Below are 576,716 nucleotides of genomic sequence, written 5' to 3'. Positions count from 1 at the left end.
CAAGTTCTCACACCTGTGCTTAACCAATCGTGAGCTCAGCTTTTGCAATATGTATGAGCTAATTAAGTATATTATAAAAACATGTGTATGCTTATCAATAAACGGAACTCTGCCGACCTTACATGGGGATGCAGTTTTCCCTCCGCCGTCCTTCCCTTCAACAAACCTGAGCCCCATGGGCAGCAAAGGCTGTGAGGGCAGCACAAGATGTGGTGCCAGCAGCGTGTGGCCAGGGCTGCCTGCTTCAGGAGGGGTCTTCGACAGCTCCGCACCTTGAACTCGCTCCAGGGCTGCCTTGGTTGCAGCGATCATGAGATGGTCAAATTCGAGGTCCTCAGGACAGCGAGAAGGGCGTGCAGTAAGCTCACTGTCCTGGACTTCAAGAGAGCAGACTTTGGCCTCTTCAGGAACCTGCTTAGGTTCCCTAGAGGGCAGATGGGCCCAAGACTGTTGGTTGATGTTCAAGGATCTCCTACTGCAAGTTTACGAGTGTTGCATCCCAACTAGAAGGAAGCGCAGCAGGAGGGCCAGGAGACCTCCTTGGGTGGAGAAGGACCTTCTGAGGAAAAGTAGAAGGACAAAAGAGGCTTATAAAAGGCGGAAGCAAGGCCAGGCAGTCTGGGAAGAACACAGGGATGTTGTGCAGGAAGCTAGGGACCAGATTAGGAAAGCTAAGGCCCAGTTAGAGATAAACTGGGCTAGGGATGTTGAAGATAACAGGAAGGGATTCTATATATACCTAGCGACTAAAGACAGACTGGGGACAATGCAGGCTCCCTTCAGAAGCTGTCGGGAGAACTGGCTACCCCGCATTTGGAGCAAGCTGAGGTTCTGAATGACTTCTTTGCCTCGGTCTTCACTGGCAAATGCTCTGACCACACCACCCAAGTCTTGGAAGGCAGACGCAGGGAGTGTGAGAATGAAGACCCTAGGTCCACTGTAGGAGAGGATCAGGTGCGAGACCACCTTAAGGTGATGCTGGAGAGGGGACTCTTCATTAGGGACCGTAGTGATAGGACAAGGGGTGATGGGTTAAAACTTAAACAGGGGAAGTTTAGATTGGATCTAAGGAAGAAGTTCTTTAATGTGAGGGTGCTGAGGCACTGGAATGGGTTGCCCAGGGAAGTTGTGAATGCTCCATCCCTGGTGGTATTCAAGGGCAGGTTGGACAGAGCCTTGGGTGGCAGGGTTTAGTGGGAGGTGCTCCTGCCTGTGGCAGGGGGGTTGGAACTGGATGATCTTAAGGTCTTTTCCAATCCTAACTATTCTATGATTCTATGATTCATATTACTTTCAGCTATCTCTGGTGCCAGAGCTTTGATATCTAGTTAGTACAATCTGTAAATATGACTCTGCAGACGTTGCTCAAAGGCAGAGTTTGACCCTGAGCACTCTGGCTGTCTCAGCCTTAGAAAATATATCTACCAAAAGCTGTTTCATGACAGGGACTGACACTTCAGGCTGATGCTTCAGCAAAGAGTTAAAGTGAGAAGAAGGAAGTGAAATGTGGTGGTGGCCAAGCTTATCCCTGTCACACACAGTTGTTTTGGCATAAAAATACTCTATTATGACAAAGCGTTGCCAACTCTTACAGTTTTAGTATGGTTCACATGTTATATTTGTTTGGGCTTTTTCCCTTCAAGTCCTGGTTTCTGGAGTTATGCCAGTGTAAGAAATTCAGCTTTTTTCCCCCCTAAAAGTAAGTTTTTCTACTTCACGATTAAGAACAAAAGCTTGAAAATGTGATTTAAATGCATTTTGAAGAATCAGAAAAGCAGAAGATAAATAACTCAACACATATTATTTTTTCTGAAAGATAACACATGTTTTCGTGAAGGCTGACTCGTGACTTTTAAATGCCGGTGGTTGGCAGCACTGTTGTTATAATTTATGACTAAGTTTGATTTTTCCTATTTTTTTTTAATTATCAGTCATATCCACACCTATGTATTTCTATACATTCCAAAATAAATGCATGTCACTCACATGTTCATAAGGCAGAAACTGGTTTCTATATATCTGTATAGATACAGGGATAGTCTAAAGAGCAGGGAGAAGCAGTAGGCAAGAGGCATGGTTTAAATTTGGACATGGTATCTTTGTGTAGGTGCATACAAAAAGCGGGGAATTTAGACCCAAAAAACATCTTCCTCCTCCCCACACTGAGCTTATCTATTTCCAACATGCTGAGGAGGACTTGTTGGCCCTCTTCATACCAATGAAATGATTGCTTTACCGTGTTTGAGGATGGGGAGAGCAGGTGTCATTTCCGGTGATGCTTGAAGGGCTGATGAGTGACTCTGGCAGAAGCAGAGCTTCTCACTCCCAACATCTGCCTCTGGGATTGGTCTTTTTACACTGCTTTATAATGAGTTAACCTTGCACAGGCAGGTTTTGTACTGAATGAGGTGGCATCCATAATATAATGTAAATCTTTACAAAATGAGCTTTGATCTGATAGATGGGTATCTATGTGCCTACAGCTGACCTGGGTAAAATGATGCTGATGAGGGATCCAGCAGCATGGGGATGATGGGCTAGTGGAGAACATGATCTGGTCTCAGCATGTACGCACCAGTGTGAATTATCCCTGCCGCAGAGCTATGTCTCAACTTGTGAACTGATAAACACCCTTGTTACAGGGCTTTAACAGCCTTAACTCACTCAAGGCACAACCAACCCTTCCAGAGTGACAATAGTGCAGGGGTGGGAGGCTGGGGGAGCCCTTCCCGCCTGGAGGCTGGTTGAGTTGTCAGGCCCTGCTCCTGGTGCCACCCTGGCAAAAGGGCACCAAAAGAGGAGAGTGCTGGCAGAAGAGAAATAAGATTCAGTGTTTGCTTTCCTTTTCACAGCTCCTCCTCCCTTCAGCCCCAGAAACCTCCCTCCTCCCCACAAAAACAAGGAAAAAACTTGTTTCATGGACATATGTATTTATTGAGGCCACAACAAAGCAGAACATTTTATGATAAAGAATATTTCAGAGAACTGCAACATCCTGAGCAGTACTTTTCCAGAGTCTCTTCCATGTTGAAAAGACAGGATTTCACGTGTGCAGGAATCTCCTGCTCAGTACAAACTTTAGTGAGGGTTTTTATTTCAGTAAAGCCTTAGCATTGCAGCAGGGAGCAAAATCTATTCAGGAAGCACATGAAAATTTATAGAAATAGTAACAAGGAACCAATCATCTTAACCCCAAATATGCTGAACAATCACTGCAAAGCAGCACTTACTTCCTTGAGGACATTTCGTGTCTGCCCACAGGGCGAATAAAGTGGATCTGTAGATACAGAAAGTGCTGTGCTGCAGTTCTGGCTCTGAGGAGCAGCACTGCCTGCTCACTTGGGATGGCATATTTAGCTCTGCCTGTCCCAGAAGTCCCAGTGTCACATGGGACCAAGTTGGAAAACAGCCTTAAAGCATGAGGGGAGTTGGAACTAAATGATCTTTCAGGTGCCTTCTAACCCAAACCATTCTGTGATTCTATGTCTTGCTGAACCACCTTTAGCTTTTGCAGTTAGAGACTTGTTTTAGTTTCTAATCACGCGGTTCACAGCTACATCTTCCAGTTTTAGGTGTGCTTTCCAAAACCCAGTCTTCAATATTTGCCTGGCTTCCAAGTCTCCCAAAAGTGCCCCCTTGCCAATCCACTGTTGTGGCATGTGATCCACCAGCTCACCAGGTGCTCCTTGAACCAGCACACAGGGCAGCCAGTTTACTGCTGATAAACACTCTGCAAGAGCCATGAGAGCTTGTTTGAATGCCCGCAGAAATAATACTGGATATTTGATTTCCAGTGTTCAGAGCCTCCTAAGGATTGCAGCTCAAAATTAAGAAGGGAAAACTTATTTTTAACAGCTTGGAGGATGAATAGAAACCAGTAACTGCTTGCTTCTTTTCTTGCTTAATTTAAACTTTTGCTCCTCTCTGTCTAAACATAGTCTTGATACTTCATTATTTCACTCTGGAAAATTCCTGAAGGGTGACTAGCTGGAAAATCTGGGGTAACATTTAGTTTAAGCTTTTTGACTGAGAAGTATTTTAACTAACTTCATCCTACACATTTCACCCATTTTCACTGATGCTCACTCTTTGTTTTGCTAAAACTGCATGAGTTTAATCAGTCTCTATGCTTTTGGACCAACAAAGAATTAGTTCAATTAAATCATTTCCTCAATTATCGTTATAAGCATTTTTATTTTTTCAAGGATTTATCTTTATACAAACATCTCAATTAAAAATGTTCAGTATTTTCAGCCCTGAAAAGTGTAATGGGGACCAGCAAGACAGTTAAGATCTAGGCAGCACCTAACTCAGTTGAAGCACAGCCTCTGCCCTAAAAACTGAATGAAGCTGCAGAAACCATGACTGAATGAAAACAAATCCCTGCGAGCCAAGGTACCCATGAAATTCTGCAGCACATGGCTCGATCCCTCCCAGATATTGGAAGTACACAAAGGAAATAATGAAGAGATTCACACAGCATAGTTCTCCTCAAAGTGGGAGCATGAGGCATCCTCCTAACATGGCCCCGATGACTGTCATTTTGAAGAGAACATCTTCCTGGCTGTTCAAAGAGTTGCAAGTGCCTCTGAACTTCAGCCCTCGGTGCTTGGTGAGGCTCTCTTGCTTGCCTTATCAACACTTCATGTGGCAGATAGAGCTTAGGTGAAATTTGCAGTGGGTGGAAGCCCAGCAGCCTCTTGTCCCTTTGTTCCCCATCCTTCCAGTCTCAGAACCAGGCATTCCACTGTCACTCAGTGGCTGTGGAGGGGTGAATAAAACCCCCCCTTTCCTGGGGTCAGATGTCCAGGAAAAAGGTTTGTGAGCCAGACCAGCAAGGGATAAACCAGAGAAATCTGGCATTTCTAGTGAAAGCCTTGTGTTTTTTTTTTCTTTAAGTGAGTAAAAACTTCTAGTTTTCCACAGTTCTGGATGCAGCGCCTTTTCCAAATCCCACTGCAATAGCATGGGCAAGTCTGCCATGATGGTTTAGCAGGATTTGGAGCTTGACAGAGATGTTATCTTAATTTTTAATTCAGAAAATCCCAGTACATAGACACAAAATACCAAGAGAGGACTCCTAACACATCTGGTTAAACACCTGGTTGGCAGCGGATGAGGAGCTTGAAATTCAAAGCACAGGCTACATGACAAAAATACTTGGTGAGTTTTGGCTTTTCTGGCTTTTTTTTTGGGGGGGGGGAATTGTTTAAATTTTGAAGAGTCCTAAGAGTTGTTCTCTTGATGTTATTTTTTCTGTAATAGTATAGAAAAAGAGAGACTCAGGCCCCTCATTTATATGATAGGATTTTCAATACACATGTGAATACTGAAAGTAAGTAACTGTGTCCATCTCTCCTGGGAAACAAATTCATTGCTGCAGCAAAGGTTTTCTATCATATTGCTGTGATTTGATAATTTCAGTGCTGGTGGTAAGGGAGTCTATAACAAAAGCTTAGAGAATTATAAGCTAATAGCTCCTGAGGCTTGTAGCTGATACTGAGCTTTTATGAAACCAGATTTTCTTCTTCAAAGCTATAAAAAGCAACTTGAATCTGTGCTAAATGTGAAACCATGTTCTCCCTTTGCATGGGGTTATCCACTTCACCTGCCCTGCCACACCCTTGACTAGCAACTAGCAGTATTTGGCTACTCCTGTTTGCAGAGCCACTGCTGACATGGCTGTACGACTGCCTACTGGGAGAAGAGGGGTGGTTTGTGCACTTGGCTTCTTATCTGCATGGATTCAACCACACTCTGCTCTTGATGGCAAGACAGCAGAATATAGAAGGTTGTAGGGAGAATGTGACAGCTACCAGCACTGTGGGAAAGAGTTAGAATTAGTAGTAGTGTACCCACAATGGCCAAGTGGCCCAAAAATCCTTGTGGTGCAGAGCCTTGATTCAAGGCTTGTGGGTATGAATGGGAGGCTTATCACAGATTTCAAAATACTCAAGTGCAGAAGTTGTAATAATGAATGATTTAATAAAGAAACCATAATTCGATGAGCCTGGGGAAATAAAGGGCGTAAGGAAAAAGGCAGGAACTAAAAACCTAATGGCATATAACCTGCATGGGCACGTTCTTGCATGTGGCTAAAGTAATGAGGAAGCAGCATTATTAGAAAATGGGTAAGATACTTCTGTCACCCTCTTATTGGACACACTTGGTCTTGAGACAGAAGGAAGCTTTATTTTTGCTATCAATCAGATAGACAAACTAGAAAATAATGCTGAATTACTGTCTAAAAACCCCAAACCTAGCTAAGAAAGGTTTTTGAGAGAATACTGGATATTCTGACTGACCTCTTTTAATGCATCTGTGGAATATGGGAAGTCGCCTTCATAAAACCATCACATTACAGAATCGATTATTTCATTGTCATAGTGTGTTGCTGGCATTTGAGACTTGCATGCCTTTTAGACATTGCTACCTTTGTGACTCGCATGATGAGAATAAATCACATACCACACCGTATTTTAATCACATTTTATAGAAGAGCTCTTAGCAAGCTAAATGAAGCATGGTGAATAGCCTTTTAGCTGCCTATTAACACCTAAATTTAATACCTAAATTCTCTGTCTGGGTAAAGTTGCTTTAGTCTGCAGGTGCTTGAGCAGGAGAATTTTAATGGAGAACAAGCAAATCTGGTGCTTGCAGCAAATTTGAGCAAGGCTCCAGCATGGAGACTCCCAGGTCCTGGCAATGGGAATGACCCTGAATTTTCAGGCACTGCAGGTATTCTGCTCCCAGGAGTCAAAACTTCATGAAATAAACGAAGATTGCAAATTACGGGCAGTCTGGTGGCTGTGATCTATCCTCCTTTTTTACAAGTGATAATGTGCTCATCTATTCTGGTCAGAAGATAATTCAAAGTTCAGTCAGAGAAACCCAGTGGTGGCATAAAACTGACCAGGAGGCATCTGAGGACTGGAAGACCCTCAGCTTGTCAGGCTCCAGAGCAAGGAGTGAAGGAGACAACCTCACAGGATGTCATGGTTTGAGCATGTTTTGAGGGTGTTTTTGTTCAAGGTTTTTTCCAGCCAGGTGGAGGAGGGGAGGCCAGAAGGAAGGAGAGACAGGACACCTGACCCAGGCTAGCCAATGAGGTATTCCATACCATAGCACGTGATGCCCAGGATGCATACTGGGAGAGAGAAAGCTGGAGGGGTAGAGATCTGGAGGAAAATGGAGGAGGGAGCACATGGTGCTCGGCCAGGCAGGGTGGAGTGAGTTATGGGTCGGTGGCTGGTGGGGTGTTGTATTCTTTTCACTTGCTGTTTGCTGTATCATTATTATTTGTAGTAGTAAATGGCAGTAGGGGTTTTGTGTTATGCCTTAGCAATTAAACCGTTCTTATCTCAATCCGTGGGGGCTACGTTCTTTGGATTCTCCTTCCTAACTCTCCGGGAGTTGGGGGACTTGGTTTAAACCACGACACAGGATTACTATCTTCTGGAAAATCTGTCTGCTAAGAACAGACAAGATGTGAGCGCAAGCAAAGCTTTGTAGACAGAAGTAGTATCTTCTAGTATCTATTTATATATCAATTAATACAGTTATGGAAAAAGATCTGGTGAGCTATTAATTAGTTACAGAGGTTTTCCAGACAAGGTATTGTTCCAGGGTGCAACTGGGAGAACACTCTCCTGGGGCTTCCATTATCCAATGAGCCTTTTGGGTGTTTTCTGTCAATGTTTAAAATCTTGAATTTCACCAAAGTGCTTGATAAAGGTCTGGCTGCAGTGATCTCATGGTACATGTTTCTTGTGGTCTATAATTAATCTGCTAACTGATCCCAGTTGGAGCACAGAAGCAAAGAAACTTTCAGTTGTGGTTACAAAAATGTGGGGATATACAAAAGCAAAACCTTCTCATTGTTTTTCCAGGTTTTCACTAAGTTTCTCTGATTGGGGAAAACCCCAGCATTTAGTTTGCTCACTTGTGTTTTAAAGCAGTGCTTCAGCCAGGTAGGTCCATTTGGAGGATGCAGTACAGGACTCAGCTCTGAAGAGGTGAGGGAGGCAGTTTGCAGAGTACAAAGAAGGGGAGGGAAGCAGAGAAGCAATCAGATCAGGGACCCAGATCACCTTGGTTAATTACAGAGAAAACCTAGCCTGCAGCAAAGTCCAGTAGGGTCTAAAGCGTAGAGAATAAGTAAAGATAAACATATATTGAAAAATAACACGCTTTTGATCATCACAGAGTTTCCCATTCTTAAATTCAAACCCCTTTCTCTCCAACACCATTAACAAATCCTGCTAACTTTGAAGCCTGCTGTGATAGACAGCATTTTCTTTCCTGCCTTGTTTTGAGGTGGTGTTGTGAGAGAGGGTGTGTGTGTATCTTTTTCAATGAAGAGAGAAGCTCTGTTGGATAAAGGGAGGTCCTGCTTTGGACAGGGAGGTGAGTAGAGGTGGTTCTGGGAGTGGGGGGATCTGAGCAAAGAAAGAAGGTGGTCTAAGGGATGGGGGGACCTTGCTGAGATGATGCTCGAAAAGGCTTCCCTGAGAGATGTGGGAAGTGTTCAGAGTTGGCAGCAGCCCAGAAATGTGACAAACTGGACTGAAAACCTGAAAAGATCTCACATATATGGATATAGTGATAGGGAACACGCTCCGTTTAGAAACCCCACTCAATTCTACTGTGTTTGTTTCCTCTGTTTTAAAAGTGCATCTGGTTAGTGTCTGTTCAAAGAAAAAGGAGGTTTTCAAATTTCAATGCTCTCTGGTGGTCTAGACTCACCTACCTGAAAGCTGTGGCTCACCCTACGTGAGCCACACTCCTACGATGTCTATCTAGATGGGAAGATGATCGTGTGCCTCTTTTTACCATTATAAAATGAAGAGTTAGTAAAAAAGAAAAGAACAAAGGAATAACTAGAGGTTATTCTGTGAACCGTTCTGACTTGAGGGATTTCAACTTCCTTCTAAGTGTGTTTGGGTTGTTTTTTTTCTTTCTGATGATCTTTTTAGTAATGAGAATGAAAGTTATTTAAAAGGGTTTAGAAATGTTGATGGTGCATTATTATTGGTCTGTTGGGTGTTTAAATTGCAAATATACTCACAATCATGCTTTACAAGGCAAGCTCTTCTTGAAAGATTTATGGCTATAGTCACATTGGAGTATAATAAATTTAACATTGGATATGAAGCTGTATTCGTCATGGCTGTCCTTATTGGATTATTCTTTGAATAAGTTTTCATAGCTGCTACCTGCTCTTGAGACTTCATCAAATAAATCTGAGTGCATGACACTAGCAGGAAAAGCTTTCTATAAGCTGTGGAAGTCACCACCTGACATACAAGGACTGGAAACTGATGTGCGTGTGTGTTTGTCCAGGGGCCTGATAGTGGAAGCAGGTCTCTGTGCTTGTCTAATGGGGATGAAGTCAGAAGTGAGGTTCAGACTTTAGAAACTGTCACTTTTGCACATGCTTCCAGATACCTTTAAGGTAGTAAAACCAGCAGCAAAACTAAAGAGGCTTCTAAATAATTTAAGATCCATTTCAGCTGTGGGGCAGTTATTGTTTTTATTCCGGACTGGATGTGCCTTTTGGGTGTTTTCTTCAGAAGTAGATTGAATTTACTAATAATTCTGCACCTGAAATTTATTTGCTCATTTTAGTTCTCTTCTTGATAGTGTGACTGCAGTGACTGATCAGCTGAAACAGAAACAACATCCCCATCCGAATGACTTACTGAACTAAACACCACTGCAGGAACAGTGACTTTAAAATCCCATCCATTCTGAATGAGTTGCCTGGTAGAGGTATGTGTCTTGCCTTCCTGTATTCATGCATACCAAAAGTAATCAAAGTTGCTTTTCTGTTCTTGTTTTGAGTTGTAATTTACAGCACAGCTCCTGTGTTCCACTCCATTCTGAAGTAATTAGGAGATTATTTTGGTCAATATGACTGAACTATGATTTAATGCTTTTCAATGGCTAGTTGCATTACTGATTCTTTAAGGATTAGAAGCTTAATGAAATGCACACATCAGGGCAGCAATTTAATCTTTTTCTCATAAAAAATATACACAACAAGATAATAAACTATAGGAGTAAAAATCATTTTGACAAACCTGTCTAGCTTTGAGGCTCTGTGAAGTGAGAGATAATTACCTGTGGGCCACTTCTGCTATACCAAGGATTATTGAAAGGGCAGCTTTCAGTAAAGGTGTAATGTTCCTTTGTAGACAATTGCATACCAAGAGATGTATCCTCAAACATGTGAAAGTGTGTGTTTGCCAACAAGTCACTTTACATTTCCCAGTTTTATTTTCTTTTAAAAATCTCAAATATTGTACTGGAAGGAATTACTCTTAGGAATCAACTAGATTTCAACCAGTTATCACAATTAAATAGAACAGCTAAGCTGGTCTGGTAACCTTTTGCATTCTTAAACAGTATCATCTCATTCCGATTAGTCAAACAAAATCTCTCTTTGGGTTATAGAGCTGAACTTCTCCAACGCTGATGGAGAAGCCAAAGGTTTCATTTGGCAGATCTCCAATATGAAACAGGTTTAGTGTCTCAGTACAGTTTGCAGTAGACAGACAGGTCTTTTCCCCTGTAAATGTGTTGTCTTCTACTTCATGCCTGTAATAGGAGCCCTTTGTTCTCTGCATTAACTCTGGGACACAGGTAACAGAGAGAGGACCAGTCTCACTCTGCACAACCTGTTAAACCCATGGCACTCTTGAAAGTAATGAACTTCTGAATGCTGCTGGAGCAGGGATTTATGCAACAAAAATAGAAAAAGAAAAATAAGTTTAAATTAATCATCTTCGAAAATTGTTTCTAAACTCAAGCTAGAGCTCTAGTGCTGATCTACTGCAGGATAGAATGAGCTGAAGGCTGGATGCTTCAAGACCAGGTTGGACAGGGCTTTGAGCAATTTGGTTAGTGGAAGGTATCGCTGCCCATGGCAGGGGGTTGGAACTGGATGAGCTTAAAAGTCCCTTCCAACACAAGCCAGGCTGGGATTCTATGTTTTCCCACCCTATTTTCCTCCCCCTTAGCTCCCCTTTAGCTGGTACATGTGGAGATGTGTGCTACTAGAATTTGTCTCCCACCTCTGTAGAGAAAGATATCACAACCCCACATTGTCCTTCATATAAGATAGGAAATAAATGGAGCTGTTGCATTGGACAATTACATATATACAGAGTTGTGCTTACTCCTGGGCTTGGAAGCCTAGAAGAAAAATATATTCAAACAGAAATGCAAATGCTTTGTTATGAGCAGCATCCTAGAACTTTAGAAATGGAAAATTTGTTATACTTAAAAAGGACTTTAAAAATAAACGGAATAGAAAAATAAGGTGGCTGAAATTTGATTCTCATTAAACCTTACTCTGGGTTTTGCATATTTTTCCTTTCTTCTTTTGAGAGCTTTTGTAAACACAAATGATTTGCTTTGTAAGTGGTTATGAAATGGAAATTGCCCCTTAAATGGTGTGGTTTTGCCGAAAGAATATAGACCAGCCATTCAGAGTCAGCATAGTAAGTTTTTATATTGTAATGTCTTCTGACAGTCTCTTGTTCTCCTTTTTTTGTGCTGCTCTAAAACACTGGGAGAGCTGGGAATGGAAAGGGGGAACAGGATGTCTTTCTTTTTAAATTTATATAACTGTTCAGGGAGGAATAGAACTTGCATAGGGGAAATCTCATTTATCATTGCCACTACTTCTAAACTTGGACTTCTAAGACAGATGTGAGGAGGATGAATAAGACTCCAGGGAGGTTGAAATGTATTTTCTTAGGGATAATAGCAAGACTTCCTAGAGAAAACTCTCTTGTTTCTGTAGACTAGATGCCCTTAATCTGTTATTCTGACACCTCTCTCCATATTTCTGGCTTCCTGGTAATCAAAGCTGAAACAATTCTCAGAATTTCTACATTGAAATGAACTGCTTTCTGGTGCTGTAGTTCAGTTATGATTTTTTTTTTGAGGGTAGTTCCGAGGTTTAAGTCTGTATTACACTCAAGTTCAGAACAGAACATACAATAATGTACTGGTTATCCAAGTAAACTCTAGTTCATTATTCATACACCTATTTGACTTTTTGATGCTGTGCTTTAAGATAGTCAGTTTTTCAAAACTAAGTTAGAAAAGGCAAAATACCTTTCAGTATCATTTTAAAGCAGATGAGATTGGAATATATACCTTTTATCATAGAACTGTACCAAAGCAAAAAGCTCAGATGATGTTTTTTGACTCTGCTGCCACAAAAAAGGAAATGTCATTGTTTGTTCGATCTTCTCTTACTAATGAACTAATTGACTGAGCCCAAATGTTGTGACCTGGGTCTGTGAATGTGCTTGATTTATATTCAGCTGATTCTGACAAGCTGTACTACAGCTACCTCACTTGTTGCTTACTTGTGAGGTGATGTGCTGCTTGAAATGGTTCTTTTCATCTTTGAGGTGGCTCCTAGAATCTGCTAACTAGGCTACCCAGCCACACTGCCCCTTCCCTTTTGTTTGCTCACTGGCAGGCCCTCCAGTTTGCTGTACATAATAAAAAAGCTAATTCCAAGCAGTATTTTGAGGGACAAGTCATGTTTTGAATGGGAATTAAAAGGTTGCATGGACAATATCTGAAGGAAAGGCAGGTCATCACTTAAGTGATGACATATTGCCTGGACAAGAAAGGAAGCAGAGGAAAAGAGAATATGATCTTGTTCAGTTTCATAAAACAGGGCCTGTAGTGTAATAAATAGCCAAGTGAACCTGTAATGAGGGAAGTACAGCTATGGGAAAATCATGAGCTTAATGCATCTGCATTGGAATGGTGAGCAGGAGCAGGTAATAGCCTCATTCTCAACTTTCTTGAGAAGGAAATAATGGCAAACAGAAATCAATATTTCTTCAGTATTTCTGGCAATAAAAGCTATTCCCTCTTCAGAAGTCTCTAGCAACCCCAGAAATCAGTAGATGAAAGTACAGACCTGAGAAGGATCTTAAGAGAGCAGTACCTGCCCTAGACAGGCTGTGCTGGAAATCGTTTCAAGTTAGGTAACAAGTAAAGAGGCAAGGTGGAACTGTAGAATGTATGGAGGAGAGCTTATTGAAAGAGAGGAGCAGCACAGAGCTCATTAAGGTGTGTGCTGCAGGATAGACCAGGCTGTGGCATTAATAATGAGAATTCTCAGGTGATTGCTGGCAGAAACAACTTTGTGTGAGTCAGAGCTGCAGGAATTCATAGCAGCAGAAGCCAAAAAACATGTGCAAGGCTTATGCATAGACAGAAAGGATTTAATAATCTAAATGTACTTCTTAACAGGTTCCTAAAGGGAGTTTCCAGTGTGATGAGGTTTTAATTCACATCTTCCACCCACCTGTTGAAGTTATAAGCAACCCAGTGTTCTAAATACCTCAAAATTGGACACTTGAAAATAGGGTTTTGGCTTTTACAAACCATGCAAATAACCTGGAAGTGAGAAGAAAACAAAAGATATTTGCTTCAGAAGAATGCAAACTCCTGTGAAGCGGTGGGAAGAGTTAGTCATAAAGTGTTGGTATGTGAACTTCCCTTGTTGAAATACAGTAATGTGCTTCCCAGCATTGTAGAGCAAAATTAAACATCCTGGTGAATGCAGTACTGGCCATGCATGTTAACAGAGAATAAGCCATGATCTAGTCCCTGTGAAGGGGTTATTGGAAGGGGTTATTGGAATGACAAAAGACACAAATCGCTGAGTCTTAATATCCTGGGCCAAAGACAAACTCTAGTTGCAGGAAACTAAAACTACATTTGGTGAATACATTAGTTGGTAGTCAAATTCCAGGGCTATAGGAAGACTTAACTTTTAGCCAGCCATTTATACAGGAGGTTTACTGTATTTAGCAAACTTTGTGGTTGAGATAGATATCCATCTGGGGGGTCCAGCCCCATACTAGAAAGCTGGACTACTGTGTATCACCGGAGAGAATGTGAAGGGACTTAAGCATGTCTGGAAACATGAGAGCATCTTAGCAGAAAAATTGTAATGGATCAGCATAGATGATAGATAGACATGACTGTTGGCATGTAGAGAGTGTAAATTTATTATGTATGAAGTCTTAAGCTTAGTGGTTCTCTACATACATGACTCGCTGCTTGTACTATGCATTATTGTCTGTGTGGCTAGAAGAAGAAAACTGATCTGGTGTTCACCTTGCATGTGAAATTTTGGGCAAGGTATAATCAAGGTTAAATGCAATAAATAAGAAGACTTATCCCAGGGGAATCCTGGAGTTTTCTGAGATGGAGAAAATTTGTTGAAAGACACATTCTGTAGTGAGGATTGACAGGTTTTCCATAGAGCAAGAAATGAATCTGAACATTTGTCAGTGTTGGAAATGTGTTTCAAAGATTACAACGAAGACAGTTTTTGCTCCTTTTCTTTCTGGAGCCAGATGTGAAATTCTTGAGATAGGGGAAGGATACAGTTGGTAAGAGATCAATGCCTTGTAGACACGTTGCTGTCTGAACACAGCTGCTGTACAGGCTTGTTGGATGAGCTATTGTTACTATCACAACTTTCTGCTCTGTTTTCAACATATTAAACATCCTTCACCTGCTGGAAGGTGCCATTTGCATTGAGCAAAGAGAGGGTTTTCCAAAAGCCTAAAATTCTTAAGGTCCCTGGAACTGCTGGAGCTGTTCTTTGTCAGCATCAAAATGATACCAGCCAAGACCTTATGTGAAGCAGCTGCTCTTTTCTCCCATGAACTATGGGTTACTGGCAGACAGTTTACTGCATATCTGTCAAGGTCACCACTCCCAGAGGAAAAGGGTTTCTCCCAAGTCTAGAAAGAAATTAGTTTTTGTTTTCTTTTGTTTTAATTTAGATATCAGTAATATTTGTCTGGAAAGCTCTTTATTCTTCTGACACATCTCAAGTGCAGCTTCAGGGCTTTTAAATGAATGCAAAGGCATGGATGCTGTTCTCTGCCAAAACCAGACTGCATTTCTCCAATGGAGTTCCCAACCTTTGAACTGACTTTTTCTTCAGGAAAAATGTAGGTTGGCAGAAACCTCTGAAGGTAATCTGTATAAGCCCTGTTGCCTAGAACAGAGTCGCCTTTGGAGTTAGTGTGTTCCGCAGGGCTTTATTCCATTAAAGTTTAGAAAATCTTCATGGATGGAGATTTCATAACTGTCCTGTGTCCTTCTAGCAGTTGTTGATTGTCCTCACTGTGAAATATAATATATAAATACATTTAATATATAAATTTACTTGTATTTCCCCAGAATCTAATTGGACTTTCCGTTACCACAACTTGCATCTATGGCTGCCTCTCCTTTCACTGTGCACCTTCCAAGAATCTGGCTTTACCTTCTGTACAGTTTCCAGCTGTTAAAGTTCTAGCTGAAAGATTTGTTAGGTTTGGGTGGGGTTTTGTTGCTTTCCTTGCTAAGAAATCTTGAATAAGATGAGTTTTTGCAGTTGAAATCAAAGCTGAATCAAAGTGTATTGGTTCTGGTTTTGCTTTTTGTTAACCAGGCTGTAGGGACCTAATTTTTAATAGGAATTTCCAAATTAACTGAGACCAAGGTGGGGAGATTCCTAGCAAAGGGCTGACAAGCAAACCAGCAGCTATCTTGCAAAGTGTGAAGTGCATGCTCAGGGTTTCAGCATCTTTAAGTGAATGTGGGTTTTGGTACTCTTATTGAGGAAGAAGGACTCTGTCTGTGTCATGATAATTATAAGACATCACCCAGATCATGAGGTGTTCCTGTCCATGGCAGGGGAGTTGTAACTAGATGATCTTAAAGTCTTTTCCAACCCTAACTATTCTATGACACCCAGTCCTGGAGTTCTTTCCTCGGGGTAGTGACTGTATGTAGGAGGAGTAGAGGATTTTGCCTTTGCTGCAAGAAAATGATTTGGAGTAATAGCAGGTCTGCATAACAGGAAGTACATCCTTCCCCTGAGGAGAGACTTCATAGCTGTAAGGAGGTGATGTTTTACAAGAGAAGGATGCTGTTTAATTTCAAGACTGCATATAAATGAAGTGAAGTGGATGAGGGAGGGAAGCTGACAGTTCTCAGGAGCTTTACATGCAGTGGGGGCTGTTTCATCTTTAAGTTAATAAGTTTCTCTTTGTTTATCATTCAAGTAAATTAAGTGGAAAGCTGTAACCCAAAAAGCTGAGAGGTACTTCCTTCCCTCCATGGCCTATCATCAAATGTTTTCTTTCGAGGGGAAAGTGATGGAGTTTCAAGAAAGCATATGATTATGTGCTGGGGTTTTTATTGTCTTCTATTTGAAGAGGAAGGTGCTAAAGCAGTCTCATTTTGTGTTTTTTTTCCTGGGTTTAGGTCACATCAAGACATCAGGTTATATTGAGAATGACAAGGGACTTTCATAACTTAGCAGAATACCTTGCTCAGCTGCTTTAACTTGAGGGTATTTTGGTGCAGATGGGAGGAAATACACAGATAACAAATAAGAGCTTAACAAGCCTGGTTTTGAAAAAGGTTTTTTGTTGTTGTTATTTTTTTTAGGTTTAAAATGCATGAAAAATCAAAGTGTTTTTTAAAACTAAACCAAAACAAACAAACAAAAAAAACCCCACTAAGACTGAAAACTCAAATAACCCGTGAAATGAAATAAATGAGATTACAACAGGTAGGCAGTGTGAAGGGACCTGAAACGTTCAGACAGCATCTGCAACTCTCCCAGCAAGTGCAGGGCTGCCATTAACAAACGTTGCTACCTGCCTCGCATGGACCTGTGGTGAGGACCTTCGATTATGGGCTGAGGAGTAGGAGAAGATTTGAGATGAGAAGGTGCCCAACCAAGGAGCATAACCAAGTATAGAAAGAATATCTCAGTATTTTTAATGCTTGGTACACTGTCCCCACAGAAATGACTTACATGAGATGTCATTCACATTCTCTTGTCATCCCACTACTTGAAATATGACTGCAGTAGAAAGTTATGTGTTATAGTTGTGTGGAGTGTTACAATGTCCTTCACATGGCTTCACATTTAGGCTGTGTACTCACTGTGGTAATGCCCCGATCTCGAGCACCGCCCTGAGCAATGAAGGCTTTCTCCTGGGGTTTTCTCCTCCTTTAGCACAATGATTGAAAAAGTTTTGTGTGCTGACTGATGTCTCTACTCTGAGATATCGATTGGGTTTGTTGAAAATGGTCAAATGAAATAAAGTAGCGTTTAGTTTGGTGCAGGCTGAAAAATTCATCTCTTGCAGGCTCTTGGAGATTAGATCACACCAGGCTGATTTTCTTTGCACATTTTTGCCTCAACTTGGCACTAAAAGCCCTTGTGATATCTTCGCTGAAAGACCACAGTAAATAGCTCAGCTGTATTTCTGAGGGTCTTTAAGAGAAACAAAAGAACACTTCCCTGCGCCACAAATAAGGACTGAGTCAGTGACCTGACCCTTTCTCCAGCCCACCTGTAAGCAGTGAGACTGTCCTTTTTTCAGTCAATATTCCCTTCCAGTGTTAGATAGAAATTGTTGTGAATCTATTTTTATCTTCTACCAAAAAAAAAAACAAACAAACACACACAAAAATAACCCTCCTAATACCCCCAGACCGAACTCTGTATTTTACCTGTGAAGCTGATTACTGTCATCACTGGGGCTTTGGTAAGAACAGCTGAACAGTCAGCTGAATGATATTAATATTTTTCCATGTATTAAAACCAATTTGGTAACTTGAAAGAACTCAACAAAACCTGAAGTCATCCATCTCCTGATGCCTCTGGGGGGGCTGTAGCATTTTACACTCAGCAATGGCAAAATTGTTTCTTTCCCAGCCCACTCAGCAGGAAAGCAGCCGTACCTCTCCATCAGAAGGGATCATAAAACCATGGAATGGTTTGGGTTGGAAGGGACCTTAAGATCATCTAATTTCTATCCCCCTGGCATGGGCAGGGATGCCTAACACTAGGCCATGTCACTCAAGGCTCTGTTCAACCTGACCTTGTACACTGCCAGGGATGGAACATTTACCACTTCTCTGGGCACCCTGTGCCAGTGCCTCTTTTGCAGAAAACATCAGGCTAAGACTGAAGAAGCACTTGGCTCCTGAAGGGCACTGTAGGAAAAGGGAGAAGTGCAGAATAACTTTTTAGCCCGTGGAGGGTTGCACAGTGGCCAAAGAGCTGGAATTCACACGGGAGAAAACTTCTGCACCCAAAGGGTGAGGGAGAAGGTTTAAATAACTTTCCTTGTTGACAGTATCTCAGTAGCCAGCTGTGACTTCCTGTGCTGGATGAAATCTTTCCATAGCAGAAAAACACAGTGCACTGAGCAACCCCTGAATGCAGGTATTCACTGGCTTAAAGGTTTTGGAGTGTGTATGATCCACATTAATGCAGTTATATTTACAACTGCCTGTGGGAGGCTTCAGCAGTGAGCACTCTTCACCTTGTGTTACCTGATAGTTGCAAGTGATGTTCCTGTAACTCCAGCTCTGATTATTTTATGCCTGCCCATTTGGAACAAAAAGTTATTCATTGTGTCAGAGCCGAATGGTTGTTCTTCTCCTGCACTGACAGCTAAATGACTTGATCTGCATCTCTTGTTTGCTTCAGCATTCTCCTATTGTATTAGAACGTTTTCAGTGGATTAAAGATTTGTTTAAAAAACACTTGATTTGGCCTTCACTGTAGCACTAAATTCTCTTATTCTGTTTTCTGTGAAACAATTTGTTTCCTTTTGTTGTCTCTGCAAAAAGTATTTCAAGCGCTTGGCAGAAGAATAAACAGACATAGCTTCAAAATAACTCATGGAAAATAACAAGAAGTCTCTTAAAATGAATAGAGGAATAAACAGGTCTGGGGGAAGCTTATTTAACACTTTGCTGCAATAATAAATTGCCCACTTTCAATGTTTTTATTTCTCTGTTAATGACTAAAGTTCATTTTTTGAAGTCATCAGATGAAAGAAAAACTGGGGCTGCTTGCAACTCCCCTTGTAAACTCTGCTTCATAGCGTTTCTTAAGGAACTTTGCTTTAATATATTAGCATAGGAAAAGCCAATAGATTTAAAGCAAGGATGTGCTTGATTTGGAAATTTCTTAATCCTGAAGTCTTCTCTGTAAAATACAGCTATTTCCCTGTGCTGTGGGGGTTAGTAGCCTCAACCCTGGTTTACAGACAACAGTCATCTTACACAGCAGCCTTGTGCATGTGCTTGAAATCCTGTCAGAAAAAAGGGGGGGAATGTTAATGGAATCCAGACCAAGAGCTTTTTTGTTAAACACAGTTGCTTAGCTTTGTTGTAACAGTAGGAAAACTGGTAAATGCCAGTGTCCTTGGTGCTTTGAACACTCCTCACATCCAAGAACATAATGAGAAGAAAAAAAGAGTTATTACATCAGATAGAAATATACATCAGAAAAGTATTGTTGCTGGTGGATGGATTGCAAAACAGTTGCATGTTCCTCTCTCATGCTCTATCAAGTCACAAATGGGCACAGGGCTAACAGTGTGATAAACTGGTTGTTCCCATCTCCCCAGCATCAAACATTCTCTTATCGCAGTGTTGGCTCTGAACATCCATAAATGCTGAGATGTTTCCTGGGTAGTTGGTTGGTCTCCTCTCTGCAGTCACACTGATACTCTCCTGGGTGAGCTGTGGTTTATTAACCCAAATTTTTAAATGTTAAATGTTTTAAATTTTTAAGACTGGGGTTGTTTGCTTTGGTTTTGCTTTTCCCCAGGTTTGTGTCTGCAGGAACAGGACCATGATACTGTCACAGCATCCTGTGGCTAGACTAAGCCATATTTGCAGAGCATGCTTAATATTGCTTCCATTAATTATTTATTAATATATATTTGATACGGGAGTGTGCAAGGTACGTGACTGTGAGTTCATACATGGGTTAAGGTATGAAGGTTTGTTGTTGAGGTTTGCACAGAACTCCTCACTACATTTTGGCATCTGCTGTTACTTCGTATTTCTGATGTGCAGGATGAAGGTACTCCATTGATAGTGCACAAAGAGTCCTATGGCAAATGCAGTTGATGTGCTCGAGTGCTTTAGTACCTTTATACTGTCTGATAACCCATTTTCTCCAGAATTGTTTGAGTCATTCCAGGTTGTGTAATTAAAGGGATTGATGGGTGCCAACAGATTGGATTGCCAAGCCTGCATGTGTTGACTTTTACCTGTGTTAAAGAAAAAAGGCAGGGGGGAGTCTGTCTTCTGCAGATCTAGGTGGGAGAGCACTAAGTAAGCAGTGTGAGTGCCTGTGATACCCAGGGCTGTTTGAGGTAAAGCTGTACTTTGTGTAAGTGTCTCTTGGTGTATTTTCTCATTGCAGGGCTCTTCTAAGTACTGCTAAAGTGCTGTTTCTATGCTATAAATTCCTAGAGTTAAAACCAGAGAAACAAGCAGAGCCACCTCTCCAAGACACTCTGTAATTACATTTCTGATGACTCAAGGCTGGTGTTTGTCTTTTTGTTTGATGCTGGCAGGTAACATGTAGCAAAAAGGCTTTTGAAGTTAATACCTAATTAAGATGGATGGAGAAGGTCACAGCCCAGGTAGTGTTATTGGTTCAGGCTGTCGACTGCCTCAGTAAGACATCAGTGAGAAGATTTACAGGGAACTGTTCTGTGCATCCAGGATGGGAAATGTTATTTAAAAATCAATGTGTAAACAAAAGTCCCAAGTTCTGCACACGGAGATAGCTGTCTGCCAAACGTGAAAGCTAAGGTACTTAGCTTACTTCCCTGTAAGAATATCCATGTCTCTGTTCTTCTCTGATTAAACACAATATAAGAGGGGTTTGATGCACATGGGGGTAGCTCCAAGTGTTGCTGCTACACTCGCAGGTGTGTAGTGTAGATGCACCCACAATCTAGTTATCAAGATCTAGCTAAATGGAGCAGCCTAGAGCTTTGGCTGATGAAGTCCCACTCCTCAGCTGTGTTTGTAGCTTGTAGTATGGTCTGTGCCACTATAGCTGGGTTACCGCTGGTACCCATGGCACCACAACACTGGACCTAAGTATAGGACACAAACACTGAAATAAAGATAGGGACATGTTCTTAAGTGTACACCTAATCCTGAGCTGATGTAAACTGCTCAATGCAAGCTGTGTATGAGACTTAAGAGAACCCCGGACCTCTTCATTATGAGTGTACTGAGGCGCTGGCACAGGGTGTCCAGAGAAGCTGTGGCTGCCCCATCCCTGGCAGTGTTCAAGGCCAGGTTGGACACAGGGGCTTGGAGCAAGCTGCTCCAGTGGAAGGTGTCCCTGCCCATGGCAGGGGTTGGAGCTGGATGAGCTTTAAGGTCCCTTCCAACACAAACCATTCCAGGATTCTATATGGCACAGGAGAAAGGGAATTACAAGGCAAAGTTTTAGATAACAGTAAATTAGGTAACATTCTTTAGAGCCCAGCTCTGTTCATTGCGCAGCATAGATCTGAGATACTGATAGTGAGATAGACATCAACCTTACAGTAACATGAAGCAGATAAGAGAGACCATTTCCCAAAGAGTCGATGTGTCCTGTGTGCCTAAAGTAGGCAAAGACTAACATGTACCTGAGCTATGGGAGTTCACACTGCTGCTAGATGGGATATAGAAAAGCAAACTAAAATATATAGAATAGCCTGCTGTGTGTACGTATGAGTTTATGCACAGCAAAAGTCTAAACTGTCTTATTCCTGAGATGAGTCCCTGTTTGCTTCTATTTGCAACCTTACTCACTGCTTCTGCTCAGCTAGCTGAAAGCTTCCCAAGCCTTAGATGAGGCATTACTGCTAAACTACATGAAGGTGGCCTCAGGATGGGAAAAAAGAGGAAGGTGGTGCCTCTGGGTAAGCTATACTTGAATTTATTCACACAGGCACCAGTAAATATTTTGCACCACTTCAAAACCTCAAGATAACTAGAGAGAAAACATTACGTTGGATAATGACAATCCAGAAACTAGCTTCATACTGGATAATTCCTTCCAGCTGAAAATGAGGTCTTGCTGGTGCTTTCTGGAGAATGAAAGCACTTTTGGAAAGAGCATTGGTAACCCAGATACAAGCCTCCTTTGCACAGGATGGCTCGATCATGTCAGAGGGATATAACACATATCTAGGTCTAGTGGGTGGGGTGGCATGTTAGATTAGAGAGAAAAACCCCTAACTTTTCCACCTAACTGGGTTCGTGCTAACTACAACCTTGTTTCTTTGTGTCAGTTTGTTATTGCTGCCTCCTACACGCTCCTCAGCACATTGGCCCTGCCATGATCTCTCCTGCTGCTTCACATAGTTAGAAAAATGCGTACTTGTGCCTGCAGTAAAAGTACGTGGTTAAACTGGGAAGCTTTGGAGGTGTATTTATGAAGATGTGGATGGACAGAATGTCTGGTTTAGCTGTTAGCTCTGATGTGAAGGTGTGTGGATGATGCAATTGAGCTATACACTGGCTCAGGTAATTGAGAATAGTTGTGCTCTGGAGTTATTTTCAATTACATTTTATTCTTCTTGCTGCCTGTTAAAATAGTTACTACAGCAAAATGCCAATATTTGATTATCATTCTCTATTTCTTTAAAGAAAATGAGGAAGTCCTTCAGTAGTGTTAACATAAAAACATGGGAAAAAGCAGTAAAATAGGTTCAACATTGCTGCAAGTATGTTGTTACTGATTTGGGAGAAATTCCAGCTAGGTTTAAATGAGTCCTTTTGTCTCATTTTGTTCAGCAGCACCTTGGATTAATTATGGGAGAGAAATAGCATTTTTGCCATGCTAGAAGAGGCTGCTAAATACTCAGATCAGTAGATCACCAGAGCAGATGAAAGTGGAGAATTAAAATCTGAACATTTGGATACCTATTAGTAATGCATCTTTCTTTAGTTTTTAGAGGCCCTGTTCAGGAATGGAGACTCAGTCCTGACTAACATGAAAGAAGAACCCTTGGTCTAAAGGTGTTCATGGTTTGGTGTGTTGAAAAGTCTACAGCACGGGGCAGTGGCACTTTGTAACCAGACATTGTAAGGCAAGTATTTACAGTAGATCTGAGGAGTTCCTCCTGCTTAAAGGTATGAAGAGTAGTGATGAGGATTTCTGTGTGTGCGTGACTGATTTTTACTGAGCAGAAAACCTTTGTCTGCATCAATATTGCAGCTGAGTGGAGGAGGATATGTGTAGGGACTTACATAGAGTATTGCCCTGTGTATTCAGAATGGCTATGTTGCTAGGAGGCTGGAGAGGGAGGAGGAGGACCTTTGGGATCATTAACCAGAGAATATGTTTGGTTTCTGATACTGTTCTGGGGGGGTGGATTATTGCTCTCTCCATCTGCTACACTGAATGCCCAGTGATTGCTGCATTTTTTCCTTCCTTTAACTGTGAGTTCTGCTGATTCATTTGGAGAGTGCAACAACAAATCTGTAAGCATTAAAAAAAGGCACTAGGAATGCTGGCCCTGAGATTTACACTGGATATTGAGTCCTTCAGGTGAATCTGCTGGCAACCTGTAAAAGAGTAAAAGCATCCTCTCTGCCCCTCCTTTTCCACCCTTTGTGACACCTATATTCACCCAGTGCCTTTCTTAGGTTCCTGAATTAATTCCTCTGACCCTCCTCTATTGATTTGTATGGGAAATTAATCTCAGATGAATGATGGTTCATGGAGGTGGATATTAAATATTTGGTGATGAACTCTGAAATACCACAGAGGAGTGATGCCCATCAGGGTGTTGCTCTGCTGTAAACTTTGCATGATGTAAATATGAGTGATGCTGAGTGAGGTGGTGGAGAGGTTTGTTTGTTCTGAGATGAGTCAAGATGTGGTAGGTTCAGGCCACCAGGGAAATGTCTGGGGTGACTGAGAACACGTAGGGTAAATCTGGCTGTAAAGAAGAAACAGAACAAGAGGAGGAGAAGGTTTTCAAGGGCTAAGGAACAGGAGAATTTACAGGAGAAGAAGAAAGAAGGAGAGTTTCAAAGTGAATAAGGAAGAAGAGTGGAATTGGTAGAAGAAGGTGTGCTCTTGGAGCAAAAAAAAAAACCCAAGCAAACATCAAGCATTGTTAAAGAACTAAAAATAAGGTGGGCTGACTAAAGGAGTTGATACAGAACAGATCAGTTGTAAGACTGAGGAAACAGTTAATATAAGCAAATGCAGATATCCAGCGAGGATAGCTATAGTACCTAGGAAGAGATTATTTGGCAAGAATTTTAGGAAACTTTAATCGTGTGTGTAATATTTTCCATGTGAGCCAAGAAATCCGTATGTTCCCAGGCTAAGGAGTCTCCTGGGGACCTACGTGTTGCAGTCTTTGGTGAGGGATAACACAAAGCTCTACGTCACGGCTGCTGTGTACCTTGCTGTATTTCAAAGCTGCCTGGGGAAGCCCCAGTATTGGAGGATGTGTGTTTGGGGGCAGAAAGGGCTCTATGGCTGAGACTGTTTATGTCCTACCCTGCTATCTTAGGGTCATAAAATCGTTTGGGTTGGAAAGGACCTGAAGGTCATCCTGTTCCAAAACCCTGCAATGGGCAGGGATGCCTCACCCTAGACCATGTCACCCAAGGCTTCTGTGTCCAACCTGGCCTTGAACACTGCCAGGGATGGGGCAGCCACAGCTTCTCTGGGCACCCTGTGCCAGCGCCTCAGGACCCTCACCCTTATATCTAACCTGAACTTCCCCTGTTTCTGTTTGAACCCATCTTCCCTTGCCCCATCATTAGAGTCCCTGATGAAGAGTTCCTCTCCAGCATCCTTGTAGCCCCCTTCAGATACTGGAAGCTGCTCTGAGGTCTCCATGCAGCTTCTCTTCTCCAGGCTGAACAGTCCCAGTGTTCTCAGCCTGTCTCCATACAGGAGGTGCTCCAGCCTCTGATCATCCTCATGGCTTCCTCTGGACTTGCTCCAACATCTCCATGTCCTCCATAGACTTCAGACCTCCTGGAAGAACAGTATCTGAAGTTTTCAGTCTGCTTAAAAATGCTCCTTTTTTCAGCTGTAATTGTCCAATGGCCTCATGTTGAGCAGTGGGACTGTATGGATTGGGGGTCATTATTCTTGAGACAGAAACCCTGGTCTTCAGATATCTTCCTCTGGTTGTTCAGTCCTATTTTAAGCTGCTATTATTTATCAGGTTATTCCCTGGGGGGAAGGTAACATTTGCCACCTGTGTGTAGTCCTTTGCTTTGCAGTGATTTTACATTTTAAGCAAAAATGTTGTTTCTGCATTAGGTCAGAGGGCATCACATTGTCACCAGCCTCTTCTTAATACCCTTGCAACCAGTCATAAATGAGTTCTCCATTGCTGATATTTATTAGTGTGCTACACTACAAAGTACTGTACAGCCTCTCATATGTTCCAAATTGTTCTACTTCAGCCAAACAAATTGTCCAGGCTTAATTTCTGAGAAATCATTGTCAGAATTGCTGAACCAGTTTAATTCTAAAGCACATATTTATACTGAGCTGCACAAATCACAGCAGCAAGTGAGATTACAAATGGGAGAGAGAAAAGTTTAATCAGAAATGAGATTAAATTTGAAAACGTAGTGTTAGTGATTGCTGCTGAGGCTCAGACAGGGTGTAAAGTCATAGATTTTTCTTAGCAGGGCTCAGAATAACTCACTTGAGGAAGCTGAAGAGCACATATGCCCTTGTGCTGACAGCGGGAGAGTGGTGGTGGCCTGAAAACAGGGAGGCTGTTATTTGTAGCAGGGTGCTGCAATGTTGTGTTGTGGAATGAAGTTAAAGTGGGAGGGAGAAAATAATTCAAAAGGCGTGTCCTGGTGCCAAGTGGAGATGAGGGACAGGGGAGAAATTAATTGGTTTGTGTTGATGCTTTGGGAGGTCTGAGCCTCCCACCCCCAGCACCTCTAAGGTGACTGGTGATGGCTGGTGGCTTGTTTTGGGCAGCTTCTGTGCATCTGAGTGGAAGGATTTGTGAGCTGAAGTTAGAGAAGAGGTTAGTAAAATGGCATCATTCAGTGGATGCTAGTGCCCTGCCGTGCTCCAGCAGTAAAATAATCACACCGTGCTTATTCGTATCAGCTCCATTTCAAATGTTGCTCTCACCTGGCCTCATCTGAGAGGTGCCTTTTGGTATCATTGTTTATGTCATCACAGTTGGAGTCTCCTTGTTCCTGTTAATACACAGTTGTGTAGACACATTGTATTTGTATCCGTAGAGTTGTTGTACTGCGGAGCACCTGGTTACTCTGCATGAAGGAGCATGGATCTGCTGTGTGGAGGAGTAGAAAGAGACAGTACTGCACACAAAACCTTGTCTGAATCTGTTTGTCAGTGAAAATGTACACTTGGCAGTGCTTCACTGTTTCTTGGATATAACTGTTGATGGTTTCAGCTGTAGGAGGAATTCTGAGCCTTGAAATGGGATGTTTTATCTCTGTGGAAACTCTTATCTTTTTTTTTTTTAATTTAAACATTTTGTTGTCTTTCCAAATCATCTCTTCAACATTTCTAAATAGGAAAGAGAACTGATACAAACCTGTTGTCATTGCCATATTCCCTAAGCTTCATGATGAACTATGGAAAGCTGCTACCCCCTAACTGAGAACTGATCTGATCCCTGCCCCCAAAACTCCACAGATAATGTTCTGGTTTACAGTCACTACAGGGAGAAGGAAGACATAGCAGCAGCTTCTTATTACAGAGCCCTGTATTAAATCTGGGAGACCTCTCTTCAAATTGCAGGCTGATTAGAAGCGCAGCCCAAGAACAAAATTACCCTCAGTTTGATGTGTAACATAGATTACACTTGCCACTGGTAAGCTGCTGGTGTTGACTGCATTCCAAAATGCACATCTTGTGGTCACCACAGGGGTCCTGATCCTCTTCTTTTTCTTCTTCTTATTATTACTTAAGCATCAGTGAGATAATTCCTAGTTTGTCTTGCATTTCTCTGACCAGTTGTTTTTCTGCTCTGTTGGTACTACCTTCCTTTTTCTCTTGCAGCTCTTTGTTTTTGCCTTTCCTCCTAAAAGCTGTTCATCAGGTAGTTCTGTTTTGCTGACAGGTATTTCACTGTACAGTGGGGAGTAAATTAGAGGTGGTATCTGGGTTTAGAAGGCCATGTCCCTCATCTAAGGCATCTTCCAAGACACTGACACTTCTCGGTGCGTGGAGAGACACAGGGGAGTCTGCTCCTTGGTGGGTGATATATGCATGGGAAAGTTAACCCATAAAACAATTTCCAGTTGGGACCAATATAGAAATGACATAAACCATAGAAGACACGCTGACCACTTGGCTGGATTAACACATCAGACAATGACAAAAGCTTGGCATCTCAATAACCCTGCAGTAGGCAATGATGATGAATAATCCAGCCACAGGAAAGCCTCCTACCTCATTTAAATCTTAGCACTCAAAGCTGTGCTGTTTTGAATTATCTGTAAAGCTGCCTAAAGATATATTGGGTAAATGTGTTTGTGTCAGGAATGAGGCAGAACATCCTAGGAAGTAGAAAATATGCTTTAATTTCTTTTGTACTTGTATTTGATATCTTGAAGTGAGTGGTGTAATCGTTAGTGATGCTGGATTTGTATCTGCAGAGTGAAGTTCATGTTCAGTCACAGTTCAGTGTCTGTGTTTAAAGAACTGGAAAACTATGGAGCGTGGTGGCCAGGTGCTCAGCAGGCCTGGCTGCTTCCTATGGAAGTGAAGCCTGCAACAGTGTGCTTAATTGGCTAAGAAAAGGTCAGAGCTGTGATACAGTACACCAAACTCAACCTTTCCTTTGCACATAGGTAGCACAGGTCTTCTGACATGTCTCTCCTTTTGTAACTAAGCTGATATTCACAATTAAAAGAACAAAACAAAACCCACACAAAACCACCATTTTATCTCCCCAGCTTTGGCTTGCAAACACCTGATTGTCTAACTCATTTCATATTCTGATTTCATTTGCTTTAGTACAGCTAGCCATAAAATAGACTGTAGAGCAAGTGTTGCATTTGGTCTTTGAAACACTGACTTTCAATGCAGTAATGGCAGAATCAGCCCAACGATTATATTGTCACTTCTACCTAATGTAGAATTATTAAAGCATATAAGGAGAGGAGCAGAACTAAAGGCAAATACATCATGCAATGGACTTTGTGTCAGGCTGCTGAGGGAATGATACTCGTAGAGGCCAGGGCAAAAGTGTTCCTTCACAAGAGAACAAATTCAACAGAGTGGCAGAAAACTCTGCAAACATTAAAGAGTGGCCCCCCAATTAGGAAGGAGAAATGGCACTTCCGAGGACAAGAGGAAGCTGATAGTCACAGCATAAGCCATGGGAAGGAAGGGCTGTGCTGATGAGATCAAAAGTTGGTGCTGTGGAGAAATCTGTCAGCATCCCAGAGGGACCCATTAGACAGTAAACACTGTATGTGGTCCTGCACCAGAATGATTGTGAGAAACAGAGGATGGATAACACGTGGGGTATTAAATTGCTTGATAGTATGCCCTTAAGTGTAATGATTGCTACAGTGCTAAAGTGCAATGCATAAAATAGGACTCAGATGTGCTGTATATATTTTCCCTGTAGCCCTAAAGAGGTGGCATTGTCTGCATATAGCAAGGAAATAAAAATGTCTAGGAAAATCTGAAGTGAAGTAATAATTTTCTTGAGAAAATCATTAGCTTTGCATTGACTGAAAGGAGAGTTCCTCACCTGCATGAGAGTGGATCCTCTCCTTGGTTATATGTGCTATTGCAGTGCCTTCCCGAAGCTACAGTGTAGAAAAGGTATAAATTAGTCTGTAACCTAAATCTGAGCTTTTACACCAGGAGTGAACCTGACTTCTAATTGTGTAGTGCCAGTACAAATTGGATGGGTTTGTAATAGCTGGCCTGTGTGTGGGTCAACCAAGCCTTTAAAGCATGGTTTTTTGTTGTCCTATGAAGGACACTTATTCAATTATTTTCCTCACTGTCCTTAGGAGCATAGATATAAAAGGAGACAAAGACTGAAGACTGAGACAGTAATTTTGTAGCATTACAAGGACTCTTATTTTGTTCAGTTCTTACCTCTTTTCCCCTCAGTATTTTGTTTCACATCTACTTTTATTTCAAGGCAGTGCTACAACTCCTTGCAGAGGACACCACTGAGATGGTGACCTGGGTGACTTAAGTGTGGCAATCAGCATGTAGCAAACTGCATAAAGGGATGAAAAACTTTGGCTATGGGCACCAAGTTTACGAAATATATTTACAAGAATAAAATGCCACTCAGATTGCAAGAGCCTTAGCAAGTGCTGGAGTTATCCCTACTCCATGTATCAGGGAGCTGGTAGCAAAGAAGAGCTATAAGGGAGCTTGTGTGTGACCAGTCGAACCCAGTGTTGTAGCCAGGAAACTGAATATGAGGTAGAGCTCATTTAAGACCCTGAAGGAGCTCTGTAGTAATTTTAGGCAATCAAATGGTATGACTTGTTTTTATTCTACATTAAAGGAAGTGGTACAAGCAGAGCCTGTTGTGATTTGAACTTGTAGGTCCACCAAGGCTAACTATTAAAAAATTAGACCATTTGACCAAGCAGCCAATGTGAGGACGGCCAATGTGGTGTGTGAGTCACCAGGAGCATCCTAGGAGGGGATGTGCTTTTGTGAGGTAAGGTTCTTGCTTCTGTCAGCCAGCCAGAAATGGATTATTCTGGAGGAACAAGAGACAGATCCTGTGCTTTTGTCAGCTGCAGAGCTGCTTTTCTCTGGTTGGCAGCCAGCAACTTGCTGTGCTACTATTCTGCTCCCCAGCTGGGGTCCTTCAGACAAATGAACCAGCAGTGATGATGAAGAAAGAAGTGGCAGCAGCATTAGAAGATGCCCCTTGGATTCACATTTGCTTAGTGGACCAGAAGATCCTGCAGAGTCTTATGGGGATGGAAGTGGCAGTGCTTAGCTCTGCCATGACATGAGATACCTTCTTCCCCCCTCCCTTTTCTGTTGTGACTAAAAGGAGAACTGGGCTATGTTCCAGACCTGTAGCCTGTGGCACTGGGCTGAAGAGATAAGAATTCACAGAAATGTAGAGCACCACAAAGTGTACAAGAAAAAATGAAATGACAGAATTCTGAAAGTAGAACTTCCGTAACTGGAAATGTTTCAAACTGTTTCGTCCTTTCAGATAAACACAGTCAGCTTTCATGCTCCTCTCTTATCTTCTTCTGCCATGTATGCAATTATCAAAAGTGCTTGTTTAAAAACTTCCCTTGCTTGAGATTTCTCTTCTGCAGGAAATAGTCAGAGCCAAACGCAAGGTGCACACAGGTGCTACCTCCCAGAGGTCTGAGCACCATGCTGATGTCTTCTGTCTCCATAGCTCACAAACTAGTGTTACACAGTGGAGCAAGATTTGGTGTTTACAGACACCCTCAGAGCAGGTAAGCCATGGTCATTGTGTATGCACAAAAAATACACAGTTGTTTGTACTGGAAAACAATGTACTGCTTGTTTGCAAATGGCAGATGCAGGATTTTGCATATGTAAACTATTTTGCAGGCACATTATTCTGCTAAAGAACTGTTTGGGTGCTGATATAGCTACTACTTCATTGGCATAGTTTTCTGATATATTGGGGAAAATAAGGATGAGCTGGGCAAACATCTCTGTCATCCTGCTGTGATCCTCCCCCTCATGTTTGCTCTTCAGTGAGTTGTTCTGTCTTGTAGTTACTTGACAGCATTTTGGGGAAGGAAATGGCACTTGGCACAGAGAAGCCCTTGATCTATCAATGAGGCCCAAGGGAAGATCTCGCTGCTCCCTAGTCTGAGAGAAGGTACAGCTTTGTTATTAGAAGTGCGTGTATGGTACTCTGGTATTCACAGGGGTCATGAGCCAGTACCTGTAGGGTTTTACATTCTTTTAAACTCATTTGTTGCTTTTCCTTTACCAGTCGGTAAGTTATTTGACTTCTTGCACCCTCAAAAATAGTCTGTCTTATAGAGTCCTTTAGTTTCAAAATAGCATTACTAATCAACAAGTCATTCCTCCATAACAAACCTGGCCAAACGTCAGGGGGGAGGAGGGATGAGCGAGACATGATCTTGGTCCCATTGCAATATATTGTAACTCTTGTTCCTTCCTTCCCTTCCTAGAAAGGAGGATTCTTGTCAAAGACCAGCATTCAGGGATGCTTGACTGGAATGTGTTCAAATTTCTATTGCATTTCTTTTACTATTGTTTTTCTTGCTCTTGATCCCATGCTGTTGGGTAGGATTTGAGGATCATTGAGAGAGGCGTTCAGGAGTAAGTCTGCCCATCTGTGCATGGGTGTGTGCGTATAGTCTTCATCCCAAGTAATGTTCCTTTGCTAGCAGAAAAAAAGGGAAAGGCTAATGTACAAATTTGCTAGATCAGGCTGATCTGATGAATGTCATCAGTCTGACAGAGCTCTTTATGACAATTCAATAGCTGGAATAGATTCAGTAAATTTTCCAAGCCCTGTATCTCAGAATACATTACACACTGCTGGGTTCCTGACACTGCAGCTGTCGATGGCTGTGTAAAGCAGGGGACCCTGTGCAGTTCTGTAACACCATTGCATGGCAGCATGATTTACATTACCAGGTGTAAGTGGTGCTCTCTGTTAGAAATACAGCACAATTTTTTCCCTCTTATATCATATTAGGAATAAATCTAACACCCATAAAGAATTCTTTATTACCCGTGCTCTGTTTTGTATACTAGATGCATGCATCCTGACATACAGTTTTCCATTGCACTACAGGACTCTGCAGGACTTTGCCTTCTTCAGATCTTCAGCAATAGAAAAATCAGACAGCCAAGTTCATTAGGGAAGGCCAAGGATTTCTTTTTTTGGTGGGGAAAGATAAAGGGGAGGAGGAGGAGGAGGAGGAGGAATAGGAGGGTGAAATATCATTGACATTTATAAGTGAATAGATGGTAATAAATGAATGTTGTAACAAGAGACTCAGTGGTACTTTTCTCCTCTTACTGACATTCAGTGATGCTTTGAAGACAGCAGCAAGCTTTGCTTTGAATCCTGAGCATATCAAAATTAGATAATTTAAATATTTTTCCTTTTTTTTTGCCTCCAAATATCCTTATCCTCAAGCAATTTCTATTAAGGATGCTAATTGCTCAGACCCTGACTAATGCAGGCTGTACTTTGCTGCTGGATCATTCTCCTTTGCATCTTCTGAAGTCAGGCAAGGCACAAATTAAAGTAGAAGATGTAAGTACTCCTTTAGTGCTTTAATATTGCAACTACCATTGCCAGTGTAATTTACCCTGAAGCCATGGCACCAATGGACAGCTTGCATAGTTCTTGTAGCTGTATTCTTATTAGTACATACAAACCAAGTGCTGTGGATATAGTATCTTGCATGTCAAGAAGCTTTGTCTTTGTTCTATATGCTTGTATAGCTCTCTATCTGAATTAGGTCATAGCTTCCATGTATCACTTGATATGTCAACTCTATTAGATATATAATTAAATTGTGGAGTCTGAAGTAGAATAGCCATCCTGCAGTTGATGCCTGTATTCATGTCCTTCAAATGTGTGGGATGCCTCTGTTTGTGTTCCACAGCAAACAGCTACTTGATTTTGTCAATGTGTGTGTCTTGGATAAAAGGAAAGGATAGTAAAAGTGACAGTCTTCTGCATGCTTTCCTTCTTTGTTGCTTTAAGGCAGCCTTCAGGTTTTACTTTTACTTTTCTTGCAGTACTAAATCTAATGTCTTAAAATATCAATACTTCTTCATTATTATTATTATTTTCTTGACTTGAGCTTTATTTCCATACAACTTCTTAAAAACCCTCACACTGGGTTTATCTGCTTCAGGTAATTCCGTGCTTCTTTAAATAATTAACTGCCTGAACATTCTGTTCTGTATTACCTTCACTGGTAAGAAAAGAGGCTGTAGGTGTTTTCAGGTGAAAATAATCCATAGGGCATCATTGTTTATGTTGGATGGGAGCCTGGGAATCTTAACTGCTTTTTTCACAGACTGTAAGCACAACTGACTTAATGGCTGTTATGGATTGTATTGAGTTCCAGCTCTTCAGTGGTCTTGATGCTTATTCAGATTGTTTTTAAAGGATGCAGGATGATTCCACAGCATGCACTATATATTTTAATTGTCTTTATTTATATTTCAGTCTACTTTTGCTCTTATAAGCTCTGCCAGTTTAACTGGTGACTTATATTGCTGCTTTTTATATGGGGAAGAAACTAAAAGGTACAGCAGCAATGCAATTCACTGGCTGACATTACACAGCAGCTCTGCTGGGCACCCGCAGTGTCTCATCTGGATTCCACAGGCAGTTTTGTCTCCCTGCTCCTTGGATTTATCCCAGCGTTTCATTTGTCTGCCGTACTTCTCAAAGGCAAAAATCCTGTTTTCCTATTTCCCAGGGATAACTTGGGAGAAGCAAATTCTTGTGTGCAGTGCCCATTACTGGGTTTACCAGAAGGAAAAACTTGATCTGAAAAATGAGGATTTGGAAGGTCCTTATTTGCCCTTGTCAGAAGGACCATGTGAATCCACAATTGCACAGTGTAACAGGTTGGTTTCATCTCAAGTTGGAAGTTCAGGAAGTCAGCAAAAGTTAGGGTGCCTGTGGCTTATCATAGAATAATTGCCCATCTTATCTAATTCAATACAGAGCAACTACAGAGCAACTTTCAAGTTTCAGGACAAGATAAGCTGAAATGTCCCTCTTCCTTGCTTACTTTAGGTACAGCTGCAGGTACAGAAAGGTTTGAAGTTTGTGCTTTCATTCAAAGAGCAGCTTTGCTCTGTGTGCAAGGAGTGATAAATGTGCCTGAAATGCAAACTTTCAGAGGAACTGGGGTCAGTCATGTACTGACCAAGGTGTAGGTTTCCTCCTAGATTCTAAGCCAATTAGTCTTAGTTTGAGTGGCTTAAATGGTTAAAGGCAAGGAGACCTTCTTGTACCTCTGGTGAGGTGCAGGAGGTGAGGTGAGGAGCTATTGGAAGAGTAGTGAGTTTTTATGGGGGTCTAAAAAGAGTTCAGAAATACTTTTTTTTCTCCTGTGTTTGTCAAGAGATATTACATTTTATTACATCACAAATGCTCTTTGGATCTAAAAAGCTCTACAAACCACCAGCTGGAAGCCCCTGTATGTGATACCCTGTAGATTCTGTTCACCACTGGTGCATTCCAGCTCCAGTGAAAGCATCTGCCCTACAGCTACAGGCTTAGGTGGTTTTATTCTGGGGTTAGAGAGCTTTTAGGAATTAGAAAAATCTTTCAGGTTAGTATGGACATGCTGTGAACTATTTCTTCAGCAATAAGAACTGTAGGATCCTGCCCCAATATTAATGATTTGTTTATGCCTGGAACTCAGCTTGTGCAACATCATAGTTGAGAGGGAAGAAGGAAAGATCGATCAAGACTGAAATCTGGTTAGAGTACCTTGTAGTCCACTGAAATGTATTCCTACAATTGCAATCTTCTTCCTCAGTCCTGTTTTGAATAGAGAGTGAGTTTAGAGAATGAAGGTACATGAATGGCCATCTCTGGATGTGCTTAATCAGTGCTTGAACTTTAACTTGAGCCTTTCCAATGAAAGATGCTGTGCAAGAATAAAAATACTATGTAAAATAAACCTAATTGGAAGATATAGCACACGTAAATGAGCTAGATATCTGGTCTATGTGCTTAGTTGAAGCCTTCAGGACAGATCCCTGGCTCACAGAAAAATGACTTAGCTGGAGCTTGGGGGAAGATGGGCAATAGGAAGGCAGAGCTGTGCAGGCACTCTGCAGCAAGCAGAGATGAACTTTGAAGTTGAGGAGTGATCTTTTATGTTCTGATTGCTCTTTGTTATTTGTCATTTCTATTGAGTCTTCCCACTGGGTTGGTATTAGCTGTATAAAATACGTCTTCATGAAGGTGTAGAAATGTGTCATGGGCTCCTTTTTGTTTTGCTTCCTAAAAAGCACTGCATGCTGGGCAAAGTAAGACAAAGTAGTGTGTGTTTACAAAATGCAGGCAGAGAATACAGTAACGGGATGATTATGAATTATTCTGTATGTAGTTTCAGCTTCTTAGTAGAGAAGCTGATCTTGAAACTAGTTTTGTTCATCAAGGTGATACCACACTGTCGTTTTTTTGGCAGAGTTTCAGTAGACCAGAGATTGAAACAAAAATGAGTGTATTTATAAAGTTAGCAATATGCCATATTTAAGAGTTAAGTCATGTCTGTTTGGTCTTCAGCTACTAAATTTAGCATCCCTAATGACTATTTCACACTGCTTCACCAGGTATAATATTTTTAAGGATGGTGTTGGGGCTTTGTGATTTGCTTCAGATTTTTTCCACATGGTGGTTGGGCAATGGGAAAAACTCACCGAGTTTTTAAACTGGCTTTATTTGGCCTTGCAGACATTGCTTCTTGTTCTGTTGTTCTTTATTACATTAAGAAGCTCTTTAGTAGCTGATATCTTATCCCCAAGGACACACCTGTAATCAAGTCCTTTTCAATCTTTTTGATAAAATAAGCAGACTGATCTCTGTCTTACAATCAATCCATTGTGAGACGCTGTCTCCTCTAGCTTCAAAACAAATATTAGGATGCTTTCCATAGCATCTTGATTCCTGGGGTTATTTCCCCTCCCCCCCCCACCCTCCCAGTGTCATCTCTGAATGTGAACATGGGTTTTAATCATTCCAGTAAGTCTGTGTTCTGCCATATGCAGTGGTGGGAATAACTGCTGTTCTTGTGTTTCTTACATCCTGGAAAGCATTATTGCTTTCAAATCACTGTGGTAATTAGTGTGTTTTGTTACTAACCAGTATGACCCATTAATCCCTCTTGATTTCTTTCTTTACCAGAATCTCATTCCACAAGTATTCTCATCCTTTTTAGAAGCAGCACTCAACACGAAGTTGTACTAAAATACTTTTTGTGGGAGTGGATGTGTGCATGACAGAGCCCTCCATGCTGCTGGATGTGACTGGCCTTCAGATCACCAGTTAGCACTTCTCCAGACATTTGTAGTTAGTGTGTTTAGGTTTACCCCACGTTATTGATTTACATGATACTACCGGATATAGTTATCGTCCCTTGCCAGAGAATTCCCGATGACAAAACTGTCTGATGACAGCCCCTGTTGTGGAGCAATCAACTTCCTACTGATTACTCTAAGTGTCTTATCTTGCTTTATAACTTACAGTATCAATTAGGGAATTGATATTAGGGAATGATGTACACCATTAAATCAAATATCTTAAACCACGCAATATAGCTCACATCTGTCAAGGTCAGTTTAACTAATGGATGTCAGCCCAATCTTCCATGAAGTCCTTTCCCATAGTTATCCCTCAGTTAGAGTTGGGCCCATTTTTCCTTTTTGCCCAAGACTTAGGCCAGAGCTAACCAGCTTTTGTGAAGCTGAGTCATTTCACTTGCCTTACTTGGATCCTGGTATGATGTTATCCGTCATCAGAGCTGTATTTAAATTAGTAGCAGCATGTCAAACATGTCCCAGGGTGTTTTCAGTGAGTTCCTGTTATCCTTCCTGAGTTGCTCTTGATTGCAGCTGCAGTATGAAGTGCTTCATCTTTATCAAGTGATACAAGTATATCCTCGTGCTTCTTCCAAAATGTAAACCAGAAATACTTATTGAACTTTTCTCCCATTATTCACAATTTTACCCTTCTTATGCAGTAATGGGTCTATGCCAATGACAAAAATCTCATTATGCTTTAAAACGACTCTTTATCATACTTAGACCTTCCTGCCATGGAGTTTCCCTAGTGTCTTTTGATTCTTCTAAGACTTACTCTATATTTTATAGTCTCTCTTGTATATTGACTGCCCTCTGTTAATTTTTTAAATGTTTGGGTTTATTTTGAACTGCTCTTTTCAGTTTTTAGCTGAAGCAGGATGGATTTTTAATCTTCCAGTTTCCTATTTCTTGCTGAGAGGAATGTTGGCTGCATGTTAACCATATCAGAGGTGGTAATGATAAAGCTTCTCAGATGGGAATAAAAGAAGACAATTGGGCACCAGTGCAACTCTGTGCAATTTGCCTATTGCATGTGATAGCCAAGTGTAATCTAACCACTAAAGTCTGATGCTGGATAGTGCTTAACATACTGTTTTACAGCAAATCAACTTTTAAGAAACTTCTTTTTTTTCATGCCACCTAAGGGAATTCATTTTAACTTTCATGGGATTTATTGGAAGCTTAATGTTACCTTTGAGACTCTCTGAACTAGCAGCCTAATTTCTTTTTTTCCTAAATGCCATGAATATATGCCTAAGTGCTGCTGATTTTCTCTGAGAAACTGGCTCTAGTATCACTTTCAAAATTTTAACCATCCACTTTAACAAATTGTTGCTTTTTGGTGTGGAACAGTCAATTCAATATCGCTTCACCACATGGAGCACAAAACGGGTGCAAGATGGAACAGGAGCATGCTCTAGGTTTGACACTCTGTGCTTCTCATTTCAGGGGTATATTTTTTGGGGGAATCTGGGGGATGAGTTACTAGATATTGCAGAGGTCCAAAGTTGTACCAGCTTGTTATCATTGGGAGTGCTCAATCTGATGCTATTCCTGAGTGAACTGGATATTTATAAACACTGTGTTGTGGTTGTGCCCCCAAGTTCAGAGGAAATCTTGTCTGTTTCCCTACAGAGGGAAGAAGAACCAAAGACTTTTGTCTTCTATGAGCTCTTTTGTTGATGTTACTGTATGACATGGACAGTGAAATAATCTCTCTCCTAGCCTGAAGGTTAAAAATAGTTCACCTGTCATGTAATGGAAGGTTTTAATATTATTAGCTAGTACTTTGGGAAAGCTTTGAGATAATGTAATGGGGGTGTCATGTAGGTGAACGTGTTGGACTATATGACCTGCATCTTATTTTTTCCTGTCTTTCCCCACTGGCAACTCTGTTAAGAGCCCATTAAATAATGGGGAAATCCATTTCTGCTGGCTGCAGTGGTAAGAGGCAGGTGAAACGCTTCCTAACTGGAAGCCACTTGTACATGTTTTACAATTAGCTAGCAAAATGTTCCCATGTGAGGTTTCTCTGATAATATAGATTTCAGATGTTGTGCTTTTACAGTTTCTCTTTTTAAGGTATTGCTTTTACTGCAGACTTAACAGGTTTATTTCTGGCTCCAGCAGAAAGCAATTACTGCAGCTACCAAAATATTGAGTATTGAACAAGAATGTTCAGCTTCAGGATTTCTGGAACAACATTTTTCTCCAACGAAGCAGAATCTGGTGGTATTATACCAAGATGAATTTGATTTGGGGTAGTTTTATTTTAAAATTAAACACCAAATAACAATAGCAAATAAATCACTGCACCACCCTCAAAGAAAACCAACCCCAATGCCGAAAATACCCAAGCCATGGTTTGAGGCTTAATGCATGTCAGGGAGAGGTTTTAGTATGGTGTGTGGGGTGGGGGGGGGTGTGGGGGGTGTGCTTGGTGTGATTTGGTTTGTTTTTTTTTTTTGCGTGGTTTTCTTCTTTGGGGTTTGGGTTTGTGACTTGTTTTTAGATATTGTTTTGGTAAAGCAGTGTGTCTTATCTTCAATTATATTTAGAATGGCTAGCTAAAGAGTTGTAGAGTCTAGTTCCTCTTAAACCAAAGGTGATGTGAAATCTCAACTAAGGATACTGTTTTCTGTTCAGGTGTCCAGTTTGAATTCAGTCTTGTATTCACTGAAATCGGTAGCAAAGCTCCTGTTAGCTTCTCTTGGTGGTTTCAGCTGCAGTGTGTACTATGGTTACTTACAGGAATAGAAACAGTGCAACAAACACTGAGTGAATTCTCAAACCTTTCTGCAAACACCAACTTCTAAATCTGTGAGTGAAGACCTTTTGTTTCTGTTTAGCTCATTTACGTGACTCTTGTTCCCACAGGGTTCTCATGATTTGTGAGACACTGAAACTGGGCATGCCTATATCAGCAGATATGCCTGAAAGAGCTAGCTGGTTTAATGACATTTTTTCTCAGTGTTAGGAGTGCCTAAATTCTGGCACTCCAACCTGTTACACAGCCTGACTCTGCCAACTGCAGGCACAGGGCGATCTGTGTGGTTTGCAGCCAACCGACAGCAGCAGAAGGAGCTCTAAGTACCAAAGGCTTGCAACAAGCTGCTCTCAGAAAGAGGTGGGACTGCTGCAAGCATCCATTGCCCCATCAAATGAGTCAAGCAGATGGGAAATCTATCTGCAGCTGGTTTCAACAAATAATTGAAACATTTTCATGTATTTTTACTCAAACCTGGGCTTTTGGAAAACTGATTGTTTGCTCTGTTTTTAATCCTTGGGTTTTGTTTGACTGCTGTGGGCCATAAGGATGCTGATAACACTAATAATTACAGGTTTTAATCCTAGTTCTGCTATGTACATCTTTAGTGTGTTAGGAGAACTTGACCTCTCAGCTTGTTTTCTATCTGTAAAATGGAGATAACGATGCTACTCTGTTCAGCAGGGTTATTATAAGGGGAGCTGCTTGAATATGTATGAAAGGATGTTAGCTGAAAATGAAGCTTAAAAAGAAGTTTAGGTATGCTTATATGTCATGTACATAACCAGAAGAATTTGTGTTCTTAGTTTAAGAGTGGGAGTATGATAGCCATACAGGCTGGTAGCAGGAGGCTGGAAATGAGGTTAGATGCTTTTATAAAGTACTCTATAAAATTCTCTTTTCTATTAGGTGGTAAAGCTGATGCTTTTGAGTACAGAGATCCTTGCCATGTCCCTGGTAGGAGACTAACTCTTCACACATATTTTTGAGTGCTTACCCACTTAGTAACTTCCTAAGCTAAACATTTTTCCCATCATAAGCTTGGAGCTTATGATTTTGTGTTGTTGGTTGGTTTTTACTAGTTTGGGTTTTTTTTTTTTTTAAGAGATCCTATGTAAGTGAGCTGGAAATATCACCAGTAGCTGTGATTCAAGTACTGCTAATTACACAGTCTTTTTGCTAAAGGTAGTAAATAGAGATCATTCATGGGTCCTTAGAGGCCTCAAAATCATTCAGTATTCATGGTAAATATATGAGGGAGCTTCATAAGAGAATCATTTTAAAACAAAGTCTGGTCAGCTCTTTAATAATTTACTGATAGTGATAGCAAGGAGAATATCTGATAACTAGCAAGATTGCCTTTCAAGTAGAAAATAAATTAGTGTTAGAGAAGTGGGTTGTGTTGTTGGTTGTCTTTTTTTCATAAAGAATCATAATTACTATTAGAGAAACATTTGGTTATTGTGTCAGTTCTTGATTACTTTACAAGCACTTACCAAGGCAAAGACACTTTGATTATTTAGGCAGCTGTAAAGCCAAATTTATTCATGTGAAACTTACCTGAAATGGGAAGCTCTCAATAGGTTTATAAAGTCCAACCTCAAAACACAGGAATCTTTAATGGGCCTGGGTACAACACCTGATGCCTGTCCATATTCACTGGTCAGTGTGAAGGGACACTCCTTGACTTTGGCCAGCTGTATACAGTTATTTGGCTTAATTTTTAAAAGCTAAATTTAGAATACCTATAGGAATATTCCTATGTATAAAGATACAGGTTTACATGGAAGTCAAGTCCTTGCCATAGAATATCTTGCATTTGCTGGTGGTCGTGGCCATGGGAAACCCAGGTTACAGCTAGCAGAACAGTAAGAAATTAAACAAAGGAAATGTGAGCAGTCCTTGCCTCCATTCTTCAGGCTCTGGGTCTGTTTTATGTTCAAGTGGTTGAAGTGAGTTGGCCACTGAAAAAGCAAGAACAGGGAATTTTGGTGAATTTGGTTGTTGTGAAGAGATTCAGGCCCTCAAATAGGAAATGTGGAAAACGTAGGGAGCTGGGGACCCACTTGCCTTGTGCTGGTCTTGAGGGTTCATCTGCAGTGGTGGGTTGTGTTTATCTGGAGAGTTTCAGAGGGGTGGGTGGTTAAGGAAGGAGGTTGAATTAATTCAATTAAAGTTTCATTAATTAGTAAAGGAAAAGGTAGATGGGTGGTTGAGTTTCCTACAGGCCTTTTGTTTCTAGCACCATATGAGGAAGAAATTGTTCCCTTGTTTCCAAAGCTAACACAGCTCTGTGTGTGATATCGTGATCCTGCCTCTTTTACTAACAACTGCTAATAACACAGTGGCATAGCATTGTGAGGAAAATATGGCCTTAATAAACCCTGATGAATACTTACACCTTAGAAAGGCATTAAATGTATTTTTTGAGGCAGGGAAAAGTGAAGATGCAATAATTGATTATTTTTTTATGGTACTGTATGTTTTTCAAGCATTTGGTAAAGTTTATGCTCAGCTGTGGTGTTACAGTAAATTCCTAACAATTTCTTTTTCTTTCATGATGCTAGCTTATAAATTTCTCTATAGATTTTAATAGCTGAGCTTCATGAGCAATCCATTAAAAAAGGGTGCTCTAGAACTGGAAAAGTTTTCTGTGGAGTTTTCTGTAAACTTCTTTTAGTCACTCTTCATGAGCATATTGCTGGGGCTGGCATTTGGCATGCTGTGCAGGAGGAAAGGCTTACACCTCTGGCAAACACTTAGCTGCTTTCTTTATGTGGGTTCAAATCCCTCAGATAGAACTCCTAAGAGTAAGTGAACAATTTATGGTTAACAGTGAGCTAATGCACATCATCATAAATTTTAACATAACTAGTTTGCTTTTAAAGGATTTTCTACCATTCACTAATGTTCTAGGCCTATTTCTCCTCCTAGAGAACTTCTTGTGTTGATCAGTTCTGGGCTACCTCCATATAGTGACAGAGACGCTGCTTGTATCTGCAAAAGAGAAGTGCAAAACCTGCTGTAGGCTCTCATGCACAGAGTGCTGAAGGTTTCTTGCTCTGCTGTTCTGACAAACTGTGCTTCCGTACACTTGACAAAGTTGAAGCTGTTGAGTGTGCTCTTGGCTGATCTCCATTCTTCACTGATTAGCTTAAATGGCCTCTGCTGGTAGAGGTTTTTGTTTATTTTTTATCTGAGTTGGGAAGGTGTGAAATATGCCTTGTGGAATCTTAACTTTCAAATTAGGATTCTGCAGTTTCTTGGAGGGAAGAGTGAGGCAGTGAAAGAACTGGCTGTGATTTGTCAAACTGAATTTGATGTATTGGGGTGGAAAAAATTACTTCAGATATGTTAGCTAGAGTTAAACTTGCCATAGTTGTTGAGCCTCCTTTTTACCCCTAAAACCCAAGGAAAATTAGGAGGAAAAGATACTACAGAAATAGAATTTGTATCAAGATAACTGGAAAATATATATGTACACTGAAGGTTACTAGTTACTTTAGTAGTCACAAATTAAACAGATTTGCCTCCCTGAGTTTGGTGAGATGCAGTAAGTCAAGTATTCTTATGATCTTATTTCATATTTCAGCTTGAGCTTCTCTTGCTTCTAAATAAGCTTTGGCTGCAAAAGCACATAACAATGTCCTTACTAACTGATTACTTGGCTTGTAAGGAGGAGCTGTTCAATTGGCTTTATCGGTGCAGCATGGTGTGATTTAGAACTGCTAAAGTGAATGCTCGGTAAATCGGGCATATAGGAGGTGGTGCTGGTTATGCTGCCCTGTCACATGCTGACAGTCCTCACTGTTTAATTATTAATCACATTTATTACATTAGTTTCTAATGGTCCCGTTGCTCTAGGCACTGTATATACAAGAGCTGTGTGCCTGAGAGGTTTCCATTCCCAGGACAGGAATGGGATGAAGGGCAATGAGCATTGTGGCTTGGATTAATCCAGCCTGTCTCCCCATGCCTAACTGGGATGCTGTTAGGAGGCTGAAACTCCAGGGTTCAATGTGCAGTTGGTGGAGAGTTGCTCTTCTTGGAACAAATCAGTTTGGTTCAAGACCAGAATCATCTCCCATGGGTGCTTTTTCTTTTCTCACTAGGGAACAAGGCTCCTATTTCAGTTGCTTGAAGGGATGAGCCCTGGTGAAAGTGGACTATAAAATGTCAGTAAGTAGCTTAGGATTTCCCTTAATTTTAATGAAAAAGAAGGGAAGGGGGGACAGGAGGCAGAAGAAAGCATATTGAAATGGTGTGGAGGAGTAAAGGAAGAGAGAAATTCAGGTAAAGGAACAGGGCTGGGGGAAAAACATCAGGTTGAAATTCTAGAAAGGGCTTCAGCTGGGTTTTTTTGTTTCTGTTTTCTGATGTTCTTCTACTGGCTTCTCTCTTCTTTGTGAATTGGGTATTTATGGTCTCCAACAGCTGAGTATCTCAGCATGGTTTATTCTTTCCATTATATCACAAGCAGAACACACCTTAAAGGGATGACTTCTTCCCATATTTAGATGTGAAGCTGAAGCACAAGGTCTGGGTTGAGATTCTGATTTCTTCAAAGAGAAAGATTAATGACAAAGGATAAATACTGTACTGCATGCGGGGGAAAGAGAGACTTTAATCCAGAAGTGCTAATGACAAGACCCTTGTTTTGTCACTTCCTTCTGTTACAGCGAAGTGTGCTCTGTCATTACACTTAGTGATGGGGTAAAGCTCCCAAAAGCTGGAAAGCTGCATTTGAATTTCCATATGTGTCTGTTTGTGTGGGATTGTTTTCATAGAATCACAAAATCCTAGCCTGGTTTGGGTTGGAAGAGACCTTAAAGCTCGTCCAGTTCCAGCTCCTTGCCATGGGCAGGGACACCTTCCACTGGAGCAGCTTGCTCCAAGCCCCTGTGTCCAACCTGTCCTTGAACACTGCCAGCGATGGGGCAGCCACATCTTCTCTGGGCACCCTGTGCCAGTGTCTCAGCACCCTTACAGGAACTGGGCTTGGAATAGTCTTTAACTGGAATGCAACTATCTAGTCTCCCTTCTTTAGAGCTGGCAGATTTGTTAGTTACTTATGAATCCAAACAGATCAAAACCTACAATGATACAATATCATTTTCAGATGTTTTTCTGAGGTCTCTTATTGCAGTTGGAATCTGTGAGAGGTCTGAGGCAGACGGCAACTAATTTATGCCCCCTGTTCCTTTCCTTGTAACTAATGAAAAGACACTTTCTTCCCCATTTAATAGCAGCATCCTCTGGAAAGTTGTGCAGAACACGTGTAACTACTTGTTTAATAATGCACGTGTAATCCACATCCCCATTTCTTAGTGTTAATTCAAGAAAGTTTTGTATCAATTGAAACTTGCATGGAAACTTTTAATGAGATTAGTGAGTAGTGTCAAGGACTAGTGTTTGGAGTGTATTGTGGTACATAAAAGTGATGAATCTCAGCTAAAATGTGAGGTTATACCTGCTCAGATGTTTGGAAACAGCTAAAGGTAACAAATTAGTGGGAAAACAGTCCGCACAGAAATATGCTCAAGGTACTACTGAGTCAGAAGATGGCAGTAATGACTCCAACATCCTTTGTCTTTGCTCTTTACCTTGGAAATCAGTTAGAGCCAGCACTGCTGGAATGGCCAGCTTCCTAAAACAGTAAAAGCTCAGAGTGATCTGGAAAATATTGAATAAAAATAAAAGGTTGGCTAAGCAAGCGTCCCCCTGCCCACTCTGTTCCTTCAGAGTCAGCCTTGTCCTTCAGGTTTGCTTTCATCAGATGACACACGGGCTTCCTGCAAGCGTTGCAGCGTCTATTCTGGGTGCTTGGGAAGAGCTTCTCTTTTTATTCCCTTCAAGGCCTGGCTGTTGCTCTTCCCTACAGTCTCCCTGGCTGTGCTGCTGATGCAGGCTCCCTTTGGCTGTCTCTGATTTTTCTGTCCCTGCCATCTCCACATGCACATGAGGAGTTTTCCCCACTCTGAGCATGTTCGTGTGTTTTCCAAAGGGAATATCCCCCTCTCCCAGGCCAGAGTTTCATGCACCTCAAGTCAACAGCAGGCATAAAAAGCCAAGCACTGCCTCTTCTGCTGTTCAGCCTTTTCAAAGAAGCACAACATACAGTTAGGTACAGACAGGCAAAATTAATATTGTGTATTAGATCTGTCTCTGCAGTGTCATTAATTTTAACTATAAATTAAGTTACAGCCATAAAGAATTGTGCTTTGTTTTAGAAGGACACTTACAAGAGTAATCTGACCCTTATCCTATTATATAGGATGATGAAGAGTTCAAGTTCAAAATTCACTGCTAATGGAGAAGAACTGTTGGTCTGTTTGACATTTTCAGACTATTTCAGTGTTGCTGCCTTGCTGTTCCTCCCTACTTGCTTGTGTCTGCCCACAGTATTAATATATTGCTTTTTCATGATATATCATTGGTGAGATAAACTGCTAGATCCAGGCCTTCTAGGCACTTCCCAGAAAGACTCATTGTGTTTGTGTATAAAGGTGAACTTGGATTTCCAAACAATTGGTGGCTGCTAGCTAGCTTTTTTTTACCTTCAGAAAGGAAAACCTTAATGAGAATGATGCATAAGAGATCAATGCCAATGTGTCTGACATTGATTAGTGATTTCAGCCTGTAATCAGATTTTAAAAAGTAGCTGGTATCTCTATTTGCACACCCAGTTATCTGCAAGTGTGCTGATAATGTGGTGGGAGTGGAAAAACAGGGAAGGTACCACTTACAGGGTACAGGTAACTGGACAGAGGTCTTCTGCCTAATGTTTAGTGAGTTGTCCTACATGAACTACTCAATGTTTAAGATGATGCACAGGCATGGTATAGGTTTCTTTTTTCTCTGGGCATGGAGCATCTGTATGTGCACATGTATGTATGTAAACATGGGTGAGACACTGGCACAGGGTGCCCAGAGAAGCTGTGGCTGCCCCATCCCTGGTAGTGTTCAAGGCCAGGCTGGACACAGGGGCTTGGAGCAACCTGCTCTAGTGGAAGGTGTCCCTGCCCATAGCAAGGAGCTGGAACTGGGTGAGCTTAAGGTCCTTTCCAACCCAAAACAATCTGGGATTCTGTGACACAATTTTATTTGTAATAATAAAAATTGCAATCAGGAAGACAGATGAATGCAGGTGCGAGTGATATCAGGAGAATGGCACAGGGTGTTAAGTTGCTTTTCTTTAACTCCTCTCTGCCCACCTGTGACAACAAAAAACTTAACAGGTCACGTTCTAGATCCAGTAGGAATATTGGGTTCACAATATAAAGAAATGGAAACTTTACCTGCAACTTTCACCCATGAATCCTGCTGACTAATTTTAAGGAAGATGTTCCATATTGAGTAGTTCTGTAACAAAAGCTGCAAACTGTGTATTAATTAGCAATAAATACTGCTTGCCGCAAGGGAGAAAAAATAGTCTCACTATTGGATCAGGCTGATCTTGGTGTGTAACAAACTTCTTAAGTATGAAGTTCTCTTTATGCCCCTATTGGGTGTGTGTTGCTGTGTACATGGAACAAAATTTCTCCTGTATCTCTAGGAATCTGCTTATATCCAGGTAGTTGAGTAGCAGTTGTGTTCTGATGACCTGTGCACCACCAAAGAAGCCTGCAGAACTGCAAAAAGATGAGTTCCTACATGTTTCTCTTCAAGCCTGGCAGCAGAATGACTTGTTTGCTAAATACTTCAAAAATATACATATTGAGTCAAGTCCATGAGCATGAGTCCATTTTTCTTTCAATAGGTTTCCTTGGTTAAATGCATCTAGTGCCATGATGTGACAGTATCCCCAGTTGTGTGGCACTTTGCTTTCCAGGGACACTTGTGGTTGAGTAAAACTAAGAATTAAATTTTCTCTTTAAAAAGTAATAAATTTTAAAAGTAAAATAATTATATAAAATAAAATAAAAAATTATTTTTTTCTCATTGAAGTGAGGGAAAAGCTTTTTGGAGTCAAGAAGCCTACAGCCACAAGCTCAAGAAAACTTCAGAACTTATGTTAATGTTTTCTTGTTTAAGCCACTTGAGACCTTGCTGGAGTTATTAGTAACAGCAAAATATTGTCGCTGATGATACACACTCAGATGGGGTCAGATTTAGAACTTTTCTTTTGCCATCTTTATAAATAGAATCAGAGAACCCCAGACTGGTTTGTGTTGGAAGGAACCGTAATGTTCGTCTAGTTCCAACACCCTTCCGTGGGCATGGACACCTTCTACTAGACTAGGTTACTCCAAGTCCCAATGATCCTGGCCTTGAACACTGCCAGGGATGGGGAATGTAATGATATATAATAATAATAACAACAACAATTCAAATAATAATAATAATTATTATTAGACACATTAGCCCAGAAATGTAGAGATCTAGCAAGCCCATTTTGTAGGGATTTTAATTCTTGTGCTAGATCAGAGGCCACAGAATATATAAAAGCACATACTGTGAATTATATCATTCTATGATTCTGTGATACAGTGTTATTGGTTTGTTAGTGCCAAGAGTTTGGGAGCATGGCTTGTCTGTATCTTGCTTGGTGGTTTATCACTGAACCAATGTTATGGCCCTGGTTGAATTTCAGAGGTTCCCTTGGCTGTCAGTGAGTTATACTGATGGTATGTCTGTTTATTTTTAACTAATACATAATACACAGCATGTTTTCTCACTGTCCTTCTCCAGTGATACAACTTTTTGTAATCGTTGCATTTCATCCAGCCATTATCCATTTTCATCCAAACATTATCCAGGGATGATGTTCCCTGGAAGACATTTTGATCCTCTTGTATTACAAACATCTGTGACAAACATATAAGACATCCCCTTAGAAGTCAACCCATGGTATTAATGTAAAGGTCTGAACTTTAAGATGGCTCTAGAGGTACCTGACTCTTACATTCACATCTCTGTGATTTCTGCTTGCCCAGCCTTGGTCCCTTTGTCTTTTAGGGCAGTTCACTGCTGCATGTGCTTTCTGCAATACTGCCTATTTTCCTGGGTACCATTCAATTGGAAGATCTGGGAAAACATTGACAGATGTGACCTGATCATATTAGTTTCATTTACAAAACAACCTGTGTTGTGCGGTGTTGCTTTGGGGTGGTCTTTTTAAGAGTGGATCTGCTCAATTGCCATTGGAATATCCACATTGTATTTTGAACTATTTTTTTTTTAGCTCTACATCCTTATTCCTCCATAGTTTATTCTACTAAAGGTCTTGCACACTGTGGGAAGATAAGTGGCTCCCGAGTTCATACTGTGCTTGTTGTTCAGCACTTAAGATTATTACCAGCTCAGTGCTGCCATTAACTAAAATACTCACTTCAAGGTTTAGGTTTTTTGTCTAATATCTGCCTAATTTTAGCTTATCCTGTCCTCACTGCAGTCATCCTGTATCTTATTTTTTGCTTTCCTCTCTCCCAAGAAAATGGTTTTTAGCTCAGGCAATCCTTTATGAGGCTTTACAGCCTGATTTAGTTCAGCCTAGTGTTTGGCTTCACACTATTCGATATCTAAGGCATAATTGCCTCTTCTGATCAGTCTTTTTCCCAGACTCTTGTAGATTGCTTATTTCTAACTTTTTTCTGCTTTATCTAGTTAGAGGTAAGGATCTTCCGCCTTCACCTTGCTTATGGTGCTATCTCCATGAGTATTACGATGCTTTTTCTTAGGTTGACACCTTTCCTTGGGAGAAGTATTAAGCTTCTCTGCTTCCCACTCCTTCAGCAGCTTGCACCTCAGGAAATCACTTAGTTTATCAAATTTTTGTCATTCTGAACACAAATTCCAGACTTGCTTTTGTTACTTCCCATTTCGTTTATATGGAAACAGCTGTTGATTTTGGGTTCATTTTTTTACAGCTTTTTCTTTGCTGCCATTTCCTTCACTTCTTACCAGCAACATCTCTGTGTTTCAAGACTCTCTGGACTTACTGTCCAAGCAATTTGAATTGATATGAAAGAATGTTCCAGCAGTTCCTGACTATGCCTACTGTGATGGCTCGATCCTTTCTAATACTCAGCAGAGTACTTAGTGATATTTTCTTTCTTGCTGTTCTGTTCTCTGCTTGCCCTTTATTTCCAACTGTATGCTTGTATATGGTTATCCTTATGTTCAACAAAAGATAGTGGCATGTCATAATCATTTAGGTGATGCTAATGTCTAAAGAAAGGAACACACTTTGTTGGAGGGATTTTTTGGACTGGGAGGGATTTGGTTTTGAGTGAGATATATGGACCTCTGAACCTCAGCTGTAGGTGGGGATGCTGAACACTTCTGATAGGTGAGAATTAGTTGGAAACTGAGGTTGTCTCCATTGGCTAGCAAGGTAGTGCTTGCACTTCACCAGACAAGTGATGCAATGTGAAGCTCTTCAATGGTGACTTCAAAATGTCAAACTTGGTACTTCAGTGATAAAACCACAAGCCTCATCAATGACCACAGTCCTTTCTGGTCGTTGAAAGTGAGATGGTCAAGGGGCAGCTAGACCTGTGCTTGGTGTTGGCAAGCAAACACCCTCCCTGCACTTCCAGATGAGTGCCCTCTCTCCCTCCTACACTCAGGTTGCCATGGCCCAGCCCCAGAACCTCCCTCACACAACTGTGCAGGAGAGGGCACAGTGCTTCCAATGGGTGCCTTCATCAAGGTGGGATCTGTCCCAGGCAAGAGAGTCTGTCAGGATGGGCCCTGAACTGAGCCCTAAAAGAATCATAGAATAGTTAGTGTTGGAAAGGACCTTAAGATCATCCAGTTCCAACCCCCTGCCATTGGCAGGGACACCTCACAATAAAGCATGCCACGTAAGGCTCCGTCCAACCTGGCCTTGAACACCGACAGGGATGGAGCATTCACAGCCTCCTTGGGCAACCCATTCCAGTGCCTCACTACCCTAACAGTAAAGAATTTCTTCCTTATATCCAATCTAAACCTCCCCTGTTTAAGTTTTAACCCATTACTCCTTCTCCTGTCACTACAGTCCCCAATGAAGAGTCCCTCTCCAGCATCCCCATAGGCCCCCTTCAGATACTGGAAGGCTGCTCTGAGGTCTCCACGCAGCCTTCTCTTCTCCAGGCTGAACAGCCCCAACTTTCTCAGCCTGTCTTCATATGGGAGGTGCTCCAGTCCCCTGATCATCCTCGTGGACTCCTCTGGACTTGTTCTAACAGTCCCATGTCCTTTTTATGTTGAGGACACCAGAACTGCACACAGTGCTCCAAATAAGATCTCATGAGAGCAGAATAGAGGGGCAGGATCACCTCCTTCGACCTGCTGGTCATGCTCCTTTTGATGCAGCCCAGGATACAGTTGGCTTTCTGGGCTGCAAGAGCACACACAGAAGCTGGTTCATGTTCATTTTCTCATCGATCAACACCCCCAAGTCCTTCTCTGCAGGGCTGCTCTGAATCTCTTCTCTGCCCAACCTGTAGCTGTGCCTGGGATTGCTCAGACCCAGGTGTAGGACCTTGCACTTGTCATGGTTAAACTTCATGAGCTTGGCATCAGCCCACCTCACAAGTGTGTCAAGGTCCCTCTGGATGGCATTCCTTCCCTCTAGCGTATCAACAGAACCACACAGCTTGGTGTCATCAGCAAACTTGCTGAGGGCACACTCAGTGCCCTCAGTCCATGTCATTGACAAAGATGTTGAACAAGACCAGTCCCAACACTGATCCCTGAGGGACACCACTCGTTACTGGTCTCCAGATGGACATTGAGCCATTGACCACAACTCTCTGCGTGTGGCAATCCAGCCAGTTCTTTATCCACTGAGTGGTCCACCTATCAAATTGTTGTCTCTCCAATTTAGAGACAAGGATGTCATGTGGGACAGTGTCGAACGCTTTGCACAAGTACAGATAGATGACGTCAACTGCTCCACCCCTGTCCATCAGTTCTGTAGCCCCATCATAGAAGGTCAACAAATTGGTCAGGCAGGATTTCCCCTAGTGAAGCCATGCTGGCTGTCACCAAGCACCTTGTTGTTTTTCATGTGCCCTAGCATGCCTTCCAGGAAAATCTGTTCCAAGATTTTGCCAGGCACAGAGGTGAGACTGACTGGTCTCTAATTCCCCAGGTCATCCATTTTCCCCTTCTTGTAAATGGGGGTTATATTTCCCTCTTTCCAGTCATTGGGAACTTCACCTGACTGCCATGATTTTTCAAATATGATGGTCAGTGGCTTTGCAACTTCATTTGCCAGCTCCTTCAGGACCCATGGATGGATCTCATCAGGTCCCATGGACTTGTGTACGTTCAGGTTCTTAAGATGGTCTTGAACCAGATCCTCTCGTACAGTGGGCCCAAGGTCTTTATTCTCACAGTCCCTGCGTCCGACTTCCAAGACTCGGGTGCTGCGGTCAGAGCCTTTGCACCTCTCCTTGTCAGCTCCTCTATTGCTTGCAGAAGGAAGTTGTCCTCCATACAATCGAGGAACCTCCTGGATTGCTTGTGCCGGGCCGTACCGTCGCCCCAGCAGATATCAGAGTGGTTGAAGTCACCCATGAGAACAAGGGCCTGCGAGTGTGAGGCTTTTCCTATTTGTCTGTAGAGTTCTTCATCCACAGGTTCCTCTTGATCAGGCGGTCTGTAACAGATCCCCACAGTAATGTCTCCCATCACTGTTTTCCCCTTAACCCTGACCCACAAAACTCACTGTCAACTGATCACCTGTATCCAGAAAGAGTTCCATACTCTCCAGCCTATCTCTAACATGAAGGGCAACTCCCCCTCCCTGTCTGATGGGTCCGTCTTTTCTAAAGAGCCTGTAACCTTCTATTCCAGCACTCCAGTCATAGGAGCCACCCCACTATGTTTCTGTGATGCCTACTATATCATATCCCTCTAGACGTGCCCACATCTCTAACTCCTCTTGTTTATTCCCCATGCTACGGGCATTTGTATAGAGGCATCTGATCTGAGCTCCAAATGAAGCCAGCTCAGTGGCTGGAGCGGCTAGAATATTACTACATTGCTCAGAGTATTTATTATAGGTGCTGTCAACTGACTGGGTGTGTTGGGATGGAATGATGCTCCCCTCCCCCAACACATCTAGTTTAAAGCATCCTTGACCAGTCTGGCAAGCCTCCCAGCAAAGCCACTCTTCCCTTTCTTTATCAGAGCAGCTCCACCAGCCCCCAGTAGGCCTGGCCTACAAACGTGGGTCCCATGTCCAAGACACCCAAACCCTTGACTATGACACCACCCTTTTAACCATTTATTAACCTGTTCAATCCTCCTTGCCTTTGGAAGGTCCTCCCCTGTATCCTGGAGAATTAATGAAAAGACAACTTGAGCTCCAGAGCCCCTGACCACCTCCCCCAGAGCTCTGTAGTCCTTCTTTATACTCCTCAGGCTACTACTATCTATATCCCTAGCACCCACATGTATCACTAGAAGCGGGTAATAGTCCATGGGACTTACTAGAGCAGGCAGCCTCTCCGCAACATCTCTGATCCGTGCCCAGGTAGGCAACACACCTCCCTTGCGACCGGGTCAGGCCAACAGATGAGCGCTTCTGTCCCTTTCAAAGTAGAGTCCCCTACTACTACAACCCGCTGCTTTTTCCTGGCAGCACCAGTAGAGATCTTCTGTACCAGTGCCCCAGCCGGGTGTTTCTGGTGCGAGTGCATTTCATCATCAGCCCCCTGCAGGACAGCAAAGCAGTTCTGGGTGGGGACAACAGATTTAGGAGGAAGCCCCTTGCTTTTAATTGCTCTCTTCCTCCTTTGTTTTTTTTTTTTTTTGTTACTAGTTAACAGCTTCCCAGGTTAACGGCCTCCTTCTTTCCTCTGTGAGCTACAGGGGAAGCTTGAGGCCCCTAAATCACAGAATCCCAGACTAGTTTGTGTTGGAAGGGACCTTAAAGCTCACCCAGCCCCAACCCCTGCCATGGGCAGGGACACCTTCCACTGGAGCAGCTTGCTCCAAGCCCCTGTGTCCAACCTGGCCTTGAACTCTGCCAGGGGTGGGGCAGCCGCAGCTTCTCTGGGCACCCTGTGCCAGCGCCTCAGCACCCTCACAGGGAAGAGCTTCTGCCTAAGAGCTCATCTCAGTCTCCCCTGTTCTGGCAGGTTCAAGCCATTCCCCTTGGCCTGTCCCTACAGGCCCTTGTCCCAAGCCCCTCTCCAGCTTTCCTGCAGCCCCTTCAGGCACTGGAGCTGCTCTGAGGTCCCCCCTCCAGGAGCCTTCTGTTCTCCAGGCTGCCCCAGCCCAGCTCCCTCAGCCTGGCTCCAGAGCAGAGCTGCTCCAGCCCTCGCAGCACCTCCATGGCCCCTCTGGACTTGCTCAAACAAGTATGAAGGAAATTATCTGCAGCCTTCATGTGTGACTTTAAAGTCTCCGGAGCTCTCATGTGAAATACACACCAGTAGTTTTAAATACAAATCGGTGTTAACGGCCTAGTTCCTGCCCTGGTTTGGGACAGGGCCAGGATTAGAATAACTCATTGGGAAGAGAGAGCTCTTCCTGCTGGTAGAGCCCGTGCGCTGAGCCCGGTTCCTGCGCTCGGGAGGCTCCGTGAGGGAGCGGGGCCACCGCCGGTACAACACCCCCCCCTGCGGGCTGCTCCTGGCCAGGGCTGGGCGGGAAACGGAGCTGGGGAGAGCCACAGGGACGGGAGGAGGGAGCTGGGACGCTGGAGGCAGCAGCGCTGGATGTAACGGGAAAGCGGTGTGCTGGGAAACGGGAATTACTCGTGCCCAGCACCGCTGGCATTTCTGTTGCGAGCTGAGGTGTTGTCTAACATCCCCCAGTGGTGCTGGTGGTTACACGGGGGCTTTAGCCGGGTATTCATCGACTTGTTCTAATGTGCAAATCCGAGCTCAGGTGGTTTATCGCTATTGATTCATCTACTTTGTGCCTTTTTTACGAGAAGCACGCTGTTTGGGTAAAGAACTTGCCGGTGGAATAAGCAATTATTAGGGGTTTGCTCAAGCTTGTGCCTTCACTTGTGTATAAAGCGTCGGCGAGCAGCGGTGCGCGATGAGGTGTTTAGCAGTTAACTCGAAAGTAAAGTGAATAATCATGACAATGAGTATTTTCAGCTGCTGCCGCCTCCCGCTGTTCCCAACCCCTGCTCGCACAAAGGACCCTCGGAGCCCACCGTTTCCCGCTGCCGGGCTCTAGAAGAGGGTGGCTTCTCCTCTTTCCTCCCATTCCTATTCCCATCCTTATCCCCGCTCTCAGCCGCACTCCCCATCCTCCGGTTAACGCAGGACCCCGCGTTCACTCCCCATTCCCGCTGGAAGCAGGGCAGGAGCAGACAGCCGGCACTGCCTGCCAAGGCGCTGTGCTCCAGCTGCTGCCGATGGGAGACTCCCGTGTGCGCAGCTGAGCTTGATTAGGAATTAACATGCCTCCACCACTACCAGTCCCTGCAGAAGCCTTTTAACCCGCGGGAGGGCCAGGTCGCGCCCCTCACCGTAGTGGGGCGGCGGGGCCGGCTTTGCGCGGGCGCGGCCAGTTCTGGGCTTGGTTGGGGGGGGCTCGCTGCCTCCCTCCTCCCGCCCGCTCCCTGCGCCGCCCGCCGCCACTTCGGCGGCTCCTCCGAGCAGCGCCGCGGCTCCGCGCCGCCGATGCGGGCGATGTTCGCGGGCAGGCAGCGGCACCGCGGCAGCGCGGGGGGCAGGTGAACTCCGGGGAAGGATGACCAGCGTCGCCGCCATCCTCCTCCTCCTGCAGCTCTTGCCCAAGGCGCACGGACAGGTTTTCGCAGGTGAGTGCCGCTGCGCAGACTGACCGGCTCCCTGCCCGCGGCCCCGGGTACATCCCCCGCGGCGGGGCGTGCGGCCCCGGTGACGGCTGCGATCCCTTCTCCCGGGCTTGCGGGGAGCCCCGGGGCAGGCAAGGCTATGTGAGAACGCCTCGGGAAGGCTGCGGGAGAACGAGCGGTCGCCCTGGGAGTCGGTCCCTGGAGCTCGGGGGCTTCTGTTGCTGACCCCACTGGGCAGCGGTGGGTGGGGGGCCCGGTCCGCGGGATGTTGGTGCGATTGGAGGTGAAAGCAGCGCTTTTGTGCTTGGATTGATCACCGTTGCGCCCTTTTTGTGAGGAAGAGGCTTTCCGAGGCAGAGCCAGCTCCCGAGGATGGGCAGCTCGGAGAAGCCGCTGCCTTTCTCCCCCGGCCAGGCTAAGGGACTCGGGGCTCTTTTCCCAAGTTCATCGGCAGCTTTTTCTCCCCTTATATTTCGCAGCTCAAGTAACTTTCTCGGTGGGCTCAGCTACTTGGACCGGCCCCTTCCCAGTTGGCACTTTCTCTGTCACTCTGTTGAGGAATACTCTGCTCTCCTGGCATGTGGACAGTAATAGTAGCCAGCTATTTTCACTCTCCTACGAGTTTCTTTAGGCATAGGCTGAATTACTTGAAGATAACAGGTGCTTATAGAGCTCCTTTTCTCCTTTTGTGCTATTTTGAACCAAAGATATGCGTTGTCTTGTTTTTTTGCTTGGCTTTTGTAATACGACATAAATTTTCTCACTGCAGTTTTTTCTTTACGTGAAAAAAAACTAGTTGTAACTTTCTACTCTCCTGACTTCATGTATTAAGCTTTTTTCTTTTTTTATTTAACTATTTTTTTTCCTATCTATATCCGTATTTAAGACAAATAAAAATTCCCTGTCCAGTGTTGCTAAGCATAGGGATAAAACTCAGTGCTTGTGGCTCGGGCATGTTGGAGGTTCGGAACTAAGTTTAGATGCTCTTAAACAGCAAAAGATTTTTCTTAATTAAGACTGAGACAGCTCAAATGACTTCGTCTTGCTTCTTTAAGACAGAAATAGTGCCGAGGGTCGCGGATGCCGGGCAGCCGGAGCTCCTGTGAACCCCACTGGGTCCAGCCTGGTTCTAAAGCCAGCGGGCATGCGAAGGGCTCCGGGAGGCTCAGCTCGGTAAAGTAGCTGCTGTCATCAATCGTGCCCGGTGTGACACCCTCTTGGTATCTTGTCTACATTGCTAGGCAACTGCACAGATCCCCAGATTTATTAGAAAGGCTGGGAAATCTAACCTAGTTCGATAGCTGCTTCGTTGAGTAAGCAATATGCAGAGCTATGTTTTTTTCTTCCAACTGTATGTTCATGTTCTTGACATTTGTCATACCAGGTGAGATTAGATCTTTGCTTTTTGATGACTCATTTACCCAGATGCTTAGAAAGAAGAGTGTCCTGTGAAAATATCAAACTTTAAGGGAGTAAACCCCACTTTCCATTATTATTGCCCTCAGATACAGTATGAGCCGTTTGAGCTAAACACATGCACATTGAGGACTGGCCAGATGTTGTCATTATTTACATGTAGCCATGAAATATTCTGTTTAAATCATCTATTCAATGGGAATAGTGACCGTGAGGTTTTCTAATCCTTCTTATTGCTCCTACCCCCTATTTCAGTGCGCTGCTTCCCATTCAAAGAAGAGCTCATTTGAAAAAAATATGTTTTCTGAGCTGCTCTTATTGACTATAAAAGAAAATTTGCTCCTCTTAGACTGTATTGACTGGCGTGAAGTGTCGTGGTCTGGTCTCTGTCCATAGAGCTGATATTTTTATGGTAAAAAGCAAAGTTTTTCCGATGTGTGTTGTCTGTAACATTTCAATGAAGTTTGGAGACTCGTTACTGCCACCTGTGCCTTTTCACATCTTCCATCAGGTGGTGCTGTCTCCATAACTATTAGGATGCAAATAGCTCCCGTCTGATTCTTTTCAAAGCCTAATGCGTTTATTCAGCAGCCTTTTGTTAAACATCCCGAAAAATCATTGTGCGAGAAGTTGGCTGAGTTTTCGGATTTATTTTCTTTCATGGTAGTGAGCTAAGAAGCAGGAAAGACACAAATCAAGACAACGTGGTATTCTATTCCGACCCAGCTTGCACAGCTGACGCTGCTGCTTCGTATTGTCCATGGCATATAAAATTAGGAATACTACAAAGTGACAGCAGAACGCCGATGGCTTTGTTCAGGAATACCTGGTTTCACACTGAGGGAGCTGGTTAAAGGTTATTTCTTTGTGCTTTCAGTACTGCTCTATTTCTAACTCTCCTCCCCAGCAATTAATTTCCTTTGCCTGCAGTCGCTGTATTTATTTGTAACTGGAGATATGCTTTTGAGGTTCTACACTTTTTGTTAGCTTTAGGGTCAGGTACTAATCTAATTCCTCCCACTATCCCATAGAAGAGACAGAAATAACATCAGGTAGCTCTAGCAATTGACAGTTCTATCAAGGTTTCACAAACTAAGGAACTTTGCTTACGGGGAAGTTTTTTCCTTAAAGCACATGTGCATTTTTTCCCCCCTCCATATACGTGGGATATTCTTGCAGTTGCTGTCTGCTTTGCTGCTGTCTGGTTTGTGTGTGTTTTTAGCACAACAGAGTGGAGAATAGATTAAAGTCATGTGCAGCTGTGAGAAAGCATTCGGGAGAAAGTAGGACAGTTGGCTTTGCATTGGGTCTGTTCACCTGAACACTGGCTTGCTTTGACACTTTATTTTCTTCTGATGCGAATGTTTGCTTTATTTCCACCCCTATACTGCTCCTAGTTTCACTGTGGATGCTCCTGGGTGTTTAGACATGTAGCTGGCTGCTTTCAAGTAGAGCTGCCACCTCTTAAAAGTTTCAGCAACCACTAGCTTGTTACACGCGGTTTGTCTAGGGAAGAAAGTAGATGAAAGGAGAGCAAGAGGGGAGGGAATTTTGGGGGGAAGGTGAATTAATTTTCTAGGGGTTCATTTACTCGCAGATTTTGCTGTCAGTAAATTGGCAATGAAAAACGGGATCTCCCTGAGCAAGCTACTCTGTGTGGCAACTGTTAACAATGCAGCCATTTAACTCAATAATCACTTTTCACTCCCTCTGGGGAGCTGTTAGCACTACAATCCAACTTTATTTTTCACTCCTGGCTGGCTTGATTTGTTTTCTAACACATAAACAATTAATATTAAAAAGGTGATACTGTGAAACTGCCTGTTTCCACAGTGGCAAGGAAAGGTCACTGTGTGTATAAAGGCATTTGTAACTCTGATAATCTCTTCTCTCTGCATTTCAGAGGCCTGTTTTTACTATCCACCCTTCTGAAAGCCCCTCAGCTCTGCTTTCCCTATTTAATTGTCCTATTTTAGTCTGTTATGCTCTCTGTGCAGTCCCATATGCTCTGGCTTTCATTTATATTATGGGAATGATTTGGGACACTTATTGCAAAATATTACAGTATTTCTTTTTAGAAGGCACTATCAGCTGTTACCATGGAAACCTAAATAGTGGCAAAGATGTAGGTCTGAGGCTTTGAACCTCGAAAGATGGGGACATGGGTTAGTTCTTATAGGAACAATTACTTTTGTACATAAAATCCAGTTAAGTGGAGAGCAGAAAGGGAAATAAATTGATCTGTTGAGCACTCTGCTGACAATCCTCGTTTTGAATAACATTCAGCATAGAAGGATCAGTGTCTCTCTGATTCTCTCTGTATGTGTATGGGGTTTTTTAAAGCTCATTATTTATCATAATAGTTGTTTTATGCCTCTGGTAATTTTCATTATAATTTTATAAATGAGGTAAATGTGTATTGGCAGGTTTTATTCTTTGCTTGAATGGAAATTTCTGAATGTAGAATGCAGAGGTGTGCAACATTAGCACTGGAGCTTAAATATTTTGGCAGTGAGTAAATTTGTGACTGATTTAATATAGCCCTAATAAAAAAAAAGGCAGAAGTCATCTAAAACCCACCTGCCAAAATCTGCTTGAGGTATATATGGGTTTGCTCACTGATGTGAGCAATAAGAGCGATGATACTTACCTGGTTTGCCATGGAAATACTGAAGCCTAGTTAACATTCATAAAAACTCTTATGATGTTTGGGTGATGAGCAGCAGGAGTGTGTGTGAATATTGCTATATAAAGCCTATGTCCTTTAGTGATTTCTGAATTTTGTATGGAAACTGCTTCAGTCTATTTCCTCAGTGTCTGGTAACGCATAGATAAAACATGTAATGGAGCTTCTAAAATGTGCTTGGAGGTATGTTCATAGATGAGGCTTTTCTGGCAGATATTCTAAACAGCAGCAGCATCTACAGGTCATCTGCTGTTGTAAACTGAGCCAAGCTGTAGCCCAGATTTCCTGCTGCAATGCAAGAAATCTCCTGTGTTTCCCATTGCCCCAGTACCACAAATCATGGCTTGTGAGTTGACATTTATTGACTCTCTGGTGTCATTCTTGGAAAAGAATATGCTGGACTTCTTATGGTGTTTCTTGAACTTTTTATGGTACTGATGTGTAGATAGACTCCACAACTCTTTAAAGTTGTAAAGTATGCTTTTATTCAGAACTGAGGTGCATGGGGATAGCTCCTCCAAAGCATGCATGCCTCAGGGTTGTTCTCCCTTTACATTTATTCTCTTAAGGTATACATAGACATGAGGTTGTTCAATCCGCCTATACATATTTAGTATCTATCCCTGCTTTGTATTATAATGAGCCAGAAGGTCCTTTGCACCTGTGCAGTGTCCCTTCTGGTCATGGGCAGGGGTCTCAGGATGAAGTAAATGAGTTTTCCTCTTCTTAAACTTTACACCTTTTAACCTTCAGACATGGCCTTAGGGTTTGGTCGGTGCCCAGTCTGCTTTTCCCGGCTTATCAGTAGAACCAATCATCTGCTTTTGTCCCTTGTCAGTAGAACTAGCATCTGCTTCTCCCCCTCCAGCAGTAATCAATGCCTTGGCAAGATGGCAATGGCAGGTACTTAGGACAGAAAATACTTTTGTTTAAGCAAAGGAATTCCTTTAACCCCCTTGTACAATTTCTCTGTATTACCCCCCTGTACATTGGTTACCCCTGTATCAATACCACTCGTGTTTCCTAGTTCTCTAAGGAAACATAATGGCAAGTAAGGATAGGATAAGGGGGAAGGCTTCAACCTGCCGGAGGAGAGACTGAGATGAGCTCTTAGGCAGAAGCTCTTCCCTGTGAGGGTGCTGAGGTGCTGGCACAGGGTGCCCAGAGAAGCTGTGGCTGCCCCATCCCTGGCAGTGTTCAAGGCCAGGTTGGACACAGGGGCTTGGAGCAAGCTGCTCCAGCGGAAGGTGTCCCTGCCTGTGGTACAGATTGGAACTGGATGACCGTTAACATCTCTTTCAACACAAACCAGGCAGTGATTACTAGGATTCTAATTTTCCTTCTGATGGTGTTGTCCTGCTGTGCTGGTGAGCACTACCTGGGTATAATTTAGTTTGGATGATATTCTCTTTTTTTGTAGGAAATCCTTACTCATGTCTTGACCTATCACCTTCCTAGTACTGTATTGCCTTTTGCTTTTGAATGCCACTTGCCTCCCACCACTCTGCTCTTTCCAGGCAGACTCAGAAGACAGAGCAACTCTAAATATAGTAAAGCAGCCACACAAAGAAGGTGACTGCTGTTGATGGCATCGATAAGAACTTCTTTCAAATTGGCCCTGTCTGTTCGCTCATAATTACAAAATAAGCATTTGCTTCTAGTGTTCATTATTGCAAGCTCTAAAAATCATATATCTTCATGGTAGAGGAGGCAATTACTATGTCTTAATCAGACTATACATCATTTAATCAGACGTACTTGTTTTTTAATATCCGATAAATGCATCCCATCTATCTTAGCATGGTTCAGAGATGTTGCACGCTTTGCAAGCTGGATGATAGGGCACTGAGTGTCCCAGAAGAAAATGTTACAAAGTCAGTTAAAGAAAACAAAGACCTTTGAAGAAAGAAGACTGCAAGTATTGTTTAGTGCCATAGTTAAAGCTGACGTAATTCTGGGGAGTGCAATATCCACTGAAGAGCAGAGCTGATAAACAGAGCAAGAAGCCCCAAGAAGAGTGAACCTATGTAGTGCTTGGTCTCCTCTGGGTTTCTTCTTTTAACTAGTGCTTGTAAATCAATCCAAGGCCAGGAGCTTGGTTTCTTCCATTCTCCAGAGAGATCTCTCTGTGACTGTGGGCTTTGGGAGTTCAAGCCAACTTGGTGAGTTCTGCTGTGTTTGATGTGGTGCAGCTCATGTAGTTAAGAATGATTGAGCTGCTTATGAATTTTGGGAGGATGGGACCTGACTCTTGTGCCTTAATGTTTTTGAGCTCATCCTGCAGAAGGGCTGTGGGGTTTGACAGCTGATGATGATGTGTGGGCACAGATCAGTGCTGCAGCCTGAGCAACCTGTAGTTAGTTACACAACCCTCTACACAGCTGAGCTGCTTCTTTCATAGTGGCAATGCTCAAAGTAACCTATATCTTGTGTTTTATTAGCTGAAATGTGTTCAGAGCCAATGTAACAGAGGAAGAAGATTTTTACCACGTTTATTTTTTTTCCACGTACAATCCTTGTCAATCTCAGCTTCATTCCTGTGTAATGACTCTGTTAAATCACTGGGAAGCAGATCTTGGCTGCTAATTCAACTCTGCATTGAGCAGAAGAGGGCTGCTTCAATACTTCTTCTCTGTGATGTGGTAAAGAACAACAACATAAAGAGTGTTACAACTTAATCTATGGTTTATCTATTTTTTATTGTGGGAGGGTCAATCTCTCTCTTTGTACTTGAAGAAAACATCATTACCTCCCGCTTAAGTGGAAGTAGGGCTTCATCCTGTACTGGGGATGATCTGGAAATGTGTTTTTGACTTCAGTGCTGCTGATTTGTTGCTGTTTCTGGAATGACCTCAATCTCTGTGTCTGTGTGAATCTTCATTCCCTTAGTATCAACTCAAAACTCAGCCCCTCAGTAGTGGAAGGGGAGAGGCCAAAATAAGCAAAGACAACCTTTGTGTGAAGTGTGCTTTCAGGTTCTTTATTTAATGAAAAAAGCACAGGGGTGAGAGTGGTCTTGGTGCTATATTCTGTTTATTTGAAAAGATACTGAAGGTGGTAAAACTATCCCTTGGTAGAATGCATGTGACATGGTTGTGACCAACTGGTAGAAGTAGGGCATGAAGGGGAAGCAGGGGTGTGAGGAGGGAGTTAAAGCAATTTGATTGCTGTATAGGTGGGTCTTCCTTCCTTTAGAAACACACTTACTGGAATTGCAGCAATACTTGCTGGATAAGCAGAAGAGCACTTCTGTCAGCAAAATGGGAAGCTGCTGCACTTGATGGTTTGTTTCTCCAGAATAGGGATTTTCTGTCAATGTACACCCATTTATGTGCTAACAGCATATCTAGGTGTGAATTCAGTGCTTTAATAGAAACAGTTGTTGATGAAAGTGTTAGTGTAATGCCTTTCTTCCACAGTCAGTTGTTTCTTGGCAAGATATTTCACGTTTTGATACTTTTTCAGAGGTGTGTGACTGTAAGAAGTGTATTTTAAATAAAAACCCAAACAAGCAAAACCCCCAAACCAACCCAGCCCTCCCCCCAACAAACCAAGCAGTTCCACACTTGGCTGCACTGGGTTGGTGTCTCTCTCTTTTCAGTTCCTAAGAAGTGAAAAGCACAGATACAAACGTTCACAAGCTATTTCTAGTGTTTTTCCATGCAACTCCATCTCTTTGCAAGAGGTGTGTGTGTGTACGTGTACATGCATTTCTGTTTTAGCAGCAGACCTGTTTTCTGCAGCCTTTAGGCTGGGTGTTTATGTAAGCTTATCTTCCCTCTCATTCTGGACTTCATAGGCAATTGTCAGCCTGTAACTATGTTAAGTCATCTTTCCTAGTGAGCATCTTTAATAGAAAGTCTTTTTTTCCTCTTTATTGTTTATTAAACCTGAAGTGATTGCTTTATTGTATAGTAACTTTGAAACGTTTGAGAAGCCAACTGTGCCAAGTGCTTCAGAGGCACAAATGACTCATTTTTGTACCCTGAAGATCGTTTTTATCTTGCAGTTGTACGAGAGAGAAATAGCAGAAGAAAGGGGAGCAGCATCACAGCCAAGCAGCAAGGCTGGCAGCTGACAAGATGCTGGTGTGTTTGGGTGGAGGATTAGTTACAGGGAAGGTGATGGGAAGGCGGTATGATGAGATTATAGCAGTAGGAAGAGGAAGGGAGCAAGTAAGAGAAGAAACATAAAAGGTAAGAGGAGCCTGACTGAATAAAAAGAGTGAGGAAGCTGACATGAAATAAAGCTCAAAAATTGGCTGCTGTTCCTGATGCTTGCAGGCTAGGAGGATGGCTGGCACTGTCATCAGATTGTCATCTCCCTTCTTGCAAGTTAACTGTCAACCAAAGTTATTGCTGGAAAGCTCAGGACTGCAAATCTTGATCCTTAGGCTTAAACACAGGTTGCTGTGCTGAGGCATTATTGTCAGCCCTTAATTTCACCATGATGTTTTCTCAAATTGGTTGAACACATCTCTTCACAGTCCAGACTGATATGGATATTCTGCATTTACTAGCAGCCCATTCAAGGTTTGCTTAGAGGAGTATGAGATTTGAGTTAAACTCGCCAGTTGTTAATACTTTAAGAGCCTAAAACATGATAGAAGTAGTTTTTGCTGTTGTTAATCTAGCTCAAATGATACATCTGAGATCTGTTCCTGTGTTCACACTACAGTTGCACATTGCTTATTTCAGTAATGAAAAAGAACAAGAGTGTGAAAGGAGAAGACTTCGATACATTTCCTCTCTGAAAAATGAGATCGTCATCCATGTCTGTACCAGAGTAGCTCAATATTTCTTCCCTGTGAGGGTGCTGAGGCGCTGGCACAGGGTGCCCAGAGAAGCTGTGGCTGCCCCATCCCTGGCAGTGTTCAAGGCCAGGTTGGACACAGGGGCTTGGAGCAAGTTGCTCCAGTGGAAGGTGTCCCTGCCCGTGGCAGGGGTTGGAAATGGATGAGCTTTAAGGTCCCTTCCAACACCATTCTATGATTAAGATAGCAACTGTATCTCTTGTTGTGGTTTAAAGCCTGTTGACAAGTTGGCCATGCAGTCCACACTCTCTCCCTCCACCCCCCACCCCCCTGCCCCTCTTCTGGAGAGATGGGGAGGAGATTGAAAGAATGTAGCTCCCACAGGTTGAGATAAGAACAGCCCAGTAACTAAGGTGTAACACAAACCTTAATCCGCTACTGCTGCCACGGATAATGGTAAGGGAAATAACAAGGGAAGTTAACACGATACCACCCACCAAAATGAGCCCAACTGAGCAGAGAATGCCCTTCTGGATAACTCCCAGTTACCTGCCGAGCATGATGTGCTGTGGTATGGAATATCTCTTTGGCTAGTTTGGGTCAGATGTCCTGTCTCTGCTTCCTCCTGGCTTCTCCTCCCTGGCAGAGGGTGAGACTCACAAAGTCCTATGGTCAGTCTAAACATTTGAGCAGTAACTAAAAACATCAGTGTTATCAGCTCTGTTCCCAGGCTGAAAGTCAGAACACAGCAGTGCACCAGCTACTAAGAAGGAGAAAACTGACTGCTACTGCTAAACCCAGGATAGTCTGGGTACTTTAGTGCATCGCTGGGCTTGGTGTGTAGCCTATGCCAGCAGCCCAGATGTGATGTGCAATTTTGTGTAGTAGCCAAAGACAGATGTCTGGAAGTTGTTGCATTCATCAGCAGCCTAAAGCCAATTGCTCATCTTTGTTCATTCCCTTCAAAAAATTGTATTTTCAACTTCAGTGTAAGTCTGCAGCAGACCTTTTGTTGTATTGCTGGCTCTGGCTAAACAGGATGTCATCTTCTGTTAAATTTGACTTTCAGATTTGTGGCTTCCGTCTCTCACTGCTCCTGTGGTCTCAGTATTGGTTGTCAGCCCTAACTTACTCCCTTTACGGCAAATGAATCTCTCAGAGATGCCCCACAGTGTCCTGCCTGCAAAAGGCAAGTGAGGAGATAGCAGTGGCTGGGTTCTTTGCCAGCAATCAGGCAGTTCTTTTATGTTACTCTTGTGTGCGAGGAGTATATGTAGTTATTGCCAGGGATGCTGCTGAGTGTTTGGATGCTGCCTGCTTGAATTAGACCTGCTGTTTAATTTCAGTGGGAGAAGGAAGTAAAAAAAAGATTTCATTAAATCCAGGACCAGTTGAAAAGTTTCCACAAATGTGATCTGAAAATTGATGTGTAGGTAAATAGCTGTTCTAAACCAAGCGGTTCCCCAGCAGTTCTTGAGATTCAAGCATTTTGGCATGAACTGGGGTAAAAAAAAAATCCATAGAATCTAGTATAAAATAATAGGTTTCAATAAACTCTGTAGGGAGCTTGATATGTGGGCATTTTAAAGGGGTTTCTACTATGAAACTGGTGGTAACCCTTCCAGCTTCCTGAGTAAATGAGTTTTTGTCAGCAATAGGGTCTCTTAGGCAAACAGTCAATGTGTTTTTATGATTAAAAATGGGGAGATGGTGTATGTACTAACAGATACCAGCACGTGATAGCAGTAATCAGGGAAGTGGGAAGCTTGGAAATAAACAAACATGCTGTCTCTGCTGGCACAGGAATAACCCTGGAGACTGCCAAGGCCAGAGCCTGTAAAAATAAGAAAGTATAATTAATTGTCCTTAAATGAACCTACCAAGCAAAAATAACCCTTTAAAAGTAAACTCCCATCTTTGCATCTTTTATTATAGAGCTGTTCCACATGCCAAAGTTTCTAATGTGCTTATTAACATTTCTGTACATGCTTGGTGTAAAGAATCAGCACAGAGCATAGCTGCATTGGACAGCTGGTTTACTCTTTCACTTTGATGCTTTTCTAGCAATAATACAAAAATGAGTTCCCCAAATGGCTAAGAAGTAACGTTCTAGAGCAAAGTCTTGGTGGTGTTTGAGGGTCACTTGGCAGTTGTCTATATTAAATCACTCCCTTTTTAAGAGGCTTTCTCTTCCTTCCAGTGCTTCCTTATACCTATGTTGATGTGAGGAGCATGATTAGAAAGCAGAAAAAAGCTATTTCCCCCCACTTTCCCCCAATGCTCTCTGCTGATGAGCCTCTGTTGCTAAAATAATGCTGAATAAATGAGAATTTAATTGAAAGAAGTACTGAACTTCCTTGTGTCATTCAGTAAATTCCCAGTGGTTATGGAGTCGAGGGTGACTTGCAGGTGTTTGAGACCCTGAGCATGCAGGCAACAGCAAAAGCATTATCAATACAAGACAAAGTTTGGAGCGTATCCTGCTTGCCAAGTGTTATTCATGTCAGAATTTCCAAGGAGATTATAGAATGAGTGCTTGGATCATATAATTAACCTGTAACATGCTTCCTCATAGTGTAAGTGTTGGCAGAAAGCTTATTCCTCAGGATCAGACTTCAGATACAATTCATATTAAAATTCAGGAGAAATTCAAAAGTAATTCTTTTGTAAGTTATTTTCTTAGTGAAGGTGAACTTTAAAACCCTGCAAATTGGAGAAATAATGCTGAAATTAAGAATCCCAGGCAGAAACTTAGCACCAGTCTTGGGAAATATTGCAATATAGATCCAGGGTAAATAGATACAAAGTTATTTTGAGTGTATGAGAGAAATCTGGGAGTGACTAATGCTGAGATTTTGAGAGGGCTGACAATTGACAGCATATTTGCATGCAACTGAATATGAATTTGGGAAGAGGCAAGTACACCAAAGGCAGGATATGCCCCCTGCTGTGTATGAGGTTTAAAGCAACCTGTGTCTGGAATTTTTTTCCTGTCAGGAATATTCCCCTCAACCCTGGAGATCATCTTATTCCTGGGAGTGACAAAGTACTGAGAGTACCTACAAGAGACAGCAGTTCCTTCACTTCTGAACAAAGATTTGCAATCTCTAAATACATTCAGCTTCTGGAGCTGTAACTAAGAATGGAGCTGTGAAAGGGAGAGCACCTCAGAGGAAAGGAAGGGCAAGAAGGGGGAATTACTTGATGTGTACCAAGAGTAACAGAATGAGATTAAAACAAGAGAATAATTTACTTTGAGCACTAGGAAAATCTTATTGCACATCCATGAGATTGTGGAACTAGATCCCAAAGGAAGTGGTGGAAACTCTGCTGCAAGAGTAATTTTAATTTAGACAGGACAAAATAATTGACTTACCTTGTGTAGATGGGGGGGAAAAAAGGTACTACATTCTGTGAGAAAACAAGTAATCCACTGCAGGCTTTTTGTCTCCAAATCTCTTATAGTGGTGCTGAAGAGGGAAAAGAGGAGGTGGTACAGGGAGGAAAGAGAATACTGTATTTAGCATGTAGTAAGTGTGAGTGCTATTAACACATACTAATGCTTCTCAACTGTGTTTTTAATTCATCTGATTATCTGTTAAATAGCAGCAGCATTATGGTGAAGTTAAGATTGGATGATTGCCTCATGTCCCCTTCCAAATTCCACCCACTCCCCCCACCCAAATCTGTACTCAGGCTTGATCTAACCTGAGGGCAAATAGGGAACATGGTATTTCAAAAAACAAAACAAAACAACCCCAGAGCCCCCCAAGTAAAACAAAACTCCAGCTATAAGTGCCATGTATGATATGTAGGTGCTAAAAAAGTACATAATGTATGAGTTGGAGAGAAGGGGGGGGGAGTGTTAAAAAAGTTATGTCTTATTTCTGCAGAAAAGCTCCTGAATGATGCTAGGTAAGGTTGTTTAAGTTAGGTGAGAGCTAGCTGTTGCCCCAGGAGGGCCTGAGCTGAGGGGCTTTAGAAGTACAATCTGCAGCTGAAATCAGTGCTGCTGTGTTTCCCATGTGTGGTATTGCTAGAGATTGCCAAGGACCCTGAAAATCCCTGGGTGCTTGAAATGAGGAACATGGGAGTTAACATGGGTATCCAACCTTCATCTCTTTGGGTCCTTACATTGGGAAGGATTGGATGCAGTGCTGTGAGGTGGGTTGGGGAGTGCATATCTGTTTGTGAAGGATCATAAATTCTATAGCTGGAGACAAATCTGAAAGGAAATGATTAATGCTCCCTGTGGAGATCAGTTTGCACAGCATGTAGTAAATAATGCATGGGGCAATGGAGCTAGCAATAAGAATGAAACCAAATATTGCATAGCTGTTCATTCAGTAAGTACCATCCACCTCCTGCATAGAACAACAAAAGGTCCTGTGGCAGAAAGGAAGTATGTGACTGGGTAATATTTTTTAAGTCGGATCTATACAGGTTTTTGTGGACAACCTTCTGCTGGGGCATTTAATACCTGTCAGAAAGCTTAATTTTTTTCTTTTTTATTGACATTAATAACATTACTTTTTCTTCTTCCCTTTGTGATAGGCAAGCCCATCACTAGTAAGAGCTGGACAGTAAGTTTGGGGCTTCTCTTTTTGGCTGCATGAGTATACTGGTGGGGGCTTTTGTCTGCTGCTTTGCAGTCAGAAGCTGGCCTGTGTGTAACTGTGCAGTACCCTGCCTCTTTTGTTGCACAATGTCACCCCAGAATTGATAAAGTAGTAAAAGCAGAAGTTTGGATGCTTTGGAAGAGTGAACTGTGCCAACAGCTCCTGTGTAGGGTGATCATGGACGGTTGTGAGGATCTGTATTATGGCTTAGGCTTGACCTTTGAGCAGACAGTTGGACTATAATGAAGTGTGATTTGAGGCTTCATGATTGTTTATGAATGTGTTTACTAGGTGATGCCTCATGGTGCACTCCTCTTGTTTGAATCAAACCAGCATCATGTATGCAATTAATGTCACCCTGTGCTTTGTTCATTTTAACTGTAATATTAGAAGGCTGGGTGGGGCAACCAGTGCTGCTGCATTAAATTGAATAACTGATTATTTGAATTCCATTAAAGAAGAAAGGAGGTGAGGAAACAGGCTGTGTTTTTTTTATCAGTCAACACCAGGGAATTCATGTCTGTTGAAAATTAACTTCAATTCTATTGTTCTCAGTATTTACTGCAGTGTTAAAGAGAAAAAGGGAGGTTTTTTGAGACTCTCTCCATTATACCTTCAGGCTTCCAATTCATTTTCCTTACTCTGCTCTTCCCTCTTCAAGCCATATATAGTGGCCATTCATTCCTCCCATGTGTTAATGCAATGCCCATCAGTCTTATGCTGTAGGAATTTACTGTGGCACCACAGCAGGTGTGTGTACCTGTGTGCTCAGATACATATGCTTAATAAATATGCAGATCAGTTCTTGTTCTGAGGCCATAAAGGTGAATAGATTTATTTAGGAATCCTCTCTAAATTCTTCTCTTGACTGTAGCAACTCTATGCTATGAAGAGTAAAAAGGTAAGAGAAAAACAGGAATTAAAAATGTTTTAGCAGAGCTTTTTCTAAGTGGATTTTTTTGTTTTCTGTCTCACAATTTGAATGTTAAATATGTTTGATAGAGGGGAAAACCTCATTGTGGTGTCTTTATGCCATGTTGTTGGTACAAGAAGAGAAGTCCTAGCAAAGGGGGTTTTCTAGTGTTATTGGGCTGCCATCAGCTCATGGGTTTTGTCTTCCCAAGGCTGGTACTTGAGCTAGTTCCAACCAGCCATGGGTGTATCAGTGGCCTGTCAGCTGCTTCTGCGAGTTAAAGCATCTTCTGCTGAGAATGCACACCAAAGATCTTGAAATCTCTAGAAAATCATAAATAGTGTGGCCAGTAGGACCAGGGCAGTGATTGTGCCCCTGCACTGGGCACTGGTGAGGCTGCACCTCAAATCCCGTGCTCAGCTCTGGGCCCCTCACTATAAGAGAGACCTTGAGGTGCTGGAGCAGGGAAAGAGAAGGGCATTGGGGCTGGAGCAGGGCCTGGAGCCCAAGAGAGATGGGGAACGGCTGAGGGACCTGGGGGGTTCAGTCTGGAGAAGAGAAGGCTCAGGAGGGACCTGATGGCTCCCTACAAGTGCCTGAGAGGAGGATGGAACCAGGAGGGGCTGGGCTCTGCTCCCAAGGAACAAGGGATGGGACAGGAGGAAACGGCCTCAAGCTGCACCAGGGCAGGTTTAGATGGAGCTGAGGAACAATTCCTTCCCCAAAGGGTGCTCAGGCATTGGAACAGGCTGCCCAGGGCAGGGCTGCAGTCACCATCCCTAGATGGATTTAAAAGACATAGATGTAGTTGTGGCAACTGGGGGCATGGGTTAGTCATGGCCTTGGTGTAGTATTGGGGTAAAGGTTGGACTTGATGATGTGAAAGGTCTTTTCCAACCTAAACAATTCTGTGTCATAGAAGCAGCTTGTGGAAGGTCACAAAAATCTGGGAGAAGCATGGTTGGATTAATGAATTTGCTTTTTACTTCACGGACTTAGATTTCATTGGCATCTAGTTTACTCGGGAAGGAAAGGATGTCATTCTTCAGGATATCTGCCTGTATCAGAAGATGCCTTAGTTAACTGGTCAGAAATGGAATGCCCTTACCACTTTTCTTTTATGGGAACTTGGGACAAAACAGAAGCCAGGAAACTTAAACTACAGTTTATTGATTGTACATGTGCATAGGACACAGTAATGAAATAGCACAAGGTAATGGAAGTGGGAATCACATATTCAAGCTGATATTTATATAGGACTTGACCTTGACTCTGCTCCCTTCCTTCCACTTAAATGTTTAAAAAGAAAGTAAATACAGATGAATTATTTGTTGCATTGAATATTGTTCCCCAGGATGCCTTTCTTCACATCAAACTTTGATTCCAGAGATCTTAAGGAGAAGGAAAATGTTTACATTGCCATTTTATAGTGAGGCAAATTGAGTGCAAGAACATTATCTGTAATACATGTATAATTACACAAGGGAAATGACTTAAAGAAAATGTATTCTAAGATGAACATGAGTCAAAGTCTTCCCTTTGCCTAGTACTTTATGATGCTTCACTGTTAATTAATTCTTCTAGAAATAAGTGTATTGCAGCCTTCTGCACTCTCTCTGCTCCTGGTTTTCCCAGAGAACCAAATTGCTCTGACTCACTGTGCTTGCGTTTTGCAGTCTCCCAGGTAAAAATGAAACCGTGCCCTTCTTAGCTAACTTCAGCTTTCCTTGATGACAAACCGGCCTATTGAATGTTGTACTGAAATCATGCAAATTGTGTGAGAAGCATGTTCCCTTCATAATACTTTTTATATTCACAGGAATTTCTATATTGTGAGATTATTGTAGGGAATAGATGAATATTTTTTAATGTATTCAGATTAGGCATTTGAGATTTGGAGGCTCAGGTCTTCTGTTCCAAGCTCCGTCCCCGTCTTATTTTATAACCCTTGGCAAGTTATTTTTTCCCATATTTCTATTGTAAATGGTATATATGTTTCTTTTCTATCTCATAGGAGTCTGGGGAACCTTAATTAGCACTTGTGAAATCCTTCAAGATCTCTTGATGAAAGGCAATACGATTGCAGTGTGTTTTCAGGCTGGCTTCCTGTAACTCCTGGTATTATCAAATGATACCTTCTCTAGGTTTGATACGATCTTGACTGTCATCCGTGAACATGCATTGAATGAAATCAATAGGGATACTTACTGTTTACCTTCTGAAAGTTTCTTAGGAACAGTAAGTGGTGCACAGCTCTTCCATGCAGGAAGAGATACCAGTTCCCACCAGTTGAAATGAGAACTGATGGTTCCACCACTGTCTGAAAACTGATCTGTTGGAACTCTGAGGCTTGTGTCTTCCAGAATTTGTTTTAGATTGTGGCAGTTTTGTATCTTTGAGCTCATCTTTCCTTGTTGCCTTCTGTAGCCAAAGTGTAGATGTCAGAGTTAGACATGAAACTGCTTTTGTTATAGAGACGTGTGCAATATAAACCATTATTTATCATAGGGATTTGGGAGACAGTGGTTGTAATTATCTTTGGGGAGCTCTTTTAGGTTAGGGATTGTGCATAACCTTTCTAACAAAAGAAATTGGAGGGGTTTCTGCGTGATATGGATGATCTTTCTCCCCCAAATTGAGTTTTGCCCTTCCTCAGGCAAAAGTGAACTCCTCTAAGTGAGCCTTTGCCTCAAATGCATGCCCATGTATCTGTTCATCCTCTTTTTCTCCTTGCAGCTGGTCAGGTTTGTGTTGTAAACAGGCCTGTGTATTGGATTAGTGCCTGAATGAGCAGTGGAGCGTGCTGCTTTAGCAAGTGGGTGATGCCTGGGGATGTCTCCATCACAAATGGATTCAGGAACTCGCTGTTTTGAGCATTGCTCTGTGGCAGGTGACAGATGAATTATGGCAGGGCAGACATTGATTTTCCCCACAGCAGACAAGTATTCTTTTAAAGAAAGATGGTGTAATAGTAAATACACAAATGCTGGGAAGTGAAAGGGGTTTGTTTTTTCATTTGAACTGTTGTTAAGAATTGATTTTGAGATGCAACCATCTTTTATATTTATGACTGATTTATGTCTGTTACAGTACAGAAAGTTAAATGCATTTGTTTTGTGTATTGGGGGCACTTAAAAAGTGAACAGTGACAATGCCTCTAATTTGTAATGGCCTAAAATGCTACTTTTCACCTTCATGGTCTGTGTTTGCTCAAGTCTAGGTAGAGAGATAGGTAGCTGTTAAGTTAAATGGTATTGATATTGGAATTGAATTTCAGAATGGTTGAGATGGGACCTCTGGAGATGGTTTAGTCCAAGCCCCTGCTCAATGCTTCCAGCAGGTTGCTCAGAGCTGAGCCAAAGTGGGTTTTGAATCTGTGTAAAGATGGAAAACATGGGATCTGTGTAAAGATGCCTTGCCTTCCTGTGCAACCTTTTCCAGTGTTTGACCACCTTCACAGTAAAAAAGCTTTTTATTTCCATGTTTAAATGGAGTTTCTTATATTTGAATTCATCCCCTTTCCCTCCTGCCATTTTGCTGGATGCCATTGAGTAGAGTCTGGCTCAATCTTTTCTCCTTCCCATCAGGTGTTTTATGGACACTGGTAAAATCCCCATGACCCTTACTGAGGCTTTCCCAGCCTCTCCTTGTATGTTGGATGCTCCAATCCCTTGATGCTAGATTTGCATCAGTACATCCGTGTCTGTCCTGTACTAGTGTATTTGTGTGCACACGCATGTTTTGACTGTCTGCACACATCAGTGTAACCCTAATGCAATAGCTGTTTTGATATACACATTTTTGTGTATCTTCACAGATACACAAACCTAAATAGACTGGGATTTCATTTGGAGACAGCTGAGACATAGGACAGGATTTCCCAGGTGGTTCTTGTTTGATTAAATTTCAGTGTGTGCTTCATCAAATATTTCCTTTTGCTGAATAAATTGGTGTATTATGTTAGCTTATCCTGATTTACTGTCTCGGCGCTGTCCACTAGACACAGAAAGGTAATAATCAGTGTGTCAGTAGCTGTTATATTTTCATTTAAAGGAAGTCATACTAATTCTATTTTGAGGCAATATACAAGAAGGGAGAGATATTTGTTGGTAGACTACTGGTTTATCAGAATGTCTTTCTAGAAGCTGGGACAGTTATTTAAGGCATCTTGAGCAATGTATTTGGCTCTAGAAGTACTGAAAAGCCTTCTAGTACTTGAACCCCCTTAAAGGTGGGAGGTATCCTTGCTGTCGAGGTGGCCTAGCTTGGTAGAACTAAACGTAGAGTATGTTTGAATTCTGTAAGTTGAGAAAACAAAGTCAGTTTATTCTCTCTTAAAGTGTGTTGAATGAGTTGGGGCTGTTCGTGGTTTAACTTGGTTTAACTTACTCATTGAACTCTTGTTTAGGGAGTGGTACTACAAAGTGTAGTGTTGCATATTTGATACCTCCAAAATCCTGCTTCTGCCAGCACTGTATTTTAAACTTATTTCTGCATTTATTCACATCTTAAAATAGCATAGCAGTCTGTAGGGGGGGGGGAAAGGAAGGGCTTTTCAGTGATGAATTTAATCTTGACTAGCGAAAACTCTGTGGAAGTAGATTCATAGAATCATAGAATCATAGAATAGTTAGGATTGGAAAGGACCTCAAGATCGTCTAGTTCCAACGCCCCTGCCATGGGCAGGGACACCTCCCACTAAACCATATCACCCAAGGCTTCATCCAACCTGGTCTTGAACACTGCCAGGGATGAAGCATTCACTACCTCCCTTGGCAACCCATTCTAGTACCTCACCACCCCTGCCTTGTCTGCCTGAATCCATCTCTGCTTAGTCTTGGCCTATGGTTGTTAACAATTGTATGCTCATTCCTGGCTGCACTGGTACTTCTAGTTCCCATTGCAGGATTGATAGTATTTGCTGCTCTGCCTGCTTGGACCAATCTCATTAAATTTAATGATTTGCAAAATATAACTTTGACTACCTGCTTGCTGTAGTCTGTAAACTGCAAGCACTGCGAGTAGTCTTGGAAACATGTTTAATAGTGTTTTAAATGCATGCATTAAACAGGGAAAGAGAAAGCTCCTCAGGGCAGTCTAAGCCTCTGTTCTAAGCTCCTGCTGCTTTAGTGAGAGAAGACATAGGTGTTTATGTAGCCTTGTATGTGTAGCACAAGGTCAGTAACATGATGAGTTTTATTATTATTCTTTGAATCAGCTGATTATCAAGGTTGTATAGGCTCCTCTCTGGCTTTAGAGAGGGTTTGGTTAGTATCTGAATGCTCACAAGGTAACAGCCACCACCAGACCAGAGTTGGCCTCAGTAGTGTCTTTAACAGACATGAGTCTTCTCAAATCATGGAATGGTTATAGTTGGAAGGGACCTTGAAGCTAATCTACTTCCAACCCCCTGCCATGAGCAGTGACACCTTCCACTAGAGCGCTTTGCTCCAAACCCCATCCCACCCTGAACACTTCCAAGGATGGGGCATTCCTGATGATGGATTCTTGTCAGGATTGCAGATCTGTTTGCAGAGTTCCTCTTAGCTGCTCTGTCAGATGGATGCTGTCTCTTGCTCCACAGTCAGCTCTTGGAGAATGCTGGGTGTGTAAGAGTCAAAGCTCTGCCTGGGACACCAGCAGTGTGGATGTGTCAAATAAAACCTCCACCAATACCTCTGCCCAGTGAGGCGCTGAAATCTCATTAGGACAGTATTCTTGAAAACTAAACTCTGAAAAGGAGCTGTCATACCAGGTAATTACAAAAGTTTGTCTTCTCATAAGTTGTTGTTTCAGGTTTCTAGTTGCAAAACCATTAAGATGCTTTTTCTGTCGTTTTAATGGGGAATCAGAGGTGCATGGCTGTGTTTAATGTCGCTATTGTAATTTCCCACCACTGAATTTTTAACTACATGTATTTTAAAATTGACTGTTAAATAAGTACATCCTTCTTAGAATGAAGGGCTTTTGACAAGGATATGCAGTGGCAGAACAAAGGGGAAATGTTCATGAAGATCTGCAGCCAGTGGGAAGGACTCATGTTGGAGAAGACCATTGAGGACTGCCTGCCATGGGAGCGACCCTGGTCAAGAGACTGCATAGTCCTCCCTTGAGGAGGAAGGTGTGGAAGAGACAGAGTGAGATGAACTGACCAAACACAAACCCTCAGTCCCTGTCCCCATAATGCTCAGGGAAAAGAGGCAGAGAACTTGGAAGAAAAGTTAAGCCCGGAAGAACAGTTAAGCCCAGAAGAAAGGAGGGGTGTGCTTAAGGTTGATTTTATTTCTCATTGCCTTACTCCAATTTAATTAGTGTATATTAAACTAACTTCCCCAAGCTGAGGCTGTTCTGCCAATGACAGTAACCAGAGAGGAATCTCCCTGTCCTTAGCATGACTGATGAGCCTTTTGCTGTATTTTCTCTTCCTTGTCCAGCTGAAGAGGCAGGTGATGGAGCAGCTTTGGGGGGGCACCTGGTGTTCAGGAAAGCCAACCCACCACAATAAACCAGAAACTTTCTGGAGGGGGTGGGAATGCAGGAAAAACCTGTGACAGTTGTCACTGTGCTCTTAGAGTGCTGCTTAATTTTTAGGTTGGAAACTCTAAAGTTTTATAATATCAGACTGAAATAGAGTTTGCTTTACTGATGAGAAAACTCTTGATCAATGCTCAATAAATCCTTGCTGAGGAGATTTCTTTAGCAGAAAACGTGAAAATGTTTACCTTGGATTCAGAACAAAACATTACTTTGCACTGAACAATTAAAATCTATTGATTGTTTTTAACTTGGAGGTATTAAAAGCAAGGAAGCTTGTGTCAGTTTCTAAATTCCTTTCTCCTAGTGCTGTTTTGCACACAGATAAAGCCTTATGTATATAGCCGACTACTTGTTTTTTCTCCAGCACCTTCTTCCAAATCTCTTAAAATGTCTTTGCTTAGCTGTGGATATGGGCACACTGTTGCTTGTCAAAATTACTAAGGGATGTCTGTTTGCATGTGCAGAAGAAATCTGAAAGCAAATGAAGTGCTTTCGTGAAGCCTCTGCTGGCTTCGGGAACCTGATGAGCTTTGAAATTAAGTTATGTCATGTTTCTGTTCTCCATCCATATCCCATCCCTGCCATGGGTATTTTCTACTGTAATGAAAAATACTAAGTTTTCTATGGTGAAATGAATAATGTGGTGAAAAGTACTACGGTGAAAAAAGGTAGATTTAGATTAGATTTTAGGCAGAAGCTCTTCCCTGTGAGGGTGCTGAGGCACTGGCACAGGGTGCCCAGAGAAGCTGTGGCTGCCCCATTCCTGGCAGTGTTCAAGGCCAGGTTGGACACAGGGGCTTGGAGCAAGCTGCTCCAGTGGAAGGTGTCCTTGCCCATGTCAGGGGTTGGTACCGGATCAGCTTTAAGGTCCCTTCAACACAAACCAGGCTGGGATTCTATGAAGCTGTAAATTTTATCCCAAATCAGAGGCTGACTTAGATGATGCTTGTGGGGTTTCCCTTTTAATTAAAGGATATCAATCTCCACAAAACCTCTCGCTCACAAGCTAGTGATTCCTGCTGAGCAGAACTGGGAATAACCCCCCTGCTCCCACAAAGACATGTGGCCTTCTGCAAGTAAGGTCTTTTACACACAGTTTCTTATTTTGAGATGGTAAAAGTGGGGTTGATTTTACACCCTTCTTCCCCCCTCCATCTTTGAGAGTTTAAAGCTTAATGTGGCTGCTTGCAAGTCAGACAGTCTGGACTCTTTATTTAGACTCATAAGCAGGATTTTCTGTACCTTCATTTTGCAACTGCAAATACTCTGTTTTGTGTGTGAATATACGTTTATGTACACAGCCCAATGAAGAAAAGGAGGTAGAGGCTTCTGGGGAGGTCTTGAAGAGAGTTCCTTTAATTCTAACAAAGCTGAGGAGCTGATTAACAATCCTGTAAGTAAACACTGAGTTATCTTGAATTTCTTTGCTATTAATTGTTAAAGGTAAATTACAGTGCTAAAAAGTAGTCTGTGGAAAGATTGTAATTTACCTATATGGTTTTAAGTGTCTTTTTGGTTATGGTAATTTTCACTAAAGGGAGAAGGCTGCTAAAGAAAAGGCTGGTGGCTGGGTGGGGGAAGACATGGTAGATTAATTTTTAGATTGAAAAAAAGACCTGTATTTCTGATGATGGGAGCGTTCATTGATGCTGGTCATGTAAAACAGAAGCAGCTGAATTTTGGATGCAACTTTACCCATGTTAGAGGCATTGAGGCATTCTTTGAATTCATTTGAAGATTTGGGTATTAACTGGGCAGCTGTGCTCAAGGGTCTGCTTCAAAGCCCATCAAAATATGTAGGAAAGCTCCTGCTGACTTGCTGGAGCTGACCCACAACCATTCCCTATTTGCAGCTTTGTTGAAACAGATGAGTCCCAGCAATTTTTAAGCCATCTTTCTTTTTGTGTTCCTCTCTTGTGAGCATATCATCTCTGTCTGCAGAACTTTGACAGAATTATTGCCAACAGCTCAGCTGACAGACTGAATACTCCTTGGAGGAGAAGGTGCTTGGTTCAAGTTCCTTTAGGGACAGAGACCTTATGCTGCTCTGAGCGAGAATCCTCATGCTCTGTCAACATTTGGTGGCTCTACTTCCCATCTGTTGGAATATTGCCCTTCTCAGAAAAGCAAACATTTTCTCTTCCCTCGTTTCAGTATTGGGCTATGAGAGAAAGGTGGTGATTATTGCTTCATACCAAGTGCCTAAAAGTTATCTAACTGTTGCTGGGGTTTTTAAATGGCAACTTGTTTTTCTGCTTGGATAATAATGTGGGCATGTAACTGCTCTGTAACATATGCAGATGAAGGCCCTGACTAACTGTGACGTTTTGGGAGTAGCTTGGCCCAGTATTAAAAGGATTAATCATACATGTGAAGTTGTGCATGAAGCTTCACTTTTGCCAAACACAAAGCTTATTTGGCACCTACAGTATCATATTTGGGCTGATGCCCAAAAATCAAAACTGGTCAGTGATGATTGCCAGCTCCTCTGGCAAGGCACCAATTATCCCATTCTGTTTCCATCCCTCTGTGCACATGTCAATAAATAATCAGTCACCCATCATCCCAATCAACTCTCTGTGATTAAGCATGTGTGGCCTGAAAGCTTCTAAGCTGTAAGTGGTTGTAAACATCAGAATGCCTCTACTCATTTGTATTCTTTTGAGTGGTTAAAATACCTACTGAGGCCTTAACTTGTTTGATTATACTATGGAAAATCAGTTACACATTTCATGGACTGATCCATATTGACACAGAAATACCCTTGCACTGTATGAACTGTGAACTAGGAAAGCACCTCAGAAGTGAATGATGGGATGCTGTGCTGCAAGTAACTGGATTTCTGTCTGGTTTAGAGCTGTTCAACTTTGAAAGTGGTACAAAGTGACTTTGTAGTTGTCCTTGTTTGCAAGAAGATTTCCGATAAGCTGTTGTGCATGTAAATTATGCATCCTCAAGACTGAGATAAATCCACAATTAAAAGAATTACTTCATAAACAGTAGACACAATTAGTAGTAAATAGAGTTGAAAGATTTGTTGTAACTGGGGTGGTTTTAGTGACAGTGAAGGCATCACATTCCCAGCATTGCCTGTAGAAGTTGTCCCTACCTGTGGCTGGGCACTGGAACTGGATGAGCTTTAAGGTCCTTTCCAACCCAAACCAGTCTGAGATTCTCCAGCCCACAGCCATGCTGTGCTTGAAAATCATGATCCCTTTGCTCCTTATCAGACCTGCAGCAAAGAGCATCCAATTAGTTCCTGGATTCATAAGAGAGCAGCTCTGGCTGTGTGACTCCAAAACAAAGGTGGTACTTGTGTTACTCCATGTGCATGCTCTGCACTGCAGGAAAAAAGCAGCTGTAGAGAAAACTAGTATCTGTGGATGCCTTGGTGCTGCTAGTGTGTTCACTGCTGTCAATCTCATGTTATGATGTGAAGTATCTTTAATGTTGATGGCATTTTTTCCTTAGTGTTCAAGAGCAGATGTCCTTTTAGCTCAGGAGGTAACATGCAGATATTGGAAGAGCTGCTGGAATAAGACGCTGAAGCTTTGTAGGCAGAGTATGAAATTTGCCAGAGGCACAATTTAATGTTAAATGTAAATGCAGGACTGCAGATGGCATCCTCAGGTTTTCAGTGTGTGAATTCAAGCTGCTGCTGAGATGGTTTTGAATTGTCTTCGAAAGAGGAAAAGCTGAAGCTGAGCAAATTGGACCTTGGGTTTTCCTTTGTTTCAAAGGGAACAGATTGCAGCTCTTATAACTGGCAGCATTTTGCACTGAAAAAACCCAAGTTCTCACAAAGCTCCAGGTGCAAGGTCCCTTGGCTGGGACAGGTTTTCCTTATCTTACTGCTTTGTTTACCTGATCCAGCCATGTCGTGTTTCATGCATCAGTAATAATTTAATTTGTAATGATGTTGCAGTACCACGAACTTTCTGTGCCCAATTTTCTATCAAGTAGAATCTGTTTTTAAAAGTGTTGCTTCTTAGTGACTCTCCCAGGAAAAGGGACACACACACACACACACACACTATAGAGAGATCAGTATTCTACATATTTGCATTTAGTTCTTTCAGTTGGAAGTGTTGTTGTTTCATTCCTTGTTCTAAATCATTGCAGTTCACTGGTTCACTCCATCCCATCTGCATTTAGTACGGTATGAGTTCTAATGCCATTGATTTTTGTAAAGCTTTTCTTGGGATGAATAAAAAAAGTTGACTATAAGTTAGGATATTTTATTAGGATTTTTTTTTTGTTATACAATATTCTTAAATATTTAATTTGACTGTATTTTGAGTCTGGTAAAATCCTTTCCTGTGCTGTAACAAAACCTTAGATTTAGATGTTTACTTTGCTGGCTTTCCTCGTGCTTATATAAATGAGTTATATCCATGTAAATGAATTATTTGAGATTCTGTAATTTGGTAACTACCATGGCTTAAAAACAGGGGATGGGAGATAAGGTTTCTGTTGCAGACTTTGTAGTCTAACACCCTTCAATTGATATTTGGCTGTTATTTTGGAGATTGTGTGTTCCAATACATAGTTGTATTTAGATCCTGACCTCAGCTTTAAAGTAGTTTAGCTCTTAATAAGATCAGCCTGCTTAACTTCAGTAGGAGTGAACTTGAATATATAAATTTTACCCAAAGAAAGTAACATTTATCAAATGGTTCATTCAAAGATCTTTCTGTGTATAGTGCTTCCTCTGATGCTCTGGTTTTTGGACTTCCCTATTTCTTTTAATTCACCTGGAGCTCCAACCTGTGGTAGATCTTGAGGTGATTTGGGCATAATCTGGATGACTGCGAGTGCTCTACAGGCTGCTCAGATCATGAGCTTTAACTGAGTTGCAGGATGCTTTGATCATATGTACTATGGACATACAGTGAGTGTTATCTATATCTTCTCAGATACAGTAAACATGTGGCAGGAGTGCAGTTTAAGTAATGAACATCCAGTGCCCCTGTAATGCTCTGGGCATACTGTTTTTGCATGGTTGTGACACACTTGCTCACTCTTGTGAAGCTGCATAACATCAACTTCCATAAAACTTGCACTACTATGCTGAGAGTTTTGGAAGAGGCCATGTGCTGAATCCATGTAAGGAGCCCCACTTCCAGTATCTCTGTGCATTGAAAGCACAGCTAAATTCCACCAAGGAAGAATATGTTTAAAATATACTCTTCTAGAGTAATGCATTATCTATGCCTGAAGTCAGAGAACTAATGTGCAAGTTTGACTTTATAACAGTTGCACGGTTGTTTCCCCTCTTGCAGAAAGGTTGTGTAAGAGCAAAGACGCACTTATGTGACAAGTATTAACTGCTTAATACATGAAGAACCTATTCAGTTCCTGTTGTGTACCTTCCATAGTAAAGGACTTCCGTATAACAGAATTGGAGAAAAATAGTTTGTAGAAGTAATTTTTGTGAAAGAAACAGCTAACGGGGGGCTGTTCTTGTGTGTGTTGTTTAACTCACTGATATTTTAGTGGTTTAGCGGTTCAACGGGGGTTGTTTTCAAATTGTCTTTGGTTAAATAAGATACGGGAATGGTTCTTGAAGCATTCTCTGTGCTTCATTAAAGTATAAAACATCTTCATATATTGCCTTTCAGATCTTGATTTTTTGCAAACCAGCTGTTCTTTGCTATTATGTTTGAAATAGAGCTCACTGGCCATCCTCTGAGATTGGAGAAATCTTGCCTACTGCACTAATTTCTCTGATCTAAATAGGCAGAGGCCACACTACAAGTGATGTGTATGAGAATGTGTGTGTCTAGAGGGCTATGTACAAAATATTCTGGAAGCTTAACTTTTATTACTTTGGGGCAAGCTAATAGCAGTTCCCACTACACTGAACATGGAAAATGGCTTAATGTGAACATAAACTGTGCCAAAGGAAATTTGATTGTGCTATAGATGCCATGATCAACAGAAAAAGAAATATGAAGAGATCAATATTTCCAGATAGCTCTTCTGATTTGGAGAGAGGCACAGCATTGATTTGTAAAATAGGATTATGGATGCAGCAGTTAAAACATGCTGTGTGTACACAGGTTAGGTAATAAAATAATGTAAAATGCCCTCAGCCTCAATCAAAGGCAGATAGTAAATCATCAAACAGTAGCGTGTATCCACTCTGAAGCAGGAGGCTATGAAGCGTGCAAATGGACACTGGAGCCGTGCAGAAAGAACTGTATGAGAGAGAAAATAAAACCCAAAGACGATGATCATCAATCAGGAAGATAAACAGTCCTTGCTCCACATTGTGTAGTGCTCCTGCATGATTCCATGTGAGAATCGAAAGTGCTAGAGGATCATGGCAAAGCAAAAAAAGCAGCATCTTGTCTGATTTGCTACTGTGAACATCTCAAAAGCCTTAGCAAGCAAATTCAGGCAACTGCTTTGGGAACTACTTCAATACATAAGATCAGGAAGATTCATCTTTCTCTCCTGATGTATCCTGCTGCTTGACAACAAAGCTACACACGGAGGAAAAACTGGCTGTAACTGGAACTGACTGATTGATGTGCCAGCATTTGGTTTATTTTGTTCTTAGATTTGGTTCTGTTCATGGTCTCCTTGGTGTACACCCTTTCCTAGCCTCAGATCCCTAAATGGGCACCAGTGTTGTGGGGACAGATGTTGCATATGATTACACTGTTAGTGTGTGAAGTGGGTAAATCCAACAAGATCACAACAATGGGTGAGCTCCAAATGGCATGTCTGTAGTAAACACCCACAAGTCCCTATATCTGGATGAGAAAAAAATGCTGATGTTGACCAAACGTTAGTATTAAAAGAATTGTATTATAAAAACACCAAACCACAAACTTGTGTTTTATGGCACTTGAGTGCCTCTTCCTCACATCCTCAGACCACTACAATTTTAACCATTGCCATATTTCTAGGTAAGCATATTGGTTTTAACATGCTGTAGGTTATACTACTTCAGATTTGGGTGGTATGTATTAAGGTAAACTAGATGGCATTTGTGTGTGATGTAGATTAGCATGTACAAATATGTTATTAGCTGCCTCTATAAATTTTCTGCTCTGAATGTGATTGAAATTGGGTATTTTGAACCCATGATATAGCACACCACAATTGTTCAGAATTGACTATTGATCTGCAGGCTTTCAGGTAGTTTTCCTTTTAAGTAGGCAGTGGCAATTAATAACTAAGAACATATAGGCAGTTGTGATGTTGAGTATTAAGTTTCTTTAGGTCATTTCTTGCTCTTTGGGAAAATGTATAGTATTAATGATGTGTACAGGGAGGGGAAGAAGCTCCAGATGCCAAAATTGTATAAAAATAATGTCTTTCTGGTCCAGTCTGTCTTGTTAGAGCAGCCCATATTTAGGTTTAAAAGTCATACAAGATAAGCCCTGTCATTATGTTTATAACCTAAGAGGGTAAGCCTTACACTGTGCTTCCAAGTGGGCTCCTCTGTGCAGAGGACACTTCATAACACTTTGAAAAATCACAGAATTGTAGAATCATAGGATGGTTTGGGTTGGAAAGGACCCATGGCAGGGGATTAGAACACCTTCCACTAGAGCAGGTTTCTTCAAGCCCCTGTGTCCAACCTGGCCTTGAACACTGCCAGGGATGGGCACCCACAGCTTCTCTGAGCACCCTGTGCCAGTGCCTCAGCATCCTTTGGGAAGCAAATACCTATGTGAGGTCTCTGTGGAACTTAGCAGAAACAGTACTTGAGGATTTGAAAACCCTCTATGCCTGTGTTGGTATCATTGGCAAAGTTAAAAACAATCCCTCCAAAACAACTTCCAAATAAGCAGTTTAAGTTACTCACTCTTGCTTTGCCATCTGAATATGTTGTCAAACATAATGTTGCAGAGAGATGTTGAAGTACTATACAAATGTTACTGAATTAAAATGCAAGCAAGATCCAGCTCAAGCCATCCTATAAATATATTATTATGAAAGGCTCAGAGATGTTTCTCTTAGCAAATTTAAAATAATCATTAGAATCCTTCAGCAGATTGCTGTTAATTGGATTGAGAATTAAACAGCTTTGTATGAGTGCAAAGTTAATTAATAGTTCATTACTTTTTAATAAGGCAAATTCATTCAGAAATAAGTGGTGCCACGGATTTTACCACAGATTTGATGTGAGATTGGGAATATTTGCCTTCTTTTGGTGGGACAAAAGATTGATAATTAAGTTGCAAAGTTTGGCTGCTGGTGGGGGAAATAGAAAGGAACAGAATTGACTTCCAAGTCCTCAAAGTGATCGAGCCCCTGAGATCCATCCATGTGCCTTGTGTTGGTTCCCACCACTGCTCAAGAAAAGTGAGGCATTGCAGAGCAAAGATGGAAGTCCAAAAGGCTGAAAGCATTGCATAGTTTAGTTTAATGTTTTTGAGAATAAAAAGCATGCTATATCAAAAAATGCTTCCTACATATCAAAATGTTTGTGGCTTCTTTCTTTTCTTTGGTAAGTATTTACCTTTCACAATCTTTTCACCAGAAGTAGCTCACTCTCTCTATTTGCTTCCTCCTTTTCTATTTCCTACAGCCTTTGCTTGTGTCCATGTGAAGACAGACTCTTGCTTCTATGACTTTTCCTAGTCCATTAAATTGTTGATAATATATTTCTCATGCCTCGAGAGTGCTAATTTAGCTTCATACTAACAAACTGGGGGGAAAAAGAGCTGCACCTCTATCCTTGTTGAATATTTTAGCTGCTCTTATTTATGCCTTGTGAGCTGTACTGAGAAAATGTTTCATGTCAGTGATGCTGAAGTGCTGAGGCAGGCCTGGAAAGGTGCCAGGCTGGCCATGGTTCTTGCTATCAGAGGCTGAGAGAGCATCTTTACTATGCAGTAGATCTGGAGAAGGTACAGGAGCCAGCTCTTGCTCCATTAGTGTGTGCTGTGTTCTGGCAACAGGGTGGTTAACTGAGCAGGATGTCCGATCATGCCAAGTGAAATGCCTTGTGAAAGCTCGAAGCATCTTTGTCAATGCTAAACTTACTGGTGTTTAATAAGTTTTTATGGAAGAGATGATGCTAATCTGTCAAAGCCTGTTATTTCAGTCAATATGTTTTTATAGATGAGTTTTATTAGTTTCTTTATTAATTGAGTTCTGTATCAGCCATTCAGTTATTTTACCTGGGATTGATGCCAAGCTGACAACACTGTAGTTGCTCAGGTCATTTAATTTGTCCTTTAAAAACATATCAATAAAAACCCCTCTACTGGACATCTCTTCGGGGCTAAGTCATAATTTTTGCTTTTTACTCAATACATAAACCATGTAATTTCTTTATTTCTCTTCCCTCCACCCAAACTCCCAAGGGCTATTTCTGAACTTCCTATGTTCTAGAGCTACATTTCTTCTCTGTTTCCCCCTTTGCAGGGGTGACAATATGTGGCAGGTATCTTCCCCTGCAGAGGAAGAACTTCAGAAATGTCACTTTTCTGAATGCATACATCCAAAAACCTGTTTTATTTCACGTTCCTCTCTATTTTCTTCCTTGGCTGTAGTTACCAAAGTGGTTTCCAGTCACTTTGAAATGTAGTTAACACTTTATATCCTTTATTAAACCTACTTGTTTTTAAAGAATTTTTTTCCCCTCTCTCTTGCTCTCCCAGCTGAAGTCAGGATACAATCACTCTGTGCTTTCCTCTGTCCCACTCCCTTTTTTTTCCCCCTATAAAATACAACTGATGTAAAACTTTCTCATGTGAAAAGTCTATTATGATGGCTATAAAGAAACCTCTATTGTTTTGTAACATCTCTTAGGGGAAGGAGCTCCCCTTTGTGCTACCTTGCCAGAACCAGCCCTTTTGGCAGCAGGATCTGGTCATTCAGCAAGAGCAACCAGTTGGTTAACAGGTTGCTTTTATGAGCAATCACTGGAAATGAACAAGAGTGCAAGATCATTAATTTTGTGGTTTCTTGAACTATGGCTTTTGAGAAGAGATAGGAGATATGACCTGGATTAAAACCCAAAGATAGTACCAAGTCTAAAAGCTGGGGGGACCTCACCTGATGTCTTTAGGGAGTGTTAAAACTCCAGATGAAAGCTGAGCATCAACAGCAGCTGCTCCTATAGTAAGAACAAAGAGTAATTTAAATATCGAGGCAGTTTTGTTCCTGAATCAAATAAAACTTCACGAGAATCTCCCTGCAAACTGTGTGTCAGTTAAGGAGTTCTACAAACTGATAAACACCTGACCATGCAGTTTTGACTGGCTTCATCCTTTCTAGTCCTCAGGACTTGCTGTGCCATGGGCATATGCCTTGCAGATGGGCCCATCTGTGCACTGACCTCAGAGGTTTCCCATGATCAGTGGTTTGTTGTTTGAGATCTCTCCTTAAAAACTTTTCAGAGCACACTTGGACACTGAGCATCCCAGCCCTCAGCTGCTGTTACCAATATTTTAAGAACCATCATCAAAATCACTGGGTTAGAAACATGGTTAAGGACTTGAAAATCACCTGGAGAGAGAGGAGGGGGAAACACCCCAAACCTCTCTAAGCTCATTTAGAAATAATTAGGTCAGAAATAATGCCTGAACCACACAACTGATTTTCAGCTGTTCCTAGACTGGATTTATTTCCAGGGCAGAGCACCCTGTTCCTCAGTTTTCTAAGCTGATTTGGAGCATACAGGTGAAGTGATGGTCACTGTATCAGTTATCTTGGCTAAAAACTAGTGTTATTAATGCTTTGAATGGAGGAGTTCTATAATTAAACTTGTGTCATTGTAGGCAGATAATCAATTTAGATGACAGCAGGACTGGGAGTTTTGCCTTTGACATTGGGATTTCACCAGCATGTGCTCTTAGTTTACTCACCAGCGTAAGTGGTGTGTGCCTTTTCCATTTAGCACCCTGCAGTACTCATCACTGCTCATTTTACAGCCAGAAAAGTTACACTAAATCCTGGTATGATAATCCACAGGTCTGTAATTGCCATCTAATGCAGTCACTTTTTAACCTATTACCATGCTGTTTCCCACCAGTGGTAGGGAGTAGATAGTTCAAAGATCTAGGATGCACCTTCAGGTATGATGGTCCAATTAGCACAGGAAGGAGCTGAGGGGTTGCATTTTGGGATTAAAAAAGTAAATGCGACCCTGATTAGAGCTGCAGGCAGTGGCACTGCAGGTTCTGAGAGCCTGGTTAATGCAGCTCTTTCTGCTTAAAAGAGACACTGACTGGGCATCAGTATTACTTGCAGGCTCTCTGAGGCATCAAACCAGAGCTTCCTCTAAGTATCTGGTTTTATTTCAAGATATTTTAAAATAAGCTGAATATGAACTCTTAGTTTTAATTCAGAGGTTACAATCCAAGCCTCAGGATTTAAAAGAGCTTGAAATGGGGGTTAGAACTAAATGAGTTTTAAGGTCCCTTCAAACCCAAACTATTCTGTGAAATGAGAATGTTTGTGCTCTTGTAACATGGCAAAAAAAACCCTGTCACTGGATCTGAAAACTGTTTATTAAACAAAAGTCCATGAAAACTATTCAGTTCTGCAGCCATTTGTTATCGCTTATTTCTGACTAGTCAGAGAAAAATCTTTCTTGACCATTAAGCCATTGCAGAGACTCTCTTGTGAATATAAGGGCTCACATAGTGGATATTTTCTGTTTTTTTCATGGTCTTTTAAGGGCTTGTTTAATGTCATAGGCATTCCTATATTTTGGCTGATTTTGTGTAGCTGCACTTCAGGGGAGAACTTTATTACTGTTCATGTACTTTGTGCCATGTCAAGTGTCTGTTGCTTTTTGGAGCACCTTTTTCAACAGGCAAGTCTGGGAGGGGAGCAGCACTGACCTGGAGTGAGGTGGGGGAAGGAGGATGCTACAAAGTTCATCTTATTGTGAATAAAACAGTAGGACATTACTTCTGCTGCTCTAGGGAGTTCTACTTTATGCAAGAATTGGCAATGTAGTTGCAGGTCTTAGTGTTTTCTCTATTAAATTAATGGGGTTAAGATCTTCATAAAACTGCTGTTTCCTGGAGTCTGCTTGCTCCTTCACTGCTCTCTTGGTGCCATAAGGTGACTGAGCTGGCAGGTTAAGCTCTCTGGGTTTGTTGACTGGTATCCAGCTAGGACCACCACAAGCATCACCACCTCTAAAAAAGTCAAGGGTGTGGGTGGAGTGATCTTAGGAGTAATAATGATCCCACCTGCTCTATCAGCCCCCTTTTCAGTGAGAAGGTGGTGATGAGGTGTGGCCTGTTCTTTGATGCTCTTTGCTGAGAACTGGAGGGAAGAAGTAGAGGCAGCAAACTGACTTTTGACTTAGATAAGACTTAATTGTATGTCATCATCAGGACTGGTGAAAAACAGACATGGAGATGTGAAAAAACTCTGTGGCCAAGCAGCTTGTGGTTAAAAAAAGCTAGGTTATCATTCAGATCATCTCTTAATTTAGGAGCAATAAGGTTCTTTCCTTGGTGCTGTGTTTAAAAACCTGGCAACCCCCAAATGACTAAACCAAGTTGTCTCTTCTACTTCTGTGTAGAGTATCTAGTATTTTCTGTAGGACTGGCATTTTCTTGATTTGAGTTTTTTCATTTCTTCTGTGGTTTTGTGACTTGTGAGAAATGTGAAGATAATGATAAATTGGGCTCATCTTTCTGCTTCTCAACTTTCTTTGCAACTCCTATTAATTATAGTAGGAACTTAATGCATGCAGGTGTTCTCTGAAGGAACTGAATTGCTTTATTGCAAACTAAGACGTTGATCATCCTGCAAGCAAATGAATAGAAGTTGAAATATCCGACATTTCTGACAAGGCCATAGAAGAAAACTACTGAGAGTTGGTTTGATTTTCATCTTATTTTTAAAGCTCCTGTCATTTTTGTTACATTTTTAATACCTACACAAACCAGTAGCTGTGTATGTAAAATGCTTTTTGCATTGATGTGTGGATAAAAACACTACTTTTATTTAGTTTGGTTTTGGAAAATTAAACTCTCTTCAAGTGTTTTTCAAGATCAATCAGTAACAAATTTGGAATATATCTCTGCCCAAAGCAAGCTTCTTTTAGGGTGATGGATAGCTTGAAACATGAAATTTGCACTTTCTGTGGACTGCTTTCCACCATTTACCTCCAGATGGGTATAAATCTTCCAGTATTTTCCCCTCCAGCACTGCTGTGAGATGTCTCAGTCTCTTATCTGGCACTTCCATTATGTTTCGGGAATGTTTGATAGCAGTTGTATTTTATACCAGGGAATGTAGCCAGGAGATGGGCTTGGTCACTGGTTTCCTCAGAGGTTAGATTTGTCTGCTCTGAATTCCTGATCTTTTTCAGGCAATATCAACATTTATTTACTTTAGGACATTTAATTTTGTATTAAAATCAGCTTTTAGAGATCTGCAGGTCCCAAACTTCTGCTTATAGTATACATGGTCAGCGATTATACCAGTTGCAAGACCCAGTTATCCTTAGGGAGGTGCATATGATGTTGAATGTCAGTTTGAATTGTCCATAGTTGTGGTGGGGTTTGTATCGTGGTGCCCACTATATGTTTCATTTCCTACAACTATTTTCTTTTTCAGCTTAAAAAAGGTGAAGAATAATAATTAGTAATGTGTAATAATAATAATGATTGAGGTTGGCAATCAAAAAAGTATTAGAAAGTGGGAGTTCAAAGGCGTATATGGCTGTTGTTACCTGTGTTACTGAAACCTCACAGTCAAAGGAAAGCTAAATCTGTGGATGTCTTCTCATTACAACTTAGAAAGTGACCACAAATACCACATAGTTGGAATCCATCTGACAGCCACTTATAAATCCTTTACTGTTTCCAGGATTGAGCCACAAGGTCATGCTGAGGAATGGTGTAGAGTGAGGAGGTTAAATGAATATTTCAGGTCTGTTCTAACTTCTTATCAAACCTCCTTTCCAAAAGGGGCAAATAAGATGAATGCTGCTTTCAAAGAGAATGATGGTACTGGGGAAGAGATGTTTTGCCTCAAGGCAATACATTTGACTAAGTGCTAGCTTAAACAACTGAATAATTGATTTTGAGAGTAAGGCTCAATTTTGTGTATTTCAAGGGTATAATATTGGACCTTTTCTTATTTACCTGAATAGTAATAAGCTTTTTAAGGAATTAAAAGAAACCCTTAGGTTTTTGTCCATGTCAGGTAATGCCCTGTGAGCTCTGTTAAAAGACTGAATTTGTTTCTTCCAGTTGTTAGCTAAGTTTGTTTCTGGTTAGACACTAGAGGAAAATTATTCACAATGAGAACAACTCCAGCCATTGGAATAATCTTCCCAGGGAAGAGGTGGATCCCCAACACTGGACACTTTTAAGATTCAGGTGGCCAGGGTGCTGGCCATCTTGTCTAGACTGTGTTTTTGCCAAGAATGGATGGACCAGATGACCCCTGAGGTCCCTTCCAACCTGAGATTCTATGAAATAAATGAATAGTGTTGTTGTATATTTTTTGGTGTGTATTTGGGAGGGGTAGCACACAGGTCATTTGAAAGCTGCACCCACAACTAAAGAGCAACAGAATCCAGACAACCAGTCAGATGTAAAAATCTCTGTTTCATAGACTCAGAGTGGTTTGTGTTGGAAGGGAGCTTAGAGCTCATCCATTTCCAACCCCTGCCACGGGCAGGGACACCTTCCACTGCAGCAGCTTGCTCCAAGCCCCTGTGTCCAACCTGGCCTTGAACACTGCCAGGGATGGGGCAGCCCCAGCTTCTCTGGGCACCCTGTGCCAGCACCTCAGCACTCTCATAATTTTTTTGTGGTCAATTCTCCTGTGCCATGGGCTTTTGGATCAGTGCTTGTGGTTAGCAGCTTCTGTGGGTCAGGAAGGTGTTTAAATCCCAAGATTAATAGCTCAACTAAATTTGTACAAAGAAGTGTCTCTCATGGTGTTTTAACTGCCTCAAGTGCATTTGGTCTCCAGGAGGATCAGAGACAGATTTTGAGGAGGATTCTACGTGGACTTGGACTTGTGTGCTGGCAGAGCTGCCTCTGCTAGGTGGCAGCTGATGGGCTGAGCAGGGCTTCTTGCACTTCGCTTCTGGAATGTGGGACAGCAGATGCAGGATGGCGATGCTTCTGACAGAGCAGCTGTTATTCCTGTGGGTGATTCATGGAATAGAAACGTTGCTCTGTAACTTTGGAGTAGAAATGATGGGAGTTGAGGGGTTTATTATATTTTGCTCTTTTAATGAGCAGAGATGGTTTATAAGAAATGTGCATAACTAAGAAGCCACTTTTATAACATTCAAACATTGTGTTCGAAATGTGCAAGGACAAAACAAGTGATGCTGTGAAGGACTGCCAGTCTTTTGCTGTCTGTGTTGTCCAAAATGTGTGCTGTCTGATTGAACAACTCCTTCTGCCTTTCTCACAGTCCTCTGCCTCTGTGGTGACATTTTTTTTTAAGATGCATTTAGGCATTCAAAGCTGAGAACAAAACAGATGCTGATTTATCCCATCTGGAAGGGGAGCTGCCTCCCTCCTTCTCCCTCATTGAGCTCCCAACAGTGCTGTGTCTGCCTGACTGAACATGTCCATTTATACCTATTTAACACCACTGACAAGATAGCTAACCTGTGTTTGATGGATTTTTGGCACTTCCCACAGCATCTTATTTCTTCACTGTTTGCAGCATTTGACAGTTTAAGGATTTGATCTACCTTTCCACATTGGAATGATTTGATTGCAATTCAGAGCAGGCACAACTGATGCTTTCCATGTTCTTGCAAATGTGAATAATGGTGCCAAATGCCACAAATAAGCCAGCTGATGCAAGGCATGGGTGGCTGTGGTGGGTCATGTTTGATAACAGCATCTCACAGAAACACTACTCTATAATAGCAGGTTTGATGATCTCATATTTTTTAAACAATGTCTTGGACATGCTGCTGCTGTGAATCCTCTTGTGTCAGCTTTGCAGCTGCTTTGGGAAGGGGAGGAGAAACGTTTGCTGTGACTCTTAAGCCAGCTCTGTTCTTGCTCTGTACCCCCTCCCCTAAATGCTTGTGTCCTGTGTATCAGAGATTACCAGGAAAGGTTGCTCCTGGGTCCTCTCCAGTGGGTGAAGTGAAGGAGATGAGACCTGTGAGCTGAGTAGGACCTCCAGGAGGGAGGCTGTGGTGTTTGTGGGAGAACAGCTCAGGACAGATGGATACATGATCATGGCTGTTGGCTTCAGGTGGTTGGGACAATGGTCACTGCACTCTCCATCTTAACCTTTAATTATTTTTGGGAACAAAGCAAAAGCTCTGCCAGCAGAAACATCTTATCACCACTTGTTATGGATAATTCAGGAGGGATACTCTGCTGAATGGGCCTGTAATGCTCCTTTCCCAATGCCATTTACTGTTTTTTGCTTGCTCTTGGTAAAGTAACCATAACAAGATTTAACATGGAAAGCTGTCTGGTGTGTTGGGGGTGGGGATTAAATTAATGATCCCAAATTTAAGGATGCTACTTATCTTTCTGCTTCTATTGCAGCCCTCAAATAAATGAAATTCATGAGTTTTATTGGCGTGTAGTTGTAAAGCATCAATAATGTTCCCCTTGGCAGGCTTTTATATGTGTGTCTGTGTGTGCGTATGGTGAACAGAGGGAAATGTAATCTCCAAGTTATCAAACTGTTTTACAGTGTTCTTCTGAACTGCTGAAACCCTTGGGAATATTTATGCTTTTCCTGAGTCTTATTATCACAAAAAATTATATGTGTATTTTACGGGATAGAAAATATATTGTATTTCTTTGTGATACCAAACAAAACAGAAATATGAGCTTGTACAAAAAAAATACTTCTAGTGGATGCTTTTGGGTTTGTTTCAGTTGTTACATCTCTTACTGATGTTTTCCCTTGGTTCTTGACACTGCTACCCCTGAGAAACAAAAGGTTCTTCCCCTTTGGCTACATCATGTGTGCTGGATGCTCCTGCTCATCACAGTTTATCATCCCACTTCCAAGCTGCTCCCCAGGCTGTGCAAGAGCAGGCAGCTGTGCAGGACCCTCAGAAGAAACCTGTGGGTAAAGGGGTAGACAGAGCTGAGTGCAGACTTTGTTTTCCCCAGATAAATCGGTACAGCACCATGAGAAGAGTCTGCAGACCGCACAGACCTCGCTGGGAGGTGAGTACTTGATTGGTTTGCAAGATCAGGCACTTCTGTTGTGTATTTTTGGTTTGGGCTCTTCCTCAGGTTGTGCATGTTCTGCCTCTGTGTATGAAAGGACTGTTTAAAGATGTGAAGCTGACCTGTGGACCAGGGTTCACTTGCCTTTTCTTCACAGACTTGTTGCCTAATCTTGGATAACCAAGGTCTCTTGGAGCTGTCAGAATGCCTGCTGAGTTGCTCTGTACTTATCTCGACAAACCTGAGCTGTGGCTCTGATTTATATACAGGTGAAATACCAGAACCACAGTCCTTTCATGTCCAAGGATCTAGGCAAAATATTAACGACTTGATGTGCCCAGATGCTATGGTCATGGGGAGCTATATAATCAATGTAGATGTGACTTACAGTTGGTGTCTATCCATCAGGTAATACATGTGTTCCCTGTTCCAGACAGTATCCAGTCATAGAGTTTTGGTCAGAAGTTTTGGTGATACCAGCATACAGGAATACCCATGGGAGTTTTAAATCAGGTGCAAGGATAAGGGCAGTGTGGAACAAACCTACTCAAGTGTTTCCTCTTAATATGCTGCAGGTCTTGTTATATGTGTGACCATAAAAGGCAGTTTGATTTCTGCACCAGTGACAAATGCACATGAAAGCATTGTTCAAAACCAGTATTTTCTTTTTCACTGGATCTGACAAACTCTGCCTTTTTATGAAATGTTGCAGACATTATTTCTGTTAATTTAAGATAATTATCACCTGCTTTCAAGACTGGTGCACTCACTTGAAGGCCCAGGAGGAAATGTCCTTTGTTAGACTGTTACTATCTCGGGGACAGAATGGGGGCAGTAGGAAATAACACCTTTTTAGGTGCATGAGCATGGCCTCCTGTGTTCTGCATTATATACGTAATGCCTTATTTGCAGAAATAAGAGTGAGAGCACCCTGTTCTTTATTTAAAAATGGAAAGCTGCCACATACCAGATCAGGGAATATAGTGTATCCATCTGCTAGACATGCTGATGAGTAAGTCTTACTACTGCAGCAGAGATTCTACTCACCTCATTGTTGATGGTTTTCCAATTGACTCTAGTTTTTAAAAGTCTTTTTGTGGATGCTGAAATCAGGAGGGTAAAAATAAAAAACCCAAACAGGCAATAACCAGACTGTTCCTTACTGGAATACAAGAACAGCTGAGGGAATTACCTTGTAGCCTGGACTATGGTCCTGAGGTCCACTGGTAATACGCATGCACTGCTGTTTGCTGTAGTGGTGCTAGTGAGGAAGCTGGGATGAGCCCCTCTGGGATGAGGCAAGCTGGCTTTAGACAAACCTTTTATTAAGAAATTTATTTAGTTTCTGCTATAATCCTGTGCTATCACCAGTACTTCAAAGACTGTTATGGCTGTAGGGGCTGCTTCTTTCTATTTCCTTAGCTCAGTTTCTCTATAAATATTGTTCAAAGTTCTTTCTTCCCAAAAGACCCTAATTATTGTTAGAAATTGTTCTGTATTTTCTTCACTTCTTTTACCATGGCAGCACAGCTACCTAGAGAGTGAGATATGGTTCTTGCTCTGTCACTATGGAGCTGCTCTGCTTTTGTGCTTGTTCCCCCTGGCTTCAAACTCTGGGTTGGTACTTCTGCTGTTGAAAGGTATTGTGCTAGCAATCCCAATTAGGAGTGCCATGAACCACGGTTTAGAACAGCAGCTAACTAGGACAAACAAATGTGCAAGTGACAGTGTAATTGAAACTGCAGGGGAGTGTAGCAAGGATAGTTTGCAAATGCCAATGAGAAATTCAACAAGGGTGCTGGGGAAAACTATTACTCTTAAAACTTGCCCTAGGAGTTTTCTCAATGACCATAGGCAGCCAGGACCTCTCCTGGGTCTTTCATCCATGTTTAGTTAACTGTTCCTTTGTGATTGATGACTGCTTCTTGAAACTTCTTCTAACAATCTCCATCTGTCCCAGCTGTTGCCTTGGCTGAAGTGACCTGTTGCTGTCCTCATGGCTGCTCTTCCATAGATGCTGTTCTTGCATGGCCTTTACCCAGTTGTTAGTGTGGCTGAGGTGGATGCCAGTGCTGGAATTCAGTACTAATTAAGTTCCTGGACACGAACTGCTTCACAAACTCCACTTAGAGGATTTGTGTAATTGACTGAAGAAATAGTTTGAAGTGGAAGAAAATTTCTTTCCATTAATGTTCAAATGAACTGCAAATTACAGAACTTTGAAGCCTCCACATTTCCTTAAGATAAAAGCTTTTTTAAAAAAATGGGAATGGAACTTTGTTTTAAATCAGAAACAGATGCATTTTTATGTGGTGGGGGAGGGGTTTTAAGTAATTTGCTGCATGAATAAATTGAAAGCTGCTGATGACTAGTGAGGATGGGCTGTAAGATTTCTCAGTCTTAGGCTGGGGAATATATATAATTTTTCTTACTGTTTATAGAATGGGACCTGATGAGACAGAGAAAAGAAATTCCCTAGGCTTAACAAATGTCTCAGCATCCAAGATGACTCTAGTGCAGAGCTGTTCGTTTTATGCAGTTGTGCATGTTAACTGTATTTAAGATCTACCTTGTCATTTTGATATACTAGTAGAATTAAGGCGTGGATTGTAGGAACTCATTCTTGTGGGATGAAATATTGTGTGTGTGTATGACCATGAGCCAGGAATGTGCCCTTGTGGCCAAGAAGGCAAATGGCATCCTAGGGTGCATTAGAAAGGGTGTGGTTAGTAGGGCAAGAGAGGTTCTCCTCCCCCTCTACTCTGCCTCCGTGAGGCCGCATCTGGAATATTGCATCCAGTTCTGGGCCTCCCAGTTCAAGAAGGACAGGGAATTGCTTGAAAGAGTCCAGTGCAGAGCCACAAAGATGATGGAGTGGAACACCTCCCTTATGAGGAGAGGCTGAGGGAGCTGGGTCTCTTTAGCTTGGAGGAGACTGAGGGGTGACCTCATCAGTGTTTACAAATATGTAAAGGGTGGGTGTCAGGATGATGGAGCTAGGCTTTTTTCAGTGGTATCCAGTGACAGGACAAGGGGCAATGGGTGTAAACTGGAGCATAGGAGGTTCCATGTGAACATCAGGAAGAACTTCTTTACTGTGAGAGTGACAGAGCACTGGAACAGGTTGCCCAGGGAGGTTGTGGAGTCTCCTACGTTGGAGATATTCAAGGCCTGCCTGGACAAGTTCCTGTGTGATGTACTCTAGGTTACCCTGCTCTTGCAGGGGGGTTGGACTAGATGATCTTTTGAGGTCCCTTCCAACCCTTGGGATTCTGTGATTCTGTGTGTGTGTACATGGAGGGGGATCTCAAAATTGGAGGGAAAGGGCAGGGCTACCAGGTGGATGTCTGAATTCCCTGTGACTCTTTGGTGACCTATACAAGATCTCCAAAAGTCTTATATGGTGCAGTTAATACAAGGTCTGACACCAGTCACTCAGTGTATGGCAGCTGAGCTGTAGTGGTGTGACATAGCAAATTCAGGATGCTGTTGTATGTCCCTCTGTCCTGGGTTCAGCAGTAGCAGTCATTTTCTTCTCCTTCTTATCGCAGTGCTGTGTTTTTTACTTTCGGCCTAGGAACAATGTTGATAACACCGATGTTTTTAGTTGCTGCTTAGTAATGTTTACTCTGACCAAGGACTTTGTGAGTCTCATGCTCTGCCAGGGAGGAGGGGAAGCCGGGAGGAAGCAGAGACAGGAAACCTGACCCAAAGTAGTCGAAGGGGTGTTCCATACTACAGCACATCATGTCCACTATATAAGCAGGGGGCAGTTACTTGGAAGGGCTAGGTCACTGCTTGGTTGGGTTTGGTATTGATTGGTGGGTGGTGAACAGTTGCGTTCTCTTCCCTTGTTGTTTCCCTTCCTGTTATTACTGTTGGTGGCAGCAGCAGTGGTTTGTGTTATACCCTTAGTTACGGGGCTGTTCTTATCTCAACCTGTGGGAATTACATTCTTTTGATTCTCCTGCCTATCCCTCCAGGAGGGGGGGGGTGGACTGAGTGAATGGCTACACGGTTTTTCTGGGTTACCAGCTGGGCTTAAACCATGACGCCCTCCCATGGTAGTTCATTAAACCACATTGTCTCAATTCACACTTGTAAGTTGAGAGTGTTCAGGCACATCGTTACTGTGAGTAGCCAGGCAAGGTAACAGCAACCAAGAAGTAGCTGTGGGTGATTCTTTCCTTTCGTCTCCCTGCAAATTGCTCCCCTGTTAACGTAGACTAATAAAAAACCAGGACACTGGCAAGCCTCCTGAATATTGATACCAGCTCTTCTGCTTTTGGAGTGTTTTGTGCCTGCTCTGCAGTTATTCTATAGACACAGGTGAGAGGTTGTGGACTAAACCTAGTTTGCATGTTTCTATCTACTTTTCTTAGGATGCTGCCATTGCCAAGGGCTGGCTGTTTGTGGTCTACAGTGTATATATGTCACAACATGTTTAGTCAGTATTAAGCATGCAAATCAGTACTTGTTGGGTTGTGTTATTGAATCCTGTATATTTAAAGCAATGGACTTAATATCAACACTTGCACTATACTAGCTATAACAGAAAGAAAAGGCTTTGAATCAAAGGAGCTACAGCAACATATATGCTAGCAGCAAAAGAAGTGGAGACACTACATTTAATATGGTGACTTGTTTTACGGAAGCATCATTTACACTGGTCTTAAAGTGTTTTATAGATTTCTGAACGTAGTCTTTTGTACTTTTTCTGTTCCACACTGACAGCAACTAAGGGATTTAGTATTAAGAAATACGTCAAAAGTTTCTTCTCTGTGGAGAAATAAACCTTGCTAGCAGAGGTGTTGCTTTAGGTCCTGGGGACTAGATTTCTACCGGTGTTGGTTACAACAGTTGGTAAAACTGTTGTAGGACCTGCAAAACTGTTGTAACAGTTTAGACCTTTAAACAGAAAACTGAATGAAAAGTGTGGTTTTGTGGCAGCGGGGATGCTGGAGAATCACCTCTTGGATAAAACAAACATCTCTTGTTAGGAGCATCCCTGATGATTAACTTGTCTGGTGATGGAGATTGAAGAACATGTGGGTTTCTCTTCTCTTCCATGATCAGCTAGGAGCTAATGATGCTTCAGGTTTAAGTATTTGTCATGAAAGATCAGGGGTGGGTAGGTGCTACAAAAGTATAGCCATGGATGGATGCAAGAGGAGACCACCATCAGAACAGGCTCACTTTTATTTTCCATGACCCTCTTGCACAGTGACGGAGTAACTATTGACAAAGGCCACAAAAACTGCTACTATTTTACCATATTCTCTTTTCCTTTTCAATCCAGACTGTACATGGAACATTTTAAGTGCAAATGCTGCTGTTCTGCTATGAAGAATGTTTATTAAGATCTAGTCTATATAATTTTTACATTTTCAGAAGTTGCAGTGCACATCTACAGCTCACTCCTTACAGAACTGTTCCATGTAATATAGCTTTGTCCTAATAATATCCTTGTATTGTTTTTCCCCATCTGTTCTGCAGCAATTACGTTTCTGTGCAGAGCTGTATATAAGGAAAAGAGTCTTTACCTACAGCTAATGTGGATACTCTTGGGAGATATAAATACCATGACCCTTTTTCCGGGAAGGGTAGCAGATGGCGCCCAGCCACACGTGTGCTTTGATCTCCTGTGAGCTGTTTTGACACTATCTCAGGAGAAATAAAGTTTATCATGCAGTCATTCTTGCTCCCCTCAGCAGCCCCAAGTCTTGAGAGAGCTGCCCTTTGGTGAGCAATGTCAGTGTAGTGGGTGAAGATGACAGGGAAATCTTTGTACCTGCTTTTATTTTATGGAGAGAGGATGCCCTCTGAGTTCTGTTTCTCAGATGTAAAAGGTGGACGGGTTCTCCTAACTACAGCTCACCCACGTCCCTGCAACAAAGATAAAAGGTGTTTCCTAAGGGGAACAATGGTGCAATATTTACTCAGAAGATAGAGGCAGATGAAAGGAACCACTTTGTTCTTTCCTTACACTGTACAACACTGCTTTGTCTTGAAGAATGTTAAAGGAAACTAGCTGTTCAAACCAAAGCCTAAAGAAAAACAGATAATAAGGATTGACTTCCTTAAGGGTTATTTATTTTTGTAGCTTTGCATCTTTTTTTATTAAGGATGGTTAATACTGGTTTGTATTAAACTAATGTATATCTACACTATGGTAGCTTAATTCTAATCTATAGCATATTTCTTATTCATCTTTCAGACTATTTTGGTTCCCTAACTTTTAGAGATTTAACTTTGGGACACTAATTTAGATTTATAAATTGTTCTGAATCCTGGCCCTGGATGTGATGCTCATCACTCTCTGACAAGGAGTGCTGCTGGGGTGAGCTGTCCCAGCTCTGCTTTTGTCAGTGGATCCAGAGTATCTGTGAGCCACCACTTGGAGAGAGAAGCTGTGGCTGCCCCATCCCTGGCAGTGTTCAAGGCCAGGTTGAACACAGGGGCTTGGAGCAAGCTGCTCCAGTGGAAGGTGTCCCTGCCCGTGGCAGGGGTTGGGACTGGATGAGCTTTGAAGTGCCAACCCAAATCATTCTATGGTGATTGCATAGTAAAGAAATTCTGCATTTGCTGAAGAAATTCACTTTTTCAGAATATTTTTTGAGCATTCCGAACATCAAGTGATACCAGGTGACTGCCATTAGTGAAGTTAATGTTCCTTTTCTGTTTCAATGCTCTTTTCACCATTTCCTACAACAGGTTCTGCCTTCATGTTCAAGACAAGTTCTCTTTGGTTATGCAGCAATTACAGGTTTTTCAAAGTCTTTGCTGGACTGTAATGAGAACCTTGGATCTCAGAGCTACAAGAGAGGCCCATCTTTGCAACAGCAGAGGTTAGGTTTTCACGTATGTAGTGCTTAGCAGAGGTAGTTTAGAATCTTTTATATTTTTTCAAGGCAGTGTTAGGAAGAAAAAAAGTCAAAATGAATGGGTATGTCAGAAATTTCTATGTATGGTGTAGAGGATACATGCAGTATACTGTACAGGTTGAGCACTCTCTGAAACGGTTCTCCCTAGGGGAAATATGATCCCAGAATTATGTGGTGAAAGAAGATGTTATGAAGAAAGGTATGTTATTGGCTGTAGTCTGTAGAGCATAAGCTGTGTTATGAGCATTGACTTCTCAAACTGAGCTTTGGAACAGACCCCAAATCACACACTGGGATCTGCAGAGGAGATGCAGCCAGCTTTGGGCATGGGGCAACGCTCTAGCATCCTGTGCTCCAGCAGCTTTGTGTTGTGTTTCAAGTCAGTGGTTCCTTTAATGTAAACCAATACCTAACTCTGCTGAACACTCTGAATTATGATTCTTATTTAGAGCATGCCTGAGGTTTTCTATTAGTGCTGCTTCCCTATCTCTGTAAAAGTGTTGCTTGGTGATGAATGGATGGCCATAATTTTGGTGATATGAACTGTTACTGAAAACCCTTGTACGGCTGAGAGTTGCTTTGAGGGGAAAAGTAAGGTCCAGAAACCTAGAAAGTGACAGTTTCAGCCTGTGGAGGGGATTCTGCCTTTGCCGTCTGGGATGGGGTTGGGACAGACATACAGCTGAAATGCTCTGTAGAGTCAGACCTGGCTCTTGTCAGACGTGAAGGATTGCCATCAGCAGGTGAGGTGCCACCAGCTCTAGTGTGGAAATTTCAAGGCTTTTGGACAGGTCATACAGCTCCAAAGGTCAGCCATCCAGCTGTAAAGTAATGTATAGGCACCAGCCTACAGAAAATCACTTTATGTCTAATGTCATCAGTTCATTCATCTGTTGAAAAGAAATTATTGTAATAATAGCTCTAAATGCCTTTAGGAGACTTTTCTTAGTTCCTGTGCAGTCACACTCATCTCTCAATCTCCCCACAAGGCTGCTAAGGAGAAACCTAAATGATAAATCTGTGGAGACAACTAATGGGAAATGTTATTGATCTTTCTGAGTGTTAACTTTTAATATGAATGGCCTGTACATCAGTTCTTCATATTCCGGTTATTTTTACACCAGTTCTGTTATGGGCCCCTGGGGATGTTTGGAGTGATGGCAGGTGGTTGATATGACCTTGTTTTAATTGACTTTAAATTCTGTGTTTGAGAACTAGCAGATGATAGCCAATTCCTGAGTGTGTCATTTCTGTCTGTGAAGCACCCTCAGTATAAGGGCTTCTTTCTAGCCCTATGAGGACAACTGTGAGCCTCCTTATTTCAGCCTTTTATGCTGATGGAATGTTTTACTGATGAACAACACACAACTGTGAATGCTCCTGAACAAACAAAGCTGTGGTATCTCTCCATCTGGAGTAACTGCAATATAAATTCTACTGATGAAGTTGCAGCTCTTTTTCATATCATTGTGGCTCTTGCATAGCATTGACTCAAGCAGGTCGTAGCAAAGTCCCTATGTGAAATTTAGCCCTTGTCAATATGTCACGGTCCTCAGTGCGCGTAACTGGTGTCCAAGACAACTGTGAAAGCTGGATATGAGGCTGGAATGGTAACAAATTCCTGCCTTGCTTGTCTGCCAAGGAATAAAAATAAGAGAATACTACGCCTTTAAAAAGGCACTAGATCTCTCCTTAAGATTTCCCAGTTTACATTGTTATCTCCAGCAACTATCATGAGCAGTGATATTTCTGGTGAGGGTAAGCAGCTGAAGTTGACCTCAAGCTGGGCTTGTTTGTAGTTCCATCAATAAGTAAGTGTAAATGCAGTACTATTACACTGCCCTTTCAGTCTCTCCTGAGAGTCTGAAACCAGTATAGTTATTGTCTAGTAGAAGGTACCCTTGCCTGTGGCAGGGGGTTGGAACTGGATGAGCTTAGGATCCCTTCCAACCCAAACCAATCTGGGATTCGATGGTTGCTTTCCTCTAAATTCATGTTCATTAGCCTTGATCTGCTTTGGATGCAACCACAATACCAGCAGTAAACAACTCTTTTTGTTGCTGCCAGTGTTACCAGATAACCCCTCGTTTTCCCAGCCCTGCATCAGTCAGCTGTCTAAAAGGCTTAAGAAAACATTGTGCTATTGCACAATTAGCAAAAAGGAATATAGATCTCCTGGAATAGAAATGCTATGTCTACTTTTAATGGAATAAAAATGATTAAGTTTGTTTGTCATGGGCTGTCCGGAAAGAATAAATCTCTTACTGGAACTCCTGAAAAGAGACAGAGTAGCACTTCTTTGTCTCCTTGAAATGTCATTAAGAAATAGTGTCTCATAACTCTGGGTGATGTGCTGTATAGCCATTAACATTAACAAGGGGGTGCTTCTTTGACACCTCAGATGTTTGTCTAGAACATATATTGTGATACTGGAAGAAAAGCCATTGCAGAGAAAAAACAGTAGAGGCTGTTCTGGGTAGGTTGAGAATGTCATCATGGTTTCGCAGTTGAAAATGTCAGAAGCGTTGCCTTAGTGTGGGAGAAGTCATCGTATTTGGTACATGGTTTTGAGTGGGTTTGTTTTGTTCTGTTTCTTTCCATTTCCAATCTTTACTCTCTTCACCATGTGTTTTTGTGGGATTGTCAACTGATGTCAACTTGGCATCCTGAACCCGAAGGTTTTCAAAAAAGAGATTTCAACTGTTGCAATTGCTTTCTTTTCAAGAAAACAGACTTTCTGATGTTGTAAGATCTTTAGAGCAGGTACAGCTGTGTTTGCACACTGCCTAGTACAGGGAGCAGGATACTACAACCTTTTGGGTACTGCAATGTAAATATACAACCAGATAATGTTGGGGGGAGGGGGGAACCCAAAGAAAATAAATCCAGTCTCATGGCTCCTGATGTGCTTGATCTCTGCAGCAGCAGTTTAATCTTTGAATTTCAGCTTTTTGTTATACTTTGAGTTTTGGCCTCAGTTTATTCTACCATATACAGTAGTTGAGTTGAGGCCTGAGAACTTAGAGCAGCCCTGGGTTTCTGGGACCCTGTTCTTCTGCCTCATATAGAAGATGTTCCATTTGTGCTGGCATAAGCCATAGCACTTGGTGCAGGTAATTGGGTGTGGGAAAATGAACCTTGACACTATAAATATTCATGATCTGGACAATTTGTGTGTATGTGAATCTCTGGTCATTTACAGCAAAACCTCCTATGGAAAGGCAGAATGAGTTTTAGGATATAAAATCAGTGAATGCTAAATACTTAAAAGAAAAAGTAAATTGAAAACCTAATTACCTTAAAATTCCATGTCTTTAACTCAGGAAATTAATCTGGCAGTGTTCAAGGCCAGGGTGGACACAGGGGCTTGGAGCAATGTGTTCTAGTGGAAGTTGTCCCTGCCTATGGTAGGGGGTTGGAACTGGATGAGGTTTAAGGTCCCTTCCAACCCAAACCACTTTGTGAGTCTCTGAAATGAAAAGCAAAATGTGCCCTCAAACAATTGCAGTGTGCAGATGCTGTAGTGCGTAACTGCTGGGCTATGATCTGTAGCCTTCAGTTGGCTAGCTTGGAGCTGAGCCTTGCATCAGTATTAAGTGGGATGTGAGCAGGCATGAGAGCCCCACTGTTCCCTTGCTGCACTGCCCACACAGTCGAGCTGTGTTCCTTCTCCAGTCTGTGAATGCTGGGATTGTAGTGGAAGATTGCTGACTGTGCCAGCTCCTGCCGTGGGGAAACCCTCCAGGGCTGTGGGAAATACTGGGGGGCTCTTTTCAGCCTCATGCATGCAGCTGGAGGTGCTTCATGTTCTGCCTGGGATTGGGTGTGAGGTTTCCATATGCTGCTATGTGTTTAAAGCTATATGTGCCTGTTCTCATTAGAAGGAACATTAATATTAGCAGGGCTTAAGTGTACTTTTCGGAGGGTAGAGTTAGGTTAGGTATTAAGGCAGAAGCTCTTCCCTGTGAGGGTGCTGAGGCGCTGGCACAGGGTGCCCAGAGAAGCTGTGGCTGCCCCATCCCTGGCAGTGCTCAAGGCCAGGCTGGACACAGGGGCTTGGAGCAAGCTGCTCCAGTGGAAGGTGTCCCTGCCCGTGGCAGGGGTTGGAACTGGATGAGCTTTAAGGTCCCTTCCAACACAAACCAGCCTTGTGAATCTATGATTGTATTAGCCTATGGCCATTTGGAAGGGATTTGTTTTCTTTTCCTCTCATCTTGAAACCTCATAACCTTGCTTTTTATGTTATGAAGTATCAAAAAATCCTGTTTAATTCAAAACTATAAACATAAAAAAGTAATTATAATCTGTTTTTTCCTATTATAGATTTGTGAATGTTATGGTAATGGTGCAGAATATGTTTTTAATCTCTTATTTAAAGTTTGAGTTAATCTTTTATTTATGCATGTATAGACTCCAAAACCCTAAACAATTTCCAAAATAACTCTCCCTATAGGAAAGACTATTGTACTTGTTTTTGCATGCGATGTGTGCCACAGCATATCTATGTGATCATCAGTGCAAAGCAGCTAAATTACTCAAAGGAGATTTTCTACTTCAGGAGCGTAGGTTTACCTTGTGTACTAATAGAGCACCTGCCAGTCCTTCCAAGTTTTTATGGCTTCTCTGTATAACCGTGGCTGCTGAATGTGAGCTGGCTGTTAAATAGTGTGAAACTAGTGACATTGTTAAAATTCATGCTTTAAATGGTGCTTCTCTCTGCAAATGACCAGTGTGTTCTGTGCCCCCACTCCCTGGGTAGTTAGGCTTTGGGGTGCTGCTCTACCTCCAGCTGTAGGATCACTTTTTCACTGTTTCAGTTCATTTCTAGGTGCAATTAAAGAAAGGGAAAAGAGATTCAGAATGTACTATGTAGAGACAGGGAGAGAAGCTTTGAGAGTGAGGGGTGTTAGCGGGTAGGACACAAGTCCAAAAGATTTTCTCTGAAAGCTTGGCATTTAGCAGAGGAATAAGCAGTTATGTTGCTTTACATCTGTTGTGCATTCTATTAGTAAGTTCAAGAAGCATTAGCTAGCAGAGAAGCTGGAGGTGGTATTTTTTTAGCTGCCTTGTGCAGTCTCTGATTTTATACCCAGTCATATTTTGAAACTCTGAGAAAGAGGAATTCACAGCGGAGTTGAACCCCTGACTGGTTAATCTTGTATGCTCTTAAACTTGAAATTTAAAATTGACACAGGCCGTAATAATACTGAGATTGGGCTTAGCTGAGTTTATAGCCAAAGTAACTTAATGGTGTTCTTCTCTGCTTCCTCACTACTGGCCTCCTTCCCCGAACACTACAAGTGCCTGTTTTGTTATTTTTCGATACCAAAGACATCCATATTGGAGGCAATATGAAGTTTCCATCATAAACAACCACTAATGGATGACATAAAGTCATTTTCTTTAGTAAGAAACAGTCAAGGTCTATAGTAACCTTGTGACAAAAGCAAATCTAACATCAGCTATTCAATTTAGCATCAGGTAGCAAACTGGAAATGTATAACAAAAAAAGCTGACTAGCTCTTGAAGAGTGCAGGAGTGCAAGAATAACTGGAAAGCATTATGAATTGCTGTATTGAGAAACACGTGATGACCTCCATGTCCCTGAAGACAGCATGACTTTGCCTTTGGGCTACTTTGGAAAGTGATATTTTTCCAAACCTGGCTGTCAAGCTGTGGCCAGGATTAATTTCTGGTGGGATCCACCAAATCAGAGGAGGAAAGGAGATGAGGAAGGGATGTTCTGCAGAGCTACTCAATGGCGAGAATTATGGAAATAATTTTTTTTCCCCAGATACATTGAGATAGCTCCTGGTTGAAATGTTGGTTTAAATGGGATGAAATATTTCTAAATAAGATAAATCTTCCAGTCTTAGGGAAATTTATAAACAGTTTTCACAGCTGTAATTGGGTTTTAATGTTCAGTGGATCCTGACACATCAAAGAGACTTGTGTGACTGACTGTATCTTACTGGAAAGCAAAACCATTCTGAGGAAAGCTTAACAGGAAGGATCTCCAAAAGGGGAGCATAAGCCCTGGTCAGCCTGTCACAAAGCAACGACTGCATTACAGCTTTTCCAGTCGAGTCTTGGGCTTAAATGTTAAGACTTCCCTTTCTCCTCTAGCTCAAATCCAGCAGTGCTGTCACGAGAGGGATAGGGCTGTAATATTAGTGATAGCTCCTTAAAAAGTGTTGTTTTCCTCCCTTTTTTTGAGTGATGGTGTTGGTCATCTTGGGGTGGCCTGATGGGAGCATGTGGGAGCTGCCTGGCTGGTGCAGCCAATACTGCAGTGGAGGATGACCCTCATGGTTGTTGTGCTGGTCTGGAGTCCCACCTACTGCTGGAAGGTGTTCCTGCCCATGGCAGTATGTTGGAACTAGGTGAGCTTTAAGGTCCCTTCCAACCGAAACTGAGACTGTTGTAGGCTTTCCCATAAACTATATTGTAAGTCTCAAGTGGAAATACTTTATAAGAAGGTTTACCAAGATAAGAGTGGGAGGGCAAATATTTGCTTTACTTGAAGTGGCTTCTTGGCTGTCCCTGTGGTGCTAGAAAATCCAGGGGCTTGAGTAGTTGGTGCCAGTGGCTTGCAAAAAAAAATCATCATGATTCTGGAGTGGGGAATTAGGAGGAATATCTCACTTCATGAATGGCTTTTTTATTTTTAATGTATATCATTTCTCGGAGGGGTGTTAAAATAAATCGTTTGAGTTTCTTTTTCTAAGCCAGGGATATCTCCTGTCCCATGCAGAACAAGAGAAATGAGAATAGACAGGAAGATTTAGAAAAGCTTTTGTAGTGTAAGTGTCTGCTACATCTGTTTATTATGCTTTTTACCCAATTTTGTCTATGGCAAAGAGTAAAAATTCTTTTATCCAGCATTTACAGCACACTGGTAAGTTCTTAAGACCTTTTGAGTGTTGTACAGTGCCTATGGCAGAGACACTCTGTAAATGACCATAAAAAGAATATGTAGTGTCGAGATGCATAAATGTGATTATTTAAATAGGAAATAATTTTGGTCAAGCAAAATGCAAACTTTACCTTTTATTTCTTTCTTTTAAAGACCACTCAAGAGAATATTCTGTCAAATAATTTGTCTTCTGTATAAATTTAGTGCAGAAGATGATCAGTTAATTTGCCTCTACTTCATACTCAAGTATGCAAAGCTGCTAAAGAGTTTTTGCCTTAAACATCCCTGGGCTTCTTTGCCCTAATTTATTCTGTATTTCCAATTAAGCTGGTTGTTGTAAAGAAGAAAAAAAAAACAGGTCTATCTTTTCCTTTTTTAATTTTTTATTCTTCCTGAAAAAATATTCCTTTCCTAATTGAAAAAATTCCCAATGGAAGCCTCTTTCAGCCTTTATTAAGGCAAAATTATGATGTTTTTTCCTGAAAGAGCAAGATCTGCCTCAGAGTAAAAAATATAAGCTGGGTTCTGCAGAAGCCAGTCATAGGTGAAAATGAAGGCTTGATGTAAATATTACAGCACTCTTTGGCCTGAAAATTCAAATGTGGAACACTTAAAGAGAAGCAACAGAAAACAGTGAATTTCGGCTTTATTTAATGTTTTGAGGACAATTTCACTGCAGTTCAGTGCAGCTGCCCCAATGAATCCTAGTACTGAATCATGATGGAGGTCTTCCTCTTGTCAGAAATTGCAACGAGTGCCCATGCACTGAAAGGACAAAACTGAAGGGCTGTTTTTGAGCATAGAGCCAGTGCTGACCCTCAGTTATGATGCTACTCTGTATTACTTTGTTCTGTTCCTTTTTTTCCCCTCAATCTACCATCTACATCAGAAGTGAGAGAGCTGAGAAATCACCTTTGCAATATCTTTTGGACTGATCTCTATAACTGAAGCAGGTGAATGTAAGAGTTTACACATCCATGTGATATAGGAGAACTTTGTTCAGGGTTAGGATACCTAGGAAATGGAAGAGGGGGAAGGAGAAGGAATTTAACTATGCAAGATCCAGTCAAACACAAAGTTTGGTTTCTAGTAGAAGAATGTGTTTGAGTAGGTTTACTCTAGCAGACAATATTGTATTACTGTTCTCCTCCAAGTACAGAGTTTCTTTGATTCCCAGGGATAGGTATTTCCCATAAACTTGTAAGGCTTTTATATATATGTATCTAGGAATGATAAAGCCAAGAAGTTAGTCTCTTGCAAGGAAGTATGAAAATGGCTCTTTTAAGGCAAATTCCTAGTTGGGCTTGTGCTGCCTGGGATGTAAGACGGCAAGACTGAACTCTTTGCTTCAAGGACCGTGCCACAGAGTATTTTCTCACTTTGGGATGACTCACTGGTCTGTCCTGATGTCTGTAGCCTTGGCCGAAAGCTGCATCGTTCTCAGTATTACCACCCCTACATGAGTGCATATAGTACTGCCTACAGTAGGCAGGCAAGAGTTTTCCAAGATAACTGGTGCTTCCCAGAGAAGCTGTGGCTGCCCCATCCCTGGCACTGCTCAAGGCGAGGCTGGACACAGGGGCTTGGAGCAGCCTCTTCTAGTGGAAGGTGTCCTTGCCCATGGTAGGGGGTTGGAGCTGTATGAGCTTTAAGGTCCTTTCCAACACAAACCAGTCTGGGATTCCCTATGTACATCTGTTGAATATTTGGGTTTTGAGACTCTCAGGTTGTGGCTTTTGAGTCTCTTGACTCTATTGAGAAGTTACTGGGAAGAAAATAATTGGAAAACCAGGACAGCAGTTTCAAAATATTTGCTAGCACTAGCAGACTTTTCCCCTAAAGCCTGGTTTAGAGACATATAATAAGGACATTGCATTTCTGTGTTCATGTGACCTTTAATGTTGTTTTAAGGCACTTTCAGGAGTGTGACAGTGGATATCTTTCTTTAAGTATAGGTAGCAAATACCTTGTGTTTTACATAATACTATCAAACATCTATATGCAGAGGAAAAGTAGCTACTGCACACAGTACATACCAGGCAAAAGCAGGGCACTGCCTTGATAATTACAGTATCACTGCAGAGTAAATATATCGTTCTTTAGCTCCCAGTATAATTAATAGCATCTATTGAGCAGTTTGACTGCTGCACTTTGTTCCTGTTAGAAGAAGGATTATTTTCAGTGGTGCTGAACAGCTGTAGATTCCTATAGCTGTAACTGGAGCTGTTTGCTCAGTGCTCTAGAGCTCACACCAGCAATGCCTGCAGCTCAGGTATTTCTCAGCTCTTGAGTTCTGAGAGCTAGGATTAAAGCAAACTCACCTTTCTGTACAAAATCCTGCTCTATCTGGGCGAAAGAGGGGGTAAATCCAGGAATAGAAACCTCCAGGGTGAACTTTTGGTGCTGGGTTTTCTGACAGTTTAGTCATAGAACTCATAGATGTGAATATTCTGGTAAAACCTTTGCTGAGGACACACAGTTCCAGCCTTTCTGTTCTGACAGGACATGCTGTGCAGATTATATTTTAAATGTGTCACTGAAGGAACAAAAAGTCTCTCTGCTTTCCTCTCCCAGTCTCTGCTCTGACTGCTGCAACATCCACTTATGCAGCTCATGAAGCCTTTGCCATTGAGGTCCCATTGGTGGTCATAGGCCTTTCAAGAGAGAGCTTGCTGATTGCTTCTATGCTTAGAGGACAAGAAAGGAGGGAAGCAAAAGGGTGAACAATCAAAATTAAGCAAAACCTTCCCAAACCCCAAAAATCCACAAAAACCCCACAAAAAAACAAACCCAAACCAAAATCCCAAACCTACAAACAAAACCCAAACAAATAGACTTTCTGTCTTCCCAGTGGTTCTCATGTCTCTGCATTGTTGTCTTCACAAAGTCATGAGTGGCTTAGACAAACTGCCACACTTCATAATGGTGGGAAAGCTATTTTGCTTTTCATTTCATTTTCTGCTTTTACAGCCTCCACCTTTCTGCTCCTGTTTGTTGCCAGGGGCATTACTTAAAAATAAAGCAAGGAGAAAAGAACCAAACCCACCAACACCCCCCCAAAAAAACCCCAATTCTAACAAAAAAAAAATCCCTATCCCTCCTCTCAAACCCACAAGCAAACCACAAACTAACAACAGCAAAACTTGCCAAATGCTGCTTCACATGCTTGGTTGGCCAGATCTGAGGAACTTTAAAGCCATGATAGTATTAATTAATACCATTAAGATTATGTTGCCTCATCATTTTTAATGTTAAGCCTCAGGTAGTAGCTAATAGTGCTGCAAAGTATATGAATAAAATTACTTGTAGCAATTAAGGAAGAAATTAGAATGTGAGGAGCTTAACGTTTCAGGTTGGAAAGAAATGGGAGCACAGCCCAAGGTGCCCCTAGCTGTTCATCTCCATCCTCACCACTGTGTATGGCTGCTCATGGGTGGACACTTGGCTTCTGGAGCTGTATGAGAGAATCCTCTGCCTCCCACTCACTGTGTCAGGAGACTAGCCTTGACAAAAAGGCAGCTGAAGGATGGATTGACCTGTAAGAGTTAAATAAGAACAGGATAGATTTAATTTTCTCTTCATTTACTCAGAAGAATTAGTCATGGATCGTTTGCAATGTTTTTGTTGCTGTAAGTGTAAAGACCTGAAGATTGATTCCGACTGCTGCTTTGTAGGAAGCATCTCAAGTAGTTGTATTGTCAAAGTATCCTCCAGCTTTGGGCAATGGCTCTTAATTTCTGGCACATAAAGTAACACGTGTATGAGCCCAGACATGAGAGCAAATGAGAGTTTGATTCTGAGCACCACTGGTCTGTTTTACTTCCGTTCTTCCTTCTGTACATGTAACTGGGTGCTTGTTTACAGCTAATCATTAAAATCAAAGGGGTTTTGTTGACCATATAAAGATTGCACATCCTGCCAGTCTGTTTATTTGGGTTCTAGTGGATGGGTGTAATTGCTTTGTTAATTGCCAAGCTGCTCAGAGTGAATGCAGTGTGGATTTTGCAAAGTGGAGATCAATAGACACATCTTTTGTCCCATGCTACTTCCTCTTAGTAAAGCCTAAAACATTAATTCCGAGCCTCATGCTCATCCCTTTACAAACATTATTGCATCTGAATCTCATGGGTTTTACCTACTTTGCCAACTGGAGAGATGAAAAGGTGATCTCTGTATTTTTCTTTCCTTGACTTCAAACTGTGGCACTAACCACCTTCCTACAATTAAACGTTGTGACAAGATAGCTGCCAATATTGTGTACTAGAGCATGGTGTTTGCTAGCAGATCTTTCCTTCAAGGGTAACATATGTTCAGAGTAAGAGCAGACCACTGTGGGGGAAGAGGGAGAATGTGGTTGCCATAACAAATAGGAAAGGTAAAATAATTGCCTCTGGATCTCTCTTTTGGGAAAAGGGGAGGATTGAATGGTAGCTCATGGCTCAGGATACTGCATAGCCTTTTTTCAGTCCCATGCTATACATACCATTGTGCTAAATATCAAAACTTCTATAAATGCAATTTTTATGTTTATTCTGGAAGCTTCCTCTCTGTATTTAAATGAATTTGATTTTTTCTTCCAATGCAATAGGAAAAGTGAATTATGAGCAGCTCTCCCAGATGTTACATGAATGTCTATGCCTGCTGAATTTACGCTGTTCTGGCATTGTGTGTCCATATTTGTAGCTTCCTCGGATGCTTTTGCTGGCTGCTTCAGGAAAGACAAAAAAAAGGCAATTGAGAGATTAACGATAATTGGAGTTAATTGCAGAGGGTGCTTGTGGCCCATCAAACAGTGCCCAGCCCTTAGAGGAGCACTGAGGGGGAGAAGCTGCAGTGAGAAGTTCAAACATGCATTAACTTCCAGTTTTACAGAAAAACTGTTTTGGAATTATTAATCATAACTATTTTTACTGTAGGAAAACCGTTATCTTCAAGGTCAGTGTCTCTGTGGAAGCTTTTTAAGCCTAGGGTTTTGAAACTGAGCAAGAAGCTTCCCCCTTTCCCCTTTAAAGAAAGCAAAGCATTTTTTTTTTCATGGTCAGCAGAAATACACTGTTAGTTGGACCAAAGTGCTGAACTGTCTTCTAGTGTTTTCCTTTCTAATGGTAAAAATTGCCTGTGGCTTTCTTTTGCCATGAACTCCTTTCTGTCTACATCTTGCAAAGCTGCAGAGTGCTCAGCTCAAAGCTCAAGCCTCTGCTCTGTATCTCCTGTGATGCTCTCCAGGCTTCTGTGATGAGTGTCCATGCAGAGATGGTCCCATCAGCCTGTAAAGGAGATATGAGCTCTCTTGCAGTAGGAAAACAGCACTTAATATCAGTCTGACTTGCAGCATTGAGAACTGAAAGAAGTGTTTGAGAAATATCAAAATGTGTCATTTTGCTTAAAAAGACTATCAAAACAGTGTTTGATGAATCCTGGTTTAGAGGTTGAAAGAAATTCAACTCCTTACTCTGATTTGTGATGCAGAGAAATATTTTCATGTTTGAATTTTTTCTGACCCAGAAATTGTGAGTTGAATTCAATTTCTATTAGAGCCTGGCAAAAATCTCCAGTCTCTTTGATCCTTCTCTTCATTATGGAGAAATCTTAAATTAAGATAAGAATGTTTTTGGTTTATTCAAATGAGAAATTCTTCATCTAATTTGGGACTGGGAGCATGCAATCAATGTGTTTTCCAATATAGATCTATTTCCTCTTTGAAAATGTAGCAAGACCAGAAAAAGAAGTAAATATCCAGATTGCATTATTCTTTCCCTGGTAGAAGCCTAAAAGAGTGTTGCTGTTTAGCAGACAGAAGAGCACCAGATGGAAAGGCTGTAGGCTGTGTACTCAGTTGAGTCCTTGTCTGTCTTATGGCTTTTGGGCAAATTACTTCTACTTTCTCTATTTGTAAAGTGTGAGTAATAGGACTTAACTCCCAAGAATGCTTAATATACTAATCTTTCTGCAGATGTTTGCTCCTATCATAGCAAATGTGCAGAGCCCGATTTCATCTTGTTTTCCTCAGGCTTGCCAGTTTAGGGTGGAATTCAGAAAGTATTTGACACGGTCTTAGTTTTTCTTCTTTCCATGTAAGTCTGCAGCAGTACTCAAGCCACCTTCATCCTGAATGGAACTCAGCTAGGCTTGTTAGAACTTTCTCACTTTTAATTTTCTCTAGTTACTTAAATGGTATTTACCAAATCAAAAATAGAAATTATTTTTTTCATAATGTTTTCAGAAATATTATACAATAATAGATTTTAAGAAACAATCATGTTCCCAGTTTTGGGGGCTGACTTGGGCAGTAAATAACAGAGGAAGGTCAGTGTGGGTCAAGAGATTGCTGTCTGGACACTTTAGTAGCTGATATAATACTGTGTGGTAGGAACATCGTACTTCCTGCAGTTAATACCAGGCACATGAGAAAGCTGCTCTGCCAGAGCTTCTTCAGAGCCCCTGAGTTAGCAGGAACTTATCAGATTTCTACTTGATGGATTCAGCAAGGATGGATAACATGATAGATGTGGCAAACACTGGGATACTCTCTGCTCTACCCATATTTTGTGACACTGTTGCTTACTGGGTATAATGAAATTTGGGATGAGGAGGTTAGGAGTAATGTCAGCCTGATCTCTCCAAAGTGACTGATATGGATCGTAAAGAATGTAAATTAAAAGCATGCTACTGCTGTTCCTGCGCCGCATCTGCTTTCTGTGCAGCATCTCCGGATGGGAGTATGAGCTTTTTGTCTTAAATTCAAAGTTGCAGTTTTGCTCTTAGGCTGGACTGGTAACCTCTGAAAGTCACTTCATCTGACAGCTCTCTCATGGTCTATGTGGAAATGATTTATCGACTCCTGTATTCTGATTTAAAAACAAATGCCCCTGTTTAGTGCAGTGCTGTTCTGGCTTGTGCTCAGTTCAGAGCTGACCTCTGTCTAGGGGTTCTTTGCTTTTCCAAGTATGTGTTCCACCTCTATTTTCTCTTGTTCCTGTTGCTACAGATGGATAACTGTTTTCAGTTGTGGGTACATTATGCTTTCTTAACCTCTTGGAAGTATGTGGTGGCTTGGTTTGCCTTCAGTGCCTGCTACACAGCAGGTGAAAGTCTATTAAAGCTCTGGCCAGGGTGTTTCAGATGACTTTTTGTGGCTGCTTTTCCCGCAGGTAAAACAAAAGCCAGCTCAAGCAATGAGAAAGGCATTTTTCCTTGTATAAGAAACTAATGCAAACAAGTAGCCGTGTCGTAACAGCGAACAGAAATCATCAGTCTCGGGGAAGAGGTCGGAGCCTGTGAATGAGTGCTGTAACCTCAACTAAGCTGTACATATATAGCTCAGATGTGTTGTGAGATTGAAATATGTCTGCAGTGCACCATAGGAGGCTTCTCGTTACAATTTTCAGTCTTGTAAACTTCTTCAATGGACTAGTTGGAAGGGGCTAGGCTGCACACTGCTGTTTGCAGCAACTTCTGAGCTCTGAATTGCCCTCTGCAAGAGAACAGCCTGACACAACTTTTTGCTCTCATGAGAGCACTGTCTTGTACTGAATTCCCCACTCTATAGCTGGCATCTCTCCAGCTTCCCATGAAAATCAGTTTTATACACAGGGCATGCCTGCTTTATAGCCTACTTGCAACTTCCCTTTTACTGACCAACATTGGCATTATAAAATCCATATGCTTATGTAGACTGCCTAGCAGCTTTTAGAGTTGTGAGGAGGCACTGGTAGCTAAATGTGGATCCGTTAAACCACGGCTCTTCTCCAAAGAGAAATTTTTCCTAAGCAAAAATGTTTGATAAGGACATTCATGTTTGCATTGTGGCTTTCATTCTCTGGAGGGTTATTTCATTAACATGTAATATTGGTTGTGGATTTGGAAGGTGATGCTAAAAATGGAGCTAAAGGAAAAAAAGAAGTTAGGTAGATGTAACACTCCTGCATTTGATGGGAAGGAATTGGGTGTCAAAACACTAGGGTGTTAAAACATGGAGAGGAGCCTTGGGTTATAGTGAAAGAGAGCTAGCAGTTCATATTTGGAGCCTCCTATATCTTAAAGGCATCTTGAATCATTTCCTCTGATTTTAAGATATTTTGTTGAGGGAAGCTGGTTCCTGAGGGGTCTGAGGTCCTCTCCTGTACATCCCAGATGGTACTGAATTAATGGAATGGTTGAGGTTAGAAGATGTCTCCAGAGGTGTCTCAAAGCAGGGTTAATTAGAGCACGTTGCTCCAGGCCTTGTCTAGTTTTAAATATCTCCAAGGACAGATATTCCACAGCTTTTCTAGGCAACCTGCTTTAGTGTTCAATCATTTTTATGACTAAATTAATTCTTATGTTTAAATGGAATTAACTGGATTTCATCCTGTTCTCATTATGTCTTGTCCTTACACTGGACATCAGTGAGCACTGTCTGCCTCCATGGTCTTTATTTCCTCCTTACATGAGTCAGTTGGAGCAGTTGTAACTGATAACAACACAACCCTTGAAACTGTTTATTGCAACAGTCCCTCAGGAGAACTTTACAGTGTCTCCATCCCCTCTTGCTGTTATGCCTAAATGAGGGATTTTCACTTACCTGTTGTCAAATTCATGGGCTCTCAGGCTTTCTCTCACTGCTAGCTCATCTTTGATTCCTTTTCCCATGCTGCAGGCACAGGGCTGAAATGAAGCTCGGCTATCTCTATCACATATGTTTGCTTCTTACTTTTGCTCTAGGCTGTCCAAACCCTCTGAGAGATGCCAGACCCCCGACCATTTCAAAGAGTCATGCACTGTCTGCAGAGCTGCTCTCATAGTGTGCCCATGGGTCAGTACAATCACCTAGTACACTTAATGCTGCTGTGTTCTTCAGCTCATTTGTGGTGATTATTGCCTTGCTTCTTGTCTTCATTTTCTGTCTCACAGAACTGCCTTTTGAACTATTATTTCTGTCAAATTGGTGGTCAAACCTGAAAACAGATTTAAGTCAATCTGTGGTAATTGGCATATAACAAAATTAAAGTATAGGTATCACACCTAGATGAAAGGCTTGAGCCAGCTTCTAGTGTGAATCAAAGGCTATTTAAATGCTCTAATAGTAATCAGAATGGTTGTGATACTAAAGCTCATACTCCAGGGAGATAGGAGAAAGTTCCCACAAAACCATTTCTGCTTTATCCTCTCTGCCCTTCCCCACAATAGTTCCCAGATATTTTTTTCTTAACATTTATATGAAAGATTAAAATTACATTTTGAATAATCAAAATTTAAATCTTTATCTCCTTTAAAAGCACTGTCTAAATAAACCTGAGTATCTGAGAGCTGTGCCATTACTTAAGAGATTTGGGTGCATTATCTTGGTAACCTTTGTGAGCTGTTATTAACAGAGCTGCACAGATTCCCCAGGCAGCATTTGCAGGTTGTGGGGGGAGGGCTGGGATGAAGACACAAAATCCAACCAATCTAACCAGATTATAACGCTCCACCCCCTTTGTCCAAATACGTGGAGATATTTGAATAGGAATTAGTAAATAAAAATAACTGCTCAGAGTTAGTAGGGGGGGAATAAAGCTCCCAGTCCCCGTTTTTATTCAAGGTGCAAGGTAACTTTTCTTGCATTTCACAGCATATCCACAGCATCTCAGGAAGGGGATCTTAACCCTCGCTGATCCTGGCAGCTGAGGAGGCTGAGATTGTCTTTTGCAGAGACAAAGAGAGATTCACAGCTCTGAGATGCCAGATTTAACCTGAGAAAACATCCACAAATGGAAGCAGCGATAAAAATCTTCAGATTCCTGCCCAGGCATCAGACAGCTGCTTCCTGCAAAACTAGCTTCTGGTTTTCTGTCCTTCACTAGGATAAACGAGGTGGTGGTAGTGTCATTTTTATTGGCTAGATGTGCCCAAAGCAGCTGGAGCTGCCTTGCTGCTGCTATGTCAATGTCTTTCCCACTGATTTCTCCCCCCTTATTATTTCGATGCTGGTGTATTTTTAGCTCAGTTACTGGTGGCAGTGCTAATCTGCTGCCTATGAGTTTGTGATGTATTTTTTTTTCCTATTTTTATTGTATTGACATTTAGTGGCTATAGGAGAGATACTGGGAAAGTAACGGGTCTCTTGCCACCTCCAGTACAGTAGGAGAAGCAGGCAATGCTTCTGATGAAGGCTGGTAAAATGGAAATCTTCAAGAGTTTCAGATAACATGATGAAGTGAAAAAAATCCTCCAAAAGAATGTTAAATGTTCCATTGAAATCCAAAGAATCATTAATTCATGGCATCATTTCCACTGAAGAAAATCATTCATATTTGATATGGGCAATAAAGAAATATTGAAACTATAACTCTATAAATCCTGCCCCTTGCCTCTCAGTGCAGCCTCTTCTTCATCTTTTCTAGGTATTGTCTCAGTTGTATACAACCCGTCAGGATCAGCAAAGTCAGCAGGGTCTAGCTTTTGTAAAATAAGCCTAAATCAAAGACACTGCATTTGCCATAATGGTTTATTACAGTATGTGTCATCTTTAGTGTCTTATTTCTAGCTATGTCCAACACTTGATTCTTCACAGAAAGGGAGTGCTCCTCCCAGCAAGCAAGGTAAAATAGTCCTGCTATGGTCTGATTCTTCCTGAGTATGATTCTGTAATTTCATGTACATTTATACCATTCTGCTTTGTCACAGTGTTAGATGCAACCAATTATTTCAGCTGATGGATCCACTTACTCTCTAGAAGCTATAGCTGGCTCTTTGATATCTAGTAAAAGTATTTGCCACTTTCACTCCTTTACATCTTCAAAGCACTGTATAAACATTTAATTTAATATAAAACCCACTAGGGATAGTAAATGAATGAAGTATGTATAAACTTGCACTTACAGGACTAAAAGGCCTTTTGTAGAACTGGTGGGAATTTACACTTGCTTTACACAGCATGTTATTTATGCCAGTGTTGAGTTGTCCCTTGCAGGCAATATGTAGGTGCAGCAAAAGGAGCATGAGCAGCAGGTCAAGGAAGGGATTATTCCCCTCTGCTGCACTCTGAGGAGACCTCCTTGCAGCCCTGATCCAGCTCTGGGGCAGCAGCACAAGAGGGATGTGGAGCCGTTGGAGCAAATGCAGAGGAGGCCATGGAGATGCTGTGAGGGCTGGAGCAGCTCTGCTCTGGAGCCAGGCTGAGAGAGCTGGGCTGGGGCAGCCTGGACAAGAGAAGGCTCCTGAAGGGGAGACCTTAGAGCAGCTCCAGTGCCTAAAGGGGCTGCAGGAAAGCTGGAGAGGGGCTTGGGACAAGGGCCTGTAGGGACAGGACAACCACTCTATCATTCTGTGAGCTCCTCTGGTCTGATCAGCACAGATTAAAACCTCTTTTCCCTCTCCTTGTCCGCATTTGCAGCTATTCAATTTACCACTATAAAACACTAAGCTTGTTCCCTCATCAGATAAAGTGGAGTTTCTAGGAAAGAGGTTAGCTGGCCCATAAATTGCCAGCTGAACCAAACAAAAGCTAGAGCTTTCATATTTAAAGCATATTTAAAGAATCTATTGCAGATTTCATACCCTGTTTCTGTGTCCTGAGCAACTGTTTGTCAGTACCAAGGTTTCTGGCTCGTGGCATGCATGTTTTATTATCATGCTGAAAGGATCATAGAATCATAATAGTATCCTATCCTGGTTTGTGTTGGAAAGGACATTAAAGCTCAATCCAGTTTCAGTCCCCTGCCACAAGCAGGGACACCTTCCACTAGAGCAGCTTGCTTCAAGACCCGTCCAGCCTATCTTTGAATGCTGCCATGGATGGGATCTAGTGAAAGATCTTAGATGGAGGTTGTGATATGGTTTCAGTGGATTCCCAGTGTAAAGTAAATACTTTTTTTTTTTGAGTGTTTTACATGTGAGTACAAGTTCAGGTACCTGTAATCGTTTCTTTCATGTGCTTGCTGGCCTCTTCTCTGTGTTAAGTCAATGTTAACCTCTTCTCAACATTGAGTCTGATCTACCCACCAAAGTGGCCTTATTTCAAGAGGTTTTATTTCAGTCTTATATCTGTTGTCATAACATCAGCTTCCCAGATTAATCATTGTCATGTGTCTTGTCTGTGGGCAGCACACAGCTGCTGTGTTGGGTTTTGTCTTAGGTGTGGGATGCACAGTGCTGCAGCAGTAGTGTGCTGCCAGGCTCAGACAGCAGCAGAGACTGCTAAGTGGGGTCATTAGGGTCCTGCTGTGTTATTTGCCACTGATTGACACGATGGGCTCATCATTTCTGCCACTGTTGCCACCCGCTTCCATGGAGTGTAAAAAGGTGCTGCACGTTTTGTTGTTACCAACAGCCCAGTTAAGTGGAGGGTGATGGGTGAGCTCAGTATGTTGCAGTTAAAACTGCTGTTTTCCAGCCAGTCACGGAGATTGGAAGTGTTAAACTAACTTACAAAAATCCTCCCACTGACCACCTTCCAAAGAGTTTCTTTTATCTTAAACTAACCAGAGATGTGGGTAATGTGGTCTGTCCCCCCAGGCATAGGATGTCTTTTTGTGCAGTGCTCTCTCCACTGGGTTTTATGGCTGACGATTTTGTGAGCTATTTCTCTGATCTATAGACATCTATAGAGACACAATTAGAGAGGGGGCTTTGTGAAGTGTGGTCACCGCTGGCTACCAGTGCTCCAGCACAGATTTCAATGCGAGCTGTGCTGCACCCAGGGTCCTCTGAGATGGAACTTGTATCCTGCTGTTCTATCAGTGGTGATGCCCGAAGGCAGCACGCTCGGCCAGCTGCCCTGCAAATTCACCTCCCAACAACCCAGATGGACTTTAAATCAATGAAAGAGGGTCAAAGCAGGCAATGCTGAGCACATGCCTAACAGACATTATACGCGGTGTTATCTCCTTTTTGCTCTATGACATTTGATTCTTGAAGGTGTTTCCAGACTCTTGGAAGCATTAGGCTTGACGTAGGCTAATAATTAGTGCCTCCAAGTAGCTGTTTCCTTGTACTATTCTGAATTCTTCCTGGGTGTGTTGGTAAAAAGCTAATACAAATTACCTGACTAATTTATCTTTCATAAATACCACTGCAAAAGAAACAAACTTCATATTCATGCATCCTTTCATTATTATGGTAATTAATTTCAATTTATAGCTAATTAATGCTGTTCTATATTTAACCTGCCCCTTATTAGCAGTAGCAAGTGGGAATCTGTGAGTGTATGAATTGCAGATGCTGGCCTGTACTCTGACACACACTACCAGGCAGCAACTGCCTTTTGAGGAGCTGTATCCTGCCACTTTGAAACTGTCACTTTTCCTGCTGCTGTGGAGCATGATGGGTACATTGAGCTCTGCATCACTGTGCTGTGTGAGGAAGAGGGTGAGAAATGGGGATGTCTTGCAATTAAGAGCTGACGGAATGATCAGAAATACAAACCTTTCTCAGGGAGCAAGGAGAGGGGAGGGGGAAATACAGTAATGCTGTGCACAGATGCTCTTTGATCTTGGCTGTAATTCAGAGAAGCACAGTCCTGCTGCAGGTGGCATTAGATAAGAGGATGTAATCCCTGGACAGGTTTTGCTGGCACTCTGAAGCAATTAGCTTCTGCTTGTTTGTAAAATGAATTAACCAGGTGTGCTCCCCCTCTCCTTCTCCAAAAAGTGTGTTTGAGACATTCCCATCTCCCAGATGGATTAATTATGATTTCATCTCCCTCCTGGATCAATTACAGCAGTCTATGCTACTGGGTTTGCTGAGGGGGTTTCTTGTTCTCTTTCTCTCCATCTTTTTTTCCTTCCCCTGAAAGGTGCTCTTGAACTGAAATATCTCCTAATAGGTGTAAAGCAAAAAGTTCAGAAGCTCTGCAACATTAAAATGAGACCCAGATAGTTTTAGTTCAAGGGCCAGAAAGTTCCTTGTTGGAATGCACAGGTACTTTGAAAGTGGAGGAGGAATGGGGTGAGATGTAAGGGAGGAGTACCTCAGGGAAGGGGAGCTGTTCTTCAGGGCAGAGATGCTGCACATCCTGCTTCAGTGATATACTGTTATTTTCTAGACTATCTTTGCTATAGAATACAAATCTGTGAGGTTGCTTTACTGTTTTGTCCTAGCTTTGTGCTAGATGACCCTTATGAGAAATGGTGATGTACACTAGGAGCTGCAACCATGCCTACATGGCAGCAGAAGAAGGAGAAAGCTGCTCTGGCTTGGTAGAGCAGGAGAGGCAGGTATGATGCTGATGTGGCTGTAAACCTGCAGCCCTATAACCCCAGAGTTGAAGCCTCTCCTTAATCGGTATTTTCTTTGTTACAGTCTACAGGTGGCTGGCACTGAGACTTGGGTGACCACAGCCTCAGATGCAGACAAGAGCTTGCTAGTCAGGAGGAGAGGTGTGCTGCTCTGTCAAGGGGATGGGCTCTCAGAGCTGGAGGCAAGCTCCTGCTGCAGCTTATAAAATGCACATTTTAAATAAGACTCCTTTCTCCTGTGAAGAAATTCATAGGTGATGGCTCAGGTTGCTTTCTCACCCAGTCCTTACTTTATATCTTTTTCATCTTCAGGAAGATAGAAGGCTTCTTCTGTAGCATCCGCTTGGAAGCGTTGAGATTTCCTTTTGAGCCATCCTTACCCAAGTTCTTACCTCCAGCAATTAGTCTAACAAATCAGCTTTTCAAGCTCCTCAGCCGATTGCTGCCTTAGAGTGTAATTGTGCATGACTGTTCCTCATTAGACAGCAATATTTACCTCTAGGGAATGGGACTTTTCAGCTGAGGATGAATTAAATGGAAACTTTGGCAAATATCACTGCTTTTGTCAGGACTGAAATAAATGAGCTGGCGTTGAGCACGCGTAGCTTTCAGCACCTGGATATCATGTCTCTGGATGCTGGGGGTGGGGGGGTGCTATGAAGCTTTGACAAAGCTGCTGCTCTTAAATCCCACCATGGAGCAGGAATACAGAACTTGAGCAACATTGGTTTATTGTGCACATTTGGGTTGCACTGGAGACCAGCTGGCAGAGAAGCCTTATTCATACCAATGTTGCACAGGCTGCCAAGCATGTTAGCAGTTGTGTTTTAGGATATACACATCTGTGATTCTGACTTGAATCCAAACTATTAGCCTATTTGTGCATGAATACAAGAGGTAAATTCCAGCTTTAAGCCTGGAGATTGCAGTTCTCCCTTACGTTCATGTCTGCAGGGGAAGGATGGGAATTCCCCTTGGTCTAGGGTTTTGACAGAAGTGTGTGTGTGTGGAAGTCCTGTTTTGCTCACTTTATCATCTATTATTTTATAATTATATTTTGCTACTTTCATGCAATTCTGCTCCAGACAGAGGATTCTCATCTCCAGGGTCCAAGCACAAGTTAATGAACCATTTGAACTCCAGTAACCACTGCTCTGTTGTTTAAGCTGAATAATGCAGGCTGCAGCTGTGTGATCCTGTAATTAGTGCAGAAGGGATCTTGATAGGATGGGGGTGATGAGAGGAAAAGGAGGAATTGGGTGAGTGTGGAGAAGAGAACTTGCACAAAATTTGTCTTTTACCAGTAATTCATCTGTTAGGGATTCTGCCTTCCATTGAAGCAGAATAAAGTAAAAGTAGAAGAGCCTTGCATGTATTATCTGCCCCTACAAAATGAGTTTATTTCCTTTGGGCTTTGAGTGCATTTGTAAGGAGATGGTAGAGCAGGGCTGCCTGGTAACTGCTTTTATATTTTCCCCTGGAACTCTGCATGTGCCTCCATGGATAGGTGAAGTATCTGAGTTATCATATCCCAACCTGAATGCTCCCTGCATTTCCCGGGAATGCCTGGCATTGGTATCTGGCAAATAGAATCAGACACCACCAACTTCCAGTGGTGGTGCTTTTTTTCAGAGACTAGTACTATTCTTATTCTCTACTGTCTGCTTTTCACTTATCAATATTAAATAGTAGATAGATTTTGCCTTATAGACTGTGTGCTTCAAAAAGAGGATAGAGCAGATAGATTTGTTAGAATGTGTGGTGGTGCAGCCTGCCCTGGTGTACCTGGTGGTGGTACTCAGTTCAATGAGAAGCATTTAATCTGGTACAGCTGTGAACTAAATTAATGTTGGGGTTAGAAAAAAAAAACTAATACATACCAAAGGAGAACTCCCAAACCCAACCAAACAGCAAACTCAAAAGCACTGAAGCTCATGGAGCTGTGTCAGCTTAGGACAGCCAAGTGAAGGTAGTCTGGTTGTTGAAGAACATGGCTGTTGTAAGCATTGAGCTGGTACTTTTATTGCCTTGGTCAAATTTCAGTGGATGGATAGGGTATGTTGTGCTTCTGAACCATGAAACATGAAGTGTAAGATTAATCTCACTAACTTTTAGATGTCTGTGGTATAGGTAGCTGCACTGGAGTGAGCCTTCAGCACTCCTTAGAGCAAATGGAGAGGAATAGGTGGTTCTCAGGGATGATTCATCTCACCTAGACACCTGTATGTAAGGATGAGTTGACAGACAGAAGTACCAGTTTTCTCTTCACCAAGAGTGAAGAGAGCAGGGATGGCATGGGTGTCTCATTTAGATAAATCCCACCCGACATGCTTTCTGTTCCTCTCTGATGTTGGTAGGGCTTCAAAGCTTTCAGTTTGGTGCAAGGGGTGCTTAGCATTCATAAAACCAAGCTGGAACTGTCTGTACGGGGTGTGAAAGCTGTTCCACCTTTGTCCTAAACTTCTGTGGGTGGTGAATGTGTTGCTTTTACTTGTCAGCTGTGACAGTAAGAAAAATATCTCTTTTTTTGATCTTTGCAATAAACTGTAATGAGATTTGGAATGAGCTACTGTCCAGTGACATCTTAGCATAGCTCAGTGTATTAGCTTAAAGCTGGATATATCCGGATACTTAGAGTTGTCAAAGATCTTACTTTGTTATACTAATTTTAATGCTTTTCCAGGGCAACAAAGTTCATTCTCTGCCTTGCATTTTGCATGCAAAGCATCCGGTTTAAATACAAATCAGACTGAAAACAATCCTCTTTTCACTTCAAATTTTTAAAGCTTGGGTTTAGCTTTTAGTCTCATTACTATTCACAAACACTGCTTAGTTAAGCTTGATTTAATTTCTCAGTGTGCTTTGTTAACAGGGATTATAGTGATGTTTGCATTTGCATGCAGGGCTTTTACTATTGTGTAAATTTTGGTTATTATTATGGAAAGAAATGAAAAAAGCAAGTTGAAATTCTACCTGGGTCCCTCCAGTACTTTCTCCAACTCTTGTACTTCTTGATAGCTTTGTAAGAGTGTTTCTTTCCATATTTATTAGGTGGATTTTTCATCTGTCTTTGAAAGGTATTTGAGAGTCTTGGAAGCCCAGAGGAGAAAGGCAGGCTTTTGGTCTCCAGGTATGCCTTTGGCACACAGCATCAACAAGGGACCCTTTCAAATCTGGAAAGCAAAGGCAGCCTTGGAAGAGTCCCACAGTTGTGCCTCTCACTCAACTGAGGTGGTTGTAGGCATTAGTTACCCCTGTTGCTCTGGCTAAATGAGCTGGAAAGCACAGCAGCTTTTTCCTAATGATGTGCCAGAGCCAAAGCCTGCTCCCAGCAAAACACCTGTATCTGCAGTCAGCACTGGCTGTGGAGGCTGCAAAGTGTGTACAGGAGGATAATCCTGTTTAATGCTAAACGTGTTCAGTGTTCTTGAAAAGTGGCAAACTAATCACTCTGGAAGTGCAGCCTGCTGTCTGTCCTGAGAGAGTGCAACTGGAACTCTGCAGCACACAGCCCTGGGGCTGTACCACAAGTCTGCCCTGATACCTGAAGAGAAGCTGTGTGGAGACCTCATAGCAGCCTTCCAGTATCTGAAGGGGACTGACAAGGATGCCAGAAAGTGACTTTTCATCAGGGACTGTAGCGACAGGACAAGGGGGAAGGCTGGTTACAAGGCAGAAGCTCTTCCCTGGGAGGGTGCTGAGGCGCTGGCACAGGGTGCCCAGAGAAGCTGTGGCTGCCCCATCCCTGGCAGTGTTCAAGGCCAGGTTGGACACAGGGGCTTGGAGCAAGCTGCTCCAGTGGAAGGTGTCCCTGCCTGTGGCAGGGGTTGGAGCTGGATGAGCTTTAAGGTCCCTTTCAACACAAACCCATTCTATGATTCTAAAATCCCAGGGAGCAGAGCTCTTTAGCCCTTGCATGTGGAGGCAGTGAGTGCGTGGTCAATGGGCCACTTGATTGCTAGAAGTGAATCAAGATTGATGCCACAAGCTCATCTTAGATGAGCAACCATTGCTGCTGTTTAAGCTGGGAAGATTGGGATCATTTTCTGAGGAGTGCAAAAACTTGATTTAATGTCAAAAGTTCAGAGGATTTTTTTTAAACATAGCTCAACATTTCCAAGACAGTCACACTGTAGTGCCCTTTTGATGTTTGTAAGTCCATTTCAGCCCTCTACAACAAGTCTTCCCTTTGGCTAGGTGCCACTGTGCTTGATCCTTTTGGTGGGTAGGACAGCTTGAAACTGCTTCATTTCTTAGGAACTGGACAATAGGTAAGTGTTTGCAGCTGAGGCAGAATCTTAATCTTTGTTTTTCACAGTATACATGTTATACCTGCCCTTGCTGCAAGATGTGTCAGCCCTAAAACTATCTTGTAAAGAAGCAGTCTTGGGCAGCAGTTGTCCATAGAGGACCTCTACCTCATATATGAATGCCATGGACAATTCATTCAGTCTTTGGAGGATCTCAGGTTATAGTTTATTGTGGGTTTTTGTCATGTATTTTCTGGCAGGTATATCTAGATATGTAACTAACGTTAACATAAGCTGCATCTTTCTTGAGCCATAGAGGAAAACCAGTACAGTGCAGGGGCTGTGTTTGAGTTGAGGCAATGCTTGAGTTGAGCAAACACCCTCTGCCTCTCAGCTTGGACTTAGTGCATGCAGCTTTTGGCAAGCATGGAACTTGGGGCTAAGAAAGAATAAATGGCCATGTCATATAGGCAACCTCCCTTGCAGATTAAGAGTTAGCAGGTACAGATCACTGCACAATGCTGTGGAGGAGCAAAAGGAATGTGTTTCAGTGTGAGTAACTTAGAATAACTCTGCAAAGGAAGCAGAGGTCTGCTGAGGCATACCAGGAGATAATCCTGCCTCAGATGTTATGGATGCCTGTTTGAGCCCTAGATTTAGCACAGGAGCTCAGAGTATTCCCTTTTCTCTTTCAACCCTCCTCAATCTCCCAACTCACAGATCAGTAGCCAAAGGAAATTCATATATTTAAGAACTTCCCATGCAAAGAGAGAGCTTCTTGTTCCCTGGTTGTTTAGAATGCATGCATATTACACCTTCCTTTGGCATCTTTAACAACACGTTCCCTGTAGTCTGTAATTTCATGTATCCCTGTAATTCATCACTCATACAGTTTTGGCTTCTGTGGTTTGAGGTGCAGCAGAATCTATAAATCTGATAAACTATTACTGTGCCTGCGTAATAAGAAGTACCTATATTTAGTTCATGTTATGTCTTCAAAAATGGATCTTGGATGTGTTTTCTGAGGGGGATGTTAAGGGAGAAAAATGCAGTTCTCTGGCAGACCTTTAGTACTAGGACCTGGCAGGAAACAATTTATTTCCTGTAATAGCAGTCTGCCCCGGCCACTTTTCTTCTGCTGAGAATGTCTGTTGTGTGGTACATTGAAGAACATGTAAGGAACATGGGAGGAAAGTTGTGATGTAACACATAGGGAAGATCTCGTTCCCACTTTAGCAAGAAAGGTGCACAGAGTTAATACTTAGGCTTTCTTTCTTTCTTTCTTTCTTTATTTATTTATTTGATATTTATTTGTTTTTATTTATCTATTTATTTTCTTATTTATTGATTTATTTATTGAAGTTCAATCAGATGGATTTAGGGGTTCCCATTATCCATGTCTGTACCCTAATCCTTTGAATCAGCAGCAGGCTGAAATCTTTGCTCCAATTTAATAAATCACAGGAAAGGTTGGGGAGGGATATTATAGCTTCTGTATCTGCTTGCACTACAAAGTATTTCATCCAAAATGTCATTAATCTTTAAGTGAGCTCAAAAAGAGATGAGAACTTGAAGGCAGCCTTTGAAAAAAATTTTAGAAAGCAAATGATTCCTTTATTTAATACATGTGCCAATTAAAACAGGTTGCATGATAGTTCCATGTATATGTTTTTTTGTCTCACTCATGCCTATTCAAACCTTTTATGAAGTCAGGTTGTGGTGGTTATTACTCTGGAGTGTCTTATGAATGTGTGTAATCTTTCCCCATGTATGTAAGATTGTAGGCTTGGGGACTGTAGCTTGAAAGCAATATTATCAGTTGTTATCTCCTAAATTTCTTTACAAGGATTCACTTTTCTATTTTTGTTCTGTAAAATAATTGTCATATTTTTCTCTGCAGTTACTACTGTATCCTGACCTTCAACTTTGGTCATACATGAGGTCTCTGCAGAGCCCTGTTGAATATACTGTGTAGATCTGCCACGAGGAGTGGGATTTTGGGTTGAAATTTGTGTATTAAAGGGAATAAACAGATGCAAATCTAGTTCTTATAGCTGAGACTGTCAGAACTTTGTGGGACAATGTTGCACTAAAAATCAATGTTGGCTTTTTGTGCATAAGACTGGCTTTCTGATATTGATTAATTTTGGGTGTTTTGTTTAGTTGTGGTGTTTATAGATCAATGCTGTAAGGGGCAAGACACTTCATCCTGTCAAACACATACACGCGCACACACACCCCTTACCTGAGTCCTGCTGAGTCAGATCAGAGTGCTTTAGCTGCTGTAAATGAACATCAGCATCATTTAAAGGATTTGGAGTTAAAATAGAGAATCTGCCATCGTTTACAGAATCTGTCACTCCAAGATAAAGTAAAACTGCCAGAAAATGATGAAACTTTTTAAAAGTTTTAAAGCTTAGGAAAATAACGTTATTAGAACTGCAGAAGTCCTGCTCTTCTGTATTGGTGATGCTGTAATGAAAGAGGCAGAATCACTGGAACTTCCACAGTTTGCTTTGCAGCAAGCCCTGCCTTGCCGAATCCCCTGAAATGAAGGATGTTCTGACAAAGAGCTGCTGGGGCTGTAAAAAGACCCTCTTCAAATGTGCTTCCTTCTCTCTCACTGTGTATCTATAGAAACTCTTGATATATCTTTACCTAAATAGAAATTAATCAGTAAATAACTGACAGTAACTTTAACTATCATTATCTAGGACCAACTAGACTTTACTGGGTATAGTTTTTGTTGTGGTATTTTAGGGTGAAAAAACCCACATACATATAGTCCCAATATTAAGGGACTAATTACCTGAAATTTACTGCTACAAGTATTTTCTAGTTTAAGTGTGTTAAGTTGTATCATGGCTTCAAGGTACTATTTGGATCTGTAACATCTGAGCATGTAAATGACTTTGAGCCTGAGGTTTAAGGTATGTTTGTGCTTCTGTGTGACGTTTAATGCAACATCAAGAATTCTTGTATGTGTGATGCATTATTGTTGTGAAGGAAAAGAAGGGAAAAAAAAACATCTATAGATCTTCTAAAAGCCATGAAAACACCCAGCTGCACAGATCTGCAAAGCTCAGCACTGGTAAAGCTGAGATTATTGTTTCTGAAAGCATGCTAATAATGCATGCTCTGCTTTGAGACTGTGGTAAGTCCCTTCATACTCTTTCTCATTTTAAGAGATGAAAACTGCTAGGCAACTGAATGCTTTAGCTGTGTACTTAGGAAGAGCCTTCTGACTACATAGGAAGGTAATTGCAAAATCACTTTTTTAAAGAAACAACAGCAAATCATCCTTCCAAACTTTCATCACTTACAAATAATAATAATGAAGTTCAAAGTATTTATTGAAATAAACCTGAAATATTTTTCTCTAGGCAAGTCTTTTCATTAATGTTTAAGTATCTTCAAACTTATGGTATGACATGAAAGGATCAGCGTTGCCAGATATGTTCTTCTGAACATACTGTAACCCTGCCTATGAGGTGATTTTCTCAAGGAAGCTGAAAGCTGGCTAGGTTAGAAATATAAACCTTCAAGGCTGGATGAACTGGAAATGAGACTCTTGGCCTGGATGGTGGTGAAATCAGACACTGTGAGATTGAAATGGGTCTCTTTTCCCTCACCTTTCAGTTAAGCTCTTACTGCTCAGGACATGTGAACCCATGTACAGAAGACAGAACAGATTAACTAGTTTATTGCATCCTCTTTGCTTTCATGCTCAAACCATAGCAGTCACTTTTATCTGAAACAAAGGGATTGTTCAAGCTAAAGCTATGGCTTATCACAGAAAAGATCATACTAGGGTAGGAAAATACTTGTTCAGAGAGAAAGTTTTATGTTATCTAAAATAAGACTATGGCTCCACAGCTTTGAAATCTGAAGTTATTGCCTTAAAATTCTCTCTCATAAAATCCATGAGCTCACTAAAAAATGGTTCTTGTTTCAGTTCTCTCAGTAGTGGATGATCTTTCTTGGTCTACTGAAGCATGTCACTGTCCTAAGGAAAACCTTGTTAAGTGTATTATGGAATATGCAATGTCAAACTTTTAGGACCTAATATTTGTAACAGGTACCAATCCAACTTTTCAGCTTATGCTGTCAGATATGCACTACTTAATTTTTTTTTGGGGGGGTGGTGGTGGTGATATTTTCAGCTCTAGGTCATTTGCACATTTCCTTTCCCCATTTCTCTTGTCATGCATACACTTATATTTTGCCCTGGTAAGAATTCAGGACTAGAGTTCATGTGTGAATTTACTGAGAAAATACAAAATCACATTTGATTGGGCATCTTTGATAAGTATGTGAAAGGGCTTTCACAGCCTCACAGTTCTTGTATGTATCTCGTAAATTACTGCTTGTTTAACTTTTTATTCTATATTAACCTTTCCAGCCCCCACCCTTCTGAAAGTACACTTAAAATCTGCACCTCAGCCATAGACCAGTCCCAGAGAGAATCTCATTGTTAGCACTGGATTTTTCCATCTTACTCTGTCTCGGAAACTTTTGACCATATACCAGAGGCAGAGCATCCTTTTTATTAGATCTTGCCATTCTTTCAAGGTTCTCAGTCTTGCAGTTCTGTGGCTGCTGCTCCGATGGTACAAAGGAAGTAGTGGGAGCAATAACGTAATAATCAGTGAGGTTTTATTTAGTTTTCCTCTAACAACAATAGTAGCGTGTATTTTGTCTATATTATTCCCAGCAATGGTAGGTCTTATATTCAGTAGTGAGGTTACATCTTCAGCAGCAACTTCACTAGAATGTGTTCTGAAGTTCGGGGTTTCCCCTTTGCCTATTTCTTTAAACCAAAGGCTTGTGGTTTGTTTTTTCTCCCCTACACTTCTCTTCTGAAGAATTACTGATCTGTCTTACTCCTTTCCTTTGCTCTACTGTTTGCCCATTAATTCTCAGTGAGCTTCTGCCTTGAATTTTAAAGCTCTCAATCCAACCAATAGACGTCAGCAAATATCCTCCTGTATGAGTTTTCCTACCCTTGGAGTATCTGGCTCGATTTTTATTGAAATAGTCTTTCCTGGGCTGTTGGCTTCTCTATTATTTTTAGCAAGACAGCAAGCTTATTGCTTTCCTCCAGTCTGCTCTTTTTAAACTGAGGGGCTTTATGTTATGATTTAAGAGTGAAATCACTCAAAGATGTCTCAGTCTCAGCAGTTTCTTCTTGCTCTGTTAAGGCACAAAAAGTTCAGAAGCTTGCCAAATTGTGTGTGAGAACATTCATTGAAACTCAGATTCACAGGAATTGGGCACAGGAGGAACCATCTCGTAGCACGAGCAGCATCTCCTGGTAGTCAGGCTACTCATTTTCGTTTATTTTCTAACACTCAGAGTCAAGAAATGAACTGTAACCCCTACCAAAAGTCTGCCTTAGTTTTTTTTGCTTACATGTCTTCTAGAAACTTCATCTCAAATACCAAGATATGGAAGACACAGCCCTTTCCCTCTGCAGCATGCACTGGTGATTAACCACCCTTACTGTTAAAAATGGGTCCCTTCTTTCTAATTTGAAGTTGTCTGAAATTCCCTGGAACAGCAGCTGTGACTCTGACAGAGCAGTGTTTCATGATGTTTCCCTGAAGTAATCTAATAGTATTTAACATCTGTGGACCACTCGGCTTGCCAAGATTTTACAAGCCTGCAGTGAGAAAGTCTGGATTATAAAGGACACCCCACTTCTGTGCTGGGTTCATATATGGAATTTTGATGGCTTTTTAAGAAATCAGCCAACATTTTGGTACCCAAGTAGGTATTGTGCTAAGACTTACTGTGCTCTAGGGTATGCTGTACATGTGCATTCGCTATGTTCTTCATCTTCCCTACCTGTATCTGTTCTGATCCCATATACTCTGTGCCTAGAAAAACAGTATCTTGGACAGAAATACGAACTGGGTTTGGGCAAATGTGACAATTATCTGTCAGTCCTAGAGAAGTAAAAATTGAAAGCCAGAATGCGCATTGGTTTAACAAATAAAACCAGCCCCAACAACCCAACAAAATAAAACATCTTTTGTTACTCTCAAAAAATATTTGTTTCAAATGTGTTTGCTTTGTATTGCTTTTCTTTAAGTAGAATTTTGGTGGTACCTGGAGCTTGTTATTTACTGAAGGGTGTGTATTTAGAGGTAGAATAGAGGATTTGTGCCTGCAGGTTACATGTTGTCTCTTCCTTGGTTTTGGGGTGGTTATGGGAGATGTGAACAGTGTCTGAACTTGTCAGGAGGGGAAAAATATGAGCCCTAGAGGTCTGTCCATTGTGTGACTGCTTGATAAAGAGATGGTGGGGGGGAGAGCTGAAGGGTGTGAGTGGTCATGAGTCAGGTACCTGTGCCCAGTGCAAAGGCAAATGGAGCATGTTAACCATTGTGGTCCTTAGTTCTACTTTTGCAAAGTATTAGGTATCAAGGGCACAGACTGCTTCAGAATACCCTAAAAAACTGAGAAAGTTGCACTACAACCTGCTTTGGATGAGTATTGTGCTCTCTACTTGTTTCTTAAGACTGTCTTAAGGTACTGGGGTGATGTTGCTGTCATTCCGGGTCTGTTGTAATAAGTGTAGATATATGCTGAGCAATGGGAAATGAGAGAAGGGTCCTGATCCCAGAATTTCACTACTTGAGAAATCCAGTATCTCTGCTACTTGAGAGTAGTGGTTTCTGCTTTCAAATTAGTTTCTCCTTAAGCTAACCTTTATACACTTCTCTAGAGCTTTTGGATCAGTGGCACAGAAATGCTGAGTATTTGTATTAGGATACAGGCATGTGCTGAGCTGAGCCATTCCTGCCCAGCTTAATGGCCAAGCTACAATCCAGCATTCATCATCACTTGCCTTTTCCAGGCTGGCTGGGAGAAGAGCAACTGACCTAGTGTCAGGTAGAGAGGAGCCTGGGTGGTGAGTCTTTGCTGTCTTCCAGAGGTTTTGTGCTAATTTGCTAAACACTTCCAAGGTGTTAAGGGCACAGAAGGTATATAGGAACTTAATGCCTGTTTTAGAAAGGTGTTAAGCGATTAGTTCCCACTGGTTTTCAGTTGGAGTTACATGCCTGGCTGTTACTTTAAACCCTGTTAATTACCGTCTTATAGCCTTAGGTACATTATTACAACTAAAAGCGTGTCCTGTGGTCTTTACACAACAGTTTCTCATTCAATAGGGATAATGTTTCTTCTTTCACAATAATAAGGGTGAGCACATGAAAAATTATGTTCTTGAATTCTCTGGAATCACGGACTACACATTTAAAGTAATCCTTTGAACAGCACTTGATCAGAAACAGTTCACTGCTTATAATTTTATTTGGTTTTGTTTTTTTTTTTTTTTTCAGCAACACCTGAAAGATACTTTTATGTGAAAACTGAGTTTTGTATGAAAAAAAACACCAAAGTTTTCTCTTTATTTTTTCTCTGGAGCAATGCCCAATGCCCTGTCAGCATAGAACTGGGACAGAGGACATTTCTAAGAGCTACAATTGACACAGGATATTGAGAGGGGAGAGGATGCTTGAATTAATTTCATCTAGTTTCAGGATACATAACAGACTGTGCTCTGTATTGCTGCAATCTCACTGTGCTTCCAGGGGCTTTGAATGTATGGGATTAGAGGAACAGTGATTAAGGTTATCCTTTCCTTTTAATGCTTATGTCAAGTCTGTATTGGAATAGCCACTGTGATTATCCATATACACTGAGACTGATTTCCTGTTGTCCTCCTCAGATGATGGAGTAGGAGTGTGGCTTTTATGCAAACATTGCAAGTGCTGGGCAAACTCAATATTGGTTATGAGCTGAAAGGATGGTTCTTCAGGCATTGGTGTGAGATGCAGTCTTGTGTTTTGCTTTTACATGCAAGATCTGCCTCCGGCCTTCAAACAAAACATTTCTGTTAATTCTTGCTCTTCATCTCCAGTAATGTTTCTTGAAGTAGATTCCATTTTTTTCAGACTGGGGAGTGCTGTTTGTTGATACCAGTCCATAATGTATTTAACTTCAAATTACGTTACATTAAAGTTCAGTGAAGCTGAATGTTTGATTTTATTTCTCTGCCAGTCAAATCAATATCTTTCATCTGTTTGCCAAGAGGAGGCAGAAAGACTGGTTTGTGTAAGTGGGATGACTTGATAGGCACAAACAGGAGGAGATAAGCTGTTTTCTCTTTTGAGCTTTTGTTTTCCGAGTTCCAGATTTTCCAGTAGGGTCTTAAGCAGTTCTCAAAATGATGCAACTTCATCTTCTGAGGAACACATGCCCTGCCAGCATATAATTTGTTGTCAGCTACAACAGAAGGTGCTTCCCTAGTGAAATCATTCAGGACCAGTTGCTCTTGCAGGTGTCTGTCATATCATCCCAGTCAGACTCAGCTGATTTCTTTGACAACACCTGGATACACACTAAAAAGTCTGCTTGGAAAGGAAAGTGTGAATCTGACCAACTACTTAAATCTATTCCTGTGCGTAAGAACTACAAAGAAAGCCTCTTCACTTCTAAAAATGGTAGTAATAGGATTTCATTATTGCCCTTTTTGAGACAATTAAAGCTGAAATACCATTTTGATAGGCTGTGGAGCAGAATGAAACTAGGATAAAGCTGTGACAGAAGTGATTACTACAGTAATAGCAGCCAGTGGGAAGAATAGTAGAAGTTAAGAGTTTCAAAAATACGCTCTATGGTGCCCTAACTCTGCTTGTTTCAAGGTTGGTGATGTGGGAGTCTCCCTGGCATCACTTAAAGCAATTGTAAGCTAATGAAGAATACTTTGACATCTCCACACTGTAAAGGTTGGCCACTGTAAAACTGCAGGCTGCTTTTTAAACCTGACACCTCTAAAGTGCTGGCACTCAACCAGCTCTGGAATGGCTCAATCTTTAAATGTTAATATTTCAGTTTCTAATTATCACAGAATCCCCGACTGGTTTGGGTTGAAGGGACCTTAAAGCTCATCCAGCCCCAACCCCTGCCACGGGCAGGGACACCTTCCACTGGAGCAGCTTGCTCCAAGCCCCTGTGTCCAACCTGGCCTTGAACACTGCCAGGGATGGGGCAGCCACAGCTTCTCTGGGCACCCTGTGCCAGCGCCTCAGCACCCTCCCAGGGAAGAGCTTCTGCCTAAGAGCTCATCTCAATTTACTTTCTTTCAAGCAGGACATAGTCTTGCTTTGCTTCTCTGTTATTTTCCCAGGTAAGATTCTTAATGGATGATAAATCTATTTAAAGGTTAATGTAGGATACATTCTTTGGGTTAAGTTTTTCAGTGCAGAAACTGCAATGTAGATACAAGCACTTATTCAAGAAAGTTTATGGATTGATACGGGTTTTTGGTTATCTGTATGTTTCTGTCAGTGGGTAAACTATGTGTTCTTTTCATGAGATTTGGTTGTTTTGATTTGACTATTTTATTTGAAATTGGGAAACAAAATGGTCTTTCAAGGCAGATACATAAAGCAGTCTTAACCATACTGTCTACAGCAGAAGAAAGTAAGCTTTTAAGAAATGTTTGAATAAAATAAGTTAAATTTTTTTTTAAAGAATAATTTAAATAAATTATAATGAATTTATTAAAGTAACTTATGACAATAAAGTTGAATTAGAAGTAATACAAGCCATGCAGATACTTCCACTTACTTGCCTTGAGTGTGACTTGCTAGAAATGGGAAGGTTGCATCATCTGTGGTTTTGCAGTGTGAACAATGCCTGGGAAGGAATGAGAGGGAACTGAGGATTCCTGCACTGGGTGATGGTCCTGCCCAAATGGGTGTGAATCATTATTCTGAACTGACTAACTTCATCTTGCTCTAAGATCAAGGGCTGTTTTCTGCTCCAATTCTCTCTCAAGTTCATAGAATTGTAGAATAGTTAGGGTTCGAAAGGACCTTAAGATCATCTAGTTCCAGCCCCCCTGCCATGGGCAGGGACACCTCACACTAAAGTATGGCATGCAAGGCTTCGTCCAACCTGGCCTTGAACACTGACAGCGATAGAGTATTCACAGCTTTCCTGGGCAACCCATTCCAGTACCTCACTACCCTCACAGTAAAGAATTTCTTCCTTATATCACAGAATCCCAAGGGTTGGAATCTAAACTTCCCCTGTTTAAGTTTTAACCTGTTACCCCTTGTCCTATCACTACAGTCCCCAATGAAGAGTCCATCCCCAGCATCCTTATATGCCCCCTTCAGATACTGGAAGGCTGCTGTGAGGTCTCCACGCAGCCTTCTCTTCTTCAGGCTGAACAGCCCCAACTTTCTCAGCCTGTCTTCATATGGGAGGTGCTCCAGTCCCCTGATCATCCTTGTGGCCTCCTCTGGACTTGTTCTAACAGTACCATGTCCTTTTTATGTTGAGAATACCAGAACTGCACACAATACTCCAGGTGAGGTCTCATGAGAGCAGAGTAGAGGGGCAGGATCATCTCCTTCAACCTGCTGGTCATGCTCCTTTTGATGCAGCCCAGGATACAGTTGGCTTTCTGGGCTGCAGGCGCACACTGAAGCTGGTTCATGTTCATTTTCTCATCATCGAACACCCCAAGTCCTTCTCTGCAGGGCTGCTCTGAATCTCTTCTCTGCCCAACCTGTAGCTGTGCCTGGGATTGCTCCGACCCAGGTGTAGGACCTTGCACTTGTCATGGTTAAACTTCATGAGGTTGGCATCAGCCCACCTCACAAGTGTGTCAAGGTCCCTCTGGATGGCATTCCTTCCCTCTAGCGTATCAACAGAACCACACAGCTTGGTGTCATCAGCAAACTTACTGAGGGCACACTCAATCCCACTGTCCATGTCATTGACAAAGATGTTGAACAAGACTGATCCCTGAGGGACACGACTCGTTAGTGGTCTCCAGATGGACATTGAGCAATTGAACACAACTCTTTGCATGTGTCCATCCAGCCAGTTCTTTATCCACAGAGTGCTCCACCTATCAAATTGATGTCTCTCCAATTTAGAGACAAGGATGTCATGTGGGACAGTGTTGAACGCTTTGCACAAGTCCAGATAGATGATGTCAACTGCTCCACCCCTGTCCATCAGTTCTGTAGCCCCTTCATAGAAGGTCACCAAATTGGTCAGGCAGGATTTCCCCCTAGTGAAGCCATGCTGGCTGTCACCAAGCACCTTGTTGTTTTTCATGTGCCTTAGCATGCCTTCCAGGAGAATCTGCTCCAAGATTTTGCCAGGCACAGAGGTGAGAGTTAGTAAGCTCTTGGCTAGCAAACTGTAATACCTTGCTAGTAGTCTTTAAAATGTTCTTTTGGATGAGTCCACACTCCATATTTTCAGTTAATTCCCATGCTTTACTTCTGCTGGCCTCCTGATCACTACAAATCCTCTTTAGCCCAGTGAATAGTGAATATGAAAAACTTTTAAATAATACTTGCTATGAGCACAAGATAATTATGTTTATCTATTTCACACAAACCCAACTTTCACACCACATTAAGTCGCGAAGTCAAGCACTTACAAAAAGCACTATTACAGCTGAGCAGCAAATTTATGTGCTCTTCTTATTGCCTCTTCAGAAGTCTGCTTCTGCCAGCTCTGTTTGCCTTCTTTCTTTGCTGATTTCAGTCAGCTTAGTTCAAAAGGGCTGTCCTTGAGGACAGTATTTCTTCTATTGGAAATCTGTTTTCTCTACTTGTTCCTTTTCCAGAGCCATACTGTAACTTTTGTTGGTGGAGGAAGCAATGAGTTCTGATGCTGGTTCTGCACCTATAAGCTTCCTGCATGATTGGGATGAAAACCAGTAACTCTTTGTTAACTGTAGCCAGCTTGGTTTTGTTTTACTTCAGTGTCCAGGAGGATTGAAGTGATTCTTCATATTAATTATTGGATTTATTTGTTGGAGCTTTTTAAGAGCTGAGTAGTGGGGCTTGCTAGCACTTTCCTGAATCATAGAATCAAATACATTGGAAAACCCTTTCAGCTCATCCAGCCCAACCCCTCCCCCAGCACTGCCATGGCCACCACTAACCCATGGCACTGAGGCCTCATCTCCATGGTGTGTGAGCACTTGCAGGGATGGTGACTCCAGCCCTGCCCTGGGCAGCCTGTTCCAATGCCTGAGCACCCTCTGAGGAAGGAATTGTTCCTCAGCTCCAATCTAAACTAATATCCAATTTGTATTTCTGTCTGATTTTCTTTTTCTTTTCATTCTGGGTAAGTGTAGAGCTTCAGCAGACTTTATGATAAACCGGAAAGTGTCTTCTGGTGAGCTCGGCTACTTCTCAGGAATAAAACTTGTGTAATTTATGTTCTTTGTTGTGTTTTAACACAAAGGCCTTGGATTGCAGCTGCCAGCCCATATATGCGAAGCCAAGCTCCTGAAGTGGATTATTTTACTCTGTGAAAGTGCATTGAATGCAAGCGCTTAATGAGATTCAACCCCAAAGACACATCTGATGGCTTTACAAAGCTGGTGTGTATGCACTGATAGAAAAGAATATGTAAGGGCCAGGCATGTTTTTCAGGCAGCTACACCACTACTGATTTACAAACATGTGTACTTTCACATGTGGGTATGGGCACCCTGTGTGCTAAACCTGTGCCTGACAGAGTTGTGCCCTTTCATTGACAAATATGTATTTAATAACTCGGGCTCACTTCTGTTCCAGAAATCAATCATAAGGCTTTTACTCAGCCCTTTGGTAACTTCCTGCTCCTTAATAAACAAGACAGCTGTCCTCTAATACCAGGATTATGAATCTGGGTAAGCATCTCTCTGTTAGAGGCTGGTTTCTGCCTGCTCTGTGTTGTGGCAACTCATAAAAGTAAATTTTGCTGTGTGCAATACAAACAGGAAATAAAGACGTGTACCCCACAGTGTTCAGAGCATAAATACAAGGTGAGAGAGTAAATGGCTAGAGATGATACACAGAAGGATATTATGAACTGGTGCTGCTTTTATGTTATCTTGGAGGGATGTGAAGGCAGAGGCACTGGGTTGCTGTCAAGAAGTCAAGATTCTCATGTTATCAAGTAAATGCTGTTCTGTGATGAAATGCCTTCAGCAAATGATGCCATGGGGCGCTGTGCAAGAATTCTCTGCAACTGGTACCTTTACTATGAACTGGACAAATACTTGTGCCTTCCAGAGAATTTTCCCTCTTCTGTACAGATGCTTTTAACTGTCAATACTTATTACTTCAGGTTTGTTGTCCATTGTAAGACTATAATGAAAACTCCTGGGTGCTTGTACTGATTCACTATGTCATTGCTTGCTATATCAGATATGTTTTCACTTGAAACAAACCTGTATAGTGTTACAGAGTTTAACTGTACAATAAGGTTTAAACTTACACTGGCAGAAGGGCAGAAAACCAGAAAGCCACTATGGAAGATTGGGAGCCTTTTTTTGTTTGCTCAGGGGCTGTATGTTGGTAGCTGGGAAGAGAGAGACACTGACGTTTGTGGGTAGCTGCAAGAAAACGCAGTGTTGAGCAGTTCTGTATTCAGTGACTGCTGCCTGGCCAGTCCAGAGCTCCAGACTAACCCTGGACATTGGCTCTGCTGGAGGTATTGGGGCAGGAAAGGGGGTTGCTGAGAGGATGATGGGGAAGGAAATAGAGCCAGTGTAAATCAAGTTTCATTACAGCCTCTGCAAGATGTTTAGTGCTGTTTTTACATCTTTCTCTCCCAAAGCATTGAAACCTCAAAGTTTGCAACACTGTAAAGAGCTGATGAAAGTATTTTGGGAAGCAGACAGAATTTCTTCTAATGAAATATGTGAAAACATGCTATGAAAGTGGCAGTTGCTGACCCAAGCCCGTGAGCTGCAGCCACACAGAGGTGTGTTCGGTTGAGTTTGTCCGATTGCATCAGTTGAGGCCGTGGTTCTGCAATGTGAAAAGGATGTAAAAGATCCCTAAGTAACAAGGGATGGGAGAAGAGGCAATGGCCTCATTGCCTCCAGGGTATGTTTAAGCTGGATATTAGTAACAGTTTCTTCCTCAGAAGGTGCTCAGGCATTGGAACAGACTGCCCAGGGCAGTGCTGGAGTCACCATCCTTATAGGGTTTAAAAGATGTGTAGATGTGGCACTGAGGGATGTGGTTTATTGGTGACCTTGACCGTGCTGGGGTAAAGTTTGAATTTGATGGTCTTAAAGGTCATTTCCAACCTGGTTGTTTCTATGATTCTAAGGCATTAGTTTTGTGGCTTTGAGAACTATAGGCACAAGGGAGATCCATCTGGTGTCTTGTTTTAGCAGGACAAAAAACCCTTCAAAGTATTATGGCATTATAATACTGCTGGAGAGGATCACTGCTGATGGCATGCACTGGAGCCAAATCCTGCTCTGAAACATGTTAGCACAGATGTAGAGTCACTGCTTTAAAAAAAAAATGAAGACATCTGTATCTGTGCTGCTCTAACAAAGCAGGATGTTGTCCTCTGGGTATAGTTTCCCTGTACTGAACAGACAGAGCTTCCAACATTTTAAATATTGACATTTTATGATGTTTTCCCAAGGTGCTCATTTGCAAAAGCTAACCAGGAAAATATGGAAGGTAGGTACTGGCTTTCATGTGCCTCCAAGGAGGAGAATCCATCCTTACGCAAGCAGAGCACTCAACAAACAGCTCACCTGGAGACTTTAGGAGCTCTCTAATGTACTATGTCCCTTCCCAAGGACACAAGGATCATAGCTGTGGGAAAAGATTTCCTCTGGACTGGCAGCTTTTTTGTACTTCACACTCTTGGAGTCCGGGGTCTAGGGTCTGAGTTGTTGGTACTTGTGTAACCTGAAATCTTGTCTCACATTTTGGTTTGCCTCGATGCCCCAAGTTCTCTTTATGTATATTGCATTATCAACAAAGAACTCAAGCTGAGTTTGCATGAGTGTTCTTTGCTCATCTGCTGCTGGTTTTATTGGAATCCATAATCTAAACTGTGTATTAAAAATAATAGTAAATGTTGCCACAGCATCTCCCTTTTTTAATTTCCTGCCTTTTCCCAGAAATCTCAGCATCAAACAGTTGTCTTTTCAACCACTGCCACACTAGGCTTGACCTAAAGCCTATTCTTAATGATGTTCACTCTGTTCTGCCAAGTAAGTAATTTCTGTCTGTTATTCTGTAGATACCTCACACTATTAAGTCCTTTATTGCATCTCACTGTACCCTGTCTCCTTGGATAGGGCAAATATTTGCCTCCTTCAAACTGCAGTGAGACTCAAACACCAAGTTGCCACCACAGTGGTTTTTTTTTCCTCCTCGTGCCAAATTAAGGTGGGTATTTGTACAAGTTATTGAAAAGCAGCTTACTTAGCTATGTCATTCTGCACTACATCAATCTTTCTCTGTGTAGTTGCATGGTTGTTTCCTTCGCTGTTGTAGAGGTGTCCTGTTTGTCAGTGCCTTCCTTCTGGGTCTACTCAGGGGTATATGCTCCTTGGTTTTGTCTGAGTATTTTAGAAGTATGACAGCTCTAGAGGTAGCACATTGCCTCAGTTTTGGGGAAGGTAATGTTTTGTGTGGCATTCCTGGGGTGTATACTTACAGCCTGTCTTGAAGACACTGTCAGGATCATCCCATTCTAGGACTTATTTCACCTGCTGGAAGCAGAAAAGAGCAGGAAAACAATTGAGGCATAGCTGGAGGATGACTGTGCTAATGAAATTCATCCTCCCAGTGTCCTTGGTCTGCAGCCTCACCTTTGCTTCCCAACATAAAATAGTAAGGAAACAGAATACTTGGTTTCTTTAAAATTTTAATGCTATTGAAATCTCAGCTCTAAGATTAGAGGAGATTTAAGCTGTCATTTCAAGTGGCTCAGTTTCAGGATGCTGAGATCAAGCATTCATCCTCACTAGCTACTATTAAGTGATGGGATCAGGCACATCTTCTATTATGGGACCTATCTCATCTCAATGATCCTTCACAATAAACCACTGCATTTCTTATGTGTCTTGGGCATGTGATGGATTGTTCTGCTACTTTCCAAAATCCAGGTATTTTCCTGGGGATGTGTTGTATGTTTGCCTCGAGAGCAAAATCTACTTCTTCCTTTTTATTAGGAAGTCAGAGATAGTCTTTGGTTTTCACTGTTTCTTCCATTATTTTCTGGATATCTGTCTCTAAGAAGTTAAAGGCCAACATAAGATGAAGTGGTTGATAAAGTCTTTCCATAATGCTGAGATGTCTGATGGCCTTCAACTTATGTTGATTTATCAATTGAGTGAAAACTGCTGTCCTAATTGGGAAGGATGTTGAAGAGTGGTTTATGGATGATGATAATCAGGCTAGCTTTCTACAGCTAGTAGAAATTATGCGAATAATAATCTTGTTGTTGTAAATGCAGGAGGCTTTCTGCTTTTTTGAGAAACTGAAGCATTAAATCTGTGTTGAGCCAACTTCATGTCATACTGTGTTGAGAAGTACAGTAAACTTCAGTAGCTGCTGAACTATATTGGATGAAGAGTGTCTCGCTTCAGCTATTTTATATGGTTGTTCTTTATCTGCTTTTTTTTCATCCTTTGCCCAACAAAAATATTAACAGATTTTTTCAGTTTATTTTGCCTAAAGCAGAAGATCTACTAAATGACTCTGTTTTGAAATTGAAGCTTGAATAATAATGTAAGCATTTAAAAGTACTTTGATTAACCACAACACCCTTTTGCAGTTTGAGATAAAATAGGAGCAATAAATTCTAGGCCTCTTGTAATGGGAATTTTAATTCTTCCTGTGTCTTTGGGGCAATACTAAATTGGAGAATTTCTTGCTGGGTCATATCCATGGGAGTTGAAGGATTGTTTTGAGCGAATACTTCCCCCCTTTCCCTATTGCTCTGACAAGTTCATCTGCTCACTTTTAAATGGACTACCAGAGAGAGAAGCATTTGCTCTACTTGTGAACACCCAGCAGACATGATACTTAAATTGCAAATATCTCTTTTCCTGACCTCAAATAATAAAACAGGGGAGGAAAAGGTTAATTTACAAACTTTGCAACAGAATTTGCAGCAAGATTCAAAGTTAAAGATTAAATGTTTGGTAATTAGGAGTAAAAGCTGCATAGTGCCTTCTTGCAAAAGTAGATTTGCTGTTGAATATGAATGCGTGTTGGGGAACAAGTTGCCTGACTCCCTGATTTCAGTGCATAGATAAGGGTATTAAAGGTGAAAATGAACTCCTGGCTATTCTTTAAAGCTTGCTGTATCTAAAATTGGCTCAAAAGGAATTATTAATGTCTGTGTAAAGTAGGAGGACTTTTTTAAACATAATTCCTATTACCTCTTTTGAAAAGCCCAGTATAACTCAAACAGGTCAAAATTAAAGTTCCAGCTGCAGAAAGACAAGGTGTTTCATCTGTGTGCGGGCACTAAAGCTCTTCCTCCCATGCTGTCTGGAGGCACTAGCAGCTCAGCATGGCAAAGGCTGCAGTCATTCAGTAAATGATTTCATCTTATTTGATGTGTGGAGCATCAGCTGAGAGTTTTGTCATATGAATGAAGTTATTGCCTTACATTTCATATGTAGTTTGTGAAGTCTGGATTGTGATTTTTCGTTTGTTTCTCAGCATGTGTTCTGCCTGTTGGTAATTTTAGTTTAAGTTTGTTTGCTTTGCTGTTTGATTTGAAAGAATTTGGGTTCCAGGCATAGGCCTTTGGCAGTATTCTGAAGCAGAGATGCTCAGAGCAGATCTATGTAATCAAAGCTACACAGGATTCCCCTGTGTGCTGACATAGCGCTGGGGTCAGGCAACCAGCTTAGAAGGAGAAAATGATTCTTCTCTAAGTATTCTGCTTATGTTTCTGGAGACTGTTAGCACTCAGGATTTCCTTTAGACTTAAGTAGCAGACAGGGCACCTATGACAGAAAAGCACTGTTCATGAGGCAGTCCAGGGGAGAAAAACAAAGTGTGTTCGCATGGCACTGATTCAATGCAGAGAGAAAAGAACTGCAGGGGAGTTCTGCTGTGCCTTTGTGTTACAGGGATAAGAGTCTGACAAAGGGAAGGTGGATGTGGGAAACATTAATGAATAAAATGTCACCTATGGAAGTTATCATTGTCTTCGTTCTCTCTGTATCAAAGAACACACAGGGGAGGCTTGGATGGATAGCAATACTCTTGTTAAGTAGAGTGGGGAATAGAGAGTTTGTCCTGGCCTTTTAGTTATACACAAAAGACAATATAAGTTGTACTGTCACTACTGACTAGAGAAGAATTGAGGGTTGTTTCTTTTTCCCCCTCACTGCTATTTCTCCAGTGAGATTATACACATCTGCAACTCCTGTGTCAATTCTTATATTTTGCTTTTGACTTATAATTACCTATTTGTTGACTCAGCTGTTCTAGTCATCCTTTTATTACAGATCACTTGAATTAGATATTCTGAGAGTTTAAAACTCAGAAGATGCTGTGCATTTCTCTGAGAGATCCATCCTATTTATAGTTACCATTACTCTTAGATATTTTTCCTCTTGCTTGAGTGCTGGGCATTAGCTGCAGATATAAACCTTTTCCACCCTGAGCCAGTGCGGGGCTCTTCTTGGTTGACTCTTCTATGCTGAGTTCCAATTAACTTGAGCAATGGGACTTATAAACTTTTACTTTAATGATTGCACATTAAAGTATGCATTGCTCACCTCCTTCAGATCTCTGGTTCTTCACTATAACTTATACAGAAGAAAACACTGTCCTAAACATAACGCACTCCAAGGAGAAGATGAAATAACAAAGCTGGAGTGACAGATGTTAATCACAGTACTTTATGTGCTACTGGAAACACTGATGAGGGCTGGTTATGAGCCCATAGCTGCTGATGCTCCTCTTTCCATAGAGGCATGAATGTGAGCTCAAGGTAATCGGTGTCACTGGAGTAGCTCTGGGTTTATACTGATGTTACAGAGCGAAAACCCATGCTTGTGATTATATTTGAGGTCTGGCAAACTGAAAACTTCTCACTGATTGCAGTTGCAGCATTCAGAGTAAAACCATAAAGTTTCCTTACCCCTGCTGCTTGTACTGCCCCATCCTTTCAGGTTTCCAGGGACCTGAGGGGGCCCCTTTCATCTCCTAATTGAGGTAAAGGGGGATACTTTTTCTGCTGAATTCTGATTTTGCTGCTTAAAAGCTCTTCCTTCAGGCACAGCACTCCATTAACACCAAGTGGCAGGGTTTTCTCCCCATTCACTTGGGAGCGGTCTCAGAAAAAAGGGAATTAGCAACTTCTGTATAACTCTGGAGGTGGATGATAACTTTTTCATTTTCATATAAGCATGGTATGTATGTATGAATTTCAGGAAAGTTGGTATTTCTTCTCTACGTTATAGAACATATAACACAGGACAAACAGAAAGGGTTGAGTTAAATCCTTGAAATTTTAGTGGAGTGCATAAGTCTGCCAAAAGTGCCTTTCTGAATCTTCCCTTTTTAACCTTTGGGATTTATATACCTCACCAAGAACACAGAATGCATGTAATAGTTTCTTCTGTATAAGCTTTACCTCTAAAATCTTTGCTGTTCAGTGAAAGGATGCTGCTCTTCTATCATCGCATCTAAGTGTTCAAATTAAGCATGTCTTCTGTCTGCGTTATCCAATCCGTGGCCATCAGCAGTTGGGGAAGGAATTTTCCCTCCCTGCACGCTCCCTCTCTTGCCCCTTCAAGCAGATGGAGGATCAGGGCTCAGCCTTCCAGTGTGCTGTCAGTTGAGCAGGAGTCCAGGAAAGCAAATTTCAGAGCTCAAGGCCATCCCCATGGACTGCATTGCATTGTGCCCTCACATATACATCTGTTTCCACTGCTGTGTCCCAGGGTGTTAGCAGAGGAACTGAGCAATTTTAGCTATTCCCAGGAGGTATCTCTAGTTTTCCTTTTTAGCAGAAAAAAATGTCTTTTTTCCTAATCCCCTGGAGCATTGCAGACTTTAATTTGTAGAAATCAGTTTCTCAAACTAAAATGAGATTGAATCTGTGTATTTTACAGAACTTGTGGAAGCCACAGTGCATAAATAAACCAGCAGCACTGACTTGAAAGAGGTTGAATGTACAGGACCAGAGAGCAGGTTCTATGCAGAATTGTTTGGGATGGTCTTTTACAAATAATTTCATTTATATACATTCATATTTCAAGTGCCTTGCACATACTCCAACTCATTCCCTGCCAAACCGCTTTGTGTTGCTTCAGGAAAGCACAAAAACACTCTTCCAATGTTATAGAGGGGGGTGATTGGGCTGCAAAATGACTCTTTTAAAGCTGTAAGGAAAATCTGTACTGAGATGATGCTAGTGCTTGAAAACTTGACCTCTACTTAGATTTCTTGAAACCAAATCCCATCCAAAGGGATACTGGGCATCCTGTCTGGAAGTCAGCAAATGCTGTTGTTGATGTCAATGAATTTTGTATTTGGTCCAAATGATTGTGTGGTGTAATGCACTGAATTTTCATTGGGTTTATTTCTTTAAACTTCGCTTTCTGGAGGTGTGATTTGTGCCTGTCTACAGCAAAATTTTTATATGTAGTATCTTTTGTATACAGCAGAATTTTTATATGTAATATCTTTTTGGGAGTTATCTCGGGTAACATTTGTATTAAGAAGCTGCCTGGCTTTGCAGTGCTGATTTTAAAGTTGTCTGTGTGCTTTCTGGCAATTTTAAATGCTTTGAAAACCTCTCAATCCTATTTATAAAGGAAAGGAAGATAAAAACATCGCATGTGCCAAGTCTGAAGTTGTAATCAAAAATATAGCTACAGCAAGTGCTGCTTTCCTATTTTTGTGTCATAGCACTGGTTTGTAAATGCGAATCAGTGTCACTTTTTAATTTTTCACCTTTTACTCTTTAATTAAAACTATTAACGGCAGGCTCTGCTGGGAATGCTCTGCTGTTCTCTGCTGTCGCAATGGCATCAGCTTTGGTGGGTACCACCCTGTTTCCTCAGGTTCAAAGGAGTGAACATACTGGAAACAAAAACCAGCAGAGGCTTCTGCAGGTACAAGAAATTCTGGTTAGTCCATAAAGCTCTGCAGCAACAGAGATTGCCTGTTGGTTTTGCGAGAAAAGGTGTTTTCCTGAGGGTACTACCTCTGTTCCATCTCTGAATGCTTCCTGTAAGTGAAATAAAAACAACAGGAGCTTTAGCTGTGTTCTTTTCAGGCATATCTCCTTTTGTCGGTCTTTCTCAGCTGAAGTTCTGGCCAGTCCTTCCACACTGTGTGCTGCTCCTGCTAAAGCTTAGCTCAAACTGCCTCCTAATCTTTTACAATGACTCTGAAGCAGCTTCATCAAGGAAGTGAGCTTAACCCTAAGCTAAGGGTCTGATTAAGTGTGTAGGATGTTCTTCCATTTCTCCCCTGTGTGTAATAAATGTCTGAAGATGGGAGAGAGCAATGGGAGCTATTCACCCTGTGATGAGCAACGAGTGTCATTTAAGGTTTTAGGAGCCAGGTGTACATGCTTTTATTTTTCTGGTTACAGTGAAACAAACTAAATGTATATGAACATAATTGGGAAGCTTCAAAGTGGGGCAGATCACTGAATGAGGATGGGGTGGAAGCACAGAAGTGCAGCAAAGATGCAAAATGTGTGGAGACATTTGATAGGCAGTAATTTGCCTTGGTCATTCACTCTAAGCTTGTTGTTTGCTATTACCTAAATGTGGAGAAAAAAGCCAAGGATTATTTTTTTCCATGGATGGTAGTGTTATTGGGTTTTTTCAAGAGAACAGTTAAAAGATCTTAGCACTCTGATCTCTTCTCATAACACTGTCTTCATAACTAAGTGGAAGATTTCCACTTCTGTACCATAGATTGCTATATTTGTGTTTATTCATTTTTACTGTCTGTTCTGCTATTCATCATCTTTGGGTCTTGTTCCCAAAAGCTTTTCTTGGTGTCATTTTATGTCCCAGAAGAAGTGTCCTGCCACTTCTTGTTCTCTTCAGCATCACAGCATCCTTCACACTGGTTTCTCTGCCTACCTCACCTTGCTCCCTGTGTTTCACTAAACATCACCTCTACCCTAGTTCTCCCTTCCAAACCAATTTGTTCTGTCTTTTTCTCACTCTGCATTCCATTGATTAACTACTCCAGAATGAAAACAAAAATCAGTAAAGTTTACTTTTTGTGTATCTTGCTTATAATGCTTAAAAATCCATTGGAGAGAATATAACATCTGTGCAGTTCTTCATTATCAGCTACTTGTTATTCTTGTCATGCAGGGAGAAAAGGGACATCCAAGAAATTTGGAAGGTAGCATATTAAAACCGATAAAAAAAGAGCACACATTTTACTTGTGCTATTCTGTCTTGAGGCATTTTGGGAAAATAACTTAGTAGGCTTGGCAAAAGATTAGACATTTACTTGAAAATCCACAGTTAAATTATGTAGGATGAAGTTGGGGATGAGATATGAAGCTGCCTGCTTTAGGACATCAGCCAACCATTCACTGCCTGGGGTTAGGCACTGCCTGCCTTCCCACGAGCCTTGTTACTGCACATAATGATCTCCTGCTGGTGGTTACACCTTCCTCAATAGCCAGCTCCTGTTGGGGGCCGGGTACTGGACAAGATGCTCTGTTGTTTTAATCCAGTATGTTGTAACTTTAGTTTACCTAAGTACACCAATTAATTGGTCATAAAGTTGTTCAGGCTCTTCATTAACAGGGAGCACAAGTGATTTACAACCCATGGGAATAATGCATCGAATGAGCCGTAGTGTTTGGCGTAGCTGCTTTCTGAAAGGTTTGGGATGGTTATGCCACTTGCATAGCAAAGACCTGCATGGCAGCCATTGGTATTCCAGGAGTGCTTCCCAAAGGGAATTAAAAAAAAAAAAGTAATTGTAGCATTTTATCCTTTTCCTCCCCTTTTTCCTCAGTGTTTTGCCTACATGATGATTTTTGTGGAGATGTACGTGGCACAGGGCTCACTCCCCCTTCTCGGTGTACTTTGGCTTATTGTTCCTGCAGCAAAGGGAGGCTGTTGTTGTGGAAAGGAAGAAGGTTATGAGATCACAGCCCTCATAAATATCAGATGAAACCAGCGGGAAGGAATTTAGGTTGGGAGTAAATGACACAAAGCCCTGTGTTGGTTTTACACATGTGGGGGGAAACCTAAACAATCAATCTTTCTGTGCTGACAATTGAATATTTCTTCCCCTCGCTTTACTACGGTATTTCTGTTTCTATGGCAACCAGGGATTTTTGCAGGCTGGCAAACTCTCCCACAGCAAATCCTGGGAAACAGGTGTTGGCCAAGGCTTTTAGTTTTGCTAGGGATGCTGCAGCTATAGCTTTCAGAGGAAGATTTGGCCACAAGTCTGTGGGATGCTCCCTGCCAGCAATGCTCTGCATTTGCAACCCATGGGTCAGGGCAGCTACCATTCCAGTGTTGTCTGGTAAGGACTTAGGCTGAAAATGGAAACGAAGTTATCACGACTCCAGTATCAGAGTCGACGTTAAGTGCACAGAAGGGCTCAGACAGCCACGACTTGTCTTTCATACACAACATGGGGTTGTGGTATTTTATAGAATCATAGAATATCAGACTGGTTTGCATTGGAAAGGACCTTATAGATCATCTAGATCCAATCCTCTGCTATGGAAGGGTGTTTCAGGAGGGTAGGGTTTCATTCCCATTAAGCGTGAGTCACTACTGTTGCAAGCTTAGTTGCTTCATTCTCTTACATCCTCCGGATTCACTGATCCACGTTGTTTCTCATAAGCTGCAGTAATACACGGTGCGTATTAGCTTTGGAAGCTAAGGAGTTTAAAAAGTAAGCCTTAATAATTTAGATCCATTAATTGCCACTGGAATAACCAGTCTGGAGAAGTCAGAACTGTGCTATTCTGTTTTTATTATATCCTCTGTTAAAAGAGGAACATAAACACAAACTTATCTTAATCCTGTCTCTGTAGGCAGCCAGTGAGATGTCTTGCTGTGATGGTCGTACCAAGGGGAGAGGGGAAGATTTCCATGAGCATGACTTTGTTAGTGCTTGGATGTGTGTAGCAGCTTGGCAGCTCTGGGCTGACAATGGGGAGATGTGCTGTCAGGATGGATTCCCTTTTCCATCCCATGGTGGTCTTAGCATCAGAGCTGTGTCTTGATGGCTGCTTTTCCAGGAGTCTGCAAAAAGGGAATGTTTGTTAGTCTGTAAAATCAGGTCTGTGAACTTGTATTGTAAAAAGGACTTTGGGGTTTTTATCTTTGTGTAGGGAATGGTTCCACATTGCCACTACCCACCAATAATGATAGGTAAGGAATTATATTGCATTTATGCTGTGATTGTAGTATTCTTCTCCCATGATTTCCTTACTGCTGGACATGTTGCTGAATGAGGCGAACTGGGGGAGAGAGAGGGTTGGCTGGCTAAGTGTGTCTCTGTTTCACTGACAGCAATGAATAAAGTGTAAACCAGTCACTAAAGCTGGTTTGGTACAAAATGGTATTCCGTTTTCTTGCTCAGGAAAGAAGGTAAAATAAACCAACCAGAGATTAAAAATGTATTGTTTTCCTCCCAGCACTACATTCAGTAATATGAAGGTGTGAACTGTAAAGTATGAACTATTTATACACAGGCTTTAGGTTAGTATAGTAAGCAGGCTACCTAATAGCAGCACAGATCTGCCTTCTCCCATACACTACCCAGTCAAATGTGGTTTTGTGAGAAACAAGTGAAATTAATATTGGTTCTTAGCAATGTGCTCAAATTCTTAATGTGTACCCAGTTCTCTTCAGACTTGGTCCAGAAGTGTCATGGGATACAAGGCTGCCATGCTACGGCAGGTATAAAAGTGCTCTGGACCATCTAATCCTGAACTGGTGAATTTGGGACACATCTATATGTGCTCCTGGGCATGTTCTGGAGGCAGAGTCCAATGTTTGGAGATAGGAAAGAAACTGGATCTTTAAGTTGCTTGGTAGCATCTTAAGGGTGAGTGTTCTGTGTTCATGTCTGGTTGACAGAAGCAGTAAAATCTTAGGTGTCTCAAACCACCAAACTGTAAATGTGCTCTACAAGCAAATGTAAGTGGGACCTTTTTTTCAGCCCCTGATGAAATACTTTTATCTCTGTGTGCTTGCTGGTTTTGAGTAGTGTGTGTTCTGTGGTTCATCCTCAGGAAAGTATCCAGCCACAAATGATGCTTTAAAGCGGCGCATCTCTTCACCATGGTGTCAAAGCAATGCTTATTTCTGCCAGACCTGGAGGGCTCCTTGGGGTGAAGTGGCAGGATAGCAACTGTGGCGCTGGGAGCTCAGGTCTTTCAAGCAGAGATGATGTGATGATGATCTTTCTGGATGTTCTCACTCTGCCTGTGCCATTGAGACAAGTATGAGAACTGAGGGGTTAGATGTGGTACTTGTCTGAAGCAGGCTTTCAGCTAAGTCTGTGTGCTGGTTGAACAAATCAGTAGGGCCTCCGAGTTCTCCCTACTGAGTAGATAAGAGATGAATTCAGGTACTGTGCCAGCCACTTATCCTCCTCTTCCAGTCACAAATGCAAAGACATGTTCTTTTGCTCCCTGTGCCCTGCAGAGATTAGAGTCCCAAGAATTAACCCAGCCTGAGTGCTCAGAGTGGCAGAAGGATTCAGTGCTTGGTTTTGCTGACAACACCTCGAACAAATCATGTAATCACTTGTTGTATCATTCAGCCATCTGTACAGAGGTACTAACGATGGTACTTATTAGCAATTATAAACCATGTTCAAGTGATGAGAAAATTAAGCATGGCATTTTGTCTCTGAGAAAAACAAAGTCCGGTGCAGGAGATCCAGTGGCATTCCAGCCTTCCCAGAGAAACTGGTCCCATTGCAAATCTTTTAACAAGAGATTTGGAAGAATCTCCCCTTTGTAGTGGTCCTCCACAGTTAGCTGTGAAAGTTCTTCCAAAGCTTTCAGCATTTTTGCTGGGCCACGGTTTGCTTTGAAGTGTTTGTCTAATTAGAAATTTCTGATTCATGTTGGGAAACCACTGTATTTACAACATGAAAAAAGAAAAAAACATCTCTGAAATGAACAAGTTTCAGAAAAAGGGTTTAGAAATCTATTTGACAAGAGAGTATCAAAATCGTATCACCATAGAACTGCAGAATGGTTTGATTTGGACCTTAAAGCTCATCCAGCTCCAACCCCTGTCATGGGGAGGGACACCTTCCACTGGAGCAGCTTGCTCCAAGCCCCTGTGTCCAACCTGGCCTTGAACACTGCCAGGGATGGGGCAGCCACAGGTTCTCTGGGCACCCTGTGCCAGTGCCTCAGCACCCTCACAGGGAAGAGTTTCTGCCTAAGAGCTCATCTCAGTCTCCCCTGTTCTGGCAGGTTAAAGCCATTCCCCTTGGCCTGTCCCTACAGGCCCTTGTCCCAAGCCTCTCTTCAGGTTTCTTGCAGCCCTTTTAGGCACTGGAGCTGCTCTGAGGTCTCCCCTTCAGGAGCCTTCTCTTGTCCAGGCTGCCCCAGCCCAGCTCTCTCAGCCTGGCTCCAGAGCAGAGCTGCTCCAGCCCTCACAGCATCTCTGTGGCCTCCTCCGGCCTCCCTCTAACAGCTCGACATCCCTCTGGTGCTGCTGCCCCAGAGCTGGATCAGGACTGCAGGGGGATCTCCCCAGGGCACAGCAGAGAGGCAGAATCCCCTCCCTCAGCCTCACTGGACTCTGGGTATCTGGTTTCTCTTACACCTTTATTCAACAGCCTGTTATGTCTTGATAAGTCTGTGTGGGTTGTTATTCATTTCCTTATCACCCAGATACATACAGGTGGTTTGTCTACTGTGTGTTATTACTTTGAGGAGGAATTTTAACTTAAGTCAGCCGGCCTATAACTAGCTGTTTTTTTTTTCTCTCTTTTTTTGATAGGTACTACATCACCTTTGTGCGTTTTTTAGATTCTCCTCAGTCCTCTAAGTTTTATTCAAAGAAAAAATTATAAACCCACAAGCTCTGAAAATGTTATCAGGTCCAGCTAAGTTACAGACATCTGACTTTTGTAGCTGTGTTCAGTTATTTTTTTCCCCACTCCCTTGCTCCATTTTACTAGTTATCATAATACAGTTTTCTTACCAGCTTCTGTGGTGTTACCTCTTTATTGCAGTGCAGTGATTTCATGAGAGCTTTTACAGCCTTCAGTTATTTCTGTGCCCACTGGCCTTTCTGATTTTGGTCTTCTCCTGCCCCTACTGTATTTTTGAGCCCACTTAAATGATAGGGTCCAGTTTCACCACCTTCTTCAGACTTGCACATGAGCTCATTGAAGAATCTGTGATTTAGGTCTTTGTTTCTCACTTCTATCCATTCTCTGTGCTATAAAAGTTTGCTTTAGAGACCTGCAAAGTTTCTAGAACTGCTGCTGTGTTCTGTGTGGTTTCATGTGGTACCTTACCCGCCAGTCACTTGAACCCTCTGAAATCTGCTTTTTCAAAGGTCTGTTGTCCTTGATGTTCTTCCATGAGCTGGAAACTTTACCACTTCATAGCTGCTATCACTCAAAATAGTTTCAGTTTTCATAGTGTCAATCACTTCTATTTCATTTAGTCAAGTTAAAGCTAAATCACAGACTGGTTTGGGTTGGAAGGGACCTTAAAGCTCATTTATTTCCAACCCCTTGGTTGCCTTTCTCCTTCTGTATCAAAAAATGGTTCCTAATATATTTATTGTCAAGCCTTTTTGAACAGTTACTGATGGTTTATATTACTTTTCCAACAAGTGGTGATCCTATCACTGCAGTTATCCAAGCACTGATCATGGTTCTGTCATCTGGGCTAGAAATATTTCTGTATGATTAATCTTAGAACAAAGGTAAGAACCTGCAGAAATGACAAACATGAGTGTGTTTGTACAAGAAATATGGTTAGCAGGGATGTAACAGGCCATGTAATCAGCGTTGTTCTCTCATTTTTCCAGAGCTGTTGAAGTTGCCCAGAATAGGGAATACTTTCTGCCAAGCTGCAAAGCATTTGGATGAGGGATGGGACACCACTGAGCAATGAATTTTGGGGGAACTTTTCTCCTACAGGTGGAAGCCAGCCCCTGTTTGCACTCCAAAGAGCAAATCCCAAACACTAGAACACTACCAGCATCTAGAAATGGTTTCTGCTTATGTGGTGTGTCTGTGTTAAAGTAAGACAGTAATTTAGCTCTGAGTGAGGATGGAGTGACTGATAGCCTTTGCTTACTATTATCCAGTTAGATTTCCAAAACAGAGCAGAGGGGCTTAATGAAATATGAATGAGAGGGAATGCCTTGGAAATGGTGCGGGATTGGAAACATCTTTCCTTTTCCAGCACTAGCACAGGGTTCATTAATATACATTTCTCTCTCACTGTTTGATCTGATTGCTGTTTAATTTCTTGGGTTCCTTCCAGAAGGAAGCTTGTGCCTTCTGTCTCTATCTCTCCACCCCATCCTGCAGGAGAGGAGCGCCTAATTAAATTGCATGTTCCAACCCAACAACAACCTCTGGTTTTGGCTGCCACTTCACACAACCACAGTGAGAGGGTGAGGGGGAGTTGGGAGGAAACAGTGACTCAGGCAGATGTTACAACATTCTGAAGATGAGGGAAAAAAAATGGGAACAAGTTCTCCTTCTGTAATTATTGCAGCATCACTTAATATCATTTTTTGGGGGTGGGTGTACAGCAAGCTATAGAGTACTTGGGGCTTTGATTTTGGGTTAAAGATGAACATCCTTTTTCTCAAGAGCAGAGTTCTCTGTGCTTTCTCAAGGCACAGAAATGATGGAGGCAGAAAATTTAAGGTTAAATGAAGGATGCTTCAAACTACTTCAGAACATCATAGGTATTCAGCTCTGATTTCACCTTTTCCTTCACAAAATGGTCCTGGTGTGCTCTTTGATCTTCTGGCAGCCAGGAAGTGCACCCATCACTGCTTGTTAAAGTGACATGTTAGTGGAATTACAGGAACTTCATTCCAATTCTTAGCTCAGAAATAATGAACAGTGAGTTTAGGGAAAACCTGACTCATAAGAGACCTGAAGAAATGTGGGGTTTTAAAGCTCTGTTATGTGCCTTTAATCTTTCTGCAGATTACAGGATGACAGGATTTTCTGGGAATGGGCAGGATTGTTAAAGCAGTGTGTGGAGATCAGCTGTGAAATGATTACTTCTATCATAACCTCTCAAAGAGATCTCTCTTCATGCTGTTGGGAGATAAGCATAGGTTGTACCTGGGAACTTCTAATAAATGCTTAATTCTGTTTAGGAATCACTTCTAAACCTGCTGCTTTTTCTGTGCCTAGGGAGGAAAGAAGGGAAGAGGGTAGAATTGTAACTCCACTGAATGGGGACTGAGATAATTGTCAAAACATGTTATTAGACTGTGCATAAAGATATTTTTCTGTGCTTTGTAATAGATTCCTCCAGTTTACCAAACACATTTTGTTTAGAAACAGCTACGGTTGCATGAGGACCTGTTTTGCCCACCCACATGGTTGAAAACACAAGGATATTGTGAATGAGGAAATTCATCATTTTTTGCTGCTTTCATAATACCTCCTGAGGTCCACATTTCTCTTGCTTGTAGCAGATACCAGAAAGCAAATGTGCATCCTGCTGTCAGCCAATATGCACAGATTTCCCTGGTTCTGTGGTGAGTGACACTGCTCTAACAGTAGGTTGAGAAGTTTTCTCACAACTGACAGTGCCTGTTTGCAGGTCTCTTGTGCTTTTTAATGTGGGTCATGGGCAACAAATGTGCCTGTTTTGGCTGCTCAGTTAAGGTTTGGTGCATGCATAGCTTTGTCCTCTTTATAGGTATGATGAATGGGGTGTGTTAGAATATGCAGACAGCCTTTAAAAAGGAGATACTATAAAAAGTAAAAAGTTGGTCACCTTGTGGCATAGGAGATCAAGGATTAAGAAAATGGTTTGTTCACTCATTCTACCTGTCTAAAAGCTTTATGAGACAGTAGCCCAGCAGCCTGGCCTCATTGAGCTGCTTTGTCTCAGCCTGATGTCTTGAACATGACTTGCCAACACAGTTCCTTTGCTCTCTAGAGAAATGTTTTCTCTTCTTAGGTTCTTAGCTCTGACAGAACACTTCCTAGGAGCAAGGCAGGTTTGCAAGTAAGTAACCAAGTCTGCTGCATCCTGTGAGAGCTTTGCTGCAGACATAATCTTTTTGTTCTCTTTTGATTCCTTTGTAATTAATTCTGATCAGGAGATTTCCAGTGCCACAAAAGAGCATTCAAAGCGTAGGTTTAGTATTGAGCTACTGGGACATTGTCCCCCCTCCTCTGTGCTTTTCCAGCCTGGCTGGATGAGACTGCCAGGAACTCAGCACAAATTCTTCCCTTTGTTTTTTTTGTGGCTATCCCAGAAGCAGGTTTTGCTCCTGTTTGTGCTCTGCCATCCTGGGCAGAGAGAAGGAAACTGCAAACCAAAGCCTACTTTTGATGAAAGGAGCAGTGTCTACAATAGCTAATAGCTAAATGTTCCCTATGGGCCTTTGTGGCTGTCAGGAAAAAAATCAGTGTGTTTTCTCATGAAAATTCTACTTCAGGCATGTGCAACATGAACAGTGCTCTTGCTCCCATCCCTCCCTTGTGTCACCATACCGTCTGAAGAGCTTAACGAGGTTCAAGTAAGCAGGAGGCTGAGCGATGTGGCTGTCAGTATCCCATAGGTGAAGTGAGCTCTTTAGCCAGCAGTGACAGCAGGGAAGCAGAGTGCGGTCTATGTAACTACCTGTTGGATGGGTTATGTGCACATATCCTGGGACCAGTGATATTTTGTACTTGTAGGTTGCCCATGACACCTTTACTGCAAACACTGTAAATACTGTGAGCCCTCTGTAGGTCTTAGCAGCTCTCCAGGAGCAGCATTTCCTGCTGAAGGTGAGAGCTGGTGCCTGCCTTTGACCTACTTCTGATACTTGTGTCTAGAAATCCATCCCATAGTATTCACTCCCCTGGAGCAGACTCCAAGCAGAACGTCACTACGCATAAAAAAAGCTAGTATGGAAGGAAGCAAATACCAAATAGCTGATGTTAATGCATGATGCAAAGTGCCATGTGCCACAGGAACTTAAGTAATCTGTGTGGGGACTGAACTTGGTGCTTCCAGGCACAGCAGTAGCACCAGTCAGTGCTCAGGCTGGAGGAGCTACATTAGGTTGTAAAGAATAATACATTCTAACCTCTATAGGTAGACTGGAAACCATAAAGAAGCAGCTGATGGTGCTGTGCAGGTTACAGACTCCTTCTTAGGGAAAGCTTGAATTATGTTTATGGGAACAAAGAAGGGGCTTCTCCATCCAACAGCTTTATTGCATGAAAAATACAGAAGAGGAAGAGTGCAAGTCCTGGTCACTGGGGAGGAACAGGAATATTTGAAGTGTAGGATAGCTTGAAGTGGTACCTTCTTAATTTATGTCAGGTAAGAGAGAGCTGAAGTCCTTGAACCCATAGCTGTGACTGCTGTTAGTCTGTCATCAGATGATGGGGTCCTCCTTGGGTGGTTATACCTACTGAATGGCAGCAATGCCATCAGTCAATTATTACAGTGGTATGAAAAGGTTTTAGAATTTAAAACCCATGAAAACCATAACTATTAATTAGCATCTGTGTGACTTGCAAGTTCTTTGGTATAGGGAGATGAATCCTGAATGATCCTTTTGGTTTCTACCTTCTGTCCTAAGGTCTCCATAAAAAACAAGCCAAAATACCAACCGCAGCAAAAAAGGACAAAGTTGCAGTCAATGGCATGAGGGAACCGCTATGTTTAACTGTTTTTCTCAGTGCAAACTGCCAAAGGTTTGCATTGAAAAGCACTGAGGTTGTTTGCAAGGTGTAATAAACACTTTCTATTGATGCACTGGCTTAGAGTTTATTTGAGCCTTTTTTATGTCATTACGATAGAAACCCTGATCAGCCATGTCTCTACAAGAGGGAACTACTCATTACAAGCAGGACAGCACGAATATAGAAGGTAATTTCTCCCAGGTCTTGAGAGAAAGAGAAGTGGCTTGCAGGGAATCAGGGGAGATGGAGCAGCCCAATTTTCCTGGTTTTATTTCCTTCCTGTTCACGTGAAGCAAAGAACAGGACAAAGTCCTTCAGATATAATTTTAGGCGGATGAGTATCCTCTACGTAACAGAGGACAGGGGCAACTGCAGAATCACAAGTGTAGCACTCTTTGAAGCTTAAAACCCTTCCAACAGAACTGTTGGCCACAAAGGACAATTTGAGACCTGTGCATACTTTTATTTTGGGTGCACGGTGTAGAAATAATTTGTAATTTCATGCTTTAAAATTCCATACACTTCAAATCACAAGGCAACGAGAACCGTTTTGTGCTTACAGCAAACAGATGTGAGATTGCATTCTCCTCCAGGACAGGCAGAGCAAACAGGGAGCTGTGCATTGCATTTTGGTACTCTTTCAGGTTTTGGGTGATCTTAAAAGGGCTCTATGGAGATTTTTAGCTGGCCAAATTGGTCATCTTCTGTGACCTGCTTCTCATCAAGGAAGAACAGGTTCTTATCTACACAGGTAATAGCCTGTGATCTATGCTCACTTTTTCAATCTAGCTGTTGCTGCTGAGGCAAGGCTGAAAGTAATAACATAAAGTAGTTTTAGCCTGAGATTCCTAAGCTTCACTGCCATGACAAGTTACCTTTACCAGTATTGCTCTGTCCCTTTTCCCTAGTAATTTTTAAACAAATAACCAACTTGAGCCACATTCCAAACAGGAGTTAGTCTTGGCTAAAGTTTTCTAGGATGGAGGAGGGTAGTAGGTAGGAAGGAGACACCCAAATTACCTGGTGCTCAGCTCTGTTTGGTTCTCCTCCAGCTGGCTCACGTCAGTGAGCTGCTGGTTTATGGCGTGCATGGGGAGATGCTGTCATTAAGCTGTGGGAATGTAACAACACAAAGGGGCCAATGCTTCAGAAAGGGACCTACAAGAAACCTGGAGAGGGGCTTGGGACAAGGGCCTGTAGGGACAGGCCAAGGGGAATGGCTTTAACCTGCCAGAACAGGGGAGACTGAGATGAGCTCTTAGGCAGAAGCTCTTCCCTGTGAGGGTGCTGAGGCGCTGGCACAGGGTGCCCAGAGAAGCTGTGGCTGCCCCATCCCTGGCAGTGTTCAAGGCCAGGTTGGACACAGGAGCTTGGAGCAAGCTGCTCTAGTTGCAAAAATCTGGCTGCAGCATCCTTTTTTCTTAATCTGGGCAAGTGGTGGGCATTAGAGAAAGTAAGGAAGTGTTCTCTGTGTCCTTTCTATCCTCATTATTGCAGGAATTGGATCATTTGACTGAAATGGGGCATGTGTTTCATGGAGCTAAATCTCCTGGTTATAGTGATTATGGAGGGAGGCAATGGGGCAGCTGAGAAGTTATGGATGAATTGAATAGCATGGAATCACCGCACTGTGAAGCAAACCTGCATGTCTCTCCTTGCCCTCTGATAACATATTTAGGCAATTGAATTTGAGACAGTAGGTAAGGAACGGAATAGTTTGGTTTTGTGTAAATGCTCAAAATGAAAACTGCTATTTTCTGCATCACTCCTGCATTATTTCTGATGTGCAAATGGTAGTGCTCTATTCTGTGGTCAGTTAAGGCTGGAAATTGAGGTTACTTGAGTTGTCTGTATTTTCTGCAGTGCTGGAAGAATTTTTTTCCTACCCACTGGCTGTGCCTCAGGATCAGTTCAGGTCTGCAAGGGTTTAGGATTGGGATTTGGTTTGCTGTTTGTAAAACAGATCAGGCAAACAGCTGAGGATACCTGCATGTGGCTGTTGCACTGTTGAATAAAAGGACTGAGATTTGAGACCTCCTCTCCTGTGGAGGATGTCTAAACAGTACAGCTCACATGAAAGAGGAATTAATTTTCTTTGTCCATCTGAGGTTGTTTCTTCTTCTGTTTGTCTCTGGAGAATGCTACACAGGAGAAAAAGGGCCAAAGTAATAATTTAGGATCATTTTGAGCTGCTGTAAGTACCTGGTGCTTCCAGTAAGAGCACTTTTCTAATATTAAGGCTGGCAGCGCTCACTTTATACGTGGAAAAGAAAAGCACACAAATCCCAAATGTCACAAGCACCAGAGTGCTTTCCTTTCAAGGACTTAATCCTGCAGATACATAGAGTTTGCCTTGTGGTTTAAGACAAACTTAGGATTTCTCACCTGAGTATTATATTCTCATTGCCACTTCATCTGCAGCTGAACCAGCTGATCCTGATTCCTTCACTTTGGTTTCCCAGTTCCTTGTAGCTGCAGGAAGTTTGAATGATAACTTTCTGAACACTGACAAATTTTGCAAATGTTTCCAGGTAAGAACCAAGAGATTTTGTGACTCCCAAGTTCAGCAGAGCTCTACTGGCTTAAAGGCTTTGTAAAAATCATTAAGAGCTATGACTTGATCTGCACTTGCATTTGTGGCATGCGTGGGGCACAGCTGTTAGTACAGAATTGTCAAGGAAAGTACAATGGGTAAGAACCTCTGAGTGCTCATCAGGGTTATTTACTGCTGCCTGGTTGTTTCTCTCTGGCTCTGCTGCTGCTTTGTGTATTGTAACATATCTCAAGTTGCGTTGGGGAGGTTTAAGTTGGATGTTAGGAAAAAATCCTTAATTGAAAGGGTTGCCACTGGAACAGGCAGCCCAGGGAAGGGGTTGAGGCGCTGTCTCTGAAGGTTTTAAAAGGTGTGTAGATGCTGCAAGGGATATGTGATTTAGTGGTGGACTCACCAGTGCTGGGAGAGCAGCTGGGCTCAGTCTCAAAGGTCTTTTCCAACCTAGATGAACCTATGATTCTCTGACACTGGCAATCCCAGCAGCTGCAGAAAGGGCTAAAACCACAACAGTCAGTGGTGTGTCAGGGGGATGTGCTCTCCTTGGAGCTGCTGTTCTTGTTGGTATTAATCTATCCCCTCACAGGATACCCCCAGCCCTAACCAACCCTGGTGCTTCAGAATCTGTTCAGGTGTTGTGCTGCTCCAGACTCCCATGAAGGACATGCCATATGGATACTGCAGGTTTTCTTAACCACTGGGAAAGCAGAGATTTCTCTGTGGCATGAGTTGTGCAGCTTTTCTCCAAGAGACAATGAAGTCTCCTTGTAGTGCTCTGGCACAGGTTATCTATCTGTAGAGCAGAATTTACCTATCAAAACCACTTAGGTTGATGGATCCAGCCTCTACAAACCAGAAAAAGCAGATTTGCTGAGATGTTTAGAGATGGAGCATAGCAAAATGGTGACACTTTGATTTGTGGGAAAGCATTAGAAAAATGTCGAGTTTTCTATTTTCATACTATTTGTGGAATTCCTCTGTTCAGCCTGACAGACAGTGGCTACAGCTGTCACTTTCTGTGATGGAAAGCAGACATATATCCGTCTTAACCTCTGGGGGAACTGATGCTGTTTAATCTGAAAGGCAGTTTAAAGTCACTTGTATTCCTCTAGAACAAACAGTCTCTGAGGAATTCCTGAATTACAAGATAAAGTCATTGCTTGAATGCACCAACCATGAGGATATTATGTGGGAAGCTAAAGCTGCTTGTATTCATGCACTGTGTAAAGGGAGAAATAATCCTGCCTGTCCTAATTGCAGCTCATAATGGGGGGTGGGGGTGGTGATCCATATTCCTGATGGCCACAGCTTTTCTGTGCATGTGGTGGCAGGAATGGAGCACCAGGTGGGAATGGCTGTGGTTATTTCCCCATGTAGCTTGCTTTTCCAGATGCCACTGGGAGCTGCAGGTGGCGGCTGCATGCAGTCAGCTCCTCTGGAAACTGCAGCAAACCAAATGGATGATTTTTGTCATGCTGTTTCTTTTCCTCCCAGCACCCCATGATGCTCTGTCCCCAGAGTGCTGCTTGCTACCAGCAGCTGCTGGCTGCAAGTTTTATCAGGCCTTTGGTACTTTAAAATCAAGAATCTTTGGATATTTAAGGTCTTTACGAAGTAAAAAAATACCGGATGATTCACATAGGATGGGACATGGAGAAAAGAGCATAGGAATTTTAAGCAAGCAAATGCTGTGCATTTAAACAAAGGACAGCTGCATCTGAGACAGCATTATGAGGCATCTTTAGGAAATTCATGTTTCTGTTGGTTATGTTCCCCTGTAGTCGTAAATGTTTCTATAGTCAGTCTGTAAATGCACAGCAAAGAGGTCTTTGCGGAGTAGCTGTGCTACTGGTGGCAGCTTTGCTTTTAAGTTACTACTGAGTAGGGTCAGTGTAAGCTTCTGTGGGCAGGTGCACTAGCAATAATTGCAAAGTCTGTTCAGGTTTCTGCACTAAAAGGAGCTCTGCCATCCCAATTGTGTTTGTGTGGGAAGGGTATTGCTGCTCTGCTGCTGCCAGAGTCATGAGAGTGGTAAAAGTGCCAGGAGATGGTGTAACACTTGCGGAATGGGATGGAACAGAATTGGGCAGTGCTGGGTTCTTGTATCATGGGTTGCTAATTGTCTAATATCTTCCTCACAATGCTGGAAACCTTTTCATACTCAGCAATTCCTTTAAAAAGCAATTGCACAAAGGGATTAAGTGACATTTCTGCTTGTGAAACTGTATTAAAAGCTGGGGACTTGCAGGAACTGTTGCACAATGTCCCAACAGGTTTAAGTCCCAGCATTTTATTTATGTTGCCGTATGGCACTAGTTGGAACCAGGGGTCATTTTTGTATGCAGTCCTGAAAAATCACTGCTGTTGAGTTCATTTTGTTTTTGTCTTCCCTTCTTTTCCCCCATCCCCCCAAGCTGTTATAATTTCTCAGGAAGATCTGAGTTTTGCTCATTAAAAAAGAAACAGAAGGGAACGATCTTCATAGGAAAGAGCAGCAAGTTAGCTTTTGGGTCCATACACAAGCCCACACAAACACTTGAATGGAACAGCAGTGTAGGTGGGAAGGGTGTTCATGCTGGCGAGAGCTCCAGGATGCTTTGATACAAGTACAGTAGGGAGGGAAGAAGAGGGGAAGCTCATACTGTAGTGTGTTTTTTTGCTGTCCTATCCACAGCCCTAGAAGATTTACCAAATGAGCTGCCCTTTCCCTCTATTGCAGGAAAATAGAAATGAATCCCTTGCTTTCACTGAGGCATCTATACAGTGAGAACAATTGTTCATTTACAGCTCTGGGGAGGCCACTAAGCTGCAAACTTCTAATCACAGAATCCCAGACTGGTTTGTGTTGGAAGGGACTTTAAAGCTCATTCAGCTCCTGCCCTGAGCAGGGACACCTTCCACTAGAGCAGCTTGCTCCAAGTCCAGTCCAACCTGGCCTTGAACACTGCCAGGGATGGGGAATGTTTCTCCATTCCTGATTCTCTTGCTTTTAACTGAAATTTTCAGCTCCATAAATTGAAGTGGCAGTTCTTAAGTTTGAGGTTTTCTTTTTCCACCTAGATTATCAGTTAAAAGGGGCAGTGGGGTGGGAAAGTACAATTGTTACTCTTTCTTTTTTTGAATTCTGTGTGATGCTGCTAGTACTAGAAAAAAGCATTGAAGAGCCTGGCAGTAAAACCCAGAGCTGTCAGTGCTGGCAAAAGGTGAAAGGAGGGGAGAGGATACAGGATGTGGTTGGTTTAGTAGAGTGAAGAGGGAAAAGGAGAGATGTTACTGTTGTTTCAGTGGTGGATAATCCGTTCAAGCAGTATTAGGTCAACTCAGAGTTTTAGAAAGTTGCATTAAAATTGTACTTCAGAAATTCCACTATCAGGGGCCACTTAGCATACCTGAAGCTAAGCCACATTTTCCTAATACATTAAGCAGCTGTCAAAGGAGGTCTCCACACTGTCTGGTCTCTCCATGTGCATGTCCTGCTCCTAATGTCCTTGGCTACTTCACTTATTTGCCTTGTTAACTTTTCCTGGTGCCTAGTGTTAGGGAGGTCTGCAAACAAGCCCAAATGAAGTCTGTCAGTATTTAAGTTTCTCACATCTAAGTGAAAAATATTTCTTTTACTGCAGCATTATTCCTAATGCAGGTAATTCTATGGAAAGAACTAAAAAGTAACAGAGGACTTTTTCACGTAGTCTAAACTTATGATGAGTATTGACCCAAAGTGTGGCCTTTCCCAGAAATACTGCTTTGCCCTCTGGAAGAAAAATCTGATTATTTTTCTGTTTAGGCTTTTTTTGTCTAAGATAGAATTTGAAAATGACTAGCCTGCTATTTGAGAGATTTTATCCATGAATTTAATATAGTCTCCTAAGGGAGCATTTGAATTCTCTGTAGACACATTTATCCCAGGATTCCACATTATGAAAGTATTTCCACTGTCATTTGCTTTTCATGGAATTCTAAACTTACAAGTGAAAGCTTTATAGTCACAGGTGCTAGAAGTTTGCTCACCTGTGAATGCAAACATGACAGCACTCTGTGTGTGTGTGTGAAGAGTCTTACATCAGAAAGTAAACTGCCATGTTCTGCAGTTGTTCTCTGTGTACCAAGTGTGAGCAGAGCTGCAGGTTCCACCAAACTGAAGACTTAATATCTTTCTGCTGCTGATGTTTGCTTGAGAAGCATCAAACAAGTTTGGAGCATTACCTGCAAGGGAGCTTTTGAGTTTGCAAAAACCCAGAAATGGACAAGGAACACCTATAAATGGAAATGTGTAATTTCTGGGACAAATAAGCCTGTCTGAAGTAAGAGCCAACGAATGATACAGAATCATAATATTTGATTTATTTGAACATACTATTTCATTTCTTAGGCAGAAAAATAAACCCCAGCAACTCCTTCCTCAAAAGCAGCATTTGCATTGAAAATTCCAGTTTGTTCTTGTCTGGTAAACATTTGATGCCTCATGCAGTAGAACATCACTGGTGTACTCGGTTTCTCTAGAGACAGAAGTATAAAGGTGGCAGTGGTATAAACTTTGTCAAACTTTTTTGTTAAGGCTTTTGCACCTTTCAGGCAGACCAAGTATGTTACTTGAGTAAGATTAATTCCATGATATTTTTGAAGAGTAATTAAAATACCTAATGACCTAAATTAGGTAAAGTCTGCATAGTCCTAAGTGAGGAAGGGACATACACACATCTTAATATTGACTTTTTTCCCTAATCTGGACTTGTCAGTGTCTACACTCTGCCTTCCTCTACCATGAAGCAGTCAAGTCAAAAGTAACCCAAGTAGATGCTGGGAGCTTTGTATTTAAAAACCTGACACCTTCAGGAATGAGACTGGGCTGCTGATGGGCAGCCAAGTTTAAGTTGGGTGAATCAATAGCAACTGCTTTTTTATCTGTCTAGGTACAATAGCAGGTACAGACTTGATGGGTCAGTATTCTAAAATGAGGAATTAAGGTACCAGCCAGGAACTTGGCTGTTAAAAGTACAGTATGTATTACCCCTTTTAATGTATTTCACCAAGCTAACTAGTACAGATTGGGATTACATATTGGGGTGTAACTGCAGAGAAGAGAAGCCCTAGCATTTACACATAATACCTGACTGGTTACCAGAGATGTCTTACCCTTCTACTGCCAGTGACACCAGGGCAAGAATGTTACTTAAAAAGGAATAAAACATATATTCAAATTACTTGGGCATCACTTTCAGCCAGGCAGCTTCTAAATCATGGAATCCCAGCCTGGTTTGTGTTGGAAGGGATCTCAAAGCTCATCCAGCTCCAACCCCTGCCACGGGCAGGGACACCTTCCACTGGAGCAGCTTGTTCCAAGCCCCTGTGTCTAACCTGGCCTTGAACACTGCCAGGGATGGGGCAGCCACAGCTTCTCTGGGCACCCTGTGCCAGTGCCTCAGCACCCTCGTAGGGAAGAACTTCTTCATGGTATCTAATCCAAGTCTATCCTTGTCTTTACATGCTCTGGCAAAAAGTCCCTTTCTAGGTTGTTTGTAGGCCATGTTTTGTTCTAAAACCATGTTTTAGAAACCAAATTTTACCAAAAGTAAGACACTCTGTAGTTTTTCACCTTTTCCCTCCAAAGCATGCCTTTTTCATGAGGGCTCAGACTCTTATCAGGCGTACGGAAACAAAGGTTAAGTGGGTAAGTAAGTCCTATGCTAGCAACAAATCTTAGACTTAGTATGTGGACTCCTACCATCAATCCTAGCCTCTCAGCCTCCCAGCACACTGCCAAAATCTCACTCACCTACAGCATCCACTACCAATTTTTATTGTGGACTTTAGTGTACTGTGTAATACAAATTCCAAAGGAATTTTAGCACAATAATGTGAATTTATTCAGGTTCTGCCCATCATTTTTGTCTCTGGCATGCTACAAGAACATGGAAATTTAAATGTTCAGCTGGGGGTATAGTTTGTATTTCTGGGAAAAAGGATGAATATCCATTTGGAGATATTATTGCACAAGACCTGTGATTGATATCTTGGCCAGAAAGAGGTAAGACTATTGGAAAACACTTTATACTTGTCCAGAAATGCTGGCACTGAACAACAAATTTAAAGGTTAAGATAGAAATATAATAATTTATAATCTTAGGATGTTTCATTACATGCCTGTGGTGTGGCTGGTTGCAAGCAGATCATGCTGCTTTAAAAGTCATACAGAAAAGGAACATAATTTAACTAAAAACCCTTAATAATAATAATAATAAAGAATGGCTAGTCCAGTTACCTGTTCTGTGTATCTCCTGGCAGCCTTTTCAACGCACCCCATGTTAGACAGTGGGTAGTACACGTAATAGCTTAAGAGTTCATGAAGGACACAAAGCTCATTAAAAATAGGTGAAGGATTTTGGTCTGCTTTAGAAAAAATCACATCTTTAAGGATAGAATTATGTGACATTTATAGGAGCCTAGAAATACATGAAGCTAACTGAAAATCTTACAATATAGTAAATAATCTAAATTCCCTGTTAGACACACTTATTGTGTATGGAAACTCTTCTTTTTGAGAGACCTTTAAACAACTAATGGTAGTTCAAAGTGATGTGGGACTCTTAGTTTTTGTGAGCAGTCTTGCAGGAGGTGATCAGTTTGGTCTCTGGAGCAACAGATCTTCCACTCAAATGTAAATGCACTGTGGACCAGTGGAAGGAAACAGTCATCATGCATGATTTATGCTTCTCATTGACACATTACGGTTCAAGTTATAAGTATTTGAAGTCTTGCTTGCACTAGTATAAGACATTAATTTGAAGAAACCTGCAATGTAAAGTCTCTTAACAAGGAAAAGGTTGAACTTTTGAGCAGAAGGCTTCATTTCTGTAACACAGTTCCCCCAGTGATGAGTGTTCTCTCTCTTCTCTCAGGAATTTAAGTATAACCCTTTAACTTAGATGGTTCTGTTGTGAAGGGTTGTAGAGAAACAAAAAGACCTATTATGATAATGTGGTCCTCTTGGATTTAGCAAAATAACCTAAAAAAGGACTTCAGTTATTTTTCTGTGCTTTATCAGTTCTCTTACGTTGTGTTTACCAGTTCTGTCGCATATCTCATAGATTGGGTAGTACCACATTGTTGCCGTATAAAACAAGGTACAAGCTCAATGCTTTCAACAGGTTTATGGGGCTTGTTCCTACCCACGCACTCACCTGTTATCTTCAAGGAGTTGCCTATTGCCTGCCTCACGTGAAAAACAGCAGTGACTGCTATTAGTGCATGTGTTTTCTTACATGGTGTGAAGGAAAAACAATAGCTACTACCAATTCAAGTGTAATGTAGATCAGCTTCCTGAATGTTATAGTTAGCAGAAAGAGGATAGGATTTCTTTTACTAGCTATGTGTACAAATATACTTTTATCTGTATATACAGGATGTAAACTCCCAAAGTCAGGGTGGGAACCAGCTTTCTACACATAGTGTGCATCTGCAATGTTGTGAAATTCTCCCAAGATTCAATGAAGAAAAAAATCTAAGCTTGTAGTAACTTCTAAAAGTACCGATGAGTTAATTCTAGATTATTGATGCTTCATGTCAAAACAGGAACTTCAAATGTAAGCAAGCCAAATGGAAGCTTGTTAAATGAAGGGGTTTAGAGCAAGTGTACTTGTTCTTCTGTTTCTCATTATCATTTTCCCCTCTCAAATACTGTATCAATTTGACAGTACTGGAAATCAGATGCTATTTAATAACTGCCCAATTTAATCAGTACCAGCATGCTAGTCCAGTGACTTTATCTCAGACGTTAAATCACAGTCAACACTTAATATCATAACGTATGGAACTAGATGGATAGAAAATTGATCCAAGCAGGTACAAAATCTTTCATTCACTACTGAGTCTTGCCATATTGGTTGCTAAAGCCAGACAGGTTTAACTTAGTCTAGGTTGTTGGAAATGCACTCATACATCCAAAAAGATACACTTTACAAGGGAATCAGTGACTGGATGTTGCTGAAAAATTAGTTGTGACTTTGAGCTACACTGGTAGGGAGACACTGCTTTCGAAAAGGTAGTGTAGGAGCTCTAACTCAGGTTTTATAACATTATTATGAAAGAAGTGTGTTTAAATGGGTGAGTCTAGGACTAACTAACAAGGAACTGGCTAAATACAGTCAATCACACACAGTTGGGGGAGGATACAATTATGAGACAGGAGGAATTAGGACTTTGAAATGTGATGAAATGTTTTAGAATGGAATGTAATTTAGCATTACCGAGTGCAAGGTCATGCATCTCAGGACCAATTAGTTTTTTGCTTTAAGATTAGAAATCAGCTGGAAATGACAAGCTGTTGGAGCATTAACAGAAGGAGATGGAGCTGGGTCTCTGAGAATTGGTCCTGAAAAGAGAATAAGGTGGGATGGTAAAATAAGAATGCTGTTATATAGACCAAAAATAATTTCATCTGCAGTATTTGGTACAGTACAGGAACTCCTTCAGAAGAAAGATTAATTCAGCACATCACAGAAGTCAGACTAGAGTGAACCTGTGGTTTGCACAAACTGCTTCACAGTTGACGTATTTTCTTTTCCTAAACAGCAACAGAGCTTCACTTTTACACTATTCTGTCCTTGCCACGGTGTCTTCCAGCCGTCCTAGGAAAGTTGTGATAAGATGATCCCTGGTTACACTGGGATGGAAATACCAATGCTGTGCCATTGGTCATAGCTCTCTTGAGCATACCCAGCTATTTGTTTCCTCATTCACTGTAGGTTAAAAGAAAAATCAGATAATTTAGCTGATTATCTGCTAATAAATGCTGTAATTTTTACTTCAGGCGTACAGCTCATGCTGTCACTATGAGTACAGTGCTCCCTGTGGCTGCTGTCAACTCAAAGGAAAGAGAAGGTCACTTTTTAATAGCTCATATTTTCATTTTCATGTTTTCAGAGTGGTGTGTAATTAAATTCCTTGTTTGTGATAATACTCAAGACATTAAAGAAGTGTCGTGGCAATTAGCTCTACATACATGACAAATCTCACCATGAAGATTGCACTGAGCCTCGGTGGTGATGTGAGGAGTGGGATCACTGAGCTATAACTGCTTTTAAAGTTAGTAGTGTAACTATGTCAGGTCAAATGTGTTCAGTAAGTGCTAACACCTGTCCTGCAGCTGAATGCAGCTGATTTGTGCTGTATTATCTCTTTCTCTGAGGAAAGAGTGGAGGGGAAAGAAGAAAATTTCATTAAAACAAAATCTGACCTATGCAGCTCTGGCACAAGCTTCATGGTTGAAACCAAATCCACTCATTTTGATTCTTTTTAGACTTTATGCTAACAAAATTGTAACTGCTGTTTAAATATTGCTTTTTTTTTTTTTAAAGTCCATTTTAATTGTAGTCTGTGTTCTGGGAAATTCTAATAGCTTTTGCCACCAGTGAGTATTTTTAGATATACTTAAATAACACCTTTATTCCAGCTGGGACCTCATCGTTGAGTTTCTATTCATTATCTAATCTTAAAATAGTCTTAAACTGCTAAAAATGCTGCAGTACAGTCAAGGACCACAATTTTGTCCTCCCTGTGAGACAGTACCTTAGAAATCAAAAATACGCATTCTTGATGGATAGCCTAGTGAGAAGCCTGTCTTGTCCCAGGGTGCAGAATGTGATTTACAGCAGTTGAGTCTCCTGGGTACAGCCCCACAGGCACACTTATTTCCATGGGAAAATATACTGCAGGCCCTTTCTTAGACCTGGAATATCAGTTCAGCACAGGGCAAATGCTGTCTCTGCAAACACACTGCTGCTGTCACGTGGTTGTACAGCATGCATAAGGACAAGAACACTCCTGCCCTTCCTGTTCCTAGCTGTTGCCATGAAGGTAAGAGCCAGCAGCTGTCAGAGCATGGCTAAGATGTAGAAGTTATCACAGGAGTTTACGGATTCCAGAATCCCAGCCTGCTTTGTGTTGGAAGGGACCTTAAAGCTCCTCCAGCTCCAACCCCTGCCACAGGCAGTGACACCTTCCACTGGAGCAGCTTGCTCCAAGCCCCTGTGTCCAACCTGGCCTTGAACACTGCCAGGGACGGGGCAGCCACAGCTTCTCTGGGCAACAGAAGTGTGCATAGATCTGGAAACTTTTGGGCAAATCCATTGAAAAAGAGCAATTTGTATCAGTGAGGCTTGTTTGAGGCTGGGAAGGTGTTTCAAGCACTATTCAGTATGTACTTGTTCTGCTTTTGTGACTTTTCCAATTAATATATACCTGTGTGTGTGCAGTGCTCTCTTGTCTTTTCCTTTGCCATTCCCAGATATGTGCTGGTCAGGTGACTGTGAAAGGACTCTGGGTTAAAAAAGATGGTCTGATGCTATAATTGTTCCAATAGGCTGCAAAGTGTGTAGATAACAAATGGTAATGCCTGATTAACTTATTACATTGTTGGTTTTATCTATGCAGTGTGCTAAGGCTTGCACCTGATAGATTTGATTGAGTCAGGTTAAGAGAAGGATCATAGGGCAAACACCAAAGAACAACGCTTTTGCTCAGTCTCTCACATTTTTGGCTATAGTGCCTCATGCAGTTAACTGAAGAATCAAAACAGTTGCAGTATGGTTCTAATTGGGTAAGTATATTCAATTCTAGTTCAGTTGATCAGAAGCTGAATTAATTTCTGAATTACTTAATATCACAATGATAACCTTTTGAGGAATCATATATTTAATGGAATGTATTCTTGCACATATTATCTTAAAATGACAATGACCTGTATAAAACTGAGCAATGAATTCATTAGAAACTTTATGCTCAGTTGAACTGCATAGCTGGAGTCTTTAGAAGGACGCTTCCTCTGCTCCCGAGTGCCTGTGCTTTCACCTGGGGCTCTGGGAATGCATTACCTTTTAATGAAGCTTCCTATGCTGTTAAATACTACATGCAGTTGCACTCACACATACCCTTCTAGCTACCAAAACCCAAGTTGAAAGGTGTTTTATAGGGCCTGATGAGGATATGGATCAAGTGATATCATGCAGAAGGTATTTGTCTAATTTGTGGAGACAGTGTCATTCAGTGTCTGGTCTAAAGAGAAATCTTTTAAGCAAAGACAATTATCTTTTTAAATTGCTTGTAAGACCTTATTTCCAGAAATAAATGGCCACTAGATGAGCTTTTTGTGCATCTGAATTGCCTTTTATGAGGCTAGACAGTGCAGGAACAACAGTGTGGCAAGTTTGTCTGCAGTACTTCCCAAGTGTCTTTTTTACACTTCTGTAGGTGTTAACAAAGTCCTCCTAGGTTACTAAAAGGAAATATCGATGTATTGCCTGTTAAACTATTTCAAACCATGTTTCAAATGTAGATGTTTAGAATCTGTCCTTCACTAGGGCATCTCTGTTTGGATGGTAACATGAGCCTGGGGATAAAAAGCTGAATGTTTAGCTCATGTCTCAAGGGTTAAATGATGACAGAAACCATGATCTATATGACAGGAAAAGGGCTTCTTGTTAGAATCTGGTCATTCAGTACCCTGAACAGTGGTTACATTTAGGTTCCTTCACCTTGTTCCTTTCATGTCTCAGAAATGCTTTAAGCTTTTAATTCTTCCTGGCAGGGTTCAGGCTTGATGCTATTTTAAAGGCATAAGAACTGGGGAATTTAGAAAATCTTTCTTCAAAACTATTTTCTGTTGGAAATGTATTAGTCTATATTTCAGCCTCAAACTGGAGATGAAATATCCCAAAACCAGAAAAAAATGCCTTGGGTAATGGAATAGGGAATCTTCTGCTGTATTTTACCAAGTAAATTTTGTATAACAAGGATAGTACAGCCTGAAGTTGCTTTGAAATGAAGTCCAGGGTGACCATAAAACATTGCAAATTAGTACACTTTACAGTTCGGAATTCCTGTAATATTAAAAACCTCAGCAGATACTGAACTGCCCTGTTCTTTGCAAGTAATTTCCCCACACAAGGGGTTGGAGGGAAGCTACCTTGTAGTGACTGCAGTGGGACTGTCTCAGCAAAATGTGGCTGGTGGTCATATTTAGAGATTGCCTGTGATTGTTACTGGCTGCAGGTGGCTAAAGATGGGTCAGACCAACACCCTGAGTGGCAAGTGTGTGTGTGTGGTGCCTCTTTTTTAACAGAATGCAAGCTGTTTTTAGAGAGAACTGCATTTCTGCTAATGTTGCCCTAATTTTCCCTCCTTTCCTTGTTGTCCCTCTTTAATGCAGAGTTTAGAACACTGCAGCTGCAGCTCTGCTAAATGCATGTTCTAGGTCAGCTACTGTAAGTGGAAGATTCATAGCTGTAATTAGAGAAGCACTTTTGCACATCTGCTTTACATAGTGTAGTAGGAAATTTGGTTAAACAGAAAAGGAGCTCTATATATTTTCAAGAGCTCACATGTGCTGTTAGGCAGGGATCTATTTATTCCTGGCACGTATTTACTCTGTTTTGCTTTTTGGGTAGAGAATTTACACAGAGGAGTCTGGAGGCTAAAAGCAAGCAAACCTTCCCATCATTCCCATGTTTACAATGTGCTGCAGAGGACAGCAGGGTTTCAGTGCTTGCGCCACTTTCCTGTGATTCCAAAAAGCATCCACAAACATCAAGGGAGAAAATGGACATGAGAAACGGAGAGATAAAATAAACATATGCATATATATATATATATCTTTTTCATATATATATATGTATATGAAAGAATCGGGTAACAGATTGTTAAAATTGGAATCTCTACCTGATTGTTAGTCCCTCAACTGTCAATCAACTGGCCTAACTTTGCAAGGTCTTTTGCATAGTCTAGTATTTACCCTCCTGTTCCCTGATGACCCCAGGGCATGTGAAAGCAGAGCAGCTGGCTCACCACTGTCATTTCTGAGCTTGACTTGCTCCTGACACATCAAATGAAGATCATGGTTTAACTGAAACCAATTTAAAATACATATTTTCACATATCCTTGCTATTGCACTTTATATATAAGTTGAAGCAGTAACTGTTAGCAACAAGCAAAAGGATATCCTGTGAGAGAGCTTCAGTTTGAGAAATGCACAGTCTTGTAGCTATAAGGATTGCTAGACCTTAATAAAAGTTATTGATAGAGCCACTCCCTGGGAGTAGCTACCAGTAACCCAGTTATTAAATTTAAGAAGATCCATCAATTGCATCACCCATTGCAAGTTACTACCATTGTATCAGTCAATAGATTTTATTTGCTGATGATCAGTACCAGATGATATTTATCTTTTTAGATAGCTTTCTGTCATTTAACCAGCATATGGTTGAGCTAGTTTATATTAAGCCTGCTAGCTCAAATACCAAGGAGCAGCCTTTGGAGACTGGCACAATGCTGGAGCTTTAACTGCATGTGGTGTTCTTTAGAAGCAACTTGAACAAAGTATCAGTATTGTTCACCAAGAATCAACTGTGATCATATCAGAGTCTTCTACAATAAAACATTTAAACTCCTTTTGGAACCACCTGGAATACAGATGGGATGTATGTGTATAGACATACCTGTTTGTCCTTATGCGTACTGTGGGTAGTTTCCTGTGAGTGCACAAGTAAGATGTAGTCACTAGACCATGTTAGTTGTTAGGAGGGGGTTAGCTTTGCTAATCTGGTGGTGAAGCTTCAGACAGTGCCAAGTGCAAAGTTTCACAGAGGTCTCTGCAGACTGAATGTTAAGAATTTCTAAAGAGAACAAGGGACCTCCTGAAGTTCAGCACTGGTTTAATTGACTTCATTTGGCGTCATTTGGGAATGCTGTTGAGTTGATGGAAGCATTATGAAAATGCCAGCCCAATAAGCACTGAATTTCTTCTCTAAAATGTGTCTGTTCTGGTTACATTCGACTGTAACCAAATCATGTTCAATTTTATGCTGTGTTCACTGGCAGTAAACCAGACTTCCTATGTCTATTTAAGTTTGTCTTCATGTCTTCTGACTGTAAATTCCAAGAAAACATCTCAGCTAAAAGGAGACCCTACTCCAAACCAGGAGCCCCAGCAGAACTAAAGGAAGAGCAGCAGAGAGAAAAGAGAAACATCAGCAGACTTGTAGATGGCATTGCAATCTCTGAAATTGTCTCTTTTGAGACATTATTTTATTCATCACCAAGGGCAATGTGAGTCAGGCAACGCCTGCTTCTTGCTTACAGTCCAAACACATGCATCTGAAGTTTGTACAAAAGCTTATTGAGGAAGATAGGTTTTTAATGGAATATAAAACAAGTGAGAAACAGCTCTCTTCAGACAGTTTTTTACTGCCTTGGTGGATGGTAAAGTAAAATACATCATTTAAACAACTGCTGCTTGAATAGGTATTCCACGTGACATTACCTAATGCTGTAATGAAGTAAGTCAGCAGAGAGTTCTGACTGATCCAAGACTCCAGTGCAACAGTTGATGCAGCATTTGGGGAAATTGAAAAAAACAAACAAACCCACAATACCCACAAATAGTTTTTACTGACAAATACAGCACATCTTCAGTAACCATGGCTAATCATTTAAGGTGGATTTTTTGGAATACAGGATGGCATTATTTTAGGGAAAAACAAGCGGCCTTGTAACTTAAAAAACAAATGGAAGCAAAGTAAGGCTTTCTATTTTAGACTACCAGAACAAAAGTGGTATAAATTTGCATTTTTAAAAAGGAATCTACATTTCATCCTACGAATAAAGCAGGAAGCCACTAACTACTGAATTACAAACGTTATTAGCTAGAATAATAAGAAAAGATGGTGGGGAATGTCTGTTTAAGGATCTTGTATGGTTTTGAAGACTTGTATTAATTTTACAAGTTTCATTACACTGGGACAGACAAGTCTGAAATCTCTTCACATAAATCTTGGTGCATTTCAGCAGACTGAAACTAAACTGAACTTGCAAAGCTAAGGTTCTTTGAAAGATGCAGTGTATTAACGGGCTTTGTTCCATAGCTTAAGAAATCCAATGAGATTATAGATATGTTAATAATGACACTTTTAAATAAAGCAATAAAATGTTAATATTGAGCTATTGAAATAGTGACAGCTAAGCTGTCAGCAGGAAAAAGATATTCCTGGTATTAAATAAAGGACAGACATTCTGGCAAGTGAAGTTAGATGAGTCATCCAAGAATTTGGACACATAAATTTAAACAAATGACATTTAGTGTTAGTTTTACTCCTAGGATACTTCAAAGCGCTTTCACTCATCTTTGGTGGATTATAAAGTACAGAATTAGTAATGAACGTATGAGCTGGTCCAGGGCTCAAATCATGAGATGTAGGTAAGCTTCTGCAAAGAGAAACCTATAACAGTGAATTTAAGAATGAAAATTTAGCTTAACCTGACAAGTTCAGGAAATACAGCATAAACACTTGTTCCGTATATGCCAGGATCCTAGGCACAATGGTTGTTTTGCAGCAGAGTGGTTTCATGGGATTAGAAGATAACTGATAAACTTTGTCAGACTCTGTTTCACATTTGGGATCAATAATTTATGTAGAGAAGCATTGGAAGACAAACTTATTACTGGGAGGTCATTTTGTCTTTACGTGTTTCACCAGAAAATATTAGATCTGTTTGATCTCTTCCTTTCACAACATTCAGATATGTTATTGGTGACAGACATAAAGACCACACAGGATCCCTTATGCAGTGTCAGTAATACTTTGAATATAACAAGGTTTCTATGAAATGAACATGCAACCATTGAATTTGTGCATATGCGTTGTGTGTGTGCATGGAAATTGTGCCCATAAACTGCTTCAAAGTGTGTGGAAATAGATTTGTAATGTTGTAATGTAGTGATAGGACAAGGGGCAATGATTTTAACCTGCTAGAGGGGACATTGAGATGAGCTCTTAGGCAGAAGCTCTTCCCTGTGAGGGTGCTTGAGGTGCTGGCACAGGGTGCCCAGCAAAGCTGTGGCTGCCCCATCCCTGGCAGTGTTCAAGGCCAGGTTGGACACAGAGGCTTGGAGCAGCTGCTCCAGTGGAAGGTGTCCCTCCCCGTTGCACGCGTTGAACTGCATGAGCTTTAACCTTCAACCCAAACAATTCAGTGAATCTGTGAATCTGCAGAGACAGCAATTTGACATGGCATTCAAATTTGGAAAAGACTTTAAAAAGATGTATACTGGTACAATAGTCTTCCTCAATAGGTTGATAGCACTTGAAATCACAGTGGTATAAAAAATGCAAATCTTGAGCCTACTTTGGGACCATTACCATTTCCAGTTGAAATAAAGAGCTTTTCTAAGCTATGCTCCAGTTTTGGGGTTTTAGGTTTTTTTTTTCGAATGATTAACTTGATATAGGAAAACAGACCCTAAAGCTATACACATATATTTTAATCCTGAAGTGATTTTCATTGGTGCAGTTAAAAACACACACTTTCTGTACCCTTCTACCCCAAATCTGAGAGATCTGATTGCCAGAACAGAGACCATGAGAAAGGAATGAAGTTCAGTCAATTCTGACAAGAATGATTCATACCTAAACTAAGCAATTGTTATCAGTATCTCAGAGGACTTGCACCTTCCAGAGTGTAGATAAAACTTTGTGTTTATATGTGACTCTAATAATACTGTGTTAAGAGTAAGATGGAAAGGAAAAGCGATGGAACTCATCTGTGGCAGATGAGTAATGCCTCATCAATGAGGACTGATCTTGCAGCAGAAACCAAATCACATACAGGAATGTGTCTGAGGCACTAGAGAAATCACTGATGTTTACTTCTAAACCCCAGAACATCTGGATACCTGGAGACAAGCACTTTTGTGAGCACCAGAAGCGGAGAAACCAGTTTTCAGTGCATCTGTGTTTCATGGTTGAATGACTTATCTGAATTTATGGTAGGCCTAAGCTCAGTCTTAAACAACTGACATCAGAAGATGTTATGAATGTTTTACTTTGGAGTTTACACCTTATTACACACTGGGGAAATCTGTTTCTCAGTTTCTCTTGGTGCAGGTCCTTGAAGCAAGGCACACAGTTTCATCACAGGTTTTCCTTGCAGTTTGAGGAGTCATAGGACCTTTTCCTTGTAGAGTTTGAGTTTAAATACACAGTGACTATATGATGCCCTTTGACTCAGTAAAGATAACTCATTTTTCTTTGCAGAAACCTTTTTCCTGAAAATCTGGGAATACAGAATAAATAGTTCAGTAAAATAATGAAGTACTGATTGAAATTGGCCAGTTAGAAAAACAAATATATAATAATGCCACTAATAAATAATTAATTATATAATTATAAAATAATATAAGTGCCACTAATAATAAATAATATTACAAATAAATAGAAAATAATGAAGTACTTATTGAAACTAGCCAGTTAGAAAAGCAGGTTGATAACACGATGGCAGCAGGATGATTTTCTGACAGATGAGATACCCATTACTGTTGGCTCTTCTCAAACTTCCCATCCTGTGCTATGCAGATACCTGAGGCTATACAAAATGCATTGCTTTTAGGGTGTCACATTTAAAACTAATGATACCTCAAGTGACAAGTTCAATCTCTCCATGCTTGTGCTTCTCTTTGGCATGGTGTCTGTTGTTGAGAGCTGAGCCTGTGGACAGTGCTCGTTAGCAATAGGTCCAGTTGGAGAATTTAGATCTGCTTTCTTGTTCAGCTTAGCATTTTGGGTTGCTTGTATGCATGTTTCTGATGTCTTCTGTTTTAATTTTTCTGGAAGGAGTAGAAAGCCCATACAACACTAAGTACTCTTCCTGGAGGAGGGATGCTCAAAATCTCTTTGCTTATCCCATCTTAAACAAAGCAACTCCACACAGGCTTTACATACACATATTTATTCTCCTCTCCTTCCATAAGAATATGAAGTAAGATTTCTCAACCATAGACTGTGTGAAGTCTCACAGTTTGATAAAGTTATTAATGTGTTTTTGTATAATAAATCCCATAATAGAAATTATCCTAATGAGTCAAATGTATCTCTTATAGCCCCTTGTAAGCAAGAATGTCTTTGGAAGAGATGAGAATGGATGATCAGAAACAGCAGCATGTTCATTTCTGAAGTTTTACAGTTCCTGAGTACTACCTCATCATAACAGTGTTTGTTTCTTCCTCTACTTGCCTCATATTTCTTGAGGCCAAGATCTAAGCTGATGAACTGATATCTCAGCTCTCAGGAGAGCCTCAGAAGGGATGCTCCCCAGCAAAGTACTGCATGCTTTTAAAGCACTTCTGTGTTATTCACACACACACCCACACACCCACACCCCATTTCCTTCTGAAGTAGTTACTTTTCTCCCCTATTTCTTCTGTCCCTGAAAAAGACCTGAAATGGGTCAAAGGAGACTGATGTGCTTGCTGTGTCTCTACCCCCTTCCCACCTTGTGAATGTTGTAAGCACTCCAAATGATGTCTGAATCTGTGCCATTTTCTGTGCATATTTAGAAGCATAGGACAACCAATGAGGCTTCTCATGCAGTATGTTTCTTTATCTCTTTTTGCAAGTATTGGATTTTTTTTAGATCTGTTTTGTCGTTGGGAGTTTGACATTGGATGACTTTATAAAACATTTTCCTAATTGGATTTGTTAAAATAAATAAATCAAACACTAATTGGACTGTGCCCTGCCATTATTTTTGCTTACTGAATTAGATATTATGGCGTGAAGTTCTTTTTATCGTATTTGTGCACTTATTTAAACACCCCCCTGGCGCACACTTCTGCAAATTCAATTATATATTCAAAGGAGGCATTCAATTTATGCAAGGCTGGTTTACATTTAATCCGGGGGCAAGTCTCAGTGACTGATGATAGGTCTGCTCAAGATTAATTAGCATCATTCAGATGAGCAGTGGCATTGTTACAAGCCTGCAGTGTAAAACAAGGGATATTTTATCCTTCCTATGTGAGCTGTTATTTGCTTCAATATGACCCTTTTCAGGAAGAGAAGAGCTTCTTGTTTGGGTTTCATTTTGTGAAAAGGGGTCAACACCACATGCATTATCTAACAATATCAGTCATATCCATTTGCTTTTCTTTTGCCCCACTTAGCAGCTGCATTTGTCACTGTTTAATTTTCAGCCAAACATGGGAAAGACTCCAAGATCCCTATTTGCTTCCTAAAAAAATCCTCATTCTTGTTAATACATGAAGGTGTAGAACCCTGTTTTAGCAGATGTGTAGGTGTTTTCATGTTCCTTAAACACCTTTCTGATACTGCAGCTAAAATGATACCTTGCAAACCTGGTACCTAAATTCATTGAGTGGTATCTTTATCTTTCAATTTGAGGATTATTTTTTCTATGTTTATGAATAACTCTGTTCTCCTGCCAAGCAGTCGTGTTTCAGCAACGGATGGTTCTGCATTAGGATGGATCTAACCTTCCCCCTTCCCCTTTATGTTCTAGTATATTTAGGTGTAGCTCATACTTTAGGTATCCACATAGGCAGTGCATCTCTAGAAATACTTAATGTTAAGCTTATGAATGTAACACATCTGGTCACTTTTGCCTGTCGGTTTATTTTACAGTTATTACCCCTACTGAAGTGGACACTTAAAACGTAGTTTAAACTGAAATTCGTTAATGGGATGTAATCGCGTTTTTAAGGATCTTGCAGCCAGGTGCTTGTGCGGCAATGCAGAATGCTCGATCCCAGGAGGGTGAGCACGGGAAGCACCTCTTCCAGAAGAGGGGCCAGTAAACACGACCCAGGACTCGGTTTGCGTTTTGGAAGCCGATGTTTCTAAGAGCTGTGCTGGGAGGTCACTGCGAGCTGAGAGCGGATTGCACCGAACCGCGCAAGACCGGGGCCGGCCGCTCCCCCAACCGAGCTGCCGGAGCCTCTGGGAATCGTGGTTAAGGAAGGGCAAAAGCCGGGAAAAGGGGAGAGGAACAGTAAGGGAAGCCGTCCTGAGGTCAGCGAGGGAGGGGGAGTGCGGCATGGAATTCCCGAGGTGGGGGTGGAAGTTTCAGAGCTGCTTTTGAGCGTGGCTGCCTGTAACTGGAGCTGTGGCGCTATGTGCCATGCTTTGCAGAAGGGGTGAGACCACCTATGGTATACTTGTTTGGCAGATACGAATTCTTCCTTTCTTCCCTTCCTCTTTCTGAAGTTTCTTTCCTGTTCTGGAGTATTATGTGTACTGTAATAGTGTGAACAGAGGAGTTGCTGACTTTACCAAGTTTATATGGCTCTGGTTCCCAACTTCCCTTTTAATTCTGCTTCTTTGACACCCCATAGCAAGAAACAGACGGAGACTTCCCTCCTCTTGGTGCTCAAGATTCCTGCAGCCAGCCTGCTTAAAATTGACTCAGGTTTTTTCCTCCTTGTCCTCATTTCTGCAAATTCACCTACAAGTTCCAATTCTGTTGCTTCTGGTAAATTAATCCTTCTGGTTTATTGCCCTGCCACTCTGCATTTGGAGGTTTCTCCACTAACCTGTTAGGTCTTTAAAATGTAGATGTCTTGCTGCTATTTTTCAGGCTCTCCATGGTTTATTCTTGCCTTTCTTACCCAGTTGTACTACAAGGTTAGCTTTGATTTTCAGACAAGGCACTTTAGAAGGTTCCCCAGGTGTTGTTTCTTACCAGTGGAAACTCCCAATCTTCCCCAGGTTCTCACTGTATCCTCTCTTAAGCCCCTCTGCTGACTTTGCCTACTTCAGTGTGTAAAATAACTTACTTAGCTGATTAGAGCAAGGTATTGATAGTTACATTCCCTGTTATATGAGGATTGTTACCCCATATTTTGCTGCTGTTGCTTGTTTTGCTTCTGGGACTTTGGAGCAGAGCCTGTGCAATTTTCTCTCTGTACATGAGGCCTCGTACAATTGTCTGGCTCCATCAGAGACTTTGTTTACAATCCCTTCAAAGTAATAGCTCAGAGACAGCACCGTTATTGTGCACTGCAGTGTGCTGAGCAGAGGTTGTGTGGGGATGGTCTGTGTCTGAAGATGTGCTATTAAATGGCATTTATTGAAATTAGAATGCTCTGGCTGGAGACTGAGAGCTGGTGGTTTGATGTTCTCTCTTATACCAGCTCGCTATGAAAAAGGTGACTTTCAGTTGCATTGTATACTCCCACACAATCTGGAACACCTTGATTTTTTCCTTTAGACAATTTAATGAGCATATTTAATATTTTGAACTTGAACTTTTTCACCTATATTAGGTTTATCGAATTAAGGAAACATTTTAAGTGCAATCCTGCTCATTTCAACAGCTGGCAAAGCTTCACAAGTGCAGTAAATTTAAAGAAGAAATTACTAAAATAGTGTAAAATTAATGACACAAAGGAAATATTTCCAGAGACTCGGCTCTAACAGGCAAGTTTACGAGGGTCATAGAATATGCTGTAGTCAAATTTATTTATCATGGAAATATACGGTCTAGCAAATGTTTTGGGTTTTTTTTTTTTTTTTTTTTTTTTTGGAGAAGCTTGTATTTAAATTATTCAGCAACAGGGTATTTTTACTGTAAGGGTGGTGAGTTACTGGAATGGGTTGCCCAAGGAAGTTGTGAAATGCTCCATCTCTGGCGATGTTCAAAGCCAGGTTGGACAGAGCCTTGGGTGCTATGGTTTAGTGTGAGGTGTTCCTGCCCATGGCAGGGGGGTTGGAACTGGGTGATCTTAAGGTCCTTTCCAACCCTATGATTCTGTGATTTTTTGGGGGTGTCAGGCACTCTACCCAACAAATCCTTCCATTATATACTTAAATGGAAATGATACGTGAAGCTGCGTAGAAAACCAGTTGTGGTTGGAGTAAGGATAAAGTCATTTAGCAGAATGAGGATTTAATAAATATTAATGACATGGTATGCATTTGTGTTCATCATTTATGAGGAGTTCTACAGGAACAAAGATATGTTTGGGCTTTTCTGGAACTAGACAAAAGAAAGTATAGATGGAAACCAAAGGTGGCTTCTATGTCCCCAGTGTTGGATAATCCTTATTGCAAAAAAACTATGGATCATTCATATTCCATCTATTCATTTAGTGCATATAGGCAGTGCAGCCTGTGGGAAGGAGTAAAGAGTCAGGAGCATCTCTGCCTGTAACTCTGATTAGTGTCAAGAGCAATTGGCAGCTTGGCTGGCACATTAAGTTAGTGTTGCCTTGAGCTCAGTCCTTGCAGCCTGGAAGTGTGAGATGTCCAGTTGCCTTTGGAGGAATAGTATCTGCAGAGAAAATGTACCCTTGCCTTCCCTTAGAGAGAAAGCCAGAGCTGTACAGAGGTACTGCTGACATGATTGATATCTAAACTCAAGGACCTGGGCTGCCTGATCTAATGGATCCAGTACTGAAATATGTTTGTCAGACGGAGTTGGGTGGATGTGAAGAGGAATGTGCCTGAGGTACTGTAAGGGACACCAGCAGAGGAATATCCATCCTAGCAGGGAATAAAGTAGCTTGATTTGTCTGCGTGACACACATTTCAAAGATCTGTGTTGGAATACAGAATTTCATTGCAGTGTGCATGGATTTCTCTTGATCCACAAGTGTTTGAGGCAGCTGTCAGGTTATTTATGTCAGTTAACTCTTTCCAAGTATTTCAGGAACTGCAATAGGGAAGATCATAGTCAAGAGTTTGGAAGGTGTGAATGTGAGTTGCTATCCACTTCTTGTTACTCTCTTGTTGTCAAGAGCAGCATTGCATTCAAAAGTATCTACAGGAAAGACTTTGAGGAATGGCCATGTGCCACTCAAAGCTGCATGTTGTTATGCAGGAGAGATGGTTAAAAGGCAGGTTACACTTTCCAGAGGTGTAACCCAACCTTGTGTAATTCAGGGCTTAAAAGTGAAGTGAGGGTTCCCTGTAGGAACAGTAGTGTACTTGTTTACCATCTGTGTTCCTTCTTCCAGCCTCCCACTTCTCACTGCCCTGTTCTATTTTTTGGGGGTATTTTTGCTTTTAATACCTGACTTGGGGGTTAATTACATAATGAACACTTAGTTGCAGGGACCCAAATGAAAATTTTCTTGCAGGCGCACATCATGTGCTTGTAAATGTAAAGGCAATAAGTTGAAATAAAGGGAACTGATCTAGGAAACAGTAGCATGGAGGGAAGAAAACAAAGGCTTCCAATGGATACAGAGTGTGGAAAGAACAGAAATGTTTTCTGACTACCTCCTCTGCTGCCTGAAATCTAATAATTTTGTGGGTTTTTTTCCCCTGTGTAAACTTGGGTACAAAATATTTAAGTAATTGACTGGCCATAATGAGTGATAAATAATACAGGAATGTGTTTGTTTTTCTTGGTTTTAGGTGGTTGTTCCTTTGATGAGCACTACAGTAATTGTGGTTATAGTGTGGCCTTGGGAACCAATGGATTTACCTGGGAGCAGATCAATACCTGGGAAAAGCCAACAATGGATCCTGCTGTCCCAACTGGTAAGTAAGAATCCCCAGCAACAGTGGGGAGATGCTGTTCTCTGAGAAAATCAGCTCTGAGCCCTAAATGGGTGTGTACTTGGACTGGGTACCAAACCAGAATAATTTGACAACAGAGTTCATAAATGTGCATGTCTTTTCCTAATATTTACCATTTGATATGTTTACTGAATCATTTTACATAGCTTATTTGTACTTTAATCCAGTGTTCAACAGAGAGGCAGTGTTTCAGGTATAACATTCTAAGGCTTGGTGTGTTTCAGGATCACAAAGCTGCCTATTCTGAGAGAGGCATGTTTGAGAGGTCAGAAAAAGTAATGTTGTAATGTCTGGGAATATTGGACCTTCCAGTAACCATTTAGCTCTTAACTGACCACTTTAAATTCTAATTCTGAGAAAGACAAACTCCTAAAAAATTAACTGGAGTGGTTAGTGCTTGATTTGGCTGGGATTTCAGACTGAAATTTTCATATGCAAAATCTACCTCTTTCCACCATAAAGTTACCAGACTATCTAATTTACTATCATGCATTGAGAGCATCCAGTAATATCAGTCTTCCACGTGATAGGAATATTCTCTGAAGAGCTCACAATAATGATGATTTCCAATAGTTTTGTTTCCCACTGGAGTTACCATTGTGATACGTGTGGGAGTCGGTTCTCTAGCCTTAAAAATGCTGTGGAATGCTTTGTTCTGATTGAAAAAGAACTTAAGAAAGCCCGCTACGTTTGTTTGCGTTCCTTGCCGCCTACAGTAGCAGCACAAGCCCCTCTAATGGAAATAATGATAGAGAGGCCTGACCAGCCAGTTAAGACTTTGATTTCAGTCTTAAGAAGGAAGTATTTGTTACAGTTAGTGCATTGCACTCTGAGAAGTATGAGCTACGTGGCAGAACCAGAACGTAGTGTTGTTCAAGAGACATTGTTATGGCTGTAATTACTGGGGTAAGAGACTTGTAATTGCTCACTGTGTGCTAAGGCTACCTACCATGATACAATAGCTCCCTGATTGACAGCCCAGTCTTCATCCCTGTATGCTTTTTGTCAGTAGAAAACAAGCACACAAGATACCAGCCTAGCTGCAGTTTCTCCATCACTAAAGGCTGGTTAAGTTGTGGGGTAGTTTTATTATTGGACCTTGGTCAGAACAGGATCTTTCAGAGCATGTAACACCTCATTCCACTTGATTCAGCTATGGCATCCCCAGAGTTAATTGGGAATGTTGCAGCTTTCTGGTATTTCATTGTTCTGGATGTTGTTACTTTTTAATCATGGCAATTTAATCTCCAGAGTATCTCAGCACTTACCTTGTGTCCCCTGACCCTGCTGAAGACCTAGCTAGAGACACATAGCAGATCTTTGAATTAACTGATACCAGAGTGAACTGAAGGAACAGGAACATGCACAGTTTTGATCCAATTTGGAAAACAAGGAATTAATGAAGAAGGCCTGTATGGCTTGGACTGGATGAGGTCAATACTTGTCAACTCTAAATGGTGTAAAGGATCTATCTGTCAGGACTCTATATGGAAATGTATTATCACCTGAAGTACACTGGACCCATGGACAAATAAGTAGAGAAACAACAGTCTGGAATGGTAGGGTAAAAATGCCAAACAAACCAAACCCCAGAGCAGAAATGTAATTTTTAACAAGACTTTCAGAATTATTTCTTCTAAAACTAACTAGAGGTATTTTCCCCCCTTTAATACATCACTTCATGGTATCTTAGTAGCACTAATAAATGATACAAAGGCCTTAAGAGAAGCTGCAAATTTAATGAAGGTGAGACAACAAATAAGAAACACAGAGTTTTGTTGTAGAAAGATGCAAAGGTAAAGCAGCTGCCAATGTGAATATGCTGATAAATATTACCTGAAGAGATTTGAAGGAGCATAAGGAGAAATTACTTGGATCCTCATGTTACTAATTGATGTCTTGTCTTAGGAGTATTCACATAGAACAAAATGTGAAATTAGTAGGTAGAAAGAGCTTGACTGCAGCAAAAGTGCACAGAAGGCTCTGGTAACAAAAACACGTTTCCAAGGGCTGTCCAAATCACACTAACCTTGAAGTAAATTATAGTGGTCAATTAGAGTCCCTGAAGCTAACAGAGACGTTTGGAGTTATTATTGAGAGTCTAGGCTGCTGCACAGAATCATAATGGGTGTTGCTTGTATTAGGTATGTATTTAAAAGTCTGTTTTGTGGGAATTAAAGATGTTTGTTTAAAATGAATGTAGTGGCAGAGCTGGATGAATCAGCTGATGAACAGTACGTTCCACTCCCACAGGCAGGGACATCTTTAAAGCCAAAGTGCTGGAATGATTATGGTGGTCAGCTTTCCATTCTGTTTAATTTCTTCAGCTGGAAGCAGTGGGGTGTAAATCCATTGAGCTGCAGGGTGTAAGAGATGGCAACAGAGGTGTTCATGGGATAGAGGGTAGATTTATCTTAGACATTGAGGAAAGTTGTTCCCTGTGAGGGTGCTGAGGCACTTGCACAGAGTGCCCAGAGAAGCTGTGGCTGCCCCATCCCTGGCAGTGTTCAAGGCCAGGTTGGACACAGGGGCTTGGAGCAAGCTGCTCCAGTGGAAGGTGTCCCTGCCCGTGGGAGGGGTTGGAACTGGATGAGCTTTGAGGTCCCATCTAACACAAACCAGGCTGGGACTCTGTGAATGAGTATCTTCTGGTGGCCAGCTGTAGCTGGGAAAGCTCCTTGGCATGAAGAGTGAAGACAGGAGTACCAGAACACGTGGGTTCTGAGAATGCAATAAGTAATATAGATTTTCCTTATCAGTATGGCATCTTCCATATTATCTTACCATTACCTTTTTGTAGCTGGTAATAGGTTAAAATACTACACTGTGGAAGTGGTGAAAACAAAACGGGAGCAGGAGTTGGGTTTGGCTCAATGGCCCTAAGCAAGTCTGCAGCGCAGCCTGCTGGGAGGCGGTGGCAGGAAGCGTGGCTTGGCCCCTGCCTGGGCAGCCCGCCTGACTTCACAGCAGAGCTCTTTTCTTCTTTCATATGTGTCTGCTTTCAGAAGATCCCTTTGAATTCAACCAAGCCACGGAATTCTGGCCTCCTGAATACTAATGATAATATCCAGCCCTTTTTACAGTACTTCTCATTCTTAGATAGCAGGTCAGTACCATGAGTGAGAGCCTGAGTATGCAGTGCTGTGTAATCCGCTGCTGACACACTGCTGGCAAGCCTCTGCCCAGGGACAACTTTCTACTCTTTATTTTTTTAAATTAAAATGTCAAAAAAGGAGGGGGAAAAAAGGACAGTTACACTGCTCTGTTAGCAGTGTAGACGTTGGTAGGCAATTTGTTTTACTCCATTGCTGGCAAATAAACTGTTTTCCATGATTTCTGTGATTAATTCCTTAGGGCTGGAAGCAGCATTAGCTGGGGGTTTAAGAACCAGATGTTTGTTGTTCTGAGTAAATGTTTCAAAACCTGAAATTAATTGATGAAATTAATGAAAGGAATGAATTGTAGCTGTTGTGTCCTCAGTCTTCTGTGGGACTCTCATTCCGCCACTTTGCAGGAGCTATTACAACAAAACATTCTTTAATAGATGGCTGTTTACTTAAGCCTGAATACCCTGAGCGATGAGTAGTGACAGCCTTTGGGCTGCTTGTTCCACTGCTTAAATTAGAAAGTTTCTCAGTCCTTCATTTTCCTTTTTGTGGTTTCATTTCAGTAGTTGTTTGTTCAGTCCTTGGCTAGGGAGAATAATCAGTTGTTGGTCTCTTTTATAACCTCCTTTATATAGCTGCATGCAGTTAAGTCTTTGCTTTGCAGGACTGAACCTGACCTAGTCCTTTTAACATTTCCTAATTCAGTGTCTCATTTCCTTCTCTACCCTATGCTTTCAGTCATCACTTTCTGATCTTTTTTGTGTGTTTGCCTAAGTTTGTGTTACCAAGGAGGGATTCAGTGCTCTGCATGACAGTGCTAGCTGGGCACAAGACTTTAATCCTGTTACAGAAGTCCAAAGTGCAGACAGTAGATTTCCCCTGCGCCTCTTTATTTCCGTCTCGCAGTTTTCATTGCCCCTTTTTCGGTAAATACTCAGTCTTTATGTGCTGGTGTTGGATGATGTGTGATGGATGTGGCTGTTTAGTTTATGTTGGATCACAGAAATTATACCCGTGGTTGTAAAGTGTATGGCTTGAGCTTTTCTGTATTTTTAAGACAGATGCTTGGTTGGTACAACAAGGAAATGTGTTAAAACTAGCCAGACAAAAGTACTGGCCTTATTTGCCATGTTACAAGCTTGCAGTATTCCAAGGATTTGGTCCTGCCTGTTCCTGCAGCAGTTGCAAGAATAGTATGAATAAAGCATTTAATATTTGCATATGTTACAAATGTTGCAAATGAACTCCAATGGAGACTTAACCAGGGCTGACTCAACTGAAGTAACTACTTTTATTAAATACGATTCTAGCCTTGCAACAAAGCCATCCTGCCATGTGCCTGTCTCCACAGTATTCCTTGGTGTTAGATTTACTGTTAAATCTGAGGCTTGCTTTTGTGAAGTTTCCCTGTTCCAAGTTAGCACATACACAGCACACAGAGGCTGAAGATCTGGCTCCATCTGCCTGACTGCTTATCCCTTCATGTATGTAAATCACACTTAGTGTAAGCACTACTTTACTTGGTGTGTGTGTGTGTTTGTATATACGTAGATTTGTATCTATACCTATGATCCATATCATGCTGTTTCTTGCTGAATTACTTTCTAAGTAGACATTCTGTTTGTCTAAGAAGCAGTTTAGATACTATGAATTTATGGATGAGCAAATTATAGTATTCAGAGTGAGAATTGCTGGGCTTTGCTTGCTTATTCCAGAAAGAGCCCACACATTCTCTGCAAAGGGAAATGGGATCTGTTATTTACCAAAGGTGTGTTTGCGGTAGAAATTAATCATTTTTTAACCTTCTAAGAGCCACACTTTCTCGCAGTGTCTAACTCCTAGTTTGGAAGATCCAATAAACATGTGGGAAATACCCCTGATCATATTTTTGTGGATTCTGTGTGTGTAAAGCTTGTCGAGTAGCAGGCAGCTAATGCTGAGCAGTGGCTCAGAAGTGCCACAAGTGTCCTTGTGCTTCTCTGTTTGCAGCTGAGCTAAAGGATCCAAGCTTTTTTCTATGGTGCTTTAGGAGATTATAGCAGGATATTACCAAAGGGCTGCTGACTACACCATCAGAGTTCATGGCATTTGTGGCACTGACAGGTCTGGTTCACCCTCCAAAGATGCAGTCAGCATTTGCCCTGTTATCTTCCCTCATCAACTTGGAGGAGGAGCCTGTGCTAAAATGCTCTTAATGAGGGGCATTTTGAGGTAATAGATGGCAAGGTTAAGGCACAAGTGCTTTCTTACCTGAGTCTGCTTTGCGTGGCCTAGGGAAGTGAACACAGCTAGAGCTGTGTGTGCAACTCAACACTTGCCTTGAATGCATTGCATCACCTCACGGAGAGCTTGTAGCAGAATTCCTTTCTTTTCTCCTGCAGCAGAGAGGAGGAGTGAGGACTCTTCCTACTTCCAAGTGGTGGTGTTCCTTTTGTTCCAGTAACTGGAGGGCTTTCTGAGCTTCTCCCAGAAAGAACAGAAGGGTTATTATCATCATTAGTGTTGCTTCGTGAGCTACTCATTTAGTGGGCAAACATCATAGACATGATGTATGTATGCATACCAGATGGCTGAATTCTACTTGGACTCCACTGAACTGAGTGAAGTTTTATGTTAGCCTAATAGGCCAAACGCTTTCCTATGTCACCTTCCTGGCTTTGTGGAGTGGCACATGGAGTTACAGCATGAATGAATAATTAGGGAGCAGCTTTCCTAGAGGAAGGTGCTAATTGTCCATCTCTGCCCATGCTGAAGATGGGCAGGATCCTTTTGTTCAGGAGAGTTCAGGAGATCACTGATATGAAGTTATCCTTACTCTCTGCAGAGAACAGAGAACCTCTGTACATAGGTCACACATTGGTCTTTTTTCCCTTCAGGCTGGAACGAATGCCAAGAGGAGTTAGACTCAACATTTGTAAATCTGAAAGGCAATGAAATGAAATTAACATTTGCCTGTGTCTGAGTGTATTAATTCTTGCTTACAAGAAAATACACAAAGGAACTTGTTAAAGGCATAAATTATAATTCAACTGTGTATATGATGAATCATGATCCAGTTTTGTCTGAGAGGGAGAAAGAGATTTTGCTCAGCTGTCTGGGTATCATTTTTCTCCAGAATTGCTAAGAGTGAGTCAAATACATTTCCCCCCACTCTTTCATATCCATACAAGTAAATATGTTTGTCTGGGGCTGGGTGATGCGCTCAAAGTAATTTCTCAGGTTTTAAGCACAGAAAGGGATCTCTGGAGGCTTTCCTCAGTGTATTTTTGTTGTGCTGTTTACTGTGCAGCTTCATGGCTGAGTTTTGGGGTTCTTTTTTAATAGCTGCAGTTGTAAATAGTTTTTTTCCCAACTGCAGAATTTCATCCCTGAGTTCGGGGGTTGTTTGCTTCATTTCCTAGATTTGAGTGGGTATGCATGGAATGTTTAGACTTTCAGGGAAGTGTACTATTTTGGCCTATTTGTGAATATAGCTTTGGGAGTGAGGTAATCTTGCAAGCAGGTAGAGGGAACGTCTGCACTCTGGCCTTTGGTTGCTCCCTCTTCTCTATCCAGTAAGTCCCCCAAAGCCATGCTGTAACTGGTGCTGTAATAGTTTCTGGAAGCCCAGCATTAGGATTTGGCTGTCCCCAGATGAATGTGTTGTCACCCATAGTTTTACACTATCTCCCAGCAGGTCTAGGCTGTCAGAAACTAAGTCATACTGATGTTCGGATAGACTCCACAACTCATTAAAGTTATAAAGTAGATATGCTTTTATTTGGCACTGAGATGCCTGGGGATAGCTCCTCCAAAGTATGCACACCTCTGGGTTGTTTTCTCTTTACATTTATTCTCTTAAGGTATACATATGCATTAGGTTACTCGATATGCCTATACATTTTTATTATCTATCCCCACTTTATATTATAAGGAGCTAGAAGGTCCTTTGCACCTGCGCAGTGCCCCCTCTGGTCCTGGGCAGGGGTCTCAAGATAAAGTAAATGAGTCTTCCTCCTGTGAGTAGGGGTCTTCAAGATGAAGTAAATGAGTTTTCCTCTTCTTAAACTTTACACCTTTTAATCTTCACACATGGCCTTAGGGTTTGTTCGGTGCCCAAGCCATAAACCCTCTGCTTCTCCCCCTTATCAGTAGAACCAAGCATCTGCTTTTGTCCCTTATCAATAGAACTAAGCATCTGCTTCTCCCCTTATCAGTAGTTAATGCCTTGGTATTGTTAGGCATGATAGGTATTTATGACAGACAATATTTTTGTTTAAGCAACGGAATTCCTCCAACCTCCTTGTACAATTTCTCTGTATTACCCCCCTGTACATTGGTTACCCCTGTATCAATACCTGCATTAGTTTACAATTCACCTGCTGCAGGCAGGGAGAGGCAGCGATGATGGCTATGAACTTCTTTTGCTTACAACTAGTTTCAGGAAGGTAACAACTTAAAGCAATTGTCTTAAGAGTGATTCTTACAAATTATTTGCTCTCTGTCATGTGTTCATGTGTTCCAACACCAAGTAGAATCTTTCTTCTGTGATTAGGCATACTAGTTCTGGATGGAATAGAAATGGTGAAAGACCATTTGACCCAAGTACATGTGGAATTGCAGACCTGTAAATTAAGAATATCACACTTAAAAGCCAAATAGCTAACTGTTCTGTGATGCAAGGTGCAAGAGGAGTGATTTAATTAAGAACATTTACCCCTCTGAGGTCTTCTACTGAAGTGAAATCACATCTGGGTTTAATACTTTGTCATTGCTATTGTAAAGGTGAGAGAGAATTTCTCCTCAGTGCTATTGAGAGAGGTTAGCAGAAGCATACTTCCACTTAGATGCAGATGGTGTGTTGGTTCTGAGATCCAGCTTAGCAAGGATGTGTAGCCTTCTCTGAATGGGCACAGTATAAAGAAACCTTATCAAAGGAATGTGAAAGAATCTCTTCTAGGGAGGCCTTTTAATGACCTTGAAGGGATTGCTGTCTGTAGGGAATACATGTAGTTACTGCACCTTGATGTTTTAAATGGTACAGTTGAACTGTGTCAGTCTCTTTGTGATCCTTTTCTGTGAAAGCTGTCAGAAACAGATCTGTTGGTGAATGTCAGAACCTTTCCATTATCCCCATTAGTGTGACCGTGACACTTTTAAAGCCTTGCTGCAACATCATTCAGCATCACACAGGCGGGAGGGGCAAGAGAGCCACTGTTGGTATGCGTTTTTACCTCCATAGTTTTGAGTGCTGAAGCATAATTCCCTCAGCATCGGTTGGCTCTAGCAGGAGCTGGTGCCTTTTAGCATTGTAGCACACAGCCTGTGGTTTTTGTAATCTAGCATTTTGAGCTCAATTAGGACATGCTGATCTAAGGCCAAGTGTGTTAAAACTGGTTTTTGTTGGAGAGCCAGGTTAGGGAATTGTATAGCCACACCAATGGAAAAACATTTCTCATGGAAAACTTTAAAGGCTTCAGGAGTTGGGGGATGGAAGGAAGAGAGGTTTCTTTGAAGTAGGTGAAATCAAGTTGAACTTCTGTTGAAATAAACATGGTTGCATTGAAATAAAGCTAGGATACAAAGCAAACTTTGCCTGAGATCTTTCAAGTACTTATTTCTGTGCAGATTCTTTCTGTGGTAAGGATCACATTGATAATTTAATACCCTTTTGCTCATATTAGAAAATCCCGAGCAAGAAAAGTGTGCTGAAGGAAGAACAGGGTAAACAAGGTGCATGGGTAGGATGAGGAATGGGAAAGGTCTTTCTGGGAAAGATGGGATAACAAAATTAATGACTGTGAAGCAAATGGATAATAAGGACCAGAGAAAAAGCAGTGTCTCAAGTAGGAACATGTTTCAGAAGGAATAGGTAGCTACAGTGAAGGAATTGACAGGAGTAGGGAATACTGGAGCTCTAGTGAGAGCTGAGGCATTTGTCACAACCTTCCACAAGGGAAATTCTAAGTATACAGAATTGATAATTTTGTTTTCCCAGTCTGTGAACCTCCTCTCCATTGGGTGCATCTTCTTTATTGCTTAGATGTTAAATTCAGTAGGAAGTGGGTGTAATCTTTTACACAGACTCTGTACTGGAATGGATTGTCTGAACAGTGCTCTGCTTTCTTTCCCATTTGTCTTCTTTTGCCCTTGTCTTTCTCCTTTCTTACTTTCTTCTCTTTTGACTTCTGTCAGAAAGCTGTCACACCTCTTAACAGACTCTCAGCACCTGAGTACAGAGCTGTATTAAAGTATCCTATCTTCCAGTGTTAAGAAGCATTTAATGCTGTTTCTTTACCATAGGCCTGATTAAGTGTAGAGTAAAATCAACTGGAAGTCTTTTCAGCAACTTCAAATGAACAGGATGGGGGATTCATAATGAGCAGCAAACCCAGTCTGGATTTTCGCATACTTCTATGTGAACATACTTAGAAGGATGCAGATTGCTTGGATAGAATGGTAATAAAACAACCTCTGTTCACTGGTTCCACTGAGAGCTGCTGCCATTGGCAGTTTGTGGAGGAGAGAAAGAGTTCTTGTTTTCTTTTATGCTTAGGATATATTAGCATTTGCTACTCCTGTATTTGATTTTTAGTGCATGTAATTTGGCACAATTAAAATACTGGCTTTAAGTAAGTCTGTTTTCCAAAAGTCATTTATATGTGTACAAAAGGAAATGGATAGCAACAATATTAATATATTCTCATGGGGAAAAATAATTGTGTGCATCTCCTGCCTTGGCAATCCAACCTCCTCTGTAGCATTCACCTCTTTTAGAAGGGAGTGGGAACTGTTGTGGTTGTATTCCTTTGAGATAAAAGCTGTAATATTACAAATTATCACTTGTTTTCAGTATTGACTAGAAAAATAAATGCAATTATGTTTATGAATGTTGAAAATTAGCAAAATAAAGCGATTGTATGTGTTTGAGGAGCTTTTCAAATGAAAGGCTGCATTCACTGCATTCTCATCATCTCTTTCTCACTGTCATGTTTCACGATGTGAACTCTCAAAAGAATGAACAGCTGCAGTAAAAATGGCACCAGCCAAGTCCCAGGGAGCTCACAGGGAATTGAGATATCTCAGGCTGTAACACAGCACTTTGGGCCCTGTTACCTTGAGGAGTGCTTGGCTTTTGATAGATAGTGGCTATGTATACAGAGAGGCGTCAAGCCCTTATTTGCAATACTTAGACTTGGTTCTTCAGGGTGGACGTTGTACAAACAGAACAAAACTGCCTCGCCAGCACTAGAGAGAGGGTTTCTGTTTGCAGTCATGGCAGCAGTTGTTTCTTCTCTTGTGTTTTGAGTTTACTGACAGTGCAAGCATGAGAGTGGTAGCAAGGAAATGTGTTGGTCAGAAGGGTATTATAAGGAAAGCAGAACATGAAACCTACAACACAGTTCCAGTGTCCAAGAGCTGTTTGCTTAATTTTAAGATGCTCTAAAATGGGCGTTTTATGTACTGAAAGTTTATGAAGTGCTTCCATTTTTAATTCACTTTTATACCACACATCTTTCACACCCGAGTGAGTAACTCTTCAAGCAGTGTGCTGAACATCTTCACAGGATAACTGTTAGCAACACCTCCTCACGAGTCAGTCTGCACCATAAACTCAGGCTTAACTCCTCACCATTCAAATACCACATGAAAATATAAATACTTTAGAAATTCCTTCTCAGTCATCCCCATTTTGTTTTCTATGTGTATGAGACTTCTTTTCCATTTCTTTTCTCCTGCAATGCCATGTGCATTTATAATCTGCTCTGGTTATGGCAGTGAAGTTCAAGCTGTGAAGAACACTGGCAATAAAAAGCAAATCACATCTCCCTCACCTCCAGCCTAACTGGGATATAATCAAAATACTTAAAACCAAAGCAAACAAACAACCACCACCCCCCACCTATACACTAAATTCTTGCTAAATTTAATGCACTGAAGATAGACCCTGGATATCACTGTGCATTCTCATGGCCACTTTTACTACTCCATCTGTCTCTAGTAGACAAATGCCTTCTCCCCTTTCAGTTTTATAGGTTTAAGTTGTTTAGCAGCATAGTTATGGGAATATTCAAAGGAGGAATCATAACCAGAATGAAGTGGTTTAGCTTAGTTCTCATTAGCTGTTCATCTAGAACAGATTGCATAGGATGGTCTTCTGGAGTGTGGCTAATTGCTGCAGCATGGGAATTTAATGGGGACACAATTTGATAAGCTTGTTCAAGTGCATGTCTGCCAACTGACCTCACAGCTTGGTGTGAAGTGATTTAGCTCTAGAAACTAGACTTTAAATGTAGGAGCTCATTTGTATGGTCCCCTTTGAACTCCATTCACTGTTATGTATTTGTTTGATTTTCACACAGCATCTGGCATCACTGTGATATCTGAACTGAAACTTCACTCTCTGTGCTATTCACCAGCCATAAATGTTTTCTTCAGTCCAGCTTTCAAGTCCAAACTGTCCTGTTTCCTACATTTTTACTTCTTTATTCTCTCAGCTACTCTTCTCATATAACATCCATGTTCCTTGTCTTTCTTTGCTAGGAGCTAAAATTTCCTCTTAAAGGTGTTTTTGCATAGCACCAAACCAAGAAGCTTTCAAAACTCACTGCTCTGTCTCTTTCTGCACGGTTTCCGAGTGTCTTTTCTCAAGACCTTATGTCCATTTCCTTTTCTTCTTTGTTCATTTCTTCTTTGGCCTCTTCTCTCAGGATTCTGTCCCTCAGAGCCTCAAGTGCATTGAGAGACAGATCTGTAAAACTGTTTCCTTGGGAGTGCCAGAGAAAGAGGCCAAGCACACTGTGTAACTCAGCTGAACTTGTAAAAAAGGCTTCCTCAGCCTTGCAGCCTTTAAGTGAGAAACAGGATTTCAGAAGATAATGTGCTTGTTTTCATAGCTCGATCTTAATTCTACAAGGACAAGAAGATGATCGGATCTAATTGAATTTTGCTCTTTGAGAAGAAGGGAGATCACTTGCCCAGCTGCTGCTCTGAGCAAACATGGGAGCGTGCAGCCTGCAAGATAAGCTTTGAACTTTATTGAGTCTCTTGACAGTGGATGCTAATGTGTGCTGCTGGAAGAGGGCTGGAATGTCTGGCTCTGGTTGTATTAATTAGTGTGCTACTCCAGATGAGCTGTAAAACAAGAGTTGTTACAGACAGGGCTTTCTCCATCCCTGATGCCTTAGTGTTTGGGTAGGGTGGATTGTGAGTGTTTGGCCTGATTTGTGAGATTACAGAACTGGTGTCTCCCTTGATTTCTTTTAAAACTTGAAGCACAGTCTCTTCTATTCAAGATGTTCATTTGTTGGAAGATCAAGGGTGTGCTCCAGTCCTGTGGTTGAAGAGAAACTTTTTTCTCCCCCAATATTTCAACTTTTAATGTAACTTACGGAAGTATCTCAGAGCTTCAGTGGTCATATGAAATTCCCTCAGAAATGAAATCTGCAATAATTTCGACGTTTTGGGCTCTTTAATGTTCCCCTGAGGTGGATTTGTTATACTGTTAAACATGCAGTACCCAGGTGGAGGAAGTTTGCTAGAATGCTAAGATACAGTTTCATGGCTATCAGAGCAGCAGGCAGTGCCTCAGACCCTCCAAAACTTCCATTAACTAGAGTCTCTGCTTCCATCCCTGCTGTGCATCCTCAGTGTGAGCCCTGGCTTCCTCTGAAACCTAGAGAGGTACATGGTGTTGGCAGATGTCTGTTACCCATGTACAGTAACTTCAAAGTCCTAAATATTTTGGGGAAAATGGAGCTTTGCTGTGATTACAATCTTAGCTCATCTTGCTGATGAGCTCATTGAACTGGTAAACAGTATGCTCTGTCTCTTTGTATATCTTTTGCAATGCAGTAGTGGTCCAGGCTGCTTGATCGAGACCTGCCTGTCTTCAGGAAGATAAAACTATCCAGGACTCAGCTACTGTAATTCAGTTCTGTATTCTTAGATGTACAGCAGAAGTCCATGACTGTTCCAAGAGAAGAGTCAGTGATACAGTGCTTGAAAGACTTCACTGCTGTCCTCAGTAAGACACAGAATGAAAGCAAATAACCTGTGTGGTACTACAGGGTGGGGCTTATAGCGTACAGTGCTTTGAAACTGCTCACCAGGGTGACTGACTTTTCCATCACCTGTAGTGAGATCCTGGCAAGCACAGGTCCAGACTACAGCTCTACTCTACTCTGGCCTGCTGCAAAATGTGGTATACCTCATGCCTGCAGGTTCCAGGTTATATTTAGCCCCCCTTAGGCATCTCTCTAAGCAGAGATCGAAACATTTAGCCTAAATCTTGGTATTGGCTCAAAGATAAGTGGGAGCTGCTCAGAACTCCTCATTTGGATCCAGACACTGCTCTAGGAGAGGTAATACACTGAGAGTTATTTTAGCTTACTTATTTTATCAGCTCTCTTAGATTTCTTTTCCTCTTTGTCTGAGACATGAAAAATAGATGAATCGCCAACATCTTCCCTCTGAAATAGAGTTTGTACCTTCCGTATTAAAAATAACACTGCATTACATCCTTCCTAAGGTCTTCTCTCTACCTCTTCTGTGGCAAAAGAGAAGCCACCATTTCCATCTGAAATGCATCTGTGCTCAGATTGATAGTTCAGTGATTCTCCCCTGCTACTTTTAATTCAAGGGCTATGACCAGCAGTAGGGGTTTTTAGTTACCCTGCATCCCCATGCTTACCCTTTTCTTCTTTGGTTGTTGAGGCAGCAGACTTCACCCTCCCACCTGCTTTCCCTGAACACTTTCCATTATTCCAAAAGCAAAGGCAGTAAGTATTATCTCACTTGATGGTAAATACATTTAAAGCTTTCTCAAATGAAGTTCAGATCTGAAAACTTGAGCATCCTGTATTATAAATGTACAGTGGAATAGCCTATAGAGAATTCAGTGGGCTACGGCAAATGTTCTACACTGTGCTGTGTGTTTGATGCATGTACTCCCATACATCTGCTTGAACTTAGAGAAAGTGATAAAAACCTGTCAGCCTTAGTGCCAGTGCCATTCTTTATTTAATAGTGTTTTTAGGGCAGTCACTGAGTCTTTCCGTTCAGTTTATACGCACTTACTCCTGGAAATTTGTTGACTGTGTGCATGTCTCCTTGGTTAAGAGTTGCAGCTCTTCCCTTTTGCAACCTCTGCTGGTGGGCTTGGACCACTGCTGAGCCTTCTTGTGCACTCATAGTAGAGGTGTAATTCTGCAGTAGGATGATTACAGGGCTGTAGAATGTGTACCCAGTTTGCAACTAAATGTGTGTTCTGCCATTACCTCATCCTGCAACCTGAGCTCCAAACACCAGTCTGCACTTATTCCTTGCTATTTACATCACCATAAATAATTATGCTTTTACAAACCAAATATGTTTCAAAAACATATGTATAATCCCTGTTGCCTTAATTTATTGTCTTGCTTGGAAGTTTGCCACAAAACCAGTGTTATCTGGAACAGTATAACATTTTCTATTGTGTTTGTTACTGTCAGCTTCTGTTGGTAAAGTGGTACAGCAGTGCTGCCATGGCCACGGCTGCTCCCGTATCCAAGTGAAATCAGCATATCCCTGTACACAAATATAAGCTATGCAGTCACTTCACACCAGCAGAACTGTGGCTGACCTATCAGTGTTCCATAGGTGAAAACTGTAAAACTGAAGGTGTCTACATCTTCAATAGTGAGTCCAGTATGTAAAAGAAATCAGCTACTTTTTGATTGCCTAAAAGTAAATGCAGGGTTTGGTGCAGAAGTGAAGGAAAAGTGAAGGAGGCACTGGCGCAGGGTGCCCAGGGAAGCTGTGGCTGCCACATCCCTGGCAGTGTCCAAGGCCAGGTTGGACACAGGGGCTTGGAGCAAGCTGCTCCAGTGGAAGGTGTCCCTGCCCGTGGCAGGGGATGGAACTGGATGAGCTCTAAGGTCCCTTCAACACGAACCAGTCTGGGATTCTGTGAAATGGTTCTAGCTTTTGTAAACACACAGTAAGCTCTTTTTCCATACATGGTCTGTTCACTGCAGTATTGCTTCAGAACATTTAACAGTGCGAAGTACTTAGCTCTAAAAATCCCATCATGAAGATTACTTAAGTTGTATTTCTTCAGGATCCTGGTGTAACTGCAGGAGCAGTCCGTCACTGTTGCAGTAATGCAGGCTTCCTGAATCTCTGCCAGGAATGTAAATGAAAAGCCATTCTGTTTTCAAAGCGCTAGCTAATATAATTAATTGCATTCATTTTCCAGGTGATGTTTGGGGGAAGTGAGCAATAGGGGATAAAAAAACAGAGATTTCATCAGTGATTACAAAAGAGACAGTGATTTACTAATTGCCTTTCGCTGGTGCCTGACAGTTTGTATCTCTTGCCACCGAACAATCTGCCTCAAGTCACTGGGAACATTGTGTGTTGAGAAATTAGGATAAATGTACTGCAAAGTAATTCTCTAGTGGTAAGCTTGTTGTTTTCTTTCATGGGGAGCTAGATTTGTCTCCTGTGTGTCTTAGCAAGTGAAGCCATTTACCATGGGACCCCTGTGCTTTAGATAAAAATATGTCCTGAAGACCTCAAGAGAGGTTTCAGCAGAGCAGACTGGAGTTGGGAGTGATGCTCAACCTCCTCTTGGATGGTGCGGTGGAGCTGAGCTCTTTTTTCACCTCTGCTCTCATGGTTTTAGCTTCAGGAATCATGAAACCGGTGGTGACTTACATCAGCTGAACCTAGGGGCTGGAGGCTGCCAAAGTGGTTGCAGGTTTCGCTGTATTGCTGCCTATTTACAGCTCAATCTCCAGTTAAATGAATGGAGTCAGACTTCATAGTCTCATTCAACTGCCAGGTGCCTGCTAGGACAGCAGCTCACCTGCTGGTGTGGCTCCTGGTTCCTTCTTTACTGCCATGAGATTTCATTGTGCAGTGACCTGGGCTAGAGGTAGTACATGATCTGTTCACGGTTGTGCAGGTTCAGTTTGTAAAGAAGCACGTTTACCTTGAAACACAGTGAGGAGCATTTAAGGGAAACACTCCTTTTATGTTGACATAAATGCAGCTGGGTTCCTGTGCCAGTGTGAAGCCGCAGCCTGGCTTAGGTTTTACAAGACAAATTGTAAAAAGAGAAAGCTTCAAAGCCAGAGAACCCTGAGAACAGTGTGATAGGACAGACAGGGATCTTTTTAAAGCTGTTTGAGCTTTGATGGAATCTATATTTGTACTTCAAATGGTTATACTTACTACTCATACATTAAAATGTTCCTCATTTCATACCTACAGGACACTACCTGTGCTGTGACTCAGGATGTCCAATGTACCCATCTACATAGACTGACATTCATTCCAGAGTGCTGTGTACCATTAGTAGCTGGTCCAGGAAAATAATGGTGGCTGCAACCACACCATGAGGGGCTGAGTCATAGAACCATAGGTTTGGGCAGGAAAGGACCTTAAGTTCATGCAGTTCCAACTCTCTGCCACAGGCAGGAACACCTCACACTAGGCCATGTCACCCGAGGCTCTGTCTAACCCAGCCTTTGACACTCAGGACAGTTGTTTCACCGCTGGTGTATTCTCACTGGCAGCCTGTGGGTAACTTATTAATCTGTTTAATGAGATCAATCTGATTCTGTTGAATTCTGTAGAAAAACATTGAATGTGGACTGAATCATGGCAGTGGAAGCTCAAACAAGTGTCTGATATGTGTGGGATCCTTCAGGCCTTTCTAAGTTTCACATAGAAATACAAACGGTGTCAGCCTTGTGACCTGAGTGAACTGGCAGATTTGGAGCTGTGAGTCTGTGGATTCAATGAGGCAGAGCCCCTGCTGATGCCAGCAGTAACCCAGTTCCAGGTTGTTTAACAAACCACAACAGGAACCTCTCAAAACTATCAGTAGATAAACAAAGCATCAGAAGCTGAATAAACAATAAAGGCTTGGACAGCATATGGAAAAAGATCATAAATGATGCCTGTGATTCACTGAGGCTTAAATCATTTCCCTGTAGCCAGTTCTGTTTGGGAATGAATAAGTAAATACTTTGTACTGCGACACTGGGCTTCTCCAGTAAAAACAAGTTGACAGTTGTTCTTTTTCCCCTGAAATACTTCTTTTAGGTAAAATCAATGCAGAAGAGCAGACAAACCTGGAAGTAACAGTCTGTTAAGTGAAGTTGCCCTTGATAACTGTGTGCGAGGTCTGCCTCTTGCTGCTGGCAGAGTAATGGGATTCAGCATTTCTGTGCTGTGATGATGTGAAATGATCCTGCAGTACTTTGCAAGCTGGCTCTGTTGTATATTTGCTTCATTTCCCCTCGGTTCATCTGCTCTTCTTCTCAAGGGAAAACTGGGGCAGGAGCAAATGAAATGGAAGTGGCATTTCTCCTTGTGGAGGATGCTTCTCCTTTCTGTTACAAACTCATGTGTTGACTTTGTCACCTTAAGTGGTGGCAGAAATCTGAAGCTATTTAGGACACCCATTAAACTGAATTCAGCATGTACTCCTTTTACTCCCAGTAGTTGTTACTGGCATTTAAAGCCCCTGAGCCCAGTTGAGTTAACAGTTGTGACTGTCACCCAGTTGTTTTTCTTTCCCGCCCAGATGAGATGTGTCCCCTGAAGATAACACAAGTCTCGTTTGCAGGAGCCCAGCTCTGATGCATTAAACAGATGGCAGTTATCCTCAGTTACTGTCATTTGTGATACTCCTGGATTTTGGTTTCATTTTCTTTTAAGCACTTGTGATTACTGTCCTCTGACATTTAAAGACTTACTTGCTTTGAACTGGTTGCTGAAGCCATGTACTTGTGTATTAGAAAGGCACTGGATTCTTCCTGGGGATATGACAGTGGCACAGATGTGCAGGAGGGACTTGGCTTGCTTCTCGTCTATAGGGAGCATTAATGGTCCAGTACGCAACAGGAGACTCCATAATCTGTGTTCCTGTACAGACAATCTACATTGTTTCCCTTTAAATGCTATATTTGCTCTATGCCATATTTCTTTGGTGTTTTGAAGCCTTTCTTTCTTTTAAAATTGCATTTAGAGATATAACCTAGAATAGAAGTTAGAAAGCAGGAGGTTGTCTACAAGCTTATTTAACTTCCACTTACATAGACTGATGATGAGTTGTGGAGTCTCTGAAAATGACCATCAGAAAACTCAGATATGCCTCCTTCAGGTGCAGGTAATGTTCTAGTGGTAACTATGAAGATGCATAACAGTTTAATTTTCATTTTGTAGTGTTTCACAACGAAATCGTTGATATATCTGAAATGTAAAGATCTGAGGCATTCTTCTGTAATTTCTCTGTAACCAATGGAAGTCAGCTTGGCTGGATCAGGAAAACATGGAAGAAAGTTGCTGCCTCCATAGCATCATTCTGCCTTTCATAGTTGCTCTGTGATCACTTTGGGGATGGACTGTAGAGTGAAAAATAAATGGTCACAAATGTTTCATTCCAATACATTCAGGATATTTGTTTCAGTCTGTAAAACACAGACCTCTCTCTGTCTGTTCTGATTTGTAACCTCACTTTACTTCCCATGTCCCGACACAAGCCCTGAGGAGGGGTTTGAAGAGCAGGGTGACATGAGGTGATTATGATCTGAAAAGGTCTGAGGAGGTGGGATTTGTGTTACATAAATCCAGGTTTGCTGTTCAGGGGACTCTGTTCTGGTGGGGTTTAGTCTTCCTAAGAGAAGTTTCCCCTATTCACTGATTGCTGGGAGTCACCATATGGAGTTTCTTCTCTGCAGGAAAACAATCTCTGAAAATTTTGGGCCCACATCTGCCAGGGTCACAGTGAAGGTGAGCATTGCCATTTGTTATTTAAGATGACGAGCAGTTCTCAGCTTCCTTTCGGTGTCTTCCTGAAAGGAAGATTGTCAAGCAGAAAAGAGAAAGGAAAAATGAAAGTAGCTCCTGAAGCAGGAGAACTTGTCTGTGTTGTTCATCCAGTCTTGCTCCTTTGGAGGACTAGCAAAACTCTCACTGGCTGAAGCAAGCTGGGCATCAAACCCAGAGTTCTGTAGCTCCCGCTCTGGAGATGATGGTATCTCTGAGACAAATGGGGGAGATCAAATATCCTTCTTCATCCAGCAAAGTACACTTGGTTGTTATTTGTATGTTCACAAATGAAATCTCAAATACCAGAAATCTTAAATTATAGAATCAGTGATTTGGGTTGGAAAGGACCTTAAGATCATCCAATTACAACCCCCTACCACAGGCAGGGATGCCTCACACTCTAAACCATGTCCCCCAATGCTCTGTCCGTCCTGTCCTTGAACACTGCCAGGGATGGGGCATTTACTACTTTTCTGAGCACCCTGTGCCAGTGCCTCACAACCCTCACAGTAAAGAACTTCTTCCTTATAGCTAACCTGAACTTCACCTGTTGAAGCCCTATTGGTGCTTTCTTTGTACTTCTTAGATACTTCAGAGAATGTTAGGTAAAAAATGTTTATTTATAGCCATGGACTATTCTAAGCACATACAATAATGCTGCATGTTTCTAATATAATTCCTAATCCTCTTATAAGAGGACAAGGAAATGTTTCCTGTATCACAATCAATGAGCTGATACCAGGATCAAAATGGTCACAGGTGCAGATCTGAATTCCAAACCAAGAAGCTGGATGTTCTGCAAACACTCTACTCTTCTTCCAAATCCTATCCTTATCCGGATGTAAAGTGAGCTACTAAATGAGAGAGGAAATGAGCTGTTGAATTTATTCTTGAATCCCCTTGGATTGAGTAGGCAACAGAACTGAAAAGGGGAGTGTTTCTTGTGTAGAAGTGGTGATAAAAGAAGAACAAGTGTAATGTGAAGTAGGGGAAGGAATTGCATCATCATCTGGAATGAAAGATGATATTTGTATACATCAAGTTAATCAGAGATGCGGAAGTAGGTCCACTGAAGATCTGAAATTGGTGCATGAGCTGAGCTTCAATAGGTATTTCACCCCTTTGTTATATAGCAAGTTGTCAGAATGGTAACTCCTAAAATTGGCTTTTGGAATTTCTAACAGGGATATAACTGGGAAGTCTGTAGCAAGATGTTGAAAAATCAAATGTGAGGTTTTGTATGAAGGTTATTTATAATGAAAGGAATAAAAAAGATTAGAGCTGGTTCCAGCCCAGAGGTTAGGACATAGATGATTTGGGAGTTCTGGATAAATGTAAGGCAATGAAGCTGTAAAAGCCAAAAATAAGTGGAATATAAGTAATCATATAGTTTAAAAAGGAACAGGAAAAGAAGGAGGTAGTAATAGAAAAAAGGTTTATAAAGGATGAAGCTGCTGCCTTTGCTGCTTTGCTCAGCAGCATTAAACACAATAAAAAGCAAACCAATTCTGGAGTAAATGTGACAATTCTGGCTGTCTGTTCAGCCCTGCAGGATTGGGAGTCTGAGGCAAGTGGAACCCAGCCTATTATGGAAAGGCTGGTAGGGAAGAAATGAGAATACAGCAAAAGTCAAACTGGAATGGTCTTGAGGTCCTGAGGATCTAAAGGTATGAAGGGAAGTTCGGAAACTGCAGGTTTAATAGCCTTTGGAAAATAAACGTGGGAAAAGCCATTAACAGGTGGCCTCATTGAGTTAAAGATGTTCTGGTGGGAATGCAACAGGCAGATGCTCCAGGAATGTTTTAGCTCGTGATGTGAGAACAAGGCTTGTGAATTAGAAGTGAGACAGGGTTGTACACATTAATCACAATTCCTTGAATAGAGGGAAATACATCAAATAGACTTTCAAGGACAATAATAGGGTAAATGTTCTGTGTGTACTATTAAAACAGGAACTAAGCTGTAACTCAAAGAGTGGGAAAGAAGGGAGAAGTGGCTTCCACCAGCTCTTTACTCCATGAGAATTTCCCAGACTTTCTTCACAGAAGTGTTTTGCACATCTAAACCCTTCTCAGTTGGGAGTATTGGAGAGTGGAGGTGTTTGTGTGTCTCCTGGGCTTGTTAATGAAAACCAGGCCAGAAAGCGGAGGAAGAGGGGAGGAAGACTCTGAAGTTATACTGGAAATTGAGCATTGCTTTGATGTGGCTGTTAAACTGGACCTTCCCCCATGGGAGGAAGTTGGACCATGGAAGCTCTAACACAAAGTTCCTGTGTGGTTGTTTTAGAGATGTAGCATTCTTTACATTCTTTAGGTTTTCTTAGGAGAAACTTTGCTGAAGACACAGGCCCCCCACTCAGAAGGGTGCTTCTACTTCTAGAAGCACTCCAGGTTGTTTCTTGCACAGTATCTGCAATACCCAGCACTGGATTTTGTAACAACTGTATGTAATCTTTCTAAAAATGCTTCAGAAGGATTCATTCTGCAGTAGAATACAAGTTTCTAGAGGAAGAGACACTCTTTAATTGAAGATGAATGAGATTAAAACAGAAACTTTATTGCCTGGAGTTAATTTCTTCATCAGGAACTGTAGTGTTAGGATTTTAGGGGTGATGGGTTTAAACTGAAACAAGGGAAGCTTGGGTTGGATACAGGGAGGAAGTCCTTTACTGTGAGAATGGTGAGACCCTGGAACAGCTGCCCAGAGAAGTAGTAAATGCTCCATCCCTGGTAGTGTTCAAGGTCAGGTTGGACAGTGCCTTGGGTGACATGGTCTAGTGTGAGTTATCCCTGCCTGTGGCAGGAGGTTGGAACTGGATGAGCTTTAAGGTCCCTTCCAACACAAACTATTTCATGATCCTATGAATTTCCAGCTGTCCCATCCATCAGACCCAGCTCCTCAGTGATAAATTCACTTGGTAGTGACAGTGCTCCACTATGTGCTTCAGACCTGTTGTACTCAACTTTTCCCATCTACAGAACTTATCTGAGGTTGTTGCTTATGTGTCTTTATTAAGGAGATCTGATGTGCAACACTGTACTAGTGATGAAACTTATGGGTAGCGGGGCTGAAAGCAAAGAACTGAAACCATCTCTCCCTTTTGTATGACTTCTCCATACATATTACTGTTGTGTTTTTCTGTTCTATGTAAGATTTTTAACTGAGAGCTTTAATTATATATTCAGCATCCATTTAGAGTGCAGTCAAAACAGTGCATCTAGTGCATTCTGTATGTCCTAAACATGATGTTTGGCCAGTCTGTATGTTCTTCTTGACTCCTGTGGAGAAGGTGTTTGTGCAGTTCTGGTGCTAGTTTGACTACGAGATGTTGTGTTTATTAGCTTGTCTACATGTTTATTGTGTATGTGTCAGGGTTTTCAACACTTGCATATACAGCTGATGTTTTTCAGGCTGTGAAGACATTGCTTTGTCTTCAAGGAATGATGGTTATTTGTCTTGGTGGATAAGAATTAACATAAGAATCTTGATAAATAGCAAATAGAACAAAGTAATAAATATTGTTTCATTAAAACAATCTTTATTTTTTTAACATGTTTCCAAATTAATTCTTGCAGGCTAGAAGTAGACATTTAAGCATTATTTTTGTTCATAAAACTGTCATTTCCCAGAATGTGTGCTTCAGATTCCCAGGTTGGTTTTGACATCTGTACATGAGGATGCAATCACTACACTGTAGAACAGCCTGGTAATATTTGACAGCAAAATAAAACCAGTACAGTCTATGACCCTGTTCATGATAGGAATGTTCCTTCTTTTCCATCTGCTTGTCCTGACTACCCATATATACCTGACTGCCGCCTTTTCCGTCTGCTTGCACCTGACTGCCCAAACATACATGGTATGTTTTGAATGTTTTAGCACTTCTCTTGAAAATACTCCTGTGGCAACTGTTCCATCACACTTCGCTTTGAGAAAACCTTGTACAATATCATGAAAGCCAAGGCAAGGTCCTGCCCCTGGGTTGGGGCAGTCCCAGGTGCAGCTACAAGTTGGGCAGAGAAGTAATTCAGAGCACATTCAATCTCCCCTCTGGCAGGTTAAAACCATTCTCCTAGGCCTGTCCCTACAGGCCCTTGTCCCAAGCCCCTCTCCAGGTTCTCTGCAGCCCCTTTAGGCACTGGAGCTGCTCTCAGGTCTCCCCTTTAGGAGCCTTCTCTTGTCCAGGCTGCCCCAGCCCAGCTCTCTCAGCCTGGCTCCAGAGCAGAGCTGCTCCAGCCCTCGCAGCATCTCCGTGGCCTTCTCTGGACTCACTCTAATCTTTCAGTGTGTTTTCATCTTGCCTCACAGTGTTCTGTGAGCAGTACTTTGCAGACTGGCTCCAAAGGAGCTTATTACTGTGGTCCCTTTCCTCTTCCAGTAAGAGGTGCTGTTAAGAAAGGCAGAGATGATCATTCAGAAGCCCTCAGTCACTGATGCAGTACTGGATGTGGTGAGCTTGTGGTGAAAATTGTGAGCCTTCAGAGTTATTTTTGGGGAAGGGGATGGGTTGTTTACTGTCATATGGCAAATCTTGTCGTGAGCTTTGTTGTATGTCTTTGCTTTTTGAGCTCTACCACTTAGTATGAGGTCTTAAATCCCATTGCAAGTGCAGAGCTGCACTTGAGAAGTGTTGAAGATGTGTCGTTACTTCATGTGCAAATAACAATGGCACCAGCATATCGTGGGGCTAAACTGAAACTAAATGGAGCTTTATGGGCTTTGCTGGTTCTCTGGAGATTTTGGTTTGTGGTTTTTGTGGTTTTGTTTTTCTTTGCTCATTTTCTCATTCTTTAATATAGGCCTTGTCAGCAGGCCAGATTCTCATGTAGTGGGTGCAGTACTTCTCAGTTCATGTCTCCCTTGGCTTTCCTGGAGCCTGGTGAATTTGCAGCAGGTTAGAGTATAATTCTTCCCTTGAAGGGCATGTGTCTATCAACTGCAGTTGTTTTCCCAAGGAAGACCCGGTCATTCTCCCGTTGTGCGGCCTGCCTTTCTCTTTCATGGTGCTTTTCAGAGGTCAGCATATCTTAGCAGATTTGAAACATTGTGGAGGAGTTGAACAACTTCCCCTTCAACATATGGGATGTATCATCAGTGAACTCTGCTGTGGACACTGGGAGAAGAAGGCAAATGGCATGAGGGAGCCTTGGCACAAAGTGAATCAGGTGGAAAGGTTACAAATGTGGAATTAGTGAGATAGATCTATAAAGCTCTTTTAAATATTTGGATAAAGTAATATGCTGGAACCCCCCAGGAGGAATTACTGGCTTGTTTCCAGTCCATGCCCAATATTTATTAAATTTTATGTCTTCTGCCTGTTTGTAATATACTTTTATTAAAAAACCTTAACAACTGTGTACATGTGAGGTAATTTGAAGTAGTGGCTTGAAATTTAAAAGCAGTTGTCTTTATTATAGCTAGAAGACAAGGCAGGTTAAACTTGTGTGTGGTCAGCTAGAGAGGGAAGGAGTGTTTCTGTGGTGTCCCGAGGACACCATGTGTACACACAAATCCTTTATCAAGAGCACAGTGGTCAGAGTTATTTGGTTCTTAATACTGGTTGAGGTGTTTGTTTCTTTTAGTTGTGGTTATTTCCAATCATTGAAGTGCTCTGTTATGCATGAATGTACTATGTATATCCAGGCACTTTCTGTCAAGGAGGGACGGAGGAGGTTGGACTAAATGGGGACTTAGTGAATTTCCACTGCTGGTTGTTCTAAACTCTGGTTTGACTGTTGGCTCTTCCTGTAGGAATATCTCACTCCAGCCTTCCATGTCTGAACTAGTGTAACTGGATCACTAGAACCTGCAGTGTCACTCTGAAGGGTACAGTTGTGCTTCCCCACTCTGCCACTTTGGAAATAGCTGAATGCCTTCTCATAGCTGGCAAGGAGGTGGCTTTGAACACTTGCACATACCTCAGAAATGAAAAGCGATAGCTCAAGTGCCCTGGAATAGCACTGAGGCTGCTTGTGGAGGAAATGAGTAACGTCAAGAGGTTCTTCACTGCTTGCAAGTTGTTCTTTCTTCTTTACTTGCAGCGTATTCTGCATATTGAGTTGAGAAATTAATGCTGTTTTCCTGTGGCATGTAGCCTCTTTCACTGCATGTGTCTGGTGGAGAAACTCTGCACTTTTGGGGGCTCTATTACCTCATTGTGTTCTCTGTGATGCAGCAGGTCACTGAGAAAAGAGAGCAGCAGGGAGCTGTTGTACAGGATTTTTACATTCCATTGCAAATGCTCTCATTTAACTTGTGCCATTTTTGCCACTCTGGTCTGAGCGATGGTCACTTGTTCAGTTCTGCACAAAAGGCAGAAATCCTGCATGGGATTTGTCCCACCAGAGTCTTTGGCTTTAGCCCATTGAAGAAGACTGTGCTGAACCAGGGGCTAAATTTCTCTGACAGCAGCAGGCATTAGGACTCTTTAGAGGGTCCCAGTTTATCACATACGTTACACAATATGTCTTGCTTCACCCAAACTGGGCTTTCGGAGTTTTATTGAAGTACATTGCTGTTGGAGGTGTTTGCTCCTGTTTGGTCTCACTTTCTTTGGTATCCAAATCAGATCTTGATAAGCAGATATATCAAGCTGAGTGAAAACTGAAACTGGAGCAAACCAGAGTGTTGCAGGAGCAACTGCCCCTGTGTCTGACAGAAATGAAACTGAAGGTGCCAGAGGCATTTATTTGTGACTTTAGAGCTGAAATTGTATTTTCCAAAGCATGTAGAAAGCTAAGAAACGACACAGTGTAATGCAAGACTTAGAAATGGACAGGCACAGAGCTGGGTCATTTTGTCTGGAAGCATGGATGGGATCTATGGTATTTTTAGGACTAAAGCACCTTGCATGAGTGGTACCTAGAGCTCTAATAGTCGTCTTACTGTTCCTCAGCTGTATTCTCTGTCAGGACATGGGCTACCTCACAGTGTTGCAGGTCTAAACAACTACTCACAAGTGCATTAGAATTAAAACAAAATTACTGAGGAACTTGTGTGTGTTAAACCAGCATCTGCAGTATATGTTGGGGCTTGCTTTCAAAAGCTGCTACACAAAACTACTGCCTGTGTTTTGATGCTTGGGTGCTCTTTTGTGAGCTGACAACACTTGAGGTTTTTCATGTCGTTGTGAGATGGTGGAGACACTTGTAAATGCTGTTGTCCCAAATCCCCAAGGATAGTGAAGCACAGCTACTTGGAGTTGTTCCCATTAGAGCTGTTAGGAGTACATGGACCCATTTGGGTGACTTGAAAGAGTGTATGTGTAGGATCTCAGCTTGTCTTACAGCACTGTGTGTTATTACAGTGATACTGGGCAAGGTTCTTTTCTGTTTGTATGCCAGTAAGTGGCAAGAACATGTCTGATCGGGGGGAGGGAGGGAATCCTGAGGGTGTTAACAGCAAGAACACTTGAGCACCTTTGAGTGATGATCTGGGCTGTGCTGGTGTGACGGGATCAGAACAGGATGGAATGCTACAGGAATCCTTGAGCTGAGCACTGTGCTCCATGGGATGCTTGAAGCTCCAGCTAAAATGTTCCTTAAAATGAATCTGGCTGACATTGAATTCAGAAGTTGCTGTCAATAGGTCAAACCCCAATTCCATCCGCATCCAGATGCTTTTGAAGTGATTGATAATGCATTCCCCAAAATATTTCAAAGCAAAACAGAACATTAAATTTATTAAATTAATTTTTTTCAGAGGCACTGCTGTTCACACTGGACATTAGGAATCTGGTTGCTGTGTCTTTCCTGGCAGTCTGGTTGCTATGTCTTTCTTCCCTGGGCATCGGAGGTTATGCTTTTTTCCAGTTTCATTCCCATACTAAGACAAGAGGGTGTTTCTTTCTGACACTCAAGGGAAAGGAGTGTTCAGGAGCTGGCAAAACAGTTTTTTTTTCTGCAAATACTGCTCCAGATCCCAGAGTTGCTACAGTCCATTTAAAAGCTGCTCATGGGCTCGCTCTGGTTCTCATGTGGTTCTAAAGGCATTCATCTTATTCTCTGGATCAAGGACATACATACATACAATGGTTTGGGTTGAAAGGGACCTTCAAGTTTTAGTTCCAGCTCTCCATAGGAGAGTTCCAACCTTCTGATAATCTTTGTGGTACTACTCTGGACTCACTCTGACAGGTCTGTGTCCCTTTTATGTTGGGGGTCTCAGAACTGAACACAGTAAAAATCAAACTGGAGAGAGCAAGGACAATACTGGGAAATCAGTCACAATGTGAGTGGGTTTGGGTTTTTAGGGAGTGGGAAGCTTAGAGACTTGTGCAACTGGCTGTTAGTGAGAATCCAAGCCTGCCTGAAAAAACCCTGTCTTTGCTATTTGCTGTTTGTTGTGGGAGCAGTTGTTCCATGCTTGTAGCAGGCTCCGTGATCCTTTCTAGGAATAGAAACAGGGCTTTTGTTGCTTAGAGGCACATGTTGCGATGAGCAGAAATGAGCAGTGAGTAACCCATCAGCTGAAAAATGCTGCATGCAGGATTCACACTATTACAGAGCCCAAACAAACCCATAGGTGTCAAGCTAGATTGAGAGTAACACATAAGAGAAGTGTCCATGTTATTGGGTGAACTGCTCACATGGAGTTGCTCAGCCCCTTCTTATGGTGATGACTTACAAGCTTGTGTAATTCTCCCCATAGCCCAACGGCAGCCTTTTTTTGTTCCATTTAACTAAGTATCTATGTCAGGAATTCAGCTGGCATTCATCCCTTCTGCCAGAGTTTCTCAAGGAGCTGAGACATGGATCCTTCCTTCAACAGATGGGCTAGCGGGCTAACACGAATCTAGTTCATGCCAGCATGGCCTCTTCCCAGAGATTCTGCTTCCATCTGAGCAGAGAGTAATGCAAAGCATATGCTGTCCCATTCATTACAGGGGTTTGTAGAGCAATGTGTCATGGAAAGCTGATCCTGCAGGAATGCTCCTGTGAAGGGCAGAGTGTTCCTAACACTTATGCATTGTTCTCCCTCTCTCAGAGATTCTTTATAGCAGGGAAGTAGAAGGATATCAGTGAATTATTCATTTCACCAAGCAGAGGATCAACCTCGCTGACATTAACTCTCCCAGGGAGGCAGAGTTTCGTGTGTGTTCATTTTCTGATGTTGTGGCAATGAGCAGGAAGGCTCTTGCCTTTAGGGGGAGGAAGGCAGCAGGAGTATGAATGGCAGAAGCAGCTGAATCACTGTGATGTTTGAGTAGTTTCTGGTGTATTATCACCTCTGTTTTCATTACTGTATTAGAGTCATTAGAGCCACTTGGATCTTTGAACTGGTGACACAGTGTTCACAAAAATGTTTTACCCAGCTCCTGCAACAAGTTGGCGTGTTAGCAAATGAAGCCCTGAGTCTGAACCTTGGTTTTGAAATCTCTGGTACCACATCAGTGCTGGGGAGCTGGGTGTTTAACAGGTAAGTGTGGTTTAAGTCCTCCTTAACTCTGTGAGTGGTACTGATAGAGCATACCAGGGATGAGGCACATAAACACAGAGTTTGGAGCACACTGCCCACCTTGTATTCCCTGATTTCTGAAGAAATCTTTGGGACACCCTTTCAGCAAGTACAGATCAGCATGGTCAGCTGTAAAAAATCCTGGTGGCCACTTTGAATGAAGAGGTGAGGCACAGATATTCTGGATCCTTTCTCTTCTATTTCATTATTCAAAATGTAAAATCAGTGTATCTGTGCATGCTGCATGTGGTAACAAGGTATGTGTAGCATCTGGATGCTTTGTGAGGCAAAAGCCCCAAAGAAAATCACAAATAAAACTTGTATGTTGAGATCAGACAGTACCAGCCTTGAAAAGCTTCTTTGTGAATGTGGTAGGACTTGGCTATTCTTATTCTAATGACTTATTCAACAGAAGAAAATCTATACGGACAGAACAAGATAAATCTGTGTTTCTTCACAAACACATGCATCAGCACATACTTCAAGTACTGTAAAAGTGTGTTCTTTTCCCTAAGCCTGTCATAAAGAACTAAATGATGCTGCTGTGCTGTGAGGTGGGGTGATACATTTTTGCAATTCTGGCTTCGGAACACTAAAGCTGTGTGTCTCCATTAATTAGGGAGCACATCCTGTTGTCTTTATCAGGGAACCTACACTGGCTGGACTATTGAGGAGGGAGGAGGACTTGTTTTCCATGCACACACATTGGATTTTGCAACATTTACAGGTGGGAAGGGGCAAATCCCCCTGAACCTGAGGTACCAGGGAAGAGTCTTGACTCATATGTGAAATTCTATGGCATTGGAGGTGGCCTTCAGATCCTCAGCTTATTTAAAACTTGTCTTAGTAACAAATTCCCTGGTAGCGTATCTTCAAGAAGTGGCAAATCTGCTGAGATTCTCAGTAGCTGAATAGAAGTTATTTTGCTTGTGCTTTTTCACTGTATAATAAACCTGAAACATCTTAAGTTTGAAGGTTTCAAGGTTGATAACTAATTACCCAGCCTTAGAAGAGTTTCTGTAAAAGGTGTTATTCTCCAACTGTTCAGTGTGAGATTTCCTGCACTATTTTATTTGAAAGCATTCCTGGGTAGCTGACTCTAAAGAGAAAATACCAGACTCATTAGTTACTTATCAAATGTGGTATGTTGGTTTCTGTGTTCTTTATCTGAAGTAAAAAACAGTCTCACACTGATGAAATATAAGCCAGTAGGAGTAATTTTGGATTTACTTTCATCATAGTCTTATAGACTGGTTTGTGTTGGAAAGGACCTTAAAACTTATCCATTTCCAACACCTGCCATGGGTAGGGACACCTTCCACTAGAGCAGGTTGCTCCAAGCCCTGTCCAACCTGGTCTTGAGCACTGCCAGGGATGGGGCAGCCACAGCTTCTCTGGGCACCCTGTGCCAGCGCCTCAGCATCCTCACAGTAAAGAACTTCTTCCTTATCTCCAACCTGAACTTCCCCTGTTTCAGTTTGAACCCATCACCCCTTGTCCTGTTGCTGCAGTCCCTGATGAAGAGTCCCTCTCCAGCATCCTTGTAACTCCCTTCAGTTACTGGAAGCTGCTCTGATGTCTCCAAGCATGCTACAGTATGGAATATCCTTTGGCCAGTTGGTTTCAGGTGTCCTGTCTCATGCTCCTTGTGTCCCTCCTCACTGGCAGAGCATAAGAGATTGAACAGTCCTTGATTAAGTTAAGTGCTACTGAGCAACAACTAAACCATTGGTGTGTTACCAGCATTGTTCTCAGGCTGAAGCCAACACACAGCACTGCAGCAGGTACTGGGAAGAGTATTAACTCTATCCCAGCCAAAAGCAGGACAGCATACTTGAGACTTGCTGTAAAATGGTGTAGTTGAGGATGTGAATTCCTGCCATGAAGCAAACATATATACTGCAGTGTGCAGAAACACACAAGAAACAGGCACTTGAAAATTGCACCTTTAACTGACTTGAAGGTGCCAGGAGCTGCAGGAAACGTTGATGCTGTATTGGAAAAGAGCCTGGTGTTCTGCTTTCCCTGCCATTGCTGCAGTGTGGTCAGTGTCCTTAATTCCAGGCACTGTCCTAGTGTTGGTGTAAGTACTTGAGAACATGCTGTGCTGCTATTAGGTGATAGCTTCCCTGTCCAGGCTTGCGTTTGGCATTTCTGCCCAACAACAAAATACTTCTCAGCTTATCAGGATGGGGAAGTTTAGGTGCTTTGTGGTGTTGGATTTCTAACATCATTGTGTATGAAATAGACTTGTTCGATGGTTTCCTAAATAGCAAGTGGTTAAACAACCTCCTGTACAATGGCATAATGGAAGCATATAAGGGAAAATGTATGTCAGTGAGCCAGGGAATTCCAAGAAGATTAAGAATATACTCTTTGGAAATACAGCTCTTGGAAAATAGATAGTGAGTATGCCCAGTCTGACAGATTCTGTGAGCAGGAGGAAATTACACTGCTGTGCTTCCCAGTTAGTGCCCTTGATAGAGGCTGTGTGATTCCTAAAGATAAAGTGATCCAAACAGGACAGATTTTATCTTAATTCTTGTTAATTCATTTATGCATTGTTGTGAATGCAGTGACTAAAGAAGTATTGATCTGCTTAAATTAAAATGGTCTAATATTGGACCCATATTTTAGAAGAAGGAAAAAACAGGGTAGTTATTAGAGTATTATTTTGGTGACAGATGAGGGGCTTCCTTTAGCATGTGGTATGCACAGCACTGTGAAATAAACATTTCCTAAAGGTCTCTCTATGGCACATGTAAATCGAGGGCACATTACCAATTTTTAGCTGAATATGCTGAGCCTTTGCCTTACGAGAGTGAAACCTAATTGTGTCCTCAAAGCACAAGCTGCAAGTGGTATGTGTTCTGAATGGAAAGATGTGTTTTAAATGGACTGCCTGGAGGTCTGGAAATTGGATTCTTCCCTCCAGGATAAGGAGGCAAACCTGCCACTGGAATTGTCAGGCGGGATGACTGCTAAATCCAGCAGTCCTGGGGGGGGGGGGGGGTTCACATCATGGAGCTCTGCATGCCAAAAGTAACAGAGAAGACTAAACAAATGGAAAAGAGCAGTGGGTTTGTAAATGCTGTTTTTACGTTTGCATCATAGTGGTCTATCTCAGGTGTGTTTCTTCCTCAGCCCCTGGCAATGGCGTGTTTACAGAGCCACTTTGAGCAGAGTATTAGCAGGGGATGTCTTAAGCTATGAACATTTTTACTGTTCAAAAGATTTGTTTTCTTGTAGCATATTCTGATCTGTGCTTCCAGCCCAGAGCTGGGAAGGGCAGAGTTCTGTGTGCAGGGCAGCACTGAGCTCCCTGAGTCTGCAGCACTGCTGTCCATCCTACAAGGGTGCTGGAGAGGGACTCTTCATCAGGAACTGTAGTGATAGGAGAAGGGCTGATGGGTTCAAACTGAAACAGAGAAAGTTCTTTATTGTGAGGGTGCTGAGGTGCTGGCACAGGGTACCCAGAGAAGCTGTGGCTGCCCCATCCCTGGCAGTGTTCAAGGCCAGGTTGGACGGACTTTTGATAATTTAAGAAATGCTTAAATCTATCCAGCATCCAGTACATCTGTCCTTGACAGATGGATCATCCTGACAATGCAGTAGGCTACCTGTACATGCACCCTCATTTAAAGGGCAATATTATGGGTTTCATGAGTTTCCTCATCATAATGAGTTTAATATGGCAGTGTTCTGTGTGGATGACCAAGATACAAGCAAGTTATGCAGGTTGCTCTGATTAAGTGTCAGTAGTAGTAAAAACCACTGTTGTGTATCTGTCATAAGTGCTGGGATTATTTCAACAGTTGTTTTTCAGAGTTATAAACTTTCTAGTTTAGTCTTTAATAGTCATCTGCCCATGGAGTGCCATTCTAGTAGCTGTGGGTGGTGTATGTATGCTGACCTTGCTCCAGTGCGCATGGAGTTAACACTAGCAGTAGTCAAAGTGTTCTCTGGAAGGGGAGAAGTTGTGTAAGCCCCATCAGATGTTTAATGTTAACACTGGTACGTTTTTAAGTAGCCACCTATTTTTAGACTCTTTTGCAAGCTTAACTAATATTAATAAATAAGCTTTTTTAATGGCACACTTTATGTTGTTACAACTATCTGAGGAATAAATCCAATTTAATTATGCATTTAGAGACAGTCTCTTATTTCTCCTGTGATTTTTCATCTCCAAAGCTGTCTGGATGAACACAGCGTGGAAAACAGCAGTGGCACTTGGTTTGGGTTAAGGAGTCCGTCTGTTCTTGTACTACCTGTCTTCTGCATGGGTCAGGTCAGAGTTCTAAGCATTTGACAACTAGTTTAAAGGTCTGGGGGATTTATCTGCAAAAGATAAAGTTTTCAGGAGAGATTTGAAAGCTTTCATCACTTCAGGGGAATATCAGCAACTTGTAACTGAATGACATGCACAGACACATGTTTTTCAAGAGAATATGCTAAACTGTATTCCTACAAGCAAGGCACCTCTTTAATGCTTAGTTTGGTGTTGTGAAGGCAGCTGAAGGATTAAGGGAATAAGTGACACCAAACAGCATTTCTAGTGGCAGTAGGAGCACAATGAATGTGTGTCACACAATGTATAATTTTGATAACACTAGTACACACCTCGAATTGCAATGTTGTTGTCAGGGGATTACAAATTCTTGGCTCCAAAGTCTGACAGGAAACTGGGATGTGCGTTTGTGGAGGATGGGATCTGAATTCTCTTCCATCAACTCCTGCTTGGAATTCCCAAGTGAGAAGTTGAATGAAAATCATCCCGGTTTGCCTGAAACACACCTGGCTGTTTAAACAGGGTTCTAAAACTGAACAAGCTGAGACCATTTGGGCTGTTCAGCCTGGAGAACAGAAGCTGTGTGGAGACCTCAGAGCAGCTTCAAGTGTCTGAAGAAGTCTACAAGGATGTTGTTGAGGGGCTCTTCAGGGACTGTGATGATAGGGCAAGGAGTGATGGGTTTGAACTGGAACAGGGGAAGCTCTCTATTGTGAGGGTGCTGAGGCGCTGGCACAGGGTGCCCAGAGAAGCTGTGGCTGCCCCATCCCTGGCAGTGTTCAAGGCCAGGTTGGATGGGGCTTGGAGCAGTGTGCTCTGGTGGAAGGTGGTTGGGGAGTGATTCCCCCCAGTGGCAGGGATTGGAGCTGGATGAGCTTTAAGATCCCTTCAACCCAAACCAGTCCGGGATTCTGTGCTGGGGAAACCTCTATCCTAAAACCCGTTTCTGAACATTGCTGACTCTTGGAGCAAACTACAACCCTGATAACTCTTGTACTAAGAGCAGAATTTGACACCTTAAGCAAGGAAAAATAGAAGTATGACCCTGGACTAGTTTTCTGTAGTAGAGATTAATGGGAAAACTGAAAGCTAACTGGTGTCCAAGTTCTGAGGTAAGCCTCTTTGCAGGAATGTGTGGAAACTCAGTGTAAATCCTCCATAAATGGCCTGTTTGAAGCAAGGCCACGAGGAGTAATTATTTTTCAGGAATAGATAATCCTACTGAGAAACTGCTTGTTAATGATTTGGCACTGATGCTGATCATGCTGAGTTCAGGGGGAGGTACATTTACAACAGGAGCAGAACCTGCCACAACTGCTCACATAGATTTTGAGTTCCTTCTACCCAAAGTATTTACAAACTGTTTCAGTTACAAACTCTTCGAATAGTAGAGAGAAACCTTGCTTATAGGGAAAACTCTGTTCCCTTCTGAAGTCATGCCAGTGCTGAAAACTGCATTCGGGTTCTGCAGACATGCCTGGAGTTTTCCCTTTACCTCTCAGCCACCTGAACTGCAGTCCTGGAATTGCCTCCAGGCATGTCTCAACACTTTCATTTGTTCCAAGATATTTTATTTAGGATTTTAATTTCTAATGCTGTTTATGCTGGGAACATGTCCCAGTGTTCATTGTCTGCTGATGGATAAAATGTGTAATCCCCCAGAATGTTTCACACCAGGTTAAATGACAATACTGATAAATAGAATTAGAGACTTGAAAGTCTAGCAGATCTGCCCTTTTACTGGAGTACATCCTTATCTTGCCATTTGTTTCAGTACAAGAATTAAGATGGGGATGTATGCAGGAAGGAAACTTTACTGTTTGTTCTTTACATCAGGAGGTATAGCTTATATGTTGGAGCAAGTCATAGAATCATGGAATGGTTTGTGTTGGAAGAGACCTTAGAACTCATCCAGTTCCATCCCCTGCCATGGGCAGGGACACCTCCCACTGGAGCAGCTTGCTCCAAGCCCCTGTGTCCAACCTGGCCTGGAACACTGCCAGGGATGGGGCAGCCACAGCTTCTCTGGGCACCCTGTGCCAGTGCTTCAGCACCCTCCCAGGGAACAGCTTCTGCCTAAGAGCTCGTCTCAGTCTCCCGTTCTGGCAGGTTCAAGCCATTCCCCTTGGCCTGTCCCTACAGTCCAAAGCCCCCTCTCCAGCTTTCCTGCAGCCCCTTTAGCACTGGAGCTGCTCTGAGGTCTCCCCTTCAGGAGCCTTCTCTTGTCCAGGCTGCCCCAGCCCAGCTCTCTCAGCCTGGCTCCAGAGCAGAGCTGCTCCAGCCCTCGCAGCATCTCCATGGCTTCCTCTGGACTCGCTACAGCAGCTTTGCATTCATTCAATCATTGCTACATTTTGGGACATCTTTGAAGATTGAAAGTTCCATCTGGGAGAGACTGCTGGGACTGTGCTGACTGGCAAATAGATGGAAACTTTGAGGATAAAAATGTCATTCTGCTTTTAAAAATGAAAAGGAGCCTCCTAAGAATAAATTCAAACTGTAGCATAGACACTTTAAAGTGGGGTGAAAAGAGAACTTCAGAGCAAGGTAATAAGAGATAGAAGATTTAAATAAACCTACTAGTTGGAGGAGACAAGGAGTAGTGAGTCAGCAGCACATCAGTCATTGGCTGCTTCCCTTTGTGAAAAATGTACCGTCAGATGGTTTAAATGATTACTTTGCACTGCTTTTAGTTTTAGGAATTTTACTGTGTCTATTTTTGGACCTTTCTGCTTGGTTGTCAGTGTAAGATACTTTGGGGCAAATGGCCAGGCATGGTTTTGGTGAGGAACAGCAAATCTTCTTGAGAATTGGAGCAAATTTTGCAGGGAAGTGGTTGTTTTGCTGGTGTTGGGTTTTCATGGTGGTTTCATTGGCCACTGAAAAGAAGAGCAGGGAAATGTCTTTCTTTAGGGAAAACAGGATGATCCCAGAAAGCTCAGAGGTGGAACAGCTTGAACCAGTAGCAAACAGATGAATGCTCTTAGGGTGAATCCAGCATGGAAGTCCAACCAGCAGAGCCTTTGCAGAGGGAAGCTCTGACTTTCTACTGTACAGAAATTACTGCCATGCCACTGTAATAGTGGATTAAAACTGGGTTTACCAGGGATTTCCAAGCTTTGGAAATAACTCCCGAGAGTTTATTATCTCAAGTAATCCTCAGGGGGACAGAATTCTGTATGGGATTTGAAGACTAGCAGAGATAGTCACATGTGGCAGGAGGTTAACAGCTGAGGAACCAAATGGCCTGCCTGATAATGTATAAAATTGCATCCTGTGAGAGGAGTTGGGCAATTAAATGTGTAGAGTGGCACTGCCAGGAAAAGTTGTTGAGAGCTGTGAGGAACTTCAGACAAGATGAGCTGGGATTCTTGGGATGGGTTAGGGGCTGTGTCTTCTGGATAACGTGTGATTTCTGGGTGATGGGATAACTCTGTTTACTCTGCAAACTACAATTCTGTGTAAGCTCGGTGTTGTGTCCAATATGCTTCAGCTCTATCCATTGAAACAAAGTGCCAGGAGCTGGTGCAGTGTTTGTGATGTGGCTACATTCACCTTTCCTTTAAATGAGATCCTCCCAGGAAGTTCAGTGCATATGACCATATCATGGAATCCCAGCCTGGTTTGGGTTGGAAGGGACCTTAAAGCTCATCCAGTTCCACCCCCTTGCTATGGGGTCAGTACAGCATCACCTGCAGGGCTCAGCATGGCTGTTGTCATACACAGCAAGAAAACCTTGACCAGAAAATGGGATTTGTCAGATAGCATTAATTTCTAATGAAAACATAAGCTCGTGTGTGCCACTGTGAGGTTCTACATGAGCCACAGTCCACAGGAAATAGATCTGTGTGTTCTGCTGGACAGTTGAGTGAAAAATATTTACACAGGCATCCAGCTGGTCTCAAAAAAACACAGGAGAATAAAAGCTTTGGAAGATAGTGGTAAATGTGTTGGGTCTAATATCAAACAGAGCAAGAAGTGAGTCATAATAAAGCTGTTGCAAATTCTGTGTATGGGAAGTGTGCTGAGCATATTAGTTTCATTAAAATATGGAGCTGTATATACAGTGGCTCAAAGGCAGCAGATTTCAAACCACTCAAATACTTTGTTACTGCACAGCTGTCAAGTTATTTCAGTACAAATATTTGGCAAGTTTCAGTAGCTGTCAGATGTTTCCTTAAATAATGATTCAACTTTTGTGTAATGATGTATCTAGTTTTATAACCTTCAATTGCAACTGTATGGTTTGGGATGTTTTGAAGCACAAATGCTGCTTTGTGTCAGGAGCCAGTCACCAACTTGATCATGTTACGGACAAATACCTTTTATTTGGATTACTTAATTCAAATAAAAGATATTGGATGTTTATAGTATTCTTCTCTGAATGCCAGTACAGCCACTGTTGGCAACCGAGCTGCTTCAAGGTGATATTTCCTTTTCTCTGCTTGAAATAAGTCATAGGATCATAGAACCACAGCCTGGTTTGGGTTGGAAGGGACCTTAAATGTCTTCTGGTTACAGCCCCCTGACACGGGCAGGGATAACCTTCCACTGGAGCAGATTGCTCTAACTTGGCCTTGAGCACTACCAGGGATGGGGCAGCCGCAGCTTCTCCGGCTGCCCTGTCAGTAACACTCAACTGGAAAGTGTTCACCTGAGCAGGACAATATACCTGAAAAAGGGGATGCTGTTAGTAATTCCCATGCTATAACTATAACAGGAGTTCAGGCAGGCAAACAAACATTGCCTATTTAAAAGAAAAATGTGGTGCAGTGTGGTTCCCATGGGGATGAGTAATGGCAGCAGTGGGGGGATGTGGGTTGGAGTCAGGAAGGTTCCTTTCTCCTGTGCCAATTCGCCTCCCCAGTGGTCTGCAGCAGCCTCTGCTTTGGCAGTTCTGAGCTGCTCCTTTTGAGAAGCTCTCGCTGCCACACTGAGTGCTGCCTTCTGAGGTGGCCTGGAGTATTTTCTGTATTCACTGTGCCAAATTCCCTTCCACCCAAAATAGCATCACTGCCTTCAACAGCACCAGCACACTGAAACTGAGCTCAGCAAAGTTGAAAATGTGATGCAAAAATAGCTTAGCCTATAAACCTCACCGTATTCTGGGGTTAGAGCTGCGGTTTTGATATCTTAAATGTGCAAACAAGTGACCATATGGTTAGAACACAGCTATGGAAAAACAAACTGTTGAAGAAACAATTCCTCTTCAGACATCGGTTGCCATAGTTGTATTTTGGCTTTAGGTTTAATATGTGGTTTCTGCCACAAATATAAAGATAGTAAATCCCTTTGCCATTTCCTAGCAAGTGTTACATATGCACAGCATATGGAAGCTTTACACGAGTTGCAAAGATCATAAATGTTGGCTACTAATGTAGCTGCATGTCTGCTAATGAGAGATGGAATTCTGGCTGACATTCTAATTACAGAATGATGTAACGAGAGATACTGAGAACATTGAGCTGCACCAGGGTGACCATAGGATAGGATACAACATTAGTGGCTTTAGAGTAGCCAAATGAAACCAAATTATATTCAGCCTTACTATGATCCTTGAGCCATCCATCTATACGTTTTAAATGAGACTGCATCCCACAGAAGTTGCTCCATACTTGGAAAGGGAGGAGTAACGGGGATTGGCATGTGTCCTTCACCTTTTAAAATGGTAGAAGAGAGAACTGGGCAAAAGTGAACAAATGTATTCAGAGAAAAACCAGAACTGGAGAACAAGAGATACTGCAAATGCAACAGAGCACAAAGGGCACCCTGGGAAAGGATTGTCATTAAGTTTTTAATGCCATAATTGATCAACCACTGTACCTGGATAATGCAGGAAGTCGATGAGGATGCTCATGTGTTATTAGGGTTTTTTGTGTCTGATGACCATTATATGTATCAGACCTTCATAGGAAAGACAGAGTTTCAAAACAGAAAATCTAATCCTAATGTTGTGCATGTCAGGTATGTTTGTGCAGATCAGATCCTGTTCCTGTTGTCAGTTTTAATATTGAGAGGCAGCAGACTTTTTCTTTCTGCCCCTTGCAAGAAGAGCTGCTGATGTTGCAGTAGCTGAGATGGAGTGATTTAATTATTGAATTCCTTCTGGTCTCTGCACTATAACACAGTTTCCTCAAATCTATATCTGCCTGGGTGGAGAGCTTTTAATTTTCAGCCTTTGCTAAAATAATGCTTTGTTGCATTGTAACAAGTTTGAATTTTGGTTTTAAAAAGAGTACCAGATTTGAATCCAAAGCTGAGATGTGAACAAGTTATCAGTTACCTTTTCAGAAAAGTCTATACAACACCTCTGAACTCCTTCATTGTTGGCATTTCATCCTAAGAGAGTTGTTTAGCCTGTTCAGCCTGGAGAAGAGAAGGCTCCTTAAGGGGAGACCTGAGAGCAGCTCCAGTGCTAAAGGGGCTGCAGGAAAGCTGGAGAGGGGCTTTGGATAAGGGCCTGTAGGGACAGGCCAAGGGGAATGGCTTGAACCTGCCAGAACAGGGGAGACTGAGATGAGCTCTTAGGCAGAAGCTCTTCCCTGTGAGGGTGCTGAGGCGCTGGCACAGGGTGCCCAGAGAAGCTGTGGCTGCCCCATCCCTGGCAGTGTTCCAGGCCAGGTTGGACACAGGGGCTTGGAGCAAGCTGCTCCAGTGGAAGGTGTCCCTGCCCTGGCAGTGGTTGGGGCTGGGTGAGGTTTAAGGTCCCTTCCAACATGAACCATTCTGAAAGTCAACAATACTCTCATTGCACAAGTAGTTGTGTATGTTGAACTTAGAAATCTGAGTTATTTTCCAGAGGTTGTCTATAGAGGCTGGTTACTGAAATGCTGCTGTGTTTGTGAGAGAGGCAGGCATTTGGCAGTGGTTCATGGCACGGGTTAAATCTGGTGACAGGGATACTAGGCATTCAGCTGAACCCTGAGTCTACTTGAGAAGTGCTTGCAAGAGGCTTTGAACCAGAGGCTCATTAATGGTCCTACAAGTCATTTCACTGTAATAAAGCTCTTGGATGCTAAGAACAGGATTTGCAATGTCTTTAAATTAAGATACTGTGTTGAATTATGGCTTTTTTCCCGTATTTTGTTTATTTGCTGTTCAATAACCTAAACTATTAAGTGCTTCAATAAATTGCCTGCATTTTACGAAAGTATTAAGATAGTGATTAATAACATGAATAGTTGTCAGGATCCTGGTGTTAAAATGTAACAAAATCTATTCAGTTTTCAGGGTTTAGGCCACATTTCCATCAGTTTTGAAAGAAGACAGTGTAATGAAGTAGGTATAATTAAAGTTACAGAGAAATCTCATTGTTGTTTATAGAGAATTATGTTTATTATTGCAGGATTCCTTCACCTCAGACTAGTATGGCTCCAGTGCTTACAGGGCCTTTTATTTTATAGCACTGCCAATGTATGCATATGTATAACTAATCAAGTAAGGACATTCCAAGTGCACTACAGGAGTGACCTGAACAACAGTGAATGCGGGCAGTGAATCTACTAAAACACTTTTCACTGCTGGGGTTTCTCGAACTGTTTCTGATGGTAGAGCACGCCCCATGGTTTGTCTCTCAGGGAATCTGGGCTTCCAGCTGCTGCCATTGGCCTCTATTTAATAAACTTTTATGATGTTGGGGAAGAAAATTCTAGAAATAACTGGAGCCTAGAGATAAGCAGGAGATACTCAGAGTGGGTCCTGATGGCTGTAACTTCAGAGCAATGGCTCTTCTGAGTTTTAACAGAGTTCTGCTTTGTAAATTGGAATATGAGTTTGTTGGTGAAGAGGGAGAAGTGATTTGACTACTGGTGGTGTTCCAGCAAACATCAGTTGCAAATGTTTTCCAGCTGATTTATAAGGGGTTTAAACTGACAGAGGGGAGATTGAGATCAGCTCTTAGGCAGAAGCTCTTCCCTGTAAGAGTGGTGAGGTGCTGGCACAGGGTGCCAAGGGAAGTTGTGAATGCTCCATCCCTGGTGGTGTTAAAGGCCAGGTTGGACAAAATCTTGGGCGACATGGTGTGATGTCCCTGCCCATGGCATGGGATTGGAACTGGTCTTTTCCAACCCAAACCATTCTATGATTCTAAGATTTTTCTGACCACCACCCACCAACAACAATATTCTTTTAATGACATGCATTTTCAGAAGAAAAGCACTTTACACAGAGCACTCTTTAAAAAACTACTCCCCTGTTTTCTGACAACTGCCCAAGTGAATGGATTAGCCTCATGAATTATGCTGAACTTAGCTTGCACTTTATATTCCTATCTGTCTGTGAATCAAACTGTTTCACTAGTAGATTAATTCAGTATGGTCACATTTGAGAACTAAACCCCATGGGTCTGATTTTGTCCTAATACTTGAAGGGGAGAGGTAGCAGCGAGGAGATACGGCTTGGTTAATCTTGAGTTGGTATAAATGCTTCTGGCTTCAGAGAGATTTCTGAGGCTTGTTCAGGTGATACAAACGAGTCTGAAGAGCAGGGGTGTAAAAATGTGGGAAGTGTGATGCAGGTGGGTGATGACAACTTTTCATAATGTAAGGACTGCAAATGAGGTTGCGGTAGCTGAAAGCATGTGCATGGAAATACATATTTCTTTTCCCCAGCACAATGTCTAATTACACTATAGATCTTGGTGACACAGTCTTATTCCTGACTGACTCAACAGAAATTAGAGGAGGAAGATCAGTCTGTGGCTCATCAATGAAAGGGTTTGATGCAGCTTTTGACTTTAAAAACTTGATAGGGCTGACCATCAGCAGCTTGAAATGGAAATTCCTCTTCACAGTACCCTTGACAAGATGGCAAGCTGTGAACATGGGCCAGTGGCATGCTCTGGGATTAAAGGAGGCTAATGGCATCCTAGGTTGTTTTGAAGGGGTCATAGCTGGTAGACAAAGGGAAGAGGTCCCCCTTTTATTGCCACTCATTGGATTGCATTGAGCATCCTGTGCCAAATTTTGAGCATAATACCAGAGATGCTGGTGACCTGGAGCAAATTCAATGAATGCCACCAAGTCTGTGGGGCTGGAGCACTTGCCCTGTAAGAACAGGCTGAGGAATTAGCAGGGGTTGTTCAGCCTGGGACAGGGAAGGCTTTGCAGGCACCTAGCACTGGCTCCTGAGTACTTAGGAGGAGGTTGTCAGGAATTCCAAGTCAGGATCACTGCAGCAAGTGCTTAAGGGTTTAAGTTGAAAAGAGAGGTTTTGGATAGACTAAAAGAGAGCTGTGAGGGCAGTGGAGCAATGGAGCAGGCTTCCACAGGGAAACAGGGCAGTGGAGCAATGGAGCAGGTTTCCATAGGGAAACGGCAGTGGAGCAATGGAGCAGGTTTCCACAGAGGCAGTAGGCTGTTCTCCTGGGAGGTGTGTAACACAAAATAGGTGAAAGCTCCAAGAAACCTGGTCTGGCCTCGAGGCTGACTCCTCTTTGAATTGGAACCTGAGGCCATTCCAACTGGGATTATTCCATGGTGCTGTGTTCTACCTTAACAAGGACAGATATCACACTTACTTTCTTGCAGATAGAGTTGTTTTTGGCAGTAAGCAAAACCGTGTTTAAAACAGGCTCGTGCGCCTGAAGGAGCTGCTGGAAAGCCTGTTCCTTTATTTTGGGAAGGAGTTTGCAGTTTAAGAGAACACGATGTACCTGATTGTGGTTTTCAAGGTTCCCAAAGTCTCATTTTGAAGTTGAGCATTTTGACAGCTTTCTTTCCAAGTTTACATTCAGCCTTTAATGGTTGCTATAATTTCACTTTTAAACAGCCCTGTTCTTCAAAGGCAGTAATGAAACCACATCAGCTGAGGTCTGTGTGGTGATCACGAGGGTTCTCGTTTCTTCAGCTGTCATTTGTCAGCACACACTCATGTAATCTTAATGAACAATGTGCAAAGCCATTAAAAACTCAATTATGGCTTTCTTTTTACTGCAGACGTGAGAAAATGCAATCATAAAGTGCTGATGTGTAAACACAATAGCCACCATCTGCTACCGAGTAGCATTTCAGCTCCAGAAAGAGGAGATATGTTGCAGATGCATCAATAATAGGACGCTTATCAAGGCATCATTATGCACCAAGCAGGGGAAAAATTGAAATTTATGGCCAGCAAGAGAGTACTTTATGGTTTAATTTCCCAATTTCCAGTGCTCTGTTTAATAACTATGAGAGAATGCTGCTTTATGGGCCTGGGGGTTGAGGGGAATTTTAAAAATGAATTTATTTACCAGCTTTCCATCCTCCTGCTTCTGGCTGATCCCAACACAACGTGTTCACTTCACTTACACACGACAAAACCAGCAAGATATTAGTTGCTCTAACCTGTTGATCCAAGAGCACTAATTTTCATTGACATGATAGTCAAGCTGCTTATTTCTTCATCCAATAACTATCAATTTTGCCCCCCAAAAATAATTTTTTCACTTCACTGTTTATGACACAGGAAGTTGCCTTAAGGAGGTGAACAAAATGAGGCCAAATGGTTTTTTCCCTACAGTTAATTATTCTGCAGAGTTGGATATGCAATGGTCTAAGTTAGAATTTCTCCAGGATACCTTGGGTTTTATTCACATTCTTGCCTCCAGTCACTGAAGTGGCTTTCAGTCATCCGTTGATCAATAATTTCCATTTATGACATGTGAATTCATTCTCTAGTTCTGTATAGGAGTGGAATATGTGCCAAGTGCTTTGTTGGTGCCAGAGCAGATTGTATCTCTTTTATTTGTCCATATAGGCCTATACATTGAGAATAAATCCCATCAGCCTCAGTTCTGTGTTCAGGCTAAAGAAGGCTGTCAGGCTCTATATCACAGTGTGTCAATTTTATTAAGGATAATAAGGAAAACCACAATTGTCCCTAAAATGCTGTTTTCCCTCCCCCACCCCCTTTCCCTTACCATCTCCCCCACTCCCACCAAATACTCATAATCCCTCGTGTGCCTTTAAGTGATGTATCCTGCCCAGACAAGCTTCCCTGGGCATGAAACTGTAGACTCCCAGATTGGTTTGTGTTGAAAGGGACCTTAAAGCTCATCCAGTTGCAACCCCTGCCACAGGCAGGGACACCTTCAACTGGAGCAGCTTGCTCCAAGCCCCTGTGTCTAACCTGGCCTTGAACACTGCCAGGGATGGGGCAGCCACAGCTTCCCTGGGCACCCTGTGCCAGCGCCTCAGCAGGGAAGAACTTCTGCCTAAGAGCTGGTATCTCTCCCCTCTCTGTCAGTAGGAAGTGATCTCAGCTGCTGATATTAGAGCATGCAGAGTGACAATTAGGAGGTCTTAGAGGATAGGGGGCAAGATACCCATTCAAGTTCATGCTGTGGAAAGACAAATAAGAATTTGTACAGATGGGTACATTTGGAAGCCAGTTTACAGAGTATAGGGTATAATAACATGTGCACAACTGCATGTTGTAGGTTGGCATATTCCTGTGACTGAACTGTGAGTTCTCCCCCCCACCACTATGTCCAGGATGGAGATGCTCTGCCTGGGTCTTGTCCAGCAGCAGGTGTTGTGGGACATACTATACTTCAGTTTGCAGAAATAAGGAATGTGGCTTAGTTAGTATATACCAAAGTGCTCTAAACAAGGTGTGAGTGCTGTTCTCTGACAGATGGCACTATAAATGGAAATATTTCATCTTTTCCACTCCCATATAAATTAATGCCTCTTAGCAGGACTTCACCAGACAGTTGGGTTTTTCTAGGTTTTTCTTCTGTGTCTCTAGACATACTGTATTAAAAATAAATCACAAGCTATAAATAGGGAACTATGAATAATTTTCATATGATAGTGTTTGTAAGGCTGTTCTTTAGTAAGTCAGACTAATGATTTTGCTAAGTGCTTTTTGGTTGGATGGATGTTTCACCTGCTTGTGTTGTCAGTTCCTAGATTCAGGCTCCATGCCTGTTGTCAGCACTAGCACAAAAGGCCATTGACATACTTTGTGATTCCCTTTTTCTGGGTGGTGAAAAATTCACACTGTGATTATTGCTTTGAACTTTTTCTACATGCTGATGTGTTTTCTCCCTGAGGAAAGCTCATTACTTTTATAAAGGAATCTGTGCAAGTGAATTTCTCCATAACTTTATCCATCATTGAAACACCTGTCCCAGTGGAATCCCAGCCTGGTTTGTGTTGGAAGAGCTCTTACAGCTCATCCAGTTCCAAACTCTGCCACGGGCAGGGACACCTTCCACTACAGCAGCTTGCTCCAAGCCCCTGTGTCCAACCTGTCCTTGAACTCTGGCAGGGATAGGGCAGCCACAGCTTCTCTGGGCACCCTTATATATAACCTGAATCTTCCCTGTTCCGGTTCAAACTTATCACCCCTTGTCCTATCGCTACAGTCCTGAATGAGGAGTCCCTCTCCAGCATCCTTGTATCCCCCTTCAGACACTGGAAGCTGCTCTGAGGTCTCCACGCAGTTTCTCTTCTCCAGGCTGAACAGCCCCAGTGTTCTCAGCCTGGCTCCATACAGGAGGAGCTCCAGGCCCTGGTCATACCTGTGGCTTTCTCTGCACTTGCTGCTTCCTCAACCCCTCATCCCACCTCCCTGGATGGGATGTGGAGGAGAATCAAAGGAATGTAAAACCCATGGGTTGAGATCAGAACAGTTTAATAACAAAAGTACAACAGGTTGTATTTATATAGAATATAAAACTAAAAAGAGAAAAGGAAGAGGAAAAACCCAAGAAACACAAGTGCTGCACAATACAATTGCTCACCAGCCACTGATCGACACCCGACCTGAGCAGCTAGCTGTGGCTCTGGGGTAACTCCCCACAGTTTCTATACTGGGCATGACGTGCTCTGGTGTGGAATACACTCTTGGATAGTTTGGGTCAGGTGTCCTGCCTGCTCCCTCCCAGATCTGTGTGCCCTGCTCATGGCAGAGCATGAGAGACTGAAAAGTCCTTCATCAGGGTGCATGGTACTGAGCATCAAGTGAAATATCAGTGTGTTATCTGCATTGTACTCAGAGTGAAGCCAAAACACAGCATTGCACCAGCTACTGGGAAAAAATGAACTTCATTCCAGCCGAAACCATGACAGTTTCCACCCCTTATTCCATACCATTCATGACATGCCAGGTCTCACACTTTCCACCATCAGCTTTCCTGTCCTTTGAGATATATATGTATGTATATGATATGTATGCATACATATATGCACACAGAGAGATATCACTCCCTAGTCTGTGGACCGTCGCTACAAATGTTCATTGAGTTCATTCAGTCCATGCCTTGGGGCTCCATCTGTCATGTGTCTCTCCAGGCAGGAAAGATGTGTGGTGTGTGGTGCTGGGCTTGTTGCATGTTGAAGCTTACTCTGAATCTATCTCCATTGCACTTGTCCAATTTTATTGAGTCCATGCTTCATTAATGTGATGATCAAAAGGGTTCAGATCCTCCAAGCTGGAGCAGTGGAGATGGGTGCCATGAGGTGTCCAGCACTGTATTGGGTGTTTGGCCACCTTGGCAGTGATAGTATCCAGTGTATACAGCATCACACAGCTCAGTTCAGTGGCTGTTCTCACCCAAGACTAAATCCCCTTGAGGTATACACCAGACTTGCCCATCCCCCCACATTACCCACCAAGTGCACTCAGGTCCTTGAGCGAAAGCAGTCCCACGAGGGGGTTTGCCTTTGCCCGAGGCAGGAATAACCCAGACTGTTTCCCCCAGCAGATTCCTTGGAAGTCTGTGGTACCGTGAGGCCTCCCAGCACGCATCACCTCCTCCTCTGGTGACATTCCACAGTCTTTGCCCTCTGCCCAGTCCATGAGGACTCCTAGGATTCCTGGGTGACTGGAGTGTATTGGTGATTATGGGTGACTTATTTGAGCTCATTGTCTCCCTGTACATCTCGCCAGTTTATTCCCAAATACTGGCTTTCCTGTGCAGGTCCCTTGACCTTAACCCTGCTTTATGGCAAAACTGGCTTTCAGCAGGATTTGGATTGTTTTCCTCCCTCTCTCAAAACCTTCTTCCGCTGATATTGCCCCACACAATGGCGTCACCAATGTATTGCAGTGTCCTGGAGCTTGCCCTTGTTCCAGTGCAGTCTGCATCAGTCCATAGCAGATGGCAGGGCTGTTTCCACCCCTGGGTCAATCGGTTCCAAGTGTGCTGGACATCCCTCCAAGTGAAAGCAAACTGTGGCCTGCAAAGGGACTGAGAAGAACACGTTGGCAATATCAGCTGTGCCACCCCACTTGGCTGCCTTTGACTCCAGTTCACACTGAAGTTCTGGCATGTCCGGTATGGCAGCACTCAGTGGTGGTGTGACTTTATTCAGATCATGATAGTCTGTTTTTAGTCTCTACTCTCCGTTAGACATAAGCACTTAGCCATATGGGGCTGTTAAAGGGTGAGTGGGTCCTGCTGATCACTCCTTGGCTCTCCAGTCAACGGATGAGCTCATGGATGGAAACTGGGGAGTCTCGGTTGGTGCAATATTGACACTGGTGCACTGTTGTGGTCATGATTGGCACTTGTTGTTTGACATTCAGCAACCCCATGGCGCTCTCTTCCAGGTTTGTTGTGGTCATTGCCGGCTCTGCTAGGGTTTTGTTGAGATGGACACAGTGGCCCCAGGACCTTCACTCCTTGCCCCAGCGGGTGCAAACTCGGGATGGAGATGAGGAAGCTGCCGTGCGGTCGGTGCAGGGCATCCTCATCTCTCCCCTTGCTGCTTCCTGCCTGCTCTGAGCTGCTGTCCACTGCTGTGCTGTGCCTGTGTCTGCCCCTGGCACAGCGTTTCCTAGTGCTTGCTCAGCTGGCGCAGCTCCATCTTCCTCCTTTTCTTTGCTGGGAAGCTGTCCTGCTGGGAGGACTCTTGCTCGCTGGTGGTGCTGGCTGTCATGGGGTGCTTGGCCAGCCTGCTGCCCACCCCTGCCAGTGTGGGCACCCTGTGGCAGGAGATGAGTCCCTGGGGGAGTGGTAAATGGCTTAGAACCACCCTGGGCTGGCTGTGCAATGCCTCCTGCATCAGTCTGTCAGTGATGGGTGGTTGGTGCTGGGAGGCACCCAAGGGTCTGGCCTTAGGACTGGGCACTGACAATTGCCTTAGAGCCACCCTGGGCTGGCTGTTCAGTGCCTCCTGCACCAGTCTGTGTGTGATGGGTGCATGGTGTGGGAGGGCAGCTGGGGCCAGGTCACTCTGCAGTGGCTCGTGGTTCAGAAGCACCCTGGGCTGCCAGTGAGGGCTCAGCAGTGGATTTTCCATAGGAGCTGCCATGGGATCCTTCTGGACACTCTCCACAGCTCTGTCCCCTGCAGCCTCTGCAGCGTCCTCAGAGCTCTGCACAGAGCTCCCCAGTGAGCTCTCCTCTGCAGTGTGCGAGGGGCTCAGTGGTGGCCGGGGGGAGGTTTGCTGATCCCCTGACCTGTTCCTCCTGTATTTCCTGCAAGGGGGAGTCAGGCAGCCCCAAGAAGGGGTCAACATCCCCCAGCATTGCTGACACTGAGCAGCCCTTGCTTCTCCTGATGTGCACCCAGTGCTGCAGCGCATCAGGGACTTCATCATGGTAGTTGATGCTGCCCTGGCTGTCAGGGCTACCATGGAAGGTGGTGTCAGCATCCTCCATCTTCATAGTGCTGCTGTCCTCTGCCCTATACACCAAGAAGGGGGTGAGGTTGTTGAGGGAGCTGGTTGGGATGGGGACTTTGGGGACATCAGGAGCTGTGTCCTGGCCAGCCCCCAGCCCCACCACCACCGATGGCTCTTTGGAGCAGCTGCCCTGTGCCACGTGCCTGCAGTTTCCAGGAGCTCATGGGGCATGTCAGCAGAACAGCTGGGTTCATCAGTGGTCACGGTGCTGTCTTCCTTGTTGGGGAGCTGTGCCAGCACCGCCTGGTCCAGAATGCAGTCTCCATTCACCACATGCTCCAAGAAGTCAAAGAACTCACTGAAGAATTCAGTGATGGTGAGGCTGTTGGGGAAATGGAGACATCAGGCACAGTGTCCCCAGTGTCCCCTGGCCCCGCCACCGCCACACCACCACCCTCTGCAACGTACTCGGAGAGCTCAGGGAACTGCTGGATGAAGCCATCCCAGTTGGGCACATGAGGGATGGTGCCACATCTGTGCATGGTGTCAAACGATGGCTGGAGCCGATGGGTGAAGCTGGTGTCTGCTGCCTGCTGGGGAAAGGCTTCAGCAAGGGCGGCTGGTCCCTGCTGGGACACCTGCATGGGCTGTGCCAGAGCTGCTGGGGTGGTCGCTGCTGCTGCAAAAGCAAGCAAAGGGAAGGCAGGCGCGGGGCGATGCAAGCTTTGCTCAGCTTGGCTGCCTGTGCTCAGGCTCCTCAGCCCCCCAGGCCTCACCTCTGGGCTCAGTGGTCGTCAGCAGAGCCGGGGCAGGCCGGTGGGGCCTGGCGGAGGGGATGGTGTCCCCCATGGCTGCCCGGTCCTTGGTGGAGGCCGCCTCCTGCCCATGGGCGCAGGGCAGCTGTGCCGCGGGGGGCAGCGGCAGCGCTGAGGGAGCTGCAGCCGCTGCCCCGGGGGGCCCTGGCACCCCCTGCGCCTGCTGGTGGGGGCCAGGCCGGTCCCGGGCAGGCCCCAAGGACAGCGGCAGCCCCAGGAGAGGGGGCAACGCGCAGGTTGTGATCGGTCGCTGCATGGCCAGAGCATGGGAGCTCAGAGCAGACACTGCCATTGGCACTGGCAGGTGGAGGGGAGACCTCTCTGTTGGGAGAAGCAGAGAGAGCTGCTGGGGTGAGACAGTGTCCGGCAGAGCCAGCTGGGGGTTACCTGTGGGGCAGGAGTGCCGGGAGGAGCGGGAGCTGCTGCTGTACCTGCCATGACCGTGGGTCGGTGTCAGCTGGGCTTGGGCCAAGGGCCCCTCTCCAACAGGACCCACCCAAAGTTCCACCAATCACCAACGGATCCCAATAGCTTCCCCTCGCCGTGGTTCCCTCTCCTGCTGAGGATTCCCTGCCCTAAATTGCGGTTTCCCATCCCACAATGGTTTCCCATCCCAGTGATGTTTCTTAGGGCCGTGTGTACTTCCCAGTCTGTTGCAGTGGTGGTGGTGAGAAAGGGGCTTGTGGCACTTTTGGGTTGTTCTTGTCCTTGCCCCTCTCTGGTATGGGCCAGAGCTCGGTCTTGGTCTCACTCTCAGGGAAGATTGACCCTCCCTGCATGGCATCTTTGCTGGCTCCTGGCACCCTGTCATTGGTGTGTGGGACCCATAGGGCACGTTATGGAGCTTCCCTGCCCCCTAACTATCAAGACAACCAGTCTTAAAGGTATTAATGTATATATATATGTGTGTGTGTATATATACACACATACATATCTCATGTGCAATTTCATATATATAGTTACACATGTATATTTACTTATATGTCTCCCCCTCTTTCTCCTTATGGAGTTACCCATGGAGCTCTCAGAACTATTTTCCAGGAAAGTTTTGACTATTTTTTCTTCAGAGCAGGGCTTTAAGTAATGTTAGTGGTGCAGGAGCTGTGTCAGCTGTCAGTGAAACCCTTCGATTTCACGGCTGGGAATCCTGTGTACCTCTGTGTTTGTATCACTGTTCTTAATCACTTATTTCTGCGTTCTGTGGCACTGTCTCTGCAGCAAGCAGAGGACGGGTGATGGTTTCTGAAGTGTCCCAGTGACCTGCTTCACCTCTTCTGCTTGCAGGTGCCTCTTCTTTGAGCAGAGACTGCTTTTGTCATTCAGCCTGCTCCTTCCTAGATCCAGAAGAGCTGTTCCATAGTGGTCTGTTTGGACACTCGTGGTTCTTCCATCTTCAATGACTTGATTTGCTTGGGACAGTATTTAAAGACATTAGAGAAGAGTAAACTTGCCTCAGTAAGGCTGAGGCACAGGTTTTAGTTAGAGCCACATCCCTGGTTTCTCTTCCAGTGGTTTTCAGCTTTCTAGTGCAACTGAAGACCAAAGAGTATGGGATCAGCTTGGCAGCAGTCCTGTTCGCCACCAGCTGTTTGTAATAGATAGTTCCCTAAGCAATGTTTTTTTTGTCTTGGAACAGGATTTCTAGTGACATTTTGAAGCACTTTCTGAGGCTGGTTATGTCCTTCTGAGATGTCACTTCATGGGGTTTCTGCCCATCTCTCTGAGCAGTTTTCACTGAGATGTGACCTTTGAGAGCTCTGTGTTTATATTGTGTTGATGGACACAGTAGCTGTATGAATACCCTCTGCTGTTCCTTGCCTGCTTTCAGCTCACCCGCTCCCTTCACTGTCTTGTTTCTGGGCAGCCCTGACTCCTGACCTACCAGCTCCTGACTGCTCAGAGGATTTTGAGTGTCAGGGCCCTGGCTCCCCATGCTGGCTGTTGTGGGCTAGACTTGAGCAAAGATGCTGGTCTCAGTGAGCTCTCTGGTAGGGGGAAGAGCACAAGAGGAAAGAGGCTTCAATGGCAAAGCTGATTTGGGTTGGAGCTGTATGGCCAGAGATGGGGCTTGGCTGAGGGTTTGTCATCCACTGCCAGGGATGGGGCAGCCACAGCTTCTCTGGGCACCCTGTGCCAGTGCCTCAGCACCCTCACAGGGAAGTGCTTCTGCCTAAGAGCTCATTTCAGTCTCCCCTGTTCTGGCAGGTTAAAGCCATTCCCTTTGGCCTGTCCCTACAGGCCCTTGTCCCAAGCCCCTCTCCAGGTTTCCTGCAGCCCCTTTAGGCACTGGAGCTGCTCTCAGGTCTCCCTTCAGGAGCCTTCTCTTGTCCAGGCTGCCCCAGCCCAGCTCTCTCAGCCTGGCTCCAGAGCAGAGCTGCTCCAGCCCCTGCAGCATCTCCATGGCCTCCTCTGGGTTCACTCCAACAGCTCCACGTCCCTCTTGTGTTGCTGCCCCAGAATAGAAAAGTAGTTCTTATGACTGTTCTTGCATAATTTGTAAGGGAAAATCAAGCAGACTGTGTGTGCTGACAGAGATTGTTAAAGGAAGTGTCGCAATTACTCTTAGAATCCATGCTGTCACATTTTCAGCCTTAACTGTCTGCTTGTGCTTCCTCTTCAAACCTCATCAGTTATACTTTCTGATAATCAGTTGTCTTGGGTCAGAGAAACAGAATCCAAATTCCGGTGTCTCTGTATTTCAGTTTACCTGGGTAGGTTTTGAGATTAGCGTGTACTTGCTGAAGAAAGAGATTTTGTGGTTGATGGGGAGTAGAATTATATCAGCAGTGAAATGTGTCAAAATCCCATGTTATAGACTTCAATTATTAGAGAGATACTAAGAAGTCTGGATTCAGCTCTTACATTTCTTGAAGTCCTTTCTGTGAATCTGGATATTTATATTTGGGGCCATTGTGATTTCACCATATCAAAATGATGTCATCTTGCCTCTCAGTTTTCCTGTTTTTTAGCACACCCTTTTCCTTGCATTTGGTGTGATTTTCCCAGTGCCTCTTGAGTTTGTGTTTTCTTTTTCTTTGAAAGATTGCCTTCCTTCTGCATCCATGCTTTTCAGTGCTTTACAAAACACCCATCTATCACAGAAACACAAGGGAAAAAACATTTTTGTAGGAGCAAGTTTCTGGTTTCTGTTGATATAGTTTAGAATATCTGGCTGTTCACTCCTCAGAATTGATCAAAATGGTTATCTGGCTCCTCACAGTGTCACCCTGCTGGAATAGGGAAGTCAGTAGGTTAGGAGTGAGGCAGGGCTTTTCAAACTCAATCTTCTGGGAGCTGCAAGAGGCCAGCAAAGAAATACATCTGCTGCAGCATCACAACCAGCATGTCGAGAGGGCTGTGTTTGATTAAAAATTATCATGCCTGGCTTCTGACACATAAATTCCTCCCACTCTTGGTATTTTCTTTAGCTTTCTCCAAGGGTGAGTGTCTGTGCACACGTAAAAGAGAGCCTTCCAACTGAATTGAATCAAATAACTTTCATAATGTTTTGCCTTATTGCTAACATTTGTCACCTTGATGCATCTACAAAGACATGAGTCGAGAGACAATGTGCTATGAAATAACGGCTTGATGAGTCAAAATGTCAGTTGAACATCAAGTGCCATGGTTAATACAATGCAAGCTTCCAGGTTAACAAACTCGTAAATTGCCTTAGTATATATTTCCTTCCCTAAATTCGGCCTATTCTTCCTTCCTGGAAGAGTAATTTTCTTTGTTGCATTAGTTCTAGTCAAGGTATTGCTGACACTTGCAAGCCTCATGCGTTTGGGCTCCTGAAATGGTTTGGTTTTCTTTTTAACACATTGCAATCTTTCTAAGTTTCTATTGCCAAAGTACAGGTACAGATTGGCTTGAAAGAGGAAAGGGCCATGTAGGCAGACAACAGCTGTGAATTGGGTCCCTTTGTGGTAGTAGCTCTTTATTGAATGTGCCACTGGGGGACCGTGTTTGGCAGAAGAGCTTTGCTGCTGCTGCATTGTCACTGTGCTGCTGGTTACAGGGCCTGTTTTATCACAGGTTATAAAATCATACACAAAAGCCCAGTAATTTTGTCTTTATTTTTGAACTTATCTAAATAAAGTGCTTCTAGTTGGTTTTCAATCTATTTGTGTGCATATACACCTTAAATTTTAATACTCTTTCTTTCTGTTACCTAACAATGAGCATAGAACACTTAGCTTGAGCTCTTCAGAAGGATGTTCTGTTTTCTGGTTTCTAAGGGGATCCCTGACTTTTCTAACAAAACTGATTTTCACAGAATCACAGACTAGTTTGGGTTGAAGGGACCTTAAAGCTCATCCACTTCCAATGCCCTTCCACTAGAGCAGCTTGCTGCAGGCCCAGTCCAACCTGGTCTTGAACACTGCCTGGGCTGAGGCAGCCACAACTTCTACTGCAGAATCCAGGTAAAACCACTCCTCCTTCTCTTTCTGCTTTCTTTTATAGGCTCCTTCATGATGGTGAACAGTTCTGGACGAGCATCTGGGCAGAAAGCTCACCTGCTCTTGCCTACACTGAAGGAAAATGACACCCACTGCATTGACTTCCATTATTACCTGTCCAGCCGAGACCGTTCGAGTCCTGGCTCTCTGAACGTCTACGTGAAGGTGAATGGAGGACCACAGGGCAATCCCATATGGAATGTCTCAGGGGTTGTTACAGAAGGATGGGTGAAAGCAGAACTTGCCATCAGTACATTCTGGCCACATTTTTATCAGGTATGAGTTTGGAATGTTTTTCCTTAGAACATTTGGCTGGGTATGAGCTAAGCTATTGTTAGAAATGGATATTCTGAAAATTATTTACCCCTTCCCCTTGTTCCCCACTCTCAAGTCAGACAGCAACTTTGCTATCATTGTTTTAGTTTTAATTAGATAAATTGCTCACAACAGACTCACATACTAGGTGTTGAACATGTGTGACAGGGGGTTGGAACTGGATGAGATTTAAGTCCCTACCAACCCAAATCAGTCTGTGGTTTTATGAATAAGAGACAGGAGCGAGAGTGGAATTAGGATAGAATAAATTATGAAAAGTCCACAAATAGTCTGTGGATGGGAAAGAGCAGGTAGAAAAGGTTCCTTTTGTTTTTTCTTTCCTTTATTTACTTCTAATAACTGGGTTGCAGGTCTGTAAAATCAGAACTTGAAGTAGAATGTTTTCATGTTCTACCTCTGGAAAAGAGTTGGGGATAATAGCAGCACGCATAGAACTACACTGTGCAGGGTGAGAGGGAGAGATAAAGGGATGCAAACAGATGGAAAGTGGTGTTCTAAGGGCTGTGCACAACTTGTCCCTTGTTCTGAAATCATAGTGAAATGCTTTTGCTCCATTCAGATTAACATGAACCTCATCATGAACCAGAATTTTCCTCATAGTAGGTGCTCCACAGAGGTAACAGAAATGATCTTCCACCCAGGTAATCAGTGATTTAAAAACCTGGAAAAGACAGTCTGATCTCACTGCATGAGAGCTTCTGTCCTTAGCAATACCAATAGCAGATTGCCTGGGCCTGCCTTACTTCTTTTGCAAGTCCTTTTGCAGGTCAAGTTTACTTTTCCTGAGCAAAAAAATCCTTTAAATCAGAGAAGATTTTTTTCACTGGATTGTAAAATGAACAGATTGGAGGCAGCAGCAAGTGCTCAGGAGGAGTTCCTCCCTAGAAATGCAAGGGTTTTCTGTTTTACTTTTTGCTGCATGGGGTAATGTTTCCTTCTGCTTATATTTGTATTCTTTCTCCTTAAGTGTGGCTTTGAGATTGATCCCACTGTTACAGAATCATAGAATGGTTTGGATTGGGAAGGACCTTGAGATCATGCAGTTCCAGCCCCCCTGCCATGGGCAGGGACACCTTCCACTAGAGCAGGTTGCTCTGAGCCCCATCCAACCTGTCCTTGAACACTGCCAGGGATGGGGCAGCCACAGCTTCTCTGGGCACCCTGTGCCAGTGCCTCAGCACCCTCCCAGGGAATAACTTCTGCCTAAGATCTATACTGAGCTTCCGCTGTTTCAGTTTGAACCCATCACTCCTTGTCCTGTTGCTCCAGTCACTGATGAAGAGTCCCTCTCCAGCATCCCTGTAGCCTGCTTCAGACACAGGAAGGCTGCTCTGAGGTCTCCACGCAGCTTTTCCAGGCTGTACAGACCCAACTTTCCCAGCCTGTCTCCATACAGGAGGTGCTTCAGCCCCTGATCATGTTTGTGGCCTCCTCTGGACTTGTTCCAACAGCTCCATGTCCTTATTATGCTGGGAACACCAGAACTGCAGAGTGGTCTAAGTGGAGTTACTGGGAATCCGATGGATTTACCTGTCCTTGGTCCCTGATTTCATAAACCACTCCTGTTGATGGTCTGCTATCCTATGAATTCCTACATTTAACCAAGGTTTAAAAAGGAAAAAGAAAACTATAAGCTTGCAAAGGTGAGGAGGAAAATACAGTGAAGGGCTTAGTCAAAATTCCTGTTACTTGGCAGCCTGCAATGACACTTTTGGTTGAGGGAGTCTGGAGGTACATGATGACTCAAGCCTGGGTGTGCTGTTTGCTAGGCAGTGTCCTGTTTCATGCTCCCAATCTAGGATGTGCCGTCAGAATGTTGTCAGCTTTAAATGAAAATTGCATGCCTGGAGAAGTCTTTGTATGCAAAGAGGCCTGAAAGCATGGTCTGTGTTTTCAAAAGCACCAGGGAACACAGAAAAAAAAGAGCATTTTTTCCCAAATCATGACATCTGCGTCAAGCAAAATGTGAGTTATTCTCTTAATGCCCAGAAACCACCATCGTGAATTGCAGTGTGCATCGAAAACCCAGTCAGGCAAAAACTGTGCCTGCCCTGGGTCTGAGGCATCCACACCTACTTTGATCTTTGGAGATGGGACTCATGGAATACTAGTAACTAGTTGCCAGAGTTCATCTTTTGGGGCTGGTAGTTCTATGCAAGGGTCACAGGAGTCATCTAGATCCAAAAGCACTCTGCTGTGAGCTATAAATGGTGGTGGTGGTGGAGATTTATGATGTCTGCCCTGGAGTTACTCGTACATGGATTCCCAGCCTGCGGATGTTCTGCGTATAGTGAGAAAATGCTGTAATAGTTCTTGGAGAAAGGTAATACATGTAATCTTGAGTTACTGCTTGCCATAAGGATGAGCTTAGTCCCAGAATGCACCAGGGGCAGTGCAGGAGTCTGCCCAGAAGAGGTTTTTTGATGTATAGCAAGGAATGTTATTGATCCATGCCTGAAGAAAAACTGTTGTACCACAGCAGATGAGCCAGGCTAACACAGGCGCTGTTGGTATAGAGCAGCAGTGAAGTGCAGGATTATTTATTGGGAAGGAAACATGAAATGACTTTGTATTTCCAGGTCTCCCAAGCATTTAAGAATGTTTTTTTCAGGGTAAAGCTTTGCATTTCTTCATCTGTATTAATTTTTGGGAAGTTTCTTAAATGTAAAGCGTTGTTAAAGGCCCATGTCTCAACCATTACACTGCATTTCCAACAGAAGGTAAAAAGGTATGAGAGGTACTCAGTGTGAAATTTGCAGAGCTGAGCCTCATCAGCCTTTATTCCTGCCTATTCTTCCTCAGGAAATTACTCCTCAGTTCTCAGGAAAACCTGGATGCTTCCGTGCTCTTCTTGCTTTGGTAGGGCTGAGATGCTGGAAGATACAAACGAAGACAACATGGAAATTTGAACTGGGAAATAACAGGAATATCCAAGTGTAAAGCAGAATAGAAAATAGCTTAGTCTGTCAGAACAATGTTGTGTGACTTGAGAGGATCCTCCACCCTTCCCAGTGGATTCTGCACCAGTGCATGGGTTTTGTAGGAGCTGACTGTTACCAGTGTATGTTGTATTGTGCTGCATGAAAGAATCTGAACATGTAATTAACGAAGGCAGTTCTCCGTGTATCGGTGCTTCCAGTTGCCATGCACTAAATACCAATGCCTCGGAGAACTTTTCTTTCCAAGCTCTTGGCTTGCAGGATATTGGTATTTAGTTCTCATTGTGGCTTTATAGCTTCTTGGTAATACAAAACAAAAAGAGGATTTTGTAGCTGTAATGTTGCACTGGAATTGAAGGCTGAAGGGAAATGCAGTTCCTTCCATGCCCTCCTCAGGAAGTGTAATTTTTGCCATGAATGGCATCTCATTTCTAAAATTATTATAATCTCCATAATAAGGGCTTGCATTATACTTTTATACAGTCCCTCAGAAGCATATTAAGAGCCTTGATAACAAAACACTTGGGGGTTTGTATTGTTATTACTTTGTCTTTCAGAGACTTGCTTCCTCCTATTGTTCCTTGGACATTTGTTCTTTCCTGGTTTTTGTCAACCCTCTGGAGTAGAACTTTGCTTCTATGTATTTAAGTATTTCATCTTTTCTTAGTTTATACCTTCGCCTGTTAGTTTTTGTGTTCTACCTGGTTTTAGGATGTCTTTTTTCCTAATGGATGGATTTCTGAACATCTCACATTTGGATGTGTTCTGAATTAGGGAAGCAGACCTTAGTAAGTCATGGAAACATGAGTAAAAACTGCACTCTGGAAATGCCCAAATGCAAAACTAAGTGATTGAGGGCAGTTCTGTACTTGCAAAGGACATGCTGCTCACTTTCATAACCAGGGTGTGCAGTGACCAGCTTTTGGGCAGCTGAATCCTTTCCTGGTTTATATCTGATGAAGGAGCTTAAGAAGAGGCTACACAGTGACAGACTGGGGATACCAGCTTTTAGTGAGTGAAAATAAGTGTTGAAAACTGTCTTTAAGTAGTTAACTTCTTGTTCAAGTGATGAATTTTAGAGGTTACAAATTACTGAAGGATTTCCTTACGTGACACAAGCATCTGCACTGGAATCCTGCTCTGATAGCAGTAACGGTGCCAGCTGAACATGTTAATTCACTCTGTCCTTGTGAACATTATTGTGTACTCATGCATACATGAGCAGTTTAGAACAGTGTGAATATTAGTCTGGGAAGAGGGAATGAAACTGAGGACATGTTTCAAATGCAGAGGATGGCATCTGTTATGTCTTCATCCATTAATTCTTTTTCAGAGTAGTAAAGGATTCCTTTGGGAAGAGAATCACTAATTGATAGATAGCACCACCAGCACATTAAATAATCAGGCTGCAGTTTTCTGTTTTCTCTTGCAGTTTAATATTTCTAAATTTCCCTTTTCCTCACAGGATCACAGGATAGCTCAAGTTGGAAGGGATCCATAGGGATCGTTGAGTCCACTTCCCTGTTACTTTGCAGGGCTACTTCCGAGTAGTCCAGATCATGTGTGAACTCTGGCCAGCTCAGTGCCTTGAACACTGTGTTGGAGGTTACACATTAGGGAAAGATTTTTCTCCTATGAAACAGCCCAGGGAGCATGTCCAGAAGCAGACCAGGATCTCAGTGAAGAACCTTTTCCTACTGTCCAATTGAACTTCCCCTGATGCAGCTTCATTCTATTTCATAGAATCCCAGAATCCCAGACTAGTTTGTGTTGGAAGGGATCTTAAAGATTATCCAGTTCCAACTCCTGCCATGGGCAGGGACACCTTTCACTGGAGCAGCTTGCTCCAAGCCCCTGTATCCAACCTGGCCTTGAACACTGCCAGGGATGAGGCAGCCACAGTTTCTCTGGGCACCCTGTGCCAGCACCTCAGCACCCTCACAGGGAAGAACATCTGCCTAATGTCTAATATAAATCTATCCTCCTTCATTTTAAAACCATTGCCCCTTGTCCTGTCACTGGTCACCAGAGAGGAGCTCAGCATTTCCTTTCGCTGCCCCCTGTTAATAAGGTGTAGGCTGTGATTATATGCCCTAATATCCTTTAATGGTTGGTCAAACTGTACATATTTAGTGCTATTTTCTCCTGAACTTTTGATTAGCTTATTTGGCAGTAGTTAACTTAATGATCTCTTTATCATTTGTTTAGGTTTTACTAGCACTGCTGACTCTGGGATAGCCTGTATATTTTTGGTAACAGGATAATTCAGGGCAGTTTTCCAGGTAAAATCACAAAGCCATAGGGAAGAATGAGATTTTGGTTCATGTGTAATTTAATGTCTGTCTATTCAGGTGCAAACTAGTGGAACACTTTCATTGCCCAGCTACATACACAATATAGAAATTGCTAGTTAGTGTACCATTAATGAAGAGAAATACTACACGTGAGTTTTGTGAATATTCATTCTCAGGCTATGTTAGTTCAAGCCACAGAAAGGCAGAAACATCTTTATTATATCTGTGAGAATCCTGTTTCATCCCAGTAGCTGGAATTTAGGATCAGCAGTTGCTCATAATTTGCTTTCCAGTACTGAGGTGGTATGTGTGCCAAATGAAGATGTTCTCTGGGAGGATCCATTCAGGGGTTTTGACTCAATAGGAGTACATGTGCAGCATTCTTCAGCATTCCTAGGCATGCTAAGAACAAGGTGATTATCCACCTAATGTTCTTGAACTGGTGCTTAAAGTAAATGTAGGTGTGGATATACACAGTCTATTTTTTGCTCTTCCAAATGCAAGCAGCACATAGTTGCATAGTTGTCTCTAATCCTAATGAATATTGCTCTAACTTTTGTTGCTTTTTATATTGAACAGATTTCCAGCCTTTGGTACAGACTGTATTGCCTGGTATCCCTGCGTTATTCCTGATTAAATGCCTTGAATGACTCAAACACTGGAATAAGAGCAGAACTTGGTGATTGGCCATGTATAATTGTTCTTAAGAAAATTTTTCTTGTTTTGTGTTTCAGGTGATATTTGAGTCTGTCTCTTTGAAAGGACACCCAGGGTACATAGCTGTGGATGAAGTCAGAGTTCTCGCCCATCCATGCAGTGAGCACTCTTTGTTTTTCTAACCATATCAGTGTGTTATTACCAAGCTTTACAGTCTAAAGGAGTGATTTACCCAATTTGGTCAGCACTGAAATGTCATCTTGTGTCCCTCTGAGCCACCTAAAGACAATCAGCTTTGTATAATTATCTAACTTAGCAAGTTGCGCAAGAGGCAAATGTGCTCTCAGGCTATAGCTTGCATCAGGCCATCTGTGGAAGTCTTTTTTCCTCTCTTGTTATGAGAACATAAAACTGATTGTTTTATTATTTCTGAATCATATTGCTGTAGAAAACAATTTGAAAAGCTTCTGATGCTACCCTGTGTGGGTAACTTCAGGAACAAATAGTTTCAGCATCTCCTTGGTAAAGGACATATCCTAAGGGTCTCTCAACAAAGGTTAAACCCACTCAGCCCATAAACATATTGCAACTAAGTCTCAGTCAGACAATACACTTGCACAGGACCAGAAAATAAAGCAGGTTCATTATGCTGTTCAAAAATATTAATGCCACATTTCCCCTACTGCAGCCATAAAAATACACTTAGATTTTTTTTTTTTTTCTGTTTAAAGAACCTTGAGCTTCAGTCTTTGAGTCTGAACTTGTTTGATTTCTCTGTGCTTCTACAGTGTGGCTTAAGGACTTTGTGTGTCTGTTTTGTGGATGTTATATCCAGTTTCTTCTAAAGATTTGTTTTAACAGCCTTTAGCAGCCCCTCTCACTGGGTCATAGTTTTAGTCAGTACATGACAGCTGCTCACACAAAAATTCGTGGATCATATCGATGGAGTGAAATCAACTGTTTTTCTTGCAGTGAGGATTTCAGAGAACAGCTGCCACTCAATGTGGCATATATGGTTCTGCTCAAGTTTAACAGGACAGTCTTGATAACTGCAGTATGGTTAATTGCTGTTTAACTGAATTATATTTGTATTTGCCATGTGCTCATTGCTCAGGCCTTTGGGTGCACTTACTTCATTAAGAAATACTTAGAATCTGTATGAGCCAGATGTTGCTGATAACAGCAGCATCCAGACAGATCCCCTAAATGATCTGTGTGTGTTCCACAGCCTGTTGGGTGATGACCAATCCCTTCACTGAGAGACAGGCCAGTGCAGGGCAGAGCCTGAAGAAGGTCTGGGGTTTAAAACCAGAGACAGGATGCTGCGTTACACCCCTGCTTAATTAAACTGAAGTATTCAAACTGTTTTTAAATCCACTTGTACAAGTATATGCACTCTTAAAAATTAAGTACATTCTCGGTGACTCAAACTAGAAGTGATTCAAACAGTTGGCTATTTCGTTTTGAATTGGTTTGCAGTCTGCAGCATACAGTGCCCACTACAAGCTGCAGGGTCTTTGTAAATGCTTCTCCTGTCTGATTGCCAGAGTTGCTTTTGTGCTGAGCAATGACAGCAACCGGGGTAAATGTCACCAGAGTGTGTTCCACTGACTTGTACAAGCTTTTCCCCTCATACTTGTTTTGCAATTGTTAGAACTCAAGCCATGGGGACCATGGTACTCCTGATGACATTGGTGGTTACTGAAATTACTGGTGTTACTCATTTCTGCTTTACCTTCAGAGATGACAGCACAGAAGACAGACCTAAGTAGCAGCAAAACCACAATAAAGTGCCTCTAATGACACAGCAATGGAGACGGAGTATTTCACTGGTGTTGCCTTTTTGTCTGTCCTGGGAAGGAATGCAGTGCAGTATTGATTCTCATGATGCTAAATCACAGTGGCGGTACATGCAGTCACAGGCCAGCTCCATGCTCTGGTCGAGGAGTCTGAGGTTCATGTGGCTGCATTCACCCACTCCAGACAGCTTCATATATGGAGCTGGCTTATATCTGCCCACAAAAGACTGCAGGCAGAAAGTACTAGTGTTAGCCTGAAAATAGCATGTAGTACATTCTGTCACCTAGAGGTAGTGTTCCAGTAAGCTTTGGTGCCAATTGCTGATTCCCAGAGAGCACGATGGTACAGTCACTATCTTTCAGGAGGTGTCAGCAAGCTGAACATGTGGTGAATGGGATAGAGAAGCTAGGTATAAACATCTAGCGTAGCGCATTGGTGTGTGTTCTCTGTTCATGTTTCTGTAGTACACAAATACTTCTGTGTCAAGCTTACAAACAGACACAGATGCCCAAATCGTTTTGAAGCTGTTTGGAAATAGGAAAATATGGGTTAGTGTCCTCTGAAGTGATTGGTGTCTAGTCATACTAGAAATGCAAAGATGCAGTTGAAAATCTCTGTCCTTTGGAGTCTCTTAAGGCTTCAGTGTGTTCTGCTCAATGGCTCCAAATGATGCCCAGACATTCTTCTGAGGTCTAGGAGGAACTAAGTTAATTTAAAAGTGTCAGATTCACTATTGCAAGCTTTTTTGTTTTCTTCTGTGTTAATACACAGAGGTGAATGAGCCTGGTATTTAGTCAAAAAAGAGAATCCTCTGCTCTGGTTTCTTTGTGAACAGATGTGCTTTTAATTTTAATATCAGTGGTTTAATATTGAATTAATACTGAATTTAGTATCAGAAAAAGTCTGATATCCGCCATCTTAAACTAATGCAGTGATTCAGTACTGTCAGATGAAAATTTCATTTAATACCTGATTTGGTATTAATGACACATTATTATTCTGAAGGTCTAGGATGTATTTGATAGTCAATAAAATTAAAAGGAAAAAAGACCCTTGGGAAAACTGGCTTTGGGTCAGTTGCGCTTGACAAGCTCAGGAGCGTTTGAGGGTTTTTTTGACCTTTTTAGAAACACAACTTTCTGAAGAAAAGAAATTACTCAATTACTCTTCATAGCAAGAGCTGAGAGATTGTGCTGATGCCCATGGACTTGTTGTGATTTGATCTCAGTCTGTTTTCAGCTGTGCTAGAGCTCTCTATGTCCCTCAGGCCATCCTCTGTCAGGTCCATCATCCCCATCACTCTGTAGTGAGCAGTTGAACACTGAAGGACAGATTTATTTTACAAAATCCCTTTTGTCCAGGATAGGCCTTAGTGCGTGGCTGAGTGTTTGCATCTGTTGGTGTGACACAGCCCATTACTGCCTTGCTCTACCCTTGCAATACTTCTCTTTTGTTAGGAAAAGCACCTCATTTCCTACGGCTGCAGAACGTGGAGGTGAACGTGGGACAGAATGCGACGTTCCAGTGCATTGCTGGGGGAAAGTGGTCACAGCATGACAAGCTCTGGCTCCAGGTAATGTGCCTTTCTGGGGGGTTTTGATTTGTTGGTTTGGTTTTGGTTTGTTTCTTTTTCCAAGTAAAGTAAGTCAATGGAGAAGGACTGGGTGGTGGGACAAAATCTTCTCATTGGGATCTGCCTTGAACTGCTTCTAGGTGAGTTTAAGGTGACAAAGTACAGAATCGTGATAGAGAGGATGAGAAAAATGGCCAGTGACAGCAGAAGTTATGATTCAGATGAATGCTGATGTACCTGTAAAGAGGTCATAAAGCAGAAGAGACAGAATAAGTGGAATAGTTCTTCACTTCTGCTTTATTATGCAGTCTTCTTTCCTCTCACTCTCCAAAAACATCCTGAGCCCAGAGTCAGTGACAATATGTCAAGAAGCAAACCTACTCTTTAAGTTCTGAGATTGCTCCCTGGCTGGTGAAACCAGGCAAAAGCAGTCTGCAGCCACTGTTACTCTTCCTCCCAGTTTGCCTCAGATGCAATGAGTGCAGATTGTTCCTTTTAGTCCCTCACTAAAAGGCCAAACCATTTCCTTTCCTGATATCTGTACTTTCACCCTGCTAGTTGGACTTCAAAGCCTGGGTCCTGCTATTCAGGTGGGTGTAGTAACAGCTTAAAGAACTCATTTTCAGTTCTAGAGTTAGAAATGGGACATACATCAAACTGAAATTGTGGAGTGCATGTTTCCTAGTGAATGAAAAAATTACTTCTGCCCTTTGAAGTGCTGTCATCTGTGAGTCCCAACGTTGCCATGCACTATACATAGTGCTCTTGTAGAAGCTTTTAAAATAACTGAGCTCTTTGCTGCTTCTAAACTTAGAGAGTCATGGAATGGTTTGTGTTGGGACCTTAAATCTCATCCAGTTCCAACCCCTGCCATGGGCAGGGACACCTTCCACTGGAGCAGCTTGCTCCAAGCCCTGTCCAGCCTGGCGTTGAGCACTGGCAGGGATGGGGCAGCCACAGCTTCTCTGGGCACCCTGTGCCAGTGCCTCAGCACCTTCCCAGGGAAGAGCTTCTGCCTAAGAGCTCATCTCAATTTCCCCTCTGGCCGGGTAAATCCATTCCACCATGTCATGTCACTTCCGTGCCATTAAACATCTAACATCCCAAACAAGTCAAGAGGAGTCTCTTGCTGGATGTACTGTACATGTACAGAAATGTGTGCCAACATAAGTCAACGTAAGGATGTTATTCTCAGCTTTGCCTGATGTGACTGATGCCTGACAACCCCATCTTTGTGACATCAGAGGCAGCCCAGAATGGCCTTCATCATGGTCTCTGCGGCATGTGTAGTCAAACAATTGAGAGATTTTTCTCAAGCATTTTTATTGATTTCAGATATTTTAATAAACTTGAAAAAAAACAATTTCAAATGTAGTAGAAATACTGGGGGAGGAATCAGTTTACCTAATCATGAGAATGCAAATTCCTGTTGGGAAAAGGCTTGAGTTGGAGAGGAAAGGAGTTGGCATTATGGAAAAAGGACTTGACAAGCACTTTAAGTGTACTCTTGTCACAGCTGTTCTCCTAAAAATGACATTTTAATCTGAAGTTTATTAACCTGTGGTGTACTTTTAGCAGCCACTGACAGATATTTTTGGCTTATTCTTTATCTTTTTTTTGCATTCTTTAGTGAAATCTTTCCGCATTATGTCTAGGTATATGTAAAAACACTTCTGACCTGAAGCAGTGCATGAACCTTTTCCTGTGAGAAACAGGGGCTTGGAAGGAATTTGTAATTGTTGCTGCTGAAAGCTTGTTTTCCATTCTCTAAAATTGAAGCATTTAATGAAAATAGCATTGGAAACACCCCCAAAACCTCATTACTGGGAATTGGCAAAGCAGCATTGTATTCTCCTTTGAAACTCCTAATACACAAGGCCAGCTGAGCAAGTTTAGGTATTTTTTAAGTGAAGAACTTCTGTTTCTTTCTAATTCTTCATCTGTCCTTTTTCCAATTGGGAAAATGTAGGCTGGCATTGGCAGAGAATGAGTATTGGGGAAGGTTGGACATAAAAGGACATCTGCTCATCCAGCCAATTTCTTTGAATTGGTCCAGAATCAAAGTTTTACATCTGAAAATGCCAAGTTTATGAAATCTGGTCATTTTTAGCATTTTCCCAGGTGTACACGAGCCATTCAGTAGTTGTCTTTTCATATCCTAGCCAGGCTTCTAAATATACTGTGTACAATTGCACAGTCTGAGCTGTCTCCCTCTAGCCTTTCAGTAAATATACTGCATTAAATGCCCAAATATTACACAATCGCAGCCTGGCTTGTGTTGGAGGGGATCTCAAAGCTCATCCAGTTCCAACCCCTGCCACGGGCAGGGACACCCTCCACTGGAGCAGCTTGCTCCAAGCCCCTGTGTCCAAGCTGGCCTTGGACACTGCCAGGGATGGGGCAGCCACAGCTTCTCTGGGTACCCTGTGCCAGCGCCTCAGCACCCTCACAGGGAAGAAGTTTAACAAAGAATGAATCATACATGGGTGCATGATCTGGGTGTCTTCATGACTTGTATTATCTTTGTCTGCCTTTGCAGCAATGGAATGGAAGGGACACAGCACTGATGGTCACTCGAGTAGTCAACCACAGGCGCTTTTCTGCCACGGTGAGTGTGGCTGACACCTCCCAGCGCAGCATCAGCAAGTACCGCTGCGTCATTCGCTCCGATGGCGGATCCGGAGTTTCCAATTATGCAGAATTAATAGTCAAAGGTAGGTTGCATTAAACCAGCCAGTTTATGCAAGATGACTATTTTCTCCCAGATGGCAACTCTGTAGAAACCTGACAGCCTATTGGACCTTCTTCTTTCATTCATATTTAATTTATGTGAGAAAAAAAGGGTAAAAGTGACATGAATTTCAGTCATTTTATGAAAAGGAATGTTTGAATTGGAGCTATGCCTGGATACAGCCCCCTTTGTAAGCTTTTGGAGTAGTGCATGGTAATTATGGATACTTTTACTTAGTCAGCTAACAGTTTGCCTGTCAGTCAGCTTCATCTGCCTGCCTTTACAATACTTTATCAGGCATAAATCATCTTGTGATGGAATATTGCACATCAGAAGAGTCTGCTAAGGGCTGCTGGGAGTCCCGACTCTGCTGATGTCCTGAAGTACACAGTAGAACATTCAAGGATATTAGGGGCTTACCTTTGTTATTTACTGTGATTCAAGAGCTGATGCTGTGCCTGACACATGCCAGATGTATCTTAATCCTGCCTTTATGTGGCATGTGGTGAAGTGCTCTTCACTGAGCTACTTTTCTCTTTTCTTTTTTAACTGACCCTGAGCTGCATTCTGGGACACTCAGTGACTCATAGGTGGAGAGATCAGAAGTTGGCTCTGGAGACATGATCTATTTAGGGTGGGGATGATACGAAGTTAGAGGAGTTTGAAATATGGGATTGATCAGAGTATAATTTTATTGATCTGTATGTTTCACTTCTGTGCAAATAGAGGGCTGCTGCAAAAATGAGATCAATTTTGTTCACTGTCCTGCTTTCTGCCAACTTACTCTCTCATATGATGGTCAGTATGTTGATGCTTTTACAATGCCTTGAATATAGAGTGTTGTGTGGTGCAGTTATTCAGACTACACAGATCACACTTATATTACATGCCAAGTGCTTTTAATTCCCACTTGGTAATCTTGCATCTTGTTCAAATCTGAAGGAATTAATTCATGGTTAGAATGGCACTGAGTTGCCAGGAATAGCATATCTAGTGTTGTATCATAGCTAAAGAGAGGGAAGGCAGTCTTCCAGAGCAGCCAATATCAGCATATGCAAAGTTGAGTAGGTGCCCAGCCCTTTCATGTTCATTGATATAAGAAAGGAAAAATCCCAGAAAGATAAGTTAGAACCACGAATGGTTAGATGCCCACCAGGAGAGACATTGCTGGATTCACTGCTGGGTTACTCGGGCAGGCACCCAGCTACAAGAAATGTCAGGAGGGTGATTCAGTTATGGGAAGGTGCATCCTCCTTTCCTGGCTCTGTGTAGAAAGCAGGTAAGGTTGGGTGGCTCAGTGGAGGTTAGTTTGCTGCAGCACTGTGACATGCTGGGATTGCATGGATGAGTGCTTCCAGAGCCTGACACTGATTTTAGTGGGGATAATAGCAAATCTGTAATGCAGGCACATAGGCTGAGCTGAAAACAAACTGGAATTGTTTAATTCTGAAGAGATGTTTATTGAATTACAATCATGTACTTGGGTATACATCAAATTAGGCTGTAATTGAAGTTTCGCTCAACTGAGAGTCCTGCCCCTAACCCGCTAAACCCAAGCTAATACTCAGCCTCTCATGTGCTTTTTCTCTTGATCAGCTGAACATCAAACCAAAGGGTGTTTCTTCAGCAGAGGTTAAGGTTTAAAAGTGTGTCTGTGGATCTTTTTAATGTAAAGATCTGTTTGCTTCTCTGTGTGTACAATTTTTTATTGTAGTGTTGAGAAAGGAAAGATTTATTTATGTTGCTCTATATTGAATAATAAGGTTTGGTAGACACAGAAAGAGAAGTTTTGCTTTGAAATACACATACTTCCTCACCCTAAATTGGAAGAACAGAAACATATTTCAGCAAATGATCAGTTGAACTGAAAAATGATCAGTGAAATGAAACATCGACTTGCCACCCCCCTTTCCCACCCCCATGTCCTCCCCTTACATGTGTGTGTGAACATCTTTACTAAGAGCAGTGCCTTACTGTCAAGCAATTACTGAAAGCCTTATACTAAAGTTCATCACTATATTAGTTTCAAATCATTGCAGTCTATTTGGTGGCAGGAGATACATTGGTAGTGCTGTGAAAATGCTGTTCTATAGACAACTATTTGCTGTGTATGCTAATACCTTCCTGCCTCCTGACTCTGTTGCAAGGTTTGTATGAATGACAATGCATTCATTCTACTCTTTGCACTAGAATCATAATAGTCAAGCCAGAGAAACCTGTCATTTCCATCTGTACACTTTACCATCCTTTGATGCTTCAGTGGAAGTGGGTCTTTTCTATTTCTTATCTCTCACCATTGCACATATAGCAATTTAAGCCAATTTTGTGCAGGGTAGTTTTCCACAAACCCTGTGGGTCTGATTCTCACTGCACTGATCACATGTGAATGGGAAGATGCTTCTCTGTAATTTTCTTTTAAGTAAAAGCTGCGTGGCACTTGCTCACATTGTGAACTCAATGTAGGGCTTACGTGTATAAAATTGTTTAAAATACATGGAAATTGTCTGGAATCTTACCATTTAAGGTCTCTATTAGTGATGGTGTCTTTCTAGGATGCCTGTCACATTAGGTAAGGCTGTGAATGACATTTTGAACTCTGCGTGTGTGCAGTAGCTTTGTTTGCAATTGTTTGTTTGGTTTCTTTGTCCTGATCCCTTTCAGATATTCTGGATGCCTAATCAATGATAGAATCCCAGAATGGTTTAGGTTGGAAGGACCTTAAAGTTCATCCAACCCCCTGAGACTGGGGTGTTGATGTGAAGAGCAGACTCTGCACTGCAGTTCTCCTCTTGAGCTGTCAGGGTGGCTGGAAGTCTGAGTCCATTCCCTGCCTCAGAACCACTTAGGAGATAAGTTTACATGTGGTCTAAGTGTCTTTTAGATTTTACTGTTTCAAACTACTTTTTCTAGTCTGCATTAATAAGTTCAGATGGGAATTTTCCTGCCTTCCAGTTACTTACCAGGCTCATCTGGATCATGGAAGATGCGGTGTAGATTTGAATTCATCTACCTGAGTAATGCATATTAATCAAGGTCCTCAAGTTTATCACCTTGTGAACAGGAGAAAGGCTCTTTCTCCTGCTGCCCTCAGTGTCAGAAGCTGTGATGATGAGGGTTCCCCTTGGGCTGCCAGCTGCCTCCTTTCCTGTTCTTCCAGCTTACACAGGTAGATTCAGTCTGCAGAGTTTACATGTCCATGAGAAGCTATGTACAGGTTTGATAAAGCATGCAATGGTGCTGCTCTTCTGAAGACTACCCCAGCCCAGAATGGGGCGGGGGGGTGGGTGGGAGGGGGGCGTGTCTGTGTGCCTGTGAGCCATTTAGGAAGGTTGTGCTGCCTTTAGAATTACTGAACAAGGGAGAGTGGCTTTGGAAAAAACACTTACAGTCTGTTATTTCTGTGCAGTCTCAGTGGTGGGGGTAATGCAATGCTCCCTTCCCTGGTGCTCACATCTGCCTGGGAATTATTTGATCTTGTCATTGCTCTGTTTAATTGCTTGGTTCAGTTAGTAGCTTTACCTTAGTTTTAAGCATTAGGTGAGGGTGTGAGAAAAGTGATTGCAAAGAAATTACAAGCACTCCTCCACTCTTACAAGAGCTTGAACTCCTCTTTCTCTTCTTTCAGTTCAACTTAGCATCTTTCTGTGAAGTGGATTGGGAGGATAGGAAGACAAAGCCCATGTTTCATAGATGTCAGTAGTACAAGCTGTATGTGTGCCTTCCACAGGAAACATTTCCTTCTTCTTCTGTTTGACCTCTATCATAGAACTGGCAAATGAAGCCATTTCCCTGAGACCTGATTAATGTCTACTGTAGAGATTGCATCCTGCTTTCAGAATAACACAAAGTGCCATGCAGGGGTGCTCAAGCACACGGTAGGAATTAGAATAAGCACATCTAGGAAGAATCCCAGCTACACCTGGGATAAGGGGAAGTTCACAAATGTGTATTGACAATTCACTCTATATATTTTGCTCCAACTTTTTAGACCTCTTCCTTCAGGAGCATTTCTGTGTAACACAAGCAGGGAGGATTTGCTTAAACTTCATTTTGGAAGTTCCAAGTAGCCACTTGGAAAATTATGGTGACTTTCCTATCACACCACTGAGTTGTTTCGGGAATTTCTTGACAGATTGATGTTGTCCTTCATTTGTGGGGCTTTGTGTTTGGATTTTTTATCTGGTTTTCTTCCGGATACAAATGTTAGTCCAAGAGTTCTGGTTTTATCCTGACTGAAATTTCACTTGAGACTGGTAGAGAAATAGGCGTGGGATGGATTTGCTTGGACTTGTTTTTAATGGGTAGATTTCTAAGTATGGTGTATTGACTAAATGCAAGATATAAATACAATAATAAACAGAGAAAGATTAAGGAACAATCTTTCTGAAGGAGAAGGGACTTGAGTAAACACCCTTCAGTTTTCCAAGGATGAAGAGTGTTATGGGAAGCTTTTTCTTCCTTCCTTGTCTGTGGAATTGTCCCCAGCCTCCATGATGCACAGTGGATACCAGTTGTTGCTGTGCCTTGGTGAGCAGACAGCTCATGTCAGCAGTGGTTCTGAGTGGAAGTCATGGGGAAGGAGTCCTCACTGCTCCTAGAGAAAGCTCTAGTAGCTAGTAGTAGTGAGATGATGGTTATTTCTTTTTCTCTCTCTCAACACTCTAAGAAATAGCTTCTCCTTATTACATGAAGCTGTAGGTAACTTGGTGAAAGATTTGTTTTTTGAATTTATCTTTGATTGTAGTTACTTGTACAGTGCAACTGCAAGATTCCCTGTGGGGAGAAGGGAGCTTCTTGTTGCTTTGGTTAGTAACTGTCTTTTGTACTTCATCTGTCATGGTTCTTCTTCCCCCCATTCAAAGGGAATAGAGGGAATCTCCAAAGAACAAAACAGTGACAGGAGAAGCAGCACTGCAGGGGTAGATCTTCTCTTTCCCTTAGACTCTCTCTGCTTCCCTTTACTTCTCAGTGACTCTATCTTGCAGGGCAGACCTCTATAGAACAGCTTGGTTCTGTCGTCTGCAGTTCTGAGGTGCCTTATGCCATCAGAGAATATAAAGGAGCAAAAAGTCATCCAAGTGTAAACAAGCTGTCTTGTGAAAGCATTCCCAATCCTGTGAAGGTAAAAATGCTTCAGTAATTTATGTTAAATTTTGGTCTTCAGGTAAAATATGAACCCCAAATTAGGAGAAATAGCATTATTTACTGGTCTGTATTCCAGTACAGCACACATCCCTATTGACTTCCTATTCTACAGAAAGCTCCCAACAAATACTGCAGGTGGTGGAAGCTGGGGTGCTGCAAATCCAAATGGATCTGTTTCAGCCTACCTGAGATTACACTCATGTTTAGACGGTATGGACAAGATAATTTCACATATTTCATGCTGTCTTCCATCCTGCAGCAGTAACATGACTCCCCAGTGTATTGCTTCTGGGTGTAGAGTGTTAGCAATCAACTCCAGTTCTGGGTTTCAGTGCTGGAGGCTTCCATTGTGCTGTAGTACCCATTTGTCAGGCTGGAGTGTTGCAACTATCACTTCTCATGTGTTTATTATGAAAAGAAGGGGGAGTAGCAGTTACTTGGCTACTATTACTCCTCCTCCCTGTTGCTTTGTAGCATGCTTACCAAGTGTAATCAAAATATAGAGCTAACTCTTGATACCATTTTTTCTCCAACCTATGCTGCTGTTGCTAGTGGGATGTGTTCCTGCTAGGTGATCCCTGTGGTTTATGTCCTGTAGTCAGAAGTCTTAGCCTTTCAAGTTTTTAGTTAAAATTAGAAAGAAGGTTTAAGGCAACTGCACAGAAACTGATTCAGGACTGTTGATACTCAGAAAAGAGCATCAAATGTGAAGGTAAAGCCCTAATACCTTTGTAAACTCAAAACTTTTTTGCAGTGGGTAGGTTGGTAACTCAGACGTGTACTGTTGTAAAAGCTGTCTGTTAGCTTTCCCTTGTTTGTTGTTTCTTTTTAATGTACAAATTTTCATGCAAGTTGATTTCTGATGATGCTTATGTGACATTACACTGCACAATGACAATTCTTTGCTTATGCCTTAGCTAAAGATTTAGCAGAAAAGATGAGTCACATTCAGTGCTAACTCTTCTGTCCATCCTTCTTCTGCCTGTTTAATTATAGGGAAGCTATTAATGGGCTTCTCCTGGAAAATAGACTCTGTGGTTAAAATCCTGTTACATGCTTTTAATTCAAGAGAAGTCTCTTGAAGTATCATCTGTCACCATACATGGATGTTGGTGAGGAGTATGCTTTGATTTAGATTTACTTGGGCACCTGTGAGATATATTTACTGGATATGAGCTGTTACCTCAGCAGGAAGGGTACCCTTTTCGTATCAAATTATTGCTTCTTTTGCAGTGGAAGAAAGCAACCTAAAAAAGCGGGGCTTTACTTAATGTGAAACACAGAGATGCATCATAGAATCAGAGTGGTTTGGCTGGGAAGGGACCTTAAAGCTTATCCAGTCCCAACCCCTGCCACAGGCAGGGACACCTTCCACTGCAGCAGCTTGCTCCAAGCCCCTGTGTCCAACCTGGCCTTGAACACTGCCAGGGATGGGGCAGCCACAGCTTCTCTGGGCACCCTGTGCCAGCGCCTCAGCACCCTCACAGGGAAGAGCTTCTGCCTAAGAGCTCATCTCAGTCTCCCCTGTTCTGGCAGGTTAAAGCCATTCCCCTTGGCCTGTCCCTACAGGCCCTTATCAGAAGTCCCTTCCAACCCAGACAATTCTGTGATTTTTCTGACATAGACTGTTAAAAGCAATATATTGGTTCCTTACCTTACCTTGGTTTATTTTACTTAGCTTTTTTCCCTTTGTACCTCTTAAACCATCCTGGACTGTGTTGAGGTGTAACGCTTTCTTCGCAGATCTCTCATTAAGTCTATACTCAGCTTCCTCACAGACTTCCAGGTCTGTGTGTTATGTACACCCTTCTACCATCTTTTATTATACTACTGCATATGCTGCAGCTGATCTACTATATGGGCGCTTGTTAAACTCTTCTTCTGGGTTTGGAACTTGGCATTTACATGCTGAAGCTCTAATACTAAGGTAAAGAAGGTTGCAGGTTTTGGAGGAAAGACTGAGGGAGCTTTATAAGCACTGAATGGTTGAGTTCTGAGCTAAGGATGTTCATATTAGGGCAGCTTCACAATGTTTTGAGCTTCAAAGCTTGGAAATGACAAAACTCCTTTGTTAGGGTGGTGAATGGAGGCCGTTCTGCACACTTGTGTTGGGTGTTCAGATGAATGGGGTTTTTAAAGTTTGCATAACATTTACCTCTGAATGATGGATCTGAACTGCTTTGCTTTCAAAGCTGGTATAACTGAACTCTAGGGAGAAGCTGGGTTTTGGTTATGTTTGCATTTGTCCTATCTGAATGAAGAGATTAAAGAATGTGTTTCTGTGTTAAGGAAAGAATGATCACTTTGAAGTTAGTTCCCCACTCAACTGTGAGAGTATTTAAGGCAAGAATACAGGCAAAATTGGGGGTCTGAAGTGAGATTTTGTAGTCCATCTCTACCCATTCAAATAATGGTTTTTTTTTCTGAGCAAATAATTTCCCAGCATCCATTCTAACTGTAAGATGATGAAATGCAGTTCTCATAGAATCACCACCCTATAATCTGTTGTGCTGTTTTTTAGCTTTGATCTGATGTGTTAATCATCTGCCATGGGCTGGGACACTGGATCAGATCCCATCCTCACTGTTAGCCCTGTGCAGCTGTGACTTTTAAAGTGTGCTTTAGATGTAAGGAGCAGAAACCTGCTGAGCAGCAGTTAAACAGGGTGATGATTACAGCAAACCCTGCAACTATTTTAATAATTAGACTATCAATTTCATAAGAAAAAACACATAGTGTGACATTTACTGGCTCTCTATAGTCCGTGCTGCCTGCTGAACAGCGATGCTAGAGCATCTTCAAGGTGAAACTCATAAAACTCTGGCTTGGCTTTGTTGATAGAATCCCAGACTGATTAGGGTTGGAAGGGACCTCAAAGCTCATCCAATTCCAACCCCTGCCAAGGCCAGGGACACCTTCCACTGGAGCAGCTTGCTCCAAGCCCCTGTGTCCAACCTGGCCTTGAACACTGCCACAGATGGGGCAGCCACAGCTTCTCTGGGCACCCTGTGCCAGCGCCTCAGCACCCTCACAGGGAAGAACTTCTGCCTAAGAGCTCATCTTAGTCTCCCCTCTGGCAGGTTCAAGCCATTCCCCTTGGCCTGTCCCTGCAGGCTGTTGTCCCAAGCCCCTCTCCAGGTTTCTTGTACTCCTTTAGGCACTGGAGCTGCTCTCAGGTCTCCCCTTACAGAGCCTTCTCTTCTCCAGGCTGACCCAGCCCAGCTCTCTCAGCCTTGTTCATAGACCTCTCCTAGTGTTGCTGATGTTTCTTGCTTTCCTTTTATTATGATGAGTGATTCCAGCTGCAGCACTGTGTTCTGCTTTGCTGCACAAATACGTATAAGCCCCTCTCTGAAGAAGTTATTCCAGTCCTCTTTCTTTTTTACCGTCTTTTTCTCCAATGTATCTCTTGCCTTTCTCTCAGCAGGAAACTTTCCATCAGTGCTTGTTTGTATGTGAGGCAGATGCAAATAGCTGCAAGACTTGGCCTCTCTCTCTTTGGATCCTATAAATCAGTCTTTGCATATGCTTTACAGTCCTATTTATTAGCCTGCAGCTAATACAGAATTACATGACAGACTACAACTTACAGAGTGTTTGTTCCCTCAGCAGGATACAGACACAAATTAAAATGGAAGAGGTTTGGATTGCTTCCTTCCTTATTTTCCTCCTTTCTTTCCTTCATATTATGGCAAATCCGTCTTTTTTGCTACTGCTGAGGTTTTGATTGACCCTCCAAACACTGCTGACCATATCCTATTGCCTTTTGAGCAGCAGCATGGTATTATGCAGTCTTCTGGCCCAATTTGCTCACTAAATAATGATTTGTCAGTATTTTCCATGATTTTGAGGCTGAAACTCAAGCTGTCAGCAATTCTAGTCTTGCTCTTACATGGTTTTCTATCACCTCCCTCTACTTAACCTTACCTCTGTTACATACCTATGCTCTGCATGGTGAGTCCTGCAATTCATTTACTTCTGTTTGCCTTGTGCCAAGCATACAGCACTTTAAGGATGATCAGGAATTTCAGTACTTTCGTTTTCTAATAGAATCATAGTTTGGGTTGGAAGGAACCACCAGAGCTCATCTAATCCAACTCCCTTGCAGTGAGCAGGGACATCTTCAAAGAGACCAGGCTACCCATTGGTTTGGCCACTCAGAGCTGTCTCTTAGCTTGTGGGAAGTTTTATGGTTATTGTAGTTACAAAGCAGTGTGTTCTTGGGAACTGAAATCTTGGAGCAGAGAAGTATTTTGCATCAATTTCTATACATGTAACTCTGAGACATCCCAAGTGCAATACTGTGTGAGTGATTCCTTTTTCAGGATTTAAAATGGGGATGTGCACTTGATGCCAATAGCAAATACTGTGATCTCTGAGATACACCTCAAACTCTGCAAGCTTGAGTCTTGATGAAGTAAATGGACTCGGACAAATGAGTGTTCTGCTTATTTTCTACCGCTTGCCAAGGGAGGACAAGGCTACCTTAGAGCTGTAGGGATGGGGTGACACATGTTGAGGCAGACAAGGCTTAGCTCCACTATCTAGAACTGAATTGCACACTGACAGTAATTGGGAAAAATACATTCTTTGCCTTCAAGATAAAACCTTTTCACCATATTCATGGTCCTCTCCAAAGCTGTGCCAATTGGATATGATTTAGCATTAGTTAACACAGCATTTAGTCAAGGCATCTGAGGAAACTCATTCTGTTACAGAATTATCCTCAAATTCACTGTAATTCCTTTTTATGTTGTCGTCTTGGAATCACAGCCCTGTTCTAGTCTTTGCAGTAGGATTATTGGTATTTCCTGAGCAAAAAGGGAATGTTAATGCTCTTCATTAAAGCTGGAATAGTTTCAGTAGGAACTAGGATGTTCTGTGTTCCAAGATTTACTTTTGGAAGGGAGGATGTGAATTTTCTGCATGCCTCAGCCCCAGGTACAGCAGTTCTGTACTCAAAATGAACTTTTATTCTTTTACATATATCTAATCTCACTTAGAGCTGTAGTGACAGAAAGAAAAAATGTTTCATCTAATTTGACCTTTTGCAGTATGCAAGCCATAGACTTTCCAAGTCATTCCTGCATCAGGAGCAATAAAGGAGCAGAGTTTTCAAGAGAGGTTGATCACGATTAAAAGTTTTTAAACTATAGAAGATCTCAACAATTTTAGGTGAGTTCTGATGATCTTCAGTGCTTAGTGTCTAGCTTATTCCAGGCAAATCTTTACAGATTTTGCATCTAATAGATATTAAGTCTTTCTGCTAAGTATAATAAATCTTAAAAGTATTGAAAGTTTTGTCGCTGTATAGAAACTTGTGTTGACCATGTTCTTGGCTTTGATATTTCGTTAACTTAGATCGGTGTTGTCAGTATCTTTGCAATGTCTCATCCTGTTGAAGCTCTGCTGCCACCTCTGGGGAAGTATCTCATATATCTCTCAGCCTGGATCCAGAGCAGAGCTGTTCCAGCCCTCGAAGCATCTCCGTGGCCTCTTGTGGCTCCACGTCCCTCTTGTGCTGCTGCCCCAGAGCTGGATCAGGACTGCAAGGGGAGTCTCCTCAAAGTACAGCAACAGGGGAGAATCCCCTCTCTGAGCTGCTGCTCATGCTCTGGGGATGTGGCAGGAGATGGATTTTCCAGATTTTGTTGGGATTTTAGCAATAGCTTTTCAGAATTCCTCGTGTTTCTCTCTGTCTTTATGTGCTTTAACCCTGATAGGAATAAAGCATGGATTTATTTTGGGAGCATTGGCAAGCAGTCTGTCATCAGCAGGTAAGTGAACAGCAGTTTGGCCATAATGGAAAATGAAGTGCATATGCTTCTGGAATAAATGAGACTTAGACCTTGTTTGGTGCTGGCTCTCCTCACTTTGCCTGTTTTGCAGGAGGATTGTGTGATAGTTTCAATCTTTTCCAATTTCCCGCAGGCTCTGGAATGCTTTTTGTGGAAATACCAGGGCCTATCAGGCATCATTACCGCTATCACAGTAAGCAGCACACCACGCAGCGTACAGCAACTTGTAGCATTTATTACTGCCTCAAAATGCATTTTCTGAGAAAAGCAAAAGAATTGATCTTTCAGTGTAATACTTTGGAGATTTTCATAGAGAGCAGCCTAAATCAAGAAGTGTGTTTCAGGGCTGAGCTTTAAACTGAAAATAAGCAGAAATACAGCCCAGGAGAGGTAAAAGATGGAGGGAGTGTTGTGATCTGCAGGGGATACTGAAACTATGTTTATTACTATATTACTATACTGAAACTGAAACTACAGAAAAACCTGATGTAAAAAGGTCAGTATTGAATGGAGGAGAAAGATTCACCTGATTTTCCCTATGATTTCACAGGTGAGCAGACACTTGTAGTGCATCTCCCAATGGCATCCAGGACATTAGATTACAAGCGGGGTGATAATACTATTTATTACACTTCTTATGAAGTGGGATTTATGGCACAAATCCTGAAGATGCTTCAGCCAACATGGGGGGGAATTTTGGGAAGGAAGTCACAGGGAAGAGCGATACCTTCCTGCTGAGCACAGACATAAAGGGGGTCTGTGTTCACTGAATGGTCAGACTGATGGTGTGAAGGTTGTATGATGACGGTGTTGGGACCGGTCTTGTTCAACATATTTGTCAGTGACATGAACAATGGAATTGAGTGTGCCCTCAGCAAATTTGCTGATGACACCAAGCTGTGTGGTTCCGTTGATAGCCTAGAGGGAAGGAATGCCATCCAGAGGGACATTGACACACTTGTGAGGCGGGCTAATGCCAACCTCATGAAGTTTAACCATGCCAAGTGCAAGATCCTACACCTGGGTGGGAGCAATCCCAGGCACAGCTACGGGCTGGACAAAAAGGAAATTCAGAGCAGCCCTGCGGAGAAGGACCTGGGGGTGTTGGTCAATGAGAAAGTGAACATGAGCCAGCAGTATGCACTTACAGCCCAGAAAGCCAACTGTATCCTGGGCTGCATCAAAAGAAGCGTGACCAGCAGGTCAAAGGAGGTGATCCTGCCCCTCTACTCTGCTCTCCTGAGACCTCACTTGGAGTATTGTGTGCAGTTCTGGTGTCCTCAACATAAAAAGGACATGGAGTTCTTAGAACAAGTCCAGAGGAGTCCACGAGGATGATCAGGGGACTGGAGCACCTCCCATATGAAGACAGGCTGAGAAAGTTGGGGCTGTTCAGCCTGGAGAAGAGAAAGCTGCGTGGAGACCTCAGAGCAGCCTTCCAGTATCTGAAGGGGACCTACAGGGATGCTGGGGAGGGACTATTCATTAGGGACTGTAGTGATAGGACAAGGGGTAATGGGTTAAAACTTAAACAGGGGAGGTTTAGATTGGATATAAGGAAGAAATTCTTTACTGTGAGGGTAGTGAGGCACTGGAATGGTTGCCCAGGGAGGTAGTGAATGCTCCATCCCTGGCAGTGTTCAAGACCAGGTTGGATGAAGCCTTGGGTGATACGGTTTAGTGTGAGGTGTCCCTGCCCATGGCAGGGGGATTGGAGCTAGATGATCTTAAGGTCCTTTCCAACCCTAACTATTCTATGATTCTATGACATTCCCCTCTCCAAACTCATACCAGGGGGTGACTGGAGTGCAAACATGTAGGAAAACCTTAATGAAGGCTCACAGTAACGTAAAAGGCTTCAACTGTTAACTATTTAGTGTAACACTGTGAGGTGTAAGATAGACAGAACCTAGCCTTGGAAAACTTTGGGTTTATGTGCGCATCTCAGATAATCCTTGCCTCACTATGGCAGTTAATGGCTGGGTTTTTGCATCTAAAACTTACTGGTGCTTAGCAAAGGCTCTTTTTCTATCGATTAACTTTTATTTTTGCTGCTCAAACCTCAGTAAGTTGGCAGCTTAGCTTTTTCTGTTTTGAATTTTGACCTGAACTTTTCAGATACATGGACCTACAGCCTCACTTTAAATGTGAGGCTTTTCTCTGTGGCTTACAGTGCTCTTTCCAGTTAGGGGGAGAGAAAACCTCCCTGGGTGTTGTAGGTAGAAGAGGGCCAAATGGAATGAAAAAGTGGGGGGAAGAACTGAACAGATGTATTTACTTGAAAAAGCTAACGTGATGCTCAGTAGCCAAGCTGGCATATGAATTGGCATATGCACAGTGTGGAGGGGCTGTGACCTCTGAAGGCGTGCTAAACACGCCAGAATATTTTTCTATGAGGTACTCATATGTTTTGCTTAACTCTATAAAGGGTAAGCAGCCTCAGGAGCATCTTTACTCAGGGACAGCTCAACTAGGAGCCTGCACTGTTTGGAGTGACGCTTGTTTGGCAGAGGATTGTGTCTCTGCTTCAGAAGCACTGCAGCACTAATAAATGGCAGGGATGGATCTGATTTCTCTTGAGATGTCAGCAGGAAAAGATGAATGATGTAGAGGCAAGTGCACCAGCAGTGGGCTTGCTTTTCTTACCTGAGTGAGGGCTTCTGCAGCGAGGCTGCCAGGAACTACAGGGGAATGGATTCTCTGACACAAGGAATCATAGAATCATGGAATAGTTAGGATTGGAAAGGACCTCAAGAATGGTCTGAAGATCGCATGAGAGTATGAAGCAATGATCTTCTGAAGCTTAATACTGTGCAGCTTGTGAGGCATTTTAGTTGAAAATTGTTTCAAGTGGGTAGTGTGTGCTAAATCAACAACCTCCAGCATTTACTGCGTTTGCTTGGAGCAAGCTGCTCTAGTGGAAGGTGTCTGTGACCATAACAGGGGTTTGGAACTGGATGAGCTTTAAGGTCCTTTCCAACAGTAATCGTTCTATGGTTCTATGCTGTACCACCTGTTTGAATAAACAGAAAAGGGAGTTTGTCTGTCATAGATCAAACTATTGTGCATTTTTGTGTCAGCTCTTCCGTTTTTATACCCACACATTCTTTCTTTCTCATTAGCTGCTCTCCAGGGCAGCAGTTCCAATACCAGGCCATGATTTTTTGCTGCAGATGAGGTGATGATTTTCCTTACATCAGTCACAATTTTGGAAGTAAGATCAGTCAAATGACCCTCTGTTTTCTGCAACATATGTTTATCCTGTTTCCAGTTTGAACAAAGGAAAATACAGTAGGTAATACTGGAAGAAGTGAATGGAGAAAATAACTGGTAATTGGCCAGTAGACACTCAAGTTTATAGGGTTACACCCAAATGGTAGAGCTTTAGTACAATTACAGCATTGCAGTTCATTGTATGTGTTTTATAAAAGGAGAAGATGAAAGCCAGTTAGTTGCAAAACAAGGAATATTGTGTACCCAACAGTTCCTCCATTAAACCAGCATTGCTTGTGCATTGCTAAGCAGAATGTGGTGTTACATACCTACAAGTTAAAGGCTCTAATGTGCTCTTTGTCTCACCATTTGTGTCTGTTGAACAAACTATTATTATTCCAGGCGCTCATATCACAAGTGGAGAGTAAAAAGTTCAGCTTGTTACAGAATGTGCGAGATACTGTTTATATTCATGGGATAAAATAAGTAAACTTTTATGATAAAACTATAATTCAGAAGTGCTTTGTGACAAAATGTATTTGAGTAACAAAAAAATGGAAAGAAACTTCAAAATTATATATCTTGTCCCATTGACCATTGCAGACTCCATCATGATTTGCTCATCTCAGAAGTTCCTTTTAGGTTAAAAGCCATCTGTACCTGCCAGATGTGGTCTGTATTATCCAGGTTGGCCAGTGGAGCTGTGTCCTTGGACAGGAACAGAACTCTTAGCTCTTCTCTTCTGCTCCTGTCTCCCCAGGCATTACCTGGTGGTTATTAAAAAAAGGTACAGCTAGATTTTTAAGTAGTTTTGGTTTTAACTGTTTTTTGGATTCTTGGCATTCTCTGCTTGGCCTGGGTAGTGGCTTTGATTACAGATATTCCTCAAAAATTGCTTCACTCTCACAGCAGTACATGCACTGCATCTTGAGAACCTCCTGTCCAGTACTTTAAGGCTTCTTAAAAGGGAAAAGTCATTCTACATGCACAATAAAGTCTGTATTGAGTATTTTCTAGACTTTTGTAAATAGACAGAGACAGGAGACAAACTAAAGGCAGTAATTCTGGTGGCTGAATTATCGGAAGCTTTTGAGCAGGAGCTTGGTTGTTTAGAACACATGACGTCAGCCTGCCAAAGCTGAGCCTAAACTAGAGCAGTACAGGTTTTGCAGAGCTTTTCTCAGTTAACGCTTTAAGCTACTGAGGCACTTGCTGTCTGAGGCCATTTCATTAGACCACTAAGGTGAACACTCAAAATAGCTGTACTAGACATCCCTTTCTGTGCATATTGTTTCTTGGTATTCCTAAAGTAGCTGTAGCTTTATGCTCTAATGAACTTAAAATATTCCTAAGTAGTTAGTAGAGTCATCCTGGAGTACAAGCACCAGTTCAGCTCTTGCCATGCACTGTCACACATGTTAAAGCATTTACTGTACTGCAAATCCAAGCCTATATTTGTTAACATTAGTGAAAAACTGGACCCAGGGGACTTCACATGCTGTGTAACTAAATGACTGTGATTAGGGCCCTGAGCCAATGGCATAAAATGTGGCAAAGATAACTTACCTGAAATAATAGCTCAAACCGTGTATCTGTTAAATGAATTGTCACATACCTTAGTAGGGTCTGCAGCCTACTTTTCGTTATAGATGGTGTTCTGTTCCTGTTTGGAACCACCACTTTGAGAGGGTATAAAAATAATCTTCAGTAAAATCGTGCTGGGTTCTGTCATCAGGAAAATTAACAACTGCAAAGTTAATTAGAGTAATAAAATGGTAAAGGATGGGGCCTTGTTAATATTGCATGAAATGCATATCCAGGATGAAAACAAAACCAGAATTTGATAGGTATGTGCATTTGTATCCTAAAGGGTTGCCATTAAATCCATGCACGTTGCTTCAGTCTGAGCAGTTAAGCCAGTGTAGGAGGTAGAGACATAGACTCTGAATACACTGCTTGGCTCCCCTTCACCCCATGATAGTAGGAAAATTCATTGTTTTTATTTGTGGCTCACTTGCACTGAGGGTTGTTTCAGGATGAGACCTTGATAGATGTCAGAAGACTTGAGGGGAGCTTCTGGAATTCAGTTGGCAGTGATCATCTTCCACCTCCTATAGAAGTGTTGTGCATCCCTAGCTCAGTGCAGGACTATCCATGCACTTAAATCCACCCCTTCCTGCATTCCTTTGCACATCCATCAGAACCAGAGCTTCCCACATTACTTCTTCTCCTCCTGCATCACGCCTCTTGTGTCCAGTTCTTCCTGCTTCACTTTTGCATTGGTCCTATTGCTATATCCATGCCAAGAAACAGGTATCTAACATGTACTCTGGGTGCAGACTTGGGGCTGGGAGTCCTTGATGCCCGAAAAAAGGAATAACTGTATCTTTGTGTAGTCACACAAGTAACTGTATGAAGGAAAACCAAGTTCCTCTCCTATCCCCAGCTACAACTCTTGTAAAAGCTGTTGTATTTTTACTGAATTCAGTTTCACCACTTTTTCTGTGGAGTGGGATTGCTAAAAGGAGACATTTTCTAGGTGAATATTGCTGCTTGTTGAAGTCACGATATTGCCAACCTGTGGGCTAATGCTACTGGCATGGAAGGAAGCTTGAGCTTTCCAGCCTTCCCAAATGAAAGGCAAGCAGACCGTTACACAGTGCCTTAAATCTGAAATTCCCATCAGTTCCAACCAATTAGTATTTTACTTATCCATTGCAAAGAGGGAGTTCAAATTTAATTAGTCTACAACAGCCTTTCCTGTTCTTTAAAGACACCCTTAGGGGGATGCTGCTTTCACCCAGGTTAAAGCTAGTTAATTTTGAATACAGTCAGATTGAATGTTGTAGCAAGGTTTATTTTAGTGCAAGACACTTCACTAAATGGAACCAACTTCTTGAAAACAGCTTTTTCTTTGTGGATTTTTGAAGGAAAAGCAAGGGCAGTAAATACCCCTGCCATCTGCTTCATTTAGGAAGTTTGGGGCTGTGAATGGCCTTGCAGAAGCTGAAAAGCCTGCACAGATTTCTTTTTTTTTTTTAGTAGTTAAAAATGAGTAATTTTAGAATTTGCATTGAATTTTTCGTGGATTTGATTGCATTGAACCAGATGTTGTTTTTTTCTCGGAGAGCCTGCACCAAATCAGTGTGTGCATGTGATGTATGCTCTGAGAAAATACATGGCTAGCAAATTCTGAGGGCCTGATGTAGAGATCTGAAGATGCAGTGTCTCACACTTTTCACAGCACTGAAGTAAGTACAGAAATAGCTGCAATTCTGGTACACTACCTGTGATGAATGAGCTTGTTTGTCCAAGCAGATTTCCTTTGTATAATGCACAGTTTTGCTTCTGTCCATTCCCTTCCCTGGTGTATTCACTCTGAAAGCAGACCAGCTTTGATTCCAGAAAGTCTTTTCCTCTCTGAGGTAGCGTTCATCACTGTTGTGTGCCATGTGAATGGAGCAGAAGCCATGTATTGACTACAGCAAGTAAAACTTCTGCATGGGTTAGAAGCTACTGATACAGTCATGATTGCTTTTATGTATCTAGAAACAGTGTGTTCTTCTAAAGGATTGCTGATTTCATTTTAAATAGGGAACAGAAATATCTGACTCACTTGCTGATATGTCTGCTGGTCTTCTATAGAGAATGCCTTTGCTTCAGTATTCAAGGCATCTAAAAATGCTTATTCACATGCTACTTTGCTTTTTAATAACTAAGGGTTTCTGAATAAGTACCACTAAACAAATTAGTACAGAGCATAAGCATCTATTATATTATGCCTGATAAAGAAGTACCCTGTTATTTCACTCTGATTGAATCTCCTTTTCTTTTGTTGATAAATGTCTTCTGAGGAGTCTGTGCTAGCAGACCTGCTTGACCTCTCTGATCTTCTGTATCAAACTGACATGTAGCACTGCTTTGGGAGAGGATTTTAGTTCTTATTCCATGTAGTGGATTAAATAAGCATTACTGAGTTTCTGAGACATTTCAGGAATTTCTAGGTTACCCTGCTCTTGCAGGGGGATTGGACTAGATGATCTTTCGAGGTCCCTTGCAACCCTTGGGATACTGTGATTCCTCTGAATGAACCTTAAGTATTCTGTGTATCTCTCAAGAGCTGCAGTTCCTGTTGGGTGCCATTAGTTGCTACATTTGGATTTGCATTCTCCCACTGGAGCCTACCAGTATGACTGTTTGGCACTGTGGACTGACCTTCTCTTTGTATTCATGGTGCATCTCCAGGCATTGTTCCTCTGAGCAGCACCCGTTGACTCTCTGGAAACCTTGGACAAATATTCTGCACTGTTCCCTCTACAGTTAATCTGCTTTGGCCTCTTATCTCAGGACTTATTTCTTATCAACTCTTGTCTCCTAAAGTCTGTTAATGTATTTCCTGAACTTCCTTCCACTTGTTAATGTGAAGAACTTGCTTGTGGGTGGTTTGGAGTAGTTTTACAGTAGGTGCTGTTAAGCAGTTGATGAACAACTAAAACCATCAAGTTGGATTATAGTGGTGGTGATTTGCTCACCCTTCTTGACTTGCTGCTAGGTGAGGCTGGGACCATGTATAAACCCTGCTGAAGCCACTGGCTCTATCCTGAGCCTGGCTGGCTCCCTGAGCCAGGTACTGCCGTGGTTCTGATTTCTCATCTTCTGCCTGCTACGATATAAGCCTTTAGTGCTTCCTATCCACTGGACAACATCACCCATGCTTTTGTCCCTGTGGTTGTACTTAATGTCATCAACCTGGGTGGCTGTGTATTGGCTGGTCATGCCATCTTTTTAATCCATATTTGGGGTCTGATGAGTTTGGACATAGATACAGAAAGCCATCTCTTGATTAAAGCTATACATGTCTGTTAAATGTGTATGAAATAATGCTGTTTTGGGAATCATCTTGCTGTTACTGATTGTACCTCAGCTCTGTTGTGTGTTAATAAGCAAAGCACCTGGGTATGAAATAGTTTTCCTCTCATATCCTAGTGCCAGGGCTGCTGATGGAATCATGTGTGGTTATAGTACTTTTATTCACAGGTTGTCACTATTACTTTCTAATCTATCTAGTGCAGAGGCAGATAAGGTATGGCATATTTCAGCACTGTGTTATAGGATGGAAATAGAAAAGATTAGTAAAAAGTTATGCCTAAACAGTGGCCTTATTCTTCAGGAAGAAAATAAAAACCTGCTGACAGTTCTTACCTTGGTGACATTCTTGCTTCTGTCAAAACATCAGACGCCCCATCATTTCCACTGGCATTTGCAAGACTTTGAAAGACATGCATAGGAAAGCAGAGTGTTTTGATGGATGCTTTTTTTTTCAGTTGGCATCCCTTTCCATAGCCACTGCCATGCTTAAAAAGGAACTTTTTTTCTACCTGTCCCCTCTCTGGTTGAGCAGAGAAGGGTTTCGGAGTGAGAGGAAGTGAAGGGAAGGTAAGATATAAGTTTCTCTCCTGTACCATAATTAACCTGTGGAAACTGCTGCTGCACAATATCATCGTGGTGATCACAAAAGAGAGCTATTTATAACCTAGACAAGCTGGCAGTGGGGCGCTGGTATGCTCTGCTGATCCCAACCATTCCTATGGCTTTGTATGTATTTAGAAGATACTGGAATCCTCTCTGTAGAAGTTTGGAATGTCCACTTGCAGATAAATGAAGTTTTTCAACACTTGGGATCAGTCCCAGCCTCCTCCCTGCAAGTTCATGGAAAGACCAAGCTCTTAATGTAGAACTGACCTGCTTCTCCAGTCATGGGCAAGTTCTCTGTGTCATAAGGCAGTGCAGAGATGTGGTGAACAAACACTTATTGACACCCTCACTCGTGAAGTAGGATCCAGTGCAAGACACATGACTGATTCACTGACAGATTTCACTGAAATCACTGCTTTCTGAAAAGTGGGTTTCTCCTTTAACTGTTCCTTCCTTTCTTCCTTGACCAAGTGGAGTCGAATTCAAATATAGGCAGCTCTACCTTCATTCTAAAGGGGCTTTTAAAGGAAATTACAGATCACAGGAAATTATATTCATTCTCATCTCCACTCTTCAGAACAGATTTAGATTGTCTCATTACAAGTACTATTTTCTTTACTTTGAGAAATTTCTTAGAAATTTTGTTTTCCATTTTATACTTCTTCCTACTGTCTGGCTTTTTTTTTGGTGTGTGTGTGTGTGTTTAATGAGAAAAGTTAATCAGACTGATGTTTTTAGAATGCACAAACTTGGGAAATGCATTTGGGAGGCTACCCTAAATGTAGGAAGTGCTCTCAAACATCAGCCTTTTGAACAGGCTTTCACAGAATAATAGAATAATAGCACTGTTAGGTTTGGAAGGGACCTTAAAGATCATAGTGAAGATCTTCGGCTTAAGAGCCCATCTCAGTCTCCCCTCTGGCAGGTTAAAGCCATTCCCCTTAGCCTGTCCCTACAGGCCATTGTCCCATGCCCCTCTCCAGGTTTCCTGCAGCCCCTTTAGGCACTGGAGCTGCTCTCAGGTCTCCCCTTCTCTTGTCCAGGCTGCCCCAGCCCAGCTCTCTCAGCCTGGCTCCAGAGCAGAGCTGCTCCAGCCCTCACAGCATCTCCATGGTCTCCTCTGGTCTCTCTCCACCAGCTCCATGTCCCTCTTGTGCTGCTGCCCCAGAGCTGGACCAGGGCTGCAGGGGGGGTCTCCCCAGAGCACAGCAGAGGGGCAGGATCCCCTCCCTGAGCTGCTGCTCACACTTTGGGGGTGCAGCCCAGCACACTGGGGGTTCTGGGCTCAAGTGCACACTGAAGCCAGGTCATGGGAAGCTTCTCCTCACCCAACACCCACAGATCCTTCTCGTCAGGCTGCTCCATCCAAACTCCCTCAGCCTGTGTTTGTGCTTGGGATTGCTCCAAGCCGTGTGCAGGACCTTGCACTTTTCCTTCTCACTGTTGTCCTGGCGTAGTTTTCAGCAGCTGCCCCTTTCCTGCAAATTCTGCCAGTTTTACAGCACATCTGAAGGCTGAAGGTCTTGGTCCTTCAGGTCTGTGAAAATACATAAAGAAGTGCTACTGTACAGGCCAGGTTGGATGGGGGTTGGAGCAACCTGCTCTAATGGAAGGTGTACCTGCCCATAGCAAGGAGTTGGAACTGGTTGAATTTTAAGGTCCTTTCAAATCCAAACCACTCTGGGATTCTATAGCCACAGCTCCAGCAGCAGAACTTGTCATACTGTTGGACACAGGAAAGGGACTGTTGCTTCTGTATCAAACAAATGCTGCTCCACACTGTTTGTTGGATTTCTATTTATCTCATGAAAGGAAATAAAACAAGCAGTGCTTTAGGTCATCACGCTGTGTAGAAGGGGTACTGAACTCTTGCAAACAACTAGAGAAGATTACTTGCTAAATAAACTGGCCTCAAAACTGCATATTACAGCCATACATCTTGTAGTGTTTCTGCTGGTCCCTAATGCCATGTTTAGAAAGAAAGGCAGCAGCAGTGGTCTTTGTCCTTGGTAGCTGTTACCGGATTCACTCCACGTTTTGTACCAGGCCTTCCTTGTTTGGTGTTTGAAATGTCTTGTAAGGTGAACACATTTGATGATATGTGATGGGTTTATAGCTGGGAATGTGATGAGAAATGCCTGAGCTTTGATCATGTTATACTTGCCCCCAGCTGTGAAGTGAAATAGGCAGAATCTTGAAGTCCCTTGGGAGAGAAGGGGACAGAAGAGTTCCTACATCCCCAAGAATGAATCCCAGTCCTTTTTTGAGAACCTTGTAGGAAAAACGATGGGATCATATGTTTTATAGAGGTTGGATGAATCATTTACTAAGTCTGGAGCCACTTGACTATAAATTGGAAACACTGACATGGATTAACTAGAAACTGTAAAGACCAGTTAAATAGTACTGGCAGAATACAGATCTTACCTGTGGTATCTTTTAAGGCTAAAGCATACCACAGGGTTTACCACTGACTGAGCTTTTGTGCATTACAGTGTGGCATCCAATCCTGATGGTGGAAATAGAAGGGAATGTAAGTGTGTTGCATATTCAGTTTGCAATTCTTAACTGTTCCATGAGTAGCTTGTCATTTGAACAATCATAAATGATCCATGATCAAATTTTCCACTGCTGCTTCCAACAAGTGAAGCAATGGTAGTATATTACAGCAGGTAATCTTGGGGTAATAAGATGTAACAAGATGATTTTTTCCCCACTATGAACCACACTGCAGTTCTTTAGCTTCTTTCTTTTGTGTCAGATTATATGTGTGCCTTGCATAGATGTGACTGTATTCAATTGTTGTGTTTGTACATCCTTCCTTTAGATTCTTAGGTCTTCTCTAGACAGGACTTGTTAAGTTTGCCTTGAAACTGGCTCTGTATAGGAGACGTATTTAAGTGCTAGTTTGAGTTGTTGCCTTTACTTCCTGTATTGCACTAGTCTGTAGTTAATTCTATTAAATTAGTTGTAGCAACATTCTGAGAGAGGTTTTTTAAAAAGGACCACTAGAATCCTAGGTTGCCAATTGATTCCTCATCATAGGTAGCTGCTAAGCATTTTTTTGTTGTTTACAGGAGAAAATGGTGCCTTTGGATGTATTTCACACTACTTGTGAGATGACTATGCTATTATTATCCATGTAAGTCACTTTCTGTTGGAACATGTTGTATGTAAACACACCTGAGTTTAATGTCCAGGCACTTCTAACTGAACAATGAGGAATGAATAATTCTGATTAAGCTGAGATCACATTGGAATGTTTTTCTTTCTCAATTCCAGTGAAAACAAGATAAGCTGTTGATGCTGCTGCTGCCCTACCTTAGCTCAGTTATAGGAGCTTCTTGTCCTGAGAAGGTGTTAGGTGTATAGATTTCATCACTAGGTCTTTGATGTCTAGTTATTATGCCTCATTTAGACACCATTGATTCACAAGCTTAGAATCTTCAGTCTGTGCTGTGGTTTCTGAGGGCAGGAATTGGGTGCAATTCAGTGGTAAATTAACCTGGCCAAGTAATTAAGCAGATAAGATGAAATGCTTAAAATCTCAATCTCCGTGTGCCTGGGCTCCTTTCATGTGGTTACTTCAGGTCTCTTGGGTTCCACTGATTGAAGAGTCAGATACCGCTGTTACTGTGTGAAGGAGGCATTGAACTTAATGAATCAAAGAAATGAAGGGGTTTGTAACATACAATTCAAGCAAAAGGCACTTAAAAGATACTTGAAAAGGTCTTGTGGGTCAAGTTAGCTAATTGTGGATATTAACTTGTGGGTTGTATTCTAGCCAAATAATATAGCACAGCTTCCCATGTATCATGGGAAGATGGTGTGTGCTGCTTCCTTCATCATCTGCTTCGTTGCCTGCTGCCTTTGCACAATTAAAGCTTAGTGAAGGCCTTTGAGTATCTTGTGTGGGTAAGACAAACTGCACTGCAGTCCAGTTTTATTTCTTCAGGGCTTTTTGTTTCCTTGTGTTGAATAATGCAAAGAAATAGTTTTGCATTGGTGTTTTTTTGATCTTAATGTTTTCAGAAGACCTGCTTTTAGTTTTTTACAAGTTCCTTTTGGGAGGTGTTACACTGTTCTTTAGAAGTCCGAATCTCTAAAAAATCAAAAATCTTGTTTATACCTGAAGTGAAAATGGCCTTAAACATAAACATGTAAAATATAGCACTACACAAAACCGTTATGGAAATTTTGGCTTTCTGATGAAGAAAATCTTTACTACACTGCAAGCACAAAATTGACAGTCCGGTCTATGGAACCACCAGCAACAAGCTACAACTGACTGGAAGCCTCTGGCTTCTCAGGGTTCACTGTTTCCTCCTAGCCCTGAGCTGTTGCAGATGCTGATGTGGATGTTCCCTGACTTGAAGTCATTCTGAGCTGAGGGTGCTCTGCATAACCCTGAAACCGGTTCCAGTAGTTGCATGTTCCTGATGATAGTAACTAATGAGCAGCTTATGTGCCAGTTAACACCAGTCTTCCACCGGGTAATCCTTGAAAATCAGGTGGTTCTCCTGGACCCCTCTTCAGCACGTATGGGATTCTTCCTAGCAGAACCTTGAACAGGCCAAAGTCTGCTTTCCTCATGTGGAGGGCATGATCCTGCTTAATTCCTTCTTCATACCTCTCAGGACCATGGACTACTGAAGGGTGTCCAATTACTCCTACAGCATCAATGGATGCACTATGCTGGGTTTCTCAGCAAAAGATATGCTGCTCTCTGTAGCAGGGGTGGGAGAAGCCGTTGTGTGCTGACCTCTCAGTTGGTTTAGCTCCCACTCTGGAATATGGGGCTTTGCCAGTCATTTCAGATAGGAAGACGGAAGAGGCAGCAGTCTTCTTTCTCCTCTTGCCCTTGCCTGCTCTAGTAATGTCACATTAAGAAGGACCTTAAACATTTGTGGTTAAATTTAATAACTGTCTGTAAAAGCCATTTAGATATTGAAATCCTTTTCTGTGGAACAGAACTTATTTGTAGCCTCCTGCGTGTTCTTGTTTCCATGATGAAACATTGGGCACTGTTCCACCGTAAGCACACCTTATTTGGGAGATGCTGTGAAATGTTAATCCTGTGATTTCCAGGGGGTAGCAAGATCATCAAAATAGAAAGCAATGGGCTGTAAGGACTAGAACCCAAACCTGGTGCCACAGGCAGTTAGGAGCTGTAAGTTAAAATTGCAAGGGGTTGTGTAATGGATTGGCAGCTAACACAGTACTTGAAATTCGTGTGGCATTTACATGCATGGTAAATTCCAAATGAGCTCCTAAGAACCCTATAAAAGAAGAAAATGTGTATGTGTGAAGTGCTTGTTTCTCCCTGTAACATATATCCTCTTGTTCTAGAGTATAATTTGCCTTTGTTTCAATGGGAGTTTTTTAAATTTATATAACAAGGTGATTTCCATTCTTAGATGAAGTCCAGGCATCCCCAGTAATAACAGGAGCAGTGTTACCATTGCAGCTGAAGCTTGTATATAGAATCATAGAATAGTTAGGGTTGGAAGGGACCTCAAAGCTCCTTCAGCTCCAACTCCTTGCCATGGGCAGGGACACCTTTCACTGGAGCAGCTTGCTTCAAGCCCCTGTGTCCAGCCTGGCCTTGATCACTGCCAGGGATGGGGCAGCCACAGCTTCTCTGGGCACCCTGTGCCAGTGCCTCAGCATCCTTACAAGGGAGAGCTTCTGCCTAAGATGCATGAACTTACCCTGTTGTAAATTTGAGCCCATCACCCCTTGTGCTATCACTCCAGTCCCTGATGAAGAGTCCATCTCCAGCATCCTTGTAGGTCCCCGTCAGATATTGGAGGGATGCTCTGAGGTTACTATTCTGTGTGAGTTCACCTCATTCTTGTTGTCCATGTTTCAGGACAGCTTGCTTCTAGCAGTGAGGATTGGTAAATCCCAGGAAAGCACAGCAGCAGGTTTTATGAGGGAGGAGGTGAAAGGGCTGCCATTCACAGGGCAGGTCATGTTCAGGCTGACAGCTTGTGTTAGATGGGTGTGGGATGCCTCTAAATCACTTTATGTATTCCCTGTATTCCATATTTTACTCAACTTTCAATAGGAGTTACACAAATAAATCAAAGGGCAGCTGTCAAGCTCAGCAGCAAAGTAGAAGGCAGATTTGTAGTATAACTTATTAGAGAGACAATGCCTTTTCCTGGAAAACTTTGGAATACATTTTGCTAGATGAAAGCAGCAGATTTGCTTCCACTGTTTGTTTTGCTTGTCTTACATTTAATAATTGAGAACACTCGTAATCAAGCTAGTTTCAAAAGGTTTTGTTACAGCTCTGGGACTGGTTCCATGTCTGTTCCATTAGTCCTAGTGTACCCTTCTCTGGTTGTTTCATTGCTTTAACTCTCCTGGAAATGAAATCCTCCAATGCTTTGCCTAGGGTGTATAATATGTGTGTATGAATCAACCACTGCTGCTCAGAAGGTCCAGATGGGCTTAGCTGAGTTCTTTCATTATATGAAATTATCACATACTTCTTAAAATCAGGGTTTTGTGTAATCTTATACAAACCATTTACAGACAACTCTATTTAAATCCCAATTCTTTTGTTGCTGTGCCCCAGAGCAGGTGCTTTGGATACCATCAGTGTGTGCCTATCAGTTGGAGTAGCTCCCCGACAATTTCAGCTCTCTTGTCAGTTCTCATCTGGTTGGCATTGCTTGTTTTGACTGTAAGCTGCTGGCTCTTCTTGTCCCTGGTTTTATTATGGAGCAGAGGCAGACCCTCAGAGGCTGGATTCACTCCACTGTCCTGCAACAACTGTATTTGCTGAGCAGCATCCTGTCTTGATTGCCCCTACTTCCTGATATCCTAGGATCTACTCAGATACACTGGGGTGAGGAGCACAGGTAGCCAGGCGGTGGTTTCTTTACCCTTGCTCCTACTTTTTGCTCCTGGTCACTGCCAAGCTCTTGACAGGCATCAGTTAATGGAATTTGGATGCTTGAAGTTTTCTGCACCCAGCTTCACAGACCTCTCCTTGTTTAAACCATTCTAGAAAGCATAAAGTATTTCCACCTAGCACATAGTGCTTTTCCTCTCCCTCCAGACTGCCTATAGCCACCTGTTCAATAGACTAAATTCATCAAGTCACTTTTAATCATGTTCATTGGACTGTGGAGCTGTGCCAGGGTCCTGCTAAGCACCAAATTGGTTCAGAGCAGGCACAGAGCAGATTCTGTTAGAAAATAGTTCCCTCTGGTGCTGGTTCTTATCAGCTTGCCTGTGAAGGATAAGAAACCATCAACATTTCAGATTACTGGCAACAAAAGAGCAGAAACTTGGCTTATTTGCATCACAGCGGTAACTCCATTTATTTTGGATCTGTACCAGCATAAACTAGAGAAGAATTAGGCCAAAAGCCAAGTATCTTTGTGTTTCTTAAATAATTAAGCAAACCTACAAGGAGCTAAGCTGATGAATGGTTAACAAATGATAGGGAAATGATCAGATGTTATTCATTAGAGCCAGGCATTACACTATAATCTGTATCTGCCTGTCCTCAACTCAGGAGATACTCTACTGCTATTAAGGACACCTGGAAATAGAAACTCAGAGTGAAGCCAGAGAGACATGGTTTTAATAGCCATACTTAGCAGTAGACCTCCTGGTGCAAGTGTTTTGTGTAAGATTTGACCTATAGTATTTTTCTCTAGTTCTTCTGAAGGTTGTGGTTACGTCTAACCATATCTAGTGACTTTTATTTGGGCTCCAAGGAGGGAATGTAAATTTACAAGTTTGAGGAATAAACAGTTTTCTGTGGCACTGAAGGATATTGTGATGAGGTACTAATTGGACTCTATTTGGACAGTGTAGGTTTCTGCTTGTGAAGACAGAAAATAAATAGAAGAAAACTGGAAGAACTGAATACTTTACTATGCATGATCAGGTCAGGTCCTTTCAGACACTTGTGCAAGACTGTTTTGGATGTTTTGTGTTGCTGTTCTTGTTTCCAAGTCTCTGTGTTTCAGTGGAATACTGCAGCCCTCTTTCATGCTGAGATGTGCTAGCAATGGAATGTCTCACCAGGTCCCTGGCAGGGATTACTGACAGCGTGAAAGGTGAATTTTGACCCCTGCTTAATAAAGGTGGAATGATAAAATCATTGACACAGACATTCTTGATGATGTGTAGGACAGCTTATGCAGTGACTCCTCTGCTTAAAATTCGTTATCTACAGCAGCTGGAATTCCACATATACAAAGTAATCGCAAAAGAAGCCCTTATGTGTCCTAACTCCATGTTATGTGCATAGCAAATGCTTAGAAAATTAGCCTTTGATATTTTACTTCAATGTGAAAGATGCAGCTCTGGAGTTCAAAGTGGAGGTTTCCAAACTGGTGGCATTTCCATGATGAACTTGTTTATCCATCAGTGCTTCAAATCACAGAATAATGGACTTGAGCATCGTGACTTCTACATTGAGTTGAGAAGAGTATGGACCTGGTCCAAAGTGATAAACATCTCTTACAAAGGAGAAAATGAACTTTGCAAGTCAGGATTTGAAACTCTAATGTAGGAAGAAAACTTTTGAACCTCATAGTTGGTCATTTTGCGTTTCAGCTGCTGATTCTTCATTTTTCCAGGATGCCATGTTGTTCAGATGCTGCTAATTGTGGGCTTGCTGTTATGGTAATTGGCATCTCTCAGTTTTGTTGTTATGACTACAGAATATTCTGTAGCAGGCTGATAATGCAGAGAGACTGCAGCCTGCCTTGCTGGCTGAGCCTCATCACTGTTCCTTTCTGTCCTGTTTGTCTGCGTGTGCTGAGTTACAAGCTGTTTGGTTTAGAGACTATTTGTACACTGTTTGTACAGTGCTTATCACCACCACACTACAAACATCACAGCATACAAATAATGCAGGTGTGTGCATATACGAACACATCTAATCCACTTCCCTCCAGGAGTGAGCTCACATCCCACTCTGCAGTAGTGTGGTGCTTAATCAGATGCTCCCTTATGTTTAGGTAGTCCCATGATCTTGTTTCAAGCCAGAAATTGTGGATAAATTCTTGTTTCTTGATGATTCTTGGCCTGTTTGATAGCCATACTTAGGGAATACTGATCTTAAAAATGGTTAGATTGTATATCAAAGCTGGTATACGGGTGTGCATCACCCTGAAAGTATGACCAGTTATGATCTGAATCCTATGTACTGTTCTTCATACTGTAAAAAAAAGTTTCTCCTGCATCTTAGTAGATTTCCCACCCTCTTTTCCCAGTTTTTAACCTTTGCAGCACACACTAAACTCAGGAACTTACTAAATGTATGCCTGGAGGGGACCAGACTATGTAAGAAACTCTCAGCTGATTAAATCAGTAAATTCAAATTGAATCTGAACCTCCTCAGGAAAACACAGGTTCAATTCATGTTGGTTGGGGAGTAGTAATTTACTGTGAGCAGAAAACTCTAGATGGCAAAGTGTGCTTCAATGAAGAAACTATTAGTAATCTACTTAGTCATCAATGCAGATAATGCTTGGATATGTGCAGATTCTGGTTTAGAAAGGTGTGTAGCACAGTAAATACTCTGATGGCTTCTCAATAAAACCTTTTAACCTACTATTCTGCCATTGGAACAGATATTTTTATAATAGAGAATTTCTTTTAAGGAAGTTGATTTGAGGTTATGGATATGCATAAATGGTATAATGGGAATCAAGCATAACTTCTTCCCTAGGTGAACAGGTTTCTGTTGCATAACTTCAAATGCAGAAGGCTCCTGGCTGTGCAGGACCCTGGTTGACTTAACACTGGTTTTCAAATACAAGACCCATTAAAACCAGTTCAGTTCTACAGCCTAAACTCCACAGGCGCTTATGTAGCTCTTCCAAAATCTAAATAGGCTCCCAGATTTATCTACTGGTAGGAGTTCTTGTTTTTATTAACTGTCTCAGGGACAACAAAACAGTAAGCAAGGATATGTATAGAACAAAAGAATTCTTTTACCAAGTGCTGAAATTCTTGGGAATATTTGAAGACTTATGAAAAACCAGCAAAACTGTAACATCCAGGATCCTGGTTCTCCTGTGGCCTTCAAGTTTAGGAGAAATACTCTGTTTGCTTTTCCTTAGTTGGGCTATTGGATTTATGAGAGTTTGGCCTCATGGTTAGGGAATTGCTCCTGGTGTTGGATGTTTTTTTCCCCTCCGCTGCAGCTGGGGAAATTACCAGCTCTCACTTCCCATCCCCATCATTTCCCTACTACTGGCTGCTCACCTGGTTGTAGCTCTAAGAATACATGAGTGCAAGTGTCACTCATTGGTCACTGCTGTAGATTGCTGTTTTAGGCCTTCAATCTCTTGTCTTTAATGGCTACAGAATAGGTTCCTTTATGCCTAGAGAGGTTTTGAAATGTCTCCTCTCGGCTGTTTCACGGGTGATGTCGTGATGTTGGGTTAAGACTCTTGAAATAGAATGGGCTGTATCAGACATGAAGTTCATGATGTTAGTGGGACTTCCCAGCTGTCTGCAAGTACTGTGTGCTGTTAGGAATATACAGATAGTGTATGGATTCAATCCACATGACCCCCATGTTCCAAACCAAGCTGTGCTTCAAGGCTATTTAATTTATATGAATGTGATTGATGTAAGAAGAAAAAAAGAGAGAAGGCAGAAACCGAATTGACTGTAGTTTGCCTTGTCTCTAAATGAGCAAGGCTTTTAAGTACACCTGGGTGGATAAGATGGAATAAGCAGGTAAAATATGTTTTGAGAAAGATTCCTCATATTGTTGGAGCATATTTAGGGTTAATAGGATTGACCGTCAGGTGTTCTTTCAGCTACATTCAGAAGTAGGAAGTTTGTTCATTCTTTGAAGAAAAAACAGTTGGAATACACCAGAATGAGTGGGAGCATTCTGTTCTGGTTGCACGTCTCTGTAGCAGACCCACTTCTTTTATGTGTGTGTTTTACACTGGCCAGAGACTGGTATATGGCTTAGTGGTGGAATAGATCCCTTTATGTTCTGAAAATCGCTATGGAACACCCAAGTTGTTCCTCCTGATGTTTTTCTTGCAGACTATGATTCTTTTTGCCACCAGAAACAAAGATTCTTGCTTCATTGACATGTCGATAAATGATGAGGTTGCTGACATAGCTGTATAAGCAGAGTGGCCTTCATGGCAGCACAACAGTTATTGGCAGCAACTTGGCTCATTTTCACACTTTGTTGTGTATTTGATGTAGAAGGATGATTCATTTGTGTTGAGTTTCTGGGATGAAAAGTGCTACTTCAGATGTAAACCATAGGGCAATTTCTGGAGGTGTTATTATTGTGAATATTCTGGAATCTACCTAAGGAGTATTTAAATAGCATTGATATCCTGGTGTTCAAGTAGTTTCCTTTGGTTTCCTGGGGAGTACCTCTGTACTAACCCCAGAGAAAGAAGAGAGGAATCTCTTATATTTTCATGAAGCATAGCTGTGATTATGGCAAAGCCTGCTCTTCCCCTGTGCTGTGTGCCTCAGCCTGCCCAGGTCTGTCATTTCAGTCAGTTGAGATAGGAGTGACTTCCAAAATGAACACTCAGCAGAGGTCCTTTTAAAATTAGTCACCTTTGATTCATCCAATGTTTGTATAAGATCTGACCAGTGTTTTTGTGCAGGTGAGTATCAAACAAGCATGCACTCAGGTGGCCATCCACTCTTGGACTTCATTGCTTGGATACTTGTTCATGCTGCTCCCCATGATCCAGGTACATGGCTTGAAATGTTCCTTGGGTGCTACTTAAGTGGGGGGGGGGGGGTGTCTGTACCATGGTGGATTCCCAAGAGCCCTGTCACTGACCTTGCTATGTCCATGACAGGTCTTTAGAGGCCACGTCAGACTTGACTTACCTCCTCATGATCAAATGTGATCAGTGTTTCTCACAGACCTGTCATGGGAAAATAGATGTTTAAATTAAAACATTTGGCTGTATGGGCCAAAAAAGCCTAAATTTATGTGTCAAGCCTAGCATATGCTTCTGTGGAGGGGGTCATAAAGCCTGTAGCCTGGAACACTGGAATGCATTTAGTCTCTGGCCCTACAGCCCTTCATTAATCATGATTTCCTATTATAAACCAATATACTCTCTTTGCCAGTATATTGTGAGGATTCACTGTGAACATGTCTTGAAATGTGCTGTCCTCCCTCTTCAAGCTGACCCAGCTCTGGGGTACATAATGTATTTGAAGAACAGAGATCAGTATCTGTGGTGCAACATCAGAATAGATGTTGTTGAGCCTGCAGGTCTCTGCCATGGTGGTCTCTCGTATTTAAACTCCAGCCTGGCTATTGCCTCAGCTCTCCCTACTGTTCTGCACATCTCTAGACAGTGCACAGGATGGTAAAGGGCAGTGGGATGTTTAATTCCCCTGTTTCCCTTAAATGAAATGAAGAATCCTGCCTCGGGCTTTTCCTGAAAACCTAGCAGGTTGCTATGGATTAAGCTGCTTAATCAATCCAGAGAAACCATTCCATGCTGCTTCATAGTGGTTAATACCGCCAGTCACTTGCCATTGCAGCAGCTTAAAGACTAACGATCCTTCAGTCTGCAGACAGAGATGTGCCGGAAAGCAAAAGGTGCTAAATAGCCACTGTAGACAAAGCTGTAAAATCCTTTTGCCTTCCTCCTTTCCCACCATCATAAGCTGGTAGCATAGCAACTGATGAAGCTGCTTGAACTTGAGTTGACCTGAAATTACATGTTTCACAGTTTTATGTGTTTATTCCTGCCTTTCTCCTTTTTTGGTGCATGTTGAGTTTACATTTCCAGTCCCAATAGGAGATCAGCAGCTTGTTCATGCAGAAAGCTGAAACAGATTTAATAACACATGATGTATGAGCTTAAATAGTCCATGGAGCTAGAAACACGAGGGAGAGATAAAGCTGCCCCTGGCTATGGAGTGCTGGAGAGGACATTCTTTTTGATAGGATGTGAATGCAGCTTTCTGTATTTTCGTACAGTCTTTCTGGAGTCATAAGAAAGAAGAGCATCACATAGACTGATGTTTCAAACTGTGGAATTGGCTGTTAAAGGAAGCAGCGTAGGTTTTGAGTATGCATGTTTTGAGTATGCTGTAGAAACCCTAGGATTATAAAAACTCAGACACAGGTCCAGAAGTGACCTGCAACTTGAATGACCACTAGTGCATGTGCAGTTGAAGCAATTTCTGCTGGAGAAATCAAAATGTTTTCACCAGAGTTTCTGGAAAGTTCGAGTATTTCATTCTCCCTTGTCAATGAAGATATGATGCTTGTTTGTTTGTTTTGGGCTTTATTTTTCTGATCCCTTTCAGATATTCCTAATGCCTAAATTAATCGCAGGATCATAGAATGGTTTGTGTTGGAAGGGATCTTAAAGCTCATCCAGCTCCAACCCCTGCCACGGGCAGGGACACCTTCCTCTGGAGCAGCTTGCTCCAAGCCCCTGTGTCCAACCTGGCCTTGAGTACTGCCAGGGATGGGGCAGCCACAGCTTCTCTGGGCACCCTGTGCCAGTGCCTCAGCATCCTCACAGGGAAGAGCTTCTGCCTAAGAGCTCATCTCAGTCTCCCCTGTTCTGGCAGGTTCAAGCCATTCCCCTTGGCCTGTCCCTACAGGCCCTTGTCCCAAGCCCCTCTCCAGGTTTCCTGCAGCCCCTTTAGGCACTGGAGCTGCTCTAAGGTCTCTCCTTCAGGAGCCTTCTCTTGTCCAGGCTGCCCCAGCCCAGCTCTCTCAGCCTGGCTCCAGAGCAGAGCTGCTCCAGCCCTCGCAGCATCTTCTACTGCTCCTGTTCATGATGTCAGTTTGAAGCTTTTTTGCAATTGAAAAACTCAGAAAATTGCATATACATTAAAAATGAGAGTTAATTGTCTGTGATTCCCAGCCCTGGGGAGCTTGTCAATCTTAGGGATTGCCTACGAGACAGCCTGTGTCTGTGCAGGGGAGTCCTGTGAATAGAGGTTTCTTTCTAGCACTCAGTGCACAAGCCCCATGTACATGTTCTTCTGCAATCCTGGGGATTCTTACGTATCAATACTGAGCCATCACTGAGCCATGGGAGTCTGTAGTCACCTTTATTTCCTCTATTCCAGTACAAATAATGACTCAAAGAGAAACATCCAGTTCTAATCCATGTGAGTTCTTGTAATAAGCTTTACAATTAGAGCACAGAGCCTTCCATCTAATTCACTTAATTTACACTGGGAAATGAGATAGTGTTCACCTAATCCGATGCTATTTTCTTCTTTATTAGAGAATGAAAGCATCCTCTGAGGCTCTTGTGGATCCAGGCTAAGCTTCTGAGACACAAATAGTGTGAAATGCTAATGAAACAGTGTACTACTGGAATTTCCCCCTGGTACCACTGCCTCTCTCCTTGAAACCCGTAACACCATTGGAAGAGTTGGCAGGAGGCTCTGCTCCAGCTCTTCCTGCTCTCAGTAACTTGTGTTTGATAAGTGACACTAATGCAGATGAACTTTGATCAGCTCAGGTTTGTTCTGCTGTCTTGCATGGTGACTGCAGTGCTTTTAGGAAGTAGTTGTTTTCTACTGCTTTATAGTAACTCTTGTAAGCATTACAGGGTTCTTTTCTTTAAACCTAGTTGCTTAATTTAGAACACATGTATTCAAATCACTGAGGACCTTTTCCACTGCTTCTTAAGGGGAAAACATATAGAGAGCATGTATTCTGCATTTTCATCAGGCTGCTGCAAGTTCTCCCTTAGCATGTAAGTGCTGTACCTACACTATTTTAAAGGGAATAGTCTTTGAATTGTGAGTTTGGGGGATGTTGGAAGATGAGCATCCTGCCAAATATTGGGTCTCTTGTTCCACTGGCTTTCTTTGGTGACACTCTATGTTGCTGCCCCAGAGCTGGATCAGAGCACAACAGAGGGGCAGGATTCCCTCCCTCAAAATCTTCTCTCATTTTCTTGGATTTTAGCTTTAATTAAATATTCCAAATTGCTAATGTCAGAATTGGATTTGGGCATTTCTGGTTTGGAGCACACAAACTGTGCTGTTTGCAGGTGCAGTCTATCAATGTGGGTGAATTAAGGAATCACTTTATTAATGTTGCTGTCACACCCTTCCGACACTGTTGACATGTGCCACTGTTGTCAGCCTGATCTGTCACTGTGAGACACATCTGAATGTCTCTCTTTCAAACAAAAACCTGTTAGCATGGTGTCAGCACAGTGAAATAGTCTCATGCTAAATACTGTAAAAGTCCTTGTGCCACTTCTTTGTGCAGTAGATGGAACTGGGAGCTTGGACAATTCCTGGAAAACAAAATTCAGTGGCTCCATTTACTACCATAGTAGGAAGTGTGTTAATGAGCACTGCCAGGATAAATACTGTCATTAAGAGCTCAGAGTGCTTATTGCTGTGGTGTAGAACTAGAAAGGGTACTCAGGTTTGCTGCTCAGTCAAGTGAATCTCCAGTAGCCAGCAGTAAGCTTTGCAAAGGTGACAAATTCTGCCTAAAGGATGGAGGGGCAAAAAATCAGAACAAAGGCATTCAACACGATTCCATTTTTATTTACAACAGCTGAGTTTGCCTTCTTAAATGCAAATTTAAGTACCTGTGATCTCAGTAGCTTTTAAATTGCAATAGTCTGTGGTTGTTCTGCAGAAAACCATACAAATATGTTTCATTCTCTATTGGTTTTGCTTAAAAAAGTTCTCAGAACTTGAAATTTGGTTCTCTTGCCTTCCATTTCCATCCTTCTCCATTTGGCAAGCACAGTCCACAGCTGCTCATGTAGCTTGCAGTTCCCATTAGTAGAGGAATAAGCAGTGTCATGTTTGAAAACACAGATCCTGCTTGTTGGGCAAATGGCTTCTGGTAGCAGCTCCCATTGCCACCTCTTCAACCTCCAGAGAATGTCGAAGACTGTGATGATCTGCTTTTGGAGCCTATGCTGTACGTTGTGTGCATGAGAACACTGCAGGGCTGTCTGTACATGGTGCAGCCACCTTCTGCTGCTCTGCAGGCCTGGCCTGGCCTGTGTGTGGGGAATCCACAGTGGATGGTTTGGAAAGGTTTCCAGGTCAGCAAGAAGTGTGGAAGGTGCAGACTGGATGGCCTAGCCAGATACAGACCTGCTTTTTCTCCTCTATTAAGGAGGCTTGGGTCAGGCTCTTCTGGGTCCTCTCTGGTTTTCTGATTCTCTTTTGTCCAAAATTGAGAGGTTGTTTTAGTGTTTGAGAGAGTTATGTGAGGAATTCATGTGTTGACATGGTTGTTCAGTAACAAAACAACATACAGGTTAGTACTTTAGAAGCAGAATTGCTGGACCTTGTGATACACTGGTGTTCTGTAGTGTAAGGGGTTGCTGTTGCCTAAAGCCATCCAGAGGCCATCACTGCAAGTTAAAGTTCCTGGTCATCTTGGCTGTACATTTTGTCAGATGGTCTTGTTAGGAACAAAAAAGGAATTTTCAGGAAGTTAAGTTTTATTCCTAGAAGATCCGTAGCTTAAGGGGTTTCTCCAGCTGGTTTTATGTTTTCTATAATGCCTTTTTCTTATGGATTATTTCACAGGAGACAGTGATAACACTTGTTGGAGGACTTTTCTCCTGTTTTTCAGTCTTCCAGTTGCATCTGAAGGATTCATGGAGTGCAATTTTCTTCCATCATCTAACAATTGCTTAGAATTGCCTTGCTTAAAAGATCACATAAAGAAGTACTCCAGTAGTAGAGTAGAAACACTCAGGAGGAGTTTCCAAAGAGTAAAGTATGTGTGTTTTTCACAGTAGTTGCAAAGTATAGTATTTGTGACACCGATTCTGTCAGAGCTCAAGGAGTATCTGCATGGTGCTCTTAATCTTAGGGTTGAGTTGGACTCAATGATCCTTATTGGGTCCCTTCCAATTCAAGATCTTCCATGATTCTCTTTGGTCTTTTTTGGTCCTTGAGGTTATTTTTGTTTTTATCACACTCTGCATTACTAAACTTTCTGTCATGTTAAAGCCCTAGCAGGGCTCTGCAGCTTCAAAGCTGTAATCCACAGCTCTATTTCTTCTTCTAATGGGAGGAGAAAGGCATATCCCAAATTCCCCTCATGTCTGCACAGCTGGAACTGATTTGCACATCCAATAAAAGTTACTCATGTTCAGTAATGTACTTTTTTGAGCTTGTTCAACATAGGTCTTTTATTTCCTTGGAAGGGGGCAGCAGTGAACCAGAGAACCATGTTTTTCTATGTCCTTCCATCTGGGATTCAGGCTAGATACTCTTCCAGTTCCAGAAATCCAGTTCCAGATGTCCTCATTGCTGGGAAGCCTGTGGCTTTCTCCTCTGCACTTGGAGGAAAAGGAGGAAGGAGAAGAGCTGAAGGGGAACAAGAAGCCAAGACAAGGCTTCCAATACAAAACACTGTCTGGATCAAATGGGGCTGGTTGGTCCCAGTTACATGTGCATGAAGCTGATCTGTCACCATGTCTTTTTAATCAAGGTCATGTAGAGATTTTAATTAAACAGTGAGCTCACTATGTCAGGCTGGTCACCTGTAACTCACAAGTGAGTTTAGTTAGCAATGGCAAGAAATGGTTCTTAGTTATGTGTCACTTTTGGCGAAATCATGGGAGGCTCGTTCCCTTCTCTTGCAGGAACCTGGCACAGAGTGATATTAAACAAATTGCTTCTTGTCCAGTTGGTGCCAGTAGGAAAGAGCACACCTTTTTGAGTGAGATGGAATTGACTCTTCAGTAACTATTATAGGAGCTGTTAAATTTGGAAAATGGGAAGAATATGGTTTAAACTCCTCGTTTTCTAATATTCTGCAGCACCTGGTTTTCAAATGGTACTTATAAAGGGGGAAATTAATAGGGTGGAACCACTATCAATTTTTTGGGGGACCACCACTTTTTTGTAGGGGAGGTTTAGATGTGACCTGCAATAGAGAAGACAGTAATGCTGTGTAAATCTTAATTTAAATCATTGTGGAAATGGTAGTTTCTAGGCATGCTAGATGAGACGTCCGTGGCTGGTTTTAGCAGGACAAACTGCTCTATTAATTAAGTTCTGTCCCATAAATCTCTTCTAACTTGCAATCAAATCCCAAAGTAACCAGGATCATGCTGCTATTGAATTCTGCAGTCCAGGAGAATAGAGTTTAATATTTCATTTGCTTTGAGTTCCACTTGGATGTGACTTGTAAGATGTCTTTTTTGCACTGGGAATAAAAAGCACTAAGTCTATCTTTTAATTGCCTTTCAGCAAGAAGCAAGTAATAAACTGTGATTTATAATAATTTGATTTTTTAATGAAAATGTATCCACATGCATTTCCTGAAAGCAAATTTCTTGGACAAATCACCTTCCTAAGTCAAAACATAATCAGCCTGACATATCAGAAAAGGGTTCTGGCAGGAGTTAGGGGAACAATGCCAAATCAAAGCAGAAACCAGGCATTCCACACAAAGCCTACCTTGCAACGGTGGTTTTGGTTCATGTTTGGATACTTGCTGCAGTGACAATTCAGATTGCTTTTTGTTCCAGGGGTACAATGCACAAGTGCTACAGTCAGTCACAAGGAGACAGCTTGGTTCATTGCCATTAGCCAACAGAAATGAAATTAATGATGTTTCAGTTGATCATTTTGTGTAATAATGGTTTCCACACATTAATTTCTCTTCATTGAGCAGATATTAACTTGTAATACTTCTCCAGAGGGGAAGGGTGCATCTTCCGCCCGTCCTGTGGTGCTCATGCTCCTTTCTTCTCCATTTCTGGTTCTTCCAGTTCTGTGGGCTTTTTGAGGAATTACCTTTAAGCTGGGTTTAGAATAACTGCCCCAGAACTCTAACATGAATGTTGCGTTGTAATGTTCATAGGTTTATTTTTCTGAGACAAAGACGTCCTTTTGTCACCTTATTTTCACGACAGCAGAGAGTTTGTGTCCTTGGAGCTCAGGGCAAAGCACATTAATTTGTGACACAGGGAGGACCAGGGAAGGTTAAGGGAATTGCTCATAATCTTGCACAGTTCAGCTCAGGTTTGAAGGTTTTCAAAACCACAAGGCAGAGGCTGTTCCTGCAGCTTCCAATATACAAGTGTTATTTACCCACTGATGAGAGGGGGAAGAATAAAAACCAGGAAGGCAGCTGGAGCCCTGTAGATGTTTTATTTTGGTTCATTTTGGAACTTTCATCAAAGGGTGCTGCTGAGATGTCTTTTATTGGTTTGCTTTTCTTTTTATCACAGAGGTGATATTCAGCAGCCAAGGTTCCTGCCTCTTCATGATGCTTTTCAGATGTCCAGGCACTCTTCAAGCCTCATAGAGACTTTGCTTGAGTGCCTTTACTGCTGAAGTTAAGCAAACTCTGTAATCAAACATGACAGGAGGTGTTGATTCACTGCTGCCTTAGAATTTGCCTTAGTTCTGAGCTACCACAAGCTCAGTACTAGCAGAATCCTGACAACTGATATTGTCAACCATGGGAAGATCCCACGGTGAGGCCGTGTCACAGGGTGCCCAGAGAAGCTGTGGCTGCCCCATCCTTGGCAGTGCTCAAGGCCAGGTTGGACACAGGGGCTTGGAGCAAGCTGCTCCAGTTGAAGGTGTCCCTGCCCATAGCAGGAATTGGAGCTGGATAAGCTTCAAAGTCCCTTCCGACCCAAACCAGTCTGGGATTCTGTGATTGTTCTGTGATACCTAGTGTTTAACTCACTAGTATTTTTTCACACATGCAGCCAGTGCTTTGATTTAAAACCACATCCTATTTTTAACCTTTCTTTTCCTTGGTAAAATCACAGAATAAGCAACTCATTTGAGTTTTCCACTCACTGCTAATTGTATCACATTAACCATTACACTCATTTATTTGGCTGAACCCAATACCATGAGTAATGATTGCGATATTCTGCCATGTCAGATCACAGGGTAGAGGAAGGGCTGTTGTACTGGAGCCTTTTTATATGCCAAGTGCACTCAGTTGTCTGTATTTAAACTTGCTTTACCCTGTCACCCTACAGTATTATATTGAGTGCTATTGCTCAGATGTTTACAGAGGGAATAAGCGTAAACCTTCTGATCTCTTAAAAGTGACTTTGTGTCTTATTTTAAATAATAGTTGCTTTGAATTTACTGTATTCCTGCACGTGGAAATTTGCTCCTTTAGCCACAGTAGTCTCATGTTTCCATGATTTCTTGTTGTCCACAGAGCCCCCAACTCCCATCGCCCCCCCTGAGCTGCTGGCAGTCGGCGCCACATACCTGTGGATCAAACCCAATGCCAACTCCATCATTGGAGATGGGCCCATCATACTGAAAGAGGTGGAGTACCGGACGACCACTGGGAATTGGGCTGAAACACACATTGTAGACTCTCCTAATTACAAACTCTGGCATTTGGACCCTGATGTGGAGTATGAGATCCGGGTGCTGCTCACTCGCCCTGGAGAAGGAGGCACCGGCCCTCCTGGACCACCGCTCACAACAAGGACTAAGTGTGCAGGTAGGTTGCTACAGCTTCATAATACAGCAGAGATGATTTTGTTCACTAACTACCATAGTTAACAAATGGTCTTCGGCACATCCTTGTAGATGTGCTTTGTCAGTGATCTGAATTAACAGGGTGAATTTTCCTATATCCTGGAATGCTTTACTTCCAATTCCATAGGCCAGTGTTTAGGGGACTGTAGTTTTTATGCATGTCGTATATTTGCCGAGCTTTCTGCTCTGGTGTATGGCTGCTTTCTGTTGGAATGGGCCGGAGAATGAGACTTTTCCAACCAATTTTCCAGTAGGCAAATTGTTCTTCTGTCAGACTGGTCTGATGGAAAATCTTCACCCTGTAAATGCATAAAAAATATATGTTGTCCTTAGGTAATAGTTCAGCTTTGGTTCTTAACAAATAGTGCTGTCCATTCATGAGTGCAGTGTGGTGAAGTGGGAATCATTTAGTTTCTTGTATTCCATTTGATGGAAGTGATTCCTCTCCTCACTCCTGGCAAAAAAAACTGTTCAAATGCTGTGCAGCATCTTCCCTTTCTCTTTCATATTGTAACACATCGATTTTACTCTAGGGACAGGAAGCCTCTCTCCTCTTTCTAAGCCATATTGGCCTTCCCAGGAAAAACCAAGGGATCATGTTCCTCATGTTTCATATATAATGGCTCTGTGATTTGCAAGGGGATGAACAAGGCAGTTTTCTGTCCAGCACTTTTTCCTACCACACAGCTGTCTTCTCAAGGTTTGCATTTCTGTAATGTCTGCAGCATCCTCACTGTGCTGTGAACAAAGGACAGATTAACAGGCTGCTCTCTTCCTTCTAAAGCCTTCCTCCCCACAAGTCAGTGGTTTGCAGTGAGTGGACTGAAGTAATGCAAAGCTTACACAAAAGCATTCTGATTGCGGTTCCTCTTTCTGACCAAATAGCAAGGCTGAAGTGGGAGGAATACCTCAAGAACAGCCAAATCTTTCCTGGGATGGGTTTGAGCAGTGCAGTGTTAGCCTTCCTCACCCACTGTCTCAGCTTGAGCATCCCCAGCAGCATCGTCTTCCTCTACCAAGAGAGGAAGCTGGGCAGGTTGTGTGCATTGTGGGGCAGGGAGGTACATCCTTACTGCCTTTCCTTTAATATACGGGTTATATACAGTGAACATTTAATGCATCTTTAGAAGAATTGGTAAAAACCATAAATTTGAGCTTGAGGATGTGGTGTGGAGTTGTTTGCTGTGTTCCGCATCTGTCCATTGGCAGAACACAGATGTTTGGAGGCTTTTCTGCAGCTAGGTGGAAAGCATGAAGTGATGTGGGTGATGTCCTGGCCTGTTTGGGGAACGGGTACATGCTCTGGTGCTCATGTTTGGCTGTTTCCTCCTGTGTGGTCACATTCTCTAACCCTCAGCAGAAATAGCTGCAGGCCAGGCCTGGAACTGGGCATTTGCAGGTGAAAGTGAGCTGTGCTGATCTGATGTGGTTCATGTGCTGGGACTCTGCAGACACTCTGCAGCAGCCAAACTGGTCTGCATTACCTTTGAAGAAAGCATGCTTTAGCTTACTGCAGGGGTAAAAATAAAACAACAGAAAGGCTGTTGGCTTTGTGCTGAATGATGTCTTTTACTGGATCCCCAATTGCTCGGCACAGGTATCAATGGACATCACGAAGGATGCTGTGGATAATCTGTTCCACTTGGCTGAGCTGAGCCACTCACTGTTTTCTGTCCTAATTTACTAATGAAAATCTACCTGGAGAAGGTCATTCTGTTAATGGTAGTTGTCATACAGAGCTTGTGGAGATTGATGGTGATGGCACTTAGGTTCTTTGGGGTGGAGAAATTGTAATGATCTTGATCCTAAGAATGGATTTGAAGAAAGGGAGAGACTTACCCAATATCTGAAGATGTACAGCTTCTGCAAAATGCTAGCTGATACGATGGATGGGAAAATGAAGCTCATTATTCCAATTTCCTTATGTTGTGGAACTCCCTCAAAATAGGGTATTTTGATAATATTTGATAATTACACAGAACTTCCATGGTAAACATACTAAATAATGCACTGAACCAAGAAGAGAGTGCTACTTCATTTTTCTTAGATCACCTAATGACGTCAGTGAAAAGGGAGGGGTTTTAAATAGGTGAGAGATGAGTGATGCTGCTTTTTTCAAGTGAAATTTTGCTTTTTTTCTGTATCATTATTTTTTCTTAGCAAGAGGCAAATACCAAACTGCTACACATCTGTCTGCAGTCAGTAGGTGACTGGAGTTGTCCTGTTTTACTGGACTATTTAGCGTTAGCACTGCGTTTATCAGAGCCTCTAATAAGAGATAACAAAATCAACTGCAGAAGTAATGGTAGAGAATATCACCTAAACTGGTGAAGAAGCAGTTACTTATTTAAATAGATACTTAAATAAATACTTTCTTCCCTGTGCGGGTGCTGAGGCGCTGGCAGGGGTTGGAGCTGGATGAGCTTTAAGATCCCTTCCAACCCAAACCAGGCTGTGAATCTATGGTTAAATTGCAAGAAATCAGTGTAACTATAAACAGAAGGTGCCTGCAGCCTTCCAACAATGAGAAGTCAATGTCCCTTTTACTAAACAATCTTATTGGTGTCTTTTCACATAGGCATTGGATGCTCACATGCTAGGGAGTAGCTGCTGGCATAGCCTCACCTTGCAATGAGATCTTTTTTCATTGTTATTTTAATCTCTAAATCAGAAGAGGATTTGGGAAAGACCATGTTTTACTTCCACTTCAAATCAAGCATCAGAAGCTCACTTACAGAGTTGTAGTTGTCTGCTCTGAGTTTCTTGACTCTCAACCTTGCATCAGAGCAAAATCATGACCAGAATGCAGAGCATGAGCTTACAAAGTCATTGTACCATGATGTAACTCATATCATGATCATTCATTATTTTCTGGTTGTTGATCAGAATGAATGGTAGTTGATTTCATGGACTCCAGAAAGTTTTGCATTATATAAACCCCATAAAAACTAATTATGACAAGTCTCACTCTGAGCACAAAGTTATATTAAACTGTATAATATCTAAATTTCTGTAACCAGTATGTGCTTGGGCATCTGTTACCCACTGGCGATGCTTTTGGTTTCTACAGGACAGCATTACAAGATTTCATTTCTATTTGATCGTTAGAGATGATACTGAGAATTAAATTTCAGTTTGGCTCCATCCAGGAAAAGCCAATGGCCAGAAAACATGGCAAACCCTGCCCTTGAAAATGAGTGATCTTTTTTGGTTGTGGGTTGTTTGTGAGGGTACTGAGGCACTGGCCCAGGGTGCCCAGAGAAGCTGTGGCTGCCCCATCCCTGGCAGTATTCAAGGCCAGGTTGGACACAGGGGCTTGGAGCAAGCTGCTCTAGTGGAAAGTGTCCCTGCCCATGGCAGGGGTTGGGACTGAATGAGCTTTAAGGTCTCTTCCAGTCCAAAACAGTCTGTGATGCTGTGAAGATGGGTAGGGTTTTGTGACGTTGAGGCTTGGAAGCAGGAAACTTTCCAATCTGAGAAGAGAATTGCTTGGTAAGGAATGGGAGGGGAGAAAAAGTCCTGAGAAATGCCATAATTTGCCCCCCAGTCAGTAATTCTGCATGGACATGCTTATCACAATGGGAGGTTTGTCCTCATATGAAAAACTTGACATGGTTCTCAAGCAGCCCATCTCTTCAGATAAGCTGCTAGAGACTGCGTAATTTAGCTCCTGGAGAAAAGAGCAGTTGTCAAGATCAATACTCAATTTTTGTTGTTGGCCTGGGGAAATAAAAGTTACTCTTGAGCAGTGTGGCTGAATTCAATACTCCTCTTACAGTCAGTCAGGATAAAGTAGCTGATATAAATGCAAATAGTCTGTACATTCAGAGTTTGATACAGTATTGCAAGGGAGTTGGAAAACCTCTTCCTTATTATTAAAGGGTACTTTGTTGCCATGAAATCTTGAGAAGTTTAGAACTGGGAAGCAGCTTTTGCCTTTTTTTTTCTTCAGTTTAAGGCCACATGTCTTATAGAAATGCTTTGGTCTATTGATCTGTTACAGATGTTAGAGAAAGGAAGGAGCTGTGTACTGCTGTGAAATGCTCAGACTGAACAACCAACAATTTCATTGTGCACTGATTTAACATAAGTTGTTACAACAGGTTCATAAATGCTTCTTTCTGATTTCATTTCAAGGTGATAACTACCATTAAATAGGAAGCATTTACATGGTAATGTTGGAAGCTAAGATTGAGGGGTGCTGCACTGCCTTCATTTTGTACTGGTTTTCAAGCTCACAAAGAAAAACCAAACACCCTGAAAAAAGCTGATCTATGAGTCAAAGCACTGTACAAATGGTGTGTGGAAGGTTTGAAAGAGTTCTGTACAACTGATGTGGAGGTATTACTGCAATCACTCATTTACAGCCTAATTTAACTTGGGAGTTAGTCTAAGCCTTGTCCTGAAACATGCATCACTTCCCTGTTAACATTAGTTAAACTTTTGGCTCCACTGTCTTTATAACTTTAAATGTAGACAGTGGTGGAAACAGATGCTGTTTTAGCAAGTTTGCTACTGTTGGCTAATATTTCTATAGAATATTAGCAGTGAAGGAAATCCTAACCTGGGTTTCTTTTTTCCTGTGTTGCTAAGTGCTTCTTTCTCAGTGATGGTAAGGCAAGCCTCTGCTGTGCAGGTTGTGCTTATATTGAGTTTTGCTCTCTTCTAAATTTCCTGGAACAAAGGCTCGTGTAGCACAATGAAATGCTGCTGCTGCTCTCCTGATAGCAGCTGTTCCCAAGAGCTGTACCCTGCTGTCGAGGATATGGCATCATTTTGCATCTGCCTTTTGGAATGTGGATCCTATGAAGTCTGTAGGACCAGTACCCATTTCAGTGACTTTGTCTGCTTAGCCTGATGATTGAAACTCTGTTCTTATTCCACCTCAGTAGCTTTTGGCATGACAGCTACAGAGATGAGTAGAGTTATAAAAATATTCTTTCCTTTTGATTGCTGATCCCCAGTTTGTTCTTGGGAACAGCCCGGTTGTGTTGCTGAAAGATAGGGGCTTCGTCTGCCTCACATCCTCATAGCTGAAGTCTCCCTTTCAATGCAAGATGATGGTTTTCCCTGCCAGGTTGATTAAATAGATAATAAATGTATCTTGTCTTCTGTTTATTCTTTCCCCCTTCTCACTTTGTTTTTGAGGGAGCAGAAGGACAGCATCCGCCCTTTAAACACGGAGAGAAAAGACAGGTGGAAGAGAAGGTGAAGTACCTCTGGATGACTGGCATCCTGTGGCTGTGAGCTTTGCCAGGTCTCAGCTGCTGTTCAGCCCACCACATGCCCCTTCAGACTTCTTGAAACAACACAGACAAGTGAACTACAGAACTCTGTAGGAAGAAAAGCATACTTCAAGTTTCTCTTCAAGTTGGGGTGCAGGTGGTTGAGTGATAGGGGTGCTCCAGGCAAAAGATGTCTTTCTGAGCTATGTTTGTGATATAACAGGAGGGATGATCCTGTGTGCAGTTCTGGAGTCCTCAACATAGAAAGGACATGGTACTGTTAGAACAAGTCCAGAGGAGGCCACGAGGATGATCAGGGGACTGGAGCACCTCCCATATGAAGACAGGCTGAGAAAGTTGGAGCTGTTCAGCCTGGAGAAGAGAAGGCTGCAGCCAGTATCTGAAGGGGGCCTATAGGGATGGTGGTGAGGGACTCTTCATTAGGGTCTGTAGTGATAGGACCAAGGGGTAACAGGTTGAAACTTAAACAGCAGGGGTTTAGACTGGATATAAGGAAGAAATTCTTTACTGTTAGGGTGGTGAGGTACTGGAATGGGTTGCCCAGGGAGGTAGTGAATGCTCCATCCCTGGCAGTGTTCAAGGCCAGGTTGGATGAAGCCTCGGGTGATACGGTTTAGTGTGAGGTGTCCCTGCCCATGGCAGGGGGGTGGAACTAGATGATCTTGAGGTCCTTTCCAATCCTAACTATTCTATGATTCTATGATTCTATGATCTATATGGAACAGAAGGAATTTGGGAAGAGAAGGAAAGGTAATTGAATTGTGAAAGGGGAAGTGCTTGTGTACTTTGGGTGACTGGCTGAATACAGAACTCCAGAAAAGCCAGACAGATCCTTGAAGCTGACAAGATACTTGATTTGGCATTAGGCCCTGATGCATCCAAAGTTCACACACTAAATTACATGTGTTGGGAAGCAGCAGGGTGAAGAGAAGAGGCTGGGATATACTGCTGGAGCATATCAGTGTGCCAGAAATTTGATACTTGTTTCTAGCAGTGACCAATGCCTGAAAATTCCAGAGTCTAGCAAAGCATGTCCCCTGGTGCCTTTAACCATGGAGCATGTGGTGAGGAGTCTTCTTTATCCTGATCCATACAGAAGATGGACTTTTTGTCCTGAGGTATGCGGATTGATTGCTCTTATCTTAGTCTGCATAAATACAGTTATGAATACAAAGGCAGTCACGATAATGCTTTGGTCTGGATTTTTTTCTTCCAGAAGGATTTTGCTCATGATGGATTTAAATTCTAGGGATTTACTTTTTATCTGCGAAGACAGTTTGTTATCCAGCAATGTTTTTTATTTTTATTTATTAGGATGAAGTGTAGTTATTCATTTCCACATCACACTGGTTCTGCTTGGTGCTGTTACTGTTTAAATTAATGTATTTCTATAATGTGGCTTGACTATAGCCTGGTTTTCTCATTGGACATGATAGGCAGTAAGGTGATAACTTTCATGAAGGCATGAGGCTTCCATGCCAAGAGCAATTCCTACTAATGATCATGGATTGATTTGGGGTTAAAGAAAGCTTAAAGTTCATCCAGTTCCAATCCCATGCCACAGGCAGGGACACCTTCCACTAGAGCAGCTTGCTTCAAGCCCCTGTGTCCAACCCAGCCTTGAATACTGCCAGGGATGGGGCAGCCACAGCTTCTCTGGGCACCCTGTGCCAGCGCCTCAGCACCCTCACAGGGAAGAGCTTCCTAATGTCTAATATACATCCTAGATTAGATATCTAATCTACCCCAGCCAGGTTGGATGGGGCTTGGAGCAACCTGGTCTTGTGGAAGGTGTCCCTGCCCATGGCAGGGGTTTGGAACTGGGTGAGCTTTAAGGTCACTTCCAACCTAAACCACTCAGTGAGTCTATGTTCTGATCTTTGGGACAGGAGCCTGGACACAAATGTTACTCAGAGAACCTAAATAAAATTTACATCAACTTCCGCCTTACCAAGGCATCCCCGGGGTAATCAGGGATCTGAGTTCTTATCTTTGTGCACAACACAGTTTTCTTGTCTGTGTTCAGATAATTGTGTGAGTTCTCTTTTTCTGCTCACTTAAAGAACCCATAGGGGGAAGGAAGCACAATAAGCAAATATTCGATGTGTTAATAGCTTATTTCCTCTTTGCTTATGCAGCTTCATTTCAGCACCCTCAATTTAAGGGTGTCTCTAGTCTGGTCCTACAAATGGGACTTCATAGGATGATGTCCTTAGCTTGTACAGAGCTGGCACTGCTTTGCCCAAGTCAGCATTTTCCATCCATTCAGACTCTGCTCCACAATTTGCCCAAATGGGCCAGACGTTTCTTCTTGATTGTCACTCAGTCTCCTGCTAAAAGCAATTCATTTAAATTGCATGGTGTCTGTTAGTCTTTAGTTAAGTGGCATCTTTCATAAAATGTCATCCTGTATTACCATATTATTACTGCTTCTGTTAGTTTTGAGATGTGATGAGACGGCCGTCTCCAGATGTTGCTTTATAGGAGTGTGAAAAGCCCCGTTAGTGGGAGGGCACTGGATGGGGTAATGGTCTGTGTGTGTTCCTGCATTGAGCTTCCACTGAGGAGGCACCAGAGGCAGGTATCTGCTTCCCTTCTCTGGGTAAGATACACCAGAACTCATCCTGGGAGTGAAATGGCAGGCCCAGTCCTGCAAAGCATTTATTAAGCTCTGTGGATTTCCATAGTCATGATCCCTTCTTTGTCCTGGGACAAACATTGCTCACTGCTTCCTGCTTATGTTCCTCTTTTTGCCTTTCCAAAGACAACTGAAACATAAATGCCTTTCATCCTTAAATGGGTTTTTAATGTACACAAGTCTGCATTGAAAACCACTCAAATAATAAGAGATGCTTAGAGTTTATACACTCAAAGTTTCCAATTTTAAACCTTTCAAAGACTAAACCATGTTATTTGGCTTTCCTGGAAGCTGTAATGTACAACACAAAAGCAAGGCAGGGGCAAAATGGAAGAGCACACTACACTTTTCACCTTATGTTAATGGCTTTTAACCTGAAATATTTGTGGGACATTGTCATGGTTTAAACCCAAAGCCGCACAGCTCATTCACTCGCTCCCCCCCTTGGTCCCCCAACTCCTGGAGAGTTAGGAAGGAGAATCCAAACAATGTAGCTACTACGGGTTGAGATAAGAACAGTTTAATAACTAAGGTATAACACAAATCACTACTACTACTACTACTAATAATAATAATAATGATAAAGGAAATAACAAGTGAAGAGAATACAACACCTCATCAGTCGCCAACCCATAACCCACCCCCCCCTGCCCGACTGAGCACCGAGTGATGCCTCCTCCATCCCCCCCCCCCCCCCCCCCCCCCCCCCCAAAAAAAGTCCTAGCCCTTCCGGGTAACTCTCGGTTACCTCCTGGGCATGACGTGCTATGGTATGGAATACCTCTTTGGCTAGCCTGGGTCAGGTGTCCTGTCTCTCCTTCCTCCCAGCCTCCCCTCCTTCCCTGGCAGAGCATGAGACTCAGAAAGTCCTCGGACAAACCAAACATTTGAGCAGTAACTACAAAACATCGGTGCTATCAGCAACCGTTTCCAGCCTGAAAGTCACAACACTGCACCAGCTACCAAGAAGGAGAAAAATGACTGCTACTGCTCAACCCATGTCTTTAGGAATATCTTTGTTCCTTATGTGTTTAGTTGTTTTACATTTTGTCGTCAGTATTTTACCCTTTTATTTTCCACAATTTCCACAAATGAACATTTCTTGTTTTTAATGTGTGCCAACTTACCCAGAGGAGCAGAGGTGTTGCACAGCTTGGTATAGGAGGGGTGGGATGTTGGTATCTTAAGTCGTACTGTTGCAGAAAGGAGCAGGTGGAGTATGAGAGTGTGAGAACACAACCCCTTTGGTAACGGTGTGTATGTGTATGCAGGAGTTGCACTTTCACACTGCTTGAGCTTGGTAGTGGAATTTTATTTGTTTAACCACCTGTTCTGTCCATGGGCATTTCTCATTTTAGACTCACAGAACAGTTTGGGTTGGAAAGGATCTTAAAATCATCCAGTTCCAACCCTCTGCCAAAGGCAGGGACACCTTCCACTAGAGCAGCTTGCTCTAAGTCCCAGTGTCCAGCCTGGCCTTGTTTCAGTTACATTACAGTATCTGACCATGTCAAACCAAAAAGGGAATGGGATATATCTCATTCTGTTTGGTTGATACAGGGCTTCATTTGTTTCTCAGTTCACATGACAGAGGTGAAGAATTAAAGACCCCCTGATCTCCACAGGCTCTGGATGGGGATCCCAGTATTGCCATGGCCATGGGGTTAGGGATTCATGGGCTCAGTCATTTTGTTTGCTATTCCAGTGAGTGCAGTGAGGGATAAAAAACAGAAATGCTTTCAACTCCTTTTAGCTTGTATTTGCTCTGTAGTTTCTAAGCTAAAAAGTTTTTTCTTTCTCCTTTTCTTCACTTGTTTTTTAAGTTAAGTTCTCTGAAAATTTGAAGCAGTGAAATATTTTATAACTTTAGAAGCAGCATTTGAGTAGAGCATAACTGTGACTGTATCAAAGTACTCAACCATTGCTGGAGAGGCACACAGGCCTGAGCATCAAAATCAGACTGACAGCTGCTGTGACAATGGATTTCACTGAAAATCCACAAATCCTCATTTTAGCTGCCAATAATAATTCAAATTATTAAAGTAAAATCTTGTTGCAGAGATTGGGAGGGGTTTTAGAGCCACTGGGAGGGGGTTTAGAGCAAGACCACAACTCACAAGATAACAGGAGTCAAAAGCCTGAACATCACAGTTTCCTCCCTGTGGCACTGTGAAAGGTTTTGTAGCATTTACCAGAGACCCAGAAAGGAGCAGGAGGGAAGTGGGTCTTGCAAATAGATCCAAACCTCCAGAAGTTGGAGTTGTCAGTTAAGGAAGTTTGACGAAAATCTCTGGTGAGCTTGAGAGATTAGATTGGGTATCAGGAAGTCTGGCTCTTTGAAGATAAAGCCTTCAAGTGATAAACTAATTTAATAATGGTTTTAATAAGAAGATAAACTTCACATTAAGTTGTCTTTTTTTAAGATAGGAGGGGGGAGGCAGAGGAATGGGATGCTGGATTTAAGAGAAGGGATACTATACTAAAGGCAGTCTTTGGTATGAACTACTGTGTGTGCATGTAAAACCCCATCCTTCCCAGCTGGTTTTATTCTGTGCAGATGGGTTATTTTTTAACCTACTGTTCTATCGGTCACTTTGCTGTAATGTTTATTACATTCATAACACATTCCTCTGTGAAAAGATCCACAGGGTTCTTTTTCCTGGTTAGAAAGGATCCTATTACTGTGCCTGAAAGCGAGTCTGCAACTGGGATGCTTTATTCTTTCCTACGTAAATAAAAACTGCGGTGTGCCACTTGGGACAAAGTGGGTCCTTTTGCTGCTGGGAGAGACCCAAAAAGTCTTTGAGTTGTTGTCCAACACATACAGTGGATTCATTCCTGTTGTGAAGCGTTGCTTGTTGCAGCTTTAAATGTATAGAAATAACCTCACAGTGTGTTGCATCCTGTAATTTGCTTTGGGGGGGGGGGGTTTGGGTGAGTAGTGCTAAGTTTCTTATAAAACTGGTACCTATCACATCAACACATGGTATTTTCTTCTTGGAAGTCACTCAACCATGCACTTATACTAGTTTCAATTACAAGGCTTCCCTTTGTGAAATCTCAGTGCTTTTGGTTCTTACTTTGGCCTACTCCTCTAAAGACACCAGGAACCACCAAGTTGAAGGATGAGCATTGCAATACTCAGCATAAGACCTGCAGAATGAAAATGGGTTTTGTATCTACTTCTGGTGCTCCCATTTATGTTCTGAAGCTGTTTTCAATAGTTGTTGCTTTCAGCTAGCATTGTGCATGTGAACTCCAGATAGGCACCTTCTGCCAGCCTTCTACTCTCTAGGAAAGGCAGTTTTCAGCTTTCCCTGATCCAGCTGGCACAGCACAGCAAATATTTACTTATTTTCACATAGAAGCAAATATCTCAGTGTAAAAAAGTTGGAATCATGCTCTGTGCAAACAGTGCTTCATGCAATAGTGGTGTATGATGCTGTAGCCGATCAGGAATTGCTCTGGAATGCTGCAGGGCTCCCACACTGCCGTCATTGTAGGGGGACGGGGGCTCACAGGTCAGTGTCATTGCTCCCAGGGGGTCAGACTTGCTTCTTTCCTATGAGTGACAGTTTATCTACCCTTACTTGTGTCAGTGTATGTCTCAATTTAGAAGATGCTCTTGCTTGTACCAAGACATAATCTCCAAACCTGATCATGATAGCTTATGCTAAAAGTAATATATATTATCCTGTTAAAGCCCCCTGTAGACTGTACTGTCCCTGTAACTGTGTGTCAAAGGCATGAGGATCAGCAGCTATTTACTCTTACCTTTACTCTGTCACAGGGGTGCCCCTTGGCAGTAAAACGCTGAGATATTTTAAATCGAAGTGCTCTTTATCACAGAATCCCAGCCTGGTTTGTGCTGTGACCTTAAAGCTCATCCAGTTCCAACCCCTGCCATGGGCAGGGACACCTTCTACTGGAGCAGCTTGTTCCAAGCTCCTGTGTCCTACCTGGCCTTGAACACTGCCAGGGATGGGGCAGCCACAGCTTCTCTGGGCACCCTGTGCCAGCACCTCAGCACCCTCACAGGGAAGAGCTTCTGCCTAAGAACTCATCTCAATCATCCTTCTGGGAGTTTAAAGCCAGTAGTTTAAAGCATGGGCAGTGAGGTTTGCTTTTTTTCCTCATTCATGGTATGAAAAAGGACCTTGCAAATAATCCAGTGTTTCTTTGTGATTGCTGCTGTATGTCCATGATTACCTCATTTCAGATCTGGCAGTGTTCATCTCTACAGAAGTGCTTATGAAATCAGTTTAAATTAGGGAAATAGAAGGGATTATGAGGCACTATGCTATTCATCTTACAGAAATACTATAATCTTTTCTTGTATGAGTATTAGGAAGAATAATGTCAGAGTCATATGATGCTGTACAGCCCATCAGGGAGGAGACACCAGAGGTTTCTGCACTTGTATCTGAGGTCTAGAATTGTGGATCAGTTTTTCAAGCCAAAATAATAGCCCACCTCTTCCCCTGACCCTGTTACATCCCTTGTCCAGGGAAGGAAGCAGGTCCTGCAGCCATGGGGCAAGTGCTCAGTGCAATCACACAGAACAGAACCCAGCTTGTGGTCCAACTGCCCCAGTACCTGGTGTTGATTCCCCCCTGCCCTCAACACTGTGATTTCTCAGTGCTCAGCTGGGGGAACTCAGGGGCTGTAGCTTTTGTGTTGGAAACAGCCCATCATTCAGAATGCACGTGAAGGGGTTTTATAAATGCAGTCATATCTGATTGCTGCTGTAAAGAGCATGAAGATTTAGACATTCATATATATTTTTGTCTCCCCAGTCTCTGCCTTCTTTTTAACCAGGTTTTTCAATGTGAGGCTGTTTCAGCTAACTCAGCTCTTTCCAAATGATGTTTTCTTCTGCTATTTCCCAGTTCAGAAACCAGGATCCAGGTTTCCTCGTACGTGACTAAAATCTATAACCCTCAGTGCCTGTAAGAGCTGTTCCTCTCAGTGATGTGTTTCTCTTGCTGCAGCACCTGTCCTCAGCTGACCATCCACTTGGCACAGCTAGGTTTATCCGTTTGACTGCTTTGAGTTGCTTAGACCTTTCCAGTTGTCAGCACATGGTAACAGTTCCTCTCTTAACCCAGACATACATATTTGTCTGCTGACCACGTATTTCCCATTGCAGGTAAATAACTCAAAACCCAGGTTGTCCTCTAGAGGTTAGGTGAAAAAAGCAAGATGTGCTTAAATTGCTGCCTGAGTTACAGACTTCATAAACACCATGCAGGAATCTCCTGTAAGAAACTTGCCACACTGTGCAGAGATTTGCACAGGAATCACGGAATGCCATTGCCTCTGATCATGTACTTGAATGTGTTGACTGATAGGAATGCTTTTAAATTCAAACACCTTAAAGACTTTATGAAACAAATCCTACCTTAGCTCATCCCCAGGGTTAAGGACTGGGGTACTAGTGGCATATCACCTTCAGCATTTTCTTTAGATTTGTTTGCCTTAAAGGAGTCAGGAAATAGCAAACTGTGGCCTCCAGCACTCCATCTGTTCCCTCCTGGGTGCATGGAGACAATATGAAATGCTCTGGGCACCCTTCACACCACTGCAGGTTGCCTTGTTGTGTATCCAGAACACAGCGATAATGATAACGTGGTCATATTCTGGGCAGCAAAGCTGAGTGATTCCCAGATTGTGTTGACAGGTCTATCCTTAAAAATCCTTTCTGCTTTGCTTTTGTGATATTTATGAGAGTTACAGCACCGTTGGTCCGTTTTTTCTTTATTTTTAAACCTTTCTTTTTCTTACTCTTTTGTGAGTATGTGACGGTCGCAAATCACTTATTAATTCTCCATGCAAAACTGCAGGCACTGGCCCCTGCTTCCAGGCTGCTGTCTGCACCCCTCCTCTCTGCTACATCACCTCACCTCAAGGTGGAAAATCCTTCTGCAGTGGCAGACAGCTTTCCCTGCCATGACCTGGCAGAAGAAAATGGGTGTTCACTCTAGTGTGGTGGGTGCATGTCTAGTTCTGTGAATAAGGAGAGTAAGGTAGAGGCAGGTTGCTAAAACAACCTTTATTGGATCTACTTCCTCATGTCCAGCCCCAAGTGATTCAACAGATGGTGGGATGCAGAGCCAGAGCTTTGTGCTTGGCTGAGAACCTGCCTTGAAGTGCTGTTCTCCAGCCTCAAAAGGTTGCTGAGAAAGCAGATTCACTCCATGCCCACACTGATTCCTTTTGCTGTGCTGGAGGTGAGATGGCAGAAGAGCTGGTGCCTGTTCTGGAGACCCCCATGGAGCACCAGTGACATCTTTGCTGCTGCTGTAAATCTGTGGCACTGTGGCCTCTACTGGTGACAATCAGTTCAAACAAGTCCTTCGAGCATTCTTCATTTCTTACAAAGGCACCCACCAAATTACATAGCTTGCTATAATTTTAGCTGTGCTGACACTAAAATACTATCCTGGAGTATCCAGGGAGCCTCCTCACTCTGTGTAGTATGTTGTCTGCTTGGAGAACGTGGGAGCCCCAGGAACCCTGCCAGTCCGTGTGAGCTGCAGAGCTCCACATGTCCTCCCATTGCTCAGTCAGCATATGGGAGTCAAGATGTACTGTACTAGAGACATTGGTAAGGGCAGCTTTGAAGGAAGCTTCAGAACAGCACAGCCTCTTGGCAGCCATTACATTGTTTTACACCATTTTGGCAGTGTATGGTGGTGTTTGGGGTTGGTTTGTTTAATACAAAGCTGTTTTGGTATTAATCCACACCATTCAATGTAGAGGGGAGGAGCAGTGGATGTCTGGAATGCTGTTGAGCTCGCTGTGGCTATAGTAGTGCTGGGTTGACTACTGTTCACCTTTTATAATATCATATCTTCTGTTTCCTTTATTTCCTTTGTATTTTATTATCTCCCTTTCTTGCAGTGGAAAGGATGTATTTGAATTGCAGAGCTGCGGTGATACTTTGTGCTTGTGGGAATAAGAGCTTGGCTTCTCCTGCCTCAAAGCACAGTCTCAGATCTTGGTTTCCTTTAAGTGCTGTGCCAGCTCTCAGCTCTCAAGTGCCTGTTTGCTTTGACTGGTGCCTTACATGGATAGTGAGTCCTGCTGCCTTCAGATTCCAGTATTGTCCTGGGAGGATGAGGCATTATGGAATAGGTTCATTTCATCCTGCAGATTGTGTTGTGTATATCAGACCTTTGGGTTATAATTAATCTTAGGATCTTTCATGGTGAGGTATACAAGGCATTTTCAAAGAATAATTCAAGCCTTATAACGTTCCTTAGATACAACTTCATTACTGGGGGGCAAATTGCCTGAAGAACTAAACTTGCAAAGTTGGGTGTTTGTAGGGAGGAGGAAATAACCTCTGAGTAAAATGCATGTTAACTAACTGCCTAAGCAATGTCACCTGCTTAGAAGCAGCTTCGGGGAAGATCTCATTATTTGATACCATATAATGTGTTCTTTATAATAACATAAGTTGGGGACGTTTTGTTTCTGCTGTTTATTGTATAGAGAAGTTGATGCCTGTTCAGTGTGTGTGTACAGACCTAGGTAAGTGCTCGGCAGAATCTGTCACCTTGTGTGTTTATGCTGGAGGAACCTGATCTTTATGTGGGGCTCCTGTGTCCTGTACTGCTCAACGCAGAAAGAGGCATAAAATATGAGAACAATCACTGTTGTGTCATTGCATTCAAATTTGGCAACTCGAGGAATGTACTTTGTTCCTTTTCCATCCCCATGTGCATACATAAAAAAACAGATGTACAACTCCCTTTGTGAAAGGAGCAGAAGGTCCAAGTCCCAGATGCTGCAGTGTTCACTTCAGGGGCCTTTCTCCTCCCTGCTTCTTCCTTAGATAATCACTGCTAAATTTTTTTAGACATAGTATAAATATTTATTTAGACACTGTCTAAACCTGCAAAAGAAATCTGAAGATTGATGTTGTTTTCAGCGTGCCTCAAGTATCAGATGAAAGAAGATGCTCCTAATTATTGCTCAAATCTAAGCATTGGTTTTCAAGTGCGAAATGTCAGTAAAGTAATTACAATGGAGGAGAAGCAGTGAAACTTTCCCAGCATCAAAATGTTGAGGTTAACATAAAACAGGGAAAATACAGAAGATTTGTTAAGATTTCTATGTTAATCAGTGCTGAGGAGGTATTTTCTTTATAGTAACATCTGCAAGTATCTATCGATATCGTGCAAGTGTTGATTGTATGTTACCATGCTTCATTTTAATTAGACTCCATAGGAGATAGTTAAAGGGTTGATGGGGAAAGATACTGTAGTAGTAAATATTATGGCACATTTGGAAATGGAGAGGATAAGAACATGTTGGCTTCAGTGTTTGCTATAACTAGTACTGCACTCTGGGACACACTTTTCTCTTCTTTTGACTGTAGATACTCAGTGATACATCACATTTCCAGTTGGTAAATCTTCCTTAGGGGACTAGTTTGTCATTGAAACACCCTGCTGAGGCAGCTGCAGCAAGCCTTGCCTGTGGTAATCAGTGATGCTGAGTCAGACTGGTTTGTGTTGGAAGGGACTCTAAAGCTCATCCAGTTCCAGCCCCCTGCCACGGGCAGGGACACCTTACACTAGAGCTGCTTGCTCCAAGCCCCTGTGTCCAACCTGGCCTTGAACACTGCTAGGGATGGGGCAGCCACAGCTTCTCTGGGCACCCTGTGCCAGTGTCACACTGACAGAGGAGAGATGGTGATGGGGGCCCGTGGCTGAAGAGCAGATGGTACCAAGCTGAATACTGAGCCCAGGACCAGAAGATGTGAATGGGATTGGTGCTGCTCAGGGCTCAGCAGCCCACCTCAACTTGCTGTGACTGCAGAGGCTCCTTCCCAAGGGCTCAGTGACATGAGGAACAGTTTGACAGGCAGGAGGGGACAGCTGAGTGTCCCTGTAATAGGAAAGATAAGAGCAGGCATCCAGTAACTGTCCCAGTCCTTCAGTCCCAGGATCTGATCAGGTGTTTTATTGCCTTTTGCTTTTATTTACTGATTGATTTTTTCTTGTCTGTAGCCCGTTCAGCAAGTATTTAGTCCTTTGCATAGTGCTTTATTGAAATCGGAGTTCTTTTCCTTGCTTTTTAGATGTAACTCATGACAGTCATCAGTCTGTGGCCTTCATTCACACTAAAGAGTCTAAAGCCTAATTAGAAAACCAAGCAGCTTCCTTTCTATCCGTGCATGTGGTAGCAAAAGCAGTTTCAGGGACATGAATCTGGCTCAGGTTCTAAAAAGAAAATAAATAAATCTATGGCACATGTGGGTTTCAGTCTGACTCCTCTCCCAAAGAGTAACTACCCCATTTAAAATGCAGCACAGCTTCTCATCTGGCTTCTTAGTTTCTGGTTCTGCCATCCCAAGATGAGACAAAATGAGGTTTCGTCTTGTGTAGTAGGTGGCAGTTTGAAGCATTAACTGCAGTGGAAGAAGATTTGAAAGGCAATTTGCCTTCTCAATTTTCTCTCAAGTCATTAAAATTCATCTTCAGTTCTTGAAACATCCCAGTTCCTATTCTGCTTAGGTTTCTGGATTCGAGATCTTACACTTGTTCAATGCACTGAATACCCCTTAAATTTATGGCAAACTGTTTGACACCATTTTACAAATTGTCTGTGATTCTACAGTTTTATCTTTAGAAGTTTAATTCTTCCCCCTGCCAAATTGATGCTAATCGCACTATGAACTTAGTTTACAGCTACTTAAACCTGAAGCTACTTCTTTGCTTTCTAACTACTAGAGGTTTGCACTACTAAGGCAATTTCTTGGTACTTGTCTCTCTTCAGGTTGGACATATTTTGGTTCCTCAGTCCTTTGGTTTAATACATTGTTCTCTGGTACCGATTCCTCTGTCATCAGTACGTGGATGATGTGAGGAGCCAGAGTGTGGTGTTTGCTGATCCATGCCCTAAAACCCCCTGTTTGGGAAGTGAGGAGGCTCAAAGTTTGTCTTAGGAGTGCAGACAAGTATAAAAATGACTTAAGAGGTGTGCTAGCTGGTTTGAATTTAAAATAGCTCTTTTTTAATTCATAAAAGCTGGTGGCAGGAGTTGTCAGGCTTTGGGTGTCAGCAGGGTGATGGAATTGTGTGGGAGTGTGGAGGCAATAATAATACATAGGACTCTGTGCCTCTTTTCTTTGGGAAGCTTGTGGAAGGGGAATAGCCTCTTGTCATACTCGTGTCACATTTTGTTTTGGTTTAAGACTGATGAGAGAGGAGCAGTCTGCCTGTCCAGAGCAGCCTGTCTCCTCTTGCTGTCTTTTCTGTTCCTCTGATCCTCAGCTTCCCCACTGTTCCTTGGAGCACAGAAGAAGCCAAGCTCTAGTTAATCTAAGCAGAAGCATCTGGGGGGCTTTTCTTCTAGATTCAGGTGCTATCTGCTCATACCACTGGCTTTTAACCAGTGTTCTCTCCTCTCTTCTTAATACTGGATCTGTGCCACATTTGGTTTTACTTGTTATGTGCAACTCTGCAACCAGTTTAAATATGAGCACTCTATGATGTGCTAATACACCTGGGGTATGGGAGCTGTATATGGGGTTTGTGCCTAGACAAAGACCCTAATAAGTTGAATGAAACCTTGGGTGATATGCTTTAGTGGAAGGTGTCCCTGCCCATGACAGGGGGATTGTAACTGGATGATTTTAAGGTTCTTTCCAACCCTAACTATTCTATGATTCTATGATTCTAAGTGATAATTTGGAAATGTAAGGTTAATCACAGCATTCTTTTCAAGATGCTGTGGTGATAAAGCACAGGATGTGAAACACAGGGATAGCCAGTATTTATTTATATCCTAGCATGACACTTCCCTGTCCTGGAAGAGGCTGTTGGCAACTCTTGCTGCCTGCCATGTACAGTAGAACAGTGAGAGTAGGAGGAGGTTCATCTTACGCTCTGAAGTTACTTTGTGCTTAAAGGCAGACACTAAAAAAGAAGGTTAAATGAAGGGTGAGATCCTCCTTTTCCTCCTGTATTTTGTTCTTCAGTTGAGCCTGTAATTGTGTGCTGCTCATTAAGTAGCCAAAGGCCTTTTGAAAACTCCTATCATTGGAGAAAGATGCTAGACAGAGCTGCTTGTGAAATAATTACAGAAAATGAGTGTTGATGGATGTTTTGACTCTGCTGCAGGAGTAATTCTGTCTTCTCCAGTTGAAGTAATTACGTTTGTTTCTAAATAGAGGGAAAGAAATGGTAATTGTCAAAAGAATGCATAGATCTGACTTCTGTGGTTATGCAGAGGCAGAGAGATGGGAAGCAAAGAAGTAATTATTATATTGGTGTAGTCATTATTGTGTGTTATTCATTGAAGTGAGGTGCTGCTGTTGAAAACAATGAGTCATGAAAGGTCTGTGGTATCCTTTTCTGGTGGTTACTTACACACTCCATACAGTGGAGTATGAACACAGGATACTAGTTTAGTAATGGATTTAGTACATACCTGCAGGAACTCAGTAGCCATTAACAACTATTTCCTTTTTTCCCCAGATAAGGAAGTTTTTCAGGCATTGTAAACTAAATTCCTCACGTAGGAAAGGGACTACAGCTGATACATTTCTATGCCTGTGAAGCTGCTTCAGTTCAGACAGCCGCAGGGGTAATATTGTGCCAGCAGCTGGGGTGATGCATTCGCTAGTTTTGGAGTGGGATGGAGCTGCTGTGTTTTATGAGGGTCATGAGCATTTGTGAGACAGCACTGCTGCTGCTGCCTCTGGCAGCATGGTACCTCCAGCAGCCTACCACCAGCAAGCCTGGGAGCCCTGTCAGATCATTCCCATTGCACCGTCTAGCTTTTCAAAAGGATGAGAAAGGTGTTTTTTCACCCTGAGATGAAGATCCCTGTGGTTTTCTTGCAGAATCAGATGCGAGCGCACAGTTTCAGTGAGGACAAGGGTTAAATGTATGTTAAGGATGAGAATTCAGAAGAAGGGTGAGGAAAGCCAAGATTACAGTTATCTGTTGAAGCTTACTGGTCATGGATGTAGTTTGTTTTTCTTTTGTGGATGTGGGCCTTGCAAAAGCACCTGTATTCCTGGTCTGCAAGTCATAGCATCCCAGACTGGTTTGGGTTGGAAGGGACCCTAAAGCTCCTCCAGTCCCAACCCCTGCTACGGACAGGGACACCTTCCACTGGAGCAGCTTGCTCCAAGCCCCTGTGTCCAACCTGGCCTTGGACACTGCCAGGGACGGGGCAGCCACAGCTTCTCTGGGCACCCTGGGCCAGTGCCTCAGCACCCTCAAAGAGAAGAGCTTCTTCCTGGTATTCTTTTGTATTCTATTGCAAGGCAATTCTCTCAGTTTTTAAGGGAGAGCTGTCAACAGGGATGCCAGAATCATCCCTGCTTTTTGGAGAGCAGAAGGTCAGACTCACATGAACCTTGTTTCAGTGTAAAATTCTGATGAGTTAGGCAAAGCACTGTGCGGACCTGCATATAAATTTGCCCCTTAATGAGTCAGGAAATAATACTTCGTTTTCTTTATTTTTCCTTGCTTGTGCTGGAAAGCTTTGGAGGACACATGATGCTGTCAAGGCTGTCAAAACTTCACATAGTCAATATCAGCTCTAAAAATATATATATGTAAAAAATACAGCTCTGGTGTGAATGGGAACAGGGAGAACCTGGCAAGCTCTCTTGACATCAAGGAATGAGGAGGGTGTTGAGAGATTCCCCCTTTCCAAGATCATGAGCAGCATATGTTCAACTTGGGTATTCTTGTTTCTTGAGGAATTAAAATAAAGGCCTGCTTTTCCCAGAAAAGTTTTCAGTCTTGTGAAAGAAAACAGTATGTACTGAATCTTTGTGCTAACATTGTTTAATGTGGAGAAATGTCCCTCTCTTAACTGACTGCACATCCTAGTGATGACATTGAGCTGTGGACTGGCAGATGTGGAACTATTTGTGGGCTCTTCAGGAAGTCTTTGGGTTACTGGAGCTTCTTGGAAATGACGTTTTCATGCAGGAAATGAATCACTCCAGCATCTGCTGGAAGGGCAGCATGGCAGCACGCAAGGAATCCAAAAGGGGTTGGGAGTGCAGTAAGAGTAATTTTAGGTTGCAGGTGCTGGGTGAGCCAAAAGTTGATTCTCAGTTGAATCTATTAGGTTGGAGAGGGACTCTTCATCATAAACTGTAATGACAGGACAAGAGGTAACGGTTTCAAACTGAAACAGGGAAGATTTAGGTTGAATATAAAGAAGCTCTTCCCTGTGAGGGTGCTGAGGTGCTGGCACAGGGTGCCCAGAGAAGCTGTGGCTGCCCCATTCCTGGCAGTGTTCAAGGCCAGGTTGGACACAGGGGCTTGGAGCAATCTGCTCCAGTGGAAGGTATCCCTGCCCGTGGCAGGGGTTGGAGCTCAGTGAGCTCTGAGATCCCTTCCAACACAAAACAATCTGGAATTCTTTGAAGTTTGGGACCTGGAGGTTAATGGTAGCTTTAGCTGCAGTGACCATTAGGTATGTAAGGTCCTAAGAGAAGTGAGGCAGGTGAATGGCTAAATAATGGTTGCAATAAAGAGGGCAGATCCAAATAATCTTGGAGCTGTGTAGTGAGAGGACCAGAAGAAATGGATCCATTCAAATTTCCAAGTTTAATGTAACCTTGAAGCTACCTGTGCTTTGGTAGGGAGTTGGACCTGATCACTTGCAAATGTCTTCTCCTACCTGAATTATTCTATGATCAATGCCATGGCCTTTAGAGGCATATATGACATGTTATTTTCTCCTCCGTTAACAGGACTCTTTAATTTACTGTTCATCTCACTCAGAAAGCTCATGCCTCTGACCAGGAGTCCAGGCTCCCTCATCCTTGACTTTTAATGTTGCAGTCCCAGCTATTAGTGTGTGTTGGAGGGGGGATGAAGGGTGAAGAGACTGCAGACTAAACCAGAAGCCTGAGGATTTTTAGTCAGGTTAAGGAGAACTGGGGAAGCAAACAGGACTTTTTGGTCATCCTGATAGAGCATTATGGTTCGTACTTCAGCCAGACCAAGGGCAATTGTTCTCCCAGGGTGTTAGGAATGAGGAGGGCCACACTGCATCAACTGCTGCAGACCTGTGTGCAAATATTTCTCTCTGCCCTGTTCATGGGCTGTGTGTTCTTAACTGTGAGGGAATGGCATTTTGTGTGAACTCTGTTATGCAGCCTTTATAAATCGCCCAAGCTACCAGACGTATCACAGATTAGGGAAGAGCAGCTCTATGAGGAGTACAGTTATTTTACTCAATGGGAAGTTGCAGACCCTGGACTTTGAAAGACTATGTATAAGGGAAAAAAAGGATCTTCAAAGCTGGCATTTTTCAAGTAAATAACTCTTTAGCTTTGATATGCCTGCTTCATGCTGCCTTGTCAGTCTGGGGGAAAGATGTACCTTAAATCAAAGTGGACAACTGAGAATGAAAGCTAATAAAAGATTACAGTAAGAAAGAAATCCCTATCATAAAAGAAAAGAGAGAGACATGGGTTTCTATCTCTTACAGCAAGCATCCACAGGAGAGAATAGCTAATGCAGAGTCTGGGCTAAGTATGAACTTTTATCTTGTACTTAAATCTTTGCAGAGTGATGTGAAAAATAATCATGGGGGGGGAACAATATCCCAAACCACAGTTTTCCATCACCTTGCAGAATTTCATGTTACCACTCTGAAAGAAATCTCTAATGGGCTAATGTTAGTTTTGCTGAGCAGGCAGGGCCACGGTGCATTAGCACATGGAGCAGGATTCATTAGCCTCTTATTTTCTCGTGAATTCAATATGATTGCTGTTTAGTAGAGCAGCAGGCCATGACCCTGAGCAGTCCTGTGGAGGCCAGCACTACAGAGCAGGAGTCAACAGGACCTTATTAGAATTGAGAGCATTTATCACTTGTAAGGAAGTTTGTTTGTGCTTCTGGACTTGACTGAGTGTGTTTCAAACTAGGAATCAACGCGGAAAATAGGGTAAAGCAGTTTGGAGTTCAGTTCTCTTTCTGCAAGAACTCCAAGTAGCTGCTGGTTTGGGTAGGTTGCTGTTCCTAGCTTCAGCACATTTGCACATCCAACTGAGCAATACAGCACAAGGGTTCAAGTCCACTGATGTAACCCTGAGGCAGAATAAATATGATGTATGCAAAATGTGTTATTTCAGATAAAATGTTAGTGTTTGATAGATTTGAATGGGACCCTACTGTCAGTCGTGAGATAGCACTGATTAAGGGCAAGCCCTAAATATCTGGCCTTTCACCATCTGATCTACTCATTTCGTTTACTGTTAGTGCAAATCTCTATGTTGGATGCAGAGCCTGCTCTAGTGGAAGGTGTCCCTGGCCATGGCAGGGCTTGAAACTGGATGAGCTTTAAGGTCCCTTCGAACCCAAACCAGGCTGGGATTCTATAATTTATGTGAACAGAAACTTGGTGTGACCCAAGTTCTGTCCAAGCCAGTGGAGTTCTCTTTGAGTCAGGTTTATGCGATTATGTTGAGGTTTGAGCTGCAAATCTTCAAGAACAGCACTTAACAAATCCTAGAGGTGTCACATAAATAATTTCAAGATATAAACTCTGTTGTAGGTGATGCTCATTATCATGCTGCAAAGCAGTAGGCTGAAACTACCCAGTATGAGATGTCTTGGGAAATAAACTGTCTGTGCTGTGCCTTCCCAGTCCTGCATGGCTTGTTCCAGCTGGCAGGGGGAAAAAAAGCCCACTGGACACTAACAGGCTCTGCTTAAGAGGCACAGCCTGGCTGAGGTGTGGTAGCAGCAACACAAGGTAAAGCTGCTTTCATCAGATACTTGTAGGCTCCTGTGATATCCTCTGAGAGCAAGGATTCACCTGGAGTGTATTTTGCTGTGAACTCCCATTGGGAATCACATGGGATAACTTGTCCCCAAATTCCTGTAAGTGCTTCCTAGCACTTGAACCTGGATTTGCCATGCCTAAAGGCTTGAGAGGGATAAAGTCAGTGGCAATTCAGATGTATGACATGACCTCGTATCTTTAACATCTGTTGTTCTTAGCCTGTAACGATCTTAAACCAAAACATGTGGAGTGTTGCAGGATGCTTGTGTACAGTGATGGAGGAGGAAACACACAGGTTGTGAACTTGAATTCTAATAGAAACAGGTAGTAGAGAAAAACAGAGTTGGAAGCAGCTGTAGCATTCTTTTTTTTTAATAGAGAACTGATATGTTTAAATGTCAAGGCCATAACAGCAATTCAGAATGCTTAATTATTGTGCTGTGTCCAGATTTACTCTCCGTGCTGCAAAGCCAAATAGAAATTTAATTGCCTACCCCTGAGATATGACCACTAAGAGACTAAGACACAGTAAGCAGTTTACTTCAGGAATGTCATATAATGACCAATAGTTTTGGTTAAAATGAGTTGGAAACATCACTTAAGTCTCTATTTTAGTATGAAAACAGTAACATCTCAGTGTATCTCCTATAACTGTGCTTTTGTCAGCCAGGATGGTTGGAGGCATACCTCCAAGTGCAGCATGTTGCGCCTTGGATGAGTTTTTGGGGTTAGCTATGTTTACAGACACATCCAAATGCTCCACTGCCCTGGGCTTTCTGATGTGTTCCTTGAGGAAGAATTTGTCAGCAGACAAAGCAGCATGATCCAGGAGGCAGGGGAGCACTTGCCTTCCCTAGCACCTTCACTTCAACCCCAGCAGTATTGTGGGGCAGGAGCAAATGGCTCCATCTGCTGCATTGGGTCTCGGAGGGAGAAGAGCTCCTGTGCCACATCCACATTGCTCCATGCACCCAGCACAAGGAGCAGTCCTAGGCCTGAGCACACTCTCCTTGGAAGCTTAAAGTGCAGTTTTGCTGTTACTGCATTGGCTTTGCTATAACCTAAATGATTTTCAGCACATTGTGGTGGTAGCCAGAGTTCTTGTGTGTGTGTGTTACCTGTCAGACCAGAATCAATGAGGTTTGCTGTTTGCAGTCAGAACTTGTGTTGAATGCATTTTTCTGCTTGTTGGTTCAGTACAATCTTGACCAAAGGAAAGCTTTGTGTGTGTGCAGACTGCTGTGCAAAAATGCAGGTTAGTGTCTGCACAAATTGCCATGGCCTGATACTACATGTACATTTGCAAAAGAAGTCCTAAGTGTTCAGCAGTTTGTGTTGATGGTGTGTTTTCCTTTGTGTAAAAAAAGATGGTCTGTTTTTCTTTGTGTAACAAAAAATGGTCTATTTTTCTTTGTGCATTGGCTTTTCCATCTTGAAATGTGTCCTGCAGTGTCTTTATGTCCTTATCCATATGTATGAGGTTCTGATAGATCTTAGTATTGCTTTGTAATCTTATGTTTATCAACTGCTTGGGGATTCTGGAATGGCAATTGCAAGATATTTGGGAATTAAAAACGCAGACTGAGCTGTTCATCGGTACGTGCTTTTTGTTACTGTGTACAAATTAAAGTATAAAGGCCTTAGTGCACCTTCCTCTGGATCATGTGCAGATGGAGCCTGGAGCTTCACTTTCATCCTTAAACTAATAGGAACAGAATTCAAGCCCTGACCAAGAGAATTTCTGATTATTCAGAGTTTGTGGCAGTGGCAGTTAATAGCTTTTACTGGTCAGCACCTTCTGTTGTTTAAAATTCTTGTGAACATCCAGCGTGTAGACTCTGTGGTGTGTCGGGCAGTGACTGATAAGTCTTGAAGGAACTGGATGTGTATTGTTTGAGCTGTTTCTTGTAACAGTACTGTACTGCATTCTTATTTCTTTCTGGGGGCCTCTTCATCATCATCATGTAATCAGAGAATGGTTTGCGTTGGAAGTTCCAACCCCTGCCACAGGCAGGGACACCTTCCACTGCAGCAGCTTGCTCCAAGCCCCTGTGTCCAACCTGGCCTTGAACACTGCCAGGGATGGGGCAGCCACAGCTTCTCTGGGCACCCTGTGCCAACGCCTCAGCACCCTCACAGGGAAGAGCTTCTGCCTAAGAGCTCATCTCAGTCTCCCCTGTTCTGGCAGGTTAAAGCCATTCCCCTTGGCCTGTCCCTACAGGCCCTTGTCCCAAGCCCCTTTCCAGGTTTCCTGCAGCCCCTTTAGGCACTGGAGCTGCTCTCAGGTCTCCCCTTCAGGAGCCTTCTCTTGTCCAGGCTGCCCCAGCCCAGCTCTCTCAGCCTGGCTCCAGAGCAGAGCTGCTCCAGCCCTCACTCCAGCAACTCCACATCCCTGTTGTGCTGCTGCCCCAGAGCTGGATCAGGACTGCAGGGGTTTCTCCCCAGAGTGCAGCAGAGGGGCAGGATCCCCTCCCTGAGCTGCTGCCCACCCTCCTCTTGGCTTAATATAAATGGTAAAGCCGAGTTTTCTCTATTTGATCAATGGCTGCTGGCAAGGTTTGCCAATCATTTGCAGAGAAGACAGGAAAGGAAAGGGAGGGAAGTTGTCAGTACTGAAAATTTATCTTTTGCTGTCTGGTTGGCTTTAAAGGGATGTGGATTTGAACTTTAGTTACATGCTTCTGGGTGTGAAACCTGGTCAAGTTCAGCTGGAGATGTATATGTATAGCTACATCCACCATCTGTGGTGAGGTGACAGTTGGGTTTCTCAGAACAAGAATGTCCTTTTGTAGCTCTGGGTGTAAATACTGGCATTGAGCTCGTGAGCTTAGTATTGTTAGGGAATGTGGTTGAAAGTGAGATCTCAGAAGTGTCATGAATGTGACCAGGCGTTGGGCAAAACAATTCATTGTTCTGGCTCTCATGAGGAAGAAGAGCTCATGAAGGCTGAAATAGTGGTTAGTTCTTACGGGTTTTTTAAGCAGAGATGTAATCGTCCTGGAAGGGCTGTTCTGCTTCTGACTGTGCTGTCTTGTTTTGTGTAGAACATTGTACTTGTCTGTGTTGTGTCCAGCCCAGGTTTAGGTCACTGAAATGATGGGGCTGTCTCAGGGTGCTTGTACAGCTCTGGGTCTTAGTTGCTGACATTATGCATAGCCTCAGATCAGCTCTGCTGATTAGCTCATGAAACATCAGCACCAAACTTTCATCTTTGCTGTGTTTGAGATTTAAATGGTACAGCAAGCCTGTGATTTTCTGTTCAGGAGTCAGAAATAAAGAGCACAAATTTAAAGAGCCCAGGTGGTTTCTTAGCAGTCTAGCATCCTCTTTATGGTACTTTATTTTGCAACATGCTCCACTTGTATCTCTCTTCTTAAATACCATTGAGCCTTCCAGCCAAAGACACTGTGATGTGCTTCGTTTGCTCTGACTCGGGCTACTGGGGGTACGTGCAGAGGAAGCAGAACTGAAGCACCAAATGGAAGCTTTCTTCCCATCAGGTTGGCACAGGAGATCCAAGGGAGCAGCTCTGTGCATCCTGGCTAGTGAAGAGGCAGATGGCAGGACTGGCTGCACTGGGAGCTGCTACCATTGCTGCTCTTGGCTGTTCTGCTTCTTCTCAGCCCCTTTGGTGGCAGCAGCAATTCAAAGTGTTGAAGGCTGCGTAGCTCTGTCTTCACAGTGCCACTGTTGGAGGTAACAAGTACCTGGATCTGTTATCGCCAGGTCTCATTTGTTACATCCTTGTCTGTAGCACATCCTACTGTTCCTGGAAGAGGGGGAGATGCCTGTTTGCAAGGCTGAATCATTTCCCTGAGACACATTCAGTGCACAGATTGGAATCAGGCCAATCTGAATGGTGAAAAGATTAATTTTACTTTATTGACTTCCCTAGTTTTTAAGTTTAGTGGTTGAGAAAAGGATTAATTATCTTTCATATTTGCAAGATTCAATTTTAGACTTTACAGTTGATGTGAGTGTGCTTTGAGATGGATACCGCTATTTTGAACTGAAAATACTGCAAAGATCAACACTTCAGAGTTGGGGGGTGATTCTCTAGAAACTAGAGTTTGAATTTATGGAAAACTGAATGGCTGCAGGAGAAAACAAAACCACCTAGGTCTGTGTTAAAGGCTGATTTTTGAGGAATTGTTAGCTGTAGTAAGTAATATTGATTTGGTTTTGGATATTCAAGAGTTCAGAGAGCACTTTTCATCTTATACCTGTGTTTGCAGTTAATAGAATCAGAATATTGCAGAATTGTGTTGGAAGGGACCTTAGGGCTCATCCAGTTCCAACCCTGTGCCACGGGCAGGGACACCTCCCACTGGAGCAGGTTGCTCCAAGCCCTGTCCAACCTGGCCTCGGACAAAGGAAACCTATGAGAGATGTGTTTTTCCCTCCTGTTCTCAATACCCACATGAGTTAACTGAACTGTCAAACTCAGTGACATGGTAGCAACATCTTATTGGCACAAGCAGTAGTGGTTGCTGCTTATTCTCTCTTTAACAGCCTTTGCTCAGTGATTATTATTCAAACAGCTGTAGAATCATTGAATAGTTTGGGTTGGAAGGGACTTTCAAAGCTCATTTAGTCCAACCCACCTTCATTGAGCAGGGACATCTTTATGTAGATCAGGTTGCCCAGAACCACATCCAGCCTGGGCTTAACCATGTTCCCAAGGGGTGGGGGACTTCTTCCAGCTCAGAAGTTTGACTTTGTTTAAGATATGACAAATATGTACTGCTTGAAAAACCAAATAACCTGTGAGAAATTATGCTTAAAACTAAAAGCAAGCAAAGCCAGAAGTCCCAAAAAGTTAAGATATAAAAAACCCCAACCAAGTAAAACAAGGTTGCAGACACTGAAAAAAATATCCTCCCCATTTTCCCCCACATGAGATGAGTTCATGATCTTGATACTGTCTTTGGTTAAAGACCCCTGAGCATGTGCGTACTTAACTGGCTGGTGCAGCAGGAAGGTCAGTGGGGAGCAAGTTCTTGAGGCTGAAATCTCAGGCGCCTTCCAGTAGAGCTGCATCCAGAGAAAGCTGAAGCCTTCCAACAGGGTGCATAGGGTGGAGGAGGGTTTTGCTTACCCTTGCTCAAGTGCTTCTGTTGCTGATTCCAATTTCCATGAGAATCAGAACTGAATCCTTCCTGTCACCTCTACAGAGCAGAGGAAGGGAAAATCAGAGACAGCAACAATCCTTGGTTTGGTTTCTATAGCTATAGCACAGAACAAACATGACAGGAACAAGCTTGCTCTCCTTTTTAAAACCAAACAACAAACTTAGATGCTTGGGTGTTCTGCGATGACTTATTTCCTGTGCAATAAAACATACAACCTAAGGAGATAAGGCTTCTTGTAGAACATAGAAGAAATAAAATAGGCAGACATGCACACAGGCATATATGTGCAGGCATGCATCCACGTAGACTTTAACAGTTCATTTTATACACATGAAAACCAATGACATGTAGTAAATGTGACCTGCCACACTTCAGCTAACTTTGTGATCTGGTGGTGTTCCATGCTCTAAAAGTTGCAAGCATTTCTATAAAGAGGTTTTGGAATAGAGATGATCTTGGCAGAGGGAGCCCTGAGTGTTTGGTTGGCTCAGAGAATATTGTGAACTAAGTGATAATAGGAATTGCATGAAGATGAAGTTTCAGTTCCTGGAAGGGCCTTGGATAATATAAAAGTGCAGATAATTTGAGATTCATCTATTGTGAATTTGGATTCATTTCTGTAGTTGTGTTGATGATGTGCTGTCTGCATCTCAGCTGCATAGAGGAGCTCATTCACGTACAAAGCATTCAGGGGAACTTGAGCATCAGGAAAGAGGAGCAGTGCACACAGCCTGCATCTCTGGTGGGGAGCAGATGGAGCTCTTGGCTCTCCTTCCCTCACACTGCCATGCTTTGCCACGCTGCATGGGGTGAGGACCCTTTTCCCCCCATTTTTTAGCCCCTATGCACATTATTCCATGAATAGCACTTTCCTGCAGTTTTAAAGACCCAAAGCAAGAAACTTAATGTCAAAATTGGGTATTTGAAATCTGCTTGGCCCAGGCATTGGAAGAGGGCCTTCAGATCAAGGTGCTGTGTAGAAACATCCAAGGGTCCTGCATTGACTGCTTCATGTCCTGTTCTGAGCTGAGGATGTGACGATTCAACCATTGCCTGTGACCAACCAACAGTCATGAAAGATGAGCTGAACCTTGATCAGAAGACATCCCGTTATTTGAGGCCAGGAGTTGTAACGTGCACAGCAGTTTGTAAGAGCTGTGGAGGCGGTAGGAACCTGGCAGGGGAGGAGAAACAGCAGCATCTTCAGAAACACACTTTGGTTTGAATTAGATTATTGTCCTGTAGCCTCATGGCCATGGCTGCATGCAGCCAATGGCTTTAAGTCCATATGCATATAGATTAAAGAATTAGGCCATATTTGCATATCAGATCATGGAGGAAGCAGGGAACAATATAGAAATCCTTGTAGCAGCAATATTGCATCTGTTTTATCATAACCAGACACAGAATAGTAGTGAATCCCCTCTCTTAAAAAGAACCCCTTGAATGATCCTAGCTTATTCCATGGTTGTTCCTTGGAGGATGGGAATTTAAATAGGAAACAGATCTGGTGCTAGATGATATGTAGATAGGTGAAAGAGGAAGAAAAGAGTGGCAGAAGGGATAAATTGAATGTGTCAGTACAGGAAAATGTACAGCACTGCAGCATTAATACAGTGCAGTGGTGGAGCCAGCGGTAATGGGAATCTGTGGAAAAACAAGGCTAGGAGACAGCAGAGGTCTTTTTCACTAGTAAGCCTATGAACCTTCAGGCTACTCCCTATTAAGGGCATGCAATAAAACATTCTCAGGTGTTTCCAGAACACATTTTATGGCAGTGACCATGGTAATATAGTGAAAGCGTTGGCTGCATTTTATAGAGGCTTGTGGAAGAGCGAGAAAATACATTGGAGAAATGCTTGAAAACACTCTGAGTGTACCCTGAGGCCACTGGTGTAATGTTGGGCTGCTTGCTGCTCTCCTGTATTGTTAATCTTTCCTTTTTCTGTGTGCTTGGTGCTGTGCCAGGCCTGCAGTATAGAAAATCACAATGTCATTGACCACAGAGTGGTTTGAGGAGTGAGCCTGAGCTGGCCGGGAGGTGGGGGGTGGCTGCCCTGTGAGCACCATCCTGCCCCTGTGACTGAAGGTCACTATTCAAATAACATTTAGCAATTCATTATCTAGGTTTTGAAAGGGCTGAAGTTGAGTATATTCTGATGAAGAAGTCTGAATTGCATACCTTATTATTTTAAAACATTTAATTGATGTAACCATTTATTTAATTGCCCTTGTTTTTCTTGCCCATCTTGTCCCTGAAAGTCATTGCTGAGTTTTAAGGAAGGTTTCCCTTTTCCTCTTGTGTTGTATATTAAATTACATGCCCAATTATGGTCTATTTCCATATCTTGTTTTATATCCTAGCAGTTGCATTTCAAACTGTGCTTAAATGAAAGGGGCACATCAATCATTTTCAAAGGAATTGGTGTTGAATGGAAAAGGATTTGATGAATGCTTGTTGTTTGACAGTTCAGCCCTTCCTTTCTGGCCTTGTGGTCCCTCACCAAGAGCTGTAAATAGTCATTTAAGTAGTCATTTTATTTTATTTATTTATTTTGCTAAAGAGTTTTCTGCTTCCTAAACAGAAGCTGAGTGCTCAGTGTGTTTCCTAAATGTTTAGAAATCCAGTGACATAAAAAGGTAAACTTTTTGAGTGTTTCAGTGTGTTCTGTTGCAGTAACCACTTGTTTTGCTTTGGCCACAATAATACTAATTTAAAACTGTTCTTCATCGTAAAAGATGGTATCTAGCCCCTTGTAATCCTGCTATTCATGTAATATAATGTGTAGAATGAGTAGACATATTAGGCGTATCTGCCCCAGCCCTGGCAGTGCTCAAGGCTAGGTTTGACGGGGCTTGGAGCAAGCTGCTCCAGTGGAAGGTGTCCCTTCCCGTGGCAGGGGTTGGAACTGGATGAGCTTTAAGGTCTCTTCCAACCCAAACCATTCCATGATTTTATAACTGGTGCAGTTTCTTAGAGGACTCAAAAAGGATATGATTCAACACATCATGCATGAGAGTAACTGAACTGCTCCTGAGTTTGCAGTCAAATAGAGGACTTACAAAGATGGTGTGTTTTGTTGGCTCAGCAGTGTGTAATCTGCATGTATTGATGGGAAATAGTGCCTCAAGTCATGTGGTGGAGAGATTATGTTCATTCTGAAATGACACAGCTAATTTCACATCTCTGTAGAGTGTCAGGAAGCTGGAGCTTAACACTGATGTAGTTTCCTGTTTGTGAATAGGCATAGAATTGAGTGACCCTGGGCACTTCAACACGAGGTGTCCTACCTCAGCTTTTAAGCTTGCTAAAGATACTGTGGTCCACATTCAGTGAACATTTATGAACTCTATCTGAAGAATTTATTATGGGTGAAAGCAAAGAGGTCCTGCAGGCATTGCTTTAAAAACTAGTAGAAATTAATAAAGAATTATGTCTAGTCCTAAAGATTTTTAAGACCACCCTATAAAAGTCTATAGCAGGAATAAAATTAAGTGTTAGGTTCTATACAAAGATATGAAAATACTACATATATAATGCAATGGAAAATTAAATATTTTGTAAGGTACTTTCTCATAAGGGATAACTAAATATCACGCAAATGCCTGGACCTTTAATCAATACAAAATTCAATTTGGAAGCAAATAAAAAGGGTAGCAACTTCTCTGCAAAGAAAACCATAATCTGTCACAGTCCTGGGAACACTGCAGACCTGAAGTGCAGCAGAAATGTTTCAGCATCAATGAATGACAGGGAAAAATGTCCTTTGAGTGATATTTGCACCCCAGAAGAGAAGTGTTAGCTGAGTACTCTGATGTTCATGAAGGGAGGGAAGACATCAAGGGTACAGAACGTGAAATGAGGAAATGGACTTCAGGCTTTGTACTGTCAAATAGAGGTGACTTTTTAAATAGCCCCAGTAATTTTCCCAGTGCTCCTCACTCAGCTGCAGAGCAGTGACTGGTATCCATGTGCCTGCACCAGGGAGTAATTCAAATCATCAGAAAGACACAGACTGCATAGATGGAGAATGCTGGTTGATTGTTTCCTGAGGGCTGCTGGTCACAAACTGTACTTTTAGGGGTTCTCGGTTACTTCTGTGAGGTTTTATTTGGCTGTTTCTGCATAAAATCCATAAACTGCATTATAAACAGCATCCATATTCATGGGCTGTACTGTGCTGAAGGAATTCATTTCCAGTGATGATCACTGGGGAGTTGCAGTTCCCTCAAATGTTTGCCAACAGATGCTTTGGGGTTCTTCAGCTGCTTGGTGAAATGACCAAACTCCTCCTCCTATTACTATGTTTTGAAATACTTAATCATTGCTGGGCATTTAGTACAAAAAGCATTTTTCAGGTAGCTGACCTTTTCCAGTTCTGCTTACTGTAAATGCAATTAATGTCCAAGTTCCTTGAGAGCTACAACAGAAGGAAATGTCAATGGCATGTAATAGCTGATGTGGTGCTTTAAGAGACAGGAAGAAATAAAGGGAAGAAAATAGATAATTTCATAGGAAAGGGGGTTACTTGAGTAGATGGCTCTTATCTGAACATGTCATCGTAGCACAGTCAAACTGGTATTTTTGATGTTCTGTTTTGTTTGGATTTCATCATGACTGTGGCAGATGAGATGTATTTTAGTCCCAGATCTCTCACATCACTTGATCCCATTTTAAAAACCAATTTTTAAAGGTGATGTGTTGGGATATGACAAACGGGTGCTAGCATAAGGGCTCTCACATGCCCTTGTGCCATTGACCATATCTTAATCATATCTCATATTTGCTTCACATTAAAGTCACATAAATCATTTCTTCCTTCCCCTTGTTCTTCTCCCATATCAGAAATGAGATTGCTGTGGTACCTGCAGAATGTTTTTTCTCTTGCAAAATGAAAACAGCAGCATTCAGTAGCCTGAATTTCAAATGAAGCTATAGTAGCATGGTTTCAAGTAGCTCTTATAACTTCTGACCAAAATACATAGTTTTAACATTTAGGACTATGCCATGAGGTAGAAAATTGCAACAGAAATGAAATTATCTTATTGTTTGGGTTGTGGGTATAGTGGTAGGTATTTTAAAGGCCACGGCCAGCCAGCAGGGAAATAGCCTGTCTGCCCTTTGTGACTTACTGGGGAATGCCTGAGCTTTTGGACTGACACAGAGCCTTCAAACACAAATGGCTTGCAGCAGAGCAATGAGATATTCCTTATTGACTTGCACTGGTTTCTGGTTTTACCCTTATGCTGTACTGCTGCAGACAACATTATATATGGGCTCCAACAGAAATCTGACTGAGCTTCCTGATCCAGTAGCTAGTTCTAATAATGTTAGGATAGGCTAAAACTTCTGTTGCCACTCTCTATATATTTAAAATTAAACAAACAATAAAAAGTAGGCAGAGTATTTGTATTTTATTGCTGTAGCCTTTGGCAAGAGTGGTGTATGCTTCTGTAATTTTACTTTGATATTGCTGGGTCTCTTTTGTGACAGCAGCATTGAAGTGAAAGAGTCTGACTGCAGAGAATAACATGTCAACCCAGTGATGTTCAGATGTGGGAAGTTGGCTCCAGCTTTGAAACCAGGGGGTTTGCTTTGTTTTCCTTGCTCCTTTCTGGAAGACTGGGAGAAATACGTTTAAAGGGTGCTCATATTTACAGCAGGTAACTTGGTTATTCACCGAACCTTTATTGTCTTCCCCCCTGCTCCTTCTCTACAAGTAAATTCCTAGAGGCTGGAGAAGATGTTTCTAGATGCCTTTGAAGATGTGAAAAAACAGCAAATGGCATAAACATCAAAGATCAACCCAAGGAAAATCAAAAGATTCCTTTGAGTATAACAGCTTGCCCATAAATTAAATGCTCCAACTGCTGTTGAAGAGAGGGGCCCTCTATACTGGGCTCCTTACAATTGATTTTGATACCCCTCAAATAGAGAAGGATGTGCAGTACACACCACTGGGCCTGGTGTGTTATTCACGCCTGGATTCTCTGCAGTCATGCTCTTTGATTTCAGTGGTGCTGTCACGTAAGAGATCCTGGTTTTCTGTAGAATTCTGTATCTCAATTCCAAAGCAGTAGTTTCACCAAACTACACCAAACTTGCTTCCTTAAATCCCCCATTTTTAAAAGTATGGGGGTAGAGCCAGCAGCCCTTCTTATTCAAACCTATGAAGAAACCTGTCATCCCAGAGCTGGTTATGGGTGTTGCCTGCGCCCTTTGCCTCTGATAGTAGATTGCCTCATTGAATTACTATTATTGGTCTTAGTACTACCTTGTTTTGTTATCAAGTGTTATATGTCAATATACTTATGTAAATAGTGTATGATAAATAATTAAGTAGTTCAGTATTAAATACACAGTAGTAATACTTGCTAGTTGGCTAATTCTTCTGGGCTCCTAGTTGCTGTTATGTTGTGAGAGATGTATTCGTGGCTTTGCTGCAGGGCAGGAGCAAAGAGGAGTATCTGACAATGAGCTGGATGTGCATGTTGGGCAGTGCAAATTGCCAGTAGCAATGTAGAAAATGAATTCCCTAGAACTGATCCTGAGCTGTTAGTAGTGCAGGTGTTTGTTTCCCAAGGAGGAGTTAAAGGCTGTTTTGGCACAATTTTATGTAATCATAGGATCATAGAATCACTCTGTAGTTTGGGTTGGAAAGGACCCTAAAGCTCATCCATTTCCAATCCCCTACCATGGAGAGGGACTCCTTCCACTAGACCAGGTTCTGCATCCAATGTAGAGATTGCACTAACAGTAAAAGAAATCGGTAGGTCAGAGGGGACAAGGCCAGATATTTAGGGCTTGCCTTTGTCCTTGCTATCTCACTGCTGACACCGGGGTCCTGTGCAAATCTCTCAAAGACAAACAGTAATATTTTATATGAAATATCATGGTTTCCATGCATCATATTGACTGTACCTTGAGGTTACTTCAGTGGGTTGCTGTGCCTGAAGGATTTTCCTCGTTAGAAGACAAACATCTTGAACACACTTTAAGAAGTTTTAAATGTGTCTGGGTTTGACAGAAGGTCTCTTCTTGTGTAGATCAGCAATTCCTCTCCTTGCAAGCACTGCTTATATGCCACAGGGACTTCTTACAGACACAAGTACCACTATGGAATGAGGTTCGGATGCTGTCAGCAGTCGCTGCAGCTGTGGCTGCAGCATGATGTTGTATTTATCAGTGGAGGTGCAGAAGGGGATTCCATCAGCACTTCCTCCTGGAAAATAGAGATACTCAGCACTGGTACTACCAGTGTAAGGGAACTTTTTCTTTTTGGGGTATAATGCTGGTTTGATGTGACTGAACAACAGAAATTGTTTTGTATTGGAGACCAGCTGAATAGCCTTTAGTGTTTGCATGTGCCTAGAGAATGTTGAGGCCAGGAGGAGAGAACAAAACGAGACATTTCTGGTGAAGCCTTTGTTTTGGAACCATGATTTGGATATCTTGTTTATCTTTGGACATCAGTTTATATCTAGGGCTGTGTCTCTGCTGCTCACCAGCCAGTGATCCTTGACATGATGCACCGCAGAGTGCTGTGGGTATTGCACCTCTTGAGCAGGTTGCCCTGGGGCCTTGGGAAGTCCTGCTGAACCCCTGCCTTGTGCTTATGTGATTCTCATCCCAAAGCCAGATGCTTGAGAGGAAACCTCAGTAGCTAGAGCTTCAGACAGATTCTGTTGAAATTCTTGTTTCTCCCAAGAACTGTCAGATTGCTTTAGTCTGCCTGTTGCTCACGTTTCTGTGCCTCCAGCACCACGTAGGCAGCGTCAGGGGAAGTCGTGGATGTTAAACTGATAAGAAAGTGTAAAGAAGAAAGGGAACAGCTTTGACAGCCTGACAGTGAAATACCAGTTTAATAGCTGTACCCTGTAAAGTTGTGCTGCTGGCTCTAGCATGGTGTCCCTGCCAGCTTGGCCTATAGAAGCAAAACACAGCATGATCCACTGGTTCTATTTCTTCTATAAATGAGAAAATTCCTCTTATGTTTCCCCATGCAACCTTGCCCAGAAGCAGGTCAGTCCATTTAACACTTCTCCTTTGGCATCAGGAGTTAGGCAGGTATGGGAAATTGAAGTGATCTTTGTTTCATTTCTGCTCTTGCATCTCCTAGGATTGGCCCATCACTACATGTCCCTTTGTCACGCATTCATGTGAATGCTAAAACCTTGTTAGATGCTTGATCTAGTTACCCTTCTCCCTGCCTAGACTGGAAACCTTATTTCCTTTTCCCTGACTCACCTCAAAAACTTTTCTCCTGTGCTCTGTGGATTTTATTGCTTTTAAAGGCTGCAAAGTAATAATGTTGACTAGGAGATCAGAAGTATGCAAGAGTGTTTACAAGTGATTGGTTCTGGGAGAAAGAGGAAAGATTGCGTGAGATTGGTTCCTTGTGCCAAGCCAGAGCCACTGGAAATGTCTTTCCAAATGAACTGGTACATGGTAGAGTGTTGCTCTATGCAACCCTGCTGCCTAGGGCTGCACTCTTTTTGTTTAACATGTTTTGTGGTACCTTTCTGAGAAGGAGTGAAAAATGTTCTCCTATCAGCTGATGCTCATTTTAGCAGATTCTTCTTCACAGGAGAGCACAAAGAAGCTACCTGCTGGTTTGAAGCCGATCTGTTGCACACAAGTCAAAGCAGGACATCAAAGTAGGGGCTGCTGCCTACAAAGGGACAGCTCCAAATGACTGCAGTGACAGAGATTGCTTCCATCTAAGGAATTCTGTAATCCTGCTACAGGGGAGGGCAGGAATTCCTTGTCATTACACTTCATGTAGGCTTCACCACTTACTTTTGGTTCTATGAATATAACTCTTTGTGTGCAGCAAATTCCTTTTGTTAGGTTTTTCATGTCCTGCTTTTTATCTGTCCTCCTGAATTTGCTTTGATACAGAGACTGTTTCACAAAATCTAATGACAAAGGAATATGAGGCTGCTTGGAAACACCTTTTGTTCCTGAAGGACAAGAGGCTGTATGCTGGTCTTCTTGTGTTGTGTTCTTCCCTAGAAGAACTGCAAGTAGGTGGCAAATCTGAGGAACATCTGTGTTTGATATAGTGAAATACTTGATGCTTATTAAAGACAAAAGAGCAATTTTGGAAACTACTGGGACTGTTCAGACTGTATATGGAGAAGCGTCATAATTCAAAGTAGGTTATTATGTTGCTCAAGGAACGTTGTATGTCATTTTTCTTCAGTCCTGATGGGATAAGAAGCTAATACAATTATCCAGGTTTACTGAACTTGGGGAAAATCACCTCTTCCTTATACTCTGCTTTGCAAGGGAAAAGAATGTGTGCAGTGTTTTGTTCTGGTGTGAGAAAAAAGGCATAGAAGTGAGTGGTCTTAAGGGAGTCTTGAGCCATGGCAGAGGGGAAGAAGCACTGAGATGAAATGTCTCTTCACCTTTCAATGTCTGTAGGGAAGGATCCAGGGTGTTTAGTAAGTTAACGCTGTGTGTCAGGTGGGTTTTTATGAAGGTCCCTGGAGCTTAGTCACAGTGAAGTGGAAGGAGCTTCTGAGTCAGCTCTTCAGACAGGGATGTGATGAGTATCCACCAGAGAGAACAATAGTGGGAGGTGACAGTGAGACCATAAGTGCCTGCACTGTGGTTGGAGCTGAAGCTGTGACAATACTTGCATTAGGAAATGATGATTTAATTATAAATGGTATGATAGATTGATGTAATTTTAAAAGGCTCTTGGTAGCGATTAGCTGAAGTTGTTGGTACAATATGAACATCATGAATAAAATCCTGGCTAGCTTCAGTGCTGAAAAAGTACTGTCTTTCTTTTAACAACATACAATTTATTCCTTATAACTGCTGTTCTCATCCGCTCTACAGGCATTCAGAGTCTCCAAGTCTTATGGTTGATTAAAATTTTCACACAGCTCCATGTGCAAGGCTCTATCCAGCATTTCTGTGCCTATATAGATGGGAAAAGTTGATGTCAGATTACAGAAATGTTCAAGTACAATTAAAACCTTCCAGACACCAAGTGTGTGCCTCATGGTGGGATAAGTTTGGAGAATATGTGTTCATTTCAGCAAAGAATAAAAATACATCTTTATTTTCTGTTGTTTGTGATACAGAAGAAACTTTGGGGTTTTTGAATGTTCATGGGTATTGTGTCTGACTCCAAGGAGGTTATTCATTGCCAGGTTCCTCTCTCTAGTCTCTCCTTTCTTGAATGGCCTGCAACGTGCTTTTACAAATGAAACATTATTTTCTACATTAAAAGTGTTCATCTCCCTTAATGTTCACAACAGCACTAAATCTAATTCAGGTAAAACACACAGTTCATTCAAGTACTGTTTCAAAGAATGCCCACTGGGTCGAAACCAAAGGATCACACATCCTAGAGCAATACAAGGATTACATGGATGATTGCTGAAAGATCAAACTCACTGTCCTATATGGTAAAATAAATCAGCTGAGCTGTTCAAAGAGTTCCTTTTTTATCCCCCATGCTGACTGCAGGGCTTTGAACAAAAATCTCTTAAGAAGTGTTTTCCAAGCTTATGTTTTCTTCTCTGTAATGTATTAAACAAAAGGTGTCTATTGCATGTTTTGGGAAGAGATGGTAGAATTAGGAAGGAAGTTGGTATTTGAAATGCAAAACTCATAATAGTTCAAGGGGTGCCATGGCTAAGGCACAAAGATCTTGAGCTTATACCTCTGTCTGTGGACAATGTTTAGAAATTCAGCTCTGCAGGAGAGGCCAGGGCTGATGGAGGGCTCTGAGGTCCAGTGGGTTTTCTTCAGTGCCTTCATGCAGTCATTGTCATCTTCATTTGCCATTAGTCTGCAGTATCAGATGCTCAGAAATACATGTGGTGCTTCTACTTTAGGCAGAAACAATTCATTTGGTTTAGGGACTGTTTCTGACTTCTGGTGTAAGCTCATGTAAAATTCATGAAGGAGGTTGGAACTGGATGAGCTTTAACATCCCCTGCAACCCAAACCAGTCTGGGATTCTATGATAATTTTTTGAGTTTTGCAATAATGTGAAAGGAAGTACAAGAAGGGATCAACAGGAACAAGATGAAGGGGAGAAAAGATTACAGGTGTTTTCACTATTGTTCTAATGCTTTCTAATTCTACATTCTTTTAATAGTTTCTACATTCTAATTCTAATATTCAAATTCTACAGCCATCTGAGACCCTTAGAAACAGCACTGTCCCTTTAGGCTCTCTTCCTAAATTAGTACAATGAAGCCCAAAATGATCCTCTAACAGCACCAATACACCTACTGCCACAAGAGCCCAAAAGCTTTCAGCTTCACCTTAGCCACAGCCTGAAAAACAGACCAAATAAAATGGCCCACTTTAATGGCAACAAAACACTCCAGACAGCAAATTTCTAGGTATTAATGAATTTCTCAGGTGGTTTAAGACACTTAATCTTTGGCCTCATTCCTTATTGTACCACCCAAGTCAGGTTATAACAACCCAGAAACGCATTGCCTGGTGTGTCTTTATTGCTTAATTATCAAGGTAAGATGCTCATATTTAATTGGGCATTTAATTACAAGCACACACATATCTAAGCATTACTACCAAAAAAGTTCACTTGGCTAAAGTATCTAATTTATCTTTTTTGATGTTGTTTCATTCTGGCATGATATTAAATACTTTGGAGCATAGCTTTTAATTTTGTCAAATAGATATTGAAGAAGAATTTACATATCAAGTTTGGCATTTATGTAATAATCCTGTGTCAAACTGCAGGACCTTCCTCATGCAGCTTTTAATGGAATCATAGAATGTTTTTTGTTGAAGGGACCTTAAAGCTCCTCCAGTTCCACCCCCAGCCATGGGCAGGGACACCTTCCACTGGAGCAGCTTGCTCCAAGCCCCTGTGTCCAACCTGCTCTTGAACACTGCCAGGGATGGGGCAGCCACAGCTTCTCTGGGCACCCTGTGCCAGCGCCTCAGCACCCTCACAGGGAAGAGCTTCTGCCTAAGAGCTCATCTCAGTCTCCCCTCTGGCAGGTTAAAGCCATTCCCCTTGGTTCTGTCATTATATGCTCTGGTAAAAATTCCTTCTCCAATTTTATATGTATTTCACCTAATAATATGCTCCTTGTATGTAATAACAAGATGTAGGTGGGTGCTTATGCATTTTTCTTGACATTTTTATCTTTAACTCTGTAAGACTTCTCTCAAGACCTTCAAAGTCACTGGAGAGCTGCTGTGACTTCACCAAGCTCTGTGTGCACGGTGGTGTGTTAACCTTAACTGGATTCTCTGGGTACCACTCTGAGAGAAACATGAGGCAATAAAACATCCTAGAGTTGGTATTACATGGAGCAGAGTGCTGGGTGTTTAATAGCTTTGTGATTCTCTGTGTTCTCTTCATAAAATAACCAACATCAGAGTCTTTTCTCTTGCATCCAGCTTCCCACCAGAGCTCTAATGGAGTTAGTCTGGATTTACAGGCATGTAGGAAATTGGAAAAAACCCACCCCACTGTAGTATATTTTGACAAAGCAAACCATTATACACATTGTTTTTTTTCCCCTGTTGATTCCTTCAGGATTTATGTTCTTAATTTCCCTCTGCTCCCATGTGCAGCCCTAGAATGTCTCTCAGATTTGGTTTTCTGATTACTGCAATGTAATGGATTTCCAGTTTAGCACAAATACCCATGTACAGTTTGGTGTTAGTGGGGACTTATGAGAGCTGTAGAGACGATAGTTCTGCTTGTCATCAAAGATGTGATGCCTGTCTGTTTAGTTTGGGTTGGATGAAGTGGAATTACTCTCCAGTTGACATTAATACATGGTGGTGACTGGAGCGTGCTCTTCTGATTGCTTCGATGAATGATGTGTACCATGTGCTGACTTTTGAGTGTGAAACAAACATCTCATCAGAAGAAAGTAGATTATTAGCCTCTTGCAATGATATAAGAATTAGACACTATAAAATGGGAATGAAGCAGGGTCTCGTGCTCCTCAGTGATTAGTGAGGATGAAGTAAAATCAACAGGAAACAAGCTTAATTCATGTCTCAGGGCAGGATGTGTGCTTCATTTTTGATGCTAAATATCAGTGAAAGAAATGAAGTCAGGATGTTACGTACAACAGCACAAGAACTTTTGAGTTGGATCAAATTTATTTAGAATCCCGCATTTCACTTCTTTTAATGCAAAACTGGCATATCTCAGCATAGACGTAATTGCTGTTTCTGAATTAGAACTGAAATTTGGGATGTACTAAATGTCTTTGGTTTCATTCTGGCCCAAGTTCTGCTTCATCTGAATAAACAGACTTTGGAAGGGGTTTTGTGTAAGTGATTGAAAGGCAGAGATTTGAATTTCCTTCCCATTTCCAAATAGAAATCTCTTCCAAGCTCTCCCTTTTCCACCTGCAGGGTTTGAAGCATCTTCCCCTTTGTCTGCTGGCTCTGCAAATGCTCTGCCCAGTGCTCAGCTCTGTGTTTGATTGCTAAATTTATTTTCTAATTTTTTATTTGTGACACTTTTCCATGCTTACTAATATTCCTAAAATTTGTGCACTGAAATTTGTCTCCAGGTACTTTTTTTTTTTTTTTTTCATAGAAGTTGTGATACTGAATTCAAAATAAGGGCTAACAGGCTTGTGAATGCCTCTTGCCCAACAGGAGTGGAATACCTGCTGGCTTCCTTTGTCTTTTCCAGATACATTCCTCACATCTCCTGTGTGCAAGAATTTCCTGAAACATGACAGAAAAGCTGCTTGATAAGAATTGAGTCTTCCATTGCTCGCTTTCCCTCACTTAAATTGTTTCCTGACTTCTCCTAAGTAAGATGATTTCATTTGTTGCATTCATTGTACTTTGTAGGCAGAGCACTTAGGGAATGCCGCAGATCCTGACAGAACTAAAGTGCTGGTAATCAGCAAGAGTGGAGGTTTTTCCAGCTTGTTTATTTGTCTCTTGTCTTTTGCGTGCCACTTCCATTTAGAATGTGTTTTTTTCACATTTACTTATAATATTCCAGGTACAACGTCAGAGCTTCCAATCCTGTGAGGTAGGAGGCTTAGCTGATGTTCAAGGCATGAAACTATATAATAATCAATTTTTATCCTGGAGGTGCTGAAAAACTGGAAGGATTTGAAATATTCACACTCCAAATGCTCAGTGAAATAGGAGGAGGTATTGTGGGCTGCAGGGGGGGAATTAGGCACACATCTTATGCCTCTATTGGGCAACATCAGGGCAGAAAGTGAAGAAAAAACCCAATATATAATTTAGGCCTTTGTAAACACTTGGAGGAAGAATGTAGGGTGATCCCAGGAACAGAGCTGTTAATAGCTGAGTGGGAACCAAGAAAGAAAAAAAACACGCTAATTCTATTAAACATCAGAGTAGGGAAATGTATTAGAATTAGTAGCCTGTTTGCCTGGGGCACTTCAGCTTAGCATGGAAATTGCAGTGCCAGATCATTTCCTTCACTATGCTTGACAAAGGCAGAGGAGATTATCTTAATGACCTCTGTTCCTGAGGCATTTCTGAGTGAAGCTTCATGTACACATAATGCTTTGGAAAAGACCAATTCTCTCATTTTCTGTCATCTTTTCTGCTGTTTGTTATGTTCAAGGCCCAACAGCAATACTCATATTTGTGTGGGCAAGAAAGATACCACACCAAGACTTGTTCCTTTAGGAATAGTGATTGTGCTGCTGAATCTCTTACCTGGACACATAATAGATGTGACATTGAGTGATGTGTGATGGCATGTGCTCTGCTCTTTGTGTAGCTTCACCACACACTTGAGCTTGTTCAATTTAGAGCAGATTTAGGGTTACAAATCTTTGGGTAGCCAGTAGCCAAATAAAATGGTAAGGAAATGCTATAGTTAAAGGTAGATGTGTTGGAACGTGTGGTTTGAGAACTTCTGATTGTGGTGTGATTGATCTCATTGGTACCTTTGCAAGCATTTCAATCTTTAGCCTTTTCCCTTCTCGTACTATCTATCGATCACACTTTGAAGGTCAATCACAGGTCAATAGCTACTAATTTACAAGTGTCCTATCAGTCTCCAAAACTCCTGAAACTTGTAATGAGCAAATCTGAGTGCTGTTAAGCTCAATCACAACAGAGAAATAGCCAAGGCATGGTCCAGGGATCAGTAGAAGCAATGGTGCTAGTGCCAGCAAACCCTTCCTCACACAACTGCTTGCGTGGACTCTTTGAGGCCCCTTTGGTGAAAGACTTTTGAAGGTGTTTCTTCCTAACCCTCAGATTTGTTGTTCTTGGGTCATGTTTCTGATGTAATGACCTTGGTGCTGTCCAGAGAGTGTACATCTCGGCTGCAGAGTCTTCTATTATCTTGGGGGAAAAGTGACAACTTTAGACACATTTCTTGTTTGAGTTGCTCTGTGTATTCCAGCACGTGTCTTTCATATTGGTTAGTCTGCACCGTAGTTAGATTGAGATGAGCTCTTAGGCAGAAGCTCTTCCCTGGGAGGGTGCTGAGGTGCTGGCACAGGGTGCCCAGAGAAGCTGTGGCTGCCCCATCCCTGGCAGTGTTCAAGGCCAGGTTGGACAACAGGGGCTTGGAGCAAGCTGCTCTAGTGGAAGGGGTTGGGACTGGATGAGCTTTATGGTCCCTTCCAACCCAAACCAGGCTGGGATTCTATGATGATGTGCATACAAGTTCCTATAAGTTGAATGCATCTGTGAAAGCAGATGGAAATAAATACGTTGGTTCATTAAACACAAAAGGACTGTTCAAGACAAATGCCATGCTGCAAGTTGCATACAAGCAAACCAGTATGTTCCTGTTCCGAGAAGGAGATCTGTGCTTTTCTGTCTTCCATAGCAGGACAATGACACAGCAACCAGCCACCCACCCTGAGTCCTCGTGCTCGGAGCCTGAGCATGTAAGAAGAAAAGCCACAAGTACATTGAAGAGCCACCTGTTTCCTCTTAGGATTATCTAAGGATGTAAATACCTCACTTCAGGAAACCTGAGGAAAACACACAAGTATTTGCTGATTTATGAGCAGTTTCTTCTCATGGTTGCCTACCCTGTGCTGCAAAAACACCACCTCAAATATTCCTTAAGCAGCGTGGAAACCTTAGAAACTTGCCAGTGGCTCTCCCTTGGGAGCATGTCCTGTGTTCCATCACTCCCGTGGGCATCTCCTTCCTCAGATTTCCTTGCCCTGTTCTTTCTAATTGCATAGAAAATCTATGACGACTGAAGACACAGTCAGAGCACATTCCATTCTGAAGAGCAGTCAGTGGGGCTGCTGGAGCTGAGGACAAATCAACCTTCGTTTCTTCTTGAGCAGGCTAAGACAAAATGCTTGCCCTCTGAACCAGGGCAGAGCGTGTTTTCGTTGTCAGCTCTTAAACACTTGGAGAGCAGCTATTCTGAAAGGAGTTTGAAGACTTTTATGTACTAGGGCTGTGCTTAAAGGGCAAACTTGCATTTTTGACAAATGGGACCATTATACTTTTGGAATAACACTTCTCAGAAGTGCCTTTTAGAAAGCTTCACATTCTCTTTTAACTGTTTGAGATTTCAAATAGGTCAATATAAACACACCAGCATCTATGATTATCAACTGACAAAAGCTTTGCCTGCTATGGACAAAATAACATCCTCATAGAGGGCTTCTGATGCTTTTCATCACCATTACGTGCTCATCAAAGAGAAATCCTTTTATTCCCTCTTGATTATATTGCAGGTTTGAACTAGGGACAGAAAGTTCAGAAATAAAAGCAGAGATTATCACTACTGAATTAGAGTTTTTCCCCTCTGGCCAGCTGTAGACAAATCTCCATGGACATCGGTTCTCCAGTGACAAATACAATACATCAGGCAGGCTTCTTCACAGCTTCTTGTGGCATAAGTTCTTTCTCAGTGGTGGCTTCTTGATAGAGGCCGCTTCATTCCTGCTGTGTCTGTGTAATGACTGGTCATGAACTGACCTGAGAGCTGTTATTGTTAAAACTGAAGTTACTCCAATAGTAGGCAAGGCAGAGCCCTCAGGCCTCACATGGTTCAGCACTGTTGAAAAGGGGAGAAGATCCTCACAGATTCTCAGTGCATATTCCTGCTGTTTCTGATTCCACAGCAGGATGTTCCCAAACTGCCTGACCTTTACAAGAATTTTAGATGAAACAGAAATACCATCAAGTTGCAGTCTTGGTGTCAGGGTAAGTTGGGAGCTTCCAAGCATGAAGCACAAGAGCTGTCTCTAACACTGTGAGTACTATATTTATTGTATCAGGGAGACAAGCCTTTTATCCTGCTCAACCTGAGGAGTAGTTTTTCCTACTTGAATGCAGGTACAAAAAAGTCCCTTTTTACATGTCATGCGCACTTAGGGCTACTGATGGATAGTGGACTGAAGATATTTTAGTACTTTCCAGTGCTCTAGCTAAAAGTTATAAGGGAAAAAAAAAACAAGATTTTTACCTTGTTACCTATTCCAAGAATGAAATTTCTCTGCACAATCCTGTGCAGCTAATCTGGTGTGTTCTTTTTTCCTTTGTTTGAAGCATTAGGCACAAAATGAGAGAAGAAAAGGCAGTTGCAGACTTGTTATCAAATGTGTTAGATCTCACATGCCTCTATTCAAAGCACAGGCACTAAGTTTCTTAGATCCTTTTGCAACAGACTCAGTGTATTGTAGGTGAAAATGCACAGGCCTGCCTTTTTCAGAGTACAATTATAGTTGGATCCCAGTTGCAGCAGTTACTTCCCAGTGAAACTCTTATTGTATTAACGTGCTGAAGCACTTTTGATCTGTTTTCTGTCTGAATCCTGTAGATCTTTATGCATATATATAATGATTACTTCCACAGAAAATCCATGCTGTTCTTGAATCGAGCCTCAAGTGCTGAGCTGTGCATTTGAGCTGCTTCATGATCAACTTAGTCATTATTGCTGTATTTAGTTTCGGAACTGGTATCTCAGGAGCCTGGCAGTTTCAAACTTAATTCAGGCCACAGACATGCTGTGAGGGCTGGAGCAGCTCTACTCTGGAGCCAAGCTGAGAGAGCTGGGCTGGGTCAGTCTGGACAAGAGAAGGCTCCTGAAGGGGAGACCTGAGAGCAGCTCCAGTGCCTAAAGGGGCTGCAGGAAAGCTGGAGAGGGGCTTGGGACAAGGGCCTGTAGGGACAGGCCAAGGGGAATGGCTTGAACCTGCCAGAACAGGGGAGACTGAGATGAGCGCTTAGGCAGAAGCTGTTCCCTGTGAGGGTGCTGAGGCGCTGGCACAGGGTGCCCAGAGAAGCTGTGGCTGCCCCATCCCTGGCAGTGCTCAAGGCCAGGTTGGACACAGGGGCTTGGAGCAAGCTGCTCCAGTGGAAGGGATCCCTGCCCGTGGCAGGGGTTGGAGCTGGATGAGCTTTAAGGTCCCTTCCAACACAAACCAGTCTGTGATTCGGTGATATACTTTCTCCTTCTTCTTCCCAGGTCCTGTGATGGTTATGGGTGCCCATGCACTGTGAGCAGGATGCCCTCCCTGTGTGCTGTTGTTTCAGACTGTGCAGTCAGAGCGAAGCTCCACTTCCCAGCTTACCGCCCTTCCTGATTAGCAGACCAGGATTAAGTGACAAGTCTGGCTTTTTATCACAATGAAGAGTGAGATTGGAAATGCCAAAACTGTATTCTTATGTAAAGGCTGGTATTTCAGCTGATGAGCTAATAAGACTGATTTATGGTTATTCCTACCTGGGTATTAATTTCTGCTTATAATAAAGGCACCAGACATGTGCTGTCCACTGCAACTGAATGCAGCTTTATTTCACTTTTCAAAGCCATCTCCTAGGAAGCTGGATTTGTCACATCTTGGATAGGAGGATTATCTTCACAAGAATATTAACCCGTATGTGGAAATTTCTTGTTCTTAATTTTTGGTTCTTCCTACGTGACTTATTTTCTGACTGATGGACTGTACATGTATGATATACTATGCACTTTTTATTTCTCTTTGATACTATTATTGCCTACTCTTTGTGGGCAAGTGCTCGAGTTAGTTTAAACTACCTTTTGGAAACATACCCCAGAAGAGAATGGGATTCCGCAGGAGAAAACAATCCCCTATGCAATGAATTTCTCCAGTGGCATTTGTTAAGTACATGGAGTTTCAGTGTCTGCAATAAAAGTATATGCAATCTATGCACTTCAAACTAGGTTGGTATGGGTAAGTAGGTGAGCACACCTTGGAGGTGGCGAGCATCTTGCTTTGCATCCTCATTACTGGAGATTAAAATCCCCTTCCTCTAGGAAGGAATAAAAAGAAGGAAGCTTTCTTAACAAGCTGTCAGGCGTGTGTATGCTTTGACAGTGTGCTACACGATTTGAGGAACTTCCTTATTGCTTTGTAGTTTCTCCACATCATCACCCTAGACTGCTGTGGTATCAGAACTTCCTTTGCATGCCGCTTTACTTTAGATAGAAATGGATTAAGCACTAGCAGTAACGGAAATGATTTATGCAGGGGCATGTAAAATAGAATTTCACACGTAACAGGAATATTTCTTGTATCTCATCTGGCACAATGACCTCTCTGTTTGCAGGGTTGGAGGTTCATCTTTCAGCACGAGGAAGTTCCTAGGTGTATGAAGCTGAGGCCTATAGCTCTTCTTGTTGACAGCTGTCAGGAATTCAGCTGGATGGAAGCCCCTGCACAGGGGAATGGATGTTGCTTTGTCCTCTGTTCTCCCATGGACCATGAGTCCCATGGAGTCGTAGCTCAGTATGTTGCCTCTGCTGAGGCAGCCTGCATGGGGATGCATTACTCAAAGTGACTAAACTTCTTGTGGCAGTAACACTTCTAACAAGAATTGAAGTTCCAAATTTGAACTGCTGGGAGTTGGAATAGAAATCTCCTTATCCTACTCCCTGTGTAATAACATTAACTTTTCTTCTGCTGTACTTCTGGAGCAGTTGCTATGGAAGTAAATCAAGAGATTAGTGCAGTATGGGTAATCTGTGACTTGGAAACTGTTCTCAGGTTTGTTTAGTCTCCATTATCCCTTATGTGGTTTCTTATTAAATACACACTGTTGGAATCATCTTTACCACACCCAGTCATTGAGAGAGAGATTGAGAGATGGAAATACATTCCCTCTTCATCTTAATACACATTTTCTTTAATTGATAATCACATCATAGTTACTGTGTGAGAGAGTAGTGCCTTTTTCTTTACTTAGGTAGTTGATGCCTGCCACAGTTATTTAACAAAATTCAGCCTGAACCTCTTCTGTGTATATAATCCAAATGGTATCTTGTAAGCAAAATATATACATTTTGGTTCCCATTTAAAATGAATTTCTTAGGTTCAACAGTTTCCTTGTTCATCTATGTGGGAATGGGAGTCTCCGGGTTTTATTTTGAGTTTTGCGGTGGCTTTAACCCAGCAGTGTCACAAATCACTGCAAACATTAAAAATTCAACATTCTAATGTGGAACGACAAAGCAGGAAAAAATCATCTTGGTTCACACAAAAGGTCTGAGCTGTGTCTTCTGGGTCTGCTACGACTTGTAAGTTACTTCAAGGTGTTTTCTCAGGGTTTTTAACGTTTTCAGTACAATTCATATAACTGGAAATCACCTTTGATGCTATCACATCTCACTGCCTCATATTGCTACCCATTATTTTGTAAAGTCTTTTTTTATATATATACTTACTGAGATCTACTTTAAAACCTAAGCAGATTTATTTGATTTTAACCTACACTTAAATCAGAAGCTTATATCTCCTGGCATTTGGAAATACAGGACTGTATGGTTTATACTATATTGGTTACTACCGGCTCTTCATTTTTCACTAAGAAGATGAAACCAAAGGTAGATGGCCCTTTCCCCATCCATCAGCCATCTTCCCCCAGGACCAGACTACTAGATTATTTCATCTTACTTGCTTTTAGACAAGTTGCTGTACCACCAGGTTGATCTGGTTTAGTTGCCTGTCAGGCCAGCTAAGGTTGTGAGAATGTTGGGGAAAGAAAGGACTCTTCATCCTGATCGGTCTCATAAACTGTCTATCTTCTACATAGAAGGTACCACCACTACTCTCTGGCTACAGGAAAAATTGATTCCTGTCTGGAGTTGCTTGAGGGTAAACCAAAGAGAAGACATGAACCCCAAAGCCATACTGGAGATGGAGGGCAGTATGATTCATGGTACATTCTGGAGATAGCTTTCTGAGTTCATTCATAATTGTATCCAAAAGCCATCAGGACTTGCAAACTATTCAGATGAATGTGTCATCTTGTGAACATGTGGAATATGCTGTGGTGGGATAAAGGGGTGTTAGCCAGGGCAGAAGGGATTCGTACACTCCAACATCTGTCAGCGCCTAGGACAGAATCTGCCATGCCATTTCTGTGAGTCAGACTGGCAGACAAGGATGCTCCAGAGCAAAATTTCTAACTGTAGTAACTAGGGGCTGCCTGTTTTGCATATAGATTGATGCATATATTTGAAAACTTAGCTGAGAGAGAGCACAACAGCAAAACTCCCAAGTGCAGACCATGCCTGTGGACAGCCTGCACTTGGCATATGCTGGCATTGCCCTTTGAACCTGATGCAGAACCAGCTAGTGAGTGTGTGTTCATGGACCTGGTGCTGTGTGTGAATGCTTGGAAATATCCCAGGCACCACTGGGATCACAAATTCAAATCCCAAACCTTGTTCTGTTGTAGAAAAAAAAACACCCCAGGATGTTGTGCACTTCATAATCCCATGCAGCAGATCCCCACAGTGTGCTGCTGCTTATTTCACCAAAAAAACCCATTTAGTTGCTTAAGTTACAGCATAACGTTGTTTTACATTTTACTGGTTTCTGCTACTTTCTCTTCACATAATTTCTGAGTGAAATAATTCTGTTTGGCTGATTGATTCAGGAATTTGACTGTCACATTGGAAGCATGACATTTGCAAAGGCATACTAATGGACTGTAAATGCATTGCTGTAAGTTTTAAAGTGATATTTTTAATGTTGAAGTGGAGCACCAGTATCTCTTTGGGTAAAATCTATTGCCCCTAGAAACAATATTTTAAAGTTTAGCAATATTCGTGACTACATTCCCCATGTAATTGCATCACTAAAAGAAAACCTATGTGCTTTATAGCCTGGCCTTGTCTGACACAGCTTTGCAGAGATCTGAATTTTACAGCAGGCCGTTGAAAAAGAGTAAATTAGTGCTGTAGCAGATGAATAACTTAAATGCAGTAAAATCAAGCTGCAGTGGTCTGGAACTTCAGTGCTCCCTCTTTGCCTTGTTTCATAGTGGCTTTCTGGTCCAGTCTATAGCTGACCGTGATATAGCTACGAACTCAAATCACCGTCTTGCTCACATTGGTACAGCCCCCCCTTAAAGAGTGCAGCTTACAGCTTAATGGCCTTATTGGCCAACTGAATATTGGTGTTATAAACTGGATGGTTCCTTTTGGAGCTGAGGAAACAGGTATTCATCAAACATGCATATTTCGAAGTGCAAGTATTTATTTAACTTCACCATATTACTGCAGATCTACCTTTAACAATACTCACACTTAGGGTCTTGGGTGGTACATGGCTACTGGTAAGGTCATCTCTATGATGAGTTTCAAAACTGAGGGCTTTGATCACTGAGGGGGGTTTGCAAGTTGAATGGCAGCCTTCCATTACCTAAAGCAGGGAGTCTGCAAGAAACCTGAAGATGGGCTTTGGACAAGGGGAATGGCTTTAACCTGCCAGGGGGGAGATTGAGATGAGCTCTTTGTCAGAAGCTCTTCCCTGGGAGGGTGCTGAGGCGCTGGCACAGGGTGCCCAGAGAAGCTGTGGCTGCCCCATCCCTGGCAGTGTTCAAGGCCAGGTTGGACACAGGGGCTTGGAGCAAGCTGCTCCAGTGGAAGGTGTCCCTGCCTGTGGCAGGGGTTGAACTGGATGCACATTAAGGTCCCTTCCAACACAAACCCGGCTGGAATTCTATGGTTATAATGTCCCTGCCATGTAAACCACAGACATTTCTAATACCCTATTCGTTGTAAGATTATCCTACTCGAGTTTTAAGTTTGGAGTGTGTGTATCCTTATATCTGAAGAATTGAAGAGAGTTTTGTCTGATGGCTGCACAACTAAGCCCACTTCAAAAAAAGAGGTGAGCCAGTCCACACCTTGTTACATATCCCTCTTGAGCAAGACAGCAGGACCCTGATTCCAGATGCTGCAGTGGCTGTATGTGTGCAGCAGAATGAAAAGGATGCAAGTCCATGTCCTACAGTGGAAACAGGGGGTGGCAATTAAAACCATCTTACTTTTTCTCTCAAGCAGAACATGAAAACCTTTTAGTGCAGAATGAATGGAGACCAGCAAAATGACATTTTTACGGTCTCTTGACCAGCAACATGCTTTAAGGTCTTCAGTGGTGCTAAGAGTTAGTAGGGGAAATGATACACTGTATTTGTATTTATACATGCATACAGTGGAAATTCTGTGTTTGTATTTATAAGTTGTGGGAAATTACTAATCATATCACCAACTAGCAAGCAGCTCACCTGATGAAAGGAGCTGCAGTCAGATACGTCCCACAGGCCATCATTTGCTCAAGGGAAAATTGTGTGCTCTATAGCAAACACTTTGGCTGCAGCCAGAACAATTTGAGAGAATGTGGCTGAGAGCTGTGTGCCTGATGGAGTTACCCTCTACTGCTGCTCTCGGAGGGCTCTCTTGAAAATCAGATCTGTAATGGATATTATGCAGATTTGAAAGAAAAAATGAAACAAGCGACTTTTTGATCTGCTTTTGATGTTCCATTCAGCTGCTTTCATCTCACAGGATAAAAGTAATTGAACAATAATCCCAAAGAGAGTCAAATACACAAATCAATAAACTGCTCTCACAGGAGAATTTAGTTTGATGAGTGTGCTGGTACCTAACACTTCCCCAGGCTGTTAGCTTTCCATTAGGTGGTCTTGTAGTCTTTAATAGAGATAGCAGGATCTAGATTGGAGAACATAGGCAGTGAATAAGACAGATACAGAAAACAATAACAGCTTTTTTTACCTCCTTTGGTTGACATCCTAAATCTTCATTGAGTGCTGAGAGCCAGTTACTGACTTCTTATTTTTGTGTTCTTTTGTGAAGTATAATGAAAGCAAAGGTTTGGTGCTTCCACTAGACAGGGTAGTAGAGTAGGCAGTTGTTAGGCTACCTCTGGTGAGCATTCTTCTATCTTCACATGACCCTCTCTGGTGGGCAGAGAAATCTTCAGTCCTTTGCATTCCTTTTCTCTGCAGTGTTTTCCAGTGAGCTTGGATCTTAGCTTGTATTTTTATTTATTATTATTATTTTGAACAATTTCATATGTAGTCTTTAAGAAGTATTTTACTAGTCTTCCTTGCCTTTGTGTTGGGTGCTGATAGGCAAAAAGAGAAAGAAAATCCATGTTTCAGGTTCTTAAAGTCCAAATATGAAAGCAAGTTGAACATTACTCTCTTGTGTGCAGCTATGACAAGGCTTGACCCACCACAATCTTTCTGTGTGATTGAATTAGATGAAATGGGAAACCTGTGGCACATGTGTCCAGTAGGAAGTTCACAGATGGTAATAGCTAAGCCTTTAAAAGACTGCAGTTGCTCTCAGTTCCTCTTGTCCTGTCCAAGGTTAAATTAGATATTAGAAGTGAAAGGAACTTTAATCCTCTAGCAAAAATAGTTTCCCTACCATGTTCAGTCAGTCTGAAGGGGAAATGTGCTGGACTTGAACATAGAGCTGATGCAGTGTGTTGGCAGAAAGAAAATGGAGAAGTAGATTTAGAGAGGAACTGGGAGCAGAAGGTGAGAAAGATAATTGTGTAGGGCAGCTGGGCACAAAGAGCAGGAGAGGGAGCTGGGTTGTCTTTTTAGAATGAGCATAGAACATATGAGCAAGGTCTGAGACTAAAACCCAGTGGCTGATAGGGGTCAGAAGCACAGGGTGATGAGGAGCTGCGGTCCCTGTTGGAGGGTGGATTGGGATGGCTTGGTGACTTGGATGGAATAAGAAGGCCTGGGAGCAGATGTAGTTGAGGACTTTGAGAATGCAGTAACTGTGGAGTGGAGAAAAAGCTGGGACGAGGTAGGCAGAAGATCAGTGGCAGCGGAGGGTATGGAGCAAGAAAGAGTGAAGGAATAGAAGAGCATGTCAGTAGATAATGTTCTCAATCATGACCAAAGTTAAGTCTTGTGATTCTTTTGCTACCCAGTGGTGCAGCTGAAGACATACATGGCTGCAGGCTACTGCTATCTGCTAGTCAGACCATCAGTGAGTCACTGAATTGACAGGCTGTGGTGGCACTTACATCTGGTTTACTTTATGTGTGTGTGCTTGGGGAAGGAAGTGCTCCTGTGGGGAAAAGTACTCCTCCAGTAGAGTGGTCCATGGGCAAGAGACCTAGGGCTGCTTGGGAACTGTGATGGTCTGAAAGTGTGGGTTTACCCTCAAAGGGAGGCTTGGGCTGCCCTAAGGCACCAGGATACTGCAGGGGGTGATGGGCTCTTCCCAAGTCCCTGATACCAGAGACACTGAAAAATCTCTGGAAGTCCTTGGGCATGGTGCATAGGCACAAATAACACAACATTCCCATTGCATATGCAACCTTAATTCTGACAGGACCCAGCACTTGGTTGCTTCACATTGTAGCTGTAGTGCTTGTGGATTTTAAGTTTCATAGGAGATTTTCTGAAGATGAAGAGGGAGAAGAAAGTAATTGTCTCTGTAAATCCTTAGAGATTAGAGTTGAATGGATGCCAGTTGGAGATCCCTGATGTTTCTAATCTTCTGCTTCTTGACACAACTTATAACTGCCTGGGGAGCAGATGCTAACACATCTCCAGTAGGATTAGTGTTATTTTAATAGTAAAGCAGGAACTATTTTTTCTCTGCCCTTCTTTCTTGCCCTCTGCTCTGAACAGAAGGAAATCATTAATAGCTGGAGGAGAACCAACCATCAAACTGACTTTTTCAGCACTTGTTCTGCGTAGGAATATTAGAGGAAAATGAAATTAGGAACGGTATTTTCTTCATGTAAATTCAGTGGTATACTAAATGAACAAACAGTGTGACTCTCCATAATGCTGTCACAACTCATGGCCCGGTGGTGCCAGACTGTGGCAGGGGTTATTGGAATGTTTCAATGACATATTAACAGATCTTTTCTTAGAAACTCTCAGCTTTCCTTAACTCTCTTCCAGCAAATGGATTTCCAATAAGCATCTACCTCTTTTCTCCTCTTTCCACTTCCAAATAGACTCTTTCAGGGCACAGTGGTGCATTTGTGTGGAAATGGCTTTGCTGAGAAATTGAAAGACAGGATCTGGATCAGTTCCCTGCATGAGCTTTGCAATATCCCTGCAAAGTGTTGTGATCTGTATTTGGTGCCCAGAGCATTGCTTAAGCTAGTGAGGGGAAAACTAATCTCTTGCACTTTCATTGGCAGCACTGTCTCATAGACAGATCCTAATGGGGTGGAAATGAGCTCAGCTGCCTAATTTTGTTAAAAACATAGTCTTTTTTTTCACACATGAATACTCATCTACTTCCTTCTAGCCTTGTTGTTAAAGCCATGGGAGCAGAGAATCAAACCATAGTTGCAGCAAACAAAACACACTGCCTTTTTCCATTTCAGGGTTTTTTTATTTTCTGTATGCAGTAAGCCAGAGCCTCAGTTCACCCAGAAGAAACCCATTCTCAAGTATAATGATCTTGATGTGAATAAATGAGCTGTTTCCCAACTTTTAGGCATGACTTAGGAACAGCTTTAAAGTTGCTCAGAGAAGCTGTGGCTGCCCCATCCCTGGCAGTGTTCAAGGCCAGGTTGGACACAGGGGCTTGGAGCAAGCTGCTCCAGTGGAAGGTGTCCCTGCCCGTGGCAGGGGTTGAAGCTGAGTGAGCTTTAAGGTCCCTTCAACCCAAACTAGGCTGTGAGTCTGTGATTCCACAAAAATCCCTTCAAATATCATCAAGTGCATGGAGCCAGTGAGTGCCCATCATACAGAGATTCCCCACATAAAGCTCCCCATCAGTGATGCAGAAGGGAGTTACTGCTGCTCCTGAACCTGAGCAAAATGGTTTAGGTCAATGAGGACATTTCATTAGTGCCCACAAAGCTGATGTGTCATGAACTGGTAGCTTCTTCTGCTCGAGTTGCAAGGAGATCTGGAAATATTTATTTATTACTTTTTCTTTTCAGAGTCAGAATTCTGAGAGAACACAGAGAATTCCTCTTGCAGATTACACAATGGAAGCTATAGTTGCAAATGTGAGAAAGCCCATCTGCAAGAGCACTGCTTTTCTCTGCTGCTCAGAACAGTTCAACAGACCCATGACTGGGTGGAGGAACCTCTATTTTTCCCTCCTATTTTTATTGCCTTACTTATTTCTATGGCAATAATTTCTCTTTTGTCAGGAACTAGCTTCTGTGTTATTCTGATCTCTTCTACTTATTCCAATTGGAGCTGACAGCTGTACACAGTGGAAGAGGCAATAAAAATAACTGCACATGCATGGTAGGAAAATATATAGTTAAAATTTATATGTAATAAAATGAGTCTGTAAAAACCCCACATTTTACTTGTGCTTTCCACAACCCTCAAGTTTACCTGGTTTGGAATCTCACTTTCATTAGCATATTTAATTACGCTTTTGTATTTAATCAGCAAAATGCTCAATAATGTACATTTTGTTCCCAGGCATGGAGTACCACTGCTCTGGGTATCCATGATAGATGACTTTAATAAAACCAGTAATTACCCTTTATTGTGGGTTTAAATTATTATTTTTAAGTTGGTTAGGGAACAGCAGTTTTGGGTACAAGGGAAGAAAGCTTTCACCACTTCCTAACATAATGACAAAGAAATCCATTCAAGCAGATGCTAATATACCTTTTTAGACAGTTGTGCTTCATTAGTGAGTGGTTCTTAGCAAACAGAGGTTTGGGGCTCTGTTCCACGTGTAAGGAACATGAGCAGAGCTGGGAAGTGATTTCTCTGTGACTTCAGGTACCTGCCAGTGTGTGGATTTTGAGTCTATGAGAGCAACAGGCACATTTGAGAGATTACTGAAAGGTCACAGGATGTTTGATGAGATTTGTAATGTATCAAATATTTTCCCTTTTATTATATTTTTATATTTCTTTGGTTTCTTCCAGTGCAGAATTCAAAGTAAAATTTACAACTAAACCAAAAACCACATCAATCAAAAAATGAAGCAGATGTGCTGTGAGCTGAAGTAAAATGATCATAACTGTGACATGCTTTAGATGAAACATGAGGGAGAAGCTGTTCCCTGTGAGGGTGCTGAGGCGCTGGCACAGGGTGCCCAGAGAAGCTGTGGCTGCCCCATCCCTGGCAGTGTTCAAGGCCAGGTTGGACACAGGGGCTTGGAGCAAGCTGCTCCAGTGGAAGGTGTCCCTGCCCATGGCAGGGGTTGGAACTGGGTGCGCTTTAAGGTCCCTTCTAACCCAGCCCAGCCTGGTACTGCATAATTCTGTTAACTTATATCAATCCCTGACTTACCTAAGCACATATTCCATTCTCTGACTTATTTCATCCTTTACAACAGATTCATCTGTATGGCAGGACTCCTTCTTCATTGCTCAGAAAATGCTATAAAATAACTTCGGCAACATGGTTCAGTGGGAGGTGGAATTAGATGGTCTTAAGGTCCTTTCCAACCCAAACCATTCTGTGATTCTATGATTTTAGTTCATCAGTTTCAATGACACCTATTTCTTTGGGTATGACTTAGGATTTAGTTGATTACAGGTATCTCAACAAACAGGCTGTTTGTTCTGCAGTGATTTTATTGTATCAGTTTCCTTTCTCTCTTCTCTCTGTTGCAGCATCTCTCAGAACATGCCTTTCCATCTAATTGCCTGCTTTCAGCCTTGTCTGCACTGACTTTGGAGAAGTGATGAGAACTGAACTCATTTAAAAAACCCAGAAAATGAGATCCAAATATTAGGGTGATGTTCTTTGTGCAGAAAAGGGCAAAGCCAAAACACTTCTACAGCACTGAAAGACCAGTGAATTCTGCTTAATCAGTGGTTTTATCTGTCATGTCTGAAAAGACATTTCTAGCACATTCAAGAGCACTGAAATGTGATGGGCAGCAGTGTGTGCGTTATGCTGCTCAGCAAAGGAGCTCTGTGACAGACAGACACGCAGCACTGCAGAGATGGACAGTGCTGTCTGTTATCCTGAAATGTCCATCTATACGACATAGGATGTGGGACGTTTATGGAACAATTTCTCTGTCAGGATCTCTGACAGTGAACAGCACACACTCTAGAGGGGTGGTTTTATGACACACAAGAATTGTGGATTTAATGCAAACTCCTTGAATGCTTTTGCTTTGCTTATTTTGCTGTGGGTTTGGAGTAGGTTTTTCCCTAGGCTTGTTTCATCCTGTGGAAATTTGAGGAGGAAGAGGAAGAATAGGGAATAAAGGTGGGATGGGGAAGGTTTCAGGCCTAATCTAAAGCCTAGAGGAGAGTCATTGTCAGACACATTGTTTAAAAAATACAATGAATTGTAAAAAGAGTTGATACAAGGGCCTGTAGGGACAGGCCAAGGGGAATGGCTTGAACCTGCCAGAACAGGGGAGACTGAGATGAGCTCTTAGGCAGAAGCTGTTCCCTGTGAGGGTGCTGAGGCGCTGGCACAGGGTGCCCAGAGAAGCTGTGGCTGCCCCATCCCTGGCAGTGTTCAAGGCCAGGTTGGACACAGGGGCTTGGAGCAAGCTGCTCCAGTGGAAGGTGTCCCTGCCTGTGGTAGGGGTTGGAACTGGATGAGGTTTAAGGTCACAGCACAAACCAGGCTGGGATTCTATGAAATAACTGCTTGGTTTTCCAGCTGTAGAACAAGAGCAATGTATTTGGAAGCATAAGGTTTATACTTATTGCTGTCATAAGGAGTTCTGCTGCTGTAGACATGTGGCCACTGTCTTGATTTGTCACAAGAATGAAATATTCTGTGAAGCTCTCAACCCTATTCTGACACCAATTTTATGTTTTGTAAATTAAAATGGTTTTCAGTATTTCCTGGGCTACAGAGAGAGGACTTACCATGCTGGTAGTTGGAAGAACACAAGTTCTGGTCTCATTATCAACTACCAGCACACCCAGTCTTGTCCTTGTCTTCTCCCAGTCTGCCTAGGAAAAAGGTATGGAACCTTACTGGGGTGTTCGCCTGTTCTGATGGGAGTGACTGGCTGATGGGCTTATGTGAGGGTGTGTTGAGGAGAATCACACCTATTTTCCCACTCTTTATCATAAGGCATCAGTTGAGGGCTCACAGAAAGCTCTTCTCACAGTCATTTTTCTTCTGTTTGTGCGTTCACAGTCTCTGTAACCTGCCGGGAAAACCAGTTCAATCACTGGACAACTGCACAGCTAATAAACTGCCTCCTGCTCTCCATAGGTCAGGAGACATGGGCATGAGGCCTCAGACGAGTAAGGGCACCTTCTGCTCTGTCTTTAGTGACAGCAATGTCTTTATCCAATTAGCCTCCTGCAACAGATAGTTAACCCTGGGGCAACAATTGTCTCTGTTTAACTTCACTGCTCAACTTGAGCTTTGTGTTCAAACCCCAGGGTTTCACCATGACTGCCTTTTCTGTCTGTTCTTCTCTTGATGGAGGGGTATAAAGCAATGACAATTGTTACTATTAATCTAAATCCCCCCTTGGTTTTCTAACTTCACAATGAGCAAGAAAGCTACAGTGGACAATAGGAGATCGGTTACAATAAGGGAAAAAGGAAAACCATCCATAAAAGTCAACTTCTCTGTAAAATTGTGATGGCAGAAAATGCAGTCTCTGAAAACTGCACATCACTGTTGGGTCAGAAATCTGCTTGCCCAGACTAAAGACAAGAGAGTACAGCTGGGAGAGCTTCATAGAATCCCAGATTGGTTTGGGTTGGAAGACCTCAAAGCTCATCGAGTTTCAACCCCTGCCACAGGCAGGGACACCTTCCACTGGAGCAGCTTGCTCCAAGCCCCTGTGTCCAACCCAGCCTTGAACACTGCCGGGGATGGGGCAGCCACAGCTTCTCTGGGCACCCTGTGCCAGTGCCTCAGCACCCTCACAGGGAAGAGCTTCTGCCTAAGAGCTCATCTCAGTCTCCCCTCTGGCAGCCTGCTGTCACTATGATCTGTATAGCATCCTGGTCTCATTTTTTTTTTTGGCTGTACTGAAAAATCTCACAGTTTAGAGCTGTTTAACTTCAGAGAATGTGACATGTTCTGTGATTGAGTAGTGGGGTCTGGACTATGTTTGTGATCTGTATTTTAGCTTGTTGCTTTAGAACTAATGTCATCTGCAGTCAATAGGCTGGGTACTCTATTGAAAAGATTGTGTTGCAAAACCCGAGGAAGGCCTCAGGGTGTATCTTTTACAATAAATTTTTAGTAGGATTAGAAACAGGTTGATACAAGGCAGCCTCCAAGACTTACAGTTTTGGGTGTGAAAGGAAAGGGCAAATATGAGATGAGCAAGCTAAAAACTGCAGGTATTCTTCCATAGTCCAGATTTTGGACATCTGACTTGGTGAAATGATTCTGAATCAGGGTTGTTCCTTACCCACTGGTAAAGTCAGCACATCTGACATCAGTAAACCAAAAACTCTCAAATTACCTGTTCATTTCATAACATGACTGACTTAAAGAAAATAACTTTAATTTAAAGAAAAGTGTGGCATTAACCTGAGGTTAATTGCCATCTTCAGCTACATCCTTGTCTTGGCATGAAATGTTTTTCCTGTCACAATCACATTTTGTGTTGGGGTCTTAAGTGGGTTGCTTTGTGTAGAGTTTGGAAGGACGAGTATCTGCATCTGCATCTGCTCTTGGTTTTCTTGCCTTTTGAAACAGCTTGGAAGGAGGTTTGTGCTTACCTGTATAGGTTCAGCAGCTGAGACTTCACACAGTCATTCTTGTGTTCACATTATTTATCCAAGTCATCGACAGAAAAGTTTTTTTATTGGGTTTATAATACAAAGAATGATTATCACCTAATACTAAATATATGTGTGTATACTGGTGCATCCAAACTTTCTAATTTCTAAATTATTATTATTTTGACAACCTACTAAAGAATCTCATTTAAAAGTGTGTTTTCTATATGCCAAAGAATTGACGTGACTGATACAGAATCCTAAGCCAGTTGCTCGCTTCAGCCCACTGGTCCTTTCATACCCATCCTGTTTCAAAAGTGGCTACATCTATATAAAGATTCCAAATTCTGTTCCTTTTTGAGGTAGCTATTTTCCCAGTGCCACTCACTAGGGTTTTCTTGGAAGTTATACAGAATATGCTGGTTATTATAGTGTATTTCCTGCTTATGCATTAGTAGATTGAAGTCAGTGTGGTGGGTGCTTTACTTTCAAGAATTACTAGAAAGCTTTTTTTCACTTCAATTATCTTTCCAAGAAACGTAAGTAGCATTCTGGAGGCCTTATGACTTTTTTTGTTCCATGAAAACATTCTGTTCCTTTCATAGGCTGAAATTATGAGAGACTATTGGAAATAGGAGAAACACTGAATTGTGCTGAAAATCAGGAAAATTTCCATCAAATGATGTATTTTCTGATTCCCTTACTTAGATCTATACTGAGCCAAAAAACAAACGAGCCATGCAAGTTGAGAAAATGTCAGATAAGCAAACGATGACATGGGTAATATTGCTACCATCTGACAGATCTCAAACTCTGGTTTTACTCATCCTTCATTCTCTGTATCTCCCTGTCTAGCGGCGCATGCATTTATGCTTTATATAAAGGACATTTGAGTTATGCTGTTAAAAATAAGTTAAGGAACAGCAGGTGAAAATGATTCCTCCATATGAATATTCAACTGTACCTCAGTCAAATACTGTGGAAGGCATGATAAAGAGCTGGTGGGGCCAAGGCGTTGATAGGATCTGAAAGGAAAGTTTTATTGGCAGAAGGCAGAGATGACTCAGAATATACCCAAGGAGCAGTGTGATCTACTCGGATGTGCCATCGCCAAAGCATCCAAGGGTTTGGCAAAAGGAGGTGTCAGTACACTGGGATGTTGGAAGTCTGACAGTCAGGCTCCTAATCCCGATTTTTACACTCCTGTGCTTTTGTCTCTGAGCAGAATGGGTTTAGGGTAAGCAGGAGCATGTAGGAGCTACACAGCTAAGTTGAAAGCTGAGACTCGAGTTCATCCCTTCTCTGGCAGCCATTTCTGTGTGTCTGCATCACTAGGGCTGGACTCACCAAGGCAGTTGGGCACTTTCAAGTAGATCACCTACCTTTCTGGGCCTTAGGGGTTTTTTGTTTGGTTTGGGGGCTTTTTTTGGTTGTTTTCTGCTGCCCTTCGTTTTAGTTAAGAATGAAGCAAGTGTGACTTTCACACCTCTTACCTGATGGACTCAGCTGCCGCTGTTGGATTCAGTGTGGTTTCACAGGAATCAGGAGCATGACCACTGATTCAAGGCCCTGTGACAGGAGAGTTTTCAGGGAAAACTCAGGAGCCAGGATGTATTTGTGGCTCTGACATTCATTTCCCTGTCACTTGCACGTTGTAAAGACAGGAACATTCAGAACTGTGAAATACTCAAGTACTCTGACAGGAAGCATATTATTGGATAACTGACTTTTTTAATGTCAAATTAATGAGTTTTTTTTCTCTTTGCTTGCTCCACAGATCCTGTCCATGGACCACAGAATGTGGAAGTGGTTGATATCCGCTCTCGGCAGCTGACATTGCAGTGGGAACCCTTTGGCTATGCGGTGACCCGCTGCCACAGCTATAATCTCACTGTCCAATACCAGTATGTGTTTAACCAACAAAAGTTTGAGGCAGAGGAACTCATCCAAACCTCATCCCACTATACCTTGCGAGGTCTCCGGCCCTTCATGACCATCAGGCTGCGACTGGCCCTCTCAAACCCTGAGGGTAAAATGGAGAGTGAGGAACTGGTTGTGCAGACGGAGGAGGATGGTAAGTTGTGTTGGGTTTGCTTGTTCTGGGAGGAAGACTTAATATTTCCAAGCCGTAAATAACAACATAACTCTGCCCCATGAAACTTATAAATGGATTCTCTGGATAGTGTGTGTTACGCAATATTTGTAAGTTTAAATAATTCCCATTCCACAGCTGTGGAATGAAACAGCAAGGATCCCCAGTGTGCTTGGGAATGACAAATGCCAGTCTGAGCAGTTACCAAACAGCAGTAGCTTTAATTCTGTAGAATCATAGAATGGTTTGGGTTGGAAGGGACCTTCAGAGTTCATCTAGTCCAACCCCCTGCAGTGAACAGGGACATCTTCAAGTTGCTCAGAACCACATTCAGCCTGGCCTTGAGGTTGTGTTTTGAACTACCCAGCTCTCATAGAGCAGCATCCTTTCCATGGCAGTGGGGTTGGAACTAGGTGATATTAAGGTCGTTTCCAACCCGTACCATTCTGTGATATGGGCAAATGTAATTCTGGTGTTGTTGATTTTTTTTTGTGCATGCACATCACTGTCCCATAAAAAGAAGTATAGCATCTTCTTTTCCACACTGTAGCTTTTCTTAATACTGATCTGGATGTAGCATTTTATATATGTCTCAGAAGCTAAATTCATCCAGTGCTAACTCTTCCATTCTGGATAGAAAAGAACTGTTTTCCGGAAGTACTGATGGAAAGCTTTAAAGTGTTATTATCCCATCTGAGCTATTTCGAGGACTCTCACAGATGACAAGCCTCCATTCTGTCTAATGTGTTAAAGAAGAAGTTCTTCCTCTGCCAGAGCTGGAAGGAATTGCTGTCCTAAGTTTCTCCTGTTGAAAGTGACTCTTGCAGCCCATTATATCATCCAGAGGGACATAAGAGGATGGCAAATCCTTCAGAAAAATGAACAGGGTTTTCATCAGGCAGGTTTGGGAGTGCATTTATTAGTTACCTTCCACAGCATTCAAGTTTTGCTTGAGTAGGTGGATTTTTTTAGCTGGCCTTGTAGCCATAATGAAATATAAATCTTGCATTGTTACTTTACTGAGGAAATCAATCTTTCCTATTGATAAAGGTGTGCAGCCCAGTAGCATCTTTATGCCAAGGTGCAATCTGGCTGTTTAGGGGGATAGAACTTTATTGTGCGGGAGGAGAAGGACACATTAATTCCCTGCTGCTGTTGTGCTGCGCTTGAATAAGGATGTACTGAAATTAGCTTCAAATTTTCATGGATTCTGATTTTATTTATCACTTAGTGGTTAGATGAGGGTGTTCCTATTTCAACCAGCGGTTAAGAATAGGCCTTTCATATGGTTCGAAACTTGGCAATGATGGTGCCTTGCGTTTTTTGTGGGCTATTTAGCTATTTTGAGCTTTGTATTCACGTCTGGTGGCTTTTTGGTGTCTTCCGATGCACATGCAGCTGGAGGTGTGGGAGCTTCTCACACAGGTTTTTGTTGGGTTTTTTTTTCCCCTGTAGTTCCTGGACCAGTTCCCTTGGAATCCATCCAGGGAGGACCTTTTGAAGAGAAGATCTATGTTCAGTGGAAGCCTCCAAATGAGACAAATGGCATCATTACACTCTATGAGGTGAGGAGAACAGATTGTTGTCAAGGAATACATGCCACAGGGCCCTTTTCATTTGTGTTTAAGCCAATCCTGAGCTCTGAGATTTCAGCAGGTGCTAAAAGAAGCCTGATTAAAATAGAGAAGCTTCTTCAAGATAGTCTGCTGCTATCACTGAAAGTTTTCCAGTTCAAAAGGGAGAAGATCTGTTGCAAAATGAGAGCCAAATATTCCCCCTGTCTTGGGTGTTCAATTCCTGCCCTAATTTCATCTGCAGTATGGTCAGGTTTTTTTCCTTTTCCTTTTCTCTTGCGGTAAACAGCAGTTAGGTTTTATACCTAAATACTGCAGTTAATTCCTCTCTGCCTTTCCAAAAGTCATGCCACTTCCTGGCAAACTCAGCAGAATGTAGCCATTAAGTCATATCTTGTAGTGTTCTCACTGGATCTCTCAATGATAATCTATCTAGCCCAACCACTCTCCCTGCCTCCAGACAAAACACACAGCAGGCTACAGGATGATCACTGGCCACCCTGTGCTGAATGGGAAAACTAATGAATGTGATTAGAGTGTATCAAAGGAGATGCTTCTTGTTAAGGTAAGGAGGTGTTACTGTTGTCATCTGCTTCTGGTGACACTATCCATAATGCTGAGTACACCAAATGTGTGGAGAAGGAATATAAAAGGCTGCTTTAGAGGATCATGTGAAATGAGACATAGTCCTAGAAGAGAAAATAAGGTCACTTTTATTAAATAGCAGAAAGTGGAGCACCAATGCTGGCTGAGTGTGTTTCAGTTTATAGGTTCAGCATCTATCACTAAGATTAGAAAAAAATGCTTTTATGGTAATGCAGGAATCCTCAGTGTGGGTTTGTGCAGCATTTTCTGCTTTTTTGCTTTTTCTTTTATGATGGCTGAATGTACAGACTTACTTTGGAAAAGGCATGGGTGCAAGAAACCACTTTGCCATCACCAGTGAGTTCTGCTCCTTTCCTATTCCCTCCAGTTTCTCACTTTGGACCAGCATGTCTTCTAACATGTCACTGCTAGACCTCCTCACTGACACTGCCTTTTTCTGTCACACTGATGGTTGAATGGTAAAAATGAAGCAGGTTTCACACCAGTGAGCTCTTACAACTACAGCGTGAGCAAGAGATACTGACTTTCTCTTGGGCATAAATGTAACTTGACTCTTAGGTCATTGCTCCAGCTGGCTCACAAAGGGTAGATGGGATTTGATATGGCAAGACTTCATAAATTAATAGAAATTCCTCTCAATAATTCAGCCAGGCAATAACCATGGCTGCATAAGGAGTCATTTTTTGTTACACTTGTGGCAGTCTGTGCATGTTACATACTATCTGTCTGTACTAGAATAGAGCTAACCGTTGCAGAATTTTGAACATGCACCATAGGCTGTCTCATGTCTGTGTAAGGAATTATGTACTAAAGCTGTCTGTATTTTTAAGGAATTAAGCTGAAGAGAATCAGTTGCAAATTCATTATGTTTCTGGCAACACAGGTGACCTATAATGAAACATGTTTAGAATAATCCGAGTCAAATGATGCAAAAACAATGCCTTTTAATTTTTAAAGAGACAGTTTCCTACTAAAATATTGCCTTGGGCTCAGCTCATTGAAAGGACTTCAGCAATCTGAGTAGCTTTTCTGGATGAGCAGCTACATAGAGATACTTCAGTGCCTCCTGGTTAGTGATGCATCATGACAGTGCCTTTTCCCCTCCAGTCATATCACTGCTCAAGTCTCAGTGGAGACAAACAGATTTTTCTTTCCTAATAATGATTCTGTGCATATTCAGCAGCTGAAGCCAAAGAGAAGTCAAGGTGAATTAGAACTCTTCCTCCTTTTTCTCCTCTTCCTCTGCTCCAAAGGGATGAATATCCAAGTGTTAAAAACACCAGGAGAACCAGAGTGCCTGAAGGTTGTCAGGAATGGAAATGTTTGCCTTTCTTCTCCCTTCCTGCATGAGAATCAAGGACTTTCCTTGATGTGAATCAAGGACTTTCTGGTCTCTCATGCTCTGCCAGTGAGGAGGGGCACCAGAAACCGGAAGGGAGCAGAGACAGCACACGTGACCCACACTTGCCAAAGACGTATTCCATAGCATAGCATATCATACCCAGCATGGAAACTGGGGGAAGTTGAATGGAAGGGGTGGATCACTGCTTGGGTCAGGCTGGGTATTGGTCAGTGCATGGTGGGCAGCTGTATTGTGCATCACTTGTTTATTCTCAGTGTAATTGTCAGATGCTAAGTCTGTCACAAGCGAATCTGTTCCAAAGAATAGAAGATCCTGGTTTTGAAATTGCTCAGTAAAGTTCAGATCTTTGCACAGAAACATCTCATCCTGCAGTTGAAGTTCAATCTTCCTAAAAATACTGAGGTATTTCCACTGTTGTCCAGGTAGCTGCATCTTTTGTGTCTCTTGCTTAATCCACAACCTACCACAGATAATTAAACCAGCACCTTTGTCTCTGCTGGGGTTATTTAAAGGTTTCATGCTGTGTGTCTAGGACCAAAGTAATTCCTCAGCAGTAATGACCTCCAAGAGCCTTGTGGAACCTCATACAGGTAACCTCACTCCAGATCCCTCTGCAGGGCTTCCTACCCCCTGGTAGATCAGCACTTCCACCCAACCTGGGGTCATCCACAAACGTACTGAGAGTGCCCTCAATCTCCTCATCCAGATCATCAGTGAAGATATTACACAGAACCAGCCCTGATTCTGAGCCCTGGGGAACACCACTAGTAACCATCCTTTCAGCATGTCTCTTTGGGCCTGCCTACACAGCCAGGTTTTTGCCCAGTGAACAGTACTAATGTCATAGAACCATAGAATGTTTAGGGTTGGAAAGGACCTTAAGATTATTCGGTTCCAATTCCCCTGCCCTGGGCAGGGACAGTGATGATTGAGTACTTCTGAAGAGCCTAAGCAAAATGTAAGGAACTTAGTAAACCTTTTGGACTTATGTAAATCTCTTTTATCCTTTACAATGATAGTGTAAAAATAAAGGTGGCAATAGCCCTGCACTTAAAACTGCTTTAACCCCCCTTGTGTTCAGCTGGATACAGCCAGAGCTGGATTTTTAAACTAAGGAACCATCTAGACCCCCAAATGAGTATGTAATTGCCGTGTGTTTCTGGAAAGCAGAAACCTGTTGTTCACAGGAACTTGGAAAGCTCACAGATTTGCAAGTCAGTTAATCAGTATGCTGAAAGGATTAGGGTATGAGCTGTGTGAAAGCAAGTGATGGTACAGCTCCTTCTGGGGTGCTGGAGGAGCACAGCAGAGCAGTTGAGAACATGAGTGTATACTGAGTTATCTGCAGTTGATCTGTCTAGTCAGGAAAGCCATGAGGGAGATGTGTAGCCTGCTCTTGCAAGTAAGCCCTGCAGCGGAGAGCAAGCTTAAGAGCTCTAGTTATAGTGAAGTCCCCAGGTAGCTCCAGGCTGTGTAGGTACTTAGATCAGTCTGTGTTCAGAATCACGGCTGAACAGTGATAATGGATTTGCTGGTACGTTGGTTTGGGTGGAATGCTCTACAGAACTGTTTTTGCAGGTGACATTCATGGAAGAAGTGTTACTACAGCTGTCTCTTGTAGCGAACTGTGAGTGGCAGCATCTAATAATATTGTAGTAAGTCCTGTTCACCTTGAGTCCCCTGGCAGACAGAAAGCACCACAACTTGGATTCTTTTTATGCCAATCCTGAAAAGCTGCTATGCTTCAAAATCCCTAATAATGAAATGCTGCTTATTGTGCTGATACCATGTGGGAGTTCAGCTTCAAAACCTTTGTGTACAGAGACATGTAACAAAGATTTCATTTTTGTTCTTTTTTTTCCTCCTATGTGTGTAAAGTCAAACCACTGTCAAACAGCAGAAAGACCCAGGCTGTCATTGGAGAGCGGGAGCAAGCAACCTAATTTAAGGTCTTGGACCAGGGAGGTTGGAATTGGATGAGCTTTAAGGTCCCTTCCAACCCAAATCAATCTATGATTCTATGACCAGCTTTGGCACTTAAATTTTCCAGGCTGTTAGTTGACATAAGGCTGTCTAAAGTATATTTCTTCCGTAGTCCAAACTGAAGTGCTTCAGATACATATTTTATGCAAACTTGCATTGTAGTGATAGGACAAGGGGTGATGGGTTCAAACTGAAACAGGGGAAGTTCAGGTTAGGTATAAGGCAGAAGTTCTTTACTGTGAGGGTGCTGAGGCTCTGGCACAGGATGCCCAGAGAAGTGGTAAATGCTCTGTCCCTGGCAGTGTTCAAGGGCAAGTTGGACATTGCCTGGGGTGACATGGTTTAGTGTGAGGTGTCCCTGCCCATGGCAGGGGTTGGAACAGGATGAGCTTAAGGTCCTTTTCAAGCTAAGCCATTTTGTGATTCTGTGATCTTGAAAATGTAAGTTAAAATTGCAAATTTATATCTGCATTTAACTGCCCATTTGGGCAGCTGGAGGCTCATAAGTGCACCCTATTGGTGATGTTGGTTTTCACCTTTGACAGTACATTTTTTTTGTGTGACCTAATTCTCAGAATAGACAGGTTGTAGAATTTTGCCCTTAAAGGGAAAGAAGGGAAAAACCCACCCAGAATTTCTGTCATTTGTCACATTGTTGAGGGCAGGCATTACTATGAGATATTCCAGTTCTAGAGGCACTTAAAGAGTGGCTACAATATCTTCAGCTCTTTGGCTGGAGAAACACTCTCAGGCTGTTGGAGTCCTTTTGGTGAGCCATGCCTGAAGGTGATGTTTAAGCAGCAAACTGTCTTTTTAAGGAGTATAAGGTGTAGTCTAGTAATCATATTCTCATCTTTATGAAGTCCCATGTGGGTTGCACATTGGTCTTGGGGACAAATGATGATGCAGCTTTCAACTACCTAGTTTTCTCAGCCACTGTTCCTGCAATGCTGTTAAATCTGTATTTAGATGCCACAAATAATAATATAGTGGACTTTCATATGCAAATTCAGGTCTTTAATGGGATGTTTGGAGCCTAGTTCCTCTAATCCCAGAGGATTTGAGTTTAAATTGCACTTGTGAGGTTCCAGATCCTCTTAGTTGCCATGTTAAATTGCAGTCTTCCCTTCCTCAGTTGCCAGTGCCATTTCTTCTCCATCACTTCACTCTTTCCCAGCATGGGAGGTCGTATACATGGGAACTGCCTCATAGAGGGTCATGAGTAAGGTCAGTATTTGGGGGATGCACTGCCTGCATTTGCAATAGGTTGGAAACAAATTTCTTCTCCCTTTAACCCCTGAAAGTACCTACTTACTGTAACACAAAGCATGATCTTTTGGTATGGTAGCTACTCACTGCATACATACATGTGCATTTCTATTTATATCCCTTCCTTAAGCTATTCGTGAAACCTGACATTTTCAGGATGAAATCTTCCTTGCTAAAAGGTGTAGCCAAAAAAAAAAAAAAGAAGGTTTCCTGAAAGGATTGAGAGCTCAACCTGGTGTAGGCATTTTGGGGGGTATTTAAAGGGTAGTTTTTGGTTAAGAAGAGTGAAAAATGGCTCCCCCAGGAAAGAAAGCAACAGCCACAGAATCTTGTAACCAATTCTTATAAAGCTCTGCAGCTAAAATAGTGGAAAGATGACAATTCAGGGAAATTGCCTTCAGTGACAAGTGGCTCTGAATGTTCCCATGAAAATCAATCATGTTACAGCTTCTAAATTGCATTCTGTGGATGCACGATACTCCTGGGACGAAGCTTGTTCACTTCAGCTCACCAAGCTGCACTGAGGGAAGTCTATACTAAACGCAGCTGCTGCTGCATTTAGCTGAACACTAAGAGAGCATTAAAGAAATGATATTAAGTGCTCAAAACCCAGGAAATGGTCAATTAACATGGTATATTCAGTCATAGCTTTATCAGTCATCTGTACAGGCATTTGACAATGGTCTTCACACAATTGGGCATTATTCTCTCTTCATCTGCAGCACTAATGCTGTTTTCGTGTGACACTGGATTTATACAGTGTCTTGTGCTGCAGTATATTGTTTGTCCAGAGTCCATGAAAGTCAATTACACGAGGAATAAATGGTGTACTGCAGGTGTACTGTGTTGAATTAAAATTCTTTAATAATCTAAAGATGCAACAAAACTGTGTGGCCATGTTTAATCTGCTTAAGTTCCGAACTATCAGCTCTATGGTAGGCTGCATCGTCCTCTCAATTACATGTAAGCTGTGAGTATATACCCAGCTAAAAGACTTCTAAAAGAGTGAACTCTTTCAGAGTTAATGGCTTATAGTGCAGAACTGTGCTGAAAGAGGGCTGGGCTTGCTGAAGAGAAGCCCATCTGCTGACTGTGGTATTTGCTGAGCACTGGGTGTACGTGTTGGTTAGTTGCTGCAAGTGTTCTGGGCCCCACTCAGTAAGGATTCAGCCCAGAATTTGCAAAGTGAATGGTGCTGATTGGACTGGTTTATTATCTGTCCTTGGCAATTGAGAAGGGCAGTAAATCTTAGAATCATGAAACAGCTTGGGTTGGAAGGGACCTTAAAGCTCATCCAGTTCCAGTTCCCTGCCATGGGTAGGGACTCCTTCCACTAAAGCAGGTTGCCCCAAGCCCCTTCCAACCTGGCCTAGAAAGAACCTGCTGTGTCTTTGTTGTGGTTGTTTCTTCCCATTCTGTCCCTGTTAAACACAGCCTTAAAAGCAGAAATGTTGAACTGATTTCCTAATTAGGGATATCTCGCTGCATAAACACCTTAAAGAGCTTTCACCAAACTTCTTCAAATTATATAGGATTCTTGTGTGTTACTCGCTCAGTTACTTGCAAGATCCACTTCACTTGGAAGCATTTGTTGATGATGCTGTCTTAAATCCTATTATTTCCAGTAACATCTTGATGAGAAAATGAGAGGGGGTTTTTGAGAAACTCAGATGTCAGGGTTTTTTAACAGGATGACAACCTCCAGGTAAACAGCACACTTGTGATATAAATAGTATGAATCAACTGTTTGAGAAAAGTGCTTGATCAAGCTTTCCACAAATAAAAGCCTAATATGGTCCCTTGAGCACAGCATTTCCTTTGATTACCTTTTTATTGTTCTTTTGAAGCCAACACACTTGCAGTGATATAAATCCCATGCAAATGAGAAAGTGTTTGGCTACCACAAAACTGTTTCTTCTTTAAAAGGAGCTGAATTATTTTAGTGTACGTGTTGGGCTCTTTCTAAGCCAATCTGAGTGATAAGAACTAAACAACTCTCCCTTTTCCCACTACCCAAAAAAAGAACCCCAACAATTTCTTCTTTCTTAAAGTTCAAATGTTAAAAATGATTTTGTAGATACATGGACATCTTGTCTTTCTGACTTCAATTGCTCTATTTTCTTTTCTAGGAAAAATATATTTTGGGTTCTCTATCTCTCTTCTTTCAGCCCTGCTGTTTCTCTGTATTGCTTATCTAGGAAAACAGCTGATTCTTAATCCCATTTCTTCCATCTGATCTTCCAAGACCTAGTGCAGCTGGGCAGTTCTGGTAATACGTATCAAGAGCTTTAACAGTTTCATATTCAGATGTTACAGTGTCTACCTTTACCAGAATGTGGTAGTTACCTAAATTGAAAGCAGACTACAGAGACAGGTCTGTGCTTCCTTCCTAGATGGGTTATGTTTCATCTAAAGTATCCCTTAATTTAGCAAATAGATGGGATTGAAACAGGCAGAAGTGGTGGCTTTATCCTGTTAATTGGTGCAGCTGAGGCCCTGTGTAAAGGAGAAAAGGCCAGTCAAGGTGATGTTTTCATCACTTTCTAAAGGACAAAATGCCAGTATTATGTTTCCTTTTTGGAAATTAATCTTACTGCTGTCCTTTCTGTGCGTGTCTTTAGGATCTTGCCATGCAGTGGACAGAATGGGTTTGGGTTTATTTTCCTGAGCCCTATTCTTATTACCAGTCTCTCATTTTGAGTCCCTTGCCTTTCTTTTTACCTTCTCCTCTTGAACTCCCTGTTTGCTACTGGTTTGCCTGGATTCTGCTTTCCTGCTGCCCAGGCAATATCAGTATCACTGGCAGCGAGGACTAAACAGCTTTAGGAGGCTCATGGCTGCTGTGAGGTTGTAGCACAGGAAGAACAACTCACTTCTTTGTGTTTCTAATTCAGTCACAGAATCCCACATTGGTTTGGTTTGGAAGAGACTTTAAGACTCATACGGTTCCAACCCCCTGCCATAGTCAGGAGCACCTTCCACTAGAGCAGCTTGCTCCAAGCCCCTGTGTCCAACCTGTGCTTGGTTAAATTCAATCATCATTCAGTTAATTAATCATAATTGATCATAATTCACTTCAATCAAGTAATTCAATTGCTTTTGTCTGAAATGGTGAAAAGCAACTTAAGGTGAGGCAGAGCTTTGGCTTGGAAAAGAAGCACAGATGGATAGTTTAAATGGCTAAAAATATGTGATCTTACAGTTATCATCTACAGTAATAGCTAAGACTGATTCTTTATCTCTAAATGTGGCAAATCCATTTTGTAGGGTTGTGGGTCTTGTTTCTGTTGTAGATGTAGATACAAGCAGATGTAGATGTAGAGTGAGCAGAGAACTGTTGTTAGGCCTGCAGTGTGTTGAATTGGGAATTTGTTCATTGCCCACAGCTCTTGTACACCCAGTGTAGCATGGCCACCCTGCCCTGAGGCTTTCAGCATCAGGAACTGAGGCCCACAGAGCTGAAATAACTGCCTCAGTGCTGCAGTTCTATCAGAGCAATTCCTATAGTTGTCATTTTCTGCTATTAAACTGAACAATGAGGCTCACCAATAAAATAATATGAAATAACAGCTCATTAAAAACTCTCCTTAATATATAGCATGCTAATTAATGTCAGTGGGGTGCAAGCTTGAATGGCAGAATAGACTATAATGTTTAGAAAGTAGGTAAAATAAAAGAAGATATTTTATCATTAATGACCTTTTAGTAAACCTAATGAAATCCTTAATGGCCTGAATACATTACTGAGGCGCTCCCAATTGCTTTGTTACCTACTCCATTCCTACTCCCTTTTTCATAGATATGAAATCTGGTTTTATTTATAGAAAACAAGAAGTAATAAACCCCCAGGAAATATGAACACGAAAAAGAAAATTAGGTGAAACTTCTCAACACTACTCTCCCTATTCCTGGTCAAGAGAAAGGTTGGGTGTGGGGTATAGGATCATGTTATATCCTGTCTTGTATATGTGGTGTCTGTGTTTGTGTGTGTATTTAAGTTTAATTATCTCCGTGTTTATGTGACTCTTAGTAATAGGTTACAGAGCAAATGGGGCTCTTTTATTCTTGGGGTCTCTCTGGATTAAATTCTATATTCATACCAAGAGCTGTGCCATGGCTTTTTATACCATTACCAACCATCCTGTGCTTGTGCTGTGACTAAATTAAAGGACTTTATTCTTCAGGGCTTTTAGTCTTTCACATGTTGCCAACCTTAAATATAACTTGCAGAAATGCTGCTTAACTCTCCCTTAACCTTCTATCAAAAGAAGTACAAGAATGGAAAAATGAAAGCCCTTTGCTTCCTCCCAGTTCCTGGGTGAAATGTAGTGGGCCAGGGAAGGATGTAAGTAGCAATAATTGCCTGCCTTAAGTTGAGTGTTAAGAGGGAAAATGAGCACATTCATCTGGTCATAAAGTATATTCTTTAGTTCTGAAGTCCAGCACCGGAGAAGGATTGTTCCCTACCCTCTTCACTAACCCTTTCTTGTTCATTAGAAGATAACTTGCTTCAGATAATTCCTTTTGTGTAACATTTGGTACAATTAACTTTAGTCTTGCACCCCACATGTCTGAAATTTCCTGATAAGATTGGAACTAATGCCCATCCCACCTGCAATCCCAAGTCACCTGCAGAAGTATTTGTTCCTAAGAAGCACAGGCAATTGGTGAGTCCTGGAGAAAAGAGCCTGTGGCTTGCTGTGTAATCAGGTTTCAATCAGCTTTATAGAGTCATGAAATTGATTGTCCCCCTGACGTACCAAACGCTTCAGAGCAGATACTGTTCTGGGAAAGTTAATTCCTTATTTGGCCCCCAGCACACAAAAGAGAGCTTTGTGCTTCCCCTCCCTTCCTCAGGAACCAAGGAGAATGGGAGCACATATCACCTTGAAATCCACATTGGAGAGCAGATTTCAGGGAGCATCAGCCAGCCCTGTGCTGTTTTCCTGTTTTGTTTTGCTGTTGGCTGCATCCAGGGGAGCTTGGATGAATGACAAAACCAGCTGTGGTGATGAGCCAGTGATCAAGAGCTATAGGAATCATAAAAGCCTGAAACAAGTGAGGGTGCAGTTAACGTGGTGTTCTCTTCAGTATTCTGGTTGGCTTCTCTCTTCTTCTGGAGTTGAAGAAAAGGGGATGCTGTGAAAATGCAGTCTTGAGGCAGGAAGAATATTCCTTTTCAGCAACCCGCAAAGGCAGTCTGGCCCTGTCTCCATAGTGAATTCCTGTTTCAAACTCCCTCATCTCAGGAGCATTTTGGTCTTACAGCATAAGTGAAACTCCACCAGTGAAAATTCCAGGAGTTCCTTTTTAACCCAAGTCTCATCCTTGGGAGATTTAATATCTCCAATGTTTTGTATTTTGTGCTGAAATTTTCCCAGTTCAGGCTCACTCTTCAGCCTAAAAGCTGCTTCTGCTAGAAGTGGTTCATTACTCCATGAACTTTTATGGGCTAACTTTTAAGCTCACAAGAAGGAATCAAAAACAGCAAAGCTGCTGCAGTCACCCTTAAAAAACTTCTACAAGACCCTTGTCTCAGATAGAGACTCTGAGGAAGGACACAGACTAGAAAATATACAGTAGAAGTATTTATTTTTAATAGGCACAGGGTGCCCAGAGAAGCTGTGGCTGCCCCATCCCTGGCAATGTCCAAGGCCAGGTTGGACACAGGGGCTTGGAGCAAGCTGCTCCAGTGGAAGGTGTCCCTGCCATGGCAGTGGGTTGGAACTGGATGAGCTTTGAAGTCCCTTCCAACCCAAACTATTCTTTTAAAACAAAATATAAAACCCTGCTGAGACAGCAGCAGGTGCTGATTCTATCCAGATTGATGTTGTTTTCAGAATGATTTTTCCCTAAGGCTCACTTTGGTCCCTTTGCCAGAGTCAGATGTGGTTCCCCAGACTGCAAGGGCCTTTGTTCCTCGATGAGCTCCTCCATAGAATGGTTCCAAGTGTGAGTACTGGTTGATCCAGGCTGCAGCCCCCAGCTCTGCCTCTCCCTGGAATACTGGCAGCAGGACAATGGAATGCTTTTTCCCCTTAGTGCTTGATAAGGTTCCATCCACTCAACCAAAAGGTTTTTTTCTGAGCCGTTTAACTTTACCAGTCTCTGTGACAGTGTTGAACTTGTGTTTAATTTAGAGAAAACAAACCAGCATGTATATAGTGTTTCTATTTTCCTATATAGGACACAGACTAATTAGAAATCATTCAGGTTATCCAGACAGAAGTTACATTCTTGCCTACGTATCATCCTTATTAAGGACAGACTCTGTGAGCCCTACTGCTGCTGAGCAAACACTGCTTGGTGGATGTAACTCAACCTTTTTTCTGGATATTATAATCTTTCTCATTATATTTTGTATAATCTGTCTTGTAATGCTCTACATTCCAGAAACACTTTTTCCCCCCACATTTCTCTCTACATTAAACCAGATATCCAGCTAAATAGAACCAGAGCTGCAGCTTACAGAGCAGTGCCAGCAATAGGCACGTCTGCCTCTCAGCTGACACTGAAGTTTGAACAACCTTGGCTTGGGCAGGAGTAATGAGACACAGCCCTGGGCTAGAAATTACCAACGAGGGGAATTCATTCTGCTTTGCCTGAGGCAAAGGTCTGCTGTGCTGTCAGCTGAGTTTTTCAAGCTCTCACTTTTCTCTGTCATGGTAATAAGTATCCAGAAAGCTGCTTATGAAAGAGTTCTGAGCAAATCTCTTGTTACCTGCTACTAGTTTAACTTGTGTAATCTCAGCAGCATCTGCAGAGGGACATCTATTTCTAGCTACTTTACTGACAGATTTAAATAAAGACCCTGAGCTTTGCGGACCTTTTGGAGCCTTTCTGGACCACGAGAATTCCCTGCAGCTACAGTGGTTGCTAATAGCTGTTGTGGGAAGAACAACAGCTTCAAGAGTGACAGTTCTGTCTGTTGCGTGGAGAGTTTGGTGTTTTCCTTTGTTATTCTGAGCTCCTCAGTGGCACAGGGAGAAAATGATGTCAAACTGACATTGCTGACAGGGGAAGCATGGTGTAGCAATGGCTCTTTTTCTCCCAAACAAATCAGAGATAAAGAGCAAACCCTAGTGAAGCTTTTGTGCCTGGGAAGAATCAAGATGTGCAGCTCACCACTGCTTCCTCATGTCATTGCCTAATTATTTTAGCAGCTCTCCTCCTGAAGGGCTCCACGCACATCTCAGTGACCATATTGTTTGCTGGGATTAACACAGTGCTATCTAAACAGAGTACCTGTGAACGTAATCCTTACTGATGTGCTGAGGGCACACACTGCTGGGGAAGTCTTGCCTTTGATTAATTAATGAAGTATGAGCTAAACACAACAGTGGTTCCTCTCGTTTGGTCAATGATTTGAAACGTGCTGAAGCTGAACATGCATCTCTACTTGTTTGCAGTCCCACGTAAGGTTTTCAGTGTTGTCTTAAATTAGACAAGCATAGAAAGAAAATACTGTGCCAAATGTTGCTGTGCGCAGCAGGGCCTTTCAGAATGGCAGCATCTGGGGTTTGGAGAAAGCCAATAGTAATTTTTATACCAATAGTAACATTTATGGTACAGACCAGGACAGCAACGCTTTTATACTCTTAGTGAACAGTCTGTGTGCAGGTCTATATGTAGGTGGTTAAGAGAATGTGGTTTGTGTTTGCTGGTCTGTGTTGAGGGGCTGTTTGCAGGTTGAGCCCAGGATAAGACTGGCTGAATTACCATCTGGTCAGGAGAGCCTCAGAGTTTCCCCAAGTCTATTACAAGTCTTTTCTGACCTTCCATGCTTTGACAGCACAGATGAGAAAACCAACAGAAACCCTTAACCAGTGAAGAGTTACTGTTGGACTCTACTGATGTCACCAGGAGACCTGCTGGCTGCAGGGCTTTACAGCAAAATAAAGACAGTTGTCCCTGAATACTCAAGTGTTTGATCATGGGCAATGCCTGTCTCTGGCCTCTTTCCCCAAATAAGCAGAATGAAAAATGCAAAAGCCATTGACAGCTTTGAGTTAATTTTCATGTTCCATATTAGCTGTTGGAAGAGAAAGGTGCATTTCAGAAGCTGGAGATGCATTTTATTTTCATCTAGTTACCTTCAGAAGGTGTGGGAGCTCCTGCTGCTAATCGCTCTGGGACTTGATGTGTAACCAAGTATTAACTTATGGGAAGAACACTTCCCTCTGCATCCTTTTTTTTCACTACAGGGGATGAAGGATTTGGGTCGTGTACTCTCTAACATGGGTAGAACAGCTTTCAACAACGTGTCGATCTCTAAATTTACAGTTTATAACTATTTCTGCATATAAATTACTGATTTTAAATAGCGCCAGCAGCTGAATGCACTGCGGTTTGGTACAACACATCCATCCTTGTCTGCCCCTCAGAGAGCTGTTACTGTGTGAAGAAGGTAACCGTTGAGGTGACAGAGCTCTTCTCTGAGGTTATATTTGCTTTTTCTGCTTCTTGCCATTGCAAGCAGATATGTACCTGGATTTAAACACAGAGAAAGGTATGTTGCCTTTTGTTCAACATCTTTGCCTTTTCATGCTGAGGTCCCTAGAGGAAATATGTTTCAGTGGATTGGAATATTGCTGGGTATCATTGTGATGTTCTGTAAATGAAGCTTAACATCACTGCCAAGAACTTGTTATGTTAAGGAACCAATGTCATGCATTCAAGGAGGGGGCAGGAGATGACACCTAAGAACTCGTGGGTTCCTGCCTTCATTTAAAAATTTGGAAACTCAGTTGAAGGCTAGATAGAGTTTTGTGGCTCAAGAATCTGAATCCTCTGCAGATGTCTTTGTGAAAATCTGACTGCTCTGACTTCTAGAGAGATTTCTGAAGTCTTGGCTATCACAAAATCATAGACTTCTTCCTAAAATCTCATCTCAGTCTCCCCTCTGACAGGTTACATTCCCTCTTGTCCTGTCCCTGCAGGCCCTTGTCCAAAGCCCCTCTCCAGGTTTCTTATAGTGCCTTTAGGCACTGAGAGCTGCCCTAAGGTCTCCCTGGAGCCCGGTTCACAGGTTTTGCTTGGCTCTCAACCAAAACTGGCTGTTTTTCTCTTGTTTCCTGGTTTGTAGCTGTGGTCCCTGGCCAGTGCTGTTCCTTGGGAATGTTACTGTTCCTTTAGCCTCTCCTGGGTGTCACAGACACTGCAATGGCAGAGTCTGTTCAGGGTCTTGTATGCAAGTGTCTCAGATCGAAATGTTTCTAGCATTGTGTTCTCAGTTCATTTATTTTGTCCATATAAAGTAAAAGCCAAAGTATCTGTGCTTGAGAGTGATAAAAGGAGAAACAAAAAGCTCTGTTGATGTATTATATATATATATAATATATACCTGCCAATATCTGAAGCTAAGCGGGTCATCACTGCTCTGAGAGTGGAAAGATGAGTTCAGCAAGCAGGAGGTCATGCAAACATCGGCATATAAAATAATGACTTTGTGTCAGTGTAGCTTGTTCCCTCATACTTGCATTCCTTTCCTTCCCACTTAGAGCACTCACTGTACCATACCTCTAATGTGATAAACAGATCTGGAATGAAAATGCTTAGCTGCATCCTGATTATAGAAGCTCCTAATTATAGGAGGTATCCTGAGGTTATGACAACATGCTGATCGAATGCAAAGTGGTACCTTCTCAGAAGAGTTTCTAAAGAGTAATTCGGGCTTGTCTTGCTCTGTTAATGTTGTTGGCATTTTGGGGTCAGTCTGTTTCCGTGATGGATATATTTCCATGTTGTATTTTGGATCTGTACAATGCTGTCCCAGGCAGGCTATGATTAGTTCTGTCTCCCCATCCTCATTCTGATAGTCACCTGAATATTTGGACCTGCAAAATGAAAATTATGAGTAGTGGTTCTCTATGGATCTGCTAGTGACAGTGCACAGCCTGTATGTAGCCTATGGGCATCATCTTGGAAGATAGATGCAGTTGTGAGAAATGTCTGTGTGAATCACTAATTCTGGAGGGACTAGGTTTGTCATGTTCACGGACATGCTGACAAAGGGGGGAAACTGAGATGAGCTCTTAGGCAGAAGCTCTTCCCTGGGAGGGTGCTGAGGCGCTGGCACAGGGTGCCCAGATAAGCTGTGGCTGCCCCATCCCTGGCAGTGTTCAAGGCCAGGTTGGACACAGGGGCTTGGAGCAAGTTGCTCCAGTGGAAGGTGTCCCTGCCTGTGGCAGGGGTTGGAGCTGGGTGCGCTTTAAGGTCCCTTCCAGCACAAACCTGTTTATCATTCATTCTATGCTTCTATAACATCGTAGCTTCATGGAGTGAGGGGTAATAACTGAAGGTGTTTGCTTTATGTGTCCAGGTCTCTGAGGAAGCAGCTGTGCTTCTGAGAGCTCTTCATCAAGCACTGGTCACACTGTGTTTGTGCAACTCAACTTAAAGAAGCAGGGTTTGTAAAAAGACTTGTGTGTCAGATTTGGCCTCCAGAGCCAGCTTTGGTGAGACTGGAGAAGAGTTAGACCCAGCTTGGCACTTAGAGCGAAAAGCAGATTTGTGAGGTTGGCTTGTGTGGCTTCCAACTTCACTTTTCATTAAATTCAAGCTATTAAGAATGCATGTCCTCAATACATTTCTAATTTTTAAAAATTGCTTAAAAATAGGATCATAATTAGATCAGCAGGAGGCAACTCTGAAAAAAAATTATTTTACTGTGAAAACTAATAGAAACTGTAATAATTCCAGAGCCTGGGTCTGATTTATGGTGGTTTTCCCTAGAAATGGCCCATAAAAATTGATATGATTTTTTTAGAGCATTTATTAGCCAAGTTTGTAAACTAAAACAGATTTGAGGTTTGTAGACATTCAGTAGGGAAGAAAAGACAATATAACTGTTCATTCTGGTCCTTATTTATTTGTAATTATTTCCTTTGGTGTGATATCACCTTTTCTTCTCCTCAGTCAATCCATGAATTTCCTACCTGTTAACAGAACCTTGGGATTTGATTCCCCACAGTTTGGCCCTGTCATTCAGCATTATTGAATTGGCAGTTTTGTTTGAACACTTCACTTATTCGTTGCACTTTACATTTGCTCTGGCTGTATTAATCACTGCTTTTTACAAACTGGGAATGTAAATGATCCCTTTGTCATCTGCACCATGGGATAATTTCCCTTTGTAAGAGGCCTCCTCAGCATTTCATGCAGTTTTCCTAGTTGCGTAATAAGTGTTTTATTCTCTTCACTGTAAGATTTACATAGGTTCCTGCTTTTTACTATTGTTTTCCACAGAAGAGCTCCCCCAAAATTCAGATTTTCCATTAAGCCAACATTCCTGTTTCTGCGCTTCTCTGGTGTTAAACTGTATGCATGCAACTGGCAAAATGCAAACCTTGGAGTCTGTTCAGGCTGTTTCACGGCTCAGGGAGAGTAATTGCTTCAATCAAATGCTTGAGTGTTCAGAGCATGTACAGAGGAATGGAAGCTTGAGTAAGTCCCTTGTGAGAATTTAGCTTGCTGAGATCAATAACCTGCATGTGTGACATGTGCTGTGCAAACAGCCTGTTCCTGGAGATGGGATCTTTGGTAAAATTCCCTGTGGTCTGACAGCACTAGAATCCCAGACTGGTTTGTATGGGAAGGGGCCTTAAAGTTCATCCAGTTCGAACTGATGCCACGGGCAAGGACACCTTCCACCAGACCAACCATATTCATTGGTTGAGGTGCATGAGTTCTTCAGCATCATAATTTGTTTAGGCTTATCATTGGAGTTTCAAATCTAGGTGTGAGAAACGCCAAACCTGGAAGACTTGAGCTTCCCCATGAAGCAATAGGCTTCCCTTGGCAAATGGTTTTGATATAGAAAACACTATTAGCAGGATTGAGACCTAGACTCAGATGTCCTCTGTGGTAACCTCATATCCCTGGGGTAGTTCAGATTTGCTCCCTGTTTCCTAGGACTAAGAGCTGTACAACAAAGATACCTCAGATTTCCTGGAAGGACAAAGATGAAGGGTCCTGGGATTCACTGAAGCTGGAGAACAAGTGGGTTTTATTGCTTGGGAGGGATAGAGTCGATGAGAATGACCAGGCTGCTTGTCACACATTAAAGGAGGGGACACACTTCTGTTGAAGTGCCTAAGGACTTCAGTACTGCTGGCCGATTCCCTCTGCTAGCAGTCTGTGTGTATGTGTGTATGTGTAAAACATATCAAAACAAACTGCTGTAGGTTTAGGCAATGTCTTTCATGCAAACCATGGCTTGCTTTTTTTTTTTCTAATAAATTGCCTTTAATTTGAATCAATACAAAAATCTGCCTTTCCATTACTGTGCAATGACTCTCTCCAGCTCCCCAGTGAATTCAGAAACCTGTTTCACTTTCAAATCTCCAAATTACTTTAATAAGAACCGAGGAGAAGCAGCATAAACTAAGTTTTCTGCATGACTTTTCAGGACCAGGTGCCTGCACTCGAATTTGCCACATTTTGATGCCACCCTCCTCATGCTTTAGACTTAGAAGCCTGAGCTGAGCCTCATTCAAATTTACACTCTCATTATTACTATTCAGAGTGTGAATGCTTGTTGGCAAAAAGGCACTAATGTTGCAGTACATCCAGGAGCAGCTGGTAAAGCTATTTGAACTGTACTTTAAGCAAGCTCAAAGTGTCAATGTAGGGTATTTTTCCTTCTTACAAAATGTCCTGGTTTTTTTTTCAGGGTAAGTTTAAGCTGCAACTGGAAGTATTTTATTTACAGTGGTTTAGTTAGGTCTAAGCATTATGTTTCTACAATTCCTGTTTGAAACCTTTTTCAACTGATACAGGAAGTTTTGAGAACTCATATAAGGGGTCTGTAAAGACTTGAAGTTGGGCTAGAAGGACCTGGCACAAAATACTGTACTCACAGCTTTGATATGTTCTGTAGAAAGCAATTATTTTTATGGTCTTTGGGGCTGAACCACTATAGGCTTTGAGGTTGAAGCCGTGAATCACTTGAGACAGTCACAAAATATAGGCCCTCACTAACCAAGGGGGGTTTTGTTGAAGTTACAGCACAAGCTTCACCACAAAGAGCCATAGCTATTTTAACAGTGCCATTTTGGGTTTTGAAATGTCCCTGTTTTTGGTTTGTGGAGACCCCTGGAATGCTTCCTTCTCCCGAGATGTTTTTGTGCAGGAGCGCAGCAAATCTAACTCTCCTGGCTGGGTGTTTTTCTTAGCAGCTTTCAAATAGCCTGCAGAGTGTCAGACATCCAGGGGAAGAACAGAATAATGTTAGGATTTGGAAAGGATTTGGATGGATGGAGGGGAGGGTGGCATTAGGAGCATCTGCAGCATGACTCACTGTGACTAAGTGTTCTTTATGTACCCGCCTGGGGTTGCCAAGTGTGAGGGGTTTCTTCTTGCCTTTTGCTCCCATTGCCCTGCTGCAGTCCTCTTCAGTGTAGGAGGCATGGCTTAGGGTTACTGTGTTTGGAGATCGCGTGGGAGACAGTACTGAGAGAAATGCCTTAAAGAGGGAGAAAATACCTTCATCATCAGTGAAAATATCCAGTGGTTCCTGTTCTGCACTCCTCTGATTTTGCTTTGTAGTTGAATCCTAATGAAGAACAGTTTGAAAAGTGCCTGAACCTTTCAAGCTGAATTTTATCCTGTGACTCCCATTGTGCAGACCTGAAGCCTGTATCTGCTGCAGTGAACCCTGTTCACCTCCTCCCCATGGCAGGTTAAACCCTTTGGCTTCCTCCAGTTGCTCACCATGGTTCTATGGCTCTTCCTCTCCACCGCCCACTCCAGCTCTGTGTCCAGATGTTGGCACAGCAGTGATGTTAGCAACAGGGCTTTTCTTGGCAGTGTCACTGTGAAGCCAAGCTGCTTTCCTCTACTTCTGGCCCCTCAAAACACTTCAGGAATTATGGGGAGGGAGACAATTGCATCAAACAGGACAGACTTGGTACCAGCTCCCACTGGTTCTCATGGAGGCCAGGAATGAGCCTTGCCCAGGTAAAGGTATCTGATGGGGGAACCAAAGAGTTGTGGTACAGGCTTTATAGAGATGTTGCTTCTCATTTCTAAGGCAGAGTTGGAGCTAGTCAGACTCAGCTGACAGCTTGGTGCTTGATTTTACAGCACATTAGAGAAAGGGAAAGAAGCAACAGAGCTACATTATAATAAAGGGGGAGTTGGAGCTATAAATTGCACTATTTTAAACTTTGTCTTTTGATACTCCTTTAACTGTGATGCCTTTTAATGGAATGTAAGTCAACCCAGTGTATCTTTGGAGCATAACAAGGAACTTGGTGATAAAAAAGAGGGGTGAAGAGAAGACTACTCTGAATATCACTGCTAATATGGAAAAAAAAGAAGAGGGGATGAGCAAGTCTAATGGACTATCCTGTGACCACGACTTATGGCTGATTGTATTCCTGCAGATGAGGTAGAAAGAAAATCCAGCAGACCATTAGAAAAGGGAACAGAAACTTTTCTTTCACTAACGTTTTGAGCTCAAGAGCATGTACAGCAAGTGGATTATGCCAACAGATTTGCAAAACAGTTTAAAAGTGAAATAGAAGTGTTTTCATGAGGATGGGAAGTGGATTACAGGACCATAAAACCAGAATTGAAGCTGAGAGGTACCTGGAGATCTTAACACTTCTCATTCATGTGGTCCCCATAATGTGCATTCAGAAAACAAAATAGTACAGCTCTAAAAAAAAAACCCTTACAGTGTAAAATACACCATCATGCACATGATACAGTCATCTCTGTGCTGGTCAGTGTTGGAGTGAATGCTTTTGTTTTCTCAAATTGAACAAAAACCAAAGAAAATATAGTAACATGGGAAGAAAGGTCCAGAGCTGGCTTGAGTTTATGTGTGTGAGCAAAATGAACTGGCCTCTGATCCCAGTGCTGTTTGAGACTTTTGCTGATGTAGTTCTCAGACTTGCCTGTTTGGACATGTCCTCCTCTTTTAAACAGTAGTTCTATTTGAAGGAAGCATGATTTTGGTGTTTGTGAAAGTACACTGCTTTGGTGTTCACTCTGCTCAGGTTCCTCACTGGATCCATGCACCTTGAACATGCTCTACCAAGCTTCAAAATACATCCTGGCTCCTGGGTCAGTAGCTTGGAATGGGTGAGTGCAGTAACAGCACTCAGGAGAGGCAGGGTGGTGACATCTGGGATGGGAAGAGAAGGATTTGGGCATCATGTGATTGTGAGAGCCCAGCTCTCTCAGCCTGGCTCCAGAGCAGAGCTGCTCCAGCCCTCGCAGCATCTCTGTGGCCTCCTCTGAACTAACTCCAGCAGCTCCATGTCCCTCTTGTGCTGTTGCCCCCAGAGCAGAGGAGAATCTCCTCCCTCAATGTTTTTGCCCAGAGAAAGCAGCTACAAATTGAACACCCCACAGAGGCGGGTCGAGGCTGGTGGGCACTTGCTTTTTAGACCTTACCCTCTAGCATCGCTGTCTGGACAGTGATACTGCAGCACTACGAAGGGTTGGGGAGGACCATTGCTTCAGCTTTGGACTACTGAATGCATTTGCTGCTCTTTAGGTTACTGTATGTTTTTTTTCCCCTCTACAATGAGTGTTTAGTTTCATGGATGTGCTAGGGAAGTCACTTAAAGAAAATGAAGCATATTTTTGGTTGTAATTGTTAACTTGCTGTATACCCTGTGCATTTTACAGCCTCTGGCTTTTGTAGAAATAGATCTCTGGTGAATAAATCAGAACTGCAGCAAACCTGATTGGAGGCAACCTTGTCTGTAATAGTAGCAAGACTTTATTCATGTACTACCCAGAGTCTGCAAAAATTGTAATCGCAAGTATTTGATTCAAAGCAGCTATGTCCTTAGGAACAAGGAATGATGTTTTTCCAAGGTGATGGAAGATTTCCAGCTCTCTTCTGACTTTTGGTTCTCCCTGGGACATAAAGAATCAGGTCCAGGATTTATTTAAGATGAAATGAGCAACAGTGACTTTATTCAGCAGAAGTGGTAAATAGTCTGTGCACAATTGAAAGCCCTGGGGCTGGAAACACTGTGATGTCTCTTTAAAGGCACTGATGTATCAGGCACAGAATCCATTTATTCCGATGAACTATTTTGATTAGGGTGGAAAGTAAAATCACAGTGTATAAACATGTGCCCCTGAGAGAGAGAGAGCAAGGGTGGGACGGAGGAGAGTGTTGTGTGTGCATTAGGAATTCATGGTTTTGGGGGAACTGAATGGCTTTTTTACATTAAAACATAGGACCAACCCCTGAAGGTTGAGGTGATAAAAATGTATGAAGCTGAAATGTAGAAAGCTTGTCAAGAAAGGTTTTTAGGGGCAGAAAGTTGTTCACCCTCCAGGCTCAGCTCATGCATTGCTCTGAAACAGGGTTTGTGCTGGGGGGTGTACCTGTCTCCTCCACTGAGCCTGGGCATCCCACCTGTGCTGGAGTTCTTGTGGGTGCCTCACATCCACATGTTGCAACAATGCTGGTGGCACATCACACCCATGCAAGGGTTGGTGCCTCCTCCATGGTGGTATTGCTTTTCATTCATGCAGTGCATGCTCTCCTAATGCAGCTATCCCAAACTGCTTCACCCATAGGTGTTCCCTGTTTGAGGTGCTTCCTCTGCTTCAGGGAGAAGATGCTGCACAACAGGTGAGGTGTCTGCCCACTGTAACCTGTTGTAGTACCAACTCCACCAGGGCCTGTTCTCCCTGTCTCCATCTCCCCACATCCACCCCAGGAGATGGCCTGGGTCCTCAGTGTTGTACAACGCTGTGACAACAAGACTTGGCTGCAGCTCTACTCTCTAGATCACTACCGAGCAGCACAGTCACATTCATGAGAACCTTTGCAAAGCTGCTCAGGAAAACGTGTTCCATCTTGCTATAAATACTAACATGCAGGGCAGCATCTTTAACCACTAAATCCCAAGCAAATATTTTGCATATACAGATTTATTTGCTCCACTGTTATCTGCCTACAGAGCTGACCATATTTCTGCTAGAATATTGCAGAAGCTGAAGCACTCCAGGTGGATTTATTTGCTGTTACTTAGAAAATGAAAACAAGAATTTTTACCTGGCTTCAGGAGGAATTTCTTGCCCCATTATATATGATGGGTGTGCATTAGCTGGGGAGCTGGGTTATCTTCCCTTTGGTTCTGTAGGGCTGAATTAGACTTGCAGCACTTCTCAGAGTCTTTGCAACTGGTCAGCCTGTATTTTAGGGAATTATGCTGGACAAGGTGGAGGTATTCATTTAAATCGGGTTTGGGAAATGCACAGCCTATTTCCATCCTTCCCTTCTTCTGTATGGCTGCTTTTTAATATGTCTAGTGAGAAAAATCCAAAGCTGGGACAACCTGATGGCATAGCCTGGGACACTGCAGAGTCTTTGCTTTAACGTGTAACACCCAAAACTGGTCGTGCCCTCAACTGTGTATATTCTGCCTTTCTGGCATGCTGTGGAAAGCTCCTCGGTGTATGAAGATGATAGTGAGCTTCAGGCAATCAACTTATTTGATGATTAGCAAAGCATGATCTCTCTTACTCATCTTATTCATGGATATTTGGTGTTTGAGATGTCAGTGTTTCCAGTTCTGATCCAATCTGAAAATGGAAAGATCCAGGCAAAAAAGGAAGGACCAAAAATTAAAGAGATGAAATTTGGTTCAGGAACGCGTGAAAGAGGGAAGACAGGCTAAACACTGCACTCCTGGATTGTGTCAGGACTGATTTCCAAGTGAGTTCTCACTTAGTGCTCTGTGCCTCCTTGATTGAAGATGAATCTTTAATTCCTTTGTGAATTTTCACAGGTTGATCTTAAGATAGGAACACTCTGGGCTTGATGTGCTTATCCTCTGCTTTGGAGATGAGCATAGGGAAATGCACTTTAAATTCCCTGGGCAGTAAGGGAAGCTAAATGTGTGCTTGAGTGGTTTGCTGGGCTCAGAGCATTTGCTTAGGTGTGTCAGGTTGGTGTAATGTGTATTCTTGCTGACAGTAATACTTTGCTGGTGTGTTGAAGTGTAGAGCCAGGCTTCCTATTTTGTTACTTATGAGTATCAGAACCTTTGTAAGACTTTCCACGTAGCCATAGGTGTGGGTTTAAGCTTTCATCTGACCAGTCCATGCTGCTTTCGCTTCTGTGTTGTTATCTCTTCTCTGCTGGAGGGTTGAGCATTCTGGGGAAGCTGTGGATATGTACCTGAGTTGAACCAGCTGATCTGACACCTTTCCCCCCCTCCACTTCCTATGTGATGGCCTATTTCAGCAAGTTCATGAAAAAAGTGCATGTTTTAGTTTGCTTTATGAAATAAATTGGAGCTTTTACTACTGATTGTTGTTTCTAACTGGTGAAGCAAGTTCCCCAGCATCCCTGGATGATGCAGAGTTTGCTCTCCATGCCAGTGCCTCCATTCCCATTGCAGGATGCAGTCAGAGCAGGTGAGGTGCATCCTGAAAACTGCCGTCCTGCTTTCCTTAGCCTACATCCAGAAAAATTTGTTTTCTTGTAATGCCCATAGGTATTGGGTTGGTTTGACCATCCCTGGCAGTGTTCAAGACCAGGTTGGACAGGGCTTGAAACACCCTGCTCTAGTAGAAGGTATTGCAACAGGGGATTGGAACTGAATGAGCTTTAAGGTCCCTTCCAACACAAACCAGTCTAGGATGCTGTGATGATTCTATGACCATATTAGTAGAGGTCACCCCAAGCAATCAGGGGGAATACAATCTCTAAAACTATACTCCTTAAAAAAGCACAACAAGCAACAGCCTATTATAGGGTGTTATAGAGGGATTGTCCCTCTCTGCAGTTCGCTCCAAGAAAGCAAGCAGCTCTGATAATATATGTGGCAAAGAAGAGGTTCCTTATGTTCTCTATGTCTTACCTTTCACATCAGGTAAGACTTGTGCTGGGTTGTGAAGATGGAGGTGAGCTAGGCAAACTATTTGCGTGCTTTGATGTAAAAACAGAGAGCTGAGTCCTTCCCCTCTGACACTCTCAGCTTTCAACTTGAAATCTAAAGGATATCCCACATCCAGGGCCCTGGTTGTTTATGATTTGCACTCTGCTGGATACCAGCCCTGGAACTGCAAGTGGTAAGTGTTTCCAGACGGTCATGGTGTGAGCAGGAGTGGGGACTGAGCCAGTTTTCACGTGGCTGGCAACCTTAGCAGAGTCTCTATAGCAGGGGAATAAGCTACTTAAAATTATACAGAACAGCAATTATGTTTCACCTTCAGAAAGCAAATGAAAAGATCTTTAATTTTCTGCTGAAACTCCAGTTGTGCCAAGATTAAATATAGAATTAATACCAGGAGATACAGATTTCTGCAGAAAAAGCAGTATAACAAAAGTCTGGGCTCTGTATCCTGAATCTGTAACTGCACTTTGCTGTGATTTTCAGCTGTCAGTGATACTACTTCATCATTTACTCCCTGTATTGCATTAGCTTCTTAAAGCATTTGGTAGTTGCGCAGAACCATCATGAAGGGTTGTTATGAGAATGACCCTGAGCAATAGGCTGTGGGAAGAAGAGAGCTGATTTTCCTTCTTGGGTACAATTTAGGCAGGGGGAAGGCATTGGATGTCTAGGTTTAAATTCAGCAGTGCTAATTGTTGTAATTCAGCTTAAGCCCTTGTCTGAAGAGATGTCACTGAAGAGGAAGGGGCAATTAAATCTTTATCACTTAGCCTGGTGTGCAGTGACCAGGGAGGAGCCCAATCATGCTGATATGTGTAAGGAACACGTGTGGAATTTTAAGAACACGTTGCTAATGTTCCTGTTTTCAGGTCCAGTAGAAGGCAGGAAGGGAAAGCTGTGGTCAGGTATGGCTATTCCTTGCTGTTCCTTGCACTGATATCTGAAACTGTTGTTGCTACTGGGTATTTTAGGAATGAGGCACACTTAGGTTCAAAAAGAAAGGTTTCAGAACTCAGTGTTAACTATGTGAGAGCGATGCAGGTGTAATGTGAACAGAGAAGCCTTCCAAAATGCCTGGAAGGTCAGTGGTGCCTGACCTGGCAGCAGCCGAGATGCTCTGTGAAACACCTTCTTCACCTTGTGCACCCTCTGGACATGCTGAATTCAATGAAACAACTTGCAGGTCATACCAGGAGCTAGAGGTGGTTTCCTTCCACCAGAATTCATTTGCACAGGTTGGTCACACTGCACTTGGATCTTAACCCATGGCCTGGCGGATGCTGCTTCCCTGAGGCAGTGACTTGGGAAGGGAAGGAACCGTTCAGATAACTTTGAGTTCAATAATATCTAGGTCAGACTTTAATGCATCAGGGGGGTTTGTGTTTATTTTGCTGAGACATGAAAAAATAAAGTTTTCTGGAGGCCTTGTTCGAGCCTGAAGTATGTAAAGCAAGGTTTAAAACAAAATAGCCTATTGTTTCCCAAGGTGTTGTCAAGTGTGAAGTCTTTCAGTTGTCCCCCTGCCCTCCACTTGCAGTGGTGGAGCCTGTGAAACACATCCAGCACGCTCCACTGACACCCAGCTCCCTTACCTGGCACTCCTATGAGCTGTGTGATGAGTTGTAGTGTTGAAAAATCACACTTTGCCTGTGACAAACTTCTTTCTCCTCTGTTAGTGAAGTTTTGTGCTGACCCTGTTACGAATTTGAAGCAAGTGCCATAGGAAAGCACAGGAGAAAAGTTCCTGTTCCCCGTAGGCAGGCAGGGCCACAGCATGGCAGTCAAGGAGATGTTCTGCACATTGTGGTGGGGTGCAAATGTACTGGTGCTGGGCTCTAGACACCTGAGCACTGAGCTTCTCTAAAGCTGCACCAAGTAGAGAGGGCATAAACAACACTAAGGCTGGTGCACCACTGAATGTGACTGGTTGTCTTCTGGTTAAGTAGAAGTGATTCTCATTCCAGAGAGGATTGTGTAGCTGGGAATGTCTCCAGTTAAGTGGTTTTCAAAATCACAGGATCATAGACTGGTTTGTGTTAGATCTTAAAGCTCATCCAGCTCCAACCCCTGCCACGGGCAGGGACACCTTCCACTGGAGCAGCTTGCTCCAAGCCCCTGTGTCCAACCTGGCCTTGAACACTGCCAGGGATGGGGCAGCCACAGCTTCTCTGGGCACCCTGTGCCAGTGCCTCAGCACTGAGCTCATCTCAATCTCCCCTGTTCTGTCAGGTTAAAGCCATTCCCTTTGTCCTGTCCCTACAGGCCCTTGTCCCAAGCCCCTCTCCAGGTTTCCTGCAGCCCCTTTAGGCACTGGAGCTGCTCTCAGGTCTCCCCTTCAGGAGCCTTCTCTTGTCCAGGCTGGCCCAGCCCAGCTCTCTCAGCCTGGCTCCAGAGCAGAGCTGCTCCAGCCCTCGCAAGCATCTCCGTGGCCTCCTCTGGAATCACTCAAGCAGGGGCCCCTTTAAAAGAAAGGCATTAAAGCTGTGGCTGCTCTGTGGTTTCCATTCTCAGGGGTACCAGCAGCTCTGTTCTCTCAGCTCAGTGGTTTGCTGTCACCCTTCTGTCAGCCCAAGCAGGCTGGTGGTGGGGTTGTTGGGAGCATGGTGGCAGTGTGTGGCCCCACAGGGCAGCCCTGGTGTGGGCTGTGCCTGCAGCTCAGCCTGCTCTGGTCGGGAGCATGCTGCCCTCCTCATCCACTGCCTGCTGAGCAGTGCAGGAGGAGCTGACGCTGCTGACAGGGAGCCTTATTCCTAGTGCCCCTTCTGCAAGCAGTGCACCAGCCATGCCTCAGCATGCAGCACGGTGCGATGAGAGCCGATGGTTAAAACCCAAGTTGTGATTCTAGGTCTTGATGCACAAGACAAGAGTGAGTTCAAAAAGCAGCAGTAAGTCAGGAAAAAGCTTCATTTTCCTGTAGCTCAACAAAGTGAGAGAACACATGAGTCAGGGTCTGACATCATGGAATCACAGAATGGCTTGTGTTGGAAGGGACCTGAAAGATCGTCTACTTCTAAACTGCCTGCCATGGCACAGTCATGCACACAGTGGCTGTGTGATGGTCCTGGCTCCTCTGTGCTCCATAGCAAGAGATGGGCTCAGTATTGAGACATTACTAACTGAAAGAGGAAAAAGACGCAAAAGTATTGTGGCTTCTTGTCAGCTCCAGAACTTCCGCAGGAGCTGGAGGCTGGATGTTGTGTGAAGGACATGGGGAGGCAGAATGGGCTGTTTGATAAAGACAGGGACAGAAAACATCAGTAACGATGTAGGGGGATAATGTGATGGATTTACAGGTTTCAGATGTCTTCCCCAAACTGCTGTGCAGGCTGTCACTACAATGGGAAACAGATCTAAGGTTGCATAATGTATATACAAACTAGAGTTCGATTTAACAACAATAATTACCATTTGCATTGTAAGAGGCTGCAATTGCTAAAATCAGAGGGGAAACTTAAAGCCCTGATGTTTGATGGTGAATATTATTGTACAGAGCAAAATCCTGCTTGCTGTGTTTGATTAATTCCTTGTGACAAAAGATGGAAGATGAAGTGGTGTGTATACTGGGATCAGCTGTGGTGGGATGAAACATATGAGCATATTCTTTTGCCTTGACTGGCTAGCTCTCAATCCTGAAACATTAGAGCTTGCTGCCCTCAGTTTTAAGGTTGTGAACACATGAAATCCTGACAACTCAGTTATTCATCAGTGTGAAAGCTTACTCGAATGTATGAAATGCATGGGAAGGCTGAGTGGATACATCAGCCCTTATGTGAGCAGAATATTCCATCTTGTTAATTTATTTATTTCACAGGATTAAAGGGAATTGGAACAGCCATCCAGGGTTCCCAAAGGGCCTTAGCAATGGAGGGAAAAGAAGGGCCATTACAACGAAGAGATAAGATATTTATCACAGTTAGTCCTTTTATTAAGCTTAGGTCCCAGTGATTGTGCCATAGTGCATTCTTCCAAAGGAATGTCTAAACCCAAAGGGTAATGTATCACATCGCTTGATGGTGCGTTTCCCTGTTTAATTACCACATTTTTAACAATATGTACCATTTTTTCTACAGGGATTCTGTTTTTTTTAACCTCCAGTTTCCAACTACACTCCTGATACTTTTATTAACTGCCATGGCAGGGGGTATGGAACTGGATTACATTTTAGGTCCCTTTCAACCCACATAATGCTATGATTCTAGGATTTAAAAAAGCACACGACTGAGTCCCTCTCCTGCCTCCACCATGCAAAGATGGAGTAAAATTCACATGACTTGGCTTACCGTCTGTGTTTGTAGAGATTCAGCAGGCACCTGGGCACAGGATAACTGCTGAAGTGGAGGCTGAACTGCTGAATATTCATTGAACATCTTGAGCAGCCTGGGAAGTCCTTGCGGAGTTTTGTGTTCTGGTCGATGGCTGATACTGAGGCTGAACAGACGTTTTCAAGATGCAGCTGATGAAGCATAATGTATTATGTACGTAGAATCATAGAATCGTCATAAAATGTTAAAGCTCATCCAGTTCCAACCCCTGCCATGGGCAGGGACACCTTCCACTGGAGCAGCTTGCTCCAAGCCCCTGTATCCAACCTGGCCTTGAACACTGCCAGGGATGGGGCAGCCACAGCTTCTCTGGGCACCCTGTGCCAGCGCCTCAGCACCCTCACAGGGAAGAGCTTCTTCCTAAGAGCTCATCTCAGTCTCCCCTGTTCTGGCAGGTTCAAGCCATTCCCCTTGGCCTGTCCCTACAGGCCCTTGTCCCAAGCCCCTCTCCAGGTTTCCTGCAGCCCCTTTAGGCACTGGAGCTGCTCTCAGGTCTCCCCTTCAGGAGCCTTCTCTTGTCCAGGCTGGCCCAGCCCAGCTCTCTCAGCCTGGCTCCAGAGCAGAGCTGCTCCAGCCCTCGCAGCATCCTTGTTGAAGATATACCATGTTATTTTATGTATAATGATATATTCCAGTACCACAGTCTCCCATTCCTTGTGTGCACACACAGTTGCCTAACACCCAAGGGGCATAGGAAAAAAAGTGGGTTAAGGATGTTGGTTTATTTTTAATTTATTATGTGTTTTCTTCTGAAGTAAGATTTGCAGTGGAAAATGACTTTGTGCTTCCTAGTTCAGTTAATAGCTCTCCTCTGGTCTTTCCCTTCACAATGAAAGCTTCATAAATCCTCACATTGCAATAGAAGTTTTCCAGTCATAGATGATGACAGTTAGCAAAGTGTTCACATTTCCCTAGCAAATTGTGTTAAATTAGGCTCTGTGAAGGAGAGAAGAGCTATATTAATGTTCTTAATATTATATCTTCATCTTTGTTGTTGTTAACATCATATTTACTCAGTGATTTCAAGGAGTTAATATTCTGAACTCTTAAAATGGATGAAAACCAGAGGGGAAGATGGAGTAAGAGGGGATGCTTCTGGTGAATGGGGACTTGAGAGTGCACTGGTGAAAACTGGGTGTCTGCTTGAGTAACAACAAAGAATAAACTCACTAACCATCCCATTCTTTACATTAATCTGTTCTTGTTTTATTCTCCATAGTCTACCACAGCAGCTATACATCAGCGAACACTAGGAAATTAAATACATAAAGCCTTTTTGTGTGTGTGTGTAATTTACACTAAATGTGTACTTGCACTGTTGATCTGCTTTACATGCTACAAAGAATCTGGACTCAAGTAGTCTAACTTTGCAGATTGACCAGGGACTTGGATCATCTGTGCGCCTCCTGAGTGCATCATTCCCATCCAGTTGGATGGATGATAGAACCAGGGGTTTGTCCCTCCTATCCGGTGGGTATGTGGCTATTTTCATCCTTCCTAGACCCCTTTGCAATCTGACTTTCTGATTACTTCAGATTTACTGCTGTTGTTGCTTCAGTTTGAGAATCATTTCATTAACTCAGTGAAGGAGGATCAAAGGAAGATTTAGGATTTATTAATGTATATTTCTTAGGTTTGCTGTATTTTAGCCTGCCCTGGGTTTTGCTGTGATTAGAACCACAACAGTGTTGGCTACTCATAATTTCCCTTGGGACCATCAAGTTTTACCTGGAGCCAGGGTGTAAGCTCTATGTTACGCGTGCAAACTCTGGACAGCCCTTCCAGTTTGCAGAGAAAAAGCGACTTTGTACTTATGTTGCTATGCAAGAGATGATCAGAAAGCTGGTTAAAAACCATAGAGTTTCAGTCTGGTGAGAAATTTCCTCATCTTTATATTTGTATTTGTTCTGCATCAGGATAAACCCAAATATTTTTGATATTTCAATCAGAGCGACATTCTTAAATACATTTTTCAGTATTTTATTTGTTTTCTGTCTAGGTTTTTAAGTGTTTAAATTAATATTGTTGTTTCCTTTTCTCACAACACAGAAGTATTACATGACTTGGCTTGTCTTTAAAATAGCTTATTTAAAAATAATTCAGGACAGCTGCTTCCGAGTGATTGAGTCATCCCATCTTCTGGATTAGAATCTCTTGTTTGTTTTGTAATGAAATGGTTCAACACTTGGAACAAGAAAATCAGATAAGTACTCGGCATACCAACTAGAAGAGCAGGTGGTTGTTCAGCGTCCTTCTTATTCCAGGAAAGAAACGTATTTCTTCTCCAGATGTGCTTCTGTGCCTTTATAAAGTACTCCAGAATTGGAAATTTCCATAGTTTCTTGTTGAATTCTTTTCAGTGTCTGATTCCCTGAAATTTCTGTTGCTTCAGAAATTCTAGTTTAAATCAAGTAAGAAGGTGGCAACTTCTCAGTGTCTTCTTTTCACCCCATTATAATTTGATATATGATGTATTTATACATGAAAGCCAACATAAAAGTCATACATTACAGCACCTTTTCTTTCTGTAAGAGAAACTGTTCTGCCACAGAGGCAGAAACACAAATGCATTTGGTGTGGCACTTCCCAGGTATTGCAGTAAGGATGTACTTCTGAGGAACATGATCAGGTTGAAGATGTTTCTGCTCACTGCAGAGGGCTGGACTGTATGAGCTTTGAAAGTCCCTTCCAACCCAGACTATTCTTTGAGTCTATGAAATACCAACAACTTCAGTAACTGGAGATGATCCTGACTATGAGCAATGCAGAGCTGGATGGGCAGCCTGTGGGCTCATCAGTGCGCTGGATATGTCCTGGGTCAGGAGAGAGCAGGCAGCCAGCACTGCACAGGACTCTTCTGACAAGGAGAGATGTGGTTGTAGCTGGAATTGCCTTGAACACTGCCAGGGATGGGGCAGCCACAGCTTCTCTGGGCACCCTGTGCCAGCGCCTCAGCACCCTCACAGGGAAGAGCTTCTGCCTAAGAGCTCATCTCAGTCTCCCCTGTTCTGGCAGGTTCAAGCCATTCCCCTTGGCCTGTCCCTACAGGCCCTTGTCCCAAGCCCCTCTCCAGGTTTCCTGCAGCCCCTTTAGGCACTGGAGCTGCTCTCAGGTCTCCCCTTCAGGAGCCTTCTCTTTTCTAGGTGGAATTCTGCACTACCATTCTTCTGTTCTCTGTGTGGTATTCAGGTCCTGTTGGTGTGTTCAAGGTAACATGTTTTGTGGACAAGGATCACTTTTTTCTGAATGTCTGCACATCCCCTGGTTTAGCAAGGTTCATATCATAGAGCCTGCTGCAGGAGTAAGGATCTCACAATTTGATAGTGCCATGGTTCTCTCTTTACTGCACTTTGCATATTCTCAAAAATAGTTTGAGGCAATGTTAGGGTCTGAGTTGAGAGAGCAGTCCTGAAAGCTGCCACAGTAATCTCCATTTGTGGATGTTCTCCCTCTTAAGTACAGTCTTCTCTTTTCCCACTTGTGAGTTGACCCAGGTTGTTTTAAGGTTCCTTCTACTCCCTTCTATAGTCAACAGGAAAAAGAAAAGCTGTTGAAGTAGTTTAGGTTTTTTAATCAGTGTCTTTCCCCCTCCCTGAAAAGCTTTTCAAGCTCTATTTGGCTTAAGGGAATTGGGGTTTTAATGAAGAAAAAAAAACCTGTTTTTTTGGTAGTGATTTTAGAGCTGGTGAAGGTAGCTGAGTGCTTTTATTTAGATGGAGATTAAGGACAAGTGCATCTTCCATTTATGTTTATAGCCTGCTTGGGAATAAATACCCCTGACTTCACAAAGGCACTCTCTGGGCATCCTGTGAATGTGGTTCAAGCAGTAAACAGTAGGAAGTTCTCTTCCATTTTCCCCAAGCCCCTGCTTTGATGATTCATCTATAGGATGTATGGAATTGCTATTTCTCTAGCACTTGATTTGCAAACAGAGCACACAAATGGCATCAGTTCACTCCTGCCTCACAGCTTAAATACATTTTCCTTTCTGGACTTGGCTATGGCATTGACTGGGTCATGTCTCAAGTTAAGATCTTTGATGCTCACTCCAATTCTGATGGCGGTTTTGCACAGATTCCCTTGCCTTGCAGTACCTTGATGCAATAAGAACTGTCAGAATACTGTCTCAGGCCATACAGATTGCATGGTCCTCACCTTAACTAAAAAGAAGGAGGCAGGGTAAAGATTTCTCCTTCTAGCATGACTTGGCTTGGTTTAATGACCACTGTGCTGAGATCTCTGTCTTTCTCAGGCTTCTGGCGAGTAATAAGCATTTTAAACCAGGTTGTAATTCCTGCTTTTGTAATTTCTTGCTGCTCTGTGGGTCTGGTGTAATTCATGGCCCTTCCCATTTGTGCTGGCTCGTCTTGGGTATAGCACAGTCTAAACCGTTTTCTTTCCAAATCATGGGGTTCACCCTCACACCTCATCTGGTGCCAGGAGCATCAGCCTTTGTCTCTATTTATCCAGTTATTATTAAAGTCTCCCTTTTTAAGCACTGTATATTTATTTTTGCTCAAAATGCATCATTTTCCATCTGCATAAAGAGACTTAAAAATTTTCAAAGGCTGTTTCAGCAAAGCTGGGAATAGCATTCTGTGGAGTCCTTCATAAAAAATTGAAGACTTGGTGTATTAACATACATTGATTTATTCATAGTGTTTCATTACAAATAAGCGAGGATCCCATAATATCGGAAGAGGTTAGGAGAGCACTGGAGCACGTTACATTATATTGACAGCTCAGTGGAAATTGAGCTGCCTTTGGATTGAATTTGAAATGCAGGCAAGGAACTGGCTGGTAAATAAGTCATGAGTTTTACTTGCAGGTGTCTGTATGTCACCAGGGGGCCCATGGGGAAGCATAATGGAGCTCAAGCATATTCCAGAGGTGAGCTTTCAGCCTGGAGTGCACTAAAGGTGTGTTAGCTCCAGACGCATGTGTTTTCATGAGCAGCTCTCCAGGCCTGTAACCTGCTGACTTGTTCTCTCTGGGAAAAGCCAGGCACTGTGCCATGTGTAGACCTGCAGCCTGAGGCTCAGCATGGGGAAGGAGATGCTATCTGAAGCTGACTTTTACAAATCAAAGAAGAGAAGGGCTTTGGTCTAAGGACTTAATGATATTTATTGCATTTAAATTCATTTAATTTTAGTGTATTCTCTTTTGCAAATGAAAAGACTTCCCCAGACTTTGTTGTCATTCCCATTGTTTTCAGCAGCCTCCGGAGAAGCCTATTTATGAGAGGAAAGAAAAAACTTGATGGATAATGTGTCTGTGTCTCACTGATGTTTTCATGTGTTGGGGAGAGGGTTTTATGGGAAGGTCTCATCGAAGTCCTTCCCCTTGTGCTGAGTGTTCTGGCTTGGCTGCAGAAGTTCTGAGCTTTGGAACCAAAAGCAGTTCTGTGCATTTCTGTTGTAAATCAGCACATGTTGATGTTTTAGTGGAGAGAAGAATTCTGTTATTCTCTAAGTAAAGCCTTAGAAAAATTGTCATGTTTGTTTGGCAGCATCCAAATACAGAACCACTCACTGAAAATGCTGAAGTTGCATCTGTCCTTGTGTTTTCAGTGTCTAGTCTCCAGAGATGGCAAAATGGGGGAGCAAAGAAAGGCCAGCTGCAGCAGGCTTCTTATCTCCTGACCTTCCTTGTTCTTCATTTGCAGATCACATACAAGGCTGTTGGGTCTCTGGATCCCAGTGCTGACCTGTCCAGCCAAAGAGGGAAAGTCTTCAAGCTAAGGAATGAAACACATCACCTCTTTGTAGGATTATACCCAGGGACTACGTATTCATTCACCATCAAAGCCAGCACAGTCAAGGGCTTTGGGCCACCCATCACAACACGGATTGCAACCAAGATTTCAGGTACTGCTTGGGAGAGAAATAAGAAAGAACTTCTTTAGACTCAGAGCTGAACAGAAAGATCCTCAGCCTAGTGTCTCTACTAGTTTCATAGTGCAGATCTTTAAACCAGCCACAGTCCAACCTCTGTTTGTTTGGGTTACAAATGCAGTGCTTAATTCGAGGATATCTTCAATATCTATGAGTATCTTTATGGAGCATTTTAAATTAGAACCTTCATTAGTTCTACAAGTGAATGTTCCCTATAATAATTGTTGGTATTATCTGTGTGGCTGAGGAAGCTCCTTCAATAATGTGGCTTTTCTTTCCAGAATGCACTGGAATGGATGTAATGAAGTATTTGAATTAATAGTGCAAGGAGCCTAAAAATAAAAGAGGAAAGATGGTTTTATTTTTCCTTTATGAGCAAGGGCAGAGAGGAGCCTTGAGGTAGGCAGTCAAGTATATGAGAGGGATTAAAATCAGGAGGCATTGCAAAGAGAAGGTGCATGTGTATCTAGGAAAAAGAAAGGAAACTTAGGCTGACTGTCAAAAAAAAAGATGGATAAGGGTTAGAAATAATATTGGGCAGATATATGTAAACTTGAATTTTACCATTTAATTGTTAGCATCGAGATAGGTTCCCTAACGGAGTTTAAGACATTCCTTTATTTTTAATACCTTCACTGTTATTTCAGTAAAGTCAAAAAAGAATGTTTGGGACATTCAGGACAATTGTAATGCTTGAAATTATGGCTGGATACCATAGAAAAGAGCACGTAACAATCTGTGTTTCCCATTGCCCTATTTCAAAGCTGGTTAATAAAAGAGTTGTTAGCAGTAAGTGACAGTGTAAATTATAAGGCAGTAAAATATATCTGTTCCCTGCACTGGCCATCAGCAGGGTCTGAACACCGAACATTCAGTGCAAAAGCCCATGGTCGGTCCTGTATGATAAACTTGCTCTCAGAGGCAGTACCCGAGGTTAGTTGGGAGAAGAATGATTTTTGGATTGACTGGGATGTCCTTGGAAGCCTATTCTAAAATGAAAAGACATATGTGCTGTAGCAGTGTGTGAGTGTATGTGTTTATGTGGGTGGACATGTTTGTTTATGTCCTAATCACAGTTAAATGGCAGAACTCGTGAGGATTTCTCCTTGGGCAGGACTGGGATCTTGTAAAACAGGCATTAAGTTAATGAGCAGTGTTGGTAATGTAAAGAGAGCACTGCCAACTGTAGTTTTAAAGAGGTACTACACAGCTGCTCCATGTTGAGTACGCAGAAAAACTACTTCATCTTCAGTGTCTTGTGACTAAGACAGATTGATCACAGAATTATAGGGTCACAGACTGGTTTGGGTTGGAAGGGACCTTAAAGCCCATCCAGCTCCAATCCCTGCCACAGGCAGGGACACCTTCCACTAGAGCAGCTTGCTCCAAGCCCCTGTGTCCAACCTGGCCTTGAACACTGCCAGGGATGGGGCAGCCACAGCTTCTCTGGGCACCCTGTGCCAGTGCCTCAGCACCCTCCGAGGGAAGAGCTTCTGCCTAAGAGCTCATCTCAGTCTCCCCTGTTCTGGCAGGTTAAAGGCATTCCCCTTGGCCTGTCCCTCCAGGCCCTTGTCCCAAGCCCCTCTCCAGGTTCCCTGCAGCCCCTTTAGGCACTGGAGCTGCTCTAAGGTCTCCCCTTCAGGAGCCTTCTCTTCTCCAGGCTGAACTAGCCCAGCTCTCTCATGCTCAGTGTTGCACAGTTATGGTAATACCTTTAGCTAGTCAAGGCTGCCAAGACCTATGGTTTTGCATTTACTTTTTAATTATATGTGTCTGAAAGTAAGATTGTAAATCTGCATTTACAGCAGGTAAATGTTTTACAGCAGGTAGACTGTTTTGCACAGAGGATAGCTGAAGAAGTCGGAAGGAGCCACCCAAGCAAGCTGGTGTATCAGAGACAGTTGCATGGCCCAGTGCGGCACTGCAGTTAGACTAGAAGAAGCTGCTTTGAAGGAGGATGATGGAGCCTGCAAAGGCAGAGCCCAGCCTGTTTCTGGTGCCCAAGCTGGCTTTACAACCTGTTTGTAGTATTGCATCGGCTGTAGCACCATCCCCTCTGGCCAGAGCAGGTGCTAAACAGTTCTTGTGGTGGAGTCTCCAGCAGCTACAGTGATCTCTGGTACAGAAGACCACTGGTAACATGCATCTTCTTTGAATGACGCACACTGCTTCCCCTTGGTGCAGAGCACCTTGTTCAGAAAAATCCTCATTAGGGAACTGGCATTCATGCTGAACTCATTGCCAGCTTATTGACAGGGAAGTCAGTGGCTGAGCTGATAATAGCAACCACCATTCTTGACAGTTTTCAGGCATTTAGATAAAAATCCTGATTATAAACAGGATTACAGTGGAAAGCTCTGTGAGAGGATTAAAGAAGGGCTCCCCGCAATGCAGCTTGCCCTTGTGAGTTACAGATGAACTAGCTGTGTGAATTCCTCTGTTTGCTCTGTACTTCAAAGCTATTTCAACAAAACTTGCATCTTTGGAATAAATTTGGTGCTGCTGTGATCTCGTGATCTCTTCAGTTCTTCCACAGTCAAAATTGCCCCAAACAGATGTCTGCTGTGAGGGAAGGAAGAAGGAATGTAATAATGTTTCCAAAGGGAAGCTACCCTACTTTCATGAAATGATCCTAATAGAAGATAACAAAGCCAAAGTAGAAACTAGACTTTGGCTAAGTGTGAATATTCAGTGGGTTGCTCTGTTGCTTTGGGGAGCACTGAGCACACTGTTGGAATTCTGCCTGCTGATTCAACATCACTAAAGTGCTGGGGTAAAATGTCATGGGTTGGAGTGCTAAAATAACCCATCTAATTTGGGCTTCTCTCTTTTCATCTTTTGTGCTTCGTAACACACCCTCCAGCTAATGAAGGAGATGCAGTTTAAGTCTCTGTGTTAAAAACTCTTGAGTTGTGGGGGCCTAATCCAGTGACCTGAACAGTGAATAAGAGCCAGGTTTCCTGGCTGCTGTTCTTAGCTCTGCCATTGATTCCCTCATCCTAAGTGGCCTTTAATAATGTCCAGGCAGTTTCTTTCTTCCCCTTTAAAATCAAAGGAATGATCCCATCTCAAAGGATTATTAAATGTTAAAAATTCCAGACAGAATTTTTGAAGCCATCTGGAAGATTCATGTGTGTGATTCCTGTTTAATTTTAATAGGAAGAGTGTACAAATATTTAAGCAATTTTGACAATTTTGTGCATAATATTGGGAAGCATTTTGATGTTTCATATGAGAAATGTTTAACAGTCTCCAAGAACTGTTACTATCATGTTACCATCATTATCCAAGGCAGTAGCTGGGGTATAACTAATGCGTTGCTCTTTGTTCTGCTTTAGCACCATCAATGCCAGAGTATGACACAGACTCACCCCTGAATGAGACTGACACGACCATCACCGTTATGCTGAAGCCCGCTCAGTCCCGGGGTGCTCCTGTCAGGTAGGTCTTTCCCCTTCTCCTTTCACAGTTCTCCCCTCTCCTTCCTCCCCAGGCTTTGCTCACTCCTCTCTCATTCTTGCCTGATAATGTAGCTGTGGAAAGCAACCGCTGGCTGAAAGGCCAACTCTGCTGTTGACTCTGCCTTTCACAGGCTCCTTTTATCAATGCCTCAACCTGCTTGCCTCCTGCTGTTAACCTCCAGGAAGGATGCTGATAGCCTTGCACGGGGTTATTACCCTTTCAGCATCACTTCAGATGCCTTTGCAGCACTCAAGTACATTGGTATGTGCAGCTCTGTGCTGTGCTGCTGGGAATTCAGCTTTGCCATGAAAAGGTGGAGGAGGCTCTAGGCCTCCACCTCCTGCCCTCCCTCTTGTGATGGAGAGGGCCTTTTTGTAACTATAGTAGGAATGCAAGCATTATCTTTAATGCTTGTGGATGCTTTTGTCCAGATTCTGGATCTAACCACACTACTCGTGTTATAATCAAGCTGTTGTTGCTGGGCTGGTTGTGGAATGAAGTAGTCATCTGGTCCACAAAAGATGAACTCTGGTGTGTCAAGGCTTTGCCAGTTGTAGGCAGCTTCCACTGGCAGAGGAGAGGATTTAGGGGCAGGAAGCTGCACAGGCACATGTGGAATAAAGTGGGGACCTTGTTGAAAACATTTCTGGCTGTCTCTAGGCAGAGCCCTATTCCTACTGATGAGCTGCTGCAGTGGGGCACTGCAGATCGCTGACTGTGGGAACATGACTCACAGAAGTGTCTTTCATTGTTCTCTTCCATCCAGGTGAGTTTGGACATGGTGGAGGGCACCAGCACAGATGAACCCTTTGACCTGGCACTGCCTTATCTGTCAGTGACAGCAGTGCCAGTTGGTCATTCATCCTGCCAGTTTCCACAGCTGAGAGCAGGAATTTGAATCACACTAAAAGTGACTGCTTTGCAGCGGAATCCAGCAGCCATCAGCTCCCTGGAGGCTCCTTAGGCTTTTACTTCCAGTTTTCACAGGAGATTTTTGAATTTTTTTCCTATGGGTGATATTTTAAAAGCCCAGAGACCCTTTCCAAGTGACTTGGGTTCCTACACTCCACTGCGAGGTTCTTTGTGCTTTTGAAAGATGTCCCACAAAGTATTTGGGAGCAGATTGCTCAGACATGAACTACCTGTTCTAATGAAACTATGAGTTGGTGGCCTTCTATCACAGCTCTCCCCCGAATTGCATTGATAGATTCAAGCAGAAACTCTGCTCTCTCACACTTAGCACCATCCCTTTTTGACTGGTTCTGAATAATGTATCTTAAACTTTCCCTTGCAATCTCTGGTACTCCATATAAACGAATTTAGGAGCCTATTTTCTGAGTCCTTTAGAGATGTTTTTCTGCTGGAAAAGAGCAGTAAAATCACACAGCTCTGTTTTGTTTTATTTCTTTATATGGGGAACATTCTTATATCTCATTTTACCACCTGCTGTGTTAAAACTGTTGCTATTTTGTCTTTTTATTGAAAAGTCTTGTGATTTTTCCCCAAGTCAATCTACCACCCTTTAACTGCATTCAGTGAGTAATGTCTTTCTCAGAAAATACATCTGTTATAAAATATTTGGTAGAGCTCTTTAGGAGAGTTCACTCTTGTTGCTTTAATTGCATCATAGCCTGTTCTACACAGGTTTGCAGAGTGCTGTATTTACATGCCACATCGAAGTGATAACGTTATTTCCTATTATGAGCTCATTTAATTGACTTATAGACATGTATATGAAAACCAGAATAGACAAGGGGGGGGGGGGGGGGGGGGACGTATGGGACAAAGAAGAGAGGTTCTTGGAGTGAATTGTAGCTTTTCATTAACTGTGACTGGCTCAGAATGTGTGAATACCTTTTCCTGTATAATCAGAGATATTCTAAGTCTGGCCTCAACAAATCCAGTTATTTCAGCCTTAGATTTTCTTGACCTTTTCCCTTTTCTCTCAGCCTGTTCTTCACACGCTCCAATTTGTGTGAATTCTCTCCAAATACCACAGCCAAAAGCAGGTACCATTCCCTCAGTGGCCTCAGTAGCACCCAACAGATTAGAACAGCATACTGTGAAGTGCTTGTGAAACTTGTACCACACAAGAATGAGGTGTTTTTTCCTCCTCTGTGTGTTTTTTCTATTCCAGCTGAGATCCACTATATCCTCTTTGTTGTTGTCTGCTTAGTTGTGCTGCCTTTTGCTTGTGTGTGATTTATTTCTCCAAGTATAGTATTTTCCATTCCTCTCTATTAAATATGATAAAATTGATTTTCAGAATGCTTTAAAATCCTGATACATACTTCAGTGAGTTGGAGCCCTCCCTACAGGCTGCCCAGGGCAACGCTGGAGTCACTGTCCCTGGAAGTGTTCACACAGTGTGTAGACGAGGCCCTCAGTGATATGGGTTAGTTTTGGCCTTCACAGTGCTGGGGAACAGTTGGAGTTGATAATCTTAAAGGTCTTGTCCAACCTTGCTGATTCTATGTTTCTTAGTCAGATGTCATCCACTGCTCAGTTACCAAAGGCATTAATGCAGACAGAGATTGAAAACAAAAGACTGGGAAGTGCCGAGGTCACTGGAGGGGATCCCATATGATGCAGCATCCTGGTAGGATGCCCCTTCCCCTGGCCTCCCTTGTAGACATGACCATGCTTTCCTAGATCCCCTTCCTGAGATGGGTCTGCAAAGCTACTTGGCATTAGTCTGAAATGGATTTTCCTCACACCTTCTTATAAAACCTTCAATATCGAGATATTCCACTCTGCAGAAATAGGTCAACCCTTCATCTCATCAACCTGACAATTTCTGTTCTGCAGTGCTCCAGGTTTTTATTATAATCCTTCCAAACTGTGAAGATTATTCTTCATATTTCATCTCATCTGCACGGGATGGTGGCTTGGAGTACGTGTGGGGTGTGACTGTAAGCCAGTGTCCGTACAGAAGATAGTTCTGTGTCTTTGTCTTGTGGTGTTTCACTGTGCTGGGGTCTGAGCAGCATACAGATGGAGTAGGAGCTGCAAGATCATTTTTAGAGTAATAGTGGAGAATATTTGAAGCAAGATTCATTGTCTCCCCATTCATCTGAAATGCAGGCATATTAAATACAAAGTCACTTTCAACATTAAGACATTTCTGATGTTCCCCAGAGCTCATGATAAATAACTTAAATGAGGTTCTTTAGAAACAGCATTGTTAATGATCTATAGGTAACAGTGAAGATGCTTTCATATAAACTAATAGGAATAATATTCACTTAGATATTCTTTGAACTAGTTTGTCCTATTACCAAAAGAATGATGCGTCAGCAAGCATAAATATTCTCCATGGTGGCACAGACATTCCATTCTTGCCTTTATTTTCCATGGTATAACCTGCAGAGCTTGACTTCACGTTGCCCTTTAAAAATAACTTTCAGGTGTTCTTGTATCAGTCTAAAACCTGTGAATGGTGCTGTGATTGATTTGCTAAAGACTGACATTCATCTATAATAAATTCAGAAGAGGAAAGAAGAATGCAAGTGTTCTCAATCTTTACTCCTCAACCCTTTCCTCAAAAATCTCCAATGTGATTTTGAGGATAATTCTGCCTTTTGAATCTGTTATTGTCAGGAGGGCTGAGTCGGTCCTTCATAGATTATTCATACATGATATCTTTAGACCTCTATTTGAGAATTTATATCCCATTCACAGCTTGAAAATATCACTGTGAGGGATTTTATCTACATGACATGTCCACTGGGCTGGTTTTTGTGTGTTGGATATATGAAAGTCCACTTGGTTTATTAACATGTGGCTGGTTCTGTCAATCCACCTATACTACTGTTATGGAGAAAATCAAATTCCCAGAGCATGTATTAGTTTTGAGGATTTCAAAGTTTAAATAAATGCTCCACTTAGGGGTGATTTTTGAAGTTTGTCTGGTTTTGAGCTGCAGGAGACTGTAGGAGGACGTAAGAGTCTGCAACTATTTTGTGTGGGGTTCAGACAATGGAAAACTTGTTTGTTGGAAAAAAGGAAGGATTTCATCTCCCTTATCATCCTGCAGCTCTTTGAGGTATAACAGTAAATAATCTGTGCTGTTCTTTGTGTGTCTGCCCACACACAGGTACAGCCTTTTAGGCATCTGAGCCCTGTACTGTCCTAAAGAACAGTGCTATTAGCACAGAGATATTCAATCTTTGCACTTGCCTTAATGCACATTTGTTTGGGGATATATATATTTTTATATATTTATGCAGCGTAGGTTGAATGTGTGAGTGATTCTGGAGAAATGCATTCAGATAACAGTCATGTGCTGTGTATATGTGTGATGGTCAGATACTTGTATTCACTTTGTTGAGGAAGGATGGGAAGGTTTATTAATATACATCTTAAAAGGAATGAATAAATCTGAATAGGTGAATGGGACTTTAAATGTTTTAGATACATTTAGATGTGCTGAGGAAAGGTGAAACAGGTATTTTCACATTGATAGCCAGCTAGGAGGAGAAATTAATTTATATGGGCCAATCTCCATGTTACTCTTGACTATTATCATCTGATTCTTAGGCTCTCAAGTATGAAATAAAGGAAATATTTGTGGTGTACGTGATGCTAAAGAGATTAAGAGAAAACAGCTGTAGTATTGTTTAACAGAGAACTAAGAACAGTGTTTTTTTCTGGTATTATGTTCAAGCTGTTCTCCAAGCAAGCAGTCCTGCATGGTGTATCTGTACACTTCCGCATTCCTACATGTTGTAACAAATGAGAATTTCATGTGGCAAAGGAGAGTGGTGTCACTTCCATTATATGTTGGAGTACTGAGACTTTGAGTAGATAAAACTTCCTTCCATGTCAGTCTGCAGCAAAGTAGAAACAGACTTTCTGGAACCATAGGCTACAACTATGACTTCAGATAATGCTTATTATCTCCAGAAAGAATTATCTCCAGATGATTCTTTCTTTTTGTGTGATATCAGGCATCATCTGTTCATCCTGAGCTTCCCGTACATCCCTCTCATTAGCATCCTGACTTTGGTTTTGTATTTAATGCACAGCAGTTCTCCCCATCCTCCTGAAGGAGTGGTTGGCAGCCTAGTGACCTTGGTTCTGTGGTGGAGGAGGAATGACAGAAGCAGCTATAAACTTGTAAGATCTGCTGCCGGAAGACTTGGTTTTACGGAGGGTGGCTTTGGTGCGCTGCTTTCCATAGCTATACGGGGAGCAATGCTGTTCAGCTTGCTGCTTTGCAACTTCTTAGCGGCATCACATGAGCTTGCCTCAGGCATTTATGTGGATAATTAATTCATTAATGCCAAGAAAAGGTGGCAATTTCTTGTTCTTAAAACTCCCACGCAGTGTACCTTGTGTTTGGAAATAAAGACTGGAGTCAGGGAGCAGGGAAATGACAAAAAAGGTTCTAATGTTGAAAGCGATGGGAAGTGTAACAAATTATCCTGTCCTTGATAATCCTGCAGGTTCACTTGCCTTGATGGGCATGTTATAAATACCTGGAAAATAAAATCCTGGTCTTTCTCAGTTGTAGGCATTGCATGAGTTGCTTGATTGAATATAGGGTGAACAGTCATTGTATTAGATCCTTTAATTTTGTAGTATGTAATAAGGAATGAGATTATCAGTCTACGGTCCTGATATTATAAGCCTAATTATCTGTGTTAATTAACATCTCATACCATAGACCTCGGGGATATTGTTCTAATATCATTCAAGCTGGGTTTCTCCTACATGGCATTCTGCAGTTATTTAGGCAAGAGTATGAAGGTAAATGAATTTCTTTCCTCTTAAAGATAAAACAGATCTGTTTTTTTTGAACTATGTGTGAATGTGAGAGAGTGAAAATAAGAATGTGGGTGGAAGACCTGGAATAAAGGCAGCTGCATGGATCAGCATGGAGTTTATGAGACCAAAAAAGAACAGAGCAGAGTTGCACAGTAAGCATTTGCAGGCTTGCCCTCATTGGTCTGTCCAAACCCAAGGCACTGCAAACCTGAGCATAGAGTTCCACTTCAGCTGAGTTCTTGAGGAGTGGGTTTAGATCACACATGATGGCTTCAGCTGTACTTGAAGTTATGCTGGATCTTCGAAGTGCTTTCCCTCCTGTATCAGGAGAGATACAGGGATGCATTAGGATGCATGATGACAGACAACCGTTATTATCAGGAAGGAATATTTAGTCTTTTATGTAGAATGCCATGATTAGTTGAATGAGTATTTTAAGGGTTTTCTTTAGTTCCCTCCAGAAAGTCAGGTGTTGGCCCCAAGAAGTGAGGATAAGGGCCATTTGGGGTCAATAGTCCCATCTAGTACAGGAACTGCATTTTCTTACTAGATCAGCATATTGTTGTCATAGAATGCTGCCCCTTAAAAGGTCATAAAACTGCCTTTACCCATTTATCTCGGTCCCCCAACACCAGAGGGACATGGAGCAGTTGGGGTGAGTCCAGAGGAGGCCAAGGAGATGCTACGAGGGCTGGAGCAGCTCTTCTCTGGAGCCAGGCTGAGAGAGCTGGGCTGGGGCAGCCTGGACAAGAGAAGGCTTCTGAAGGGGAGACCTTAGAGCAGGGGGGATTTATCAACCATCAGAAACAGCCATTGTCTGAGCCTGGATGACCTGTTGTGTCTTTCCACAGAGAGCTTTGGCAGAGACAGAAATGGGAGAGGAAAGCCATAAAATTTGCATATATTTTAATAATAATATTTTAACAATCAAATTACACATAGCTCAAATTCTTCTGTGTCAAGCAGCATTTTATTAGCTCTACAGTAAAGCTTTTGCTAATGCTTTTTAGTTTTTGAAGGCCTGAGGTTACTGAGAGGGGGAGTAAATGGTTTTGCATAAATCTTTTATGCTGACCGTGTAAACTGTCAGATTAAATTCCAGCAATCAAAAGGTTAATGAAGTCTGAACTTTAAGCTGAGAATTACAAATTGATGGCCATTTTCTCACATCAAGCTGTCAACCAGCACGATGAGGGAACAGCAGAAAATACCCATGGTTGCCAGTTTGACAGTTCTTTTTCCGAAGACATTTCTTTGCTTTACAGCTCCCAGAGCCAACATGCCCCTTACCTGTTATTGCAGAACAAAAGGATCAGAGCAAACCATGTAAAAGATTTAAAAAATGAGAAACTCTGCATTTCTGGAGGCATATGCCAAGCCTTTCTCTGCCTGTGAGAGACCTTGGATCAGACCCTTCAGTGAGGTGAGCTGAGCCTGACCACTGCTGCTGGGGTTTGGAGCAGCCCAGAAAGGAGCTTGGCTCTTTCTCGGACCATCAAGGATCATTTACCTAATTGAAGCATCTCCTTAAGTTACTTCAAACGAGATGGGATGAGTGTGGGCACAAGTCCCTGGCAAATGTCCACCCCTCAGAAGCAGTGCAGGAGCTTTTCATAAAGCCAACAGTCTCTACTAGGAGTGAGGATGATGAGTGCAGAGCATGAGCTCTTTGCTGTTGCATGTGGCAGGCAGTCTTTGCACTAGCACATGCCCCTCAATGCATATAATAACCCCAAAAATGCAATGAAAGGGAAGATGAGTAAGCTCTGCTTTGTTGTTGCAGACTAAGGCATTTCAGGATTTAATTATACTACAGGTATATAAAATCTGGAAACATGTTAATGCTCCCGTGATTAAAATTATAGAGGGCCTAATTGAAAAAGCATAAACCGAATTGAAGAATTCCTAATTATAGTTTGCTTTGAGGTGTTAATTTCCTCCATAATGAATGCATAATTTCTTGGAACTAGAAAAGGGGGTTGCCGCAGCAGCGTGTGGGCTGCAGATGGAATGAAGGGATTATCATAAATGCAGCCAGACAATCTGGAAGAATAACCCTATGCAGCCATGGTGCTCTCCTGTCTCTCTGTAATTTCAGTTCTCCTTGCACAGCGCTTTTCCAAAGCAAGAGGCAGAGGCAGAGGATGGGCAGGGATTTGCTGACTGTGCAGGAGGAAGGGAAAATAAGGCTGGTTTAATTAATAGTAGTCATGGGGCAAAGGAAGAAGGTGAGGAGAGGAGAGCAGACAGTGTTTCTGGTAGAGAGGAAGCAGTGCTGACTTCCCTTGTAGCCTTTGACAAGTCCCTAAGTGATGGCAGGAGTAGATGTTGATGCAGGGTGAGGGCTTTTTCTGCCAAGGGATGCACCCTGTATCTAATGTTTTCTCTTGTATCTAAAGTATGGTTAGTTTTAAAGGGAGTTGGTGAAGTACAGTATTATTGGATACAATCTCCAGATGTTGACATCTGCCCCATTCCCACTATGGTGGAGGTGTTCCCAGACGGCATATGGTTGGGCTAAATCATAGAATCATAGAGTAGTTTGGGTTGGAACGGACATTCAAAGCTCATCAAGTCCAATCACCTACAATGAGCAGGGACATCTTTAACTAGATCAGAGTGCCCAGAACCACATCCAGCCTGGCCTGGAATGTCTGCAGGGATGGGGCATCCACCACCTCTCTGGGCAACCTGTGCCAGTGTTTTACCACCCTCATTGTACAAACTGTCTTCATTCTGTCCAGCCTGACTCTCCCTTTTTTAAACTCGTCACCCTTCATCCTGTGGCAACAGGGGCTACTGAAAAATCCCTTCCCATCTCTCTTATAGACCCCATTTTAAGTGCTGAAAGGCTGCAATAAGGTCTCCCAGAGCCTTCTCCAGGTTGAACAACCCCAACTCTTTCAGCCTAAAAGATGTCTTCAAACATACTTGCCTAGCTGCGAATTGCCACAAAGAATTCCTTGCCTCTGGGATTTCCATCCTCCCCTTCTTCATCCTCAATTTTCCTTCATCCTCGGGCAGATGTAATGAAGGTACCATCAAAGCCCTCTCTCTGGTGTCAGAGACACGATCACTTTGCACTTTCTGAAAAGCATTAAGTGTCCCTAAAGGTGGAATGAATCTGGCTGATGCTGATGCAGCTTCAGGTGCTGAAAGATCTCTTACCCAGTGGAGCTAATACTTTGTGTTGTACATCTATGATACAGCTCGGAGTAGACTCATACCTGACCACGTGGGCCTTGTCTAGTGATGAAGTTTCTCCTGAGGGTAGAAACAGAGCAGGTTCCCCAGTTTTATCTTGTGTTTTTCTTAGCCTTTTAGTTTGGAAAAAAAAAAAAACAAACAAAGCCAACAGAAATATTTTGTTCTCTCTGTTTCCTAGTGTTCTCTCTGATGTCTAAAGACATTGGATTCTTCTGTGCGGGTTTTCACTCCACAGACTAGTAGCCATGGTTGTGGAAAAGGAAGAGGAAACTTTGAAATCCAGACTAGATTATTTCTGCATCCAAATGGACCTAGTTTCATGGAAGTTGTTGGAAATACCCAAATTAATTCTAAAGGTATATGCAGATATACCCATCCCCGAGTCACCATGTTTGTGAAGGCCATGGCAGAAGGTACTGGACAGCTCTCGCAAGGGAGTGCCAGTCTCTCCTTGGCCTGCAGGTTGTTCAGGAACCACTTTGGCTCTTATACTTGAAACTTCCTTCTAGTCTTAAACCAGTGATCACTGAGGATGGAGACAAGACCTCAGCCAGGAGTGCCTGTTGAATACTGAGGGACATGAGCAACCAAGGGGGTGGTTCTTTTATAGATAAACAGATGGTAGGTGGCTCAGGAGGAGAAAACCAGCTCCAAAGCCACAGATATGAGCTCCTGTTGCAGCAAAAGCTGTATCTGACTGTGTTCATCATCTTTAATCTGCCAGCTTTGAACTGGAGAGATCGGGACTGGGCCTGTTCCATTGGGGAACGGCAGCTATTGTGTCTAATCTGTGTTGGAAGCCAGGTCAGGCTTATGGAGATGGTTGAGATAATGGAACACAGAGCTTTGAAATACCCTCTAGTTCTTTACTTTTATTTTTTCTTTTATTTTTTTTAAACTTTTTATTTCCTAAAAGATTAAACTGAGAGATTTAGAGCATTTAAAGGAATGATGCATATAGAATACAAGTAAATAGATGCAGCAGCAATATTCTGGTGGTCTGGGGATGGAAAGAAGGTGATTTTGTGAGTGTGGATAGCATATCTTATGAGACCTAATGGTTTTGAAGCATGCAACTCCTTCTTTTTGGTCAGTACATACTGACTGCCAATACAGTCGTGTTTCTGACAGCTGCTTAGGTTTTGTGTAGGTTACAATGTTTCTGTTTGCTGTGCATGGACCATGGTTGGACTTGGTAAGGGTTATAGGGGAATATTGGCATTATGAGATTTCTTACTATATCTGTCCTTCCTTGGAAGGACATGGTCATTAGTCATTCATAGGAGAGCAGTGATGAGTGGAATATTGTGAAGCTGAAGAAAGTGCAGAGGAGGCCATGAAGATGCTGCGAGGGCTGGAGCAGCTCTGCTCTGGAGCCAGGCTGAGAGAGCTGGGCTGGGGCAGCCTGGACAAGAGAAGGCTCCTGAAGGGGAGACCTGAGAGCAGCTCCAGTGCCTAAAGGGGCTGCAGGAAACCTGGAGAGGGGCTTGGGACAAGGGCCTGTAGGGACAGGCCAAGGGGAATGGCTTGAACCTGCCAGAACAGGGGAGACTGAGATGAGCTCTTAGGCAGAAGCTCTTCCCTGTGAGGGTGCTGAGGCGCTGGCACAGGGTGCCCAGAGAAGCTGTGGCTGCCCCATCCCTGGCAGTGTTCAAGGCCAGGTTAGACACAGGGGCTTGGAGCAAGCTGCTCCAGTGGAGGGTGTCCCTGCCCATGGCAGTGATTTGAAACTGGATTGGCTTTAAGGTCCCTTCCAACCCAAAACAGTGTGTGGTTCTATGATGCACAGCTGATACTGTGTAATACCAGGCAAGTCACTCACTGCACTTATTCTGTGCCACTTTTTGTAGACCTACAACAGTGGAGTCATTATATATGGTGCCACAGAGGTCTGTCAGGATAAACATCTACCCACCTAGGGTCCAAGGCCATGTGACATAGCATTTGACATTGCATTTTCACTTTTTACCAGAAAAGCCTCAACAAACCCACTTCCCCCCCCACCAGAAAAAAAAACCACAAACAAACAAACAAAACCAACAAAAAACCAACCCAAACAAAAAACAAACCTCCAAAAATCTTTTGCTTTTTTCTAAGAGATTCTTCAGGTTTTACTCAGTTGTGGGAATTTTCTGGGATGCTGCAGTTTGACTGCAAAGGAGTTTCAGACAAAATATCCTGGCCAAAGCTAGCACTTGATACACAGATACTGGCAGGATGCTGTTCTACAAATACAGATGGTTTGTTTGGGTTTGCTTTTTTGTCTTTAAGCTTGACAGAGTGCACAAGTCCTGAAATGAATCGAGGCTCCCACCTCCTGTCCCTCAGGAGAACACGGGAACATCTCTCTTTTCTACAGAGGGAGCACACAGCCTTTAATCTTCCTGACTTTTTCTAGAGCCCCTTTCCATCATTACAGAAATTTAACAAAGCTTGAGATTTTAGTGAGAAAGAAATGCCTGTGTGAAAGCTCTGCCTCCAACGAGTATTATCCAAGTGTGAAATCGCTTCCCTTTGTTCCATGGATTTCAGGGTACCACATCCCTCGGTAGTAAAACCAGACAACTGAACTGAATAGGAGAGCAGAAGAAAATGTGAAGAGACTCCCTTACCAACCTTCTTGATTAAATGGATTGCATTATGATTGGCTCCAGCTCAGCAGGTTTTTGTCACAGCAGTAATTACCATCTTTTCTTTCTATGCCATTTTTACAAATCTGGCTGAATTTTGATGTTTTGTTGGCATTTTTCAAGTTCAGTGAAAGCAGGAGAAGAGTTGTTTAATTTAAATGAGTGTTAAAAGAACACACAAAAATAACTGCAAAATGAAGGATCTGGTGTGAATAACTTCGCAATATGAGAGACTATTTCCTCGAGTAGTATCACTGTTATAAGCTTTATTTTTGTGAATGCTTTGCAGATGTGAACAAGCTGATTGATGACATTGCAGCCCAGTATCCATAATGGGCTACTTCTGAATCTTTGAAATAGCCAAGCATATTCTAGGAGGTAACATGACAGAACAGGCTCTTTTCTCCTGTTTGCTTCATAAAAACATTTCTTGAAAGCTAACCTTAACTTCAGTATATTGTGTTCCCATGCATAGAGCTGTTCCAAAGCCTAATGGGAATAGTAGCAATCTTTGATTGATTTTAATGGGGTTTGAATCAGTTCTTAAATAGATAGAAAATTGCACAACAGAGCACTGTGTCCTCCATGCACAACCTAGGTGGCTCTGAAACTCGGTTCATTAAGTTTTATAGATGAGTTTCAGAACATCTGATTAAAGGTGCTATTGAAGATACAAAATGGTGACATTTTAGAACATGTGAAGCAGGTGACTCAGTTCTCAGGAGTATATTGTGACTTGTTTGAACCCAGGACATTGGATGAACTTGGAAACAGGCCATGGAGTTACTTCTGAATGCCGGAATGTTTGATTACAGGATTGCAGGAGGAACCTGGTGAGGAAATACTATTATAGCCAAAGGAAAGCAGTGCAGTGTATGCTCAGTGCAGCGAGTCTCAGCATCAGGCGCTATGGCAGTTATCCATTTAGTTCTTGTCAATTTTAGGAGAATTTATGATATATAAATCTTTTTTAGAGTTTTGTGGGCTTTGGTTGCATTTCTTACAAAATCCCTTCTGTGAAGGTTCAGGAGAGGCTGGAGGCACTGTAAGAAGGATCTCATTTGCTGCTTAATTTCACCATTTCTTAGGGTAAGCTCTACAGAGTGCTGGTAGATTTTTATAGGATATTTCTAGCTTCTATTCCTGTTATATTTCCTCAAATTTCCCATTATTTTATTTCTTATAGTCTCTGTGAGATAATTCAGGTTTTTTAATAAAATAATATTATGTAAATATTTATACCAGTTTATATAATATAATAATCATATAAATAGAGGTATCTGAATAGATAACTTTAAGAAAATAAAGGTATTGATGCCACTCTTCTCTCTCTGTTTGCATCACTGAAACCATCTTGGCCATAAAACAAGCATGTGCATATTCAGTAGGTGTGTGTGAATTCTAAATGTAGGTATTGGACAGCACATTCAGCCCTTTTCCATATCAGTATCTTGAGAGATAGCTCCATGCTGTCAGAATAAACATGATGAACCTTCATGGATATATACAGATAGATTTACATTGGCTCCATCACATTGAATGAGATCATAGGTTAAATGGAAAACCAGATGGTAAAAAAGCTGGTGTTGAGTATCTGTAGCCTGGATTCTGCAACTTCACTGTTGACTTAAAAAGTGGGCTCTTAAAGCTGGGTGGTACCAGTGGGTACCAGTGTTAAATAGCATCCAGGGAAACTGGTCTCAGGGAGTGTTTCCAGTACCAGCATCTCCAGTGGGCAGGTCTGGTATTTTATCACTGAAGTTATATCTGATTTCTGCAGCTTGTTGCAGAGCTCTGCAGCAGGAAATCAGCACTGAGCGTGGGGCTTCTGTGTGATGCTTGCAGAGGGTATGAGCCATACTGTTGAGAAAGCTCCATGGCCTTAAAAGTATGCTGCTTAAAAATTTTTACATCATAAATAAGAGAAAAGAAGCTGAACCGGTTGTTGTTATTGTACCTTTGAACATGCTCAGATGCACCCGATGCCTTTTATTCACCTCTGTGTAGCATTGACTCTTGTAGGTTGGTCAGGTAGTATTTGGGTTTGAGTTTCATGGGTTAGAGTAACCTTTTCAGAAGAACTGAATCTGTTCATGCAGTAGAAGTGGTGCAACAGTGGAAATTCAATGTCCAGCTCCATACTGGTTGCTACATCCCCATGCCTCCAGCCTGAGATGGCACAGCTACTGGAAGCTGCGAGTCTTTTCTGTCCTTACTTCATTTGCCCCTTTTTGTACTTTTTAATTTGAATTAAGATTCATAAGGAAATGGCTGTCTGCTGGTAGTCTCTTATTTCCTGTAGCCTGTGGAACATTACTCTGAAAGCAACGTGTTTGAGAAGTTCCTGTTCTCTGCGAGCAAAACCTGCTCACACTGATGTGCTAAAACCTACATTGAAACATCAAGCTGTACTAATTGCCACTTATTTTTGTTCCCCAGGAGAAAATATTATTGGAAATAATACATGGCTGTTAATATATTTACGTGTTGCATATAAAAAATAAATGAAAATGCATTAAATGTTTATAAGATACATTTAAGAATTTTAGTACCAAAATTGGCCCAGAGAGGGTACTGAGCTGCGGAAGCATTGTTTCTTTCAAGCTTTCATAAGTCAGGTGAGGAGATCACTGTAACGTTACAAAGAAATGTTATTCCTTTTCATGTTCTACAGTTTCCAGGGGTACAGTGAAGATTTCACTCTGCTGACAAGTACCATGTCAAGATACTGACCTGAACCCACCAGATGTTGAATGGTTTATTGAAAGCTCTGACTCAGCTTTTGCTCTCAATGTTCAAACACATCCTCTATCCAAAACTTGAGTCTTGTCTAAATACATGGCTGGATTTGTGGACAAGAGCTTCCTCAGTTCATTCAGTACCACAAAAAGAAATCAAAGAGCAAGGGAAGGAGAAGTCTAACAATGGTCATGGTTAGCTCAGTGGCACAGAAATCAGCTGTGATTTGCAATGTTTATTATCCACACTTGAGCTTCAATACTGACTAGAGAGCTCATCATTTAAATATTACCTTGTAGGTGATGGTAAAAGCACATTTTCTTCCTCTGCAGACAGCATTTGTGCTGTGGCAACCATTATGGTTGGTACTTTTATTAGCGATTTAGGATGGAGTTGTCAAAAACTTTTAAAAGCTTCTATTAATGAGGATTTGTCTAAGACTTGTGAAATCCATCAAGGAACACTGTTTTGGCCTCCCTTTCTCATAGGAGTGTGCAGCTGCACACCATGGCAGTCAGCTACCCTTCTTCTAGGAAGTCAGGCTGAGTGGTTCAGATTTGACAGTCTCTCAAGAGCTTCCTGGAGGGCAGAGCTTATGGATGCTTGGGAAGCAGTCCTGTCCTGTTGTTTGTGGGGTCAGCAGTGTGACGTGGCTGTGCGAGGTGAGATGGGGTAACAGCACTGGGAATACAAGATCCCTGTTTCTATTGCCCTGCAGCATGCATGTGTGTGGGTTTGTTTGCAGTGTTTGCAGACGCGTCTGAATATTAAAAATGTGGGTTTACTGTGTTATCTTTTAGTTTATTGGTTCTGAAGTTGTTATATAATGTTGGGAGTTCTAATGCTCTGCTTCTGTTGTCTCTTTTACTATCATTTCAATGTACGACACTGAAACTTTCGTGTATCCAGCTGGGCATTTGCAACTGATGTATTGATTCCTGCTTTGAAAGCAGTGTTAGCTGGTAGTGGCTGGAAGCAGTAGCTTTGAACCTGGAGACGGAGAGCCGCAGGAGATCCATGTTAGAGCCTTCCTGATAGCCAGAATAAGAGATATTAGAACAGTTTGGATATTTGCTCCTTATTTCCATTGCCCACATTTTTTTCCTTCCCTCTAGTACTTCCTTTTGGAAAGCTACACCTCTTTCCCCTTGGTTGTCATCACACTGCGTCAGTCCTAACAAGTAGCAAATGATTGACCCTGCTCAGCACCAAAGCACAGATGTAATGGCAGCTACAGCACTTCTGCAGGACAAAATGGTAGATCCTATTCAGTTTAGTTTGAGTTAGTGCCCCACCACAAATAGGGATCATAATATATCACAGAAAGTTATAATCTTCTGAGCAAAGTTGACTGTTACTCTTTTGAGAATTGTTGTAGTGATGCAGATGGTTTGGCTGAAGTTCAGAATGTGTAATTGGGTGCTTGCTATATGGAATTAGAATTATAGAATCATATAATAGTTAGGGCTGGAAAGGACCTTAAGATCGTCCAGTTCCAACCCCCCCGCCAGGGGCAGGAATCTCACACTAAACCATATCACCCAAGGCTCTGTCCAGTCTGGCCCTGAACACTGCCAAGGACTGAGCATTCACAACTTCCTTGGGCAACCCATTCCAGTGCCTCCACACCCTCACAGTAAAGAATTTCTTCCTTATATCCAATCTCAACACTGTTTAAATTTGAACCAATTACCCCTTGTCCTGTCACTACCGTCCTTAATGAATAGTCCCTCCCCAGCATCCCTGTAGGCCCCCTTCAGATACTGGAAGGCTGCTTTGAGGTCTCCATGCAGCCTTCTCTTCTCCAGGCTGAACAACCCCAACTTTCTCAGCCTGTCTTCATATGGGAGGTGCTCCAGTCCCCTGATCATCCTCGTGGACTCCTCTGGACTTGTTCTAAGAGCTCCATGTCCTTTTTATGTTGAGGACACCAGAACTGCACACAATACTCCAGGTGAGGTCTCACGAGAGCAAAGTAGAGGGGCAGGATCACCTCCTTTGACCTGCTGGTCACGCTTCTTTTGATGCAGCCCAGGATACGGTTGCTTTCTGGGCTGCAGGCACACACTGAAGCTGGCTCATGTTCATTTTCTCATCAACCAACACCCCCAAGTCCTTCTCTGCAGGGCTGCTCTTGCTCAGAGAATCTCTTCTCTACCCAACCTGTAGCTGTGCCTGGGATTGCTCCCACCCAGGTGTAGGACCTTGCACTTGTCATGGATAAACTTCATGAGGTTGGCATCAGCCCACCTCACAAGCTTGTCAAGGTCCCTCTGAATGGCATTCCTTCCCTCCAGCGTATCAACAGAACCACACAGCTTGGTGTCATCAGCAAACTTGCTGAGGGCACACTCAATTCCATTGTCCATGTCAGTGACAAAGATGTTGAACAAGACCAGTCCCAACACTGATCCCTGAGGGACACCACTCGTTACTGATCTCCAGCCAGACATTGAGCCATTGACCACAACTCTTTGAGAGCGACCATCCAGCCAGTTCTTTATCCACCAAGTGGTCCACCTATCAAATTGATGACATTCCAATTTAGAGACAAGGATGTCATGTGGGACAGTGTCAAATGCTTTTCACAAGTCCAGGTAGATGACGTCAACTGCTCCACCCCTGTCCATCACTTTTGTAGCCCCGTCATAGAAGGCCACCAAATTGGTCAGGCAGGATTTTCCCCTAGTAAAGCCATGCTGGCTGTCACCAAGCACCTTGTTTTTCATGTGCCCTAGCATGCCTTCCAAGAGAATCTGTTCCAAGATTTTGCCAGGCACAGAGGTGAGACTGACTGGTCTGTAATTCCCTGGGTCATCCGTTTTCCCCTTCTTGAAAATGGGGGTTATATTTCCCTTTTCCCAGTCATTGGGAACTTCACCTGACTGCCATGATTTTTCAAATATGATGGCCACTGGCTTTGCAACTTCATTTGCCAGCTCCTTCAGGACCCATGGATGGATTTTATCAGGTCCCATGGACTTGCATACGTTCAGGTTCTTAAGATGGTCTCAAACCAGATCCTCTCGTACAGTGGGCCCAAGGTCTTCATTCTCACAGCCCCTGTGTCTGCCTTCCTTCTAGTTAGGATGCAATGCTCCTGAGCTTTCAGTAGGTGATCCTTGAATATCAACCAAGAGTCTTGGGCCCCCCTGCACTCTAGGGCTATATCCCATGGAACCTTATTGGTGGCAGCAGCAGTGAGTTGTTATACCTTAGTTACTGGACTGTTCTTATCTCAGCCTGTGAGAGTTGCATTCTTTTGATTCTCCTCCCCATCCCCCCGGGAGCAGAGGGAGGGCAAGAAAGGGGGGGGTGGGGGGAGTGAGAGAGTGACTGCATGACTTATGGCTGACTGGGTTTAAACCACAACAAATAGTGAGCTAGAACTAACAAGATTGCTGTTGCATAAGGGGCCAGAAGCTTAGCAGGAATTGAAATGTCTTAACATTTCATAGAGTTGGAAAGAATATGAAGAGTTGTTTCCTGAAACAAAAGTGAATTGGGAGAGCTGTTCAGCCTCCTTCCATTATATAAGCTAGCCTTTTAGTGATGGAGCATAGGGGGAGACTTGCCATCAGGAATTAATGTCAGAGAGCTCTGCAGTGCAGGATATATCCCAAAAACACATGTGAGGGAGGGCCAAGAAAAGTTACATTCTTAGAAGATAAAGGAATCTTTTTGGTCTAAACTGGTCCTTGCACCTTGAAGCCATTTCAAAAGGGACCTGACCCCACTGACACTTTCTGATGCTCTGCTCTACCACAATCACTGCCCAAAGCAGTTTATGTTTCAACTTGGTGGCTGAAGAAGAAGGCATCTGCTTTCAGCACATGGAATATCCATTATAAGTTTCATGTTTTATTAGTTACTCCTTATTGAAATTATTCTGGTTTTCACCAAAGTGCATCTTGATTAATTCAACTAAGTCAACAGAACAAGAGATCAGCATCTTGCCCACACAGTGGCCACTGCCACTGTTACTGGCATGTAAGAGCTGTGTGTGCAGTGTTCTACCTGTGTATTTCTTACTTTGCTTTCCTGTTTGTCTTTTCTTGTTGGAAACATTCTTGATACTATAGGCTCTTGGGTCTCTAATCTTCCTTTCCTCTCTCCCTCCTAGTGTCTATCAACTGGTTGTCAAGGAGGAGAAGCTGCAGAAAGCACGGAGAGCTGCAGACATCATCGAGTGCTTCTCTGTCCCAGTGAGCTACAAGAACGCTTCCAGTCTGGACTCACCACACTACTTTGCAGCCGAGCTGAAACCCATCAACCTGCCCGTCACGCAACCCTTCACAGTGGGTGACAACAAAACCTACAATGGCTACTGGAATGCTCCACTTTCTCCCCTGAAAAGCTACAGCATATACTTCCAGGCTCTGAGCAAGGCAAATGGAGTAAGTGGTATATTGAAACTGGATCTGTACATAAGAGCACCTCTGGTTATCCTTGTCTTTCTCCTTCCTTCTCCATTGGATGCTAGCTTAACTCCTTATTATCCTCTTTAAACATGCCATTACTTGTCCTTCACTCAAGTCTCTTTCTGATATCTAAATCCAACCAGAAGCCTACTGTGGAGCTGGACTCTAAAAACACATATTGGCATGCGATTTACCAAATGCATTGCTTGGCATTTGGATTTTTTTTTCTTTGCATACGTATGAATGCTAGAGGTAGGGGTTATTGTGCTTTTAAAAGACACAATTGCAATATCTTGATAGTCTCCATTTCTCAGTACTTAGGATTTTGGAGAAGACACCAGATAATTACTACCCAAAAGCCATGAAGGTGGATTACCTTGTAGCTTGCTTTTGGTTACATCATAATGTAGCATTTACGGTTGGGAGTGTCCACTTGAGGAATTCATCCTGTATGTCTGTGTGCATGTCTGTCTTACTCCTTTTGGATACCCTGGACATAGACTTACTCTATGATACTAAGTTTAAAATAGAGACTACACAGAAAACAGTTTGCCCTATTCTCAGACTCAGATGACATCCATATAGTGCCCCAACAGATCCCATTATAGGAAGAGGGAAGGCCACTTTTCATGCTTCTATTCAGCCTAGGACAGCCTGTGACTTTCTGTTTTATCTCTCCTGTTCCAGGCCAGTTCAGCTAACAGTCTGGAGACCAGATCCACACTAAACATTCTCCTTCCTCCCCTTTGACTCCCCTGATTGTTTTTCAGTATCATATAACATGATACAATTTGACCCTCGGACCTCATGATGAGTGTCAGAGCATTAACATGGCATCAGGAAGTTGGGTAGCCAAGTCTATTATTAGCACATCTGCCAGTACTTCCATGAATCTAACTTTACTGTAGGTAAACTCTCTGAGACATCACCTCTGAAAGAGCAGAATTAGAAAGAATTAATCAAAGGTGAATGGTGGAGGCTTTGGTCTCCACTTGGCATAGTGTCTTTAACATCCAGAACACCGCTGCTCACCACAGAGGACTGTGTACTGTCTTAACAGGCTGACAATGCCAGTGGATGCTCACAACATATCTCAGTGGTTTACTACCTTAATTTATCACCATTCTCCTGCAGAGTTCCTGCTGTGTGCCCAATAAGCACAAATTTCTCTAATACTCTGCTGCTTTTCACCTTTGTTTCCTGTGTAGTTGATAGTTTCCTTCCAGCATTGCTCAATTAATTCAGTTTTAGATTTGGCTTTATAAAGGAAGTTATGAACTATATGAGTGTGTCTGTGTCTAGTTAGTTCCCCCTTGTGTGATAGTTAATTGCTAGTGAATGGATCCCCAGGGAAGAAGAAACTTTATTTGCTTAAGTACAACATGCCATAAATGGGTTATATAGATGGAAATGTTGGATCCCATGGCATTCTGGATTAAGGCAGCACTGATGTGTGGTTCCTGCTTTTGCTGGATCTCTGGAGCTGGCAGGTTGCATCACACTCTACATATAAGGTACTAAGGATCCAGAAAAGGATGAAGTGCTTGTGCTACTCCGATAGGAACATGAGGCTGTAAAGGGCATTTTAAGCATAGGTTAATCAAAAGAGTCTGTAATGCAATGATACACAGTTTATAGCAGCAGGAGAAATCTCCTGCCAGACAAAGCAAATTTCTGTTTGAGCAAGCAATAATAATTTATGTTGGTACAGTATATGCTTATACACCATGGAAGTGCTATGTCAAAAAATATAGAGGAAATAGCCAAGAGTGGGATCTGTATCTTCAGAGGAGTAGCTGTGACACTTCTGATTTTGTGGTAAAACCCTTAAGCCCCACATTTCAGTCATTAGCTGCAAATAGTTTTTTGTTTCATTCATATATATCTGTATATAAGGGTATAATTTACGTTTAAGAGTTGTGGGTTTTGACATGTGTCTATAACCTGAGCAGCTTTGACTGCTTTACCCAGAGCCAACTAATAGTTCTGACTGCAACATGGCATTTCTGATAATGCAGTACCCCAAAACTCTGAGGCAGTAACAATTTAGCACAAATGCAATACAGCCTCATGTTCTCTTGTGCAGGAAAAACTCAACACAACATTGCCACTCCATTTTTAATTAGGATATTCTGTAGTTTCATTAATCACTGACAGGGGTGGAATCACAAAACTCCTGTCCACATGTGAAAGCTGCAATGTGAAACGTCCATGCAGTGAACCAGAACAGCTTCCTTTGGAAATATAGGGGTCTGGGGAGAGCTTAATTTGAAGAAACATTCGGTATGTGGTCAAAAAGCTTGATTAGGAGAAGGTTGGAAGTGCTATAGGAGTCCTGCATTGTTTCAGCTCCTCTGTACGTTGTGTTCATTTGGTGTTCTCGTCTGTTCTGCAGCCATTAGCTGTGGTTGTTACAGTGAAAGGAACATAATTAACAGCTGGATGCAAAACAAGTGTGGCAGATTGCTGCAAAATGAGATCACAAGCTTTTCTGCCTTCTCTGGTGCAGGGTTGGGCTCGCTGTTTGGAAGCCTGAATGAAATGGCTGTCGCTGACTGAATTCTTTTCTGTGCACAGTTGCCTGAAGTTTGGTCAACGTGTGGTGCTGCTTCCAGACAGGGGTCTAAATAGAACATGTGTGAAACAGAAGAGTTTTGAGCTTTGTTATAGAAAACGCTTCCAAATTGTGTGAATTTTCCTCCTAGGGGCTGTCGAAAGCCAGATGCTGAGCTGAAACGTGTCAGAGCCTGAAGTAAGAGGGGAAAAAAGAGAGAAAGAAAACAGAAGCTCTGGGCTTTGTACCAGTGGGGGTGAGAAACAGCATTAGTTACTGTATAACTGTTAGAAGGAGTTAGCAATAGAAATGATGCAGGATGAAGACTGGACAACTGGTTTCATTTCCTCTGGCAGGATGTCCACACATGCTGTTGCAGGTAGTTAACTGATATTTACTGGTTGTGCTGGTGCCACCTGCTACAGATGGCTGTGCGACAATGCAGGAAGCTTTCCTTCTCTGATAAACATCCCCCAGCTCAGCCCCTTCAAAGCATGAGCTCCTTCAGTGTTCATCCCCCTGCAAGGGGTGCTGAGGCGCTGGCACAGGGTGCGCAGAGAAGCTGTGGCTGCCCCATCCCTGGCAGTGTTCAAGGCCAGGTTGGACACAGGGGCTTGGAGCAAGCTGCTCCAGTGGAAGGTGTCCCTGCCCATGGCAGGGGTTGGAGCTGGATGAGCTTTAAGGTCTCTTTCAACCCCAAGCATTCTGTGCTTCCTTTAGGCAAGGCATGTGTGGAAACACCCTGTTACTCCTTATCCTCTCTTATCTTTATACTGACTTAAAAATCAAAATTTAAATGTTGCAGGTTTTATTGTCCCCAGGTTCTTTATATGGGTTCCTGCAAGTGACAGTCTATGGTTAGTGATCCAACAACATGCTCCAATGGGGAGATCTCTTTGGCTGCTCTGTGAAACCTGCCTGAATTTTTGTGCAGCTTCCTAAAAACCCTTTGGGGAGTTTAACTCATCCTCAATGAGTTCAGATGAAAACTGTGATGGCACCATTGCAATCAATAGCTCTTGGCCATTTTTCCAAGTGGGAGATGAGGCAGGACCTTATTAGCACAGCTGGAGATGCTGTGAGCCTGGTGGTCCAACAGATGGGTGATGTTTTCAGGCCAGGATTGTGAAAAGTAGCATCACTGGAATCAATAAGAATATTATTTATGAGGCAATAATAGGCTCTACAGAGATTCATATTGATTTTTTTTCCTCTTTAATGACTTGTACTACATGCACAATCAGGCAGTTCATTATTAGCAGGGGACTTCTGTCTGGATGTCTAGATGCTGACAGGTCTGCTCACAGTACACAGCATTGTTCTTCTGGGACATTTTGGAGGTATGGATAGAGCTGCCAGTAGAGAGGTGGCATTCATCCATGTGGAGATGGCCCATGGAAGAAACAGTGAGATACTTCAGCATGAGCTGTGTTCTGACAAATGAAGTGTCACCAAGGCTTGCCCCCATTGCTGCTGTGAGCTATTAAACAGCTTTGGGGAGCTCAGTTCTGTAGGGTTTCAGGTGCACAGTTTTGTCCACTTACGTTTAGTCCTGCTTAATCTGACATTGGGGCAGAAATAAAGCAGCTGTGGAAGCATGTCACTCTGTGTAAGCTTCTATTTCCACATCTGGTTTGCCATACTGGGACAGAGTATGTGAACCTGTGAAGGTGCTTTCCCAGCTGGTGGGTCCCTAACCCAAACTGTTCTGTGATTTTATGATTCTATGACCTGAATGTTTTTTGGAGAGTAAATACAATCCTCCTCCATTCTGCCTTGTATCTGAGAGGCTGAGAGGTGTGGGTATTCAGTGATCAGCTATATATCATTGAAAAAACTGTTGTAAATAGTAAAAGCCCTAACACTTTGTTAAACCTCCCTTCCCCAAGTGACACTGATACTAAAAGATAACTGGAATGGCAATACGAGGTTTATCTTAATCTTAGAGAACTATCTTAGAGAACTAACAGTTTCCTTAAGCTTGTGGTACAAGTTACAGGGAATTCCACTGACCCAGAGAAGCTGTGGCTGCCCTATCCCTGGCAGTGTTTAAGGCCAGGTTGGACACAAGGGCTTGGAGCAAGCTGCTCCAGTGGAAGGTGTCCCTGCCTGTGGCAGGGGGTTGGAACTGGAGGAGCTTTAATTTAAGGTCCCTTCAATCAGAACCGCTCTGGGATTCCTTGAGATGTTCCCCAGGGTTTCAATGCTGTGTGGAGCAGGCCCCCAGCAAGCATGCTCCGTGTATAGCTCTGGGACATGGAGAACTGAAGGTGACCCTGAGGCCACATGGCAGGTTGCTAATTGCTTGTCTGTGCACCAGCAGACTTTACAGCTGCCCGATGGAGCTGTGCCTGTGGCAGTGCAGCCCCACACTGGCGACAGGCGTTCTCACTGGTGTTCAGACAAGGCAGGAGCTGGTTAACAATGCACAGTCATAATAATAGTAAAGGGAAGCAAAAATTGTGGGTGCGAAAACAGATGGATGAAAAAGCTGGGCTGCTTTTATTGTTGTTCATAGGCTGTAAACAGCAAGCTGTCATTTGAAAAGAAAAGAATAAAAAAATCAGCTGACCTTTTAGGTTGTGAAGACTCAGCTGTCACATAAACATATGTCCTGCTGCCCTCAGAGCCCTTCTCTGCAGAAAATTGTTCCCATCCAAACACTGAAGAGACAGAGGCAGAACTTGTCTTGTTATGATCCAAGTCCTTCCATGAAATGCACCTTTAGGAGCCTAAGTAATTAGTAGACAGCATCAGCTCCCTTGCTTCAAGAAAGACACAAACTGCGTGAAACAAACTATTTCAGCTATTACAAAATGTTAACAAACTTCCGCAGGATTCAGAGGGATGCTAGAACAGGTTCAAGTCTTTGTGAAGGAGCTGTTGGGAGTGAGAGCTCACCTGACTTCTCAGCACAGTCTTGGTGTTCCTCAGAGGGTCTGCAGCTCCTTCTGTCCAGTCTGTCTTGCAGGAACAGTCTGCCAGCACTCTGCAACACCAGCCTGCTATAGTCTGTGTCCATGGTGTATGGACCTACAAATGCAGCCAGGGTTTAGCCTTCAGTGAGCATACGCAGTGATCATGCTTTATTCATAGGGAAGTAAGTTCCGCAACACAAATATACATGAATATGTTCTACTTAACATGTAGGTGGGCTTAGTATGTAGTACGCTTTCTGGATATGAAGCATGATAGAAAATGAATATAGCAGTCTTCCAAAATTAATATAGCTATCTTCCAGTGCCTAAAGGGGCTACAAGAAACCTGGAGAAGGGCTTTGAACAAAGGCCTGTAGGGACAGGACAAGGGGGAATGGCTTTAACCTGCCAGAGGGAAGCTGTTAGGCAGAAGCTCTTCCCTGTGAGGGTGCTGAGGCACTGGCACAGGGTGCGCAGAGAAGCTGTGGCTGCCCCATCCCTGGCAGTGTTCAAGGCCAGGTTGGACACAGGGGCTTGGAGCAACCTGCTGCAGTGGAAGGTGTCCCTGCCTGTGGCAGGGGTTGGAGCTGGAGGAGCTTTAAGGTCTTTTGCAACCCAAACCAGTCTGGGATTGTGTGATACAGTTGTCTGAAGGTTGGATCAGGAGCTGTAGGATGTGTTCATGCAGTGGTTTCCCATTCTCAGTGCCTACATTGTTCAATGACTGGATATAAATGTCTGCTTTAACCTGGCAGTGATACCAAGATGAATTAATAGTGTTGCTGGGATCTTACATAAGTTATTCCTGTGACTTCAGCCATAAAATGAAATATATGTAGAATCCTCAGTCATCATTAAGATTGTTGCAGACATATAAGGCATTTGGAAGAACATTTGGAAACAACACAGAAACTGAAATTTGGGGATTTTATTTTTAGTTTTCCAAAACTTTTGTTATTATCCCTTTCCTTCATTGCTTCTCTTGTAATTGATTTAAGCCACCAGTATAGATAATGAAGAATTACCTGTGTTGTTAATTCCTGCTTTATAATTGGCTAAGAGAAGCATTCTCACTATGTAGAAAAGCTTGTGGTCTGAATCAGAAGTTGTATGTGTTTATTCTGTTTCTTGGTATAGAAGTTCAAGCCCACAGTTTGCAGCATCAAAGAAAAATCTAGTAAATTTAAAGAGATCTTATTTCTGTACTTTAGCAAAGAGATGGGCAGTGGGTTGATCAATGGAAATCAATGGAATAATGAGCCCTAATCAGGATTATGGATGAAGTTCAAGTCTTTCAGCTTCAGCATCCTTCATAGCTAGATGCCCAGTGTCTGTGCACATTTCTTTTATATTTTCCTTCTCAGAAGATGCAATCTAAAATGAAGTTCTGAAGTCCAGATGTCTTGTTCCTCCAGTGATTGATTGCCCTTGCTTTTGGCAGTATCCAATTGTGGTCTTGTAATAACTATTATTGTCTGTGCTAAATGCAGCAATTAGTAGATGCAGACAGAACACACATCCTGTCTTCTCAAATTGCCCTGTGGGAGGGTAATGTGCAGGAATATGCACATGCTCAAATGAGATCAGTTACAGCATCATTAACAACATCTCAGATTTTGTTCTCTCACCTCTTCCTCTCTCTGCATTGACTGATTACTCCAGCCTTTTGCTACACTTTGAAGCTAACAGAAAGCAAGAAAATTGACCTCATCAGAACACAATCAAGTGTCCCCCTCCTTTTAGACTGCACAAATGTCATCTTGCTGGTCTTTATTTTAATTTTTGTCACACATTTTCCAGGTCACCTTGTCATAGATTGTAAACTCTGTCAGGATCTGCCTGTCTGATAGCTCCCAGCATTGTGTGCTGAGGCTCTGCACTGAAAATAGAGCTGTGTTTTTCCTGCTTCATATATCATCACTAGCAATAAAGATTTTGGATTTCCAGCATCAGCTGGCAATTCAGACTGATTACACACATGCAGAGATGAATGGGGAGCTCTGTTGTACAGCTGTGGTAACTTTGCAGTGCTGATGGATGTACAGGTTGTGCAGGGGAGATGATTTTGGAGGGAGAGAAAGGTGAGTACACCGAAGAGATGCCTCTGGTTTATTGGGATAACCAGTGCTTCAGTCCCACTCTGGGAAATTGATGCTTGGGAATGGATGGCCTTAATAGATGTAATTTGTCCTTGGTGATCCAGGGGTTCTTTTGAGAGAGTTTGAAGGCAAGGTGAAAGGGACAGTTTGTCCTTCTGTGTAGCTCATTGTTTCTAGACTATACACAGGGCTGCTTATATCCAGGTAACGTGGCTGACTGATGTCTTCAGGCATGCACAGAGAGGCATCAGAGGGAATTGCTCTTGTGTGTCCCAATTGTTCCCTTCTGACATGCAGCGTATGAGGAGAAAGGCATGCTGGGGCTGTGTGTTTCTGCTCTGGCTGAAGCCTGTCACAGATGGAACAGATTCTCTCTACGAGCAAATTCAGCTTGTCCCAGTGTTCATTTTTCTGCTCACAGACTGAGGTGTTCAGCAGTGCATTTGTTAGGCTGTTGTTTCCAGAGCACAGGCAGCATCCATATTAATGTAGCATTGTTCCACACAGTAATTTATGCGGTACTCATTACACCTGAGACATGTACAAAAGCGTGTAAAGACATAGAAGTGTACAGGAGCCTGCAGCAGATGACTGCCTGACACAGCTTTTAACCAAAGCAACACATTCAGATTTGGATAGCAACCATGGACCGGACAGAAGTGACCTGTGCCAGCAAGGGCTGTAGAATGAGGAGATGGGAATAGCAAAAAGCAGGTTTTTCAGTGGAGGTGGCCTCAGAAGGCTGCTGCCTTTGAGCTGTTAGTTAAGCCAAGCACAACTTTGCTGTTCTGATCCAGGTTCCTGTTTATGTGGATCTGCGGGCTCTGAGGTGGATGGAACAAATGTGTTGGGTTTTAGCCCAGCTCTGCACTGAACCACCGCAGTGGTGTGGGTTGTGATGGAGCAGCTTGCTTGGCAGAGCTGCCCTGTAGCAGCTCTTCTGCTTCCTATACATAGCAGAGAGCTCTACTCCTCAAATGGCTGCTCCAGTGTCTGCCTGCTGTGTGCTTAAATAAATACCCAATTTGCAAAACTTGTGTGGAAATCAGATGTACAATTGCATGTGCTTTTGACCCAAGGCTTCTCTGCCCGTTACAGATCAGGTCATTTAACTGGTGAATTTTGTTAGTTAAGCAGGCAGTTACATGGGATCCATCACTCACACATCAAGTATGGAAGAATGTGTTGTCGTTCTTTTCAAGTTAGAGAAAGCAGCTGTGGGCAAGTCCATTAGCATGGAGCGTTTCATGCAAATAGAACTGTTGGCACTATTTTCAGAGATGAAGTGCAAGGAAAATGCTTGTTTGTTTTAGTTCCTTTTTAAGGAGTGTATGTTTACTGTAGATGGGCAAATGACACATCTTGATGTTTTCCTGTGTTGTTTTTGTATTTTTCAGGAAACAAAAATCAACTGTGTCCGGCTGGCAACCAAAGGTATGTGAGTCTCCTTTTCCCTGCAAAGCATAATGCCAGTATTGTAAAAGCTGCAGTGGTGACACAACTTGATTACAGTTACTACCCAAAGAATGAGACTTTTGCCTTCCTTTTTATTTTCCCTTTTTATCTGGTTGTGTTTAAAAGGAGGATTACAAAGGCAGAACACCAGTTTCCAGAACCTCTCGATGTGTAGACTGTTAATTTTTTAAGACAGGTTATTTATCACTGTGGTTCCTCTTTTCCCTTAATTCTGTTGTCAGTCCTAGGGACTGTTCTTGCTATTGGCAGAAAGTCACTGAAAAAACAACATTAACTTCCTATTAAAATTCATCCTCTCTGCAACTGTATGAAGTAGATAAGTAAGAGGAGATCTTGTGTCAGTCTAACAGTGAATGCAGAGGGGCACAATTTTATATCACACCATTCTCACGGTGTGATTCAACCAACTAGTATATTCCTGACTTTAATTGTAATTAGACCAGGACAGACCAAACTGATAAACCAGATAGACCAGACTGAGCAAGCCTGAGGTGAATATTGTTAAGATGCAATGCTCCCATCCCCAGTTTGCTTCACAAGGTAGAGCCCTCAGTGATGACAATGTCTGGGTTCCTTCATGGAGCTTGGAGTTGATTTTAACAACTCTTGTAAGGACTTAAACATCAGTCCAGGGCCTGCTTTGATAGCAGAGGTGTCAGAAACCGATTTACCTGTAACACAAAGGAGTGGCTGTAAAAAGACTCCTCAACATATGTCACAGAATCCCAGACTGGTTTGTGCTGGAAGGGACCTTAAAGCTCATCCACTTCCAGCCACCTGCCATGGACAGGGACACCTTCCACTAGAGCAGCTTGCTCCAAGCCCCCTCCAGCCTGGCCTTGAACACTGCCAGGATCACTTTTGTCATAGTCTCAAAATGAGCTATGAGGTGATGATCTGATAATGGCAATGGACCATGCTGTCCATGGAGGTAGCTCTCCATTTCCCAAACTTACGGTGACCACCTTGTGCTCTTGCTGCTTTGCTGTAATATGAAATAACTGCATTACTGCCTGTGGAGTCTTTCTTTAGAGATTTAAGAAAAATCGGCAGGGACCCATGATTTATTTTCTTTTTTGAGGCACTATCCCACTTTTCCCCATTCTTTTCACTCCTTTGTCTTTTGGCAGTAACTTAGTTAGTTACTTCTGGGTACTTTCTACTGATCCCTTCTGCATCTGCACTTACAGAGCTCAAAAAAATGCTAGCTAACTGTTCTTGGGTAGCAGAAGAGGACATTTTCAGTCTTCATCTGGAGACATCCCCCAGTCCATGAAGACTGTGCATGGAAGATGGTAGATGCATGTGCATCCCACCCCTGCAGCTAGTTCACTGCCGAGACCTGGTGTGCCGCCAGGTGGGGCTGTAAGCAATTGTGTCACCACTGAGAGCCAAGGAGCATGAGCCATTTCTCCAATTTTTTCACCCGTGGCTCTGGTTCTCCCTCCATCCTCTTGTGGCCTCCCTTTTTGAATAGTCTATGTAAAATCTTTATTTAACTCATTCTCTGGTTAAAAACATTCCGTGTGTCTCCGTCTCTCTTCCTTCCCCCTAAGTTCCAACTGGTAGAGATGCGACCATTTCAGATACCTTATTTTGGCTTTCTGGTGGTGGAAAGTGGAAGAGCAGGACTGGATGGGACAAGTCTGCATGGCAGGAGTCTTCCCAGTGCCTGAGTAGAGGTCCCTTCATGAGATCAGAAAAACTAGGTGAAATCTAGTAGTTTCTTCTAGTTTAATCATTCTTTTTGGAGTTGGTGGAATAAAGTTGTCATGCTAGGAGGAAGGATATTTGCTCTGTGACTAACAAAGAAAAACCTCCATAGTTTGGAAAATGACAGCCTTCATGACCTTTTGATTTGCACTGTCTGATCTGAGTCCTTCAGAAAACTGTCACAGAAGTGTTTGACCTGAAGTTGACTTCTGCAAACTGATTTAATTTTCATTAACCTGCCAGGTCACCAGGAGCAGTCACTAAGCCTCCCTCATGCTGTTGTTTCTGAATGTCATCTCCTTTTATAAAAGGATCTCTTACTAATATTAATTTGATAAGAGAGATAAAAGAGATGGGGAGAGCCTGAGGATGCTGAGAGCCACTGCTTTTGGATGGGCTTATTTTTAGGATTTTTCTTGATTGACATGCATGGAAAAGGACAGGAAATTATGGTAGGTCTAGTGTTTATTCTCACTGTCTCAATAGATATCGTTTTGGACTTACAGGCTGATATATTATTTCTATATATCTATGGAAGTTTATTTTTCCCTTCTTTTTTTTTCTTGTGTCCTCACTCACTGAATGGCAATGTTGTATTTCCTGGTGCCTGCCCATCAGGAAGGACAATAGAACGTGCCCAGCAGTGGTTAATTTTACACAGCCTTAACTCTTAGAAGGGACAATATTTTCTGCAGCTCACAGCAGGGGTAGCATCATGAGCAGATCTGTGGTCTGGCAGTATCTCCCATTGCTAGCACTTGGGCAGAAGCTCTTCCCTGGGAGGGTGCTGAGGCACTGGCACAGGGTGCCCAGAGAAGCTGTGGCTGCCCCATCCCTGGCAGTGTTCAAGGGGAGGTTGGACACAGGGGCTTGGAGCAAGCTGCTCTAGTGGAAGGTGTCCCTGCCTGTGGCAGGGGTTGTAACTGGATGAGCTTTAAGGTCCTTCCCAACCCAACCCAGTCTGCAATTCTATGACTATATGAAGTATGCGCACCCAAGCAATAGCAGAACAGTGTGGTTCTGTGCTTTGGAGCTTTCCTATAGTTTCTGATTTCGGTATGTCATGAGGCTGAATTCCCACCATATATTAACTCCCTGTGAACAGGATTCAGACACTCCACATCCCAGCTCCTGAGGAGGGGTCATATCTGCCCTCTCTCTGATGGGTAACAATGGACAGAGACACTCAAAATCAACATTACATTGTGATCTGTTCAAAAGCTGTTAGCTGGGATGTTCTAGATGACTTGTTGCTGTCTTCTATTCATTACATTGATTATCTTTAATGACATTGCCCTGTATTTGTCTTTATTTGCATCCCTGTCTTTCTGAGGATAGAATGAGCAAACCTGTAGTCTGCTTTGAAGGAAATCATCAGAGCTGTTCATGAAGATCCCTCTGTGGAGTCAGGGAAAAAAATCTACAACTTTTTTGGAAGCAGGGCTGATCTCAACACTGACAGCTTAAAAGCTTGGAGTTGGTACCAGAGAAAAAGCATATTTTGTTTTGATGCAAGAAAATAAATACATATTGCTAGTGCCAGACTAAATGTTCATTTGGAGATACAGGCCTAATTTTTCCATTCCTACACGTCTGACACTTGCAGAAGCTCCATTAACATTAGTGAGATGAGTTTTGATTTACACCAGTGCCAGGAAGATTGGGATCAAGATGTGTTTAAATGAGGCAAATGGTTCTCTTGAAGCACTGGATTAACAAGGGCACTAAACATGAATGTGGGAGTAATTAGGCAATGAAATGTGTTAGGCAGCGTGTTCCTGGGGGTTTAACACATCTTGGGTGTTGCTGCACAGCACCTGGGCAGAAGCTGCAGAGCTTTAATTACTTGAGAGATACATGAAGCTGCTTCACTGCCACTGCTTTAGCAAAGGCAATTCCCTTTGTAAGACCCAGGAAAATGAAAGTAGACAACAGATATTGGGAAGAAGCTCTTCCCTGTGAGGGTGCTGAGGCGCTGGCACAGGGTGCCCAGAGAAGCTGTGGCTGCCCCATCCCTGGCAGTGTTCAAGGCCAGGTTGGACACAGGGGCTTGGAGCAAGTTGCTCCAGTGGAAGGTGTCCCTGCCCATGGCAGGGGTTGGAGCTGGAGGAGCTTTAAGGTCTCTTCCAACACAAACCAGTCTGGGATGATTCTATTAGGAATTTAAAAAGTGTTTGATTTCATTTAAGAGAATTTTTGAGATGTTCTGATTTTCTCCCCTGCCCTTTTAGCAAGAAATAGACTGTTCAGACCAACCCCTGTCCAGTTCAGGTCAGATTCTCACAGGTGCTGTTCTCACCTGTCACAGAGGTGCACCCTTCTGCCTGGTTTTGTGCTTGCTGCTCCTGTTGAGATGAACTGGATTCTTGTGGTTGCCAGAAAGATCTCTCAGATCTTTGTGTATTGGTTTATTAAACGCTGGGGTATCGGCATTTCAGAGCAGTAGGTTGTGGCACCAGTAGTGTATGCTCCAAAGGAGAGCTGGGAGATATAGCAGATACCCACCGGGTAAGCACAGCTGTTGAACTCATTTCCTTTTGTCCACAGTCTTGGCTGATCCCAGAGGGAAGGGCCAGTGGCAGGGACTCATCAGCAGCCTTTCCTGTGGTGACAGTCCATCAGAAAGCTCTGTGTTTATCCAGTCTCTGTAGCCCTTCCCTGTTTTGCCAGCATGTTTCTAATCCAGAAGCATTATTAACCTCTTGTATCTGTGTATGTATTTTCTCACTCATTGATCTCAGATTTCTTACCACTTCCAGCCATAAACATCTCTCCTCACATGGACTACTCCTCTTCTCTGAATTACTGGAGAAATGTCATCTTTCACAGCATTAGTTGCTTGGGTGCATATCATTAGCATAAACCACTCTTTAAAAACAAGTTTCTCATTAAAGCCTGATTCACCAGCTCTCTGCCATACCATTTTCATTCAGACACTTTATTTATTAGTTTTGCCATTTGGTTTCCTTGATAGCATTTGTTTTAATCTGTCCCATTCTTTCTGAATTAACTGACTTGTTCTCCCTGTCTTAAAGTAACATATTTATATTGACACTTTATTAGAGCAAATTGCAACCTCTTACCAAGAGAGAGCAATTAACTCTTGTGTTCTTAAAGTGCATTAAATTAATTTTACACTGTAATTGAAACCAAGGCAGAGGGCTCATTAATGGTTCCTTATCTCTTGATGCTCATTTTGTCTTCCTTTAAAATGTGAGTTCTTGCAAATGAAAGAATGGAACTGTAATAATCACTATAAGGTACATTTTTATTTTTCCCTGTTTTTTTTTCCCTCGTGCATGCTGCCTGGGAACCGTTTTGCTTGTTCTTAGCAGTAATGGGTAGGCAACAAGTGACCACGCGAAACCCGCCCAGCCTCTTGAGCACAGGTGATTATCAGCTCAGGACAAGGAAAATTGCTCCAACTTCCCAAGTCTGAGCAGCTTTGTGACTTCTTGTTTTATATTTGGTTTGCATGGGACAGTATAACAGTTGTTCTAACTACAGCATACAGGGGGCACTCCTGTTGAATACTTGAGGTGAATACGTGCCTAAGCAAACACAGCTTAGGTCTCCACAGGGGCACTTGAGCATGGCAGGAGAGCCCCATGGAACCCTTGCTGGTCCTCTGCAGCCTGAATCTCTGCATGAGCTTGCATTTTTTAATTCAGGTAGCTACATCATTTGGTGGGGCTGATTATTACACTTAGTCGAGTCCTGCTGTTGAAGATATGATGGCAGGAAAATGAAAACTTGATTCTGTAAGCCCTCTGTATAGAAACTTCTGCTGGAATCTGACATGTTGTAGGATTGAGCCTCAGTAGCATCATTCACAAATCACTCCTGGGGAGGTTCAGAACTTCCCAAGGGTTTCACTGCTTCAATCAGAATGAACTTGGAGGTCTGTGTGTCATAAACTTGCCTTGTCATATGTAACACTGGGACTAGGGCCATCATTTAATTCCAGAAAATTGAATAGAGAGGGAATCCTGTCAGTTTGTAGAAGCAGTTTCTTCTACTTCAGCCTGACTTACTGGGATGTGACAGAGTTCTGTGTGATTAATATGAAGGGGAGGAGAAGGAGGGTTGGTTTTCTGTTGGGAGATGGATTAAGTTTGTGTAGAGACGTTCCTCTTCCAGTGCTATGTGGTTATTCCTATCTAGCTGTGACTTCCTCACACAGCTATTATTTCAACTACACGTCAGAGCGGTTGTGATGATACAGGTGCAAAAGGTATTGGGATTACTGGGAAGTTCAAATGCTTTGAAGATTGAGAGAAGTGCTCCTGCTTTTCTGTAGCACATAAGCACTGGAAGAAGGAACCTTCATGGAACATGGGTGCATAACAATATTGAGACCTCAGTAATGAACCTGTGTCTGAAAGGTGACCAGGGAAATCATGGTGGGGAGACTAAAAAATAACTAATGGAAAATGAGGAGGAAAAAACCTTTTACTGTTCACACACAGTTTTGCTGCATATGAAAACTGTTCATTTAATAGCTCATTCTCCCTCAAATTTATTTAAGGGGGCTCTTTTGCTTTCTGAAATCTGTTCTGGTTTTGTAGACAGATAATGTATTTTTTAAACAGATCTAATCTCACTTCATATCTGTTTATATTGCATTTTGTCTTCTGATAGACTGAAATGTTACTCCTTTGACAGGTTTATTCAGTTTTGTGCTATTTATTTCAGAGGGTTTTATCACACTTTTCATGTTGAATGCATGGAACTGGTTTTGGTTTTTTTTTTCCCGTGAACAAATCTCTGCCTTCTAAAAGTGACTTTTAGCACAAGTTTGGGCATCCCCAGAATTAGTTGTTAATAAGGGACACACTGATGTTGCTCTTGCTGAAAAATATTCCCTGCTGGGAAGACAAATCGAACTTTCAGGTGTGTGGATGCCCACTTAACCCAGAGAGGATCTTTATTTGCACCGAACTTGCTGTCAAGACTTAGAGGAATTTAAAACGTCAGCCTTAGGGACAGGTTGCTGCTAATGAACCAGCTTCCCATTAGTGAAGAACCTGGTGCAGAACTGGATGAGGTCACAAGTGAGTGAGTTTGATAACTGCAGCCCAGGTTCTAGAGTACATTCTCTACTGCAGAGTTCTGCTGCACTGCCAGACCCTCATCTTGGGAGGGGAGAGGGTGGAAGCTTCAGAAAAGAATCATAGAATCATAGAATAGTTAGGGTTGGAAAGGACCTTAAGATCATCCAGTTCCACCCCCCCTGCCATGGGCAGGGACACCTCACACTAAACCATATCACCCAAGGCTTCATCCAACCTGGCCTTGAACATCACCAGGGATGGAGCATTCACAACCTCCCTGGGCAACCCATCCCAGTACCTCACCACCCTAACAGGAAAGAATTTCTTCCTTGTATCCAATCTAAACCGTTGCTGTTTAAGTTTCAACCTGTTACCCCTTGTCCTATCACTACAGTTCCTAATGAAGAGTCCCTCCCCAGTATCCCTGTAGAAGGGTCTTTATTAAAAGCAGAATGAAATTCATTATTGCTGTGTGATCCAAGCCCTCCTGGAATCAAAGCAAGGATTCACCTGAGGTGCTGTGGAGGTCTTTGTCCCCTTTCAACACCCACCTGATGTGAAAGGATGCTGTTGTCCATGCGTGGTGGCTGTGGCTGGTAGATTATACAGTCACCTTTGTGTGCAGATAACCTGGCAGCCAGGCAAAGGAGTGGAGGAAAAGGCAGCAGTTGGACATTAAAGCCCCAGTAGAAGGTTGAATTGGAAATTATTTTTTGCAGTGGATGATTAATCACTTGTGAGGTTCTGGGTATCTTTTTTCTTCCTCTCTTTCTGCTTGAAGATTTGCAGGGAGAACTTCCTAAATGTCCCATGAAGCACAGGGGCTGAGGGATGAGGCAGAGGAGGAGGCAGTACAGGAGGGCTCTTGCATTTCAGAGGGCAGCAGTGTTGCACATCCTGACCTTCATTCATATGCTTGCACCAACTTACTTGCACTGTCAGTATTTCTTCTTCATTTCCCAGCATCTGGAGGTGCTTTCTAAGGTCTATCAGCTGCCGGTCAGGTACTGTGGATCACTTAAAAAATTATTCATAAACAGATGATCATTGTCAGTATCCTTAAATAGCACTTTCAAAGGCATGATGAACCCAAGGCTATTACAAACACATTATCCCTCTGTTTCCTTAACTAGATGTTTCAGTACAGCAGTGTTCAGATGCAGAGTTAGTATCAGTGCATCTCAGTGTCTTCCAGGGACTGGACATATAAAAAACTCTATGGTAGCATTAGGGCATGTGACAATGTTATAAGAGAGGTATGTGTGAAACAGACTGTTTTGTAATATCACTGTAGAGGAAAATTAAAATCTGCATTCAAGATGTGCTTGGAACTGCTCCTTCAGCTTGGCAAAGTACAGAAGGTTTCCCAGTGTTTTATGCGGCACACGTAGGGTGTGTATGCACAGACTCCCCAGTGCATTGGCCATATGACTCCCTTTGACTGTAATGTGGTGAGTACGCTCTTTTGCATGCTGCTCAGTCAGCTCCAGGGTGAACTAGCAGGCACAGCTTCTGTAGGCCACCCTGGTACTTCAAGTACCTTTGACCAGTCAGGCTCAAAAGGTGCCCTGATTCCCATGGTCATTTTATACCTGCCACTGGATTTTACTCACTGGGCTTGGAATATCTGCTACTGGGCTAGCTTGGAGTTTTCGTAAGAGGAGAGGGATGCTTCATCAGGGGCTGTAGCGATAGGACAAGGGGTGATGGGTTTAAACTGGAAAACGGGAGGTTCAGGTTAGATATAAGAGAGAAGTTCTTCCCTGTGAGGGTGCTGAGGCGCTGGCACAGGGTACCCAGAGAAGCTGTGGCTGCCCCATCCCTGGCAGTGTTCAAGGCCAGGTTGGGCACAGGGGCTTGGAGCAGGTTGCTCCAGTGGAAGGTGTCCCTGCCTGTGGCAGGGGTTGGAGCTGGATGAGCTTTAAGGTCCCTTCCAACACAAACCATTCTATGATTCTATAACCATGATGAGCAGAGATGTTTAGAGGGGACTGCCTGGTGCAAAGGTTAATTAGGTTTTGTTTGTTGGGTGCGATGACTCTATTTTACACCCATAGCATTGTCACATGCTGTGAAGTTTTTGCCTGTATCACTCAAAAGATTGATCTCCCTGTGACTAAAAACATACAAAAATGAAGTCATATCTGTAAATCTGAACTTCTGATAATGGGAATTTTGCCTGTTTTCCATTTTTATAATTGCAAGCTAGTTTCTAAGTTGCTCTACAAATGTGGAGAGCTAGGATGGAAGCATCACTGAACCACTGCATCACTGGTAGGCATCACAACAGCTGCTCTTTATCTGAGCTCTTCTTCCAAGTAAATATAATAACCTTGCTCATTCTTGGAGGCCCTGTATCTGCCTCCAGCACAAATCAAGAGCTGCTGTTCTGAACAGAAAGGAAGAAAAACAGGAGGAGAAAATAAAAGCCTTTGTGGTGTATTTGCCTGGAATCTTCAAATCAGTTATTCTCTTACTGCTAGTTTTTAATTCTCACTCAGTTTCATACTGCTAATCTTGATTCCTTGTGTGTTTACCCTCATCCTCCTACAGATTCAACCCATATGCCTGATAATCCCTCATACAAATGCTGGTCTGTCTTTCTCTCTGGGACTTCTTTGTTTTGCTGCACTCTCTGCTTCAAATATGGTTGAAAGCTTTTGGCTCTCATCATTCTTTCAATTTCTTTTGAGCTTTTTTAAAGAAATGAGAATGTCTCGTTGAACTCCTAAGTCTGTGCTGTGCAGTCTTCAATAACAGGAGGCAGAAAATTGGTGTAGTGATGTGATGTGTAGTGATACTGTTGGTGTTATTCTTTTTCTTTTTTAATGAATTACAACAAAGAAATAGCCCAAGTGGAATCTGTCAGATTTAGTGAGCTGTTTCACTTTGTTGGTTTATGATGGGCCTAAAAGAAACCTGGAAAGGGGCTTTGGACAAGGGCCTGTAGTGACAGAACAAGGGGAATGGTTTTAACCTGCCAGAACAGGGGAGACTGAGATGAACTCTTCGGCAGAAGCTCTTCCCTGTGCGGGTGCTGAGGTGCTGGCACAGGGTGCCCAGAGAAGCTGTGGCTGCCCCATCCCTGCCAGGGTTTGGAGCTGGATGAGCTTTAACATCTGTTCCAACCGAAACCAGTCTGGGATTCTACAACACAGAAGCATCGGCATCATGCTGGCTTTATTTTAGTCCCTGTTCTCTGGCTTATACAGGTGAAGGCTGCAGACTAATTTTGTTTTCCACGGCCCATGCATGTGGCCAGTTCACACAGAGCTAACAGGTATTGTGGATCAAGACGTAGAAGTTCCAACTTTATCTCAACATTACGATCCTTACAGGTGCCTGACTGCCCTCGTGTTTTTACGTATTTGCGACTATGTTTTAGACGCATAGATATAATCAGGTTCTGAGGGAAAACATTTCTACGTGCAGAGATGCTTTAGTCATTTGTAAGCCACTCACATGGAAAGTGCCATAAAAAAAGAAAACAGAGACAAAGAAATCATGTTTACAAGTGATTTGAGAATAACTGTCTTTTGAAAATAAGCCTCTAGGTCTATTAGGAAATTTTACATTCAGCATACTGCCTAGCCATTATGTGCCACAAAGAAATTACTCTGATTGAGCAGCTCATTTTAGCTTGTAATGACTTTGAACCCATTATTTTTCATTAATTTTTTTGGGTTAAGTAACACTTTGAAGTATTTTTTCTGATTGGTTTTTGTTTCTTTTATTTTATTTTTTTATAACTATCTAAAGAAGTTACATTTTTAGGTGTTAGAAACTGGAAACCAAACCCAGGCTTTTCCAGACTGACTTCTCTCCTTTCTGGGTCTTTCCTGTCATCTGGCCATGGCTGAAGCTGTTGCTTCTCTCGTTTGTCCCTCCCTCATCTACATTTACATTGCCTTTTGCTGCCAATAGAGCCTTTCTCTTTGCTTTGTCTTCTCCTGTCGGATGCTTCTCCCTCCTGTGCAGTGATGCAGCTACTGATGGTTGTAGTACCACTTCCATTGCAGGACTTCGTTCTTCATGCCAGTTGGAAATCTCACACAGACCCCATCTTTTCCTCCTGCCTATGGCTCTTTTGAATTCTTCTTCCTGCTAGTTATATTTTTTTAATGCAGTATTATAATTGCTCATTAAATAAAGAACTTTTCAAACTATTGTGAAATAGGTTTTGTAGAAGTATCTGTGTGTATTATCACTCCTGCTTAGCTACATGTACTCAATAATCATTCTTTCCTGGGTGATCTTCAGTGTGCTGCCTCCTCAGAGAAAGGTCACTTTATATCTTGTGCCTTATTGTTTTCAGACAATACTTCTGTGCATAAATTGCTGGGTGAAGGATTCCTGTGGTACCTTTCACTTACCTGCCAGTGTTGTTCCCCACGGAACATCATGATCTGATGGAATTGTCACAGGGTGTCAGTCCAGAAACAACAGTTCTCAGTGCTGCTGTTGAGTGCTTGTGATGCCAAAGGCATATCCTTAATCTTTCCAGATCAATAAAGTAAATAACATAATTTATTAGTTACTTTACATGAGCATTAAGAGGATTTCAAGTACATATTAATATTGCTGGTGATTTTTCACTTTCTTAGAATTTTCAGAGGGTTTTCTTCTTTAGTTATGACTGGTAAACGGCTGGATTTAGATTTAGGCTGTTGGAATCACTTGCAAACCATCTTCCAGCTCAAAGTAGCTGAACATCCCGTCTCTTCCCTGGGGACAGAGACGCTTTCAGCTGAAGAAATGTTTTGAAAGATTTAACTCCAGAATACGAACAGCCCCTCTGTACTGAAATTGGGTTTGAACCTCAAAATTCTTGTCCTTATCAGCCACTTCAGGGCCAGCTTTAACCATGGTCTGAAGCAAGGGGGAATTTGAAAGATTGAAAGCCATCAGGAGCTGGCTCCATGATTCCTTATGAAACAATGTTTCCAGTAGCTATACTTCACTGAGCCAGTCAGGATAGCTGGATTAGACCTTAATCAAACCATCACCAGCACCATCAGTGCTTGATGATCCATCAACCTGACTTCTCACGGGCTGATGAGGTGGATGACTCTGGGAAATAACCCACTTGCCCCTGCTCTCTTTGTACCTCTGCAGCATCTCCCATGAACATGCTGTTTGTAATGTGTCCTGTCTTGCTGCAAGATGTGTCTCTGGGAATTCTGAAAGGGATTGAAGAAGCAAAGGAAATAGATTGTTACAAAATCTTGAAATAGCTATGGATGTAACATGGGGTGCTGGGTGAATGCTGATGCCTGTGAGTCTGATGCCACTGGTCAGGCTTCTGGGACAGCGCATTTCATACAGCTCATAAATGTGTATCTCTGAAAGCAGTTGCCTGGTACAGTGGATAATGCACAGATAGGAAGTCAGGGGACCTGCAGCCTTCACTCCTCTGGCACTGTCTGCTATCATTTGCCTCCCTTATTAAGAAAGTAAGCTTAGGGCAGGAAATTGTACCTTCATGTGTAGCACAGTGTAATGGGGCCCTGACCCTAGTGGGGGCTCCGGGTGCCACTGAAATACACACGTTAATAACAGTGGTGACCTGCTCTATATCCTATTATTCCAGTGTCCAACTTCAGTTATGAAGAACAATTTATTCCAGGACATGTGGTGGAAGTATACACTAGAAAATATGGTTATAGTTTATTTTCTTTCTCTTTTAATTTCAGCAGTTTAAATATAAACATTTTTCAGAAAGAACAGGGTGCCACTCAAGTATGGTAGTGCAGAGCTTTCCAAGTGTATGTAAAGATACTTGTATGGAATGGCCATCTGAACAATTTTATGGGCTTCTGTGCTCAGAGGATTTCAGACCTTCTACATGTCCATAAAGGAGAGAAGCAAAACTGAATTCTAAACAAGCATTACAGTCAGGAGCAGCAGAAGTCATCTGCTGCAAATACATCAATAGCTCACAGACCTCCTCCTGCCAGAATAGAAGTGCTCTTACCTACAGTCAGTGGTGGTGCAGGTGGGAATATGATAGTAGATATGGCGTCTACAAGGAAAAGACACCAGAATTGCAGGAAAACAATGGACTTTTGCACTAACACTTCACTGCAGAGCTTTAAGAATCGAGGAGTTTACTGACACTGTCATATCAATTCCTAAGTGCTATTAGCTGAGACAACTTACAAATGGTTGGATTAGTAGCCTAAAGGAATTGTTGGCCTTTGCCAAGACAGATAGAAAGAGTTACATAGAAGATTCAAGGGAATCAGTCACCCCAGTGTGTAGGTGTCAGGATGGATAATAAGCCTTTATTCTCCTTCTAAGACTGCAGTAGTGTACAATGGGATGAGAACTATCAAGTAAAAGTACACTGAGCACACATTGCCTGTAGTAACACACAACAGCCTGGCAAAATCAACCCGATCAAGCAGATTAGAGGATGGAGTTGACAGCACATTCTTATTGGTGCTTTTAATGTGGCTCACAATTCATAAGGGTATTTGGATGGTACAGAAACTGACTGTGCTGTTAGTGGTAGAAAACCATTCTCCAATGTCTATTATTTAGGGTCACAGCAGGAACTGCATCTCAAGTGAAGGATAATTTGAGTACTTCTGAATTTCACTTTAATAGAGTTTTACCCTCTTTCAAGGGAAAAAATGTACGTATATCATTTACTTTGTTGCATGATAGTGTTGGCCTGTATGATGCTCACCTCTTGGACAGATGTTGTCAAATAAAGATGGTAATATGGAACTGATATTTTATTTTCACACTCCAGAGTCCCATTAATGCATTTCAGACATGTGAGCACAGAAGTTACCAGTGAGCCCTTAACTGAATAGGAAAATCAGATATAGCAGAGCAGGGATAAAGAAAGCTGAAAATTGCATGTGTTTCCAACAGCCATCATTTTTGCTTGGTAAATAGTGTGCTTTGCTACGGCAAACCAGATTAACAGCTTAGCTGTAGGAAAAATGGAATCACACTTTTATCACTGCATGTGGTGAGGTTTTTGTTTTGCATCTATTGTGTCCTTGTTTTCTGTGTACTCTTCAAGATACGATGGCAAGAGAATACAACACTTCATTGCAGTTCAGCTCCTCATCCCTGGAAGTCCATCAGCTAAGCCCTGTTCAGAACATACCAGAAAGCCCTATATGAGGTTATATGATTTTATCATGGTCACCAGTGGGACTCATCCTTGCAGACAGAGATCTTTTAAAGCTTATGCAGTTTAACATGTGGCAAATGGACAAAAGAATAACCCAGTGAGGCTTTCTTCTGTCTCACCAACATAAGGACCTGATTGAATATTATCTCCCCAAGCACTGACTTAATGAACAGAAATGATTCAGCTTTTCCTGAAGGTCAGCAACACTGAGCTGTTAAAAAAGCAAAACATTACGGACTTCTGATGACAGCACTTTGTTCTCATCTTTGATTCCCTTTTCTACTGTGTTTAAACTGTAGAGGAAGACTTGGCTGACTCCAACAGCAAAGGTGAAGCCCAAGATTGTGACCTGATGTAACAGCAATTCATTTAAATTCAGCAAATACAGTGGTGATGTTTTTAGGAGTAGCTAAATATTTCAGGAATGTGATAAAGATGGGCTTATTTAGTCTTTAGAAGAGGCACAACTTGAATCTTGTGGGGCTTTCTAAATCAAGCTCAGCAGTTCAAGCTATATCTGAAAAAACTCTGCAGCAAGTAGTGAAGTCAGCAGAGCTCAGGTATATAATGAGCACTACAGAAGTAGTCTTAGCAACAGGGAAGAAGGCAGCATTCTGCAAGGTTGTTCTGCAAGTTGTTGCTGGAGCAAAAGATCCTTGAAGTCAGACAAAGAAGAAAAGGAAAAAGTGCTGCATAAGCTCTATACCTAAACATGTTTTATTTTGAGGTGTGTAGGCTTTACTCTGAAAAAAAGACCCCAAAATTTCAAATAAAAATGATGTTTTCTTGCCTGGGCTGCAGACCTCCTGCCTGGAATACAGTAACTGATGTGGAGGGTGCTCTGTGCATTGGCTTAATGCTGGTTGCATGCAGAATTATAACCATGTATTTACAAAAGCCAGGCCTCTGGTATAGTGAGAAATACAAATGGGTTCTGATTTTAGAAGAAAATAAAAGGTTCTGTGAGTAGTACTATGGGATATGTTACTGCAAACTTCTTACATCATTATTTCGATGAGTAAGGATTGCACCTCCACTTAAGCTGTTTGAGATGAAAATGATAACTGCTATTAATTCTCCTGCTTCTGTGTGTATGCTGAGTGCTTCAGACAAGTAAATTCCCCATTACAGTATAATGTGGTAAAATACTAGAGCCAGTTGCATTACACTGGGATTTTACACCCTATTACTGCTCTGAATTATTTGTCATCAGCCCTTATAAAGGCGGATTGGGTTAGCTGGACAATTGTCTATTGCAGTTCGATTGCAAATGCGCTGTTAGGCTTTCAAATGAATATGTAAAATGGGTCATTGCATGATTTTTCTACAAATGCTCTTTTTATCTCCTCCTTCTTCTTCCTCCATCTTTTAAGGAGCTTCCACCCAGAATTCCAATGCAGTGGAACCAGAAAAACAAGTTGACAGCACGGTGAAAATGGCTGGAGTTATAGCTGGTCTGCTGATGTTTGTTATTATCCTCTTGGGAGCAATGCTTACCATCAAGAGAAGGTGAGTTTCTGCTTTGCTTCCATCTGGGACCTTCTGGCTACAGTGTTGTTACTAGAAAAGAAGAATAGATTTGGTAGAGGTGAAACATTCAGTTTGGGTTACAGAGGGCATCAGTTGATCCCTGTTTACTACCACTAAGAAGCAGTCCCAGGAGAGATGCCTGATCTGGCACATACTGTATGAGCAACAAAAGAATACTTGTTACTGCAAAGTGTTAATAATCATGAATTGTTAATTAACGGAGAGCAATAGCCTGTGAAAAAGCATGGGGAAGTACAAAGTGACAGGCAATAGAAGTGGGCACATGAGCCTGTGCAGGTAGTACTGCAGTGGTCCAGGAGAAGACAAGAATTCTTTGTTCACAGCCAAGGAAAATGATATCTTAAGATAATGTGACCAAGAGTCTTTTTCCCAAGTGAGTCTTGATGAGATATTCTTTCACACAGCAATTGCTTTGCAACCAGTTTTCAGCTGGAATATTGTATCTTGCTGGGGGTTAGAATCTTTCGAAGAGTTAGTTTTAGTTTATAGGGGAATGAAACTTAGAAAGATCATGAATGGTAATGAAATTTGTTCAGACAGTGCATTCTGTGTGATTTTCTTTGGCTCATTTGTACATGTACTTTGAAGCAGACTATTGTAGTTGCTACTATTTGAAGAGTTCCACATTTACGGTGCAATACACTGATTCAGCAAACCACTTAGGCAAGAGGTTTTCCTGAGAAAAGGATGCATTTTGCACATATTTTACCAGCCTTATTTCTGAAGTGAAGCCTACTTCTCAACACTAATTTGATTCTAAGTTAAACAGGAGCTAGGTGGCCTGGTGGACCCTCCTCTAGGGTACAGGTAACATTATGTGTGAGAGCCTTGATGATTTGATTTGATCTGTTGCAGGGATTGAAGCTTTGCAAAGCAAAGCTGTGTTTCTTTGAGATCTCTGACAGTCACTCATTTCCCAGAAATAAGTGTAGCAGTTAAACCTACATAGGATCTCCTCTATCATAATCCAGAGCACATGCAAATGGATAGCTCCATACTACAGATGCTGGAGTGCAGGGCTGCTATTCAGAAGGACATTGAGAAGCTGGAGAAATGGGCTGATGGGAACCTTGTGGAGTTTAGCAAAGGCAAAGTACTGCATCTGGGATGGAGAAACCCCATGCATCAGTACAGTCATAGAAGGACCTGGAGATCTTGGCGGACAAAGTTGAACAACAGTCAGCAACATGCCCCTTGCAGCGCATTGCTGACTGTATCCAGGACAGTGTTCAGCTGTATTCAGGGCAGTGTTAGCAAGAGTGTAGCAAGTAGGTTGGGGCAAGAGATTATTGCCTTCTGTTTGCCACTGGTGAAGTTGATGTAGGCATAGGATATCCATAAGGGATCCTCAGTACATGAAAGGCACTGATGTATTAGAGCAAGTCCAGAGGAGAATTAACAAAGTGGTGTGGAGGTGGAGTATCTCCATCCTTGGTGAAATTAAACACATGGCCAAGGTCCTGAGGGACTTGCTGCAAATGAAACTGGTTTGAGCAGGACATTGGACTGGATATCCATTGAGTAACCTTTCCAAATGATGTAATCTGTAAAACAGATGGCATATGGACTGACTACAGTGAATTCCTGTTGGATTAACTGAAGGTGAGGGAGAGCTAGATTTTTAATCCAATTTTGTGTGTGTGTGTAAAGGTTCCCCATTTTGTGGGCAAATGCATATGAGTTTTGTTTTCATGTCTGGTGCACTTTGTTCAGTGTTAACCCAGGCTGGGTTAACAGATGTCTCTGATTCCAGTCCTCTGGGAGTTTTTCACTTCATAAGCAGAAAAATATCAGATGCCTCTAATGAAAACCAGAGAAAGGGTTTCAGCAAATGTGGAGCTGGATTCCTGGTCTGGTTAATGCCCAGCCCTCATTCAGTCCTCTTACCTTCCTAAAAACTCTTTAAGAAAAGCTTTTGTTTTCAGATTGAAAAATGAAAAATTAAAGGAAAACCATTAGAGCAATGCCACATCTGGTGTATTTCACAAGCTATTAAAAGTTAATAGCATTTCTGTCCCATCATGTATTATTATTATTATAAATCATGTATATTGCTGGGCAGAAAACAAACAGTGATTTTTCATGATGACCAGGGCAGTTTTTCTGTGGTGTAACCTGCCAAATGCTAAGTCAGAGAGGTAAGGATACTCTTATGAGGCAATGTACTTTAAAAAATATTCATAAAGTCATAGAATCCTGGACTGATGTGGGTTGCAGAGGATCTTAAAGCTCATCTAGTCCTTGATCAGGGTAAGTGCTACTGAGCAACAGCCAAACCATCGGTGTGTTACCAGCATCATTCTCAGACTAAAGCTAAAACACAGCACTGCACCAGGTACCGGGAAGAGAATTCTATTCCAGCCAAAACCAGGACAGTTTGATATAAAAATTCCCAAGCTAGAGTTGACTGAAGCTGTCCCCCCCTCTTATGCTATACACATGTTCTTCTTTGAAACCAGCCAGGTCCCAAAAGCTTCAATGTTTAGTCAGTTTGGGTGTGATGTCCCATGGACAGAATGTTATTATATCTAGCTTTGCCATAGGCTCTGTTAACCTGTGCATCTTCCTTCAAAATTAAATTAAGAAAGTGAGTGAGTTGAGAGTATTAGAAATATAAATTCTGCCCTTTTTCCTTCCAGAGCTGAAAAATTACCTTTTCCTCTGGGTCACTCCTTGCCAGAATGCAAAATCCCTGCAGCCTGTATTGCTCTTGGCCCGTTTGCTATCATTTGCAAGGTTACCCACTGGAATACAGACTATTATAAGAAATAATCTGGCTCATCGACTTTAAAATCTTTTCTCATTTGGAAGCTATGAGTGCAGGAAGGTTGGGGAGCATTGCTGTTCTTGGTTCTGTGAGCACACCTCCAGCATCACTGACAAAACAGCCCATCACTCCCTTGAATGGGCACCACCACTTGCATCCAGTTGAGTCTTGGAGCTGCATATGGACAAGTGGTCCCTGAAGATGAACTCAAGCCTGTCAGGCTCATTTCATTTGTAAACTAATGCAGATTGGGAGCAGCGTTTATAAAAATGAAAGGCCTCTGGACCACAGATTGGTTTGAATTTCAGAGGAGCACAGCTGAAAGCTCACACTTGTCTGAGAGAGCAGTTTCATAGCAAAGTTCTCTATTTTACAAACAGAAACATCAGGAGCTTAAGCTCTTGCAATCGATTTTTGCATTAACCTTACTTTAAAAAGAGTTCCCTGCTCAGTTCACCAAAGCTAAGGCAGGCAACAATACAGAAAAACAATGTAATTAGACAAACTTGAGGCCTTTTCTTGAAATGGAGCTGGAAAATATCACAGTGACATTTGTTCATGGGCCAGGACATCATAGATCATTGGTAATAGGCACAGTAGTGGATTTCCGGAATGAAACCTTTTGTTAACCAGGGCAAAGAACAGAGGAGGGAAAGAGACTAGAAGAGATAGAGCACTAAGAGAAGTTAGTTTGAGGTTAGTACTAGACAGATCAGAAACTGCTTTTTGTTTCTGTGAGATGCACCAAAAATATGAGCCTTTCATATGCAAGACACAAGCAAGTGTTGCCCAGTTGCTCATAGTTTCAATAGACAATATTGCAAAAATTCTAATGACTTGCAAATTTCTGAGAGCTGCCACTGTTTTAATAGGGTTTAGCCAGATCTGTGAAGATAAATTAAGCCAGGCAGAATCTTTATGCAGTGGACAATTTGATTTGACTTTACTTTTGTTATCTACAAGTTTTAGTCTCCTGAAGTGAGCTAAACATTCTGTATCATAGAGTCATATAATATTTAGGGTTGGAAAGGACCTTAAGATCATCCAGTTCCAACCCCCCTGCCATAGGCAGGGACACCTCACACTAAACCATGCCACCCAAGGCTTCATCCAACCTGGCCTTGAACACTACCAGGGATGGAGCATTCACAACCTCCTTGGGAAACCCATTCCAGTGCCTCACCACCCTAACAGTAAAGAATTTCTTCCTTATATCCAATCTAAACTTTCCCTGTTTAAGTTTTAACCCATTACCTGTTGTCCTGTCACTACAGTCCCTAATGAAAAGTCCCTCCCCAGCATCCCTATAGGCCCCCTTCAGATACTGGAAGGCTTCTCTGAGGTCTCCACGCAGCCTTCTCTTCTCCAGGCTGAACAGTCCCAACTTTCTCAGCCTGTCTTTGTACGGGAGGTGCTCCAGTCCCCTGATCATCCTCATGGCCTCCTCTGGACTTGTTCCAACAGTTCCATGTCCTTTTTATGTTGAGGACACCAGAATTGCACACGATGCTCCAGGTGAGGTCTCACAAGAGCAGAGTAGAGGGGCAGGATCACCTCCTTGGACCTGCTGATCACACTCCTTTTGATGCAGCCCAGGGTACGGTTGGCTTTCTGTGTATGTGTGTATCTGTGTAAAAATTGTGTATATAGAAAGTCCTGTTGTAAATATGACAGTCTTACAGTCTCTAAAATCAAAACCATTAACATTTGTTTTCTTGGTTTTGGGAGCGCACTAGCTACTTGTTTGCAATTCTGCTGTCGTCATATGTAGATGGACACTGTAACTACATCATTTAGCGTGTTAATGTACAAGTTGTACAGTGGATGAGTGCTTACATAGATGTATTTGCTCACATAATGCAGCACCACTTTCTTTCATTAATAGATACATACCTGGAAATAGCTCATTTTATTGTATCAAAACATTGCTGTTTCTCTTAAGGAGCTTGTTCGTCCTTGTTGTTAAATATTTTCTGTAATAGAATCCCAGACTGGTTTGGGTTGGAAGGGTCCTTCAAGCTCATCCAGCTCCAACCCCTGCCACAGGCAGGGACACCTTCCACTGGAGCAGCTTGCTCCAAGCCCCTGTGTCCAGCCTGGCCTTGAACACTGCCAGAGATGGGGCAGCCACAGCTTCTCTGGGCAATTGGGAAGACCGGACTAGTCAGTAATAGAGAATACAGGGCCAGTTAGTAAAAACAAGCTGGAATAAGAGAAACAAGACATTTATAAACTTCTTTTCTGTTGAAAATACCCTTTGACTCTGCCCCCCCAAAAGGATTAGGTTTTGGTCAGCTCTGATTTCAGCTGGGCAGTTTGAACACTCGTGTCATCCTGACTTGCGTTTCCCTGGAGTGAGGAGTGTGACACTTTTCAGGCTGGTGCATTGAGCAGACAAAGCCTCTACTGACCCCTTTAAGGATAAGACTGAATAAATAGGATCAGACAGCCTGTCATAGGTGCACTGTATATGAGTTCTTTAAACTGCTGTTGGTAGCAAAAAAGGAGATTTGGGGCTATGTAGGGTCTAGGATTAGTTCCTTCTATGAAAATTCAGCTCCTTATTCTGCATTAGGATTTAGGTTGTTACCTTAAACTCATTAAATAAAACCCCAAAGCCTCTTGAGCAGAACATACCCAAGCTGTAGGATAGAGTTAACAAAAGGGGCATTTGCACATTCAGTGATCCGTGTTCCTTCTGTATCTGTATTTCAGGTGGATGACAGGCAGGTTTGCAATTTGTGTGACACATTTTAAGTTCAGGGCATGTTTTTAGTGATCTGTAACTCTCATAGTTTTAACAGTTAATTTTGAAATATTCCTTAGGAATTCCTTGGTTTAGTTTGCATTTTGGGGGAGAATTTGGGCCAAAATGTCCTGTCCAGTTCCAAAATATAATCCTCTTTTTGTTTGTCTTCCTTTATTTTCTGTCCTTCTGCAATAAAACTTCCTGAGCTTTCCTCTGCAGCCTTGAGGGATTACACAGCTTTTTAATGAGAACTAAGAGTCTGTGTGATCACATGTGTCTTCTGGCCAGGATATGAGGCAAGCAGAAAGTACAGCAAGATGTTCAACAGAGTAATTATAGTTGATAGTTGTGAGTGAAACCTGGTATTGGCTATCAGAGGGGTTGGTTTAATGGGATCAGTTGGAGGATGTAGAGGCTTCAGCTGTGTGGCCTCTTTCTTTTCTACATCCTGTTGATTTTTCCCTTTTTTTAGAGGTTCAGAGGAACTTGGAATTTCCCAGTGAGTAAAGCTCAAGTGGCAAGCACTGCACCTTACCTGATGCATTGCTATTGCATGGATGTCAAGAGATAATAACATTATGTTAAACATACATTCAGGTGGACTTTGGAATTGGTGTCATTTAAATAACTTGGTACATAGCAAGAATCTGGTCAGAATTTCAGGTTTATAGTAGGGGTCATCACCAGGCAAAACATGTTATTTCAGAGTAATCCTCTTGAACGTCTCATAAGTCACCATCCTTTACCCAGTGTGTGCATAGCAAGGATGGTGACTGTGCACAGAGTAATTGTGCTGAATCTGGATTCCATGTGTGCTTATGGAAGCTGTGTTCAGAGCATCCATAAAGTGAACACTTGAAACCTGCATTTGTATTTTCTGGTATTTGTAGTGTCTTCAGGGATGGGATTTTAAAGCTGCAATTGGTTGAAGCTTGTGTTTCAATGTCTTTTCTCCTGTCTTGACCATTGCTGCTGCTTTCTCAGCTCTGAATCTGATAACATGTACTAGAAATGTTGTGAACCAGCCTTTTCAGAGAAGCCCTTCTCCAGCTATAAGAGGGAAGACATCACCTCTTAGGTTCTAACTGATTGCTAAGGCTCATTTTGTGGCGCTGCTCAAAACCATATCAGAATGTTCTGAAGTGCATTGTTGAAAACCTGTAATAGAAAAGGCTTAATCATAGTGACGCAAAAGCTAATGCATACCCAGTGCTCATCTATAAATACGTAGAGAAGCTTGAATTGTTAATGAACTATTTGCATTTTAGAGTTGGATGGAGCTTGATTTATCATTTCACAATTTGTTCATTGTCTAAGTATTCCAGAAATCTGGTGTTCTTGCATGTCACTTTCCTGTTTCTTGTTATTTATATTAATAGCTCATACATATTTCTTCCCACTCCAAAAATCTCAGAGCACTTTGGAGGCAAAGGTAAGTCTCATGACCTGTGTTACTGACATGGCAAAGTTAAAGAGGTGAGGAGATTTATTTGCGGTGATACAGGTCAATAGCAGAAGTGGAAACACAGCCTTTGTTTCCCTGCCTCCACTTCAGTATCTATTCCTAACCCATGTAAAAGCTGCTGACAAAAGAGTAGGGAAATAGTAGCTCAGTACAAGAGGCAGCACAAATTCTTTGTAGATTGAAAGGAATAATCCCAGAGTTCACATAAATCTAATTCTGTGTTTTTCTTCCTTTTCTCCTTTTGGATACTTTGTTCATCTGCCTGGCTGAAAATATTTAGAAGAAATGCGTATTCCTACTCCTACTACTTGTAAGTACTTGGCTGGGGTAATCCTGTGCTTTGCTGTATTCTTTCTTTTTTACCACTCCATTTATCCTTGTCTGTCCAGCAGCCTGTGTTTTATTTTCTCAGTTTCACACTCTTATGTTTTCCCTGTTTTACCGTTGCACCTGTAACTGTGCCTGCAAACACATAAATGTCCACAGATACGTCAGTTATGGTTGATAGTTCTTCAAATGCTAATGGACATATAAATTGTCCCAACTGCACCTTTTTGTCATTCTCCTCTGTATTTAGCCAGGCTGCAGGGAAATGCCCACCAGAAAGTCACTGTTAGGAATTTCTCAGCCGTGAATATAAGCTCTTTTAAAATGTACGGTTTCAGACCCACAGAACTTGCCATTAGCTCAGCAAACATCCCTGCTCCTGGAGTTTCCAGATTACAAGTTCCAGCGTAGACGTGGATGATGAAGTGGTTCAGCTATGCAGACCCAAATCACCTGTCCAGTCCTAATGACAATGCTGCATAATTAAGGCGGTAGTTAAGGTGCGTGGAAAAGCTTCACACATCAGTTCTTCCAGAGCCATCTGTTCTCTAAAGATTGAGGGGCTGGAAAGTAATAAGGACCAAGCTGTTTGTGCCAGGATAATAGCTGTCTGAGGATCAGGAGGAGGAGAGGACTGGATCAGTGATCTGAGGAAAGAGCCATGGAGAACTGTGTTGGATGCCTTTGCTGTCACCAAGAGAGTTGGGAGGCATGGAGAAAGCAACTGTTCCTGCTGAGAGAAGCAGGTCTCCCCTCTCCATCTTGCAGAATCAGCAGCTGTATCACTGACCTAAACCTTTCCCCCCAAAGCAGCACCCTGCCAGACCTACCAGGGCTCTGACATCAACAGAGTTGTCGAAGGGCCGTGTCTGCTGTTCTAGCCCTTCACCACCCCTGGCAACCTCCTCCTTTGCCTGTTCCTACAGTTTGTCTTTATCTTGATCCTGTGACTTTGTCCTGTGGACACATCTGGAAGGTGCTTGCAGGTCAGTGAATGAGTGCATTAAATAATGCACTAAATAATTTTAGTGGAAGTCAGCTTCTTTTCCATATGAGTTGATTTGCATACAAAGAGCAGGGCAAAGAAGTTAAGTGTGAGGATCCCTTTGTGCCACCTGTTGGAGTGATTTTGCTTCTCAATGACCCATCAGAAAATAATTGAAAGAGGAACCTTCCCCACTTACTAAGTGTGTAAGGAGCGTAAAGACACCATAATGAGCATTGACTTTATCTGGCTGTAAATGCAGAGTAACTTCATTTCCTCTAGACTTCTCACTGGTTCACCAAGAATGGAATTTGACCTTGAGTAGTCAGATTCCAAGAGAAGTTTAACCAAGTGTTAAAGTAGGAAACAGCCTTAACATAGGTGCTCCTAGCTGGTTGCATTTCTTGCTACAACCTTTCCTCTTCTGCACATTTCTCATGAACATCAGGAAAGTGCCCTCTACACTGATCTACTGGTTTGGTTTCCTCACCAGTCAGCACCATTGCCTGAAAAATGCAGACCTCAGTTTTCCATGAGAATTTTGTGTTCTTTCAGCAGCAGTGTGTGGTCAGGATGTTCCCTGCTTTATTTTACTTTGAGTTGTGTGTATTTAAAACGATGAATCACCTTCTGAGCCCTGTGTGACCCCTTTGAACAGCTGCACAACAGCATTGCTTTAAACAGCTGAGAATTACTGTGCTTGAGAAGTAAGGGTATTATTAAATGGTCTCTTTGCTGTCTTGTAATGGCTTTGGTGGATCAATACACTAGAACTTTATTCTCAGGGAACTGGAGAATGACTCAGGAAAAGTGATGAGACAAACCTCTGGAGGTCACCCAAGCCTGAGGTTGCAATGAGCTTCAGCAGTAGCAGAAGCAAGTGGTTTAATAAGATTTAATAAGGCAGGTGTACACCATATCGTAGCAGAGACAAGCCAGAGGTATCATCAGGCAAGCTTATGTCTTCACAGCAGCTCACTGAAACACTCTATGGAGATTTGAGCTCAGGATGCAAAAATCATAACTGCATCGCCCTAGTACTGCACCCAACATTGTTTGCAGAGAGCTCATTCTTAGCTCTGTGCCTGTGGTGTCCCAAGCGCTGCATCAACCATGAGCTCTGCTAGCTGTGGTATATTTGTGGTAAAGATAACACATAAGTAGTCATCACACAGTAAATACTTCCATCATCAGGCTATGCCTTGGGTGGCATGGTTTAGTTTGAGGTGTTCCTGCCTATGGCAGCGGGGTTGCAACTGGATGATCTTAAGGTCCTCTCCTACCCTAACTGTTCTATGATTCTATGCATGTCAGCGTTTGGTTTCAGATTGACAATTTGCTTGTTCCCTGATCTGGGAAAACCAAGCTCTGTTTGTGGTTTCTTTTTTCCCTTAACAATAGCCTGGGTAACGGGGATGCTCCAGTAGTGAGAGAAGAAAGCAGGAGAATCCATGAAGGAGCACATGATGAAGTTTTATTGAGTGTCATCTCTGAAGTTTCACATGAAATTGGACATTTTGTTATGATTGCAGATGAAAATCTGAAATTGCAAAGGACTGTGCAATTCTTAGCCAAAGCTGATAGAAATTGCAGCAGCCTCCTATAAGCAAGAGGTTTGATTTAAGTTTATTTGAAATGTTGTGAAAATAAGTGCAGCAGAATCTATATGTATTTCCGATAGAACTGTTTTTGGTATTATGACCTTGTATGAATGTTTTAGTCCTGAAGCCAAATTCAGTTGAATGAGTTACCAGTAGTTTCTTGGGTGGATCTGCTGGCAGACAAATATTTAAGTAAGACCACATGGACTACATCACTGTAGTTTTAGTTTCAATTTCTTTACTTCAAAGTTGTGCTTCTTGGAGGAATTCTTACCTGCTTTCAGATAATTCTCAGCCCTTTGTCATCTGGCATTTCATCTTGTTAGGGACCAAAATCTCCAACCCAAATTCTTCTAAAGAGGTCTTAATGATAAGCCTACTAAAGTCACAGAGCCTTACATCAGGAGTAACTGGTTTTTACAGAGAGAGGCCATAAATGTTGTGGTAATCTCTAGACTGGAGTTCTGCCTTCAGCCTGTCCTGTGTTCTGCTACAATCCAGGACCACAAAGCCTGATTCTGTAAGATAGTTGAGGACCTCCAGCTTGGGTGAGACCAACCAAAAATCCTGATTTATAAGAGCAGCTCTTTTAGCTATTTTATGTGTACATAGTTATGGGTAAATAGTTATTATGGGGGTTCTGTATAGCAATATTTCATTAAAAACTTCCTACAACATATAGAAAGGGATATTATGGTTGAAAGAGAAGGCCATAAAGATCTTTCACATGCTTCAAGTGGAAATACAAACCCAGAAGGCCTCTATTCCTAACTAAGTCATTGTGAAGAACTGACACAGTTTTGTGTGCTTCCATTTACCCATCATTAAAACCTAGTTTCTTATGATTTGAGATCTTTGAACAGAACTCAATTTGTGATGGTATGTGGATTTTAGAGTTCGGGTCTTGGCGCACTCAGCACATTGCTGTTGCCAGGGCAATGTATGAACCCTTTCAGAGGAGTTACTCTATATTTACACCCATACAGATGTCATCAAAGATTTGTACGAAGTTACTAGCTCTGTCACATTGCACTGCAGTTTAATGTGGTATGAGGTATGACGTGTGGTATAAGACAGCAGCCCATCCACGGGTGGAAGCTGCTGTTTCTTTTCCTGCCTGGAGCCACAGACAGCAGTTCATCTGCTTTGAAGGAGGCTTTATATTAAATGACAAACGCCTCTTCTGAGCAGTGTTTTCAACTGCAGCAACCCATATCAAGGCTTTATTATTTCCTCACCAGGAAAAGGAATGGAAATGCTGTTGTGAATGGAAATGTTGGTTTAGTTTGTTTTTTTTCTCCTGGGCTGTGTAATGTTTGTGGAATGAAATGGAATCAAGGGTGTTATCAGGCCAGAGAAGTATTTCTGGAAATACATAGCTTTGTGTATGTGCTGCAGGCACTGAGTGTAGTGTTACTTATAAGGAAAGGTCACTCAATGGCACTGTGTTGTTCCTTGAGCTGGCCATAGTACCAAGCCCATTGCAGTGTAGGAAACCCCTTTAACTCCCATCACAATTCCATACCAGTTTTAGTTGTGGTAGTGGTGTCAGCCAGGAGTTTCTTTCCACTGGAGAGGTTCTGTCAGAGGTATTAAGCTAAATTTACACTTGCCATTTCTGAAATAACAGAGTTTGTGCTGAATTTATTCCCACCCTTTGTGGGCCATTTGAAAAGAAATAAAACATTGGTTATTTATAGGCAAAACTCTGTATAACCACAGACATACGTAAATATCTCCATATATTTCCATGGATGGGGGATCTGCCTGCACAGGTCAGCCAGCTAAATCAGAATGTTAAGAAGAAACTGAGTTTCTCATTAGATGCTGGAAAACCAGAACCATGAATCATCAGTTCTGCCAGTCTAGTGAAAGCAACTTAAAGAAAGTATAATTAAACTCCAGAAAGTGAGATTTATTTAGAACATGTGTGTGTGGTGGTTGCAAGCCTACACTTTGCAGAGGGCAATGTTTGCTGGCTATACCAGCATCTGCTTAGTCTGTATGGCTCTTATATGTGTCTTTCTTGTCTAAAGTTTATGTAGTTATAAGTAAATGATAAGTAAAGCTTCAGGAGTACTGCCCTACATTTTTCAAGACCCTGTGTTCGTATGCACAGAGTATAAAATACTGACATCATCTTATATCTACATTAGATCCCTTCCTTGTGTCAGGTAATGTTTGCTTTGTAAGTAAAAAGTGGCACAGCTGCTCCTCACTCTTCACCTTTGCTCTAGGGAATTCCCTCTGCTTCTGCAATGACCTGAACTGAGTTTGGCTTCACCATGGCAGCTGCTAAAATAGGGCAAGTAAAGCTGTCATTATACATGCCTGTAAGTGGAGGATTTGCCCTTAGGGTGGCTATAAGAAGCAGTAAGCTGCTGATATGCTTAGGCTAGAGAGTATTTGAAGACAGGCTGAGAGAGCTGGGCTGGTTCAGCCTGGACAAGAGAAGGCTCCTGAACGGGAGACCTTAGAGCAGCTCCAGTGCCTAAAGGGGCTGCAGGGAACCTGGAGAGGGGCTTGGGACAAGGGCCTGTAGGGACAGGCCAAGGGGAATGGCTTTAACCTGCCAGAACAGGGGAGACTGAGATGAGCTCTTAGGCAGAAGCTCTTCCCTGTGAGGGTGCTGAGGCGCTGGCACAGGGTGTCCAGGGAAGCTGTGGCTGCCCCATCCCTGGCAGTGTTCAAGGCCAGGTTGGACACAGGGGCTTGGAGCAAGCTGCTCCAGTGGAAGGTGTCCCTGCCCTTACAGTCTTCACAAAGGGAGCCTGGGATGAGCTGCATTTTCAAGCAGGACCATCAAAGCATGGGCAGGAGATACCCACATGTCAGGCTGCCAGAAGGCTGTATTGCTTTAATTCTCCTTCCTCTTGCTCTCTGGTTAAAGACCTCCAGTTGCCAACATTGCTCAGCCTGCCTGCATGGTCAGCTGGAGATGGGCAGCCTCCAGTGCACAGAGTTTAAAATGAATTGCACATCCATGGTTTAGCCCTATTGTGTTTTTCCTAGCCCCTGTAGGCAGGCGGAACAGCTTCCCCATGTGAAGTTTTTCATATGTTTGAAGACCTATCAGCTCTGTTTGATTTTCTTTTCTCTGCATTAAAGATCCATATTTCCTTTGACCTTTGCTTGTAGGTCATGGTTTCTAGATTTACCTTTCTTGTTCATGTCCCCTTGGCATACATCTTATTTGATGTGCAGTATTGCAGCAGAGGCCTTAAGGATTCTCAGTGGGAGCAGGAGGATTACATGCGGTTTGCAGACCCTAGTGCCATGTATAATCCCTCCCTTATTTTTACACCAGCATGAAACTGTTCTTTCAAATTGAGTTTGTGATCTACTACAGGTTTAGGGGACAGAGAGCTGCTATTTAACCAGTGCTGGGTGTTTGCGTGGCTGGTTGCTGCCTGTCTGAAATTTGTGCAGATTTCATCATAAATAATGCGAATACTCCTAGCAGGCTGCTGCACACAAATATCTAACAGGAATTGTGTTCTGTAGCTTTCTTAAATTGCTTATAGAAAATGAGTGCAATATGCAATTCCTCTCTGTAGGAGGAAATTTCATGTTTAACTCAGGTGATCTATACCTAATGTCTCAATTACCTGTGCATGCAAATCCACATTATAGTGTATATAATCCAGCCCTGTGAGACATCTAAAATTAAATCTGTCAACGTACATGTAGAGGAGCTCTTTAGGAGTGGCTGATACAGATTTAACATTCATGCATGTAAAAGATATAAAAAGAGTTTGAAGCTGCTTTAGAAAAGTAATCCCTAACATTTATCCAAAACTCTGCAAAATGGGGACCTGATCATACAATAGAAGTTTCAAAAATAGCTGAATCAAATCTCCATCTTTATTTTTTTACCAAATTCATACTTAGTTGAGGTTCAGTGCCAGTAACTTTTATCTGTGCTTCAGGTGGGTCAGCATCAACTCCCTGATGATACAGCTGGCTTCACAGTTTTATTCTACTTTGAGCATCTTTCTGTCTTATCCCTCCTGTGTGTGTATAGTGCCTTCATTTACAAACCCTGTGGAACTAAAAAGGGCAACCCAGTAAACCCCATCCCTGGATTCCCATTTTCTTCTTGTCACATGTTCCTTACACTTGAATATAAATCAGCCATTAATATCACCTGATTGAGTTTGCCATTTCACCTGTGTTGATTGTATCAGACTCTTCTTCCAAACATCTGCCTGGTCCTTTATTTCTTCCCCTTTTCAGCTGTATAATGCATGAGATGGGAAGTGTCTCTGTGCCTGGTGTCAGAGTGTGCTGGGTGCATGCTGGTGGCAGCCTGCAGCCCACCTGTGGCTGACACCCATGCACTGATGGACACGCATGTGCTGATTGCAGTTTCATCCAGGTCTGCAGTTGTGTCTGGGAGAGTCTGGTCAGTCAGGAGAGCAGGAGCTGTGGGACCAGTGCAGCTGGTCAGTGAATCACAAAGATCTCTTGAAGTGCCCTATTTTGGGAAACAGAATTTCTAGATAAATGCTTTTCCAATTCAAAGGCATTTTGACATGCTGTGAAATAAACCTCTACCTAGCTGTGGGTTTAAGTCACATCCCTAACATTCTAGAAAGTGCTAGTCATTTGATTTTATAATCCTTTCTATGAATTATAATGATGGTAAGGCCCAAATAGGCTTAGTCCTGTGCTGCCACTCCATCCAGACACGTAACGGAGGCAGAAAAGGCACATTTAGAAACCAAGAACCCCTTGATGTGTCTGGCAAGCTTAGCGCTGAAATCCTCAAAAGAGATCTGTCTGCCTCTCCCTTCTAAATTTAGATGAAGAGTTTTTAAATTCCTGGAATAGAGAGGGAGAAAGGTGGAAACTGATAACGTGCTGTGGAAAGAGCGCAGCAGCCTTTTCAGACGCTGCAGGATTTTCTGCACGGCTTCTCTCTGAGCGCGGGTGAGCAGGAGCTGGTCCCCCCTGCGCAGAGGCGGCCGGTTTGTGTGTGCGAGTTAGCCTGAGAACTTGAAACTCATGTCACCTTTTCTTTTTAGGCATTCAAGCCAGTGTTTTAGGGGCCTCTCTGTCTTCTACAGGACCAGGTAGAACTGCTTTGCATAGGGCTTTTGTAAGCAGGCCTGTGGGGACTAATGGGCTTGGGTTTGGGGTTATTTTGTCCTGCCTAGCACATGGAGAAATGTTATTGTTCATTCGCTGAAAAAGTTTGCCAATTCCAGCTTTTTGTAGCTTGTTGGCATTTCTGAGAAGATACCAGGCAATGGGACTTAGAGATAATTATTGCCACAAACAATTTTATCTGGATTTAATAAGGAATTCACCCTTTTTGATTCACCATTTTTAACCAGCAGTCATGGCTGTCTGTAATGGCTCACCCCAGCAGTCCAGAGTGCTTGTTATTAAGGGCTTGTGAATTTTGGATTAGTGTTTCCAACTGAGAGATTTTAATTCCTGTTGCCAAAGAAGTCACATAGGCATGTATGACTAGCAAATCTAAAGGATTAAAGTAACCACACAGCAGGGTTAATACACTTCAAGACTATTGTTGTTACCACAGCACAAAAAAAAAGGGGCTCCCATGTCTGCAGCTTGTAGTTAATAAATCTGGCTGTGTTAAAACATTGTTGAACACTGGAAGCAAAGCTTTTAACATCATTAAATGCCAGCTTTTTGCTTCATCACTCAAGGATGGTCCCCCTGTTTGTATCTTCATCTGCAGAAGTGGATACACCATAGAGATTTAGTGAGATCTAGATATGCACTCTGTAATTATGTGCCCAATTTGAGTAGCTACAGGTTTGAGTTGAAACCACTTAGCTGTAAAAGGCTGAACCGCAACTGGTTGAGCAGATGAAGCAGATATACTTGTTCAAAAGTTTGTAGCAAACACTGGGCATTTCTCCATAGACCTGTGCTCAGCTGCTCTGGATGGTCAGCTTGCTTTAAAATAGGGATTTCCCACAGGCACAAAGGTTTTAGTTCTCTTTGACCCTTCTCTGCAAATGAGTGTAACTGGCCTCAAGAAGGGCTGGAGTGCAACTGTGTGCTTGAACTTGCTTGGAAATGCCACTTCTAACATGTATTTTGAGTAAAGCAAGCCTGGTTGAATATGTTGCAAGGAAAATCTTTATCAGAATCTCCTGCAGTTTAAACGATGGGTAGTACTTTCCGTGAGTATATAAATTTAGTGAAGAAAAACCTCTTTGCAAATGATTTTTTTTTTTGAGCTGGAGGGGGAAAAAAGAAAACTGAAGCTCCTTCTTACAGAAATCTCTTTTTCTCCCTTTTATTTTGTTGTATTTTCTTATCTATGAAAGTCATGTAAGCAAAGTGCTTTGCTTGTGCTGGGGATTTGTGTGATGTTTCCTCAAGGTGCAGATTGCAGAATGTCACACATTCATTTTTAAAGAGTTCTGCTCTCTGATATGAATGAAGCACAGGGCAGTCAAATGTCAGTGGAAGCTCAGCAGCTCACTCTTCCTGCTTCACTCCATTTTCCTATTATTAGCTGTGTTTGAATAAGAGGAGCCTCTGACGCTCTTGGCTTTGGTTGTGTTCTCAGAGCAGGCAGTGCTGCTGCTTTTGCCAATGGTTTTGATGGCTCCTCAAAATAAGAAAAGACCAATTTTTCCCAGAACAGAGGCATATTTGGACATTTCTAAAATATCTTCAACCTTTTCTTTTGCCCCACACTTCACTGACTGTCGATCCTCAGTGCAGTTTGGGTCTGTGTCAGAATTCCATAGAGGCTGCTGTCCTCTAGGCAGAGCTCCTGCTCCAGGTCCCAGTTTACACAGATTCAGGTCACACTTCCCACCACAGCACACAAAGGCGATCCCAGGTCCAGGTGCCTCCATGGGATGGATGCAGATGTCCCATTTACCTTCTAGTGAGCGGTTCTGATCCCATGCCCTCTGCTCCTCCCAGAGCGGCTGACACCCATCCAGGACATTACCTCTGCCACCCTCTTCAAGGGTGACTTTAGCACTCCTACTGCTGGGGTGATGCAGGTTTGTGCAAGATAAGTCCCTGGGAGGGACAGCTAAGATCAAAGACTGGTATCATTCTATTTACTGTGCACCAAAAAACTTATATGAGAAAGTTGTGGGTTTTCCTCTTGTGCAGTTTGTCACAATGCCCTGCATGTCTGACCAAGTAGGATAATCATAATTTTCAAAGTACTTTGTCATTGCTTTGTTTTTAATGAGGCAAAACTGACCTTGATTTCTCCCCTCTTCAAAATACCCTAAAGGAAGCTAGCCAAGAAGCAGAAGGAGACTCAGACCAGCACGCAGAGGGAGATGGGTCCCATGGCTACTTCCGACAAGACCTGTACCAAACTCAGTGCTGTTCACAATGAAGAAGCTTTCTCTTCCAGCTGCCAAGATGTTAATGGATTCAGTAAGTTTAACTTGCTTGCAATGGATATGTCCCCCTTGGAGAGCTCTAGGTTCTTAAAAGAACCTATTCCTATGGGCACAATATTGAGGAGCTAGGAATGACAGTGACAGAGATCATTGCAAATGCTTGGTAGAAATCAGTTGTCTGAAATGTCTCTGACACTGCCCCTATTTTAACTGTCAGAGCATTCCTTCTAAGAATAATTTATAAAGTCTGTTATAATAACTCCATCAGGCAGACAAAAAGGCACATGTTTATTTGCTCCTCAGAAATATTTTTTCCTTTGTGAGTAGAAGAGTTGAATCAAATCACTAGGCTGACTTGTAGGATGAGAAAACATCTTTTGTATGAAATTGTTATGACAGAAAGCGTGGTCTCCTGGTTAGAGATCTGGAATGGAAAGAGCATTTTTTCTTTTGTCTGTGTCCTCAGTTCATTCTTCACATGGCTTCAGTAAGACTAATCTTAGTTAATATTTGTAAACCAAGTAGCTGGAAGAGTTTTGTGGGTAAAGCAATGTGAACTCATACTTTAACCTCACTAGATGCAGAATGAGTGCATGGTGGATTGCATGGTGGCTGTGTAACTGTTGTCATATGAAATAAATTTCAACTCAGACACTGTGCGAATGTCACTTCTTTTGACACTTGGCCTGCCATAGTCTGCTCTGAAACACAACTATCTACTAAACCCCTTTTGTCTTTCTTAAACATCTTTAGTAAAGATTTTCCCCCTAATTGCTAACATGGAAGTGGTACAAATGTGGTTTATCATTGAAACTTTTCCTTGTCATCTCAGAGTGAATGGGACAGGCTGAGTGAATTCTTCTTTTCCCTGTAGGTCATGCCAGGTGCCATCTCCATGGGTTGCTGCTGTCCCTCTGTGTAACAGACCTGTGAGATGGATAGATAGGTGTTGTCAGGGCTAGCAGTGAACACTTCTCTCCGATAGTAAATTGACATGAGTCAAGATCTAATTTTCTCAGGTGCTGAATAGCTGTATCTCCTAAAGAGACAGCAAGAGTTGTCAGTGGTTCATCTCGTTGAAGGACAGGATAGCAGAGGACAGCATTGTTACAGCCTAGAAACAGCAAGGTGCCTTGTTTAAGGTGTATGGGGAAAAGGAAGTTTTTAACACTTTCTGCAGTATCTGGATTTTTACAAGTTTGAGGAGTTGTTTCCAACCAGAAAATAACAGAGAAGAGATGAGCTGGAAATGTGACCTCTTTTTTTTTTCCCACCCCCTTGGTATTTTGGGAGCCTAATTAAACCAGCTGAATCATTTACTTGAAATGGCAACGATGGAAAATATGTTGTATCTAATTCTGTAAAAAAGCATCCCTCCAGGTTTTCTTTTTTTAAATCAGTTAGCCCTTTGCTTGTCTGACATCACTGCAGGTTTTAGCACCACCTCCCTCTGTAACACAGCCTGAGTCAAGTCACAAGCCCAGTCTTTTCTTGTTTTCCTTATTATATCCATGAGTAACAATTACCGTTAAGCCTTCCTGATTTCTCCAGATATTTCAGTGCGAGGTCCAGGGTGCCGAGTTACTGGAGGTAAGTTCTGGTCTCTGCAATAGTGTGCACGTGCTCATGTAGGAATTTTATGGGTAAAGACTTCCTCTTAAAAAAAAAAAAAAGCCTTAATAGAGTTTAATACTTAAAGGCTTCTATGGAGGCCTACTTCAACTTTTGAATAGCAGAATAGGATTACTTCTTAACCTGCCTGCTAACTAAGGCAGTTTTACAGGGGTTATCTATCCTGGCTTTTGAAATCAGCTGTTGAAGCAGTGAATTGTCCTTTTGCCTCCCAACAGTAAATAGCATTTGCAGATATCACCACAGATAATCACCCTCTCTATAGAACCACAGAATTATAGAGTGGTTTGGGCTGGGAAGGACCTTAGGAGCATCCAGTTCCAACCCTGCCACTGGCAGGGACACATTCCACTGGAGCAGCTTGCTCCAAGCCCCTGTGCCCAGCCTGGCCTTGAACACTGCCAGGGATGGGGCAGCCACAGGTTCTCTGGACACCCTGTGCCAGCGCCTCAGCACCCTCACAGGGAAGAGCTTCTTCCTTATATTTAACCTGAACTTCCCTGTTTCAGTTTAAACCCATCACCCCTTGCCCTACTGCTGCATTCCTTGATGAAGAGTATCTTGACCCTCAGTTATGGAAGCCCCAGTTGGTCGAAGCAGTGACATGGAAATACCCCTCTCCTCTTTGAGAAAAGCCCACAAAGAGAAGCTGAGTGCTTTCAATCCCAAGGTCACCTTGCCAGCTCACAACAGCAAATGGAACAAGAACAGCTTTTTAAGTAAGATACCTTGCAATTACTGAATGACTTGCAAACAAGGCTATCTCCAGATGACAGTGGCCTTGCAGGGCATGTGTCCTTCCCTCCAGCTTTTCCTTCCTGTCCCAATAATTTTCAAGACTTTCCCAACAGAAAATAATCAATGGGTTCCCTGTAGAAGCCTTTTTCTTCCCGTAGTCTCTCCAGCTTGGCCACTGGTCAGCTCCTGCTGCCACTATTGCTGTTCCTGGGTGACCCCTCTCTGCCCTGCTGCTGCACCCACCCTGTTTGCTGCCTGTCTCTTACCCCATAGGGAGCTTCCATTTGATGGTCTCGGTGCCTTAAGGGAAAACATGTATATTTTCAATATTAAACTCATGCAGATGACATCTGGAAGATGTGTATGCTCTGTGCTGAACAGGGAGACCTCAGGCCTTGCTGAAAAGTGGGAGAGAACTGGGCATTTATCTTTCCTGGCCCAAAGCAAAGCTCTTCGTCCCTCCTTCCATTCTACACTGTTAGTCATTATTCAGGCAAAATTCTTACTGGTACATACAGGAGTTTAAACTTGAAGAGATTTTTGGACTCAGCCTCTGTCTCTGACACCATATGGCATCAGGAAAAGGTGTTTGTGGAGAGATAGACTGGTTTGTGGCAATTCCAGCTTGTCTGGTTTTGCCACAGGGATTGTGTGAAGGTGAAGCAGGCTCATCACAGTTGTTATTTTTTTCAAATATCTTGCTTTTTTTAAAAATAGAAGTCTGTCCTAAATCCATTGAAGTTAAATGATAGGACTTGCAGTGTTGGAGCATGCTCCTGTTACAGGAATGTCTGGAAAGCAGCATCATGTTCCTCCAGGTACTGCACAGTCACGTGGAGGCATTGCCTTGATGCAGGGTTATTATGAAACAAGATGACAAATTTGAGACAAGATGAGCCTAAAATTACCCAGCAGTGTCTGTGCACAGACCAGAAGAGTGTGTGAGGGGATGTTATTGCACATAAATTGTGTGCAGTTTGGCACCCCATCTGTATGATGGGAGGAGCAGTACTGTATCATCTCAGCAAAGATGCACAAAGAAGCTGCTCTTCTGGCTTTACTGTGCTGAAATGCCATGGATCAAGCTTACCTAGGAGAATTCCAAGTCACCAGCATAGCCATCCTGACATGCTGGGAGGGTTCTGGCAGGATCTGTTTGATTCTGAGCATCTGCAGAGAGACTTTGGACAAGGGCCTGTAGGGACAGGCCAAGGGGAATGGCTTTAACCTGCCAGAACAGGGGAGACTGAGATGAGCTCTTAGGCAGAAGCTCTTCCCTGTGAGGGTGCTGAGGTGCTGGCACAGGGTGTCCAGAGAAGCTGTGGCTGCCCCATCCCTGGCAGTGTTCAAGGCCAGGTTGGACACAGGGGCTTGGAGCAAGCTGCTCCAGTGAAATGTGTCCCTGCCCGTGGCAGAGGTTGGAACTGGATGAGCTTTAAGGTCCCTTCCAACACAAACCAGGCTGTTGTTCTGTTATTTAATATTTTAGAATGCAACCAGTTTTGCTAAAGGCTGATTTATCCGGGTGTGCTTAACTTTTGTGACGTGTCAGTTTTGGAGGTTGGCTTTCCAGACAACCTTCTGGAGTGACACTGATGCAGTTTAGCTAGGTGTCTTTAATGTGACAGGCAGAAGTACAGTTTGAAGGCAACATTTTGGAAGCAGTAAGGAGCTGAGTTTTGCATCAGTGGTACTAGTGTACAGTGACCAAGTTAACGTGCTTTTACTAGGAAGAACAAGGAGATGAGAAAGATGTAGTGAGTGGCACTCAGGGTATTAAGGATCATATTTAACAAGAAACATATAAACTCACACCTTTCCATATCCTGCATGTTTTTACAATGAATGAAATACAAGGGTCTTTAGATTTACTGTATGTCACAATAGTCGGTTACATCAAGATCTAGTTCTTATTCCTACCTCCTAGATAATTTTAGGTTACCTGCTAAATGCAGACTTGTGGAATCATGACCATCATGATTTTTTTAGTGAAAAATTCTAAAATCAATTTTAAAATAAAAATAAAAGTCAAATTTCATCAAAGGCATAAAAGGAAAAAACATTAAATTCCTTTTACTGGTTTTCGTGCTGCTTTGGGATTTTTGTGGGATATGCTAGTTCAGAAAAATCTTATGAAAAGCAAGGGAGAATCATTTCCAGAATAGGAAGGAGCCCCCACCATTCTGCATGGCCAGAGGGGTCTGTGTGGCCTCACCTGCCACTGCAGGGACCTCAGAGACAGCTTTTAATGAAGTCTTAATTTTTACCCTTATATGAGGCCCTCTATGGAAGTGTTTCCTGTCACTACACATACTGGTGCTTGTAGGAACCTCTGTTTAAGAAGCAGCACTGTGCACACATCTCTCATTATACAAGCCACTAGCTGGTGAGATTTGGGGAAGAAGCTCTCCAGAGTTGTGGGAAACATAGTTTTTTTGTTTGGGTTTTTTTTTTTTTTTACTTTTTCTGAATCTTGGCATCTCCTCCCTGTCTCACAAATACGGTTCAGTTCGTAGGACTCAGTTAGTAGCAGTTTTAATCACTCACTGCAGTGAGGTGTGTAACTTCCACTGTCTCAGTAATTTATCATTAGCAGTTCCTGGCAAGGCAGAATGGCCCAGTGAGTTCTTTTATTCTCCCAGATACCTGAATCCTGCTCCAAGCCCTGTTGACTTTCTGTGATACTGGGCAAACAAGCTACTTTCTTGAGACCTTATTTTATAGGTCTGCAAAAGTGGCCAGGTACCAAGTACAGTAAGAGAAGGATCTGATGCAGGCTGAAAAAACACAGGGGAAAAAGTGTAAGAGGCCCAGGAAGAGAGATGCTTTATGGCTTGAAGGCCTCAGGGGCAGGACTAAGCTGTGAGAAATTCAGTTATTGTAACGTGTATTCAAAGGGTGTAAGTCTGAAAAATGGCAAGAGAATGCACAATGAGAGTGAGTTAATTTACTAGATGATTCTAAACTGCTTAGGAGGCAATTCTGCTGACTCCCAGCCTAGTGACTTCCTTGGTTCACCCTATAGAGTAACATGAATTTTTTAAGTGGTATTTGCTCTAGAGATACAAAAATTGCTTCTGAAATTACTTTGATGTATACTGAGTTTTATCTACTTCTATTGGATTATGGGATAGTTTTCCCTGTTATCTATTGTCATCTTTCTGATATACTGAGATTTGTATTAGCTTGTTTCCCCACACTGGGAAGAGGAGATAAATAAATGCTTGTAGCTCTGAGAGTGAATGCAGAATTATAACAAAGGAATATGCCTTCAGAAATGATGGATTGCCATAAGAATGTACATGTACGCTGTTGTAGATAGAAACCAGCCTCACAAATTTACTATCAAGAAAAGAATCTACTGAGAAGATGTTGAGCCCTGCTTCCTTTCCATAGAGATTTGATTAATATGGAAATACTTCATGGATTCTTGTCCAGAGAAAGCTAATGCTTTAAATGGGAGATAGGAGAGATGCTTGTCCTGAAAGAACCCAGTTTGCACGGGAAAGGATCATAGGATTTGTTATGAACAGTCTTGGGTTGAAGAAAAAGTCCCCTGTTATCTTGCATTGTTCTAACAAAAGAATTGCTATCCTACCTGTGTATTTCTGTAGCACCAGTGTACATTGTGTTTGAACTGGCTTATTTTCGTGTTAATACTGCACTTGATTCTCTATAGTTTGTATTTTGGAGGGTGTTTTTAAGGATATTTCTCCTAGAGACAAAAATGTGAATTTGTTCCTTTGGTTAAAAACCAGGATTTCTAGAATATAGTTCTGTATGTGTACCCTGTGTAGGAGCACATTGATTTACAATAGCTATAGTGCTATATTTGGGGTCTGGAGTGCTTATATTAAAGAAAATCCATCATGGTGACAATGTAATAAATGTAATATGCATGTCAAGATGAAAAATATAATTCATTTTGATAAGTCTTATATATCCCATATTACTGTGTTCTTTGCGGAACATTCTCCCTGTTCTCTTTCTCTCTCTTAATATATGTCTAAAGTCTTTTCCTTATGTCTTTCCTACCTAGCATCACCCTCTCCTTGTTCATTTTCTGTCCAAAGCAAAACCCTTCAGAGCAAATCTTTGTTGAATTCCTACTACTCAGGTACTAGTGCCAGACTTTTCTTTCATTTCTAAATGTTCTTGGCTTTTGTATGTTCCAAATATGAGCTGTAGACCGACTCTTCTGCGTGTGAGATCCAGCTAACCTTGTTTTCATCTTTTGTGACTTCTCTTCCTGTCGATCTTCTGTTGATTTCCATTGATCTGTGTCGTGTGGGTGAACGGAATTTCATCTCCAAGTATCATCAGACACTGTTCCATCGACCACGCTGTTAGGTAAGAAGACAGGTATGGTGTCCTGCACTTCACTGGAGAGCAAACACACTTAGTTTATCTTGGAAAGAACATGGAGAGATCACTGTTGAGTGGCTGGGCTCCAAGAACTAAAGAACTTTAGTTCTATGGAAAGCCTTTTGGCTCATGCTTTATTATTGCTATTAATTGATATTTTGTAATTTTTTAAAGGAAAGAACAGTCAAAAAAATAAGGTTTAGGAGTTCTAACAAGTATTTGTTGTTTCTTTTTATGAACGGGATTTGACATTCTGGCCAAATCCCAGCAGGCTGCCTTGCCTTCAGCTTAGTTTTGTCTCATGTAAATGTGCAGCTGTCGCAGAATCATGGAATGGTTTGGGTTGGAAGGGACCATGGTGGGTGCCCCATCCCTGGGAACATTCAAGATAAGGTTGAACGGGGCTTTGAGCAACCTGGTGTGGCTGAAGATGTTCCTGCTCATTGCAGGAGGGGTTGGAACTAGATGAGCTTTAAAGTCCCTTCCAGCCAAACCATTCTGTGATTCTGTGAATCAGGAAGATGATGTGTAGTTGATCAGAATCTTACCACTGGTGTTTACCAGACCTGTCGTTTTGACTTACCTACAGTAAATGTTCACTTCCAGGCACAGTAATCTACCATGGCTGCCTTAAACATTACTTTGACCATGTTGAAGGCCCACAGGTAGACCAGAAAGAAAATACAACCCATTGCTTAAGTACCTTGGCTTACACATGAACAGCACAGGCACAGAGGCTTGAAGGGACTGCCATCATAGACACATTTATCCTGATGTCTATCACATTGTTAATGTCAGTGAATGAGCCTTCATTTAAGAAGGGAGGGAAGGAAGAGAGTCCCTTTTCCAAGCGGTTTGTTCCCATTTCCCAGAGACTCAGTGTCATCAGTAGACAAGTCTAAAGGTAGATTTATCTTTCAGCCATACTTGCGCAGCAGGGCACAGACCTGCAGTCTGCTGGGAGGTGTCAGACTGCTCTCAGTCTGGTACTGGCATCTGTGACAACCGGATCCTCCTCTGAGGGAGCTGTTTTCCCCCCTCTGTCCTGATAGTGAGAATGACGGTGTGAACTGCACACTAAGTAATCTGAAGCTCAAGGAGCAACAGACAGATTCAGTCTGCACTTCTCATGGGAAAGCAAAAACCAAAAAAATCCCCAAAACTTTCAGAATCCCAGATTTTAGAGAGGAAAAAGAGGAAATAGGAAAGAAACTTATATTGATGTTTTCAAAACTCTTTCAAATTTCACTTTTACTAACCACTCTATCTGAGTAAGGATTAATATTCCTGTTTTACACTTAAGTTAAGTACAAAGCACTGTTAAGACATGATTTACACAGACTGGTCACCCTGCCCAGTTCCATCTGAATTTAATACCCACAGGTGCTATGAAACAGCCCTTGGGATTGGAGAAATTTCTATCTTGTGACTTGAAGACAGATTCAAACCTTGGTGTTCTGGCTTCTTGGATAGATTCACCAGACGTTGCTGTATGAGCAACATAAGTTTAGTTTTTGACGTGTATTAATATTCAATCCCGGGAAAGAAAAAGAGATCCTAAAAGGGGCATCAGTCATTCCACCACCAGTATCCATCTTTGGGCACTATCTGCAGATCGTTGCTATTTGTTCCCATCTGTTATGCCTTCTGCTAATAAATGTTCTGTATCTGAAGTAATGGATGAGTCCCTAGGCTTGGCTGTTACATGATTTGTTGATAGGAAGATACAGGGGATTTTGGTTTTGCCTCTACCCTATTCCATGCTTGATTAATACTTTTTGATGTAATGCATGTTTTTAGCTCTGTAATTTTCTCCTCCAGCTGTAGACAGCTCTGGATTTAAATGTTTTGCACAAATATCTTCATTAGAGAAGTGAATATTTAATACTAGGAAATAAAGGAGGTAGATTTCCCTGTGTTTTCAATTTCATTAAGGTGCATGTGGTACCAGCACTGTAAGGCCTGAAGCAGAGGTTGCTTTTGGAGAAACTGTGCATGGCCAGTAGCTCTTGAAGATGTTCAGCAGATGCCATCAAGGCATTCAGCTCAGGGGAACTAGCATGTCCTTCCCTTGTATCCACTAACATCTCCCAGCAGGATATAAGGACATTAACCCATTGTCCTCATTACAACTGTTCAGGAAGTTCCTAATAACAGGAGTCACTGCCCAGAGAGGATGAGGACTGTAGTGCCTTGCAGTTCCTTGCAGATGTGTAGGGCAAGCTGAGAATGCTCACTGTCAGCCTCACACAAAAACTGTCTTCTGCTCAGAAAAAGCAGTATTTGCCTTGCATTTCACTCTTCATAGCTTGGATGGGTCCATGTCTAATCTGTCTGCTGCATGTATATCCACAGCCTAATGTCCAAGGAACTAAAAAGATGTTAAGCTGATACTGTTTTAGCAATTGTCATTATTAGCAGGTTTTTTTATTTGTGGGATGAGGGAGTTTTATGCAATAGAATCTTGGAATTCAGTGGCTTGTTCTATCCAGTTGTATCTGTAGCTTTCCAGGCCATGTCAGCCTCTAAAGAGATGTGGGAGAGGCTTTTATAAAAGAATCCCAGCCTGGTTTGGGTTGAAAGGGACCTTAAAGCTCACCCAGTTCCAATCCTGCCACAAGCAGGGACCCCTTCCACTGGAGCAGCTTGCTCCAAGCCCCTGTGTCCAACCTGGCCTTGAGCACTGCCAGGGATGGGGCAGCCACAGCTTCTCTGGGCACCCTGTGCCAGCGCCTCAGCACCCTCACAGGGAAGAGCTTCTGCCTCAGAGCTCATCTCAGTCTCCTCTATGCCAGGTTAAAGCCATTCCCTTTGTCCTGATCCTACAGGCCCTTGTCCCAAGCCCCTCTCCAGGTTTCTTGTTCCAGTTTTCATGTTGGCCTGCAGCAGCATGAACAACCAGACAGGTGCCCTCATAGGCTTGTTTTGATCTGAATTTCTCTAACATTTCTTTCTGCCTGCAGATGATTATGTGGCTTGGAAAACTCTTCCAGTCTTTATGGCAACTAGCTTTGTGTGCTGTATTGAAGTTGCCATCAATAGTTTTTTATCTGTAGCTAATGAATTGCTGTCAGGTCTATCTACTTTACACACCCTCTACACCAAGGAGGCAGAGATGTGTCTTGGTGAGGTCCACACATTTGAGCAGCAGCACTGTTACACATGTACCCTGTAGTCCCAAGTTTTAGCTCACCTCACCAAAGTATCTTCCTTACATCTTTAAGGGGATTTGCTTCTATGCTAATGGATGAAATGCATGCAATATGAGTAGAATAGACTTGTGTAAGGTGTTTGCCAAGAAGTTCTTAGAATTCTCTTTAGAATCTAAAGGAAATAACTTTCTCAAGCTTTTTTTAATTATGCATATGTGGCTTCTTCATAGGCTTTGAAAAGAAAGCTCTGTTCTCTGCTGTCTGTCAGACCTGGTGTCAGAAGGCTTTTTGTTAAAGAAAGTGCCTTTTTCTAGGTCAGTTGATATCATTAGATAAATAATACTTTCACTTTGGTTTGCCATACCACTGTTTGTATTGTATATAGCATATTACAGCTGAATAGTCATCATATAATAAAGCCTTGATGCATACAAAAAAGCAAATTAATTTTACCGGCTTGCACCATATTCTTAGTGAGAGGGGAACTGATATTAGCCATGCTAGAGTCATCCTTGGGAGATGTCAAATAACTGACAACCCTTACTCTAGTGTGGAGAGACTGGATATGTGTATAATTAAATCCATCACAAACACCACTCAAAGTGTAATTTATTGGGTGCAAAGGATGTCTTATTGTGTTACACACTTGTAAGGCTAAGAGCATAAAAATATAAACAGGGATGATAGGCCTGTCATTACAGACACAGAAGGAATTTGTGTATATTAAAGCAGGAATACTTGAAAAAACTTCTCTGCACATACAAGATGACACATTAATGCCATGTCGCTCTCAGTTGTTTGAGGCAGTTTTCTGGTCAGAAGGCACCATCATGCTCTGTGTCCAGGTATCTAGCTCTCACACTAACAAAACTACCTTTACAAAACAAGGTGACATGTATAAAATGATCTAAAGTTTTCATTCCCAGAGGTGCTCTGGAGGAGCAGGTCCTCTGCCAGCAGCCCTGCTGGGATTGGTGCACAGGGGTCTGATCACACAGAGCCACTGCCAGGCTGGGAATCTACTTTCTCAGCTGCTCTTCATCTTATATGTGACATTCATGGAGAAGTTTATCGTTTTTTTGGTGGAGGGAGATGCTTATTTTACTTGTCTGAGTAGCACCAAAATGCGAGGTGTTGTAGGCAAGCAATAGTATATTACCCTCAGGGTTACTCATCAGATGGGGAAAGATGCCACCTAGCTGGCCTCTGCTGCAGCTTTTCTCTTCACCGTGCACTCCGTTATGTTTCCCTTGGTAGAGTAAACCCTCAGAGATTACTTCAGCAAGCTCATGGTTATTTCTCCATCAGAGTCCCAAGAAGCCCCATTTCATAAGCAGGGAGACTTTATGAATATTAAAAGTGGAGAGTCAACACTGTTAAATTTGATTATCTGCAGTCACACACTAAACAGATAAGCTGAGATGCCTGAAGAGTTTTCCAATCCTGGTATTATGCGAGGCAGTGAATCATTGATTTAACGTCTTGTACAAAATTTCAGAGTATTTTGGGTACTCTTGGGCTGATAATGGAAATGCCAGTTTCCAGGAATCGAAATATCAGTGTTAGCAAAGGACATCTTACTATGGGGGACTAAGACTGTTCACTAAAAAGGGTTAACAAACAAGCTGACAACATATTTTGCTATTGCAAGCTGCTAATATTAGAAATGATCTTCCTGCAAACAGCATGTTTCCAGCAACATGCAGAATACCTGTTATAGTTACAGCTACACAAAAAGATCTGTGGAAAATTAGAAATGGTTCTAGGAAGGAACGTGAGCCCTCAGCAGGCTGCCCTAATGAGACTTCAGAAGCTTTCAGCTGATTTACATTACCAAAGAGAAACTGAAGAAGTGATTTGGTCAGTGCCTGCATGGGTCAGGATTTCAAATGCTCAGAGGGCTCTTAATCTAACAGAAGGTGTATTAAGATTCAATGCCTGCAAGTCAAAGCAAAGCAAAATCAAATTGCAATTAAGAACTGTTTAGAGAGCAAAGGTAATTAACCACTGCCCCAGTTTCTGAGGTCAGAATGGAATCACCATCTCTTGAAGTGCTTTAATTTGGATTATTTCTTGGTACTGTATTCTATCATTGGTATGAAATGGAATATCTATTAAAATAGGAGGACATATGACTAGAACAAGATGTGCATATGAAAGATGATAAAAACCTCAGTGCACAATTCTCTATATTCAGTAGTTTTGGAGTATTAGAGTGAATTATTTCAAACATCTTTTTTTTAAAAAAAAAGTATCTTTTGCTTTGCTCTTCACACTGAAAACTCCCAACAGGCACATGCGCTTCAGAGGACAGTTTGACCTACAAACTCATCCTCATTTGCCCAGAGGTGGTGGATGCACCATCCCTGGAGACATTCCAAGCCAGGCTGGATGTGGTTCTGAGCAACCTGATCTAGTTGAAGGTGTCCCTGCTCATTGCAGGGTGTTGGACTAGATGAGCTTCGGAGGTCCCTTCCAACCCAAACCATTCTGTGATTCTATGATTTGCATGGGGCATGTTTGCAAGAAGGAGACAGAGAGAGGGGTCTGTGGAAAACTGATGTAGCTTGTCTTTAGTGCAACAACTGAAGCAGAAGGTTTGACTTCACTGAAGGACTTTTTGTTGTGTTTTCTGGTAATACAAGTAACAAAAGGAATAAGATGTGGTTTATAGGTGCAACCTGCAGGAGAAACACAGCCTCTTTGGAAGCCCTCCAAAGACTTTTGGTTGGTTGTCCTAGCGTGAGAGCAGTTTGCTGCTACCTCCCCTCATACCTGCATTTGGAATTGTTCACAGCACATCTTGGGAGAAGGTGTCATGCCTTGCTTAGGTTTGGACTCATGGTCTGATTAGACAGAGCAGGAACAACATGTTGCTTGCATCAGGCTTTCTTAGCAGAACATATGAGCATGGGGCTCACCTCATGCATAGCAATTAGTCTTCATAAAAGCCCCTCCACTCTTTCCTTGGCCCAGAGAAAAGGCTGGTGGAAATACCTGGCAGCCATCCTGAGCTGGTGCAATTCTAGGCTTTGGGGTATTTTTCAGGTAGCACAGAGGCCATTCAAGATGCATTTGTCATAGATGATCAGAGGAGGTGATCTTCTCCCTAGTTCCAGGTCTGTGTGTCGTAGGGTTGAGAGCAGATTGCGTGCTGCTTCTTTTAAAGCAGAAGTGCTTGGCTGGGTGAGAAGCACGTGAACAATGTGATGCCACAGACCATGTTGCAAGAGCTGTTACTACAATCAGTGGAGTTTGTACCATTTTTATCTGTCTGAACAAAGAGACCAGAAGCACAATTGTCACTGTAAACTCAAAGAAGAGAATCATTGAGCACCTTCTTCTAGCTCCAGATTGATAACCTGGACACCTACTTGAGGGCAGTTATACTGGAAAGGAAGGGGCACCTCTTTCCTGCTTTTCACCTCTCTTTATGATACTTCTTCCTGACAAAAGTGCCAAGTATGCCAGAATTAAAGACTGACGAAGAAAGAAATTAATAATTGCCTGCAAAGGAGCTGACTGATCTGAGCTACACTGTACAAGTCACCTGTGCTCTGCATGTGCCCTCACAGTATTAGCACTAGAGCCACACATTAGTTTTAAGACTCCCTCTTGAATAGGGATGTGGTAATGTTTCTTAATTGGGGCTGATAAAAATGTGGCATTACTTGCAGGTTCCTCAGAGAAGCCAATTGTGAAATTGGGTTTGTATTAAACCTAATGATGGAAAATTAAGTGTAGTACGTCTGTCGGAAATGGTCCGCGATAAAAATCCTCTCCATTACAGGAGGTTAATAGGGAATAGGGGTGGAAAGATGCATTGGGAAAGCGAATCCAACGAGAGGAATTAATAAGCCTTGAAATTCCCTCTGTTCAGAGTGCTCACACTGTCATTAGTCGGAGCATTAGGGATGATTATACAAATGCTTCGGATGTTACTCTTCCTTAAATCCCAAATTTATTCACATTTTGTATGTGAGGGTTGCTGCGCTAGAGTCATAGCTCTGTAAATCTCCGAGTGTCCTGGGAATGTGACTGTGTTTATGAGAACCTGGGATTCAGAAATCCTTCAATTCAGAAGCCTAATCTTCAGAGCTGATGATCACTTTGTGTAATTTATTTCAGGAGAAGCGGGATGTGTTCAGCATCTCCAATAATTCAACCACCAGACTTATTTATCTCTCACTGGAGGTGACCTCCTCATGCAGCAGTGTCCACTACTGGCATTCTGTTCTCGTTCTCATAGTCCTGCTTCAAAACAGAGCATACAGTCTTGGTATCTTTCTCCTAATACCACGTTAAACCAGCTCAAGCATCATTTGTCATGTCCTGTCACTGCAGAGGCCATCCGATGCCCTCATCCCTCTACCCCCTGCCCACCTCTGCAACAAGGGACACAGCACGATCCTGACTGCTGCTGATCACGCTCCATGGAGATTTCCCAAGGATAGCAGTGTTTACAGCAGCATTCCAGACATATTTCTGCCTCACCAAAATCACCCTGAAATTGAAATTTGATTTATTTATTCTTTATCCCTTCAGAAACACGACTGTGGGATTGCTGACAAGGGATGGGGTGTAGGCTCTTTGTCAGAAACAAGCCTTGTGCGTGCAATGTTAAGGATTTTTAAGAACAATCTGAGAGAGATGCATTTTCTGTTTGCTCCTAGGTTGGTTTTGGGTAAGATTAGACAGAATAGCTGCAGTCTGTTAAGTCCTGTATGTTTGAAAGGACCCAAGCACCTCACATACCTGTAGTCATAGGAAAAAAACAATGGTTTATTTGGTCATATCTGGTAAATTAAACTGAATTTTTCATTTAGTCTGAGTTTCTGTTCTTAAAGATTGTGACAAGCAATTGTTTTGGTTATTTAAGTTCTTCCCTGTTACTTCAGCAAGAATATCTTTTATGTCTGTAGAGTTTTGCTGGGGATGTAAGAGATTACAGCTCCAGCTGCATAGCGATAGAGGGGGTTTTAATCCATTTCTTTAAAAAATAAACTTTCTTCTGTGCTTACGTGCCTGAAATGTCAATTTCTGCATGCAAGATAACTGTATTTTTATGCTGGCTTATTATTTCTGATAATATTATAGCTTCATAATTGAGATAATTTTAGGCCTGAAACAGCAGAGCAGTTTAATTTGCCTCTAACACCCTCTGTGACTTATTTGAAATGCTAATGATTTGTTTGCTATTAACGTGGCCCCTTTGAGTTACCTCATGCTGTAAACCCCAAATCCCACTTGAGTATCTTGCTCATCTGTATGTATCTCTCAGTTATGTTCTTTGCAGGTTTGTGAAGACAGGTATGTAATTTGATTGGAGTTGTTGTGCACAGCTTACCCTTACAAAATGTGCTATTTCAGTCTCTGTGCAGTGTCCTTTATCAGCCTGACTGGCTATTTACTCTGTTCTATCTCATTGGGTTTACTCAAGTGTGGTGTAGTCTCTCCAGGAAGCTGTAGACAGGTGTGTGTTTCCTGCTTACTTCTTTACTTTCTTTTGCCTGCACCAGCCTACGGGGTGGTGGAGAAACAAATAAACTAACAGAGCAAGAACGAGAATGGAAATACCAGATAGGTGAAAGCTTGTTTTGCCTCCCTGTCTTTAAAACAGACAGTAGCCATGGAGAGATGACCCAGCCAACCCTGACTATCCAGACCCACCCGTTCCGGAGCTGCGAGCCGGTGGAAATGTCCTACCCCCGGGGGCAGTTCCAGCCAGCCATCCGAGTGGCCGACCTGCTGCAGCACATCACCCAGATGAAGCGAGGACAGGGCTATGGATTTAAAGAGGAGTATGAGGTGAGAGGAACCTTTGCTCACATGAATGAGTAGAAGGATAGATGCTTGGGAGGGGAGGATACCTGTTTTTCAGAGCTTCTGTTCCTTAATTTCCTTACCCTCTTAATCCTTTCCTTTCTTCATCATATTTCCCTTTCTGAGGGTAGGGTTTTGCAGTGCTAGCACTCTTTGATGGCCCTCTAGTCCAAAGAAAAGGTGTTTACTAGCAGTGAGATTACACTGTGCTCATCTGTTAGCACATGCCCTCTCTCTCATAAAGAGCAGACAGTAAATGTCTAACGGTGCTGAATTCAATGCAGGAAGTGGAGTCCCATAGCTTCTTACTTGTTAATGTGCTTTTGTTGCCAATAGTGCAAGTTAGGTGTTAAGAAAAGGAAGAACTTTTGCTTGAGCTTTTGTACACTGTAACAGTTGGTCAAACTAAATCACAGTGTAATGACCTGGCTGCAGAAAGGTGCAGAAACCATGAGAAGCTTAAATTCCAGTATGCTGAAGCGTCTGGCTCCTGATGTGTTTGACTGGTGTCCTTTTCCCTGTGTGGAGAGAAGCAAAGGGTAAAGTGTAAAAATGAAAGCAGCCATGCTCTCCTCTCATCTTCCCACCAGGCTGGAATGACCGGGAGTATAATCCAAATGACCAGAAGAAACTTGACATTGAGAAGGAAATGCAAAAAGAGTATATATTTAGAGCAGAGAGAACAGAAGAAGAGGGAAACAACATCAAACATATGTGAAACTTTGCCCTGGCAAGCGATAATTGTAATGAATAGAGTAAGCTTGTGGGAAGACAATAAGCAATTAATATGCATAGTGGCATTAGAACCACTTAAAAATAACATAACATCTGTGAAAAATAAGTTACTTAATGAAAACAGCTCACTTTTCCACCCTGCAAGCCAGAGTCCATGGGGTTTGCATCACTGATGCTGGGGTTTGTAATTGAGAGGCAATCTTCTCCTGATTGTCACCAGGGAGTATTTTTTTAATCAGATGCCATCAAAGACTGTCATAACAAATGTTTCTGGTAACTGTATGTTAACCAGGTTTAGTCACTCATGCCCTGCAATCAAGCACGCTAATCAAACTATCAATATAAAGAGCTCTGTTTAATACTAAGAAAGGGTAATAATTCTCCTAGGAGACTTACTTAGCTCCCCCTTGGCCTCTATTTCCATGATAGTACCCAAAACTACATTCAGCTCAATTACAGATGCCCTAAGATCTAGTTCTTGATGCTCAAGAAGAAAACAGGTGCTGGCATATATGTAATTTTCTGGTACTGGCATTGGTAATTATCAAAATAGCACATTAGCATGAAAAAATGTCAATGCAACTTTCAGCTCCACAAGTTCTGCCTTTCCCAGAAAGTGCTATCTCCATACGTATGTAATGACTGTGACATTATAGAGATTTGCATAATTCCTTTCTTTACAAGAAATAGCCTGGAGAATGCCACAAGCTCTCAAATCACACGTGCTCCTCTACCCTTCAATTAGAGGTAACTGCCCGTAGCAGCAGCAGCAGTCGTTTTCAGTGGTGTAATTTGGTTTTCAAAGCACAGGATGCAGGGAACATTTCAGCTCCAAAGAGCTTCCAGCCACCACCAGCAATCCTACAAATGTAAGGATTATCATAGAATCCCAGACTGGTTTGTGCTGGAAGGGATCTTAAAGCTCATCCAGTTCCAACCCCTGCCATGGGCAGGGACACCTTCCACTAGAGCAGCTTGCTCCAAGCCCCTGTGTCCAACCTGGCCTTGAACACTGCCAGGGATGGGGCAGCCACAGCTTCTCTGGGCACCCTGTGCCAGTGCCTCAGCACCCTCACAGGGAAGACCTTCTGCCTTCTACCCAAACTAAATCTCCCCTGTTTAAACCCATCATCCCTTGTCCTATCATTACAGTCCCTCCCCAGCACCCTTGTAGTCCTCTTAAGACACTGGAAGCTGCTATGAGGTCTCCATGCAGTTTCTCTTGTCCAGGCTGAACAGCCCCAACTTTCTCAGCCTGTCCTCATACAGTAGGTGCTGCAGCCCCTGATCATCCTCCTGGCCTCCTCTGGACTTGCTCTGACAGTTTCATGTCCTTATGCTGGGGAGACCAGAACTATAGCACAGAACTCCAAGTGGGGTCTCATGAGAGCAGAGTAGAAAGATGTCAAGGAGTTACAGCTCCCAGAGGGCAGGAGTTGTTTGAAATGATGTCTCAGGCTGGAATCTGGAGGAACACAAAGCTTCTTTGGCTTTATGGAATGACTGAGAAAATCTTAGAAAAGAATCTGGTGTCTCTTTTAAAATGCCTTTTGATACACTAGTATTAGTGTCATCTTCAAATATGTTTTTTCTTCTAAAGAGCTGATTTTCTACTTACTTTGCAAATTGATAGCATAAATTACAGCCTGTTTAGTGACATGTTAGCAAATAATTTTACTCTCGTGAAAAATCACTTTGAATGGAGTGTATCAGTCACTTTGTGACAATCTCTTATCTCTCTATGTTTTTATCTCCACTAAATAATTGGAAATTGCATTTGATACTTGTTTAGCACACCTTCACCTATAGACCATTGGTGCATGGGTAGCATGTTCTACCAAGGGCATCTAGAAAAGCATTTCTTGCTGCTTGCACCTTGCATGGAACTGTGTTCTGAGATGAAAAGCAGGCTGGGGTTGTGGAAGCGGTGTCACTGCTAGTGTGAAATGGATGATAACTCTGTGTATGTATGTGAGGGTGGAAATCTGTCAGCACTTGCCATGTATGTGTTAGTTTGGGTCTGCCTGCTGACCTGGGGATGAAGTGGGATTTGGCCCCTTTTGGCTGCTGCTGTTTAGTAATAGAATGTGTAGACCACAAGAGAATAATGTATCACCAGCTCGGGATGTAGATAGCACTATTTGGGGTCAGGTGTAGTCACAAACATTTAAACAGGACACATTTAAATGTCCCATATTCCTTCTTCAGAGCTTATCAGCCCTGATTTGTTGTGAGCTGCGGGACTAGTCCCCTAGACTCACTGCAAGCACCAATTACTGGCTATGGAGATAATAATCTTAAGTGTCCAAACTAATTTTCCAGTATGGTTTAGGATGTCACTGAAGTACCTTCTCCTGCTGCATTACTGAGGCCATTTAGTTATTTTGGATTTTGTGGCTTCTTCCTTGTGCATCTTCATTTTGAGAGTCTTGTTGACTTGTCTAAGTTGCCTCTTGATTTTAACCCTTTCATTTCAAGCTACACAGCTTTTGTCTGGTAAAAAGAATAGGTCCTGTGGTTTAAGCTATGACATGATGTTACCGGATGTTTGCCAGCAGGATGTTACTGTAGGTGCTGTTGTTGGAACATGCTGATTTAAGGCTTTGCTATGAACCGGAATAGGGACCTGAACTGGTGAAATACTGCTTTTCAGTTTATGTTTTCTTTTAGCCAAAACAGTTTTTAACCCTGGGTCACAGCAGACTTGCGGGATCAGTTTTACCACCACTGTTGAGAAGATAGTGATGCAGAGAGAGGACCAGGACTCTGTAGCACACTTTGAGATGAGCAGCACAGCTTTTAATTGATGTTGCCTTTGGCAGCAATATTGCAGCATTGGACTAGAGCAGTGCAGATGAATGATTCAAGTTTTCCTATTTAAATTAAAAACAGCAAACTAACTAAATGCATCCATTGGAAATTTAAATTGGCTCGCAGGAAGCCTCAATTTAATGTGAACACTTTAGTTATATTTGGGCCATGGTGCTTAGAAAGCTTGATTGAGATGAAGCTGACTTTTAGAGTTCTATTCTTGTCATTTCAGATCAAAATCGGATCAATTTAGCTTAAAAAGCATCATTGTAACATACATTTTACAACTGGAAAGATATTTCATTATACATTTTATAAAACTTGTCTAGAAAATGAAGAAAAGCCTAAAAATCAAGTCCAGGTTTGTGAACAATTATGCTGTTAAAAACTCATAGAGTGTTTCCTGTGAAAAACATATAAAATACCAACATCTGAGTGATTTACCTTATTTACCATTACTGATAATGCAGAGAAACACAAACATTAACTCTTTTTGCTATTATACTATGTTAACAAAACTTGAAGGAACAAAACATTAGATGTGCTCCTCTTTTTCTGGATGCAGTCAAATTATAAGTAGTACTATTGCATTTGTAAATGCAGTTTCCATTGTTGGTGCAGCATTTTCAGTGGTCCCACAGAAAGTTCTTTGTGCTGTACCACCCATGTACACACTGTTCACTCCAGTTTGTTCATTTGGTGCATACAAAGTTAGGGGAAAAAGGTATACCTCTGCAAGGGTAGCTTGTGTTCCTCATCAGTCAGAGCTGTGCTGTGAGTAGTTCTGTGCAAAGCAGAGATTTCTTTGGTATTGAATGAGATGAAAAATCCTGGACTCTTAAATCCCCAGAGGCTATCAGGCTAATATAAAAACATCTGTTTCAATGGAGAATTTCATGTTCAAATCACATAGGGTTTCTTGAAAAGGTATTTATTGGAACTGATGTATTTTCTTTGGCCAAGATAACTTCTCCCAGTGGTAGTCAGGAGAAAGGATTTTCCCTTTTTTGTCTTTTTCTTTTCAGATGGCTGTGATTAGATGTCTAATGACTGTTGTCATTCTCTGGTCAATCTGCTCTAATAGTGGATATTAGTGGGAAAATAAGGCATCTTTTTGCTCAGTCTTTGAAGATGAAAATGCACCTTCGTTAGCTCTTTTCTTTTGCTTTGGGAGTTTTTGTTGTATCTGGGTTTGTTGCTTGGGTTGGAATTTTTTGCTTGGGGGATGAGTTGCTGTTTGGAAACAGCTGCCTGTAAAGGAAATAGTTGTTTGATCAAAGCCCTAGCAATTACAGAGTTATTACTCTTTATCCTGGGCTTTTGAATAGGAGCTCACTCTCTGTCTTCTGCCAGCAGTGCTGGTGGCAGTGTTGTAGTGCCTGACATTTTCTGTCCTGAAACCCTTCAGGGGGACATTCACAGTGATCTGCTCTGCCAGGGCTTTGCTTGTATTAAACTTAATTGTAATGTCAGTGTTGTAGATCCTAATAATTATGTCATTCTGCTATTGCATTCAGGCACTGTAATAGACCTGAGTGGCTTGTGAAGATGAGTATAAATTCATTTACTAGCACAGCTGTGTCACACTAACCACCGCTAGCTAAGGAAGATACGATTCTACAATATAAAAAACCCACAATTTCCTAGGGACCATCAGTACTACAATTTATAATGTTGCTTTTGGTTTTTAGTAATGCGGGATCATGTTAGGGAATGGATCTTGGTGGACATACATCTATAGGGGCAATTCAGTGGGAGGTGTGCTCCTCACCTGTGTTTTTTGGCACAGGTCAAGGCTAGGTTTTCTGTAGCCACCAGCAGTGGTTTGCGAATCATAGAATAATTTGGGTTGGAAGAGACCTTAAAAACTTATCTACTCCAACCCCCTGCAATGGGCAGGGACATCTTTAACTAGATTGTGGCTTTCCATTCAGTCATGGTGAGCAATGCCCAGGGAGTTGCTGCTGTTGCTGTTCCAGAAGTAATCATTGTTGTGCCTGCTGCTTGTATCTGTACTGACATTCCTGACCATCCTGAGAAAGGGAGAAAGCTCATCTTGCTTACAGGCATCCAGGCCATCTTCCAGGGAACACCAAACCATCCTCCAGCCAGATACCATGAAACTGGTATTTTAGAATCACAGAATCCCAGACTGGTCTGCGTTTGAAGGGACCTTAGAGCTCATCCAGTTCCAACCCCTGCCACGGGCAGGGACACCTTCCATGAGAGCAGCTTGCTCCAAGCCCCTGTGTCCAACCTGGCCTTGAGCACTGCCAGGGATGGGGCAGCCACAGCTTCTCTGGGCACCCTGTGCTTTTCCTGTCTCTGCCTTGATAAATCTTCCTGGATGTGCCCCAAGGGCAAAGTGGCTCATTTGAGTGTGTTCAGAACAGTTGAAGGGCCAGGCGGTAGGGCAGCACCATGTGCTGCCAGTTTCCTTACCCCATCGTTTCTTGAAGAAAATAGCAGATTTTAGGAAAATGCCTGGTTATTTTCATATTTCATGAGCATATTTTATCTCCTTTTGCCTCTCTTCCTTACACATGATCTAAACCCTGAGCTGCTTTATTTCTCCCCAGAGAAAATCAGCTAGTGGTTTGCATTGCATCACTCCATTATTAATACAGAAGTAGGTGAAACCAGTGTTATTTGTTTTCAACTTAAATATGAAAGACTGAGTGCTATATTTGTATGGATGTGAAATCCTCACAAACCCTGTTCTGCAGGAAGAATGAAGTTAACCTGTGGCTATGAAGCCAGAAACAAATTCCCCTGGTCCTTTTACATCAGCAGTAGCAAGATGCAAATGATTCTTCACTGGCAGAAGCCAAGAGCTGCAAATGGTCTGCACCAAGCTCTGCTTCTTCCTTTAGTGGATGTGCCCTTTCCTCGGGAACACTTGTGTGCTTGGTTGATGACTGAATTATGCAGTGCCTTTATTTTTGCCCTTCTCAGTCATCTTAAGGCATTGGCCAGCTATTTATAAACTCTCTGTACTGTTTGTTTTACAGGCACTACCCGAGGGGCAGACAGCATCCTGGGATACAGCCAAGGAAGATGAAAACCGCAATAAGAACAGATACGGAAACATAATCTCCTGTAGGTGTAAATTCACATTAACCTGGCTTTTCTGTGAGATGTTGTATGCATCCTGGGGAAAAGGGTGCATTGGAGAACCTCACTAAAAGCAGGTTTGCAGTGCTGGTTGCTAATTATGTTTGTTCCAAGCCATGTTTCTGTGATTTTAGTTTATTTTAGGGGCTTTTCTCATTGCAGGGCAGTGAATAACTCTATAAAACCATTTAGGTCAGCTTTGTTCTCCAAGTCAGGACTAGATTCACCTCTGTCATTTTGATCAGATACTTCTCCAGGCAGCTTACCCCAGTGTTTCATTATTCCTTACAATGACTGGGGAGAGGAAGTGGGAGAGGTAATTCTTTGTAAGGGCTGCTGAGCAGCATCAAGTTGGAGAAGCCAGACCTGAGACCATCAGAACAAGACATAAGAATATGAATGAATGTGCCACAGATTTTCATGGCTGGATAAATCTGTAGAACACTAGAAGAGCAAAATGAAGTCATGCTGAGTGGTACATTTAGTACTCTATTTTTTCTGAGGTTAAATATGTATTTGCTGTAGAACAAGCAGATTTACTAAAGAATAAAAAACCCTTGGCCACAAGAAGGATCGTCTCACACATAATTGTTCCTCTCTTAAGACTTGAAAGAAGTGGTTTCATGTAACAGTTTTGGGAGAATGGCATTGGGCAGCTCAGTTCAGGGACTCTGTGGTAAAGATGAAGAGATCTAGAAATGAGTATCAGAAACTTATGAGCCCTGCTCTAACCCCACTTCTGCTGTTGGTTTTCTGTGTTGGTTAGGAGCAGGTCACTAGTTCCGTCAGTCCTTTTCTTCTCAATATGCAAAATAGAAGTGGTAATACTGGAGTATTACAATTAGTGTGGAAATATGTCACCAAATCTCACTGCAAGTTTCCTTTGTTCCTTATGGCAAAGTGAGATGCCTCCAGACAGAGGTTCAGTTTACCTGTCAATACAATTAGCTTAGATTAAATTAGTTTAAGACAGATGCATCATCCAGCTGTAACAAGCACACAGTGGACTGAAGATGAAAGTGCCATAGTAAAAGGAAGGGAACATGAAAGACTGTTTCTTTGTATGGTCCTGATGAAGCAGTTGATATAATATAAAAGTAGAGGTGGGAAGAGACAGGTCTATGCAATAGCCACCATCTCATCTATATTGAAGGTCGCAAAGAAAATGTTCAACCCCAAGTGAAATGTGAGAAGAAATTAAGCAAAATCAAGGAAGATAAATGGGGTATTATTTAAAGGGAAGAAGAAGATGATCACAAAGATGAATTACGTTCTAACAAAGAGTGATGGTAGCCTTTTGGCTATAAATATAAATACAGTAGAAATACAGATAGGAGGTGATACGCTTGAGTACGGGAATGGAAAATGTAATAAAAGCTAAGGAAGAAGTATAAAACATAGCCATATAAAACATCAGAAAAGAAGCTCAAGTTTGAGGCCTGTTGGGAAAGGTTTTGTTAACATCAGGAAGAACTTCTTTACTGTAAGAGTGACAGAGCACTGGAACAGGTTGCCCAGAGGGGTTGTGGAGTCTCCTACGTTGGAGATATTCAAGGCCAGCCTGACAAGTTCCTGTGTGATGTACTCAAGGTTACCCTGCTCTTGCAGGGGGGTTGGACTAGATGATCTTTTGAGGTCCCTTCCAACCCTTGGGATTCTGTGATTCTGTAAGGTAGAAAGGAATAGATCAAGAAATGAACATAGTGAGAAGAAGGATGCATAAGAGTTGAAGGTAAATTACAAAGTTGAGTGGGTTTTCTTCATTTCAAATGTTTATCAGGACAAAGAGTTTGAGGAAGAGAAATCTGCTCTTCTGAAAGACAGCAAGAAGAATTCAACAATGTGCAATAAAGAGTGATAAAATGGAGTGAAATCCTCACTTCACTTTGCAGAGGCTGGGGAGAAGGAAGGTAGGATGCCTAAGGAAGGAGCATATTGTTAATCAGATGTTCTGTAGAACCAGTGGGAAATGCTCAGTGGTGTCACTGGTTAAGCCTGGAGCCAGAGTGCACTGATGGCAATGCTGGGCAACTGCCATGAGTAAAGGCAAGGATGGGATCCAGGATAGACAGCTGATAGCAGGTGAGTAGATCCCTGTAGGGAGATGATAAAAATGAACTGTGCTCAGATGCTGCAAACTGTGCAAAAGCCTTCACAGGGAGGTGGAACACAGTGACACCCCTAGCTGCTTTGCTGTACTAGAATTGTAATTGCTGGTAAAACCCAGAGTATGCAGTGATTGCTTCTACCAGCTTACTTGGTATAAGGCTGTAGATGGCAAGTAATGTGATTTATTTAACCACAGTTACCTTTCCCCCACTCCTGGAACAAGATACCCCATGCCTTTTGGGCAGTGAATTGAAAAGTCAGATTTGATCTAACTTTTATAACTGCTTCAGAGACTTCTGTTAAAATGTGGGTTTGTAAGCTCTCGCTGTAAGTAGTGTTGCTCAGTGAATCACAGCAAATGAGATCTTGTCTTTATGGCCTTCTGGGTAATAGTACACTTCCAGCACTGTTTCACTCGGCTCACTGCTTTCCCAGGGCTGTATTAACATCGTGCCTCCCAGTGAAAACCTATATCTCCCTGCCAGCCCCACCATCTGCTGTTCTTACATTTGCAAACAAAAACTGCAGATGAGGCTAATCTCTTCATGGAGAGGAGATGCAAGAGAGTTCTTAGCTCTAAGTTCTCTCTCTCTCCAATGACCTGACAGGAGGATGGAGCCAGGAGGCAGCTGTTCTCTGCTCCCAAGGAACAAGTGATAGGACAAGAAGAGACAGCCTCAAGCTGCACCAGGGCAGGTTTAGATGGAGCTGAGGAACAATTCCTTCCCCAAAGGGTGCTCAGGCATTGGAACAGGCTGCCCAGGGCAGGGCTGCAGTCACCATCCCTGCAAGTGTTGACACACCATGGAGAAGAGGCCTCAGTGACATGGGTTAGGGGTGGCCTTGGCAGTGCTGGGGAATGGTTGGCCTTGATCTCAAAGGTCTTTTCCAACCTCATTGATTCTATGATTCTCCCGTGCTTTAAACCCGTTTTCAAGGTTCCCTTCAATCTGCAATGCTTTATTTTTTGGAAAAAAAAGGAAACCTGAGGAGTGATTTGGGGTCTGTGTGACCACAGAAATCTCCTGTTGATGGTGGAAGGATGGACTGTGATTGCACAGGTTTGCCATGCTGGAGGAAGCTGCCCTACTCGAACTTTTTATTGTATCAGCAGCATCCATGAGCTTTGCTTTGGGTACAAAAGCTGTAAATACAAAGTTAATTGTGGAGTTGTAAGATTTTTCTGCAAGGGGCAAGGGTAGGTGGTAGATCTATTTGCATGCTAAAGCAAAATGATTTAACTCGCTTCAGGGCCTAGATATTGAGGCCTTCAAAGCACATTGGCAAGCAATGGTTAAGGGAGGGATGTTGAGCTGAACATGTAGAAGAGAAAAAAATCCAGAAGCTATGTGGGACCTTTGGTTCTATTCTTCTATTTCTCCCCATCTTGTCCAAATTTAGAGCTGTTATAATGGGTAATGAGAGTGAAAACTCTTAAGGTGAGACCTGAGGACATAAAGACATAGGGTTGTGCTTTGGAGCAAGGCATGTTCCTTCTTAGGCACTGTCTGTTGAAAACTTGAGTTGATGACAAAAGACAGGAGAGAAGTTCGCTTCATTTCCTTCATGCTCTGGCTACCAGATGCTTTGGGCTGGAACACTGTGAATTCATCAAGAAATTTTATGGTAGAAGAGACAAAGAACAGATTGAGATTAACAGAGATTTCAGCTGAAACGTAGGTGGAGTGCACTTCTTGGCCTTGGAAAGGGATAATGCACAGTCAGTATCAGATATAGAATAAAGGTCTTATGTTTCAAGCATTTTTATTCCATGGTTTCTTCTGTAGTGCCTAAACTCTTGCTTGTCTGTGCAGTGTCCATAGATCTCAGTCCTGAGAGGATGGGATAAATCACACCTTGCTGTTACCCAGTTCTCAGGCACAGTTCAGGATCAGAGGGGATGGAGAGAGGAGGAGGATGGTTTGTCCTTAAGAGGGCAGATCATCCTTCCATACCAGAACTGGGCTGAATCACTTCAAAAGACGTCTGTATATTTCTCTATTGGCTTTGTGAGGAGCTGTGAGAGCCAGTTTAGAGGAGCTGTGTAATGTTTAGGTGGCAAAAGTTGTGCGAGATTGATCCAGTGCTGGTTTCAGAATGAGATGTGAAAAAATTGCAGTGATCTTTCAAATGATCACTAATGGGAATTTTGACAGAAGTTTGAAGCCATAGCATTTTTGTGCTAAAATAGGAGCACAATGCTTCTGGGTGAAATTCTTGTAATTTTTGAAATCCCTTTTAAGACCAATTTTCAGTCCAAGTACTCTGTACAGATTTAGAGTTCTGCTGAGTTACACAGGGACTAGAGTAAACAGAGAGAAATCACAGCATTTATACACTTAATTTCCATTCTTTGCAGTCCTCAGTGTTACAGACATGCAATTTTTTTCCTGTTTCTCCCTCCATTTCTCAACTTATAATCCATTTGGAACACAGTGACATAGTGTCTGACAAGTTTAGAGAAGAGTTGAGCAATACTTTGATCCAAAGTATCCAAATAAGTTGTCTCCTTGGCTAGTATAGTCCAGTGAATAGGCTGCAGAATCAGAAATAGATTTTAACCACTGAGAGAAGATATGAAGATATTTGCTGTTCTTCAAAAAGCCATTTAAAGTCTTTAGATGAAAAAAAAAAACTTAAGTAGAATATTGTTATTGCTAATAGTATAAGTTGCGTGGGGTTTTTGCCCCTCTCCATTAAAATAAGAAGACACATTCCAAAGTTTGGGAAGAAAAAAGGGATTTACAAGGTAAGTTATTTTATGAACTTTTATCCACTGTGCTCCTAAACTTATGAAAAAGATTAAGGACACCATTAAGACATCATTAATATTTTGTGTACTTACTGCATACACTGATCCTTTTTCTTTGCTGCTGCACTGTTCACACTTATAAAGAGAATAAATCTCCTCCAGGAATTAATCTCATTTTTGTAAAATATGCAATCAAATATTTTGAATACTGTCCTCCAAAAAAAAGGATTTTTTATTTGCTCCCAAAATATAATAGGATCTAAATCTGGATGTCTTCTCTTTATAAAGTGTCCTTCATTTCCAATCATCATTCTTCATCCTCTGCTGGTTTTCACAGATAGAATAACCATATTGGCTTAAAGAAAAAAAAACAAAAACAAAACCAGCCAACAACATTTCCTACAGCTATAGAGCATCTTTATCCATAATTGTCTTAAACGCATAGACCTTTTCTGAAGTCTGTTCCTTGGGTCTTTCACATTTAGCTGCCTCAGAAGGTATTAAAGAACAGAATCCCAGCCTGGTTTGGGCTGGAAGGGACCTTAAAGCTCATCCAGCTCGAACCTCTGCCACAGGCAGGGACACCTTCCACTGGAGCAGCTTGCTCCAAGCCCCTGTGTCCAACCTGGCCTTGAACACTGCCAGGGATGGGGCAGCCACAGCTTCTCTGGGCACCCTGTGCCAGCGCCTCAGCACCCTCACAGGGAAGAGCTTCTGCCTATGAGCTCTGGCAGGTTAAAGCCATTCCCCTTTGCCTGTCCCTCCAGGCCCTTGTCCCAAGCCTCTCTCCAGGTTTCCTGCAGCCCCTTTAGGCACTGGAGCTGCTCTAAGGTCTCCCCTTAAGGAGCTTTCTCTTCTCCAGGCTGAACTAGCCCAGCTATCTCAATTCATCCTGTCTGAGTTTGAGTGGCTCAAATAACTGATACTTAATTTCTGGGTTTGGTTCCATTAGAAGAAGAGAGGCAAGTTTTTTCTTGAGGGCTATTCAGAGCCCTTTAGCTACATGCACTGCATAGACGTTGTCTTTGTCCCTCTTAAAACATCATTTTTGCTTTTTAGCTGTATCGTTGCAGTAAGTGAAGACTTCCATAACGTTGTTGTATCATGGGATCACAAGCTGACTTAGTAAAGTTCCCCTCCAAAACATCAGCTCTTGGGGCCTTCCCTTTCCTTTTATTCCATGTGATCCTTACCTAGCTGGGTTTGCTGCCTGGAATTACAAGTGTGAAATTGTCGACGGGAGGGTTTGTGTATTTCATCCGGATGTCCAGTTTAATCAGCTCTTTGTCTGTCTTTGGGAATTGGTCCAAGTATAAATTCTTTTGTTGTCTGTCTCACCACATGATTTACTGCAACTCCCTGTGCCGTTGCCTTGAGTGCAGGTAATTGAGAACAACGTCAGCGCTGTGAGAAACACACATACCTCCTTCTACTGTGCCTGCAAAGGTTGTATTTATTAATACAAATATAATAGAGCTTTTGATGGATTCACCTGCATAACCTTTTTAGAATGCAAATACAGGATTTGATAAATGCTGCAAATGTAGTTGCATTTTTGGGGGCTGAAAATCTCACCCAAAGAATGAGCATAGTATGAAAATAATTCCTTTTCATAGCCAAATGAATATTTAATAAATATCCAAATCTTGGTTTTCAAGACTGCAGGCGCATCTCTCTTCACAATTATTATCTGATCCTACATTTAATTAAGTCATGACTAAACCCCTTTTTGACTGAGTTGCTGCAGAATCACACCTCGGGTTTTTATGTTTCATTGCTGTGATTCTTCTTAATGGCATATAAATCATGCTTAGGCCTATATTTTGCAAATTGCTTCTAAACATTAATGCTTTATTGACTGAGGGCTACAGTCATATAGCTGGTAGAGAGGAATTAAATTTAATGGACTCAATATTATACTTCTTTTTATAAATCCCTTAGAACGGAGCCCAGCATAGCCCATGATGACCTCTGTCACCCAGTACCTTTGCCAAGCAACTGAGCCTGGATAGAGTTCTGCCGTGTAACCACATACCAGTGCTGGGATTGCCAGACCAAATCAGATCAGAGCCCAGCTTGAGGAGGATCTGCTGTGGCAGGGCCCAGCACCAGCTGTTCCAGGGACAGATCCGAATATTCCCATGGCAGAAAATTGTGTCATAATCTGCCCGCTGGTGCAATTCCTGTCTGCCTCTGAACTGTAGTGCTGTGAGATGGAAAGATCAGTATCTGGTATTTTACTGCCTTATCTAAAGTAACTTTGAACATTCTCAAAAACATGTATGTTTTTAATTTTGTTGCATTTTGACACTGCCTTGATGCTATTTTGCTGCTGTCAGTTCCGTGGGTTGCATAAAAGAGATGGCTCTGATTTCCTTTAGCATTTCTTCTCAGGTCTCTGGGTTGTCCTATTTCTTATTCGCAGGACTGCATTTGCTGTATTACCCTCCTTAATCTTTTATACCTCTGATGGGATCTATTTATTTTTATCCTCATCTTGACAAGTTTCAGCTCTTGCTTCAGTTTCCATAGGTCAGATAAAGGAAGGGAGGCTCTGAGCATCAGGATGGCTTTTGTCATGGAGATACATCCTGTAAAGATCTGTCCTGAGACCCCCAAGCCAAGCAGAAGCAGCATCTGTGGTCTGTTTAAAAGCTCAGTGAGCATTATGGCAGCAGTGAACTTAATGAACACAGAGTATGAATGGACACTAACCTCAGGATCTAAACATTACATCTTAAACACAAAAGGCTTGTAGGAACAGGAATGCGATATGATTTCATTTTTTATTGCCATAAGAATTCCCTTCCCCACTTGCAGGAACCAGCAGATCCAATGAAACACTGAGAAACTCCTTTTTATCGTTACTGTCACTTCTTTTCCTTTCCTTCTTTCAGATGATCATTCAAGAGTGAGATTGCAGCTGCTGGATGGGGACCCTCACTCTGACTACATAAACGCCAATTACATAGACGTAAGGCTCCTGGACATCCCCACTATGACAGTCACTCCTGATGACAAGTCTGCTTATGAATTTGGTGCATGTGACATAGGGACAGACTGTTGATCTGATATGAATGACAGCTGAACATTACACAAACATCATGTTGTGACAGGGAGAAGGTTCTTGATCTTCTGTTTATTCTGTCTGACCAATCTGGACAGATGGAGATTTCCTGTGTTTGACAGACCCACCAACATAAGTGGAATGTGGGCTAAATTGGCATATATGGAAAGCAGTATCAGCCCCATGGAATAGCACTGGTAGAGATGAGACTTACTAACTTCTTACAGAGTTGTAGTGCAGAAAGCATGTAAATAGATTGACATATTTTTTAGTGTTATAGAATAACATTCAAAGAGCAGCATCCCTCACACACACACAGAATCATCAAATGAACATGTGTTTCTTGTATGTGTGTTCTAAATCTTAGGAACATTGACTCATAGAACCACATACTGGTTTGGGTTGGAAGGGACCTTAAAGCTCACCCAGTTCCAACCCCCTGCCATGGGCTGGGACACCTCACACTTGCTCCAAGCCCTGTCCAACCTGGCCTTGAACCCTTCAGAAGAGTTTCTGTAAAGGATGAAAAATCTACCTGATAAATTTACATAGGACAGGTACTCAGCATTTCCACACTGAGGCAATGCATGCTTTTCTTCTTTTTGCAAACAAGAAGGTGCAGCATTTTGCCTGTTAGCTTGCAGAATTGCCCACAGGTGAGTTCCAGGGCTTGTGTTTTTTTTTGATGAAGTAGTAAAAACTGCCTCATTTCTGTTTTCTCTTTGGCATGATGAGATCTTGTTTTTTCAACCTGAGAAAGATACCATCACTTAAAATCTCACAGGGCAATCCAGCTGCCAGTCTTCATTCATTCAATAATGGATGTTAGTACACTGTTTAGGCTGCAGCAGCTGTTGTTGCCTGGAAGGTATAAAACACACAATGTGCTTTGTCTGAACTGTGATCTCACAGACCATCATGTGTTTTCTTTTCTTCCAGGGGTACCACCGGCCTCGCCATTACATTGCAACCCAAGGCAAGTTCATTCTTGTATGTCTAAATATTTGTAAAAAAACCCTACTGTTTTAAATGGTTATAAGAGCTATTTCATAGACTCCTAGCCTGGTTTGGTTTGGAAGGGACCTTAAAACTCCTCCAGTTCCAACCCCTGCCATGAGCAGGAACACCTTCCACTAGAGCAGCTTGCTCTAAGCCCTGTCCCACCTGGCCTTGAACACTGCCAGGGATGGGGCACCCTATTTATAGGGTGACGTCTTCCATTTTGAGGAACTTATGAAAACTCAGTATAGGAGCACAAAAGGGAAGGATATAGAATGTTCCAAGATCTATAAGGCACTCAAATGCAAAACCTCAGCTACAAGAATAAGAAATGCTTCAGACTTAGAGGTGGCAGTGTAATCTATAATGTGTCTGTTGTGCATGAAGTATGAGATTAGAACTACAACAGACGTTATGGATCTTGGGTTTACCTTCTGGTGGTATAAAATTGTTTGAGGAGGACAGTATGAATAACCCTGTGAATAATGAACATTTGGCTACTTGAGGGACTTCAGAAAAGGGCTAATCTCTGCTTATTTCCTTCCTCTTTCATAACTAATAAATATAGAGTGAAATGAAGGAATTTTAGTGCTGTACCAGATACAAATTCCAATACAGTCTTAATTACAGGGTCACTGTAAGGTGCATCCATGTCTCATCACTTATACATGTTTAGCTACTGGAGTCATCTCTGCTGGTTAAATACACCACTGTCACCTCTATTTCCAGCATGCTAGAACCTTAAATACCCCAAATACCCCTGCAAGGGAGTGTCTGATCACTTAAAGAGCTCCTGGCTGTGGAATTGCAGAGAAGTGCTCTGAAAAGGAGAGTAGCATCTGGGGGAAAAGCTGAGAAGAGTTTCTGGCATTCAGTACACTCTCTTAAGGTTTCCTTTTGTCTTTTATCCTGCCCTAGGGCCTATGCAAGAGACAGTGAAGGATTTCTGGAGAATGATCTGGCAAGAAAACTCCGCAAGTGTAGTCATGGTCACCAACTTGGTGGAAGTGGGCAGGGTAAGGATTCTACTTTCCCAACACACAAAGCCAATTCAGTACTGGGTACAACACTGCTGTTCAGGCAAGCTTGGCAAGTGAAGTGCCTTTTGCTTACTGTAGTAAGGGAATGAATTAAGCCACTCTGGGTTTTTCTCTACTAGAGAAGTGCTAGATTTTGTAATACTTAGCTGCTTCCCTTCTAGACTAATAAGGATTGTGTTCCTCGTGTAAGTCTCGGCTTTAGCGGAGATATCTACAAATTTATGCTGGCTGAGAAGCTGTCTTCTTTTTCACTACAGAAGGAAAATGTACTTCTGTAATAATTATTCTTTATCTGTATAATTTGAATACTTCTCTACCCAGGAAAATCCAGAGGCGTAAGGATGGATGTTTGGTGTTCAAAGAGCTCTTTAAGTAACTGTTCAAAGCCTAGAGTTTCCATTCACTTCAGAAGATCATTGTTCCGAGGTGGTATGAGACTGCGCACAGATGGATCCTGGGGCCACCCAGCAGCTTGGCCTCCTCAAGCCCCATCATTTTACCCTCCTTGGATGAACCAGAGACCCCGTGTCACCACAAGGCAATTGCCAAAGCCCACAGTGGGAGCAAACATTAACATCTCCAAAGGCATAGGCTAGACTGTGCAGAGCAGAAAAAAGGCATGTCTGGGGTGGCTTTCCTCAGCATGTTCTTCCCAATCTTGATGGGTGTTTAGAGATGTTCATCAGCCAGAAACTGGAGCTCTTATTTATTGTTTTTCCTCATGTTTGTCACTTTCCATTGCTTTGGTACTAAGAAAAGTTTAAATGATCATTTACCCACAGCCATTAGTGATTCAGCTGCTTTGTATTTGATTTCCTTTAGATCTCATGGTTGAATGCCAGCTGGTTCAGTTAATTTATTGTTACTTATTCTAAGTTACCTTCTACTGACACTTCACTTTGAAATAAATGCCACTGAGTAAAAAAATCCCCAATAAACCTGCATTAATCATATTTAATATTTATAAAACCCCTTCTGATTATGACTGGAACATGAAACCTGCTTTGCAGAAGCTAATTGCTTCAGCTTTTAGGTGCTGTTCCTCTCTTTCGTGCTAAAGCATTTAAAAACTTGATAGTCTTTGTTAGCTGTAAATATCCCTTCCAGTGTTTCACAGCCTTGGCTTTAATTTCTACTATTAGTTTAGCACACATCTTCTAGAAGTGGCTAAGCTTAGGCTATGTTTATGTAATCAGGAGATTCCTTTCCTGAGCCTTAGCTGAGGCCTGTCACAGCTGGTAAAATGTCAAATTTGTGTCCACATCTGGTAAGGAAATATTAGAGTCAAACAAATTCAATGTATCAGCAAGTATCTCACAATCCCTGTGAACTGGAATGCTTTGACTAAACAGAAGGAGCTGGGAATTACAGTAGCAATAGCAAGAGCACAGATTTTTCTCAAAAGGGGTGGTGGCAGTGGCTGCCAGGGAGACTGTGCACCTCATATATGCTCAAGGCATGTATGGAAATTCAAGGAACACTGTCTTAAAGAAGAAGAGCTTAAATGCATCCTTTTGATTTGCATTGACAACAGAGGAAACCAGGATAACATCCTCCTTGTGTGTTCTATATATGATAAAGGATCTTGATCTAATTTATAAAGTTAATTTTGACAAGGATTATACATCACAACTTGTGTTGGCTTCAGCTTCAAAGTGGGGAAAAATGTAGATCAGTTCAGACTCAATTTGAGCTAGTTCCTCTCAATGTTTTCTTTCCCTCACCCAGGTAAAGTGTGTTCGGTACTGGCCAGATGACACAGAGGTCTATGGAGATATTAAAGTCACATTAATTGAGACAGAACCATTGGCAGAGTATGTCATACGCACATTTACTGTGCAGAAGGTAAGGAGGCCTTCAGTCAACTGGAATTCTGATACAACACTTAATTTGTGTTCAGAAATCGTCTGGGAAACAGATCCAGATTGTTCTTGGAGACGGGACCTGTTACTATTTGGACAGGTTTCACTTCAGAAACCTAAATCTTAAGAGAGTCCAATTTTGGACAAGTGATTTTAAGTGAACATCTTGATGTAGCTATTAAAGCAGAATCCATAGTGCACAAAGTTTAAATGGATCCAAAAGCCAGCAGATAGTTGATGGTATGCCAGACATAACTCGTGATTCACAGTGGCAGATTACACATTAAAAAAGCTACCAGTTGAACTGGATGCCAAGTAGGGTCCCTTTTCAACAGCAATAAAACATAATAAAGGCAAGAGTGTAAGAATTATCCCCAAATTGGCAGCATTTGGAAGATTTTTGTTACTTGTAATTAGAAGTTGGAAGTGTAAGTGCCAGAGTATTCCAGGTCTGCCCAAGTTACTCTCCAAACACTCAGTAAATGCTTTTAAAGCTTTCAAAAATTCCTGCTAAATGAACTTCAATTGCACTGGGAATATTGCTCCATTCTCTAATACATCAGCTCCATATGTCATTAAACCACTCTGTCCTGGTTTCAGCTGGGATAGAGCAAGTGGCTGCCTGGTACTTAGTTGGCAGCTGATTTTAAACCACAACACATTATAAACCTGGTAAGAAATGTTATTGCCAAAAGTTTACAGATTAGGGGACTGGCTGCTGGATTCTACCTGCATTTCCTGTGACCATAAAATGCCACAGCTGACAGGCACTTCTTTGTTACCCTTGCAGGGCATATACAATTAGTGTCCATTTTCATGTGCCAATCACTTGGTATCACCAGAAAAGCCAGCTCATGGGTCTGGGTACCACTTTTTGCCCTATTTGACACCAGTTGTAATCTCAAACTGAGACCTTTTGGCAGGAAATTGCAGAAAATCTACCGTTGACATGGGGCATGCCTACCATCAGGGTGTTCATTCCCCAGGCTTGTAGCTTCAACACCTCAAGAAGGATTTAAGAGTGACTGCTTGGTAGTTTATGGTAAAAACACCACAGGAGGTTGGATACATGCAGCCATGGTTTACTGGTCATTCTATAAAGTGAGCTGGGTTTGAACTCTAAGACCACAGGTTTGAATTGGGAGCTGTCATTCACCTTCACAGCTCTCAGCTGTGTGACCCACCTCATTTGTTATTGGAGTTCAGCTTGAAATCTCTTGCAGTAAAAGGCAGCACAGGACACGTTCCTGTGCATAAGGAGAGCTAAATGCTTACTTAGGGAAAGGAGCAGTAATCAGAATGTGCTGGTTGCAGTTATACAGGCTGTGTTGTCTCCTCAGAAAGGCTACCATGAGATCCGAGAGATTCGGCAGTTCCACTTCACCAGCTGGCCGGACCACGGAGTTCCTTGCTATGCCACCGGCCTCCTGGGCTTTGTTCGCCAAGTGAAGTTCCTCAATCCCCCAGAAGCAGGACCCATTGTTGTGCACTGCAGGTATGTGAGCTCTCTGACTGTGCCTTTCCTCCATCAGCTTCTTTCCTTCTCATCGGGCAATAATCAGCTGCATTTAGTTTGTGTAAGGGTATAATCTGTGGGCCTCGCCAGGAAACAAAGTGGAATTTGATTTTCTTTTCTAAAGTGGCAGCTCTGGAGCCTTGCTGGCACGGATTGGAGACGATATAAGTAAGTTCAAGAGGGTCATTTGAATGTTAAAGACTCTCTGGTGACCTGTACTCTTTTAGATACTCATAGCAGAGCTGGAAGAATGGTAAGTATTTGAGTCAGCCATTCCAATTGTTATCTACGAGATCCCACGTAGCAGAAGGTTCAATGTCTACAAAAAGAAAGGGAATTTTAAAGCAACTTTGCTTTGCTGTACCCACATGCACTTTAGTGCAGCTTTGTACCAGCATCAATAGGCTTATCAGAAACATTAGTCTGTCTTCCTGCATCTGGATGCCAGTGCTGTGCATCTTGGACTCCTCAAAGCCCAGGGGTTGGAATGGGAATATCAGATTGAAAACCTGTCCAGGGTCTTCCAGCTAGTTAATAAAAGGGGGATGCCTGAGGAAACCTCACTGCTTTGTTTACAGCTGTGAGAATTCAGAGTATTGAATCACGTGCTTGCTAACTCCACTGTTGCTGCTGTTACTGGTGAAGGCTCCATAGAATCATCACAAAACTCCAGACTGGTTTTGTTGGAAGGGGCCTTAAAGCTCATCCAGTGCCAACCCCTGCCACAGGCAGGGACACCTTCCACCAGAGCACACTGCTCCAAGCCCCTGTGTCCAACCTGGCCTTGAACACTGCCAGGGATGGGGCAGCCACAGCTTCTCTGGGCACCCTGTGCCAGCGCCTCAGCACCCTCGCAGGGAAGTTTCTTCTTTATATCTAATCTTAATCTAAACTGATCTTAAAGCCCTACTGTGCAAGGCTCTATATGAATTTGTAGGAGAGTATTCCTAATATGCAGAAGAAACAGTTTGAGGTGTGAGCAAGCATGCAGACACACACAGGCTGCCATCAGAGCGTGATGACTTCATATGCAAGGCAAGAGACTGAAACAAAACCAGAGTCTGGGTTTGTAGCAGCGGTGCCAAAACCTCAACCCTAATCAGTCTGCACTAACCTCTGAGTGCCATGCTGTGTGACCACGAAGACAGAGAGAATGCATCCGACAACCACTTTAAAGAGGGAAATCAATTAAATTTCACCCTTTTTAAACAGTTTTGAACTGGAGGGGGGGGATGCATTTGTTCTGTTGGGGTTTTTTTATCAAGCAATGAATCGTTTCTATAATAAAATACAGCTAGGCCTGAGGAGGTAACAGAAGGGAATTAATTTAGCTCAGGGGCCTGATTTTACTGCCTCAGTGCCAGGACATGAGTCTGGCCCTGGAAGGAGTTTGAAAGCAAGGAGGAATTTTTCATCCTTCCCATTGTAATGAATAGAGGCCATTTCCTCACCGTTATTTATCTGCTTTTGAATTTAAATGACTTGCTTTAAGTGGTAATTACCAAATTCTCCCTATCGATGCCTGGCTGGATAATATCACTGTTCGATATTTATGAAGTGCCAGGATCCTCTAAATATAGAAATGTTATAACTATTTGTTAAAATTCTGCAAAGCTGAGAGATAAAGGGGAGGAAATGCCAGTTATTCATTAAAATTCTGCAAATGAAAAATATCTTTCCTCTATTCAGCAGTTGATTAATCTGGTCCATTAATTTATGGTCATTCATATCTCCTTGCTTTCGGTACTGCTAGAGTTTTCATGCAGCTGAAGTTGCCCTTTTTTTAGCTGAGTTTTCCTTCTTCCTTTGGAGTAATGTGAAGAGACGTTCCCCTCGCTCTCTCCTTCACACCTAAAGAGCTTGGATGATTTCCCAGGAGGGAAGAAGGACACAGTGACAGCACAGCTTTGCAGGAGATGGTTCAATTCCCACAAGCAGTGGGAGGCTCTAAACTGAACGTTTTGAGTAGCCTCAAGCTCCTTTTCTCCATCCTCTTACAATCCACAACATGAGATCACCCTCCTCAGGATCCAGACTCCTCTGTATTAAAAAGGGAAAAGAAATGTTTGAGGTGGAGGACTGAGCCCCTTTCGTCATGCCCACTGGAGTAAAGATGTGCATGGCTTTTTTAAAGAGGGAAATGTTTGGAATTGTGTTGATTTGCAACTGCTCTCCCACATCCGGTGTGGTGAGGGATGTGCAGGTTAACTGACCTGTAATGGCATAATGATTATTTGTCATTATTTGCTTGGTGTTGAAGAACACAAAGTTTTTTTTCCTGCTACCTGAGTCCATTCAGGAAATAGTATTTCATCTCATTCTCTTAAATCCTAAGCTAATTTAGCTACACATAAAAATCAGCTTTAGAGGGAGAGGGTAGCAGCTTCCAAGAGGAGATTGCTGTGTCTGTGCTGCAGTGTTCTCCTCCAGAGAGCCTGGCCTCTCCATGGTCCCTTGATCATGCAGCTCCTTTTGTTTCTCTCTTGTTTCAGTGCAGGGGCTGGGAGAACAGGGTGCTTCATTGCCATCGACATCATGCTCGACATGGCAGAGAATGAAGGCGTGGTGGATATATTTAACTGTGTGCGAGAGCTGCGATCCCAAAGAGTCAATTTGGTGCAGACAGAGGTAGGTGCCAGCAGGTCTCCTCTTACAGTGTGCTGCTTTTCTGTCAGCTTCTCTGCTCAACAGGAGCCCAGCAATTCATTAAGTCAACACTCCCTTGCTCTGTGATGTGATTATACAGAGCTTTTGGTAGCTAAACATGTCCAGATGTGCCCTGAATCACATTCACTGGCAGCTCCTCAGGGCCTCCAAGACAGGAGGGCAAGCCTTGAAGTTTAGGTCTTAGCATTGCTGATTAATTTTATTCTCCTAGTAGAAAAAAGCTAGCTCCTGCATCCTCTCATGCCTCATTCGTAGGCATGCCACAGACTCCAGTAGTGCCTGGTTCATATCAACGGCACACGAAACAAATGAAACATCCTTGACTCAAGCTTCGGGTGCTGATTAAGCAAGCTGCTCCATCATGTAGCATCTAGCAGCTGCGCAAACTTCTATGGAACTGTCACCCTGCTTCACAGGTTTATATATGTGCTTCAATGCCTTCACCTCCTGAGGGACAGTGACAGAGAAGTGCTTTTAACTTTGTTGGACTTCCCTGGGGAGGGACTGTTCATTAGGGACTGTAGTGATAGGACAAGGGGTAACGGGTTGAAACTTAAACAGCAGAGGTTTAGACTTGATATAAGCAAGAAATTCTTTACTGTGAGGGTGGTGAGGCACTGGAATGGGTTGCCCAGGGAGGTTGTGAATGCTCCATCCCTGGCAGTGTTCAAGGCCAGGTTGGATGAAGCCTTGCATGATATGGTTTAGTGTGAGGTGTCCCTGTCCATGGCAGGGGGGTTGGAACTAGATGATCTTGAGGTCCTTTCCAATCCTGACTCTTCTATGATTCTATGATTCTATGATCTTTAGTTCAAGGGAAGAACTTTCCCCAGAATACCAGAAGTCCAGGGGTTTTGAAGCGATAGAGCAGACCTATTAGTACAGTTGTTTCTCTGGTATTATCATAGGTCCAAAGAACAATTCATTCCTGACCACTATCTTGTGATGTGAACAGAAAAGCTTTGCACCCTGATTCCCTCCTCAGCCCACTCCCATTTTGTCCCAGTATTCCTGAGAGTGGTGACTTCTGATTTTACTTGTAAATCTGAAATGAGTACATGAGACCTCGCAGTCAGTGATGGATGAAATCCACTCACAAAGCTGTCACAAAGCACACTGTAATTTGTCTCTGCATGAAACAGAGCCAAATGTGCATATCGGGTGTGATTTAAGGAAAAAAAAACCATGATGTTTCATTATCTGTATTGAAAATATGATTTTAATGTCTTATCCCCCCATGTGCAGGAGCAGTATGTGTTTGTCCATGATGCCATTTTGGAGGCATGCCTGTGTGGCAACACGGCCATTCCAGTTTGTGAGTTCAGATCCATATATTACAACATCAGCCGACTAGATCCACAGACCAATTCCAGCCAGATAAAAGATGAGTTTCAGGTAATTTGATATGTCTGTCATTGCAGTTGGTGTTTAATCAGTTTCTGTGTGTTATTTTATGATTTCCAATAGAGTAAAAAAGGGGAACACTGAGCCAGGTCTCATTTCAGCTGATTTTTGTTATTTTACTGCTGCATCAGGCAGAGATTTATTTCTGAGCATGGACTTCAAGCATGGACTGGTATTGAGCATCTCTTTAGGATTTTCAGCCAACACTGATGTAGAGAAAATATATAATATTGTGGGAAATTTGGGGCAAGGTGAGTTTGATAGGAAAAAGAGCCACGCTGCTTAGTCAGTAGTAAAAAGGTGGGTTTCCTTTAATTGTACAAAATTATTTTAGAAAACATTTGAGTTCACAAAGCGGATTGAGAGCAGCCTGAGGAGAAGGACTTGAGGGTGTTGGGGTGAGGAGAAGCTGCCCATGACCAGGCTTTAGTGTATGCTTGAGCCCAGAACCCCCTCGTGTGCTGGGCTGCACTCCCAGAGCATGAGCAGCAGCTCAGGGAGGGGATCCTGCCCCTCTGCTGCACTCTGGGGGGACCCTCCATGCAGTCCTGATCTGACTCTGGGGCAGCAGCACAACAGTGATGTGATGCCTCTTTTCCTTTCTCCCTCTGCAAAAGGACAGTGTGTTTTTTATCTGAAACCACAGAAACATCAGGGTTGGTATAGTGAGATAATGAAAATGGATCCCAACTGGTGACAGTTCAATTAAGGCAAGATCTAGTTTTATCAGGTAATACCAGATCTGTAAAAGTGTTTCTGTTTCTGAACTCTTGGCCTGATGGAACCAAAGCCCAACCACATCTAATTCTGTCATCCTATTAAGAAGAAAGGCACCATTTGCTGGGCTTATTTTGTTATGATAGGAGATGAGATTTATTACCTGTGTGCTTGTTTGTTTGAGCTGCCATGGGCTGGAATCTCCTGTGGGAAGGAAATACTCCAGTGTGCTTTGATAAGAGGTTTGGTCCTTGTCTAGTTGTAGAATCTGTTCGTACAGATTTTGGCTCAGAGCATTCTTCAGCCTGAATTGTCTGGATTTAATGCAAGAGATGGTATCTTTTACTACAGTCTTTATGAGCCAGTTGATCTAACTATAGATCTGTTGGTGCAATTTGTATTATTTAAGTCCCACTGGCCCTTGGGTAAGGCTGGATGCATTTCTCATGCACTACATGTTGTCTGAACATGGCAAAGCTCATTCTGGAGAGGTTTTGTAAGCTGAATAAATACTAAAACAAGGGAGTGAGGGAAGGGCATAAAATAGACACGAGTAAATCATTGAGTCATCTATTTAACTGCACTGGCAGAGATCTGAGATTTCGTGTTGCTTCCCCAGCCAGATTATCTGCTTTCAATCTCTAGACTGCAATGTAGAATCTGCCTAATTTAGAGCAACTATATTACTTCAGCTTTAAACTTTGACACATTCATTTATCTTGGGTTGTTTGACCCATTTGTATCCTTTCTGTGGCAGAACTCAAGCTCTAGGTGAGAATTTTTGCACCCTAAATATTTCGGGTTCCTCTGATGGCTGCAGAAGTGTTCACTCTATGACTGCTTGGGCTTTGCTCAGGATGAAGACACATAACAAGTGAAACTGGAATGACATCAGATAGCCACAGATGTACCACAGCTTAAGCAACAGTGTTGAGATGCATCCACTTTTATTCCGTGTATTTGATCCCTGCTCACCAACCTGGACTGGTCAGTCATGAAAGAAAATTAGATACAAAGAAATGCAGTTTATCAAGTTATGGGAAAGACAGATAATGGTAAAAGACTGACAGCAAGACCCCAGAGATAAGTTATAACTATGCAAGCGAATCATTCTGCATGCCACTCCAAAAGGAAAGTAGCAATGTAAATAATACCAACAAAATTTTCTCTGGGTTTTTATATGAGTTGTTAAGATAAATCAGTAATTAGACTGAGGAATCACCAGAGGATTTGAACCCAGTCTGACCTGCTGGGTGAGCCTGGTCAGTACTCAGGGTACTTCTGCCCAGGATCCACATAAAAAGGGAGAAGGATGTGTGCTTCCACCCTAGGTACAGTAGAAGCACGAGGATGTTTGACACCATGACCAGGTCAAAGCTGCAGCTTGTACCTGTGACAGCTATTCCCAACCTCTAGGAAAGAACAGAAATGTTACCTAACTGCTGCGGAGTTTTAGAGCTGGAAGTTGTTGGAAGGTGTATATAGTTGCCCTCAGTTGTTGCTGGAGCTTATGGATTTTGGAAAAACACCTCGGGACAATGCACAGAATGCAGTGTATTGTAACAGCAAGCTCCTCAGTGCTCATTCTTTTCCATTCTCTGAGATCCCACAGATCTGCTAGTCCAAGTCCATTTACAATACATGTGTTGTGCAGATGGCATCCCTCTTGGAAGTGAAGTCCAAGACACTCAACCTGCTTCTTTCTTTCTTTCCCTTCTCCCTTCCCCTGCACAGACTCTCAATATCGTGACACCGCGTGTGCGGCCAGAGGATTGCAGCATTGGCCTCCTGCCCAGGAACCACGACAAGAACCGCTGCATGGACGTGCTGCCCTTGGACCGCTGCCTGCCTTTCCTCATCTCCGTGGATGGCGAATCCAGTAATTACATCAATGCTGCACTCATGGATGTAAGCAGCATCACACTGTACCCACTGATCCTACTCTGCATTGAGTTTATTCATTCTCAGGATACTTTTCTGGGAGAAAGAGATCCAAAGCAAAATACTTTCTTACATGTGGTTTCTGGGTCTGACCTCTCCAAACTAGACAGCCCGGAGAAGAGGAGATTCTGGGAGGTATCTTATTATGGCCTTTCGATTCTTAAAAGGAGCCTATGAGAAAGGTGGGGTGAGACTTTTCAGCAGGGCCTGTTGCAACAGGGTAAGGGGTGATGGGTTTAAACTAAAAGAGGGAGATTCAGGCTGGATGTGAGGAAGAGATTTTGTACAAATGGGTGGTAAAACACTGCCACAGGTTGCCCAGAGAGGTGGTAGATGCCCCATCCCTGCAGACATTCCAGGCCAGGCTGGATGTAGTTCTGAGCAACCTGAACTAGTTGAAGATTTCCCTGCTCATTGCAAGGGGCTGTACTAGATGAGCTTTGAAAGTCCCCTCCAACACAAACACGTCTGTGATTCTGTGAGACTGGACAAAGGCACATGGCTTTTTTCTCCTCCACAGAAAGGTGTCGCCTAGACTGGTTCTGTCTCACGCTGGTGGATATTACTGACAAGAAGTTTATGAGCAGTCTGAGGTGGTGTCTTCCCGTACATTGGTTGTTGTACAAGTTGGAAAAGAAATGTTTGCCAGATCAGCAATTTCAGAAGCATCATTTGTAGTATGGAGCACAAGATTTATATATGCAGTTAGTAATATGGGATTGCATGGATCAGATGTGCAGGATACTTTTAAGGCCTAAGGACATGAATTAAGCTGATGTGGATCTGTCTGAAGGCATTTTCACTTGCTTAGTTTACAGGCTGGAGTCCAATAGCACAGGTCATTTATGTAGGGTGAATTATGTTAATAGTTTCTTCTGCTGCGGTACCTGGCTGCCTTTGGACAAAGATGTCTTTAAAGCCAGTAATTGTTGGAGTATGTATAAATAGAATGAAGGGTGAAACATCTGCAATGAAGCATTTTTTCCCTAACAGTGTTGAGGTTGGTCTTGTTTAATTCTGTCTGTTCCTTCAGTCTTTGGCAAACAGTGGTACTGCTGCATTGAAGAGGTCAAGTCAAACGGTTATGGAATTCATTTCACATTGTTTCAGAAAGATCGTGATGTTTTCATGGCCAATATTCCTAAGGAACCTTTTTGATTTTCCTTCAAAGTGGGTTTCGTGCTTGGGCAAATCTTCAGAAGCACAATCTCTTCTTCTGTGGTTTCTTAGGGACTGGGAATGTGTTTGCACATTTCAGCCCTGTTACCTCAAATCACTTTGCTAATACTTGTGTCATTCCCCCCAAACTTCCTGTGAATTTCTATGAAGGAATTTTTCACCTGTCATTAAAATTCAGCTTCTGAGCTGGTCTCTGGCTCTGCTTTATCTTGCCATAGATGAATCAGCAGCTTTTAAAAAGATAATAATCAGAGGGGAACAGCCAAAATTCCACATTCTCGTAGGCTGTTGAGGACAGACCTTCCAAATTCCTTGTCTTTTCCAGTAGCTTCATGTCTGCAGTCTTGCACTGAGCCTGGACTCCTGTAAGAGATCATCCAGCCCATATTGCTTTGAGCTATTATTAGTGCTTTCACTGTGTGCAGACAGGCACATGCTGGGGAACACATGATAACACAGTCCCAGTGATGATTTTATTTACAGATTTGTGATCAACTCATAGAATCGGTGAGGTTGGAAAAGCCCTTTAAGATCATCAAGTCCAACTGTTTCCAGCACTGCCAAGGCCACCACTAACCTGCAGCACTGAGGGCATCATCTACACAGTGTGTGAACACGTCTAGGGATGGTGACTCCAACACTGCCCTGGGCAGCCTCTTTATTTCTTCTTTATAAACTTCTCTCCCACCCTTATCTGACTTGCAGCTCACTCTGTGTATATCATGAAAGCTGTGATGGAATGAAGTGCTAGAGCAGGAAGGGGTGATGGTACACCTAGGATGGATTAGAGCCTGGGTTTGGAAGCATGAATTGTCCCAGGAAGGCAGTCTTGCAGGCTCCTCTGCACTGTGAAGAACAGATTCAGAGCAGCCCTGTGGAGAAGGACTTGGGGGTGTTGGTCGATGAGAAAATGAACATGAGCCAGCTTCAGTGTGCGCTTGCAGCCCAGAAAGCCAACTGTATCCTGGGCTGCATCAAAAGGAACATGACCAGCAGGTCGAAGGAGGTGATCCTGCCCCTCTATTCTGCTCTTGTGAGACCTCACCTGGAGTATTGTGTGCAGTTCCGGTATCCTCAACATAAAAATCGTACTGTTAGAACAAGTCCAGAGGAAACCACGAGGATGATTGGGCTGGAGCAGCTCCTGTATGAAGACAGGCTGAGAAAGTTGGGGCTGTTCAGCCTGGAGAAGAGAAGGCTGTGTGGAGACCTCAGAGAAGCCTTCCTGTGTCTGAATGGGGCCTACAGGGATGCTGGGGAGGGACTCTTCATTAGGGACTGTAGTGATAGGACAAGGGGTAACGGGTTGAAATTTAAACAGCAGAGGTTTAGACTGGATATAAGCGAGAAATTCTTTACTGTTAGGGTGGTGAGGTACTGGAATGGGTTTCCCAGGGAGATTGTGAATGCTCCATCCCTGGCAGTGTTCAAGGCCAGATTGAACGAAGCCTTGCATGATATGGTTTAGTGTGAGGTGTCCCTGCCAATGGCAGGGGGGTTGGAACTCGATGACCTTAAGGTACTTTCCAACACTAACTATTCTATGATTCTATGTGTTCACCAAAATTCGCCCTTAAACACAGAACACCATTTGTACCCTCTCTCAGCGATGAAGCACTCAGCACGGGCCACTGCCTAAAACTGGGCTTTTGACTGCACAGCATTAAAAAACAGCCTCTTCTGCCTCAGAAATGTCGTGCCTTATGATTCAAGTCAGCTTCACAGATGTACAGCACCAAGTACTGAGCAGTTTGTAGGCTCACTTAGGCTGCTGTTGTTGGAAAGTAATAACCTTCCATCTGCAAGTGCCTCACAAGCATTCTTTGACAGAGCCCTGCAGAGGTTGGGAGCACAGTTTTTGCCCTCCATGATTAGGGAGACTGAGGTCAGAGGGCTTTCCTCAGGTGAAAGAATAACACCAGGCATTAAATGCCAGTGCTGCAGACTCTGAATATTGCCCTATAAGCTCTTAAAGGATGGCTGGGATCCAGATGTGCCACCTCTGTAGCACTACATCACTAGGGAGCTATAGCAGACAGGGGGGCTAATCCCTTCTGTAGCTCCTAGTGTTCATTGCAGCAAAAAAGGATAGCATTTGCTTCCAGCTGTTTTCTTCCCATTTATTAATATTTCTGATAGTAGTAGTAATAGTAGAATTAGTATTATTTGCTGACTCTCAAAATATAAATAATTGATTTGGGTAATCTCTGCTCTTGTGACACTTCTTTAATGAAATGTCTTCATTGGGAGCAAAAGAATCCCATTATGAAAGGTTCATTCACTGCAGAGCGATAACAAGGAGAAGGATATGTGATTTGTATAATCTGGTTAAATGGCTTCGTTGCCTTGCCACGGCCTCCAGGGTGCAATAGTCATTGGGAAAAAAAGGTTGATTGAATTTCTTTTTAACTAATCTCACTCTTTTGTTAGAGCCACAAGCAGCCTGCTGCCTTTATTGTCACGCAACACCCTTTGCCCAACACCGTAGCGGACTTCTGGAGGCTGGTGTTTGATTATAACTGCTCCTCTGTGGTGATGCTGAACGAGATGGATGCAGCACAGGTAAGTGGCTTTTCATCATTTCTGTCATGTAACTTTCTTCTCAAATCCAGATGGTTTAAAGAGTGTTTCTGCTGACATTTTCTTATGCCCCTTCCCCCCTCCCCAGCCAAATAAACAAATGAAGGGTAACTGGAAAGTAATAGGTAATATATTGGGCTATAATTAAGAGTAAGTATGGACTTTCATATGGATGCTTGGCTCCTTTCAAGGCAGCTAATTCTTGGTGCAATAAACAGGGTTACCTAAATACACTGTGCTTGTGGACCTGTATTTTCCTCCCAACACTGCTTTTATCCCTTTCATATTTGTGACTGTCTTTGGTTCAGGAAAGTTTTCCCTAGCACAGCTTCATGCTTGATGTCCACATGAAATTTCCAGAAGAATGAAACCAAGAGGGGTGCTGATCTCATTTGAAAGATCTTTTCCCTGAGTTTTCCAATGCAGTTCAGTAACAGTGAGAAGTGTGGTTTGCACATGTTCTGGAGAAGCATGCTCTGCTCTGCATTTTTCTCTTTAGTGTCATGTGTAAGTTGTTTCTTGGCTACTGTACACACCATTATTGAGCTTGCCAGGGCAGGAGCTGTTGCAGCTCCTCCTGCAGCAGCATTTCAAGCCACCTTGCTAATGAGTGGCAGAACAGCTTTCAAAAAGGCATAATCATACAATTTGTGTGAAGAGTACATTTGGCATGGCTGATTCACCCATTACAGCACTTGTGCGACAAGAGAAGAGGAACCCTCAAGTAACTGGCGCTTCATGGATACATTTTGCATTTGTCTCTGTCTTCAAAATCTTACCACACTTGAAGGAAGCAAGTTTATTGGTCTCTTTTTTTGATGGTAATGGAGAAGCCAGTCACCCCGTTCATTGAGGGCATCCCCTTCAGGGTGAAGGAGATGAGATTTAATTTTCAGGTACAGTGAGAGCTCTGCTCAGAAGTGTGCTCCCTGGCTGACCCATGGAGTCCCACCACTCAGCTGTAATGGAGGTCCTGTGTACTTGCTGCCTCCTGTCCAGTTCAGCCTGCCTGATCCTGTATCTTGGAACTGAATCCAGAGGCAAATTTCATCTTTTCTTTCCTGACACTTAAAAGAAAAACAGAGAGTTTTTTTTTTTCTGGAAATGACACACTTTCTCACACTTTGTACTTGGAAAGCAAACCTGTCAGCCCCAGCCAGTGTTATTCTTGTGACTTTCTTTTTGCACAAGATGAAAAACCTGCTTTGGTTTTTCCCTAGCAAAGTTTTGCTACTATGAGGTAGTCTGTAGGCACAGAAAAGAGGATTTGGCAATGCACAAAGTCACTTTGATGGTTACTCAAGCACGATGTCACCTAGCTTGAGTGTGCAACCCTTAAGATCATCAAGTCCAACCACAAACTTAATGCTGCCAAGTCCACCACTAGACCATATCCCTAAGTGCCATATCTACAGGTCATTTAAATACCTCTAGGGATGGTGACTGCAGCCCTGCCCTGGGCAGCCTGTTCCAATGCCTGAGCACCCTCTGGGGAAGGAAGTGTTCCTCAGCTCCATCTAAACCTGCCCTCGTGCAGCTTGAGGCCGTTTCCTCTCGTCCCATCCCTTGTTCCCCAGCCCCTCCTGGCTCCATCCTCCTGTCAGGCACTTGTAGGGAGCCATCAGGTCCCCCCTGAGCCTTCTCTTCTCCAGCCTGAACCCCCCAGGTCCCTCAGCAGTTCCCCATCGATCTTGGGCTCCAGGCCCTGCACCAGCTCCATTGCCCTTCTCTTTCCCTGCTCCAGCACCTCAAGGTCTCTCTTGCAGTGAGGGCCCCAGAATTGAACACAGAATTCAAGGTGCGGCCTCACCAGCGCGCAGTGCAGGGACACAATCACTGCCCTGGCCCTGCTGCCACACTGGTGCTGATAGGTCAGAGAAGATGACAGACAATTTTAAGCAGTGTGTATCCATATACGTTTGGATGATGGCCACTCACAGACCTGCTCTATGAAAAGCAGATTCTCAAAATGAAGGAAAGGTTTCATCTTATTCTTCTTTCCAATGCACCTTGAAGTTTTTTCCTAAAGCACCAGCTCAGCTCAAATCTCCTTGGCTATTGGGCAGATGCTTTGAGAGGAGATCTGTGGGCTGCTTGGAAGTCTGAATGAAGAGTAAAGACAACCTTCAAAGGAGGACTTGCTTAGGTGGTCTTGGCTGGCTTGCTTAATCTTGAAACACTCACAAGGGCAAAGCTGCATAGGATTGCATGAATATCCCACCCAGTTTCAATCCTGTATGATCAAAGGAATAAAAGGGATACAGAATTAATGTAGCACCATGCACACTTGACACACTTGACATTGGTACTGGCAATGATTGAACTTGCAATGCGTGAGATCAAGTTCAAATGAACATCTGAGGGGTTCAAAACTTCTAAAAAATTACACTTGAAAATAAGAAGAAAACCCAGAAAGAAAAATTCAGCAGAAACTGCTAATGAGAGCTCAACAAAATATCTTCTCACCATGATCTACTTCAGATGGATTTGAGATACCTGGATTGTAGTTTGTATGGGTAGGATTTTTTCTGTACTTTCAGTAATATCTGTGTAAGAAAAGACTTCTGAGCTGCTTCACAGACTGCAGAGATTGTGTGGCTCACCTGCAATTGGAGTTGCTCTCATTGCTTTCAGAGCAAACTCATCCTCCCTCCCCTGCTCACTGATAGAGCCTGGAAGCTAGAAGGTTCATCTTACATTAAAAAAGCAGTTCCACTTTGCTTGAATTAAGATGAACTTTCTTGATGCATGCACTGCTTCCTCATTCACACCAAACCTCTGTTTCTGACCAAATTTACCTACATACACTAATCTTTTATGCTCATTTTAAATCTATACCCCTACAGAAGCTTCATTTGTCAGCCACTTTCTCTGCAACCTCAGATCCTGGAATTCAGTCAGTTACAAACTGTGTCCATACAGAAAAAAAGAAGGGGGGAAAAGTCAAGCTTTTAAAAATGATTTCTTCTTTTCTTCACATCCATGATATAAAAAAAAATTGTACTGAGGTAAAAAGAGGACTTCTCTGAGCAAATACATGTAATACAATATGGGTTATGGATTTTGAGCTGGTTATGAATTCAGCAGGAAAGAAGACTGAACATGCATCTCCTTGTTAGTAGTTAAGGTGTTTTCTGTTTCTTCTGGCTTTTTCTCCAGCTCTGCATGCAGTACTGGCCAGAGAAGACTTCCTGTTGTTATGGCCCAATTCAAGTAGAGTTTGTTTCAGCAGACATTGATGAAGATATCATCAATCGAATATTCCGGATCTGCAACATGGCCAGGGTAAGAGCAGTGAGATACCAGCTTCCTTTCTCTCAAAATTCTATTTTGGCACTAGGAATAGGCAGAACCAAGACTTGTGGTTTAGAGATGCTGAATCCCTCACCCAGGAACAAAATTTCACTGCAGAATTTAGTAGCTACTTCTTTTAATTAACATTTAATTGCATCAGTCTGTGTTGGTATAAGATTCTTGGCTGAAAGTAGAGTGGATGATATGAGCTGAAAATCTGTATTTAAATGTAAAGCATTTTTTGTCTGTATTTGAGATAAATTAATCACTCTGTAGCCAATATAAAACCATTAGTATCATAGGAAATAAAACTGGGATGGAGTCAGCAGCTCTCCCATCTGTCAGCTGCTGTGCAGTGTCTCTGAAGACAGGTCCACTGGTTACTGGCTAGACTGGGATTCCCAATTGCCCATTTTTCCTATAAACAAGCAACTGCCATTTCTGTAAGTAACTCTGTCTCTGTATTCCTCAGCCCCAGGACAACTGAAATGATAGAAACAAAGTTTATCTGCACACTGGACCCTGACAGCACAACTTCAGAGCTGCAGGGAAGGCTTCTAGGAGAGGATTTTTCTCTTATTAGTTGTTTCCCAGATTGATAAGTTTTTTCTAATTGGAAATGGAAACAGGCTCAACAGATTACTTTTCCATGCTGTTTTACACATCAGTCTGACTGTATGGTCAGAGCCTGAGCAGCAATTCAGTCATGGCATTGCAAAGTGAACCTTGTGGTCCAACTACACAACTGATGTATCAGTTAGATATTGACCTTCTGTATTCCAGGCCAACTGCCTCAGAACCACTCTTGAAATCATACAGCCGATAAGACCAAGGCTCTGGGACTCTCAGGATGGATCTGGCTTGTGACTGCATGGCTGGCGGGATGGATGCTGGGAACTCACAGTTCTATGCACCCATCTTAGTTCGACACCAGTGGCCACTGCTAAAGTCTTTATGAGGATCCTTTCCTGCCATGACCCCAGAGATTTTTTTGAGGGCCGCCTTTGCCCTGCTCTTAAGGCACAATGAATCTTCAGCACAGGCATCCAGGAAAGAGACATTTGATCTATTTGATGTACTCATACACCTTAATGAGACTTTATTCTCTACTGGGAACAACAGAAGATCCTGTGCACCTGCTTTCTGCCTGGCTCTGTGATATCTGAGGTCATCACTGTTATTCAGAAAAGTCCTTGTTTCCCCAATGTGTCAGGTATCCAGAGTGCGGGATGTTAATTATAGAATCACAGACTGGTTTGGGGTAGAAGGGACCTTAAAACTAAACAGTTCCAACCCGTGCCACGGGCAGGGACACCTTCCAATAGAGCAAGTTGCTCCAAGCCCCATCCAGCCTGCCCTTGAACACTGCCAGGGATGGGGATTAACACTAATGATATCAGATCCAGAAGGGAAGATGTAACTAGTGCCCCTTGCTTTACCCTGTCTCTGTTTCCCTCAACATCCCATCTCACATCTTGAAAACATTATTTGTTTCAGCCACAGGACGGGTACCGCATAGTTCAGCATCTGCAGTACATTGGCTGGCCAGCATACAGGGACACCCCTCCTTCCAAACGCTCCCTCCTCAAGGTGGTCAGAAGGTTGGAGAAGTGGCAAGAACAGTACGATGGGAGAGACGGACGGACTGTTGTCCACTGCCTGTAAGTAGGACTGGAGAATGTCTGTAAGCTCATGAAATGCTGTCTGAAGAGCACTGATGATGAATCTAAAAATCTGGTGGCTTGCCAGGCTTCAGTTGAGGAAAATAAAGTTAATTACATTTGTAATTAACTTCAAGTTGAATATTGTGCTACTTCATAGCATCCTGGCCTACAGATTTTAAGAATTGCAGTGAGGAGTAGCTGAAAAAGCTCTGCTAACTTTCTGCTGTATAGGTAGGTCTCATAGGTGGAGCCCAGATGCAATCAAAGCAGTGCTGCCACTTGTGTCCCAGTGTGACCACAGAGCTGCAGTGAGGAGCATCACTGCAGTCCCTGGGACTTCCCTGTCCACCACTGCCAGGAATGAGCTTAGCTCTTCCACCTAGCTACTGCCCTGCAGGTCTCCACTTTCACAAACCCTTGAATGTTCTTCACCTGTCCTTATATTACAGACCTTCCTTAGCATATATGGTATGAGAGCTGCTGTGCAAGTAGTGCTCTCCTTCATTCCCTCAGCCTTCACAGAATCCCAGACTGGTTTGGGTTGGAAGGGACCTTAAAGCTCATCCAGTTCCAACCCCTGCCACAGGCAGAGACACCTTCCACTAGAGCAGCTTGCTCCAAGCCCCTGTGTCCAACCTGACCTTGAACGCTGGCAGGGAGGGGTAAGCCACAGCTTCTCTGGGCAACCTGTACCTGTGTCTCATCACCCTCACAGGGACTTACTCAAGCAGGTCCATGTCCTGTCTTCACCTCTTGCCTCTTTTCTTGTGCTCCCAGGAATGGCGGGGGACGCAGCGGCACTTTCTGTGCCATCTGCAGCGTGTGTGAAATGATTCAACAGCAGAATATCATTGATGTGTTCCACATAGTTAAAACACTACGGAATAACAAGTCCAACATGGTGGAGTCATTGGTAAGCTCTTTTAACCTTATCCCACCCAGCATATGCAGGGAGACTTCAGGATAGGTTAAAGAACCACAGAATCCCAGAGTGGTTTGGGTTGGAAGAGACCTTAAAGCTCATCCAGTTCCAACCCCCTGCCACCTTCCACTAGACTAGGTTGCTCCAAGCCCTGTCCAACATGGCCTAGCCAAGTATGAATCAAAATGAATCAGAACATGGTTCCATCAGAGTTAAAATCAGTCCTGTTTTAGCATGTGCAATGAATCCTCTGGTCCTGATGCTTCCTTGAACAATGTCTCCCATGCCCAGCTGCTTCCAGGAGGTTAAACTCCAAGTTGCCATCACTGTGGCTTTGGGGAGTGTGGGGATTTTTCTTCATGTGCCTGCATACAGCCTGGCACTTAATGCTGTGACATGCCTTGAAGCCAGGAAGGGAGAACAGACTGAGCCCCAGGCCTTGATCCCTCCAACCAAAGAGATTAAACTGTCCTGATTTCAACCATCCCAATCAATCACACTGAATTCTTTCCCCAGAATCAATGTGTGCAATGAATGTTTGAAGCAAACAATGAATAGTCCATACTGTGGCTGTTGCTATGAGTGTTTTGTCTCTATGACTACTTTTTTTTCCCACTGGTGATACCATCCCTTAATAGTGCTTGCTCAGGATCGCATAGAAAGGCAATTACTGTTTGCCTGGTGCTGCCAGATGGTGTAGAAAAGAAGGCATTTTTGGCAGCTTGCAAAATGAGGCTCTGAAGAATTTACCCATATCCTAATGCTGGTGATTTCTGTTCTCTCTTTCAGGAACAGTATAGATTTGTATACGAGGTTGCACTGGAATACTTGAGTTCCTTTTAGGCGCAGTGGAGGCAGGGGAGCCTCTGGAATGCCAGACCCCAATCTCTGGCCGACACTTCTCCCCTCTCCCACACTGGAAGGCAGTGACAAGCATAGGAAGGAAAACCTCTCCTTCCCAAAGCAAGAGACTGAGACTGCACAGACCTGTCTGGATGGAGGAGCCGATGCCTGTGTCTGCAGCTGCCTGCTTTCCCTCGAACATCTCCTGCTTCATAAATAACTTCCTGTAAAAATTAGCAACACGGGAGACAGGTTCAAGACTGGACTTCCCAATCCCCTCTGACTTCTTCTCTCCTCTTTGGGATTGTATTTTTGCTTTCCTTGCTGCAGAGTGGGGAAGGAATGAAACCCTGAGGAAATTCTCTTTTTAATGTCTCCTTTTTAATTTATAATTTTGTTCTCAAATCCCAGCCTCTAAGTTTTTTAATTCCGTGCAGCAGTCATTTGGGACAAATGAGATAGCCATAGGGGACATCGGAAATGGTTCATTACTATTTATCTGCCTTCCCTGTTTATTTGTTTTTCCAAATGAAAAGGCCAACACAAGAGAAAAAAACCCCAACCTACCAACACTGGAATTCTCTTCTCATGTGTAGTTCTTTTTAGCATGAAAGTAGATGGTGGACATGAGAAGTTGTTCATGGATTCACTGCCTTGGCTTCTACACAGATGTTTCCTCCCAGTTTCTGCTAGGCTCACAAGGCTGTGCATGAACCAGTTCCAGCTCTGGTCTGTGTTCCTTTCAGTGCTGGTGAAGCAATACCAGGAATGAGTTTCCCAGGCACTTGAACCTTAAGGTTAAATATTTGCATCAAACAAATTGCATTTGTCTTGCAATTGGTAACTTTGTTACCACGTTTTTCAAGTATTTGCTGGGGTGCAGTGTGTTTGACGAACAGGGTATACAGTAGGTATTATTGATCATATACTATGTATTGCTATTTCTTATTTATAACTTGTATTGCTGTACAATACAAACTCGGGACCCCTAGTCATGACAGGACCCTGCTGAACTAGGCACTGTGCAAACAGAGGGCAAAGAAGGTTCCTGCTCAGGAGCTTCTGAAGATAAGTCTTAAAATTGGGCTTGCTCAAGATTTCTTCACTATTTCCAAACTGTTGTACAATCAGATGCAGTTGAGTGATTTATTCAGACCTCCTTAAAAACAGTAACCCATCCAAGGTGCAGGAAAGCTGATATACATACTCTGAAACCTATTCTGGCATGTGTTAAAGAAAGGTTAGACCAGCAACTCCCCTTCTCAAACGAATCAGCTTTCGTTTTATTCTGCAGGAATGCCTGTGCAAATCTCCTCCTTTGAAACAAACACGAGATGTGTTTTGCCATGTTCTGGATCTCACTCTGACTTCTCAGCAGCTAAGAAATTGCTTTTCTGAGGGGGTGTGTTGCAGTAGTTAATCACCGAGTTCTGCAGGGTAATCTTGGAGGAAAAAAAATAATTGAATGAACAAGGCCTTACAATATTCAGTATTTCAATTTAGCCATTTATTTATCTTGAGGGTACAGGGATATGAGGCTGCTCTGTGTGTAAATTAGATTCTGGGAGATGAAGGTTTCTTCAGATACAGACTTGCTCAAAGATAGACTGAAGAGTTGAAGGAAATGCCACTTTCTTACCACTCTCAGGTAAATACTTGGAGACTCTGCTGAGAGCTCTGTCATGTCAGTGCCTGGTACAGAGCATGCCAGGAGTTCCAAACAGGTTACTAATTCTGTATGTAAATTCAAAAGGCACCTCTGCTTCATGGTCATTATTTTATCAATAGTCATACCTTTGCCTTGACAATGAAGGATGAAAATCTGATAAAAGCAACTCTCAACCCATATAACATACCAGTATCTGGCCAAATAGTTATCATCAATACCAGGACCTGCAACAGGCGAAGGAAGGATGCTTGGAACAGCAATAATCCTCTTCCAGAGTGAAGAGGAGGGGCTTCTTAGCATGCTGAAGCACCTAGCTCATATTCTTTCTAAGGAGCTTTGGATTCTTAAGAATAATGAAGGTTTTAAATGAGCTAGAACCAGATTCTTCCTGATGTAGCCACTGTGCCCTAAATTATCAGTGAGAAACCTTTCACAGGTGCCTCTGCTCTGCTTCTATTTGGTCCTTTCTGATGTCTGCATGAAATCATTAATCACAGAATCACAGAGCAGTTTGTGTTGGAAGGGACCTTAAAGCTCCTCTGGTCCCATGGCAGGGACACCTTCCACTAGAGCATCTTGCTCCAAGCCCCTGTGTCCAACCTGGCCTTGAGCACTGCCAGGGATGGGGAAATCCCCTTTAGTTCCTATTGGGGCTGTAGATGGATGTCTGGCATCTCATGAAACAAACTACTGGTTGTAATTGGAGAAGTTTGGGTGTTTCTTTGGTTGTTTTTTCCCTTTGTCTCTAAGAAACACAGTTCTCTAGAAGAAAAGAAAATGGAAAGCAAAGCAAAACTATGAGTTAAAAATGAGAAGGAAGACATATATTTGTGTTCTGCTTACAGGTGACTTGCTACAACAATGTAGGTCAGGAGTTGGGAGCCATTAGCAAAGAGAGAATCCAGATCCCAGAAAGGGCTTTTCCAACAATTGCCCAGGTAGGAAGAAGCTACAAGTCAGTGAAGTTTTTGTGCCATCACTAACTCCAGAAGGCCAGAGGGAATCATTCCCTGTGGATACTATGGAAATGGTCATTAGTAGTTAGCATGGAAACTAGCATAGCGATAGGGCCTTGTCATGAGTTACTGAAAGCACTGAGGGGACAGTCAGGATAAAAGGACTAGATAGGTAGAAATGGCAATAGGATTGAGATGTGAAGTGTAGGAGGTAAATCAGGGCTGAACAGTAGCATGAAGGAAAGTGGATTAAAAAGCCAGAAGGAAGCTCATAGGAGAGATGTGTGTGTGGAAAGCAGGAGTTTGGATGAGCAGAGCAGCACAGAACTTGCAGTGGAGTTAAGGTTTTGAGGTAGGTTTGAATGTGTTTGACTGAAGGGCCAGGTCCTGTCTCAGCTGACCCACAGCAATTTGCCATGTGCTTTTAGCCCTCTGCAAATGCCAAGTGATGGTAACATGCACTGCAGGGAGATTAAGCTAAATTTTACCTTTAATTTGCAAGAAACAAGTTTAATGCTGGTTACCGCAGCCTGCTAGTCACAGCTTACGATGTGGTAACTGTGCTGTGTGTCTCAGCCTTCTTCTAATGCCCACTGTACAATTCCTGCGGAAAGATGCTCAGCACAGTACAGGTGGTGTTGCTGTTATATCATCATGCATTGGGGGACTGACCAGCTCCACTCTGTGTTAGTTCAGGGACCTTTATGCTGTTCCTTACTGCAAGATGCATGTATGCTGAATGGGAATTAATGATGGAGGGAATTGTGTGGCAAGAGAAGCTGATTTAGATAACCTTATTACCTTGAGGTTGTTTAAACCCTAGAGAACAGCCTGAAGTAAAATAGGTGACATGTTGGAGCAAGATTATGGGTGATGGTTTGTTTATGCTGGGAAAGGGAGAAAATATGAGATGAGTTAAAGGAGCTTTCTCACTGCTGAAAGGTTTATTAGTCAGGTTGAGCTTTCCAACCTGAGCATCCCCTGCTGTGGATGGAAAGCAATAAAGTACAGTAGAAAAGGTGAATTCCTCCATGTCTGAATTTTAGGCTGGTCAGATGTAACATTGACAATGTTTGAATGGACATAATGACAAGAAACTTAGTCCCACTCACACATCCTGCAAGAGTGAGGGAGCACTATTTATTGATAGCATAGCACTGGTCTAGTGTTTAATCTGAATTACAAGGAACTAGTGATAGGTAAAGAAGGATGGTTCAGGGGTCACTGACTCGGGTTGTAACTAACATCTCAAATTGTTAAGGGATATAAGCTGAAACAGTGAATTCCAGAGCTATCTAGGCTGGCTGCTGGAGAAGGAAGACTGAGTTGTTTGCAGGGGAAAGATAGAGCAAACCCCCTAAAAGGTGCAGTAGGTCTTAACAATCTGTTCTTTTTGTTTGGTGCTGGTTTGTAGGTGGGGTTTTTAATCATGATCTCTGCAGGGGCTGTGTCCTTGCTCTTCTTTTTGTTTTGCCTTCTTCAAATTACCTCTAAGGAAAAAGACTTTCGACCTCCTGTAAGTAAACTGGAGGGACTTGTTTATTAACTGAAAGAAAAGAGAAGATGCAAGGGAGCACAGTGTACTTCTGAAGGAACTGAATCAGGGCCTCTGGTAGCAAGCAAGCAAATGGGAATTTGGTGGTTTTATTTATGGCTGCAGTTTGAAATAATTGGTATTCTGTGATCAGGGCAGTCAGCAGGAAGCCCTTCAGTTTGTGATTTAAATTCTTCAGCAGGGTTGCACAGAATTATCATAGAAATCATGAAATGAGGTCTGCCTTTGCCAGTCTCTGGTGGTTACTGTAATTTAGTCACATTTTATCCATTTATGTGAATTAAAGTTGTCCATTTTGGTCAGTAGTTTCCAACCTTTTATTCTGGATCTGAAAAAACTCCCTGTAAAAAGAAAACCCAGTGGCAATATAGACCCCACAGCAGTAGGTGTAAGCATGCAGATGGTAGACCTGTTTTTACATTTACTTTTCACTGGCCCTTTAGAAGTAGTCTGTGGGATTTCCATTGGGAATCTCAAGCCAGGGATTGCTGGTCACTGCTCTTGATGTGCTGTAGAGTCAGAGAAAGGAGGTGATTCAGAAAGCAGTTAAAGCAGTTGCCATCAGGAAGAGAAGAAGAAACCTCCTTTGGGAGAAATAAACATTGGAGGAGAAGGCAGATTAACTGGAGTCCTGAAACAGGTAGGAAACTTGCACTTTTTTCTGTCCCTCATGCTTGCACAGTTACTGTTGTGTCTTTCTTACTACTCCGAGTTCATGCCAAGATCATAAACACCAGGTAATGCTACATTCCATGCTGTGGAGCTCTGTGGAGATGGAGCAGAGCGTTACACAGAGGGAATAAATCCTGAGAGACAAAGATAAAATAAGGTTTGCTCGAGAGAGGAACCTGCAAATAGGAGGTGTCTCTGTCTGCCACACTTGCAGAATTCTTATCAAGCCACCCGAGCACACACAGATCTGGTGCAGTCCTGGATGTGGCAATGGAAATGTTCCACTTAGAAAACTTCCTGTAGTCAGTTTAAACAAACAACTCTGTTACGTGGGTAGCACAGTTAATATCTCCAGCTAGTGCAGGGGGCATCTGCAGAACTTGGTGTAAGCTGCTGTGTTTTCATTTGGGGTTCTTTCATTTCTCTTCAGTGTACACAGTTCAGTCAACCCCTGTTTGTTAGACAAGTAGAGCCCCATGTGGCAAAAGTTACTCAACCACTGTCTTTGGGTCAAAACCTCAGCATACCTGCTAGAACACTCTCAGAAGGTAGACAAACTACTGCATCTTCCCTGCACAGACATTTACAGGAGTAGGAAGGGGGAGCCAGCTAATGAAAGTCAGGGAGACAGAACTGAGTACTAAAGATTCTGTTAACCCCGCTGTTCCCACCTATTTAGGTTTTAGTCTTCTATAGCCATACGTACATAATACACAATTTAAATGCAAGTGCTCTTTCTTTCCCTGTTCCCCAAAATTCCTAGAGCTCTTCTTTCATCAAGGGCAAGCCAACAGCATAGCAAGCAAAGCCCACTTTCTGCAGTTCTGCCAAGGACCACTAGGAAAATCTGTCATGTATTATCTGTTCTTTTACTTGGAAAAGTTATCATAGAATCACAGCCTGGACCTTAAAGCTCACCCAGTTTCAACCCACTGCCATGGGCAGGGACACCTTCCACTAGAGCAGCTTGCTCCAAGCCCCTGTGTCCAACCTGGCCTTGAACACTGCCAGGGATGGGGCAGCCACAGCTTCTCTGGGCAACCTTCATCTTCCTCATATACATACTTGAAGAATGTGCAATTTACTGTAACTGCCTGGCAAAATCATCTCTTTTCATACACAGGGACCAAATCCTGGTGGTACTGAATGTGATGGGAAGAAAAAATCCCCAAACTTGCTGACTTACAGTGATTATCTAGTCTATAATCTTTATTTGCTCTGTTAAAATATTTTAAAAGCCTTCCCTGTAAAAAACAACCTCCACTCAGCTGTCCTGCAGTTGGATTGACATAATGGTGAAATCCTGGCAGCTTTTACAGTTTGTAGAAACATGAGAGACAAATCAGCCTTTCCATCCTCAGCCCAGTGCATGCAGCAAGGTTTTCACCACTATGATTTTCAACCTGAGCCTTAAAAACCAAAATAATGCATCAGACTGAACGCCAGATGCTGGTGTTCCCATAGTGTTGCCTGGTGGGGGGACAGTAAAGAAAAATGGAAAGAGAAAAGAGCATACTAACATGTTTTCCTTGCTTCTAAGCAGTATAAACATGAGCCATTCCATGCTACATCATCTGCAGAAAGGATTTGCTTGTTGCAAGGTGAAGATATGCAGTAAATGCAGTAAAGGCACCCTTCGGGACCTGGTATTTCATATGTAGGTATCCAACAGCTCTGTGGTTCCTTTAGTGGAGATGCTTTCACAGAGTGACAGTGTTTGAGTGGAGGTGTTTGTCACTGGGAGATCTGATACCCTGAAGCACCACTATTTGGGAGATGTTGATACCTCAGACATGTTTGGATCTGTTTCCTTGTGTGTGTCATTTTTCAATGGGACCTCCAGGAAATGTTATTTCTGTGAAATTATGAAAAGGAGTGCATTTGGGGGGATGGAAGTGGGAGTGTGGCCAGCACTTCACAAGCTTTCATGAACTTAGATGCTCTAATAAGACTCCCCAGGATAGTCAGTTTTTTGCATTGCTAACAGTCTAACCAGACATCTTGTGCTAGACTTTCATGTACCTGGAGCAGAACTGGCATTACCCCTTCATTGTCCCTGTAGCCCTTTCTTACATCTCCACCCTTAAACACTGTACTTCTATGCCAAAAGTTGGAGCTGTATCCTTAACACATCCTCTAACCCATGTGGACTAACTGCATTGACAAAATTCACTCCCATATTGATTTAACCTCCTCCACTTCCTCCCTCCCCACACCAATCCTGTTGACATTAAACTGTACAAGCATCACTTGTTGCCAGACCTGGCACTACTTCACACAGCAATGCTGTGGCTGCATCTGGATCAGCAGTATCCTCTTCCAGCTCCCTCGATGCATTTTGGCAGCAGGGAGGAATGCTGCATGAGAGAGTCTCTGCTGTTGCAATGCCACCCCCATCTCCCCCCCTCCTTTGGCCTTTATGGATTACTGGTGAAACTCACTTGTACAGTTTGGATGTTTGATAGATAAAGCACGTATGGAAAAAAAAGGAAAAAAATATAAATACAGAAATCTCAACACTGTGCATTCAGTGTCTTTTCTTTCTAGCTTAAAAGAAGGAAGGTAAATAATGTCAAGTCAATGAATATCAGATATATTTTTTGACTGTACATTACAGTGAAGTGTAATCTTTTTTTTACAACTGCGAGTCCATCTTATTTATTCTTGTAAATGTTCCCAGACAATGTTTGTAATATGGGCTGTGTTGCAAATCCATAAAATAAATCTGTGATCTGAGAGTAATGTTTTACTAAGGACTCTTGTACTTGTGCCTTTTCTTTGCACTGAGAGGACAATGTGTTGCAAATAGTACTACTAGAAATGCTGGGGTGGTTGCATGGAAATAAACAAGTGCAGTTTCTTGTCACAGTGATGGGCTGTGCATCACTGATGTCATTCAGGAGGAGCTTGAGAGCAGCAAAGAGAACTCACTGGGCATTTCAGTCTGCCTGCACATTTGGGGTCAGTCTTCTCAGAACTTCTGTGTATGAGAGCTAAGTAGTTATGAAAATTATAGTCTTAGCAGCGTGGGTTAGAGTGAAGAATATTTTAGCAACGTTTTCTTTCTAACAGGTATTAATATATTGTTTCCTTGATGTTCAGTGCTGAATAACAATTACTGAGACTGAGGTTTTTGTGGTGCTTTCTGTAGACAGACACCCAGGGGCGTTTAGTGCAGCTGTTGCATGCCGAACCCCAGCACAAGAGACGGGTGTCAGTAGGAGTGTTCTCACACATTTCCCAGCAGGCTGTCATCTTCTGGGCTTCTATACTTGTTTGTTAATAGACCTTGGCACCCAGGTCAGCCAATGCAAAGGCGTAGATCATAGGCAAGGCATTACACAAGGCTTCTGTGCTCTGAAGACTGCTTCATTCCCAGAATACAAGCCGGGGTATATCAAGGTTCACAGCTTGGAGTGTCAGGAGAGCCCAGTCGTGCCATGCTCACACAACCCAACTGGTAAGAATGACTCTGGCATTTTTCATTAGCCTTACTAGAAAAGTTAACAAATCAGGCATCTTAACAAGAACAATGTAGCTCTTCTTTTCCTTAAAGGATAGTAAACATACCCAGGATCACCTTGGGAGCATACTTTGCTATTACTTTACCTTTTCTTTTTGTATGTATTCACTATTTGCTTTTGAAAGTACAGCAATCCTTCATTGCTATGAACAGAACTCTGTTTCTGCACCAGGTCTCAGTGTTTGGCTCAGATCCCTGTGGTTTTTCATTGGCCTGATGAAGCAAATTCCCCATCTTAATTGCGGCGAACATTCAGATATAGCAACTGTTTATTCAGAGCATTCATCATAATGAGGTTAGAGTGTGTAAAACAGTAACAGTAACTGTAACAGTAACTGTAACTGTAACAGTAACCCTTCAGTAACACAGTTATTGTTATGCTAGGAAGAAGTTGACACCAAAGAACACCTTACCGCAGTATCAGATTGAGAGGCAGTTTTATCCGTGCAGCCCTAGCTTTACCAGAGACATCTGTATGTTCATGGTGATTAATTACAATTCATCTTGGCACTTGATCCAGATTTATCCAAAATATTTTGCTGATGCTTGATAATAACAGCAGTATGCATGTATGGAAGGTAAACAGCAGAGACAGCTCTGCCATATTCCAGATGGTCTTACAAAGATCCATGTTGAAGTGCCAGCACTGAGAAACAGACACAAATTCACCTTTGTCCTTTCTGCCCAGCACAAGGATAGTGGTGGCTTAAAGTGCTGGGGAAAGCCAGAAGCAGAAGCCTGAAACCCTATGGGGTTCAAAGTGCTTCACACCCTGTTCCTGCTGCCTTGACTGCATGTGCCAGGGTGTGAATGCAGCATAGATTTTATCCAGGTCAGTCACTGCCTCCAAGTATCAGCTGCTGCTTTTCCATCCATTCATTCCCACCATGACTGGTATCATCACACTGATACTACTGCAAGGTCTGTCAAGTGTGACAGATGCTCTTTGCTGAGCTGAAGCTCTGAGTTTCACAAGTTAAACCTATAACTATCGTATCTCACACTGCTGCTTTTGTTTAACAGCAGACTTAATCAGGCATGGCTGTTTATGTGATAGTTGTCCAACTAGAGAGGGAACATGGATAACTGTCTTGATGGTGAGAAAGAGGCCTCTCCAGAGGGTGAGTCCATCCTGTATAAAGCAGCCTGGGCCAGATGGGTTGGATTGTCCTCTGAATGTGTCTGTCTTGCTCCACTGATTGAGTTCACCAGGTAACCAGTAATGACTCAGACAACTAATTTTGAGATGGCTGCAGTTAGATGAGGTGTGTTCCCCTAGTAAGCAAATGACCTGTGTCATAAATTAAATGGCATACAGAGAGAAGGAACAGATTTAATGCTTCTTGCTTATGCTTGGAGATTCTTCTTCTGAGCCATGTATAGCTTGGCCATTCCAGATCCTCTCTTTTGTCAAGGCTCACAGTTAAAAAACAACAAAAGATCTTTTTCTTTTAAATGCTGTCCTGTGTTAATTCTACTTCTGTACAATGAGGCACTACTTTAATTTACATGAACTAAACCAAATAAAAATACATTTACTTTTTCTCGTAATGATCTTGGGGTTTGTGAGTTATTTCTGTGACTATCTGGGGTTATTTTATGTTTCTCACTAACAGTGTATTTATAAAAGGCTCGTAAAAGCTTATCCATAAAGTCGCTATATATCGTGGGTTAGTAGCTACAGAGCATTTATGCTGCAGGTCAATAGGGTTACTTAAAAGTCTGTAACATTTACTGATGTGTTTATGAATGCCTATAATGGACTCTTTATGCCCAAAACAATGTAATGTTTAGTACTCCTTTATTAATACATTGTAGATGGTATATAGCTAGGATAAACCATAACCCGATGGAATTTTCTGTGATTTAATAGAACAGCTTTTTTATTTCATGTAGAAATGTTCCCTCTAAGACAAGAGCAAAAGAAAGCCTGGCTTGCATAGAAAATCTGTGAAATATGCAAAACCCTGTTCTGGAGATGAATAAACCCAGGAGCCTCAGCAGGCTGAAACACAGTATGGATGTGGGCCTTGTTCCATGTAGGATCAAGAAGATGCAGAATTGTACTAAATATCCTCTTATTTGAAATTTCTAAAGATGTTCCTGGGAGTATCCTTTCACTTGCTCTTCATGACTAAGTATGCTGAGAAGGAAGGAGATGTTAAGAAGGAGTCTACCAGTTATTGCCTGAGCCTGTTCTGTAGGAAACAGCACAGCTCTCAGCTCCACCATGGATATACCATGTTACTGGAAAAGTGAAGCTATTAGTATGTACAATGCTAAGTTTGCAATAGGCTTCTCTGTTACAATGTGGGATATCCTGAGTGTGGGATATCACGAGGTGATACCCAGATGGTTCTTTCTTCCAAGAAACATGCTGAATTGTGCTTGAACTAACTAATTTTTTCCATCCATAATCCATGTAGAGCTTCTGACCCAACAGCAGAGCATGGACCTCCATTCAGGACTGAGGTACTCCAGTTTTCTGCATCGGTCTTGCAAACGAACCTGTTTGATCAGCAAAGTAGGGAAGCAATTGTTTGTATAAATGTGTGTGCGTGTGTGCATGTGTGTGCTTGTCTGTGTCTTCTGGACTGGAAGGCTTTATTGATGGTGTTGGTACAGTCCAGGGTGCTGATAATCGAAGAATGGGTTGTCTAGGAAAATGCTGCTGATGTGCAAAGAAATAAAACTATTGTTTATTCTGGTGCCACAGGGAACTATCTTGCACAGAAAAATAACCTTTGACAAAAGGAGGTAATGAGCAACTCCAGTTCTCTGAGCTTGTGTGTATATGCGGTTGAATTATAATTACACCACATGGCTGAATGTGTGAATACACCACTTGTAAGTAGCTAGTTTCCAGCTCATTTCCACAATAAAGGGCACTGCAACATGGGAGGATACTGGTTCCTGCATCAGCTGGGGTGTGAAGGACTGGTTAGTCCATACAAAAGCAACACACTCAGTCTTTACAGACACTGCAGGATTGCTGGCCAGTGCTCCAGTGCCCTAGTTGTGGGGGGCAGCAGAGCAACTGAGAGGGGAGAACATTGTGATGGTCACCTAACACATATGGGAAGAAGGAAAGGAAGGCCCATGCCTAGGCTGCAGCTCCCTCCCTCGCCATTCTCAGGGTGCTGTGGGGTCCTGCTGCTGTGCCTGGAGACAAAGCTGGGCTCCGAAGTAGAGCACAGTGGCATCCGAGAAGGGGGAGAGTGTCTGGGGACTTTGATGGGCTTTACACCAGGTCTGTCCCTGCTGAGGGGACGCTGGAGCTGTTCAGTATGAGGCCTTGCCGCCTGTCTTGTCCTGTGTCTCCATTCCTGCCTAGCCCCAAGCTCTGTCCTTGTGCCAGGGTCTCGGTGCTGCTCCTGTGTGAGGCTGTGTCCGTGGGTCCTGCAGGGACCCATCTGTCCTGCGTGGAAGGGGACAGGAGGTTCCCCCACCACTGCTGCCCCACTGCCGGTGACTTGTCCCTGGGGCCAGCTTGGTGCCTTTCGGAGCTGGGCACTTCTTATGTGGGACCCAGTGGGGCTTTGGCACCTCTTGGGAGACATTTCCTGGTGACCCTATTGCTCCCATCCCCTCCCCACAGGCAGGGAACAGACCTGAACAAACTGGTTTTACTGGAAAAACATTAAAAAGGGTCTAATAAACTCCACTCTTAAAACCTCCCATACCTCTACATAGTACTCTTCATCCCAGATGGAAGTAACTCCTCAGTGGACTCAACACCAGTTTCTGGGTCTTCAAGACCTTGGCTCCGGAGGTCCCCAGAGGGGCTGGGTGGAACTCTGAAGCCTGTGGGGCTGTTGCTTCCAGGGGGTGTCCCCATGGGGGTGGCTGTGCTGCAGGTGTCGATGCCTGCAGGAACCTCCTCAATCTGCTGGTTCCTGGGGCTGGGTGCTGGCAGCACTGGGGCCGCTGGGGCCTCTGCTTCTCTCCCCCAATGGCTCTGGGGTTCAAGGTCTTGCAGTGAGACCTGGGGGTCCCAGGGAATTTTTCCTGTTTCTTCTACCTTACTTCAAGAAACCGCATAGCAGTGCTTGCTTTTAAACTAAAAGGGGGAGATTCACACTGCACAGAATGAAGACACTTTTCCCAGTGAGAGTGCTAAAACACTGGCATGGGTTGACCAGAGAGGTGGTGGATGCCCCATCCCTGCAGACATTCCAGGCCAGGCTGGATGTAGTTCTGGGCACTCTGATCTGGTTGAAGATGTCCCTGCTCACTGCAGGGGGCTGGAGCAGTTGAGCATTGAAGATCTCCTCCAACCCAAACTGTCCTGTGATCATATCTGACCAGACCTCAGATGCTATCAGGGTATAAAAGGAGCCCCTTGGGCAGCCATTTGGAGTTGTTCCTCCTCAGAGCAGCTGTCTGCAGATGGGTCTCTCCCCTTGGGTCAGGATGCCATTCAAGGCAGCTCCAGGATTGAGAGCATTCCCTTTTCAGGTGAGTGACTGCGCTTTCTGGATCATTGGCCATGAATTTTAAGGTTCACCAGTGTTAAATGTGACGTCCCAAATCAGTAGTTAATGGTGCTGGAGCTTTAATTGAAACTGAGCAGTAAATTCAGTTTAGCCTCAGTTCTTGGTTCTGTGACCATGTGAATGAATGAGTCGTGTTGTGCGTTTTCAGCTGCAAAAAGAAAAAAAACAAGAGGGGTTGGCAAGGCTGTGAGGAACCTGAGCAAACGCTGTCTGATATGATCAATGTGACTGCCTTAAATATCATCTCAGTTTATCCTCCATTACCTTTTACTCACAGGATGTCACAGATTTTAGTTCCTTTCAATGAGACAAATTCCTCTCCCTTCATGCAATCCTTCCTTTAATGGACTCTGACATCAGCCATGGAATGTTGGGGCTCCCCGTGTTCCGCCATGCCCCTCCACTGTCCCCAGCTGCTCCTGGGCAGGGAAAGGGTTAAGGGGGCTGAGGCTCCCCCGGCCCCCACCAGCTCCTCTCAGGGGCTGGGGCTGCAGGTGCCTTTGGCTGCAATCTTGCTCCGTTCCCAGGGCCGGGCTCTCCTTGGGGCCAGCTCTGAAGTTGGTGACAAGAGAACTTGTCCCGAGCCCTCCCTGTGCCAGCTCGCAAAGATGCCCTCCTGGGCTGGCAGCTGTCACTGGACAAGCACGCAGGGGGCCTGGCATGGTCCTGGCCACCATGAGCATGAAACGGTTGTCAGATGAACGCAGAGAAGGGGCAGCAGAGTCACTGCCCTGGACTTCAGGAGGGAAAAGGTTCTGCTGCTCAGGGAGGAGACGGCAGAGCCCCCCTGGTATCTGCTGTTGGGGCTCAAGGGTTGGGCAGCACCAGCCAGTCTTTAGGAAGCACCTTGAGGAGCAGCAAGTCCCCTGTCCTGGAGGGCGAGTGAGTGGGGCACAAGAGCAGCTTGGCCCAACAGGGAAGTGCTTGCAGTGCCGCAGAGGGAAAGGGAATTGCACCATCTCTGGAGGCGAGGTCAGGCTGTGCATGGAGATGGCAGGGTCACGGCTCACATGGTGCAGGAAGAAGACAGGAAAGGCCAAAGCTCAATGGGAGCTGAAACTGGCCAGTGCTGTGTCAGACAGCAAGAAGGGTTTTGTAAGCAAATTCACAGCAAGAGAGGGTCTGGAGCAAACACAGGAGCTCCACTTGTTGGTGATGGTCTCATGTGTGACAGGGATGGAGAGAAAGAATAAACCTTCAGGGCTTTTCTCACCTCGGTCTTCAGCAACAGTGGGAGACCCCTGAGGGTCTCTGGTCACTCTGAGGACACCATCCAGGTGTAGCCCTATGGCCAAAGGAGAAGATGGGCATGGACCAGGCACCATCCCTGCAGGGGCAGAGAAGTGCAGGATGAAGCATGGGGGCAGTAGCTTGCCTAAAGACCCCATCAAATGCAGGGCTCCCATCGCCAGCCTGGGGGTCCCAGAGGGGAATCAGAGCAGAGCTGGGGTGAGATGGGGATGGGGGCAGTGGGCAGGTGAAGGAGGGGGCTGTGTTGGGGCAGGGGGTGTTATAGCAGAGTCAATGAGTCCTCTTTTCTCTGTGTTTTTTCCATTCAAACCTGTCTCTCCAGCACCGCTTTGTGTCTGTGCAGGAGGGGAGGAGGTGCAGGCGGTCATAGTGGGAGTCAGGCAGGACTTGCCCAGCAGTATCACCATGGTTGGGGTTGTTCAGATAGAGGAGAATGGTGGCACAAGCTCCCCAGTGCTGTTGACGTCCATCCCAGACATGAGCAGCTCAAGACGCCAGCTCAAGAGGAAGATACCATCATCCCCGACAAGGCCACGTGAATGGGGTCATCCCTGGGCACATGGCCAGAAGCCCACGGGGTCTGATGGGATTCACCCCAGAGTGCTGAAGGATCTGGCACATGCTACAGCAGGCCCCCTCTCCATCATCTGCCAAAGCTCCTGGCAGCCTGTGCAGGGCCCCACTGGTGGAAACTGCCCATTGTTACTCCAATGGACAAAAGGAGTGCAGGGGAAGACCCAGGAACCCTCAGACCTGGGAGTCTGACCTCAGCACCCAGACCAGTCGTTTGTAAGAGTAACCTGGGTGCTGCGGAAAGGCATGTCCATAACAGTACAGTCAGGCACGTGGGTTCCGAGGATACCATCCCATTCAACTGACTGGATATCCTTCTAGGATACAGTCCCCTGCCTGGCGCAGGAAGTGGTAGATGTAGGTAATCTGACTTTTAGGAAGGGTTTTGACACTGTCCCTCAGAGCATTCTATTGGACCTGTGTCCAACCGTGAGCTGAGCAGGGTCACGCTGTGCTGGGTGAGGAACTGCCTGCGCGGCAGAGCTGCAAGGGATCAGCTACGTCTGCCTGGCGACTGCTCAGCAGCGGTGCTCCTCAGCGCTCAGTCCTATGGCCAGTGCTGCTCAGTGGTTTGATCCTCCCCTTGGATGCAGGAGCTGATCCCCACCAGCAAGCGTGCTGATCACACCAAACTGGGGAGAAATACAAACACCCATCCCTGGCTATAAGCAGCCCCAGAGGCTGACCCCCACAGCCAAGGCTTTGGGGACATGCATGGTGACACTGCAGGGACCAGGGACAGAGGGTCTGAAGACTGAGGGTCTTTGGCTGCTCCAAGGACACCATCGGGATGGAGCCCTATGGATCTGTGGCTGGGATGAAGGGTTGGAAAACGAGAAGCAGGGGAGTGTGGGGAGGGTTTGCCCCTGCTCTGGCTCCCTCTGCACCTCTCAGACCTGTCACAGCCTCTCACCATCCTCCCACTCTCTAGTGCAGGGTCCAAGGCAAAGAGGCCCCTTCCTTCAGCCTCGCATCCCTCTGTAAACCCAAGAGCTGCGAAAACATTCATCATGCCATGAGCAAGTCACAACTCATCTGGGGCTGTAAACATGCAAATGGTTCCCTTTGACAATCCCCTGCTGCTGCTATTGCTTGTGTGAATCAGCTCGGCAAGCTGCGAGGCTAACATTTCTGCACACTGCCGCTTGGGAATGACGGGGCCAGGCTGGAAAGCCACAGGAACACAGCGAAATCTAAAGCGGTTCGTAGCCTGCTGAAAGAGAACCGATCTGTGCCAGCAGCAGCCCCGGTGACAGTTCTGGTCTGGAAGCACCTTCCCAACTCCGCCTGTGCTGCTCTGTATCAAACACAGACCCTTCCCCGCTCCTGCTCTGCTGCGGCTTTTAACGGCATTTCCCGACTCGGGCGGGCCCGAGCCACAACAGCCCCGAGAGGAGCGGGCCGGGGCCGGGCAGCAGCGCGGCGCGGGCGGGAGCGGAGGGTCCGGCCGTTCGGTCACAAAGCGGGGCCCGGATCTGGAGCCGTCCCGAGGCAGCCCGGGGCAGAGCAGGGGCTTCAGGAAGAAATGCCCATGGCGGGTGCGGGGTTTGGGTTGCAGGGAGGGAGCAGCTGCTCCTGTGAGGCTTCCGCAGGCTGCCCATGCGCTACCCCAGGCTGGACAACCTGTGCCGTGATACCCGCTGCCATCTCTGGGCGTCTCTGGGGTCATTAAGGAGCTGGAGCAGAGACACGCTGCAAGTCACAGAATCACAGCTTCAGTGGGGTCGGAAGGGCTCTGTGGAGATGGTGCAGTCCAACCCCTGCCGAGGCAGGGTCCCCCAGAGCAGGGAGCGCAGGAGAGGAACGTGTCCATGGTGGGCTTTGAATGTCTCCAGAGAGGGAGACTCCACAGCGCCCTTGGGCAGCCCTTGCCGGGGCTCTGACACCCTCAATGGCAAGAAGTTGGACCCTTTGCAGCAGCTCCTTGTTTCTGTTGGACTGAGGAGCCCAGCACTGGACACAGTGCTCCAGACATGGCCACTCCAAGGGTCGAGCAGAGGGGGAGGAAGCACCTCCCCCGACCTGCTGCCACACTGCTCCCAGTGCACCCCAGGGCACTCAGGTCCCTCGTGGCTGCGAGGGCCGGCTCACGGTCAACTCCTCATCCACCAACACCCCCAGGGCCTTCTCAGCTGAACTGCTCTCTACTGGGTCAGCCCCAAGCTCTGCTGGACCTTGGGGTTCTTCCTCCCCAGGGTCAGGAGCCTGCACTTGCCCTTGTTGAACCTCAGGAGGTTTCTCTCTGCCCAATTCTCCAGCCTATGGAGGTGCCACTGAATGGCAGCACAGCTTCAGGTGTGTCAACCACTGCCCCAGCTTCCCATCAGCAGTAGACTTGCTGAGTTTGATAGCTAATTGGTGGAGACAAGAAAGAGCAAGTGGGGCAAGTGGCTGCAGCCAGCTGGAACCTATTGAGTAAAATCAGGCTCAATGCTCCAGCCTCCAAATGCCAAGGTCCTGGACAAGAAGTTAAATTCTCTGGGTCTTAGGCAGCAGTAGGATCTGCAGAATCTGAGCAAACTCTGTTTGATCTGATCAATGTGACTGCCTTAAATATCCTCTCTCTATTACCTCCATTACCTTTTACTCACAGGATGTCACAGATTTTAGTTCCTTTCAAAGAGACAAATCCCTCTGCCTTCATGCAATCCTTCCTTTAATGGGCCTGGAGCAAACTGTTCTAGTGGAAGGTGTCCTTGCCCATGGCAGAGGAAGGATCTGGAGGACTTTTAAGGTCCCTTCCAACCCAAAGCAGTCTGGGATTCGGAGGTTAACCTGAAATCTCTGCCTCAGCTGACTTTTACCTTCACCCTGCTGATAAAAATGGTCAAGGAGATGGAGGAATTTGGTTTGTTTTTCTTCACAGAGACGTGTTAGGTTGGTACAGACAGCATCAGCATGGGGTTCTGCCAAACCCCAACACCCTTCAGTGTTAAGGGTTTGAATTCTTTGGCTCCACAGCCAAGCAGCATTCTAACAGACCCGAAACCTTTGGAGACTTGGATTTCCGCTCAGAGGGAAGCATGGGAATATTTTACACCTGTGACGGCTTCAGGTCTAAAGCAGGAAGCTACTGAGTCCCATAAGGGTGTGATGTGCATCATTCAGCAAAACACCTCTTAGCACACGGGCACTCTCTGTCACTTTTACTTCTTCCCTTCCCACTCTCATTCAGGGTAATTGCAATGCTCTGAGTTGTGTTTGAAGTGCTGCTGTTAAATTCTGAGTGTTGTGGTCTAGCCCTGTTTGTAGGAATGCTGGCAGGAGGAATAAAGAGGTGGTGATGTATTTTCTGAATGCAAAAGTAAAATTTAACCTGAACTCAGTTATAGCCATTTTAGATTAGTATTAGAAAGAAGTTTTTCCCTGTGATGGTAGTGAGGCGCTGGCAGAGAGTGCCCAGAGAAAGGTGATTCTATGAATCTTAAGAAATTTATGATTCAGAATTTTGTGTTACTTGAAAGTGTAATGGAAAAAAGTACTGTGCATTTCTCTGTGCCTGTATTCTAAAAACAAAATACTGGATGTTCCCAGAAAGTGACGAGAGCAGTGCAGGGCCTGGAAATGCCGTGAAATTGAGGGGTTGAGGAGAATGAAGGGACTCTGAACAGTTTCTTAAAACCATGGACTGCAACCACATTGGCAGCCAAATTGTACAGAAGTGCTCCTTGTACCACTGAGGAGACAAAAATTGGATCCTTTGATACCACATTGGTTGTGGATATGAAGGCATGCCTAGCCAGCCATCGTGTTCAGTTCTGCTGCTGATGGTGGGCAAAGCTCTTCCTATACTAGCCCAGAAAGGGCTCTCTCCCTATGTGAGAGCCAGCAATGATGCTGCAGAAGTAGAGGATCCCTTCAGGCAGCCATTTATGGGGGACACCAAATAGGAGCATATATATTTATTAATCTATGGATATTTTAAAGCCCAAATACTTGGTCTGATTAGACAGGAAGAGACATGGAGGCTACCCTGCGATGCCAAAGTATCTCAGTCCACGTGCATGCATGCTTGGTGGTGCCAGTGCCGTTAGCAGTGATTGGACTACGAGAGTTATTAGTGTTGAGCAAATGCCTTTCATAGGGGTGAACCTTCTACCTCTGGTTTTGAACTCAGGGGAAAACCTTGAACCAAGGAGAGAAAATGCTGATGGCTGCTTTTGTCCCACAGTTTAGACATCAGTGCAGAGAGAGATGTTAAAAAAGAACTTATGAGCATTGTTAACAACAAAACTGCTGGCTCCAGGCAAAATTTTGCAGCTTCAGTTTTCCTCCCTTTCAGCTCAATATACTGATTAAACTATGACTAAAGCAGAAAATGGCACAGTTTTATTTTTAAAGAACATAAACAATAGTGTTTTATAAATGCAGCAGTTTCACATTGTCCAGAAGGAAGGAGCATTTTGGCTCCCTCCACAAGATGCAGTTGCCAAGAGGTGTTCAGCTACTGTCCCAGCTTTGTGATCCCCAGAGCACATATGCCTAAGAAATGTAATCCTTCTGCTATTGTCTGCCTGCATTCCTCTCTGAATACACTTGCAATTGCAGGCGTGAAAAACAATTAGAGATGGGAGCAGTTGTTGACTTTAAAACTTGCTGGATGACAGCTCAGAAGTGATTCTGCTAGAGAATATGGAGTCCCACATCTGCACATGGAGGACTCTGCTGAGCCTTGTGTGGGACTGTTCCATTTTCTGCTGCTATAATTTACCCTGCTTGGTTAGCACTGTTAAGATTCTGCCTTTGTTTTTCTTTAGTTTCCCATTGCTCTAACTCTGTCCTAGATACAAAAGGGCTCTTGGGAGGAACATCCCATTGGGCTGTCGTGTCGAATAGCCTCTGTATCCACATGATAACAATGAGAACTCTAGCATCATATGGGGTAAGAATGACTTTTCAGCATAAGAATGACTTTACAGCACAATTCCTTGCTTTAAAGTAATGGAATTATTCTGAAATGCCTGTTTCTAAAGGCCTGTCTCCCTTTTGAAATATGTTTGGTGGGGTTGATGTGTGGAAAGGAAAGGTACTGGTAAAAATCAAACAGAGGTTTCTGCCTTTCCCTTTACTGAAAACCCAGGCTGTGTTCCTTCTATTAGTTCTCCTGAAGGTCTATAGCTACCTATTACGTTGGACTGCAATGGCGTCAATGGAATTTTATGAACCTTTCACCCTCTCGCTATAAAAACCTTCCAAGTTTTTGCCAAACCTCCCTCAGAAAGATTACTTTAGCTTTGAAGATGCCAATAAAGGAAATTGCTTTCATAAGGAAAGAGCTAGGAAGACAACCTGAGACCTTTCATTTGGATTTGGATTCATTTGGATTTCCTCCAATCTCAAATTTATTGGAACTGAAGAGCAATCCCAAATATATTATAAACCGCACCGTGGTCCAAGCTGCGAGGTCTCTCTGGGCAGTACTTGGTTGTGTTTTTGTGCAGTACTTGGTTGTGTTTTTGTGCCTCCTGTCCCTTTTTCATCTTTAGAGCGAAAGCTTCAGAGAGAAAAAAACAAACCCCTCATGGCACAGCTGGTGAATAGCAGACCTGGATCCCTTCCCCTTCCATTTTACCCAAATGCCTTTGTACAGTCTTCTTAAGAGCAGCACATGCTGCAGGACCACCTTGGAGGATGCTGTGTCATGGCATAAACCTGAAAAGATGTGGCAGAGCAGGGCTGTCATGTTTGTCTACAGGGACAAACTGGAGCCTGATTTTAACTGAAAAGGAGCAAGCTTGGGAAGTTAGTCAGAGTTCTGTCACTAGCCCAGCCAAGGTGAGAAATGAGATTGTGCAAGTGAATGCATGTTCACTTGTACTTCTTGCCCAGGTTTCATAGATGGAACCTGGAGAGCTGGAACTCGTAGTGGGAGCTGGAGGGGAGCTGGGAACTGACACAGGAGGCAGAGTGGCCACTACATGTTGTGCATTGCCGCTTCTGCTGCTGCAATGAGTTCCAGGTTCTTTCAGCCTTTCAGCAAGCAAGTACTTCACATCAGGCAGGCAGGTGACAAGGTGTGAGTACATCTGTCGGCCCTTTAATCAATGTAAGGTAATCTGTATGTTGTCGCCACTACCTGAATCAGGTGCAGGGACACTCAGGTCACCCTTTGCTGCCCAGCTCCAGCTGGACCATTCTCTAAAGCTGGGCAAGCCATGCTTGGTCTGATGAACCATTCAAACACGGCCCCGGTGCTATTAACAGGGCAGGCGAGTGGCAACCAATAGTACCCCCATACAGGTATCTCATCCCAACATCACAGAGTGAGAAATAGCCTTGAAATGGCCTGTGTCTGCATGGAGAGAGACAGTAGAAGGGAGGCAGCTGAAGCAAGTCCTCCAACTGTGTGGGGAAGGGAGAAGCTTGGACAGGAGCATGGGGAAAGGAGAATTATTTGCGGGGGGGCTTGGGGGAGAGAACTGGCACAGCAAAAGATTAATCCCAGTCCGTGTATCTCAGCTTCATGTCAGTGTGTGAAATAGTCCCTTCTGCCCCTTCCATGTGCTGCAGATAAGGACAAGCAGTAAGTAAAAAGTAGTACTGCTTCTCACTAATGAAGATTCACATTTTAATCTTTTTTTAGTTTACCTTTTATTTTGAAGGACTTTGAATATGCTGGATTGGGTCACTTGGGTCACCACTTAAATGGTTTGTAGCTATTTGACCACAAGAAGCCTTTTTTCAGCAGTATTATATGAAGACAGGGGGTGGTTAATACCAGGAAATGTCCCTCTCTCCAGGATGAACACACACTAAAATGAGGTTTGGATGCACACTAGCACATCCAGTGCCAAACCAGAGATGTAGCTCAATTGATTAAGTAAATTATCATGTAGAAATAGGCAGTTTCTTCCTTTCTCTCCTTTTCTTCCCCCACCGTCCTGAGGGCAGCTGCTGTGACTGTTTCGTTTTGCCCTTTCACTGTGTGCTGCAGAGGAAAACCTGTCTCCATCTCCTTTATGACCTCTTTTTAGAATTTTTGTAACCTTTAATTAAATCTCTGTATAGAAGAATTGTTTTCTTGAGGACCTGTTTCAGTACCTTCATGCTTCACTCTTCTTATAATCTTCAGAATATATTTTTGTTACTGATTTGTTATATCAAAGCAGATTTAATGGCTGGACATACAAAAATATCTATATCCCTAAGTGTCTGCATCCCTGTGACTTCCCTGACCCATAGGTAGCTGTTCAGAGAGGTCGTGTGGAGCTGTGTGGCTCTGCCTTCAGGGAGCTCTTCCAGAGCTGAGCCCTTTGCTGGTACATTCATCACATCCTGTATTTTTTGAGTCTGGTTGAACCTCTTCTGAGGTCAGAGAAATCAAATCACTGCTACTGAAGATTTCAGAATGCAACAGATAAAACAGGGACCCAGTTCTCTTTTGATAACATGTTCTTCAGTGACAATGGTGATACTTAGGTTTTCCATGTTGTTATCAAGATGTTTTTATTTTCTGTATGCATCAAAGCAGTAATAATCTGACTTGTTTTCCTTGAGTAATGATTTCGTCTTGTACTTCCTTCAATTACATTCATTTTCAAGGCATTGATTTTGTTCCTTTTTATTTTTTTTAAATTTCTTTCTCCTCACACTTTTTTTGTAGGAATTCTGAACCAATTACCCTGGCTTTGTAATTATTTTATGTGTAGTGTCTAAAAACTGTAAAAACCTGAGGCTAACCCCTCCTAAGGATAACTTTCCCTGCACCCTCAGAAGGCTTTGTTAGTAATTTCACCGAGTGCATTAACTACAGTAATGGATTCTTCCCCTTTTCTGTGGCATAGTTCCTGACTTTCCTACATAACAGCACTCACAAGAGACCCTCAGAGCTGTTGCCCTGCCTTGCCTGGGGTGGGGGGAGTGGGTGCCAGGATTGATGGGCTCAGAGGGTGCATGTGTTGCTGCAGATCACATTGTCTGCTTTAATTTTCCCAGGTTTCTGGTGGAGATGTGAGCCAACAGCTTAGTTTGCTAAGTCTCTGGAGAGTACAGATGGTCTGCAGACTGCAAGTCAGGGCCTTGCAGATAAGTTGCAGAGACAAGAAGGTAAGAGCATGGCAAATCCATGCTTCTTTATGCATGGATTTGCCGTGCAGATGTGGGGCTTGCCCTTGACTCAACAGAGCAGCAAATTTGCATTCATAGCATACAGCCAACTGTGCATTAGATCAGTCCCTACAATCAGTGGAATAATTTATTTACCTAAGTTTGGTTTCCAGGACTGTGTATCAGCATGAATGTAGCCAGATTAGGTGACGGGCTGTATTCTGTGGTCACAGTCCTCAACGCAACACTTATGCTCTAGGACACAAGATGGATGTGGCTGGTCTCTTCTCCCAAGGAACAAGTGAAAGGACAAGAGGAAACGTCCTCAGGCTGTGCCAGGAGAGGTTTAGACTGGAGATGAGGAGCAATTTCTTCCCCAGAGGGTGCTCAGACATTGGAACAGGCTGCCCAGGGCAGGGCTGCAGCCACCATCCCTGCAAGTGTTCGCACACTGGGGAGACGAAGCCTCAGTGCCATGGGTTAGTGGTGGCCTTGGTAGTGCTGGGAACAGTTAGCCTAGATGATTTTAAAGGTCTTTTTCAACAGGGTAGATTCTGTGATTTAAGTTGGGACTGGTGCTCTGCTTACTCACACATAGCATCCTATAGATGGTCAGGGTTATTGGCTCTGATGTTCAGTGTCACCAGAACTCCAGACCCAACCTCTGAGATCTGTAGTTAGGTGACATGGAGACTGCATTGCTGCAGTGGACCTCCTGGACTTTGGGAATGGCTCAGGCCATCTATGCCACTCTAACCATGAGCAATAGGAGAAACAGAACTGTTGTGTGAGGATACAAGCAGCACTGGCAAATGTCCCCAGATCTTTTTTCCCTTCCCCTTTATTATTTTGTTCTTTCATCCTTTCATATAGTGGTTCTAAATGTTCCATTGTTAGTTCTATTTGAACATAATTTTATTCAATGCAACCAGATGACCTCAGTCCCAGCATTTGAGATGTGATGTTCGCTGTGATAATAACTACATCATGTAACTGTGACAGTGATGGTCCTAGCTGTCACATTAGGAGAGGTGCCACAGTGTGACAGGGGCTGGGGTTTTGTTCTGGTAAAAGAAAAGGCTATAAAACACGTGTGTCGTGAATTCACATACATTTGAGTGATTTCCCAAAATTAACAGTGGGGAAATGAACCCATTCAGACTTAGAAAAAAAAATATTTGAAGTCGGACACATATCTGATACCTCAGAGAATGCAAAATACCAGTTTCAAATTCTGAAGTTGTCGGGGTTTAACCCCAGTTGGCAACTAAGCACCACACAACTCACTTTCCATGGGATGAGGAGGAGAATCAGAAAAAGGGAAAACTTGTGGGCTGAGATGAGAACAACTTAATCATTGAAATAAAGTAAGATACGATAATAATAGGAAAAAGAGAGGAATCAAACCCAAGAAAGACAAGTGATGCACAGCACAGTTGTCCACCACCCACTGACCAATGCCCAGCCAGTCTTCAATCAGGGATCAGTGGCTCCTGTCTTAACTCCCTTCAGTTTCTATACAGGGCATGACTTGCTGCCTTTGGCTAGTTGGGGTCAGGTGTCCTGTCTCTGGCTTCTTGTGTTCCTCCTCACTGGCAGAACACAAGAGACTGAACAGGCCTTGATCAGAGGCCTGATTATAGAATAAACTTCCAGAGGAAAATGGACAAAGCCAAAGTCTGTCTGATTTAGGAAACTGCTGTAGTTCCATCCTCTTATACAGCACTGTGGAAAAATGAAGTTTGTTTTCAGCCTTGCTGGAAATAAGCACACGTGGACTTGCCTCACGTAGGATTCAGCATACACCCAAAATGACAAAGAGCCAGAACCCCCCAGGGACTTTGAGTTCGCTAATCTACTTTACATTTCAGATATTCTGATACCATGGTGATGGGCAACAGTAGAAAGACCTAAAATAGAGCATAAGCGTTTTCAACAGCTTTCTCTTACTAAGTGCACTTCATACGATCATGAGAAAGTCATCTTGATTTTTTTCCCACTTTCTCCCACTTCACATAAATTGTCTAGTACCTAAAAGGTCATTTTGAAGAACTTTGCTTTTCTATAAATTACTGGATTTTGTAAAAACACAGGGTATAAGTGACAATCTCTTTTCTGTCTGTATTTAGCATCTTTCAGACTCCTAAAAGAGAGCCTTTAGCAATGTTCTCAGAAGGAACGGGCTGAGGGAAGGAGTGGGGAGGATACTGTGCCACATTGTCTTTCGAATTTTTATGTGTATTGAGCAAGACAGAAGTGAATAGCCCAGAATAATTAGTGTAATGATAATAAAGAAGGCTGTGAACATGTTCTGAAGAGCATGTTTATTTCTCTCTGCAGAGTGTTGTGAATGGCGTCTTGTCTGGTGTGTGCAGCTTTGTCATAGAGTTGTATTTGAACAGAACATGGCAAGTTTTGTGGGCTTTTGCTGAGCTAATAACTTTATTCCCCTCTGTCTTCCAAAGCTAGTCTGCTGCCTGACTGCAATAATTCTGAAGGTATTTGAGATTTTTTATGTTACTTGATGGGATTCAGTTTATTAATATTCTTTCTACTTAAATCCACTACATGATCCTGACAGTGACAAACTGGCAACCACAATTACTGCCAGTAACTGAGAAGTGACACTGCACACATAGGGCTGGCTCTCAACCCGACCCAGATAACCAAACCTCTGTACAAACCAGTGGGGTTTTTAAAGGCTAAATTTAAAGTCAAAACATACCACTTTCTCATACAGAGGCATTCTGTGCATGTAGAATGTGCCAGGCCTCTTGCAGGAGCAAATCTCCTGCATTTCAGTTCTTTTTACACCTTTCTCATACCTATTTTCCATTTACCTTTCAGTTTTCCTCTTACTGCTTTAGATAAGTTTCCCTTCCTTTGGTGCTGCTGTGATGCTCAGTGCCCCTTTCTAATGCAATATTTAGGTGCCTCCTGGCTGTGATTTAAAAGTTACTTTAACATTTTCTGCATCAAAGTAGATTTTTCTTACAGCCCAACAACTGTCAGTTCTTAGCTCCTTAGGCTCCTGCAGTTAAAATTTCCAGAGTGGTATCAAAGCCCCAGATCTCAGTGGCTCATATCCCATTTTGTGCATTAGGTATTTTTATCCAGTAGTACCTTATCTTTTGCATCATTCAGTGTTGTTGGTACCAGTTCCTTCTTATTTTTCGAGCACTAAATGGCATTAGGAGGCAGATGAGTATTTATATAGACTACTTGCTATATTGCTTCTTTGTGTATGTAAAGGAGTGGGATGAGATTCAGGCTGTGTGTGAGGCAAACATTTGAAACTGTGCTGGGAGGAGAAGCTAAAACTCTGAGAAAGCAGGAGGATCATTTCTTTTGCTTCTGTTTAACATCAAACAGTTTCTGTTAACATCATCAGATTTCTGTTTAACGTGTAAATCTCCTTGGTTTTCCATCTCCTCCTGAGGCCCAGGAAGGAAGAAAACGAGAGCTCTCAATGCCTACCAGGATTATTCCATTTCAGATGTTATTGAAGCATGCAAAAATTGCTCCTAAGAAAGCACAGGATCACTTGACCTTTCTGATGCTTGCAGCGACTACTTTGTCATCCACTCCTCATTATAGTGCCATTTTCAATGGTATGGAGCCTGTGGTGTAATCTGCTGCTCCAACATTTGGAGCAGTGCCCTACATGCTTTCAGGCCTGCTGGTCTTGGCAGGCAAGAGGAAACCTCTGGGGAAATACTGGAGCTCGGATGTTAACAAGCTAATCTGTACCATGATGGAGTCTTCTCATTCCTTTCCAGGGACTTGACTGAGGGCTTTCAAGTGATGCAATTTGTGATTTTAGAAAGTGGGGGCTCTGTACAAGCAGCAGGTTGCATTTCTTTGCAGTTCGCATTTCTTTCTCACACTCACCCATTCACAGGGTCCCATAACTGTGACAATAAAGAGCTAATTATGGATTGACCTGTGTCAAACCAGGCGAGGCTAGGATATATCAATAACCCATTTTACAGAAAAGGCGTTGAGAAAGATTAAATGATTTCTCCTGATTAGCACATACTTGATAAAGGTGGAAAAGGCAGCTGAGCTGATGATGCTGATGATGAGCTCATTGCTGCTCAAAAGTGTGATCCTTCCTGTCGTGGTTTAAGCCAAATCCGCACGTTCGCTCACTCACTCCCCCCCTTGCTCCCCCAACTCCCGGAGAGTTAGGAAGAAGAATCCAAAGAATGTAGCCCCCATGGATTGAGATAAGAACAGTTTAATAGCTAAAGCATAACACAAATCACTCCTGCTACTACTACTACAAATAATAATGATACAGCCAATAACAAGTGAAGAGAATGCAACACCTCACCAGCCACCGACCCATAACTCACTCCACCCTGCCCAACCAAGCACTGAGCGATACCTCCTCCATCCCCCCCAGCGCTCCAGCCCTTCCGGGTCTCTCCCGGTTACATCCTGGGTATGACGTGCTATGGTATGGAATACCTCTTTGGCTAGCCTGGGTCAGGTGTCCTGTCTCTGCTTCCTCCCGGCCTCCCCTCCTCCCTGGCAGAGCATGAGCTCAGAAAAGGCCTTGGACAAAACCAAACATTTGAGCGGTAATTCAAAACACGCTTGCTATCAGCAAACGTTCCCAGCCCGAAAGTCAAAACACAGCACTGCACCAGCTACCAAGAAGATGAAAAATGACTGCTACTGCTCAAACCAGGACACTTCCCTATCATTTCTCTCCTTGCAGCAACCCCCCCAGCTCTGCTGAACCCTTGATGAGTCCATTGAGCATGCTGAGCTGCAGAGCACCATTATTATTCCTTCGTTAGCTTTAGGGAGCTGAGGGAGCGACAGGGTAAGGTGAGGGTTGAATGGGAATGGACAACTACCTGGCCAAGGGATGACTGGGGAGAACATAGCCCTTTTTTCCAGTGGTGGCCACACCTGTGTCACATTGCAAGCAGCAGGAGCTGAATTGTCTTCCCTCTTTCCCTGTCTTTCCCAAATTTCAGAGAGAAAGCATTTATTCATGAAAGGTACCTGGCTTGGATGAAGAAATAGGTCAGTACTGAGACCCAGCTCTTTCTCCATCTTGGCATTCTGTGAGATGTGAAGTGTTGTGCAAAAGCTTCATTAACTGGTTACTTGACTTATTCCTTGAATTACTGCATTGCCCACAGAGTAATTGCGCTTTCCACTGGTGGAGCAGACCCTCTGTGCTGTCATTGCTGCAGTCACCTGAACACAGAAAGCTGGGTCAGAGTAAGATACAGCCTGTTGTTTCAGCACATGGGTGTCTGTGGTCATAGAGCTCCTCCTTTGCTCCTTTTGCACTGCTCACATGCACCCAGCCACAGCAGCACCAGGAAAACCAACACAGCACACATGCTGTTCCTCCTAATCCTTCCCCTCCATTCCCAGGGTGTGACAGCCCATTTTGCTGGCTGTATATTTCATGAGATGGCATGTTTGTAATCGATGCTTTCTGCACTGGAAGCTCACCCATCATTCTTGGCAACATATGGCAACTAATTTCTCCTTAAGCAGTTAATTAGGCACCATTTGTATGCACGTTGCCCTTTGTGCACTGGAGCAGCTGCAGCTCCAGTAGTAAGCTGTTTGTTCTGGACTTTCTCCTTCCTTTGTATGGAAAAATAAGGTGGTTCATGCTCATTTCTTTTTGTATGTTCTTTCTAAAGAGCTGAAGTGATGAGGTGCTGCACTGGGATGCAAGGCTGGGTGAAAAAAACATCCGGTCTCTAAGGCATAGGATGAGGGCTGGGATGAGCAGGGGGTCAGCTTCCTGACTCAATATTACAGGAGTAATAGTTGATTTAGCAGGAATTGCCCTCCCTGTATCCCAAGGAGGAGCAGGAATGAGGTGCCTTGGTAGGACTGATCAGGTGAACTTTTTCAGAAGGCATCTGTATCTTAAATGCAGTTTGCTAGCCAGCATTACATATTTCTACATTTAAAAGCACTAACATACTGTATTTAAAACTTAAAAGATGCTAGTACTTGGTCTTAGCAAAAAAAAAAGGGGGAAAAATAAAATCACACAGTGTGTATTTTGATACCTGCATGTGTTTTACTGACCTTTGTGTGTGGGTTTACTACCCACACTGCTGAGCATCATCCAGAGAACTATGTGAAGCCATTTTATGGAGGGAGAAATAGGTATTGCTGTGTCTGAAAACATTTCAACAACAAAAAGGAGAGTGAAAAATGAACTATCCATTACAGGAGACAGACTGTGTGACACAGAAATTACAATGCTCTTCACCTTTTATTATCCTTTATTCTTTTGTATTACAATAATTTCTGCAGCCCCAAATCAAACTCTTTTGTACTAGGCACTCTCCAGATCATCCCATGAACATGATCCTTGTTTCACTTTACTCATACTTGATATCAAAGGCCATGGAAGTTTGGGACTGGAATTGTTCTTGCTTTTCTGTTATGAATGGGAAGGTGCAGTAAGGGTAAGTGAAGCTCTAGAGGTAAAAACATGGCCTGGATGCTTAAATGTCAGATCCAGTGTTGCAGTGAAAAGATACTCTTCTTCCCGTGCTGATTTGCTCTCTGACATTTGGGTGGCGTTTAACAGCTTCAGAGGGGAAAAAACATCTAATGGACAATTAATAAACTGTTTGTTGGGGAAATTTTCTCCTACCTGAAAGATAGAATCAGAAACAGAAAACCATGGGAAGACATTTCAGAGGTGTTCAAAGATTATCGCTCCTATTTAGTTTCCTGAGATTGGAAAGGAAACTTTAGTGCCTCTTTGGTTTGGAGCCCCAGAAAGTGCCTGTTGTTCCATTACCTCCAGCTTTGGTGAACTTCTTGTAAGTCTGTGACAAATTGCTGACCAATCTGCAAGTTTTTATACCTGTCTTGTCTCTATTTTGCTGTGCTTTGGTGTGATTACTGCATATTCTATCTCACAGCATCTTGGAAATGATACATCAGCCTTATTGAACATGGTGCTCCCTCCTGCATTTGAGGAGCTTAGTCCAAACCTTGGGTGCTTGTATGCAGCAGAGCTGAGCTCATGCGTGTGAGGGCTGAGCTTTCCCTGCTCAGTGCAGGAGGCAGATTGCTGAAGTCAGGCTCTGAACTAACAGGCTCCTATTTACCTCCAGTAAGCTGAAATTTCTCCCATTGATAATAACAGCAGTTGTGTTGTGCTTCAAATAGCTTCAGACTTTCCTCTACTGTTTACCATCTTCTATTAAGTTTAATGTCATTTTCCTTTAGAAGCCAGTATAAACGCACTAACCACAAATAATACACAGCAAAAGCACTGTTGTAACCTGATGCTTTGGTTAATTTGACTGTGAATTACTCTTTCCTCCATCACCAGCCTCGTTAACCCAATCTCATTTTTGTTTCTTTCCCACTGTGATTGCTGTTTTGCTGAATCCAGCTGATACACAGCCTGGAGAAGGCTCCTGAAGGGGAGACCTTCCAATACCTAAAGAGAACCTAAAAGAAATCTAGACAGGGACTTTGGACAAGGGCCTTTAGGGACAGGCCAAGGGGAATGGCTTGAACCTGCCAGAACAGGGGAGACTGAGATGAGCTCTTAGGCAGAAGCTCTTCCCTGGGAGGGTGCTGAGGCGCTGGCACAGGGTGCCCAGAGAAGCTGTGGCTGCCCCATCCCTGGCAGTGTTGAAGGCCCAGTTGGACACACGGGCTTGGAGCAAGCTGCTCCAGTGGAAGGTGTCCCTGCCTGTGGCAGGGGTTGGGGCTGGATGAGTTTTAAGGTCCTTTCCAACCCAAACCAGCCTGTGAGTCTATGATAAATTCAGTTTGTTCAATATAGCTTTCAATCTATCACAGATTTCTATGTGAATTCTTTAGGATTTTTTGGGGAAAGCCTGAGACCTAGGGTGTAGCACAAGCAGCAGCAGCTGTGAGAGGGCTTTTCATGGCTACTACTCCATTGCTACTCATGAGCCCATGCGGGTCAGGCTCCAGTTGAATTGGGCACACTACAGGTGTGACAGGAAGGCATTACCCCTTCTGCAAAATCTTTACAGGCTGAGCTCTCAAGAGAGTTAAGGTGTAGGGAAAGACAAATTGATGGGAAATCCATCAAGGCCAATTACTGTGAAGTTTCTAGAAGAGTTACAAATAAAATGAGAAAAAGCAGCAAACTACAAACCAGCATTACAGGACACCTTTATGTACTAGGGACAGATAAATTGGATGGAAAGCTTTTCTTTACAGCCATCATTGAAGTGTCTCCTGGCTGCTGTGGGAGCAGCTGACTTACTGCATCAGTTAGCAAATGGGACAGGTTTGTTGTCTTTCAGAGACACGGGCTACAGGCATAGCCCAAGGCTGCCCACTTTAATTGGCTCTGTGCTCTTCATTATGGTTATGTCATTCCATAGCAAAGAGGTCCTGTGTGGGATGAATACATGATGCTAGTGGCCAACAGTTCACTGCTTTGGCTGCCTTCCCCTTGGAATTCTGAAGAAGTGGGACTGTTGTAATCTGGGCTATGAGGATAAATCTGCATGGAGACCTCATAGCAGCCTTCTAACATTTGAAGAAGGGCTACAAGGATGCTGGAGAGGGATTCTTCATCAGGAACTGTAACAGTAGGACAAGACGTAATGGGTTAAAACTGAAACGGAAAGTTCAGGTTAGATAGAAGGAAGTTCTTTACTGTGTGGGTCATGAGGCAGTGGCACAGGGTGCCCACAGAAGTGGCAAATGCTCCATCCCTGGCAATGTTCAAAGCCAGGTTGGACAGTGCCTTTGGCAACCTGGGCTGGTGTGAAGTGTTCCTGACCATGGAATGGGGGTTGGAATGATCTTAAGGTCCTTTCTGACCCAAACTGTTCCATGATTCAATGGTAAAGCCTTATAAAGTGAAAGGTGGCATGTATTCAAGAGCAGAAGGTCCTTGAGACCACAGAGAACAGCAGAAAATCAAGAAACCCTAACTCATGGTAGGAGACAATGAACAGAGGACAATGACTGATAAGTCTTTTTTGCTGCACTGCTGCGGGGATGAAGATGTGTTAGAAGGTTTTGAAGTAACACAGCCCCCAAGTGAAGGAAACACTCAGATAAAAGTAACATAATGATGGTTATTTGTATGCTAAAGTGACATAAGGTTGAAGCTAAAAGGTCAGAAGCTCAAGAGAGAAGTGGGCTTTGTTTGTTGGCTGGAAGAAAAAGGAAAGTGAGAAAGAAAAAAGAAGGGAAGAGATGGCAGAAGCAAGGGAGTTGAGAGGTTGCTACAGTTTGAAAAAAGGCATTAGAAGTGCTATTATATTACATTGGGGGGAATATTTTGCTTTTTGAGAAGTTTTGAAGAACTGTACTAATAAAGTAAGGTGAGCACTCAAGGTCAAGGAGGCCAGAAATGAACAATGAGACAGCTTTACTGTTCTGACAGATACATGGCTCTCCACCTGCCATGGCCCAGATGTGGCACAGAAGCCGGAAGTGAGAGGCATAAGATAAATAATGGTGCTGGAAGGGTTTAAATTACAGAGGATCAGTTTCTCTGACAGAAATAAAGTTTCTATAACCTCAGCTCTCCCATGAGTCAGCATTGCTGACTGGAAATGATTTACACAAAAAATCCAGAGATGTTAGAGACATCATTGTGAGAATGTAAATCTAAGGAAAACAGTGCTTAGCGAGGAAGGGTGGGGTAAGATGCAACAGATCTGCAGTTAAACAGGACAATACATTCATTACACAGTAAGCAGGGCAAAACTCAGAGTGTGGTGTCCCCCAGAATCTTGTTCCAAACTTCCTGACTTCAGGAAGAGTCTCCACTCATTCTGCTTCTATTAAAGGTAAGATCTGTTTTAAGCCTGGCTTTCAAGGGCCTGGACTGCCCCAGACCTATACAGATCTGCCCTCCTTTGAAGGAGTGTGGCATCATGACACTAATCATTAATGCATGAACTTGGCATGAGCAGACACTGACCTCCACTGTGCTACCACTTAAGTTACCCAATTTTATCTCATTTGCACACACAATTAAATGCTAAGGTGACATTATCGAGTGCTCATGACAATGAGGACATTGTTTAGGGCAAGGGAAAAGAATAAAGGCAGGGTGGAAATCTAAGCTGGAGCTAAAGTTGTTTGAATGGGCAATGAAACACAAAACAAAGGTGGTTGTAGGGTAGGGCTTCTTTGGTCTCTGGTTGTGGTGCCTGTACCGTTGTAAATCCATATAGGTCAAACTGTATGATACCCGCAGCTGTTTTTAGGAACCTTGCTAGATGTGTGTTTAAGATTAACTTCTGCCATGTAACTTGGTTTTGGTTGGTTGTTGTGGTTGTATTTTTCCTTGCTCGATTTTTATTCTTCAGAACTGGAAAGGACCAACAGAGCTCCCCCAGGCACTGACTGTCCCAGGACCAGCTCAGACTGAGCATGGAATCAAATTGGTTTTCCTAATACTTGTATTCTCAGATCTTTTTCACTGAATATTGCAACAGTAAAAGCCTTGACTATTTGGGATAATCCTTACATATAACCAACTTTGTACCTCTTATAGATCCTACCATAAACTGCTTTGGAAAGGCTTTCAGTAGCTGTGCTGCTCTCCACTGCTCAGACAGTCCCAGGGGGGCAGAGACTGCAGAGACCTGAATGTGGTTGAGGTGGCAGCATCTCTTGTGATGCCTCAGAGCAGGAATCTTGCTCAAATGCAGATGGAGGATGTTTGAAGTATGAACTGTGCCACGTGCATCTTCTTGAGGAAAGCCAAACAGTGCAGCTTTTGCTGTGTAACTCAAACAGATACTGCATCAAAGAGGCTCTGAAGCTGGCTCTGCTGAAGCACTGGTTAAGACTCTGGGCTTACTGGAGTGAGAAAGGAATGAGAACAAAATTTCAAGCATTGACCAGCTGCTTTAAACTGATGGAGGGCATATTTAGCTTAGACATTAAGCAGAATTTCTTCCCTGTAGGGCACTGGCACAGGGCGCCCAGAGAAGCTGTGGCTGCCCCATCCCTGGCAGTGTTCAAGGCCAGATTGGACACAGTGGCTTGGAGCAAGCTGCTCTAGTGGAAGGTTTCCCTGCCCATGGTAGTGGGTTGGAACTGGAGGAGCTTTAAGGTCCCTTCCAGCCCACACTGTCCTATGATTCCATGATTCTATGGTAGCCAAGCTGTGGTAACCCTCAAGATCCACATTCCTAGCTTGTTGTTACTGCAAAGTAGAACATAACAGTTTTACTCAACATCCATTTATTTTAAAGGCCACATTTTCCTTTTTACGGTATTTGAACTATATACATATCTAATAGCCTTTAGAAACCAAAACCATCTTTCAGCCTCCATGGTCCCAAATGACAGAAGGCTTCAGAGAAATTCATGATTGCTATTCCCATTACCCCCATGCTGCTGTGATCAGGAATGGTGGGAGGTCAAGACAAGTGAACAGAACATGGGGAAGCTCATAGGAATTGCTGAGCTTGAACATCCCAGTGCAGTCTCAAGGTCAGAAATCATGGCTGCTTCTCACAACTCATGCTTGCAGCCCTTATAAGGCCCAGGCACTCTGGGGCGAATGGACTCCTGGAAGAGGGAAAAGGAAGGGGATGAGGACCAGAAAGGCTAAGATTGTCCTGCAAGTTGTGTATCAATTTGAGCTATAAAAGTGAATGGGGACAATGCCTATTTTTAAATGCTCAAATAAGACCAAATAATTTAATATATTTCTCTTAATTTTCCAGCATTAGCTGTGAGTAATTTTAATGAGTCTTTTTATAAAAACCTCTTTTGGTGAGGGGAAGTTATTAAGCCTCTTATGAAGGGATTTTATGGTTTTAATTATAAACAGGTAATGGAGTCTGTGTAAAAAAATACCTTTTGACTTTGCAATAAAACCTATTTCCCCCAAGGTAAAACTCCATAAAGAAAGAATTACACAGCAAAGGAATGAAGAAGTCAGCTCCAAAATCACAAGATGCCTGAACAGCACCAGCTCCTGAGGAGCCCCAGGGATCCATCGACCTTAGTCTGAATGTCTGTCTGTCTGTCTGCTACAGGCCAAGGCAACTGCAGAGGGCAATGCAAAGTTGCAGGGTTGCCCAGGCAGTATCACTGCACTGCATTAGAGCAGCCTCAGGACTCTTTGTTAATACTGATGTACAGACCATCCAAAACCCACAGCTGGAGACAGATGCATAGTCGAGGGAGAGCTGGGGAGCGGCTTTGGACAAGGGCCTTTAGGGACAGGCCAAGGGGAATGGCTTGAACCTGCCAGAACAGGGGAGACTGAGATGAGCTCTTAGGCAGAAGCTCTTCCCTGGGAGGGTGCTGAGGCGCTGGCACAGGGTGCCCAGAGAAGCTGTGGCTGCCCCATCCCTGGCAGTGTTCAAGGCCAGGTTGGACACAGGGGCTTGGAGCAAGCTGCTCCAGTGGAAGGTGTCTCTGCCTGTGGCAGGGGTTGGAGCTGGAGGAGTTTTAAGGTCCCTTCCAACCAACCCAAATCATCCATGGTTCTATGATACAACCATTTTGGTTCTTTGAGCTATGCAGTGAGCTGCCATGGTTGGAAATATTCACTTATTTTTCCCTGGATAATATTCCTAGACTTGTCCACCCTGGCTTTCTCACTTGTTGTTGCCCACTCTGCAGCAGGAATCTCTCACTTATTAAGCATGAAGAAAGTCCCTGTATTTGAAAAACTTTCTCTTTCACTGTTTTTGCCCAGAAAGAAATATGACTTTTCTGTTAGCCCTGTTCTGAAGCGGTTGGTCAGGATCTGAGCTGTCAGTACAGCCAAGGTTAGTAGCCACTATCTTGAAGGGAAAAGGGTGCTTGCCTCCTGATGTGAAATATACATTTCCCTGAGTGTTAGAGGAGGCAGTTTCTTGGCTTGCAGACCCAGTGCTGGCATTCAGTGCTGAGCTCAGCCATGCTAGTCTTGCAGACTTTTTATGACTTGAAGTAACTTAATTTTCCTTTGCTTCATCATTTCTCCCCCTTTCCTTCCTTCCTTCCCCTCCTCCTTCCTGTCCACAGGGAGGTCCAGGCTTTGACGAATGAGTTGTCTTTTAGCATAAGGTCAAGTGATCCAAAGAGGAGGAGTTGCAGTGACTTAATGAGTTAATTACATGAGTTGTCTGTCAGCAAGAACTGACTGTATGTGTGTGTGCTCTTAGCTAGCTCTTGCTGGGAAATACAACATGTATTAAAACAGTATAAATAGTTTACTCCAGCTTAGAGTCTGCATTTGCAATTAGGAAATGAGGAAAGGCTCCTGAAAGCAAAGACTCTGAAATAAAAACAGTTACAGAAACTATTAAACTTCTCTTTTCAGAATGCAACCCTGGTGTCCAGATGCGCTCATGGAACCCTTGCAGCAGAGGGCAGTGAGGCAGCAGCAGGGCCCTGCCTTGCAGCAGGACCTCTCCTGGGGGACTTCGGTAAGTTGTGCACTTGGCCCAGCTCCACATGAGCAGCAAACCCAGCAAATCCCAAATACAACCAGGGTGGTGGCTGTAAACTGGCTAAGGGGCAGAGAGAGATAAGCCAGCCTCATGCCGATGAGCTGCTGGCTGTCACCCAGGGTCACCATGTGAGTGGCACCATTGCAAGACCTCAGCCTCTTTCCATGTGCCTGGGTATTATAACACTCTAGTCCAGAGCAGCCTCCTACACCACCTGCTAGAAGTGGTTGGTTTTGACTGAGTTAATACCCAGTTGGTCAATATAAGTTCTGATTGCTTTCTTTGAGCTGGAAGACTGAGAAAGAAAGAGGTGAGGAGTTAAAAGGTACAGCACCAGAGGCTGTAACTCCCTGTCTTTTAGCTCTCCCTGCATATAATTTATAAGATCTATAGACTGTTATGGCTCATCTGTATCCCTCTAATCATTAGTGAGGTGCCTTTCATGCCCTAAAGTTAAAGTCGTAAAAGTAAAGTGTATTTTCTATTGCAGGTCCATTTTAGTTCTTTATACAAATGTCCTAGTGCCCTTTATAATGTAATTGCTATAAATCTTGACAGTGTTGTTTTGTTTTTCTATCTCAATGCAGTGTTGAGTGGAAACAGCCTCATTATCTCCCTATTTCTAAAGAGAATTCACTGTCTTTGAAGGGTGCTATATTAGCAGCCCCAGAGATAGAAATTCCTGTACGTATAGAAAGAGGCACAGCACAGGCAGATAAATTGAGCCTCCTGCTTCCTTGCTGTTGTGCTTTAAGTGATGGATGAGTAGTACTTCCCTTATCTGTCCTGGACTCGCGAGTTCAGTAGCACACAGGCTCATCCACACCTTGTCTTTTCCTTTGCTAAAGCAGTGCCAAATGGAAGATTTTACTGAATCTAGGGAAACAAATACTTGCTTTTTACAAGCTAGGTTCCCTCTATTTTGACTTTGAGACAGCAAGTAAGAAGTTGAGCCTTGTTCTTTTATTTGTAATAATCATATTGATTTCAGTAGTCTCTGACTGTCAACTGAGTCCCCACTGTAGCAGACCAATGAGTTTTTTGAGGTCTCACTCTGTGGCTGTCGCTGATGCTTCCCTGCTTTCCTGCATTTGCTTTTAGACCCTCCAACAAGCTCCAATCCCATGAGTCAACATCCATAACTCTGCAGCACCATCAGGGATATTGTTCCGTTATTAACACTCTTCAGTGTCTGCAGGAGCCAGCTATAGCATGCTTCAGTCAGCTGAAGTTTCACTTCGACTGCCTTCAATCAGGGTGTTAATTTTGGTTTCAAGTAGGTTTAATTCAACTCTTGTCAGTACTTTAAACAGCACCAGGAAAGTACGGTTGGTTACCCAAGATTTGTAAGATCTGTCCCAGAATTTAAGTGCCACACTGGGGTCTGTAACCTTTTGGAATACCTTTCATTCCTATTTGAGATATCTCTTGTTATGTATACTGTCAGCCCTGACTCGTCTGCATAGCAAAGACAAGGAGGCTTCCCTGTCAATGCCCCTGTGATGCCTCATGAGATTCTGAAGCAGGATAGTTCACTGAGAAACTCCATTTGAAGCAGGTGGATGTGCAGTTGCTTTTCATTTCCCAAATTTCATTATAAAAAACTTTGTTTCCTGGTGTGAGAAGGAGCCTGTTACCAAAAAAGTGTGAGAGAGACAGAAGGGGAAAACAGACAGTAGTAAGTAAATGGTGTTTAAAGTGTGAGACCATCTTTTTCTTCTGCTAAACTTACCTTTCTCCAAAACATGAATGGCTCTGCCAGCTCAGCTGCATCTTCACAGTACCATAAGGATTGCTTTAAGTCCCCAAGCCTCCTTCACAGTCGCTTGTGTTTGTCAGTTTAGATGGAGCCAATTGCTAATCTCCTTCTTGCACATACCCACATGCACACACACACATGGCCTCTTTCATGACCCTCCATTTCTTCAAAGATCCTTCTTAAGTACATCTCTGGTATCACTTAAAGTCCTTTGCAGCAAGGAATACCTTTCTTTTGGCTTCAGTGAGCTTTGGCTGTGGGCCTTATCCTTATTTTAGAGCAAGCTTCTTTTCTTCTTAAGAAATTCCTCTGAAGATCCTCAAAGAAGGTTAAAATGATGTTTACACCTCAGACCTCTGCTGGGAGGTACAAGACTATCGTATATCACCATCACTTTCATGTTATAGACATTTAAAGAGTTAAAAAGTGGCAAGGGATTTTTCTAAACCCCTCTGTAATGAAGCCCAGTTCAACAAACAGGTCATGAATATGTTTAAATCTTGTTAATTCCCTGGGAATCACCCATGTGCTTTCCTGAATCACAGCCAAAACACAGAAAGGACTGGATTGATTTTCTCTTTCAATGCATTTACCAGGGGGTTTAAAGACTCAGTTGTAAGTGCATAAGGCCCTGTGTCACAGAGTCACGCAGCCAGAATCACTTTTCAGAAGAGCTCTCCCCTACATGTAGTATATTCAAAAGCTGTGAACACACTGTATGCTTTTTCTCTCATTTTCAGTCACCTTTTCTGGTCTGCAAAGCATTAGCCCCATGATCCTCTTTGCACAGCTACTTTGGTTCAAAGCAATGCAGATGTATTACTGCTTTCCTTCAGAGGGCCTGGCTTCACCTCTTCCTGGGGATTCTTCCTAGCATCACAGACCGTTCCAGCACCTCAGGAAACACTTTGCACCAGGCAGTATTTCTGTCACCAGAATGTACCAATCTACTTTGATCTTGGCAATTAAGCACCACAAAGGTTTTGTGCAGATATTGAAAAATATATCTTGATGGGGAAAAATATGTTCCAAGTGGATGTTTTCCTTCATCATCCATCTGCCAATCTTCCTTCTGACAGCAACCCAGCTCATCGAGAGTCCTCTCTTTTATAGAGACCCTGCTCATAAGATCTGTTCAGAGGCAAATCTCTTCCTTCTTTGGAATTATGCTGTCTGTCCCTTTCTCTTTGTGAAGGCAGCTAACCATACGCATAGAAATGAAGTAAATAGTTTACCTATTCTACCTGCACTTATATGCAGGTAGATCTCCAGGTGAGATTTTTTTCATCAGACAGGAGGCTGAGGGCTTGGCTTTTTCCTTAGTCTCACTCTTATCTTTTAAATTACCTGATAACCAAAACAAAGCACATCTTTCATAAAAATGGATGTTTACAACTAATGGCATGATTTTAAAACACAGCAATTGCCAGAGACTGCTGAATGGTGCACCCACATATGGAAGTTTTTCACAGCTTTGGAGATAATGAGTTGTAGACATTGGCAAATACTGACTTTTTAAATTAGAGCTACTATAGTTCAAAAGAGACAGATGGCTTTATTTATGAAAAGGGATTTGAGGACCACACACAGAAGACTCCACAGAAAGACAATGTGTTGTCAGAGACCATATATCATAAAATGAGATACTTAAAACAATTCAAATTTCAATTCCCCTTTCACTTGTTGCCAGCCAAATCTGATGCAGCTGCCTTTTTAAATCCAGGAATATTTGTGCCCCTATAAAGCCATGCACAAAACAAGAGGGAACATTGAGAGGTCACCTTCAGATCTGGAAACAAGGCAGAGCTCCCCTTGGGCCTCATTCAAACCCCTTTTTGCTCATTTCTGTTATTGCCAGTGTACTTCTTTCTTATCCCTTCCATTCAATACCCATAATCTCAAACTCTGGAGACTTGAATTGAGTGATCAATATTTTGACTTGTTTCCTATTTCTCCTATGGACCAAGATGCACACAATTCCTCTATAGAAAGGCTGAAATGACAATTTGCCAGTGTTGTTCTGTGCCATCACTTTAAAATACAAGTTTGATCATAGGTTTAGATGACCCAGAGTTACTGAGTTTCCAGTTGCTGGTTTTCAGCAGAACTCAAAGCAGTAATGGCTAACAGTGTGCATTGTTGGGGGCAGAGGAGGAACAAAGCCATTCTTGTTCAGGAGAAGCTGTACAGTAACATAGCACACCGGAGAGATCAGAAACTGGAACAGAATGGTGTAGACATTGACAAGTTTTTCATTCACCCACAAAGCATTCAGAGTTGCACCAGGCTAGACAAAATCGAAAGGGAAGGAGCCTCACTAGAGACACTGCTGCAAAAGCTGCTTCCATGTAGAGACACAGGGGATGTGATAGTACAATGATGGGTGATGGACAGTACTCTAAAACCTGTGTTTGTTTCCAAAGGAGGATCAAATCACAAACCAGAATGGTACATAGCTGTTTGTGCTCTAAAGGGACAAACTCCTCATAGGGGAAGATATTCCTTTGGTGTTGCTGTTATTTTCTTTCCCAGCTTTCAGAACGCCTCCAACAATCTCTTTTGTGTTAGCACAGCATATGTCTCCTCTGCTCTGCTGTTATCTGAATAGAATACAGAATGGAAGCAATTTCCAGAGAGCACAGCAAATATTAAGACTTGCAGAAGTGCAGGGGACAGGGAAAAAATATCCCAGAAGTTACCTGGCTTTCCTGAATGTAGTGTGGCAGCTCAGTGATCAAGTCCAGACTGCTTCAAACAAGAAGGGAAATTCTAAACCTTTAGTTACACAAGGTGAGTTAGTTATGTGTCTCACAGCCTTAATATATCAGTGCTACTTCTACATTTGCTTGGTGGAGTACCTACATCTCCTGGAAAGCTGGGCATCCTGAATGGTTCTATCCAAGCATCATTGCCATTTGTGGCTATTTGAATGACAAAGATAATCTGTGTAAATTATCTTTGGATGCTGAAGAGGGACGGTAGTGATAGGACAAGGGGTGATGGGTTCAAACTTAAACAGGGAAAGTTCAGGTTAGATAGAAGGAAGAAGTTCTTTACTGTGAGGGTGGTGAGGCACTGGCATAGGGTGCCCAAAGAAGTTGTAAATGCTCTGTCCCTGGCAGTGTTCCAGACAGGTTGGACAGAACCTTGGCAACATGGTCTAGTGTGAAGCATCCCTGCCCATGGCAGGGCAGTTGGAATCTTAAGGTCCCTTCCAACCCAACCTATTCTATGATTCTATAATCTTTCATTCTCTAGAGTATGGGAACAGCATCAATGTAGTGGTATGAGTCCTGCATAGGACACCGAGGTAGTGAGGAAACTTTGAAATCTTTATCTATTGAGGCATTCAAATCTCAGCAAGTCCCCTCAGCAGTGCCTGAGGTCAGCAAAGATCTGGTTCCTATTTTGAAAGAGCTTACTCTTTCAGGTTTACTGGCTGCTCCAGTAACATTTGCATTTGTGGGTTTAAGCTGGAAGATCTTCTCTTTCAAACTCCTGCTATCTAGTTATCATGATAGAAGGGTTACAGCCGCCTTAGGTCAGACATACCCATAGTGTAAAGAGCTCTAGGCCGAATGGTCATTATCCTGTAAAAAACAGAATTAATCTGTAGATCTCCCCGTTGGAAAACAAGACTCAGCGCTACAGGGGCAGACAACAAGCTTCAAACTGCTGTGAGAGGGAAGGTGTGTGGAGTTTGACATATTGTAATCTTTAAATAAAGCATAATTTTGTCAATAAATGTGAGCCTTTACTGGTTTAATGTTAGACCAATATGGCCCCTGGCACTAAACGTAGCTAGGAATAAAGGCAGTTAATAAGAAATTGCAGGAGAATACTGTAACACAGTTTAATTTCTAGCAAAACATAAGGAGGGAAGAAATCCATTTATTTGAGATTATGAAATTGCAGTGGGTTTTGTTTTGGTTTTTATTTAACAAGATTCCAGCCAAAGAGGATAAAGCAAGATAAGTGGCTGACTCAGGCATTCTGAAATTAGCACTGAAGCTTTCTGTTGTAGCCTGTCATTACTCTGTGGACTTGCAAAGCAAGAAAAAATGGAAGTTAAGTGAAGATGTTATTGAAACAAAACTGTTCAGTTATCAGGGCTAAAAAACAGCTTGTTTTTATTGGTCCTTGCACATTTTCATTTTGCTCTTCATTTCTTATTATACATGGCATAGCTCTCCAGAGAGAGAAAAAGGAGACATATGGGGAACCTACTGACCTCTGCCTGGTATTTAGACTTTGTACATGCATTACTGTGCTACATGGATTTATTACATACTAATAAATAATCTAATAATATCCTAAATTTATATAGCACCTTTCTATTCCCAGAGATTCCAAACCCCTTTGAAAACAGATGGACTTCATTGTGTTCTCACCTTGCTTTTCTGCACTTCAGGGGGATTACTCTTGATTTACACTAAAAGTATACAAGAATTGGTTATCTTCCCTCTGCACCACAGATAAGAGGAACCACAGCAATTACAAAAGATCACTTAGAAGCATGATAAGGCATTTAGGGCACAGAATGAAAATTAAGTTTTTTGGCATCATAGAAAACTACAATATTCTAAGCCACAACTGGAATTTGGTTAGCAGCTAATGCTCAAAAACAGTTTGTTCACTCTCTTAGTCTAAAGTGGCCAACCTTGAGTTAGTATTCCATGGGAGATAGAGCACTTTTGATACAGAACTGGAAGCTTGTAGTTGCTCACAGTCATCATCTCACATTCATGGGTCTGGAATATGTAAAGTTCATTTGTAGTTAAAGATCTCTTATGAAACAGTCTTTGAAAACAATATTACATTTTTTTCACTCACCTATGAAATGTGCATATCCTAAAACCTGCAGTAGAGAGCTCAATGTCCTATAGAGTACAGAAATGTGCATATCCTAAAACCTGTAGTAGAGAGCTCAATGTTCTATAGAGTACAGTACGTATTGTGGTGTTGGGAACAGTGTCCTCAGCTTGCAAATGAACATTTATCAAAGCACATTAAAAAGCAGATTTCCATTTTTGCAAAAGCTGATGCTTAAAACTCTCTGCCAAACTAACCCATGCAGAATTATTCATTAGAAAAGAAATCAGAATATTCAGAGGTTTTAAAATGTTGTACTGGTTTGAACTTTCCCTTACAATGAGTTTTGTCTCTGATCTTTTTTATGGTGCAGTGCAAATAGCATTCAACCAAAACCAAAATATGAGGAGAAATCTAAAGATCCTTCGATTCTTTAGATTTTCAGGCTTCCTAAAAATTGAATATTTTTGTTTTGATTAGAAACACTTTTATTTTTCAGTTCCTAAAAAAATCTCTAATTGGTTCTCTAATGTGGAAATATTATTGAAGGGCTTCTGTTTTGACATTCAACCATCAGAGCCAGGAGAAATGAATTCCTTCCCTCTCTACCAACTCAGCTATTGTTGAGGCACAAAAAGCAGAGGGAAGTGTTGATAGCTAAGGGAGAAAACACTTTGCTGCTGTAGTTTAGAGCTGGGGCTTTGCCTTCTGAACCCTGGCTCCTTACATCCATGAGAAGAACAGACTGAGGATGAGCTGCAAGTTCCAAGGTCTGCAGCTGGTCTTCAGGCTAGATCTAGCATCACCTTAGTTCTGCTTCATGGTGTTTTGTTTTTCTGAAGCCAGAAAAGTAGGCAGCATGACAAAGATGGTTGAAAATGGATAGAGCTGATAAGGGCAAGTGGGGTTAACAGTGTTCCAGGGGGAAAGATTCTACATTTTCTCATTTGTTCAGTGTTTGGTTTGAGCAATATTTGTCCTTGAGAGTTGTATTCGTTCCTAAACTTGGGAAAAGCATGATTTTTTAATGTCAATAATGGTCACCAATGCTTTCAGGGCCACCAGGGCTAGATCTGTCCCCTCCTTTGCAAAGAGCTATTTTCAATTCCTTTATAAAGAGAACCTTTAGAGCCTGGCTGTGATAACCACACCTGGGGTCCCCTTGTGTGTCCACATGGAGAGAGCAGTGACTGCAGTTAAGTTTTGGCATCAGTGGTTTTGGCAGTGCCAGTGCCTTGCCATGTATCAGAAGACAACCTGAGGCTAGTGTCCCTGGTGTACACTAGGGTGAGCAGGAGGTACCAGAACCCAAAATTCACATTGCAGATGCAAAACATAGAACAAGCTGAGAAAACCACAGCTGCCTGTGGTGGCTAAGGGGCAGGGGGTGGAATAGATTGAGGAATCAGGAGCACCTGACACATCTCCTTAAGCTGCAGTGAATGACATACCCTGTCCCATGAGGAGGTCATTGTATCCTTTCAAAATAACGTAAGGGAAGGTATTTCAGGTTTTTCCTGTGTTAGGTAGCCCTCCACATCTGAAAATCTGGAGTACTGCACTGAGCTCTGGGGGCAGCAGCACAAGAGGGACTTGAAGCTGTTGGAGTGAGTCTGAAGGAGGCCATGGAGATGCTGAGAGGGCTGGAGCAGCTCTGCTCTGGAGCCAGGCTGATGATAACTCTGCCCAGCCCTGGCTTTTGCTCCAAGGCCTCAGGTCTTGAAGCAGTTTTGTCCAGGCAGCCACAAGTCCAGCAAAGAAACAGAAAAGATTTGGAGGTGAGAATCGCATCTTCTCTGAGGAAGCTGCTAATGATCTGCAAAATTCACAGCACAACAAATGAGGGCCAGTGAGTGAGGGCAAAGCACACTGGCACTTTTAAAAATATACTTGTTTGTTCTAAAGGCTGAAGTGGTGCTTTAGAGAGAAATAAAACAAGGGTAAGGAAGCAGTAATAAACCAGGGCTGTTGTGCAACTGAACAGTTGCCTTCCTAAGGGAGCAGTTACAAGCCCTACTGATGTGTGAGGTACTCCTCATCACTCAGTGCTACCAGCTATTGTAATAAAAGTGGCCTTGTAATGGCTGGATGGGAGCTCCTGGCTGGGTTAATGACTGCACTCCTTCAGCTTTGCTGGGAGAGAATTTGCCTTGGACTTAGAAGGGTCTTGGTCTACGTCTGTGTCTTCCAACTTATTGATCTCCAAAGAGAAGACTCCACTCAGGGTATCAAGGGTCATTTCTCACTGCCAGCTAGTTAAGTGGGACAGAGCAAGTGGTAAATATGAGCAGAAGAAAGAGAGCTTAATGAGTGCTTCACTTGAAATGTGATGGTTCTTCACAAACGAAAAGGAATTAGTTCTTGAACCTCTGACATTGCACTATTTTGTGTCAGATGTGTTCACAGTGTTCAGAGGTGAGTTCTAAATGGCCTGGGAACCAAACAACAGCGTCCTTGCAAACAAATCCAACTTGGAGGTAGTATTAAATACAAACTGAGCTTGCTCACAGGAAGCATTTGCATGTGAATTCTGCCAAAATTACTTCAAGGCACAATAGAGTCTGAACTCCTTTTGTGCTGAACATCAGTGCTAAATAACTGCTTAGACATCAATGTATTGAACTGCTGTTTTTCCTGAACATACCTGCTTGCAGTGGGTATCAAATCAAACTGACCTGCTTCAGGCAACTCAGCCTCCCCTGTGTTTCACATAGCTGGGAAAAGCACATTTGTTGTATACTTACCAGAGCTCTTGTTTTCTTACATTTACCGCAGGAATGACCTAGAATGGGAAAGAAGTTTGATGTCCAGAGCCTGGGTGCAAAAGGTCTCCAAACCTCAGGTAAGCCCCCGGTCTGTCATCTGCTTCCAGACAGATCTCTGATGCTGGGAGACCACAGGCATGTCCAGGGAGGTGTGTGTCTCCTTCCCCATCGATTGCTGAAGGAGCCTGCGTGCCTTAAACAAACTGTTTAAGTGGCTGGTGTTATGTAAGATGACTCTGTGCCCTGGGGAGCTCTTACGGCTTTCCTGGGCTTTCAGCCAGGCCCCTAGAATACAAATACACCATCCTGTAATGACGTGTTCACATGGCTTTTTGCTGACAATTGCAATCTGCATTTTGTATATGGGGAAAAGAAAATATATATCTATATATATATTTCCTTATTATCCCTACAACCCTGGGTTGAAATCTGAAAGCTTCTTTAGCAATGGTGGTATAAAGGAACAGTGCCTCCAGATTTGAATGTGCTAGCTAAGTCTGTGTCTAGGTGCCAGGTTATGTTGTAGAAGGAGGTCTAGAAATGCTCCAGTAGCTCTAAGAACAAGGGGATGGTCCTTTTCTTCTTCTAGTTGGTGTTCTGCAATCACAGCAACATACAGAGTTGTAGGGATGCCTCTACTAAATATCTTAGATGATCTTTATTGATATGTCATTTACACAGCTCATGAACTTTGTTATCCTTGGGACACCTCTGCAGAGGGAAACCGAGGCACTGACTTACATCAGGTTATATGAGGATTCTGGGAGAGCTGGAAATTAGTCTGAAGTCTCAATGTAGTTCCCTGACCACTAAGCCTCCCTCCTGCAGCATTTTGGGACAAGATTGTACAGCATTGCATGACTCCTAATGAGCTAGTGAGACTTCACAACACTTCTCCTTATCACGTTCACACATACGGAGGTGCTTTTGGCTGGAACTCAAAGCTGAGATTATCAGAAGAGACTCAAATTTCTGATGCCTTAGAGTTTACAAAACAAGGCCAAGAAGTAGGAAACCTAAATCTTTCTCCTCCCCCAGAGGACAGAACATTCCCTTTTCCACAACTTCCCATTCTCTATCATTGTTGCAGTCGTTATCAAGAAAACAGCTGGGAAGTTCACTTCCCCCTCTCTTGCATCCAGATTGAAAAGAGCATGGATGGAACATCTCATTTCTGGAGCCTATAGAGAATTAAAACAAATTCTTTTGATCAAGTCCTTTTGGAGTATAAGAATGATAATGCTACTACTGAGATAATATTATGAGCATAGTTAAAAGAACTCCCAGAAGAACAGAGCAGTTTTGGGAAAAAAATCAACTTTATGCAAACAATGATATGAAAGGGAAGGACAGAGACTTTGGAGTGCTTTAGTTTGTCTTCTCTCTCTAGTATTTCTGCTGGTAGAAAAAAGACACCACACAAATATGCTTTAATAGTAGAGCATTCGACAGAAAATTGAATAGAAGATTGGGTTCTGTCTCATTCAGCAGTTGTTAGGAGCATCATATATCTACACTGTTTTAAGGAGGTGTGAACATCTCTCTATACGCATTTGCTCTGAGGAAGAAGATGTGTGCAATGTGGTTGCACCACCAGATTACAGCACCTGGATATGGAGCAGGAAGGTGACCTTCAGTCATTCTCTCTGCCTGCCACCAGCTTCAGCACTCACATATTCATGTGTCCCAGTGCTCACAAATAATACCAAAGGATGTTCTTGTGCATCTCCAATAGCACAGGGCCTCTGCCTGCTCATGTCCACTGACTTGGGCAAGTGTGTGCTCCCTGGAAGGCACACTGGGGCAATGGGGAAAACATCAGACCAAAGCCCTGGGGGATGGTTTTTATTTACTAACCTGAAAGCAAAAGTGATTCTGGAGTAGGATTTATTAGCTAGGTTTATAGAGTTTCAAAGAAACAATCACATTTTTAGTCCATCAGATGGAACAGGGATGAAAGCTGTTTTTTCCCCTTAGGGAAACTTAAATGACTTAAACTTTGCGACCAGCAAATCCCTTGCAAAAATGAACTTTGCTCAATCTGCATTCAGCTACATGAGACTGGTATAACATAATGGCTCTGCCAATTTATTCATACATCTGATATTTGCTAGTGTGCTTTGATTTATTGGCTTTCTCATATCACAGTAAAACTGTATTTTTCTATACTTTATTTCCTCTGCAATCCCTACCATGCACAGTTCCTGCTGGGCATTCACAAATCAATCTTGGATATTTTCCCCTTGCGTCTTGCACAAGCAGAGAGCACCATACATCTCTTTTGGAAACTGGGTATGCTCCAATTTTCTGGTTTTCCTTTTTCTCTTGTCTCCTTCCTGTCCCATAGCACTTTCCAGTGGGCACATGTGTGTGTTCACCCCAGGCATCACCCACATCAGTATGTCTCTAATGTGGCAGGGGGGTGGTGTTAAATTTACAGGGCTCCATGTAGGGAATAATACTGATTGATTGTTCTGCCATGGGTTTTGAGGGGATGCCCCAAATCTGCTATTGTGTGTCCAAGGCTGAGATAGAAATGCATTTTCAGAGGGTTCCAAGCTGACTGGGGTGATGAAGCTAGATTAAGTGTAATTGCCTATTTTTGCTTGTACAAAATCTGAGGAATGATAGTGTCTAGAAAAATCAGCATTGCTTTCCTTTGTTGCTGCTTCTGTTCTTTTCAAAGACTTTGGTATTACACATGAATACAAATGCCTACAACAGGCAATGGGCATTGTAAGCTTCATTCCGGATGTCCTAGGGATGGAAGAAGGCAATATAGGGGCAGTAATAAAAGCTCTAATTTTGTTAACCATGTTTGAAAGCTGGATTCACAAAGTGGTTTAATGACAGGATTTGGATGATGGATATCTTTTCCCCAACCCTTTTAGGTGCACTAACTGAGAGGGGGATAATCAAATTTAAGTGACTGCTTAATTCACTGGAAACTGTGCAATCCACCACTGTGACAGCTCTTTTAAATGGCTTGGTCCATTATCCCAAACCATTTGGGACCCCTGGTGTATAGACTAGTGCAGAGCCCAGGCAGCCAAAGCCAGCAAGACCATTTCCCAAAGCTGCTAGAATTTTTATGATTGCTGTATTTTAAACTACTTACAAACATTCTGTTAATCTGCTCCCAAATACACCTATGTTTTAGGATCAAGATAGAGTGCATTTGAATGAAAATGTGGGTAATGCAATGCAAATTGCTTTAATGAAAATGAGACTGCCTCTTTAAAAGCATTGGCATTAGAAAAGAATGCAGGCTAATATAACTTCCCTGAGTACAAGGCATCATGAGTTTGCTTTCAGAGCCAGACATTCACCAAAGAAGGCACTTACAATACATAAAATAGACGAAAGTATAATGAAAAGGGAATAGAAAAGGAAATAAAGCTGAGAATGAAAGGCAACAGAGGGAGAGAGCAAAGCAAGAGGGAAAGAGGATGCTATGAGAATGAACAGAAGATTAAACTTTCATTTGGTCACAAAAGAAGAAAGAACTACATTGGTGAAGTTTAGATACAGCAATATATATACATTTAAAGAAAAATGAGGGTGAGAGGGAATGGTTTGAAGTTGACAATGGTTTGGAATGAAAATCTGGAGGCCCATCCTGTTCCAGATCTGATCTGAAGTTGAGTACAATGGATAGGATTTCCCTCCAGCTCTCACAGACAGAAAGCTCTGTCCCTGGGGTGCTGCACGATGAGCTGTAGCTGCATTGGGAACTTGACCTTCTCTTTCATCTTGCCAGGTCTGAACTGTAAATGTGAAGAAAAAAACTAGCACTCCTTGCCCCCCTTGCCCGGAAATCCGGAATGAATCCACATGACACAAAGTGAAGTGGAGTCTTCGTAGGAAAATTAGGAGGGACCTGGTATTGTCACTGATAAGCAGAAATATTCTTTTCTCACTGTATCACTATGTGAAGGAGAAACAGGGGGGAAAGCAGCCCTGTTTGCCCTAAGGGCTCTGTGAGGCTCTGCTCCTGTGTCATAAATCACTAGAGCTCATGCATCATCCCACTGACTTCAGTCAAAAGGATGCCGAATTTTCTTTTTACATTAACATTTCAAATCTAGGGGTCAAACAAGCAAAGTGTGTGTGAGGAGCATATATTTTGGAGAGAAAGAAGAGAGACATGCTCTCTTCTTTCTCTCTTCAGATGTTTTCTTCCTCCTGCCTTTTGGATTATGCTCTTCTGGAGCACCACAAGTTAATATAAAGTAAATGAACAAGAGCAAATGGCAGCTATTGCCAACACCTCTCTGCATAGCCCTGGAGAAAGAACCTGCTCACATGTCTGCAGAGTATCAATGGTGACATCTTCTCCTACTGATACTCAGGTTATATCTCTTTGAGGGAGAGGGCCTGGCTCTGGGTGCTGGACAGGGAGGCAGAGCAAAGACAATTGCAAGCTGGTGGTATCATTGTGTGGGGTTACATTGTGCTCTACAGCTACATGGAGCTGTGCTGCAGCAACAACAAAAGTTGAATAGCACCAGGATTAATGGGAACATAGTGCACAGGACTGGAACTGCAATGGGGTGCCTTTTGGTCCCTCAGAAGTCAAAATGGGAAGCTGAAATATCTTTTCCCACTTGTATACTAACATGGACAATAATGATCCAGTCACTATAATGTTGTGTAAGCAGTATTAGAGGAGATAACACTTTATTCTGACCTGATCAGGGGTCAGGGTGGGGACAGCAGGACCAGACATTTGGTTATCATAGCTAGCAGCTTGCACAGCTATCCAAAGCAAATAGCAGTAAGTGAAAGAATCAGATTTAGATTGTGACTGTTTGAACACCACTATGTGCATTCCAGTGGTGGTTTGCTTAAAGATGCCTTGGCAGTGGATGTGTGAAGAGGCCTGACAGAACCATCACCACCACCAAAGAGGAAAGCCACCACCAAAGAGCTGTAGCAGTTGTGCCCTGAGACCTAGCCTTGTGTCTTTGCCTCCAAACCAGCCAGATTCTGCTCCCTCAGGCTGAAAGGAGACAAATTAGATCTTGTTACTCCTTTATGCCAGGTTAATGTCAAATCAGTGGATTACACTGCCTTAATAAATGCAGTCCTTTTTCCTTCAGCTCCAAGACTACAACCCAGTTATTGAGAGTAACTTCTGTAGCTCAGGATGGAGGTGTATTTCACTGATGCTGGGGGTCACAGACTTAGTCCCTGCTATCATTCATCCTGGGCTCTCAAGAAGGTGAGGACACACTGCTTCAATGAGGAGCTTAACATGAGCCAGCTGCAGTGTGCACTGTCAGCCCAGAAAGCAACCGTATCCTGAGCTGCATCAAAAGTAGTGTGACCAGCAGGTCAAAGGAGGTGATCCTGCCCCTCTACTCTGCTCTCGCATTGGAGCATTGTGTGCTGTTCTGGTGTTCTCAACATAAAAAGGACATGGTACTGTTGGAACAAGTCCAGAGGAGGCCACGAGGATGATCAGGGGAATGGAGCACCTCCTGTATGAAGACAGGCTGAGAAAGTTGGGGCTGTTCAGCCTGGAGAAGAGAAGGCTGCGTGGAGACCTCAGAGCAGCCTTCCTGTGTCTGAAGGGGCCTACAGGGATGCTGGGGAGGGACTCTTCATTAGGGACTGTAGTGATAGGAAAAGGGGTAATGGGTTAAAACTTAAACAGGGGAGGTTTAGACTGGATATAAGGAAGAAATTCTTTACTGTGAGGGTAGTGAGGCACTGGAATGGGTTCCCCAAGGAAGCTGTGAATGCTCCATCGCTGTCAGTGTTCAAAGCCAGGTTGGATGAAGCCTCGGGTGATATGGTTTAGTGTGAGGTGTCCCTGTCCATGGCAGGGGGATTGGAACTGGATGATCTTAAGGTCCTTTCCAACACTAACTATTCTATGATTGTATGATTCTGTGCTTTAACAACAGCAAGGCTCATGCAGAGACATGCTCTGACCTTGCATCTCACACTTGGTGTTTTCCTCTGCTCCCTGTGTAATGCCCTAGGAGCAGTGAGTAAGCACCCAGCACTGCTTTTTTTGACTGTCAGTGCCAGGCAACAGACACTCTGTTCAGGGAGTAATGGCATTTCCAGCCCCTGTCATTCATTCTTTTTATGTCTCCTTCAACATAAGTATGTGGAAGTTGGTGACAACAGCAAAAATAGAGCTGCCAAGGATTCACTGCCCCTTCCAGCACTGAATTACCTGTGAACAGATTGATGAAGGGATTCCACACACAGCTTTTTTCCAAAGACTTTGCCTTAAAATGCTGATTACTGGACAGCAAAATCACACATTTCAGGCCATTTCTTTTCAGGCCCTTTGCTGCCTAAAGGCCACAGCTGGAAAACTTGGAAGTCTGGATCATGGTGCTGTGGACAGAGAAATGCAGCATGTTAGTGCAGCTGGGAACAAGAGATCCAGCTTTCTGTCCTGTAGTAGGCAAAAGGATCGGATCATCTTGCTCTGTGCCTATGGTGTGGGAGCTGAAAGCTGTTCTTTGGAGTCATTTATGTGAATCCACTCCTGCAGGGTCAGAAGTCCTGGAGTGAGATAATCCAGGCTATCAGTTTTCTGCTCTATTAGTATTCCTTGTAAACCCATTACCAAGAATTGAGAGGAATGATTTCCCATAAGAGCATTACATTAAGGCAGATTCCCCATCCATGTTGGCATTTCTGCATCCCACTCTACCTGGTTTCCAAATGTTCCAAGTACATTGAAGCAACGTGGGGGGTGCAGGAGGATGTATGAAACCCTGTTGTATTTCTCTTGTTGTTGTCAATTAAACAGGATTTATGTCTTATTCCTCTGTTCTGCAATTACTCCCTGGGATTTATTTCAGAGAGCTCAAGAAAACAATAAAACTCCAGAAGTTTCTGGCAGCTGAGAAGAGTTATTGCTGCACCTCCTGGTTGTCTAGTAAAATCCAACTCCATTACTTGCTTTACTCTAGTGGAGGAGAACATCCATGGCAACTTGGTTCCTTTTCAGGAGGATACATTAGAAAGTGGTCCTGGACATGTCAGCTATTGTGATCCTCCAGGGCAAATGTAATCACAGATGACAGAGAGTATTTAATTAACCTTTTTGCACATCAGGCTTTGAGAGCTCCCCTGTGCTAATCCACAGAGTTAGATTCTGTAGCAGAGTTGTCATTAGTGATGAGTGAAGGTCAACCTGGTTTTCTGGTGAAATGCTCACCAATGATGGTCAGATGCCATGGGGGGTTTTATTGTGTTTTCGTGTCAGTAACACAAAAGAGGTACTTTATTTTCTGCTTACACTTTGATACCTGTTATTCACCAGCCCTTTAAGACTATTAGGCAGCTAAGCAAGCTCAAATCCTTTTGTTGATGGGGATGTTCCTGTGCTCACCATGTGATGCCCAGCAACAGCTTTCTGTGCTGGCACCTTAGGTGTGGGAGCAGGGGCTGGATGTTTTCTCTTTTGGAGCCGTTCTCTCAGCTGTATGAGAGGGGAGGATCTGTAGTTGCTTGGTTTTCTTTGGAAGCTGCGTGTGGGGAAGTGATTTGTGTGCATTTGAAGGAATGCTCAGAAAAAAAAAAAGAGAAATATTGACATAATTTAGGTAACCCAGACTGTAAACAAGCTGCTAGATTTTCCTTCTAATAATTTACACCCATTCCTCTGCAGAGTGCAGCCTGTGCATTTCTCCTCATTTGAGACAAAGCCAATCATTCTGACTTGGAGGCTTTCTTGAACATAATTCTGCTACATTTGCCTTGAACTTTTGGTTTGATGAAACCCTATATCATGTCAAACTCTGCTGAAACTGTCAAGGGTTCAGTACAAGATAACAAATTAGCTTCTTTTATTCAGATGTGGCTTTCCTTCATGCAGCTTAGTCTGAAGTTGAAGACAGATTTACTTCCAGCACAGTTGTTTGGAATTGCAGGTTAGCTTGAGGTCATGTAGGTCTGCTGCTGGAGAGCCTGACACATGCTAGGAAAACATACCCACTGGGATTGTATAGCTTCTTCCTACAAATGCAGACAAATTGTTCTGCTTGCAGCCATCCCACACATGAAAGGCTAGGTGATCATTAGTGAAAATGATGCGAAAATCGCTTCAAAAAGGGCCATAACAGTAAGTCACACAGCTGGGTTGGGTGATGCTGCACACTCTGGAATGTATTAGGCATGTTTTCCCAAGGGGGCACTTAGGCCTCAACACTTTGCACAGGACTGAGACTGGACACATTGAGTCCTCCATCCCTTTAAAGGGCAAATGGCTGTGTTGGTTCCAATATGGGACTGGTGCATGTGCTTGTTATTGCTGATGCTGCTTTAGTCCCAAGAGAAGAGAACTGAGGTTGTAAGAAGCATCCTTGAAAGAGGCACTAGATCAAATTGCCTTGCTCCTGCCTTTAGACCCAGTGTCTTTCTGCTCAGCAGAAGCACTTCTACTGTCAAAGGCAGGCTGCAAAGTACTGCTGTGCATATAAAACATCCCTTGCTTGCCAACAGTCAGAAATTACACTGCACCTCATTTATCAGGTTGCTCTGTCATAGCTTGGGTGTGAAAAGCGTGATAAAAACCCAAATTATTTGTTTTCTGAACAGTGTCTTTCTATAACAATCAGGCCCTAAATGAGTCCTCCCTAAGGGTTGTCTACCCAGGCAATATGTCATGAGTCCCTCAAGGCCTTCACTGGCTATTCCCCATGGTGAACATCACTATTTACCTTTGTCTTTCTTGGTTATTCTTCCTCTCTTCTGTGGCATCCTGTGTTTTGCTCTACTTAATCCCCAGTTGTGTTCTTCCATGGTCTGGAAAGCCACAATCATGTCCCAGAGGGCAGAGAAAAATGTCGATGTCTCTGGAGGAAAGAGCTTTACCTTTGTCAGTGCCTGGGGATGTTTATAGCAGGGAGGGAGGATGAGGTTTTGCATTCATTGCAAACTCAGGGAGATGGAGTCCCGTAATTTCTGGCTCTGGTGTTTGTTTCTATCAGGTGAGTACTCAAAAATAAAGTTAGCAGAACAGAGTCCCTTTTTCTGCCTCCAGGAATCCAACCCTGAGCTGCAAAGATTACTCTTGCTGTTAAAAATGCTAAAAATCAGAGCAGTTGTTGCTAAAGTTTCCTGCTAATTATTCCAGAAGATGCTGCTCGTAGTCATTTGTCATTCTGAACATGGCTTCATTCGTGTCACAAAAGGGACTGTTTGCTTATTAAAAATGAATGATTGGCTTGAAAAGTACCTGGGAGCAGCCAGAGAGAGAACAAACATCTTTATTCTTATTTCTCAGTGAAAATGAAAGGTCCAGATTAAAGCTCTGGCATGTACTGGTTGAAGTCTCCATAAAAGGTGCTCACACCACAGTTGAAATTAGACATACCACATCTTCTGTCATCACTGCAGTGCTGGTAATCTTAATGCTTGCTTCTGACAGTGTTCTTGCTGAGGAGCTGCAGGCATTTCTACTTATTTCCTACTGGTGGCAATAAGGTAATAAGTTGTGGGTTCACCTCTGTCTTTTTTAAATGTATCTACAACTAACCATCAGGCTTCCTGGAAACAAAAAATCATTGGTATTTTGATCTAAACAAATGAATAATATACTGGCAGTTTTCAAGTTCCCTTTTAAGCCACTGTCTTATAAATTCTCTCATAAGGTAACTCCTGAGCCAAATTCAATAGGGTCAAGAGCTCTGTACAATGAAGCTGCGCACAGTAAACGATAGCAGAATGACAGTGTCTCACAGTCTATATTGCAAATCAGTGGTGAAGCTGGCACTTGGAATTGAACTGTTTGCTGAATAGAAAATCTTCAGCAGTTTGCAATGTAATTTCTCCCCTTTGAAAAAAAAAACCCTTTCTTTTGGAGAGAAGTGAAGGAAAATATAGTTTCCTTCAAGTAATCAGCTGTAGAAAGTAGACTGCCAAGTCCACAACACTCGTATTTTGATGCAAATTCAATCTACAGGGAAAATCTGGGCAAAAATAGGTAAAGATTTAGATAGCTCTGCTGCTTTTGTCCCACATTAATAGAGGAGCTGTGGGTTCAGTCAGGTCCAGCGAGTGCCTGGGAATGCTGGCAGCTAGAAGCCAGAAACACAGCACTTGTATTCCTGTCCTCAAGGTCTATCAGCTGTGAAAACTTCCTCCACTGCTTTGACAATTGCCTTTCTATGTGAACAGAAACATTTAGATTTCTCTCTTCACTCCCTCTGTCATTGAAACCCATAGAGGGCAGGAATGAATGGGAAGGAAAAACCTCTCTCTGATGCTGGGTAGCTCAGGAACTGCTGGGGAATGTCATCTGCTCTGACTGCTTTACCTGCTGCGGAAGGCGAATGACTTTCAGTGGACTTGCTTCTTAGTCGTCTTCTGTGGCCAGTCTGAAATTTATTCTGCTAATGTTGTAGTTTTCTAAACAAAGTTAGAATCCCAGCCTGGTTTGTGTTGGAAGGGACCTTAAAGCTCATCCAGTTCCAACCCCTGCCACAGGCAGGGACACCTTCCACTAGAGCAGCTTGCTCCAAGCCCCTGTCTCCAACCTGGCCTTGAACACTGACAGGGATGGAGCAGCCACAGCTTCTCTGGGCACCCTGTGCCAGCGCCTCAGCACCCTCACAGGGAAGAGCTTCTGCCTAAGAGCTCATCTCAGTCTCCCCTGTTCTGGCAGGTTCAAGCCATTCCCCTTGGCCTGTCCCTACAGGCCCTTGTCCCAAGCCCCTCTCCAGCTTTCCTGCAGCCCCTTTAGGCACTGGAGCTGCTCTCAGGTCTCCCCTTCAGGAGCCTGCTCTTGTCCAGGCTGCCCCAGCCCAGCTCTCTATCCTGGCTCCAGAGCAGAGCTGCTCCAGCCCTCGCAGCATCTCCATGTCCCTCTTTTTGGTTGCAGGTTGCTTCAGTTGGTGTTGAATATTAAGTTTGAATATTAAGTTTTATTAAGTTTGCATATAGGGAAGAGTTAGTAAAGGTGCTCCTACAGACAGGAACATATGAAAGTGTGGAGGGTGGAGGTGGAAAGAGACAGACCTGGGGTGTGAGTGTGAAACTACAAGGCAGCCAAAGGAACTGCATCAGGAGCAGAAGAGCCATACATAGATAGGGGTACACCAGGCCCAGGCAGCAGGCACCTAAGAGTCCAGCTGTCACCACTGCATTGGACTTGGATCCAGATGTTAGTCCCTGTGGTTCCAAACTGGTGGTAGCACTTCTCATAATGTAACAGCCTTAGGGCTCCTTAGGGAAAATGGCACACTGGGTTTTCCCTCCGTGTCTTTGGATTCAGCCAGGATTATAGGCAAATGTCCCTTTCTTCCTTCTGCACCCTGTGATCTGCTGTGGTTGTTTCTCTTTGGTAGCAGAGAGAAGCTGAAGTAAATCTTGCCCTTGATTTCCTCTCTTATATGGCAAATTCCTCTGCTTCATATGTTGGTTGGGTGGCTGATGAAGAACACCAGGAGGAAAAAAAGCAATTATATCCAGCACAGGCACTCACAGCTGGTATCACAGCTATGTATTCAAACTGATGCTTACAGTACTGCTGGAAACAGCAGTAACATAACATTTAGTTTCCAGTTATGTTAAGTTCTTCCCGCTTAAAGCCACGATGTTCTTTCTCTCTAGGGCTAAACCCCCAGATCCGTGCTTTGACTACCCCTGTGCCCTGAGTCTTTCTGTACATGCAGTGTAAACCCAGCAGGGAGCATGGTAGCTGCAGTATGTATGGCAAGAGAACTATCTGAGTGGGTTTGTGTGAGACTCATCTGCTTTAAATATCCCTGCTCTGGGATAATTACCAGCTTCTTCTGAATCTTTCCTGATTCCCCGTTTCTGCCACCCACATTTAACATGGACAACAGGAGTTCTCAGTCTCAGCTGTGTTTGGCTCCCACTTCACATGTTGTCAGATGACTACTCCAGGAGTGAAAAAGGTATGAAAACTCTGTAGTGTATTAAATTATTGTTAGCAGGTAACTCCAAATTAGACTGTGTAGGCAGGCAAAATACATGGAAATTCAACACTGTACAGGTTGGAGTAAAGGAAGATTGGTGACATTCAACAAGGGAGTAAAACACTTAGAAAAGCATCACAGTCTTGAAATCCATCACTTTTCTCCCCTCCAGATTTGGAGCATTTCTCAAAGCCTGTTGGTTGCTCCCACGTCTTCTCACCCCTCTGCTCTCCCTTGCCTCTCTCCCATCTCAGCTCAGTGAGCTAAGTTGACGCTGCCAGTTAAGGCACAGGGGCTATAAGCAAACACTAATTTTGTAAGAACACTGCTGAGGGTTTGCAATTTCTTGTAGATCACTTTGGACACACCGCTGGTAGGGTTGCAGCATGTGAGGTCTCTGCTGAACCACAGAAGACCTGCACCTGCAGTGCCATTGCCATCAGTCAGTGCCTATAGCCGCAGACCTGATGGGGCTGTGTGCAGGGTTGTGTATGTGATGGGATGCAACTTGATAAAGCCAACTAAGAGCCCACCTTGTCAGAAGAGCAGAACTGGATAGTGGCCTTGTAGCTACAGGGCTTGGAAATATATATGTGAGAAATGGGAATGTTGAGACAGAGGTAAATCAGTGAAGGTAATGGCTGCAATGAAGAACCACTGCCTACTCCTTTCCTGAAGACCTGAGAGTTTCCAGCTTGCCTTGAGCAAAGGCTTGTGTAGTAAGTGCCCCACATGCTCTTGGCTTTGAAAATCTTACTTTTAACATATTGACAGCAGTGGTGAGTCTGGGAAGTGTTTTCCCCTACCAGAGAGTACCAAACTCCTGCAAAGCCACCCTGCTAAGAATATTTGCATTCTTTTTTTCCCTGCCCAGTCCTTCAGTTTAACAGCATGTTTGCAGAGTTATTATTAGGATTACTCAGCATGAGGAAGCTTTTTAGCCAGAAACCCTTCAGTGTGTTCTGATGAAGCTCAATACAGCTGGTGTGTAACCCACTGTGCTGGGCTTGCCACTTGTAGCACCAGCAGGCGTACCTGCTATGGGGAGTGCCAAGTGGGACTGGGAAAACACGTACCTGTGAGTAACAAACCAGCCTGTAGTGAGGGAGGGGGTGCTCTGCTTCTGCTTCTGCTTTGGTGAGACCATTCTGCAGCCCTGATCCAGCTCTGGGGCAGCAGCACAAGAGGGACATGGAGCTGTTGGAGCGAGTGCAGAGGAGGCCATGGAGATGCTGCGAGGGCTGGAGCAGCTCTGCTCTGGAGCCAGGCTGAGAGAGCTGGGCTGGAGCAGCCTGGACAAGAGAAGGCTCCTGAAGGGGAGACCTGAGAGCAGCTCCAGTGCCTAAAGGGGCTGCAGGAAAGCTGGAGAGGGGCTTGGGACAAGGGCCTGTAGGGACAGGCCAAGGGGAATGGCTTGAACCTGCCAGAACAGGGGAGACTGAGATGAGCTCTTAGGCAGAAGCTCTTCCCTGTGAGGGTGCTGAGGCGCTGGCACAGGGTGCCCAGAGAAGCTGTGGCTGCCCCATCCCTGGCAGTGTTCAAGGCCAGGTTGGACACAGGGGCTTGGAGCAAGCTGCTCTAGTGGAAGGTGTCCCTGCCTGTGGCAGGGGTTGGAACTGGATGAGCTTTGAGGTCCCTTCCAACCCAAACCAGGCTGGAATTCTATGAATTCAGTGACAAGTTTGTAGACAATTTATAGGTAGTGAAAGGTGGAACTAATTAATCTGTCCATAGTAAATGATTAATTTGCTTTTCTCAACCCTAGTCTGTGGTGAACAAGGTAAGCAAAATCTCCACATATCAATAGCTGCCAGGTCTCATGTTGTCAAGGCTGAGATATTGATATTCTGCTCTTGATGTTTGATGAGTACCAGTAAATCCCTCAGGCTATGGACAGCTTTGGTTTCTACTACCCCACAAGAGAGGCTGGGCAGCACCATGTGCCATAGAGCTCAGTGAAAGGTAGTTGTTAACCTCCAGCTTTCCTGCTTCAGCTTTGTCTGGAGCAGCAATATGGCTATTTGAGCCTTGAAACATTAAATTAGTCCAGCCCTTCAGCCTGGGAAGGGGGATTTGTTCACACAGACAAGTGAATTATTAATACAATTTGCAAGAGGTAACCTCTCTGAATCACTCACACAGCTGCCTCTCTCCCTGTATATAGGGCTGTGACTGCAGCAAGGTTAATACAGAGCATCCATCATTTCCATTAATAGATGGCAGTGCTGTGTAGATCCTTTGTGTGGTCTGCCTTTAATTATTTTTTAAGGTGTCCTCTGTGTATTCCTTTGCAGTGGAGGCTGAGATGGAGAATACAGGTCAGGTCTGCAGACTGACTGATTAAACCTCCCCATCGCACCTTCTGTGCAGGGATCTTTCCAGTGTAAATAATGCCTCATAGCAGGAGAAATAGATAGGAAAAATGTGTTTGTGCAGCCTGTATTTCTGGCAGATTTTGAACAGACTTTTTTTTTCTAGAGGGGAAAAACAGTTTTTTTTTCACTTCTAAATTACAGAGGGAGCACTGAGCTGCCTCTTGCACCTCCAAATCCTAGCTGCACTAAGGGTGGAGAGGACTCGTTCCTACTCTGTTAGTGGTCAGGACTGCTCTCAGTACTTCAATGTGCACTATAAACTATATTATTAAATTGTGTTTTTAAAAGGATGTCTGTTACCTGATGATGAAATGACATGCAAAGATCTCTGTTGTCTTTGTCTGTTCTCTGGGCATCCAAACTGACTTCACGAGATTTACACCATGTGTGCATGAAACACAGAAAGTAACAGGGGTTTACCAGATTATCACACTTTACCTCTCATACTGCACAATAATATTAGCATACAGTAATCACCTGGAGCAAATATTTGTTGCTTGTGCACTTCTCTGACCAAGAGGGAAATAGTTCACATGAAGCCTATGTGCATACAGGTACATACAATATGAAAACATTAAGCAGCAGCCAAATGAATTCACCCTACATGCAGAAACCTAATGAACAGCATATAGAGAATGTCAGCAGGAACAGAATCCCTGGCCTGGACAGAAGGAGAAAAGATTTGGGTCCTGGGGAAAGGAACTGAAGTTCAAAGTCAAGTTTCTGTGATAAGTCTGCTGTCATTGATGTACAGTGTCTTTGTATTTGTCTTTCCAATTGTCAGTGAGGTAAGACTGGGTCTAGCCTACTAGAAATGAAGATCATGCCAAGGATGAAAAACAGTGGATGGCTTCAGATTTATTCTTGACTGGTGTATTCTAGCACCCAGCAGACCCAGGAGTGTCTGGGCTTGCCACTATGAGTGTACATGCCCAACTCTGTGTCTGCCATACTGCCATGGGCTGAGTCTCCATCTCAGCTCTGGACTGTGAGGGCTCTTCCAGCATGGTCTAGAAAGCAAGGGGAATGGGGTGCATATGAACACATTCTGGGCAGTGCATCCATGGACTCAAGCTGCAAGTCTGTTGAATCCTTGCCTCATATCTGTGGAGCCAGCTTATCACTGCTGTCGCCAAGCCCCAGGTGCTGAAGGCATCCCTATGGATACAGGTGTGTCTCTCTAATTCTATGCCTATCTCTCTAGTTATCTATAAGAAATAGTTCATGAGAGAAATAGATGGCTGATGTTTGGTGAGAAATATTGATTGCTTTCATCACATGATGTACTAAGAATGTCATCCTTTACACTGAAGAGCACTAAGAGCTGCTTTAGCTCCCATGGCTGAACCTCTATTATCTCCTGGTGTGTTTTGGTTGCTGCAAATTAGTGTGTCATGAGGTATGGAGAAAACTTGTTTGCAGTGTCTGTGTCTAATCCATCATTCTAATCATCCCGACTCACTGGCTACTTGTGCACCACTAGTTGATACCCAGCCTCAAATGAGCACAAGCTGCTGAGGGGTCGTTCAAATTCCTTCTCAGTCCTGATCATTAAATAAACTGTACAAGAGGCAGACTCCATACCTGGAAGAAATGGAATGTTAATGGAGATGCACCCAGCATAACTGCTGTAGTCCATCACCCCTGTCCTGCTGGTGTTGACAAAGTGCAGCTAAATATTTAAATAAGCCATTTTTCTTCAAAAGCCGAAGGATTAGATGGAGTCAGATTTCTCAGTGTAGTCATCAAACGATACAAATCCAGGGATTAAACAGGATTTTCTGGAGTGAATGAGAGCTTCTTCTACATTATGCTTTATGAAAAGATATACTTTGCTGCCAAGGTTGTTGCTTGGGGTGAGAAGGGGAGGAGAGACAATCCTCCTTCTTATTGAAAGCAAGCAAAATAGAATTAGTTCCTCTTTATTTGACACTCTTGATATACTTTGAGGGTGTAGTTGAAGGAAAATGTGGCTTTCCCAAGTCCCATAAGACACCTACACTACTTCTAAAAGCAATACATTTGAAATGAAGATGTAGGTGTTACAAGGCTCCATGCATCTGTTTTGCTTCAGGGTCAGCTCCTTGAAGGCTTGCCAGGTAACTATCAATAAAGTAGAAGAGAAATGCTTGTTGCAGTCATTGGCATGCAGTATTTTCCCCACATTTGGTGACGGGTATATCGAATTTATTGGGTAAGAGAAAAGCTTCTTATTGAAGCACAACAGGTACTTGCAAAGGGAGACAAAAAGGGTTTATAAGCACAAGAAAATGTATTTGCTGGGGATTGTTGAGAATTTTTTGAACAAAATTTCTTTTAATTCAGAATGTCTCAGGTCATGAGAAGTGGATTAAGTCAGTCATAGAAAAAAAAATGGTATTGTTTTAGATTTATTTTTCTCTAAATGTAAATTTCTAGGCTTTGGTTATCCTTTTTTTTTTCCAGCATAAAATAACTTGGGTTTATTAATTTGTCTTTAACCATAATAATATTATGTTTGAAAAAGCAAAACAAAACAATGGAGTGGAGTGAACTGAGCTGATTCCATTTAAATTGAACTGAAATATTTGAAATTACCTAAACCAAGAAAGTTAAAAATCCCGTTTCCAAAACTGATTCGAGTTTGAAGCTGAACAGGATGAGAATGCCGATACCTTTCATCATTCTTCATGGCATAAGAAAAAGCAATCAGTGGTCCTTCTTTGTGGTCACCTCAGCACTGTTTGGCAGTTAGCAGGAGTGATGTGTGAATTATGGTCTCAACAAGTTTGAAGTCCCCTTGAATATTGCTTTTTTTTTCTGATGACTGCATGTTGGTAGGGGGAGGAAGAAGAGATTTGTCTTTGCAGTGATGGCAGAACAGTTGCATGTCTTCACATTGTTTAGCAGTGCCCTTGATTTCTTGGTCTGACTGATTTTAAGCTAAGTGAAAGTCCTGTCCATTCACCTTAGGCAAGGTATGAATCTCGAGAAGAATTGCATGAACTGACCTGAGCTGTTCAATTTATGCAGTATCTGGGAAGACTTTTTCTCCCAGTGTGTTATTTCTCTTTGCTTATTCTCAATGATTTCTTACAGAATCTGAACCCAAATAACACCTTAATAGATTCAAGGCTCAAAATAGTACCTCTCTCACTGGTACATCTGTCCAAGGTTTGCATGTGCTCATCTTGTCATATCAAATGTTACATACGTCTCCCCCTTGAATCAATCAGTGTCAGGAATGCAAACCTGGTACCCACCTCTAGGGAGAAGCAGCAGCATTTACAAGTCATGGAGGAGAAAAATTTAAATGGTAGGATAAATGTTTTTCAGCTCAGGCTTGCAGGGGATTATGCAGTGAATATTTCCTCTAAATGATGAGGAATAAAACTGTTCTACCTTTACATTATAGAGAGCAGGTTTTGGTGGAAATTAAGTAGATTATTTCTTATGACTTTATTGAAATTCCACTAAGATGTCTAAAAATGCACAAGCCTGTTGTTTTGCGAAGGCATTGAGTGTGTTTCACCTTTTTGAATTGATAGTGATAAATAAACATCAGCTTTATTGAGCATGTCTCCACTCTCTGGCTACCCAAACAACATTAATGAACTCTCAGAGTCCTGGTCCAGCATGCATTTAAGCTCATTTAAGAACTTGCTCTAGAGCAGTTGCTAGACAAATGCAGACTAGAAATATGGGACACACTTTTTAGTGAGAGTAATTAAGCACTGAAATAAATTACCTGGCAGCAAGGTGGGTTCTCCATCATTTGAAGTCCTTAGCTGGAGGATAAATGTCTTTGTGAAAGATATGTCATAGCTCTGGCAGAAGTTATAAACTTAAGGATGTGCTCTCTGTGGGACACGTATCTGTATTTACAGCCTCATTGAGCAGGGTCTGTTGGAGAGTAATTCATGTTCTGTGCAGTAGTTACAGAAATCACTGATGGGATGTAGCTCTCCTGCTACGGGAGCAGGGCCCAACACTTGCCCACTTCTCCCAGGGTGCTTAGTACCTGCTCCCCACAGTGAAATCAGCTGCCAAAGGAGGAGCTGGCTCTGTTCACTGCCCTTCTCACCGGAGCTGAGCACAACACTAAGATCTATTGAATAACACCAAAATGGAAAATGCTTCAGAAATACCATAAGCACATTTTCCTTCCTTTCCTATTCTGTGAGTTCTTATTTTGCTGAAGGGAGTCTGGCAAACCCAAATGGGAGCTGGCCTGAATGAGTTGTGAGGTGATAAAAATAACAAACTTCTGTGGATTTCATCCTCAGGAAGTCAGTGGGATTTCACATAAAAATGTGCATCTGGAGAGGGATCAGAAACTGTTTTTCAAGTGGTACCTGTGCTTTCTGATGCCCTGTTTCCATCCACCTGAGTGAAAAGGCTGTATCCACACATTACAGCCAACTGATAGAAAGGGAATAGGTAAAATACAGCAACCAGTTTAGGAAAAAAGGGATGTGCATGGTGCAGCCTTCAGCTGCTCAACATCACATGGAACTCCGGGAGCATCCTGAAACCAGGAGGCAGATCTGTATGTTCCCCAGTGCAGGTCAATGTCACATAAGCTTGTCTCAGCCTAGCTGAAAGCTGGTGGATAATGAGATTGACCAGTAAGCATGTTGTCACAGTAATGAATCCTGGCATCCACCTTTCTGATATGATTAAGTCAGTCTGGAGACAGATTCTTCAGTTCTGACACCAGGTCACTGCACAAGTATGCAGTTTGTTTGGGAAGTTTGAGTGTTCTTGGTTAAGTAAGGTGCTATGAGCAGGAATGAGCTCACTCAGGATTCATTTCTACCTTAGTAAACAGCAGGGACTATCAAGCCTCTTCATTTGCTCAGCTGTGGATGCTGGCAAAGTCTCTGCCTGGCAAAATGGTGCCTGGTTTCTTTCTCCAGAGAGGACACAAAGAATTACCTTGCTTTGTTCCCATTTGCTCAATGGCCTTTGGCTTCACTCATTAATAATATCATGCAAAGCCCACTGTGACTTGCTGAACAGGATTCTACCATAAGGTATGCAGAAAGCTGTTAAAGGGCCATATAATTATTGTAACTGATGAAAAGTCCCTTTCACAGCGATTCAGATGCTTGCAGGTTGAAGAAGGCTTTGGAAATACACTATCAGCCATTCACAGTTAACTTGGTTATTGATGGCACCCTATAAATGTTTAAAAACACTGAAGGAGAAGTAATAAATGGTTGATTTGTTTTCTTGACTGCAGCTGCTGCAGGCTTGCACTGTTTGTATATAATTCTTTATTCCACTTAGCATCAGTGGATATATCTTCTCTTACCTCCCTCCCCCTTTAAAACTGTGCTAATGAGAGATCTTCTGTTTTTACTGCAGGATAAAGGAACCTGCCTGCACTTCAGCTCTCTTCCAGCCTTTACCTCTTCTCAGGGGTTTAAGGGATTACTCAATATCCACCTGTGGAAATGTGGACAAGTTCCTAACCTTCCAGCATGTCACTTTTACAAACAGTGCTTTAGCCCAGGATCTGGGGCACTGAACAGAACCTCTTTGCTTTGCCATCCTTGGAAACTCTGGCATGCATGCAGTGCACACACGTATATACTCACACCTCCTCTAGATACCTTGTCAGTCCAGAATCACCTGGCCTTTTCTGCTGATCTAATCTAGGGCTGCCTTTCACTCATCATTAAGATCTGCAAATACAATTTGCACTCAGGTGCAAGTTTCAGGAATACAACGAATCTGTCTTAAACAGCCACCTTCATTATCTTAGGCGCCACTGCGGTGATTCACAGGGCACAGGTTATAAATTGGTTATGGTTTTGAAAAGAAGACAAAAACAACTGTGTGACCCACAAGAGATTGTGACTGTGGTGTTGTGGAAGCAGCAGACAACACTGCTACTTATCTTAAAAATAGCCGTCCTTACTGCATGTCCTTTTTCACTCTCAGCAATAGATTTTAGACTCTTCTAATCACTGTTTGCTTTCCTGTGTGCTGGCAGGGGCATCAGCTACTGTAAAAAATAGTGTGTTTGGTGGAATCTGTCTCCTTGTAAGGACAAGATTGTTCTTATTTTCAGGAAAAGAATCTCTGCAGAAGGAAATGTTTGCGAAAATTCCTTTCAGAGTTGCTTGTATGCTTGGTTGTGTTTGTATCGGTTTGTGGTGCACTTGCCCCTTCCTCCAACCCTCAGGCACTGAAGACACCATGCATGAAAGGCTCCCCTTCTTAGAGTAAGAAAGGAGAGGTCAGTAATAGCCATAAGCTCCCTACTTGCAGATTTCACTGCACATCCACTCATAACACTGAGCTCCTCTTCAGTCTTCATTCAGCCAAAGGAAAAATGTGGCCCCTTGTGCCCTTGGTGCTGGATGAGCAGTGGGGAAGACTCAGTGTGAAGATACCTATGGCAGCTCCAGGCTGCCTGCTCCTGTGGAAGTCTCAGCTGTTTGCACAGTTAACTGCTGAAATGCCAGAATCCAGGATGAAGGAACCTGCAGTCAATTCTGATCTACCTAAATAGTCCTGGCTGCAAACTGTGGTCAGTTCAGCATCCACATACATGATGCTTCCCCTCTGCTGTGCTCTGGGGAGACCCCCCTTGCAGTCCTGATCCAGCTCTGGGGCAGCAGCACAAGAGGGACGTGGAGCTGCTGGAGCGAGTGCAGAGGAGGCCATGGAGATGCTGCGAGGGCTGGAGCAGCTCTGCTCTAGAGCCAGGCTGAGAGAGCTGGGCTGGGGCAGCCTGGACAAGAGAAGGCTCCTGAAGGGGAGACCTGAGAGCAGCTCCAGTGCCTAAAGGGGCTGCAGGAAAGCTGGAGAGGGGCTTGGGACAAGGGCCTGTAGGGACAGGCCAAGGGGAATGGCTTGAACCTGCCAGAACAGGGGAGACTGAGATGAGCTCTTAGGCAGAAGCTCTTCCCTGTGAGGGCGCTGAGGCGCTGGCACAGGGTGCCCAGAGAAGCTGTGGCTGCCCCATCCCTGGCAGTGTTCAAGGCCAGGTTGGAGACAGGGGCTTGGAGCAAGCTGCTCCAGTGGAAGGTGTCCCTGCCTGTGGCAGGGGTTGGAGCTGGATGAGCTTTAAGCTCCCTTCCAACCCAAACCAGGCTGGAATTCTGTGACCATGGGATGCAGAGCAGAGAGACCTCTGATGGCAGTGGAAGGGTTCCTGTGAAGGTGGTGATGTTCACATTGCTCAAATCAGTACAGACAGTCCTAGCACTTGTAGTTAAATACAGCCACATTTCAGCTGATGCAGCTGGCAAGAAAAATTGCTGGTGGACCCACAGGATGGGAGATTCTGCCTTGGAACATGGTGGCTCTGGCATGGACTTGGGGATCATTGTGGGCAACAGACACAAAGTGAACTCTTGCTCTGCAGCAGAAGGGCAGCTCTGAAAAGAATCAAGTGAAATTAGGAGAGCATCCTCACCTTTGTCTTCAGTACTGTAGCGATGGCTGCTGGCGGACTTCATCCACCTCTGGCCTTGCCTCTTCAGGAGTGACAGGAAGATCTTACACAGACCTCAAAGGAAGGCTATGAAAATGTTTCAGGGGATGGAAAATGAGTTACATGACCTGAAGCACAGAAAATTCTATTCATTATCTTATTAAAACATGGAGAGGAGATTTTATCATTCATTTTGAGAACTTGTGCATGGAGAGGAGTCAGGAGAGTCAAGGGCCTTTTGACCTTGCAAAATAGAGCCTAACAAGAAGGCTGGGAAATGGGTGTGTAGAAATTCAGTCCTGAAATAAGAGCATCTCCTAGCAGCCCAACTGAGCAGAGCTGGCTGTGGACTTGCAAGTGTATAATGAGGTGAAAAAAATCCCATCCAATTTCAGTGAGAGCTGAAAGATCCCTTCGTTGTCTGTTAGCCTTGGTGGGAGCCGGCACTGCTGGCCTGCTCCCATTGAACCAGTCCTGCAGCACCATCCCCTTTCTGCTGCCTTACAGGCTACGCTCACAGGTCCCTCCTCCAGGGCAAAGAGCATTGCTCCTGCCAGAGCAGCGTCACAGGCACAGGGGGACTGCAGCTTCTGAGCTCTGCTTTTTTGCCTTTATTTTATGTTTTTTTGAGTTGTAATTGAGGTGCAATCCTGGGCATTCTATACAAGTTCAGGCTTCTCCCTGTGTGGGGGCAGCAGCTAGGCAAAAGACATAGGAAGCCATGGTTCTCTTTGGAGGCTTCCCCTTGCTGCCCCCCAGCTACTTAAGTGTAGGCATGAATGGAGGCACCAGGTATGAATTCAGTGTTTTCCCTGGTAGGGCTTGTTAAATAACATTAGCAGGGAGCAAATGATAGATGTGACTGCTTATCCATTAAAACCTCTCTGCCAAGTGGAAACATGTACTGACCTGTTGAATGGAAATCAGGAGGGAAGAGAAGGCAGGCCTTTATTTGGTTTCAGTCTTTGTTCTTTCCCTCTTTTTTCCACCATTTCACTTGCCCAACAGCTTTGATCTGAACTAAGTACCAATACATCCCATTGCATTACACCAGGGACACATTTGACCTGTTTATTTTTAAGGGCTCAGACTCTCTTTCTGATATCTGCTCCAATGTGTGCTATAAAAAAAAAGCTTCATTAAAGTGAAAGCTATTTGAAAAGGTGCCTATGTGTAAAAGAACACATTGGGAGCTAACAGGGGCTTTCAGGGGACTTGAGTGTACCAGTGATAATTGAAACAAACAGACCTCAGTGGCCTAAACTGATTCAGTGCAGCTATATCCCTCTTCCTTTTATATTATACATGCAGTAGTTTAGCACTCTGCAGCTCCCCACTGGCATTAAGAGACACTTACAGCTGTTCTCCTCTCCCTAATAACGGCACTCTGTGGAGTTAATGGTGGGCTCCAAAGGCCTGATGAAGTGCTGCGGGGCTCTGGCTATGCCAGCCACAGGATTTGTCATGTGCCTGGGGAATTTCACCCCTGTTCACTCCATTCAGCCCAAACTCCCAAGGTGAAATTCCATTTAGGTCAGTACAATTCTGCACTAACAATTAGAGTTATGTGGTGAGCGCTTGCTTGTATTTCTGCTGGGCTGGTGTCGGTTGTGTGTAACCAGATAATCGCTGCTTTCACTCCTGCTGTGGTGACCCCAATTGCAGAAGGAGGAAGCAAACTGAGATTTAAACAGGGAAAACTTTGGTTGAAACAGAAATAAATAAGAGCACAAGGAAAATCAAAGGCTTTTTGTGTTGGTTTTCTCCGTTGCTGTGCTCACAGAACAGGGAGAAGAAGAGTAAAGTAGACCTTTCTGTCTGATATCAGTTTAAGATAACCTGTGGATGATGCTGGGTTTATCCTAATTTCATAGAAAAGCAGAAAAATTATATAGAATGTATTCTATATATTACATATATAGAATATATCGGTATTATATGGAAAGCAGAATTTGTGTTGGTCACAGTGATTGCTAAGCATAAGCATATCCAAATGAATGAGAAAATATCTGTGGAAGTTGGATAGATGGTGACTTCCATAATAACTTTTATACTTATGCCTACAGAGCCTTGAATGGATGGTCAAATCCCAGGGTGCTCCAGCTACGCAGTGTCTTTGGGCTGGCTCGTGGAAGGCTGTCTGGCCGTGCTGTCTATGGAGGGTTGGGTACCCAGCAGCACCCAGCAACATGCTACAGGTGGGTTACACTTCCAAGCTTTCCTCCACACCACAGAACTGCAGACTTCATCTGTTCAGTTGCTTGGGCTCTTTTGTTGTTTTGTTAATTGTTACCTATTTTTCAGAACAATCAATCTCATGTCTGGATAGAGTTGCACCAATCCCTGTTATCCATAGCTACATGAGTCCTTAATGAAGCCTTGGATAGCCTAAGGTTTTCTAACCCCTAATTACCTAGAAGTGCAACACATTTAGTTTAGAAGGTTTTTATTCTTGAAGGAAAAGCCTGAATGTGTTTCTTTATAGATGTTGCTTTCATGCACTCTTGGCAGATTGCATTGGAGAAACTGCTTAATTAATCTGGGGCCAAAGGAAATCTTCCCATCTGTGCTCTGATGGCCTGTGTTGGAGACAAATGTGCCTTGCACCAGACCTTGTCCTCCACTTGCTCCATTTGATGTTCCTGGGGACATGAGGGTGTCAGGGCTGCAGCTCAGTCAGCAGAGGGAGAAGGCAGGGAGGCACATGCAGATGGAGACCTCCTCCAGCTTGTCCCCATGTGTCTCATGGGTGCTGCACAGACTGGGAAGGTTCATGTCACGCTGTGATGGGCGATAGCAGCCATGATCTCCCTGATGTGTGCGCTAAGTGCTTCTGGAGAGGGGCTTTGGATAAGGGCCTGTAGGGACAGGTCACGGGGAATGGCTTTAACCTGCCAGAACAGGGGAGACTGAGATGACCTCTTAGGCAGAAGGTCTTCCCTGTGAGGGTGCTGAGGCGCTGGCACAGGGTGCCCAGAGAAGCTGTGGCTGCCCCATCCCTGGCAGTGTTCAAGGCCAGGTTGGACACAGGGGCTTGGAGCAAGCTGCTCCAGTGGAAGGTGTCCCTGCCCGTGGCAGGGGTTGGAGCTGGATGAGCTTTAAGGCCCCTTCCAACACAAACCAGGCTGGGATTCTGTGATTCTACAAATTAGGATGGAAATGGCTTTGCAGATGTCCATGAGGAAAGACACACATCGGGCTTTAGCCTTTTGAATTGCTTCATCAGCAGGATTCAGGAGCTTTGAGAACTGGACATTGTATAGGGATAGTGGGTGTTTTAGTACTGTCTACATCTATGTGGGTCTAATGTGCCTTCTACAAACCTGAACCCATTGTTCAACTTTTAGCTTCTTTCAGATCTGATGCTCTATGCAGCTACTGTGAGCAAGGAAACTTTTCTCTGACCTTTCAAAACCATGGCTTCTATCAGTCACGTCTCTCACTAATTGCTGCTGCAGTTCATAGCCCTGCATGAAAGGAAGAGTGTTACCAAGCTGCCCTTGCAAAATAGAAGTGATTTTAACTTCAGTCAACATGCACTTACTGTGGAACACAGTGAAAGAAGTTTCCAGCTGCCTTTTGAAACTGCATCTATAGAATGCACAAGCATATCGTGGCTGTGCACAAGCTGGGAGACCTGGGAGGGGGGGGTTTACTGAAGTTATGAATTGTAGGCTCTGGAGCTCCCATGTGCACATGTTGTACATGGACATGTTGTACATGCTTGAATGAGGATTGTGCTTTCATAGAACAGAGAACTTTGCAGTTTCTACAGATGCAGTTAGGGAAGTCTGCTAAAAATACAATCTGCTACTTAACTATTTAGTTTCCTCTTTTATTCTTTCTTTTTGCATTTGGTAAATGGGTATCAATGTCAAACACCTGTCTGATGAGATGCTGCAGCTAAGAAATGTTCTTCTCTACAGGCTCAATAGAGGTCTAGCTTCACACCACAGACACTGTCTTTCAGAAATAATCACAGAATCATAGAATAGTTAGGGTTGGAAAGGACCATCCAGTTCCATGGGCAGGGACACCTCACACTAAAGCATGCCACAGAAGGCTTCATCCAATAATGATCCTTTTCTGAAGCAAGGTTCATCAGGAAAGGTGCAGGTACTAACCTAAAACTGCTCCTAAAGCCCTGGCTTGCGCTTCATTCCTATTAAGCAAAGCTTTTAAGCACGTTTCTTTAGTGAAAGCCTAAGATCTGCATCAGTCTTTGCTGAATAGGGATAGATTTAAAATCAAGCTTAAATGCCTTGTGCAAAGAAGCACATAGAAAGAAACATGTATCTGGAGTTTCTCTTTGTTGCCCTAACATGGATCAGGCATAAATTCACTGAAACCAGTGCTGAAAACGTGGGAGATGAACCAGATCCCAGGCATATTAGAAAATAGCTGTGGATATTTCAATTGTCTTACAAAAATCAGCCACATACTTTGGAAATTAAGACTATCAGCCATAACTCTGCTTTAAAAGTCAACCCCTCAGCTGACAGCACCATGGCCTGTTAGCTGCTCCATTAGCCCATATCTCCTTTCAAAAAGATGTATTTGAATGTTCATGCAATCAAGCTATCATGTTGGCTGAGCATCCTTCAGAGCTCTCTAATATACAATAATATGGCTATCACTTTGTGCCTAATGTTTCATAAAAATGCCATATATAATACTACCTTCTCTGCTCCCTATCTTCTTTAATGAAAGGGTGCAGGAGTTTCATTTCTAAATGGTTATTCTACCAATCATAAAGAAGGAAAAACAAAGACCTAGGATGTTACTGTAAAATGCTCTGTAATTGTGATGGTGGGGAGGGAAGTGAGCATCCTATTCCCTAGAGTACTCAAAAGCAGGAAAGCAGGAACATAATGAGTGTATTATCAGCTACAGGAATCATCACACCTAATTTCTGCTATTATATTTGTGTTTATGTTCAGTATTTCTGATGTCTACCATATACAAACATAGGAGAGATGCTGGAATTTGGAGAGTTAGTAGACCCATCAAGCCCCCTGACTGTGGTGACAGTCCCAACTATTAATTCATGCAACAAAGTATATGGACAAGTAGAAATTGATACAAACAGCTTCCTGAGTAACACACACATGTGATGCCTCTTACTCCTGTTACCTTTCTGCCCAGTGATGCTGTCCTATGTATTCTAAGAGAATTTCTCATGAGGAATTACCTCTTGCAATTCTCAGGACCACCTGAGCTCTGGTTTCTAAAAAATAGGCTTGTGGGAAATTCATTCCCACCATCATTTCTGATTCCTCCCTTTTTATAGGCTTGGAAAGGCTACAGTGTCATTTCTGCTCTAACTTGTCCTAGGTGAATATTTTAGGTACCAGACTCTGCCCATCTCTAACAAGTGGGAAGACATCTGAAAAGCTGCTCACCATTTATGTGGGTTCATTGACATTTTGAAAATGTGCTTCTTTTTTATCATCTCCAAAATGCCTTCCCCTACACACATCACACTCAGGATGATTTATCAGCCTTCCTGGAGGTTTCTGCCTTTTAATACCTGATGGGGAATTTTCCAGGAGATTGCAAGGATGTAAAATTTTGCACTGAGATGCTACATATAGATGTGTGTATATACATATATATAGGTGGAAATGTGTATAT

At 42.8% G+C, this 576,716-nt stretch overlaps 1 protein-coding gene across 2 annotated transcripts; it reads left to right on the top strand.

Moving 5' to 3' along the window:
• Positions 1 to 182,187: 182,187 nt before the first annotated feature.
• Positions 182,188 to 503,949, top strand: PTPRT (protein tyrosine phosphatase receptor type T). 2 transcript variants are annotated; one of them, XM_034066729.1, is made up of 33 exons: positions 182,188 to 182,309; positions 235,840 to 236,111; positions 242,139 to 242,220; positions 245,319 to 245,434; positions 247,974 to 248,148; positions 287,958 to 288,251; positions 350,738 to 351,034; positions 352,508 to 352,617; positions 386,716 to 386,917; positions 390,283 to 390,385; positions 408,875 to 409,148; positions 418,141 to 418,177; positions 433,510 to 433,645; positions 440,949 to 440,978; positions 448,609 to 448,656; positions 450,825 to 450,973; positions 457,349 to 457,426; positions 457,624 to 457,659; positions 466,447 to 466,634; positions 473,207 to 473,294; positions 481,068 to 481,144; positions 482,177 to 482,213; positions 483,155 to 483,252; positions 485,005 to 485,121; positions 486,479 to 486,633; positions 489,147 to 489,282; positions 490,567 to 490,716; positions 493,177 to 493,350; positions 496,993 to 497,124; positions 500,302 to 500,427; positions 501,934 to 502,097; positions 502,878 to 503,013; positions 503,812 to 503,949. In XM_034066729.1, exons 1-33 carry the CDS (start codon positions 182,288 to 182,290, stop codon positions 503,863 to 503,865), a joined length of 4,293 nt encoding a protein of 1,430 aa, XP_033922620.1. In that variant the 5' UTR covers positions 182,188 to 182,287; the 3' UTR covers positions 503,866 to 503,949. The 2 variants fall into 2 exon arrangements, with proteins under 2 accessions (XP_033922620.1, XP_033922621.1); XM_034066730.1 differs by lacking the exons at positions 440,949 to 440,978; positions 448,609 to 448,656; positions 457,624 to 457,659.
• Positions 503,950 to 576,716: the final 72,767 nt, after the last annotated feature.

The sequence above is a fragment of the Melopsittacus undulatus genome, chromosome 10 (assembly GCF_012275295.1).
Source record: "Melopsittacus undulatus isolate bMelUnd1 chromosome 10, bMelUnd1.mat.Z, whole genome shotgun sequence".
NCBI classification, from domain to species: Eukaryota; Metazoa; Chordata; class Aves; order Psittaciformes; family Psittaculidae; genus Melopsittacus; species Melopsittacus undulatus.
Note: the sequence above shows the minus strand (reverse complement) of the source record. Positions and strands in the feature narration are given on the sequence as shown.

Excerpts from the sequence above, each read along its gene's own strand:
- PTPRT (XM_034066729.1), top strand. The coding sequence starts at position 182,288 with ATGGATCCTGCTGTCCCAACTG. Across the intron at positions 390,386-408,874 it reads TCCCGGGGTGCTCCTGTCAG|TGTCTATCAACTGGTTGTCA; the intron begins GTAGGTCTTTCC and ends TCTCCCTCCTAG. Across the intron at positions 409,149-418,140 it reads CTCTGAGCAAGGCAAATGGA|GAAACAAAAATCAACTGTGT; the intron begins GTAAGTGGTATA and ends TGTATTTTTCAG.